Here is a 576,716-nt window from a genome sequence, read left to right as displayed (position 1 = left end):
TAATTCTGACTTTTGCAATACTGAAATTATTGATCAACCCGATAAGTTATCTACATTCGTCTGGAGGGGGTGCGGGGTGGGGTCTATCTCCTATACATTCCGTTTGTGTGGGGTGGGGTCTATCCCTATACACTCCGCTCTGAATTGCATTTAGTCACTTACTCAATGCATACCACTACACCCAATGTCTACCCTCCTCCATATTCATTGTACCTACACACCGTGTCCTAATCACCCCCTCTATGAGGCAATATGTTTCAATATGGGAGGCATGCTAAAAACATTTCCGTCAGTACTAACATATTATATTCTCCTAGTCTAAACATATACATATCCCTAAAGAACACCTGTGATCACTTTTATCTGAGTCCCATCCTCCATTTCCCAGTTTAATTTTATTCTAACTATACATCAGGTCATTACGGCCGCTTTGAGAATCAAAAGACAGCTACATTTTGAGGGAACCCACCAGCCCGTCTTATCACAATTACTTGCGTGTGGTTTTTACCCCACATTTTCCCGTCACTCCTACCACATAACAACATTTTAGTTCCCTGTTTCTTCATTGTTTACCCCATTCACTTTCGTAATGTTCATTCTCTTTTCGTTGGTTCATCTTCAACTGGCACGTCTTCCACCCGATTCATCTTGGTTTGGTATCCATGGACCGTCTTTGTACAGTTGATTTTGTCCTTTTTTTTTTCGGCTAGGACAGGAGTTTACTTTCATTTTCTTTTTTTGGATTTCTCTTTTCTCACAGAACATGAAGAACCATATAAACAAGGGGGGAACTCGGATTTGAAACAGGCACACAAGGATGGGGGTGTTTTTGCGGGGAATTTCTGTGAATGGGCATTTTGGGTGGGTTCCTCGACCATCTCTCGGCACATAGGTTTGGATGCCACCAATCCCTCGATGTATACTACATTTCTTTTGTCCACCTGTAATAAAAAACTGAATGAGTTTCTTTTGAAAAATAAATATGTCTCTATCATCAATACTTTCTCCTCAAACCAACCCTTAAAAACCCACTTGTGTATTTACTTTAAATATTCCTGCCTTCTAAACAATCTCCATTATATATTACTTTCAAACATCCCTGCCTCCTAAACAAACTCTGTGTGCATGTTTACTTTTTCTCATATGCACGCTGTACGGTTGCTGGTACCTGGTTTGTATACAATGAACACATTCACATGTGTCTACCATTACCCTTTTTTGTTTCTCTGGGCTCTGTTTTCTATCACAAAATGATATTCTTTCAAAGGACATGTTTTCCCTTAAAGTCAACATTCTCAGACTAGGGATTCCAAAAATAACAAACAAAAAACAACATGACAAATAAAAAAAAACATAAATAAATGAACGTATCTTCGTGTGGTGCTCTTCTTCTATTCTTCTTGGCGCATCCGTAGCTGAAGAGGACACCAGGCGCAGTATCTTGCCATATGCAGAAAACCAATATAGAGGCAAAAGCAATTTAGGGACTTGGCAAGGGGGTCATGTTTCTTCCCAACATAAACCCTTGCTCCCTTCTGTCTATAAAAACATGTTTAATAAAACCATTTCTTCTAGTATTTTTAGCTCTCTGTCTATAGGCTAGCCTTTTTATAAGTTGTTGGTGCACTTTAAAGAACAATTTTCACAACATTAAGTCACACTCAGGCCTGTACTCTGCTTTTTCCTGCTTAGCTGAACATTCTTTCTTCTGGTTAGCTGAACCTTCTTCCTTCTGGTCAGCTGAACATTCTTCCTTCTAGTTATCTGAACATTCTTCTCCTGCTGGTCTCGTAGGACCACGGTCATTTAATTTCTCTGTGCCTTGATCATATTAAAATAAAATAGACATATTTCGCCCTGTGTCGCACGCTGCCTTAATCGCTTGCTGTTCCCTGTTTGACCTACACTAACCTAGCCTACCCCTGTTTTTCTGGAATCTGGCACTGCTTCTACTACGTGGCTTCAAGTTTTAACATGAGAAAACATATCATATTGCCTATTCTAAACATTTCCTACTTTTTTGCCAAATCTACCATTTTTGGCATCTTGCCAATTATCAACATTTTAAAAGTAGTTACTCCACCTGTTATTTGATGTGTTCTATGTCCTGCGTTATCTGAGGAGGCAATGCTTGCATCTATATGCTACTTTATGATCACACCTGTTTGCCCTTATCTCAGGAGAAAAGCTACATGATTGAAACACTGTATCCCTCACTACATTTTCTGTACTCACCTGGGTCCTCTTACTCCTAATAATGATCAACAGTGTGTTTCCGCACACTGTGGTGTGAAACAGTACTCACTTCTTTCTTCTCCCCTTCTTCACTAATACTCACCTTTCTCTTCCCCTATTTAAGGCCATACAGACATTCCTCCCATGTTCAAGAAAGGATCAACAATCTTCATCTATAAAATACAAACCAACACCGTTATATACATTTAAATAATGTTATTTTACTTACTCTCATATGTTCTTTCGTGCAGTTTACTAGAGTTTTTTTTTCCCCTATGATCAAAATGACCTTGGCCCATCATACTGCTGTGGCCCTTCATCATTCCCATTATCTTTGTTTTTACAATACACAACATTTTTTTATTATGGCCAGCCACCTCGTGCTATTAATTGTTTCAATTTCTGAATTTTTACTTATTTAATTTCCCTGCTGCTTTAATATCCATTCATCCACTGATTTCTTCATTCATTTTTCCATTCATTTATTTATTTGTTTATTTAGTTTTTATTTAAACTCTCTAAATGTATCATCAAACCTTCAGTCTTTGAGTTTCTTACTCCTATACTGTTTAATGGTCAATCATTTATTTTCATCTTTCCCTTATTCATTTTACTGGGCCCGTGCCATGAGGGCACACAGTCCACCAGACATTTGCCTCTCTCTCGAAGCCTTCCTAAAAGGATAATGAGCTCCATTATATTATGGGTACATGTAATAAGATTTTTCCCTTTTCTCTTTTTTTTCAGTGTTTGATACTCCTAATGAAACACCACTTCATTCTTTGTTAAGCCCTATCTAAATATGTCGTCATCAGTGATGTCAATCAACCTGGACCCTTTCTTGAGAACCATCACTGTTCTCCATGGTTCACTCTCATTGTTCATTCTTTTGAACATCGCCATTTTCTCTTGTACTATTGCTGCTCTTAATTTCATGGGGGTTATCTGTCCCCCCCTCTTTGTCCCTAGATATCCGTTGTCCAAAACTAAATTCAGCAAATATTCTCACCATTTTTCTACACTAGGCCACATTGTTATGATTTAGAGTTAGATGAAACTGTGAAAAAGCCTTGACTCTCCCAGTCTCCCTCCAACACCACACAACAAAAAGGAAACTTCCTACCTGGTCTTCAATTAGTGGAATGAGGCTATCAGGAGTTCACCTGTTACACCTTCCCTCCGCCTCTAAATCGGCAAAGGAAGGATGCGGCAGGGAAACCCTTAGTGAAGGGAAAAAACCCTGTGTCGCTTGAGAGCGTTGAGTGGATCGGGATTCAAGCCTTCGGCTGCCGCTTCGCGATGGAAATGTTAGTCGTGCAGCTATTTCCGAAGTTTCTCCAATGGTTCGCCGATTGCTAAGCCGACTCTCGGAGGAGGGTTTGTAGAGAGGTTTGGAACCGGCGGGAACTTTGGAAGAGGAAGAAAACAAGGTCAGTGCTCTATTTTATGTAGAAAAGACAGGTTGTATGAGTGTGTAAGAGTTTTGACTCAACCTACCCCGTCTGAGTATGCAGGTGGATGTGAAAGGTGATTCCCGGAATGAATGATGGGAGATGTAGTTTGGAGATTCCTATTCAATATACATGAAGGGAAAGTAAAGAAAGGTAAGTATAGCACGGGGCTTCTTGATTGAAGAAATATGAATCGAATGGATAACCTACGGGCAGTGAGCGGTTCAGAAGGCGACTTCACCAGTAATGAGTCTTTGAATGTTATGAAGTGACAGCGCTTGATAATAGTCAGTCTGTGAAAGAGGAAAGATGAAAAGACAAGCAGGTTTCAATAAAGGGAGGAGGTGGAAGGTTGGAACCAATTTGGAAGTGAAATTCCAGTATTTCTCCTAAGCGAAGACTTACGGAGCGTGACCACTAAGAACAGTAGCAACGCGCTGAGTCTTCCATTCCGGTGGTTTAAGTACCGTGATCGACTCACAAGGCGGAGTTTCCTCAATGGCTGGAATGGGTTCTAGACCGTCCACTCTATTACGCGACGCCATCTTGGGGGTGACGGTGTGAATGGATGGCATGAAGCGCCATCGGCGTAGAAAGGACCACCGTTGAGAACGGTTCGTAACAGTATGCCCCCTGCCAAAGGAGGCGGCACCCGGCCTACCCGGGTGCCGGCGATAGAAGGCCCGAATCAAACGCGGAGCATGCACCGCAGAGGCGGGCTCCCAGGATCTCTCAGCCGGTGAATAGCCCTTCCAATCGACCAGAAATTGCAGAGACCCCCTGTGAAAACGTGCATCACATATATCCGATACCTCATATTCTGGACCGGAACTCCGAAGTATCGGAGGGGGTGTACCGGCAGGGACAAGATGAAAACGATTACGAACATCTGGTTTCAGTTGGGAGACATGGAAAGTAGGGTGAATCCTGCTCCATGACTTGGGTAGCTCCAATTTGAATGCCGCTAGTCCCTTCCGCTCCAACACTTTAAAGGGTCCAAAGTATTTAGGGGACAGTTTAGAAGGGATGAGTCTCCGAGGCAAAAACTTTCCGGCCAACCATACACGATCCCCTATGGCCAGAGGAGGATCCTTGGATCTGTGTTTGTCCGTCTGTGCCTTGCTTCTATCCTGTGCAACCTTTAAGGCTTCCAATGCCCTTTGGTGTCCTTGACGAACAGAGTCCGAAAGCTTCCCCAAGCTCGGGAAGATTGAGGAAGAAGGGGAGACCGATGGAAATACGGAAGGGTGAAAGCCATAAGTACAGTAAAAAGGACTGACTTTAGTGGCCGAATGCACAGCATTATTATATGCAAATTCTGCAAGAGGTAACAGGTCTTTCCAATTGTCTTGTGCCGCCGAAATATAGCATCTGAGGTATCCCTCTAGCGTCTGATTCAGGCGTTCCGTTTGTCCGTTGGTTTGCGGGTGGAAGCCCGAGCTCAGAGCACGTGAGATTCCCAAAGTGTTACACAAATGTTTCCAGAACTTGGAGGTGAACTGGGGACCCCGATCAGAGATAATCGTTTTGGGAAGACCATGTAAAGAGAAGATGCGATCCAAAAAGACCTGGGCCATTCGTAGGGCAGAAGGTACAGATGGAAGGGGGATGAAATGTGCCATTTTAGTTAGTGAATCCACAGTGACCATAATGGTGGAACAATGATCCGATTCGGGAAGGTCCACAATAAAGTCTGTGGATATGATTTGCCAGGGTCTATTGGGTAGTGGCATTTGCACTAATTTCCCCACAGGAGGTCTGCGAGGAATTTTAGTCTGTAGACAAATCGCACAAGAAGCTATGTATTCCCGTACATCCTCCTTAACCGTGGCCCACCAAAAATGTCTGAGGATCAGTTCTATGGTATTGGAGATTCCTCTATGCCCAGCGATCCGTGAATCGTGGCATAGTCGTAGTACCTCCAATTGAAGGGTTTCATTTGGGATGAATAGTCTATCTCCTTTAAACAGGAGACCGTTATCAACAGACAACTCGTGCTGAGTGATAACGTCTGGATTGACCGTCAACATCCTCTGTGTCTGATCATGGATCTTCTGCATAAAAAGATGTATGACTGGAATGAACTTAGCCATGGGGAATAAGGGCTCTGGTTTAAAGCTTTTATGATCCTTGCCCTCCCGTCGAGATAGAGCATCTGCCTTCAAATTACTTCTCCCGGGAATGAAGGTGAAAGTAATTCGGAACGGTGAGAAGAAATGAGCCCATCGGGCTTGGCGGCTATTGCATGTTTGAGCATACTGTAAGGTTCGTAAATTTTGGTGATCTGTCCTTACTTCGATCGAGTGTTTCGCTCCCAAAAGCAGATGTCGCCACTCCTCAAAAGCTCTTTTTATAGCCAGGAGCTCCTTCTCCAAGACTGTATAGTTGAGTTCTGCTTGAGTGAGGGTTTTTGACAAATAGGCGACGGGTCTTTCCAGATTCTGTGCATCCGGTTGTAATAGTACTGCTCCTAGTGCCGAATGGGAAGCATCTGATTCCACTATAAATGGTCTGTTTTGATCTGGAACAGCTAGAATGGGTGCTCTAATGAATATAGATTTCAAAGCGTTAAAGGAGGTCTGGGTTTCGGGAGTCCAAACAAATGGGACCCCTTTCTTGAGCAGATGTGTCAGTGATTGAGAAAGAGAAGAGAAGTGTGGAATAAACCGTCTATAAAAGTTGGCGAATCCCAAAAACCTCTGTATATCCTTGATGGACTTGGGGGATGGCCAGTCTCTAATGGCGGAGATCTTTGTCGGGTCCATAGAGATTCTTTGCGGTGAAAGGACATACCCCAAGTAAGTGACAGAAGACTGATGGAATTCACACTTTTCTAATTTACAAAATAGATGGTTATCTTGTAGACGGGAAAGGACCCTTTGGACATGTTGAACGTGTGTAGCTTCATCGGGAGAAAAGACCAGGATATCGTCCAGATATACGATGACATAATGTAGTAATATATCTGCGAACAAGTGGTCCATGAACCTTTGAAACACCGCGGGAGCGTTGGTAAGACCAAAGGGCATGACTTGGTACTGATAGTGACCAAAAGGGGTGCGAAAGGCTGTCTTCCACTCATCCCCAGATTTTATGCGTATTAAGTGGTAGGCTCCCCTGAGGTCTAGTTTAGTGTAAATCTGTGCACCCCTGACCGCCTCCAATATGTCAGGGATTAAGGGCATAGGGTACCGGTCTGGGACTGTAATCTTGTTCAACCCCCGATAATCTATGCATGGGCGAAGTTCGGTAGAGCCTTTTTTTGGAATAAAAAACAAAGAAGCTGCTGCCGGGGAATTAGACTCGGTAATCAACCCATTCCGTACATGTGTGTGGAGGTACTCCTTCAATACTTCCTTTTCTTTGGCAGAAAGTATATACATTCTCCCAAAGGGGAGAGGACTGTCAGGGATTAAATCGATAGCGCAATCATCTCTGCGGTGCGGTGGAAGAGAGGAGTACTCTGTCTGTGTAAAGACTTCCTGATATTGTTGGTAAACAGGGGGAAGAATCTTCACCTGATGGACCCCTTGGTGGGACATGTATTGGTTTAAGGACGGGTTGTTTGATCCTAAACAGTGTTGAACACAGTGTTCTGAGCCTAGGAACAAAGTACCGGCAGTCCAATTTATGTAAGGATTGTGTTTCTTCAACCAAGGCAATCCGAGGATTAACGGGTAATGGGCTGTCTTGATAATGTCTAATACCAGAGATTCCTGGTGATTAGAAACGCCCAACTTTAACGGGCCAGTATGATTAGTAATGGGTCCAGAGGTTAAGGGGCTACCATCCACGCTTTCCACTGGGATGGCTATGGGTTTTGCTTCTCTCGGAATACCATGTCGTGCTGCCCATATGTCGTCAATAAAATTCCCTGCAGCTCCGCTGTCTATGAGAGCAGACACTCTTTGAAGCTGTATGTTGTTCCAGGATAGGGTCACTTCTAACACAATCATGGCGCTGTCGGGGACAGGATCGGGATCCGAGTGAATGGTCATTAGGGAACCAGTAACTGTCAAAGAGCCCTGAACCGTGGTTCCCCTCACGGCCGGGCGCTGGCGTTTCCCGACTTTCTTTTGGGAGTAAGAGGACACTCTTTTACAGTATGTGTACTAGCCCCACAATACATGCACAAATTTAACGATTTTCTTCTGTACCTTTCTTCTGGAGAAAGAGGACCTCTAGTGTAACCTAATTGCATCGGTTCTTCTGACACTGAAGTCTTGGGTAGAGGGACTGTTCCTTCAGAAAAGGCTTTTTGTGAACGAACCTTGCGTCGCTCTCGGTGTCTTTCCTGGAGGCGATAGTCTATTTGCATCGTTAAGGCAATAAATTCTGTTAAGTTGTGGGGACGGGGAATACGTGATACTTCGTCCTTTAGGTCTTCAGATAACCCTCGTCGAAATATGGTTACGAGAGCGTCGTCCGCCCAGGAAGTGTCGGCGGACATCTGCTTAAACCTAGTAATGTATGTCAAGAGGTCCTGACTTCCCTGTTTAAGGTCCAACAGACTCTCTTGTGAGGCTATTGTGATTTCTTGCCTGCTAAACATGCTTTTGACACTGTTGCAAAAGGCGGGATACGAGTCCAGAATCGGGTTATTATTGGTAACAAGGGGGGTCGCCCATGCTAGTGCTGCGCCCGTCATATGGGCGATCATATGGCCTACCTTGTCGCGATCCGTGGGAAAAAAGGCCGTCTTAAAGGCAAACTGAACTGTGCAAGCCTCTAGGTATTCCTTAACTGCATGTGGATTTCCATCGAATTTACCGAAAGGAAGAGGACCCGGAGGCACCTCTGAGCTATGGGCAGACCGACCCACCTGTTGTCGTAATATTTGGTTTTCCTGTCTAAGCTGTTGGACCTCCCCTGAAAGGGTTTGTACAGCCGACATCAACTGTTGGACCTGTTGCTCCATATTGCTCTGTGGTGAGGTAGAGTACTCTAAGAGAGCCAAAACGCTACCCAGTAACCCTTTTCGGGCGTTGCTATCTGTTATGATTTAGAGTTAGATGAAACTGTGAAAACACCTTGACTCTCCCAGTCTCCCTCCAACACCACACAACAAAAAGGAAACTTCCTACCTGGTCTTCAATTAGTGGAATGAGGCTATCAGGAGTTCACCTGTTACACCTTCCCTCCGCCTCTAAATCGGCAAAGGAAGGATGCGGCAGGGAAACCCTTAGTGAAGGGAAAAAACCCTGTGTCGCTTGAGAGCGTTGAGTGGATCGGGATTCAAGCCTTCGGCTGCCGCTTCGCGATGGAAATGTTAGTCGTGCAGCTATTTCCGAAGTTTCTCCAATGGTTCGCCGATTGCTAAGCCGACTCTCGGAGGAGGGTTTGTAGAGAGGTTTGGAACCGGCGGGAACTTTGGAAGAGGAAGAAAACAAGGTCAGTGCTCTATTTTATGTAGAAAAGACAGGTTGTATGAGTGTGTAAGAGTTTTGACTCAACCTACCCCGTCTGAGTATGCAGGTGGATGTGAAAGGTGATTCCCGGAATGAATGATGGGAGATGTAGTTTGGAGATTCCTATTCAATATACATGAAGGGAAAGTAAAGAAAGGTAAGTATAGCACGGGGCTTCTTGATTGAAGAAATATGAATCGAATGGAGAACCTACGGGCAGTGAGCGGTTCAGAAGGCGACTTCACCAGTAATGAGTCTTTGAATGTTATGAAGTGACAGCGCTTGATAATAGTCAGTCTGTGAAAGAGGAAAGATGAAAAGACAAGCAGGTTTCAATAAAGGGAGGAGGTGGAAGGTTGGAACCAATTTGGAAGTGAAATTCCAGTATTTCTCCTAAGCGAAGACTTACGGAGCGTGACCACTAAGAACAGTAGCAACGCGCTGAGTCTTCCATTCCGGTGGTTTAAGTACCGTGATCGACTCACAAGGCGGAGTTTCCTCAATGGCTGGAATGGGTTCTAGACCGTCCACTCTATTACGCGACGCCATCTTGGGGGTGACGGTGTGAATGGATGGCATGAAGCGCCATCGGCGTAGAAAGGACCACCGTTGAGAACGGTTCGTAACACACATAGCCATGTAAAAAACAAGGGGATCCTGGGAGTCTCTCTGCCAGACATTATTCCTGGTTACGAGAGCCTTACCCAGATACTTTAGCTCACTATCTTTCACAGAGAAGAAATATCCCAAACATATCAGTCTTTGTCCTGCCCTGGGACAGTCCAGCACGAAATGCTAGGCAATTCTCCTCTGAACAAGAGTACCAACAGCAACCCCAGACACGTGTTTCGGTCTGGTTGGACCTCATCAGTAGGGTAGAGCTGTGTTTCTCTAAGAATAGTGAGCTAGGGGTCCACGTCTGGATTCCCCTAGTAACTTAGGCTGAGACCCAAAGTTAGTTAAATATGCATAAAACCAGGGGGGTCCTGGGAGTCTCTCTGTCAGACGTTAGTCCTGGTTACGAGAGCCTTACCCAGATTCTTTAGCTCACTATCTTTCACAGAGAAGAAATATCACAAACATATCAGTCTTTGTCCTGCCCTGGGGCAGTCCAGCAGCAAAATGCTAGGAAATTCTCCTCTGAACAAGAGTACCAACAGCAACCCCAGACACGTGCAACACTACGCTTATCTCACAACAATAACACCTTTGGATTTACCAGAAACACCTTTCAGAGCCACTTGCCCTTTGCACCAATATAAATTCATCCACGCTCAAATGGTGCATTCTAAAAATGGAACACACTATCCCTTAATCGCCTAGATAGAATCTTCATGTTTAGGCTTTGTCATCCAATCCCATCTCAAAACATTGGCAGGTGCCTGTTGCCAATGTAACAAAAATCCATCATACACATTCTCCTTCAGAGATTGATAATTCATCACTAAGCAAGAAAACTCAGTTTATAGTCTCCATTTATAGTCGTCAAAAGAACCCTCAATCTTATGATTACTTCCCATCATCCAATGCCTTTCTGCCTTTATTGCATAAACATACAGTCCCAGTGTCCATTAATAAAACAAAGATTTTTCTTCTCCCCTGCCATATTGATTCTTGACACCTTTTGGGACCTAGTGCTACTAATAATTCTGAGCGCATCAAGTCGCTTTGTGAGCAGCCCTATTATGGGTGCATACATACCCCTATTCCTGTGACAGGATTTCTTTCCTCCATACTGGCACCTTCCATCCTGGGTGTCAATATTTTGCTTGTATTTTGCATATTGCTGAATCTGCATGGGGCTCACTAAAATTACCCTCTGCAGTAAATCCATTTTGCGCCTTTCCTGGCCACTGTGCCTGTTGCAGTCCCAGCACTCATGTCTAATACACCGCCTGATCCTGGGGAAACCCTTCCTTAACTTGTGCATTATATATTAGGGGGTGTGCTGTCCCCCTCTTACTAAAAGGTCATCTCTTAGGTCAATCTGGCCATGCCAGAGGCTCTGGCATCCTTGGTTTAGGTAGATCCAGGTACAACCGTCCCATTTCTTTGTCTGAGAACACCCAACCCCTCGGGATCACATGGACCAGTGCCCTGCTCCCCTTGAAAGGTTTCATCTTTTTTGTCTGACATATCTTGTCCCTAACTGGTGCGGCTATCATCTTTCTAGTATCTGTTTAATGTCAGCCTGTCCAAAGACAATGCTCTAATGCTTGAGGCAGAACAGGCCTCTCTCTTTGAGATTTGTTCAATTTGCATATCCTTGGCTTTTATATGTGTGCGCAATGTGCACTGTTATCTCATACATTCAATGCACAGGAGGAGTTATTCTGATTAATCCTCTTTGCACATTCACCATTCTGTACATTTCTGAAATCTACCTTGGTTTTTCTACAAGCCATCTCTTCCTCTAAAATCTGTTCCCTTGCCTCTTGGCATGCACCCATTCTCTCCTTAATCCGTTTGGTGCTTAGTTATTTGCCTTGTGCAGTACCCACTGCTTGCCACATTCCCAACTCTATTTTTCACTCGTCGACATTGCCCTTCCTACAGCATTTATTTTAATATGTTCTCTTTGATCCAGCTTGACTCTCTCAAGCTTCCCTTACTATCTTTTCTCTGGCAGCAGTCTATACAAAAATATGCTATAGTTTCTGCATTCTTGTTTCATGACTTTTGCCTTCCACTCCCACTCGTTTCCCAAAAACAGCTTCATGTGTACTTCAAAAAGCCTCTAACATGAACTGCAGTGAAATATAATTAAGGTTCCCACTCTTGATTTTCGCATTGACCAAAAATCTTAATATTTCTAAATATAAATATGCAAATCTCTGGCCTTTCTATTTTTTTTCCAAAAAGGACCGGCTATCCTCCATGTCAGCTATCATTCTGGCTGTAAGACAAAAACATTCTGTGTATGTGTGTGTGTGTGTGTGTGCTTGCATGTGTGCATTCTTAAATGCATTGTCTGTGGTGTACTAATCGCCTACAATTGTATAAAAATCACATGTGCACATGTGTGTGTGCTTGCAAGTGTGCGTGCGGGTATGTGAGTGTGTGTGTGTATTCTCTCTCATGTCAGTGAATCTATGTGAATGCCTTCCCATGTTGGTACAGCTTGCGAGCACTTCCTTCAATGCTTACTGCTTCCTTAAGCTAAAGGCTAAAATTATTTCAATTTTTCATATTCCAAAATCTTTCCAAAACAGCGTTTTTCTTTATGTAATTGTGTCATTCCCCATAGATATTCACTGTGCCTAGTTCAATAACATTCACTACACATTGGCCTGCCTTTTACTGCAATTTGCACTCAAAATTACTTTTTCGAATATTACTAGTCTTGTGACCCTGGACACATTTATTTTCAAAATATTCTCTGAATGTCTCCATATTTCACAGCCATGATGTACAGTGAAGACAACATTGTTCCCTTGCTTGGCATCTCTCCAATTTGCTCTGAATTTATTTGGTGCAAATATTTAAACTCACATGCATTGCTCCTCATGCACCCTTTCCAATGCTATCTCTCACAGCATTGCCATCATTTTGATTACCTAAAGCACTCCATTTGGCAATCTATCTTTCTTCCTCCTTTCATAGCACACTGAAAGCTATTTTATCAAATAAATGCCTCTTTCTCTTCTCCATAAGAGACAGCTATTTTGCCATATTTAAAATCAACAACTTAGTTGGCACACCTTAACATGTACCTAATAATAAAAACATCTATCATCATTCAATCAGAAGGACCTAGCCAACCTTTTTACACTCAGAAACAGCTTCTGCGATTTTTTAACAATGTCTTAATACGACTTTTTTCAATTTACACATGCTTCCACAGCCACAGAGAATCTTCAATAAAGATAATACATTTCCAAAGCATGGTTTCGCCCATGTAACTTTTCAGTCTAAAACAACAATTCTCAAAAATACGCATTGAGTTGTATTTTACTCAAAGTAGTATTCTTGTGATCATGAATCACCTCTCCCAGCTCTGCCAACTGTTTATCTCTTGTCCTTGAATCAAACAATGCAGTTGCTTCTTTTATCGGGGTACGCCTTCAAATGCATAAATCTCCCTCTCCCGCTTGTCAGCATGCTCATTTACCAGCTACATAGCGTGCCTAAGAACAGTCCTAACTCCTGAAAATTCACTTTCAAGCTCTTTATTGCGTTTATTACCTCCATTCTCTTAAACAAGAAAGGAATGTGGACGCGGATGCACATCCTTTCCTCTGTAATTACATAGCTGGCTGTTTAAAGTCTGATTAATTTCTCTCTAATGTCAAACTTCTGCATCACTCGTTGGCATGAAAAGGAGTGCAAGTTTATATCATTCAACATGTTCTAAGTAGTTAGGACTGTGTACTATCCATGAATATAAAAATTAACCCTGTATCTACTACGATTTGGCTACTGTAAGGGTTAAAAAATGACAGCATTGTCTAACTTTTTCTTCATTATCTGGCCTAATATTTGTTTTTTTCACAATTTAAAGCAAGTGCATAGGTGCATTTTCATCCCTAGCTCATTTTTACATATTTTTTCTCCATCTATTGATCACTTTATTTTTCTGGATTGGTGCCAATTTTCCCTCAAATTAATACATATATATATATATATTCTTGACTCCTCATCATAAAAAGACATACAATACATAACACATGACACCCACTACACGTAGACAATACTAACAGACTGCCCGGCCAAGATATATCTCTCAGTCCACCCTCCTTGTGACTGTTCTTGCCCTTAAATGTATTCCTACGGAGTGTGAGCTGTTCCCTTTAACAGAACAATCTGTAGCCTAGGTCATCCACCTTGGGACTCTGAAACAGCTACTTCTAAACATCCATTGATGTAGGACTCGGGCTTATCATATAGATCTTCCTTTATCTATGTATTTTAATTGCTTGATGCTCCTCGTCTCAAGTCAATTACTTAATAACTCGACACTCATCGACTCGAGTTTTTTACCCCAACCCCTGTTGCTCTCCTAAACTACTATACTACACTGTAAACCATTGATTAGCATTAAATTAAAAAAAAACTCTGAGCCCCCAAAATAATTAAATATTTTTTTAAAAGACTCCCCAAAAATAATACAATAATTTTCCCCAAAAAACCACCCAAAAATAATTCAATAATCAGTTCATTTTTAAAATAATTAAATAATACACATTTTTTTTATTCTCATCCTTCATACCTCAGTCTCCCCCATACATGCCCCAATCCATAGGTGTCATAGTGCCCTTCCATGCTATCAGTTCTGGGAGCCCCCTCCCAGCAATGATGTGCGGGCATCTGCAGCTAGCCCCCCCATCTCTCTCTCTCCCAGCCCTATTAGCATGTACCTTATGTCTGGGTCCGTGACCCTGGAGAGAGGGTCTAGTCAGTCCTCATCTCAGGGTCCCACCTGAATGTGCCATGTATAGAGATGGGCATAGTGCCCTCTCTCGGCCCTTGGCGCTCCTGGATTAGGGAAGGCATGCTGGAGACCAAGCAGGAAGACATCAAGAGACTCAGGTTCAATTTCAAAGACATCTCTTTAATTCTTCACAGCAAACCAGGGTACAGCAGACCACATACAGCGCGAAACACCAACAGCAATCCAACTGAGCTCTGAATTCAGCTCCTTATATACTGTTTCAAAGCTGGTGTAATTTAATAATTAATACACAAAACAAATCTATTGGTCCTTATAATAAAAGACAAACCCTTATGTGCCTGTGATTTGCTGGCTTAACTGCCACTCTCAAGCCCCTATGACATCAATTGGCATACAGACTAATTAAATTTGTGTGAGATGCTCCTGACCTGTAAAATGAATCCTTTGATGCTTCAAGAAAGAACATTTCTGACATCATTCTCAAGGTAATTTTGGCAGTATGGGCATCATCTGTGTGCACTGCCCATGAACCCAACAACTGTTGCTAGCTGACCAGCTGTTCTGTACAAATTGCTACCTCCCCTTGAACACTACATGGCAGCCCCCGACTCATCAAATGTCAAAATTACTGCCAAGATCCAGACAGTATGTCCTCATCTACTGAACTTTCGATGAACTGCTAGGAGGGAATTACATAATTATTTCAGCATCGTTTTGCACAACTCAACCATTTTGTGTTTTCAGCATCGATCTTAGAGTTTGCCTGACTTTGTCTTAGCCAAAATGGCCAACCAAATTATAAAATGACTGACCTTCTATTTTTACTTATAACTTAAATTCTGTTCAGTTTTAAACCTAGATTTTTTGGTAACTATGATAAATGTATGCTACCCAACATGCCCTTCCCTTGGCAAGGCATTCTGACCCCAAAATGTATGTCACCCTCCAATGTGCTGGTTTGACCTTTTAAGCACTATAATTCTGATTTTCGCATTACTGAAATTATTGATCAACCCAATAAGTTATCTACATTCAGCTTCAGGGGGTGTGGGGTCTATCGCCTATACATTCCGTTTTGGGGGGTGTGAGGTTTACCCCCTATATACAAGAATATCCCCACCAAACGTACAACCAACTCTCCATTCCACCGAACCAATCCATTCCGTCTACAAACGGCTGTGCACATCAATGTGTACCATGCAAAAACAATCCTTCAAATCTTTGTGGCAGTTCCTCAGTTAGTATGTGAAAGCCAAAGACAAATTAAAAATTTAAATATTACAAACCATGGAGTCCTGTCCAGTGCCCAAATACAAAGGACTATGAGGACATTCATTAGCCTGCATTTCCGGGCCTGCATGCAAAAGCACCTTCCAGCACATCAAAATGTTAGTGTCCTGACTCGATGAATCCGGTGTACCCTCCCGAGTCCCCATCCCACCTTCTACGTCTGAAGAGCTGTTCCGGATCTCTGAGGATTCTTTCCTTCGTGGTCTGGCTTCCTTCACCTTCCTTTCCTGAGGTTTCTTTGCCTTTCTTTTGTGCAGGTAAGGACTGGCTACCCCGGAGGCCACCTTGGCAGGGAGGAGAACCCACGCAAAGGGGAACCCCAGGGAGCCAACCCCAATTTAAGGGGAAATGTCAAAGGCACCAAAAAGCCCTCATAGTCCTTCTTGTCTGAAAGTCCGCTGATTCAAAGTTATTGGAGTTTCCTGTGCAGCGTTCCAAAGATAGCCCTCTCCTGGTGAGAGTATAAGGATAATCCGAAAAGGTATGACTCGTTCCAGAAGTTACAAGGATAAGCAGGTATGTGAGTATTCTGCAAAGATCAGAATACTACATGTCCAAAAGAGGAGTGGGAAAGAAGGAGAGCAGGTAAGAGAGAATGCAGTCCTAACACGCACAGGTAAGAAACACGGAGTGAGTCCAAGCGAGGAGTGGGGATTTCAGAAACTCGAAAGGATCGTAGAGTCAGAAGAGGTGGAGTGAAACGGAACTGCGAGGAAAGCAAACAAAGGCAAGTTATTGGTCGAAACCGGTGAACAGGAGAATTACTGAACCGCAAAGGTGCGTACCAAAGATAGCACTGGGACGCTAGAATAAGTAGAAACAAAGAGGAATAAGCGAAGGCTAAATCAGAGGAGTGATAGCGAGCGAAAGAGGGCTGTATGCAAGGAAAGCACAGGGCGGAAAAAGGAAAAGCAATCAGAGACAACCGTACGGACGAGCTGAAGCAGGCACCAAGAGACGAATACAATGCGCCGTGCGTCTTTCTCAGCACGTAGTTATAGTTACGTCCTCCTTATTGTGGCGGCCATGTTGGTTGAGGATTAGACCGTTGATCAAAGTTGTCTCAGAGTGTTTGCAGTCGTTCGATATGATGTACTGCTCGTGGCTGATGTTTCCATCTTTTCTAAAGGCGCCACTGCTGGGGCATGACAGTATGTCACCTTCTCATAGAGAGCCCTCCCAGTTTGCCAGGGTGCAGTCAATGGAAACGTTGCAGGAGTCTAGGAGCATGTATATGACCTTTGGGTTACCAAGTCCATTCCGACTCAGAGTACCCCTTCCAATGCACTAGGTGCTGGAGCGTGTCCTTCTGGTAACGAGAATCCACTATACGAGATACCTCATATTCAGCAGGTTCCACAGATGGCGATCTCTTGTAGTCTTGTCTTCTCCTTTTGTAGGGATCTGGTACGTACTCCTTTAGGAGGGAGGTGTGAAAGATGGGGTGAACCCTCCGTAACCAGTTAAGGAGTTGTGGCTTATAGGCCACTGGGTTGATTCGGGCTAACACTGAGAATGGACCTATGAATCTTGGAGCACATTTTCCAGTATGAACCCACCTTGGGAGATATTTAGTAGACAATCACACCCGGGTACCTTGGGTCCACTCCAGATTGGCTCATCTCTGCATGTCTGATCTTCTTTTATAACTCATACTACTATCCTTCAAGGATTTGAAGGCTTCCATGTGCGCCTATTAAGGCTGTGAAGAAAGCTATCCACTGAAGGGCAATTGGTGGAGGAAATATTAGTCCATGGCAGATGCTCTGGATGGTACCCATAAGTACAATAAAAAGGACTCATGCGTATAGAAAAGTGTTATTGAATGATAACTCCACTTGTGGGAGTAGTGTGGACCAGTTATCTTGTTCCTTGTTGCAAAAGCAGTGAAGATACTGTTCCAAGCTGGCATTAAGTTTTTCAGTCTGTCCATTTGACTGCGGGTGGTATCCAGAGGAAAGGGTCTGTTGGATAGCTAGCTGTGAACAAAGTGTTCTCCAGAATCTTGATGTAAACTGCGTTCCTCAGTCAGAGATTTTTGGACCTAGGGCTGCCGTGCAAGCGAACAATCTCCCAGAGGAACCCAGCAGCTGTTTCTGGTGCAGATGGTACTCCCTGTAGAGCTGTAAAGTGAGCCAACTTTCTGAACCTATCTATGGTTACCATAATGACACGATTGCCTTCAGAAAGAGGGAGATCCACAATAAAATCTGTGGATACCTGCTCCCAAGGTCTGGAAGGAAGTGGTTCCTGTTGTAGCTTGCCGATGGGTCTGCCTGTGACGCAGATAGGACATGCGGCTACACGGTCCTGTACATCTCTGCTCAGCTTGGGCCACCAGAAGAGTCTTTTAACCAGATCCAATGTGTTCTTCTGACCCTTGTGACCAGCCAAAGGGAGGTCATGACACCAGGTGAGGGCTTGGACCTGTAAAGCTCTTGTCGGAAGGTAAATGGCTGAGTTCCGGTATAAGATTCCATCCTTGAGATAGAGTTTGAATGTTCTTCTGCTGGCGGTACGAGTTGCATCCTTCACTGCCTGTAAGAACATGGAAAGGTGAGCAATGATCTTCTTATCCGGAAGCAACAGCTTGTGGTCAAAGGATGCTTCTGTTTCCACTCCTTGACTTCTGGATAAAGCATCTGCCATCTTGTTTTCAGGCCTCAGAATGTAGGTGACATAAAATTCGTACTGAGAGAAACAGTAGGCCCACTGGGCATGACAAGCATTGGTGCACTCCATCTGTTGAAGCACTTTAAGGTTTCTATGATCTGTTCTTACCACAAAACGTTGGGCCGCTCCTTGCAGGAAAGTCCTCCATTCTTCGCAGGCCTGCTTGATAGCCAAAAGCTCCTTCTCTAGTATGGAATAATTGAATTCGCTGGAGGTTAGCATTCTAGAATAATATGCGATTGGTTGTTCCATGGAGTCTTCCCTCTTTTGTAGTAGGATTGCTCCCAACGCGCTGTCTGAAGCATCTGTCTCCAGGATGAACGGTAGGGATTAATCTGCACTCCAAAGACACCACAGACGATGCACTAGAAACATATCGAATGCGTCAAGCCAAAGGATTTCCAATCAGCATATGGGAAAAAACGTAGAAGCACAAGCCTTTCCTTTACTCTTTCCTACTGGAAAAGGTGAAAGGTATGATGAAAGATGTACACAAATAACAGCATCAGAATACCGCTCTTTATGATTGTATTCTCAAGACCCCAGATTCAGACAAAACGTTGAAGACATATTCCACCTCCTCTTTGCAAGTGAACTAGCAACTCTATGTCTATGCTACGCTATATAAATGCTAAATTATTATTATTATTATTATTGTTGCAGAGTTGCACACACATTGAAAACAGGTTCCAATTGTTTAAACATGGCTGCTACGCAGCTACTACAAAAGGTGAAAGAGAAAGATTAAGTTTTACAGTCAAGCATTACAAATCTCTTGGCAAACATGCGTGGTACTGGTGCTGAATACTGGTTCCGACGTCACGCAAATGTACGGTGTATGCTACGCAACCTTGGCCCACCCACATGGTTTGTTACTTTAAGTTGTGCAGAGTATGCATGGGAAGACTTGCACGATTTCCTACGCGTCGCAAATGAAAACAAAGCAGGGATAGACGTGAAACCATCAGGAAAACGCTGCTCTGTTGACCCTGTAAATGTGTCAAGGTACTTCCATCACCGCTTTATTGCCATGCTGAACTTTTTGGGGAAAAGAATATCAATCCATCCAGAGGAGCACCACACATCCTAAATTTGGTCAAGACACTGATGCCACTGTTTTGCAGTTCATTCATAAATATGTCACTTGCCAAAATCCCTTCAGAAAGTGCAGATAGTGACCTACATGCACAGATTTGGCGGTTTCAAAGACACAAGTGTGGCAAGTACTGTACCACAGCCACCACAGCATAATATGGCATGCACCCAAAAATCTGCCCACTGACCACAACCCACACACATAAGGCTGCTGCATGAGGCCCTATCCACTTCAGTTCACATACTATTACACTTCTTGCACCCACTGCACAGACTCTCATATACACCCATGAATCTCAGGACAGTACAATAAGCCAACTGCCACACACTCTGTCCACTTCTGTACACATACTATTACAGTATTTGCATCCAGTGGGCAGTCTCTTGGTGTCAGCCATGCACCCAATACTCTGGTAGCTAACCACAATTACCACAGCATAATGCAGCCGTGCACCCAAGAATCTGCCCAGTGGCCACAACCAATAAACCAGCTGCCACACACCCTGTCCACTTCTGTACATACACTATTACACTACTTGCAGCCAGTGGGCAAACTCTTGGGTGCATGACCTCAACGTAAGAGACTAGTAACTGGCCACAATCACCACAGCATAATACACACATGCACCCAACAATCTGCACAGTGGCCAAAACACAAGACATAAGCCAACCGCCAGAGGCCCTGTCCACTTCTATACACATACTATTGCAGTACTTGCAACCATTCACATTCCATTCCCCTCGCCTGAAACGCCTGCCGCCCTGTACACCTCTCTACACATACTATTACACTACTTCAACCAGTTGGCAGACTCTTGCAAACACCACAGCATAATACAACCTATACTACCATCCTCATATCATCTACATTCCAGTCCAATATCCTAATGAAACCAACCTGCAGTCACCAGACAAGCTGCTCGCCTGAGGACCTACCCGTTCACATACTATTACACTACTTCCACCCACTGCTCAGACTCTCATACACCCAAGAATCTCGGGGCAGTTCAATAAGCCACCTGCCACACACCCAATCCTCTTCTGTACACATAATATTACACTACTTGCAGCCAGTGGGCAGACTCTTGGGTGCATGCCTCGGGCCATACACCCAAGACTCAGGTAGCTAACCACAATTACCAAAGCATAATGCAGCCATGCCCCTAAGAATCTGCCCACTGGCTACAACCCTCGGGACAGTCCAATAAACCAGCTGCCACACACCCTGTAGACTTCTGTACACATACTATTACACTACTTGCAGCCAGTTGCACCGAAGAGTCTAGTAGCTAGCCACAATTACAACAGCATAATACAACCATGAACTCAAGAATCTTCCCAGTGGTCACAACCTTCAGGGCAGTCCAATAACCCAGCTCCGGCACACCCTGTCCACTTCTGTACCCATACTATTACACTACTTGCAGCCAGTGGGCAGACTCTTAGGTGTATGGCCAGAGAGTCTAGTAGCTGGCCACAATCACCACAGCATAATACACCCATGCACCCAACAATCTGCACACTGGTCGCAGCCCACACACATAAACCAGCCACCCGAGGCCCTGTCCACTTCTGTACACATACTATTGCAGTACTTGAAACTAGTCAGCAGACTCTTTGATGCAATAAGCCAGCCACCTGAGGCCCTGTGCACTAACACAGCCTATACAAACATCCTCATATCATCTACATTCCACTCCCCTACCCTAATGAAGCCTGCCTGCAGTCACCACATAAGCTGCTCGCTTGAGGACCTACCCGTGAACTGCTGCAGTGTCCACGGACACCGCGGAAATAACACAGTCTTCTTCCACCTAAACAAATACAGCATATGAACCATCTTTCACTCCTCCACCCTTTCCAACCCCTCTCCCCAACATGAAATGGCCGAAAACATGTTTTTCAGCCCTGTTTGCTGCTGCTCTATCTGCGAATATCCGTGGATACAACATGGCGGGTGTTTTGGGAAAATGTGATGCACATCACATTTCCCTCCAGCCAATCAGTGGGTGCGTTGGATGTCCGCGGACATGACGTGACCCTACGGGCCAACCAGGGTCGGTCCGCGGAGCGTACCGGGAAATGGTTCGGCGAAGCAAAGCCAGATATCACAAATTTTTTGGCACCTATATTTTGCCAGTTTTAAAAAAGAACTACTAGATGGATTTTCACTTTCGGGACCAAGCCGCCGCTCCTGCCACAAATTTGGTGAAAATCCGTCCAGCGGTTTGGGCTGTAGGCATGAGCAATGTATTTTTTCCATTCAGACTATGGAGAAAAAAAATAATGTTGGGACCCCCCTATAACTTTGCCCCCCCTTAACAAAATCTCACCAAACTTATCAGAACAGTTCAGAGCGGGCCATATACTTTTTTTTGCAAAGTTTGGTGAGGATTCGTCCCAGGAGAGCGAAGTTATAAGCTGGCCAAAAAGTGCTCTTCCTATGGGTTTAGCAACTTACCCATAAACACACGGCCGTGTAATATATATATACATATATATATATATATATATATATATATATATATATATATATATATATATATATATATATATATATATATATGGAATACGTGAGAGAGAGAGAGAGAGAGAGCGAGAGAGAGAGAGAGAGAAAGGGGTTGCTGAGAACGTGAATTAGAAGGAGAAACTATCATGAGAGGGAAGAAATAGAAGGGCATGAACGCTTCAAAGGACATTTCATGTATGTTTAACATTTTCGAGATCGAGTGGTGACTGTGAAAATCCGTATAATATTTTTAATTGCCAAATTATTTTCAAGAATACATTAGAGAAAAAAATCAGTCAATCAAACAATGTCTACACTACTGATTGCTAGTTTAATTTATCATGGTATAGATGGAGACTGATTTAAATATTAAAGCACTGAGGGCCTCATTAAGAGTTTCCAGTGCCGTAAAACAGTGGCAGTAGTTTCTGATAAAAATTCAGTATAACAATCTGTTTTAAATGCAAAAATGCCCTCCACACAAAGACATATTTAGTTCCCAAAGACATATTTAGTTCCCATGGAGTCTGACGGGACTCCAACATGTGCAATAACTGAAGGCTCTGCATGACTTTAAACCCTGCGGACGCTTGCATTTACCGCATGTGGCGACAGTATTTGAGTTTGGCTATATTTCCATATGAAATACCAACAAACTCCACACAAGACGCTTATTAAAACCCAGAGTAACATGAATTTTCTTTTCTAAACAGTCCTCTTCAATCATCTCATTCAACCATGGCAGGCAATCAGGAGATCGTTTTGTCTTTCAGTTATAAACAATGTGCATCCTTGATCATAATTATAACCTTAAAAGTAAGCTTACAGTGAATTCCCATTGTAGATTTTCAATCAGTTCACCAAAACACGGTTAACAGGAGAGAGATTATGTACCTGATGATGTCATAGGAAATTACATCACATGACCTTTGACCCTGATGACATTACATGAAATGATGTCACAAAGGTCCAATAAAAAGACAATGGGCCTCATTACGAAGTTGGAGGTACCCCGCTGGTGCGACCAGCGGGTTGCCGCCAACCCCATAACACTGAATCTGGCGCCTGACTTGCCGGTGCCACTAGGACATCACAAGTCCCGGCGGCGTGGGAAATCACACACCGGATTTTGTAACTCCCCATTCCCATAGAGTCCTGTAAGACTCTATGGAAGTGGGGAGACGGAAGGCCTGGCACTGTTGCTAACGGTGCCGGTGCTTCCGTGACAAGTCTGCCCACGGGGGCCGCTGCGCCCGGCAGGTCAGACCTACCAGGTGGGATCGCCCCGGCAGGCAGACTCATAGAGTGGTGGTCCGGAAACAAGGGTGCCGGTAAGCTTACCGGCACCCTTGTTTTCAGACCGCCACACTTGTAATGAGGCGGAATGTTTCCAATAATGAAATAATAAATACTACTAAAGCAGACAAAAGGCTATTTTAGTTTTCAATTACATTATTAACGGTGCTGCTTGAATATGTAATGGGTGCAGTGTAAAGGTGTACTGAAATTCAGTTTCCAGTAGGAATTCGGCCGAATTCTGGCTGAAAATGAGAAATTCGGCTTCGGCCAAATACTTAATTAATTTTCACTCAAAGCTGAATGGCTTCCCCTACAAAATACATTAAGTACTGCTTTGACTGTGCATGGAAACATTCAGGCATGCCATGTTAATCCTTCAAAAGGATCATTAAACTTTTAAGTGCCACCGACGAGCCGGCTCGCAGGGATCGAGCAAAACTGTAATCCAACCCCCGAGCTATGTGAGGGGGAGGTCCCCCCTCACTGCCAGGGGGCTGGATTACCTTCAGTTTCACGTCGGCGTGCGTAAAGCACTGAAAGTAACTGAAAGTAAAATCACTGCAGCGGCCATTTTCGGCTGCTGCAGTGAAGAAAGAAGGTGAGTGCCCTTCTATCTCCGCGTCGATCCCCGGCTGTTTTTCAAGCTGGAGATCGAGGTGGGTATCATTGGAAAGGGGAGATTCTCCCCTTTACAACGATACCCATTGTGTGGCATTGCTGCCCGCGGATCGGGCGCAGGGCCGCGATTCGCGGGCAGTAATGTCACTGGATCAATACAGATCCGTTTGTGATGCAGGGGGAGGGGGGGCTGCTTACTAGGTAAGCTTCCCCCTTCCCCCGTGGCCCCAAAGCATGGGGCCACAGGGCCAGAGACCCCTGGGGGCAGATGATCACTGCCCCCAGGGGTGAACAGGAAAAAAAAAATCGAGAGAAGGGGGGAGGTGGGAGGGGGTTTGGGGCCCTGGGGCCCACTAGACCACCAGGGATATGGCAAAAAGTGGTGTCCTTGGAAAGGGGAGGAACTCCCCTTTCCAAGGACACCATCTACATGAGGCATTGCTGGTCACGGATCGGCGCAGAGCGCTCGATCTGTGACCAGCAACCCACTGGACAACCATGGATCCGTTTGTGAGTTGGGGGGGAAGGGGGCTGCTTCAAGTAAGCAGCCCTCTCCCCCTTCCCGGCCCCCAAAGCATGGGGGCACATGCAGGTGAACCGTGGGGCAGATGGCTGACCATCTGCCCCCAGGGAATGTAAAAAAAAAATTAAATGATGGGAAAAGGGGGTGGGGGCCACTAGCCACCATGGATTTTTTACTGAATGAAAGTGGGGGTGCCCTCCCCAACCGAAGTGGAAAGTGGGGCACCTCTTGTCACCCTCCCTGGGGGCAGATATCTGCTCCTAACAAGCGAACTTGGGTAAACAAAAAAAAGAATACAAAATCGTAGGCTGTAGTTTAGGGGGGGCTGAGGGCCACCCTAAATTGGCAGGGAATGTTATACTGCAACGGGGGGTGGCACTCACCCCCACCCCAAATGGAGGGCACCACCTCATGCAACCCTCCCTGGGGGCAGATATCTGCTCCTAGGAAGGGGCATCTAAACCCAGGGAGGGATGCATGAGGTGGGGCCCTCCATTTTGGGTGGGGGGGAGAGTGCCAACCCCCATTGCAGTACAACATTCGCTGCCCATTTAGGGTGCTCCTCAGCTCCCCTAAAAAGCAGCCTACGATTTTGTATTATTTTTTTGGTTTACCCAAGTTCGCTTGGCGCAGATGGCCACATTAGTGTGCCAATCAGCCCCCAGGGTGCCCATACCCTACTGCCTCATCTATTGGGGGTCCTGCCCCACCTTTGTGGTGGCCTTCTCCACCCCACCCCAAATGGCTGGGGGGGGACACCTCATGCAGCCCTCCCTGAGCCTCCTAGGAAGGGCTGCATGATGTGCACCCCCCCTCTGTTCGGGGTGGGTGAGGAGAGGGCCACCACAAATGGTGGGACAGGCCCCCCAATAGATGGGGCAGTAGGGTTTGGGCACCCTGGGGGCAGATTGGCACGCTAATGTGGCCATCTGCGCCAAGCGAAGTTGGGTAAACAAAGAAAATAATACAAAATCGTAGGCTGCTTTTTAGGGGGAGCTGAGGGGCACCCTACATTGCCGGCAAATGTTCTACTGTAACGGGGGTGGCCCTCTCCCCCCCACCCCAAATGGAGGGCCCCACCTCATGCATCCCTCCCTAGCGTCAAATGGGGGGGCACCTCATGCATCCCTCCCTGGGGTCAGATGCCCCTTCCTAGGAGCAGATATCTTCCCCCAGGGAGGGTTGCATGAGGTGGGGCCCTCCATTTGGGGTGGGTGGGGAGAGGGCCCCCAAAAATTGTGGGACAGGCCCCCCAGTGGGTGGGGCAGTAAGGTTTGGGCACCCCGGGGCCAGATTGGCACACCGATGTGCCCCTCTGCGCCAAGGCAAGTTTTGTAAACAAAGAAAAAAATGGAAACTGGTGGAATGCTTTTTAGGGGGGCTGTGGGGCACCCCAAAGGGTCTGGGAAGTTTCTAATGGGATGGGGCATTGACCCCCTCCCCCCCAGGCACAATGGAGTGGGTGCCATGTCATGCAGCCCTCCCTGGGACCAGATATCTGCTCCTAGGAACGGACACCTGAGCCCAGGGAGGGGTGCAGGACAGCCCCCCCCCATTATCTGCCCCTGGGGAGGGCTACATGAGATGGGCCGCCCCTCCAATTTGGCGATGTGTGGGTTCCCATGGGTGTCCTCTTTTGGAAAATGCATGGGGTTCCTTGTTTCCCTTGCTGGCTTCGACACCCTAGGCCCAAATCTGTAGGTTGCCCACATGAACAAAATGGGCAGTGGCGAAAGACTTGGGGTTACCAGTGGGTTACCCTTTTCCTTTTGCACCCCCGGTAGGTGCATCCACACATGTGAAGTACCGTTTTCATCGGGACACCTGTGGGGACGCGGGAAGGAAGGCCATGTGTTGTTGGCTGTGTGTTTCGGTGGGTGGCCAGAGCGAAATGTCTGAGAATTGTCTTCATTTCCAGCCAATTTCAGAGACATTTCCCTGTGTCCACTCACCGAAACATGTCGCCAACAACAGATGTCATATCTTCTCGCGTTCCCACAGGTGTCCTGACGAAAAAGGTACCTCACATGTGTGGGTGCACCTACCAGGGGGCGCAAAAGGAAAAGGGTAACCCACTGGTAACCCCAAGACTTTCGCACATCCCATTTTGTTCATGTGGGCAAACTACAGATTTGTGCCTACGGTGTCAAAGCCAGCAAGGAAAACGGGGAACCCCATGCATTTCCCAAAAGAGGACACCCGTGGGAATGTGCAGAGCTCTGACTTGCGTGAAGCGGCCCAGAATTGATTACCCAGAACCCCAGACAAAGTGACCATTGTGTTTTTTTCCCACCAAATATCACATTTTATCTGGGATTGTGGCTAATAAAAACCGGGGCAATTTGCGTAAGGCAGACCTCTGTGTATTCCCACGGGTGTCCTCTTTTGGGAAATGCATGGGGTTCCCTGTTTCCCTTGCTGGCTGGACACCCGAGGCCCATATCTGTATGGTGTGCCGGTCGGCAGAGAGTCTGAAATTCCGGTATGAAAACAGACTTGGGGTCACTTGTGTTTTAGGGTTTCCCCTTGGCGGCCAGATAGGTGCACCCACACATGTGAGGTACTGTTTTCATCGGGACGCCTGTGGGAACGCGGGACGGTAGGCCATGTGTTGTTGGGGGCGTGTTTCGATGGGTGAGCCAAGCGAAATGTGCGGAAAATGCGTTTTTTTCCCACATTTTGGACTTTGCAGGGGTGTCTGGGTACTAAATTCTAGGGCGATTTGCCCAAATCGCTGATTCCCAAGGGTGTCCTCGTTTCGGAAATGCATGGGGTTCTCTGTTTTCCTTGGTGGCTTGGACACCCGAGGCCCATATCTGTATGGTGTGCCGTTCGGCAGAGAGTCTGAAATTCCGGTCTGAAAACAGACTTGGGGTTACTTGTGTTTTAGGCTTTCCCCTTGGCGCCCAGGTAGGTGCACCCACACATGTGAGGTACCATTTTCATCGGGACACCTGTGGGAACGCGGGACGGTAGGCCATGTGTTGTTGGGGGCGTGTTTCGATGGGTGAGCCGAGCAAAATGTGCGGAAAATGCATTTTTTTCCCCACATTTTGGAATTTGCAGGGGTGTCTGGGTACTAAATTCTGGGGCGATTTGCCCAAATCGTACCACTGCGGATTCCCACAGGTGTCCTCTTTTTGGAAATGCATGGGGTTCCCTGTTTTCCTTGGTGGCTTGGACTCACGAGGCCCATATCTGTATGGTGTGCCGGTTGGCAGAGAGTCTGAAATTCCGGTCTGAAAACAGACTTGGGGTTACTTGTATTTTAGGCTTTTCCCTTGGCGCCCAGGTAGGTGCACCCACACATGTGAAGTATCGTTTTCATCGGGACACCTGTGGGAACGCGGGACGGTAGGCCATGTGTTGTTGGGGGCATGTTTCGATGGGTGAGCCGAGCGAAATGTGCGGAAAATGCGTTTTTTTCCCACATTTCGGACTTTGCGGAGGTGTCTGGGTACTAAATTCTGGGGCGATTTGCCCAAATCGTACCTCTGCGGATTCCCACGGGTGTCCTCTTTTTGGAAATGCATGGGGTTCCCTGTTTTCCTTGGTGGCTTGGACACCCGAGGCCCATATCTGTATGGTGTGCTGGTCGGCAGAGAGTCTGAAATTCCGGTCTGAAAAAAGACTTGGGGTTACTTGTGTTTTAGGCTTTCCCCTTGGTGCCCAGGTAGGTGCACCCACACATGTGAGGCACCGTTTTCATCAGGACACCTTTGGGAACGTGGGACGGTAGGCCATGTGTTGTTGGGGATGTGTTTCGATGGGTGAGCCGAGTGAAATGTGCGATAAATGCATTTTTTTCCCCACATTTCAGACTTTGCGGGGGTGTCTGGGTACTAAATTCTGGGGAGATTTGCCCAAATCGTACCACTGCGGATTCCCACAGGTGTCCTCTTTTCGGAAATGCATGGGGTTCCCTGTTTTCCTTGGTGGCTTGGACTCCCGAGGCCCATATCTGTATGGTGTGCCGGTCGGCAGAGAGTCTGAAATTCCGGTCTGAAAACAGACTTGGGGTTACTTGTGTTTTCGGCTTTCCCCTTGGCGCCCAGGTAGGTGCACCCACACACCCACACATGTGAGGTACCATTTTCATCGGGACACCTGTGGGAACGCGGGACGGTAGGCCATGTGTTGTTGGGGGCGTGTTTCGATGGGTGAGCCGAGCAAAATGTGCGGAAAATGCATTTTTTTCCCCACATTTTGGAATTTGCAGGGGTGTCTGGGTACTAAATTCTGGGGCGATTTGCCCAAATCGTACCACTGCGGATTCCCACAGGTGTCCTCTTTTTGGAAATGCATGGGGTTCCCTGTTTTCCTTGGTGGCTTGGACTCACGAGGCCCATATCTGTATGGTGTGCCGGTTGGCAGAGAGTCTGAAATTCCGGTCTGAAAACAGACTTGGGGTTACTTGTATTTTAGGCTTTTCCCTTGGCGCCCAGGTAGGTGCACCCACACATGTGAAGTATCGTTTTCATCGGGACACCTGTGGGAACGCGGGACGGTAGGCCATGTGTTGTTGGGGGCATGTTTCGATGGGTGAGCCGAGCGAAATGTGCGGAAAATGCGTTTTTTTCCCACATTTCGGACTTTGCGGAGGTGTCTGGGTACTAAATTCTGGGGCGATTTGCCCAAATCGTACCTCTGCGGATTCCCACGGGTGTCCTCTTTTTGAAAATGCATGGGGTTCCCTGTTTTCCTTGGTGGCTTGGACACCCGAGGCCCATATCTGTATGGTGTGCTGGTCGGCAGAGAGTCTGAAATTCCGGTCTGAAAAAAGACTTGGGGTTACTTGTGTTTTAGGCTTTCCCCTTGGTGCCCAGGTAGGTGCACCCACACATGTGAGGCACCGTTTTCATCAGGACACCTTTGGGAACGTGGGACGGTAGGCCATGTGTTGTTGGGGATGTGTTTCGATGGGTGAGCCGAGTGAAATGTGCGATAAATGCATTTTTTTCCCCACATTTCAGACTTTGCGGGGGTGTCTGGGTACTAAATTCTGGGGAGATTTGCCCAAATCGTACCACTGCGGATTCCCACAGGTGTCCTCTTTTCGGAAATGCATGGGGTTCCCTGTTTTCCTTGGTGGCTTGGACTCCCGAGGCCCATATCTGTATGGTGTGCCGGTCGGCAGAGAGTCTGAAATTCCGGTCTGAAAACAGACTTGGGGTTACTTGTGTTTTCGGCTTTCCCCTTGGCGCCCAGGTAGGTGCACCCACACACCCACACATGTGAGGTACCATTTTCATCGGGACACCTGTGGGAACGGAGGACGGTAGGCCATGTGTTGTTGGGGTGTGTTTCGATGGGTGAGCCGAGCGAAATGTGCGGAAAATGCGTTTTTTTTCCCCACATTTTGGACTTTGCAGGGGTGTCTGGGTACTAAATTCTGGGGCGATTTCCCCAAATTGTACCTCTGCAGATTCCCACGGGTGTCTTCTTTTCAGAAATGCATGGGGTTCCCTGTTTTCCTTGGTGGCTTGGATACCCAAGGCCCATATCTGTATGGTGTGCCTTTTGGCAGAGAGTCTGAAATTCCGGTCTGAAAACAGACTTGGGGTTACTTGTGTTTTAGGATTTTACCTTGGCACGCAGGTAGGTGCACCCACACATGTGAGGTACCGTTTTCATTGGGACACCTGTGGGAACGCGGGACAGTAGGCCATGTGTTGTGTTTGTGTGATTTTCATAACGTTTTGACCCATTTGCCCTTTGTCACACAACCCTTTCATTTCCCAAATGTGAACTACATTTAGTCGCTGCTTTAGGCACCATACACTTTTGTAACCTGCACAAGTCACCTACCCTTGAAAAGGTCTGCCTGTGCTCTTTCAAAAAATGTATGCTTGTCGTTCCTCACCTTATTGGTTTTCCCTATTTACACATGCTAAATGCGTCTGTTCAGGCCGTGAGTGTAAAACTCCTGTGTACCATGGCTCAGTGTTTGTCTTGTGGTATTGCTTATTTTGTAAAACACTCCAAAAAATGGGTGCTCTCCTAACTGCAAGAGTCGGGGGAATGTAGCAGAGCATTGCTTTTCTCAAAATTCATAGAAGCCATTGCCGTACCAAGCCAACCATGTCCGCCACATACCTTTTTTTCGGTAATTCTCCAGCTTTTCCCCCAATCTATGGCATTTTCCCCTACCTAGTTGTTGCCTGACCTACGCAAATCACCCCTTCCTAAACTTGGAATTTTGTCTACTTTTCAGAAATATATGCCTGTCCGTCCTCCAAATCGGCTTTCCTACCCTTTTCTTCCATTCCGTCCATGCATGTCCAATTGGCAAAAATGCCCCCTTTTTGGTTATTTTCTCTCACCCCCCTAGAGCAACCTAGGATTCCTGGATGGTGTTACGACCGCCTACATGTGGGAAAAAAAGGAGCCAAATTTGGCCGAGATATCTCATGTAACAAAAAAGTTACAAGCCATAGAATGGCCACATACCGAAATCACCAAAAAAGGCCCTGGCACTGGGGAGAAATACCCATGGCACTTAAAGGGTTAAACAAATTATGCTGGCACTTTATTTCATTGACTGCAGACAGAGCAGGGCAGGGGTGTGAAAGTACAAGCAAAGTCTCAACTCTTCATGTGCTGGGCATACAGATTTTAATCTGTGAGCTGAAGCAAAACTTTCAATATCTTTAATGTGCAATGAGATGTCTCTGGTCCCCCTGTATTTTACAGTTGAAAACCATTGAGCTGAAACAATAGTTTACGGAGTCGCCATTGGAAAATGGTATTTTCTTTAGGGGCTAATTGATTTGCTGATGACCTCTGTGATTAATCTGAAAATTACAGGTTGCAGTCCACCAATTCCCATCCAAGTAATAGAATTAAATGGATTAATATAACTGATGTGGAGATCCAGGAAATTCCAGACACTGAGTAAAATAGCTCAGGGAGTAGTGTGCCTGCAGCAGAAAACCTCATTCAGCCTGCACACTAAGGTTGTGAAGCAAGTTAGATGTATCTGTGGAAAATGTGCCTGCCACTTAAATGTGCTTGTAATAACGAAACATAGGTTATAATTCCTGCCCTCTGTCTCATGTTGCCAAATTGAGTACCTTTAAATTGGGTAAAAGTGACCGATGCTACTAAAGAATGTGTCAATCCAAAAGATTGGGAGTTGTAAAAACAAATATGTGTAACCAAATGTCCCCGTCTGCGGCAGCAGAAATATTACTCCCAACATTAGATGGTTTAAAAAGAGGGATATTTGTATAATAATGATGAGGAGATACAAGTTTACAATTCAGAAACATTGGACCAAATGGATGTACAAGTGAAGCAAATAAGTAAAATAAACATGAATATGCCAATTAAAGGTCTGAAATTCCTCACTGCCCCTTCCCTATAGGGTCTGCCGAGAACCATGGAGGACTCAGCATTCCCTATATATTTTTAGCTGGCGTCTTTTACCATTCACAAAACACCAAATACACATACCCCACTCAAAAAACAAAACAAAATACTATCTCTAAATGAAAATATATTTTTCAAATGCCTCATTCCCACTCAGTAGCACTGGTAAAAATAAATTTTGTTAACAACCCGAAGATTTGTATTCAGTGGCACTTCAGCAGTCAGCAGGGTGCTAATTGATGTAATCACTCCTTTTCTGCTTCAGTGACTTGCTGGCACCAGAAAGCTAAAGAAGATTTACACAAACATCTTCTGTAGAGAACAAAGAAGAGAAATGCAATAAAAAAGTGATGTACATATATTTAAAGTGTGCTTTTCATTTACAAAGTGTTTTTCTGGTCTACATAACTTTTTTTAATTAAAAAGGCAATTATTCAGCTCCGTATTCGGCATCAGACGAATACTTGTCCAACTATCCGTTATTTGGCTGAATACTTAAATCTACTATTCGGTACACCCCTAGTGCAGAGTGATATACTAAGGAATCACCCAGCAGCGTCATCATCAGCCAGGATCACTGCTTTCTTATGCCATACAGCCTGATGTGGCCAGTTACTGCCATCATATATCTATTGTAGCCTCATATTAGATGCCAGGTATAGTCATCACTCGCAAGCTACAGCCTCACAAGCCTGTGTGCTCTGATTGTGCAGCCCCAGTTGCCCAAATACTCTCAGCTTGTTTATAATTTTATAGTGCAAACTGTAGAGAATAACTTCAAAGTTATCTTTATTTGAGAAGTTAAGAAAAGTTAGGTGCTATGAGTTCAAGTGATTTGCCCAGGATCACACAGGTTGGTCAAGCAGAGAATGCATGATTTGTGCTCATGTGACCTGTGTCACTGTGCCCAATTAACCAGTGGATAACATCTCCTACCATTACACCTTTAGAGTTACACCACCACATTCGGGTGTATGCACTGTGTAATTTCTTGAGAAGAATACATTTTTTATAAAATTTCAAAATAAAAAATGAGAAAAACATAAAAATGACGAAAGATAACCTCAATAGTTACATTGTACACATTAATGAATCCTTCAACAAACATAACATTCCAAAAGGTTAATTAATAGAAAGGACTTAGTAACTAATACATAAAGTCTTGTCAAATCACAAACAATATTGCAATTCTAAATATGTAGTGGTGCAAAAAAAAAAAATAACAATGTCATATTGGTTTAAACAATGACATGAATAAACGTCATTCAAGTACAACACTCAAACTACTAATCTTGTGTGTGTAACTCTGCATTGTGCGCAGATGCCGTTCTTCAGGAGAAGAACCTAAGCTCAAAAAGGTAAATGACAATTGTCAAAACATTTATACAAAAGTACATCATACTTGCAGATGGCATTTATAGACAATAGCTAAGCAATGGCAGCTGTAAGCAATACCTTGTAGTGTACAGATTCTTAAACATGAACCTGGAAGTATGGGCACCATGTTCTTCAAATATCATTAAGCATGACAAGACTAGACAATAGAAGACCTGCTAATAGCAAAATGATAGATTACGGGCTTATTTCTCTATAAATATAAACAACCAAGCCCCTTTTTCAGAACAGGCACATGTGAACAGACATCAGTCTCTTCATCCTCCAGAGCCATCTGCTACGGGCCAGTCTGTCTCCTCATCATGTTGTCCTTCTATCAACTCAAACACCACCTCGTGTATGTTCTCCTCACCTGTCTTGAGGTAGCCTCAAACCTCTGTAGCACTGCCACCTGGCTGAGTACTAGCATCTTCCCTCCACCTCCAAAGAGGATTAAGGCCTTATCCAGCAGTAACGCCAGTGAAACCAGCAGCTACAATTCCCACCTCCTGCCTCTGGTCAGCAATCGCTGCTCAGTCGTCCCCAGGAACACTTATCACCTCTGGCACAAGGATTCCATGCACTTCTCCAGGCTTCTTCACTCGGCTTCCTGCTCCTCTTCCTTCTCCATGGGTAGTGGCAACCCTTCCATTTCCATCCCTGCCTCCCACTTCTACTTTACAGTGACAGTGGCAAACTCTCCATTGTCTGCCCTGCTTTCCTTTATCTTTCTAAGCCACTCCCCTACCCCCAAATGACTCTCACACCTCAGGCAATACCAGCCTTACCTGAGGGGAAACCATAAAAGCACACCATTCCATGCTGAGACCAGGGCCATTTTAAGCACTTTGGGGGCCCAGGGCACTGACACCTCAAGGGCCCCCCTCCAACAGACCAAAGGAATTAAGGGATACAGAATATCTAGTGCGCCGCACCCCATGCAACGATAACAAACCCATAGTTTGATATGCTGCCTCGCAGAGATCAAAATAAGCATTGTAATCTCCCTTTCAGATACCTTACCCTCTTCATTCATGTTGTAACAATGAGTGATAAACAAGTAGCATTTCAAGGGCAACATTAGCAGTCTACGACGAGGGTACTTGTGTTTAAGCCTAGGTACAGCAAACATATCATCAATAGCAGACACGTGGAAGCTATACTTGACATTGTGTACATGCATGTCACAGATGTTATGACAAAGGAGCACATAATCCTGAATAGTCAAAAAACTCAGATTAGCTGCCTCAGAGACAGCAAAATTACTCAAGTATGGATACGGGCGACCAGTGGGAAGCAAGGATAAAACTCCTCATACCATAGCATAGAGAGTAGATTACGTTTTGAATATACCACGAAGGCGTCTGTATCCAGACAGACTGAGATTAGAAGTGGAACATGGTTTTCAAGCAAGGTTGCCATTCGAGAGCAAAGAAACAGGTGGCTGTGGTGTGTAATATATCAATGCTCACTATCATTATAAAGGAAGCAACACTATATATAGCCAGTGAAACCATGCGTGAGTCTTTTTTAAAGATCACACCCTAAGAACGAAATCACTCTGAAGGGCTGACATTTGAAAGGTTTAGGGACTTGCAATTTTGACAGGTGAGGAAAAACAAGATTAAATGAGATACCCAGGATCACACATTGATTAAGAGGTGAAGCTGGGTTCATGCCCACTCTGCAAGTTCTACTCCTTACCAATATCTTTTCTAGTTTTTACCCAGAACTAAAATTATCCCATTTTACAGAACTGACTTGGAAAATATGAAAATTACATAACCCAATATAAAGATTCTAAAAAACAAAATGTTATAGAAACATATTATGCAAAATGGGAATGATTCTAGCTTCATTGTCTCCATCATCAAGGAAAGTATATAAATACCAGCATACTAATGGTTGTGAACTTAAAAGATTGCAGATAGAGTTCTCTTTCTCTTTTGTATTTTAAAGCTTTAAATACACCCCAAGCGCAGGCTTGGGCAATGGTATTTAAACACGTGCAGAAAAACCTTTATATTGTACAAAAAAGCAAACTGTTTTGTTGTCAAAATATACTTACAAGAAGCCTGCAATATCTGGTCTGCTCTCTTCTGTCTAGAACTCCTTCCACTCAAATGGCCTGCATGATAGGAAAGATCAGGTAATTGGCCAAACAATGCCACCAGTATGTGGGAAGCAAACCTTTTCATAGAAGGTAGTACAGCACTGTCAGTGATATAAGATTTGTCTGGATCACAGTATCGTATGCTGGCAAAGCCAGGATGCAAGCATGATCGCTTTGGTTCCACAGTCTGGAATTTGGATATATAAAAACCTCTAACACCTTATTGTCATCATTGGAGGTGCCTGCCTAGGTTTTACAACTCCCCATCTAAACAAACCAATTTGTAGACCTTCACCATGCTGACGCTATGTTAGTTTCTATGGCAACTGCTATCTGGCGCAGGTACATTGGTGATGATAACACCTGGAGTGCTATAAAACCAAGTACATATATATGCAGGCTTAACAAATTCGAAACACTGAGTCGGCCTGGCTGGAATTTGGTATTGTAATCCTGCATATGAACTCATATCTCTGCAATGAGTGCTTAACACACTGAGCTATCCTCTGAACCATAGTGGCGATCAAAATTGTCGATATGTATTTCAACTTTGGCTGTTGCACATAAACAAAATAAAATAACCACAGAAAGGTGCGCATGTTGCAGGTGTTGTGCCACGCAAACTATGTATACCACAGTGAACATAGCATTAGAGATCAGAACAAAATGTACGTGTCAACAACAGCCTGAGCACACCATAGAAAATCCTGATGGGTGGAAAATTAAATTGTGTTGATTTAGGGAAACTGACTTTTTAAAAAAAAATAAGGCTCCTTCTTGGGGCCCCCCCAGAGTGGGGGCCCAGGGCAAGTGCCCCTTTTACCCTCCCAGAAAGACTGAGCCCTCCACCTGGCACACACATCCGCGAGACGATAACCTCATCTTCCTCCACCACATCTTGAGCATCCAAATGCAAATACCCAGCAACTTTATGATTTCAATTCCTTTCTTAGGAAGGGCCCACACAGGCCGAGAAGAACAATGACAAGTGACTGACTGGGGGGATACATGGATCCACAAATAATTCTCGGATACACAAAGGAAGGTAACTAAAACAGGACAGAGTCTCTGGTGTACACACATTTGAGAAGGGTTTTCAGGTAGGTTTCACAAACATTCAGGAATACAAAAACCAAAGTTTTGTAAAATGTTTTTTATTCGCCTTTGGGTGAAGATAAGGGATACAAATGGAAAAGTCACACCTTCTGTAATAAGACGACACACATCCAAATGGGAATAGGAATACACAATACATGTTTTTGTTTGCTTTTTTAAACTTTTTGGGGTGACACAAAGGGGACAAGGAAGAAGACAAAGAATAGGGATAACCTTATTTTAAATCCATTCACGAGGAGAAGTTATGGTAAAAAGGGAGCATGACAAAGGGGGGGGGATAACCCCACACACAGACAAAAGGGGGAAAATATGGGGAAAAAATCACTAACGCCAAATACGCTTGCAAAAAAGATCCCCAATCTCCTCCAGCTCCCCCGCAACTCCTCTAAAATACCTGTTCCCTCATACAGTTCTGCACTTACAGCCTAACAGGACCCACAAAGAGAAAGTGAAAGTGAGCTGGTCCATTTATAGGGACCCGAACCTACCAGACCACCCTGAATCTCATGCGCACACTGACCAGTGGAGTAACTTTTCTGAAAAAGTTGGGGGGGACATGAGATCTGTTTAAAAGGTGCCCCCGCCAACTGAAGGGGTACAAAATGGTGTGCCATGAAATTTGGGGGGACAAACACCCCCGTACCCTCCTAAAATTACGCCCATGACACTGACTCTCATCTGGAGGTCCGGTGACTCTGATCGGGCCGCACTCAGGGACGTCATTTCACCAAAATGCCAGGGGTAGCGGAAGTGACATCACACGACCTTTGACCCCCTGATGACATCACAGGAAGTGATATCATTTGACCCCACCCCAAAGTGATATCGTGGGAAGCCATGGAACACAACCTTTCAACCGTTGACAAAACAGGAAGTGGCATCACATAGCATTGTACACTACGAAAAATATGGTTACGATATCATTATAATGTGATGTACATTTCATACAAGAATGGATCTCCATATGTATCGTTAAGATCTGTGTGTATAGGCCCATAATACCAAATTACAATGAATGCAAGCAGACGTCCATGACCAAATGATAATGATGTGGTATTATATAGCACTTACGCTTAAGCGCTTTATATAGAAAAAATATATACCATATGTCACCCAACCTGTGTTGGTACTCATTTATCGACCTCAGAAGGATGAAAGGCTGAGCTGAGGCGTTTAAGAACAGACTAAATCAGTGACTCACCCCCTGAAGTGGGCCTGAAATAAACCTTTAATGTGTCTAGCAATTATTGTATAGCATTCCAGAAAGACAAATTATTTGGTATTCCTATTCTTTATTATTTAGGATCACTACTGAAAATGTAAGACAGGTGGCACTCATGTTTTTATTTTTCTTCTTTTTTTAAGGGGCCTGAACAAGAAAGCCAGCCACTCCAGAAGTAAAGAGCCACATGAGAAGCTTGCATTACAATAAAAAAAAAAATAAAACTAATTCGTTTTTTTAGAGGTCGCAAGAGAGACCACAGAGGTCGCAAGGGAGACCTCATAGGTTGCAGTTGCGACCTCTGGCAACTGCTAAATGACGGCCCTGTCCACACTCCCCTCCTGCCCAACCTGTTGGTCAGGTTTGGGTGACTGTTTTGGCTACCGAGTCCCACGAGTTAGGTCGAAAATACCCTTTCCATTTGGTGAGTGTTCCAGCCGCAAGTAGGTGTGGAATCCAGCCTTACCGGCTACTCCTGATTAAGAGTTTTCACGCACAGCGCTTCAAACAAAAACATACAGGGCTCTCTAAGAGACATGCTTGCTTTCTGGAGGTCCTACGCCTCGCTCCTCCCCTTCCCCCTCAGCAAACTCCCATTGGTTAATAGTTGGCAACTCGTCTTCAAACCCTCCCAGTGTCAACAGGAAGTTGTGCATGCGACAGGGCAATGGGAGGTTTGGCCACAGTAGATTTCATAGAGGGAGAATTGGTCGAATGTTTTCTGCCGCGTTGTACCTCAAATGTATGTGGAGGGGTGAGTTAGGGCAATAATAAAGATTGGGGGGAACTGGTGAGGGATGTTCCAGGCCTCTCCCTGCATACATTTGCATTAAAATGTCCTTAAAGAAAAATAAAATGTGACCAATTTTCCCTCGATTAAATACATTTGATGAAATCACAAAAAGCCATGTGGCAGTAGTGGGAAGAGCAGAAGGAAGGTGGTGAAGATTGTGCAGCAGCGCTCGGCCAGGTTTGTGTCCAGGGTATTTTGACTGGGGTGGCCTAAGTGGGGCACTGGCTTAGGCAGCGGTGGCATGAAGTACGAGCGTACAAACACATAATGATCACAGTTTAGGTTAATGGGGTGGCACCTGTGGTGGCCATCAGATTCCAGGGGTTGCACGTGCCAACCCAGGCCACACCACTGCATTGAGGCTGCACCCACCAAACACTAAGATCACATGCGGCTCTTCAGGCCTTGCTTTCCCTTGTGATGGAGGCTGTGGTCCATGATGCATGCTCACGCAGCACTCTGGTGGCATATCCGGCCTGCTCACCAATTGACGACGTGAGACTTTGGAAGTCCTTCTTGTTAAGAGGGACTTGGTGGGGTCAGGAAGGGCAGAACAGCAAGTAAAGGAGCAGAAGGGAAGCAGGAACATGGCCAGAATGCACAATTCATGCAAATCATTCTGAACACCAAAATGAATACTGCCCCCCGGAAACAGCAAATGTGGCACTTACAAAGAAATCAGCACACCTTTAGTGGCAGATTTGCATAAAACTGCACTGCGGCAGCACTGCAACCGGGCGGACTGGCTTGTTATCTAGGTACACAGCAAGGCTACAAAACAGCAAGTGGTTTTCTCACGTTTATTTTACTTTGCAGTTCCTGTAATACATCAACACAAATTAACACTCAAGGTTTTTTCTCTAAACAAACAAGTACAGAAGATTTTCAATGTGTTTTTCCTTTCATTGTTCAACTATGAATACTTTTCAGAGGTATAACTGGCAAGAAACAGAGTTTCCGTTTGCACTGTTTCTTCTATGTTTCTTTTTTTTACCTCAACCCATGGAGCTACTGTTCTGCTGATCCAATTAATTATCTGGGGATACAATGTACTGACAAAACCAGGGTGAACTTTAGTTAAGTTCCTTTTTTAGGCCAAACAGGGTTTTCCACAAAAATGACAGTCTTATTTACAATCTACAGACCTCCTTCACTGGCCTCCGACCTTCCAAAACCACTACGGCAAACCTGGCCCACAATCCTGTGCAGGACCAGTGAATAATATTTAGGAGCTCTGGTTCAGTGAAGCGACCTCCAAGCACACACTTTTACTATGGAAGTAAACATATGTACAGCATATGTCATGTTCTAACAAGGGGCACAACATACTCAAATAAAGACTACAATGTTCCATATCCCAAGGAATTGGCCTAAATATCTTAACCAGTGCCCAGGACGACAGCAACACAGAGCAGCACGGCAACTCCTTAAAAAAAGAGAAACCTCCAGATGTGATTAGAGGTACTGCACCTGAACTGAATTAGAGGAATGGGTCATAAAACTGGGTGTCTATGTAAATGTGAGCACAGCATACTATTAACAAGTGTAGGTTACTGCACTAGTGTTAAGCCAAGCACATAAATAAAAGTAGAGGCCCCTTTAAGATATATAATATCTTCTTTAGGCTAACAAAGTTATTTATTTTGCTTCTAAGCGAGCTGTAATGCTGTAATGTTTTTCGAAGGCTTCATTCCATCCCATCCCGAGGAAGTGGAAACATTCTGCAAAAGCTTGCAAATAAGCTAAATACATGACTTAGTTAGCCTATTTAAGGTAACACGGTACAAGCAAATGAACCATATATACCGGAATAACAACAGCTGTCCAATGTGGTGATAAAACCACATGAGCCTAAAGGACTACCTCTGTGAAGCTAATAGACAGTTACGCGATGGCACCTGCTACCCTAAGTTGCTGGAGAACTCTTTCAATGTATACAAGCGGATCTAGATGAGCTAAATGGTGCATTTTAGGCTTTGTGGATGAGGATGAGTGTACATTTTTGTCACCAATATTCTCTATAATTCCAACTATAAACTTTGTACCCAAGATCCACGGATGTCTCCAGAAAACTCAGACCTAGTGTGACTCTATCTGGGTCTTTGTTTGAGAATATGTCCCAATTTGTGGATGAGGTTCTGATCTCTTTCGTTTCAACGTTGCCTTCTTACTTAAAAGATACCAAGGATTTCTTAAAACATATTAACAATATCCCTTGAAAAGAAGGTTATTTGTTGGCAACCCTGCATGCTGTCTTGCTATGCATATGTATCAATCATGATGTTTGCATGAAAGCATGCAAATACTTTCCGGACACTAGGTCTCTCAACTACCTAAATGATACTAAACATTATTGGTTTTCATTTAACTAATAATGCCTTCCTTTTAAATGAGGTTTGTTACAGCCAATTGAGGGGCACTACTATGGGCACTACTTTTTCTTCCCTCTTATGCCAACCTGACAATGGCTTGGCAAGAGAGGTTTATGACATCGACAAGTGAGAATTCATTTTACACGAATCTGGTGGTGACACGACTACGCTATATCGATAACTTGGTCATAACCTGGAATGGTAATGAACAGGACTGGTTGAGATTTGTGCAAATTCTTAAAGACAATAATTTGAATCAGCGCTTCACGGAATCACATAGTAAAATGGAGATTGTTTTTCTGGATGTCCTTGTCCGACCAGATAATGGGGAGTTAGCAACATACTTGTGTAGAAAGCCCACAAGATCCAACCTCCCATTACATCCTGTGAGTAGTCATCCATTGAGCTGTAAACAGAGCATTGTATATGGTGAGTTTATATGACTCAGGCGAAATTGTTCTTATACCAAAATCTTTGAAAGTGGGAGGACAGTGCAATATTTCTGTAGCCAGAGGTAGCATAAGAAAGTCATAGAACAAGCATTTAGCAAGGCAAGATCTTGTAATCAGGATCATATGCTAACAACCCAGTCAGACTTAAGGTCCGCGAAACAAACTGAAGATATCAGCTTGATACTTACTTACTGTGCTGAATCTCCAGACATACGTAAAATAATCCAAAATCACTGGCATGTGCTGAAAGCAGATACAAACTTGTCCATATTGCCAAGTCATCCTTCGGTCCCCTACCGGAAGGCACCCTCACTAAAAGACAAATTAGTGTCTAGCTTTCTACAGCCCAATCCATCAGGGAGCAGTGGCTCGGTCTGGTTGACAGGAACTGGGACTGTATTCTTTAAATATTTTAGATGAAAAGCATGTGCCTATGCCATTTCATGAGATCCCTATGCACATACGATCTTGGGACTAACGTTATTAATCGATCATAAGATTTCCTGTGAAACCGGATATGTGGTATACATGCTGTAATGTCAATGCAACAAGTGGTATGTTGGTAGCACCACCTGAAAACTTAAACTCAGCATTCTCCAACATAATCGTGCCATCACAAATGCAGACATTATACATCCCATAGCAAAGCACTTCCATGAAATCCATGGTGGTAAATTAGAGGGCTTTGATTATTTTGGCATCAAGCATATTCCTCAGCATTTCTGTGGTGGAGACAGGGCACTTAGGTTCCGCCAGCTGGAGACCAAAACGATTTTGAATTTTGAAACTAAGATCCCCAAGGTGCACAATATTGATGAAGAACTATACATATGTTTGTGCACTTAACGTGTATTGTGTCTCCCCTTTTAGCCTGGATCTCTCATTACAAATGCTTGCTTTGCAGTGGATATGGCAAGCAGATATACTACATGTATTATATTATTAGATCGGTCACTATGTGCTTTTCTGTATTTTCGTCGATTGCTATTCTTCTTATAGTTTTTTAATGTGTAGGGAAAGAACTTCCATTTGTTCTTCTCTTTACACGCTTGGATTTTCTCCATTTTAGGCTTTTCTCTGGCGACCCTGTGAGTTGTAAGAATAACTACATTTGTTGTTGATAAAACACGGCTTTTCCCCCTAGAATTGTACTCTCACAAGTAAACACATTTCTGCTCTGGTTGACATAGGCTAGATATACACACAATTGTGTACAGTGCTTAGCACTTTATTAGGATGGATTTTCTAGATGTATCTCTAGACGTGCATGAACATTGCCACCTGAGAGTTACCGTGCATGACACCATGCTAGCATGCACTTTCGTATTGTTGTAGTCGCACGTTGTATGGCACTATGCCAATATGAATTCTTGGTAAAGGTCAACGTATCTCCATTTTGGTTGCGATATATGAAGAATCTGTAATTTTGCCTGGAGCTCTTGGCAGTTTATTGGAATGTTTCATCCTGATGCAATTTGCAACATTATGCATTATAAATTATTTATTCACATGCACTTTTCTAGCACTGGGTGCCTTTATGCACGTGGCACTTGATTGTGACAACATAATTAAGGATGGGTTATTAGACCCTGGCATATATAGCACTATGCACTTTCCACTGTATTATATGGCCTGCGGTAGCGGCCATGTAGTTAGGGTTAAGTTGCTAAACCCATAGGAAGAGCACTTTTTGGGCAGCTTATAACTTCGCTCCCCCTGGACGAATCCTCACCAAACTTTGCAAAAAAAGTATATGGCCCACTCTGGATTTCATTGAGGTTTGGTCCAGGGGGGGCAAAGTTATAGGGGGGTCCCAAAATGTCTTTTTTTCCCATAGACTGAATGGAGAAAAAATGTCTGTGGCAGGAGCGGCGGCTTGGTCCCGAAAGCTTTTGTAACGTTTGTGACAATCCGTCCAGTAGTTTTTTTTAATGCGACCAAAAAGTAGGTCTAAAAAATTAGTGATATCTATGTCCGCTCCACGGACCCACTTCCCTGTTCGCTCCACGGGCAGGACTACGTTTGGATAATCAGCTTGCGTCATGTCTGCGGACACGCAGCGTGTTCTCTTATTGGCTGGGATGAGGCGTGAGGTGCATCAAATTGTTTCGATGCGCCCGCCATATTGGATGCACGGACATGCGCTGGAAGTGAGCATAAATTCAAGTTTGGGGAGTGTGCTGGTGTGTATGAGTGCTTGGAGAGGGTGGGGGAGTAAGAAATGAGTCAAATGCTGTATTTGTTTAGGTGGGAGAAGACCGTGATGTGTTTGCGGAGACACTGGGTGCACTACTGGCTATTTTAGTTTAGTATGATGGAGGTTTTGGGTCGTTAGAAGAGCATTGGGTGAAGAGGGTATGTGTTGAAGAGTTTGTACGTTGGTTTTAATTATTTGTTAGAATGTTAATTGAAGTGCATAGTTTTGAGGTGGATGTAATATGTTTTTGGGTTGTGGTCATTTGGTAGGTGTTTGTTTCTATGGGTGTGTTATGCTGCAGTGGTTGTGGCCAGGGACTAGAGTCTTGGGTGCATGGCCGAAGGCCGCAGGCCGTAGGCTATGCACCCAAGACTCTAGGCCCTGGCCACAACCACCGCAGCATAACTGTACAATGCTACCAAACATTTTGATTGTGGTATGTGGGCTGCTTAGGGGATATGTTTTCAAAAATGTGAGTACTGATTGGTAGTAGTGTAATAGTGTTTATAGGATAGTGAGATGATGTATGGATTGATTGGTGAGGGGAAGCACTTACTTTTTTAGATGGAAAGAGTAGGTTTCTTCTGAGTTCTCGTTCGTACTTCAGACGCTGTTAATGTAGACATGGATTTCTTTGTTTTTGCAGTAGTAGTGCTTTCTGATAACTGTGGATAGCATATACATGCACTTTTCTTTACCTATGTGCATTCTGTATATTTTATTTAGAATCTGTTAGTTGAATGTGGTTTAGAAATTAGTACAATAGTAAGCGCACAGAGCACACTTGGCTTCGTAAGGCGGTGTTATTGGATGTTAGGAGATAGAAGAAATAATAGTATGCTTTGTTTGCTATTTTTACAGGGTAAATGGCAGGACCTGCATGGAAAAGTATGCAATATATGTATTTGTGAAGGTGTGGGAAATAAATCAGAAGGATTTGATGGGTTCAGCAGCTTATTACTCAGTAGGTGATTAGTAAAGTACTGGGTGATTCTGTGGTGCTTGGAGATGGGAGAGTCTGAATAAAGTAAGGGTTGCAAGGAAGGGCCTGGTGCTTGTGTTGCAGACTGAAGGGAAGAGGGGAGATGTTGTATGTCTTGCTTTACAACACTGTACATAGTTGTAGATGATGTGATAGATATTACTTCACCTGTGCATAGTTGAATGCTGTTGTGAAACCTAGCACGGAATGGGCAACCAGCTGGAATGAGAGAGCTGTCTAGATTGGAAGAACAGTTGTAGAGGCAGCGTTGGTGTTTCAGCTGCCTCTACAAAGCCAGAGTGAGCCTTTCAAATTATATGGGCTATCTGTGTGCATAAATAAAGATGCATGTACTCATCCTGGCCACGTGTACTTTTATAACACACTAGAAAGCCTTTTCCATAATTATACTGTTATTTCTCCCATCTTTTAACATCAAATGTCACTTTGTTAGATAGCTTTGTTTGTTGTGTCTGATTACTAAAATAGTCAATGGTAAAGGAAGTTGAAATGATAGAATGTATGTGAAAATGCAGAATGTATAGAAAGGAAATTGTATGTACATCTTATGCACTATAATGCATTAAATGCTATCATGGTTGAAATGTGGTTAAATATGTGGCACTGGTTACAGAAATGATAGAATGAATGAAGAAAATAAAAGTTTGCAGATTGCAGTTAACAATATGGGTAAATAAAAATTTGGAGAGCAGAGAACTTTGCAAGTGACACTTGATCATAGCAGATGGGAGAAATGACAGTAAGCTTGTTTTACCGGTTACACAGGGTAAGTGGCAGTTGCTCTGTTTAGATGCATTTATAAAAGAGATGTACATTTACCATACATGCCAATCCTCCCGATTTCAGTGCCAGACTCCCCATTTTTCAGTGAAAATTTTTGTTATTTTTCACATTCTCCCGCCGAAAATACATCTTTGCCCAATGCATTCTTATGACACAAATGTCTCCCAATTTTTCAGAGGGAATGTCCCTCCCAGATGGGTTGGAATATTGGCATGTATGATGTACTGTGCAGAAAATATTCATACCTGTACTTTGTGTTCATGCATGTGGATGTGCATGAATTTGCAAGTAGAAATGTTGGAGAGTTTACTAGTAGTTGCTGTAGGTGTTTTGTAGTCACAGTGCAATTGTTCTTGGAGTGATCAACAGTACATCTAAAGTGCTGAATTGTGATGATGGAGTTAGATGTAGAGGTCTTGCATGTGGATGGTTGTGTGACTGCTTAACAGTAGCCAATGAGGGAATGGTGCAGAGAGAGAAGTGGAAAGGGTAGAAGGGCTTCCCCAGTGTTACTTACGCACTCCGCGGATAGCACGGTTGTTCGCAGACAGGATATGGCACATCCGGGGCTTCCGAGCATGAAATGGGAGTGTATATTGAGGATTAGCCAATCAGGTGTTGAGGTTCTGCTTCTTATTGAGAGTGGCTGTGTGTAGTGAAGATGGCGGAGGTGGAGAAAGTCAGGGTGGTGGTGCTTGGAGATATGTTTGCGAATGGTTTGGAGCAGTATGCAAAATGTAGGAATGTGGGAAAGAATTTTGATGTAAAAGGAGTGGAGGTGGTGTGGAGCACTGTGCCTGGTTTCAATTTGCAGGCAAGGGTAGAAGTTTGCCAAAATATGGCTAGGGTTAACAGTCCACATGTGGTTGTCCTCCATTGTGGTGCTTTGCATTTGGGTTATGTCAGTGCCCCTACTTTTTTAAAAGATCTAGAAAACTTGGTTCAGGCAGTAATGAAACTACTTCGAAATGCAAAGGTAATTTTTTCTGGTTTGGTACGTAGGGCAATATGGGACAATAGTTCTGTTTTTTGTCCTCAGCAAAATATTGCTAGGTGTTTAATCAACCAAGGCATTTTTGCTTTTATGCTTAGAGCTGGCATGTTCTTTTGCAACAATGACAACATTAACTCTGGTAATGTTCATTACTTTAAAGTAGATGGCATGTCTTTATCTTTTGTGGGAAATGCCATGCTGTTTTGGAACATAAGGGTTGCTTTGGAGAAGCTAATGTGAAGATTTTTGGAGGAAAATAAGGAACCCCCCCAGAAAAAAAATACAAAATAAAAGGTGTTTCTGAAGCATCTGCAAAAAAAAAAAAGGCTCTTTTCAGAGCCAACCTCAAAGGGGAAATGGGGCACACTATTTAAATTTTAATTCCCCATGCTCAGATTTTTCGATTTGTCCACGGACACTGCGATTATCCGCGGACAGCGTCTATTACATACAGGATTTCTGAGGTTGAGAGGCATGCAAATGAGACGTAGCACAGCAAGGGATTGGTTAATAGGGTTTACTGGCAGTGATGTGTGATGTGTGAACAGATACTTTGTCAGAAAGTCTTTATCCTGAGAGGAGAGGAGATAGCTATGGCTGTGTGTTTCAGAAAGCAGATTGTCTGGATTTTAGGAGATTCCTGGATAAATTGGTTGGAGGTGCATGCAGATCACTGCGGAGTGGCTGTACATCTTGGATTCCCTCACTTGGAAGTGCACTGGCATGGAGTGAGTGGAATGAAGTGGATGGATTTGGTACCTCTTTGTGCTCCTTTGGTGACACAGTGTCATCCAGACATTATTATTATTCATTGAGGACGGAACAGTTTAGGACATGTTTCTGGAATCTCTTTGCAATTTGCAATGATAGAAGGACTTGGGAAAGTCATGGACATGTATCCAAACTCCAGAGTAATTTTTTCCTGTATTGCGCAGAGACAAATGCGGCTGCCTTCTTCTTCATTTGGTCCACAAATGGAGAAAGCAAGGCACAATGTTAACAAGGCTTCCTGTGCCTTTTTGAAAGATGTTTGTATGTCTCCCTTTCACAATGAAAACATTATGTTTCGTAGTACACATATTTTTCGCAGAGATGGAGTACATCTTACTTGTGCCGGCAATCAGATTTTTCTGTGAAATATACAAAATATATTGCAAGCTTTTTTGGAATTACAGCAATCCATTTTGCAGTAGGTGTTGACCATTTGAAGTTTTCAAAACACAAAAAAAACACAAAAAGGCTCTTTTCAAAGCCACCACTTCCTCCCAGAGACAAGTGCAATGGTCATGACAGAGCAGCACTGCAAAGATTTTAGAGGTCCGTGGACAGTCCGAGGACCTGTAAAAATGCACAGGGCCTTGGTATTTCATTGACATCTCTTTTTGAACTGTGAACTTTTTTTTTTGGTTTTGTAAACACGACACACAAGGAAAGGAAGGGAAAGGAAGGTAAGGAAGGGACACCAACCATGGGGATAAGAAAGGGCAGGTGGAGAGAGGAATATGTAGGGTCACCCTTATTCAGGTAGGTAGCAGTTCTTGTCATGCTCCTTGACCACAGTCTCGAAAGCACTTCAAAGGTTCTCCCCCTGCAGAGTACTGCGTCACAGTACATGCACAATACTGTGACCCTCGAAAGGTAAGGATCAACAGCATCATGTATGGCCTGCGAGGCAGCTCGAGGGATGCGCTGCCCCACAGGAGTGTCTCTTGTGGTGGAAGGTGGGGAAAGGGAGGATGCTGCAGGGGAACTCAACCTACTACGTTTATCGTAAGGTACAACCTTACGAATAGCCCAACCGTGGAGCGATTTTTGTTGTCGCTTCATTGAAGTAGTACCATAGCTGTACAAACCTAGTTGCCCATGACTCAGCACCATCTTGCACTGATTGCAGATCACCTTGTGTGCACATGCATTTGGTACTCCATCAACAGTCGTAAATAACCTCCACACCCAAGATTCAGGGTGAGAACTAGTAGTAGGGACTTCTACTACCTCACCCTCTTCATCCTCTTCATCACTCTCCTCTGTATCCTGACGCCTGTTCCCCTCTGTAGGCCCTCGGGGAGGTGTTGGTGGTGGAGGGGGTGGGAGTGGGGCAGTGGTGCTGAGACAGCAGCAGCACCAGCAGCAGCCATGGATGCCATCAGGGCAGCTGTTTCAAAGAGCAAGAGCAATCCAATGCAACAAGGAGCAGCCTATGTCCTGGAACCCCAAACAAAGAATAAGGAGCAGCTCTGGGGTGTGGCCTTTTATAGGGGTGCTGGGGTGCACCTTGTAGACACCCGCGCTGTCCTCGAACATTTCGAACACCAAGAAAGGGCTAAAGAAAATCCAAAAAGTATGCAGATCGCCAGGGACATAGTGTGGGACATGTGCAAGGGTGAACTTTCCCAGGTAAATATCTTGGATTGCTGAAAAAAACACTTTAGGTGTCCTGGGGCCCGGACAATGTTCGTTACGCTTAGCGTGGGTGCGGTCACATGATGACATCGAGGACATGTTGGCGAATGGGACGGCCGTCCGTAGGACACCAAATGCATAGGGTCGGGTCTACGCATGTGTGCGGGTGTTCTATGGATAGTGTTCCAGTCCCCGAAATAATTAAAAGTGCGACACACGTGCGGTGGTCAGTTGCGGACAGGCACAATGTTTGTAGGGGCAAGGGTGTGCTACGTATGCGCGCTGGTGTGTTCAGGTCCCCGAACAAAATAAATGTGCGTCACAACTTTGTGGACAGGTGGACGAACTATGTGTTCTACAGACATATTCATTCTGGTTACGGACAATGCAAACAGGGGGAATGTTCTTAGGACACTTTATCTTGCATAGCTACGAACAAGCGGACGTCTTTATTGTTCTGTACACACCCCCATTTTGACTACGTCAATTCGAACAGGTATAGTGTCCTTAGGACACCCCCATTTTGGTTAATTGCGGACAGGCGGACATCTTGTGTGTCTTTAGGACACCTCCATTTTGATTGGCACCAATACGAACACACTTTGGTTAATTGAGGACATGCCTGACAGCTGCGCTGCCCGAAGACACCCTCACTGCCTTTAAAAAAAAAATAAGACACAGAACAATATACTAACACCACACTTAGGGCCTCATCACGAGTTGGGTGGTAACGCAGGCGGTATTACCACCGGTGCTATTAGCCCTACCGCCAGACTCCCCGGCACTTTTAGCGCCGAATCATGGGTTTGGCAGAACGGTTAGTGCCCATTCACCATTGGGCCCATTCGGGAATTTTCCATTCCCCATTGGGCGCAATGGAGAATGTTCGCGGTATCAGCTGCGAAAATCAGCAAAATTGCAGCAGATTTGCCCCCAGCTCAGTGCTGGGGGGAAATCCGCCAAGGCCATGATCTGGCAGACCCGTAAATGCGGCGGTAATTGCGCTACCGCCGCATTTAAGGGTTACCGCCAGACTCGCGATGAGGCCCACAATATTTTATTATTGTATAAAAGTATAATTAGGGATTTGGACATGATGGATGGTAGGGGAGGAAGGGATTGAAGTCTCATCATAATGTTTTTCTTGCGGGAGAGGTTTTGGGGATAGTTGGCTGGGACATGGAGAGGGGGAACAGGTAAATGTAGGACAATGATATTTAGGGGCTGATTCATGGAATTTGTGCACCGAAAAACGGGGATTTGTGCGCGATTCTGCCCGCAAATCCCCATTTTTTAAACAGGGATTTGCGGGCAGAATGGCGCACAAACCCCCATTTTTCGGCACACAAATTCCATGAATTAGCCCTTTAATGTTTTCTTATATATGGCCCTCCACAAAGTTTTTTAAAAGAATTACATTTTTCATTAACAGATCCATTTCTAGCTCCATTCGCTGCAGAGGATTTTCTAACGTTTCTCTTGGTATATTATTTATAATGTCTGTATGGTCTGTTAAAAAAGAATTGTTAAGTAGAAATAAAGTAATGGTTATTAATTGGCTTATCTAGAGAAGTGTAGTGTCTACCATTAGTATCACTGTCTTCACTCATTTTATCCCGAGGAAAATATTCTTCCAGCCATTCCAAAGTACTGGACATTTCTGTGGAAAAAATGTGTTTTAGTGTACATAATAAAGAATGTTTTGCTGTTACTGCTGCATAGGTGTCCTGTTGATTTTTGCTGTGCAGTTTCTGTGAGGTAATTATGTTGCAGGCATATTTATTGTATTTTGGTATATTCCAGTATGTTGCATATGCTATGTAATTGGACTGTTATTGTCTTTCATACACAGTTTCACTTCTTAATTATTATATATATATATTTAGTAAAAAAAACTTGGTTAAAGGGACGTTATGGTTAAGTTGCGCTACTAAAAAACTATCAAATTCAGTGAAAAAACTTTGTTAAAGGGACATTATGGTCACAAGTAAAACCGAAAAACCCCAGAAATTCGCCAGTTCTGGTAAGCTAAGCAACCATAACTCGTGCCACCATCGTGCACTGCTAAGAATAACACCAATGACAACAAAGATGACATCGCAAATATCATTGATGACATCACTGATGACATCACATGTCTAGCCCCTTCTTTTTTGTTCACTGACATATCTAGGCCAGGTGGGTTTATTCACCAACAGTCAGAAACTTAAAATTCAAAAGGTATTACATTTGTTAACGTTGCCATTCTCATATGTTCTTACACTACTTTCCATAGCATTCAATTGCATCTTATGATGCACATACATAGGGGAAGAAGCAGGCCTGAAACATAACAATCATTTCTGTGCATGAAGATAATCATCTAGGTTATACACAGTATGCTAATGATACTGCCTCTTGTTTGCTTACTTTACTCTCCCTGTATAAGCCCCATATTTGTATGCATTGTGGTCTCTTTATTTTTTGTATGTAGTAGTACACGTATGTAGTAAGTGATGCATTATTACCTACTTAGTACATGTTTCACAGTATGCAAAAGTGTCATAGAGAAGCATTCACCGTTTTACTATCCAACATTGGAAAATTCCATTTATTGCACCTCTAAGGTGTTTGCTGCAGCCAATGCCTACGTTTCTGTCTGAGTAGGTTCCTGCACTACAAAGAACATTGCAATGGAATATTCTTTGGAGCAGTACATTGCATAATGAAGTATGTAGTTCATCACACATCTCCTGATAACCCCTGACCCCTTTTTGCCAACAATACATTCACAACCCATTGTAGGGACTTCCTATGAAAAATAAATTCACATCTGATGTCATCAATGATATTTGTGATGTCATCTTTGATGTCATGGGTGTTATTCTTAGCAGTGCACGGCGATGGCATGAGTTATGGTTGCTTAGCTTACCATAACTGGTAAATTTTTGGGGTTTATCGGTTTTACTTGTAACCATAACGTCCCTTTGACAAAGTTTTTTCACTGAATTTGATAGGTTTTTAGTAGCGCAACTTAACCATAACGTCCCTTAACAAAGTTTTTCACTGAATATTACATATATGCATTCTATTAGTACCGAGCAATCTTTTGGAGCACGCTTTGATGGATTGCTTTTGAATTATTTTAACAACGGCCCTTCAATGTTTGAAGGACAGACTGTGACTTGTGGGCCCCCAGCAGAGCACCAATACTTAGTGGAATTAATTTTACGTGGTATTGTATTTCTGCCTTTGCGATACGGCTGATGCAGACAATGCATTATGACTGAGAAAGGAGGGTGCTGTTGCCATCGGTGGATCAGTGAGCAGATTAATATGAATGTGCAGTTTGTTAATCGTCGTATTTCTACCGTTACAAAATAATATAAGAATTATTGTAAGACTGTTGCACTTTATACAGCAGCATGTTTTCTAGCTGTTTTTAATATCACATCAATTTCTTAACTTGATTTGCAGCCCACATTTTGTGTCAAACTTTTGGTATGTCATTTCTAACAGGTATCCAACATTGCATTAATTGTTTCTTGATAGGAAATAGCATGTTCATTGCATTCCATCATGGCCGTCGTAGAGAGAGAGAGAGACAGAGAGAGAGAGAGAGAAAGAGAGAGCGAGAGAGAGCAACATTCCACAACGCCACTTAGTAGCCATTGCTGGAAGTTCACCTCCCATTCAGAGCTATATCAGCAAAGCAATACTGCAAGATAACTACATACCTGGTTTCACGCTTATTAGGAATATTATGTGCAGAATAGTCTTGACAGCCTTGTGGTTGGAGCATTGGGGCATATTTACAAAACACCAATAAAGTTGTGTTTAAAAAGACTTGAAAAAAAACATTCATCTGAAAGGTGAAAGTAAGATAATCCATTTGAGCCGAGTCACCCATTCCACAAAGCCACCAAGTAGCCATCACTGGAGGTTCATCTTCCAGCCATCACCTCTTTTATTTTGTTATAGTCACTCCAAATGGGATGGGTAGGCCCAGATGTGGGTCCCGTGCCTGCTGGGTCTAGTGACCCAAGCTACTTCTCACTGATGACGCCCAATGAGGGCAAAACATGTCTGGGGATGCCTGTGGTCTCGTGCATTAAGGGGTCTCACCAAGCTGTTTGAGCTTGGCTGCCCCTTTCGGGGTGGGATCAAGCCTGTTTTGCATATTTATTTATTTAGTGTGCATTTTTAAGGCGCTTATACATGAAGTAAATTGTGTTTCAAAACGCCCACAGGGCAACAAGTAGGGAATATGGAAATGAAATGCAAATATAACAATGAACGACAGACGCTATCCTACTAGGCTTTGTGAGCATTCAGAATGTGCAAGTGCAGAGAGAGAGAAGGGATGAGGGAGGGTGGGTAAGTGCTAGGAGTACCACAGAGGGAAGTGCTAAGGAGTAGGCAGCTGTTAAGTGACTTGGTGAAAGTGGTGAACTGCCAATAAATAAGTGCAGGCCTGTGATAGCACAGGCCAGTCAGTTCCAAGGCAAGTGCTCAGAGCGGGCAGAGGCTGAAGGTGATTCGGTGTGGGAGGCCAGGACCCAGGTGGACACTTAAGGGCCCTGGTAACCAATCTCAGCAGCTATGGGATTTAGCAGAGGAGGGAAGGAAGGAGGGAGGAGATGAAAAGGAAGGTCTTGAGGAGCTTTCGGAATTCCAGAAGATCAAGCTCAAGACGAAGAGGAAGGGGGAGACTGTTCCATAGGAGGGAGCTAGCCGAGGAAACAGATCGGCCACCAACTTGCTTTAGCGAAGCGCTTGACACACAGAGAGTTGGTGCCGAAGGAACGTAAAGATCTGGAGGGAGAGTATTTATTGAGAGTGAGTTGCAGATAGCGTGGTCCCCGGTCCCAGTCAGCTTTATGGATGATGCAGAGGGATTTGAATTTCATCCTTGCAGCAACCAGAATCCAGTGGATAGATTTTAGGGCTGGAGAGATGCAGTCCTTGGGTTTGAGGCCAAGGATAAGTCTTGCAGCCCTATTATGGATTAGCTGGAGGGGTCGTAGATAAGAAGAGAGTAGATTAAGGAAGAGGCTATGGTCATGGCATTAGTGACAGATGGAGAGACTCAGAAGGAGACAAATTGCCTCACAGACCTCCTGCACACTGAAGCAACAGATGGCTTGGTTGAAGTTGTAAACCTTGCAACTGACCTGCCAGAAAAGCAACTGACAGACAGTCACCATTTACTGGGACAGTTTGCTGGTCTGTTTTCGCTGACTGCGGTTTGCACAGCTTGATGCACCCATGATGAGGACACTGGGGACAGTAAGCGGGTAAAAAGCAGAATTCACTGGATGTCCGATAAGATAAGGGACAGCATCAAGGAGGAAGTTTCGAAGTTGTTGGCCCTAGAAGTGATAGAGCCATCACGCTACCCCTGGGCTAGCCCAGTGTACTGGTGCCTAAAATGACAAGTGGTGGGAAGACTGAAGTCTGCTTTTTTGTGGACCAGACGGGGCTCAATTCTGTCACAAAGACAGATGCTCACCCCATTCCTTGGGCAGATGAGCTCATTGACAAGCTCGGCGCTGCCAAGTACATGAGTACCTTACACCTGACAGCAGGGTACTGGCAGGTCTGCTTGAAAAACAGAGCAGGCAGAGAGACGCCAGCATTTTCAACCCCATAAGGACTTTATCAGTTCACTTTTATGCCCTTTGGATTGAAGAATGCACCTGCCACTTTTCAGAGGATGGTTAACCAGGTTTTGTCTGGCCTTGAAAACTTTAGTGTAGCCTATTTAGATGACACTGCTGTGTTCAGCCACTCTTCGGAGGACCACATATCCCACCTGAAACAAGTGCTCAGGCTCTGCAGAATGTAGGTCTGACTATCAAGGTCACAAACTGTCAGATAGCGGAGGGCACAGTGACTTACCTAGGCAAACTGGTCGGTGGAGGTAAGAAACAACCTCTTGAAGCCAAAAGCAGCATATGCGGTTGTTTGCTTGGGGAAGAAGCTGAAACTCTACATCGTTGGGTCTGACTTCACAGTCCAAACAGACCATCAGCCACTTAAATTGGTTAATGATCACGCAAGAGGAGAACCCTAAGCTTTTGCGCCAGGCTATATCCCTACAGGGATTAGATATGGACATTCAGCACAAGCCAGGCTCCCAGCATGGGAATGCAGAGGGCCTAAGCCTAGATGACGAAACAGAGCCTCAGTAAGGTGGAGGTTCACATGTTGAGGATGGGGGGACATATGAGGAATTCGATCATCCGCATGGTGGGCGTGGGTTCACCTGGGCTTTTTCAAAAATGTTTCTGTAAATAATTGATGGTAGACACTGCCTCAGGAAAATGTGTGGGGCTCATCCACACACATTATCCTATGCTCACACCACAACAAACATATAGACCTTTGTACTCCGGCCTGGACACAGACTACAGGTACAGTCGTTCCCTCTAATATTGAGTTGGAATATGACAGGAGAGGATAGTACAATGTGGGGGGGGTTTCCTCTGCCATGGACAGCCTGATTAACTGGCAAGGACTCCATGGATCCGTCCTGCTCTTTTGTTAATCCTGCAGTTGGTGGCAGCGATAAACATCCCAATAGAGAGCACTTCAAACAAGCCCTATGGGGCCTGGCTGCAGAGGATAACAAAGGAGACAGGAAACCCAACACACCTTTCATATGTAACTGTGTTAATCTGAAGCCAGCTCCCGCCCCTCAGTATCAATGACAGTGAACTGACATGTCTGAGACTATTTTTGCAGCAGACAACCCCTACTACGGGCATCCCATTCATAACATACAGTAATGTGGTTTGCAGAAGCCAGAAAGTCTGATTTCTCAGCTTCTTCAAGAGAGATCTGCCACTTCAAAAAGGAACAACACAGGGAGACCATTTACCAGAGATACTATTTGATCACAGCAGACAAGAAGGTGGGTGGGACCTAGTATCATAGGGGAGTGAACCCAGAACTCTATATGTTGAGAGAAGGGTACGGCCATGTTGGTTCTGGGACACCCCTTGTTCTTATAGGAAACCCTTACCTTTTGCTGTTGCAAAGAACTCTGGTTATTACCTCATACATACAGAACATTGTTGGCAGGAACCCCAGGATTGGTTCACTAAGGTAGCCTCAGCCTATAACAATCAATGAGGCCTACGTGGCTTTTAGAGAGGGTTGGAGCTCCTCTTTCAGGCAGTTCATCTGTAAACTTCACTTGAAGCATGAAGAAGAACTCATCCTTATACGCTGGCTGAAGGTACAGTCTGCCTTACAGCTTCCGCCATGGAAGGAAGGCCAGGACATCCAAAGACAGAAGTTAGACCCATCCCCTAAACATCTGCAAGGGAACAGATGGAGATACAGAACTCAGAGGACCCTCGAGCCACCCCAGAACCATACCCGGCCAGGAAACAGCATGCCCTGCAAGGCTCTGCAGCAAGCTCCCTGGACAGGGAGTGCCAGAAGGTCTCTGAACCAGAAACCAAAGACAAGGCAGCTGCCTGCAACATACTTCAAAGGTCTGGGCCGTTCACCTTAAAGGACAAACCAAGCCCATTGAAAAGGGGGGGGGAAAGTGCAATGACAATCTCCTACTGCCGTCCGCCTTAAAGGACATTCCTGAGACAGTCGAGTTCCTCGATCCGCAACCGCCTGCAATCCTGACTCCCGTCAAGCCTCGAGCTACCGCTGTCTCGTCCAGTGCTTGAGAACCGCCGATCAGCACTGAGACAACGGTTTCTGACCACAAGTCACTGTGAAGGCCACCTGCTGCCGTTCGCCAATCCTCCCTTGCCGAACCATCTTTCTGCCTGATACCCGCCACTGACTCCCGACTTGAAGTCTTGTGTAGAAGCCTGAAAAGCACCCTGAAGCTGACTCGATGCTGTCGAGCACCAAGAACAACTCAACCAAATGTGCATTATGGTTCTGTCCCCCTGGTCCTTTCCAGTAGGCCCCTAGAGACATTTTAAGACCCTTTTCCCTTTTTGCTGAAGCCAATAAGACTTTAAAAAAACTATTGTGGTTATTATCCATACCAACTACCCTCCTGTCAGTATTCAGATATTCAGAGTGCATCCCTTTTCCTTCTTACAAACTGTCTGTTCTCTGCATTCCTTTACAGAGTGGGTTGTATTCAGGAGTGTTATTAGGTTGTCTGTTGTGCTAATAATGAAGGAGATATTTTTGTACAATCTTGATTGAACAATCCTTTATCATTGGGTATTAATTGTATTTTTGCTGTGTTGCAAATAACCAATGATCCATGAACTTTAGAGGAAATAAGCCTGCCATTCCGTCCATGTTACCAAATTTGGACAAGGAAGTTTATAATGTTAACTGTAGGCTTGTTTAATCCAATCTGTTCAGATCCTTTTTGGTGTGGTTTAGAAACTGACATTCACCCCTGGACCACTGGTACCCCGGAATTTGATTCATCACATTGGTGGCAGATGGTCAGATCTAGTTGGAGTGTTGCGCACAGCTTAGTCATGCAAAGACAAAGGTACTGTTGCAGTCAACGTTTTGAGCAATGACAGATATTTTTTTAATAATCATGGATCTTGACATAGAGGCAGTGAAAGGTATGAGCAAAGATGTCCTGCGCATCCTATGTCAAGAGAGGGGACTTCCTCACAGCAGCAGGATTAATAAAATCCGAGCTGCTTGAAGCGCTCAAGCTTGCTTTTCAGCTACCAGAGGTTGAGGAGGTACTAAGGCACTGTGGTGTGCAGCCCAGATGTGTCGCTTACTAATACAGGAGACTGATCTTGGTGCTGAACAGTGTCGAGTCAGCTTCATAGCACTTTTCAGGCTTCCGTGACAGAGTTTGAGATGGGAGTCAGTGGCGGGTATCACAATACCATCTGTACATCCTTTTGAGAAATAAACAATGGGGATATTGGACAATGACATTCCCACAGAGATTAAGAGAGACAAAAGAGAGTGCAGATGACATCACATCCCTCCTAGCAGCTAACACCAAGCCCAATTCGCAAATTATCCTGCTAGGGGATTTCAATCTTGGTTTCCAAGATCTCAACGAACAGAAAGCGCTGGACATTGCCAGTACACTAACTGATCTGGGTTTCTCCCATCGCATCCAGAAACCCACTCACAACAAAGGAAGAACCCTTGATTGGCTAACCGATCTTAACTGCAGCATTAAGGGAATGGTTAGCCCAAAAAATGTTATTGGCCAAAAAGATGGGCAATAATAAAAAAAATATACTGGCACTTTTTTTTTTAAAGTTCCTATGTAAAATTGTGACCAATTGAAGCTCAAAATTTACAAAGGCAAGCACATAGGGGCATCCATTTTGTGAAATGCATGCCCGCATGTGCTTGCTTTTGCTTTTGTGGCACTAATGAAGGAAAAGCCAGCCAGCTGTATTAAACAAAAGCTACCACTGGGTGGCTTTTCCTTCATTCGTTTTTCTTTCTAAGTTTCTCAGGTTCCTCCGAGCCGGAGGAGCCTGAGAAACTTAGAAAGATTTCTGCCTGCAGCTGCGTTCCCATTTGGGGCTCTCGGGCTCCCCACGAGTGTAAGCACCGGAAACCCAAAGTGATAGTCACGGCAGGCAGAAACACAACGCGGTTGTGTTTCAATAACGCTGCTGTTTTTCTTTCTAAGTTTCTCAGGCTCCTCCGTCTCGGAGGAGCCTGAGAAACTTAGAATGAAAAACCGCAGTGTTTTCAAACACAATCACGTTGTATTTATGTTTGCGGTAGCTTCAACAGCTACCGCAAACATACATGCAAAGTTTTTAAAGCTGCAGTTTTATTTCTAAGTTTTCCGGGCTCCTCCAGCCCGGAAAACTTAGAAAAAAAAACACAGCTAGTGCTTTTAAAAAAAAACATAGCACTTACCGAGATGTAGCTGCAGCTTTTCTGCCTGTAGGTTCCGGTCTCCGTCCTGCGAGTCCCGGCACCAATGAAGGAAAATCCACCCAGTGGTAGCTTTTGTTTACTACAGCTGGCTGGCTTTTCATTTCCCGTTCCGCCAAACCCGTGGTCCGGCGCTAATAGCGCCGGTGGGTTTGGCAGTAGGGCTAATAACGCCAGCGCTATTAGCACCGGCATTACCACCCTACTCGTGATGAGGCCCAAAATGTGGCTTTTAGACCAGGACTTGTAAAGCTGTAAAGCCTTCACCTGTAATAACCTTCAATGCTCTACACCTGCCTGACCTGCCATATTTGCTTTGCCGACCTGACCATCACTTTGTAATTATCTTGTAAATATCTTGTAAGTTTATTGTAATATGCAAATATCTGTAATATGTACTGTTTCTTGTTTTTTGTCATAACTATGTATCTGTAACTTGTAACCTTAAGAAATGTGCCGAGATGCCTTTGGGCCAGGCACGCTATATAAATAAATAAAATACAAAATACAAATATAAGTAATACAAAGGACAGCAGGAGGGTCAACACACAAAAGGAACCCATAAAAGATGAATGACTTTATAGAAATACACTGTCCAGGAAGATAAGGGAAATAGAAGTACGGTGATCATTTCCTCTCTTTTATTTTTTGTTTTCTGTCCTCTCTGAAAATAGATGCTCCTTAAATATTTGAACATCTGCAATTTTTGTTTGTTTAGATTTTTTGCTACATTAACCCTAGATTGATGCATGTAATTCTGTACTGTTTGTTGATGTGAATTATGTTTTTTAGATAAAACACCCTCCACAAAGGAGGTGTTTATGTGAATAAGCTAGCAAAGGCTTTGTATGAAAAAGACACGAGGGTCTGGTACCTCTTTTGATTATGCGTGAATGCACTCATAAGCATATATGAGCTCATTTTAGTCTTAAGCCACAAGGAACAGCAGAAGGGTGTAGTTTGCGATTCATGTCTAATATATGTCCTGGTATTGCTTCACTGGTGGAAGCTGTGAGCCAGACTGTACCTTCAGCCAGGGTCTAAGGATGAGTTCTTCTTCATGCTCCAAGTGAAGCCTTCAGATGAACTGCCAGAAAGAGGGGCTCCAGCGATTGGTATAGGCTAAGCCTACCTTAGTGAAAGGACATCCTACAAGAACAAGGGGTGTCCCAGAACCAGTATAGAAACAGAAAGTGCTCTGGGCTCACTCCCCTAAGTGGCAGATCTCTCTTGAAGATGCTGAGAGACCAGACCCTCTTGCTTCTGCAAACAACATTCCTGTAGCTTATGAATTAGATCCCCTAGTGGGGGTTGTCTACTGCAAAAATAGACTCACAAATATCGGTTCTCTGTCATTGGTACTGAGGGGTGGGGGCAGGCTTCAGGTTGACAGAGTTACATATGAAAGGTTTGTTGGGTTTCCTGTCTCCTTTGTTATCCTCTGCAGCCAGCCCCATGGGGCCAGTTTGAAGTGCCCTCTATTGGTATGTTAATCACTGTCACCAGCTGCAGGGATAAAAAAAGAGCAGGGCGGTTCCATGAAGTCGTTGTCAGTTAATCAGGCTGTCCATGGCATGGGGAAGACTCCCCCTTCTTGGGATGACATTATGCTCTCTTCTCCTGTCATATTCCAACTAAATATGACTGGGGAGGACTGTACCTATAGGTTGTGTCGAAGCCAGAGTACACGGGTCTATATGTTTGCTGTGTTGTGAGGATAGGGAAATGTGTGTGGATACACTGTGTACATTTTCCTGAGGCAGGTCTACCATCATCCATTTACTTCCAAAATTCATAAAAAGCCCAGGCGGGCCTACGGCCACCATGTGGATGGTTGAAATCCTCACAGGCACTCTTATTCAATAATACAGGAGACAGAAAGCTGCTGAGCCTCCAATCTCAGAGATTCTGCCCTAAAGCTAAAACGTGAATACATTTTAGATAGAATGAAAGTTTGTAGAACAGCTAGGTCCATGCCCAGAGCAGCCAATAACAGCAACTGAGAGGATAATTTAAGGTCCTCTCTATTACCTACCTACCTATAAGCACTCATCCATCCGACGTTCTGGCTTGCCTGCACAAAGAATGCTGCTGAGCCACTAACCCCACAGTACAAACAATATTGTCTTCAGTAGCCATCCCTCTCCACTCACTCTCTCACGTCCTACTTTCATCTGACATACAACCAAAGATCGCCACAGGCTATATAAATGCTATATGCCAAGCATTCTCCATCTTGAAGGGGTTCACCTGAGGGATAAAAGCCATACAATGTATGAACACCTGTGCCGTGTAGGTAGCAAGGACATAATTTGGGAGTAGCGTGGGGTTGGAGCCATGACCCCTGTGTTCTCTCTTGCTACCCGTGCAATCTCCCTTGCTATCCCTGTAAAAAAAGAAAGTAGTTAACTTTTTGGGCGGCCTATAACTCTGCTCCCCCTTGACGAATCCTCACCAAACTTTGCAAAAAACATATATGCCCGCCTTGTTCGGGATGTTTGTAAGTACAGAAAATGAGGGGTCTCATAAGGGTAGTACTTCAGTCTATATGGACACGTGTCGTGTTAGCGAACATTGAAATTGAGTACATGCCGTAGTTACATTATTTTTTTCTATGGCTGTGCTATTGATTTATACGCCGCCATGGGTGTGACATGCCATATGCCATAATTCCAAGACTCTAGACTCTGGCCACAACCACCGCAGAATGTCACAGCAATGGATACACCTGTAGTATTGCTTATCGATCAGATGGTTGTGGGGAGTGTGTAGAGTCTTGGGTGCATGGCATAGGCCATGCACCCAAGAACAAAGTTATAAGCACTGGAGTTATACGCCACACCACAGCCATACATTGCAATATCTATGGACATACAGCTAAGAGTCTAGCCTCTGGCCACAACCACTGCAGCATATCACAGCTATAGATACACCCGTAGTATCGCACATCACTCAGGTGGTTGTGGGGAGGGCCTGCAGTCTTGGGTGCATGGCTGAAGGCCATGCACCCAAGACCAAAGTTATAAGCTCTGAAGTTATAAGCCAACACAGGTTTTATATAGTGCGGTGGTTGTGGGCAGGACGTAGACTTTTGGGTGCATGGCTGCAGGCTGTAGGCCATACACCCAAGAGTGTAGACCCTGCCTACAACCACTGCAGCATATCACATTCATACATCGCACCCATACATTCGATTATGTATGTGGTAGGTGTGGGCAGGGCCTAGAGTCCTGGGTACAAATTGAGTACATGCTACAGTTATAATGTTTCCTTCTATGGGTTTGCTAATGATTTATAAACCATGGGTGTAATATGCTGCGATGGTTGTGGCCAGGGCCTAGAGTGCTCGATGCATGGCCGTAGGCCATACTTCCAAGACCCTAGGCCCTGGCCACAACCACCGCAGCATGTCACAGCAATGGATACACCTGTAGTATTGATTATCGATCAGATGGTTTTGGTGAGTGTGTAGAGTCTTGAGTGCATGGCTGAAGGCCATGCACCCAAGCACAAAGTTATAAGCATTGGAGTTATAAGCCACTGCACACCCATACATTGAAATATGTATGGACATACACCTAAGACTCTAGGCCCCGGCCACAACCACTGCAGCATATCACAGCTATAGATACACCCATAGTATCGAACATCACTCAGGTGGTTGTGGGGAGGGCCTAGCGTTCTGGGTGCATGGCCAAAGGCCATGCTCCCAAATCCAACTTTATACGTAGTGAAGTTAGAAGCCACAATGTGTGCGTTATGCTGTGGTGGTTCTGGCCAGGACTGAGAGTCTTGGGCGCATGGCCAGAGGCCATGCGCCCAAGACTGAAGTCATAAGCAGTGAGGTTATAAGTGAACATGGGTGTGCTGTGGTTCGGTGGTCGTGTGCACGACCTAGCGTCTTAGGTGCATGGCTGCAGACCATGCACCCAAGAGTAAACTTATAAGTAGTGAAATTACAAGCACCATGGTTTTGATATGCTGCGATGGTTGTGGGTAGGACCTATAGTCTTGGTTGCTTGGCCGCAGGGTGTAGGTGGTAGGTTAAACATCCAAGACGCTAGGCCCAGCCTACAGCCACTGAATATGTATGACATGAGTGTATTTATACTTACTGTTTACTTTGTTGAGAATCCATATATTTCTTACATGACTTTAGTACTTGGCGGAAATATCCTTTTTTAATTTCTGTGATAGAAGAAAAGAGCATGTTAGTGTTTGTATTTTATGAAGACTTATTACATTGTACAATAGACTTTTTTTTTTACCCTCATATTTAGTTTACAAACCAGTGTATTGTGCTTTTTGCTCAGTTTCTGTGTTTGTTTTTAAAATCCTTGCATCTGGGGGGAAAAAATCCTTTTCCGATTAAAAAAAACCCTTTCTTTGATATTCTACAAACTATTTCTTTGTTTTCTTTGAGTGTTTCCTTGTTCTTTATGATTAATGTTATGTCTGTTGCCTTGTTGCAGATTTTTAAAAACAGTTAGATACCTGTTGGCGTATTCTAACTGTGCATTTGTTGTTACAGATCTGTGGTATTCATTTATCTGTGTGGTTGTTATACACTCTTGGGCAGTTAGATACCTGTTAGCGTATTCTGTTTATAGTCTTTTACTTAAGTTTTTGGTAATGTTAAAGTACACATTAGTTATTAAATTTTGGCTTTAAGAAGATTAAATACGCATTCGTAAGATTAGCTGACAATCTCTGCTTTAGAGTAATGGTGCTATCATTACATTCGAGCCATCCACATTTCTTTTCAATGTATGCAGTGTAGTGACCTGCATTGGTTGTAGCTCCTGCTTGGTAGATTATACCTATTGTTGTAAAGGTTTTCTTTCCAAGTGACACTTGACCGTGTGTGAATCAAGTCAGCTTGCAGTTTTTTTTGGTACCATCTGAATTGTAACGTAGACGCATAAGTATTATGTAGTTACTATGTGTTTGTATCAGTAAGGTGGAGCGATTATCGGGATTACACATAGTACAAAATCTGCCATGGTTGCATTGTGTACAAGTTGCTGAAATGGAATGGATTCACAATTAGGTATGGATACATACACAAATCGCTCATTTGGGATTTCTTCCTGTATCACATTGTTGCAGAGAGTGCATGTATGTTTCCACATGTATGAAATGTGGAAGATATCATTAATAGGTATGCTTTTGTTCCAGTACTTGTAGTAAGTACACTAGAAATTCTTGTGGATCTTCTTGTGAGTTTATAGTGAATCTCACCATCCAGCACAGTAGTCCAATTCTTGTCTTATTCCGTGAACACTGTACGTCTTGTCAGGATTGTTTGTTGCATTTCTATGATGGACTAACATTTGCAAACACAATTGGTCTGTACTGTGTAAGTAAATACTGGTAACAATTGGTGGCAATTGAAATAGAATATTCATTGCTACATTTGCATAGCAACTTACACCAGTTTCATTTGAAAATTTGAATGGACCACCTAGTTCTGTCTCTGAGTCCTTTTTTCTGAGTTTCTGTTCCTTCTTTAAAGAAGTACCTGATTTACTTTCCCTAATAGGTTCTTCTTTGCTTGTGGTAATTGATGAAGTTTTAGATTGTTTGTTTTCTTTGAAGGATTTGCTGTCAGATTCTGTTGCATTTCTGTTTGAATTAGTTTCCTTTTACCACGTTTTACTTTTTCTGGAACAGGATAGGGTTTCAGATGGGGGTGTACAGTGCACGCAGTCTATTGTATTCTAAAATGCAAGGAATATCAGCGTTCAGTTTACTTGCATCAAAGTTGATTAGAAATAGACCGTCAACTGCATGTAAGCATGATAGTGCTACGTAGCTCATGCCTTCTTTAAAGACTGTGTTTCCTATATCTATCAATGCTTTGTCTAGGGTAAGACTTTTGAATGGTGATAAGGGATTTATGAATGGTGACTGCATTTGCAAGAGTTAGAGAAAATTGTTCTCTGCGTACATACATGTCATTGAAGAGAAGGAATCGAGCAGTTGAGTGCCCTATCCTTTTCACTTCTGAAAGATTGTCAAAGTGAATATTGACAAACTCAATGTTGTTGTCTCGTGGGTATGTTTGAAAGCCAACAACTGTACCCAGTGCCCCATTAATTAGCCGTTGCTCCATGTCAAGGTTACGCTTAAGCATTACTCTACAATTTAAGGATAGTATCATTTTTTTCCCAACCTAGCGGTGTTGGAGATTGAATTTTCTAAGGTATTTAGACTTTTTGTGGCTTGCTCACACATGGGTAGTGTCATACCATGTACGTCTAGTTTGTCTGTGGCGCAAAGTTCCATTATTGGTTGCATTTCTTTTTTTAACATTGTTTCATTGAATTTGAAACAGCTTGCAAGAGTTGGCATTAAGGCCATACAATTGACATGTTTGTGAGCTAATTGTTCCATAACATCAGTAGCACATGCTTTATCACCATAAAGTGCATGAATGTATCGGTTTTTCAACATTGCCTGCGCTTCTTGAGATAGTACACCAACTCTAATACTTTTTAAAATGGTGCCGTAAGAGAGATCTGCAGATTGTCGCATGTTTTCAGTTAATTCTCTGTATTGGAAATGTTGCCAAAGGTTGACATTTCCTATGCTGCCAACAGTTTTATGGCAGAGTTTGTGTCCTAAGGTTTTAAAAATAGGTTCACCTTTCACTGGTGTCAATTGTAGAAGATCTCCGAAAACGATAATGTGTTTCCTTGCAAAGAGTTCTTCGTAGTTTGTTTTAAGTACTTCTTGCAATCTGAGGTGAATCAAAACCAACATTAGGTTGGAGACCATGCTCACATCTATTAGTAGCATTTTCATTTGTTTTAATAGTATGCGCAGTTCCATTACAGCTTCTGCAGAAAGTTTGTAATAGTCTAATTTGTTTTGGTGTTCTACTGGAAGGAGTAGTAATTGGTGTAAAGTGACACCGCCTATGTTGTAGGCAGCTAAACCTGTTGGGGCAGTTACAACAGCTGACAGTTTGTTGTTTGTCAATTGTTGAAGGAACTTGCTGATGATTTTGATTAAGAATGTTTTTCCTGAACCAGCTTCACCGCTGACATACAGCAGTATAGGTTTGTAATTTTGGCAGGTACATTCTTTATTTTCGTGTTGTACACCATGTGCAATTTGTTTTGTTACTTCTTCAAAAATGGTGCGCTGATCTTTGTTAAGTTTTGCTTGCTGTACAGTTAAGTCTTCTATATCTTCTTGATAGTGACACATGGGGACTCATTACGATTCCGGCGGTAACCGCAGCGGTAAAACCGCCTGGTTACCACCGGACTCGTATTACCATTCCGCCTCTGTGATTCCCAGAATTACCGGGGCATTACAACCCTATGGGACTCGATGGGAATGGGGATCATGGAAACACCGGCAGCATCTCGTAATGCTGCCGGTGTTTCCTCGGCCGCCTTCAGGCGGGCGGTGTTAAACCCGCCAGGTCAGACCTGGCGGGAACATCACCTCCCGCCTGCAGGAGTTGGGATCAGGCGGTCCGGAAACAACGGTGGCGGCGGGTTTACCGCCACCGTTATTTCCGGACCGCCTGAGTTATAATGAGGCCCATGGTGTTTTCCACTTCTGCCATAGCTAATTCTGCCTCATTTGCTATTAGTGGCTGTCCTAGTGGTTCTTGGCTTCCTGTTACACAAGGTTGACTACTGTCGGAAGTGTCCTTATCTAGTTGGGCTTGAAGTTATTCTTCGTGTTGCTGTTCATTGTGCAACATTGTTTTGTATTGCATAAAGTTCACATTGGTGATAGCACTTTAATTTGCTTTGAAAGCATCTTCATAGCAGTCATAGTTATCTAGTATCTCTTCCTCTTTTCTCCATGGTTTAAAAAGTTGTAGCAGAGACATGTAATATAGTTCTTTCTGTTGAGGAGTTTTTAATGACAATTTGGCATGATTAATTAAGCTTCGTTTGGTAAGTTTCACTAGGCTGCCTTCACAATCTGTCACTCTATATCTACCTTTGCTTTCATCAGGTTTTATATTGTTTTTGTATGCAAAGTTTTGAGCTATGCGGTATAGACACATGCTTTCCAAAGTGCTACTCCTGTTCGGATAGTATGTGTCCAGTAAATTGTTTTTTAAAATGTCTTGGCTGTTGGGATCATTTCTGGCAATTGTTTCTATATCCTCATATGATTTTAGAACTCTTTTTCTAGATTTAGCAGGACCAAGACTTAGCCATACTATGTTGTTTGATTTTCCATACAAAGCAGTACCGGTGAAACAATCTGCCGCTTCATAGGCGCCACATTCTCTATGAGAGAGCATTTTTATGCCTAGGCTGTACAATTTCTGAAATAGTGTTTTGTCTGATGATAAGTCATTCCAGAGGTCTTGAAGCTCTGTTTTTTCTGCTTTTGTTAAGTAGGCTGTAACATATCGTGCAACTGCAGTGGAATTGTCTGCAATGTACTGCACAGCTATGTTTGCATTCTATAAGAGGGCAATGATTGCATTGTAATCATTGATATATTTTGATTCTTCTGTTATTTTTTATAATACGTGTTCTTAGGTGATTTACCTTTAACACTGTGTCGAACTGAAGACATGAAGCTGTTCACTTCACCTGTTTCTGTAACTGGTCTAGGGAAACCAAAGCGGCATTTGGTGTAGTATTTCCCTTTGCTTTGGTATTTGCGACAACAATATTTGCCACATTTGTGTCTTTCAAATTGTAAAATCTGTCCATGCAGGTCACTATGTGTCTGTTGTGAAGGGATTTCACAAGTGACATATTTTTGGATGAACTGCAAAACAGTGGCATCACTGTCATGACCAAATTTAGGTGCACCTTTGATCCATAAAAGCATGTGAATATGTGGTGCTCTTCTCGCCTGGTATTTTTTTCTCCAAAAGAAGTGTTGCACTTCTCCGAGGGGAGAAACAGTTTTATTGCAATTAAAGTGTACAATAGCAATGAAACGATGATGGAAATATCTTGACACATTAACTGGATCTAGAGAGCAAAGTTCTCCAGGTGTTAATATATCTATGTTGGTTTTGTTGTTGTTCGATATACGCAGGAACTAATGTAAATCTTCCCTTGCAAATTCTGCACAACTTAGTGTAACAAACCAAGTCGGTGGTCCAAGGTTTCTGATCATACAACGTACGTCTCCGTGCCGTCTGAACCAGTATTCTTTTGACCACGCATGGTTGCAAAGAGATTTGTTATACTTGATTTTAAAACCTCATCTTTTTCTTGTACTTTTTGTATTAATTGTGTAGCTGACATATTTTGAAAGTGGGTTCCAGATTTCAAAATGTGTGCGACTCGGTAACATAGGGTTGCTAGTTCACTTTCAAAGAGTAGGTGGAATATGTATTGCACATTTTGTCGAGCGGTATTCTGATGCCGTAATCTGAGTGGGTCTATCATCGTATCTTCCGCCTTTGCCAGTAGGAAATAGCAGTGGAAAAGCATGTGCTTCTACACTTTTTTCCCATATGCTCATTGGTGACCCTTTGGTTTGTCGCATTTGGTAAGTTTCTAGTGCATCATCTATGCTTTCATTGGAATGCAATGGATGAATTGGTAATGGTCCAAAAGAGTGGATACTGCAGCAGGATCCAGAAGTTCAAAATGTCCAGTTTCTGATGACTCTTGAATTATTTCAGTTGTTACCCTTAAACTTTCTTCAATATTTATTTCCTTGTAGTATTCGTTATTGCCTTTTAGATATTGCAAGGCTTGTCTAACTTTATGTAAATCCACCAGTTGTTGCCAAATGATTTTGTCTTTTGTTGATACACCATTTACCAAGACAATTAAAGAATGCTCTATTGAACATTGCACTCCTAGAGTGTGTACATTTTCTGTTAGATCTAATGGCAAATAAACTACTTTGCCACAAATGCCTTTCACCAATTCAGAGGGAGGGAATTTTGCTGTTTTAGGTTGAAGGCGTATAATTGCTTGAAATGGGTGAACTATTTGAATTATGATGCTCTCATACAAATTGAGTTGTTGCAGCGGTTTTAGTAGTGGGAACAATTCCAAATTATTTGTTATAGCATGTGAAGGAGTTTGGTTGTTGTCCAGTTTTGTAGTGCAGTAACTGCAACATATCAGGGGTTCACTTATTTGGTATTTGTTTTCTGCTAAAAGGTAGAGAGCTAATTCAAACCATTTGGAATCTTCATTGTCTTCTATTTTGTATACTATGTCTATTGTGTTCCTTTTGTAAAACGTTCTGTGGCAACACACAAACACATGGTTTGTTACTTCAACCGATGCACTTTTACATTTTAGTATTTCTTTTTTGTATGTGTGAAATAGAAGGTTGCTATGTGCAGAATTGTTGCTAGTCTGTTCTAAAACTATTGCATTTTGTAAGTGGCTTTCACTTCCAAATTATTTTCTCTGTATACAGTTAATTTCTTCTTGTAGGTATTTGGCTGTACCATGCAGAAGAGTGTTATTTAAATTGGCTAATTCTAAAGCTGGACTTTTAGCATTGTATATTTTATACACTAAATTTCTTACATTTGAATGATGTATTGATATCCTTTTGATATCATGGAAGGTGCTTTTGCAAATAGGTCCTGAAATGCAGGCTAATGAATGTCCTTGTAGTCCTGTGTATTTGCGCACTGGACAGATATCCATATTTTGCAGTACTTTCATTTTAATTTTGTCTTTACCTTTAACATACTGATTGAGGAACTGACCTAAAGATTTGAAAGATTTGTTAGGAATGTCACACATTGACATGCACAGCCATTTGTATCCTGGATGGTCTGGTTCAGTTGAATCGAGAGGTAATTCTGAGTTTTCAGGGGATACTTTTCTAAGCAGTGTTTCTTGTTCCATGATGGTATTATTGATATTTTCATACCCTCGTCCACTGCCATGGATGGCAATTGTGTTTGTTTGATTTTGTTTGTATGCTTCTTCATTAAAATATGGTTCTGTGGTTGTTGTGTGACTCCATTCACCTCCACAAATATTTAAGAAGTTATTTTTGTTGACATTCCGTTTATTGATAAGTTTCTTTTGTAGTTTAGTACTTAGATTTGTTAGTGGTTTCATCCTATTTAACACTAATATGAACAACTTCCTTTTGTGAAGGATTGCACTGTCTACGAGAGCTTGTAGGATTGCTTTTCTACAGTAGGTCTTAAGGGTTGTGGATGGTTTCGGTCCTCTTTTTATTAGATTCTGAAGGACTCTGTGGTGAAACATTTTTGCTAAAATGCTTTTGTACTATGGGTTCTTGTTACTATATCAGGATTAATAGGAGCATTGTTAGCAGTACTGGTAGCCAATTTTTTGTGAAGCGTTTTGTGTTTCGTGCCACATTTTGATAGAGGAGGTAAAGCTTCAGTAGTTGAAGCTTCCTTTGTTTTGCTAAACGACTGTATTAGCTGTTTTGTTCCAACGTTCTCTACAAACTCTGCTACAGAAGGATGCTTACTTTGGACACTTTTATTTTCATTTGCTCTATTTCTGCGTTCCTGTCTACGGCCTTGCTTTTTGGTAGGCATTCTTTGGGGTGTGTTGAAAAAAAGAAGGCATGGTTTGGTCTGTTGTACAATGTATGTGTGCTGTGTGCATGCGTGCCTGAGTTTGAAGGGGAAGCTCTTTGTGGTGGTGTGTGAAAGTGCATTGGGCTGTGTCAATGAGTTGGGAAGGATATTTTTCTGTTTGTATACTACTACACTGTGCTTCAGATGAGAGTACAAAGTGAGCTAGTGGTGAGGAGAAGCATTAATAGTAAACATAATGGTATAAAATTGAAACAGCTATTTGTTTTCTAGTACTAACATTCTATGGCTTCTGTATCTTATTTGAGTTCCAAAAACACAGGGATTTGTGAACTATTCTGCCTGTTATTCTTTGTTTAATAAATGGGGATTTGTGGGTAGAATGGTTCAGAAATCAATGGCCCTCATTACGACCTCGGCGGTAGCCATGCCGCTATTGGCTGCCGCCAAAATCGCGTCTGGGTCCGGGTCCTCAGAATGAGGAATTACTGGGCCATTCTGAGTTCGGAAGGCCCGGTAATTCCTCCCTCCAAGGACCCGGACCAGGTCCTTCCCCATTCCCATTTCAGCCCCTATAGGGCTGAATGGGAATGGGAGAGGGAGCAAACAACGGGCCATTACGAGTTGGCCCGTTGTTTTCTCCCTCTCCGCCTCGCGGGACACGGTAAGCGTGCTTTCGTCAGAGTATTCTCCTTTGATATCTTAACACAGTGCATGTGTGCGTTTCACTTCACTATGTGCTGCCTTTTTATGTTATTTGCAGTACGTTAGTTGAATGTGATTCAGAAAGGAGTACAATTTATAGTTTATGAAAATGTCTTTTTTTTTAAGCTGTGTTATCCATAGCAGAGAGGTTTGTAAATGATAGGTCATTATAGCAGATGGGAAAAATCTCACTACTTTCATATTGTAAGTACGAATCTGAAAAATCGGGAGACCCTCAGAGGGAGATGTCACCACAGCAATCGGGAGCGTTTATTTTTCTCATATGATCGCATTGGAAGTAGTATTAATGTAGGCAGTACACAGTAAAAAATTGTGACATTTTCTAAGGGAAAATCGAATTTCGCGCTAAATAGGGAGGGTTGTTACGTATGTATAGGTTATGCGGGAGACAGTAAGAAGTAGTGCAGTTTGTCAATGAAAAATCAGACGTCTTGCACTTGAAGGGGGAGCGTTGGTATGTATTGGCTATGCAGATTTAGTGGCATTAATTTGTTTAAATGAAATCATAAAGGTTGCACATTTTCTCTGAATAAAATATGCATAGCTGTACTTTATAATCATGCATGTGCGCATGCATGAAGCTGTACGTAGAAATCTGCGACACTTGTACAGTAGTTTTTGAAGTAGGTGCTTTGCAATGATATGCGACTTACATTCAGAGTGATCAAAAGTACATTTGAAGTGCAACATTTTGATGACGGAGTTAGATGTAGAGACGTTGAAAGTGATTGGTGGATGGTTGTGTGACTGCTTAGCTGTGTCCAATGAGGGAATGGATTTGCGAGTGATGTGGAAAGGATAGAAGGACTGGCTAAGAGTTACGTGCCGCATGTAGACAGCGCTTGTCCGCGGGTAGGGCGTGTCACATACAGGGTTCTACAGCAAATCCAGCATGGAAAGGGGACTGTAGGCATCAGCCAATTAGATGTTCACATTGCTCTTGTGTGTGGAAAGATGGTGTGTATACTGAAGATGGCAGTGGTGGAGAGAGTCAGGGTATTGGTGCTTGGAGATATTTTTGTCCATGGTTTACAGCACTATTCCGAAAGTAGGCATGTGGCACACAATTTCGATGTGAGAGGAGTGGAGGTGGTGTGGAGCGCTGAAACTGATCGCAATGTTGCAGCAATTCTCCAAGTTTGCAGAGACATGCGTAGGATGACCAGTCCCCATGTGGTACTTTTCCACTATGGTGCTTGCCATTTGGGCTACGTGAGTTCACGTACTTTGCTGGAAGATTTAGAACAGTTGGTGCAAGCAGTCATTAATAACTTTCCAACTGTGAATGCCATTTTTTCTCGGTTACTCCCTAGATGAAAATGGGACAACAGTTCTGTTTTCCGTCCTGATCCAAGTATTGGGAGGTGTAACATCAATCGCGGGATGCGTGCTTTCATGTTACGGGCTGGTATGTTTTTCTGCAGCCACGAGAACATTGTTCCCAGTAATGCGGGTTATTTTGCAGCAGATGGTGTTGCGTTATCTTCTTTGGGAAATGCCATGTTCTTTTGGAATGTAAGGCTTGCTTTGGAGAAGGTTCTGTAATGGTTGTAGGAGTGAAGTAAGAAGAAACAATATTTAAAAAAAAACAAAATAACAGGTGTCTGTAAGGTATCTCCCCAAAAAACAAAATAAAACAGCTCTTTTCAGAGCCCAACTGAAAGGGGAAAAGTGGAATAATATTTACATGTACAGTCGTCACGCTCTTGTCCTCTACGTGTCTGCGGACATGGCGGTAGTTTGCAGGCAGCGTGTATTACCAATGGGGATTCTGGGGTGGAGACGCATGCAAATGAGAATGTGGGAAGGTAGGGATTGGTCAGTAAAGGTCAGTGGGTGTGTTCTGAACGGAGAAATTTAGTGAGAAGGTCTTTTCCCTGACAGGAGACCAGACAGCCATGGCTCTATGTGCTCGAAAACAGATTATCTGGATTTTGGGAGACTCATGGATACATTGGTTGAAGGTGCATGCAGAAAGTTGTGGTCTATCTGCAGATATTGGATTTCCTCATGTGGAAGTGCACTGGCATGGCGTGCGTGGAATGAGGTGGCTGGACTTGGCACCTCTATGTGCTACTTTACAGACAGAGCGTCATCCTGATATACGTATCATTAATTGCAGAGGAAACAGTTTAGGCCAAGTCTCTGGAATTTCTTTGCAATTTGCAATGAAGGAAGGACTTGCGAAGGTCATGGACATGTTTCCAAATTGCCAAATAATGTTTTCCCGTATTGCAGAAGGACAAATATGGCTGCATTCTTCTGCATTTGGTCCACAAATGGAGAAAGCGAGGCACGTCAATAAGGCTGTTTGTGCCTTTCTAAGAGATGTTGGCATGTCCTCATTCCACAATGAAAACATTTTGTTTCGCAGCACTTTCATTTTTCACAGAGATGGAGTCCATCTCACATATGCTGGCAATCAGATTTTTCTTTGCAATGTACAAAATGCATTGCAACCTTTTTTGGATTCATAGTCGCCTATTTGGCAATCCGTTTTTTCAAATCCACACTTTTTGAAACACACACAACACCGCCCAAAGGCTCTTTTCAGAGCCACCACTTACTCCCAGCGAAAAGTGCATTGGTTTTGCCCCGCTTACACCCTCCATTTTTGTGCGTCCTACGACTGTCCGCAGACTTTTTGAAAAATACGTGGGGGCCTACAATGGTCACTTGATAGTTCTATTGTTAATCTGAGAATGGCGGCTCTGTAAAGAGCCTTTTTTGTAATTTTTGTTGTTTTCAAGTTTATTGCTTTTCAGCACACGACACACTAGGAGAGGAGGGCAAAGGAGGGTAAGGAAGGGACACGCGGATACGAAAGGGCAGGTGGAGAGGGAAAGATGTAGGGTGGCTTTTACTTAGGTAGGGGGCAGTTTTTCTGGTGCTCTGTGACCGTAGCTTCAAAAGCACTTCAAAGACTCTCCCCCCTGCAGAGTACTGAGTCGCAGTACATACACAATATTGTGACCCTCGAAAGGTAAGGGTCAACAGCATCGCGAAAGGCTTGTGAGGCAGCTGGAGGGATGCGCTCCCCCACAGGAGTGTCTCCTGAGGTGAAAGGATCGGACATGGAGGATGCTGTGGAGGAACTCAATCTACTATGTTCTTCACATGGCACCACCTTGGGAATGGCTGCACTGTGGAACGAAGTTAGGTGTCACTTCATGGTTGTCGTACCAAAGCTGTACGCACCAGGTCTCCCGCGACTCAGCAGCAACTGGCACTGGTTACATCTGACCAGGTTCGCATGTGCTTTTGGTACGTTCCCAAAAACGGTAAACAACCACCACACCCACTACTCCCGGCGAGTGCTTGTAGTGCGGAGTTCCTCCACCTCATTCTCTTCTTCCTCTTCTTCCTTGATCTCTACATCCTCACCCATATTTCCCTCTGCAGGCCCTTGGGGAGGTGGTGGTGGTGGAGGGTTTGGAGGTGGTGCTGAGGCTAATGAAGCAACAGTAGCTATGGATGCCATAAGGAGTAGTCGGCTAATGTTTGCTACAGAAGTTAAGGCAGCACAACTCAATCTGCTATAGCCAGAAGGACAATGAAGATGAGCTCGGGGGTGTGCCCATTTATATGGTTGGAGGGGTGCGGCTCGTGACCACATTGATCACTGAAAAGCATTGCAAAAATTCTAAACAATACGTTCAAAGGTAGGCCAATTGTATGGGACATGTGAAATGGTGATTTTATACTGTAAAATTATTTCCCATGTTTGTATAAGTTCTTTTGAAATGTTGCGGAAGCAGACAAACTGCGCAAATTAGTCCACATGCTCAGCGTGGGTGCGGTCACATGCTGACGTTGTGAACACATCCACGAGGGAAATGGGTGCCCGCTAGACAGCAAATGCAGAGTAACGGAAGTGCGCATGCGCACGGGTGTTCTACGGACAGTGTTCGGCTCCTGAAACGCATTAAAAGTGCGACACAAGTGACACGGACAGTTACGGACAGGTGCGATTTTCACAGTACTTATGGGTGTTGTGCGCATGTGCGTACATGATCTGCTGACTGTACAGAAAGGTACAGTGTTGTTAGGACACCTCCATTTTGTTTGACTACGGACATGTCGGCCACCGCGCCTGTTCTACGGACAGTTCCATCTTGGTTGCGGACGCTACGGACAGGTATAGTGTCCTTAGGACACTCTCATTTTGTCCATTTACAGACATCCTGGACACCTGGTGTGTTCTACGAGCATGTTTTATCTTGTTTGTGAGCAGTACAGAGAGGTATAATGTCCTTAGGTCGCCCCATTGTGTTCATTTATGCACAAATTGAACATCTGATCCGTTCTAAGATCATTTCCATCTTGGTTGCGATTGGTACGGGTAGGTGTATTGCCGTTAGAACATCTATATTGTATTGCTTACGTCCAGCTCGAAAAGGCGTGCTGTCCGTAGACATTTGAATTCTTTTTTTTTAAAAAAACTTTCCTCACACCCTTCCATTACAACTAACATAAAAAAAATGTCAAAAAACACACATCAATCAAGAGAAATACAGGGGGAAGCAGATACTGAAATGAATAGAGGGGAATTAGGGTTCAACACGGGCTGGTTGTGAGGGGATGATTTGTGAGAGGATGAAGGGATGGATGTTTCATCAAAACGTTTATTTTCTTCTTGAAGGTTTGGGGATGGTTCACTAGGAAATGGAGAAGGGGGCAGGTACAGGTGGGACAGTGATATTGTATTTTTCCTCTCACATATTCCTCCACAAATTGCCTTAAACTGTTAAAATTGTCATTCAGTATGTCCATTTTCAATTCTATCCTTTTCAGCCTGTCTTCCTCTGTGCACTTTGTTGGCGTTTCTTCTTTTTGTACCTGGTCTCTTAAAAATAAATATATATATGTTACGTGCCCATAAAATACTGACCATTAATTTCCTTATGCAGAGTACGGTGTACTATTATTAAGCTATCTTCCGACATTTCCACATGCGGAAAATTCTCCTCCAGCCACTCCAAACTACTGCACATTTCTGTGTAAAGAAAAACAAAAAAACATTATTTCTTCTGCCCCTCATACAAAAAAAGCACACAAACATATCAGAAAAATGAAGGTCACTTACTATTTTGTAGTAGTTTTTCTTCCTTGTACTGTGTGCGTCTACTGCCGCTCCTGGCTGCACAGTTTCTCTGAGATAATTACGTTTGAGGCATACCTTTTTTTGTTATGGTACAATCCATTTAATTCCACATGACCATTAAATGCATGGTTAGTGTTTCAGATGTTTACGTTCACTTACTTATTTATTAGTACTTATAATGCCTTTATATGTTCTTTTTCAAATTTGTGAATTTTTTATGTAACACAATAATACAATTTCAGATACCCCCTGACTGTTTGGGTAGTGTTGACTTTGTCCGCACCTCTCCGCAGACAGGCACTCAGTCCATGTCTTTCAAATATCATTAGCGAGGGGTTTTAGTATGTTCTATGTTACATGTATATAAAGAAAGGAAATTATCATACACAATTCCCAAAATCACATGATGAAAGTGTATATTCAGTAGAAAAACTTTATTAACTCGATGTTATGATTAAGTTCCCCTTCTAAAAACCTGTGAAATTCAGTAAAAAAAACTTTGTTAAAGGGACGTTATGATTAAGTTCCCCTTCTAAAAACCTGTGAAATTCAGTAAAAAAAAACTTTGTTAAAGGGACGTTATGGTTAAGTTGCCCTACTAAAAACCCCTAAAATTCACTAAAAAAAACTTTGTTAAAGGGACGTTATGCTTAAATTGCGCTACTAAAAACCTGTGAAATTCACTAAAAAAACTTTACAAACGTGACATTATGGTTCAAAGTAAAACCGAAAAACCCCTGAAATTCACAAGTTATGGTAGGCTAAGGAACCATACCTGCCCGCACCACTGTGCACTGGTAACACTTACACCCAGGACATGAAAGATGGCATCAAAAATGTCATTGATGACATCACTGATGATATCACATGTGTAGCCCCTTTGTTTTTGTTCACTGCCATACATATATATATATATAAAAACTTTGTGAAAGGGACGTTATGGTTCAAAGTAAAACCGAAAAACCCTTGACATTCACTACTTATGGTAAGCTAAGCAACCATAACTCGCGCAACCTACGTGCATTGCTAAGACTAACACCCAGGATATCAAAGATGACATCACAAATGTCATTGATGACATCACTGATGACATCACATGTGCATGTACTTTTCATGAAAAGTCTGCACAAAGGAGTCTTATTATAATATTGATAACAAAACTGTCAATGGTCATTGGAATAGATTACATGAGCTATGTGGTGCATTAAGCAATGCATTGACATAAATAGCATTCTATTATGAAGTTCTTTACAGTGTAATAATGTACACATGTATAGAGATAAGCATTGTGTGCAGCATACATGATGGAGGTGCAATATTCATAATCTTCACTTGTGAAATAGTGAAATGGTAAAAGCTTTCTTATTAGAGTTTTGTGTACTGTGCAATATGTTATAAATCGGTAATGAAACCCACTTTTTATATGATTTCATTATTACATACAAAACACAAAGACATAACAACAAATACAAATATGAGTATATACAGTGAAAGTGAAGCATGCAAAAAAGCAGCAGTAAAACCAGAAATTGTTCATAACCTACCTGATTATTTTTATGCACAGAAATGATTGTTCTGCTTCAAACCTACTACTTCCCTATGAATAACTATCACATGATGTGACAGCAACCTAAAGCGAGTAATGCGAATACAAATATGAGCATATCCACAGAAAGTACAGTAATAAAAAAAACAGCAGACCAATAAGAAATTGTTGATAACCTTACTCATTGTCTTCACACACAAAAAGCACTGGTATCTTTCAAGTGCGTTTTCTCCCTATGTATATGTTTCATATGCTAAGAGTGAACCCCAAATGAATTACTGTAAGAACATATTTGAAGTGTAAGTCTACAAATGTAGTACTTTTCTACTGGGTACGATATATCACTAAAGGAAAAAAGAGGGAGCCAGATATGTGATGTCATCAGTGATGTCATCAATGACATTTGTGATGCCATCTTTCATGTCCTGGGTGTAAGTGTTACCAGTGCACAGTGGTGTGGGCAGGTATGGTTCCTTAGCCTACCATAACTGGCGAATTTCAGGGGTTTTACGGTTTTACTTTGAACCATAATGTAAAGTTTGTAAAGTTTTTTTAGTGAATTTCACCGTTTTTTAGTAGCACAACTTAAGCATAACGTCCCTTTAACAAAGTTTCTTTTAGTGAATTTTAGGGGTTTTTAGTAGGGCAACTTAACCATAACGTCCCCTTAACAAGGTTTATTCTAGTGACTCTCTCTCTCTCTCTCTCTCTCTCTCTCTCTCTCTCTCTCTCTATATATATATATATATATATATATAAAACACAGCTAGGGTAGTGGCTATGTAGTTATGGTTAAGTTGCTAATCCCATAGGAAGAGCACTTTTTTGAGCGGTTCATAACTTCACTCCCCCTGGACGAATCCTCGCCAAACTTTGCAAAAAAAGTATATGGCCCACTCTGAATTTCTTTGCAAATTTTAGTGAGGTTTGCGCACGCCTACAGCTCAAACCGCGGGACGGATTTCCACCAAATTTGCGGCAGGAGCGGTGGCCTAGTCCCAAAAGCATGCTTTTGGTAATTTGGTGTAAATCTGTCCAGTCATTATTTTTAAATGGCCGAAACGTATGGCAAAAAATTAGTGATATCTATGTCAGCTCCGCGGACACACTTCGCTGTTCGCTCCACAGACAGGACACTGATTGGCTAGTCGGCTTGCATCATGTCCGTGGACAAGCTACGTGTTTTCAGATTGCTGGGGTGAAGTGCATCACATTGTTTAGATGCACTCGCCATCTTGATTCCGCCACAGCGTAGCGGTGAACGGAGGCAAAATGCAATTTTGGGGAGTGTGTTGGTGTGCAGAAGTGTTTGGAGAGGGTTGGCGAGTAAGAGATGGGTCAAATACTGTATTTGTTTAGGTGGCAGGTGCCCCTGATGTGTTCGCCATGTCTGCGGTCGTAGCGGCTGTCCGTGGATATTGTCAATGCACTACTGGCTATTTCACTTTAGTATGATATTGGTTTTGGGCTGTTAGTAGAGTATTTATTGTAATTAATATCCCCTATTATAGGTGTGTTATGCTGTGGTGGTTGTGGCCAGGGCCTAGAGACTTGGGTGCATGGTGGAAGGCCGTAGGCCATGCACCCAAGACTCTAGGCCCCGGCAACAACCACTGCAGCATAACACACCCATAGAAACACCCATCAAATATCCAGAGCCCAAAGGTTTGTGTGCTGTTTTGTTTGTGTACTGTTTTATTTGTAGAGTTTGTATGTGAAGTTTTGGCTAGGCTATGCAGTTAAGATTGTAGAGTTTGTAATAGGACTGCATTATAATATACCTTTGGAAGTAAATATTTTGGATTGTGGTGTATGATTGTGCATATTTTCTTTGAGATTTAATGGTAAATAAACTACTTTGCCACAAATGGCTTTCACTAATTTAGAGGGAGGTAATTTTGCTGTTTTTGTTGAAGGCGTACTGAGAGCGCGGCGGTGAACATAGGCAAAATTCAATTTTGAGGAGTGTGTTGGTGTACAGAAGCGCTTGGGGAGGGTTGGGGAGTAAGAGATGGGTCAAGTACTGAATTTGTTTAGGTGGCAGGTGCCCCTGATGTGTTCGCCATGTCTGCGGTCGTAGCGGCTGTTCGCGGATATAGTCAATGCACTACTGGCTATTTCACTTTAGTATGATGTTGGTTTTGGGTTGTTAGTAGAGGATTGATTGCAATTAATATCCCCTGTAAGGAGCTCATATTAGCATAGTCAAAATATTTGGTATTATAAGTGTGTTATGCAACACACGCACATGGTTTGGTACTTCAGCGGAGGTACTTTTAAACTTTAGTATTTCTTTTAGTATGTGTTTAATAGAAGGTTGCTATTTGTACAGTAGTTGGTAGTTTGTGGGAAAGCTAATGCATTTTGTAAGTGGCTTTCACTTCCAAAATATTTTCTTTGGATATGCTCTATTTCTTCGAGTAGTCGTTTGTGTAACGCTCACCTGATATCCACGGGGACGACACTCAGCCTAATTGGACCACTCACAATCTCGAACCCTTCCCTGGAATCTGTTTGACTGCGGACTGGGCCTGAAATACAGGATTTCTGGATTTTAACTTATTGTCTCTGGTTGCTTGACCCCCACCTCCCATGAGGACCAAACCTTCCCCTTTGTCCTCTCCTCACCTTGTTTTCTTGTATCGTGTGCTCTCCGTCCTGCTCCTCGGTGGAGGGGTGCGTTGTTTGATGTGGGCGTTGTGCGACCTAGTTGCTTCACTGGTGCGGGCCCAATGAGTCTGGGCTTGCTGTAACTCCAGCCCAACAAAGTAGGTTGTTGACTTTGGTGAACAGTTCTTTTCTTGTCTCTTGCCTCCTGATAATGTCTCCTCTTTCTCCCCTTAGGTGTTGGAGGGGGTCGTTGACAGTGTCGTGCTGCTTAGGGGAGCTGAGCACTAAGCGGTGAGTGAAAGCGCGATGCGCAGCACTTTTCGTCTGTTCTTGTGCTGACCTATGTCTCTCTTTGTCCCTTACAGGCCGCTGCAATGTCCCAGTATGGCTGCTGGCTGAGAGAGTAAGGTGCGTTGAGTAAAGCGCAATGTGCGGCGTCTTCTTGTCCTTTATGTGCTAACCTGCGTTGTCTTCTCCCTTTGTAGATCGATGGGTGCTCCGGGACTGAAGTTACCATGAGCAGCTCGAGTCCAGGTAAGCGTGTGACTCTTCTTGCTGTTTTAGGGGAATCGGGATATGAGAATGCTTACTAATGTCTCTTCCCTTTGCTCTTTTCTTCCCAGGATGCGGCGTTCCGAAATGGAGATGGCACCACCGAGATGCTGTCCGCAGGACTGGAGGAACGATGGATGGAAGCAGGATTCTCCTCAAGGTAAGTGTTGTGTTAATGTTGTTCTTGTTCTTTCAGGTATGTGGGATGCAGAGGAAAGGCGAAGGCCTTCAGGAGACCGATCCGAACACGGTGAGTGTCATGCTGCAGGCACAGAGTAACGCAAAGCGTGTTTCTCTGTCTGGGCGTGGTTTATATAGCCCCAGGTATCCCAGGTATCCCTAGGTCGAACCACACCCAAAAAGCTAGACCGCATAGCTCAGTTCATGGAACTGGGTTATGTGGGGGCATCCATATTGCACAAAGTGCATTACCAAGTCCAGTTTCGAGTCTGTCAGGCGCCAGGTCTGACTCCAAGTGGGTCTCAGATGAGATAAAGGTCCATGTGGGGGATTGTGGCCTGGCTACAGTCTTTTGCCTAAGAGGGCTAGGGACAGGGATCATGACAGTTTGACTGTACCATGTAGAAGATTTTTATTTAAATTGACTAGTGCTAAAGCAGGATTTTTAGCATAGTAGAGTTTATGGACCAGATTTCTATAATTGCATGATGTGTTGATATCATTTTGATATGATGGAAGGTGGTTTTGCAAATAGGTCCTGAAATGCAGGCTAATGAAGGTGCTTGTAGTCCTGTGTATTTGCGCACTGGACAGGTATCCATATTCTGTAGTAGTTTCATGTTGATTTTGTCTTTGCTTTTTGCATACTGATTGAGGAAGTGGTGTAAAGATTTGAAAGACTTTTTGGCAATGTTACACATTGATGTGCACGGCCATTTGTAGATGTCATGTCCTCCGTCTGTTCCACCAGCGATTTCCCTTCAGCCCGCTTACCCCTTCCACTTACCTTCAGGGGCTCACGTCGGCGGTCCAGACCACCCTGCACACCGGTACAACAGCGGCCTTTTGCTCACACCCCGCAGTCACGGTTGCGACCGTTTTTCTCTTGGCAGTTGCCATGGAGATTAGGCCACCATAGGAGCAGTGGTACTTCTTCACGTTGCGTTGCTGTCCGATCACGTGACCTGGATTTGCGATCACGTGACCCAGACTCGCGAGCACGTGACACGGATCTGCATCGCGTGACCAGGAAGCGAGCGGTACTTGAGCAGTGAAGGATCTCAGTACCGCGCTTCACAGCTGTTTTCCCCGGAGACTCTGTTTGGCTTGCGAATCTTGCTCTGCTTCATGGTTTATCTTGGACCCGGCTAACGCTTCTTGGATTTTCTTTGGATTACGCCTTGCTATTGTTCTACCGGCTCGGACTGCTACTCTTGGCTCCTGATTCTCGGATTGTTATCACGGACTTCTTTTTGGATTACGCTCTGCTGTTGTTCCACTGGATCGGACTGCTACTCTTGGCTCCTGACCTTGATTTGTTATCACGGACTTCTCTTGGTTTACCATTTGTTACAGACTCTGGAGCACTGTACGGACTGCTCTTCTCCATCGCCCTTGCCTAGAATCTTGTTACCTGGCTCAATCTTGCTTGCAGGACTTCACCAGGTGGGGTCCGGTTTGACTATCAGTAAGTGTCTCCTGTTCAGGACCTCTGCCCACGTGAGCCCCGGAACCATCCTTCCACTAGGTTTACATCATCCCTTCCGCCAATTCCCGGTAAGATCCTTGCTGTTTCCTTGTTACCTGTGTATTACCCTGTTTGCTTGGTACGTAACGCTGTTTTCCTTCACAGCTTCCTTGGGGCTTCCAGTACTTCGTGGTTCCGGATTTCTCCACCTGCGGCCTCAAAGGTTGCATAGAGAGTGAGTCAGTCATTCTCCCTGTGCGGCACTTGAGGACGGAGGGCTCACGTATCTACACGACACTCAAGATATAACAGTGGACTGGATGTTTTGGTTTATTAGAATGGAGAGGTGATACTGAGTTTATTGGGGATATTTTTGTGGGCAGAGTTTCTTGTTTCATAATGCTGTTATTATGTTTTTATTGTGTTATTATGTTTTTATACCCTCGTCCACTGCTATGTATATCAATTGGGCTTGTTTTCTTTTGTTTATATGCTTCTTCAAGAAAATATGGTTCTGTGGTCTTGGTGTGACTCTATTAACCTCCATAGGTGTTTAAGGAGTTATTTTTGTTTATATTCAGTTTATTGAGAAGTGTTTTTTTGTAATTTAGTAGTTAGTTTTGTTAGTGGTGTCATTCTGTTTAAAATAAAAGAAATAACTTCCTTTTCAGAAGGATTGCACTGTTTATGAGAGCTTTTAGGATTACTTTTCTATGGTAGGTTTTAAGGGTTGTCCATGATTTCTCTCCTGTTTTTATAAGGTTCTGAAGGAGTCTGTGGTGAACAAGGATTGCACTGTTTCTGAGAGCTTTTAGGATTACTTTTCTATGGTAGGTTTTAAGGGTTATCCATAATTTCTCTCCTGTTTTCATAAGGTCTTGAAGGAGTCTGTGGCGGGACATTTTTTGTGAAATATTTTTTTTGGTATGGTTAGTTGCTATTATATCAGGATTTCCATGTGCAGCGTTAGTAGTGGTGGTAAGTGAAGTCATGTTAATCACTTTTTGTTTTGTTTTACATTTTGATAGAGGAGGGAAAGTTTCTGTAGTGGAAGCTTGTTTTGTTTCGCGTAATGACTGTATTAGCTGTTTTGTTTGAACTTTTTGTACAAAATTTGGAAGACATGGATGATTATTTTGAACACTTTTATTTTGATTTGCTCTAATTGTGCGTTGCTTTCCAGGGAGTTGCTTTTTGGTAGGCATTCTTTGGGGTTTGTTGGAGAAAAAAAGTGTGGGTTGGATTGATGTGCAGTGTATGCGTGCTTTGTGCATGAGTGTCTGAGTATGATTGTAAGGATGATTGGGGAGGTGTGTGATTGTGCAATGGGCAGCTATATTATGTTGGGACGGTTATTCTTGTATTTGTGTGTCAGTATAAGGTGCTTAAGAGGACACTATAAAGTAGGCAACTGGTAAGGGGAAGTGGTAATAATACATCTAATGGGAAAGAGTTAATCCACTTCTTTGTTCTACAACAGTAGAATGCTAGTGTGTTTGAGTAATAGAAAATTATGTAAGTATTGTACTTACTTTTTTGTATGGAAAGAGTAGGTTTCTTCGAAGTCGTTGTTCGTACTTTAGACGCTGCTGCTTTTCAGGAGAGTGGTCTTCACTGCAATTGTAAAAGAAAGAAGTTAGTGAATATGTGTGTTTATAGCACTTTTCTTAATGTAGACATTGGGCCTCATTCCGACCCAGGCGGTAAGTTACCGCCTGGGTCGTACCTTTACCACCATGGCGTAAACTATGTTTACGCCATGGTGGTTGGCGGACTTACCGCCCCATTCCGAGGTTGGCGGGGTGGTAAGTCCCCAATCCCCATTTACCCTTCCCCATTCCCATTTTTGCCCCATAGGGCATAATGGGTGTGGGGAAGGCGTTAATTACGCCACCGTAAATTACGGTGGCGTAATTAACAACATGGTCCCTTAGCGCCATGGATTTTAACACCTGCTAAAAGCAGGTGTTAAATCCTCCATGGCACTAAGGGACCTCGGAATCAGGCGGTAAGGGTCGGCGCTGTTTACGCTGCCGTAAACCCCTTACCGCCTGGGTCGGAATGAGGCCCATTGTTTTTTTGTTGTTGTTGTATAGTAGTGTTTTGTTACAAGTGAGCATATTATGCATATGCACTTTCCTTTGTCTATGTGCATTTTGTATATTTTATTTAGAATCTGTTAGTTGAATATGTTTAACAAATGAGTATAATAGTAAACATATAGAGCACACTTGTTTTTTTAATGTTATGTTATTGGATGGTAAGAGGTGGAAGAAATAATCATATGCATGTTTTGCTATTTTTACAAGGTAAATGGCAGAGATTGTACAGAGAAGCATTCAATGTATGCATTTGTGAAGGTGTGGGAAAAAAAGGAGTAGGATTTCATATAGAGGCAGTTGTGTTGTTTGAGCTGGGAGCCTTTGTAATTATATTGCCTGTGTGTGTGCTTGAATGAACATGCATGTACTCATCCTGGCTGCGTGTAATTTTATAACACTGGTCTTTTTCATAATTATGCTGTTATTTCTCCAATCTTTCAATATGAAATACAATTTGTATAGATAGCTCTGTGAGTAAACAAAAATTTGGAGAGGAGACAGGTTTGCAATTGATACATCATTATAGCAGATGGGATAAATGAGGTAAGGTCATTTTACAGTTTATACAGGGTAAGTGGAAGTTACTCTGTTTATATGTATTCTTAGAAGAGCTGTACATGTACTGTGTTGAAAATATTCATGCCTGTAGTCTGTGTTCATGCATGTGGATGTGCATGAATCTGCAAGTAGAAATATTGGCCAGTTTTATAGTAGCTGTTGCTGTAGGTCTGTTGCAGTGACAGCTGAATTGTACTGAGAGTGATCAATAGTACATCTAAAGTGCTGATGTGTGATGATAGAGTTAGATGTTGAGTTCTTGGATGTGATTGGTGGATGATTGTGTGACTGTTTAACAGTAGCCAATGAAGAAATGGTGCAGAGAGTGAAGTGGATAGGGCAGAAGGGTTGCCCCAGTGTTACGCACTCCTCGAACATCGTGGGTGTCCGGGAGCAGAGTGTGCTACATCTGGGGTTTCTCAGCATATAGGGATGAGCCAATCAGGTGTTGAGGTTGTGATTTATGTTGAAAAAGGCTGTGTGTAGTGAAGAGGGTAGAGGTGGAGAAAAGTAGGGTGTTGGTGGTTGCAGATATGTTTGTGCATGGTTTGGAGTGGTATGCTATATGTAGGAATGTGTCAAAACATGTTGATTAAAGGAATGTAGGTACTGTGGAGCACTATGCCTGGTTTTAATGTGCAAGGAATTGGTCATGTTTGTGGAGATATGGGCAGGGTAAACATTGGACATGTAGTTGTTTTGCACTGTGGTGCTTTGTATTTGGGGTATATCAATGCCCCTACTTTGTTGGCAGATTTTGAATATTTGGTTCAGACAGTAAAGAAAATAATTCCAAATGTCAAGGTTATTTTTTCTGGTTTAGTACCTAGGACAATATGGGACAATAGTTTTGTTTTTTGTGCTCAGCGGGTGGAAAGAAGAAGATGTAGGGTGTGCTTTATTGAGGTAGGTGGCAGAACTTCTTATTCTCTGTTTTACAGTAATGTTGGTATCATTATATTTGACCCATCTACAATTCTCTTCTATATATGCAGTGTAGTGATGTGCATTGATTGTGGGTGGTGCTTGGTAGAATATAACTAATGGTGTGAAGGTTTTTTTTACGACGTGATAGTTTACTATTGTAAATCCAGTTAGCTTGCAGTTCTTTTTGGTACCATTTGCATTCTAACATGAAAGCATTACTATTATGTATTTACTAAGTGTCTGTATTTGTAAGGTGGTAAGACGCCCACACTGTTCATTTTGCTAGTGACCGAAAGTGGGATAGGACAAACACACCTGTGCAAATTATAGGCCATTAATATATGTGTGGTCATTGGGGTCATGGTCGGCAGCGTGGGCAATGGGGGTTGTAGCAGAGTTTGTTCGGACATACTCATACAACCACTTTTTGTCAGGCCTCGAGACTTACTTCTTTCAAAAATGTTTACGTGAGTTGCCATGTGAAGAGGAGATGAGATGAGGTGACAGGTGGTGTGGCCTGACTGTGGGAGTTGCTGGGAGAGTGCGAAGTTCTCCAGAGGAACAAAATAATTCCGTACACATGTTGTCCACATTGGTGAATGGTAGCAAACAATTTCTATGTTTTTCAAAAATATTTGTAATGCCACTGTGGTGTGAAGTGCTATCGGTTCCCATTCTGAGTGAAGGTCTGTGCCGTTGAATTTTTGTTTTCTAGCTGAGCAAACCCACGCATGGTACACAGTATAAGGTTCAATTGTTTTTTTACCTTGAAACAAAGGGAGGATTGCGAACAGAATGCATGAAGGGAGGGATGTAATGTTGACCATTCAAAAATTGGACAAAGAAACACGTAATTTTATTTTACGAAAATTCGTTGAAGTGAACGGAGTGTGTGTTTTACGCCGATACAATGGAAATGCCGAATATTATGTAAGTTTTACTTTGGACGATTTTATACACAAACTAGTCAAATTATCATTCGGTGACATTATTGGTGGGGTAAATTGTATTTTTTGTTGTGTGTGGTATATTGCAATGACACGCAATTACGGGTTGAGTGTGTGGTTTGTTTTGTTGTGGGCAAATGGGCAGTGCAGCATCGAGATGGGTGTAGTCCAGTAGTCGGTTCCCCCAGGTTCACAAACGCATAATTGAACGCTAATATTTAATTAAAATTTCATGTATGTGTTGTTCTTGGTTTTATTTAGCTCTCTGATTGCAGTGTCAGCTTTAGCATCCCATTTCTAGCTGACCATACTCTGTAACAGTAACTTGTACATCAAACTGAAGAGTACTTTGCAAGTTTTTTTGTTTGATGTCAATGGGGTCAATAATGTCCTCCTCTTCCTCTGAGGACACTGTCTTCCCTTCCTCCCCTTCCTTCTCACCTGAAGAAATCCTCTTGGAGTTGACTTCTTTACTCTTCTCCGAGCTGGTATCTCCTTTTTTTAATGTAGTTATGGCCTGCCACGGAAGGAAGCCACTGTGACCACTAGGAACGGTGGGTAGGTGACTCCACTCCCGTAGCAACCCGGGAATGGGGAAAAAGCCTTAAGCACAAAAAAACCCAAAAGGTGGAAGTGTTGTCCGTAGCAGATTGACCATTAACGGAACTATAAATCCCTATAGTTGTGTGCGCTGGTATTCGGGAGATAGGAGGACGGAAAATAGGCCACAGGTGCAGGCAGTGATCTTTTGGAAAGTTGCTTTCAGTTGGTACGATACAATCAATGCTGCCTTTGGTGGCATATCCTTTACAATTTGTGTAGGAGGTGGGTTAGTGGGGAAAACATTTAGTAGCATTGTCGGAAGGAAAGCAGAGAGTTCCTGTTTTGATATTACAATGTATGATATGGGTAAATGAGAACGTTGCAAGCACATATCACTGCAGTGCCACCTGATGTTAGGGGATGGGAAAACAAAAACTGTATGCTTCTAAAGAACATAATGGCCGCTCAGTGGCACATACCGTGCTCTGAGGCACTTACAACTCAGTTATAAACAAACTGTCAAAAAAGTTTTCGTACCTCCACTTTGTGGGGATTGGTGCTCATGTACATGAATGTGCCTGCAGAAATATTGCAATCTTTTACGGAACTTTGCACTGGACGTCCTTTTGAGTGATAGGAAATTTGTACGCTGAATTTGTTACGTTACCTATGAAGTATTCTACAGAACTGATAGTGTTCAATGCTAACGGCTTGCATGGCATTGGTGTAATCGTGTGTGCCTATTTAACCGTAACCCAATGAAGTAGTGGTGAAGATAAGATAGTGGAAAGGGAAGACGGACTGCTCCAGCTTTACAGGGGTGCAGCCCTCGCAGTAATTTGGGAGGCGCACATGCCCCAATCTGCGCTTCTCACCATGCTGCCCATTTGACATGGCACTGTGGGGATTATCCAATTAGGTACTGTTGGTGTGGTTCACAGGAAGGGCCGGTCAAACTGTTGTACATTACACTCTGCATAGTGAGGGTGGCTGACATGGTGAAACACATTTTGTTCACTGTAGGTGATCCCTTTGTCAAAGATCTGCACAAGTATGCCCTGGAAAGACAGTTTGATGGCAATATCAGTTTGGAAGGAGTGGACGCATTGTGGAACGATGTGTATGAGTGCAGTTTCGCCGATATGCATGCACTTTGCAAAGAGCTGCCCACTTTTGCTGTTGATGTCAGCGTCATTTACTACGGCAGCATGCATATGGGTTATGTGCATTGCTTACATCTGTTCCATCGACTAAGGACATTGCTGGATGCAGTGCAGATGCCTTTTCCCACTGCAAAGGTGCTTTTCTCATCCACAATACCACAAAGAGTATGGTGCACTGCTCATGGATGTTGTTCCGAGCCAGACGTAGGAAGGTGTCTCATCAACAGAAGCGTGTACACTTTTTTGTCCGCTCGTGGGATGTTCTTCTGCAGCAATTACCTAATTAGTTGTGGAAATGCAGAGTTCTTCTAAGACAATGTCATTTTGTTGTTGTCCATTGGTAAAGCAGTTTTGTTAGCCTGTCTACAGGATGCAGTCAAGAGTTTACTGTAATAGTATGAGTACACGAAAACACAAAGTGAAATAAAAACCAAAAAAAGGTGTTTCTCTAGAAGCATCTAAGAAAAAGGCTCTTTTATTTTATTTTTTATTTAATGTGATTCAGTCTAAGTAACTTAAACTTCACACATATCAAAACAAGCATACATAGAGAATAAAACACAATATAAAAAGAAAACAAAATAAACAATATTAGTACATATACATCATCTCATGAATACAAAAACAAAATTAAAATACCTTCCTATATCAATAGCAAAAGTGGTTAAAAGGAATAAATGTTACCTATACAAGTTTGCACCACACACTAGGAGTAAGTATACGTGTGGAAATTTCCCTATGTACTTAGCTAAACCAAAATACTAAAGTATTGGCTAGTACTGTTCACCAATATGACATCTGCTTTAGGTGATAATATCAGCTGTAATAAACTGGCATTCGCAATAAAGTTATCTTCAGTCACAGATAGTGTAATTGCTTTTTGTCAGACTTTATAGTAAAGGGCCCAATCTGGATTCTATCCTTGTCCATATATTATACAGGCCCAATAACAGGCTCAGATTCCCAGAGTTCGTGCAGTATTGCCAAAAAGATAATTAACCAACATTTCCTAAATTCTGTACATATTTGGCTAATAGTGACTGGATAGATTCAGCCATGACATGACATTTAGTTAATAAGTGGGCCTCATTACACGGTAGGCCTGGCCTCAGTACACGGATGGCGGTAAGGAAATAACGATACCGGTAAGGGATTACCGGTATCGCTAAATACCCTTGCCAATTGCAACCCAGATAACCACAATTAGTGGCACCGCTAAGAACGGTGCCACTAATAGCGGCTAGTCCGCAGGCGTGCGACCCCTCATGTCGGAAATAGCGGCATGGCGCTAATAGCATACCAACACAAGCCATGCGGACATGCTAATAGCGGCATGGATATGGCCCAAAAAGCCCATACCGGCATTGCAGAAATACCGGCATTGTGAACCACCCGTTAAGAGACATCAGCAGTGTTCCCACCTGCCACAGGTGGCCACAATCAGAACAGGTGGAGGCAATGGAGACTGGGGCAGCACAAAAGGAGCACACCACACCCTTTCCCACACCCCTTCCCACACCAAGATGGTTCAAATACGAGACAGGCCCAGCAAGCCACACCAGTGCACCTAGTAATACCACAGAGGCAGCCACCAATCCCCAGGATTCGAGCCAGTCCATTCAACCTGACCCCTGAGTAGATACACACCCCGTACCGTCTGGACCGGGATACCATCACCAGCATTGTGATACACGACAACATTGTGAGCCTCATAGACATCTGTACTGCCATCCCCCTCTACTGAAGGTGGTAAGTGTGCTCCACTTCCTGGCCACAGGCATACGGTACGGCAGATGCATGGCATATCAGAACCTGTACTCTCACGCACGCTGAACCAGGTGCTCGATGTCCTCCTGAAGCACACAAGTGAACACATATCCCTGCCACGGACTGCCCAGGAGATCTCCAACACCAAAGTTGGCTTCTATTCACTGGCAGGCATCCCAAGTTGCATCGGGGCCATCGACTGTACCCATGTGGAATTGGTGGTCCCACATCACAATGAAGCAGTCTACCGAAACAGAAAGCAATACCACTCCATCAATGTCCAAATGGTATGTGACTCAAACAAGATAATCACACATTGTTGTGCCCGATATCCCGGATCAACCCATGAGTCAATGGTCCTGCGGAACTCAGCGATACCACTCCACAAGGAGCGACATGCTGGACAGCGTGCGTGGCTACTTGGTGAGTAGCAGGGCAAGCATATGGCAGTGAGATGTGGTGTGTGATTTGGGGGGGGAGATGCATACTCCAACTGGGTGTGATTGGGGGTAGGGTAGAGATGCATACTCCAACTGGGTGTGATTGGGGGGGAGAGATGCATACTCCAACTGGATGTGATTGGGGGGGAAGAGATGCATACTCCAACTGGGTGTGATTGGGGGGGAAGAGATGCATACTCCAACTGGGTGTGGACTGTTGTCCGTAGAACAAATGGACATAGAGATGTATGCGAATGTCCACCAAGGCAGCCCACAATGGACCAGAAAAAGAAAACAAATGCAATTTAGAAGCTGCACAACATTTAAATAAATCCAATATGCCAAACATGAAACATCTATCCCCATGCACATTGCACATCATACCATACCCCACATGACACAAATCAGCAACATGGAGCCAATATGCCTAATGAAAATGTGTGCTGAACAACATCACAACAGATATGCACCCTTGAGTGCATGCAAAGGGATCACCTGAAGCCATTGTACCGAACCACACCCGTACACCACTACAGAAGTGCCGCTTCACAGCATTGCGACATCGATTTCAGAATGGCAAGACACTAGCAGTGTGGTACAAACGTTGCCTGGGCCCACGAACACTTAAGACCTGTCCTCACCCAGGACATGGCAATAGCTGCCGGGGCATGCATAGTGCATGTCCACTTGCAAGGACTAGAACACCTTCTCACCTTGCAGTTACACAGACCATCTCCATGCATGCTGCGATTTGTGGATGCCAATCACAATGCAAACTTGATTTGTGTGATATGTACAGGTTGCACTTGATGTGAACAGTAACACGTCCCCATTGTTGCACCCATACAGGTGATGCTGGCTATCCCCTGAGGAGGTGGCTCCTTACCCCTGTACGGAACCCACAGAACAGGCATGAAGAGGAATACAATCGTGCACATACCCGTACCCGTGTGGTAATTGAGCAGACATTTGGCCTTTTGAAGACACGGTTCCGGTGCCTCAGCAGGTCGGTGGGGCACTCCTGTACAGCCATGAAAAGGTGGCCAGGATCACCATGGCATGTGTCATGCTGCACAATATGTGTATCAGACGGAATGTGCCAATGCCCCCTGACATTCAAGTGCAACCACCTGATGAGGATGATGATGGGGATGAGGAGGGAGGAGATGGGGCTGCAGGTCATGCTGGAGGCGATGCCCAGAAGGGACGCGATGTGCGTCAGCATCTGATCAACCAATTATTCTGATTCACATGGCCCTACTCTGTTGAATTGATGTGGGTATTTGTACACTGGGTTCTGTGGTGAAGCACACACTGGGCCCTGTCCCCCAATAAAGCTCACATACTCAATGATAAGGTCCAAGTCTGTGTTTCAACTTGTCACCAGTGTGTTTATTATATTAAGAGATGAAGAAGTGCATGAACCCAACTACGCAAACACCCTTTCCCCCCTCCACCCACAACACTCCCAAAACACCCTTTCCCCCCTCCCCCCACAACACTCCCAAAACACCCTTTCCCCCCTCCCCCCACAACAACCACATGTATGGCTGGTACAACGTTGCTGTCTTGCTGTAAATGTGCCAGCTACATCGGGCTGGCCCTAGTTCCCATCCCCACCACCACCATTAGGGGGTTGGGAGGGTGTGCGCCGCATGGATCGCAAGGACCGGTGCCGGGGGCTCGTCTGCCTTTAGCTGTCAGAGGAGGAGGTGCATGGTTGTTCTTGTGGCGTTGGGGGGTACTGTCTGTCCATAGCGTCAGCTATGCGGGTGAGGACCTGCCTCATTAGTGCCATCTCCTCAGAGAGCCTGTTGGTGCAGCCTTCCATGCCCTGTCTTATCTCCCTTGCATTCTCCCTGCACTCCTCCCTCAAACGTGCTGCCTCATCAACATGCTGGCCAACAAGCGCTGTTATCTCCTCCTGCCGCTGTCTGATGATGGCCATGTCATGGCCACTGTGTCCTGCTCATGGGGTGGGTGCCGCACCTTGATGTATGGGTAGGGCATCAGGTGAGGACACCGGTGGGCTCATGCACCCTGCCACAAGTTCATCGCCAGACTGGGCATGGCTGCCGGATCCTGATGTTTGCCGTGGGCTTCCTTCTTTGGATTGGTGGGGGCTGAGGGTGTGCTCTTGCATGGCCATGTCACAGCTGTCCTCCACATCAGACAGCGGTGCAGTGGCTGCTGCCTCGCCAATTGAACTGTTGGCAGCAGACAGTGGCCCCTCCGTGGGTGGTTCATGCATTGGGGGGATCACTGGAGTGGGTGCAGCAATAGTTTCAGCCGTAGGTTCACGTCTTGGTGACGTGGCTGGCTTGCTGTGTTTGGCCTTCTGCAGGTGCGCACTCCTCCCTGTGCCCCTCGATGTGCTGGCAGTTTCCCTTGACTCCTTTACCCTGGCTTGTTTCTTGGCTGGGGGAGCCTGTGTCGCAGTGTCCTGCTCATCGCTGTCAGTCTGTGAGCCTGTGGGGGACAAAGAGGGGATGGCATTGGTGATGGGTCAACGTGCTTCATGCAGATGTTGTACATCATGCTGTTCTATGCATTGGGACTTCATTTGTGGGCATTCAGGTCGTAGGACTGTTGGGTGGGTCATTCTTGCATGGGTCTGGGTGGCACATGTCTGTGATGATGCGTGCATGGGTGTGTGGTGGGATGTGACCCTCACATGGGCAGGGTTGTGTGCATGTATGTTTGTGGCCCCATCTATTAGCTGAATTACGGCTCACATTTGGGGGGTACCTCTACTTTCACAGTGCAGTGTATTATGTGGTCACTCACCTCCATCTGACGTTGTGGGCGCACCACGCTCCATATCGCCGACTCCCTCTATGGATTCAACACCTATGGTGCTCGCGCAGGTCTCCTCGCACTCCCTCAGTTTGATGGGTGAATCTCCACCACCTCCTGTGGCCATGGCCAGTTTCCGATTGGCAGCCAGTATGCTGCAGACACAGAGGCGTAGATTGTCCCACCGCTTCATGCAATGTGGTGGTGCCCACCGCACTGACTTTCTGGGCCACCTCTGCCCAGATGGCCTTTTTTTTAATTAGGGTTTCACGCCGCATGTCATTTACAAACACCACATCCGCGTTGGCGGCAAGCGTGTCCGTGAGCATGATAAGCTCCTCATTTGTGAATTTCTCTTTCCGCTGCCGATCCGCTCCTTCTTTAATAGTCTTGGGCATTGTTAGGGGGTCTTGGATGGTTTTGTATAGCACTGGTGTCGATGCAGGTCCTGGGGGCAGGGGATGGCAATGGATTGTGTTTTTAAAGATGGCCGCTGTGCTCTTTCCTGTTCCTGTGCGAAGACGCTATTTCTGGTTCCGCAAATTTACGGTGGCCTCTAATAGCGGTCACCGCTAATTCCGTGTTGCAGGAGGTCAGAAGTGCTATTAGCGCTTTCTTCGGTGCCGCTAAGGGTCTTTTACGCGGTCTTTAGCGGCATGGCGGTAGGGTCATTACCGGCATGGCGCTATGCTTGTGTGCGCATACTCGTAATGGCACGCAATTTGCGGCCTCTTGCTTACGCAGACACGTTAGTAGCACCATGCCGGTAAAGGCGATATCTTACCGCCTACCATGTAATGAGGCCCACTTATTAACTAAATGTCATGTCATTAGGCCCAGGGCCTCATTACACGGATGGTGGTAAGGAAATAACGATACCGGTAAGGGATTACCGGTATCACTAAATACCCTTGCCAATTACGACCCGGATAACCGCAATTAGCGGCACCGCTAAGAACGGTGCCACTAATAGCGGCTAGTCCGCGGGCGCGCGACCCTTCATGTCGGAAATAGCAGCATGGCGCTAATAGCATACCATCACAAGCCATGCGGACATGCTAATAGCAGCATGGATATGGCCCAAAAAGCCCAGACCGGCATGGCGGAAATACCGGCATTGCGAGCCACCCGTTAAGAGACATGAGCAGTGTTCCCACCTGCCACAGGCGGCCACAATCAGCACAGGTGGAGGCAATGGAGACTGGGGCAGCACAAAAGGAGCACACCACACCCCTTCCCACACCCCTTTCCACACCCCTTCCCACACCAAGGGTACTGGGTGCTCTTGCATGGCCAAGTCACAGGTGTCCTCCACATCGGACTGCGGTGCGGTGGCTGCTGCCTCGCCAATTGAACTGTTGGCAGCAGACAGTGGCCCTTCCATGGGTGGTTTGTGCGTTGGGGGATCACTGGAGTGGGTGCAGCAATAGTTTCAGCCGTAGGTTCACGTCTTTGTGATGTGGGTGGCTTGCTGTGTTTGGCCCTCTGCAGGTGCGCACTCCTCCCTTTGCCCCTCGATGTGCTGGCGGTTTCCCCCGACTCCTTTGCCCTGGCTTGTTTCTTGGCAGGGGTAGCCTGTGTCGGAGTGTCCTGCTCATCCCTGTCAGTCTGTGAGCCTGTGGGGGACAAAGAGGAGGATGGCATTGGTGATGTGTCAACGTGCTTCATGCAGATGTTGTACATCATGCTGTTCTATGCTTTGGGACTTGTGGGCATTCAGTTCGCAGGACTGTTGGGTGGGTCCTTCTTGCATGGTTCTGGGTGGCACATGTCTGTGGTGATGTGTGCATGTGTGTGTGGTGGGATGTGACCCTCACATGGGCAGGGTTGTGTGCATGTATGTTTGTGGCCACATCTATTAGCTGAATTACGGCTCACATTTGGGGGGTACCTCTACTTTCACAGTGCAGTGTATTATGTGGACACACACCTCCATCTGATGTTGTGGGCGCACCACGCTCCATATTGCCGACTCCCTCTATGGATTCAACACGTATGGTGCTCGCGCAGGTCTCCGCCCACTCCATCAGTTTGACGGGTGAATCTCCACCACCTCCTGTGGCAATGGCCAGTTTCCGATTGGCAGCCAGTATGCTGCAGACACGGAGGCGTAGATCGTCCCGCCGCTTCCTGCAATGTTCACAGTGTGGGTGGTGGTGCTCACCGCACTGGCTTTCTGGGCCACCTCTTCCCAGATGGCCTTTTTTTTATTAGGGTCTCACGCCGCATGTCATTTGCGAACACCACATCCGCGTTGGCGGCAAGCGTGTCCGTGAGAATGATCAGCTCCTCTTTTGTGAATTTCTCTTTCCGCTGCCGATCTGCTCCTTTTTCAATAGCCTTGGGCATTGTCAGGGGGTCTTGGATGGGTTTGTATAGCACTGGTGTGGATGCAGGTCCTGGGGGCAGAGGATGGCAATGGATTGTGTTTTTAAAGATGGCCGCCGTGCTCTTTCTCGTTTTGTGCACTGACGCTATTTCTAGGTCCGCAAATTTACGGTGGTCACCGCTAATTCCGTGTTGCAGGAGGTCGTAAGTGCTATCAGCGCTTTCATCGGTGCCGCTAAGGGTCTTTACTGGGTCTTTAGCTGCATGGCGGTAGGGTCATTACCGGCATGGCGCTATGCTCGTGTCCGCGTACTCGTAATGGCACGCAATTAGCGGCCTCTTGCTTACGCGGACACGTTAATAGCGCCATGCCGGTAAAGGCGATATCTTACCGCCTACCGTATAATGAGGCCCATAGTGTCTATGATGAACAAACTGGTATCTCTTTAACTTACTCAAATGGGAATAGTTTTCTAACCAGTTCCATAAGGCGACCCGCTTACTGAGCGCATTCTGCGCTGCTTTCGAATAACTAGTTCCTCTATAATTCCAACCTATCTCTGTTAGATATTTGATCATGGGCTCATGTAGTAAGCTAGTGGAGCAACTTTTGCCTAATTCCTATTGGACAGCCATCAATAACGGGTTAGTAGAACCGCTAATCGTCCTCAGGAAAAAATCTGCTCTCTTTTTTAGGACAATCGCTTTTAGAGAGAGGAGTCCGAGTTCTAACCTTATAACGGCCATTGGGACTCCAGGAGGTAACCCCAAGATCTGGCTCCAAAATTTGCCTTCGATGACCTGGAGCCAAGTCAGATCTGAAGTCCAAAGTTCCTCTAGGCCGTATGTAATCATTGGAGTGAAAACTTGGATATATAAATGCTGGGTAGCCATCATTGTGAATCCCCCCTGCTTGCAAGAAAATCTGGCCATCAGGGCAGACACTTGGGCGGCTTTAGTAATAAGTGTTTGTCTGCACGCATTATAGTCGCCGTGTGGTTCAAATTCGACCCCCAAGTATCGATAGCACGGTGTATATGCTATGTTCGTGTTACCCACCATGAGGTTAACCCAGCTGACTCTTTTGTAAGTGTATCTAATGTCCTTGGTTTTGTCAAGGTTGATAGTCAAACCATTGTTTTTTGCATAATCCAATAGTGATATTGCGGATCTTCTAAGTCCACTTATGGTATTATCCAACAGTACCAGGTCATCAGCGTAGGCTAACACGGCGCAGTGGGAATCTCCAATTTTAGGGGGACAGTTGTTAATAGGCCTCAATTACTACTGGTATGTCATGCACATATAGGTTATAAACCAGTGGCGCAGTGACACACCCTTGTTTGACTCCCCTATTCTTGTACACCATGTTAGTCAGATGCCCTTCTTGATCTAATATAATATAGTAATCCCTTGGGCACCCAATAGTTTCTAGTTTTAGCCAAAGCCTATCTCTGGGGATGGAGTCAAATGCCGCCTTAAAATCTATATACAATGCATAGAGTGGAGGCTGCTCCTTAGTGAGCGCTCTAGTGTGTAAAATGTCCATCACAGCAAGATTGTGAGTCATGGAATATTGCCGCCTGAACACACCCTGGAATTTACACAGAATGTTGGCATTGTCCACCCATTTTTGCATTTCACTCAGCAATAGAGATGCAAATAACTTTCCTGTGGCATCTAACATAGACAATAGTCTATAGTTATTAGGATCTAATCTGTTTCCCTTTTTAAAAATAGGGACGAGTATCGCAGATTGCCAGGAATGGGGGATTTTTCCGTGATCCAAGATTTTATCAAACAGAATGGATAATAGGCTAGCCCAGAATTCAGGATAGTTCTTGATAACAGTATTGTCCAGTCCATTAGGGCCGGGTGCTCTTGAGGATTTTAGGTCTTTGATTTTGGCTAATATTGCCCCCTGTGAGACATCAAAAGGACGATATGGCAGGGCTTTGCTTAAAGGACTAGTCTCATCCGGCACTAATGCAGAGTTACGTTCATCCAGATACTTTTCCCATTGATCTCTGTTTATAGGATTAACTAGTGAACCTTTGCTTTTGCCCCTAGACTCACTTAGAAGTGTCCAAATACTTTGCGGGTTTTTAGAGCAAATAGTTTGAACTAATTGCTGATGAGCACGATTGTTTACCGCCTTTTTAATGTTCTTGATGGTGGTCCGATATCTATTTTTTATTTTCCTGGCCAAAGCATCATATTGTGGCATAGGGAGGTTCTTCACCTTAATTCTGTGAAGGTTAGCTCTTAGGCCCCTCTTGGCATCTCTAATCTCATTATTAAATGGCTGCAAATTTCCTTTCTCTCTTATCATTGGTCCTCTAGCAGATATGGCATGTTTAGCAGAAAAGGCCGAAACCCACTTCTCAATTGAGTTAATGGACATGGCATAGAAATCAAGTAGGCTACGAGTGTCCTCATATAGTAAGGATTCAGTGGCCCGGCTGATGTTTTTATCTGACCAACTTATTCTGGTCCCAGCCTCATTTACCTTGACTGTACCCGTATTACTTTTTGCAGAAGTGTCCCACAAAATGTTGAAAGTACATTGGAGGATTGCATGATCACTCCAATTATTCGGAATCACTTCCTTATCATGCAACTAGATGTAGCATTTTGGGGCACAGAAAAATATATTCCAATGTACTAAATGCAACACCGTTAGTCCATGTCTGTTTACCGGGGGTACGGCCATTGATCATTTTAAGTTCCCAACAATCAAATAGCCGAAACCAAACTTGCCCCTCCACATCTTGTTTGGTGTACATCATTGTACATTTGTCTTTCAACTTGGGGTTCGAAGAAGAAATTCCCGAACCTGTCATGTGACAATTAAAGTCCCCCAACGCTACCACTGCTGAGTTCCCAGGTTTTGTCGACCAAGATGTCATTAACTCCTGTAATGCCTCTTGGATTAATTCCCTTTTTACCGCTCTGGGTGGGTTGTACACATTTACAAGGAGGAATCTTTCTGGTTTAAGCTCACGTCCCAGATCCACTTCCACTGCCATAATGTTATTCTCCTGATTACAGTTTACTCGTCTGGAGGCCAATGAATTAATAACCCTAACAAGTAGACCACCAGAGGGGCAACCTTTTTCTCCTCTTGTTGCATAAGCTTGATGCACCACATAACCATCAAATGCCAAAGAGTCAGTCGCAGACAAAAGAACTGTGTTTGGCCAAAACGTTGGCCGAGCCCTCCGCGCTCAGCAAGTGGGGAAAGCCTTTGCAATTCCAGGTGAGGATAGTAAAATCTCAATTGTTAGCTACCACACCCGGGAGAGAGTCCAACAACCATTTTAGAGTTCGGTGTAATTCGGCAATATCCAATTGTTTCCCTTCACTAGAAGAAGAGGATACTAAGGCCTTAAATGGTGTTGTCGATTCCTCAGGTGCTGCATTAGGGTCGACCTCGTTCAGATTGACATCAATGTTGACGTTTACTAACCTCAGATCATTTTTATATTTTCTGATAATCTTGGCTGTTGATGAAAATTTGCAGTGTAGGGCAGAAACATTCGGGTTAGGACCCTTCAGTGGCTCAACAAATAAAAAATCATCAGGACACGAAGTTGCGGAACTGAATTAAACATAACTAATAGTTCAGATCGAGCTAGCCATTTGTTTTTGCCACTTTGATCTAAATTCTTTATCAGGCACACACGATTGTCGGATGGCTCTTTACAGTCTTCAACCACTATTGGTGTTACCATCATTGGTTTACAGCCTATATCTGACGACTTCACTGATATAGCAGGTGTTAGAGCTCCCCTTTCATCTTCACTGTGAACAAGAATGTCCAATAATTCGTCATCTTCAACCAAGTCAGCCAACTTTTCTTGCTGCTTTAGCAGCCAGCTGTTCAAGCGGCCCTTAGCTGGAGGGTTCTTTTTCCTTGCTTTAGCCGCTCTTTTCCTAGCTTTTTTGTAGTGCATGATAGGGGATGGTACATCTGGCTCCAATTATGGCTGAGTGCTAGATTTGGTGTTCTTTAGTGCTTTCTTTGCCAGTCGGTGCTGCTTCCGGGAGAAGTATACTAGAGGACTTTGTTCAGGATCTGGAGAGTTCTCGTTATTTTGTTAATCATTGTTATCCTCTGCAATTTGGATAGCTTCAGAGAGATTTTCATTGGCCTCTTCATGTTCGTTTCCCAGCTGATCCTGGGCCGGAGTGAGAGTAATGGTATTGGCCAAAATTCTTCCTGACATATGCAGCAAAATCTTGAGGGCAAATTGTATGGATGCCACTGAAGACTGTAATTCCGCAATCTCGTTTGCCATAGGTACAGGACAGTCTGACTCCTCTACTTCTTTCTCTGGTCTGTCTTCCATTGAGGTCAAGACCAGATTAAGTGAAGCAGATAGATGGCCAAAACTCCCCGACGTGTTCGGTAACTCCATCACTCCACCTGAGAGGCTCTCAAACTTAGGCGGAATACAGCTTTCTACTGACAATGGTATTTGTGACAACATTCCCTTTTGGATGTTTAAACATAACTCCAATAAGGAATTGTTGTCAATGTCATCGTAGTTGGTCGAGCTCATAAGTCTGCTGGCACAGGGTCCTGGAGCAGCCATCTCTTCGATACTGGTAGAGGTAATATCCAATGGAGGAATCAAAGGGTTCGGAGGGAAGAACCCCGTAATCATTGCTTGATCCGCGGGAATGGGGTTCTTAGGTTTCTTTTTTGGCCTCATATTGTTCACCGGAGGAAATGAGGCAGAGCTCACCTTGCTGGGTTGTTTCCTGAGTTTTCGCAAGTTGTATTTGGTCTGTGCAAAACCCTTCCCCTGCGTCATTGCAAACTTGCTAAATAGTGAACTAAATGTCTGAATCTAATGCACACCGAGTGTGTTTCGGGCGACTTCGTGTTGCAATAAATCTGCTTTTGCTGTAAGTCGGAGTCCCAGGATATTTCGGGATCAGCTCAGACTCAGTGACACTCAGGGCTCTTACAGATAGCCAGTTAATCCAGCTCGATGCTATAAGTCAGTAGTCCATGGTTCAAGATTGTTTTTCCTTAAGTGCTGTTTCTTTCAGGATCAAAGGTACTAAGCCGGCAGTTTCCTGAATTCTTGCTAACCGGTGTTCTAATGTGTCCACAGCTGCAGTCGTAGGCAAAATGTGGCAATCCTGAGTTGATGTAGCCTACCACTGTTCCGCCAGTGTTGGTACTATCTGCCTCAGTGTCACATCAGTGGCCGCAAGGGGACACACCAACGTGGGACATATAAAGACACCCTAAGCAAACTAATGAAGAAAAATGTATACTTGTATGGTACCAGTTTGCCGGTTCATTAATCACTTTGTAATGTGGGGGTAGGGGGGTGAGGAAGAAGGTAAGAAAAAAAGAAAATAACAAGAGAGGCTGCTCTTGATTCCTCTTGTAGGTCTGCACCCCCTCTTCCCCCCGTTTCCGCTGTAATCCACTGCTGCCCTCCTCTTACCACACTCCTAGCGTCTCCAAGCGTCTCCGTCTATATGTTTTGGCTGCCCACTGCCGACTGCCTGATCAGGCTGTCCTTTCAGGTTGCGGCGACGGCACACTTAATGCCGCAGCAGGGCAAGGCAGACCATATGCATCTGTGGACGCGTCTCTCGAGTTCCTCAGACAGCTAGGGTCCCGCTAACGACTGCACTCGCAGCCCTCACGCGGTTCGAGGAAAGGACATTGGAAACTGTAACACATGTCAAGACGCACCAAGTTTTTTTAAGAGCCGCCCCTTACCACAAACTCCCCCTACCTACCCTGGTTGCAAGTTATTACCTCATGGCCGCACGCAGCACAAAAGCCACATCCGGGAATTGTGAGGATGGCAGCAATGGAAATTGGACTGTGGGGATTGTCCAATCAGGTAATTAGGGTGTGCGGTAATAGGAGGAAGGACTCCTGCTTCACACTGGCACGGCCCTCGGGGTACTTGGGGAAGCACACGTGCCACATTCTGTGCTTCTCATCATGCTGGCCTATGGAAATGGGACTGTAAGGATTGTCCAATCAAGTGCTCAAGGTGTGCATCACAGGAAAGCGTGTCAATAGGAAGAAGGACTCTTCCTGCTTTACTGGGGCGCGACCCTCATGGTACTTGGAAAAGCGAAGTGCCACAATCTGCTTTTCTCACCATGCCAGCCAATGTAAATGGGACTGTGGGGATAGTCCAATCATGTGTTCAGAGTGTGCGTCACAGTAAAGGGCAGCAATATATTTTCCCATTACTCTGTGTACTGACGGTAGCAGGCAGAGATGGTGAGATGCACAGTTTTGATAGTGGGTGATACCTTTGTACTAGATCTGCTCCAGTATGGCATGGAAAGAGGCTTCAATGGCAATTTGAATTTGGAGGAAGTGGAGGCTTTGTGGTGTGGTGTCGATCTGCGTAGTTTCGGCCATTTGCTTGCAGAATGTCGATGAGTGTCCACTTCCGCTACTGTACACGTTGTGGTTGTGCACTATGGAGCCTTGCTTTTGGGTTCCATGGCTTGTTCACGTGTGTACCGTCAATTCAAAAAGATGATGAAAGCAGTGAAGTTCATTTTTCCCACTGCGAAGGTGCTATTCTCATGTATACCATCAAGCCCAGTATGTAACTATTCCAATGAATGTTGTCGTCAGCCAGAGGTCAGAAGGCGTCTTATCAACAGAAGCATGTGTAGCCCCTTGCCTGCTGCTGGGATGTACTCTTGTGAGAATGACAACATTGGTTATCGATATGTGCACCGTCTCAATGGAAATGGCATTTTATTGTCGCCCAGTGGCAATGACATTTTCTTTTCCAATCGACAGGCTGCACTGAAGACGCTATTGTAAGAATGTGAGGCGAAGTACAACAAACAAAAACACTTATAAAAACCAGAAAAAAAATAGTCTCTATAGAAGCACCTTTAAAACAAATACAAAACGGTTCTTTTCAGAGCCACCACTACAAATGAAATCCCCTACCCTGCTTGACATTTATTACCCCACTCCGATGCGCACAGCACGATAAGTCAGCAGACATCGCGATAGATGCAAGATTGCACGTGCCACATCCAACCTTTTTGCAGATGGCGCCCATAGCAATGGCCCTGTGCACGCTACGGCATTGCTGAATAAGGTTTCTGGGTGTGGTTTTTACGCACAAACTGTGATATACGGTGTATTTGTCGATACAAATGCAGACGTTGCGGTTATCGCTGTGAGCTTCACGAGCCACACTGTACGGTTTTTGGGGGAGTTTGGAATACATTGATTTAAAGTGAATGGAACAAACTGTGCAGTGGCGGCTCATTTTTGGTTCTACTATGTGGATTTGTACTGGTATGGAGTACCTGCAATGCAGTGACTGCTTTTGGTTTGTCATTGTGAGACTTTGGTGACGTGCAATCATGCCGCCATTATTGTTTTTAATTGCGGAGGGAATATGTTACCAGAGTTTCCATACCATTTGCGATGAAGGAGGCACTTGCCCAGGTCATGCACATGTTTCCGATGTAACGTATCATTTCTTATCGCATTACGCTGACAGAGATGTGGCTGTGTAATTTTTCATTTCGTCCGGGAATGGAGAAAGCACGGTACATTGTGAAGACATCTATTTGTGCCTTTCCAACTCTGAAATCAGTTTTTTTCATTTAACTTCTTTCCTTTTCCAGTTGCTTTCCATGTATTTTGATCTTGTAACACACCAGACAAAGGGAAAGGAAGGCAAGGCCCGGTACGGAAGGGGCACCACCTACAGGGATAACAAAGGGGATGTGCACAAAGAGAGGGAAATGTTGGGTGGCCCTCACTTAAATAGGCGTCAGTCATTGTCATGCTCCCGGACCGACACTTCTCACGCACTTCCAAGTACTTTCCCTTTGTAGAGTCGTGCATCACAGTACATGCACAATACAATGGGCCTCATTACGACCCAGGCGCTGGACCATGGTGCTAATAAAACATTGTGGTTTTCCCGAACTACTTCTTACCGGGTAGGCGTGTCAGCGCCGGTGTGACTGGGAGCCGCTAGTCAGCACAAGTACAAAACAGTGGAGAACTGACCACGTGCTAGAGCAAATTGTAAATGTATTGTTCTAACTTTTAATGAACTTTTAAGTAGACAAGTTTCTTAATCATTTGTTTTAATTCATTTTAAGTATATGGTCCATGCCGGTCTCCGGCATGGTGGATGGCGGAATTACCGCCCCATCACAAGGTTGGTGGGGGTGTTAATTCCCCATTCACCATTTGCCCTTCCCCATTCCCATTTCGCCCATAGGGCATAATGGGGATGGGGAAGGCGCTAATTACGGCACCGTAAATTACGGTTGCCGTAATTAGCTCCAAGGTCCCTTAGCGGGTTGGATTTTAACGCCTGCAAAAAGCAGGCGTTAAAGCCTCCAACCCGCTAAGGGACCTTGTAATCAGGCGCTAATGGTTTAACGGCGCCAACGCTCTTTACGGCACCGTTAAACCATTAGCGCCAGGGTCGTAATGAGGCCCAATGCCTTTTGCCAGGTAAGGGTCTGAAGCGGAGCATATGATGCGCAAGGATGTTTTAAAGATCCAGGGCCATACACAACTGTTCCTGTTGGTGTCCGGAGCAGCTGTGCAGAATGCTGTACATGAAATTATCATAGTGCACTGTTGGAAGGGCAGTATCCTGCCCACTGGTGCATTGTACTTCGATTTCAGATCTCGCCATATGCAGTACAGACACTTCATGGTACGCCATTAGCCGTAGGACCAGCCTTCATGGACATGAATACATTCTGAAATAAAATAATGCTTACAACAAGGTGAAACGCAGCTTCATTACGTGGAGAAGGAAGAGAAGTATTCAGCGACACCCATGCGGCTACACTACTTTTCTAACTACCACTGATATTCTTTGCGCTCCGAAAAATCTGCTGTTTCTTTACTTCTCTTTACATGCACTTGTATGTGTGTGACCAAGGCGCACCAGCTTTGCTATTTTGCAGACTCACTGCAGACTGTTACACCTGCAATTAAATGTTTACTCCATCTCTACGACCCGCCGGCGAACCCTTGACACTTTCCGTCAAAGTGCTCACTGTCGCCATGACTGCTTGAAATGCGGTAGCCTACCATATGAATCCGAAGGCCTGGTGACAGGGGCAATCTTACCAGCATACAGAGGATGCCCTATGCATGCGAATAGCTGTGCAACAGACGTGCACACCCACAACTACTTAAACATGCATCAGAAGATGTGGCTAGTACTGGAGTCCTACAGACACTTGCATTGTGATTGCACATACGCCAGCCAGGTGCAGTCTCCCTAGGAAACCTCCATATTACTCCCCTGCAGCCATCTGATACAGTACTGTGCGCCACAGACTCACCATGCATTGTTAACAGAAAAAGAAAAACCACTCACACACTCCCCAACATTTAACATATACACCTTCAATTTCTAAGATACACAGACACTATTAGGAAAGGGGAGGTGTAGCACAAATGGATACATACACAGGGGAAGCTGCCCTTTCAACAAGTTCGTCATGAGGGCAGCCAAGGTTTCCATGAACAAATATTGTTAATGGCACGTTATGGTTCAGTTGCGCTACCACAAACCTTTCACCTTCACAGAAAACACTATGCTAAAGCAACATTCTGGTTACAGTGCCCTACTAAAAACCTATCAGATTCACTAACAAAAAACACTGCTAAGAGGACGGTATGGTTACATTGCACTTCTAAAAACATATCCCCTTCACTGAAAAAACTATGCTACAGGAACTTTCTGGATACACTGCCCTATTAAAACCTATGAAATGCACTAACAGAAAAACATTGTTAAAGGGACGTTATGGTTAAGTTGCACCACTAAAAACATATCACCTTCACTGAAAAATCTATACTGAAGGAACTTTCTGGATGCATTGCCCTACTAAAAACCTATGAAATAAACCAACAAAAAACATTGTTAAAGGGACGTTACGGTTAAGTTGCTCTACTAAAAACCTACCACCTTCACTGAAAAATGTATACTGAAGGAACTTTCTGGTTCCACTGCCCTACTAAAAACCTATGAAATAAACCTTCAAAAAACATTGTTAAAGGGACCTTATGGTTAAGTTGCACCAGTCATGGTTACCGGTAAAACCACAAAACCCCATAAATTCACGAGTTATGGTAAGATAAGCAACCATAACTCGCGCTACCACTGTGCGCTGCAAGGACTAACACCCATGACATCAAAGATGCTATCACAAATGTGATAGTGTGTGTGTTTAAATGTTCTCGATGGGTAGGTGTGTGCATGTGTAGATAATGCAGTGACAGTGGATGTAAGAGAAGGTATATGAGTGAGTGACTGGTGGGTGAATGAGTATAAATGTGATAGTGTGTGTTTGAATTTTCTGGGTGGGTGGGTGGTTATGTGCCTGTGTAGATCATGCAGTGACAGTGGATGTAAGAAAAGGTGTATGAGTGAATGACTGGGTGGTGAATGAGTATGAATGTGATGGTGTGATTCAATTTTCTGGATGTGTACGTGTCTGTGTGGAGAATGCAGCATGAGTGGACGCGAGAGAAGGTGTATGGGTCAGTGAGTGGTGGGTGTATGAGTAGGAATGTGATAGTCTGTGTTTGAATGTTCTGTGTGGATGGGTACGTTCCTGTGTGGAGAATGCAGTGCAACTGGACGTGAGAGATTTATGGGTGAGTGAATGCTGGTGAGTGAGTGGGAAAGTGTGTTTGTGTGTGGGTATAAATGTTCTGGGTGGGTGGGTGCCAGTTAAGTGTATGTGAGTATGTGAGAGAAGGTATATGGGTCATTGACTGGTGGGTGAATGGGTATGAATGTGATTGTGTGTGGGAATGTTCTGGGTGGGTGGGTGCATGCATGCCTGTGAGGTGAATGCAGTGTGCATGAATGTGAGAGGAGATGTACGGGTGGGCGAAAGGGAAAGGGGATGCGTGTGTGTGTGTGTGTGTGTAAGAGCCTGGGAGACTGGGGATCACTAGAGCATTTCTAATGCATCCTTTATTGACTTTGGGCCTCATTACACGGAAGGCGGTGAGCCATGGCGCTATTAGCGCCATGGCTCATGCCGGTAAAATACCGGCACCGCCTTGGCGGAAAGGGGATTTACCGCCCCATTCCAAGGTTGGTGGGGCGGTAAATCCCCCTTCCGCCATTGCCCTTCCCCATTCCCATTTCTGCCCCATAGGGCTCTATGGGAATGGGGAAGGCGCTAATTACGGCACCGCAATTTTGCGGTGCCGTAATTAGCTCCGAGGACCCTTGCGGGTTGGTTTTTAACGCCTGTAAAAAGCAGGCGTTAAATCACCAACCCGCTAAGGGACCTCGTAGTAAGGCGGTACTGGTTAACGGTCACCGTTACCATTAACGGTGGCCGTTAACCATTACCGCCTTCCGTGTAATGAGGCCCTTTGTGTGTTTACTGGTATTTTCGGGCAAAACCAAGTTCATTTGACTTTGTGTGTTTACTGGTATTTTCGGGCAAAGCCAAGTTCATTTGTGACATTACCTGGCTAGACTGACATTTTGATAAAGCCAGTCTAGCCATTGCTTACTGTGGCATGCCATTTATGATATGATATGATATTTTATCTATATTGCGCCCATACACAAATGTTTCAGGGCTTGACGAGGCAAGGGAGGTGTACAAGGGAGGAACAAAAACAACAATCTTACTAGGCCCAGTGACATTGAGAACGTGCAAGTGCAGGGATGAGGGAGGGGGGAAAGTGCACAGGGCAGGATTACTCGTCATCTTTGATAAAGCAAGGTGATAAGTAGTAATACCTAGCTAGACTGACGTTTTGGTGTCGCAGCCTGTATATTTCTTTTTTTTTTAACCTTTTCTTTATTTGCATGGAGAGAGAACAGACAAACAACGCAGTGCACAAGACAGATAAGATTGTAGATACATGAATGGCATTACATATATAAGGGCGTTACAGGTAAAGGGTAGGCAATCGGCCTCACAGTTCAATGTGTTTCAGGAATAAACCTGCTTACTTCATCTGGAGGGGGGGAGGAGAGAAGTTCAATATCCTCCTTACCGTTCAGATAGCTACAGAACCATACATTGTTGTGGCTAGAGGTCAGTGGGAGGGTATTGATGTAGTCCTCTTCACACGTTTGAGTCCAGTAATGGCCCTTAGCCACATCTCGAATGAGGGAGGGGAGCGGCGCTTCCAGCACTGCAATATGCATTTTTTGGTCATCATAGAAGCAAAATTCGAAAACCTGGACACCTTCCTCAACTCGGGCCCGTCCCATATTCCGAACAGGACAGCCAGTGGTTCGGGAGGGATGTGGGTCGCTGTTATCTCAGAGACGGCTTCTATAATAGCTTTTCCATATGGGCCCAGTGCTTCACAAGCCCAGAACATATGGATGTGGTCTGCATCAGTGGATCTACATCTAAGGCAAGTATGAGCCTGGTTGTGTGCAAACCTGCCCACCCTGTCTGGCGTGTAATACAGGCTATTCAGGAGCTTATATTGCACACACCTGTATCTGGCATTTAGGGAGGCCTTGCGTGTGTGCATGCACATCTTTCTCCACATAGCATCGGTGAGGGTCAGGCCCAGTTCAGCACTCCACATGTCGCATGCCGACTGTGGTGCGTCCTCTAGGTTCACCATCAGAATTTTGTATAATGAGGATGTTATGCTCCTAGCCCCAGCCGAGTTGGTTATGTAGTGGATTTCAGGCGAGTCTGGGGGTTCGTCAGAATAGGAGGGCCACCAGGCGCGAACCGCTGCCATGAACCTGAAATATTGAAATAGTACCATCGCCGAGCCAGAGTGCCCGGGCCGCCATGTCTGCGGGGTGATGAACTTCCCTTTGGGGTATAGGTCGGACAGTGCTCGGTAGCTTAAGTCGTAACATTGTTGCATTAGGAGTTTGTCATGAGTGGGGCTGAGGCCTGGGAACTGCCAGATGGGCAGCCACTTGTAGTATGGGTGGTGGCCAGGGTGTGCTTGTAATAATCGTTTCCACGCCATGGTTGTTGCTGCTACGGGGTCAGCCGGGGCATCAGTATGAAAAGCATGATGGAGAATGAGGGACAGAGTATTGACTTCTTTGCTTGCTTGTTTCTCGAGTTTCACATGTGGGGGAGGGTCAGTGGATGTATACCAGTGTGTGGCATGTTGAGCCTGTGCGGCAATCCAGTATCTAGCGAAGTCCGGGGCAGTGAAGCCCCCCTTCTCATATGGAAGAGTCATGTGCTGCCACTTCTTGTGAACCGCGCTGGAGTGCCACAGAAATTGGGTGCATGCAGTGTGTAGGTTCTTGAAGTATCGCTTCCAGGGCCAGATCGGCACATTCACAAATATGTAAAGCAGTTTAGGGACAATTATCATTTTGATTAGGGACAGTCTGGCCGACAAGGAAAGCAGAAGGTTGCACCATTTTAGCATCCGGGCCTCAACGAGCTGCGCCACAGCTCTGTAGTTGTCGGCTAATAGTGAGGGTTTAGTGAGGGATACCTGAACCCCAAGATATCTGATACCCTCTGGAGACCAACGGAGGGAGAATTCACATGTTGATTGGGAGGTTGCCACCGTGAGTGGAAACATTTCAGATTTAGTATAATTTATGGTGAAGCCCGAAAATGTGCCAATTTTAGTTATGTCACGTATAATCGGGTCTAAATGGGCAGCCGGGTCTCTGATATAGAGAAGTACGTCATCGGCATACAATGAGATTATCTCCGGGGTGTCACGCAGGCATATACCTTTTTGTGTATGTTTGTCTCTAACACTGTCAGCCATGGGTTCGATAGCAAGCGCAAAAAGTATTGGGGAGAACGGACAACCTTGGCGAGTGCCTCTATGGAGCGTGAAGGGGAACGAGACCTTAGAGTTGATAAGAACTCTGGCCGCGGGGTTTGTATAGAGCAGTTTGATATATGATATCATGCGTGGGCCAATACCCATTTTGTGAAGTACCGCCCACATATACTGCCACAACATCATGTCGAATGCCTTTTGGGCATCAAGGGTGACCGCTACAGCGCTGGCATTGGGATCAATTCTGGGCATAACATTGAACAGTCGGCGGATGTTGAGGGCCGTGGATCTACCGGGGACAAAGCCACTCTGATCTGGGTGAACTAAGTGGGTCATTATGGGGAGGAACCTGCTTGCAATGATTTTAGCAAAGATTTTCGTGTCGGTGTTGATTAGAGATAGGGGTCTGTAGGACCCGCATTCATCCAACGGCTTGCCCGGCTTGGGGAGCATGGTTATGATGGCCTTGCGCATGGACTGGGGCAGGATAGCCAGCCCAAGTGATTCATTCCAGACCTCGAGGGGTCTGGGTGCAAGGATGGCGACGTGCTCCTGATAAAACTCTGAGGTGAGACCGTCTGTAGCTTTGGTTATCTCATCAAGGGTGAATGGAATATCTAGCTGATCTCTGGTAACGCGGGAGAGGAGGGTCATGGGGATTTGATCCAGAAGGAAGTCTGTATCCTGAGGGCTGTGTTCTTGCTGGGGGGCATACAGGGTTGTGTAAAACGCAGTGAATGTCTCGAGGATGTGTTGGTCAGACCAGCACAGGGAGCCATTTGCGTCCTTGATGCAGTCTATGCGGGTTCTGCCCCCTCCACACGGACCAGTCTGGACAACGTCCTCCCCGGTCTGTCCCCCTCTCCATATTTCCAGGCTGCCATAGGATGGGCGTGGTATTGTATCTCCCTCTGGGCGTGGGCCTCAAATGTCTCCAGTTTTGATCTAATCTGTGCCAATATAGTCGGGGAAGGGGCAGAGGTGTACTCCCTTTCAAGTTCTTTAAGCTTTACTTCCGATCGCCGCAAGCTATTTTTAATGTTTTTGAGAACACCAGCTTCCTTGGAGGTGCACATCCCCCTGATGAAGACCTTGAACGCCTCCCACCGGACCCCATCAGATGTATCCTGTCTGTTATTGCAGTCAAAGAAGGTGTTAAATCAGCCAGGATTTCAGCTTTGAAAACTATATATATCTTGGCCTCTATATTTCTTACTGTAGCATGACTTTTTATTAACTGAGCATCTATGATGAAGCAAGGATGATAAGTGTTCTTATGGGTCTAGACTGGCTTACATTGGAACCTAGTTGGGCATGTTTTCTTATTGTGACATGTCACTTGTAATGTCCAAACCAACAGGAGCATTTTCTTACGTAGGCGGACTAGCATATATTGTCAGAGCCAGCTTTGTGCCTAGTGCCAGTAATGATACTACAAAAAGCATCTCAAAGCGAACATGAGTATGTTCTTATATGGGAATACTAGCATATGTTGGTGGAGCCAGCATAGAAATGTATGGGCACAGCCAGCATGAGCATGTTTTTTTATACTGGCATGACAATGCATTGGGAAATGCACTCATGCACTTTTGTTGACTTGCATTTATTGTACTTTTTTTCCATGTTTTCCATTTCTTTTGTTGACTTGGATTTATTGTACTTTTTTTTCCACCCTACAAAACCGATTGTAAACTGTCTGGCCTTCTAGCCATATTTTTACAGAAAGTGTACTGTGTAATGCACCATTTTAAGCCATTATTCAAAACATTTTTTCATGGGAGGATGAAGAATCCTACTGACCCCCCCAACCTGTTTTCGTTGGTTTGGAGCCCCGTGCTATGCTCAGTTGCAATCGCATATTTGTAGCAAACATTTACACCGTCCAATAAAACAACTCACCAGCCACCACTGGTGACTGTTATATTTTGGAACCAGCCACTGCCCCCTTCTTTAGGTGAAACATTTAAGCTTTGATTAAAAAAACATATTTACTTCTTTCACTTGGAGTAGTGCATGCCCCTGCAGCGGCATATTCATCAAGGACATTGCGCACACGTGGTGGTCCGGCCCATACTCCGGAGTGTGTCGTGCCCTGTGCTTTGTTATGGAGCTTGGGGAGGAAGGTCCCTCTTCATGGCTCAGAGGGGGGGGCCAAATGGTGTGCTACGCCACTGATTGGGTCTTCTCACCTTGAATGCATTCATGTGTGATGTGAATGTTTGAGAGGGGCCGCAAACTCGATCAGGACCCTGCTCTGGTGCAACACTGTTTAAGAAAATAAGCAGTGGAAACAGATTCTCAGAAGTGAGAGGGCCATGGGGTGACCCACCCCTCCCCACTCAATCTCCTTCTTGGAAAGGACTTTGTGGAAGCTTCATTCATGGGCCGGTCCTGGGGAGGGTAATTGAATAACGCACCTCGCACATAGAACTCTGAAAATCGTAGATGTATTGAGCCCCACTCTTGAGGGATGTGCAGCCCCACCACACACAACTTACCCCGTTAAAAAAGATTGAAGCAGAGACATGTATCAAAGTCTAGGACATTAAGGTATTACGTTCGGCTCTGGATTGTGGGAGACAACATGTGGTTGCTTGTCACATAACTTAAAGATAAATGCACACAGAGACAGATGGCCTCAGCATACAACCGCACGATAGGTTTCTTCTATCGTAGTGGTAGCTGACACATAGATACAATTATAACCAGGGAATTTTGTTGATACTAAATCCTGGTCAATGATTTAATTTTCAGGACTTGCTCATGCAGCATTTTGCTCCTGTATAAACAGGCAGCATGTGCCTCCACAGGTCAGTGCTTTTTTGGTTTTTGGCTTGTTTAACACAGCAATGCTACAGATAACACATGTTTCTGTGTCCAATGATCTATAGGTGTTTCATGCACTAGCCGTAGCCTGCGTTACAGATTTCGGTTACCCTGTTACAAGTACTGCATAATGGATGTTTTACATATAGACTCCACGTCGAATCTGGAAAATGACATTCCCCAAATGTGTGATCGTGGACACATCTCGCCTCCCTCTGTGTCTCGGTTCTTATATCTGGCTCAAATGAGAGTGCCTGGAAACACGGGTGTTAGAGGCATCTGATGGTCGTGTGCCAACCTTTGCCGTCATATCACTTGAGGGCAGTGTCCAATGGCATCCCGTCCTGTGATGTCATTGGAGGTCAAGGGCCGTGTGATGTAACTTTCCGCTACCCCTAGCATTTTTGTGAAATGACATCCCTGATAGGTAGGGGTCTCCCTTTCCATTTTTATTCAGAGAATCCATAGTCTAGTCCCTTTTTCTGTACCTTTAACTAGAACCAACGAATCCGTTCACTTGTCACCAATTACCTCACAGGGAGCCCAGCTGTCAGTCCCTTGCATCCACTTCTGTCAGTTCTTTCAGAAATGTGCATGGACATCTCTGATGCTAAAGCATTATTAGGTTCCCAGGGCCAGGGGTCTTAAGGCAGACCCTGCGTAGCACTGATGCTTTCCCTGTTAACTAGAGGCAGTGAGGCAGTCTACAATCTCTTAGAGACAGCTAGTGCTATATCAAGCACCATAACAGGCACGCTTCCGCCCACACCCTAAGAGGCCGCGTGTGATGAGACCGAGAGGCCACCCCCCTCCCTGAGTCAACACGAGATCCCACGTGAAGGGTAGGAGCCGCCCCCCCCCGCCCCCACCAAGCAACTCGGCACAACACATCTACCTTTGCTCACAGCTGCTGGCCTCCCACTCTTCCTGGAGCACCGCCTTTCAGTGCCTGAGGGTATACTTTCAGGTGAGGTGAAGGGGCCGCCTCATTCTTCAGGCTCATGCAAGCATTGGAACATTCCAGGACTCATGCTGGGCGCGCCCTGTGCACCTTTGAACTAGAGTGACTCGCCCTTCAGGCTGAGTGTGGGTGGAAGGGCAGTGAAGCAAAGCATAAAAGGAGAGCGTGTGGAAAAGAAAGCGGGTAGAGTGTGTGACGTTAGGATGGGCTGGAGGAGAGTTTTCTGACTGAGTACAAAATAGTAGGGGCCAGAGTTTGTAGTTTTGTGTCTCTTAAACTTTTGGAGGGAATCAGGGATGCCCTAGAACCAAGCTGTGGTAGGGACCAGTCAGCACATAGCATATGCACACATAACGTATTCACAGAAATAGGCTTGCAGGCAAAGAAAGACTGGGCCTCATTATGAGATCGCCGGTATCCTGGTATTACCGCCAGGAGACCGGCAACCTGTAACACTGTTACCAGAACTCCATCCGGCGGAACTACCACCGGATTATGAGTGGCGGTATGTGATGTTCCCCTTTCCATGGAGTCCTAAAGGACTCCATGGGGGGGTTTCCGTATTACCGGCACCGGTAATACTTGCTATTTTTGCCAGTAGGGCAGCAGAATTACCTCTGCCTCTTAGATAAAGGTAATTCCGCCCACCCAACCAGCAACCTTGTACTTTGCCAGTGCGGTAACGTGGCAGCAAATGGAATTACCAGCATGTTATTACTGCACCAGCAACGTTATAATTGTTGTATCCTCACCCCTGGATGGTCGGGGTGGGGACCCGCACTCACTCCTGCATGCACGCACGCACACCGGACACACATGCAAGGACGATGCGGGACGCGTTGTTGCCTGGTCCGCGTCCCGGCGGGAACTGCCGCACGGGCGCTGTTTATTCCTCTGCGCATGTGCGGCCGGGAACGAGGCTCGCGCATGCGCTGCACACTACGGGGACGTCACATCCCTTCTTTTTTTTGTAACAACAAACAGCAGTGTCGTACGAACAAATTGTACTCACGTGATCAAACGTAACAGTAATACAAAAACATTGCACACCCAGCGTATGCTTCGGGACTGCCTCGATCAATCACCCGAGTCCATGACATAGTCTTTGAAGTGATCCGGAAGTCTCCTTCCCCCTCGAACTGGATATCTTGGCACGACCGTGGGCACGAGACTGTCAGCGTCACATGTAGGGTCCGGATCTATCGACGGCTCGCTCTCCTGGATCTCTGTGCTTGATGCCCGCATTGAGGACTCCCCTGATGTCCGAGCTTCAGGCGCGACATCCACTTTTTTGAAGAACGATCTATTGCGGGTGACGGTGCCGCGTTCACTGGCTGCAGTCACCATAGTGCCTTTCACATGAGTCACCTTCCAGGGGCGTGGTTCAAATGGCAAGGACAGTTTCCCTTCCGGGTGCCGATTCCTGACGGGCACGGAGTCTCCGACCTGTACCTCCTTTTCTTGCAAACCTCTCTGTTCGCTCTCCTTTTCGTTGCGTTCCGCCCGTTCCTCTCGGACTTTCTCGTCGTCTATAACTCCGGGTCTTCGGTTGTCCACTTCCGGTATCATCCCTCTCGGGCAGCGCCCGAAGAGTGCCTCGGCTGGGGTACCCCTGGTGGACTGGTGAGGGGTTGTGCGGTACACTCGAAGGAACTCCACAATTCTCTGTTTGAGGGGTTCTCCCTTGCTGGCTGAGGTTCGCATCACCTTGTTGAGCGTACGCATCATTCTTTCGGCCTCACCATTTGCCCGCGGCCATAGCGGGGACACTCTCCGATGTTTAATCCCCCTCTCACTCAGATACTGGGCAAATTGGCGACCGGTAAAAGGTGGTCTGTTGTCTGAGCACACGATGTCGGGAAACCCATGCGTTGCGAACATTCTGTCCAACGCCTCCGTGGTGTACTCGGTAGCCGTCGACTCGACCACCTCCACCTCCGGGTACCTCGACCATTGATCCACTGCCACCAGAAAATACATTCCCTGCCCCGTTGCGCAAAGTCCATGTGTACCATACTCCACGGCTTTGTGCTGTGCTCCATCAAGCTGATTGGTGGTGCTTTGTCCCCTGGCGTGGCAGCTTGGAAGACCAGACATCTCTTTACATAACGCTCCACCCTTTCTTCCAGGCCTGGAAACCATACCTTTGGCCTCAACCTCGCCTTTGTCTTCACGACCCCCTGGTGACCAATGTGCGCCAGCTCCAGTATCCTCAGCCTGAGCTCCCGCGGGATGACGATCTGTCGGCCCCTGAGTAACAGCCCATCATCGGAGATCGATAACTCATCTCTCACCCTCCAGAGTGCCTGTAGATCTTTCTGGGCCTCCTCCTGGCGTCGCAAATTATTGCGCAGGACTTCCCTCCAGTCTTCACTTCTCACCGCAGCCTTGATGATGTCGAAGACCTCATCTTTGCATGACTCCGTGGCGATCGCCAGTCTCGACAGCGCCTTGGGAAGCGCACCTTCCACTATCTGGCAGAGTAGGCCGTTGCACTCCATTTCACTGCCGTCACCTTCTGCACTTGCTTTGTTGGGATGCCTTAACAGATAGTCCGCAGGATTATTGGTCCCGGGTCGGTATACCAGCTTCACCCCGTACTCCATTAAGGCCAGCATCCATCTCTCAATGCAGGTTGGGGGTTTTGATGATGATGATGAGTATTGGCAGCAGCGGCTTGTGGTCGGTGACCACCACTACCGGTTTGCCCAATATGTACAGGCGAAAATGGCGACATCCCCATAGGATGGCCAGGGCTTCCCTTTCTATCTGGGAGTATCTCCTCTCTGTGCTGGATAGTGCTTTGCTTGCGTAGGCAAACGGTCTCATATCTCCACGCTCATCGGGTTGTAACAGCACTGCCCCGACACCGACTGGGCTCGCATCCACCACTACCTCGGACTCCACCGCTGGGTTAAAATATGCCATGGTGTCACCATCCGACAAGGCGTTCTTTAGGGCCTGGAATGCTTCTTGTTCTCGTGACTCCCATTTCCACGCCACCTCATTTTTTGTTAGTGCCCTGAGAGGTTCCGCCATCGACGCCAGTCCTTTTATAAAACGCCCACAGTACGTCACCATCCCTAAGAAGCTCCTCACTTCCGTAGGGGACTGTGGTGCCGCTGCCTCCCGAATGTCTCTGACTTTTTCCGGGTCTGGTGATATTCCTGCGGCCTGAAAGATGAAGCCGAAAAACCCAATCCGGTCCTTGAAGAACTCGCACTTTTGGCGGTGTAACGGGAGTCCCAGGTCTTTCAATCTCTTTAGCGTACTTTCCAGACGTTTTAGGTGCTCTGCTTCTGAGTTTGCAAATACCAAAATGTCATCACTCATGTTTAGGACACCTGTCAGCCCCGCCAATGCTCCTCTAATTGTGTTCTGGAACACTTCAGCCGCAGATGATATCCCGAAACTCAAACGTTTGAATTGGTACAGGCCCTCGTGTGTTGTGAAAGTTGTAATGAATCTTGAGTCAGGGTGAAGCTCCAGCTGGTGGTATCCTGCTCGTAGGTCCAGCTTGGAGAACACACGTGCCCCTTGAAGCTCACCTACGATGTCGTCGAGGGTTGGTGTTATATGTCTCTCCCTCTTAATCGCCGCATTGGGGAGGCGCATGTCTACGCAGATCCTCACTGCTCCCGGCTGCTTAGGTTTGGGGGTGACTACTATCGGTGAAACCCAGGGTGTGGGCCCTTCCACCCTCTCAATGATATCCATATTAACAAGCGACCGCAGCTCTTCTTCTACTTTTTCCCTGAGATGGAACGGAATTCGTCTGTGTTTCAGAGCGGTCGGCCTGATGGTGTCGTCGTTGTGCAGCCTTATCGGGGGCGCCTTTAGTTTCCCTACTCCTTCGAAAATGCCAGCATATTTGTCCAGCAGGCACTCGACGTCTATTTGATGCACTTCCAGTGCGAAATGCACCAATCCAAGAGCCTCAGATGCTGCGCAGCTGAGTAATGAATGAAGACTGATGTCCGTGACAAAAAAACGTGCTTTGATTGCTTTGTCACCCTTGGTGACCGGCGTGACGAACACACCCTTGATGGGTATCGGGGTGTCGCCTCCAAACGTGAATATTTTCACCGTGGAGCTGTCTAGCGCGGGAGGTCCCGGAAGTTTTTGGTATTGTTCTTCGGCCAATACACATACAGAGGCTCCAGTGTCAATTAGAACCTGTGTCGGCACCCCTTGTATGTCCACCATGCATTTGGGTTGCCTCTTCTTCCTGGTTCCTGACGCTAAGTTAGATATGAAGAATACTTCTTCATCATCCTCCTCCTCTTCCTCAGCTAGCTGCAGCCTTTGTATTTCCTGTTCGAGAGCGGCAATGCTTCGTAGTCTTCTGGATCTGCCGCCGCGACTTCTTGCTGGGCCTATCTGTACAGATACGGGGGCTGGGGCACGGCACATACGGGCATAGTGCCCTGGTTTATCGCACTGACCACACGATCTTGATTTGGCCGGGCATTCCTCCGAATGTGGCAGGTCATAACCGCAGTATTGACATATGGACTCCGACCCTGGAGGATTGCGAGTTTCTAGCTTTTTCTGGCCCCACTTTTCTTTTGTGTCCCCCCGTCTGCTAATGGCATACGCCTCGTCCGCCATACCTGGGCGCCTGGCTGCGTCCATCTTTGCGCCTCTCGACTCCGCCAGTTCAAATGTCCTGCCACTGTCTAGTATTTGTGCCAGCGTCCATCCCGGTTCTCGCAATACTTGTCTCCTTAGCTTACTCGAGCTACAGCCCTGTATTACCTGGTTCCGTATCATAGACTCATCAATGTCCCAACGTCATGCCGTGGCCATCATTCTCAACCTGGCACAAAACTGATCAAGAGGTTATTCATCTTTTTGCTTCTCCCCACAGAACAGGAATCTCTCATAGTCCATATTCGACTGAGGTATGAAGTGGTTTTCCAAAGCCGTCTTGACCGTAGCATATGTCACTACCTGCAGATTGCATGCCTCAAAAATGCGAATAACGTCCGGCCCTGCCGAATACAGCAAAGTTGCCCTTTTCGCTGCATCATCAGTGATGCCGGTCGCTGCAAAGTACATTTTAAGTCTTTTAATCCAGAGCAACCATCTTGGCCCCAGTTTGGATGGGGGTCCCGACACGTCAAACTCCTGCATCGGTAACAGAGACCCTTATTGTGGCCCCGTTGTGCCACGTGCAGTCTCCGCTTCCCCATCGCTGTCTGCCATTGCTGCAGGTCGCACAGGCACCTCTAGGTGTCACAGAGGTCGCAAACCTGATATGTGGGGCCCCAACGCCGTGTCTTGGCCACTCCTTTCTGTATCAAAGTAGAGGGTCATCCCCAGGTGTGTGGGAACGACCAGGGTTCCAACAATTGCCGCGTGGCGGAAACGCAACAGCGCACAAGCACCTGTGCAGGCCGCTACTGTTGCTTAATCGTGGCGTTCGTGCCAGGTCCGTGTCATGCCACGATACGCAGCACCGCTGATCCGACGTTCGGTGTATGTCGGGGCGAGCGTAATCGTGGCGCTCCTCCTCGTCGCCAGTTGTTGTATCCTCACCCCTGGATGGTCGGGTGGGGACCCGCACTCACTCCTGCATGCACGCACGCACACCGGACACACATGCAAGGACGATGCGGGACGCGTTGTTGCCTGGTCCGCGTCCTGGCGGGAACTGCCGCACGGGCACCATTTATTCCTCTGCGCATGCGCGGCCGGGAACGAGACTCGCGCATGCGCTGCACACTACAGGGACGTCACAATAATGAGGCCCATTGGCTTAAAATAGGCCTCATCCAGCTGGGTATTATTAAAGTTAAGGACCCTCATTACAAGGTTGCCGTTTCCACCACCTGATATCCCAGTAATACCTGGATATTACGGGTGGCTGAGGAACGGTAAGTTCCCATTCCCATGGATTCCCATAGGACTCCATGGGAATGGGAACATTGAAGCACTGGCACCGTTAGTAACGGTGCCGGTGCTTTAGTGATTTTTCTGTCAGTAAGGTCCTGAACTACAGGCAGGTCAGGCCTGACAGTAGTTCACAGCCCCTTCCGGAAGCAGTGGTCGAGGTGAGCGGGAGCAGTTGGGAGCGGTGCTCCTCTACTTTTTAAAATTAAGTTTTACAGCTCCTATACTTTTATTTTAAAAAGAAACCATTCCGTAACGGTTTTGTTTTAAAATAACAGTGTAGGAAGAGGTTGAAACTTGCACTTTCATTGCAGAGCACTGAACATTCCCTTAAACAGCAGGCAAATGGTGGCTAAAGCACAGTGGGCCAGATTCTCAGAAAGTAGCACAAGTGAAAAGAGTGCAGGGAATGCGCCCATTAATTTCCGCTATTTTCAGAAGTGCTCAGGCCATCTTATTCTAAGAGGTGACCTGTGCATTTCTGGAGGGGCTGGTCAGTAGCACAAAGATGCACCGTCCAGCTCCATGGCGCACTGCCAATACTAATGTATGACAGACTCCCAGCAACCACATGGATGCTAGGAGCACATTTCACTGAGATGGGTTGTCTCAATGAAATGCTTGTGAAAAATAAAAGCATTTCCATTCCTGTTTGGTGGATTGAAATGCAAGTGTGACAGCTGCAGTTTAACCCGTGGCTGTCATAATTCAATACAAATACATGACAGGGTCAGAAATAACCCTTTCATGATTTGTGCATCCCCTGGCACTGTTTCAAAAGACACAGGGGGATGACCGTTGTTTCTAGGCATTTTAAAGCAGATCCTGTTTTTGAATTCAGGATGTACTTTACAATGCCGAGAAATACCCCCTTATTTGTGCAAATGCGCAAAGGGGGGAAAAGGGAAATCTGAATGAGCCATCTCCAATGCCCTCATTCAGGTGCCCTTTGTGAATTGAGCTGCTACTTATTTTGGCGCGAGTGAGGAAATGCTTTAGTGCATCTCCTCAATTGAGCCCAAAAAAGTTTTCAGAATCTGCCCCAATGTGTCTAAGAGGAATGCCAGAAGGATCAAGTGTGGACTGTCGCTGCTGTGCAAAGCTACCAGCAGCATTTTCTCAGTACCTTAAGGCATATCCCTCCTCTGGGTCCTTTGAGAAACCTGAAAGTGTCTCACCTGCTAGTCCCCGGGAATTTTGTCATCCAGGTGGCTAGGACACAGCCATCGCTTTTGGATCCAGTTCCTGTGGGTGGACCAGTATGGGAGGATCATCTGGATAAGGGGTCTTCGGGGAGTGAAAGTGGGACACCGAATGGTGAGACGCGGTATCTTCTTCCCTGTAACACCTTTACCCCATCCTACCAGGAAGGATACTTAGGAATTCAACCCCCACCCTTTTTCCGACACAAACACGTTCTCACTGACAACTCCTTGTGAGCGAAAACAGACTAACACCCGAGCCGTATACCTGAAATGTCCCAATACAATGATCAGGCAGGGTCAGGCAATTACCGATCATTAGTACCCGGCACGCTGTATCCACGGGAAATACTACAGGTGGATTGTCTCTTTTCCGAGCCATACCACACGGTATTCCCGTGGACATATGAGCGTGCCGGCATTTGTTCCAGCGGGGGGCGTGGCAGCCCCTTAGCCAATGAGGAGGCTCGAAATGGGGAAATCTCCGCTCAGAGCCTCCCCAAGGCTGGAGGCTGCCTTTGTAACCCTCCGGGGACTCAGGTAAGTTTTCTTTTCCCTCCACCCCCTCCCCTGCAAACTATCCCCTCCCCGCCCTCCCAACCCCACTTACCTTCTTTTTTCTTTTTCTCGGGAGCGAACGTGCCTGGAATACTTCTGTTCCCAGTGCGTCCACTCCCGATGGCCGCCATGGAAATGGAAAATGGACTACATTTTCCCTTTCCCGGCGGCCATTTTATTTGAAATATTTTAATTTTTTTTTCTGTTTCAAAACACGGCAGCGTTTCGGAACAGAAAAAAATGTAATTAGTACAGGCCTTACTAATTACGAGTTACGCTCGGGCCTGTAACTAGGGGCACCGGGGGCATTACCTGAGGTTGTATTGGCCCACCGCCTCAGGTCTTATTGCCACATTACACACACCTGACTTCCATCATACTTCCCCACATGGATAAAAGGCGGAACAAGAAAGCACACTCTGAGTGAGACAAAGCACACGAGGAAGCAGCAGTGTCAGGGAGTAGGAAGGGGAATGATTGCAGTGGAAGAGGAGATTTAGGTCATTTCCATCTTGTGTACTTGACATGGCAGTAGTTAGGCATTATACATACGGTCAGGTCATGAGTATGTCGGTGCAGTACAAAGTGGAGTAACTGAATTACTGCCACTTTTACTGCACTGCCATATTATGGGCTTGGAGGGAAAGTGGATGAGATACCCTAGACTTGACTTCCACAAATGGGTGGAATTTCCACCAGCGGTGATTGGCAGCTGCCAATTGCACACCCTCAACCTGCCCTGCTAGCTCCATGCTCCCCTTTTCTCGGCTTCCCTCACTGTGTTCTTCCCCTTATGATTGTAAAGTGCTCTGTTGCTACCCGAACCTAGGTGTGCTCAGTAAATACCCTAACAATAATAATAATAATAATAATAATAATAATAATAATAATAATAATAACTCTGAACCCCAATGGAGTGCTATGGGATGGCATGATTAAGCAATATGCCCCACGCCGCAGGGGCATTACCGAGTCTGGTAATGCCCGGGGCCCATACTTAACGAATGTCCCAGGGCATTATTTTTGCACTGTGTAATGCCCCCACGGCGAGGGGCATCTTGCTATTAGTACCCCGGCCCGCAAGAGCGGGGTACGAATAGCATTCTTTTCTGTTCCGAAACACTGCAGCGTTTCGGAACAGAAAAGAAAAGAAAAGTCCAAGCAAATGGCCGCCGGGAAAGGGAAAACAGACTCTGTTTTCCCTTTCCATGGAGGCCTTCAGGAGCGGACGCGCTGGGAACAGAAGTGTTCCCAGTGTGTTCGCTCCCAAAAAGGACAAATCAGAAGGTAAGTGGGGTTGGGAGGGTGGTGAGGGCAGGTGGAAAAAAAAACACATACCTGCATCCCCACCGGGGCACAATGGCATCCTCTCAGCGTGTGGCGGCACAGAGTGGGGATAACCCCGCTTCGAACCTCCTCATTGGCTGAGGGGCTGCCATGCCACCCGCTGGGATCAATGGTGTAGAATCCCAGCCGAGGAATTCCCGGCCTGGTAACGACCCAGCGAGAGCCAATCAGAATGTTTCTTACATCTTGGTTGACTGTTGCCGGGTATTAATGGGGAATAGCAACCAAATTGTAATATGGTGGATTTGCCTCAAGTTTGAAGGTGGTATCCCATCTGTATCGGTAAACAATTCTGATGGCATTTCTGCTAGAAATGCCACCAATCTTGTAATGAGACCCATAGTGTTATGGGACCCTCTCCCAAATCCAGAGCATCTTTGTCCAAATACCTCTTTAAAAAGAAGTGTCTTCAGGCTTTTCTAAAGGTTTGATTCTGCTGTAGGGAAGGAGCAAGTGTATTTCAGAGTTGCATGCCTCATTCTAAGAATACTTACTGGACTGCAGTGGCTATTGGACATTTTGCCACCAGTCCAGCTTATTCCTAGAACTTCATGCTAAACATAAATAAAAGAAATGAGGAAGCATGCATACCTAAGATCCTGCATTGTGCAGATTCTTCCTGAAAATGGGTGAACACTGTTAAAAGTGATAGTCGCTCAGAAACCTTTCTAGAAATTACCCAAGTCTCTCAGAACAATGCTCACAAACATACCCTAGGTAACTAGAAACTCAATTCCTGACATTATTCAAGCTCCCTCAGAACTGTCCTCCTGATGATTAAGTCAGGCCAAACATATTTGGCCAAACTCAGGATTCTCTGAATATTGTCTGTTTTGGTCAGATGGTGCATTGATGGGCTAACCTATGATTATTTAAATGGTTGGGCAGAATAGAAGCTGCAATAGACTTTAGAGGGAAGGAAACATACATTCAATTCTGCAGAAAACCCCATGAATCAAAATGATTAATTTTAGTTATGCATTATGGGTTAGCCAATAACTTTCCTTCTTCCTGGTCTTCGGCTTTCTTGTCAAACGCCCTAAAGCCCCTTGTGTCGCATATTTTGCGCTATACAAAAACGTAAAAAATAAAATAAAGAGTAGCTCTCGAAATCTTTGATGTGTTGTGAGCAATTAATAAAGTACAATGTTACAAATTGAAATGGAACTTTGCAACTGAGATTTTAGTGAATTTATGCATTCATTGTAAGCTTGATACACTACACTGATGTCTTTTACCTGTTAACTCAACCTACTTATTTATATTGGATTGTTTAATTGGTAACTCTTATAAATGTTGTCAACTGCTGATTGTAATAATCTGTATTTATTAATTACAAAACTTAATAAAAATAACTTAACAAAAACAAAGTGTGATGGTCTCTTGTAGTGGTAACTGCTGTCTGGGTTGTGTGTCGAATGTAGCAGCGAGATCTTAGGCGTATCCTTCACAGGGTCGGAATGGCCCCTCGACCTTTCGGCCCGTGGCCAGGCCGAAATCGTCCCTGGGGAGTGGGGGTCGGTTTCTGGCCATGCCTGGGACGGTTTGGAAGAAAAGAAAATGGAAAGAATTTTTTTCTCCCAATATATATATTTATTTTTCAGAAAGCCTTTCATCCATTTTAGGTCAATAAATGAGTACCAACACAGGTTGGGTGACATTGTATGCATATTTGTTCTATAAAAAAGAGCTTAAGCGTAAGTGCTTACAATAACATATTAACATTTGGCCTTGGACGTCTGCTTGGATTCACAGTAATTTAGTGTACTTAGGAACAATGTTATTTGATGCCACTTCCTGTTTTGTCAAGGGTTGAAAGGTCATGTTTCATCGCTTTCCGGGATGTCATTTTGGGGTGGGGTCAAATGACATCACTTCTGGTGTTGTCATCAGAGGTCAAGGGTCGTGAGGCGAGGGGTGGGCCACTTTTTTTTGGGTAACCAGGTCTATTTCTTGTCCCATTCCGACCGTGATCCGTCAGCAGTGTCTACACACACATTTCCACTGCAGCACTTTTCCCTCGTGGTAGGGAGCACAATACACCACCTTTTTGGACTAGCTTTGGTGGAGTCACACAGCTGCGGTGGTGGTGGGAGCAGTAAACATGCTTTCTAACATAACACATACGATCACCAGGGTGAACTTCCTTTGTGGGAGGTCCAATGTTGTCAAATTATTCCAACATGCAAGTATGTTAAGGGGTTGGTGTGTGTTAGATCGTGGAGCTTGGAGGTTGCATGATATGTAGCAGATTAAGGTCTGCTCTCGGGTTGGGGTTCCCTTAGGATGTGCTGTCAATGAAGGCGTCAAGTTGTTAGCCTTTCCCCAACACCCCACTGCTTGCAGTGTGTGGAGTTAGGATATAGGGTGTGTTTAGTGCTTTAAGTGGGCCGGGGCCTGTCGGGGACAGACCCTGGCAGTCTCCAGAAAGTGGGGCTGAGCCGGGGCCCTGCCGGGGTCCCCGGTCCCGCACAACATTGGCGGGACGCATTATCCCGCCGAGGCCGCAGCCGCGACAAGAGATGCGCCCGTCATTATGTCGGGCAAGCTGACAGAAGTGCCAGCCAGCCACAGCGACACTGAGGCTGGCCGCACTTCTGTTAGTCAGTGTAACTTCCTCTGATACCCCTCATCAGGGTCATCAGAGGAAGTTACTGTCTCTTTGTTTGCCCTCCACAGGTCACTGACCCCGATCTAATATGCAGATTAGATCACGGAGCCTGCGGGTTCGCAGAGGGTGAAAGACGCCTCGGGCTCTGATCTATCGGCTCTGAGCAGAGATCACTGAGCCCAAGGTGCCTTTCACTGTTGGCAAAGCTTTATAAAAGATGCCTTGAATTGTGTACGTTTCAAGCCATCTTTTATAAACGTAGAAATATTTCTATATTTATAAAAGATGGCTTGAAACGTATACAATTCTAGGCATCTTTTATAAAGCTTTGTCGACAGACAAAGCCACCTTGGATTTTGTCCGTCCTCAACGCTTTATAAAGGATGCCTTGAATTGTTTACGTTTCCAGCCATCTTTTATAAACATACAAACATGTTACATATGTCTATGTTTATAAAAGGTGGCTTGAAGAGTACACAAACCATAGTAAGGGAAGCACACAAGTGTGCGTAACTTACTATGATTTGTGCACTTTTCAAGCCACCTTTTATAAAATATGTAACATTTCTACGTTTATAAAAGATGGCTTGAAAAGTACACAAACCATAGTAGTACGCATACAAACATATAAATGCTCACATACATTTATATATTTTTTTGCGGACCTTCCTATGATTTGTGCACTTTTAGGCCACGCCCACAATGAAACCCCCCTCAATTTCTTACTCCACTTAAAGCACTGGGTGTGTTGACAGATATCTGGGTGATGTAGTCATCCCGTCTTGCGAGCATCCCTCGCCCTCAGGTGTGGCAGTGGTGCTCAGCTCCCGAAGGAACTGTGGGGTGTAGTGTGTAGCCAGCTGACAAGGGTCACATTAGCGCATGATGTGCAATCAGGGGTCATATCTGCCAGGTGTGGATTTACCTAGGGATGAGTTCCTGACCCAGTATCCTGGTGCTTTGTGACACTCCAGAAGATTCAGACTGATCCATCTGGAACTTGAAGATTTGCAGAAAGACTGGCAGCCCTGAAAGTGTGGAAGGCACTGTTAACATCAGATAAAGTAACGGTAAGGCGGCTTGAGGGTGGGGGTATCAGAGGAGAGGTGTCCTAGCATTATCAGAATTAAGCTGCTGATCGCAGAGCTTCAAACATGCTGCCCAGTTCTGTTATGTTGTGTAGTGTCATGTTGCTGATATTTATATATATATAGGGAGGAGAGGGGGCAAATGCAAGATAGCTTTGCTATTCCTTTGATGTGTGCAAACCAGACGTAGCCTGAGGTCTGTGTGCAGGTCTGTTAGTAGGTGAGTGCTGAGAACATCAGGCATTGGTGTATAGAGGAGGGCCTCCTGTGCCCATGGTGCTATGTTTATTGTAGTTATATTTTCACCAATCCTGAATGGAAGTCTACAATTACCAGCATGCAACATAATGGGCCTCATTACGACCCAGGCGGTAAGTTACCGCCTGGGCCGTGACTTTACCACCATGGCGTAAACTACGTTTACGCCATGGTGGTTGGCGGATTTACCGCCCCATTCCAACCTTGGCGGGGCGGTAAATCCCCATTTTCCCTTCCCCATTCCCATTTTGCCCCATAGGGCATAATGGGAGTGGTGAAGGCGTTAATTACACCACCGTAAATTACGGTGGCGTAATTAACTCCATGGTCCCTTAGCGCCATGGATTTTAACACCTGCTAAAAGCAGGTGTTAAAACCTCCATGGCGCTAAGGGACCTCGTACTCAGGCGGTAAGGGTCGGCGCTGTTTACGGCGCCGTAAACCCCTTACCGCCTGAGTTGTAATGAGGCCCAATGTAACTCTAAAGAACATTTCTATGGGTTTTAAAACAGGACAATCAAGGCTGAAAGGACCAGTGAAAGAAAGAGTGTGTTATGATCACCTGCTTGTAGTCATTGTTTTTCACAGCATGCAGCTTTAGGCACCTTTCCTATTTCTAAGCACCCAACATTTGCACCTCTGCGAGAGTCCTGTGTGAGATGTGTGCGCCCTCCACCCCCGCCCCGCCCACCACAAATGCAGAACAGCAGGGGACTCTGTTCTGAACTGAGCCCCTTGCTGTTCTTGTAAAGTGTGTTTAAGGGGCCTTGCCTCTAGCTCAGTGTCATGTAAACAGCGCCTATTAAAGAATCACAATGTGATTCTTTAATAGGCTCTGTTTACACAGCTGTTTACTTACATGCAGTCCTCCTCCTACCACATCCGACCAGCTCACTCCCCTCTCCGCTGTGATTCTTTAATTGGTGCTGTTTACATGACACTGAGCTGGAGGTAAGAAGCCCTTTATTTGCTGCGCCATGGGGTGGCCTTTTGTGGCCACACACTCTGAGAGCACCTTGAGCTGGCTATAGTCCAGAGTTACATTTCATTAATATCTCCAGCATTGGGGTTGGCATTTTATGAAGTAGTGAAATACTTTTGATGGAGAGGGGCATTTTTATACGCCCAGCAGTTATTGCTGAAAGAGCTACATTTGAGTGTTTTGCAGAACTAGAAGATGGTGGGGACATTTCGAGCTTCTGCAGGGATTGAGCTGGTCGCGCGTAGTAGGAGGAGGTCTGCATGTAAGTCTTCTCTTTACGTGCACACGTAGACTCCAACCTTTTGATAGTTTGATACGTGAGGTGTGAGAGCCTCCAGAGGTGTAGAGTTTAGCCACCAAGTATGTTGGTGTTCTGTTTGACAATGCTTTGTAGGTGTTGAATGATGTTTTGAATATGATCTTGGCAGGGAGGGGAGCCAGTGAAGCCCACGCGCCATTGTCTAAATTGCAGGCAGCTGTAATGAGGCAGATAGTGGCATGGTGGGTTGCCTTGAGGGAGGCCAGGTGTGCAGGTAGGAGGGAGATTCCCAGTCAGTGTGTGAGATCACAAGGGCTTGAACCAGCATGTGGAATTCATGCAGGGATGATGAAGTGTTTGATTTTCTAGAGTGGGAGATATGTAGCAAATGAAAGCCAGACTGCTAACTGTGGAGGAGGCCAAGCTGGTTGAGTTTTAGCAAATGCTGGGGGATTTCAAATGCTTTTACCTGTTATCTTTATCCATGGCTATAGATTGCTTTTAGGGTGTCCTTAGTTAACTGCCCAAAGAAGAGTTTTTAAACGTTTACAATTTTTTTTATTTTGACATATTGCTTTATTACAAACCTTTCACCAATTATACATAAAATACAATACATACCGACTATTCAATAACAAAATATACAATAACAAATACTAAAATGTATAAGTTTTCACACCAAAAAAATCAAAAAATGATTAATTAATACCATAAACACCAAACCTAATGTTTTTTTTTCTGCCTACATTTATCCCTAGACTTAGCATATCAGTCTCTTTATCCCAGTCGTCAACACTCTAAGAGGGTAATTCATGGAATGATTGTGCGCCGAAATGTGTGGCGCAAGCATGAAAATCCCAGCACACGCGTGCGAATCGCACGCAAGCGATTCATGAAAGGCCCTACGTGTGGCTTTTCCGGGAGCTGTGCCAAATCCGTGCTTACCTTACACGTCACTGCGACTTTCCAACGCTATGCGCGACACGCACAGCGAAAGCGCGCAACTTCGAGTGCACACACCTAAAAAGGGGGCGGAGCGGAACATGTGTAACGGGGAACAACACATGAACATGTGGGCATAACGGAGGAAGTACCGCTGGGAAATACACGCAACGCCCACACGCTCGCGAATAACACATATTCATGGAATCGAATAGGGAAACCTGCGCACGCCAGAAGACACGCACACGCATGAATACGCCTGCCACACGAAAGCAGGCAGAAGCGCCCCAGCGCAATATAAAAGTGCGCGCAAACAACAAACAAGCATATACAGTTATGATGAATGTCCCATATCTCGCAGCAGTGATCGTGGGACACCGCAGGAGGGGGAGAATAGCCAGGCCCCATATTTATTTGCCCAGGACCAGCCTTTTTGGGATGCATGATGACCAGGTCTATGGCAGGTATAGGTTTCCACCTCATATCATCCTAGACCTGGTCACTGAGTGGGAGGATGACCTCACATCACCCACCTTGTGCTCCCAAGCACTGAGCCCTTTGGAAAATGTGCTCAATGTCCTGCATTTTTTGGCCACTGGGTCATTTCAGTGGACAACTGCCATAGTCGGGGGTGTCTCACAGCCCACGCAGTCACACTGCCTACACCAGGTGTTGGCAATCACGCCCCTCCGCAGGGGCGTGATTGCCAACATGCCCAGAACACCCGCAGAAAGGCAGGCTGTGGTCCAGGACTTTACGGGGTGGCACACTTCCCCAGAGTGCTCAGTGCCATTGATTGCACCCATGTGGCCCTACGTCCACCTAGGGCCCCTGAGCACATCTATCGCCACTGCAAACACTGGCATTCCATCAACGTTCAGGCTGTATGCGATGCCAAGGGAATCATCACCTCTGTCTATGCAAACTATCCTGGGGCCACCCATGACAGTTTCATATACAGAAAGTCAGCCCTACACCGGGACCTGGAAGCTGGGAGGCATGGCAACACATGGCTCATTGGTGAGTACAAATGCCTGTGTACATGCATGCATGCCGCACAAAGACAAATAAACCCAACTAATGACAACCATTAGCACCTCCCCAGGGGACAGTGCCTACCCTCTGAGCACCCACATGATGACGCCAATACGGAACCCCACCACACCACCCCAGGTAACATACAACGCAGCCCATATTGCAACCCGGGACATAGTGGAGCACACATTCAGAGTGCTCAAGTCACGTTTCCGCTCCCTTGACCACTCTGGTGGGCAGCTACTATATGCGCCCCCAGTAGTATGCAGGATCATTGTGGCAGCATGTGTCCTGCACAACGTTGCAACCCGGCAGGGCGTACTGGTGGACATGTTGGTGCCCCCACATCCCCAACCACACACACGGCTGCTGCGCATGGGAGGGGAAAGGGCACATGGCGAGGCAGCCCGTACCCAGCTTTGGCTACATTTTTCACCTAACCCCCCGTGGAGTGCACACAGGCCTGGCACATTCCAGGTGACAATCGATGATGACAAGGGGACAGTGAACTGTCACAACCAAAACACCCTGAGAGTGTTTCCTTGGAATTGCAGCATTGTGTGCATCCCTAGCCACTTAAACAAACACAATCCCGTGTGACCAAAAGGCACACATGCAAGCCACAGATTGAAAACCCCTCATGCAAAATAGCACATCCAAATGCTGTTATGTCACCTAAACCTCCCCCAACCCCAGGTCACCCACCCCACACACCATGGCATGCAATGTGAAAAACTCAATAAAAATATCAACACACATGACACAGCTGTCACAAAGCGCACTGTTACAAATGGAAACAGGCCACAGACAATACCCTCAGGCACGCACTCTGAAGAAAAGAGTGAACAAAAACATCCAACCTTTACTCAAAGCACGTAAATTCATGCCACCAAAGGCCTGAATACCAAAACCTCAAAACTTTGGTAGCATGCATTTCAGGGAATCCCAAAAAAGAAAAGAAAATGCAGGTGCTGTGGGGTTGTCCCCCACTACCACCAACTCAATACACCACACAGTACAGTGAGTGGTGTTAGTGGCCTGGAAACCCCTGCAGCTGCATAAAAAAACAAAGGAAAAAAATGTGCCAGCAGCGCCAGTCCACGATCACGAAGTCAATGTGAATATGTGCAGCAGGGACACAGCATGTCTCAGAAGGCAAGTAGTGAGTTGGTGGGTGGATGTTGGGGTGGGGTGGGCTTGGAGGTGTGTAGTGTGTGTTGTGGGGGAGTGTTTGCAGGGCGATTCAATGCATGTTAGAATGGGAAATGCATGAACACACAGTGTAGCATACATTTTTCATGTTAACCACTCTGTTGCGGACACATCTGCAACGGAAACATATTGCTGATCCTGTGACTCATCATAAGAAAAGGCAACACAGGACGATCAATTTACCAGCATAACACATCATGAAGACAGGACCAAAATGTCACAATGTCAGACAGTGAGTAAACACCATAGCACAAATCCCTCAATGTGACATTGCCACCACACGTACCCCTACCATCATGAGACTGGCCTCGACAGCTAAAGTGGGCATGGGACCGCATACAGCATGAAGTGCATTAACAATGTATACAGACAAGGCAATACATGAATTAGCAGAATTAAATCATGCACAGTCAACAATATACTCACCAAAATGCAGTCCAACCATGCACTGGAGAAACCATCATGAACCACCACTAGGGGTGTATACACATGTTGGACTTCAGACTGGCCACAGATATGACAGAAGTCCAATGCCTATGTGCAAGTTACTGTCACACGGTGCCATCCTTGCGAGCCCATGGAAAGGAGAAGCAGGAGTGGCATATGTGTCCGGACCCCAAGCCACAAACACAAGACAAGCCTGTATGGGCCCAGCCGGAACACACAGTGGATGCCATCGGATGCTGCATAGCACCACACTGCAACATAAATGCACAATAACCAAAACATTAAAATGGCCATAGTGGACCAGGGGGTGGGGGGCACCCAGGTGGGGGAGGAGCAGGGTGCACCTCAAAACCCACATGTGTCGATGTTGAGACAAAAAAAAAATCATCCATGGGCTCATGGTCTTCACGGCATGACCTGAGTGAGAGATAGGTCGTTGTTGTTGTCACCCCTGGGTTGTACATTAGGAGGTGCGTGTGGCACAGGTGCCTGACCACCCATAGTCCCAGCAAGCCCCTCCATGGCAGCAAGCATGCGGGCCTGGTGAGCCTGGTTCTGAATGAATATGGCACGGAGGTCCCCGTGCACCACCTCACGTGTAACATGGAGGTCTGCCAGGGAGGCCTCACGTGCCAGACGGACCTCCTCCCGGCTTGCACAGAGCTCAGCCGAGAGTGTGTGTTCAAGCTGCACCATCCTCTGGTCTGCCGGTCCATCCTGGGCCATGATGAGAGCACCCAGAGTACTTCTGAGGGAGGAGTAATCTTCCCTCAGGGCTTCTCTGTTGGCCTGTCCCTCAGCAGCAATAGCTGAGTGCAGAGCCACCACATCAGCCCAGCGGGCCCTGTTGGATGCTGCCATGCCCAGCCTGAGTGAGCGGCACATGGACTGCGTTGCCTGCTGCTGGAGCTCCACCTGCCTCTCCCTGGCTGTTCAACCAATACCTTGCACTCCTTTCCCACTGCATCGCTGCTCTCTGCCCCAACTTTCAGTGCTATGCAGATGACACCCACCTCATTTTCAGGCTACCCTTTGCCTCCTCCTCTCCTTCCCTCATCTCTGACTGTCTGTCTGCTATCCAGGAGTGGTGTGCCACCAGTGATTTCTGCCTTAATGCCAGTAAAACTGAGATTCTCCTCATTGGCACACCCGCTCCCTCCTTCCCTGTAGCTCTCTGGCCAGCCTCTCTTGGCCTTCTTGCGGCTCCCGCCTGCAAGGCAAGAAACCTCGGGGTCCTCTTCGACTCCACCCCCTCCTTCTCTCCTCACATCTCGGACATCTCTAAGAAGTCACACTACCAGCTGCACCTCCTCAGAGGTATTCTTCCTTTCCTCACCTTCCCCCAGAAGCTCACTGTCTCCAGAGCTCTGGTCCTCTCTAGGTTGGACTGTTGTAACAGCCTCTTTATAAATCTGCCTGCTTCTACTCCCCGCCCTCTGCAACTTATCCATAACCGGACTGCGAGACTTGTCCTTGGCCTCAAGCCCAGGGATCGTATCTCTCCAGGACTGAAATCTCTACACTGGCTCCCAGTGGCTGCAAGGATTAAGTTCAAAACCCTCTGCATCGTTCACAAGGCCTTCTGGGGCCTGGGGCCTAAATACCTTCAACTCTCTCTTCCTAAATATCTTCCCTCTCGAGCTCTTCGCTCGTCCTCCTCCAACTCCCTCAGGGTCAGTCGCTTCTCTAAGCAACGAGTTGGTGGTAGATCTCTTTCTTCAGATGGTGCCTCCCTCTGGAACAGCCTCCCTGCCTCCCTCAAAAATGAGCAGAACCATCTCCGATTCCAGAAACACCTCAAAACCTTTCTCTTTGCTCCAGCTTTTTCTCCTGCTTTTTTTCCTCCTCTCCCCTGCTGACCTCCTGGCTGTAACCTGAACTGCACTGGCTACCTGGACACCCTCTGATCTCGGGCCTAGGTCCTTCCCTTGTCAGTGTCGCACACCTGCACTGCCCACCTGGCACCCCCCGCACTTGGGCACTGTCTCTGTATCCCTACAGTCCCCCTACCATGACACCTGATGCCCGCACTTACCCTGCACTTGCCACTTGCTGGCCGTTTACTTACTTATTGTTATCATCTTCCCATGTACAGCACTGTCCCTTCCCCCTTCCCACGCACTTGCGTGATCTGAATGACATCTGGCCTAGTAGGATCGTTGTCTGTCCTCCCTTGCCTCGTCGCGCCTCGAAACACTTGTGTATGGGCGCATTATAAATGTCATATCATATCATATCATATCATATCATATCATATCATATCATGGGGGAGGATGGAATCAGCCATATGTTCCATGCCTTGAGTCAACACCTCAATTGCTCCCCCTGTTGCTGTGCAATGGCATACATAGATTGCTCCCACCCAGTGTTCCCCGGTGGTGCGCGGCCACCGCGTTGCTGGGCACCACGCCTGCGGGGCCCAAGGAGACGTGGACCTTGCTGTGCTGGCAGGAGGAGGCAGGACAGCATTCCTCCGTCGATCTGCTGCCCCAGGAACAGGAGCAACTGGTGTGAAGTGTGACTCTACACCTGTAACCGCCACAGGCCGACATACCAACGCTGACTGGCCCCTTGAGGGGTCCACCCCCACTGCAGGTGTGGCGGACAGAACAGAATCCATAGCAGAATCACTCACCGTCGACAGCATGGATTCATGAGCATCCAACTCAACATCACAGTCAGAGAGATCCTCAGAGCCATACCCACAGGCAGGCCTGGATAGGATGGCCTGGAGCACCGAGGGATGTTCATGGCCTACCACCCCACGACCACCACTGTCAGCAGCACATACCACACACATACACAACACAATATTGAGGGCCAACACATGAGGCAGCCATCTCAAACACAACACAAACTCTGGCATGCATGCAGTGGCAATGAAATGGAAGGGGACCCTGAAAGCAGACATGGATGTGTGTCAAAAGCAAAACCCACACATGTACTGCATGTTGAATATCAACTGCATCACACACACCATTCTGGCAGGCATGAAACCATGGCAACATTTACAGATGTGAACTAAGAGATGGCAGGTAGCAAAGCCATGGCACAATTTCCAAATAGCCACAGCAGTATGTCAAATAGAAGTGTCCAGGACACATGCAAAATGCATGTCAACATGCACTACAAGAACATTAATATCAATAAAAGCACACGTGTCAGAGGATGCAACAAAGCAAGTGCCTTGAAATACAGTGAATGAAGGTAAATGGATACATACATGGCAGGTCACTTTGACAACACACCAGTGAATAGGCATGTTGAAGGGTGCAACATGGCTCAGAGGTGTTTGGGTGCTGTGCAGCACATGTGTAAGTCCTCTACCATCAACAGAACCCGAAATGTAGTGATTTCAATCTTGTGACATGACGGCACTGCATGGGCAAGTGCAGTCATCATGTGCAAAGTGTTTGCACTGGGTTGTATGGGTGCACTGCACCCCCCAATCCCTCCAGGGAATTGCAGGGAGACAGTGCATGGCTCTGAATGGCTGAGCACAGTACTGTGAAGTAGCAGACAGTGAATGCAGGTGTCATGTGCATCAACTGAGACAACTGAGACTACAGCAGATGAGAGGGTGACAGAAAGCAGGACACATGAGGAACCATCACAAGTACATCTATGCAGGCAGAAGACACAACACCAATCGCCTGGAAGCAGGGTTGCTGTAGCAGAGGGAGGCCTGTGCCTGACACAGACAAGGGCACCATAAACATGTGCATGATGATGAAGTGACCCTGAGTGAGCATGACATGGATGAGCAAATACCATGAGACAGATAAAATACTGGCGATGTGGTACAATGAGTAGCCTGCCACGGACCCATAGGAGCTTGCAGGAATGCAATGGTCCATGAATGATCGCTCATGTGCATTCCAAGCCTGTGCCATCTTCATGGTCCAAGTGAGACACCCTGCATCAAGGACAAAGGAGGTACCCCACAGCACAGGTATGGTAGGGTTGCACAGGGACGTGTGCCTGTACACAGGAAAGGGGAAAAGCCCATAGCAGTAGTCCAACACGGAAATCACCAGTCGCATGGTGACAGTGTGGTGGAGAGGCAAGGATGCATGCCCGTGAGGAGGAGAAGCTTGCAGGGTGACCTCACATAGCCGTCAGTCATGTGACAACCTAGGCTGAGTGTTGGCTGGAACTACACCACAGGCTACATGCAAACATGTCAGTGAGCCTGTACATGGACAGGAGAGGCTGCCGAGTGACTTGCATGTAAGTAGGGTGCATGTGGGGTGATGAGGACTGCCCCTGTGTGCAGCACATATCCTGCATGCAGACTGCATGATGACAAGCATGCATCAGTAAAGCATGGCACTCATTAATACATAGGCTGAACTGGCACTCAATCACAACACATCACACAAGCAAAACACACATGGGCTAGACACACATGCATCAAGATTCACCGGACACTGCATCATAATCCTGCATGTCTTCCACTCCCTGGATAAGTTCCTGATCGATGAACTCTGCAGGGATTTCCTCGTGCGGATTGAGTTCATCCTCCTCTGGTGGAGGCCCACTGCTAGTCACCATAAGCAGGGAGTAATCAGAGGCCCACTTTTGTTTTTCACAGCGTCAGAGGTCAGTCCAATGCTTGTAGCATTCCTGAGCTGTGTGCCTCTCATATCCCTTTGCATTCACACCATCCGCAATGAACTGCCAATGGACCTGACGCTAGGCAGGCGTAGAATGGCAACCTGCGCCCACCAGCATATTGGGGTTGTGTGCCGACACGTAATCCACAAGGAAGTCCAGCTCCACTTTATTGAAGGGCTTTTTCCTTGCCGTGCCGGAGGCCAATGCTGTGTCTGGGGTCCCAGCCTCATGGGCAGAAGCACTCTTCCTCCTCTTGGCCGGTTGTGCGGACCTGAGGGACAAATGCTACTCTGATCAGTTGGGGCAGTGGCGATGGTGGACTGGCCAATGGGAGTAGGATTTGGCATGAAGACAGAAGGCCTGGATAGTGTGATTGGCTGCTGGGTGCTGTTGCCAGGACCCAGCAGCACAACTGCCTCAGTGCCAAGGGCTGTGACCGACACAGTCCTGGCTGGCAGACTCACTGCTGGGGTGGTGTTGGCTGCATCTGCCCATGTAGCTCCCACCACCTGGCTGCTTGGGGCAGCAGATGTCAAAACTGCCCTAGGCACATGTGCCTTGGTCATAGTTACTTTGGACACACGCGGTTTGGCCTTTCTCCCCTGAAAATCTGCCTGGGAGTCTTGTGGCAAGGCAGCCTGTGCTGGATAACCTCAAGCATGGGTGGGTTGCAACAGCTGCACCTGCAGCTTCCACCACCTGGTTGCCCGTGCCAGCAGATGACATTGCCTGTGGGGTCAGATGTGCGCTGGGGAATACTGCAACAGCAGCATCTCCCTGAGGTGCTGGGGGTGGTTGCATGGCTGTCCCAGCAAGTTGCTGGACATCCTGCCCCGGTGGTACACCGTGGCCACGTCCCCCTCTGCATCCACCTTGGCCTCTCTGGACTCCCTGGCCACCCCGGCCACGTGCCCCACCATGCCCATCCTTGGGAGGTCACCCAGCCTTGCCACCCTTCCCTTTTGGTGTCCTCCCAACCATGGCACAGATGGTATGTAGCCAATGGGAGGTGCACACAACAATTGTCCTGGGCAATAGGGGTGAAGGGGGCAGGGTGGGTGATGTTAGACACACCCCTGTGTTCCCGCAAGGCTGTCTGTGACCACCGGTGATAAAAGACGGGTCACGCAACGCTCAGGCACCCCAAAAATGATATTAAACGTGCACATAACCCCGGTAGCCCGCGTGCATGTAATAAACCTTCCGCAGTATGCTGTGGCACCCAGGGACACAAAAAACACATACGCGTGGAACACACAGGCTACTCTAACCTTGAAAATGGGTGCGCCACACACAGGGGCAACCACAGTGGGAAAAATAAGCAAGCGCGACTCACCGTCTGCCTTGCGTGAAAAAGAAAAAAACACGTGTGTGTACGCATAGGCAACTGCCCCACCAAAACAAGAAGTACGAACTTTAAGCACTGTGAAGTAATCGCATGTGAACCCACAAGAAGAAGAAACACACAGGGTTGGTCTCCACAAAAAGCACATACAGCAAACTGCTGGCCCGTGCTCACCTTTAACCCGTGGAGAGGGAAACGCCCATGCGCGTAACGTTACTCGCACGCTTACGAGCTAAGGGCCTTTTCTCGGATTTCACGCAATCTCACGCTGACGTGCTGTTTTTGCACGTGCAAATTCACTCTGCATCAAGCTGGCCACGCGACAACACACGGAAGATCACGCTCCTGCCCAGAAGGCCATTTACCTGCCCCCCAGAGCCCTGGGGAGCCTCCTACGAGCCATCTGCTGCTGCCTGCCTGCCTGCTGCCAACGTGCCCTGCTATTTGCTGCCTGCATATCAGCCATCGCCAGGGGTCCAGTTGTTGTGATCACCCCTGCTGGAACAGAAGACTCCCGACTGGTGTTCCATCGCTCCACAGCCCAGCCCCAGGGCCCAGTTGCCCAACCACACCTGCCTCAGGGGTTGCCATGTCGGGACAAACTCCATCTGGGACCAGTGGCGACCCACCCCCGGCAGAGAGGCAGAGGGCTGCCAGCTTCACTGCAAAAGAAGTTGGCATCCTGGTGGATCAGGTCCTGGGGCATTATGATGCCCTCTTTGGACGACCACGCGCTGACAAGGATGGAGGGGAGAGGATCTGGTTGGACATCGTGGGTGCCTTCAACGTGGAGGGGCTGGCACCCCGCGACTTCAAACACGTCCATAAGCGCTGGGAGGACTTCAAGTCTAGGAGGCCCGGCGCCTCTTGGACGCAGTGGATGCAGTGGGGCGCTGGGTCCTGCTTTCCACCGACCAGATGAGGGTGCTGGAGCACATTCGCCCAGCGCTTCACCTCCAGATCCTCGAGAGGCAGACCCGTCTGAAGTCGAGCGGATGTGTACATGCGTTCTCATTAGACACAGTGCATGTTGAGGTGTGGCAGGAGCGTGCAGCTTGGACATATGTCTGACATGGCCCATGTATGGGTGTGTATGTGCAGGGACATAACCGTGCTGCATGTGAGTCCAGTCATGTTTGCTGCACATCAATGGTGTATGTGTTCCGATGCATGATGTACAACTGCATTTGAAGATGCACACATGTTTGCATGCCTGTGTATGTACTCAGCCATGTTTGGGTGTGACACATGGATGCTCATCCCACCTTCATCTACGTGCAGAGTGTACATATGCATGTGTCTGTTTGGTATGTCTGTTTGGTATGTGTGTGACTGTGAGATGCCATGGATGCATGTGACACAGACATGTAGGTACCCGATTGGCAGATGTGACATAGTGGACGATGATTGCACTGTGACAGGAGATTGAGATGGCCAGATGCATGTCTGTCTGGTGGTGTGTGTGCATGTGAATGGCATGCTCCATGATGCTTGTGACGTCATAGTAAATCAAAAAAGGGCAAACAGGAATTACCCTTAATATTCACTGGGCCTCATTACACGGAAGGCGGTAATGGTTAACGGCCACCGTTAATGGTAACGGTGACCGTTAACCATTACCGCCTTACTACGAGGTCCCTTAGCGGGTTGGTGCTTTAACGCCTGCTTTTTGCAGGCGTTAAAAACCAACCCGCTAAGGGACCTCGGAGCTAATTACGGCACCGCAAAATTGCGATGCCGTAATTAGCGCCTTCCCCATTCCCATAGAGCCCTATGGGGCAGAAATGGGAATGGGGAAGGGCAATGGCGGAAGGGGGATTTACCGCCCCTCCAACCTTGGAATGGGGCGGTAAATCCCCTTTCCGCCAAGGCGGTGCCGGTATTTTACCGGCATGAGCCATGGCGCTAATAGCGCCATGGCTCACCGCCTTCCGTGTAATGAGGCCCACTATCTCTACCTTTAGGGGATATCACAATATACTTAAACAAAGAGATAGGACACAAAAATAATACAGTACAAGTGTAATACTGAGACCCTACATGTATTCCTAAATAGAACACACATACTTATATCTTGAAACAATAGATCAAGTACAACCAAATACAATATATATATATAAATGTATTCATCACAATGGAAACAAATTGAAACATTAGAAAAATAGACCCATATTAAAGCACAACAATTGGTCATAAAAATACAATTCAATTATTCATTCAAACCATTCTTCATCACACATTTATACCTCATTCATAAACACAACCTTAGCAGCAGATCACAATATCATAAAGCAAATGTATTTTCAATGATGTACATAATCCTGACATGTAACATGTTTCAGTTTTTGTCGCCATACAATGGCTGAACTCTCTTCAGGGGAAAACAAACACTTCTTTATTGTAGTATTAACATTCTTTCAATGTTGTGCAGTAGGGGTACTAAGCACATCCACCAACAGATGTAGTACACACCAGCTGTAAGATATAAGGGACACAAGGGACCTAAGTACTCAGTATTCACAAAACATACACTCAACATCATTCACCATCTCTATCAAAGACGAGGAGCAGGGCCCGCACGTGAAAAAGAAGGTGAGAAAAATAGTCACCATGACCATATTGCCCAAGAGTCTGAACAGTCACCCTCAGCGTGAACCCAAATTCACAGAAGCGGGGGACTACCAATAGTCACTTCCCGGGCGACAACCAAAAATTATTTGTTCGCCTCAACCACTGTAAATGTGGTCAAATGGATGTGAGGTGCAAAAATCACCTCAGGTAAGTAGAGTAACCCATCACCAGAAGTGTGTGACAAATGAAGAAAGAGAAGGGAGAGCAGATGTCACCCAAATTTCAAAAACGCCACAGCATGGCGTAACATAGACGTTACCTGGCCAAATAAATGCCCTGTTCACAGAGTGTGATCCCACACACGGATCACATTAATGCCAGATGGTCATGTGCTATCCCGAATCACGTCAGGGTCCAAAAAGTTCACTGGGACTGGTAGCTTCAAAGGAGTTGGAGGTTCAATTGACCTGAGTGATGTCGTCTGTGATGTTTGACACTGCCACTCATGTGCTATAATTATGTGTCTAGCAGACCATTGTACGGGGTCCTGATGCCTGTGTTCTGTCTCTCCCTAACAGCAGCGTTGACTGATGAAGAGGGCGGAGACGGAGCTGTGGAGCCCAGCGGCATGGATGCCACCGCCAGCCGGAGACGCAAGGCCCTGCCCCCCTCCCAGGTAATATCTTCCGGGAGTGAGGGGACGGGTGCCGAGTCCATGGCCGCAGCTGCCGAGGGGAGGTCCAAGAGGCCAAGGTTGGATGTGGACTCCTCGGCAGAAGAAGGGGCAGGTGAGACCCCACAGGGGCATACTATGGAAGACGGCACAGAGTCATCCAGGTTGGTGGGAGGTGTGGTTGCGGAGGAGGCTGTATCAGACCCATGCATGGGGCCTGAAGCGGGTGGTTGCACTGGTGCAGTCCAGGGGCAGGGGCAGGAGGCAGCACACATCACCACGGAGGTGCCTGTGTGTAATCCTGTCCCTGATCCTGTGACTGCATCATCCTGCACCAGCAGGGATGCCTCTGTCCAGGCCTGTTTGCATACAGGGGATGTGTCTACGTCAACTGACATTCCTCTACCTGCGGACGTGGCAATCCGTGACAGGGTTGAGACTGTTCTAGTCGGTGTCGCGTTGCGCACACGGGGGATTCGGGATGATGTGCGTGGTTCCAGGCAGGACAATGCACATCATTTCGAACACCTGTGTGCCTGCGTCGACTTGCTAGGACAGGTCATTGGCACAGCGTTCCTCCGTGTGCTGGGTGCTCTTGTGACCCCCTCCTCATCTGCAGACCCTATGCGCCAGTCATCCCTTGTGCCGTCTTCCTGCTCATGTCTCACCTGGGCACTCTGTGGATCTGCCCCATCCACCGTGGCCAGGCTGGTGGAGAACACATCCCTGCCACAGTCGGGAGTCGGAGGACCAGCAGAGGTGGTCACCACAACAACTGGACCCCTGCCAATGGAGGATGTGCAGGCACCTCCGAGTAGGGCATATGCACGGTGGCACCGGGGGATTTCATCGTCCCGGAGGCCATCGTGGTGGCAGAGGCAAATGGCATTGATGCGACAGCAGGCTCGACATGGGAGGCATCAGCACTAGGGCCAACAACATCCCGGGGGTAGGCATCGGCCGACAGGCAGGAGGATCTGGAACTGAGTGTGTCTTCCGTGTGGCAGTGGTTGGGCCAGCGTATAGATGCAGAGTGGCGGCGGGCGGAGAGTGCACGGCTCACGATGGTCAGGGCAGAGAACTCCATGCGCTGGGCATTGAGGCAGGCAGCGTTCCTTGAGGGTACTCAGAGGGAGTTGGTGGAGACCATGGCGATGTCCCTGCGAGCCCTCGAGGACAGAGCCCAGGCCCACCTTCGGGACATCAACATGGAGTTCGATGATTCCCTGGCCAAAAACATTAACATCAGGAAGTGAGCCGTAGGACTAGCCCACCGCCATTGTAGATAGTTCTTTAGGTGTAAGTTTCCTTTATGTTTTTCTTTTGGAGTTATTGGACATTGCTCCACTTTTTGTAAATAGTTGGATTTTTCATGGATCTTGTATTGCTTATTTTTTTTGGGATCATGGACCCTTGTGGACATTTCTTGTAAATACTTGTATTTTTCATGGACCTTGGATTGTTTCTTTTTTTTTACATCATGGACCCGTGTGGAAATTACATGTAAATAGATGGATGTTCTGTGGATTTTCTTATTTTTTGTTCCATGAAGTAATGTTTTTTTTTTGTTTGTTTGTTCCTTGTGGATATGCAGAAGTTCTTTTTGACGATGGAACCATTTTTTCTTTTCATATTATCATAGATATCTTTTCACGTTCTGATTTTGTTTTCATTTACATTTTCATTATTTGTTTTTTCATGGCCATGATTCTTTTTCATTTTATCATTTTTATTTTATTTTTAATACATTTCATTCATGGCCAGTGTTGGTGTGGTCTGCTATTATTTGCTTGATGTATGTGTCAGTTGTCATTGGCTCAGTCATGTGTCACTGCTGTGTGCCTATGTTGCAGATGACTAGGGGTGCATGCACAAGTGCTTCTGTGATTGACGTGGGATGGGGCATGTGCTGGGGAGTGGCAACAATGATTTGTCGTCGATTTGCATTGTGGGGGTTTGCTATGGGGTTACATTTGGGTGTGCATACGATGCAGGGGTCTTTGTTGCCATCACCGGGGTGGGGGGACATGAGTCGGGGCCTGTTGGCAAGTTGTCGTCAATGGTGGGGGGGTTGGGGTGACATGAGTCGGGGCCTGCTGGCAGGTTGTTGTCACTGGTGGGAGTGGGGGGACATGAGTCCGGGCCTGATGGCAGGTTTCCGCCACTGGTGGGGGTCGGGGGACATGAGTCGGGGCTTGCTGGCAGGTTGCTGTCATTGGGGGGCTCAGTTGTGGTGTGGGATGCCTGCTGGCATGCTCACTGGTGATGGGGGGCTACGTTGTGGTGTGGGCTGCCTGCTGACATTCTCACTGGTGATGACGGGGCTCCGTTGTGGTGTGGGCTGCCTGCTGGCATGCTCACTGGTGATGGAGGCTCCGTTGTGGTGTTTTCTGCCTGATAGCATGCTCACTGGTGCTGGGGGGCTCCGTTGTGGTGTGGGCTGCTTGCAAGGTTTATTTGCGGGTGATCCGAGCACATGCAGCCTTTTTCACATGATTTGGCTGGCGCGAGTGGAGTACACGTATTTCGGGGGTGCACGTGGAGTTTTACATGCGATTGGGCTGGCGCAAGCAGGGTATGCATATTCCGGGGGTGTGTGAGGAGTTTTACATGCGATTGAGCTGGCGCGAGCAGGGTACAAGTATTACGGTGGTGCGCGTGGACTTTTACACGCGATTGGGCTGGCGTGAGTGGGGTACGCGTATTCCGGGGGTGCGCATGGAGTTTTACACACGATTTGGCTGGTGCAAGCGGGGTACCCGTATTCCGAGGGGTGCGCGAGGTACGTGTATCCCGCTCGTGCCAGCCAAATTGCATGTAAAACTCCTTGCGCACCCCTCGGAATACGTGTACCCCGCTTGCGCCAGCAAATCGCGTGCAGAAATTCCTTGCGCACCCCTTGGAATACGTGTACCCATGTTCCGAGTGGTGCGTGAGGAGTTTTAAACGCGGTTTGGCAGGCGCAAGCGGGGTACACAAGCCTTTTTTGCGCAATTTCATTGTTGTGGGGCTGTATGCTGGTCCACTGGCCTTTGCGCCATGTTGTGGATTTGTGCAGCTGTTTTTGCTGCAAAGGGCGGTGTTAGGGGCGTAACTGGTACTGCTGGATAGTTGCTGCGCCACGGCTCAATATGGATGGGGAAATCCATGAATACGCGGTGCGTGGAAATGGGATTTAGCGCACGTGGCTGGCGCACACTGGCACACACTGGCGCACGCTCCCTCTCTGCACCAGCTGCGTGCTCTTCTGCGCTGGATTCTAGGAGTTACCCCCTAAATATATTATGTTCTCCTTTGACAATAGAGCATTGGTTTCCTGAACAATTTTGCAGATTTTGAAACGAAATTAAACTTGATTGGATAGCAAGTCTGGTCCATAGATACTCTGAGTCCTGCCCCAACTTCTCACACCGTGGAATCTGTAAATACCTGCTGTATTTTGCACTTCCCTGTTCGAGCAAGCAGGATCATGACGTTATTGAACTCCCATCTGCTGGCTGGAGGAGTGTTCCATGGACACAGCCGAGAGAGAAGCTTGACAAGGGACAGGATGGATGACCGGTGGCTACTCATCTAGACTTGTTAAGATGACTACATATATGTTTGCTGTAACTAATAAACAGACTTACATTGAAGTTACCATTTGCGAGTCATCACTGCATGCATCCTTGAATAAAATATGAATTGGTGATTAGGTAAACAAGCTGCTGTGGTGGGGTCCACTGAACTACAGCCACCGCCCCAGAAGATCATCCGTCCACCCTGGAGTGGGAAATAGCAATGAACAGGGATCCGAATTGTTAACAGGGTAAGAAGGCCAACACGAAAGGTGAAGAAGCCAGTAGGGCCCGGAAAAGACGACTACAAGTACCAGTAACCAGAGCACAACAGATGACAAGGGACACAGGAAATGATTCCAGGGGGCGGGAAACATACAGGGAAGAAGAAGGTGATTCTGGTAAACAAGGTTTGGATTTGAGCAAGGACTATCTTTGACCAGCGCGGAAGTGCAGATCAGTGCCATGAGCAAAAGGTGCGATGAGCAGAGGAAGCGCCACATTACAGTAGGGTGACCAGATTTAAAAAGTAAAAAACCGGGACAGGGCAACTAACATCAAAGTAGGACTAACTCTTGAATGTGGCTGTCAAGACACTACACTTCAGTAGCGGTTGGAGGAGAAGGGGGTTTAAGTGTTACTGTTCAAATAAACACATATTATAATACCTTTATCACATACTAACACTATCTTAAGTTGTAAAATGCAACATTTCTTCTGTGTCAGATTGTGCCTGTCAACCGGAGCCGGCCTTAGGGCGGGGAGAGCCGGGTGACCATCCGGGGCGCCACGCCCCCCCAGGGCGCCATATGCCCCCACACACCAGCTCGGGGGAGTCTTTCAAGGGCTCCCCCATGCTGGCGTTGTGGGAGAAGGCGCGGCAGGCAGCCTTTTGCTGTTAAGAGCGCCCGTTACCGTACCTTGGGTGCCTTTAACAGCAAAATGCGTCATTAGTCCCCCACCACGCCAGCTCGGGGGAGTCTTTCAAGGGCTCCCCCGTGCTGGCGTTGTGGGAGAAGGCGCGGCAGGCAGCCTTTTGCTGTTAAGAGCGCCCGTTACCGTACCGTGGGTGCCTTTAACAGCAAAATGCGTCATTAGTCCCCCACCACGCCAGCTCAGGGGAGTCTTTCAAGGGCTCCCCCGAGCTGGCATGGTGGCAGAAGGCGCGGCAGCTGGCTCATTCAATGACAATGGGGTGTTAACATGGCCTATTCACACGATTACCTCCTCGCAGAGCGAGGTTTAAAAAAAAAAAAAAAAAGTGGCCCCTCCTGGCCCCGCCCCCTTCCGCCCCGCCCCCTGTTAAACAGGGGCGCCGGAGGGCGAGGGGGGGCGCCAGTTCGCCCAGGGAGCTGCTGCCCTTAAAGCCGGCCCTGCTGTCAACTATAAAGACCGACTACCAAAAACCGGGACAACTGCAGTTTCCAATGGAAACATAGGCCCTCATTCCAACCCAGACGTTAAGGGTTTAAAGGTGCCGTCGGCGCCGTTAAACCCTTAACGCCTGATTTCCACCTTAACGCCTGCTTTTAGCAGGCGTTAAGTACCAAGGCGCTAAGCGTCCTTGCCGCTAATTACGGCACCGTAATTTACGGTGCCGTAATTAGCGCCTTCCCCACTCCCATTATGCCCTATGGGGCAAAAATGGGAATGGGGAAGGGTAAATGGGTATTGGGGATTTATCACCCCACTCACCTTGGAATGGGGCGGTAAATTCGCCATCCACCATGGTGTAAACAGAGTTTACACCATGGTGGTAAATTAGGGAACTTACCACCTGGGTTGGAATGAGGGCCATAATCTTGAGAAAGGGGGACAGAGCACCAAAAACCGGGACATTCCCGGCAAAACCGGGACGTCTGCCCACCCTACATTACAGACAATATGAGACGCAAACTAAAAACTAATGGGAAAAAGCTGAAATATAATCAGGATAATGAAGCACAAAGGATGCAAGTAAATTACATTAAAACTATGACAGCGCTGACAATTGTAAAAGGCAATTCTATATTTGAATAACCGTGTCTCACACACATCAATGCAAATTATAAGAGAAGCAACTGTACGACATTATGGTCCGGAAATGCCTCAAGAGCCGAATAGTATCTTTTAAAAAAAGATATGAAACAATAGCAGAGGATGCAATTCACTCGAGCCTATTCTTACTGGAGATAATTGGGAGTGCGCATGGAAGCAGCAACGTGTTCAAGACTCAGAGGTGCGTCAAAATGTAACTGTCCCAACACATTAAAGAAAAGGACCCGAGCACGTGAGGAACGTTGCAACGTCATGAAGTATACACAATTGCAGAAAGCGCTCCGAGGAAGAATAGTAAGATGTCCAAGTGCTGCAGTGACAGGTTGGAATTCACTTGAAATGGGACCGAGATTTATAGTGAGATTAGTAAAGAGGAAACGATAAGAACTTCAAGTCGTTGCCAAAGGTACAGTTACAGGAGGAAACTGGTAGGGAATTAAAGTTAAGAAACTATTAGTGAAGCAAGATGGGAAATCAGCGATGTGTGACGGGATGTAATAAACACAGTTATGTGGGATTAATGGGGCCGTGACAAATTGTAGGATTTCAGTACATGTTTAAGGAGCAATACATACAAGTGCATAGAGATGACGGTATGTAGATGAGGCTTGTAGAATATGAAGAGGAGTTTCTTTAAAAATCAATTATGTGTCTTTGGTAAATTGGATACACACATGTGGTGAAAACAACCTGTAATTGGGCTCAATAATCAAATTATTAAAGGCAATGTGAAGCATGAAGTGATTGAACTGAATGCGCACAGGAAAAAAGGGTAAACATGCTTTGCATGAGATGTATTAAGTAGGTATGTGTGATTTAATGTATAGAATCAATAAAGATCAGATAATAGTGCACCTGTACGAATGTCGGTCAATGAACCACCAATATGTGCTACAAGCACGTTGAAAAAGGGGGCCCATGATGCACACCTGTACATGAAAATGTTCTGCGGTTGGGAGGACATTTGATGCATCGCAGGAGTAAGCCCTTTGAGCACCCTGATAAAGGGTGGCATATATGTACATCCGTGCATTGCAATGCACTATGGTTGGGAGCACAGTTGATGCATTTCGAGAGTATGTGCTTCGAGCACATTGGGAAAGGGTGGCACGTGATGCGCACCCATACATAATATTGCACTGTGGTTGGGAGCACAATTGATGCACCCTAAGGGTAGGTGCTACGAGCACGAGGAAGAATCCACAAAATGTTTTTAAATACAGTAGTTAAGGAGGAGGCAGGGTATGCGCGGTGAAGATGTTCTCTCTGTGGGTTACCTCAGACTTTACGTGAGGGAATATCTCTGTTTCAATCCACTGTTCGCTCATCCCTTTTGCTTGTTCTGGGGCAGGCAGATGGGATTGGTCACATACATCGCCACTAGGTCATAGGAGTTCCAGTCAGATCACAGCTATAAGGGTGAAAAATGTACATGGTGATATAATGTGCCTTGTTTGTTTAAATGGTATAAAGGGGAAGGATGTGTTGTTTTATGTACTTTCCTGTTTGAGCAAGCAGGCTCAGCACATGGGACTCACATCTACTGTCCGCATGAGTGTTCCATGGAAACAGTTGAGAGCGAGACCTGACAAGGGAAAGGACTGATGACCGGTGGCTACTCATATATGGCTGTTATCATGGCTACATAAGTTTGATTTGATTTGATTTATTTCTAAGTGCACTCCTGACGAAATTGATCGTATCGGGGTGCAGATGTATCACCTAGCAATAAATCAGCTGTCTAAAGGTATATCATCAATTCAACGGTTTCCACACAAGAGGTTATGCTTTGGTATAGCAGTTAACAGAGAAGATGAGTCTTTACAGCCTTTCGAAAGGTCATGAGTGTTTTTTGTTCTCGGATAGTTCTCGGGAGGATGTTCCAGAGTTTTGGACCATAAACTCCAAACCTCCGGTCTCCTTTCTTCAGATATCTAGACCGTGGTACTTGCAACAACTTCTCATCAGATGAGCGTAATTGACGGACTGGGGTATAAATCTTTATTCTATCCACCAAGTAACTTAGTGCTAGCTGATTTACACATTTAAACATGAAACACAACATTTTAAAATCAATGCATTCTTCACAGCTAGCAAGTGTAATGGCCGCCTAAGATTAGCCATAGGGGAAGATTTTGCCACCCTAAACACCAAACTGACTGCTGCATTCTGAGCTACTTGCAGTCTATGTATTTGGAATGCTGCAATTCCTGTCAGCAGAGCGTTTCCGTAGTCCAGTCAAGAGTTAACAAGGGTCTGCTATGTGTTTGCTGTAACCAATAAACAGCCTCACATTACATTTACCGTCTGTGTGCATCCTTGAATACAATATCTGTCTACTGTCACTATCATAGCTGGACTTTGCACAAGTAGGTGTTTTGTAGATTCCAGAACCCCCATCTTACAATAACAATGCAACCTATTTTCTCTCGCCATCCCTAGTCTTGGCCCAACCACCATCAAAGAGGGAATTAGGTTTACTTGAAGTCTTATCAGGCTGGTTCTACTTACACCCGATGGGAATTGATTATATATACGGGTGAAATATTTCTGGACCTGTGAACAAAGGTATAGGGCCTCATTACACGGATGGCGGTAAGGATTTACCGCTACCGGTAAAATACCGGTACCAGTAAATCCTTACCGCCTTACTATGAGGTCCCTTTGCGGGTTGGGGGATTTAACGCCTGCTTTTTGCAGGCGTTAAAATCCAACCCGCAAAGGGACCTCGGAGCTAATTACGGCACCGCAAAATTGCGGTGCCGTAATTAGCGCCTTCCCCATTCCCATAGAGCCCTATGGGGCAGAAATGGGAATGGGGAAGGGCAATGGTGGAAGGGGGATTTACCACCCCTCCAACCTTGGAATGGGGCGGTAAATCCCCTTTCCACCAAGGCGGTGTCGGTATTTAACCGGCATGAGCCATAGCGCTAATAGCGCCATGGCTCACCGCCTACCGTGTAATGAGGCCCATAATCTTTAAATGAGACATGCAAGTCCATTTCATCTTTTTTAGTTGCCCATTCGAACCTGAACAACGTTTTCTTAGTTAGCTCAGGGGTTTCCAATAATTCTCCCTCGGATGACCCAATTATTTGTGAATAGGACAGCCCTTCAGAGACAAAGGGCCTCATTACAACCCTGGCGTTAAGGGGTTAACGGCGCCGTAAAAGGCTGCGGCGCCGTTAAACCCTTAACGCCAGATTCGCACTTTAACACCTGCTTTTTGCAGGCGTTAAAGTCCAAGGCGCTAAGCGACCTTGGTACTAATTTACGGTGCTGTAATTAGCGCCTTCCCCATCCCCATTGAGCCCTATGGGCCAAAAATGGGAATGGGGAAGGGGCCATGGTGAATGGGGATTTACTGCCCCGCCAATCTTGGAATGGGGCGGTAAATCCGCCATCCACCATGGCGGAATCCGGCATGGACCATGGTGCTAATAGCACCATGGTCCAACGCCAGGGTTGTAATGAGGCCCAAAGTGTACGACCTCTACAACTGGATTGTGGTGGTAGGCGTCGTACAGGTCAACAAACAGTGAATCTTGTATTGGTAAGAGAAGTTTGTGGAATCATTGTACCCTTTTTCACCATGCGTATGACGTCATGGAAGATAGGCCCATTTGCTGCCAGGGAGTCCTAGCACTGATTTCCACATGAGACCTTCTATCTTATTAGGAAGGCTCCTAGTTGTATCATAGTTAATTCCATACCATAGGGTAGGGTTGGAATAACTTTCATTTTGTAAACATTTATGAGCGGCAAGTAAGAACGTTGGCAATAGAATGTATTGATTATTTTCATCTGGGCCCCTAAAGACTTCACCTTCTGTATCATTTGGACTCAAATATTTTAGCATTCTTCTTTTCATGAACTAGAAAGACTAGATATTTTAATGACGTAAAATCTTCCATTATTTTTCCATCTACTCTCCAGGCAAATTTTGCACACTTTACATTATTCGTAAACACCAACACTTTAGATTTTTCTACATTTATTTTCAAGTTATTTTCAACTCCGTAAGATTAAAAGATGTCCAATTTCCCATGGTGCCCAATCTGTGTTGCATTAAGCAACACCATGCCATCTGCATAAGACATCCAAGCAAGCCGTGAGTTACCACATTTTATGAGAAAGAAGTGCCATTCTTCCAACACCACACCCAGATCGGACAAGTGGAGGTTAAAGGACGTAGGCGCTAGGACACATCCCTGCCACAGACCGAGGGTAGTGCTCCCCTTGAAAGATGCCCACACTTTCTGAATCTTACTACGATTTTTATGTGTCTGTATGCAACATTAATAATATTCTCAAGAGGTCTGGGGGAATTCCCCACCTCTGCAATTTCTGCCACAGTACCGGCCTCACCTTGTTGTCTAACTCAGCTCTCAAGTCTAGAGATGTCAGGAATACCTTCAAATTCTCTTCCCGTGACACGCTTATATGGAGTAATGACAATACCAAGCCCACTAACTGATGTTCCCAAACTCTCGCCTCAAAACCGATTGTTCCTTTCTTATCCTATTTGTACCAACAGCCCAGTCTACCATATCTCTAAGGATTGAGGAGGTCAACATTTTTTCTTGAGACTTCCAGTAGTAATCGGATGATAATTAAATGGGTCTATTCTGTTGCCTTTCTTGAACACAGGTATGATATAGGAGCTGTGCCATAGCAGTGGGATTCTGTTCATATGTTTCATATCATATGTGGACGTTGACAATAATACTGAGCAATGTCTAGCTGCCTGTTTTGACAGTTAACTAGTAATAATGATTTATCCGGCGGCCAAAAATGTCCATTTGTATTCTCGTCCACTTTCCCCTCAACTTAGATGGTTATATGCCTGTAAATGACATAGGGCCTCATTACGACCCTGGCGTTAAGGGTTTAACAGCGCCGTAAAAGATGTTGGCGCCGTTAAACCCTTAAAGCCTGATTACGGGGTCCCTTTGCGGGACTCGTCCTTAACGCCTGCTTTTAGCAGGTGTTAAAGTAGGGTGCCGCAAAGGGACCTTGGTGCTAAGTACGGTGCCGCAATTTGCGGCACCGTACTTAACGCCTTCCCCATTCCCATTGAGCCCTATGAGGCAAAAATGGGGAAGGGCCCATGGTGAATGGGGAATTACCGCCCCGCCAACCTTGGAATGGGGCGGTAATTCCGCCATTCACCATGGCGGACCCCGGCATGGACCATGGTGCTAATAGCACCATGGTGTAGCGCCGGGGTCGTAATGAGGCCCATAGGGCCTCATTACGACCCAGGCGCTAATGGGTTAACGGCGCCGTAAAAGGCTGCGGTGCCGTTAACCTATTAGCGCCTAATTACGAGGTCCCTTTGCGGGACCCGACCTTAACGGCTGGTGTAGACCAGCCGTTAAAGTAGGGACCCGCAAAGGGACCTTGGTGCTAATTACGGTGCCGCAATTTGCGGCACCGTACTTAGCGCCTTCCCCATTCCCATTGAGCCCTATGGGGCAAAAATGGGAATGGGGAAGGGCCATGAAGGAAGGGGGAATTACCGCCCCGCCATCCTTGTAATGGGGTGGTAATTCCCCCTTTCTCCATGGCGGAGTCGGTAGGTTACCGGCATGGTCCATGGTTCTAATAGCACCATGGTCTTCCGCCAGAGTCGTAATGAGGCCCATAGCCTCTAGCCAAAAAAGCGTCTATTTCTTTAAACATTCTATCAACTATTCAGTCGATATGGACCTTCACAAAATCTAATCTCAAAGTTAATAATTCTACTTGTGCAATATCAAATGATTGAATCAGCTCAGAACTGGGAAAGAGTGCATAATAGAGCTGGTAAAGAGTGCATAATAGAACTGCGAAATAGTGCATAATAGAGCTGGGAAAGAGTGCATAATAGAGCTGGAAAAGAGTGCATATTAGAACTGGGAAAGAGTGCATAATAGAGCTGGGAAATAGTGCATTATAGAGCTCGGAAAAAGTGCATAATAGAGCTGGGAAAGAGTGCATAATAGAGCTGGAAAGAGTGCATAATAGAGCTGGGAAAGAGTGCATAATGGAACTGGGAAAGAGTGTGTAATAGAGCTGGGAAATAGTGCATTATAGAGCTCGGAAAAAGTGCAGAATGGAGCTGGGAAAGAGTACATAATAGAGCTGGAAAAGAGTGCATAATAGAGCTGGGAAAGAGTGCATAATAGAGCTGGTAAAGAGTGCATAATAGAGCTGGGAAGGCATGATTGATAGAGCTGTGAAAGAGTGCATAATAGGTCAAAATACAGCCTCTGTTTAAAGCACATGGATCTTCGTCCTTCCAAAAGGCTTCCATACACAAAATATCAGACCTTTCACTGAGCTTAGTCTATTGATCTAGTAAAGACACGCTTTTTAGAATTGATACAATAGGCCTCATTACACGGAAGGCGGTAAGGGTTAACGGTCACCAGTAATGGTACCGGTGACCGTTAACCCTTACCGCCTTACTACGAGGTCCCTTTGCTGGTAGGTACTATAACGCCTGCTGTTTAGCAGGCGTTAAAAACCAACCCGCAAAGGGACCAGGGTGATAATTACGGTACCGCAATTTGCGGCACCATAATTAGCGCCTTCCCCATTCCCATAGAGCCCTATGGGGCAAAAATGGGGAAGGGCAATGGGGGAAGGGGGAATTACCGCCCCGCCAATCTTGGAATAGGGCAGTAATTCCCCTTTCCACCAAGGCGGTGCCGGTTTTTTTACCGGCATGGACCAAGGTGCTAATAGCACCTTGGTCCTCCGCCTACCGTGTAATGAGGCCCAATGTCCTTTGGAGCCACAGAAACCGTCTTAATGTGGACGTCTGAACCGGCTGCGCGACCCTGCAGAATCTTGTATAAACAAAGGCTCGTTCCTTTCCAAGTTGGAGGATGTTGTAGATGCCGTGAATATTACTTCTGGTGTCGCTACAGTGGCACTTTTTACCATGTATCTTTTTCCCCTCTTGAGGTCGCCACTCTAGTTGGCGATTGAGTATGAATCGACTTCATGCTAGTCTTTTTCTTTCTGGGTTGTAATGAGGATACTGAAGCAATTACTTGTAAGGAGAGTAAACATTTGCATGATGATCAGTTTTTAGGTGGCGCTAAATAGTTTAGATTTTTTGACGTTTTCACATTTGGTGGATGAGTTGGTGAGTTTGCCCCACTTAAAGGAGCAGCTCAGCTACATATTCCTGATAGAGTTGGAGTCAGGCTCATTAGCCACTCATTCCTTACTACCCCTGAGGCCTCGACAACCCATTTTGGACTGTCCGGTGAAATCAGAATGCAAACCTCATGTTCGCTACCAGTCATATTATAATTCCTATGTTTGACATTTTTCCCTGGAGGGTTATTGATAGACCTAAGTACTATCTCAAGTTTGCGATATATTGCTGCCAAACAAGCCGAACTGAGTGCCACTGCATCTTTCAATTGATCATATAATGATTTCAACGATTATAGGACTAATGTCAATGAGGCTTTTGGCAAGGCTGTTATATTCAAGACAATTTGGGCTTCATTATAAGTTTGCCGGTCGGGAATTAAAGTGACGGTAATAACTTTTGCAGGTGGGGTGCCTGATTTACCTCTAGCTAAAAGCTGGAGGTAAATCAGTCATCCACTGGCAAAAACAGCCAGTATTACCAGCACCAGTATTACCAGTGCCGGTAAGACAGGCATTTCCCCCCATGGAGTCCATTGGACTCCATGGAATGGGGAATTACTTACCATTGCTGGCACCTTTAATTTGCGGGTAATACCGGAAGATCAGGTGCTGGTAACGGTAATGCCATTTGCCGGTATCCTGACGGTATTACCACCAGGATACCAGCAAACATGTAATGAGGCACAATGTTTTGCAGAACAAGTCAAGGTTGGATTTGAACAGGTGAGGAAAATACATTGAATTCATGCGAATTGGCCTGACCAGGCACGGCATCTGTGGGCTGATGGTTATTTCACCTTGTTTACTCATTCGTTGATGCAGGGATCACTGAATCATTGTCAAAAATTAGATTGTTGCATATATTGAAAAAAGAGGCGTCCTATGAATTGTTCGATATTGAACAGTGCATCAAAATTGGGGAACTAGGAGATGTACACTTCTCCGATACTTCTGCGTGGACCGACACAGGTCGCACCTCCTCCAGTGATTTATCCTGAACCGTCAACTGTGCTTGTTTCAAGAAGTAGTGGGTAATTATTTCTGTTTGTGCAGTGGTGGGTGTGGACACTAAGGGCCCAATTATTAGAATCCAGTTAAAGAAGTAGCACAAGCGCCGCGCATCGAGAATGAGCATGCACCACGCGTGCGCCAGCCGTGTTGCAAACTAGCAATTGCGCAGCACACGTATTCATGGATTTTCCGAGGCATCAGTAGCCATGGCGCAATGAACACTAAGCAGCGCCAGTAACGCCCCAACACGCCCCCGTGCACAGGAAAAAGCCAGTGAAATGCCCAATATGGTGCAAGACCCCGCGCCATCTGTGGCCCAGCAAACAGCCCCTCATCGTAATCGCATGAAAAATCAGAGCGTACCCCGGTCGACCAGCCAAATCGCGTGGAAAGGCCTGCGCATACCTCATCCGCAGCGCTGTGTAATCGCGTACCCCACTGGCACCAGCCAAATCACATGGAAAGGGCCGCACAAACTCTGTCGCACCCCAGCGTAATTGCGTACCCCGCTGGCACCAGCCAAATCACATGGTAAGGCCCGCGCGTATCCCATCTGTACCCCAGCGTAATCGCGTACCACGCTCGCACCAGCCAAATCACGTGGAAAGGCCCGCACGTACCCCGTCCGCACCCCAGCCTAATCGCGTACCCCGCTCGCACCAGCCAAATCGCATGGAAAGGCCTGCAATACATGCACAACTCCCCTGGAAGCAGACGCCTCCTCACGGACCAGTAAGGCCCCAGCAGCCATCACCCGTGACCATACCCCGCAGGCAGCCCACACCACATGGTCCCCCCATTACCCATGACCATACCCCTCAGGCAGCCCACACCACATGGGACCCCATCACCCGTGACCTTAACCCGCAGGTAGCCCACATGACACGGCACACCCCCATCATCCGTGAGCATAACCCGCTGACAGCCCACACCACATGGAACCCCCATCATCCGTGACCATAGACCGCAGGCAGCCCACACCACATGGGACCCCCATCACCCGTGTCCATACGCCACAGGCAGCCCACACCATATGGCACCCCCCCATCACCGATGTCCACACCCTGCAGGTAACCCACACCACATGGGACCCCCACCATTACCCGTGAACATACCCCGTAGGCAGCCCACACCACATGGGACCCCCATCACCCGTGAACATACCCCGCAGGCATCCCACACCACACAGTACGCCCACGATCACCCGTGAACATACCCCGCAGGCAGCCCACACCACATGGCTGCCCCATCACCCGTGACCATTCCCCGCAGGCAGGCCCTGCCTCATGTTGTCACCCCTACCTGTGACGGCAACCTGCAGGCAGGCCCCGCCTAATGTTGTCCCCCCCACCTGTGACGGCAACCTGCAGGCAGGCCCTGCCTCATGTTGTCCCCCCCCACATGTGATGGCAACCTGCGGGCAGGCCCTGCCACATTTCCCCCCCCACCTGTGACGGCAACCTGCAGGCAGGCCTCGACACATGTCCGCAGCCCCACCCCAACACACTGTGAACCAATAGACATAAATGCAGAAGATGTGAAATGAAATGCCACCACACGCTGCACACTCAAAGTGCACCTTAACACACATCCATTGGTCATGCACACTACAACATGCCACATGCCATTTGAAGTCCAACATGACACATGCATGCATGTGTACACAAACATGAACAACATAGGCCAGCATCATGGACATAGAACACAGTAAGCAAGAGTGAATTTTGGCCAAAACCATCGAGAACAGACGCCACTTTGATTTTCAATTAAAATATATATTGTAAAAACAGTATTGAAATAATACTCGTATAAAACAAATAAAGGAAATCAGCATCACATGATCCAATAAATAAAATATCATCAAAAAGAAAAGAAATTGTAAGTCAAACAAATGAAGATGAAAGTAAAGATGTGGGCCATGCCCATAAAGCAGTTCAAAATGAAAGAACTAATAAAAAGAAAACCATTGCTCTAGGGTGAACTGAAGATGATCCTTTGAAAAGAGAACTATGTATAAAAAAAGGGTCCATTGTCCCAAACTATGTCCAAAAATGATGAAGAATAAAAACAACAAAGAACTATATACAAAACGTGGAGTAAAGTCCAAAAACTCCAAAGAAAGAAAAAACAAAAAGAAACCTACACCTAAAGAACTACAATGGCAGCGGGCTAGTCCTTTGACTCACCATTTACCTCCAAGGTCTCGGCCAGGGCATCATCGAACTCTGTGTCGATTTCCAATAGGCGTGCCTGTGCTCTCCCCTCGAGGGCTTGCAGGGACTCCAATGTGCTCCTCTCAAACTCCCTGCAAGACTCCTCATGTAACTCAGCCCGATTCTCTGCCCAACGCAGGGTATTCTCCGCCCTGGACATGGTGAGTCGTGCTCCCCCTGCCCGCTGCCAACTGCTCCGATCTGCTTGCCAAATCGCTCCAACACGGAAAGACATCCTTGTTGAAAGGTCCTCCTGCCCGATTGCCGATACCTACCTCCCCTCCATTGGAAGCCCAGAGTCATGTCGCCTCCTACACCGAGCCATGCCGAGCCTGCTGCCGCCGAATAACCCGGTGCCTGTGCCTCCGGGACAGCCTCCGGGATGATGACAACCTCCAGGGCTGTTGTGCATGTGCCCTGCTGCTTGGTGCCTGCTCGTCCACCATTTCCACATGTGGCCTGTCGCAGGATGTATCTCCGTGGTGACCACCTCTGCTGATCCTCCTTCGACTCCCGATCCTGGCAGGGATGTGGTCTCCACCAGTGGCTGCTGGTGTTAGGACAGGTACACAGGGGCCGTGGTGGTATCTGGGCTGGAAGACGGCAGGGAGGACGACTGGCGCACAGAGGAGGCAGACGAGGAGGCGGTCACATAAGTGGCCAGCCCATGCACCCATTGCGATACCAGGAAATGTGCTAGGCAGTTCACGAGACAGCAGATCTCCTCATGATGATGTGCAAGCCCCCGATTGGAAGCCTACACATCATCACGGATGGAGTATGCCCGCCTCGTGATACCAGCTAGCACAGGTTCCATCCTGTACCGAACGGTGAAATTCGCAAGCATTGGTGTTTTTGTCTGGGTGGAAATATCCGCCACCTGCGGATGGGTCCGGCCTGGGCAATGCCCGCAGGTGCATAATGGTGCAGTCGCAGTACCAGGGACAGGATCAGGCACAGGCCCCTCCACGGTGAGCTGCACTGCCTCTGGCCTCTGGACTGCACCAGTCACACCTACATCATCACCCCCGCCGGCCCACATGGGCTTGGCTGATGTGGCCTCCTCCTCCTCTGCCTCCCCCGCCAACCTGGATGCCTCCCCACTTTCTTCCGCAGTGTCTTTCCCCTGTATGTGCTCACCTGTCCCTCCCACTGCTGAGGAGTCCTCCACCACCTTCACCCTCTTGGACGTACCCTCAGCAGCTGCGGCCGTTGAGTTGGACGTGGCACCAGTCTCCTCGCTCCCGGAAGATGACAGTACCTGGGAGGCAGACTCGGCCTTGCGTCTACACCTGGTGGAGGTATCCCTGCTGCCGTGCTCCACAGCGCTTTCTCCGCCCTCTTCTCCCATCGTCGCTGTGGATACATATGTGTGTTTGTCACAATGCAAATGTACATCAGTGGCACTGTCAAAGGTCACAACCATCATCACTGCCCACTACACACAGGGAAGTGCCATTCACACACATGCACAATCATGTCTGTCATTCTCAACAGACATTCACATCCTTGGACAAGGCACTGCCAGATAATCAGAATTGTGCAATCAGCTCACACGCATCATGGGAAATACACATCTCATTCACACACATCACCTGACAGTCATGAGGCAGGCCATAGAGCTATCACATCAGAGTGCACTTGAGGTCAAATTGGCAGCGTGAGGCAATCACACAATCAAAAGCTCAAGTAACATGCATCACAGAGTGTTGTCCAGTCACACACTCACTACTCAGACACATGCACATGTGCACCATGCATGTCCATGATGTAGACCAAAGCATCCATGAGTCACACCTCTGGAATGCCACAGTCCAGACTCAGGGATGCAAACATGTGCACGTCATTACATGCTGGCACGCATCACGCATTTCAACACATACACCATTGATGTCACACACACTTGAATGGCGTCACATGCAGCAGTGTCTGGGACATGCACACAGACATCTGTACAGGAGACATGCCAAACATAATGCCAAGGTGCACACTCCAGCCACACGTCAACATGCATATGCACTATGGTGGACAAGAACACATGGACACTTACCAGTTGACTCCAGACGGAGCACCAACTCCAAGACCTGGGCGTACAGCGCTGGGTAGAAGCGCTCCAGGAACCCATGTCATTGGTGGTCAAACGGCCCTGGCGCCCCCTTCGGTCATCACCAGCTTTGTGGAAGCGCCGGGCCTTATTGTAGGTCTTGGACTTGAAGTCTTCCCAGCGCTTGCGGACATGTGTGTAGTCGCGGGGTGCCATCCCCTCTGCGTTGATGCCACCCATGATGTCTGCCCAGATCTTCTTCCGTCCTTCATTGCCTACTTGGGATGGTCCGGGGAGGAGGACATCATAATGCCCCAGGACTTGCTCCACCAGGATGACAACTTCCCTGGGTGACAGTCCTCTGCCTCTCTGCCGGGGGGTTTCCACTTGCCTCAGATGCTGCTGTGTCAGACATGGCAACCCCTGAGGCAGGTGTGGGTGTGCAAGGTGGTCCTGGGGCTGGGCTGTGGAGCGGTGGTATGGCAGTCGGGAGTCTTCAGGATCAGCAGAGGTAGTCACAATGACACGATCACTGGCAATAGCTGATGAGCAGGCACAAAAATGTAGGTCACGTGGGCAGCAGGCACACAGAGTGGGCAGACAGCAGCGGATGGCTCATAGGAGGCAGCTTGGGGCAGTTGGAGGCAAGTAAATTGGCTGGTAGTCAAGAGCGTGGGTCTTCCGTGTTACTCACGTGGCCAGCCGGAAACAGAGTGACTCTGCACGTGCGTAACCAGCACGTTAGCGTGGATTTAGAGAAAAGGCCCTAAGCGTGTAACTTACGTGACATGCGCTGAACGTTGGGAGTGGAATTCAGGATCAGGATAAAGTAGTGCGTAGGAGAGCATCATACGCTTGGCGAGTTATAGCGGACGGACGCATGTACTTCATTTCCATGCAATTTCTTCACTGTGTGCAAGCCTCTTCTTTTGGTGGGTGATTGCTTCTGCGCACACGCACGTGTATTTTTGAGGCTGACGGTGAGTTGCGTACGCATTTTTCAATCAGTGGGGTCTGCTGTGTGATGCGTAACCCCTTATTTAACATCACTGTAGCTTACGTGTCCTTCGCGTACATATATTTTATGTTACTGGATGCAACAGCGTCCTGCGTTAGGTTTTTTCTTTACACGTGGCCTGCAGAGGGGTTGCGTACATGTTTTTTCATATTTGAGGTGTCTGTGCGTTACGCGGCCTGTTTATTTTTCCCCAGGGGTTACATTGAGCCTTGCTGGAGCACACTGGGTCGTTTGACATCACGTACACTGCTCCCTCACTCAAATTGACCAGGACAATCGATAGCTGCACCTCCCATTGCACCAATCCATCTGTGCGATGACTGGGAGGGCAACTAGTGGGAGGAGAGGCAAAGGTGGCCGGGGTGGTGGAGGTGCCCGAGGTGGCGGAGGTGTGCAAGTTGGCGGAGGTGTGCGAGGTGGCGGAGGCGCCAGAGGTGGCAGAGGTGTGCGAGGTGGCAGAGGCACTCAAGGTGGTAGAGGTGTCCGGCCCCATGCAGGGAGAGCCATGCCCCCCACCCAACAGGATCAGGAAGCTGCAGGGGCAGCTGTAGAAACTATCACCCAGCCTCCAGGTCACTCAGCCATGCCTGTGGTGCTCCCCGTCCCGGTCCACGGAGACGCTGGGGCAGATGCTATCCGTTCATCAAGGGAGAAAAAGACATGCTGTGCAGCATCATTGCACCGGCACCCAGGGTCCAGATGCAGCAGTGTCACCTGCTGTACGCACCAGCCAGGGTCAGGTAGCTGCAGGGGCAGCTGTAGCAACCACCATCCAGCCTCCATGCTACTCAGCCATGTCTGTGGTCCTCCCCGCCCCGATCCACAGAGACGCAGGGGCAGATGCTATCCATGCATCGAAGGGGAAGGGACATACTGTGCAGCATCATGGCACCGGCACCCAGGTACAGCCACCTGCAAGGGCACCTACAGTCACACCATCATTGTGTGATGCCACAGCCCAGTGCTCCAGCCCCCTACTGGCACAAGTGGTCCCAGCCACTCGGGGTGTGCACAGCCTCGTAAGAAGGTAAAGCGTGCAGTAGGCAAACAGGCTCAGTCCCAAGGCACGGCAGAGGAGACCTGCACGTCGAGGAAGAGGAGCTTTAGTGATGAGGAGCTCCAGATCCTTGTCGACTACGTGCAGGTACACCAACGTGACATGCTTGTGCAGGCAGGGAGCACACATATGTCTGCCCAGTGTATGGCCCACTGGCAGTGTGTCGCTGACCTTATTGACGCCTTGGGTCATGAGAGGCGCTCAGCTACTGACGCAATGAAGCGTTGGTATGGCCTGCCGCGCCGAGCCAAAGCTAAAATGGGTGCCAACTACGCCTCTACTTGGTGATTGGAGGTGGGTTACCAGAAGAGGACGATGAACTCACTCCACAGGCGGAGATCATAGGTGCTATGATTGATGTGGAGCAGATCCAAGGCATGGGAGACCTGCCAATCTATGAGGCAATGTCTGGTAAGTGGTGATTGGTGTGTGTCCAGGTCATGTGTATGTTGCTTGGATGAAGTGTGTTGGTTGTCTGGCAGTTCTGCTGTATTTGCATGACTGCAATGGGTGAACCATGTCATGGTGGACTGACACGTGCTTGTTGACCTGCAGATGGCATACGCACAATGTGCTGCACACCTTGACGAACCCCATCACCACACCTGCTCACTCCTTCCATGTCACTCTGTCCAGGCTCTCTTGGCCCTCTTCCTGCTCCAACCTGTGATGGCAGATGGCCTGTGAAAATCTTGCACTGCACACTGGCCTTCTCACCGCACATCTCTGACGGGTCACCCTGCCAGCTGCACCTCCTCAGGGGGATTCCTCCTTTCCTCTGATTCCCCCAGTAGCTCAGTGTCTCCAGAGGACCGGTCATACTTATGGTGGGTACTGCAATGGCCTATATCCAGTTTCTGTGCCTCTACTTTCTTCCCTCTGCAACTCATCCTGACCTGGACGGTGGTGTGTGTCCTTTTGTCTTGGTGCCAGGTATTGTGTCTCCCTAGGACTGTGATGATGGCCCTGGCTCCCAGTGGCTACGACTGTTCATTGTCAATCACTCTGCATTGTCCACAGGGCCTTAAGGCTCCTGGTGCTGCAGTTCCTTCAACTCCATCTTCCCAATTTATTTCCTTCTCATGGTATTTGATCATCCCTTTCCTACTCCATCAGGGGCAGTTACTTCTCAGAGTAATTATTTGGTGGTTAATGTCTATCTTCGGCTAGGGCCTCCCTCTGCTACATCCTCCCTGACTCAATGGCACTGGAGGTGAACCTTCTCTGGGTCTGGGGGCTCTTATGATCCTTCATCATGGGTTCTGCTTTCTCTACCTCCTCTCCCCTGCTGGAATCCTCGATGACTGAGAGAATGCACTAGTCACCTGCCCACACTATGATCTCTGCCACTGGCCTCTGAACCACCAGTTGTACCCATGCACTGCCTCCCTGCCATACTCCACACTCGGTGGCTGTTAACTGGATCCCTACAACCTTCTAGCAGCTATTGACAGCTGAGGTCTGCACATACACTTCCACCAGCGCACTGCATTTTCATTGATGATAATGTAGTTGTATTTATTTTGTATGCCATTACCATGCACTGCAATGCCCACTCTCACTTCCAACCCCAGGTCTCACCTTCACCATGCCTATTTACTTGCATGATGTCAATGTGAGCTGGCCTCATGGGATGGGTGTGTTTGGCTTCACTCCATTCCACCACCCTTGCATCGTTGCAGCATGTGACACCTGTGTGTATTGAGTTTGTGATATACATGTCATGTCACATCCATTGTTTATGGCTCTGGGACAGTAGTCAGCAAGTCACATCTAATGCAGTATTACAGATTAGGCATGGCTATAGTACATGGCATATGTGTTTTTGCATCTGTGATGTTGGTGGATGAACTATGCCAGTCTGGTGCTCATGTGTGTAGCAGGTACTATGCACCATGCACTACAGGTTGTATTTAGCCCTTCCACACAGTTACATGGCTGCTTTCATGCTAGCCTTCACTTGCATTGACGATGCGTAGGTGCAAGTGTTTGTGACATGGCAGGTTAATGAGTTACATGACTATATTGTGATGCCTATGTGTGTGGTCTATGGTATTTACATGGCTCTTCATTTTCTTGCTGTCCATGTGCAGGTGATGAGGCACTGGATGCAGAGGAGGAGGTGGAGGAGGAACAGGACAGTGTGCCATGACCAACCACCAGTGGAGGATGTGGTGTGGTAGCCCATGATGTTCCGCTGGTGCTACAGGCCATCCTGGCCCAGACTCAGTCTGAGTCTGCCTCCGAGAAAGCCATAGGCTCTGGTGGTGAATCAGATATGGATACTTCTGTGGTGTCGCAGGTGAGTGCATCGGCTGCGGGTGCTGTTGCATCCCAAATGTCTGGAGGGTGGGAAGACCCCTCACTGGGCCAGTCAGTGTCAGGACGTCCGTCTGTGGTGGTTACTGTTGCAGGGTCACGCTCCACAGTATTGACTCCTGGTCCTGGTGCAGCAGATCAAGGGAGGGATGCAATCCTGCAGCCACAGATGGCGTCATCACATCAAGGGCCAGGTACCCTTGGCCTAAGCAGGCATGGGGTCCGCCAATGCAGTGGCCGGGTGTTAGCTGGCGATACTGTGTGGGAATAGTCCATGTATTCTGTTGCACAACAACATTCTGCTTCACATGAGATGTTGGCTCAGGGCATGGATAGGGTGGCCAATTCCATGAAACCCCCGGCAAGACAGGTGAAGCACCAGCAGCAGGCATTGCGTTCCACATGCCGCTCACACAGGCTGAACATGGTGGCCAGCAACAGGTGCCGACGGGCGGAACTGAAGGCTCTGAGTGCATCCTTGGCTGCAGAGGGACTGGCCAACAGGGAAGCCCTGAGGTCAGAGTATAGGTCCCTTAGGACTACACTGCCTGCACTCGAGGCAGCCAGCAGTAGACAGCCTGAACAGCAGATGCAACTGATGACTCTTACCATCACAGAGGAACTGCGTGCATCCCATGAGGTGTTGTATGGAGACCTCAGGCCATCGTGTTGCAGATGCAAGCATCTCACTCCCGCATGGCCACTGCCATGGAGGACAAAACCAGGGCTATGTGTGGTTATCCTGCCTTTCCACTGCCACATTCTGATGCAGCACCAGAGGGTGGCGACAACAGTGACGGGTCGCCCACTCCATCATAGCCATGTGGCCCATTAACCCATGGAGGGTTATTTTTTTACATCCACACATGTGGGTGTTGGTGTTCCCCATGCACCTCCTCCCTCCTGGGTGCTCCCCCCGGTCCCCTATGGGCTTTTTTTTTTTTTTGTATTCGTTTTTTGTCTATTGTGCATTTATATGCCAGTGTGTTGCTTTGTGTGGCAGCCGAGGGCATCCACTGTAGGTTCCAGCTGGTCTCATAGAGGTTTGTCTCTTGTTGGTGTTTGTGCCTTGGGTCCAGACACATATGCCACTCCTGTTTCCCCTTTTCATGGGCTTGCAAGGAGTGCAGCGTGTGAAAGTAACTTACACAGTGGCAATGGGCTTCCATTCTATCTGTGGACAGTCTCAAGTCCGGCCTGTGTATACACCCCTCGTGGGATTCATGATTGTTTGTCCAGTTCATGGTTGCCATCATTTTATGTTTGTATAATGAGATCCATCCTTTCTTCATGTTCCATCTTCATGTATTGCCTTGACTGTCTCCATGGTTGTTAGGTTTGTTGTACTGGCCAATTGATGTTCCTGTGTACATGATTATATTGATGAGTGACTTATTTCTGGACTTTTTAGGTTGATCGTTGCACACTTTGTGACAGTAGTGTTATGTGTTGGCCATGTATTTCTCTGTTTAGACATTGCATGCTATGGCATGGTGTGTCAAGCAGGTGATTTGAAGTGTGGGAGGGTTTAGGTGACATACTAGCATTTAAATGTGTACTTTGTCATCCCGTTTCTGGCATACTCCATCTTCCATGTGTTCCTTTTGTGCACACCAGATTGAGATACTTTCAGTACTAAGGGATGCACACAATGTAGCACTTCCGAGAACACATTCTCAGGGTGTTAAGGTTGGGACAGATGATTGTCCCTTTGTCATCATCGATTGTCACCTGGAATGTGCCAGGCCTGTTTGCACTCCGCAGGGGTTGGATTTTAGGTGAAAGATTGTGCCACAAGCTGGGTACGGGCAGCCTCACCACGTGCCCTTTCCCCTCCCATGCGCAGCCACCGTGTATGTGGTTGGAGATTTGGGGGCACCATCATGTCCACCGTTACGCAACGCTGTGTTGCAACATTGTTGAGGACACATGCTGCCACAATGATCCTGCACACTACTGGTGGCGTATATAGTAGCTCACCACCAGAGTGGTCAAGGGAGCCGACGCGTAACTTTAGCACTTCGAATGTGCGCTCCACTATGCCCCTAATCGCAATATGGGCTGCGTTGTATCTTACCTGGGGTGGTGTGATGGGGTTCCGTATTGGCGTCATCGTGTAGGTGCTCAGAGGGTAGGCACTGTCCCTTGTAGAGGTGAGATAGGTTGTCAGTGGTGTGGTTTTGTCTGTGTGAGACATGCATGCATTTGCAGGGCCATTTGTACTCACCAACGAGCCATGTGTTGCCATGCCTCCCAGCTTCCAGGGCCCGCTGTAGGTGTGAAATTCTGAATACGAAACTATCATGGATGGACACTGGATAGTTGGCATATACAGAGGTGATGATTCCCTTGGCATCACATAGAACCTGCACGTTGATGGAATGCCAGTGCTTGCGATTGCAATAGATGTGCTCTGTGGCCCTAGGTGGACGTAAGGCCACATGGGTGCACTCGATGGCACCAAGCACTTTAGGTAAGTGCGCCACCCCGTAAAAGTCCTGGACCACGCCTGCCTTTCTGCAGGTGTTCTGGGCATGTATATGTGCCTGACTGAGGGGAGTGCAGTCATGATTTCCAGCATCTGGTGTAGGCAGCGTGAATGTGTGGCCTGTGAAATGCCCCCGACAATGGCAGTTGTCTGCTGAAATGTCCCAGTGGCCAAAAAATGCAGTACATTGAGGACCTTTGCCAAGGGGCTCAGTGCTTGGGAGCACAGGGTGGGTGATTAAGGTCATCTTCCCACTCTGTGACCAGGTCTGATATGATATGGGGTGGAAACCTATACCTGCCATAGACCGGGTCATCAGGCATCCCAAAAAGGCTGGTCCTGGGTATAAAAATGCATGCCCTGGCTATTCTCCTCCTCCTGCGGTGTCCCGCGATCACTGCTGCGAAAAATGGGACATTCATCGTAGCTGTATGGCACGGTGGCTTTTCGCGCGCCCTTTTTATGCATTGTTTTTGATGCGCGGTTACGCTTACGCCTGCTTTCACTTGGCAGACGTGTTTCCGGATTAGCATGTCTTTTTCCGTGCGCAGGAGAGCCCTGTTCAATTCCATGAATACGTGTTGTTAGTGCGCTTATGGGCTTTGCAAGTATTTTACTGTGGTACTTTCCACCTATCGCCCACATTTATGCTTGTTGTTCCCCATTCCACGCATTCTGCCCCCTTTTCAGGTGACTGCGCTATACGGTATGCACCTTCGCTGGGCGTCTCGCGCAAGGTGTTCGTGGTGTTGCAGTGATGTGTTGGACCCGTGCGGATTCAGCGGAAGTCTCCAGTAAGCCACGTGCTATGTGAATCAACAAATGTGCACTTGCATGTGTTTTGCACGCTTGCGCCCGTTTTTCAGCGCTATTTTATTCTATGAATCGGGCCCAAAAGGATTCAAAATGATAAGCCATGTATGAAAGACATAGTTCTCTTAGATTAAACGAAGGAGAAACCATCTGCAAGAACCAAGCATTAGACAATTAAATATGCAGAAAACTTATGTAAGATGGAGTGAGCAAGTCTCCAAAGGCTAAGAGGTGTAATGACACCTAGCATGATTTAATCAAATAGCAGAAGTTCGAGATGGACACATTTGTGGTCTCCTCACACATGATTCAGAAGTTGAAAACAAGGGCTTTTCATTAAGCCCACAGAAGATAATAGTGTGCTTACACTCCCTTGAATATCCCAGAAAGTAGAATCCTTGGCGTGGGGCCTGACCGGTGAGAGACGATGGACTAATTGGGATAGTGGGGAGTAGTCTGACGTTGCTTGAGGAACCCAAGTTTTGTTTTGCTTACATGCTGCTAACAAGCTGAAAGTCCAAATTTGGGAAAGCATGCCAACCAATCAGAGGGTCTATGTTGCAACATGCTAAACAATGTTGCAGAGGCCAACCGACTGCCATTTCTTCTGCTATAATCAGTATAATAAGTATTTAGAGGTAGTTTGAGACGTGCCCACCAGATAAGGGGCAGCCAATGAAGTTATTAACACTTATGTATACTATAGGTACAAACGTTCCCCTAACCAATCCCTCCCTTCAATAGGTTTTAGTTTGCCATGTAGGATGATGTCATAAATGACCCACATCAATGTATAAAACCTTTGTATAGTCACATTTGGGTGTGAGTGTGTGAATTACTGCCTGTTATTCGCCAGATTGCCCTACTTTATTTTATGCTGATAATAAAGTAGTACTTTGCCATATTCTTTGAGTCTGTCCAGTTATTTGAGTCTGAGATCATTGTTGGTAATTCATTCTACCACATGGGAGGCTTCAAGGTGCTAGAGCACAGGGCAATGTTGGCAGAGTGGTGCAGGCTGCAGGCGATGGCTTACGGGCCGCAACACTTCTTCCCTCCCCCAGGTGGGAGTAATTTCCTTTATTGCGGTGGCCGAGCCACAACAGGGTTCCCCATGCGGGAGACACTGCAGGCAGCGGGTCTGAGCCGTGCCATATCTCACCTTCCTTGCGGCAGCGGCAGATGCTGCACCGCTTCCTTTTCTCTCCCCCATGCAGGGGTTATATTTTTCTTTATTTCGGCAGTGGTGCCCACCGCACCACTGAAGTGCTCTCCCAGGCAGGAGTTAATCAAATTATTGCAGGGGAGGCAGTGCCTCCTTACCATGCGGCAGCAGCACATAGGTTGTGCACTCTGTGTCACCCCCACCAGGAGCACATCTTGCTCCCAGTGGCAGCGTGCTTCTTGCGCCACTTCCTCCTGAAAAAACAGACACTAGATCCCTCAATCCCTACCAACTACAGGCCAATTACCATTGTACCTTTTTTACTGAAGATTCTCGACAAAATGGCTTACATCCAAATTCAGGAGTGTCTTGAGTCAAACCATCTCCTCGGTGCCTGACAATCCGACTTTAGACCCCGTCATGGCACAGACACAGCTCTTATAGATCTAAAAACTCAGATTGACGAACTGAAGGACTAGGGAAAAACAGCCTTGCTGTTACTCCTCGACCTGTCGGCTGCCTTTGATCTGGTGGACCACCAAGTTCTTTGCAAACACTTGGCCATAGCTACGCACTTCTCACAAAGTGCCATTACCTGGATGAAATCGTTCCTCAACAATAGGACTATGAGAGTCTTCTCGCCTCTCGCAGCGGCTGACCCTAATCCCATAAACTGTGGTGTGCCACACGGCTCTTTTGTCCCCCCTTCATTGTACAATATCTTCACAAAGCCATTGTTTGATGGCCAAGATCATCTGGGTGTCACCTACACTAACTATGCAGATGACACCCAGATCCTCATACCCCTCTCGGGCAAGTATGACAAGGACCTGGCTTTGGTGAACAAAATCTACCTTATCATCCAGGCCTGGATGGCCGCACAGAGCCTGTGCCTGAACGATTATAAGCCCGAACTTCTAATACTCGGTTCTACATCCAACCTTAATAAACTATGCTCGAACTACACCACCTTTAATATTGATGGCAATGCTATTAAAGTGGCAAGTGAAGTAAAAACCCTAGGTTTTTACCTCGACTCTGCCTTCACCCTTAACAAACAAGTCAGTGCCATGTCATCCGCCACAGCTTACACCTGTGAGCTGATCAGAGCATGTAGACCTTTCCTCTCAAAAGAAATCTACACTACCCTCGCTCGAGCTGTCATACTGTCCAAGCTGGATTACTGTAATGCTTTGTATCTGGGAGCCAACAAATACATCATCAAGAAAATCCAAATACTACAAAATAACGCCTTAAGAGCAGCACATGGTATACCAACGCAAGAACATATCTCACAACATAGGAGACAGGTCAAATGGCTCTGCACCAAAGATAAAATCATGCTTAAAACCCTAGCCATCATGCACAAATGCCTCAACCTTTCAGCACCTGCCTACCGATCCAAGAAAATTACCAATGTTCACACACCCTACCAGGACTCTCAACTCTGCACGCCTAATTGTACACAGATTTAAATTAAAAAAGGCAGGAGGAATAAGCTTCCCTGTCATGGCAGCCCAAGCATGGAACGCCTTAAACCTCCTGCACTGAGAGCTGAGCAACCATCCTACATGTTCAGACATAACATTATAAAATGGCTTGTGAATAATGATACCCATGATCAGACTTAGCACCTAACAAACAGGACATTGACTATCCCCACTGCCCTGACTCTAACGAGTCCCAGGCCGACTAAAAGTAACCTGCACTATCGGGTACATATGTATATATCTTCTTGTATCTGTAAATGTTAGACTGGATATCTATCACTGTATTATTCTCCTATTGTTATTTTTATAAACTACTGTAACTAAGCCTAAAGTATTCCTGTAACTTGTACATATGTTTATATCTTCCTGTATCCGACCGATCACTATCACTGTACTTCCCTCCTATCGTTTTTTATCTCTGAAAACTACTGTAACTAAGCCTAAAGTATTCCTGTAAGTACTCCTATTGTTATTTTGTATCTCTGTAAACTGTTGTAACTAAGCCTAAGTATTCCTGTAAGTACTCCTCTTGTTATTTTTTATCTCTGCAAACTACTGTAACTAAGCCTAAAGTATTCCTGTATGTACTCCTCTTGTTATTTTTTATCTCTGTAAACTACTGTAACTAAGCCTAAAGTATTCCTGTATGTACTCCTCTTGTTATTTTTTATCTCTGTAAACTACTGTAACTAAGCCTAAAGTATTCCTGTATGTACTCCTCTTGTTATTTTTTATCTCTGTAAACTACTGTAACTAAGCCTAAGTATTCCTGTAAGTACTCCTCTTGTTATTTTTTATCTCTGTAAACTCCTCTAACTAAGCTAAAAGTATTCTTGTAACCTCCACTATGCAAGGCGCCCAGTTACCCCGCGTCGGGTGCGCCATACAAATAAATAAACAAACACACAAACTTCTCTCGCCAAAGTGGGAGTACGGTTTCACCATTTTCGGTGCGCGGCGGACAGCGACGCACAGTACCAGGGCACCCCCACGTGGAGCGAGTTCCGACCAACTCGTCGCCAGTTTTTAAGGGGCCGGCCACTTCGGTCCCGAGTAAATCCATGCGGCCCGCACACTACACCAACAGACCACACACCACGTCATTAGTGGTGGATTAACTGGCGCTCGCCCCTTTTATTGGAGGCCTCAAGGGGTGTGTGCCACGTGTGTTGAACACGTGACTTATCAGGAGCCCAGAGGGCCTTAAGTCACAACAGTGATGTATCTTAGTAGTTTCACCCTAGGCACCATGTTGCCTAGAAACTGCCCTGTTACTTCATTAATTGTCCCTGGGATCTGCAGGTTTCGCATATATAGCCACGGCATGTGCATTAGCATACTGAGCTAACCTCCACTAGCTGTGTTGCCTGGGTGCTGCGTGAAGGTGAGGCAGGGAGGGACACAGCTGTGCGTGCAAGACGACCGTGGCTTCTAATTAGAAGGAGGAGTTAGAGGGGGAGGCGCCAGGTGAGCCCAGTAACACAGGCTCCAGGGCAAAGCGCGAAAGCAGAGGCAGCCAGAAAGGCACGAGCAGAAGATAAGGGGGGGGGGTGAGGCAAGGAAATAGCAAGAAGGGGAGAGAGGAGGAGGCGCAAACTGACAGGAGCAGTGGGGCCAAACGAAAAGGATATGTTACACGAGAAATGAATTTAGAGAGGGGAAGGCAACAGGAGGCAGTGAGAGAAGATAAACTAAACACGAGGGGGAGAAGCGGGGAGCGACTTGAGTAGAAGTGAAAGCGAGTGAGCGAAGGTAGCAGAAGAGGGGATCGGGAGTGGAGAGGGGACAGAGGGGGCCAGGGGGAACAAAGTGTGAGAGAGGGAAGGGGGGAAGAGTGCGTGGGTTAGATAAGGATAGGAACAAGGTGACTTGCTAGCAAGGAGGGCGCAGGACAGATGAGGCGATTGACTTCTCCGGTGGGAGGGAGCTGCAGGGGAAGGGCCGGTGGGGCATGGGCTGTGGGCAGCACGCAGGTAAATCTCGCCCCAGGACTTGGGCACGAAGTAGCGAACAGATCCATTAGCTGGGGAGGGACGGAGTCCGCGACCCGAGAGCTTGACTCAAAAGGAGACATGAACGGTAAGGAGGGGATGGAGGGGATGAAGGGGAGGCGGGGAGGTCAGGGACATATGGGGGCCAGGCTTATCTGAAAGGACCCATTCTCTCTGGGGGCCTTCCACTTAAACACGGGGGATCGCACCCTTTCTGTGTAGGCGCACTCCTCCCTAGTTAGAGACCCCAACCACGCCCCCCTGGAGAACGGGGCATAATTTCCTGGCGAGCCCCATTTCCCATGTGCAGCGACTCGCAGGAGTCCCCAACGTTTAGACATGCCCTATGGAGCCGCCCCCAGTTCCTCTGAGGCTCGCGATCGAATGCTGCCGACAGGGGTCAAGTCCTAATTTAAAAAAGCGGGGGACTCACTAACTTTTGCCATTGAATGTGATGTGACCAGAAATTAGCATATCAAGGTGAAATATGCACATTTCATTCAATTGGCTTTGCATAACCACTCAAATTGAATTGGACGAATGTAATTTGCCTTTCACAAAATCAGCACACTCACAAAGCCAAGAGAGCATGTTTTGTTCTTTCTGACAGTGTTTTGAAAACGTCAAAAGGTGTGCATGCTTTAAACTCGAAGTATCAATGCCAATGTTTTCCCTGGAACATGCAGTCCTGAAACGTAACATTTCCCCTTTCATTATTTTTCATCAGTTATATGGTGCAGTGGTGAATGGCCAGGCCTGCCAACCTCGCCCTAAAAAGACAGCCAATATTTCTAATTTTACACACAGCCTGTAAATTCTCCAGGAATGGTGGGTGGTGTGCCACCTTCTGAAAAAAGTGGGCTGATGGCTTCCACTCGCGTGTACCCTCGCCTTGCGGCCTGGCTGCTGGACATTAATCACATTGGGGCTAACAAGGGCTTTAAGTGGGCTGGGACTAGCCGGGGCAGAGCACTGGCAGGCTCTAAAATATGGTTCTGGGGAAGGGCCCTAATGTCCCCTGGCAGCCCCGGCCGCTAGAGGACAAGGGTTTTTTTTTCTAAAGCCTTAAGTCCTCGCTCATGTCCGAGAGCTTCAGGCTTCAGAAAACAATGCCTTTTATCTATAATGGTGGGGCCGGCACCTGCAAGGCATCTCTTTAATGAAGAGATGTCCGGTGGCCGGTACCACCATTATAGATAAAAGACCCGTTTGTGGGACCCCCAGACTTTAGGAAAAAAGGCCTTGGCGTCCAGCGGCCTCACCTTTTCACCTTAATGATGCTGCTGCCCCTCAGCCTGATGAGGAGCAGCGCCACCATTAGGGCAGAAAATATGTGGTGCTGTACATCGCCAGGCATCCCTTTCTGTATTAGATGCAGAGATCAGCCACCTCTCCCCCTATTGGGGGAAGAGGGTGCTGATCTCTACAAAGGGCTGCCTGGCAGTGGTGCCTGCAGCCCATTAAGCCGTGGCCCATCAAAAGGGCATGGCCTAATGAGCCGGCAGGTGACCCCCCCCTTAGGCCACAACCCCTTGATGAGCCACGGCTTGTTTTCTCGTGCCACTTAAGGCACTGGGGCTACCCTTCACCTGTCCCAAGGGCTTGTGCCATCTTCCGACCCCACCACCTGTTGCACTGGTTGCCATGCCTGGCACTCTGCACGTAATGGAATCTACAATGGGACATTTCCACCACTGCGCCGCCTCTTAAGGAAAGGTGGGGCTGGTAATGGATTTGTTTTCTCTCAGCTTACAAACCACATGTAATGGTAATTGAGATATGATGACAAAATCTGCTGTTTTGCTGTCAATCTACGTTGCAATCTTTAACCTTTTTGAAAACCTAAGAAACATAGTTAAAACAAGCATTGGCAATGCCATTAGTTTTGGCGTTTACTGCTGTTTACATTTTCCATTTATAGGCACCCAGGTGCAAGGAGGAGAGTGCAAAGTTTGAAAGGAGGATGTGATAAGGGGTGCAGGTATGCAACAGAACGAGAAGCGGAATCCATTGCAGTGGTGAAATCTTAGCTCAGGTGCAAATGCTCTGCTGGTGTAAGCAAGGTGCCTTTAATATGAGCTCAGGAAACGAATGTCTTAACATTCCCGATAATGTGTGTGTGCACGTGGGAAGACCCTCATCAAAATTAGGTAGTAGACCCACCAAAATAATATTCGGCACGCATTCATTTGCAGTCTTGCAAAATGAATTTTAAAACTCTCAGAAATACCGTTTTTGTGTGTTGTGTACATATTTTGGTAGAATAAAAGAGTGGATGAGGCGCACATTCTAGTTCCCAGTTTTGTATACCTGATGCAAGTAGTAACAGGGTTAAATCCCATCTGCTGCAGTTCAGTTGCTCTTCTCCTCCAAGCGCTTTCATGTCTCTTACAATCTTCAGGGAGGCAGTCTTTTCAGGTGTTACTAATTAGTCTCAATTTAGGTCTCCGGGAATTCTGACAGCTGTAGTCACTTCTGGTAGCCAGGAACCAACTCCCCTCCAATAAGAAAACAAAAAAGGGAGTCAGAAGCTACCCCTATTCAAAGACGCATTTGAGGGTAGGTGCGAGTTGCAGCAGAGAGCTAGGTTTAACAAATACTAGCCAGGAGAAATGGTCACACAAAGAGCAAGGTGAATTCAAAATTTAATTAATGTACAAACATCTAAAAGTTGTAGGCCTATAGTTCGAACAAAAGGCCTTAAAAAGCAACACATGAGCCCATGAGGGCAAACAACCAACAATGATATGTTTAGCTATACGTTGTAGTGAAGATTAGTAACAAAATTATTTGTGCAGATTTCTGTACTACTTAATAGTAGTAGTACGCCATTATTGTCGACACATTAAGCAGTCAGTGTTTCTGTTTCGGAATATAAATGACCCTCAGTAGTTGCTGTATCTTGGCAAGTTGACTGAAGGGACCGAACTGTCATCAGGACGAAGTTGGTGTAAAAACGGGTAGTATGAAGTACCTATAAAAATAGATGACATGATGTGTGTCAGGGGATGGGTGACCAAGGGGTAATTAAAATCAGCTGCAGGTCAAGGACCTACCTTGATATGTTGTCTTGTGAACTTGAATGATTGGGTGGCTGCCGTGCTTGGTACTGGCATAAATAATTGGATCCTTGTTGTCTAGGAAAAAAGGGTTGCGTGATTACCATACTGCACCGGGGTCACAATGCCCTACCTAGGAGAGCCACATTGATGGTTTTCCCCCCTCCCGCTATTATGGGAAAAAGTTGTGATATTGGAGGGGAGTTGGTTCCTGGTTACCAGAAGTGACTACAGCTGTCAGAATTCCCAGAGACCTAAATTGAGACTAATTAGTAACACCTGAAAAGACTGCCTCCCTGAAGATTGTAAGAGACATGAAAACGCTTGGAGGAGAAGAGCAACTGAACTGCAGCAGATGGGATTTAACCCTGTTATTACTTGCATCAGGTATATACAACTGGAAACTAGAGTGCGCGCCTCACCCCCTCTTTTTTCTATACATATTTTAGTATACTATCAGTCTGACGTTTCAGAATATCCCATCCTGGACTTTAAATTCCAGCTGCTGGCACAGCTTCTGGTGTTCGCAACCCTCGCTGCAACTCACCTATGCTTCCCATTTCCCCATAAAACGAATGAGTTTGAAAATAGAATCACATTGCAATCTTATTTAAAACAGTTGTAATTGTGTCAATGTGACATGCAGTGCACCAATCTGTTCCGTTTACTTAGCGTCCCAACCGTTCCGAGTTTAGGGACAAGGCATGACACAGCCATGTCTTCTGCAGCACAGCCCTGTACATATTTATAGAAAATGACACAAACATGCCATGCATTATTCTGGATTAATTGTGCATTTACAAAGTGTCTGAGAGGGCAGAAAAACATACCATGTCCACCCACGCATACAGGTAAACGAGGCGTGATAAAGCAGATGCTCACCTTCGCAGTATTCCCTTGGCTTTTGCGTGGGAGGAGCCCACGTTTCATACATTTGACAGAGACCCTTTCTCCTTGAAACATGCCCCTCTTTGAACAGCGTGCTGTCTATACCGAATCTGAAAACAGCCTGGACTTCCTTGCAAACCCTGCACGTGATAAGGAATGCCTGCAAGCTGAAGTACGCGAGTGACACCCGCCAGTCAAAGCATGCGGCTTGAGTCCACCTGCCAAACACAGTAAGGCGATCAGAACATGGCACAGTGAGCTGTCCCGACTTCAGAGCCTCGCTTTCAATGCGTCGCATTTGCCTTCGCTGCAATCATCCGCAGAGCGCATCCACGACGCAAGTGGCGGCATCTTTGGAAAGCGAGCAGACTAGCAGCAATTGGGCGTGAGGGGGCCTCTGCGGATCGCTACATTTCCCCACACTATTTTTACAGGTGGCATCATTGGCAATATGCATTCCCTTCAGAAACGGAACACGATTCCAAACTGGGCCCCTCGCCTCTGATTTAATTGTGGACAGGCACCTCACGTGTAGAACGTGGTAGTGGTTTTCCGCTGAAGGCTAGTGCTCCCCAGGCTGCGTGTGACACCAGCTGACCTCGCCTGAATCGTGTTTTGTGCATCGATCTAGTGTTAGTGCGCAACAATGCAGGGGGAGCGGCATTCACACATAACCCAGGGCTGTGCAGAAGCACATCAGTAAATAGAAAAAAATGCACAGTCACTTCCCTCTCTGCTTGCAGTATTCCACAAGTGAAAAGTGCAATGCCGGCACGTATTGCTAGCAATAACATGTTACTAGGACATTTTAGGGACAAAAACGTTGACTGTGGTGTCTTTAATGTCCTATTCAGACTCTGTTTACTGACGTGAAACGCCGTATTCTGAAAGCAGGTTGTGCTCTAAGCTACGAGATCACATTGGGTTTGCCATACTTCAGAGCGGGGCTAACCCCTACCATGTCCCCTACATAGTAACAGTAAATGCATAATCTCTCATACCAAGCTTGCACCCAATGATATGAGACAGAGACCTGAAAGTTGGAAACATATTACACTTGATTGGAAACATATGGTCGCATTATTAGAGTCATCCTATCGGGCGGCCCCAGCCCCGCTCAGGCCTTATGAATGACTGGCCCAACACATAGTCCTTTCCCTGGTGGCTCTGCCAATCCTGTCTTACAAAGTCCTATGTCCAAAAACCTGTGAGCCCTCTCACACCGATTACATTCTTGCGAGAACGGCACGCACTGGTGTTCGACTGCCTGTTCAATCACTCCCATTTAGAGAAAATGTAGCGAACAAGGCCACTGCATCAGTTGTTGGGGAGTCCCAACCATCCCTAGTGGTATCAGTGCCTGTGTCACCCTATCCTGGCTGAAGCAGCCAGTGGTTGCAGCTCACAGAACAGACCGCAGCACGCCTCCTTCTCTGGGACCACCCTAGTAACTTTGCCACGCTTTGGGGTGGCCCCCCCGTGACCACAATGCCCGCATACACAAAAAAAACTTCCTACAGTCCGTACTCACCATCCACTATGTACATCCGGACCTTGACATTACTCCCCACCGTACCAGGTTGAAATGATCCATGCCGACCTCTGACAGGTGAAACCCATCTGCTGCAAAATGTACGGGTTCCTTTCCCCCAACTCCCGATGCCTGGTAAATGCGAGCCCCTCCTGCTTCATGAAGCGCTCCATATTTTTGTTAACCATTCTCCTAGATTTCCTTATTGCCTAGATGCCGCTCCCCGCCACACATTCCTTAGGAGCATCTCTGACCAAGCTATATCTGACTCAGGAAGCATTTGCCCTAGGATTCTGAAGCCTTCTTGCATCTCTCTCAGCAATCGTCCCCTTCCCAAATCAGCAAGGTCATTCGCCCCTAGGTGCACCACCAGCAACCTAGGGGCCCTCATCCTGGCCAGCTGCCTTTGCAGTGCGGGCAGCAATGCATGCCACCACATGCCAGGTGTGCCCAGCCATATCAGCTCAGTGTTCCGTAAACCCAGATCGGCCTCCCGCTTTGGTTTTGTGCAGGTCCATCTCTCCACCCTGTTGATAAGAGTGGCCAAATATCCAGACCGTGCGTCCCGCTGGAATAAAAATAAAACATATTGTCATCACAACATCCTCCCTGACCCCCTCCTACGCCTGAACCCCCCCCTGCTTCCACCCGCACCTGGTCTATTTGCCTAGCAATACTCCTGCGTCCTGCCCCCCGTGGCGGATGTGCCATTTATAACGATCCGATTGCCATATACCCAGCTGTTGGATGCCATCTACCGAGCTGCTGGATGTCTGACCCCTGCATTCCTGCCTGGAATGCCATTGTTGCAGACCCAATCCGGAACCCATGCATGAACCAGCCCTCCCCCTGACACCCTGCTTCCTTCAAAGCCATGGCCAGTACCCAGCGGCATTGGAACATTGTCAGTAGGGACTCGTCCTCGTGGAGCAAGAGATAGCTGCCCTCGGATGGCCTATTTGCCATATACTGGGAGAGTAGCCACGTGGGGCAGCTGGCTGGGCCGATGCCTTCTGAAGCCTGACTGAGGTGCCCTTACCGGCTTGATCGATCTACGATCTTCTGACCCTTATCACGATCCCACCTTCAGTAAACGTGGCATCGCCTGATGCCAATGCCCTTCCGGATTCATCACCCTTCCCAGTTGCGACCAGTTTGCTGACCCAAAGGGCCCCAAAGAATGCCATTGCAAATGCTGCCTTGATGAGCCTGACCTCAAACTTGTTTGAGCAAACTCCTTCTAGTGCCCTCAGTAACCTCACCAGTACCTCAAAGTCAATGGGCTTACAGCCATCTTTCTTGTGCCCCTCCAGTTTACCCCAGCCTTTGTTTGCAGCCCTTACTGAAAAACCCTTTGTTGGATCCCCAACCCCTTTCAGTTTTGTATAGAATGCTATGGCTGCTAGGTGCCCCGAGACCCAGCTCCTGCTTTGCCTATCTACGTGCGCCCACACAACAAATCGCTCCACCTGGGATGATAGGTCCAGGTCTGCCTATCCCGTTTCCTGAATCACGCTCACAAACTTAATGTAGCCCTTCTGATACCTGGACCGCACTTCTGGTGTGAGCGACTGCTCCCCAAGACCTCAGAGCTTCGGGTCCACGACACCAGGTGCCACCACTCCAGATTGAATTCCTTGCCCATCTGCTGTGCCCTCGGGTGGGCCATCCTGAATCGCTCCCACTGAAAACGAGAAAGAGCGTCAGCAGCCACATTCACAACTCCAGGTACATGCCTTGCTCTAAACTCAAGATTCTGGTACAAGCATACGTCAACAAGTTCCTGAGTAGACCCAGAACCACAGGGCATGTTGCGGATTGTAAGTTGATGGCCTGGACCACCGCTTTGTTGTCGGACCAAAAGCGGACTCTCCTGTTGCACAACTCGCCTGGCCTCAGAAGGAGGGCAATCACAATTGGGAATAATTCCAGAGCCATATTGTTCACAAATCTCCCTTTCTTCTGCCACTGAGTCGGCCACCTCTGGGTGCCCAGGATGACCCCAAAACCTTCCTTGCCTGATGTGTTCGGAGTACATTTGTAGCTCATTGCTGGTAACCAATGGTTCCCGCCAAAGGCTGACCCCATTGTACCCCTAGAGGAACCTGCACCACATGACCAGGTCCTCTTTGATGGCAGCACTCAACCTGATGTGGTGATGCTTGCCCGTCGTTGTTGCTCTTGCTAACCTCCTGGCTAATACCCTTCCCGCTGGTACCACCCTGGCTGCAAAGTGAGTTTCCCCAGGAGCTGTTGTACTTGGCCCAGAGTCATTTTTTCCCTTGCCGGGGTGACGTCAATTAACTCCAAGAGCCCCTCCACTTTATCTTTTGGCAACCTGCATGTGCCTTTGCACGTATCAATTTCTATCCCTAGAAAGGTCAAGATGTGGACGGGTGTCTGTGTCTTCTCCTCGGCTAGAGGAATGGCCAATTCATTCATTAGTACCTGAAACGATCCCAGTGCAGCTCCGCAGTCCTCAGACCCTTCCCTACCAATGAACAGGAAATCGTCCAGATAGTGCATGATCACCCACTCTTGGATCCCTAGTCCTTGCCACCCATTCTAGGAAGGAGCTGAACTGCTCAAAAAGGCACATGAAACTGCACACCCCATTGGCATACACCTATCAAAGAAAAATGACCTTCCCTCTTTAATCCCAGCAGATGAAAGCTATCTGGATGAACAGGAAGGAGACTGAAAGCAGGTTCAATGTCAACCTTTGCCAACAAAGCCCTTTTCCCAACCTGCTCCACAAGCTCCATTACTTTGTCAAAAGAGGAATATGTGACTGAGCAATATTCGGGGTCCAACCGATTGTTAGGCAGAATCATATGCAGTACCCTTTGGGAACACCACACACAATTAAGACTACAAGTGTAAGTACAAATTCACCTATGGTACAACCCTGTACTACACAGTAAAGTGGTCGCGTTGGCTGAGCAGCCAGACTTATCTCAAGAGTAAAGTGAGCAGTATCAGAAGTTACACAAAGGACAGTAATTACTATAGTTCAAACAAACACTGACTCAAGGTTTCTGAGTAAAAGAATATACATTTATTTACACCAACAGTTATAAAACAATTCACTAATATAAAGCAGCAGAAAATCAAAATCTTAATACACTACACCACACCCGATCAATTCTGGACAAGTTAAGCTCAAAATGAAGTGTGAGCAAAATGGCATTCCAGCAATTTAAAAAGGGAGGGAATGGACAAGGTTATCAAAAATCAACAACACCAACAAGTGATAGGCAGGGCAATCTAGAAAAGGCTTACTACAACTAGGATTCAAATCAATAGGCTTGGGCCAATGTTAATGGTTCAGAGTCTTTACAGAGGATCACACAGTTCAGAGTAGTTTGCGGTTAGTCTTTGCCAAGAGTTCAAAATGAAGTTTGTCAAAGAAAAAGTTATTCAAAAGAGTAGAGAAGGACAAGCCTTCGGAGAGGCGAAAGATTGAAAACACTTTCACCGTGGTCGGATGGAACGAACACCGGATTTCAACAGTACCTTAGACGAAGAAGAATGCTGTAGCTGAGGCAGTAGTTCCTGGCAGTTCCTGCAGGCTCACGGTTCCTGAAGTGACTGTCGGACTGACAAGAAGGAGGAAGACTGGAGGGTCCTGCACTGCCCAGGGAAGAAGCCAGCAGCAGAGCAAAACGACAAATAAAAGGTGTGCTCCTTAAAATCACAAAGGGACTCTTTCAAGCTAGCTATTTTATTTTTAAATGTTTTTATTGGCATTTGCAATCATACACATAGCAGTAGAGCACGGAGTGTGCTTTATATTATTGATCATGTGTCGTGTCTGCCAAGAGAACAACAAATAACAACAAACTAACAAGATTAACAGTAATAGCAGCTTTGACTGTCCACTCCCATGGAATCGTAACGTGGTCTTTATTCTGTGTGTTTGGCTCAGGACCGGGGCCACCCCTCTTTGTGGCCATTTCGGGACACAGCGCTTGGAACGTACTCGGGCTCATTGATCTGATCGTAATGTTTTACCTGAAATTTGTGTCCTGTTGGGCTGTTCAGGGGGGTTTAAAGTCTGTCAAGAAGATCATGTCTCTCATGAGGGCTTTCCAGGACTCCAGTGTTGTGCTCACATCGTTCCCGCCTCTGTTGTTTCCCTCCTCCCAGGCCCTGGTTTCGGCCATGGTCCATCTTTCCATTTCCCTGATCCAGGGTCCGTATCTGGGGCCTGCGGGCGATTTCCAGGCCATCGCTATTGTTCTTTTCACAAGAATGGATGCCACGTCCATGAGCTTCACTAGGTGTTTGATTTTGCCAAGTCTCGGGTGGGTGCCCAGGAGACACTCCTTAGGTGTCCATTCATACCTTTCCAGTCCAGCTCTCCTGCAGGCTTGCTCGGCAGCAAGCCAGAGCTTCTGGGATCTGGGGCAAGCCCAGAACATGTGGATCAAGTCAGCTTGTTCGGAGGAGCACCATGGGCATGTCGAATGGATTTTGTTGTTGAAGGTGGCTATCCTGTGCGGGGTCATGTAGGTCCTGTAAAGGACGTTCAGCTGGATCATCCTGAACCTGGCGTTCCGGGACACCTCCTTCGGATACAGCAGGGCTCTTGCCCATTCCTCCTCCGTGATTTCTGTCCCCATGTCGGTCTCCCACCTCTCTTTCAGGCGCGCTCCTCTCGGGTTAATTCGATCGTTTATCTGGGCGTACAGCCGCGATGTCGGCTTCCAGCCGTTGCTCAAGTTATACATCTCCTGAACAAGGGGGTGGGTCTCTGGTTCCTCCGGCCATGTGTTCCATTTGGTCTTGGCTACGTGCCTCACCCTCTGGTAAAATAAGAATTGTCCCGAAGAGAGTCCGTCCTTTAGTTGCAGCGAATCAAAGTCCCTAAAGGCTCCTTCGTCAAACATGTCTCCCCATGTGTAGAGGCCACAAGTCTCCCAGTTCCTCATTACTGGGAGGTCGATGGGGGTCCTGCAGACATCTGTCAGCATGGGGATTTCGGGCATGTACGGGTGATGGAGGCCTAGTAGTGTTTTAACCCTGTTCCAGACCCGCCTCCCCAAGATTACTATCATGGGCGGGTCAGGGGGGCCCACCTGCGAGCCCCATATTATCTCCTTAGGGTGCGTAGGCCCGGTCAGTTGGCGAAGGAGGCCAGTCTCAGCAGAGGGTTCATCCGAGAGCCACTTTGTTACATGTGTTAGTTGTGATGCGAGATAGTATCTCTGGAAGTCGGGTAGTTGGATGCCGCCCTCGGTGTGGGGGAGCGTGAGGATGTTCAGGGCGAGCCTATGTCTGGACTGACCCCAAAGAAAGTCCCTGACCAGGGATTCCAGTTTCCTGAAGAAGGGCGGGGGGATGTAGTGAGTGATGTTGGTGAAATAGTAGAGGAATCTTGGGAGTATAATGATTTTGGAGATTGCGGCTCTACCCATCGTTGAAAGAGGAAGCTTTGACCAGAATTTAATGGACCTTCGGACTCCGCACATTGCTGCTTCGGTGTTGCGCTCGTGGGTGGAGGCTGGCGTGTGCGTGATGGTTAAACCTAGGTAGCGGAAGGCCTCTGGCTGCCACTGGATCCCTATTTCGGGTAGTTCCTCTGTGTCTCGTCCTCTGAGTCCCGCAAGGGGGAAGGAGCATGATTTCTGTCTACTAAATTTTATCCCCGAGTATTTGGCAAAATTATCGAGGACATCCAGTGCTGTGGGAGCGGTTTCTCGGGGGTTCCTGAGGTATAGAAGGACATCGTCGGCATATAGGGAAATGATGTTGTATGTTCCGCCAATGCTGATGCCAGAGTCGAACAATTGCTTCCTGAAATAGATTGCCACTGGTTCCAGGCCCAGGATGTACAACATCGGCGATAGAGGGCACCCTTGCCTGGTTCCTCTTTGGATGGGCCATGCTCTTGATACCACGCCACCAGTCTTCACCCGGGCCACCGGGTTGTTATAGAGTACCTCGACCCATCGGATAAAGTGTTCCTCTAGGCCAAACTCTCTCAGGGTCAAGATCAGCCACTCCCAAAATATCGAATCGAAAGCTTTTTCGGCGTCGAGTGAGAGTACCGCTAGGTCCTCCTTGCTCTCCACTGTTTGTGCCATAACATGTTGGAGCCTCCTCAGATTGGCGGTGGTGTTGCGTCCTGGGACGAAGCCGTTCTGGTCTTCATGTATCAGGGACCCTATCACCCTCGAGAGCCTCTTGGCTAGTATAGTCGTGAGGATTTTGCCATCGTAATTCAGCATAGCCAAGGGGCGATACGAGTCGCACTCATCAGGTGGTTTGCCTGGTTTGAGCATTGGTATTATGAGAGTCTCTCTCATGCTGCTCGGCAAGGTTCCAGTCTCATATGCCTCCAAATAGACTTCGTGTAATATCGGGGCTAGGGTCTCCTCGTAAGCCTTATAGAATTCTGGAGTGAGGCCGTCCGTCCCGGGTGTCTTGCTGGTGGAGAGAGACCTGATCGCTTCCGATATGTCTTCTAGTGTGATGGCCTCCTCCAGCCCAGCTCGATGTTCTTGACTCAGCTTGGGTAGTCCGATTTCGTCCAGGGTGTCTCTTATGTCTTCTTCAGGGATTCGCTCGTTGTGGGCATAAAGTCTGGCGTAAAAGCTTGAGAAGACTTCATTTATTGCTTGTTGCGTCCTTTGTGTTGTGCCTCCCTCGTCTTTGATCTCTTTAAGGGCCTGCCTTGGGTTCTCCCTCTTACATAACCAGGCAAGTATCCTGCCAGGCTTGTCCGCTTCTTTGTGTGCCCTCAGGGTCCGCGTGGAGAAGTCGAACTTGGACAGCCTCTCCCAGGCTGTCCTGCATTCTTCCCTGATGTCCTTCAGTTTGGCTTCCCTGGCAGCGGTCGGAGGCGAAGCATCTTCCAGTTGCCTGATCTCATCCTCCTTGTCCTCCAGCCCCTTCCTCAGTTGCCTCCTGATCCCACCGGCCTCAGCTATTATCTCACCCCTCGTTACCACCTTCATGGCTTCCCAGAATGTGCTCCACTTCTGGACCGATCCTTTGTTGATCTGTACGTACTCTTCTAGTTTCTCTCTTAGGGTTTCCTTGAATGCAGGGTCCGTTAAGGTTTCAGTTGGCATGCGCCACATTGGGATAGGGAGCCGCGGACCTCTTAGGTGGAGCTGTATCAGGAGAGGAGAATGGTCCGAAATCGATCTTCCCAGGTAGTTCGCCGACTCAACCAGCGGTATCAATGCGTTGTCGACGAAAAGGTGGTCTATCCTGGTGTGTAAATCGTGGGGGGCTGAGTAGAATGAGTAGGCCCTGTCGACGGGATGCAAGTCTCGCCAGGCGTCAACCAGGTGCAAGTCCACAACCACATTGCGGAGAGCGCGGGAGGCAGGGCCGTTGGGGGTGCGCGGCGTTAAAGATCTGTCTGTGTCTTCGTTCATCATGCTGTTGAAGTCTCCCCCCCACAAGAGGGCGTCCTCCCTGTGGTGTGCAATTTTGGCGCATATCCGCTTGAGGTGGGAGGGTATGCCATGTTGTGGGAAGTATGAGTTGACTATACATAGTCGGGAATTTTCCAGCATGCCCCAGATGATCACATACCTGCCTTCTTCGTCCGTCTCCATCCCCATCTGGTGAAAGGGTGTGTCAGGACTCACCCACGTGTATACGCCGTGTGCGTACTTCGAGTAAGAGGAGCCGCTGCCCTGGCCGCCCCAGTAGTCCGCCAATTTGTTCGTGGTGTCGGATGTAAGGTGCGTTTCTTGCAGGAGGGCAAACGATATCTTCTTCCTTTTCAAGTAGGAGTGTATTCGATTTCTCCGCAGGTAGGATCCCATCCCTCTGACGTTCCATGTGATTATTCTGAAGCGTGCTGCCATTGCTTGGCTTTAATCATGGATATGGGAGGCTCCCCGCCCATTTTCTGGGTTGGGCATCCACTGCTAGGTGTCGTGCTTCGATTTGCTTGCATGGGGTGGTGGGCTCCAGTTTCCGGCCTTTGATCCTCCGTTGATTGGAGGACAGTCTTCATGAGGAGTGCAGTCATAACAAAAACTGAACAAAAATAACCATAACTGGTGCACCCAGCTACTGCCAAGGGGGGGCAGTGCTCGGGGGCTCTCGTGCTGTCTGTCCCCGTCCGGGTTTCTAGTACGAGTAGGTTCGTGCCGGCGGCTAGCCAGCACTGGTCTTGCGTGGGTGCGTGCTGCGTGCCCATGAGCGGAGGGCCGGGTGGGCCCCGTAGTCACTTGATGTCCTCAATGTAGTTTCCTCAGTAGTGATGTGCACTCTTGTGGTGGTGTACAGTGCTGGTTCAAGGGTAGTGGTGTCCAGGTGTCAGTCCGTCGCCCCTTGTGCTTTCGGTTCAGTTCTCATGGGTGGGTTCAGGGGGGACATCCGCCAGGTTATTGTGTTCCAGCCACATGGTGGCGGCGGCTGGAGTTTCCAAAAATATCGCTCTCCCCTTGTGGATCACTTTCAGTCTGGAGGGATACAACAGCATGTATTTTAGATTTAGTTTTCTCAATCTAGCTTTGATTGGGACAAAAGAGTTCCTTGCTCGCTGCACAGACTGCGTGTAATCAGGGTAAATGGTGACTTTTGAATTGTCCCGCTCTATCTCTCCGCCCTCTCTCGAGAACTTTAGGATCACTTCGCGGTCCCGGAAATTGAGGACCTTCGCTATGATGGGGCGAGGAGAGGAGCCCGGGGGGGTTTCTTCTGGAGCGATCTGTGAGCCCTTTCTATAGCGAAGCCCTGGGAGAGTTTTTCCGCCCCAATTTCCTGCTGTATTAGGGATTCTATGTAGGCCGTCGGGTCCGTGGTCTCGGCTCCCTCAGGAATACCCAGTATCCTAATATTGTTGCGCCTAGCGCGGCCCTCTGCCTCCTCTGATCTTGCCTCCAAGTAGCTCACCTTTCTCCGAAGGTCCGCCACCTCTGCCTTGAGGTCTTGTGTGTCCTCTGCGATGTCGTTCTGGGTGGTTTCTATGTTGGTGACACGTTCCGTCAGGTTGCGGGCATCTTGTCTTATGAGTTGGATGTCAGCCTTCACCTCACCAATTTTCGTGTCAATAAATGTTCTTAGGGCAGCAATCGCCTCGAGTACCTGGTTGTCCTTGTCGCGTTCCTCTGGGCTGGTCTGCGCAGCTGTGCTCTTAGGCGTGGACTGGGCGCTCGGGTGGAGTTTTGGGGTGACGAAAGGATCCATAGTGGCATTCTTGGCCTTGCCCCTTGAGGTAGACATTGCAGGGTCTCTGGTCCCCTTTGCTTGTTGTAAGTGTCTGGTCGGCCTCATTCAGGGTGTGTGGTCGTATGGTTCTCCCCAGCCTGCTCTCCGTTTGGCCCGCGGGGGGGGGGCAGGTTAATCCGCCTGTCGGGTCGACCCGCTTTGTTGTTCGGGGGCGAGGGCCGACTCGTGGGGGGCGGACAAGCCCTGATTATGTTCGTCGAGATGGAGCGTCGGGCCGAGCTGGGGGGCGTCTTCGGTGTCTCCGGTGCTGATTCCGGAGCGCGGTCCCCCGCGTGTTGTTGCCGTGGGCCTCGAGTGCCAGGAGACCCTACATCACAGTCCAGGGGGTCCCCACAGCCTCCCCCGCTTCGATCCGGGAGGGTCCCAGCGGGCGGTCCCCGGATTCGGCGGGAGCAGCTCTGTGTGCCGTCCGCCGTGAGCGCTCGGGACGCAGGGTAGAGAGTCTTGCTGGGAGGGTCCTGGGCCCCCCAGTGATGTTCTGCTGGGCAGCGCTACACGGTTCGGCTGGTCCCGCCGCTTTGTTGGTTTCGCTCGACCAGCAGTGAGCGTGAGTGCCTGGCTGGTCCCGGGGAGTGGAGTTTCGCCGGCCCTCCTACGGGATTCAGGCTCTCCCGGGCATCGAGGCCGCCATTTTGAGTGCGCCGCTCGGAGAGGGGGGGAGGTGGGCAAAAGCGCCGTATCGGGGCTCCCGAGCTCCGATTTTCGTCAAGAGCAGCTGCGGAGCACAGGTCCTCGCCTCAGCTTCGGTTGGGTTATCGGGTGGGCAGCCCAGCAGGCTTGAAACACCTAGTTCAGGATCAGACTACGGGGCTTGGCCGGAGCTCGAAAGTTCTGCGTCCTCACTCCATGAGCACCAAGCCACGCCTCTCAAGCATGCTATACAGTTTCCTGTGGCACAGCAAATTCGACCAGGTTGAAGAGAGAGGTCCAGGGGCTTTGTGAGCTTGTTGGTCCCACCAGGCTCAAGGGGAGAATACTCCTTGCGGATCTCCTCTGTCAACGAAGTTCAGGTGATTCAGACCTGCAGCAGGGCTTCACTGGAATGTCCAGTAGTTGCAGCAGTCGTCTTCCTTCAGCTTCTCATTGGCTCTCTCGATCCAGTGGTGACTCTGCCTTCCAAGTCCCAGAGACCTGCTTTTAAGCAGTTTTCCCCCATTCACACAGCCTGGCTGTCATTCACACAGCAGGTTGTCTGTCCTGGAAGGACAATCACCTAGCCAATCAAACTAGAGTGCGACTTGGGTCTCCAAGGAGACCCTGTGCAGGGGGCCTCAAACCCCTTCCTCACATCCTGTCCACCCAGACACTCAGGCACCTAAGGAGGGCTTCTGTGCAGAAGCACGCCAAAGGACAGCGAACAAAGGAACCAAACCTGGTTTGGCGCGCAGAGTAAAACACGAGAAAGACCTTTACAAAAAGAAATGGCGAATAAACCCAGCCGGAACCAAATAAAATTAAAAGGGGTCCAGCGGATTAAAGTTTGAGGCTACCACCATAGCCTCTAACAGTATCAGGGCTATTTTCATAGCTTGCGGTAAAATAAAAATGGTAGATACCACTGCCACCATCCAAATCTTACAGAAAGGGGAACGAAATAATGTTCTATGAGAAACAGACAAAAAGGGATAACTATTAACCCTTTCCAGTACTCTATGGAAAATAGTTTGTACTGGGTCTGTAAGTTTAAAAAGACTAGTAAAGTGAATTGCAACTTTACATGTTCTGGGAGACAGTAGTCAGTCCCCAAAAATGAAGTTTAGCAGTGGGAAGTCTAAAACACAACCCTGTGTTACTGCACTAAGGGTGCTTTGTGACACACAGTAAAAAGATGATGCCTATGGAGTAGGTGAGACTCCATAGTCCATGAAGACAAAATGTACAACACATAGCCAAAAACACATGTAGGAGTGGGAAAAAGGCTCACACTTTTACCAGGTGAAAAAAAAAATCCTAGAAATCCAGTAACGCTGCTGAGGGACTCAGTAGGTAAGGGAAATTAGCCATTCTGGAGAATTCTCCCTAACACCAATCATTAACGGATTCCCCTGCTGGGTACTACAGGTGGTGTATCAGCCTGTATTTCCCTACCTCTTTCTTGGGCACGACCCCCAGTGGGAACACTATGAAGGTGGGTAGGGGTGCTTCCTTAAATGGTCCCATTATTCTCCCCGGAGCTTTCTCTTGGCCCAATTTCTCAGTTACAATCCCTGGTAGTTTTTCAGCAGAGGGGAGGTTTCTTGCCAAATGTGAGGTTAGTGGTCCCTCATAAGGAATCCGGAACCTCTCCCTGAAACCTTTGTAGAGCAATTCCCCTTCATCAATTTTTGGATAATCCAGCAGCCAACCGTGCAAAGTAGTCATGTTTATGGGCGAAGGCCTTTTTTGCCTGCAGCCTTAAATGGGTGCTCTTGCCTTGGCCCTTTCCCCGCTTCCCCCGGGCCCTTGTTAACATGCCGAGGCAGGGTGAGAACCTTTACATTTTTCACATGTATGGGCAAATATGCATTCTTGTCCAAAGTGACAGTACCCTGCATTAAATCCCCTGCAGGTGCCCTTGCCTGTGTCGCCCCCTCAGGCACCCCTGCCACTACCCCGGGCCCTATGCCTGTTCGCCCCTTCACTCCCCCTGCCTTTCTGCCTGCTCCGAAAGCACTGCCGTTACTCCCACCTTTCCTCTCTGTACTTTCCCTGCCAAGCCCGGCGGGGTGACCTATTTCCTTCTTTAATAGATGGGCTGATTCTCTCCTTGCCGCCTATAAATGCCAACCCGCCTACCATGTCCTTTTGATCCCAAGACATTGTGGATAACTAAGATATGTTCAACCTGAAGCCCCTGTCATAGTCTATTCACCCTAGGGATCCATACTGCTTGTGCTCCGCCACTATCGTATCCCTATAATTCCGTAATTCAGTCCCTTGTTCCGGGAACCTTTCCATCGCCACAGCTGAGTACAAAGAGAAGGATTTTGTCCAATTCTCAATGGTCCATCTGCTCTGTACCTTTTGTGCCTCTTTTTCTGTTCCTCCTTTGTTATTGTCACATCTGGGCCCCCCATCTTCAGTTTCAGTAAAGAAAATATATCTAAGTAATCCCTCGCCCAGATGCGCTCCTTCACCTGCCTAGAGATGTACCATGACATTGTACACTTCCCGGATAACAGTGGGGCTATTGTCAATGGAGTCTCCCCGCTCAATGCAGAAATCTTGGACCCTAAAGTGCCCACTAGCGCGACCTCAGGCGGTATAACCCCTGAAAAATTGGACACCATAGTACCCACTGGCAAGCCCTCAGGTGGTATAACCCCCACAGTTTGTACCCCACCATTGCCCTGACAGGATATCCCAGTGCCCGGCCCTGGAGCTACCACCTGTGCGTCTGCAAATGCAGCCGGCCCTGTAGGTTGCCCCCATATTCCCATTGGCCCCTCAACATTAGCCCCTTGAGGTACCACAGGCCCTTGGCTCCACCTCTGCATCATTTGTTCCATGAATTTAGTAATCTCTAACTTTGCCCGTTCCATGCTCTGAATGCTTCCCCCGGCCCCTGTCCAACCTGCGGCACTATTTTGGCCGTTGGCTCGATGGTTGCTTGTTCCGTCACTGGCCCTTTATTATCCACCATTAATGGTGGTAACCCCTGACCCGTTTCGCTCGGTTGCCCTCTTCCTATAGCTGGGGGCATCTGCCCGACCGGTGACACAGGTTTAGAGACATTTGGTGACATATTAACTTCCACTGTGACCGCCTTACCCTTCGGCTGCCTGGGAGCTCTCTTCCTCTTTTCCGGAGTGGGCACCACCACCTCCTCCTAAGCTGCTGGGGGAACCCCCATGGCTGGGAGCATGCCTGTTGCTGGTACACCCAGAGACTGCTCCACCATCTTTCTCGCCCATCCAGTGCCCATATTCTGCACCCTCTCCTGAAACCATGCAACCAGCTGGGCTGCTTCCGTGCTCTCTTGGGACCTTCCGCTGTCGTAGGTGCCTTCCCCGCTGTCAAACAGGCTTGGTGATCCCTGGCTGGACATCTCGCTCCTAAATTACAGAAATAAAATGCAAAATTGGGGGAGTGGTGTTTAGTACCATGTTGCCATCTGACACTTCTTCTAAGCCCCTTTTGGTGCTCTCTACATGTGTATAACGGTTTTACTACTAATCCAGCCCTTTGTTTAGCCAACATTTTTGTTGCCAGTGTTCCTTTCTCCCCTTACTTCGTCGCCTGACACCGTAATTGAGCTCACTCGGCTTGCCCCCGATCGGCACCACTGTCTTACCGCAATTTCCTTTGCTGCTGTACTTTATGACAAACCACTTCTTTCACGGGATATTCAATGGCACCAGTAATATTATGTGTACAAATGATAACTTCTTTGCATTTTGGTACCTTTGTTCACATTAGATAAGTATTTCCTTGTATTCGCCGCCCCTGCCTTCCTCACCTAGCCCTGCATGGGGCACAGGTGGGTGGCGAACCAAGCAACTCATGCTGCTATAAGAAGCTAGCGGGGCTGAATTGCATGCACGGCTTAGTCACGAGCTAGCAAGACACCAGGGGAGTTGCTAGGTCTGGAAAAGACCCGGGGCTACGCTGATGTTGGAACTGTCGGGACTGGGGGCTAGCTAGTCTTTTGGCTGGAGCTCCTGAGATTCTATCCGGGGCTACAACCAAAAGATCAGGGGCTATAGCCCCCTTAGCACCCCATAGCAACGCCCCTCCAAGACACGAAGCAGCCCCCGCATCGCCACCCCGAGTATTGGCCTAAGCATTGCATGATTATCCCAGGCGAGCTGTTGTTATTACTCCGAAAGCTTAATATGCAAACATTTGACATCCATTTCAGGCATCCGCACTCACCTGGTATTATTGTTCATTGTTGGGGCCGTGGCACGCAGCCCGCCCATTTAACACGCACCCTGCCCCCGACCAACACCTGACTGCCGGCATAGCTCCGCGTCAAAAATGTGCTCTAGTCATCACATAATCGCAAATATGGTGCTCTTATCGTGGGCTGCATCGCGTGCAGTTTCCGACACCTTGCGCGCCAAAACTGGCCCTACTAAAACGGCGGGACGCCGCCCGCTACGTTCCGACCACACATAACAAACCTCGTGTCCCACCCCGATACTACTAACCATCATGCCATCCCTGGGCACTAAACTAAAACGTGCTCCCTTGAGCTGAAAAATAAATAGCACATACGTAGAAAGCACAAGCTGCTTTTCATGCAGCTTTCCACGCATTTGCCCAGCACAACTGGTATAAATGAAAAGAAAGAACCGCGGGACATATCCAACATAGTGGCTAACCACGGTCATCTTAAACATCGAGCCATACCTCGGTATTAAACCTGAACAATTTAGCTGATCAATAACATAGCACATACATAGAAAGCACACGCTGCGTTTCGGGCGGCTCGCGCACATTTGCCCACCACAACTGGTATAACTGAAAAGAAAAAAACCGCGGGACGTGCCTGTTACGTTCTACAACCAACCTAACCGCGCCTGTCTTCTGTGCCACGCCTCGTGCAGCTCCACACAATAGCTACTTACATCCACCTACGTCGTCATTTGTGCCTCTTGGCCACTAACGCACAGGCTTATCCTGAACTGCTACCCATGTACAGAATTCAGCCCCATTGCTCGCTTACGAAAAGGTTAGGTAACCAACCATTGCTGCCTCGTGGTCTCAGCCAACCTCATACAAGTATACCGAACATTTGTAACCGTCCCTCCTCCTGCATAATAGGTACTGACATCTGCCGTCAGCACCTGTGGAGGAAATACCTGCGGCCTCCAGGCCTCGCGGCAAGGGCAGGCGCCTATGCACCACCAACCTACTCCACACCTTACCATTCACTCCGAATTCCGAAATCCCATCTCGAAACTAACGATTGCCTGGAGACGCCGTCTGCTTGCTGCTGCCTTGGCTGGTATAGAGACCTTGCTCTCTCAGCCCAGGCTATTTATGTCCCCTGAGGGGCTGGTTGTTTCTGGCCGGACCCCCAAGGGGACAGACACCACGCCCCTCCCAGAGGAGGCGAGTCCACGGAGGGGGTGCTAAAGGGGCGGCCTGCTATGTCAGCTGCCCCTCTAGTGCCCCCTGCGTGGGCTGGTGCACCTGCTTACTCTGTGTTGATGTGGCTCATCATTGTACACACCTCTTCCGTGTGAGTCCTCAACTCTGGACACGCTAAACCTCTGGAGAGTGATCTGGGTACACCCCAGAAGCACCACTTATTATAGGGCACGTGGGGTTGGTGGTCCTGTTAGTTTTCGGGGAGGGTTAAGCATTATACATATGTACTAAAGGCAAACATAGAATGCTCGAGACACAACTTTGAGATAAACCTCGCCCCCAGTGGGGGGCAGATGCCGCCAGGATCAAAACGAGAGTGAGTGCACACACCATATAACAAAAAAACAATAACATCCTTTCCTATCACGCTGAAGGAAAATGTCTTCCCTACACAAACAGACTAGAGAACCACCCTCATCATCTGGATATCACTCACTGCACAGCCAATCAGGCCCTCCTTACATCAAAAACACTTGACGAATCACCCACAAAACACTAGATGAGACATTTTAAACCAAAACGTAATGATTACAGTATCTTGTTGATTTTAAGCACAAAACACAGTAAAAGTGTAACATAACTTTAAAGCTGCAGTAAATATAATACATATGGAAACTCGCAAAGGTGTCTAAATGTCTTTGTTCTAGTGAAAGTTTTCTTTGGAGTTGAAATTTCTCTCAGAGAAGCGAGCTTAGTGTGCAATGAACAGGATGACTCGATCAGAGTGGCATGATCAAGGAGGTTGAGCCAGGATGACTTTATCAGAGGCCTTCATCAAGGTGGTTCGGTCAAATTTGCTTGGTCAGTGTGCACTTTTCACAGTGGTCTGATCAGGGTGGCTTTATCAGTATCACTTGATTAGGGTGACCTGGTCAAGATGGCTTGTTCAGGTGGCTGGATTCATGCCACTTAGTTAGTGTGCCTTTATCATGGTGACCTGGTCAAAATGGTTTGATAAGGCTGGCTTGATCAATATGGTGTGATCAATATCACTTGGTTGGGGTGGTTTCATCAGTACGGCTTGGTCAGAGCAACTTGGTCAAGAAGGCTTGATCGAGTTTGGCTCATCAAGTTGAAGTGATCAGGGTGGCTTGGTGAGATTTGCATTTTCAGGGTTGCCTGAGAGAGAGGCATGATCAGTGTGACATTATCAGGATGGCTTGATTCGGATGGATTGATCAGAATGTGGCTTGATTATGGTGGCCACAACATTTTATTAAGATTCTGAATTTCATAAAACAATCATAAAAATGATCATAGAACATAAAACATATACATTATGTTTAAAATCACAAAAGTAGAAACACCATAAGTGAGTAGTATTTGCAGTTATTCTTTAAGGATCATACACTGTGTGTTCAACTCACACTCTGATTCCTATGCCACTCTACTAATGGCCTATTTCCTATTGGTGTAATACAAACAGCCTGACTTGTACAAGTTTCTGTCCTTAAGATACAGTGATGTAGGACATTCTTCAGGGGAAATTGTCTTGTGCCGGAATTTAACAATTCTTCTTTTCTAGGGGAGAACTCTGTTGATCAAAAGAATAAATGGACACCCTATTAGTATCTAGTTATCAAGTATCAATATCTATTGACATGAAACATATAAACCCTCATCACTCAAAGGGTAAAGGATATGTCTTGAGTTACATACCTCTCTTCCCAATAATGAATTTTGGGCTTTTTCTGTTATGTGTTGCAGATTCCTGATTTCTTCAGGAATTCTTGCGTTTCCTTCTTACTCCCTTCTCTAAAGTAGTGTGCAGTAAGGGAAAAATTAATAGGGGATTTAACAAAAAATTCCCATATTTATTCACTTCCTAGGCTAAAAAAATAGGTGAACAATCTTACCTATATCAATGCAGGGTTACGCTACAGTATGGCTGAACATCTCGGTCCCAAGTGTTCCATAAGGATTTTTCCTATGTAGGGGTAAGTGCCAAAACTCCACTACCCTTATAGGGTCAAATATCTGTAAGAAATAGACCCCCCATTCAGATACTTATCATCTCAAATTATTCAGTAAAATGACACCTCCACCATGGAGTTTCTCAAAAACCCTCGCCTCACTCACTTGTGAGTGCTTTCTCTCCACTGCCAACCTCGGTAGCGCCAATCCTGTGTCCCTGCTAGGATCTGGCCGCCCGCGAAATTCGTGGGAAAAATGACCCAAATACGTGACGCAGTGACGTCATCGCGCGCCTAACGGCATGCGATGACGTCACCGCACCACGGACACCTTCGAAAACATGTCACACGGCCATTGGAAGCAGCCCACGTAGTTCTGGGACTCGTAGGCGCCGCATGCAAACACCCAAAGCTGCCGTGAAGCCGGATAACGATCAAACAGGTCGATCAAAGAAGAGTGGAGGACAGAGTGTCTCTAGGTAATCTTTTAACAAGTGCCTCGGACATGACAACATTGTCCCAATTTTGATAGGACTACATTGTAGTCCATTTCTCATCATCCAATTCCGGACTCGATTGATACGGGCGAGCACGTCTTCCCAACTATTATTCAAATAGATGCCTCTCAAATACACTTGAGTGTCGTCAGCGTAGGAATGATAACAAAACCGGCCGTTTCTAAAAAGGGCCATGATACGTTGACTATAAATATTAAAAAGCAGGGGAGATGGATAGCACCCCTGATTGAACGTACAAAGGAGACATGTTGAGCACTCAAAAGAAAAGAGCCAAGCTTTGCTTTCTTAAGTCTATTTGAGAGGAATGTTTTTGAAAGATTTCAAAGTGGTATTGGTAAAACCACTAATGTTTCTAGGTGCCACAATTATCTCATGATCAGCCGTATTGAAGGCCGCTGAGAGGTCTAGCATAATCAACAAAAAAAAAGCACCACCAACGGCAGCGATCCGAATATCATCCCAGACCATCATGAGGGCTGATTCCATTCCAAAGTGAGGGAAAAATCCAGATTGGTGCAGATCCATGAACCCAGGCAGTTCCACAAAGTTACTTAGTTGGTCCATAAATACCTTTTCCAGCAATGTTGGCACCGAGGGGAGGTTGATAGTTGGGCAAAATAGCTCGGTGTAACGTCGTTTTTAAAAAAAATAAAGGGGAAGCAATTTCTTGCTTAAATTGGCATAGGTCTCTGCCTCGTGAAAGCGAGAGGTTAATCGGAGTAGAAACAGCAATGGCTAAAATGTTAGCATGTTGGCGAGCAATACGTGCCGGTGGAGCGTCTTCTTGCTTGAAAGTAGGTTTCAGCATCTGAATAAGAACATCTGCAAAATCCCGCATGATAGCTTAGAACTAAGATAGCAAGACTGGGAGACTAAATATATTGTATGATATAACTGGAAGAGCCTTCCGACCTATATTTGTTGTGTGTCTGTCATTTTATCCATAGAAAAGTCATATGGGGCTTGGAATGGTATCGAGCCTTCTTTGGGGATAGTTCATTTGCAGCAATGCAAATGACTCTGGACGAGAACAGGGCAGAGAGGAGTCAGGTATCAGACCATGTCTGACTGCTGAAACTAAAAACCAGAAAGATCAGTTCTGCTTGTAGGGGAAAGGCAGCGTTCCTGGAAGGCCACCTTACAGAAAAAGTCACCAGCCTCTCTAGAGGAGTTCCTGCCCTGAAAGTGTCTTCAGTTTGGGAACAGCTATTCATATTCTGGAGAACAACAGCTCTAGAGGAGCCCTAGATTCATCTCAATACCCCCTCATTCAGCCAATCTAGCCCCAGAAAGGTGCCCGTAAAGCAACTTAACCATAGTCCAGTTTTTGAACCCGCTGAAGTCGGTAAGCCCCCTATCAAGCTTTGGTGTTGCCAAACCAATCCTGCTCTTGACCTAAATTTACCATGGAGGATTCGTACAACACTTTCCCAGGCAATCCCCAACCTTGCCCAGTTACTTCCCCAATACTGCCCCCAGAGGAGTTCCCCACATCCTGCAACAGAGGAGCCTTGCAACCCCAATCCTACTCTAGGGGGAGCTGTGATTAGTATTATGGTCGACAGCTGTTGGTAGACGTGTGCACTTTGTTCGTGCACTTTTCCGCGATATTGCCCAATAACATGTACATGCATGTGTATATAACTAAATGTGTATGTGGGGGCAGGGAAGAAGGGGGTGGGAGCTGAAGGGGTTGTGTTTTGGGCTAGAGGGGGCATGAGCAGAGGCACCCACATTAAAAAAAAAAAGAAAACTGGTTGAAACCATTTCGGCCAAAAGTGCACGCACATGTTTAAACAGGAATAAACGTAGAACTGGGAGAGCCGTGCACGCGTCCTGCCCTAGAAGCCCCTGCAGTCTTGCCCGAGAGGAGCCCCTCCCCCATCCTACTCTGTTGGAGTGCCCACTCATTTTCTCTCTGGTGAACACTCAGCTGTGCCTTGAAGGAGCTCCCCAATCCATCTCTTTAGGACACCGTGTTCCCTTGCTGCACTAGGGGAGACTGCATTCTGCACTGATGTTCCTGGGGTAAATGAGACCCCAAGCACCCAGCCCTGGAATAAATGGGCCCTTTCATATATATATCTATGTTTATGCATAGTGTTGCTTTCATCTTTTCTATTGCGTTTTTAGTGTTTTACATTTTTCATTTTTGGATTGTGTTTCGTTTTTTTAATTAGTTTAAGGTTGAGCACCTGGAGACCAGGCACATGGTATCGGCATGCATTACACATCCGAGTAACATAGCTTATGTGTTTTGGGGTGTCACATTGAGTTCCAGGTATTCTCGTTCCCTGCAGCCTGTGTTCCTCCAGTGCCGGTCCTCTGTGGTGCCGTTTGTTTCGTCAGGAAGGCGGCCAGGGATTGCTGGCCACTGAGGAGCTGAGATCAGAACCTATTGATGGTGTTCGGAACCTAGTAAAGTTCCCGCGTCTCTTCTGTGCTTTGGCAACGCTGCTAGTATGATAGACAAACCGTCTTGGAAAAGGGGATTGTGTACGGTTTTATTTAAGGGACTTTGCCTGAAAGTGGGGTGCATGGTTTCGTACAGGCCGATCTGTCAAGGGCTTTGTGTCTCATTTTTAGGAAAGCGGCAGTGTGCTGGCAATGGGCAGCTGAAAAGTAACACAATCCTCCGCAGAGGCTTTTATGCAGGTGGAGGCTGGGGACTAAGGCTTGGGAGTGGGCATTTTTCTGTTGCATATTCCTGAGGGAGTGTGCCCGGGGTCGCAGCAGATAGCCTTGCAACTATTTAGTGGCCCCCAGAATGGCCCAAGAACAGCATGCACCCGAGGGACCCCAGACTGCATTTGTGGTTTGAAGAAAGTTCTGAAGCCATTTCTTACACATGCCGGTGAGTAAGGCACGGGGGAAATGCTGTGTCAAGTACAAGAAGGGAACGAGAACATTCTAGAATACGTAAGTGTGCAAAGGAAGGTTATTCTCCAATGAGAAAGATGTGTTTACTATCTAGGGTTTGTCAAGGTATTAGAAACGTTCCTGTCAGGCAGGTGCTTCAAGGTGGGGGCTGTGAGGGATTTCACATTGCTAAGCAGAATCTCCCGGATTTTGGGAAATTTCCGGAGCTCTGGTAAATGGATTCTGCCATGAAAGTGAGATCTTCTAAACAGTGTCCCGTTCAGACAGTGGTAATTGTTTTACAAACTGGTGTTGGAGGGTTTGTAGTAGATGATCCTGCCAGCCATTGGGTTTAGAATTGAACTTACCAGCAGTCATATATACAACCCCTGTATAGCTGCTGCTGGGCATTAGTAATTGCCATGCCAGCTACAAGCTATCAGCAATCGGGCATCACCTTTTAAAATGGGCACCAGCTGATCTTTTATTCACTAAAACGTGTAAACCTGCGTGTGGCTGCGATATAAACCACAAAAGTGGTTTTAATGTATCCACTGAGGTGAACATTCATGACTACTGCTCTCTAAAGAATGTGTTCTTGACATGTTTAAAACCAAATGTATTCCACAGTTTACACTGGCCTTTTTTGGAATAAAAGTCAGAATCCCTTTGAAAGTAAGCAATTACTTTTTAAGGCCTGGTGGCAAATTAATAAACGCTATATCTAGTTTAATATAGTGGCCTTTGGGAATTGCCATACAACATTTTGTCATTTATTCAACTGGCTTTCCAGTGAACCCTGCAACTGTCAGAGGTTTGTGTACCACTGTCTGGGGCAGGGTCTATCTGACAACAAGCTGTTATGTCCAGCCCCAGAGCTTTCCTTTGGTCTCTCCTGGGGAAGCTTGACGCCATCCCAGAGGAACAGGATCTGCCGCCAGAGGATTGGGTGGGAACCAATGCTTCAAAGGGAACTTGGCCAGCACAATAGGATGCATCACACCTGGAGGATAATAACTGGAATCTCTTTGATAGGGAGACATGGAATAGGAGAGCAGTTACAAGCAGGAGAAAGGTTCCACCATCTCAGAAGTTCTTAGCCCACCCCCACTTGTTGTGCTCTCTCCCCACCTCCTGCAGGCAAAGCACTTTGGGTTTGACATCAGAAGGCAAAGACCCTTGCCAAAGATGTCTGGAGTCACCCCTTACAGAAGGCTTGAAATGGACCAATCTGATGTGGCAAAATGACTATATATGGAGTGACCCCACCTCTTAGGTGAATCAGCTTTCTATTTCAGAAGAAGAAAGATTTTGCTAAAATGTTATTGGGGTACAGACTGAGCAAACTCATCAACCACTGAGGTGAAGATTAAGATTTCCAAGGACGGACCAGGACCTGCCCATCACCCACTTCAGGGGGCGCCTGCATTGACCTGCTGCTTGAAATGCTTGCCTGCGAAGACACAGGTACCCAAGTCTCTGCCTAATGAAAGTTGCACACCTGCAAGTGTTCTTTGGCAACCTTCCTGGACAGAAAGGGTAGAAGACAAACTCCACTTTGTACAGAGACCCAGTTCAGGGTCTGGCAGCACACCAAGAACCTGCTTCTTGGGAAGCCTGCCTATGGCTGCAATGCTGTTATCCAGCACTATACCTACTGGAAGTAGCACTCCTGCATGTGTTCTCGGGCACCATTTCTAGCTGAGAAGGGCAGAAGACTGAATTGCCTTTCGTCAGAGACCAAGTGCAGGGTCCCGAGCCATCCAAGGAGGAAAATATGCTTCCTGTGGCTCACTCCGAAGTTTTGAACTGATTTGAGCACTTCCGAGCTAGGCTGACTGGAACATGGCCAGAGTGTGCCAAGCTTCTTGGCGCCTAGTGCTCTTGCCACTTGTTGCGCCGTATGCGTGTTGGACCCAGTTGACCATTTCCCCAACTCTGCGTGCAATAGTGCTTCAGAAAGCACTCCTGGATCTATGCTGTAGAGCCCAAATAACAAGACCGAATGGTAACTGTTGTGGTTCTGTCCCATATATATTTTTTATAGAACCTTGATTGGACATTTCGTTTATTTTGATACCCCAGTACTATTGCTGTTGTGAAGCTTCTTTGCAACCTCACACTGCCTCGTGAAGAGTATAGTCTGCCCTCGAGCCGTGCTACCTTAAAGAGGCGGAGGAGGCATACCATTCATGCTGTGCCTGCCCCTGATTTATGATTGGCATCACTGCTGGTTTAGCAGTCGCGTGGGGCTGAGGAGTTTAGAAACCACTACTCATTCCTGCACTCCTTCAGAGCAGTAGTCATCTTATCACAGGGACCGAATCTAACCCACTTGTTTCTGGAAAAAAAACGTTTTGACCTTAATTCAAGACAAATCGATGGATGAGCCACGAGTTCACAGGGACGGGCATTTGAAGTTTAATATGGGCCCCAAAAGGAGAACATTGTGCCCAGTGCACATAGACATCTGTCAGAGAAATAGAGGGTAGGAAATTAATGGAGGAAAAAGGGGAGAACCGAGAGAGACTGCCGTAGCACCGTATGATGGGACGCCAGGCATGAATGAGATGGAGTTGAAGAGTGTGCTAACTACGAGAGAGTGAGTGGCGGAGTGTGCGAAAAATACGTGTGGGTTTTAGGGGTAAAGTACGAATAACAAGAGAGTCAAGGATAAGGTAGAGTTAAAAGTGAGTTACTTGTTACAAGGCTGTAGGTTGGAGCCACCCTGTGGTGTCAGGGAGAAGGGGCTCAATGTGGCTAATTTCACCTGGAAGTAACATAGACAAATGACATGGCACGATGAGATGATTGATGGCCGCTTGGAGGGATCAGAATGCAGAGGAAATGTCAAAGGAATGATCAGGAATGTTTGGGCAGTGACCAGGTATTAAAGGCACGGGGGATCCCTATAGGGGTACCTGATGCCTTATTTTTACCAAGGAAAGGAGTGGCATTAGATTTGATGGGTGCCAGCAAGGTGTGGGAAGCAAGTTCCTTGTTGCACTGATAAGCTTGTTGTGGGAGTGGCAAGAAATGATGGTCACATATGAGGCGACAAAGAGCAAAGCAATGAGCTGGGAATGCTTGGACAGAGCCCAGGAACTGCTGCCAAGATCGGTTCCTGTGTGTGTGTGCTAGAAGCACCCAGATTACAGGGAGAAGCAGTAGCTTTAGATGTGGTGGGTACTAAGAATGTGCAAGGTGCGGGAAGAAAGTTCCACCTAGGATGATAAACTTCTGCAAGTGGCGAGAAATAATGGTCACGTATGAGGTGACAAAGAGCAAAGCAATGATGCTTTGAACACCTAGGCCATCACTTCATCCCTCGCGTCACCTGACTCGCCAAATGCCGCCTGCCCCTCTCCTCCTCGCCACCCGGTACAGCTGTACCCCTCTGTATCCTACTACCCGCTGTATATCTGTTGCATTGTCACCTCTAGAAAGCGCTCCGTTATGCATCCTAGTACTGTTTTATACCTCCGTAAAGTGCTCTATTAGGGTGACCAGACCTCCCGATTTTCCCAGGATAGTCCGGGGAAATCACCCTCTGTCCCGAGATCCCAGGAATTTTTTCAGTTTCCAAACCCTGTCTGGGGATTGGAAGGCTGGCTGGTTATGGTCATGGTTTTTGCCGGGACCTGATATCGAATTCCCAAAATCGGGTCCCGGTGCGACTTTTCCTGCACGTAAATGGGGGTGTGAATGCTTTACATGCCCTCATTTCCCCCCCCTTCCCCTTCCTGGCACTCTCCTCCAATGAGAGGAGTGCACCCGTGAGCACACGGCCTCCCTAACAGGCCAGGGACATAGAAATAGGACTACAGCTTTATTGTAGTCCTACTTCTATGTCTATGGACTGTCCCTTTTTTTTATCTGGTCACCCTAACTCTATGTATCTGTATTATTGTATACCTCTGTAAAGCGCTGTGTTGCTTCTCAAGGACAGGTCTGTGCACATGGGCGTAATTTTAGGGGGGGGGAACAGGGGTGTTTGTCCCCCCCCCCAACTTTCATGGCACACCATGTTGTCCCCATTCATTTTGCTGGGGGACCTTTTCTTCAGATGTCATGTCCCCCCCCCAACATTTTCTGCAAAGTTACTCCACTGTCTGTGCACAATAAACACAATAATCATAAGAAGAGGAAGAATTGGGCAGAGACCAGGCATTGAATCTAAGAGTGATTCTGTGGTGTTCTAGAGGCACCCAGATTACAGGGGGAAGCTGTGGCATTGGATTTGGTGGGTACTAAGAATGACCAAGTCAAGGGGAGCAAGTTAATCAATAAACTGATAGACTTGTTCTTCAAGCGTCTGGAACTGGTGGTCACTCATTAGATAATGACGAGCCGGGCAATATCGTTCTTAAGTGTTTTTTTGGAAGGACTGGTTTCCTAACCAAAATTGTGTCTGTAATGAGGCCCCATGGACTTGCGGGAAAGGGTGAGTTACTTAGATGGAAAATGCTTTAAGCATAACAAAACTGCAATATACCACCTGGAGTCGAATGGAGGAGTAGAGTGCATTAATCGTACCATGGAGTAGGGTTGGAGTCAGAAATACATCTGAGAGAGAGTTGCGCAACAGAATAGTGGCTTGCAAACCTCCTCCGCCAGTAGTACATTGTTTGATTTTGAAGTGGCGCAGAGGAGGAGTCTAAATACTGAAGTGTGTCCTGTCTGGAAGGAGAGAGCACGTGCGATGAGCTGGGATGGGGAATCACTAGAGAAACCTGGGAATGATGTCATTAAAAACTGAAAGAATGCCACGAATGCAGCCGTGCGTGCACGGAAAGGTTATTCCAAGTGGGAGAGCTCATTAGGGCTGTGTTGTCGAGACATGCCCTCGAGGGAATGCCCACGTTTTCCAGACCGTGGCGAGTAGTTGGAGCATTAGGTAATGCATTGTGCACAAAAGACAATCGGGTGGGGATTGAATGCACAGTGATAGTGGAGAATAGTTGGAAGTCTAATACCATTGATGTGTATCTGGAAGGTGTGTGTGTGTTTTGCTTGAACCTGCTTACGTATGGTCATTTGTGACCCCAGTGGGTAACATGGCGCTCTCTCCTTGGTAAAGCTCGGAATTTTGCCAATGTCATCACCCAGCCTGTGGTAAAAACCCAACCCAATGCCCGCTGGCGTCCCCCCACCCCTCACTTTGTGGTTTATTTCTTCAGTGAATTTGTGGCCGCATTTAGATGGGCGAAATGTGGTCTCTGAGTGTTCCCCATTAATGGGACATGTCGGCAGTTGAGGTAACTGCTGAACCCATATGCATGCAAATTGTATGGGCCAAACCCTTACCCTCACCAGTAATAAGGAAGAGCACACATTTGTCAAGTGTTGGCAATAAAAGGCCGTAGGATTTTATTGTGCAGATATGGTTATGGAATAACAATAATCACATATAATATCATCATACTTTTGGGCACCGTGTCCAGAGGTTACCCCCTCTGTCCCGTGCTGCCTTTTTGTCCCACGACTTGTAGTGGTCACCGTACAGTGTCCTTCTTCGTTTTTTCTTTGTTTGTCTCCCTTCTTTTGTAGAGTGGGTGGGTTTTGTGGTAAAGAAACAAAGATTGGAGGATGCTGAGTGCACAGCAAACCTCCTGTTTGTTTGGGTCCCCATTCAGGGTCCACAAACAAGTAGTGTTTTCTTAGAGCATGCTGCTCTTATTTATAAGACCCAGGGGAGCCCTGGGACTTTGATGTGCATAGTGGGTTCGCTTTAGTCCAGCCCCAGGCCGGTGTAGCCGACTGTCTATGCCCCCAGGAGGGGGGGGCAGGTCCTTGACCCTGTGCCCTGCCTGATAGCTACCTTCCTGGTGCTTAGCACCTTGTTGCTTGGTGGAAGGGTGAGGTGATTGTTCACACCTCACCCTTCCCTTGCTTTTGTATGCTGGAGACTGCGTGTCTCCGTGTTCACAGGGGGGGAGAGGAGCAGGCTTGGGGGTGGGGGCGGCCCCTCTCCCAGGCCTGCCACATGGTAACATCAGTTACCCTGCCTCGCCTTGGGCGGCCATCCGGCATTGCCCATAACTGCGGAACCCATATGCATGCAAATTGTATGGGCCGAACCCTTACCCTCACCATTAATAAGCAAGAGCACACATTTGTCAAGTGTTGGCAATACAAGGCCGTAGGATTTTATTGTGCAGATATGGTTATGGAATAACAATAATCACATATCATATTATCATCATACTTTTGGTCACCGGGTCCAGTGGTTACCTCCTCTGGCCCATGCCGCCACATACAGGCAGGTTGCCGGCTGACAGTGTTCCCCTGAAAGTATCTCTACTGGCAACCCCTGGAGGCTAGGGTAGCTGTGATTTCTCTAAAGAAATGTTCCATGCCCTGTTTTGATAGGTGGGTGCCGTATTTAAGAAACAGATCTGGGTCACCTAACGTGATGGCCGGGTGTTTTATGAAACCCAGGCCTCATGCTATACAAAATTTTTCCAGCCCCCTCTTCAGTTTTCGTCTAGAAATGTCTATTGATTTGTAACAATTGGTCCCCTGCCATTTCTTTCTGGGCAGGATGGCCGAGAAGTAGATTTTTGTGTCCTTCCAGTTATGCAAAATGCCAGCTAAGGAGGAGCAAATTTCTTCCAGTAGTTTTCTCCTGCCTGAAGACACTAGGTCGTTGCCCCCTAGATGTACTATCAGGAATTCTGGCAGGTCTCTGTATGCGATCAGCTCTGCTAGTGTGTCATGGATGTCGGCCCAGAGAAGACCTCTGTATCCCCACCAGGAAGCTATGGTGTTCCTAAAGGGTGGACCCTCTTTAGTTTCTTCTGCCCATCGGCCTGTCCTGAAGACAAAATGAGTGGCCGACTATCCATGCTGATCGGAGTGGTGTCTTCTCCCCGGCAGTTGTTTCTGGAGGGGTGGAGAGAAAAAGAAAGGGGGGGGGGGGACTATATTAGCTGTGGTCTGATGTATCTTTTGTAGCAATCTGACTTCCATCCCCCTATGTTTTTTAGTTGCTCCGGTGCCATGCCTCCTTGCCATGCTGAGGCGGCGGCCCCGATTCTAAAGGAATGGGTGCCAAAATCTTTAGGCTCCCATCCTGCTTTGCTGATTGCTTTCATCAGCACCCCTTTAAATTGGTAGCGGCTTAGTGCCGAGGCATCCCTGTGGATTAAGAACCCCCCACCACTTTTGGCCTTTGAGCGTAATAAAGGTTGGTGATACACACCGGGCAGTTTTCTGCATCGTCGATGCAGCAGATATTGATGGTTCTTTTGGCCCCTGTTTTGGACTGTTGGATGTCTATGCTGACGCTGTCTTGTCTCACCCTGGCCTCCATGATGCCTAACCCATTGTTGGCTTTTGTGCTGGAGGCGATGAGTTCCCCTACCCGGAAGGCCCCAAAGTACGCTAGAAAAAATGCTGTTTTAAATAGCATGGTCTCATAGGGGTGCCAGCATATGGCCTCCAGTTGCTCTGCTATTTTTACCAGTTTGTTGAAATCTAAGGGGCGGCGGGTGTCTACCTGGGGTCCCTCTGTTCTGCCCCAGCCTTTCATGGCATAGGAGATCAGAGTGTTCTGAGTGGGGTCTGAGTCTCCCCGTATTTTGGAAAAATATGAAATTGCTACCAGGTGTCTTTTTGCCCAGTCCCTCTTGAAACCCTGGTTGTGAGCCCATTTTAAAAATATTTCTATGTCTTTAATCGTTATTAATTCTACATGGTTTAAACCTGTAGCTTTGAATACTGTTTGTAGGCACTTACTGTATTGAGCTGCGGTAGTGCCTGCCAGTGCTTTCTCGGCCATTTCTGTTAGGAACCCCGTGCCAGGGTTCATGTTCTCTGTGGATAGCGTGATGTTGGCACCCGTTTTTGAGGTGCCTGGTTCTTGTTGGGCATCCTGGCCTGGGCTCTCTGGCACTGGCATTGATGCAGTTTTTCTTAGTTTCCCATTATTGACCAGCATTCCGCTGTTATTGCCGTCATCTGTTTTCGGGAATGTGGTGCTAGCTCCCGGAACCTTGGCCACTGAAAGCGAGATAAAGCATCTGCAATATTATTGTCTGCTACGGCGATGCGTCTTGCTTTGACCACAGTGTTTTCCTCCAGTGTGACTGCTGTAATGGCTCGTAGTACTTTCAGCACTAAATGGCATTTGGTAGATCTTCTGTTTATGGAGCCTACCACCGCCATGTTGTCACACCAGACCAAGAGTTCCCTGTTAGCTAGCTGCCTGCCCCAGATGTGTATGGTTAGCCAAATGGGAAATATTTCTAGGAGGCTGATGTTTTTTGTCCACCCTGCCGTTTGCCATGAATTGGGCCAGTGTCCTGCCACCCATTCTGCGTCAAGTATGGCTCAACACCCCCTGCTCCCGGCTGCATCAGTAAAAAGGACCCTTTTTGTCCATATATTCAATGGCGTGCACCAAAGTGAGGTCCCGTTGAAGTTTCTGAGGATATTCCCCCAAACTTCCAGATCTTGTTCTACTTCTTTGCCTAGCCGGATGTATAAATGGTGTTTGGTGTATGATTTGATTTTTAGTTCCAGACTTCTGGAGAATATCTTCCCCTGAGGGATTATTCTGGCTGCAAAGTTGAGGCTTCCAGCAAGTGACTGGATTTCTTTTACTGTGGCCTTGTCTTTTTGTTGTCAGGCCTTGTATTTTATCCGGTAGTTCTGCTATCTTAGTTTTTGGAATTCTGCATAGACATTGTGCAGAATTTATTTCAATACCCAGAAAGATTATTTTGGTGGCTGGTTTGGTCGTCTTCTCTGTTGCCACGGGGATGCCCCACTGTGCAGCCATTTCCTCTAACTTGGCCAGAGCTCTACTGCATTCTTCAGAATTTGCTGGTCCTATTACCATGAAGTCATCAAGGTAGTGAACTATTTTGGCTCCTGGTCTTTGTTTTTGGAATGCCCATTGGAAAAAAGAGCTGAACTGTTCAATTAGGGCACAGGATAGTGCGCATCCCATGGGGAGGCATCTGTCTATATAGAATTTGTTTTTGAAAGTGAACCCTAGCCATTGCTGAGAGTCTGGGTGGACTGGCAGTAATCTGAGAGCAGATTCTATGTCCTATTTGGCCATACGGGCGTTCGTACCACACTCCTGTATGAGGCTCACTGCTTCTTGAAAGTTTCTGTAGGATACCGCAGATTCTGTGTGCGGGATGCCATTGTTCAGTGATTGGCCTTTAGGGTAGGACCAGTGGTGGATTAGCCTCATTTTTCCGGTTTCTTGTTTGGGGACCAAGCCTAGTGGGGAGACTATAAACTCTGCGAAGGGCATGTAGTCCCAGGGGCCTGCAATCCTGCCTAGTAGTAGTTCCTCCTCCATTTTGGTCTTTACCATTTCTGGGTTGTCCATGGCTGATTTCATGTTTTTGGGGATTTTTTTGTCCCCGTCCCTTTGAAAGGGATGATGAAACCATTGGTGAAACCTTGCAGGATGGTCTCTTTATCTGGGTAGTTCCTCAGCGCATCTCTAAAGTTGTTAGGATTGATGGGCGTTCTCCCTGGTTCTAAAAATGGGATTGGTGGGGGGGTGTTGCTGCTAGGCTTTTGCATTTTTGGCTGGGAGTTTGGTGCAATTGCTTGCTGCGTGGTCACCATTGCAGTTGGTGCACATGTGTTTGTACCAGCATTTCTTCCCCCAGTTGCACTGATTTTTCCCAAAGTTCCTGCATGGGATATTGGCTTTGGCGGGGTGGTTTTTGTTCTGTTTGTGGGCATTAGACTTAGCCGCCCATGGCTGGTTCTTCCGAAAGGGCTGCTCTCCCTTCTTGTATTTTTCATTTTCAGAATTTCTGGGGCTCTGTGAATTTCTGTTGTTTGATGGAGGCTCGGCGTTTAGCATGTATAGATCATTCTGTACCTTGTCCCATTCTATGGCTGGCCTCTCTGACATACTCCGCCTGAATCTAATATCATATGCTAGCCAGGTTTTTCCCCTTTGTACTATTTTTACTTCTCTGATCTTGTCCATGTATGCCCATAGTTTTCTACCATCCCGGGGGAATTTTTCCTCATAGATGGTTGCTAGGATGGCGAAAGATTGTAACCAGTTGTCCCAGTTCTGTTCTACCTGGGCGTTCCCAGCTATCTTTTTGGGATTTTGATGAACTCTTTTGCCCATATGGCTTCTTTGATTGTAATGTCAATGTTCCATGCCAGGCATCTTTTGTATCTGTTCAGGATTTTGTTTGGAAGGATTTCCGCTTTTGGTCTAGTTGGGCACTGCTGAACATTAACATGTCTGCTGGGTTGTTGCTGTTTCCCCCCGTCTGCCCCAGTGTGTTTGCACTGGGGTTTGCCCATGCTTTCAGTGCACCTGTCAGATCTGGTGATGCCGCTGTTGGCGCAAGTGGACCTGTAGCGGCTGCTGTTGGTGTTGTCATTGTGAGTGGCAGGGGCGCTGTTAAAGGTGGTGACATAGGTGTTGTTAGTATTGTTGTGGGCGGTGGGGGGTCTATAATGATGTTGGGTTCAAGTGGAGTGGTGGGGCTCGGGGAAACAGTCCCGCCTGGAGGAGGTGGCTGTTGACCCCTGATTTCAAGCAATAATTGTTGCATTTCACTCATGTTTACACATAATTGAGACCGTTTTTTGTTTTTGTTACCTTTTCCCATGCCTTCTGTCGGCTTTCTTTTCGTTGTTGGGGTTGGGTCGTTCTCCAGGCCTGGTGGCAAGCTTACCCCTTCTTTAGGTAGGCCGTAAATGTTTTCCCTGTCCCAGGCCCAGCCATAATGCTTGGCTGCTTCTATTGCCGCCAACAAGTGGGGTGATTTGGGCTTCTGTGGCGGTGTTGTGGGTTCTTGCTGTTTTCACTTGGGAGCCATTATTCTTTGCCTGTTTAAGTAAAAGAATTGCAAATACTTTATTCCCTTTTGAACTTTGTGTGGTTACCTAAGTGTCTTTGTGAACACGTGACTAATCATTCACCATTCAATTTGTCTGTTTGTGTCACAAAATTCTGTATGCACGAAACCTGTCTATGCTGCTGTGTGCTTTGGGTATCTGGCTGTTTTTGGGCCTGTATCGTCCAACTTTGTGCACTTTATCTGCTATCCAGTTTCAATATTATGGAAAACCCCCTTCAAGAAATATCAAATGGCTTCTGTAACGTTCATTGGATTGTGAATAATATTGCCCAGGGCGTGTGGTGCTTATTTATTGACCTTGGAGGGATAAAAGGCTGAGTTAGGCCCTGCCAAGATTCGAACCTGCATCAACAGGCTCTGCACGGTTGTCAACGCTAGCACTCTACTCGCTGAGCCACTTGACCGGGTGTGGACAACGTGAGTCTGCAGATGTTTTTTTTTTAACTTTGCAGCTTTACCCACACACCCCTTTAGAGTAGAAGCATCCCCGTGCCCCTTTACACAAACAAATGTTGACCTGCTGTTTCTATTTCGGCCGCCCCCATGCTACTGTTAAATTTTATGATTTGTTATAACTTTGTACCAAAAATGAGCAATATTGAGTGTCGTCCCTGAAATTATGCTTTGTCACCGACTGCGAGGCCCGAAACCCTGTTGTCAGGTTTGTAGGCAGGACGCTTCACCTCTGTACTATATAACCTGGTAGCTACGAATGTTATTTTCTGGCATTTACTAATCAGTCAATGTTATCGCAGACTATGTTGCTATGTGTTGCCTTGCTTCCAACTGGAAGCGAAATTAATGGAGCTCCTTATTGTGGCGTACGAGCCCCCCCCTGTCTAGATAGGGCGGCCGCGTACTAGCGGGCCTGTTTGTTTTGTTGCCTTACCTCCAAACAGAGACTTAGTCTATTTCATTTAGCTGCTCTTCATGAGCGGCGGGCACCACTGCCTCTGCCCGGCGCTGCGGCCGACTTACTTGAAATAATGTTGCAAAGTCGCTGCGGCGCCGGGTTCCTTCCTTCGCGCTTCCTCAGACTGCTCCTGCTGCAGCTTCACGACTCCCTGGATCACTCAGCTGGGCCTCTCACGTATGTTTGTTTATCCACGCTAACGGCGAAGCGGGGGAGCCGCAAGGGATTTACTGAAACAGTACAATGTTTCAAGAGAGAAAGTGACACCACGTGTACGGCGAACACCAGAAGTCAAGTAATACACGATGCTGAGTGCACGGCAAACCTGTTAAAGTAAAGAAACAAAGATTGGAGGATGCTGAGTGCACAGCGAGCCTCCTGTTTGTTTGGGTCCCCGTTCAGGGTCCACAAACAAATAGTGTTTTCTTAGAGCATGCTGCTCTTATTTATAAGACCCAGGGGAGCCCTGGGTCTTTGATGTGCATAGTGGTGGAGCTGTAGTCCAGCCCCCAGGCCGGTGTAGACGACTGTGTATGCCCCCAGGAGGGGGGCAGGTCCTTGACCCTGCACCCTGCCTGATAGCTACCTTCCTGGTGCTTAGTACCTTGTTGCTTGGTGGAAGGGTGAGGTGATTGTTCACACCTCACCCTTCCCTTGCTTTTGTATACTGGAGACTGCGTGTCTGTGTCCGCGGGGGTAGAGGAGCAGGCTTGGGGTTGGGGGCTGCCCCTCTCCCAGGCCTGCCACATGGTAACATCAGTTACCCTGCCTCGCTTTGGGCAGCCCTGCGGCATTGCCCAAATTGTCTGGATTGCTCTCGCTCTGGCGTTGATTTGCATGCATTTGAACTGCCACCTTGATGTTGGTTAATTAGTGCGGCTAATAAGTGGTGCTTTAGCGCCACCTATAAGTGGAACCAAATGCATTGGACTAAAGATAGGAGGGACATGGAGTGTGAGGAGGTTGTGGGTGTTGTCTGGTTGTGTACCCTCCCACTGACTGGCCATGCCGATCCCTGTGACAATTCCAACCACCACCTGACTTGTATTACCCAAAACACACACCACTGGTATCTCTTTTAACTAGCTCTAACACACTGCAACAACAAACTGTGTCCTCTATAGTGCCTGCCAGTGTTATTTCAAAGTAGTACCCAGATAGTTAATTTCTAACTTGCACTTGCAAATTAGCTCTTGGTATACTAAAAATGGCTTAACTAAGTGTGTCTTCAGTCACTTGATGTATAAGCAATACTACACATTTGCTCCTTGAATTGAAGCCCTGTTAAAAACAAGCATAGGCAAAGTGAACATTTTTCTTGTGCATTAGGCATTTGCCAGGTACTGACATCATTAGTTCCCTGCTCCCATGTGTCTCTGCTTCCATCCACGTCCTTCCACTTATGATTAATTAAGCGCTCCCTTGCTTCCCAACACTAGGTTCGCTATCAATAAATAACCTTATAATAATATGGTCAGGTACTTACTTCATTTTCTAGCTGTTGCTACCGTTATGGCAGTGCGTGGCAAAGCCTATCCCATGCTTACACGAACACCAACATTGTTGACTTTGCCGTTGCTTGTTTTGTTACAGGCAGCACAAACTGCTGAGGCGGGGACCAGCCGGGAGCTGGTGCTGACTCCGATCCTTTGGAGTCTCCAGAAGAGACACTAAACCCCCCTTTGAGACTGGCCAAAGGGTTAGTTGCAGATGAGTGACTTCCGCGCGCCCCTGAAATCCAGTCCCTGCAGGAGCTCTTGTGAGCGCATCGGCTTCCGGACGCACGATTGTAGCTCTACAGGCCAGTGCGCAATTCTCCCTCCGGAAAGGGGTTGATTTTTAACAAAGGGCTTCATTCTGAGTTGGCCAGAATGTGATGAAAGTAAAAATGCAGACACGGCATTGGCGTAAATGTCGCCACATTTCCCTTTCTATAAATGTAGGCTGAAATAAGGTACCGTTTTCTCTAAAACAGTACCCCTTAGCCCCATTTTTACTGCTCTCTAAGGGCCTCATTAAGACTGTGGCACAATTGGCAGTGGTCATACTGCTACTGGAATTGCCGTTTCCGCCTGCGGTGAGCATTCACACACTTGAAGGGTCCTCATGATTCGGAGTCATGTGGACCATACAGTTATTTATCATTTTGGACCCCTTTGGGGATTGCATATTACCACATGCATTTATTACCACTTGTTTAATATCACACGTGACAAGTTTTTTTGTAGAGGACATTTTCTCCACGCGAAACCAGGCAGATTTCATTCCATTTATTTTCAATACTAAAACTTAATTTGTCAATTTGGTAAACCTGGAAATAAACCCGTTACCACATCACCAACATTGAAATGAGGTACCTAGTCGCCAAGAGCCCATAAAGTCCCTCATAGAATCCCCATTCGAACCCTGGGAGTGGGAGCCAGCCAATCAGCTGGCTAGGAATGCGGGCTGATACTGCCAGTGATAGACCACGTTCCAAGCCGCTTGATGGCTCGCTCCACCGCCTGCCATCTTCCCCCGCCAACCCTGTTTTTTTTTGGTTCCCTGTACCTCCCCCATCCCACTTACCTGATTGGGGCAGCAGGGATCCGCCGCTGCAACTCCTTTCCCAGTGTGGCCGCCATGGAAATGGAAGAGGAACTCTATATGGAGCCCCGCCTTCCAATTACCTGGCAGGCATGTTGGTATTGTATTTTCTCTCCAAGAATGGAACTCCATGAGGCATTACGTTCACGGAGAGAAAATCATTAAAAAACATTTAGCCCCCGTGCAGCGCATTACACGGGTGCTACTTGTGCTATGCCCCTTGGGGGCTGCCGCCACCTTGGGGCATATCGCCTCAGTATTCCCGTTCTAGCCAAGCCTCAGGTCACAAACCCTATCACACCCTCCTACAGCGCAAGGCTCAAGCAGGATCTCCTTCAGCCCGGCTCTAGTGCAAGGCCCAGGTGGGGTCCTCCTCACCCCTGCTGCAGCGCAAGGCTCGGGTGGGGTCTCCATGAGCCCCACTCTAGTACAAGGCTCAGGTGGGATCCTCCTCATCCCTCTCCGGCGCAAGTCTCACGCGGGATCTCCATGAGCCCCACTCTAGTGCCGGGCTCGGTTGCGATCCTTTTCACCCATGATCCAGCGCAAAGCTCGGTGGGATCTCGATCAGCCCCACTCTAGTGCAAGGCTCAGGTGGGATCCTTCTCACCCATGCTCAAGCGCCAGGCTCGGGTGGGATATCCATCAGCCCCACTCTCGTGCAAGGCTCAGGTGGGTTCCTCCTCACCCCTGGTACAGCACAAAGCATAGGGATCTCCATCAGCCCCACTCTCATGCAAGGCTCAGGTGGGATCCTCCTCACTCCTGGTACAGCACAAAGCTTGTGGGATCTCCATCTGCCCCACTCTAGTGCAAGGCTTGGGTGGGATCTCAACCACCCCCGTTCTAATGCAAGGCTCAGGTGGGATCCTCCCCACCCACGTTCTAGTGCAAGGCTAAGGTGGGATCCTCCTCACCCCTGCTCCAGTGCAAGGCTCGGGTGGGATCTCCATCAGCCCCGCTACAGCGCAAGGCTCAGGTGGGATCCTCCTCACCCCTGGTACAGCACAAAGCTTGTGGGATCTCCATCAGAACCCACTCTAGTGCAAGGCTTCGGTGGGATCTCAGCCACCCCAGTTCTAGTGCAAGGCTCAGGTGGGATCCTCCCCACCCCCGTTCTAGTGCGAGGCTCAGGTGGGATCCTCCTCACCCCTGCTCCAGTGCAAGGCTCGGGTGGGATCTCCATCAGCCCTGCTACAGCGCAAGGCTCGGGTGGGATCCTCCTCACCCCTGGTACAGCACAAAGCTTGTGGGATCTCCATCAGCCCCACTCTCGTGCAAGGCTCAGGTGGGATCCTCCTCACCCCTGGTACAGCACAAAGCTTGTGGGATCTCCATCAGCCCCACTCTAGTGCAAGGCTTGGGTGGGATCTCAGCCATCCCCACTCTAGTGCAAGGCTCAGGTGGGATCCTCCCCACCCCCATTCTAGTGCAAGGCTCAGGTGGGATCCTCCTCACCCCTGCTCCAGTGCAAGGCTCGGGTGGGATCTCCATCAGCCCCACTCTCGTGCAAGGCTCAGGTGGGATCCTCCCCACCCCCGTTCTAGTGCAAGGCTCAGTTGGGGTCCTCCTCACCCCTGCTCCTGTGCAAGGCTCGGGTGGGATCTCCATCAGCCCCACTCTAGTGCAAGGCTCAGTCGGGGTCCTCCTCACCCCTGCTCCAGTGCAAGGCTCAGTTGGGGTCCTCCTCACCCATGCTCCAGTGCAAGGCTCGGGTGGGATCTCCATCAGCCCCGCTACAGCGCAAGGCTTGGGTGGGGTCCTCCTCAGCCCTGCTACAGCGCAAGGATCGGGTGGGATCCCTATCATCCTCGTTGTAGCGCAAGGTCCTCTCCCATCTTGGAGAGTGCAGTGATATCTCCTTAGTGTGCGAGCCCTGACAGACAGCTGCTGTGTCTGGGAAGTGTTTCATTTCTTCATAGTTTTTTTTTTAACGCGAAGGACTGTGCTTGTGAATTGCTTTGAATACAATTTAAATGTGCTGTGCTTTGAGGAACGGTTATTGAAGCGGCTGTGTCTGTACAGTGCTTCTGATATATGGGAGCTGCTCTGTAAAGTCACTTGCATTTAGCTTGTCTGAAAGGTGCTGTGAGAAATAAGCCGTCTGCCCGCCCGTCCCTCTCCTGTCTTTTCCTGTTTGAATGTGTAATGTGAGGCCGTGGAGCCTGCGTGCTCGCCTCTCTCCGCAGCATTCCAGGGCCATGCTTTCCCGGGGCGGGTGCTCAGCTGCCATTTCTCCAGAGCGAGGATGACAGCAGACAGAGAGGGCATGCCAGGGGAAGGCATGCTGCATGGTCGCTCTGTTAACTCTGGGCGTTCACGGTGTCGTATTTACCTAAATGACTCTCTGTGATGGAGGGACACATCAATAAACACAATGGGATGTGACGTCACCAGAAATGTGCATATGAAGGTGAAATATGCACATTTCATTAAATTGGCTTTGCCTAACCACCCAAATTGCACAGGACGAATGGCATTTGCTTTTCATAAAATCAACACACACACAAAACCAATACAGGATATTTTCTTCTAATAGTGTTTTTGAAAACTTTAAAAGGTGTGCATGTTTTAAACTCCAAGAACCAATACAAATGTTTTCCCTGGGACTTGCAGTACCAACATGGGATATTTCACTTTTAGTTGTGACCATATGGCCCTCTAGGATCGTGCATGTGTAAAGGATGGGATCACACCAGCATAATTCTGAGTCCAAATAACGGAACCAACTCAGGAAGATGGCAAAGTATTTGTTCATTATCAGGTGAACAGCTTATGACTACCTTTAAGAACATGTCATTTCAGAAACATTATATGCACAGTTTCTCATTGGTCTTCAAACTGTAAGGTCCTTAATGATATGGACTAATAGAATTGGTTGGCACGCTTGTGCCATGTCTGGAACATTCGGTTCATTTAGCAGCACGTAAGCAAAGAGCCAGGTGTAGGGAGATAGGACATGAAGCTACCTCACCACCCAATCAGCCCAACAGCTCTCATCCCACATGCCTTCTGCCTTGAAATTGTCTTTGTACTTGGCCTTGCAGAGTATCCTTGTCTTTAGGCATGCACAGGAGTTAGGGCACTCGCTATCGTGTCTGGGACTTCATGTTCAGGCTCTATTTCCACCCTTGGCTCACGTGACAGAAGACCATGATTTGGTCCATTTTGCAGCTTTTAAATGCTCTAAATGAATACAAGTTTGGCATCCTATGCATTCTATCTTGCACTTTAATGCGAGAAGGTTCATCCCCTGCATACTCGTTCATCTTCACAATAGATAGCTGACCTTGTTTCTTGAATCTTGACACCAGGAAACTTTGCCATACTTCTTCATGAGCCTATTATTCTTGCTGCAACACGGTTTTTTATTCCAGCTTCATCTGCTCTGGCCTACTAAATTCACAATGCCAATGTCCAGTTTCTATACAATGGCGGCTTCGCCTGCATTCTATACACTACTCAAAGCCACCTTCTATGATGAATTAATCTACTGTGCGTTTCAAGAGCTGTACATGTATTGAACGGGTGTTTTTCTGTAGCACTTCGTGCACGTGTAATCTTCCTTCTTTATATTGAAAAGCTCACTCAATTCTTTACTTCGCCATTAGTTCCTTCAGGATTTATGCATCATCTTTAGCCAGTATCTTGAGACATTGTGCACACTTCTTTATGATGTCATCAATTCATTGGTTAGCTTCTTTCCATACTCCTTTAGGTTTTTCCTCCTGCTGGTTATCACGTTGAGGGTACATTCAGTAGGGTTGACTCAATGGGTATCTTCTTTCGAACACTTGCTGCGGTACTGGTATTATGGCTGGTGTTAGGCACGGCACAGTCTCTTGTCTCCAATCCTTCCTAGAAGCTTTATTTTAAGCTTTGATACCTAGTGAATCCTTGGAATAGCTTAGTGAGTTAAGAACAGATCTAGTTAACGGTTTTGCATACATCTCTGCAGCAGGCACGTTAACCCATCAAGCAAACAATGCAAAATAAAGTCTCTAACTCAGCCTTATGAGGATGATAAATGAGAACCCTCTTCAGTTGGCTGAAATTGTATGTAAATATGTTCTAGGTAAAGCGCTTTGGTGAAAGCCCTGCATACATAAGCCATTTCCTAGATAGCAACTAATAAACTGCGAATAATAATGGTGTGATTCTCACTTGAACTTCATTAGCTTCAAAGAGCTGCAAAAAGGGGGCTACCTTGCAAGAAAGCCTTAAGAATTGGAAATTGGTCCCATGACAAGGCTGACACCTCTCATCCAGAACTGGCTGCTCATTCAACAGCGGTTTGCATGTTGGGTCCAGCATATTGTCTTGCATACCTGTAACTAACATGTGCAGTTCTGAAAAAACAGGTTTTTTGCTTTCAAACAAGCAAGCAGCTTTTTAGGTTTCCTTAAATATAAAGTAGACCTTTTCTATCACAAATATACAAAATAGCTTGGGAGACCTGTTGTCTGGGCTGGCCTTTAAATGCATACGGGCTATCAAAAATAACAGCCCCTATATTATCGCTTTGCATGAAGAGTTGGAGCATTGCACATGAAAGGGTCACTTAAGGTGAACTTGCCCCATGACCCATTTTGCATTAATTGATGCCTACTGGCCTCCCCTTAGCTGAGCACAGAGTTGTACATCACAGCTAGAAAGAACACTGCAGGAAGCCCGTTCAGCTCTGGCTGAAACACCTTAAAGCCCCACCCGCTTGCACTGGCTTCTGTGTTTTCAAACTCTGACTGCTGTCTCAGGAGACGGATATTATAGATAAAATTCAGATGTATTTTCTGTTAACCAAATATGATCAGTCCAGACTAAATCCGAGCAGGCAGCAACCCTATCTGCAGGCCTCTGGATTCCCAGCAGTGCCAGCAACTCCACCCACACCTCCTTCTGATTGGCCACTAGCAGTCTGTTTGTAGCCAATCAAAAGTAGGTATGGGTAGAGGCACAGTATCGCGAGCAAATCCCACCCATATCTGGCATCACACAGTGGTGTTTGACTTTTTTTTTAAAACTGTTGGCCGTGTTGGTTGGCAGTGTCACGGGAGGGGCGCCGGATGACGGGACTCTCCTGGTTTTTCTTTGCCAAATGTAGGCAGGTCTGCCCCTCTGGCTGAAATATGTTGAGCACCAGGTGGGATTGAGGTTGCTCGCTTGGGTTTCCATCATGGGGGTAAGAGGTAGACACTGCCTCGGAAGCAAATTGTAAATGCATGTGGGTGGACCCGCTTCGGGTTGGAGTGGCTGAGGTTGCATTATAACGGTGCACGTGGAGTTTTAGTGCTTCATTGACTGGAAGGGCGTTAGTGCAACAATATCTGGATTGACAGAAGTATGCGTTGGAACATTCTGGAAGTTTCTGCAATAACTGAGTGGCGACGGTTTTGGGTTTCCTGATGGCTGGAAGACCGTTTCAACCGGGCTCAAGTTTCCATTAGAGCGATGCTCTAATATAAAGTGGAGACTCAATGACATGTGACCGGCGTTTGCTTGCGTAGCGGGCCTCGAGGTGCCCGATGACCCGAGGGAAAGCCTTGGCGGAGTTCTGCACCAGGGCAGCCCAGGACGCACTAAAAGGGCTCAACAGTGCACTGGCTGAGATACCTTAACGCTGCTGTGAAATGGGATGTGCAGTTGCAGTTGCAAATTATACAGACCATAGTGGGAGGGACTCAGGTTTTTAGTTCCGGAAACCACAACATGTTTCTGCATTCAGGAGCTGGTCTATCTTCACACGTATGCATTGCATTGATATCACCAGGGTAGGAAATGGGCCAGAACAAGACAGAGTGGAGCTCTTCCCCAGCACTGCTCCACCCTGAAGCTCCGCACTTCAGACTCTGGCCAGGAGACTGAATGCAGAAACAGTCAAACCTTCTTATACCGTTTAGCAGGTGCCAAAATTGGTATGTATGTTTTGCAATTTGCAGACATTATTTTCTTAGGGTTAGTCTTGGGACCAATGAAAATAGCAGAGTGCAACTTCCATTGCTCGCACAAAAAGGCTTATTTCTGAATCTCTATCAGGCATGTTTCTAGTTTGAAATTGTGGACATGTTTATGTTCCCACGATGCTCTTTGCTTTTATGCAAATCGCCAGGGTTGCCATTTTCGGGGCTTAGTTTTGTGTTTGCTCATCAAGCAAATACTGTCCTAAGGGAGGACTGGGGAGTGGTCCTGGTGGGTGGTTATCTGCTTTGTGGTCAATGGACAAACTGGAGTGAAAAGAGGAGAAGAATGCATTATCTCCTGTCAAAGCCATGGTGCTTAGACAGTTTAAGAACCCCAAAGACTACAGGAACGCATTCTGGAGAGATTGTGAAATGAAATAATATGGCAGTTGAAAGTGCCTAGATGCCTTCGTGCCGGGTGCGCTATATAAATTGAATAAAAATAATAAATAAGAGCTGTCAATCAATAATATTGACACAATGGACTGGTTGAGGGAAAGAGATCACAGCACTTAAATATTCTGTTCCTTAAAGTTCTCTGAGCATCTCCTGAAAAATGGTTACTCTCATTCACAGAGGAAGCTTTCGTGTCATAAAATATCTGAACCAAGTAAGTTTCATCTGATTGGTACTTCAGTGCCACAGTTCTGGCCAAAACAAGGCGGCAGAATCTTAGCCAAGACTGTCAGTCAGAGGGGATTCGAGCCTAATCAGGACACACCAATATTCCCTTCTCCTGCTGGTCCAGAAGAATGGACGGCCTTTCACATATAGTCATCCAGCCGACCTACTAAAGAAATGAAACAAAGGAGGGGTGTTGCAATGATGGACATCCACTGGACGAAAAGCTTGAGGCAGGAAAAACGCCAGAACCAAGAACAAGATGCTTTAGAGCAGGGTTATCCATCTCCAGGCCTCTAGGGCCGGATCCATGTTGGGTTTTCAGGTTACCCCTCATTAATATTCAAGAGATAAATTTGCATATAATGATTCTAAATGACATGTTTCCTCATGAATATTAACGAGGGATATCCTGAAAACCTAGCAGGAACCAGCCCTCCAGGCCTGGTGTTGGTCAAGTCTGCTTTAGAGAACTAGCAAACAATAAACAAAGTGACTGGGTCTGTGGCACACTGCACTAATGCATCCTATACAGGGATCTGTATTTGACCTCAAGGTCAGAGATTTGGATCCTGGCACATCCACCCAGCACTTCAATATTTTTGATAAACTCCATACCATTGAGTTATGCAGCAATACACATCTTTTATTCAGTGGCAAGAAACCTCTGGTGGGCGTGAATGTTATAAATTCATCTATTGAGCGCTGCAAGCCTCGTCACTTCTGCCGCCAGCTATGTAAATAGGCAGCTGCGGCCCGTGACAATAAAGCAATAAGCACCTATCCTCTGGGCCTCATCGTCCGATATTGGTCTGTGGCCCATTTTATAGGCCCAAGGTGAGCAAGGAGCTTAACGCTTGGCCCTTTTGCTAGTACTAGACTGGTGTCACCCAGGGCCAACCACTCGGGTGCTAAGAGTAATATATTTGTAAGCAACAATGGTTTACAGCATGCGCGCAATGCGTTGTTCCTGACAATTCCATCCGCACCTAACATGTGGTGAGGAGAGGAGAGGTGAGGCGATGTGCCACAGGGTGTGGCACCCTGGTGAGATGTGGGGATGGGGTGGGCTGTCCGCTAATCATTTTGCTCTGAACCTGGGCTTGCATTGTGAGATTGAGCCCGGTATTGGAGCAATTGGACTGGTGGATGCACCCGCCGAGGTTGCCAGTGAAGGTTATGCAAGTCTTATTTATCTCATTTTCATATGTGGCCCTTTCAGTGTTAACTCTTCAATCAATCAATCAACCAAGTACTTATATTGCACACTGTCACCAAAGGCATCATGGAGCGTTGAAAAGTTACTGGAGGGATGAAAATGGAGAATCGCATAATAAAGTGGGTTTTTAGATTTCGTTTGAAAAGCTCAAAGTCTGTTGTATGCTGTAGAGCAAGGGGCAACACATTCCAAAGTCTGGGCCCTGCAACTGAAAAAGATCTGCCCCCAACTCGCTCCTTGCAATATCTTGGAACACATTGGAGCGCTGAGTCAGTGGATCTAGGGCTATCACTCTGCAGTTTCTCCTGAATAGCCAGACAGCCTTTCCCGTGCAAAGCATGATGGATCATACATGAGGCTTTGAACTTAACTCGGCCTGTGACAGGCAGCCAATGCAAAGATTGACGAGCCTTGGAAACATGCTGACCAAAAGGGATCCCCTTCACTAATTGGACGGCTGCATTTTGGAACACTTGCAGACGGTGAATAAGATACCGAGGTTGAGAAAGATAAATGGCATTGCAGTAGTCGATGCTGCCATTAAGGCAGGCTGCAACCACTTGGGCATGAAATTCCGTAGGAATGAAAGGGAGGACTTTCTTCATCTGTTTCAATTGAATAAAGCCTAGCCCACAGACTGAATTTATCTGGTTGTACATAGTCAATGAGGCAGATAATGTAATGCCCAAGTTCCGGACCACCTTAGCTGGTTCTGGCAAAGGGCTGAGTGAAGGTGGCGAGAATTCTTTAGTCCAGCCAGCAGAGGCTTAATTCGAACCCAAAATCAAGACCTGAATGTCATTGTATTTTTCCTTGTTCCCTCCCTTGCCGTGAGGCACTTTGAAACACATTGTGAATAGACACTATATAAATAAACTATCCCATCCCATCTGAATGCCATCTGAATGCGAGAGGTCAGAAAGGCACAAAACCAGTCCAAGACAGGTCCAGAGAACCCTGCCGCCTATTACCTGGATAGTAGAATCACATGGTCAATGGTATCAAAGGTGGCCGACGGGTCCAACAAAATGAGGCCTGCCGTGGCGCCCTCATCCCTGATCATGGTAAGGTCATCAAGTACTGCTACCAGAACAGACTCAGTTCCCATAAGGGTCCAGGGCATTCTGTCCCTCAAGAAAAAGATCAACTGTGGAGTAACCACCGCTTCCATCACTTTCACAAGGAAAGGCAGCAATGAGATGGAACGATAATTAGATAGGGCTGAGGCACCCTAAGGTGGCTTTTTTAGCAGAGGAATCACCAGGGCTTATTTGAACTTAGCAGGAATTTGACCAAAAGCCAGAGAGGGGTTTACAGCTTCGGCAAGAATCTCAAATAAACTCTCGGGGGCCTGTTTAAATAGAAGCAGGGGGATATCATCCAGGGTGGAAGCTGATTTAAGGGCAGTCACCACCCTGCTCATCTCTGCCCCATTAGTGGGAGGAAAACAATTGAATAGGGTAATAGCTGCCTGCACTGATAGTGACTGAGGACAAGGAATCTCCAGAGGCGCGACAGTATCACGCTCGGCCAAGTGCCTTTATCTACGATGTCTTTCCTAATCCCTCTGATTTTATCAATGACGAAGCTTGAAAGATTATCACACAATAACTTAAAATTCGACTATCTGGAAATCCCCACTGGTTTAGACACGTTTTTTACAATTTCGAAGTGTTTTTTTGGGGCATTCACAGCTGATTGAATAGAATTTGTAAAATGGGTCAATTTGGCTACTTTCAGAGCCACGTGATAAAAGGTACGTTGTTTTTGAAACTCCTTCCATAATAGAGCACCGTAGTGCTTTTCCCACTTGCGTTCCGCTCGGCGGGTCGCAAAGCGAAGCAGGTGAAGCTTTTCTGTGAGCCAGGGAGCCTAATGAGAGGGAGACTGGGTAGCCCACTGAAAGGGGGGCAGCTCTTTTGCCACTGTATCCATTGCAGAAATCCAACTGTATATAGGGGACGGTGCTGGGCACAGCTCGTATAATGCCGCAGTGTAGTATCGTACGGTTTTTGAAAACAAAAGATTCGGGTCCACTCTTGCCCAGTTCCTTCGCAAGATTTTTTCTCTCGAGCTAGTGGGTTGCTCAGATCGCCATAAAGCCTGAATTGTAAAGGGGATAATCCGATTCTCAGACCAGGTTAAAAAGATGGCTAGGGAAAACACACAACTATGGGGGGGTAGCAAAAATAAGGTCTAAAGCCTGGCCCTTAACATGTGTCGGGCCCAAGACATGCTGCATAAGCCGCAACTGATTAATAGCGCCCAGGAAAGCGGTAATAGCTTGGGCTGGGGCAGCCTCTGCCCAGAGGTTAAAGTCCCCAAGGATGATTAAGTTCTTGTATTGCAAAACTAAATTGGAAATAACATTAAAAAAAACTTTTAAAGGCCGGCAAATTTGAGAAGGGGGGACGTTAGCCCAAAAGAAAATGGCAAACCGATGATGCATTGACTACAACTCTTGCTAACCGGTGTTTCATGTCTGCCTCTATTGATATTGCTAGTAGTGAGCATATATATTCTGCCTTACAAATCAAAGCCACTCCTTGCCCCGGTGCACAGAGGCTCTATCAACCGGAAGCATTGCATAGCCCAGTGGCAAGGCTTGCACGATATCTGGACCAAGCGATTCCGCAAACCACGTCTCGGTTATGAACACCAAGTCTGGCGAGTGGTTTTTATTCGAGGTGCACATTTGCATTCTGTGTGCCTCTACCGACTCTGTGTCGATTAAGCATGCTCGAAGCGAGGCATCCAAAGGAATGGGCAGTGGCAGGCCTTGCAATCCATTCCACCCCAGTGGGAACTGCGTAATTGCTGATGCAACCGCAAGTAGCTGTGCATGAGAAATGCCCTTGCCATCAGTGCGACCCACCCAGAGCACAGACTCCACGCGGATGAGCGCAGACGGGCCAGACTTTGGCCTGACTTCGAGCAACGCTTGGTCGCTGCGCTCCTGGCATCGTTTACTAAGTACAGTGGTAATGCCAGTGACGACGAGAGTGCAAGGCAAATTGAGGAGGCACCCCGATAACCTGGGCAGTGTCCTCCTCCTGGCCTCCCCCTCCTAGGAAGAAGGGGGGGGCGGGGACGTCAGCACGGCAAAGGAAGGAAAAGCCCGTGAAAGAAAGCGCGGCGGAATCTGGGGAAAGCCCGCAAAGGGCGAACAAAGGAAAGGGGAGGGGATTCCCCTTTATAACGGGCAGGCTCAGGACACAAAGCAGCATCTCCAGCTGCTGCAGAGGACGCCCGTTACCCACCAAGGAGGTTTTCATTTTGCCGACCAGCAGAGGACTTGGTTTCGGACTTCGTTCGTGAAGATGTGTTGCTGTGTTGCGGCTGTTTCCCGGTCCGGAGTAAGAAAGGTTCCGGTTATGGCGGGTTCCAGCGAAGGAGCAAAAGTGTGGCGGCAAAGAAGGGGCGTCGGGTAAGGAGCAGGGTAAATTGGTAAAAGTTACAGCTGGGCAGCAGTCATTCGCGTGTTAATCGCCTGCGGGCTCTTATGTTGTTAAAGTTGGCGGGGCAGAGTACGAGGCTTACGGTCACGGCAGCTGGCTGCACTGAGCTTCGCTGGTCAAAAGTTAATAGCAGGGGTTAAACGGTGTTATTGTTTCAACGTTGATTATAAACTATGGGAGTGATACCATCGCGTAGGTTGTAATGCACAGAGTTTTGAATGCACAGAGTTTGGTTGTTGCAAAATTAATCCCAAAGGGAAAAACGGGTTACCTGAGTATTACCGTTTCAAGGTTAGGAGGCAGCATGGGAGGCATGCAATCGGGTCGGCCGGGCTGCAGGGAGTGTGGCTTTTGGAAATGTTACCCCAAGGGGATAGCTGGGGTTAAACAGAAGCCTACTGTGTAATTGCTAATGATGCAACTTGAGAGACATACTATCGCGTTTGAGGATGGCCGCATTTAGCACAGCGCCAAGAATGGGAGGGCTGTGGCGGCCTGATGGCCCGAAAGGGCATTTGTGTGTCAGGAGCCACCTGGTTTTTGTTCGGGGCTGTTGCGCATGGCCGGTTTAATGGGTTTGGTGCACTGCAAGGTGGGGAAGGGGTATTGTAACATAGGCTGATTAAGTGGCCAGTTGGCTCAGTAGCTTAGACGGTAATGCTAAGAACACCAAGGGCGCGGGTTCAATCCATGCATTTACCACTCTGCCATTTGGAAGGCAGGTGGTTCAGGGCATCGCCAAGTATTGTATGAAAAGATGTGTTCGGCGAAGCATTTTGGATAAAGGCACTATGTAAATAACACACTATTATTATTATATCGATATCACGAAGGCAGCGCCCCGTTCTGGGGTTTTCTGCCAGGCCCATCGCGCACGTGTTTAATAGAAGGTAAGGGAGGCGCCACAATGTCAGATTGGCTCCGGGTAACAGGTTGTCGCGGGCTCCGTTCTGCCGCGCAGGTCTTGGAAGTTTTTAAACGTGCTATACCGAGCGAAAGGTATAGTGTAAATTGGCCCGTCCGTTAGATTACATGTTATATATGTCACCTATGGAGCGGGTTGTCTGGCCATGAGCGGGCGTCGTCCTGTGACTCCAGTACCGCCATTTGTTGCACGCAAAGGTGCGGGGTCTGCATGAGATAAGTCAGGCCCGAGAGTGTCTAGTATGGTAAGGACGGAATATAGTAAGCCGCCGTCCCGCATGTCCGCTGTGTTTCACACGTTTTTGAGCTTGTTAAGGGCAGGTTCAGGGTAGATGACCCTGTAAGAGTACGCACGCTTGTAACGGCAGGAAATAGCAAGGAGGCTGCCTTTTGGGAGAAAAACACGGTTTTATGCATGGAGGGGTCAAATTTAATGGTAGTAGGCGCGCTCAGCACGGGTTTGGTGTCTTAATGGGTAATTATTTTGAGGGCCACTTTCCGGCAGGGGATCATAAATAAGGGGTTTCCCAATGTGGTTCTGTGCCGCACGGGTAATGGCGTGAGAATGACGCCTGCTGTTTTAGATGCTGGTGGGGATCCGGGGGAATTGGCGGGTCAACATTGTTATCTAGAGCCGCGCTAAGTTTGCCAGGGTCGGGCAAATGCTTGGATACTGTGGCCTTGGTTGTGGAGGGCAATGCAGGCTTTCAGCGAACACAGCTCCCGAGTTGTTGTAATGCAAAACAGTCTTTGAACAGCTACTGGTGGCTAAAACGGTTTATAAACATGGCTTGGGCCAAAGGTGCACGCAGGGCAAGGGCGGCATACAGCCAGAGGCGCGGTTTGTTCGCTTGGTTACAAAACGGGAAGGTACACTGCGGTTTGATGTGGGGGAGCGCTGCTATTTTAGAAGGAGTGAATTTATTGCAAGCATGGTTTTGTCTGTAATTTATTGCAAGTATGGGTTTTGTCTGTAGGACACCGTGCAGCACCTTGTTTGCTGGGTAGAATGTAATATAATACGCGGTTAGGTTTCAACTACATGCCTTTATTTGCAAATGAAATAATCTCATACCGGGGCACGGGGTCCGCTAAGTGTTAAATACAGGGAGATGTGTCGGGCATTCCCAAACGCAGAGTTAATATTACAGGGTACTTTGGAATTACACTTGCTGGCCTAGGGAGCAAAAAGAGGCAGCAGGAAGCGGTTGGTATTAGGCTAACAAGCTGACACCGTCTGCGAGGAAGCACATAGGGTCAGGGGTCTCCCGCTGCTCTTGTCCGTCATAGCAATACACTCCAGGATTCTCTGCAGTGCATGGGTACCCAGGGACGGACACCATTTCACCAAAAATGCCAAAGATAGCAAAAGGGGCATCACACGACCCATTACCCCAAATGACATCTTGGGAAGGGATGTCAGTGCCCACACCCTGAAGTTATATCCCGGGAAGCGATGGAACGCGACCCTTTACCCCTCGACAATACAAGAAGTGGCATCCCATGACATTATTTCTAATGACACTACGGGTAATATGATTTTGTTATCTCTAGAGGCATAGTCATTCCGTGCAAGATTGCAACGCCAGGTGCTGTGTTAAACATCAGTGTGTATAGGCTCATATTACCAAAACACGGTAGTTGTATGCAGTCGGCCAAGGCAAACCGATAAAGAGGTGTTGTTATAAAGCAACAGTAGAATCACCATGGTACCCATTGGTCAAATCCTGCAGGATGCAAGGCTGGGTTGACCTTGCCAGGAACAGAACGGACAACTGGTAGATCTCACACATAGCGGCAGCAGCGTTCACCCCACCGAGCTATCTTTTAGCCTAGAACTATCAGAAACACAGCCACCCCAGAAACCTAGAGCCACATGGGACTGGCCATGACCATGGAGACTCATTTAAAGCTAGGGGTAGCAAAGGGGACAGTAGGAGCAGTTGACGGCAGAGCCACAGGTGCATGCCCTAGGGGCACAGCTCCAGTCATGATCATTGGGGGATTCTCAATGGCTACATGTGCATCACAGGGGCTTTCAATTTTGCCCATTGTACCGGTCACATAGGAGAAAAACTCAGTATGGATCGGGGTAGAGACCAGCCCACTACAACACAGGTAGGCGTCAAAAGGGGAGGCATCAGTGTAATGGTGTTTCTGTTCTTCAGGTTATTGCTCTGGTCCCATTTCTATGGGTGAAGTGGACATCAAGCACACAGGGGTCCCACAATTGTGCAAAGTACGAGTATTGATATCATGCTGGGCTGATCGGGAGCAGGTTCAGGGGCCTATACTTAAGGGGGTAGATGATCCAGAGGGGTAGCGATTGCATCTACCAAGAGTTCCTGGTTAGGGCAGGGTGGCAATTTAATCAGTAGGGTGACTACTGAGTTTAGGCATGGGCAAGGTTCCTTCCATAAGGCAATGGTTTTGGGGAAAGGAAAACTTATGAGTCCCTAAAGAATGGGAGCATAATGCCTTGTGTCTGCTTTGGGTAATAAATGGTTTCATGTACAGATACAGGTTGAAGGATGCCAGAAGTGGAGAAGATCACTAGGCAAGCGGGTCACTGTACAGGGGTGGAATGGTAAAGTTGACCGGGTAGAAAACTGTTAAAATTGGTTTTACTGGACACCCACAGTGGAGTAAGCGTGGCTGTGTAACTAGATAATTCCCCACCAGTGGGCCACAGTAGATGCTGCCTAAAAATTAACAATTGGCATCGTATAGGCAAGGGAGAGCTGCACCCAGTTAGTGGGCAGCCTGGCATAACCGGCTAAGGGTAACACCAGCGCCTGGCTCAGCAGTACACCCAATGTGAACATTGTGAAGACCATGGAGGTGGTTGATGTTCCAAAATGCGTTTGCGCATGGTTTGTTTAGAATTCAACCAGGGTTGCTGGTGCAGACTCTGAAATGCACGAGTGGCAGCTTATTTCATTGTAATGGGTGCCACTGGTACCAGGTCCTAAGGGAAAGAAATGGGGTGTAATAATGGTGCGCTCATTTTCCTGTAAAGTCAGTCAATTATGGGGAAGGGTCAGTTTCAGATGTGGCCAGCCCGGTATAGTTGCTGGGAGTCAAGGTCCATTTCAGGGTCCCGGGGTAAAGAAGATTCCCTACCTCCATTAGGTTCTGGGTACCTCACCCTTTATCGCCCCAAAGGTCCAGTTCACAGCGGTTCAAGTTACTGCCGGGGTCAGGTCCTAATAATCAAGTGGGGGACTAATCAACAAACAATGGGAGGTGGACATCGGCAGTAATTAACAGGTCAAGGGCTAATAGTGTTGGGAAGCACGGAAAGGCGTGCATTTTTAACTCCTAGCGCGAAGGGATTCGCACTTCTCGGACCGGCGCCTCTTGGGAGCCTAACGGCAGGGGAGTCTTGGTGGTAACAACAAGGGCCCAGCTTCCCCCAAAAAATGGAATGGCACTCTCCCCACCTGTAAGGGCAGGGAAGGCGCAGGATCAAAGGGTGGGAGAGTGGGGCCTACTGCACACTTGGTGCAAATGAATAGGGGGAAGCAGGCAACACCTTCAGGGGCAAGCAAGGTGCCCCGGAGCATGCCCGCCCTGGTTAAGGCGGAACAAGAGGGAAAGGGACAATTGACATCACACCTTGTTTCTCCCCACCAGCAGCAACCTGGATGGAAAAGAGAGCAGTCTGGGTGGTAGGTCCTTCATTTGTCTCAAGGGCATGGACAAGCTGGTCGGCGGAACAGGAGGAGTTGACAGACAACAAAATTTCAAGTTGAGTGGCACGTGATGCCGGGGAGGAAGTGGGCACAACTGCAGGGGCAGGTGCGCAGATTGCTGGGGAAACAGCAAAAGCCGGACGTGTTGGTCATACACCAGGAAGGTAATGACCTGACAAGCCTGGGAAGAAGGGCTCTGAGGTGGGGGTGAGGGGCTCTCTACTGGAGCTGGCAGGTCAAGTGGGGGAAACAGAAATCAGTGCAAAAGCCAGACATATTGGTCGTTCCATTTGGAGGGTAACGATTTGACAAATTTGGGGAGGGGTGCATTGAGGAGGGAAATGATGTTCTCTTCGAAGGAGCTAGCTGGTCAGCTGGGGGAAACAGAGAGCGTCTGGTCAGATATCATCCCAAGGCCTGAATGGAGAGGTGCGGAGAATCACGCAACTGTAGAGAAGTCAGGCGGAAGCTAAACTGTGCAATGGCACAGTTCTGCGGGGGCAGGGGCTGTGGCCAGATCAGGCACGGCCTGATTAATTTGAAGTCTACAGAGTATTTTCTCAAGGATGGGTTGCACCTATCAACATTGGGCATGGATCTGTTTCTGGAAGCTCTGCACAAAAATACTGGAAATGTAAGGACAGGAGCAAAGGGGGGAGCCACAGTGGGCGGCAACCCACTCGTGGCGTGGTGGTGTTTGGCCGAACAAACACATGAGACAGACTCAGGATGAGCCAGGAGAAAGCCGGAAGGGTCTTCGGTCTTCTCTGATCCAGCGCCCTTTGGGAGCCTAAGTGGCAGGGGCGTCTGGGAGGAATAACTAGGGCTCAGCTTCCCCCAAGGAAACGGCACTCTCCCCGCCCAGGAGCGCCTGCAGGGGCAGGAGGGGCTCAGATGCAAGGTGGTGAGAGTTGGGCCTACTTTTGGACTCGTGGGGAAAGAAAGGGGGAAGCAGTTATTTGGGACACAGAGCAGTCGCCGCATCTTATGAGTGTTTTCCACAAATGTGTACAGTATGGTTTTATGGGTTTTGTGATATTGTGGAATAAATCTGCGGCCTTTTTATGCCAAAACCAAACAAGGACTCATTCTCTGCTTTTCTGGGGGGAAAAGGAATGAGCTATGGTTATGTGTTGGATACAAATGGACGAATGCCGGGGTTATTGTTTTGCAGAAACCAATCGGGGAAGGAGCCTGGTGTCAGAATGAGGGAAAGCGAGAAAGCACTCGCCCTCAGCTATTCATGCGTGTAAGAAATCAAGGATTGCTGGGAAGTGTAGTCCCGGCACAAGCACCGGTCTCCCACAAGTCCAGGCAAACTTACAAGGAACATATATAAAACCAAATGAAGAAAGAGCAGAAACTCTAAATAAACGCTTGATAAATGTTGACTGTTCTAGTCGTCAGTTTGTTTGATCTGTACATTCTTACCCCTTATCTGTACTGTACGGTGATTGATTGCTGGTTCACATTGATCACTTACCGGTCACATTTACTATAGAAGAACTCAGGGCACGTTGATGCCACGTATGGTCTGATTCTGTTACCAAGCAACGGGATAGGGTGCTGTGAGAGCTCAGGTGGAGGCACTCTCCCAAGTTCTACTGTCCCAACGAATGGACCACGAGCATTGCATGAACATTCTGAAGTGGGGCTAACGCTCCGTGTACAGGGGTATTGAGATGTTCGCCATGGGAGATTTCCATCGGTGAGGGTACATTCTTACAAGAAAATCACCCACTTTATCGGCACGGCCCACTCTAAATATGGAACAGCTCCAAGGGGAAAGCAAGCCTCCTAGAGGAGTTAATGATTCATTCAACACATTTCCTGCAATACCTGATTGCATTCAATAGGAATGTGCACTGAGCACAACAGAGCTACTAATCACTAAGATATGGGCAATCTAAGATTGGGGAATAACAGGCAGGCACCGGCGGGGGCAGGTTTTGGTGCCAGCTAGGGCGAGGGCCCCTTATTGGGCACAATTGGGTCACTACCATTTCACTATATGAAACCGCTTACATATAGACACACAAGCAAAGCCATTCTGCATGAGGCATGCTTTCTGTGCATTATCTGCTTGTTGCAATATCCTGCTGGGAGTGCAACTACAACTGATTAGAATGTGCGTATAACTACATTCTTTATATGGTCACTGCCCCTTCTATCAGAATCCCTCTTCACGCCATGCACCCTTTAACTTTCACATGCCGGTGATGAAGCACCATTGACCTGCAAATGAATTCCCGAAACTGCCCTGCAATATTCACCAGTATCGGCGCATCGGCATCGGATGCGGAACTCTTTGGACATTGAGCAGCGAGGCTTTGGCTGAGATCTCCTGCATTCAGAACTGCTGTGCATCCTGCTGGTGTTTATTGCTGGCTATGAGGTGGTGCTGAAGTGGCACTTGTAGGCCGAAACTATTGTATGGGAGTACAGCTGGGAGGGAGAGGACATGTGAGGAGGGGCACACAATTTACGGCAGGACCCAATGCAGTGTTAGATAAACACTTGCTTTTAGCACAACAACAATTAAACAATTCCTGTGCCAGCAATACCCCTATGCATGTGCCTCTTTTCTTTGAGGCTTCATCAGGGTCCTTTTATCACAATCTGCTAACGTCTATAAAAACAACCTGCGACTCAGGACATCTCCCTGAATGGTACATGAAATATTTTTCCTTTCAAATCTAGCCTCGCGCCCTCCAGGTTTCCTTCCTTCCCTGACACTATCGGATCTTGGAATTCACATTCCGTACACAATTTCCCTCCCATTTTATTTCCGGCCTTCACTGTGCCTCAGACCGATGTTTGGACCTCTTCCAGTAAAACCCACTAGTGTCCGAATGGCTCCCAAAAATATGCTTCTCTGGGCACCTATTCATGCATCTTCCCAAACACGCCATGCTTTGGTGATTGGCGACCTTATATGGGATAAGGAGTGATCATTTTCAGCAAATGCGGCAAGCTGGTATAAAACCCATCCAGGTCTCTCATTATCACCGCACGCTCCTGATGGTTATTCCCAATTCAACACGGATAGCCGGGAAGGCCGTGGAGGGAGTAGCGTTATTATTTAAATAACTCTTAAAGGTACAACGTTGCCCTTTTGCACCCATTGAAAGGTACGTCGTCCTCGGTACTAGCCCAGGATACCTCATCACTGTAATCTATCGTTCTCTTGACAAAGGGAATGGAATTTATCCTGACAGCTGTAAAAACAAGAAGCTAAAAATTGTGGGTGACTTCAATTTAGGTTTCAATGACCCTAAGCACCGTCCCGCTGGTGATCCCTGAGATGCCATTCCATTGGCAGGCTTTCGGCTGATTAGAAGTCTTGTACACCGGCTTGGGGTTTAACATATATCAGTCGTAAAGATGCTTGCTTTCACAAGTTAGACTGGACAGACCACCTGAGTATTATCAACTTGGAATTGTGGATTTGATGCAAGGGTAAAGAGTATGTTGATTTGAGGAAGTGTAGGCCTCACTACCTAGTATTAGGCCCAGTGCAGCTGAGGAAGGAATCCATTTTGAAAGTGTGTGCTAACACACAGAATGGGGAAAAGGTACCTTGGCGACTAACCCAATATTGACTCATATGTTTATAACCTGCTGTATTAGAAAAGTATTCTGACAAAAATATATCGGAGCACATTAATAAAGTTACTTCAAATGAATGTTTCTCGATAAGCTTTAAGGCTTAATTGTGTTTGATGTGCATATCTGCGAGGGGTATCCCTGGCAGACTGGAAGTCTATCCGGAGTTAAAAGATTACCTGGTTCAATAGAGCCAGTCATTGTGTTAATTGGGAAAGACTGAAATACTCTGTGGTGAGGTCATTTCTTTAATTGAAATGAATGTAGTGAAAAGTCTATGAATGGTAATGGATTTTGGGGTAGGGTAACACAGTCTGGGATTGCATATGGGGAATGGATATTCTTTTCAGGGCACGCCTTGCAGTGATTCTGTTAAAGATTTGATGAACCATCTTCATCCGAAATAGAGTCCCACATCTGTTTTCCAGGACAGATACAATGCAGTGCCGAAAAGGACCAGGAGTCGGATCTAAAACCCCTTATTATTGCTTATTCTCCCTTTTTATTTATGGATCGGCAGACTCATTTTTGGTGGCCAGAGGGACTTAAACAGAAGTTCCCCTGCAATTTCAACCAAATTTCACTCACTTAGCGTATATGGTCCTTGGTGACCCATAAGAGTCCCAGCAACAGGGGTACTTTTTAGCACCCTATTTGTGACCTACGATGATTAGATCACAATATATTGGCTTTAAGGTGTAGGCTGGTGGCAGCTCTACTTTAGTTTTGGCTTCACCAGGGGTGCAGCCTATTTTACCGCATTGGTAGCCCAATGTATCTTTTGGTAGCCATGGGGGTACCAGTGTATTTCTTTAAGTCCTGTTCTTGGTCATTTTGTATTTTAGGATTTCCTTTGTTCTAGGGAACCATGAGGTAGACCTAAAATGGCCATAATGCACAGATGGGGTCTCTGTGAACCTACATGGCAGCCACCTTATGCGTTTTTATTGGTTGAGTCCAGTATATGTCCCTGGGATGTTCCTCTCACATCCTGTGTGGGTGGCTTGTCAGAGTGGCCATCCTAAGGGCCAACCAGATTGGTTGGCCTACCCTGACCCTTTTGCCCCTAGACCCCTCTTGTGATTGGTGTGCTGGTTTTAGCCAGCCCATCCGTGTAATGGTACATAAGAGAAAACCTTGCCATTTCTCTTGCTGCTGGAGCTTTGGAAGAAGCAGGTTTACTTTAACCTCTGGAGAATTTCCCATAATGTCCTGCCGTTTTAGCCCTCATCTGCCCATACTGGCTGGATGCAGTGGTCTGGGCATATCTTCGTTTGGGATTTTCTCCTGCTATTTTTCCATCTCGAGCTTCCTGCTTCCTCCTGTTTACTGCTAGATCTACTGACTTGGTACTGGTTGCTTTCGTTATCTGGAAGAGTGGATGGGGCGGCACTACCCCACCTCATCTGTTCCTTGTGCCATCATGGGTCACGCCCATCTGTTATCCGCATGCTGGAATCATTTTCTGCTAGGTTGCTGCAGAATTTGGTGGGTTCCCAAATCTTCCTCCAGTTTTCCTAATGGTATTTTTACTGCTTGATCGAGGGGCTCCGAAAAGCTGTTTGTGATACTTTTTGGTAGCCCGGTACTTTGATGCCTCAGTGTTCAAGCCCCTGGGCCCTGAATCCTTTAAACCACACCTAGAAAAGAAGCCCTGTACATACTAGAGCACTTCGCTTTTATGGAGACATGTTTCTCGTAACAGATCACCTGGGTCCTGGGGTGTGCTCTTCTTCTCAGTACTCACCCTCAGTGGTCCCTCTGGTACAGGGTAGAGGCTTTTCAGAAGCAACTCTTTTCCGCATTTCCCTTTGGTTAACATTGTTATGTTATCTTGCATTTGTATAGCGCTTGCTTCCATACTTTGTGGTGTCGCAGCGCTTTGCCTGTCAGCGAGGCAAAGGGGGAGTATGATCAAACATTCAGTAGTGGAAGGGAGGAGCAAAGTCAGGCAGATGGTTGAGATGAGGGTGAGGGATCAATAAGATGCGCAGGAATGCATGAGAAGGAAAAAGTAGGGGAGGTACGTGTACAATTGCACCACATTTATCGTGAAACTCAACTGTTTGCTATGGGGGGCAGTGCCAAGACGAGAGGTAGCTCAAGAGGAGGTGTTCCCTGCACAATGGGGCATGTCGGAAATTACTCACTGCATGGTGTGCCTGGGCATGTTGAAGCCATGCCCAAGAAAACATAGACAGCAACACCCTTCGCTAACTTCCCTAGGCCCCAAACAACATTTGGAAGGGGTTGTATGTCAGAAATCCAAGTCTGCAAAAGCTCCCTGAAAAGCGAGTACAAGGTAAAAGACCCTCACATTTTTTACTTTCCTTATGTATGTCATGGTTCCCGACATCCTAGGCTTTTGAGTATAGTGCTTGTGGGTAGACTTTGTCATGGTGAGCCAATGCATGTAGAAGACGATGCCCAAGAAAACACATGCAAAACCCCTCTAATTTCTCCCCGAACGGGCAGGGCTGTGGGTGTCCTGCTTTGCTGCATCCTCTTCTAGGGCTTCTGGTTGTTGAACCAACCACCATATCCCTTTGCCGGGGTCTCGTCTGGTTCTCCCTGCGGCTGTTTGCTGGTGATTCAGCACCCATGTGGTGGAACCGAGACTCGCCTTCATTTTCCCCTCAGAAGGCATATGGCCTACTGACCTAATCCCATGTAATCCTATAGGATCTTCTGCTCACCTTTAAACTCCACAGACATGACTTTGGGGGTACATACCTGCCCTGGGACATTTTTCCTGCACTCATTTGGGTTTCAGGGAGTTCTAGGCGAAGCAATGGCTTTGTAGCACTTACCTGTGCTTTTAGCGTATTTTTGATGTCATGCTCTTCCCTCCGGTTTAAATGTGAATACTTAATTAAACTGTGACCATTTCTAATCACACTGTAACTATTTTCCTTTGGCTGTCTTTTCTTATTGTTTTCCCCTCTCTAACACTGTCTTTGACTGTGATGTGCACATTTGGATTTGCATTTTGCAAACACTTTACCCTAAACAGGGTCAGAATTGCTTTGGATTCTTGATATTGGCCTTAGGAGCCTGCATGACGTCTGTTCCCACTCCTTGCCTATATGTGTTATGTGTCTGCCACCAGGTAGTCGACCTACAAAATATTATAATAGCCGTGTGTGTCTTTTTGGTCAATGTGCCATGTGTTGTGCAAGCCATAGAGATTTCGTTCGAGTCTTTGCCACTATGTGTTGTGTGCCTCATCTGTAGGGTCCACAATTAAGAATAGGAGTGTGGCAAGGCCTAAACAACATGCACTGCTTTTATAATATACACCACCCATGATCTCCTATTATTCTAAACATTATTGCAATAATATTATTATTAGCACATATATTGAGCATAAGTACCCGGCGCAGCAAATCCACGGGAGACACTTCATGTGGATTGGCTCGTTGTGGATTGGCACAGTGTAATCCCGTGAACGTATGTGCTTTGTGCGCCGTGCACACTGTTGTTTCCCATTCATTACTACGAAGAAATTGGCCAAAATGGCTGCCTGTTGCTCCGTGGTAATGAAGCAGTACACGCGTTCTAGTGTTCCCAGAACAAACGTGTACTGCTGCGACACATTTTCAAACGGCAAAAGAAATGCTGCTTGAAAAGTTTTCACTAATACATTAGTATCCCGGGGCTACAAACCCCGGAATACTAATGGCAATAACTGCCTCGAAGGCGGGCCATTACTGCCTAATGGTAATGCCCCCGTCGCCCCGATTAAGGCCATCGCTACGCTCAGGCCTGTAACTTCCGGCCCGGGGGGTATTACCCTAGGCGATAATCCCCCGCCCACCCAGCGGTTCGTGCCATAATATTGATCAGTAAAGTAACAGTGCCTGATTTTGAAATAGTACTTTTTTTTGCATTTATGTAAGTTGATATTGGTTTTATTACCGTACATATATCTTGTGCATAATGATTTTAAGACATCAAGAACAATGTGGATATTAATGTAAATTTTGTTTTTAATATTTTTTGTGTGAAAATTGCCCTTTAATGGAGATTTATTTTCTGAATAATGTTAATGATGATGATGAGTACTTTTTTTTTAGGGTGTAGTGTATATTTTGGTATTGTATGCCGTGCCCGCCACAGTGTGCTAGCTGTCTTCCAAAACGTAACTCCTGCTCAGACATGATCGCGGCCCCATGTTGGGCGCTATCTGCTGTTCACAGTGTCACCTGTATAGGCATTTCAGGTTCGGGACAGGCATGCGTTGGACCTGTATGCTGATAGAGGGCAGTTTCTACTGGCAATCCATCAAGGCTACTTTGCACTCATGTTTATATCTCAAGTAGAAAGTAGGCGGGATTTCCACACCCACACTTCAAAGGCACTGCACAACGCTGAGCACACCCACTACAACCCACATCCAATCCTAAGTGGGTAAGAATCCCTCCTCCGAGCGTGGGCAATCCTCACTCTGCATGAGGGCCAATATTATCAACCAGAATACCGCTAACCAACATGTCTGCCGCCAACAGTGCACTCAGCAGATTATAATGATTGTGCTGAATGTATTTATTTATTTTTATATGGGAAAGCATGTAATGAAAATAAAACGTTCAAAGTAGTTCACCTATTTCTGTCCATGAATGTGTTACTAAAAACATATCAAAACTATATATGTTTTGGCCTATACACCTGGCCTAGTAGGATCGTTGTTTTGTCCTCCCTTTGTTTCCCACCCTTGCCTCGTCGCGCCTTGAAACACTTGTGTATAGGCGCGTTATAAATGCCATATCATATCATATATTAACAGTGAGCAAAAAACTTCCAAAGCATTTTTAACTCTCTCATATCATCCAACTGCTGAATCCTATAATCGTTACAAAACCATGGATATACAAATAAATACATACAAATACAATGGAGCCCTGGAGCCCAGGGACCCTGGAGCTCTGGAGCTCTGACACCCTGGAACCCCGGAGCTCTGATGCCGTGGAGCTCCAGAGCTCTGACACCCTGGAGCCACGGAGCTCTCATGCCCTGGAGCTCTGACTCCCTGGAGCTCGCCGTGGAGCTCTGATGCTCTGGAGCTCTGACACCCTGGAGTCCTGGTGCTCTGACTCCCTGGAGCCCCAGAGCTCTGACACCCTGGAGCCCCGGAGCTCTGATGCCCTGGAGCTCTGACTCCCTGGACCCCTGGAGCTCGCCGTGGAGCTCTGATGCTCTGGAGCTCTGACACCCTGGAGCCCCGGACCTCTGATGCCCTGGAGCTCTGATGACCTGGAGCCCTGGAGCTCTGACTCCCTGGAGCTCCAGAGCTCTGATTGCCAGGAGTCCTGGAGCCCCGGAGCTCTGATGCTATGGAGCCCTGGAGCCATGGAGCTCTGACGCACTGGAGCTCTGACACCCTGGAGCTCTGGAGCTCTGACGCCCTGGAGATCTGGAGCTCTGATTGCCAGGAGTCCTGGAGCCCCGGAGCTCTGATGCCATGGATCCCTGGAGCCATGGAGCTCTGACGCACTGGAGCTCTGACGCCCTGGAGCTCTGGAGCTCTGACGCCCTGGAGCTCTGGAGCTCTGACGCCCTGGAGCCATGGAGCTCTGATGCCATGGAGCCCCAGAGGTCTGATGGCCAGGAGTCCTGGAACCCCAGAGCTCTGACACCCTGGAGCCTTGGAGCTCTGACTCCCTGGAACCCCAGAGCTCTGATGGCCAGGAGTCCTGGAGCCCCGGAGCTCTGATGGCCAGGAGTCCTGGAGCAGGCTGATTGGCGTGCTGGAGCAGTAGAAATCACAAAGCAGAACAGCATTTTATAATTTTTATTCTTTGCATGCCACATTTTAGGAAAGCCTGGCGTATGTGGCAGCGTGCAATTTCTAAACCAGACCTTGCTGAGGACATTACATGACTTCATGCGTGACTTCTGTGCTGTAAAGTGACGACAGCAGAGATTTCAGATGCAAACCATTTACTTCATCGTATTCATGCAGAAGCGAGTCCATAACTCACACAAGCGTCAACAGTAAAGCAAAGTGAAAGAGACTATTCATGATCAGAGCCGTGCACCCCACTGGCGCCTGATAGTCCTTTTCTTTGTGTAATATAGAGCAGCCCAAATATGGGACACAGTGGCATAACACAATGTGGGGGCCCCCCTGCGAACCATGCTGAGGGCCTCCCCCAACTCGGCAACAAATCACTCGTCGCGCCTCACTCTGAACCAGCATAGATTATCACGCTTGCGCAATACGTGCAAACGTGCTGCTGAAGGGATATGCCGCACACTGCAGTAGGAGAAAGATATAAATATGTGTTTTAATGCGATATACAGCACACTTTCTGAGAAGAATTGCCTAAAAAGCCAGAGTGTTTGCAATTGTTTTGTAGGGTAACACCAATCCAATAGATGAAAGTCACCAACAGTGCACAGGAACATTAATGCTTTGCTATTAAAAATGCTATGCCATTATGAAAACATGTCCAACTGGCTGCACAATGTAGACCAGTGTAGACATGTAATATCATTACAGTAAAGCATGCCAGGCCACATTTAGACATACCTGGACTGGCTGCACCAAAATGCCAATCGAAGCAATTACACTCATCAAGAAGAGAACACAAATTCAAGCCTGTGGCCTCTAACAACACGGCCACGCTCTTTAAAATCTGCAAGGAACTGGTCAATCCTGTTGCAGTCTTTACCTCTCCTGTTTCCTCCCGTGCACTCTGTATGGCTCTGTCATCTAACTTCTCTGCTAAAACTCAGGACATGCTGTCCTCCATCTCCTCTTCCTCTCTCGGACCCCCTTAGGCCATCTCTACCTCTCTTCCTCCTTTCTCCTCCTTCTCTCTGACAAAACCTGACAAGGTTTGTAGACACGTCTGATCTATGAAAGTGTCGTCCAAACAGGTGCACCCCTCCTCCTCCAGAACCATCAAGGACCATATCGACACCCTCGCTCCAGCCTTGGCCAATTTCTGTAATCACTCTTTCGCCACTGAAATGTTCCCCTCTCCCCTTAAGCACTCCCTTATGCACCCACTCCTCAAGAAGCCGTCTGCCGATCCTGCCTGCCCGGCAAACTATCGCCCAATCTCCATCACCCCTTTCCTGGGCAAACTGTTGGAAAAGATGGCCATCTCCCAGCTTACTCTCCACTCGGAATCTGTTGGTCGTCTCCATGACCTTCAGTCTGGCTTCAGAGCAGCCAGAGTCACGGAAACTGCTCTTCTGAACACCCGTGAAGATCTGCTCTCCAACCTTGATTCCAGCATTTCTTCTGTCCTCATCTTCCTTGATCTTTCCTCTGCTTTCGACATGGTGAACCATGCCATCCTGATAAATCGACTCCACGAGTACCTGGGCATCAAGGATCAGGCCCTTCAGTGGCTGACCTCCTTCCTCTTGGACAGCCCTTTCCAGGTCCAACTTGGTCCCTTTCTCTCCGCTCCATCCTCTCACCCTGGTTTTTCAACCTTTACTTGGCCCCTTTGGCCCACCTGATCTCTACCTTCTCCTCTAACTTTCAGTGTTATGCAGATGACACTCTGCTTTCCTTCAGGCTTCCCTCACACTCCTCTCCTCTCTCGCTCATTCCTGACTGTCTATCTGCGATTCAGATTTTGGTGTGCCTCCAAAGATATCTGCCTAAATGTCAGTAAGATGGAGATCCTTCTCATTTGGACTCCTGCAGCTGCTTTCCCTCTCTCACTCTGGCCGCCCGCCTTGGGCCCTCTTCCTTCGCCATCCTGTGAGACAAACCACCTGGGTGTCATCTTTCACTCCACTCTCTATTTCTCTCCTCACATCTCGGATGTCGCCAAGACGTTCCACTACCAGCTGCTCCTCCTCAAAGGGACTCTTCCCTTTCTCACTTTCCCCCAGAAGCTCACTGTCTCCAGAGCCCAGGTTCTCTCTAGGCTGGACTACTGCAACAGCCTTTTTCTCAATCTGCCTTCCTCTACTCTCCACCTTCTGCAACTAATCCAGAACAGGACTGCGAGACTTATCCTTGTCCTCAAGCCCAGGGATCCTATCTCTCCAGCCCTGAAATATCTCCACTGGCTCCCACTTGCTGCAAGGATCAAGTTCAAGACCCTTTGCATTGTCCACATGTCTTTCTGGGCCTGGGGCCCGCACTACATCCAACGCTCTCTTCCAAAATATCTTCCATCTGGAGCCCTTTGCTCAGCTACCTACAACTCTCTAAGGGTTAGACGCTTCTCCAGGCAGAGAGTGGGGGGTAGATCTCTCTCCTCTGCAGGTGCCTCCCTCTGGAATAGCCTCCCTGCCCCTCTCAAACTTGAGCCGGACCACCTGAAGGTCGGGAAGCAGCTCAAAAAGTTCCTCTTCTCCTCTGCTTTCTCTCTCTCCCTCCCCTGCTGGCCTACCTGACCTACCTTTCTGCTGTACCGACTGGTTTCTTAGCTACCCCCAGAGTCTCACTGAGTCCATACTCTTTCTTGATAAGTCACCCTTGCACTGCCTCTGGGCCTACCATGCACTTAGGGGCTGTAACTGTAACCCTACAGTCCCTTGTTCTCCTTGCACTACCCAGAGCCGCGCTGCCCTGGCTGCACTTACTCAGAGCATTGCTGCCCTGTTTTTCCCTCCCCTCTCCCTTGCACTTCCCCCCTCCCTTTCCCCTTGCACTTCTCGTTCTCGCACTTGCACGATCTGAATGACATAAGGCCTAGTAAGATCATTTGTCTTGTCCTCCCACTATCATCCCTCCCTTGTCTTGACGCGCCTAGAAACACTTGTGTACAGGTGCACTATAAATGACTTATATCATATAATTTGATCACAGATGCCCAGAAAGATATACAATGCTGCAGTAAGAAACGGCTAGACTGGCAGCACCCAAATGGCAGTCTAGCCAGGTAATTCACTGAGAAGGACTGCTTTATCAGAAATGCCCAGTTAAAAAAAAGTCATACCAAACTGAGGAATGACTAGACTGGCTGCACCAAAATGCCTCTCTAGCCACTAATACCACATATCATGCCTGCTTAGCCTGGACATGGACAGCCATTATGATTTATTGCACAATCCTGCCCCCCTCCCACCTCCACACATCCCCTCTCCCTCCCAAACCTACCCCAACCTCCAAAATCAGCTCCTGTGCCCAGAATTACCTTCACGTGTTTCTTCCTTGTCCCAGAGCTTACGTATGAGGCTCTTTGCCTCATAGGTAAGTACTGGGATGAGGAAGAGTGGGACTAGGAGTAATGAAAATTACAGGTAGCTAAGTCAGGCATTACCTCCATGTACCTCTACCTCATCCCAGTACTTGTGTATGAGGTAGAGGGCCTTATACATAAGTATTGTCTCATAAACACTAGGACGAGGAAGAATAGGGCTAGGAGTAATGAGTAATCAAGGCATTAAACACAAGTATTGGTGCAACACCATTGAGTCGACTGGGATACAGCACTCCCCCCCCCCCCCCCTGAAATTTTGGGCTATGTTGACTCGACCTGACTGACCTTCAAGCAGTTACCAGACAGAACAGGACACAGATGTTAAATGACACCTGGGTTTCGCTGTTAACAAGACCCCAGCAATTACTGACATAAAGCATTTCACTGTTAGTACCTGCATTCAAATGCCAAATTGTTTAGGCAATTGAAATCGTGATGTGGGATTAATACATGCCAGGGGAGGGATTGGAAGGGTAGAGAGGGAACAGGAGACCACTCATTGTTACAGCAGTCCATAAGTGGGTGCTTTTAACCTTAACGGAGAGAGTTAACTGCTTGTAACATTGAAGCTACACTACAATAGTATCATTAAAATGCGTAAAGAAATTAGATGCCCCCAAACAAATACGTTTGCCCCTCCCCCACCGCCCATGAAGTTAGTGCCTCTCCCAACATTTGAAGGGTTAGCCCCCCGAATGTAGGTTTTGTTGCGCCCCTGAACGCAAGCACACACACCATTCACCATATACACACACGCACACCCAGCCATCCATACATTTAAGTGTGCATTCTTTCACCATACAGGCACACCCAGACAGCCATCCATACATTTAAGTGTGCACCCTTTCACCATACAGGCACACCCAGGCAGCCACCGGTACATTTAAGTGTGCACCCTTTCGCCATACACTCACACAGGCAGCCACCTATATATTTAACTGTGCACCCTTTCACCATACAGGCACACCCACGCTGCCACCCGTACATTAAAGTGTGCACCCTTTCACCATACACTCACACACGCACACATGCACACGTCATGGGGTTGAGGGGAGCCCTAATATTTCAAAAAGAAATTGGGCCTCATTACAACTATGCTGGTCTAGAAACAACGGTGCCGGTAAGCTTACCAGCACCGTTGTTTCCAGACTGGCATATTACAGCTCTGCGGGTGGTTGCCGTCCCGCCCGGCAGGTCAGACCTGCCGGGCAGAACGGCACCCACCTGCAAAGTTTTCACAGAAGCACCGGCACCGTTATTAACGGTGCCGGTGCTACTGTGGTCCCCATTCCTATAGAGTCCGATGGAAATGGGGACTTACCATTTGCCGGCGCCTGACTTCCCAGACCGTCGGGGTTGTAATCCCCCTGTGTTACCGTGAAGTCGGCCACCGGTAAATCATTACGGGTCCGGCGGCAACCTGCTGAGGCCCATTGTTTCTTTTTGAAGTCACTCTGACTTCATAAAGAAATTATTTCCGTTAAGGACCGAACTCTAACGGAAAACATTTCTTTTTGAAGGCAGAATGACTTCAAAAATAAACTATTTCTTTTTGAAGTCATAGGGCTCCTCACCCCATAACATGGAGGCCTCCAGCCTGGGGTCTTACACGTCATGGGGTTGGGGAGAACTCACACTTCAAAAAGAACGTTTCTTTTTGTAGTCACTCTGCCTTCATAAAGAAATTATTTCTCTTACAGAAATAATTTCTTTATGAATGCATAGTAAATTCAAAAAGAAAAAAAAAGATTTTTGAAAAAATAAATGTTTCTTTTTTTTTTCCTCCAGTGGGGCCCCCTCCCAGGACATGTGCTGGCGGGGCCCCCCACCAGTGATGGGACATTGTGAGTGATGGCAGCCATGGCTAGACTTCTTTCATGGGGTAGGTGGGGACACAAAGCTACTTCAGCAGGTTGTTGACATTTGGTCTGATGGTATTGGACAACAAATCAAGCATACACAGATCAATGCCACGCAGTCATGCTCACTATCCCCCAAGACCAGAGTCGGACTGGGGCAAACAATAGTCCCGGGCACCAATGGAAAAGTGGCACCCAGCTGCAAATGCCAGTTCATGCTTTCTGTGACAGACTGTTTGAACAGTACCCAAGAGGGAGTTTTCTGATAATATTGTGATAATATTGTGATGCAAAGTGTGCCATTTAAAGGATATCTGTTCAGCAGCATCCCTCAAAACTACTAGCTGCACAGTGAAATAACTCATCACACTGGCCAAAACAGTGTCCCACTTTGTCCCCAAAAGCTGCCCGACACTAGCATTTTGCGTTTTTATTTCGGGAATTGCCGTATAGGTAAGTCCGAGCCTGCCCAAGATGCAATGGCACAAATAACACAAAAGTACTAAACAAGTCTTTAGAGCTATGCAGGAGACCAGGTGGGAGGGGATGCATGGTGCGCTGTATTACATCACTGAGTACTGCACTGTGCACAGAGATCAAGTTTTATTGTTTCAATAGTCTGGAACGCATGACTTTTGCATCAGCAAGAATCCCCCTGGAAGCAGGCTCCAACTGGCCTATAGGACAATAGATACAGGGCCGAACCAATAACACAAAATGCTGGTGTGGGCCAGTTTGTCTGGCCAATGTGAGCCACTTTTTTGTCCAATTTGGGCCAGTTTGATAAGTGAATTCACTCTGCGGTTACTAGTTCTGAACAGTGTTGCTGAATTAATATTCTTTAAAATGTACAATTTGCAGATGTGGCCCACTTTTTCATTGGTGCCCGAGACAATTGTATGGCCCAGTCCGACCGTGCCTGAAAGGTGTGATGCTACCCTTTGCAGGACACCTTATTGTGGCAATCACATTACAATCTGGCGTGTCCCCCCCAAAAAAGAGTGTGCCTTGTAGCGAAAGAGAATTATAGGGGCCTAAAACGTATGATTTCTGGTTGTTGATGACATTTACTGGTCGAACCACAGAATTGTGCCTTCCCTTTAAGCTACATTAGCACACGTATGTGGCAGAATTCATGCAAGCTTTGGGCTCTGATATGCTCTCTTTGTAACTCTGCAATGCTTAGTGTGATGCAGATAATAAAAGCTGAGTTGCAGATTGATTTATTGATTTGGTAACCGAGGGGAACTGGCAAATGCAATATCAGATGGTTCTGCGATGCTCTTTTCCTGTTGTTGTATTGAAATGCTCTTTTTAAAAGGAAAACGTAGCCTAACATAACTGAATGGTAGAGTGATGGTCATCAGTGCAGTTGCCCTACATTACAGTAGTTCCACCAGCCTTTGATTCCCCTCCCCCCTCCGGATCATAACTTCTTCCATCAAGGCAATGGACTTGATTGACGCGCATGTGCTCTCTGCTTTCGCCTGTGCCACCATCCATGGCAGTCACTTTGCCCATCAAGTTGGAGTGGATGGCCGTACAACCTATGTGATGAGAGGGTATGCCCAGACAAGGGTCCCGTGCTCGCTGCGCCATAGGAAACCAAGCTGCAGCTCACTGGGGAGGCCTAACAAGGTCGACACATTTCTGGGGCTGATGTGTTTCCATGCAGAGGGGACCTGGCATGGCAGTTTGAACTGGGCTGCTACCATTGGTTGCAGTACTTGACTGATTTGCATATGGCTGGACCCCTTTTGCAATGGCGCAGATGGGCTAAAAAACGGTGGTGTGGAATGTTGCCCAGAGCGGTGCCAGTGGTCCAGATTTATTCAAAACCTTCCGGTTGGGCAGTACAACCTATACAGGAAACTGGAAACATTCATTGCCACCGAGTTACATTCATTCTACAGCTTAGTCAGGGGCATCTGCCTATTGCATCTGCTCACACTGGCACCTGGAGCAATATGTCATGTGTGAAAGCCCTTTATTTTTCTCTATTTTTTTTATTGTGTATCAGTCAGCATATGCATATTCGCAAACAGAAAGCACATGTTCACGTTACATGTAAAAAAAGAAAATACAATTAAATTATAAAACGAAGGTAGCATACATAACATACAATAAAACTTCTCTATTTCTTAACATTTGTTCAAATTAATATGCATATCACCCTCTAACAGAAATATAATGGCCCATACCCAGTTCACATTTGGTGTAGAAGCTATAATCAATCAATTTATTACGCGTAATTCAATTTCCCTTAGAAACCTCAACACTCCCAATGCCAAAAATATCTCTTTCCCCTCCTACAGCCGAGACCGAAATGCCTCAGTTGATATCCAATGCATATCGTGGACAAAACGAGAAAAGCGGTTGATTCTCTGGTCACGAGTGCCAGGACATACCATCAATATATGTTTCAGATTTTGTTTCACCCTCTGATCACACAGATTACAGCCACCATCAATTTCGGTTCCCTTATTTCTCTTCCTAAACAGGTCCCGGGGCACTAGAAGTTTCATTCGGAATCTCAGATAATTTGAACACCAATACTGGTTTGGAAACTTCCTAAGATAAGCTGACAAGTAGCCCAATGGTTTATCCTGAGGTACCATGGACTCAAAACATTTCTTGTCCACAAACGAAGCCCTGGTTGCAATCCAATCATTCAAAGCTAACATTTTCTTTACTTTCAATGGGTTTTCAACCAAATCCCTTTCCGATGATGCATAGTACTGGTGGAGCAGATACCTCCTGTCTTAATTCATTAAGAAAAGGGTTAGAGTTTGTTTCCATCTATTTTTTAACATCAACATAGAGGGAGTTTGTTTGCGGAACCACGCTTGACGTGTATAGTGAGATCCTTTTCCATGCTGCTTGAGAGTACAATGATTGAGATGTATCTCAAGCTGGACATCGACAGAGAGGGCGGCAGGTTAAGAACTTTCTTCCACATTCTGCCCTCTAGGCGAGTCCAGTTGATTTCGACAGCCAAAGTTTCAATTTCAATCCCGTACATTAGCACCAGAATTACCTTTCCTCTGTAGAATTTAAGCAGAGGAACAAGTGTACATTTGCAACATTTATGTAAAACCTATTTCATTTGGCTAGTCAGTTGTCTTATTTTTTCACTGAGACACGTCTCTAATGCTAGCATGGATGGTTTGGATATAACTTGGAAACCCAGATATTTTATTTCCTTCACAATGGTTAGTTTAATATCATCAATGCACCACCGGAAACTTCTCGATCCGCTTTTCGTAGCCAATTTAAATGCCATTACAGCGGTTTTGTTAAGATTGATCAATAGATCATTTTCCTTGGCATAATTTGTGAAGGCATTAATTAGTCTCTGCAAACCTATCGCCTTGCGGTGTACCAAGACGACATCATCGGCATATCCGAATCCACAAATGTTTTGGTCACCCATCATATGGGCTACAAATGAGTAATTAATTAGGTCATTCCACAGATCTGCCATAAACATGTTGACGAGACAGGGTGCAACTATAGAACCCTGTCTTAAGCCCCTATTCGTAGGAATTTTTTATGTTAGATTTCCATCGATATTCAGCCACACTTGTATGGAAGTTGACTGATGGAGATGAATAACACTGGCCAAAAAACCCTGCCCCCAAACTCTCAATTTGCAGCACAGCTTATCCCCTGTTGATGGTGCCGAAAGCACATGACAGATCTAGCCAAGCCCCATCAAGGCATTTATATTTTCTTTGGTTAGCATTGAGAATATTAAGCACCATGCCATTCACGGATGTGAACTGACCCTTGCGGAAGCCTGTTTGAAACTTAAGAATTACGTTGGCTTGCTCTGCCCAGTCCTCAAGATCTTTCAGGACTAACCTTGTGTATATTTTGATGTCTTCGTCCATCAGCGCTATGGGTCGATAATTTTCTGGGTTAGATCTCTCGCCTTTCTTAAAGATGGGGATTATTATGGCGGTGCTCCAAGATGGTGGAGATTTGCGAGACTGTAGGATGTTGCTGAATAGGGTAAAGAAGATGGAAGACTATTAGTGTCAATGATTTGGGTAAAGATTCATTTTCAGGCCATTTGGCCCAGCTGCTCTTGATGTTGAAGAGAGGCAAATTAAATCTTTGATCTGATTTCCATCCATCTTCAGTCCCCACTTCAGCCTTTACTAGTACCACAAATGCAAGGGTTTAGTTCTTTATTTAAGCCCTTTTTGCATGTATGAGCATGTGTTAGATGTTTTTGAATGTTCAATGTCTTGACGTAGCACATCTCCACCCTATGGTGAAAAAGAAAATAATTGTAAAACATAGCGGACTGATCGCAAATTTAGACCAAAGCACCAAAGGCTTCCTTCTTTTTCAAGTCGAGTGTTCAAACCTATGCACCACCATTGACCTGGTTAAAGTGCACATACAAGTGTACAAGGGTATATGAACTTGAAACATAGCACAGAGCATAAGTACACTTAGGGCGTCATTTTGAGGAGGACATTCAGTGCCTCTGCTACTGGACCACCTGTTGAGAATGGATAAGGTGCCATGCTTAGGCACTGCAATTTGATGTAGAGCCATGCTGTGGAAAGAGTGGAATTGTTCAGTTTGTTTTCTTTTAGGTGTAGTCACAATAGGAAAAAGTACATGCATAATGGATGGTTTACTGAGGTGCGCTCCGAATGCTCACAAGGCCCAGAAGGACCGCCTCGTTCTTGTTCATCAGTTTTATTCTATTTGCCTTTTGTCCCCATGTTCCCTTCCCGTTTACCCTGTGGATGCTTTGAAACACAATTTCTTGATGTATAAGCACCTTACAAATGCACAATGAATACATAAATAAATAAAGCAGCAAAGGGCACACTGAGATTAGCTAAAAGACACGATCTGGAGGAACGATTACTGATCTGACCAGGCATATGACTAGACGTTATGTGCCCGAAGCCTAGCAATGAACACTGATAGAAGAGCACTTGAATAGCACGATGGGGCATGGTGCAAGCAGGAGCCACAGGACATCATCTGGGGCCTTCCTCATTAGTAACCAATTCATTACAGAGATGATGTAAGAAGCTGCAAACAGTGATCAATCTTTGATGCTCACCTAACTGGGCAATATATACATATATATATTTTTTAATTATCTATTGAATATAGCTGAAAAATCAACTTTTTCAATATTTAACAAGTTCATAAACATCTTACAAATTACAAACATAACACATAGTGATAAGAATACACTGAAAAACGTAATGTAAATAAAATAAAAGAAAAGTTGTGAAATTGCAGAAGGGATCAAAATTGAACAAGAACTCAAACCAAAAAAAACAATTAGAACAATTAGAATACCACTCAATTGGTAAATGAACAAAAGGATAATTCAATTCAGGGTTGAAATTCCTAAAGGATTATCCAGTAGTTAATAAACCCAGAAAAGTCTTATAATTCTGATCCCAAACAAGAGACAAAATTCATATTCAATTTAAGCACAGCCAGAAAATTATGAATAGCAATCTGAATGCTAGTTGAGCTAGTTGAAAGCAATACTGACCAATTAGTGTCAGCAGGTATTGCACTAATGTAGGACATATGTGACTCAAAATATCTCTTTCTCTGGACCTCCACTGCCGGGCATTCAGCTATGATGTGTTTTAGAGTTTCCCTAACAGCCACATTTTTACAGAAGGAGCAATAATTTTCAGTCGAAGGCAAGAGTCTTCTTCTGACCAAAATGTCACGCGTAGGGAACAGATTGAAACGAAGACGTAGAATAGTTGTTCTTACTTGAGGTGAAGGAGACTGGTTTAAGTAAGAGGCCAGAACATTGAGTTTGTTATGTTCGTAAATTAGTGCTTGATAATCATTATAAGAAAGGCACTCTGTTCTCGTATTAATCCAATCGTGTCTAAAGATTTTTTCTTTTGCTCGAGTGGGATTGACAATGAGAACTTCCAAGGTCAAATCAGCTTTAGCCATGATGTTATAAATGTACGATACCCAGGTTTTAACAAATAGATGTCCAGCGGTTAACATATATGATGATAGAATGGTAAGTATATTGTCAGTTCGCACAAAAGTCAGACATTTACGAAATAAGGCGCATAGCCTCCAATGATACTCCGCACTCAAGGAAGTAATGCCCAGTTCGTGTCTTAACCAAGGACCAGGTACACATTGAGGGAGATGTAAAACACCTTTCCAGTATTTAGCCTCTAATCGGTGTAGAGCAGTAGAGGAGATAATATTCTTAGTCTCAAGACCATACAATAGGGTAGGTAATACTTTTTGTCTCCAGTAGGAGATAGCAGGTCTGATTATGAATTTACCAAATTTATATAAAATCATTTTGGTTTGAGAAATGGCACTTGGGATTTTATGGTCTAATATCCTTGAGTGCAAATCAATGGAAGGAGAGCCATCAAATAAGATCCCTAAATAGAGATACGATGGCACTACATCCACTGTCCTGTTGTCAATTTTCCAATCAAATTGCATTCTTCCAGATGGTCTTGGAGCATACACGACAACTTGAGTTTTGTTTAAGTTGATTACTAGCTCATTAGCATTCAAATATGCATGTTGCACAGACAATAGCTTCTGAAGTCCTACCGGTGTTTTAGAAACCAATACCAGGTCATCTGCATACCAAAGAGCTTTGATGACCATACCATTCATTTTTGGTGAATCAGATGATACCTGAGCAAAGGTTTCACTCACATCATGAATGAAACAAATTAAAGATGGCTGAGGCCAGAACACAGCCCTGTTTCAGCCCTCTAAAAGTGGGTATCGCAGCTGATAACAGGCCGAGCATGGATAGTCTGACCATTATGGTTGTGGACGAATGAAAAGCATAGATAATGTCACACAAAGTTGGTGGACAGTTAGCCAAGAGTCATTTTCCCATTAGTTTAACTCGAGAAACAGAATCAAAAGCTGTGTGTAAATCAACAAAAGCAAAATATAACGGTTGTTTTGTTGCTTGTGCCTGAGCTTTTAGGGCATTAAGAGTCAGTAAATTGTCGGTTATCCATCCAATGCATGTGTGGCCACAAGGTGCTGAAAGTAGTGATATCATTCCCTTATGCCACACTTTACAAAACGCTCACAGCATCTGCAATAGGGGCATCAAGTCAGCAACCAGGTGGGGGAATCTGGTGGATGGCAAGCATGACATTGTTCATACCTATGGGCATGGGGTTGCTTCCTGAAGGATATCATCGTGGCCACAGTGAGGTACTATCCCATAATGAAAAGCCCATAGAGAACCCACTAGTCAGTAGGCTCCTTGGGCACATTGAACCCCAAAGGGGTGCAACCAAAGGAGCACCCTTGTACGATAGGGCCTGCCGTGACCAACACTCTAAGATCCTCAGAAATGGAGAGCAAGACATTCTGGCAATCCTTCCCAAACCCAGAATGTGGGCCAGAGGAAAAGGGAAACTGACCTACAAATCCATCATGAATAGCATTATAGGGGATCCAACAGTGGGAGCAATTGATGGCAACACGCCAAGGGCTATCCGATTGGTGGGAGGAACCAGTCCAGAAATCCTGCCACTGCACCGAGATAGGTGTCTGGTGATAATCAAGAGCAGCAGGACCATCTACTCTGGAGCTGGTCATCCAGATGTAGCTAAATTCCCCTACACTTCGAGCCCAGGACTGCACTAGTCCTCTGCTCTGGCCAGTGAACCGGACTGAATAAGTTATAGTCTCCAATAAGAACACACTTCCTGGATACATTTCTGGGCAGACGTATTTTCTGACCCCTCATTAAAATACAACAAGAATGCAACATACAGTATGTAGAAACCATCACCAGGTTTCTGCTTTCTGGTTATGTGTTCCTGGTACATCCTCTCAATTCTCAGACAACCAGGTGGTCTTTGCATGGACCATCGAAGTTAATTGCAACAAGGGTTCAAGGACACTCAGAATTCGATTTATAAATGTGTGCCAGATTTCTAGACATTAGCAGAGGTTCCATCTATAACCTATCCATCTGCCCAGAGTTGCATAGCATGGCCAAACAACCATACACCTGCCCAGGGAATGACTCAATACCATGCCACAAGACAACCTGTCCAAGTGAAGCAACCCATAGGCAACGAATAAATGCCAGCAAGTTACTGATTGCCTTGTACTAATGTATGTGCCCACGTGTTTCGATGTAGTTGTCATTTATATAGCGCCATTTACCATTATTATAGTCTCAATGCGCTGATAGTGGGAATGCCCTCGGGGACCGAAGTGTTGGAGGTCAAGGGTAGGATTATAATGCATGCGTGCATGTGGCCAATTAATATTTAGCAGGGCTAGCTAGGCTCCGGTAGAAAGCAACCCATGAGATCAGACATGTGGATGGTTGCGGAGAGGAGTCAGGAGATGGCGTGAGTGCTAGGGTCTGCTATATGTCTAGCGTGCCTGAATTTGTCATAGGTCTTCACTGCATATTGATATCAGAGTTGTTGAGGTGTAGTCTGGTGTGAGTAGGCGGAACAGTTATGTGACCAGCGAGACTGAATTTGTCATAGTTGTTGCTCTATTCTGATGTGTGCAAGTAGCAATGTCTGTTGCCAGTGTCCACCGGAGTGGTGCATTATACATACCTAGCTAGTTTGGGTGGAGGTTTGCTGTATGTGCGCCTGATCAGATAGTGGCTTCCTCTGTCGATTCTTGTAGCTGTGAAAAAATGGTTAGTGACAGTCTATACTTCACAAATTGCAACTAGAGAGGCACAGGCTAAACGTACATGCTCTTCCAGGTGGAGAGCATGGCAAATATTCCCACATATATGGCGCATTTTAGACCTTTACAATTGTTACCTTTACCATGGGAGGCCGATGCTATGGCTCACCCAGGTGCAATACCTGCATATACTTCAAGTTCTTCCAGTGCTATTCAGAACTAGTTCTTGATTGCCTTCACGTATGAATCCACGAGAAACCCCCACCTGGCCTAGTCGCGTGAGACATGGTCATTGCACACAATTCCTCCCATGACAATGCTTTGCTGTACATTCCAATCTATCCGAGTGCGGTGGTGCTGTTGTTCTATCTCAACCACTTTTACTGCGATGTGCCTGTTTTCCCTGTACATGCCAGGTGCAATGACTGATCAATCCTGTGACATTTCATAGTGTGAAAAACTGCCTGTGCTTTCAGCAGGAGGCGCTTGTGGGAAAGAAGGTCACAATTGGTGTTTCATAGGGTGGTAGGTCCGGGCCGCCGCAATAACGGCCGGCACCGCCAGGTGCTACGAGGTCAGTGCTGCCATGAAAATGGCCGGTCTTGCCTGGTGGTGAATGTTCATATGCTAGGATTGGGAATTCGACGGTTAGGAACGAGTTTCCAGATAATGCACCAAATAGCCAGGTTTTGAGGACTTTTTTGAAGGAAAGGTAGTCTTTGGTGTGGCGGATGTGCAGAGGAAGGGTGTTCCAAATGGTGGGGGCTAGGATACAGAAGGCAGAGCCACTAACTCTTGTGGAGTGGTAAGGGGGAATAGCGAGGAGGAGAGCCGAGCCCAAACAGAGGTTTCTGGGGGGTTGGTAGTGGATGATTTTTCTCTGTAGGAACTTTGGGCTTGTATTATGGAGGGCTCGATGTGTGATGCACATGGCTTGGAAGGTCACTCTTAGGCTGGTAGGGAGCCAGTATAGTACTCTGAGGGCAGGGATGGTATGTTCTCTGGGTGAGAGAGCAAGGAGCAGTCTGACTGCTGAGTTTTGGGTTCGTTGGAATTTCCTGAGCTGGAATGCTGGGATGCTGAGATAGAGGCTGCTGGAGTAGTCTAAGTGGGAGGTGATGATGGGCAGTATTGCAGAGACTCTCTGAGGATAGGAGAGATAAGGAAAGATTCTCTTTAGGATGCGTAAGTGGAAGTGGCAAGTTCTGGATACGGAATTGATGTGTTTGGAGAGAGATAGGTCTGCATCCATGGTGCATCCCATATTTTTAATGCAGAAGGAGGTGACAGATGGGGTCCCTTAGGCTTGTGGCCATGGTATAGGTTGGGAGATGGGAGTGGTTTTCCCGCATATAAGGATTTCTGATCTGCCCGGCTTGAGAATAAGGTGGTTGGTCATCCATAGGGCGATATCTGAGAGGCAAAAGGCGAGGTCCGGAAGTGGGGAGGTTGTAGTCTTTGGAATTTTGAAAATGATCTGGATGCCATCTCTGTAATTGTAGCAGGTAAGGTCTTGAGAACGGATGAGAGCTGACAGTGGGCTTAGGTAGATGTTGAAGAGGAGGGGTGAACGGGAGGCTCCTTGTGGGACTCCTTTTGTGATGAGCGAGGGGCGGAGGAGAATGGTGGGCGGAATGAGGAGATCCAATTGAGGGCAGAATCTGTGATGCCTAGGGTGAGGAGCCTGTTCCTGGGTATTGTGGGGTCGGGGGTGTCAAATGCCGTGGCTAGATTGAGGAGGATGAGTGCAGCCCATCCTTCTGAATCAGCAGTTCTTTTTAGGTCATCCCAGAAAAAGACCAGTGAGGAATGCTTTCCACAGAGGGGTCGGAACCCAGATTTGGCTTCTGTGTAGAGCCCAATTTGCTTGTATGCAGCGCAATCAATTAGTTTAGCCATGAAGCATCTGTTGAAGATTGGGCCACAGCTTGATGTGGAGGGTGGGTTGAGGCTGGGTTTTTTGAGTAGCGGTTTGACATGATAGGTTTTGAAGGCCTCTGGGAAGGTGCCAGATGAGAGGGAGTTATTGATGAAGGAGTGTGTGATGCTGCCTGCACAGGTGGTGGTAAGTATCGTTTTTAGAAGGGTGGGTGGGCAAGGATATCCAGATGAGCCCGAGGGTTGGCTAAGTGCTAGTTGGTTGTAGAAATAGCATTCTGAAATAGGTGTGAATGAAAAGAAAGTTGGTAGGGGGAGAGGAAACGGTTGGGTTTGAGAGGGGGCAGGGTGTGCAGGGGGAGATCAGACCTAGTTTTGCGGTGATGGTGCAATGTCTTTCAAGCACAATTTTATGAAAGTGGCTGGATAGTTCATCGCAGAAAACTTGTGCGTTAGGGGAGGGGTGGGCTAGGCAACCAGGGGAATTTAATTCCCCTAGGATTTTGTGGAGTTCCGTGGATGGATTGTTGTTGTTGGAGATTCTGCGTCCATAGTGTATTCTTTGGGCTTCCTTGATTTTGGTAGGTAGGCCCTGTTCAGTTTTGCAAAGTCCATTTTGCTTTGTGGAGTTGGATTGGTCCTCTAAGTTGGCTCTAGGGAATGCTTGAGGGTTTGAAGAGTTTTGAGGGAAGCGGTGCACCACTTGGGGTGTGGGCTTGATCTTTGGGAGGGTCGATGGTTTAGTGTGAGGGGGGTAATAGCTTCAGTGAGTCATTGGTTGAAGAGGCCAATGGAGGTGTGTCTTTCCTTGCGACAGAGATCAAGAAGTGTGAGTACTAGGGAATTGGCCAGGTCTGGGATGATGATGATTTCATTCCAGAGAGGGAGGGTGAGGAGGTTAGTTGAGGGGATGTTTGCTGGAAGTGGTGTGCTGAGGGAGTGGTGCCGAACGTGGTGATCAGTCCAGATGAGGGGAGAGGCAGGAGTAGCGTGTATAGGTCTAATGTGCAGAATACTGTGTCGAGGGTGTGCCCTGCAATGCCGGTATGGTGGGAAATCAGCAGTGTTATGCTGAGAGTTAACAGATTTTTGGATGAGGGAGTGGGTATTGGGTTGGCAGGAACATCAAGCCAAATGTTGGGTACTGGATTGGCAGGAACATCAGGCCAAATGTTTAAATCTCCTAGCAAAGTGAGCGAGGGGTGCTGGATCAGCGTGGTTGAAACAGAGTGACAGAGGGAGTCTCCAAAATTCCAGTCATAGATGGGTATCTTATATACGAGAAGGAAACTTTGAGAGAAGGAGGGGCTGAGATGAAACTTTGCGAGAATTGGTACGCATTCAGTGGCACAAGGTAGATTCTCCTTGGATATTACTGAGAGGTGTTTGTGGAGGATGGCTAAACCCCCCACTCTGCTGGCCTGTTATGTACGAGCAGGGAGTATCTGGGTGGGAAGGCCTTGTGTGTGCGATGGGATTAAAGTCATCGTTGAACAAGGTTTCAGTGATGGATAGAATATTTTTTGCCACCGATCTGGCGTGAACAAGTATGAAGATAGTTTGAGAGAATTTTGGTGTAAGGTGGGGTTCATAGCGGTGGGGGTTGGATGGGAAGAAAAGGAAATCGAGGATGTGGGAGTACAAGGTCGGAAGTTCAGACAGAGGGAGGTTCAATCAAACAATCAATTCCTTACTTCTAGAGCGCGCTTTTGCCAAAGGCATCATGGCGCTTACACCAAGGAAACGAAAAAACAGAGAAACCAGAAAAGAAAGGAAGCCCCTAAATGAAAAGAAGGGTCTTCACTTCCCTCCTGAAAGATACAAAATCATCATTATTTCTTAAATGTGCTGGCAGAGAATTCCATAGCTTTGGTCCAGCCACGAAGAAGGCTCTTCCACCCAGCCGCTCTCTTTTATAACTCGGTACACACAGAAGGGAAGTATTTGTGGATCTTAATATTCGACTAAGGTTATAGCTATGGAGTTTTTCTTGAATGGCTAGGCATCCTTTGCCATTTCGGGAATAAATAATCATGCACAATAACTTGCAAGCGGTGGAGAAGATAGGATGGCTGAGCCAAATAGATTGCATTGCAGTAATCAATGCTACGATTAATACCTGCTGTCCCAATCTGAGCACAAAACTTCTCAGGTACGAGGGGAAGGACTTTCTTTATTTCCTTAAAGAAATTAAGGTTGAGAGAGATGTTGGTCTGGGATGGGTGATTGGGAGGGGAAAAGGGCTAGGACCAGGTTGGGAGTGGGTAGGGAAGGATGAGAAGATAGGGACGGGTTCCAGGGCGTGCACTAGGGAGGAGAAGGGAAGAGGAATGTGTCTGTGACAGTCTACGATGAGTATGGTCTATGCAATTTGTGGGGCGTTTGAGGGGCACATGAGTGTGCGAGAGAGTAGGAGGGTTTGTTGATGGGGCTGTGTTGGGCAGTGCGGCTTGTGTTGAACTAAGGGAGGGGAAGCGTGAGTTTGGTGTCCAAGGGGGTGAGGTGGAGGGATGAGAGGAGTTGTCCGAGGGGTAGTGCAACATTGCTGCGGGAGGGGGAGATGGTGGGTTTGGCGTTGGTGGGTGGGTTATGGTGCAAGATGTCTGCTGGAGTGCAAAGTTGGGGCTAGGAAAGGTGGCGGACCAGCGAGCTGCCTGAGCCGCCTTATTCCTGTAAGGGATTGGGGAGTGGGCTGGAAGGGTCGAGGGTGAATTTGGATTGTCAGGATGGGTTGTGGGAGCCAGGGATGGTGTGTACTGATGGGGTTCTGGAGAGTTGTGTGCCTGTGAGCTGCCCTAGTTGCCTTATTATGGGTGAAATGTGGGGTGCACAGGGGAGTTGCTGAGAGAGGGGAGAAAGGAGGGGGAACAGGAGAGGTGTGGGTGGGGTGTGGTACGTCCTGGGTCAGCATGATAGGGCGAGGAGTGATAAACTATGCACTCCCAATCTCTGACCTCCCTTGGTAGAGAAATATAACAGCAATGAAAGGTTTACACACATTCCCATGCAACTGGGCGTCAAATTAACACAATGCAAAGGCTTACAAAGAGTTTCTATTTCACGCGTGGTGATACACTCTTTAGCATTCAGATTTGGAAAGGTAATGGGAGACCATTAATATTTAACTATTTTTGAGTGGTGAATACCACTTAGATTCCAACTTTGACAGTGATATGGAGAACCACCTAGAATAAACCTTTGGCAGTGCAGTAGAAAACAGCTGTATTTAAAAACTTTGGCACAGCAATGGAAAAACACTCAGATTCAACATTGGCAGTGCAATAGAGAACACCTGGATTTAACGTTGGCAGTGCAATGGAAAACCCTCAGATTTAACGTTAGCACCGCAAAGAAAAACCACCTAGATTTAAATTTGGTACAGCAATGGAAATCACCTAGAATCAACTTTGGCGGTGCACTGGAGATACACCAGAATTTAACTTTGGCACAGTAATGGAAAAAGACTCGGATTTAACTTTGGTAGTGCAATGGAGAACACCTGATTTCAACGTTTGCAGTGCAATGGGAAACCACCCAGATTCAACGTTGACAGTGCAATGGAGAACACCTGGGTCCAACTTTGGCACAGCAATTGAAAAAGCCTTGGAATAAACATTGGCACAGCACAGGGATGCCATTTGAGGGACCCATGAGGTCTCCATTGCTACCCCTAAAAAAACAAAGGAAAACAAATATATATATATATATTTTATTTTTACAAAAATGGAAGCTGCTGGAATGTGGCGAGGACGAGGACCATGTGGCTCTTTGTTTCTGCAGTGGCTGGCTTTCATGCTCAGGCCTCTTTAAAAAAAAAAACAGAGGGTTCCAGAAGTGCAACACTTTCAGCAGTGACTCTAAATAAGAAAGAATAGGAATAACAAATAGTGGGCCTCATCACGAGTTGGCCGGTAACGCCGGCGCTAATAGCGCTGGTGTTAATAGCTCTACTGCCAAACCCACCCGCGCTATTAGCACCGGATCACGGGTTTGGGCTGAATGGGTATTGCCCATTCCCCATTCAGCCCATTCGGGAATTCCCCATTGGGCTCAATGGGGAATTTTCGCGCTTTTACCGCGGGCAGATTTCCCGCCGGCGGTAAACACGCCGAAAATTGGCAAATTCTCAGCAGATTTCCCGCCGGATTTAAGGGCTACTGCCAAACTCGTGATGAGGCCCAGTGTGTCTTTCTGGAAATCAAAACAATAATACCAATGGATTGTAACTGACTGGACTGGTAGACTGCACATTACCGCAAGGACTGTACTCAGTCATGTGGGGGGGGTGGGCAACTCAATGCTTTAATTAGCAGAGAATGCATTCAATGTGATAGTAATTGTACTGCCCTTACACACCAATAATCCCCTTCTCTAGAAATGATGGTGGTGCACGCAATTCATTTCTGGCACTTGTTTATCTGACCAAACAGAGTCCATGTACCTCTGGTGGCTAGTGGTGATGACGGGTACGAATGCACACTTTATGCGTAGGTACATTTCCCTGCAAGTGCTAAATATGAAAGTGCTGTGGGTGTCCAGGCCATCACAGTGTTTGGGAACAATTGGACCAGTGCAGCATCCAGGGCGGTCAGAATTAATATAAATCACTTCAAAGTCAGAAACCTCTTGAATCATCGCGCTGGAGACAAATACATAGTTCAGTATACTGGTTTTACCATTATAGCACCATGTACACGTTGCTGGAATATCGCCCAGAGTTTGTCCGTTCAGCATATGCAGATCTTTATCATTCATAAAATCAAGCCACTTCTCTGCTCGAAGGGACCCGGGGGAGCGATGGCCTAGGGCATCCTTATTGATTCTGTCTGTTAAGTCTAAGTGGTGGCAATTTAGGTCCCCGCCAATGGGGATTATAGAGAAGTGAGAATCCAGAATCGTGGTCAAGAAAGAATCAGTGGTGATTATCTGAGGGTTCCAGTAGACGTTAAAGATTAAGGCTGTTTGCGCCTCCTCATCATCTTCTTTCTGTATAGTGAGTACCACTGTCTGCAGAAAAGGGATAGGGTTAGAGACATCCAAGATGGTAAACCCAGCTCCCAGCTTCAAAAAAGTAAGAAAACCTACAGAAGGACGTCCTCTCAAGCCTTTCTAGGCAGGATTGAGAAACACTGCATAGCCATCGAGGATTGGTAGTCTGGTTAATGAAGTTTACTGAAGGCAAATGACATCAAACGAACCAGAGAGGATCAATGGGACTGAACACAAATGTGAAAAACCCCTGGTGTTCCTGGAAGCAAGGAGCAATTGTGAATGTCGTTAATTCGAAGTCACAGGCAGCATGTAAGGACGCCTGTAAGGAACTCATGCTGGCAACAGTAAAGATAGACACAAGTATTACAGTTCAAGGGTGTGTATTGAACTGTATAGATATGTTGGAAAAAACACCTAATCTAAACCTACATTTAAGTTGGGAGCAAGATTCAAACAATAATAAGGCAGTCCGAGTGGTGCCTTTGTCAAATAAAAGGGCCAAGAAAACCTATTGCCAATCATTACACTAAATACAAAAAGAAGTGTGGGATAATGTTCATAAGAAAGAAGGAAGTGTTCACAAATAATAAGTTAGGATGCGGTAGTTGGGGTCTCCCTTCGCAATGTTTTCAGCATGGGACAAGGTAAGATTTTGGAGCACAGCACATGCTCGAGCTTTCCCAGCACAAGCCAACAGTTCTGCTCTCAGCAATCCAAGCCTTCGGTGGTTAATTCTCTTTTCTACCAAAAAGTCTCTTGCCTTCGTGGACCTGATGTATCAAAAATAATACTGTTAGACAAGAAAGTAGGGTAGCCCCTAAGTGTCGTTGTGGATTAAAGGCAATATATAACACAGTAAACAAGAAAAAGGATCCACACTGTAGTCAGTCTGAGTTACTGACCTAATTTGATCTTGTTCAAAAAACTATTCTGTGCTCATGTACAGAGTCACAAGTAAGAAAAACCAGGTATATATCTAAAGAACAATTGACCATTTATTAGTGATAAAACACAATATTCACAAACAGAGGTAGATAATTCATAATGAATAAATAATTTGAAGGAAAAAACAATTAAAAAACAAAACATTTATAATCAATAAAGCAAATAAGGGTTATCTCAGCAATATAAGCTTGAAAAACATAAATGCAAAAAAACATAAATGCAAAAAAACACAGAAAGAAGGATAGACAGGGAAACAGGTACAACTAGACAAAAATTAAAGAACATATCCAGTTGTTACTCTGGAGTAGACTCAATATCTAGTTATACACTTTTGTAGAGATGTCTATTCCTAAGGAGTTCACTAATTGTGTATCATGATCAATGTATGATCATGTTTTGTAATCAACGTGCATGTTCCCGAGCACAACATTTTTATATCAGTGCTGCTAACCAAATTGTTCAAATAAATGAGCACTGATGGCACGTTTTGGCCATTGCCATTGTTGTCGGCATGTATTCAAAGCCTTCCTCGGGGCAAGGTGGACCGCAAAGAAGTCCTGTAAAAAGAGGGAGGCAGATGCAAGTGAATGTCAATATTGTGTTTTCAAACACATACACAATTATCTTACTAAGAACATTTTTTGTGAGAGATAGTACTACTTTCCTTAATTAAAAGCATAAGGTGTCTGCATAATACTCTCCCTGTATTCTGAACAGGGGTATGCAGGCTAAGGGACCTTGTGTTGCTGGTAACAGAGAGTCCTTTTAGGAGTGTGAGGTTGAATCTTTGCATTTAAGAGGGTCAAAGATAGGATGTCAAGGTTTGCGTATCTGGAAAAAAGGAAGATAGAATCTGTATGTAAACTAAGGGGAAAGAGAGTGCTATTTTGGATCTCAAAGCTAAAAAACACTTAATGTATAAGGGATCAGCAGTTTCAGAGCTTTTTAACTTTAAAGGTGAGGTTCCCAGTGTATGGTGGAAGAAACTCGTCACCAAGGAGGAAGTTCACACACATGTCGATTGTCGGTACATTCTTTCAGAAAAGGGGATACTTTTTTGGGTGTAGGCTGGCCTTAGGGCTGGTAGATACAAGGAACAGCGGTGGGACGAACACACAGCGATACAGAAAAGGAAACAAAAAAGGGGCGAAGGACCAGATGTAAAAAATCACCCCTAAGTTAATGTATGTAAAAAGATGTTAAAAGCACCAATTCACAGAGTATACAAATGGAGGGCGAGTCATACCTGCAACTGTTTGTTCAGCACTCCTCTAAAATGTAACAGGGATTGAAGACCGACATCAAAGTTCAAGAATATGGATCACAGTGAAAACTGCTGCAAATAACTAAATGGTCTTGATTTCACAAAGGCACTTCATGTGTGGTAAATAACGCGGAAATGGAACCAACCTAGGGCTGTAAGAAGAGCGGGCATAGATTTGATAAGTACAGATCTGCCTGCTTACATGAGATGGAAGTGTATGTGTTTTTTTGTATACAAATGCATATACAGATAGATATACATATCAGTATCCCGCGTGGGGACAAACTTACTTATTAATGCAAATGTTGCAGTCTTGCGTTCAAGAATCGTGGGAAAGTCGCTTAGTCTAGTTGCTGTGTCAGGGCGGCAGAGCCGCTCCGTCTAGTTATCGTGTCAGGGCCGAGGCATCTGGTGGTCCTGGTGACGCACGTCAAAAATAATAAACAAAAAGTTCCTTTTCACATGTACATTGGGTGATGTGTTTTCACCCATGGATTCCCCTCTTCTGGGGTCAGATCCACAAAAAGTTCTTAATGATATCAGGACCGTCGGTAGTTTACGTTTTATTGCTTCCGAGGGCCTGACAGGTTCAAAGTACCAAAGCAAGAGTTCAACAAAAGTTCTAGAGTTCTTCTCTGGTTGTACTTGGGTGAAAGCTCTTCACCCCTTGGTCCCCCTCTTCCGGGCTTAGACCCCATTCGAATATAAGTTTCTGTCGGTTGGGTTCACTTTGCCATGGAATGCATTCAAAGACTTTCCCTGTTGTACTTTTGTTTGTTGCATTCACGGGTTGGTGGGTGTTGGCTTCTCACCCTTGGATCCCCCTCTTTCGGGCTTAGACCCTACACGACTACTCACGTCCCTCCGTCAGGTTTACTATGGTTTTAAATGCAAATTTGTCTGTGACATTGACAAATCTTAATATCTTTTTAACCAGCTCACTGTGGACATCCCTCGGCCGGGTTCACTCTTGTCAAAACACTATGGGCCTCATTACACGGATGGCGGTAAGGGATTACCGGTACCAGTAAGAGTACCGCAAATCATTTACCGCCTTACTATGAGGTCCCTTTGTGGGTCCCTAACTTAACGGCTGGTTTTACCAGCTATTAAGGACGGGACCCGCAAAGGGACCATGGAGGTAATTACGGTACCGCAAATTGCGGTACCGTAATTACCGCCTTCTCCATTCCCATTGAGCCCTATGGGGGCAAAAATGGGAATGGGGAAGTGCCATGGTGAATGGGGAATTACCGCCCCCGCACACCTTGGAATGGGACGGTAATTCCGCCATTCACCATGGCGGACTCAGTAAAATACCGGCGGCAACCATGGCGCTAATAGTGCCATGGTTACCGCCTTCTGTGTAATGAGGCCCTATATTTTAGTTTTTTTTAGGCTTCACCCCTTTTTCATCGGCATCCCTCTTTCGGGTTCATTCTTGCCAACTTTGTCAATAGCACATTTTCTCAATCAGTTCTTATGATGCCGGATTCACTTCCTTTAGCTTCACAATCTTCTGTCGGACAAAGACTTTCGACTGTATAGAGGATTTTACTGGACCCCTGTATGACCACTTTGACCCCCTTTGTTGCCTTTCCCAAGGCCTTCTGGTACTGGTAGTTTCAACAATCGGGTAATCGCCCCGAGTTTTCCTGAGTGAGCACCCACCTGGCGCCTGCCTCCTCTGTTGCTGGTATTCCCCATTTTAGCATCTATAGCTCTTTTTGCTTTCACAGTTCAATAAGCCGTTTGCTACTTTTCATTCAACACAGTTCGGTTTCTTATTGACTCTGCCCTCGACTCACCAGCTGTGATAAACCGCTTGGCTTTCCTTCTCTTTAGAGTCAAGGTTGGTATCACATAGACAAGCATCTCTCCCTGGCTTGGTTATTAGCGGAGGAGGGTCTTGTGTACCGTGGACATCTGCTGCAACACACGCTGGCTATTTTTCACGGTTTAATGGTTCCTTCTGCAGAGGTTTCATGGGCCTTGGCCAGAAAGGGCAAGGTCACTTCTCGGCTTGTCACCCTCTTGGTTTATGCCATCTTTCTCCTCCTTTTGCACTCCTGTGCTGAGTTAGCTCTCCCATCGTGCGGTCTGCCTTACTCATATTGCGCTCTTGTGCTCCACCTTTTATCCCTGTGGGAAAGGGCCATCAGGTGTGTGCGGTTCTTGTCAATTGCCTGACTTTGCCGGATCCTGGTGTTGGGACATGTCAGGTAAATGGCTTGAGTGTTAGTCCGTCGTCCTTCATGATATGCAAAAGTGTTCGCATCGGAAAAGGGTGGGGGGTAGAGTGTTTGAGCATACTACGTGGTAGGTTGGTGAAAAGGTGTTATAAGAAGGGGGATACCGAGTCTTCCATGTTGGTGTCCCACTTCCACTCCTCGAGAACCCCCCATCCAGGGGATCCTCTCTCACTGGTCCACCCCCAGGAACTGGATCCAATAGCGATGGCTGTGTCCTGGCCACCTGAATGACAAATCCCTGGGGACTCAGGGAGACACCTTCAGGTTTCTCACACGCTCTAAGCCTTTGTGTTCTCTAAATTTACTTTGCATTGAATTTTCTGAGAAAAAGATTGTATGATTGGGCTGATCTTTCCCTGTGACTGTGATCCTTATGTGTCTTTTACACGGGCCTGCATAATCAAATTGGTCATTAGCAATAGGTTTAGAATTTAGTAGAGATTGGGGGATAGACAAAACAGAAGGTATAGTTTCTTTAGATTCCCTCTTTGTAGGTGGAACAATCCGAGCCTGAACAGGGATACCATGAAGCTCCAAACAGTGGGACGTAAGCTGTTCTTCATTTGAAATATCGGTCAGGTCATATTCCATTGGTAGTCGGTGAGCCACTTCAAGCAATGAGGTTTTCACCCCATTCGATCAAAGATGGAGGATCTCTCTATCATGGCATCCTTTTGTTGGGAAGACCACTATTCTTATGTCATCCGAGTTTAGAACGTGGAGGAGTGGTAGTTGATGCATAAGGAGCATCACATTGGCACAATTTCAAATAAAACGTCATTTGTTGACCATAATCTGGCCAAGAGCAGTCTACATGTATCTTTTTTTTGTTACAGGTCCTGTTGGAATCTGTTGAGTGTTGAAGACTTGGCGATCACCTGAATTCCCCTTTGGTCAGTCCTTTCCATTCTACTATTTCTCTTTTCTGGTTCTGGAATCTCTTCAGTACTGGAGATCTGGCCGGGAGTTTCAGTTTGCTGTTAAGAGTCGCTTTTTCATGTTTTTCCTCTAAGGTAAGGAAGGGGCTACATGTCTCCATTGGTTGTGTGCTCCTTCTCGAGTGGACAATAGTTGAGCTTGAGACTTGCACCCCCTTTAAGCCTACTGAAGTAGCCGTTGAGGGGCTGGACCACGTCTGTGTTTTCACCACATTCAGATGACAGGGGGAATGATCAAATGGAGCTACCTCCTCATCAACAAGATCTTCTTCGATTGAGTAGGTAGATAAGTTCAAACAGTCTAATGATGACTGATCAAAAGGAGAAGCCGTTTTTGGTAAACTGTCAGCATTTACGTCTTCGCACTCCGCAGGAAGAGAGTTATTAGACGTGTGTCTTGTCTGAGGAGACTTTGCCCCACAAAGGGCAAAGGTAGATTGATTAGGAATCTGAAGTTCTCTTAGAAAGGCACGGCTATTATTCCTATTTCGATTTGGAGGTAGTAGCAAATTCTTAGACTTTTTTGGTCTAGGAGCTGCTTTAGGAGGCAAGCTGCAGTCTTTCCTTTTCTCCTCATTCTGAAAAAGCTGAAAAGGCACTGCAGCTTTCTCAGGTTCTGTAGGGGCGCATTGTCAATGATGCCGGATGGTTAGGTTGCAAAACAGTCAGGGAATGTATCTTGTCCGTGGTGTTCTCGTAGGGCAAGCTAGCAAGACTTTCATCAGGTTTGTTTGTTTCTTTTATAGAAGGCAAGGGCTGACAGATCGTAGATAGTGCAGCTTTAGAGCTTGTACCAGGAGATTGCTTTCCAGATACATTTCCATTATTTCTGGTCAGAGAAATTTCTATGCAGTCCATATTGTTTAAAGAGGAATCCTTTTTGTTCTCAGTGGCCAGCACATCTTCGTTCCTATTATGGACCAAAGATTTCAATTCGAAAAGTTCCAATACTGAGTTTAGGAGACATTTTGTGTCCGCATATTCAAGATCCAAGGCGTCTTGCAACTTCTTCTGGATGACATTTCCGCATTCAGCTTCATGGTCCACCCTAGATTGCAGTGATGTTATAAATGATTCAATAAAGATGATTTTAGAGTGAATCATGGCCATCAGGGTAGCCTGATCCTTCATGTACACATTCATGGTTTCATGACGTTTCATAAAGGGGGCCAATGAGATGGAAAGTGCTGACATTAAAAACTGTTGCATGCTAAATGTCCCAGACGGGGAACCTTCTCCTGCGTCTTCCGTGTGTTGAATTGGAAATGCTGGATCATTTTGAAGTTGCCTTTCTGAGCGGAGCAAGGTGGACTGTAAAGACAAGGTAGAATGACTGTTTGTTGAAGAAGACATCAATGGTTGAGATGAGGTATTAGCAGGGACTCCTGTTGTAAAGGAAGGGAGTTGTGTAGCAGGAGTGAAAAGTTCCTTCTGGGTGTTAGCCGACGGATAAGGAAGGTTTGTCTTCCCTTCCAAATGATATTGATTGTGGGGGCTAGAAAGTCCCCCAAGATGGTCTCTCTCGATCAAGGATAGATTCAATAATACAGGTAACTCCTCTTTGTCACTCGGCAGAGCTACCCCAAGCACCTCATCACAGAATCAAGAGGAGACTGCGAGGGGAGTATGATATCGAGTGACGGTTCACAGAGCCCTAAAGGTATTCCTTTAGCACCTCCTGCATGAAATGCTGAAAGGCATCAGGGGCATTACACAGTTCCATTGAGGTGTTCCCCAGGGGTCTAACCTCTCTCCCTGGCTCTTAAACCACTGCCTGGCACCTCTTTCCCACTGCATCACTACTTTCTGCTCCAATTTGCAATGTTATACTGATGACACTCAGCTCTCTTTCAGGCTCCCCTCAGCCACCACTGCTTCTTCTCTTATACCAGACTGTATGGCCACAATTCAGGACTGGTGTGCTGCCAATGATCTCTGCCTTAATGCCAGTAACACTGAGATCCTTCTCATTTGGACACCCGCTACTCCATTTCCTCTCTCTCTCTCTGGCTGCCCACTCTTGGCATTCTTCCTGCTCCTTCCTGTGAGGCTAAGAACCTTGGTGTCATCTTCGACTCCACCCTCTCCTTCTCTCCTCATATCTCTTATGTCTCTAAGAAGTCAAACTATCAGCTGCACCTCCTCAGAGGTATTCTTCCTTTTCTCACTTTCCCCAAGAAGCTCACTGTCTCCAGAACTCTGGTCCTCTCTAGGCTGGACTATTGAAACAGCCACTTTCTAAATCTTCCTGCATCTACTCTTCGACCTTTACAACTTATCCACAACCGGACTGCAAGACTTGTCCTGGGCCTCAAGCACAGGGATCTTATCTCTCCAGCTCTGAAATCTTTTCACTGGCTCTATGTGGCAGCAAGGATCAACTTCAGGACCCTCTGCATTGTCCACAAGGCTTGCTGGGGCCTGAGACCGCTCTACCTCCAACTTTCTTCCAAAACATCTTCCTTCTCGAGCTCTCCTCTCATCCACCTCTAACTCTCTGAGAGATAGATGCTTCTCCAAGCAGAGAGTTGGGAGCAGATCTTTCTCCTGGGCTGGGGCCTCTCTCTGGAACAGCCTCCCTGCCTCTCTCAACACTGAGCAGAGCCACCTGTAAGCAACTCAAGACCTTCCTTTTCACATCCGCTTTCTCTCTCCCCTACTGATGCACCTGACTGCTCTGCGCACTGGTTACCTGGTCACCGTCTGAACTCCGGTCCAGGCTCCTGCATGTCCAGTTGCCCTCGCACAGCTTTGGGCTCTGCAGCATTTAAGGGTCTGTATCTGCACCCCTACAGTCCCTTCTCTCTGCACCTATGAGCCACCCATTGGCTGTACTTGTGAGTTAACTGCACTTCCCATTCCCCTCCCTTCTGGCACTTCTCCCCTTCCCTCTGCCCCGCACTTGCACGATCTGAATTACTCAAGGCCTAGTAAGATCATTATTTTGTCCTCCGTTGTTTCCCCCTCCTTGTCTTTTCACGCCTAGAAACACTTATGTACAGGCGCGTTATAAATGCCACATCATATCATGTAATTCCAGGGCAATTTTGGCTAGCCTGGGGGCAGAAAAGACCCAAAAGGAATTTGAAGCGTACAAGATTCCCCTTGTAAAGCCGGGAAATAATCGGCCATCTCTGGCACTTTGTCCATACGGTCGGGAAGAGTTAGACCTTCTTTCATGGCCAGATCTAAAGGTGACTGGAGTTGCGCCATTAGGAGATCTGAATCTGAATTCTCACCCAATAAAATGTCTGCATCAGTCAAGTCAGCTGCACATTCTCGCAGGGAAGGGAAACCCTAGGTAAGTAGACTGCGGTGGTAAGGGGAATAAGTGGTACTTTTCTAATAGCTGGCCGTCGAACTGGCTTAATTATTGAAGAGACACGATTGAGGAGTATTGCTAGATTCTTCTTTCCCTTCAATGCATGCACCAGGCCACTGCATTTCACTCCTCCCTTAGAGTCTTGGAGCTAAGTCTTGGCATCCTTCATTATGGAGTATTCTGCACAAATAGAGTACATGCGCACCATGTGTTTAAGTCTATTTTGGGCGGAGACAAGATTTGAACATTTGGAGCTCAAAAAGGCTCACCAATAGTAATTGAAAGTAAAGGGTGAGGGGGAGAAAAGAATGACTCTGGTATCGAAAGTCAGAAAAAGTTAACTAAGAAAATGGCAGACTCATGGAGCATGAGTCCTCCCATCCCCTGTTAGTAATTATACCCAGTCAAAATTAGTGTATTTCTCTTTGATTTGTTACAATCAGTGTTAGCTGATATAATTTGTGGTCACTTATATAACTTCATTTGTATAACCATTCAAGAAAACATCTAAGAAAACATACTCATAGATATATTTCATAATAAATTAGACTAATACATGTATTATGAAATATATCTATGAGTATATTTTCTTGAATGGTTATATGAATGAAGTTATATCAGTGACCACACATGATATCAGCTAACACTGATTCTCCTTGGATTACTTGGTACAGTTATTTCTCACTGTTGGGATTCCAGACCCTTCTCTGGTGGCCAGTGGTTTCCCCACTACCACTGCACCAAGGAAGATTTCCTCTGATTCTTTCCTTTTCACTGCCGGGGTCCCAGACCCTTCTCTGGTGGCCATTGGTGTACACACTACCACTGCACTGAGGAAGATTTCTCTGATGCTTTCCTTCTCACTGTTGGGGTCCCAGATCCTTCTCAGGTGGTCAGAGGTTTCCTTGTTACCATTGCGCTGCGGAAGAGTTCTTCTGATGCTTTCCTTCTCACTGTTGGGGTCCCAGACCCTTCACTGGTAACCAGTGGTTTCCTTCGTACCACTGCACTGTAGAAGAGTTCCTCTGATGCTTTCCTTCTCACTGTTTGGGTCCCAGACCCTTTTCTGGTGACCAGTGGTTTACACACTACCACTGTGCTGAGTAAGGTTTCCTCTGATGCTTTCCTTTTCACTGTTGGGGTCCCAGACCCTTCTCTGGTGGTCAGTGTTTTTCCTATTACCACTGTACCGTGGGAGATTTAATCAGATGCTAGCCTTCTCACTGCTAGGGTCCCAGACCCTTCTTTAGTTATGTCTATTAACGTCCTTGGTAATAATTGGCTTGGGAAAAGCTACCTTATCCTCTGTGTCAACCCCTGGGCCGCCTCGAGTTCTCATGTACCTCCACTTGCTTCATGTGTGACTTTGGTACATTTCTGGGACTTCCTGGGACTGTGGCACACTTCTTTGGCTCTGTGGGCTTCTCTCCTCTGCACTTGTGGCTTCCCAGCATCTTCCTGGCTTCAGGATTTGGTCCACCTCCACGCGGTGGGCATAGAATGTCCTTGCATCCTCTTGCTGCTCTCTGCTTTTCCACAGCTGTCGTTCAGCATTTGAATTTCCAGCTCTCGAAACTTTGGACGCTGACTGCATTCCCCAACAGGACTGTACACTGCTACACCTGCCACCACTGTACTTCTCATCACAGTTTCGTTCAGCTGTGTGGCCAGGCTTCACTCGGCTGGGCTTCTCTCGTCTAACAGTCCTTTGTTCATTTTTATACTTTGTATCCAGTTCCTCCAGGCAGACTTCACAAGACCTTCTTCCTTGTGATTGACTTAATCCTCATGCCTTCTTGGGGCCACCTTATACCAGTGTTATCAGAGTCAATGATCTTTATGTCTTCTGTGTTCTAATTCGTCCCAGTTCTTTTGGTCTAAGCCCTATTTTACAACAATACATAGGCATGCTTTCAGTGTAGTGGCTCTGGATATTATCGAGGGCTAAGGAATGTTGGGGAGTAGCAACATTCATTGAGCTGTACCCTATGTCTGCTTCAGCAGTGTGATTAGTAATTACTACATAAGAGAACAGGAGGTCACAATAGCATATTATGGCATGTTTAGTATGATGCTCCATAGATCTTAAAATGTTCTGGGCCTCAAGGATTAGAGGGTGAGGGAGTTTACTCATGGGATTAAGGCCTTTAACCCCAGAGGGATTTGATGTTATCGTTAAACTGTTGGGTTGGAGTTTGGACAGGCCTTTCTTCCGATCGATGCTCTTATCCCTGTCCCTGAGGTCCTCCCGCATGTTATCAGCCATAGGGGACTATTGGATAGCGGCCTCGCCTCCCTAGCCTCATGGAAAGGAGTTCCCCTCTGGGGAGAAGTGACAAGAGTAAGTGAATCATCACAGTACCTGGAATGGATCGTACAGCAGACCTCAACTAGCCTGGCAAGGACTGACAGCCCTCCACAGCCCTACAATTGATTTTTCAGCACTCAGCATACCTAGACATGATTGGACAGCTTTCAGCGTACCTAGAACGGATCGCACAACCTTTTTCCACTTTTTGCAGGATTACAGAAGGCCCAGACCCAGTTACCAGTAAATGCAGGATGATCTTCCCAAGCAGATAATTCTAAGACTAAATAATGGCTCGCCACTGTTACCCTATTTCCTCACCAATACCTCTTGCCCAATCTGCACATCCAAGCATTTTCCCATCTTCCCTATCTACCTAAATCCCTCCACTTTTAGTTATTTCCCCCCACCCTAATGTTATCCATCCTCCCCATTTCCTTTTTAACCCCAAACACCCAGCACTAGTTACCCCAGATATGGGCACAATACGTACTCCGGATAAGCCTGACAATACTGATGGGAGCTGGAGAAGCATTTATGATAATTGTATTACAACACATAACATTGCCAAACTCCTTGAAGACTGCCTGTAAAGCTCACTAGTGCAGTGTTTCTAAAGTGCTGTGCATATACTTGGTACACCAGGCACCATGTCTGTAAAATACTTTGGATGCAGGTAGTAGGAACAGTGTTGTGTCTGTGAAGTATTTTGGAAAGAGGTTGTTTGAAATATTTTTGTGTCTAAATATGTTTAGATACAGGTTGTATGTAAGGTGCTGTTCCTATAAAGCTTTCTGGGTACAGGTTGCAGGACAGGTGTTGTGCCTGTAAGTTCATTGGATACCATGTTTAATAATATTCTTTGGGAACAGTTGCACTACAGGTGGTATGTCTTTTCCAGCAGGTCCTGTGCAAGCAGCATGTTTGGAGGGAAGATCTGAGGATGAGGAGGAGGAGGAGGAAGAGGAGGAGGAGGATAAGATGTGGGAGAAGATCGAAAAGGTTCGACACCATCTAACACGCACTCTCAATCCTGCCAAGCTGACCCCATATCTGCGGCAGTGCCGAGTGATTGATGAACAGGATGAGGAGGAGGTACTCAATACCAACCGATTGCCCACTAGAACTAGCCAGACCGGTGAGTAGCAGTGCTCTTACAGCGTTCAAACATATGGAGTAATTTCAAAGCATTACTCCATCGGCAGTGCTCTTTCCCACACCCAGAGCTCTTTCACGCTTCTATCGGCCCAAGCCTCTTACAACACAGTACTCATCACTTGGTCCAACACCATTACTTCAAACAGTGCCCTGGCCCAACTAAGTGCATGCACCCACCCAACTTTACTTCATCTCTGTCAGACTCTGCACCTTCAGCAGACTTCACCCATTCAAACTACATCCCTTCTCCCCATCTTGTAACAGTTTTGCTTCATAAAAATGTAAGGACATTTTTAATGCTGAGGGGATTAGAAAGTTATTTCTCTGCAGGGAGGTCAATTCAGCAAAATGCCATGGGTAGCAGAAGTGACATCACAGACCTGATGACATCACTTGAAGTGATGTCTCTCGATTGACCTTTAACCCGGATGGCATCAGTTCCTCTTTGACCCTGGTGACCTCACCGGAAGTGGCTTGCGGGCGTAAGAGAAAGCACATAAACCTAAACATTTTAGAATACCACATAGATACTAAAGCAGACAAGAATATTTTAGATACCAACCACATTTTAACAAGGGTTCTGCTTTCATATGCCATTGATGAGGTCATGATATGACAGGGTTAGACCCAATAGAAAAACATAGGGGCCTGTGTTTGACCTCATGGTCACTGGTTTGAATTCTGTCAGGTCCACTCATGCCTTAATCCTTCCGAGGTCGATAAAATGAGTACCATTCATTTGGGTAACAATAAACATTTGTTACCTGTCAATAGCGTCAAGAATCCCCTCTGAGCATGAACGTGCTCTCTACAAATACACCTGTTAAGTTATGTTAACTTATGCTGAGACACTGCCATAGATATGTCACTCACTAACCAACCCTGTCCTCTTTCCTGTAGTGCCTGGAGACTGCCTCTGGGTGGTAGCGCTGCATGGTATAAATCAACATAAAATAACTTCAGCAATTGTATGGCCATTTACTTCCATATTATGTCAATTATAGCTGCATGTCAGGTATTGCCATTATATGAAAAGTAGAGCCCCTACATTGCCAGTTGTTGCGATAATACAATATCCACAAATCCAATAGATGCAAGTCACTACAGTGCACAGGAGCATTAATGCTTTAATTAATGACGATGAATTATTTATGTAGGCTTTCGCCAAAGCACTGTACATAGCAGATATTTACATACAATTATCATTAAAGTAGGAAAATAAGCAGCATCGACTACGTTTAGTCAGATGGTCCTATATCCTGGCTTTTTCCCCTTACCGAATACATCCTGAAAATATCCTCAAAGGTCATACCAAACGTCTTTGGAGTGACATGCCCTCCCGGAAGTAGCGTTACACACAATTCTCCCATGCCATTGGCCCAAATTGCGCTAGTTAGCCACATTATGACCATAGGAGTTAAACTGCATTTCCACCTCTGTAATATAGATGAAGACGGAGGTCCAAGTATGGCCCTCATGACCCCCACACATCTCTCAGCCCGAAGACAGAAACATGACAGATGCACCTCACTCTCAGACCTTGCACCTCCATCATCGATGTATTTCAGATGTGAGAAAAGTTACTCTCTCAGGCAGCCATTCAGGCCATACCCAATCGACGATTTGGAAGAGGTGGAGATGCCATCAATCGAACAAATTGACTGATTGCAGATCGAGAAATCAATGACAACATCACTGACCTCACGATGTAGCCGCACTTAGACATGAAGTGTTAGGAACTCTCCTTCCTCCTGGTCTCTCTGGCAGCATTGGAGCAAAAGACCTCACTAGGGCTCTGACACCTTCCCAAGATGGCAACAATCGGGTCCTCAGATTATTATACAAAACCATTTTTGTAGTTGTTCCACCAGAGGGCAGTGTGAGCAGGATGCTCAAGCACCAGTTTCTCCACTATGCCTATAAGCCGGTGTATCATAGAGACCGGTGCATTGTTTCAACTACCTTTCCAAGCGTTACGCTAGTTTTTTCCTTGCTGGGTAAGCTACACACTTCTTACGCTCTTGCCTTCTTTGGTCTTGTGGGAAACACTCCTCCGGGCTCTCCGCTCAGTTTTCCTTCTCTTAGCCTACTGCCGCCCGCCATCTGCCCACCTCTTTCGACTCGGCAGCTCTCTTCCTGCTGCCAGGAAGCTCAATGTTTCATCCCGCAGCTAGCCTGTTTTACTTCCTTTCACTTGACGCATTTTCCGCGTCAGAGCTATTTTCCCTCTTCTGCTTTACTGCCGCCTCTCCCCGTGGCTTGGCTGCATCATCCTGTGGGCTGTTCCTGAAGGAGTCTTTTCACTGTGCTTACAGCCTTAGTCTTGTGCTCCTTACCTGCCGCACTATCCTGTAGATCAGCTGTGTGCCCCAAACGCTGTGTGTGTTGTTTCCATGGCCAGATCCATTATGCTGCCATTGGAATCTCTCCCCTTGCTGCTGTTTATACTGTACCCTGCCACTTCTGGAGTCCTTCTTTCCTTCTAACCATCTTGGTACTTTCCGATTCACTACTCAAGAAATACACTTCATTGGGATTTACAGTGCTCCTCGAGTACTACTGGGACAAGGAATACCTACAAAGGGTTTGTTCCCCTTTGGGGGTTTTTCCCCAGGAGAGTTTGGGCTTGGCCACAGGAGCACCTCCTAAGTTCTCTTTCATTACCGGGACACAGGAGAGGTTTCCTGGGCCTTGTTCCACTTACACCAGGCACCAGATCGGGACTTTCCAGGAGGAACATGCAAGACCTTTTGAACTAGATTGCGGCTTAAAACTGCCTTACTGTGTAACATAGACAAGCTCTAACATGAAGTACATAGCCATCCAATCATGAAGTTACACAAACATGCATTAGTTTGTCGAGTATAGACACGAAAAACATACTTTAGAATCACACAGGTAGTTGACTGATGCACATACATATCTATATATATATATATATTCAGGGAAAAAACTTTAGTTACAGAGACGTTAAGGTGAGAACTTAATGCAACAAACCCCAGGAAATTCAGCTAAAGCCACCTTAATTTTGCACCCCCTGTTGCGCAGACTATGACCACAATGATGACATCACAGTTCACATCACTGATGACATCCCTAATTACATGTTGTATGGGAACACTGATGACATTACAAATCACATCACTGATGCTATCACTGGTGACAACACTAATTGCATTGTATACAACTGATTACATCAATAATGGAATTAGACATAACATCATTTGTAAGTTAGCTCATGAAAACTTTGGTTACCTTAATAACAATTTAGGCCCTGGACTTGGCCATGACAAAGGCTGGGGTCACTGGCCAGCACCAAAGGCCATAGCTAATGGTCGGTTCGTGTTAACAAAATACAAATGTGCATCAGTGATGCGATCTGTAGTCTGCACAACAGGGGGCGCAAAGTTAAGGTGGGTTTAGCTGAATTTCAAAGGTTTTGTTGCAATGTATTGCCCACCTTAACGTCCCTGCAACAAAATATTTTTCCTTCAATTTAAAGGGTTTTGTTATTACATAGATTTTTAGAACTCTTCCAGACCTCTAGCACAGTCTTCGGCCATGGTCAGTGGGCATGGCCTTTGTGGCCCACTGTGCATTTTAAAACACTACCAGATCACTAGATATGGCCTTTGGATTGCTGGCTTTCAGATCTCACAATGTTTTTAGGCAATACGCAGTGATATGAAATTATTTGCCATAGACCACGCACTTTAGTAAAGCAGCATTCTCCAAGCGGTACACCCCTTTTCGGTGCCATTATTTTGGCACGGACCGTTCTGGCACACCCATACTGCTGCAGCGCCCATTTCGGCACGCCCTTTTTGGCACAAAATCCATTTTGGCGCGAGGGATGTTTGGATATGGCTGACATTGCAGCCAGGTTTAAATGCCCTCATGGTAAATAAGATCACAGGACTGCACTGCAACAAACTTCACCCCCCCACATTTGAGTTGCTTTTTTTTAAAAACACTTTATTTAAGCAAACAGGCAGACAGATTGGACACAGGTTTTTCGTTTAATTAAATGTAATTAGTTAAGTATGAAAAACATACAGCCTTGAAACTTGGTATGCCAGAGTTCAAGGCCCAGCATTTAACCACTAGGCATTCATTTTGTACTTAGCCTTTAATTTAATATGTTCAGTGACACAATGTTTTTAGGCAATGCGCAGTGAGATTAAAAGATTTGCCATGGAGCACACAATTTGATTAAGCAGCGTTCTTCAAGCCGTACACCCCTTTTCGGCACAATCATTTTGGCGCATATTGATTTGCCATGCTCATTCCGCTGCATTGCCCATTTTGGTGTGCCCTTTTCAGCGTGAAAGCCATTCCGGCACTGTTGTTTTGGCACGAGGGATGTTTGGGCATGGCTGTCATTGCAGCCACGTCTAAATGTCCTCATGCTAAATAAGATCACAGGACTGCTCTACAACAAACCTCGCTGCATCCCACTTGTGTTGCCTTTCTTTTAATTAAATTAAATTAGTTACATTTCTCTTTTTTTAAACATACAGCCTTGAACCCAGGTTTGCCAGAGTTTGAAGCCCAGCATTTAACCACTAGGCCACAATGTTGTAGTGTGTCATAGGGCATACATATCATATGTACCCTATAATTTAATATGTTCAATGATAAAAGGATAGGTATGAAACTTGTGAAAATCCAAACAATAACATCTTTGGAACTTAATGGTTAAGTGTTGTGCCTTAAGGCCAGCGTTCTCTGACAGTAGTGTTCAGCAAAAACGTGATTTTTAAAAATGTCATTTTTCTGTTTTATAAAAATGCAGATGCCATGTGTTATGAGATATTTAAATCTAAGAAAACACACAGCATTTAGGACCGTGGACTGTCTGCCATCCATGTAGTAACCAGGACCAACCCTGCTTAGTTTCAAAGCGAGGAAAGACCTAGCCCCCTTAGTCCTTGTTTCTCTAAGTGGTCTTCTAAGGGGGGACCATATGTTAAGCAACACGGCCTTAGTGGGCTGACCCCTTCCCCACTTTGAAGCTAATCAAGATTTGTCCCAATTACTGCAGAGATAGGAAACCCACTGTTGCTGTAAACATACATGTGTTTTTTTAAAAATATTGCCTGGGAGACTACAAATACCAGAATTTAAAAAAAAAATGTCTCTGAGTGCAAATCCTTCAAGGACTGAAAGCATGGTTTAAAAAAGTAAATAATTCACATGCCAATTTGGTCACCCATCCATGCAGTAACCAGGGCTGTCCCTGCTTAGCTTCAAAGTGGGGCTGACCCAGCTTAGCTTCAAAGCAAGAAAAAGGGCTGCCCCATTCCTCTATGTGGTCTTGTAAGTTTGACTCATTTATCAGCCAACATGACCTGAGCAGGCTGGCTAAGTAGAGTCTGTCCTGGCTACTGCATGAATGATAGACCTGGCCATGGCCAGTGATTCATTTGTGGTGTCATCTTTGATCTCCTGGGTGTTAGTCTTAGCAGTACACTGTGGTGGTGTGAGCTATGGTTGCTTAGCTTACCATAACTGCCAAACTTTAAGCATTTTTCGGTTTTACTTGTACCCATAACGTCCCTTTAACAAAGGTTTTTCAATTAATTTCATGGGTTTTTACCAATGCACCCTAATTTGCGCCAACTTCCTAATATAATACTTACCCCCAATACAACAGCATTTTGAAACAATGCACAAAGTTTTAACGTAAAACTGTGGTATTCCCAACCTCCTTGAGAAATTTTTAACACTTCTGTACAGTTTTTGCAACTTTTTCCACTGTTTTTTGTTTGCCGATGTTCGCGAACGTCTGTTGTCACGCGGACTTTCCGGACAGTGTCACGTGACCACCGGCACACGCGGCATGATGACATGTCCGCAAATGCATCCACACTTTGCAAACACGTCCGTGCTTCGCAAACAGTTTGGAAATGTATTCTTAGCTGATCTGGGAGGTTTTAAAATGAAAGTTTACCCTTGCACAGCTCCTAGACCTATTCTTCCCCATCTGCAATCCAGGAGAAAGCACCTCCTTCGATAAATATTAGCAGAACGGCTATTTATATTCAGAAACGGCATCAGCTATTGCCATTTCTTCTCCCCAGGAGCCATCACCACCACCATTATCACCAGTAGAGGGCCAACACAATGTAAGAAGCGCAATCATGCAGAAAACAATCAAGAGAACTAGGAAGATGAAGTAGAGGAAATGGCTACCTCTAGCACCCAGAAACAATCATGGGTTTGGAAGTTCTTTACCACCGTTTGGGGAGTACCAAAGACCAAGGCTACCAAGGTGAAATGCACTGAGTGCAATGTTGAACTCAGTCGCAGCCAGCCTGGCCAGTACTCCTGTGGCACCACCTCCATGTACCACACTAAATCCAACCACTGAGATGCTCTGAGAAAGGCTGTTCCTTTCTTAGGAAATAGTAGGCTGCTTTCCTCTACCTCATCTTACTCAACCAATACTATCACCACAAAGGCTTCTCCTGTGCGGCAGGAAATCCCACCAGCTACCTTGCAAGCCATAAAAGAAGCTGTTGATCCATATCTTTCCAAAACACCAGTACTGTGTAAATACTGCAACACGCCACTCTGCAGAGGGGAGCAATTTCGAAGTGCTTTCGAGGCTTTAATCAAGGAGCATGAGAAACACTGGCCACTACCTTAAAATGAACGCACACCCAACATCTTCCCCTTTCCACCTGCCTATTTTTATCTCTGGTTGATGTCCCTTCCATTATTTCACTCCTAACCTCTCCTGCAAAAAACAAAAACACAAAATGAAAACCACATTTCACAGTTAAACATTAGAAGTAAAGAAATAAGCTTATAGAGTCCATCTACTGTACATTTTTCAATAAAATAGCTTGACTCAATAAGATTCTGCAATATTACCCTTAGCATTTTGTACTATGCTAATGGAAGTAATGGACAATGGTATACTGTCTCGGGAGGATAGCTCAGGGCAACGTGCTCGCCCTGGAAGTAAGACGACACGGAGCACCACAGGTTCGATCCCCAGGTCTGCGCTTAGAAACCTGTGGGTATTAAACATGTTATAAATAACCTAATACATCATATCATACTAGAGAAAAAGAAAATAGCACAGAAACGATTTTCTGTCCCAAATACTATTCTCTAGCATACAACAAGGACCATAATCAATTTACCTTCATAACTAACCAGGGGTTCCGCAGTCCCCTTTCCAGACAGGCTTCATTGAAACACCCGGACAGCATGTGCACACCATCGCACAAGAAAGCCTTTTCACTTTTATGTTTGCAACACTCCCTCATTGCCTGCTTTTGAACAGTAACAGATCCATCCACCAATGACTTTCAAAAATTCTACATGTAACCCTATGAACATATTATACTTCCACACACCAACTGTCACTTAACAATGTTCTACAAATATTTTCCATTTGCATTTCGTTTACTTATATAAATAAGTTCTAGACAGTACTGCTATAAATTCACATATGCATTGTGCAGTAAGAAGAGTGTATTAATGAAAGGGGAATTAGGGATGAGCAAGTACTCATGGAAGGCCAGGAAGGAAGAGCCAATGGGTGCCAATATGGGAGGCCACTATGTAACTGCTTGGCCAGAAGAGTCCCAAGGGTGGGGTGCACAGCCTCCAGACAGTTCACTCGCAAGGGCAGTTCTGAAGGGGGGCTGAAGGGAGGGAGGTACTTGTTTCAACTACGGATAGTGCCTTGAAACTATAAAGTTAATGAGGCACAAGGCCACCAGTGTTAGTGGCAGTGGGATACGTTAGCAGAAACACGAGAAAAGGAAAGACGAATACAGAAGCAGAGTTTTGAAAAGTTTCTGGAACTTAAGAAAGTCTGTCTCAAAATCTACAACGGGCAGGAACACTGTTCCAAAGAAAGGCAAAAGCTAAAAAGAGAGATCTACCTCCCCTCTCTGTCTGGAGAAGCGTTTTACAAACAGACATTTGGAATTAAAGAAGCAGAAGGCTCTAGCAGGAGAGTATTTGGGGACATAAAGTTGGAGCTAGCATGGTCCCAGACCCCAGAAAGCCTTGTGGATGATGCAAATGGTCTTCAATGTTATCCTTACAGCCACTAGAAGCCAGTGTAGAAATTATGTGGCTGCTGAGATACGATCCCTAGCCTTCAGGCCAAGCATAACTCTTGCAGCCCCATTCTAGATTAGCTAAAGGGTCTGCACAGTAGAAAGGGGGAGGTTGACAAAGAGGCTGTAACAGTAGTGCAGCCAGAGAACACCACGGCTCTCGAAACAGTCACCTTCTAAGGGAATGTGAAGAAATGTAGAATTCCTGCAAAGAGGTGAATCTCAAAATGGACCTTCCTCAAAAGGTCCAACATGTGAGGAGTCAAGGAAAGAGAGCAGTTAACGATAACCCCAAAGTTTCTGGCCTCACAGAATAGTGAGGATATAGAGCCCAAGGGCAGTGGCCAGAAAGTAGAAAGGAAACAGGGCACAAGCGTCCCAATGACAAAAATCCCCATCTTACTGGCATTCACACAGAGATTGTTAGCCACACACCATGCCTAGATAGGGATAGACATCAGGGATCAGAGAGGCACATAAGAAAGTAGTAGAGGAAGGTTTCAGCAAAGATGTGCATCATCACCACAACACTGCAAATTAGGAGAGAAGGTGCAGATGAGGTGAGCCAGAGGGACGGCATACATATTAAAGAGCCACACCGATGGGATAGAACCCTCGGAGACGCTGCCGGTCGAAAGTGAGGTGGTGCAGGACAAACGGCCCAGTTGCAGCTGAAAAGGGCAATTAGGCAGGAAAGAAGTCAGCCAGTTCAGTGGCCGGTCTGTGATCCCAAATGTATCATGGGGGCGTTCAATAAAGACAGAATGGTTCAATGTGTTGAAGGAGGAGGACAGATCAATAAGCACTATCTTCAATTGTACTATAACCAAAAATACCATATACACTACAATTACATAATTACACCATATTAAAAATACGGTATCCTCCCCTTATAGTACCTATAATAACTATACACATAGTACTGTAGTCCATGTGTCCAGTGACCAGATTCTTGGGAGCATGTCCTAGGGCCATGCCATCTAGGGGTTATGGCCACTGGCCACAACCACCACAATACAATGTCATCATATAACAAGTATGTACAATACACCTTCGAATAACAAAACTCACTCAGAACCCCCAACCGCCCCCAAACCCAATGATGTCCATGGACACAAAAATGCACAGCACACACGCCATCACCTACACAGCCTATTTTCCACTATAAAAAGAGCTTATATCAACTTATTGCCACTCCCCCACCCTTTCCAAGCCCTCTTTCAACTACAAAATAACCCCAAATATATTTTTCAGAATTATTTTCCTCATGCCCCAATAAGTAAATCCAAGTAGGCATTTGTCCTTACCGAGAGCCAAGCCCACTGTCCATACACTAACATTATATTACTATTTTTTATACTTACATTTAGACACTTTGGAAAAATAAAACACAAGCCAAAAGTGCAAAAGCATGCTTTCAGGTCCTTGCTGATGCTCCTCGCGCAACTCCGCTCCAACATTTCAAGCTGTAGCCGCAAGCAGAATATTCTTTCCCATTCAAAGCAAGGGCTTCGGCCATGCTGCATGCGCCAGTAAGCAAATTGGAGTACACATTTAACTTTGCTCAGGGCCAGGCCCATTGCCCAGGCACCATAGGATTATCACCATATTCTGTACTTACATTTTGACACTTGTGAAAAAATAAAATACAGGACAGATTTGCAAAACCATGCTTTGAGGTCCTTGTTGATGCTCCTCGCAAATGTTTGCTGGTATCGTATCCAGTACTTTGGGCGGTGTGCAGTCATAATGTCGAAAAAAAAATGTCGACAGACAAAAATGTCGACAAAAAAATGTTGAAAAAAAAATGTCGACTTTCTCTTTTTTTAATTATATATTTATTTTAGGGGTTTGGGAGCTAAAAAAAATGGAAAAATTAAAAAAAAATTAAAAAGGGGGGTTGGGGGGGAACCCCCCCATATAAAAAAAAATGCATTGAAAAAAAAGTCGACATTTTATTTTTCGACATTTTTTTTTCGACATTTTGACTGTCGACATTATGACTATAAACCACTTTGGGCTGTATCCGCAAGCAGGATTTATTTTCACATTGCAACCTATCCCGATATCAAGGAACTATAACACATAGCCGGCCCATGGTGCCCATGCCCACGTTAACCCTGTTTCCAGTCCCTCATGGTCATGGCCAGTAGCTAGATTGTCCAGGTCATTGCCTTTGGCCATAACTCGGACAATCTGGCCACTGCCCATGTCCACAGGCTATAACTCAGTCACCAAAGGTATATCACTCTTTTTTGTACCTAAATGATGTCACTTTTCAAAAAATAAAACAGACACATTTGCACAACCATGCTTTAAGGTCCTTGCCAATACTCCTTGCATGAGTTTGCCACAAATCCATCCATGTTTTATTTTTTCAAAAGTGTCAAAATGTCCATTTGACACTTTTCTACATCGGAGGGCTGCCCCGAGCAGCTGAACTGTTCACGGATTTAAGAGAGGGCAAAACACCAGTTCTTTTGGCTTTCTACAACCATATCCCATCCTATCCTCAACACCCCTCACCTTCCCAGAGATTATTCAATTAGTTTAACAAGTGAAATGTTGTGTTTTTAAATGTTTTCACTGGGCTATCCGCTGACACCAGTGTATATCGGCGCATCCAACATGGTGGCCATTTCAGAAAATATGATGCAATTCATGTTTTTTTCATTGAGCAATCAGCGGGCCCGTCCGATGTCCATGGACATCACGTAACCCCAGAGCCAATCAGAGGCCCGTCTGCGGACCGAACAGGGAAATGAGTCTGCGGACCGAACCCAGATGTCACCAATTCTTTTTTACCTACTTTTTGGCTGTTTAAAAATAAAACACCGGCTGGATTTACACCAAATTTACAAAAGCATGCTTTCGGGACCAAGCTGCCGCTCCTGCTGCAAATTTGGTGAAAATCCATCCAGCAATTTGGCCTCTAGGCGTGAGCAAATCATTTTTTCCATTGCATCTATGGGAAAAACCACACATTGTGGGACCCTCCCTATATGTTTGCCCCCCTCAACGAAACCTCACCAAACCTCACAGAATCAATCTGACGGGGACATATACTCTTTTTCCAAAGTTTCGTGAGGAGTCATCCATGGGGAGGGAGGTACGAAGTTATAAGCTGCCCAAAAGGTTCTCTTCCTATGGGTTGTGCAATTTAACAATAACTACAGGACCGCTACCACAGGCCCTGTAATATATTCTTCACCAAAGCTGAATCGCAAGACGCCAAAGTATACATATATGTAGTTTGGACAAGCTTGACTGCCACTAACATGGAAAAGCCATAAGTACAATTATGGAAGCTATAGGCCCACTGAAGTGAATGAGAAAGGGGAGACAGGCTTCACACACATGGAAAGGCTGGCACAATCGCTTCAGCCAGAGGCAAGCAGAAGAAACGATGCACCCCAATGAAGGACGAGTGGAGACGGAAAGTTCCTGGTTACCAAGATGATAAGCTACCTGCAAGAAATTCTGGCTAAAATCCTTAGAATTACAGGCAGGAGAGCTCAATTTCGTGGTCTCAACACACATGACCCAGCCGAGCAAGGTGTTCCCATTGAACCAGAGGTGGAAAGATACAAGTGTTGCTCACAAACTAACAAATGAATGCACTCTCCTGGGCTTAGGTGATCAGAGATGGCAACATTAGGGAACACACAGCCCCTCTATGTTCATTCTAATTGCTTTGAGAAGGTACACTCAGCCTGGTAACCGTCCATGGTACCAGGGCTTGGAGGACCTACATTGTACACACATGACGGTATACGTTGCAGGAGCCAATTGTCTCCCTAAGGTCCTGCGACTTTGTATTTTGTAGAATGCCGAGGTGGTCCCAGGAGAAGCCACCAGATACGGCTACCCAGTAGGAGAACTAATCTGTATAGAATGTGTATATAGATCACCTAAACTGACCAATCTGAATGCCTAATAGGTTTCGGGGACGGAACTTGGTCTTTTGGTGTCACATCTGGATAGAACCAGGTGGCACACGCTCAGAAGATGAGAACCCTGGAGAATTCATGTTTTTCTAGTGTGATCCCTGTCATTATGTTAGATAATAAAGACAGTAAACTTTGCCCCATGGCTGAGTCTTCCATTCTTGCAGTGAGGAGCTTTCGATGGCCCGAGTGTCTCTCTTCTAGTACTTGGGGTGACTGCTATAGAGCCCCTGCCGCTCTTTGACAAGTGGTAGCAGAGGATTGTTGCTCAGACCTTTCGGCAGTAAACCACCTCATCCTGCCGCATGCCCGAGGGGCTGCGCGGTGACCCGTGGAAATCGATGCTTAAATTTACACATGGGCAAAAAGAGAAGACCGAAAAGCAAAGTTGCAGGTTGTGGGAGAGTTGGTATCAGACGGGCTTCAGCGAACCACACAGTGTAAGTAAAGACTCAGCTATATAGCAAATGTGGGGGGAAGACACAGAGCACAGCATACTGGCAGCAAATTTAAGGAGTGCAGCAAGTTGCAAGTGAAGCTAAAGGGGAATGACTTGGGGAAGACAGGATTTAGTGAGGGCCAAGAATTGATAGTTCCAAATAAATGGGTAGGTGGACAGATATTGCTCAAATTGGACGGCAAGCCACAAGTGAGACAAGGCATGTGGGGAAGGAACTATCGGGTAGTAAAGACATGGAGGACGAAGCTGAAGAATGGGCGGGGATAATGGAGGAAGTACATAGAAGGGACAGGGAAGAAAAGGAGGAAAGTGGAAGGGTGTGAAAAGAGAGAGAGCAAGCAGAAGCACAAACAAGAAGAAAAGGAGAAGAGTAGACAGAGAGAGCTGGAGGACAGAGCAAAGAGGAAAGCAGAAGAAGAGCGGGAGCATCAATTGCAAATAAAGAAGGAGGAAAAGCGGTTGCAAGTGAAGCGGCTTGTTAAAGAGCGCCAATGCAGGGAAGAAGATGAGTGGAGACGTGAGTGGGACAGAGATGAGAGCAGAGAGGGACGCTCTTTGAAGTTGGTGGTGATTAAGACGGATTTGGCACATTTGGATGATGAGGATGGGGAGGGAATATGATGACGGTTTGGGAACAGCACGGCTGCCCCACAGGCATATAGGAGTGCTACTGGGCCGTCATTGAGGGGGAATGCGAGATTACAGATCGTGCAATGGGAAAGCAGCGGGAAGACCCAATGTTAAGGAGGCTTAGCTTCGAGGACGAGAAAGAGGGGGACAAATCACAGTGGTAGTAGTATTGGTCAGATGAGGATCAACAGGGGACTGATGACGACAGAGAGGGAATACCTTCTCACTGCCCCAGGTAAGCAAGCCCTGATAGATACACAGTATGGGGAAGTGAAGAAGACATGGAAAGAGGAGAGGAGGAAATTGAAGGGCGTCTGACATGTCCCAGGGATGGATCGTGCATTGGGGACGATATAACTCCATATGCGCAGAGGCTGAGGGCCCTGCCAGGACGGAAACGGACAGAAAGTGGCAAGGGCATTCACCACCTCTAAAGACATGGGGAGACAGGATGGATGGACGAGATTGACACAGTTCCCATTACTGGAAAAGGGTGGTGGGCCGCCTCAGTTTATTCAGTGGCAGCAAATGGATAACGACAATTTACGAGACAAGCTACCTTTGTGTACTGCTGGGGCTGGGAAATGGGTTAATGAGCTTAAAAGACTGACAGCAGGGACATTAGCGGTGGGTGACATGAAGCATTTACTCTCAGCCATTCTTGGGGAGGTAGCAGACGATGTATGGAGAAGAGCATGGTATGCCGGAGTGAATGTTCAAAACACAGCACATGATGGCGCACCGTTCAATAACTGCTGAGCGGCCTTATGGCAAGCTCTAAGAGTGTAATACCCAGACACATCCAATATACATGCGATTATGGCAGCAGAAATGCGTGAGGAGGAAGATGCACTTCAATATATTCAAGAGATTCAAGAGCAATGGCATCTCGAGACGAGAGAGCCATGGGACTAAACCATTGGGTCATTTTACCACATATTGTGTAATGGGTTGCCTGAGCAGGTGCAAAAACAGCTTAAGATGATAGTGGGGATGGAGGCTAAGCGGTGGTCAGAAATGCTGCTAACCGTAGTGCACTATTGTAGACATAATGTAAGAGAATGCAAGAAAGAAGTGCGAGGAGAGAAAACAGGAAGAAGCAAAGTTAGTGCAGAATAAATTGTCCAAGTATTCAATGGAAGGGGCAATGCTAATGAGTGGGGAGGGAGTAGTGACTCAGCATGTGCAGAACAGACCGCAAATAGCAGGGGGAGGCTTCGCAGGGCAAGGTGACATTAATCAGTGGTCACAGGGATGGAGTGGGGGACCTCAGGGAAGAGGAATTGGGTATCGAATGCAACATGGCACAGAGGGATTTCATGGGGGGCATCAAAGACCGATGGGGCATCCCATACAATGTTGGGTCAGTGGGTGAATGGGCCACATATCTCGAGTGTGTAGGGACAGGGGTGGGATGTACCAGAATGTGGGAATGCAGCACCAACCCACATATCAGACAATGCAGACTGACTATTATGCCCAGGATCACATGCAAGAGCAGACATACGCTCTGCAACAGACGCACACGCAGGACATGCAAATGTAGCCATCCAAGCTCATGACACAGTGCAGACGCAGGGTCACAACCAGCACAGCATGCATCACCAGAAACATCGGAGGAGGACTAGGGGGCAGGCCCATCTGGAAGTGGTGCCTCTTGAACCTCAAGGGCAGCCACCACCACCACCCCACAAAGGCGCACACGGGCTATGCCTAGGCGCATTGACTGCCGCAAAACACTTCAGCCCAGCAAGGCCAAGCCTGTAGGTAGCACGGCAGGCCCCACAGCAACACCACAGGCCACCATGAGCACCTCTAGGCTCACTGAAGCCACTCTCACAGCTGTGTCACAGGTGGACATCAGCCAGTGTCACAGCACGGAGAAGGGGCACAAGCCCCCGAGAGCCCACAGGCCGCCAGCATGCCCAGACTCCAGAGCAGGATATGTACATGCCATCCTATGGCTCACCGGTCTTAAGCCCAGAGCCACTGCAAAGCCCTACACCCATCAATCACGCACCACCCAGCAACACTATCCTTCAGAGGCAGGATGAGTTGGAGAGGTGACAAAGGGAGATGCAGGCCATTGGGCACCCCCATTTGGAAAACCTTCAGGCAATCCGTGATTGCCTGCAAGGGGCCACCCGCAGGATTGTGAGAGCCATGAGAAGAAACTGGGAAGAGGCAGCTTCTACTGCCACCCTGACTGTTTATGGGCAGAGAGCCAGGGAGATGACTGAAGGGGTCTCCACCCTTGAAGTGGCCAACCGTCATAGCACAGAGGTCACACTGCAGCACATCCGGGGGCCAGGGTCAATACCCTCCAGTTCTACGACACCCACTGAGGGCTCGCAGCAGAGCACACCCAGGCGCTGGTCCCCACACCAATTTGGTCCCAGATCACCAATGTCTGGCAGGGGTGGAAAGAGGCCACAGAAATTACATTTTGACAAATTTTGCCCAGAGTGGCCGTGCTGGGGAGTTGGTGGTGGGAGGGGGATAGTGCGGTGGAGAGTTAGTGGGGGTAGGGAGGAGAGTGTGCTGGGGAGTTGGTTGTGGGAAGGGCAATCGGGATAGTGTGCTGGGGAATGTGTAGTTTGAGAGAGGATAGTGTGCTGGGGCAGTTGGTAGCAATAAAGGTGTTGAACTGCATCAATGTAGGGACATTGTTGATTGTGCCAAAGCTGTGTTTATTCACAATAGTAGTAAATGTCTTGTGCCATGTACATGTGTTAGAGAACATTTTCCATGAGGGACTGGCATACGATTCTGCCAATCCTGACATCATTTCTGTTGATATGTACTGCAGCCCCTCAGCATCCTCATTCTCTGGGGATGGCATGTCCACATCAGGGGGCAGCGGTAGATTTAGCTGCATGCAGACATTGTGCAACACAGCAGTACAATTTGGCCAGCTTTTTCAAAGGCGTACAATTGTGTCCCCACCAACCCCCCGCCACTGTGATCAAGGCAATGGAAATGTGCCTTCAGCTGGCCAAAGGTGCGCTAAATACATACACAGGTCCTCCTATGTGAGTGGTTGTACGCTTCTGGGTGCAGTGGCTTGCCATTAGCGGGTAGGTGTACATGGGTGCATGTCAGTGGTACTGGCACGGTTGCTGTTGCGAGATGTGTCACTTATTTAGTAGTCGTTGATGTTTTTGCGTCTTGCATTCTGTTACCTGTAGGCATTTTGGTGTTTACAATTCCCACTATATGTGTACATGGGCTCATCCCTCATGTTGGGTGCAACAAATTAATGCTCCCTGGGCTGTACTGTGATGCTGGTATGGGAGGGGGACTGGTCAAACACTTTCAGAAATGTATCATACAATGCTTTGTGTCTATGTTCACATCCACAACCACCCCCCCATTTAGTCAGGTGCTCCACATCAGATGCATGTGGCAAGTTGTACTCACCCACAATCCACGCCCTTTCTCCATGGGGCTTCTCCATGTATCCTGGAAGTGTGCTGTTCTGTAGTACCATGGAAGTGTGGGTGGAACCTGGGTAGCGGGCATAGCAGTGGGTGATAATGAGGTCAGGTCACAGGTCACCTGTACATTGAGGGAGTGGTAGTGTTTGTGGTTTCTGTACACTGCTTCATGGGCCAGGGATGCCACCAATGCCACATGGGTGCAGCACAGGGCTGCTATCACATCTGGCATGTGTGCTATGGCATAGAACTGTGCCTTCATGGCATTCAGCTGGGCTGTGGTGGTGGGCAGTGTGATGTGGTGTTGCACGTCATGCAGGAGGGCATCCATCACCTGAACCAGCACTGCACAGAATGTTTGCTGTGCCATGGTGTACATCATGGCCATGGAATGCTGGAAGGTGCCTGTATGTAGAAATCGTAGTATTGACACTAGCTTCAGCACTGGGGGCATAGCTTTACAGATGTTAGCCCTGCTCCCTATGTCATCCTGGATTGTGGTGAGCAGCTCTGTGATGGTCTCTCTGTGCAGGTGGTACAGTGTCACCAACTGGGTGTCAGTGAGGGTCCTGGGTGAGGGCCTGTCCCTGGGGATGGGTGCACACCTTGCTTGTGCTCTTCTCCTCCTCCTACTCTTCCCTCACACTGTGCTCCCTGTGCTCTGGCCTGCTCCTCCTGCCTCTCTGCTTCCAGACGCAGCATGAACAACTGCCAGTCCCAGCTCACAGTGGCTAATGGCAGCAGGGTGTGGGAAGCAATGTTTTGGGAAGGGGTGTTCCTTGTGTAGCCCTTTGGAGTGCATTGGTTGCACCTGTGCCTTGATTTCTGCCTCCTGTGTCCAATAACTTCACCAAGTTTTTAGCATTATTAGTGCCAGTTTTCAGTGCTAATAGTGCCGGACATGGACTTGTGATGCGGCTCTGTTTGCGCCTTGTGTGGTCGCTCTGATAGAGCCTGCTGTGATAGCGCCAACTGTAATAGCATCTGCTGATTTTACTCTGGCGGTATTTGCGCTGGCTCATGATCTGGCAGTGAGGTATTGTCGTCACTAATTCTGTTACCGCCGACCTCGTGATGAGGCCCAGTATCCTCTATCAAAGGAAGCAGATAAAGGTATTTATGAGACGGTCGCCGCACTACTGAAGCAAGGCATTCTGGTACCCTCAGAATCGCATTGTAACCCCACGCTGTACCAGGTAAAAAAGGTGACCAGAGGGTTGTGGCATTTTATTCAGGATTTGCGTCCCTCGAACTAAATTGTTGAAGCAGAATTCCTGTTAGTTCCTAATCCAGCAACAATTCTGTCTAGCATCCTGACGGAAAGTACCCACTTCACGGTAATAGGCTTAAAAAACACCTTTTTCTCTATACTGCTACATGAAGAGTCACAGGACCTGACCTAGTTTCCATATAGAAACCAGAAGAGGAAACACAGGAGACTCCCACAGGAGTACTGTGAGTCACCTTCTATCTTCAATAGGGTCCTCCCGATGGTTCTTGGCAACATACAGATGGGGAGCACTGGCATACAGTATATAGGTGACATTTTAATTTGTACAAGTCAGAGGAGCAGTGCCAAATAGACTCAGTTAACTTGTTGACAGTATTGTCAGAGAAGAGTTACAAGGTGGACAAGGCAAACTTACAATATTGTCAGAAGGAAGTGCTATATATTGGACAATTAATATCACAGGAAGGTCTAAAAGTGACTCCAGAAAGGGCAAAGGGGATCTGCAGAACACTGATGCCAAAGACGGGGAGAGAAATGCAGCAGTTCTTGGGCCTCTGCAATTATTGTAGAGCCTGGGTGTTTGATTATAGCACATATACAAGACCCGTGTTAAGAGGACTCAAGGAAGCACAGAGAGGGGATGGCAAGTTGCTATGGACACACAAGATGACTGAAGTATTTGAGGAGCTGAAGAAAGCAATATGCACAGCTCCAGTGCTAGGGATCCCAGACTACCATGACAAATTCTATTTGTTCTCACACTCCAATGGAGTAGTGATGACTGCAGTACTCACAAAGGAGACTACCCTAAGGCAAATGTCACGGCCTAAATGAGAGGACCTGATTCAAGTGAGCAAGCTCTGTCTGCTGCCGCATTCGCAGTAGACAAGTCAGCCAGCTTCATGATGGTGTGCAGCACCACGCTTTATGTGGAGCTTGCACTCTTTGCAATCCTTGAAACGCTCAAGAGCACGCTGACCACAAATAGAGTTTCTGGATATGAGGTAATTATCTTTAATCCCGCAATAAAGGTGGTGAGGTGCAGAACTGTCAACCCGGTGAAATTTCTAACTGAATCAGTCGAGGAGGGAGACTATGTACATGACTCTGCTACATACATGGAACAGCATGATATGATAGGTTATTTATAACGCGCGTAATACCGAGAGGTTTCTAAGTGCTGACCCGGGGATCGAACCTGTGTTGCTCCGTGTTGTCTTGTTTCCAAGACAAGCACATTGCCGCTGAACTATCATCCCGAGACAACATTTCCAAAGTGGGGGAGAAGCCACTTGAGGGGAGAACTGCTTTATATTATTGGATCTTTGATGATAGACCAGACAACGGGAAAAAGACATACAGGGACGGCAGTGCTGAGAATAAAGTCGGACGGGACAGCCGAAGTAATAGCAAGCACGAGATTGCCATTATATTTTGCAGCATAAGTGATGGAATTACTGGCCCTTATAATGGCATTAGAAGCACGCACGGACCAGGAAGTTACAGTGTATTCTGATTTGGCCTATGTGATGTCCACATCACACTCTGGGCTGTCACAATGGCAGAGGTGGGGTTTCCAACGTGCTGTCGGCACACCGGTGCAGCACATGCCCCTATTGGACAGGCTCATAGACACGCTCCAACTCCCAGCAGCAATAGCGATCGTGAAGTGCCAGGCCCACACAACAGGGGAGGACCTAGTAACCCGGGGCAACAAAGCTGCAGATGCGGAAGCAAAGCATGCAGCAGATTTCCCTGAAGTAACTGACTTTGATACCCCATCGAACACACATGTCTGTGTGCGCAATATGATTCTAAAGGAAGGCTACAATACCTTGTTATCCACGCAGATAATGGAATTTCAGGGAAGGGAACCAGTAGAGGAGAAAGAATTATGGCTGAGAAGGGCATGTTCAATATCGGCCATGGTTGCTTTGTGGCATCAGGTGAGCACAGGCAAACTAGTAATTCCAACAGCACTATTGCAGATTGTGCACTACCCTACTCGTTTGGCTAAGGACGTACTTGCCGCACACATTGGGGAAGATGGATCTGTCCAAATATGGTGCAGCATGTATCCTAAAATCATGGAAAACTGTGTCACCTGTAAGAAATTCACAGCTGGTCATACTTTACGTGTGGTGAGAGGATCCATGCTCACCCAATCGGGCCTAGCACCTCTACATAGACTACGTTGACATAATCCAGGTGCGCCAGGGCTACCGCTACATGAGTGGTTGTGTCTAGAAACATTTGTGTACAGCCGTTTTTATAAATGCCATACAATATCATATATCATATCATTGTTTGTGCATTTTCCCGATGAATCAAAGCAGGTCCCTGCTCACACCCCAAAGCTCTCAGAGCAGCAACATTCCTTGTTAGAGAGGTGTTCCCACGATGGGGTGTGTGTGAGGTCCTGCAGTCTGACAAAGCACCTCATTTTGTAAATGAAACTTTTGAGCACATCACAACTCTATTGGGGATACAGCACAAACTCTCCTGCGCCTATCACCTGCAAGTGAATGGAGTCTGTGAGCGCCTCAACGGCCTGCTCGATAAGAAGATTGCAAAAATAAAGGCCCCTCTAAAAGAAAAAGGAATGGTTCCATTGTTTGCCCTTAGTCCTGTTCGCATTGTGTAATCAGCCAGGATCTGACCACCACTTAACGCCCATGAGGTAGTAACTGGGTGACACATGCAACTCCCCTGGCACCTCCCACTCGGGCATTGACAGATGCCCATTCGACCTCTGATGTATTTGGAAATGAAAGGCCATGGTATAAGCCCAGGTTTGAGGGGCCGTACGTCATGGAGCAAACCACAGACTGTGCAGTTGCAAGTAAGTGGCAAGAAGGTCTGGAACTACAATGGAGATGTTAAACCCTGCCAAGGTGGGACCTCTTCCCACCAGAACAAAGACGATTTGATGCAAGAAGAAGAACAAGACAAAGAAGAAGCACCACAACCACAGCAAACCCGGTCCAGGACCATAGATTAGGCACACTATCTTTTCTTTACATTAGGTATTCATCAAGAATGTACAGACTGTCCGAGATACATGGTCCCCAATCGACATATGTCTTTTCAAGAGTACTTCATTAGATTTGTGAAACTGACTGTATGATTCCTCCACAATTATTTTTCCATATTTTTCCGCTTCATGTAGCTCAGACCTACCCACAGTTGACCCAGAGAGACACATTCATCATTGACTTACTCAGTGATTTGAGAATATGCATAGTGTGGGAACGATTGTTTTATGCGGCACTCACACAGTACTATAGACGCAGAGCTTAACCTAACACACAGTAACATCATAGTTATGCATTTTTTAGGCTTTTCTGGTGCATTTCACAGACCCTTGGAGCAACGCAAGAGAACATTCGGGAATCACACAATGGGAAACAAAATTACAAATGTAGTGATAACAGGTTGTGCCTTCTGCTGCCTCTATCTCTTTACCCTCCTTGTATTATGAAGGATTTTATTCTCACATGCACAAGCCTTGACCCATACTAACATAACCCCTACCCATGCTATCACGGAACCTATATCTGGGCAGGTGATGAGCACTGCTAAGGAAGTAAAGAGACTTAAGCGCAGTGCAGACATAGACTTCAGCCAGGTAAATTCCTATCTAACAGATTTGGCCCATATTTCAAACATGTGAAATAAACACATGGCCAAGCTAGGGAAAGAAAGCACATGAGAGAGCTATTATGTCTGTTCTCTCATCCCCAATGCCATGAGTGCAATCAGGACATTTGTAGCAACTGAAATTCCAAAGTACAGAGCAGGAACGTCATTTTACCAAAATGCCAGGGTGCAGAAGTGACATCACATGGCCCTTGACCTCTGATGACATCACAGGAAGTGATGTCATCTGACCCCACCCCAAAGTGACATCACAGGAAGAAATGGAACACGACCTTTCACCCCTTGACAAAACAGGAAGTGACTTCACATAACATTGTTTCTAAGTACACTTTGAAAAATATGTTTAAGATATCACTGTAAAGTTGTATACATTGCATACAGAATGGATCACCATATATATCATTGATATCAGTGCATATAGGTTCATATTACCAAATTACTGTGAATGCAAGCACACTTCCAAGGCAAACGATAATGATGTGTTATTATATAGCACATACGCTTAAGCGCTTCATATAGAACATATATGCATACAATATCACCCAACCTTTGTTGGTACTCATTTATCAATCTTAGCGGAAAGAAAGTCTGAGTTGACCTTCCCGGGAGTCGAACCTGCAACCTGCAGATCACACACACATTTCAGCAGCGAGTGCTCTACCCACTGAGCTATCTTACCAGCTATAGCCACCAGAAACACCAGCCACACCAGAAACAAAGAGCCACATGCTGCTGGCCACGACCCAGGAGCCTCAATTTCATTCTGTTTTCTGGTTAACTGATTTTTATTAAAGGCATTAATCAGTACAAAAAGAACATAGTCCAGAGTAAAATAACAAAACTTCAAACAAATTATAATAATACATCTTGGTAACAGCAATTGCTGATAGAAGAACGTTATTTTTTTTAAAACATTTTTTAGGGGTATAAAGGGAGACCACAGGGATAGCAAGGGAGACTTCACGGGTCGTAGTTGCGACCCCTAAATGATGTCCCAGGCCACAGTACAGTGCCTCATACATTTATCACTCTGCACCACAAGAGGACGATTTAAATGGAGACGAGCCACACTAAGGTGGATGACCAGAACTACTTTCCTGTATGATGATAGTTAAATCAAGACTCAAGAAATGATTGATGATCAGTAGAGTACAGAAAAAACCATACAGTATATCACTGAAGGTCCGCACAAAGGAGAACAAAGGTAGTGATACAAAAGGAGTTACAGTGCCCCAAGACAGGACCAAGAGAGATAGGAGGAATGCAAGGATGCTAGGAACGACCACAGATACTAGTGCATGGACAAGTGTGCACAGCAATGGGTGGAAGGAAGGAGTGCTTGGGAACAAAGCACATGCGCTCCAAACAGTCCCAGTGGAAGCAGTGCAGAAGGAAACCAACAATTGCCTCAAGGAATGGGAACCAAGTGCGAAACTGCTCACTTGGGTGGAAAACGAAGCAGAGCGCATGCCTATGATATCACTTGAGGGTGCTTCTTTATGTTTCCAGAATGATGGTCCAGTAAAGGTTGGAGAGGATAAGGCGTGTAAGCAGATCTCAGAGATACCAGGCATGAAGGTTGGAACATGTAATCAAATAGGTACACAGGATCCTATTTATATGTACCACATCTTACTCCACCAATAGGAACATGGATTATATTATAAAAGAAGGATAAGATGGTAAACTTTCTCTACTTCACCCCTCCTTCTCCCCCAACGATTAGACACCTCTGACAGATTCTCCGGCACTACAGGTCTTGACAACATAGACTGCGTGCAACATTCCAAATTTCAAAAAACATTTTTGTTTAATACAGAATATTTAAATTAAAACATAAGATATTACCCACACCTAACACAGTGTACAAAACTACCACTAAAACCTACAAAATCTAAAAAGCTAAATTACAAATAAACCACTTACAAAAGGACACAGACGAAATCACATATCACAGTACATAGAAAAAACCTAAATGTGTCACTAAAACAACATATAATCCCAACATGTTTCTGTTCTTTAAAGCCCCTTTCGGGCAAACATTCTTCAGGGGAACCTTTAAAACATCCACTATGCTTCTCAACACCGTGTTGAATGGGTAGTTTCAGGCAATCAGCCTTAATGTGGTGAATCTTCAACGCACGTCTGTAAATGACAGATAGGCTAATTTTTCTTCATTGAAAAACCAAGATACTTCAAAAGGCGCCTCAATCCGCCGAAAATATCGTCACACCTTCACGCAAGGGGAGGAAATCCCTTGTCTTCTTTCAAACCCCGCGAGTCATTAGCGAGGAGTTTGTTTCTCCTAATCTAGAGATTGGATCTGCGTCCTCTTTTGTAATCATCTGCACACTTGGTTGTCATTACAAGGGATTTCCTCCCCTTGCCCCACGTTGTGGGTGGCTTCACTTGCGTGAAGGTGTGACGATATTTTCAGCGGATCGTTGGGGGAGAAGGAGGGGTGGAAGTAGAGAAAGTTTACCATCTTATCCTTCTTTTATAATATGAAGGTTGGAACAGCAGTGCTTATGGTCCACTACCGGGTCTGGTCACTCATACAGCTGAGCACATCAGCATTGGTAGTGCCGCAGAATGACATACAAGCAGACACATTCCCCAAAATGGATACTCATCAAAGAAAAAAGAGATTTGTAGGGTTGACCAGAGTAATAAGAGGGAACTATGCATCATCAAAAATGGAAGAGGGTGAGGACACACCGGCCTCGAATCGAACGTTGCTACTGGCACAGAAAAAGCTGCAAAACATAGCGATGGACAATGCGAAACAAGTGCATACTGCAATGCGGGCGAGAATTTATGAAACAGGTGACAAGGCTGGCAAGATGCTGGCTTGGCTGGAAAGGATGGAGCAGGGACGCAGTTCTGTCCGAAGGCTCGAGACAGGAGGGCCGAATGCATGGGTGACCGATCAGGAAATAAGCCAAGGCTTAGAGGATTATTATGCTGAGTTGTACAGAAAGCCCATGACACAGATGGACGTCACGATCATGGACCAAATTAACATCCCCACCGTAACGGAGACGCAACTGCAACTGCTGGAGAGGGAGTTAACAGAAGAGGAGATCCTAAGTGCCATGTCGAGCCTCCAATCCGGTAAATACCCAGGACCTAACGGCTTCCCGGTTGAGCTATGGCGAAAGGTGGGGACCAATGTGGTGGCCCCCCAACTACTCCAAATGTACCAACATGCGCTAGAAGAGGGCACTCTCCCACCAGATCTGCGAGAAGCCAAGAGATAGTTTGCAAGGATAAGAAGGTTTAATTGTACAGAATACAAATATCAGCAAAGGACTCCGCTGCTCGAGAACATTCTGCTTCCAGACTGAATGTTGATAACCTTTAACAGGCCACAGCATCACAGATAACATCACATATAGGGTCCAAACCTGCACAGCTGATTGGTAAAAACCTAAACATGTTCCTGCTCCATAGGGAATGACAGGCTACAATTGGTTAGCTTCTCTCTGCTGTCTGTCAGACTCCACGTTGGTCAGCTGGGCTCATCACGCCGAGGAGTGAAGGTCAGGACTCTCATAAGTAACAAATGTCTAAATTATTATGCTTCTGCTAAGCCAGCTACTACATCACTGTGGCATGCACCTGGGAGGCTCGGGGACTGGTGCCAGGGGTAAGGGAGGAAGAAATAAAGTCATACTGACCCACACATTCGTTTCTTCGTTGATACTGCAGCTCTCGCACTCAAGGTTTCCACCCTTGTTTTGATCTATAATGTATCCCTCGTCCCTATACCTCGTGTTACAAAGGATGCATTTTATGCTGAGGGGTGAGAAAGTCGCACATGCTTAGATGTTTTATGGTCTCTTGCTTTATGTTAGGGGTTGGGGGGTCACTTGCTATCATGGAAGGTTTATAGTGACATTTTCGCATGTCACAATTTCGAATGCATTTTTCTCGAATGAAAAATGCCGGAAAAAATGTCGAATTATTTATTTATTATTATTTTTTTTAATGGGGGGTTCCCCCCCGGTTTCCCCCCAACCCTACCGTTTTTTTTATCAACCATTTTTTACCAACTAAACCTAAAAAACCCATATAAAATTAAAAATAAATATTCAACATTTTTTTAAACTTTTTTTTTAGACAAAAATGCATTTGAAATTGTTCATTCGAAATTTTAACTGGATACCATCATGGAATGTATGGGTGTGGGGATCGGGTCAGTGGTGTGGGCTATGGCTCTGGGTTGGCTGGGTGAAGGTTAGAGGCCTGCTGGCAGGTTGGTTGTGATGAATGGGCACTGTGAGGAGCCTGGTGTTGTCTCACGGCCTTGCAGGGTGCATTCCTTCCAGTGATACTAAGTCTTTGCAACAACAAAGGGGCAAGCGGGGAAGTGAGCTTCCGTGAGAACTGGCGGTGCAGGCTCATTCTGTCTTAATGTTTTGGGCTTAGTCAAATCATTCCATAGAGCTCGACTGGTGCAGCACAGCCATTCAAGCCTGTGCCTCTGCCATAATCACAAAATAGTGTTTCTTTCTATGTGCCTTCGAAGGTTCTGCATCTGCTCTTCGTGCTATAGTATGTCCACAGTGAGTTTCATAGTGTGGTTCTCTCCCCCTTGCACACTACACTATTTCATAGGGGATTCACCTCACCTTAAAGCGCCTAGCGGGGTGGGATATACTCATTTCATTCCCAACACTTTCCACCACTTTGGCTTTAATTCAGTTCCAATCACTGAAGCAACCTTCTGTGTTCATATCCCCCAATGTGTAAAGCCAAGCAGATTGCAAGGATAGATTGATTTTGCCACCCATGGTGGGATTCAGCACTGGCATTTGCTGCAACACTACATGTTTTTCATAGGGGGCCCTAACACCTAACATGTGAAAAGGTTTTCTCCACTCAGAAAGCGTGGCCCCCACTGCATCAAAAGGATTATCTGGCCTATAGTGGTCCCTTATTATCAGGGATTTCAGGGTGGCCTCACCGTTGTGCCTACCTCTAGCTTGATATAAGTAGCTATATACCATTATGCCTCAAACTGGGCCTGCGCCACCAAGTAATACAATTCGTATTTTGGGCTGAAATTGCACCGGATGAAATGGGCGGACATAAACATTTGGCGCACGTTCTTCAGAAATGCCGTGCCGGACAGACGTGTGAGTGTTTTGGAAAAGGTACAACAGCTTTGGGAGTACAGACATCCTTAAGAGAAAGATTTTGCCCAAAAGGGACATTGTCACTATGCTCCATTGCACCCGTTTGGACCCTATGCCCCATCATTTTCTTCAAAGATGAGATCTGGAGAGTAAGAAATGATTATGCAAGATATTTAAATGGGGTGTCAGCCCATCTAAGGCCACATATGTTGCCTATTCCCAACATCGCTGCCTTCAGTGGGAATACTTCATACTTCAGTCCTTTAACGCAAAGCATTAACAGGCTAATTAATAGAATCCAGCGCACAAGTAGCGCACGCGGCTGGCGCACAACGTGCGCCTGCGATAGTCTGCGCCAGGCACGTGCGCTAAAACAGATTTCCGCGCACAGCGTATTCATGGATTTCAAGCTCCCAAACCAGCCGTGGCGCAGAGAATCGCAGCGAGCCTGCAGCAGCGCCAGTAACGCCCCCAAGAACGCCCTCGCGCAAGGAAAAGCCATCAAAATCGCTAAATCATCGCTAAGGGCTGCGCTAACCCTGGACCACTTCACAGGGCAGGCAAACAAGGAAAGCAAAGCGGGCAATCTTCAAATCATGAGTACGCGGGAAGTACTACACGCGACTAGGCAGGGAACGTGAATTACAGGGGTACGCGGGAATCACCACACGCGAACAGCCAGGGTGCGTGTATTACAGGGCTACGCGTGAAGTAGAACACGCGATAGGCCAGGGAACGTGTATTACAGGGGTACGCGGGAATCACCACACGCGAACAGCCAGGGTACGTGTATTACAGGGCTACGCGTGAAGTAGAACACGCGATAGGCCAGGGAACGTGTATTACAGGGGTACGCGGGAATCATCACACGCGAACAGCCAGGGTGCGTGTATTACAGGGGTAGCGGGAAGTCCAACACGCGATTGGCCAGGGTACGTGTATTACAGGGGTACGCGTGAAGTAGAACACGCGATAGGCCAGGGAACGTGTATTACAGGGGTACGCGGGAATTATCACACGCGAACAGCCAGGGTGCGTGTATCACAGGGGTAGCGGGAAGTCCAACACGCGATTGGCCAGGGTACGTGTATTACAGGGGTACGCGTGAAGTAGAACACGCGATAGGCCAGGGAACGTGTATGACAGGGGTACGCGGGAATTATCACACGCGAACAGCCAGGGTGCGTGTATTACAGGGGTAGCGGGAAGTTCAACACGCGATTGGCCAGGGAACGTGTATTACAGGGGGACGCGTGAAGTAGAACACGCGATAGGCCAGGGAACGTGTATCACAGGGGTACGCGGGAATTATCACACGCGAATAGGCTGGGTGGGCCCTCACAGGTGTACCCTGTACACCCTCCACGGCCCCTGCAGGCAGCCCACAAAACAGTGGAATACCCTGCACACCTGATCATGTCCCCCTGCACCCCCATCCACCAGGGGCACCCTCCACCAGGCCCCCACCCATGTCTCCCACCACCCCCACCCCCCAGCAGTGCAGGGGCACCTGCCATCAGGCCCCCACCCATGTCTCCCACCACCCCCACCCCCCATCCACCAGGGGCACCCTCCACCAGGCCCCTACCCATGTCTCCCACCACCCCCACCCACCAGCACTGTGGGGCACGTGGCCAGCAGGCAGTCAGGCAGCAGCAGATGGCAGGTGGGAGCGTGCTCAGGGCTCTGGGGGACTTTAATTTGGCCTCCTGGCCAGGAGCGTGGTCTTTCGTGTTTGAACGCGTGGACAGCCTGATAGGGAGTGATTTTGCACGTGAAAACCCCACACTCAGCGAATCGCGCGAAAAGCCGTCCCCAGCATATGTGCGTCAATAGTTACCTGCACGTGCAGTGTCAAAGCGTGTGATTGGTGAAAAAGGATCTACACGCAGGAGTGACAAAGCGTGTGATTGGTGAAAAGTGAGCTACACGCAGGAGTGTCAAAGCGTGTGATTGGTGAAAAAGGATCCACACGCAGGAGTGACAAAGCGTGTGATTGGTGAAAAGTGAGCTACACGCAGGAGTGTCAAAGCGTGTGATTGGTGAAAAAGGATCCACACGCAGAAGTGACAAAGCGTGTGATTGGTGAACATGGGCCAAGCACGTACACGCCGTAAGTGACGCTGTACGTGTGGGCCTGTATAAAAGGTAGTGTTGAACACCATTTCCTTGTACGTGCTTTTCGTGGAGAGCGAGTGGGTGAATTCTGTACTTCTTGTCGTTTCACACGCGATTGACTTCACGGCGTTTCCAGTTCGTACTCCCTGTTACCTCTGACAGCTTTTTCTCTTTTTCCTCTAGTACTGGTTTACCTGGGCCTGTTCCCTCAAACAGTGTCCCCTTCTACTGTTGTCCTGTCTCCTCAGACAGCGTACACATCTTCTTTTGGCGGGGGTGTTGCCAACCAAACGCGCTCATTTTTCACGCTCTTTTACCTGGCAGACGGTGAGTCACGCACGTATCTAACTTCTGTGCTTGCCCCGTGTGTAGCCTACCCCTTCAGAGGTCATTCTAGGCTGCGTGTGACACGCATACGTTCATTGTGTTACTGGATGCCACAGCGTAGTGCAGGGTTTTCCATCAGCACACGTGGTCTAGGAGGGGTATTGTGCACGTTCCTTAACTTTTTTGGGGTGCCTGTGCGTTGCGTGACCCGTCATCTTTCCCCAGGGGTGTCATATAGCCTTGCCACTGCACTAGGGTACGAATACCATCTGGTACCCAACCCCTTTGACACCCAATTGCCCAGGACAATTGTGCACACCGACTCCCATACGCACAATACCATCAGTGCCATGGTTGGGAGGCGTGCAAGCCGTAAGGGTGGCAAAGGTGGCCGAGCCACACGTGGTGGCCGTGGAGGATCCACTAGGGGACGTGGTTGTGACTTGCAGGGTGCCCCTGTCCCCCCCAGTCTGGAGGACCAGTCAGGGACACCCATGCCCCCCCCCCCCCAGTTGAGAGTCATGTGGCTGATACCAACCCTGATCAGCCCTTGTCGGACCAGGCCATTGTGGCACCAGACCTGTCCGAGGGTGATCCCATCGCTGACATCCAGGTCAGCAGGTCCACTGCACGTGCACCGGTGCACATTGGTGTCATCAGGGCACGCGCATCTATGCCAGATAGGTCATCTGCTGGCCCCCGTAGCCAGGGTGTGGCTCCATCCACCCCACCTCTCATACACCCTGCCAAGACTGTGTCGGTCCTAGTTCATGCACCTCAGATCAGGCCTGACCCCATCCCACTACCCCCAATGCCTGCACCTACTCCCATGCTGAGTGGGCAATCCCACACACCCAGTACTGAGTCCACCACGGCTCCTGCCCCTAGTGTCCACAGCGGCGTAGGACACTCTGGATCCCCACCCCCTTCCAAGCGCAAGAGGAAGAGTGCACGTCCGGCACAGGCTGATGCACCAGGCACAGCTGCACAGTCCGGCCCATCAAGGAAGCCAAGCTTCACAGACGCCGAACTGAATGCACTTGTTCAGTATGTGTCAGATCATGATAGGGAAATGGTCATCGTTGCAGGGTCCAAGACCACACATGCCAGACGCCAGGCACACTGGCAGACCATTGCTGACAGAATAAGTGCCCTTGGAGTAGTGAGGCGCACAGCTAGTGATTGCCAGAAGCGCTGGAATGACCTTAAGCGCAGGGCAAAGGATAAGCTGGCCTCAAGTCATGCCGCAACCTTGGTGACTGGAGGTGGGTCCCCAGCACAGGAAATAGAACTCACACCACACAAGTCCGTAGCTGGATCCTACGTCACCGAGGGACAACTCCAAGGTGTGGGAGACCTCCCTGATTACGAGGCATCATCCGGTGAGTGCACATGCATGTGTGTATTATCCATGTGCATGGTGTGTGTGTGAAGCATTCATGTTGGGTGCCTGTCAAGGGGGTGTGTGGCAGAGTTGATAGTGGCACCCATGTGCCCCATCCAGTATGTTCAGTGCAACACCATCTGCCCACAGCACTATCCCTACTGGCAACAGTGCACATATGGCCCGACACCATGGAAGTTGCCCTTGAATTGTCATATTGTCACTACATTGTTGCTCATACTCCCCTGTCTATTCATCTGATGTCTTACATACCATTCCTATACTTTCCCCCAGCCATTCAAGTTTCATCTTCACATGCCTGACATGCAATGATACCACATGCTAATGCGTCCTCTGTATATAAATGCCAACCAACATGCTGTCATACTGTGGATGTTGCCTTGACATCCACCTCCTACCTGTGGGCTTTGGTACCGTCTGGTTTCGAGCCCCATTCCCTCACACTCCATGCTGCTCTTCATGGTCTATCTTCCATGACTTCTACAGTTCAGACCATCGTGCCCTACTCACGACACCTGCTTGCCAAAAGTCAAATGAGGGCACCCTGCCCTCCAATGCGACCCACCCTATTGCTGACCAGTGCATCTGAGCCTACTCAAAGCTAACTCTCACTGACATCTGCTCATACATGCCTTTGCCTGTCCCATAGACCCTTCACATGGTCCCTGTCCTCTCTCCTTGCTCCTCTTCCACCATCAATGGTGGGACCCGTTGGGGTGTACTCCTGGCCTCCTTCCAATCCTCAGAGGCCACTATTGATGTGCATGGTAATGGGAGCGTCCCAGTCCAAGGCCCTTAGGCCAACCTCAATCTCCTTGAGAAATGCTACCCACATCTCATCAACTTCCTTACCTCTCCTGCTGTCCCCCCTCCTCTCTCCTCATCAATCCTGCACTGCCTCCCTGCACCCTCCCATGAACCTTCTCCGCCTCCCACTCCAACTCCTACACATGCTGCACCCCTGATCTCTAGCACTCTCCGTAAGTCCTACAAGGCTGTCAACCTCCTCCACAATTACACTCCTTTCACTGCGGCTGCATCAGGCATTCCTCCGATATCTGTCACTTACATGAGGTTATGCACCTTGACATCCTTGGTCTCATGGAAACATGTCTGACGGCCAGCTCTGTCTGCATCCTTCACACACTCCTACCTGATGTTCAGGAGACCCTCTCCTTGGCCCGCCACTACTGTGCAGGGGGGGTGTGCCCTTGGCTTCCCTGAGGGTATTCCTGCCACTGTCACTCCTACTTAGACCTACTCCACTCTGGAATGGCTTGTGTGACGTCTCTCTCCACCACACCTTGACATTCTCAAACAGTGCGTACTGTGTCTGGGAAAACTGGTCAAATGTACTACTTCCTTTCTGAGTGTCCTCACCTCTCCTCCTCACTCATGTCCCCAGACACAGAAATCCTCATCCTTGGTGCTGTACGCATCCACCTGCATGCTTGTTGACGCCCCCACGTGACCTTTCTGTGACCTCAGCAACTCCCTCTCACCCTCTAGACTCCCGTCTGTCCCTACTCATTCTGCAGGGCACACTCTTGATGCTCTGATCTCATCTGACTTTCCCCTCTCCGTCCATCTCTGCACTCCTCTCTCCTGGAGTGATCACATTCTCCTCTCCTCCCAGCTCACCCTCACCACCCCACAGGCAAAGCCACCCTCACCACTGTCACACACCTTCTTGGTATTCCGACCCATGAAGTGTGTGTCAGTCGAGGCTCATGCTGCCAAAATCTCCCCCCCATCCAGCTCCCCCTTAGGCTCACTCCCATCCTGACAGGGCCCACTCCATGCTCCACTCCATGTCAGGTACACTGGATGTCTTTGCCACGGTCATGACCACCTGTCTGAAGCCCCATGCCAATGCAGAGTCCTGGCATGACTCGGATCTTGTGAACCCAAACCACAGGTGCCGGGTGGCAGAGAGGGAATGTCCTGCATCATGGCCATCCTCTGGCAAACTGGCCTGCCACATGCTCCAAAGGCAATAGCGCCTCACCCTTTTCACCAAGATGAGATCCCCAATCCAAGGGCACATATCTGCGGCATGTGACAACTCTGCAGGACACATAGAAATCTGCAAGGACCTTGCCGAGCCAGATGCAGTGTGTACCTCCCCTGTCCCCTCCGAGCCCACAGCACTGCATGATTGACTCTGTACCCCTATAGGCCACCCCCCCAGCACTTGTCTGCGCCTAACACCATCTGCCCTTGACGTCAAGTCCTACTTACCTTGTACAGCACTTCCAGCCGCCACTTCCCCTTGCACTTCATTGTGCCACCCACCCCTGCACTTGCGTGACATGAATGACACCAGCACCAGTAGGATTGTTGACTGGCATCCCCTTCTGCCCCACCACCCCTCAGTGCTCCGCTGTACCTTCATACATTTCTGGACCGGTGCTTCACGAATGCAATATGAATCCTTTACAGGTGATGGGGAGGTGGAATCACATTGTTTACTGCATTTTGTTGATGTAGACAAGGCACTGTGCATCGTGGCCTATTTGGACTAGCAGATCCATGTACAACATGTATACTTATTGAAGTGACGATGCAATGTCAGGACCAGAGTGGTTGAAATCCAAAAAACTCGCCCTCCTCTCCCTCTTCACTTGGTGGCTATGTCACATGCCATGTGTGTGATGGCATGTGCCTTTGACATGGCAATCACCGGCCAATGTGTGATGGCAGTGCTAGGCAGCATGGTGAGCAGGCGTTGCTCTCCAATCTGTACATTGTATGCCCTGAGCCTCCCCTACAGACCCAGTGATGGTGAATGCATAGGAGGTCTCCCAGTCATGTGGGACATGTGTCGTAGAACTACTGCCTCTGTTGTTCATCAGCCCTTGTTGCATGCCATGGTGCTAATGCCTGTTTCCATTTTTCTCTTTCATGTCTTTGCAGGGGACGAAGCACTTGTTGATGCTGGGGATGTGGTGGTTGAGCCGTCCCAGGAGGGCAACCCGGGCCGACCTACCACAAGTGAGGGACGTGGTGTGTTTGTGGGTGAAAACCCACAAGTGCTGCAGGTCGTGCTGTTGAGGGGTGTCTCTGGGGGTTCCTCCCCGAGCATTATTCAGGTGTAGACTCGGAGGATGACACCTATGTGCAGTCGCAGGTGAGTGTTCTTGGGAGAGAATCTCCTCTGTCCGACCCACCTGCAGCCGGGCCATTGCCCTCAATGGGGATGTCAGTGTCGGCAGATCAGCCTCCGGTGGTTACGGATGCAGGGCCACACCACCCAATCTCTGATCCTGTTCCTGGGGCTGCAGATCAGAGAGGGAATGCAGTCCTGCAGCCTGAAGCCTTGCCGGCACAGCAAGGCGCAGTCCGCCTTGCCACAGGCAGGTGTGGTGCCCGTCAACGTGGTGGCCGTATGCCACCTGGCAATACCGTTTGGGAGCAATCCATCTACGGTATGGCCACCCAACAGGCAGCATCATCCGAGATGAATGCACAGGCCATGGATAGGGTGGCCACTTCCATTGTCCCCCCAGAAAGGCTGATGGAGCGACTGGAGCAGGCTACAGAGTCCATCTGCCAGGCACACAGGGAGGATATGTTGGCGTCCAACATGGACAGGCGGGCGGCACTGGCGACTCTGCGGGAATCACTTTCCATGGAGTCCCAGCGCCACAGGGAAGGCCTGAGGGAAGAACTCCGTCACCTCAGGTCGACCCTGTTAGAGCTTGAGGCTTCATCCCATAGAAGGACAGAGGAGCAGCTGGAGCGTCTGACACGGACGCTCTCGGCCGAGATGCAGGCAACTCGTGCGGAGGTCAGGTCATCCCGGGAGTTACTGCATGGGGACCTCCGCATGATTATAACCCAGAACCAGAACTACCAGACCCGCCTGCTTGCAGCCATGGAGGAGCAAACTCGTGCTTTGCGTGGGCTGCCTCCCATTGTCACACCATCTTCTGAGGCAGCTCCCCCACCTCCAGAGTCAGCTGCAGGGTCTGGCCAGAGCCATAGCGACTCATCTCCCACAACAGAGTAGCCGTGTGGGCCACGAGCCTATGGGGTGTTTTCGTTTCCCATGATCCACACAGGTGGATTGTGGCGTGCATCCTGTCCTCGGACCTCATAGGTGCCCCCCCCCCCCGCCGGCCCTTTCATGGCCATTTTTTCTCTATTTTATTTTTATTTTGCAAGAGTGTTGCCTTGTGTGGGTACCTGGGCATACACTGTATTGTGGCTGGGCACATGCAGGCTTGTCCTGAGTTTGGTTTCGATGCTTGGGTAGCAGACATCCACACCCCTCCTGCTTCCGTTTCCATGGGCTTGCAAAGGGTGTGCCCAAGTGACATCAAATTACACGGTGACATTGGACTCCCATGAGCTGTTGGCCAGTCCATAGTCAATACTGTGTAGACATTCATAGTGTTCATTGTTGTTGCACCTAACTATGCATGATGGTTTGATATGTGCCTCTACTTACATATGTTGCTCATGTTTTGCAGGTATTTCACACAGATCTTCACAAGGGCATACTCTCTGGAGTCAGACTACATGTCGGTAGATGTGCACTGACACTTTTGCATGGCGCCATCACTGTACATCTGGACGGTGAGGACATACCAGCAGAATCAGGTAATGAGACTACCATTGATTACATGCATTGTGTCTTGTTTGGGTGGGCTTCAGGGTGGGTTGGTGTGTAATTTGATTGAAATTACTCTTACACAGGTGTGTAGTAGTGGCTCCAGGTCCGTTAGCTGCTCAAGTGCGGCTATGTTCCATTTGGGGCACTGCTATTTGTGACACTGGTGTCATGTTGTGATGGCCAGTTTGTTTGCTGTCACATACCATGACATGGTGTCCTCAGTGGCGGGACTGTGAAGGGAATGGGTGACATGGCAATGTTGTCATGTAGTGAATCGCCTGTGGCAATGCATATTAGATTGATGGAGTTGTGTCTTTGCGTTGTGATGCATTGCTGGTGTATGTGTAGCTAGGGGTGCACACATATTGACACTTCCATGTTAACAATCTCAGGCTGATGTGTATCTGACAGTTTATTGTCAAGTAAATTTCAGACATTGTCAGGTAGTGTCATCATTGATTGTCAGATGGTATGTGCCAGAGCAGTGTGCACTAGCCAGCACTGTGATTCCTAGGTGAAGAAGTTGGCCACCAGTTGCGTACGGGCTGCCTCCCCCCGTGCCCTTTCCCCTCCCATGCGCAGCGGGCGTGCATGTGGTTGTGGATGTGGGGGCACCACCATGTCCACGGGCAGGCCCCGGCGTGTTGCAACGTTGTGCAGGACACATGCTGCCACTATGATCCTGCACACTATTCGGGGAGCATATAACAGCTGCCCGCCAGAACGGTCAAGGGAGCGAAAGCGTGACTTGAGCACTCCGAATGTGCGCTCCACTATGCCCCGTGTTGCAATGTGGGCTGTGTTGTACCTTACCTGGGGTGGCGTGGTGGGGTTCCGGATTGGGGTCATCATGTGGGGGCTGATAGGGTAGGCACTGTCCCCTGTGGAGGTGGTGATGGGTATCATTAGTGGTGTTGTGTCATGACCCAGTATCTGACATGCATGCATGTGCAGTGGCATTCATGCTCACCAAGCAGCCATGTATCTCCATGCTGTCCAGCCTCTAGGTCCCGGCATAGGGTAGACATTCTGTAGATGAAGCTGTCGTGGGTGGACCCTGGATAGTTGGCATATACTGATGTGATTATTCCCTTGGCATTGCATACAACTTGCACGTTGATGGAATGCCAGTGCTTGCGGTTTCTATAGATGTGCTCTGTTGCCCTGGGTGGACGTAGAGCCACATGTGTGCAGTCAATTGCACCAAGCACTTTGGGGAATTGAGCCACACCATAGAATTCCTGGATGCACGTCCGCCTTTCTGCATGAGTCCTGGGGAGATATATGTGCCTGCGGACTGATGGCCGTGCAGTGATGATGTTCAAGACCTGGTGTAGGCAGCGTGACTGCGTGGCCTGTGACACACCACCCACTATGGCACTTGTCCGCTGAAAGGATCCAGTGGCCAAGAAGTGCAGTACATTCAGGACCTTCTGCAGGGGGCTGAGTGCTTGGGAGCACAGGGTGGGTGATGTGAGGTCATCCTCCCACTCACTGACCAGGTCCAGTATGATGTGTGCTGGAAACCTGTACCTCCCATACACCTGGTCATCAGGCATCCCGAATAGGCTGGTTCTGGGTGTGAATATTCTGGCCCTGACTCTCCTCCTCCTCCTCCTTTGGTAGCCCACTGCCACTGCTGCTAGGAACGGTATGTTCATCCTGGCATCTGGCTTGTTTATTGAAAAGTGCGCAAATTAATGCCTTGCGCGTGTTGTAGGCGAGCGTGTGAGCCTCGCACCCCTGGAATCGAGTTCCCACTCCAATCGCGTGTGGAAATTCCCACGCAGCAGGCATACAGGTGCGCTGACGTACTTGCTTGTGTAAGTGGCCGCGCACCCCTGAACTACACGTACATAGGCCAATGGCGTGTACGCGCACTTTTGCCCAATTACACGCGATGAAATACACGTACATAGGCCAATGGCGTGTACGCGCACTTTTGCCCAATTACACGCGATGAAATACACGTACATAGGCCAATGGCGTGTACGCGCACTTTTGGCCAATTACACGCGATGACACTCTGACGTGCAGTATTTCCGCGTGTGCTCCGTCTTCACGTGCTGAGTGGGGAACGCCCGTGCGGATCACGTCAGACGCGCTTACGCGATGAGGGACTCTGGTCCAATAGAATCGCGTATGCGTGCTGACGCACTTACGCGCTAAGGGCCTTTCCTCGGATTTCACGCTGACGTGCAGGAATTTCACGTGCCAAATCACTCCGTATCAAGCTGGCCACCCGAAAACACACGGAACACCACGCTCCTGCCCCGAAGGCCGAGTTACTGCCCCCCCAGTGCCCTGAGCAGCCTCCCACGTGCTATCTGCTGCTGCCTGCCTGCCTGCCTGCTGCCACCGTGCCCTGCCATTTGGTGCCTGCACATCAGCCATCTGCAGGGGTCCAGTTGCTGTGTCCACCCCTGCTGGAACTGAAGACTCCCAACTGGGATTACATCGCTCCACAGCCCAGCCCCAGGACCCAGTTGCCCACCCACACCTGCCTCTGGGGTTGCCATGTCGGGCACTTCTACATCTGGCACCAGTGGCAACCCCAGGCCAGAGGGGCAGAGGGGCACCAGCTTCACTGCCACCGAAGTTGGTGTCCTGGTGGAGCATGTCCTGGGGCAGTATGATGCCCTCTTTGGATCGTCCCGCGCCAGCAAGGAAGGACGGGAGAGGATCTGGGCCGACTGTGTGGTTGCCATCAACGCGGAGGGGGTGGCAACCCGCAACGTCTTGAAGATCAAGAAGCGCTGGGAGGACTTGAGGTCCAGGACCCTTGTGAAGGCCCGGCGCCTCGTGGAGGGGGGCCGGGGCCACATGAGTTCCATCCAGAAGAGGGTCCTGGAACGCGTACGCCCAGCGCTCCACGCCCAGATCCTTGAGAGGGAGACCCGTCTGGAGTTGAGCGGTAAGTGTCCAAGCATCACTGTGTGAGACAGTGCATGTTGCGGTGTGCTGGTTCTATGATACTTGCCTGTATGTGTGCCATGGGCCATGTATGCATGTATGTGTGCTGGGACATCATGGTAATGCATGTGCGACCAGTGATGTGTGACCCACATGGTTGTTGCATGTGTTGAAATGCGGCATGGGGAGCACTATGCAGATTTGGGACATGAGAGCATGCCAGTCTCTGTACCTGGACATGGATGGGGGTGAAGGATGGGTGCTGATGCCAGGTACATATATGGTAGTCATGTCTGTGTGCCTGACCTGCATGTCTGTGACTTGTGCATGCCATGGATGCATGACACATGTGTGTGACAATGCACAGATTCAGTGACGCACCCAACTTCCCCTTGTTTTGCCTGTGTTCGGTGTGATTGGGGCCAGATGGATGTGACTGAGGTGAAGTGTGTGCATGTGATATGCATGAGCCATGATGCATGTGAGTTACATATCATTGAATGTTTCAAGAGTCAATTGGACATGCATGGAAATGTGCATGGCATGCACCATGCCTGTTACTGTGTGTGTTTTGCCTGGACTGACCCATGTGTTGTGGAGGGACATGATGGAAGTGTACTTTGACAGGGGTGCTCATCTGCTATTGCTTCCTGTCTAGGGGACCATTGTACAGTAGCCTGATGCTTGTGTCCTTTGTCTCCCTCCACGCAGCGGCTAGTGAAGAAGAGGGCGGAGACGGCGCTGTGGAGCAAGGCGGCGGGGATGCCCCCATGGCTGCAGCGGAAGGGGTGGGTGAGCCCCCACAGGGGCCTGCTACGGCGGGAGACGGTGAGGAGCCATCCAGGTTGGTGGTTTGCACAGAGGAGGAGGAGGCCGACACTGGTGCACACATGGGGCCTGGTGGGAGCATCCCTGCTGGTGCAAGTGGTGCAGTCCAGGGCCAGGGGCAGGAGGCAGCACAGGTCACCGTGGAGGTGCCTGTGCATGTCGCTGTCCCTGACCCTGTGAGTGCACCACCATGCACCAGCAGGGATGCCCCGTCCCAGGCCCGTCCGCAGGTAGAGGGGATGTCCATGTCAACTGACTCCCCTCCACCTGCGGCCGTGGGAACCCCTGGCCGCGTGGAGCAGGTCCTGATTGGGGTCGCGATGCGCACGGCTGTGATTCGTGATGCCGTGCGTGCTTCCCGGGAGGAGCACGCACGTCATCACGAAGTGCACCGTGCCGACGTGGCCCAATTGGGATCGGCCATGTTCGGGGGGTTCCTGCATGTGTTGGCCAATCTGACGGCCCTCTCCTCCTCTGTGCAGGCTATCCACCGGTCGTTCTCCTTGCCGTCTTCCGGCCCAGATGCCACCATGGCCCCCTGTGGACCTGCCCCGACCAATGCAGCCAGCTCGGTGGGGATCCCATCCCTGCCGCAGTTGGGAGTCGGAGGTCCAGCAGGGGTGGACGACACAGCAAGTGGACCCCAGCAGATGGAAGATGTGCCGGCATCATCGGGCAGGGCACGTGCACGACGGCGTCGGTGGTTACCATCAGCCTGGATGCCGTCGTGCTGGCAGAGGCAGTGGCGTCGGAGGCAGCAGCGGGCTCGACGTGGGAGGCATCATGGCTCAGGGCCATCAAGATCAGAGGGGCAGGCATCGGCCGGAGGGCAGGGCAACCCTGGCATGGCGGTGTGTTCCGTGTGGGAGGAGTTTGGCCAGCGGATAGGTGCGGAGCGGCAGCGGGCGGAAGAGGAGCGGCTCGCCATGGCCAGGGCGGAGATCTCCATGCATCAGGCATTGAGGCGGGCTGAGTGCCTCGAGGAGGCTCGCAGGGAATTTGGTGAGCACATGGGGTTGTCCCTGCGAGACCTCGGGGCCAGGACTGAGTCCCGCCTCCAGGACATTGACATGGAGTTCGAGGATGCCCTGGCCAGCATCACCAAGTGAGCCGCAGGACTAGCCCGCTGCCTTTGTATATAGTTTTTTAGTTAGTTAGTGCTAGGTTTCCTTTATTTCTTTTTATTATTTTGGACCGCTTGGACAATGGCCACTTTTTTGTACATATTTTTTAACTTAGTTAGTATTAGGTTTCATTAGTGGTGTTGGGCTCATGGACCCTTGAACATTCCTGTATATATTGTTATTTTTTGGGAGATACATTTTTTTAATTTCATATTGTTTACACCATGTCGTAATGGTTTTTCTTTGATTTCATGCTACATGTGTTTGCTTTGGACAAAATCTATTGATTTTTCTATCCTTTGTTTTTTGGTTTCTCATTTTTGTTCCCGGACATGGACCTTTTATTTGCTTTGCCAGATAGTTGTATTAGTTTACTTATTTTTTTATTTAATACATTTTTATATTATCTTACACTTGTGTCATTTTTTCTTTGGTTTCTTACATGTCATGATATGGGTTTTGACATTCACTTGCACCCATTGTGTATGTGTGTGTGGCGGACATGTGTTCTTTTGCATACTTGCCTTTGGGGTTGTGTCATGTGATTGCATTCACTATGTGGGTGCATGCAATCCTTGCCTGGGTGTTTGTGCTGGGTATGCTGGCCATTACTGCCATTATTGTGTATCGTCAGGACCAGGGGCCAGGGGGACATGGGTGGGGGCCTGGTGGAGGGTGTCCCTGGTGGATGGGGGGTTGGGGGTGGTGGGAGACATGGGTTGGACATGGGTGGGGGCCTGCTGGCAGGTTCCCCACAGTGCTGGGGGTGGGGGTGGTGGGAGACATGGGTGGGGGCCTGGTGGAGGGTGCCCCTGGTGGATGGGGGGGTTGGGGGTCGTGGGAGACATGGGTTGGACATGGGTGGGGGCCTGCTGGCAGGTTCCCCACAGTGCTGGGGGTGGGGGTGGTGGGAGACATGGGTGGGGGCCTGGTGGAGGGTGTCCCTGGTGGATGGGGGGTTGGGGGTGGTGGGAGACATGGGTGGGGGCCTGGTGGAGGGTGTCCCTGGTGGATGGGGGTTGGGGGTGGTGGGAGACATGGGTTGGACATGGGTGGGGGCCTGCTGGCAGGTTCCCCACAGTGCTGGGGGTGGGGGTGGTGGGAGACATGGGTGGGGGCCTGGTGGAGGGTGCCCCTGGTGGATGGGGGGTTGGGGGTGGTGGGAGACATGGGTGGGGGCCTGGTGGAGGGTGTCCCTGGTGGATGGGGGGTGGGGGTGGTGGGAGACATGAGCAGGTGTGCAGGGTAGTTCCCTGTTGTGTGTGCTGCCTGCAGGGGCCGTGGAGGGTGTACAGGTAATGCCTGGGAGCACACAGCCAATTCGCGTGTGGAACTTCCCGCGCACTCCTGCAATCCACGTACCCGGCCATATCGCGTGTGGTACTTCCCGCGCACCCCTGGAATCCACGTAGCCGGCCATATCGCGTGTGGAACTTCCCGCGCACCCCTGGAATCCACGTACCCTGCCATATCGCGTGTGCAACTTCCCGCGCACCCCTGGAATCCACGTAGCCGGCCATATCGCATGTGGAACTTCCCGCGCACCCCTGAAATCCACGTAGCCCGCCATTTCGCGTGTGGAACTTCCCGCGCACCCCTGAAATCCACGTAGCCGGCCATTTCGCGTGTGCAACTTCCCGCGCACCCCTGAAATCCACGTACCCTGCCATATCGCGTGTGGAACTTCCCGCGCACCCCTGCAATCCACGTAGCCGGCAATATCGCGTGTGGAACTTCCCGCGCACCCCTGAAATCCACGTTCCCTGCCATATCGCGTGTTGAACTTCCCGCGCACCCCTGTAATCCACGTAGCCGGCCATTTCGCGTGTGGAACTTCCCGCGCACCCCTGCAATCCACGTACCCTGCCATATCGCGTGTGGAACTTCCCGCGCACCCCTGCAATCCACGTACCGGGCCATATCGCGTGTGGGACTTCCCGCGCACCCCTGAAATCCACGTAGCCGGCCATTTCGCGTGTGCAACTTCCCGCGCACCCCTGGAATCCACGTACCCTGCCATATCGCGTGTGGAACTTCCCGCGCACCCCTGGAATCCACGTAGCCGGCCATATCGCGTGTGGAACTTCCCGCGCACCCCTGGAATCCACGTACCCTGCCATATCGCGTGTGCAACTTCCCGCGCACCCCTGGAATCCACGTAGCCGGCCATATCGCGTGTGGAACTTCCCGCGCACCCCTGCAATCCACGTAGCCGGCCATATCGCGTGTGGAACTTCCCGCGCACCCCTGAAATCCACGTTCCCTGCCATATCACGTGTTGAACTTCCCGCGCACCCCTGTAATCCACGTAGCCGGCCATTTCGCGTGTGGAACTTCCCGCGCACCCCTGCAATCCACGTACCCTGCCATATCGCGTGTGGAACTTCCCGCGCACCCCTGCAATCCACGTACCGGGCCATATCGCGTGTGGGACTTCCCGCGCACCCCTGAAATCCACGTAGCCGGCCATTTCGCGTGTGCAACTTCCCGCGCACCCCTGGAATCCACGTACCCTGCCATATCGCGTGTGGAACTTCCCGCGCACCCCTGGAATCCACGTAGCCGGCCATATCGCGTGTGGAACTTCCCGCGCACCCCTGGAATCCACGTACCCTGCCATATCGCGTGTGCAACTTCCCGCGCACCCCTGGAATCCACGTAGCCGGCCATATCGCGTGTGGAACTTCCCGCGCACCCCTGAAATCCACGTAGCCCGCCATTTCGCGTGTGGAACTTCCCGCGCACCCCTGAAATCCACGTAGCCGGCCATTTCGCGTGTGCAACTTCCCGCGCACCCCTGAAATCCATGTACCCTGCCATATCGCGTGTGGAACTTCCCGCGCACCCCTGCAATCCACGTTCCCTGCCATATCGCGTGTTGAACTTCCCGCGCACCCCTGTAATCCACGTACCCTGCCATATCGCGTGTGGAACTTCCCGCGCACCCCTGAAATCCACGTTCCCTGCCATATCGCGTGTTGAACTTCCCGCGCACCCCTGTAATCCACGTAGCCGGCCATTTCGCGTGTGGAACTTCCCGCGCACCCCTGCAATCCACGTACCCTGCCATATCGCGTGTGGAACTTCCCGCGCACCCCTGCAATCCACGTACCGGGCCATATCGCGTGTGGGACTTCCCGCGCACCCCTGAAATCCACGTAGCCGGCCATTTCGCGTGTGCAACTTCCCGCGCACCCCTGGAATCCACGTACCCTGCCATATCGCGTGTGGAACTTCCCGCGCACCCCTGGAATCCACGTAGCCGGCCATATCGCGTGTGGAACTTCCCGCGCACCCCTGAAATCCACGTAGCCGGCCATTTCGCGTGTGCAACTTCCCGCGCACCCCTGAAATCCACGTACCCTGCCATATCACGTGTGTAACTTCCCGCGCACCCCTGCAATCCACGTAGCCGGCCATATCGCGTGTGGAACTTCCCGCGCACCCCTGAAATCCACGTTCCCTGCCATTTCGCGTGTGGAACTTCCCGCGCACCCCTGCAATCCACGTACCCTGCCATATCGCGTGTGGAACTTCCCGCGCACCCCTGCAATCCACGTAGCCGGCCATATCGCGTGTGGAACTTCCCGCGCACCCCTGAAATCCATGTTCCCTGCCATTTCGCGTGTGGAACTTCCCGCGCACCCCTGGGATCCACGTAGCCGGCCATATCGCGTGTGGAACTTCCCGCGCACCCCTGTAATCCACGTACCCTGCCATATCGCGTGTGGAACTTCCCGCGCACCCCTGTAATCCACATACCCTGCCATTTCGCGTGTGGAACTTCCCGCGCACCCCTGAAATCCACGTACCCGGCCATATCGCGTGTGCAACTTACCGCGCACCCCGGTATGCACGCACACGTTTATTTTTTCTCTCTGCGCGTGTCTGTGTTTGTGGGTACCCCTTTGTACGTCATTTGTCCTGGAGGGCCACAGTATTGGACATTGATCATGTCTGTATATAGGTGCTATTTGTTGGCGCACCTTTTAGCGCACATTTCTTGCAGGCGCAGAGACGCTACCGCCTGCTTTCTTGTGGCGGTCGTGTTTGTGCCTGTTTGTGCCTGTGCGCTGCTTTGAGCGTGCGCTTTTTTGCCCTATTCTATTCCATGAATACGTGTTGTATGCGAGCGTGTGGGCGTTCCGCGCACTTGCCTCCTAAACTTTCCCCGTGCCGCCCACATTCTTCCCCATTCCGAGTGTTGTGCCCCATTTTATTCCCCATTCCGAGTGTCCCGCCCTGTGTCCCGCCTACTTTAGAGCTGTGCGCTGCGCTCGGAGTGATGGCGCAGTGGCCGTGGCGCACGACGTTGGTTGACCTGTGCGCCGGCCTGCGCCGCGCGTTTTTTCCGCGCACGTCCTCTGCTTTTCTTGCGCAGGGACTTCCATGAATCGACGTGCGCTGGTTTCCCTGCGCTTTGCGCTGATTTTAGGCGCAGCGCACGTATTGGCCCCTCTGCGCCGGGATTTTCGGCGCACATTTATTCCATGAATCGGCCTGTAAGTATTTACTGCAGCTAACCGCCTCCTGGATAATAGGCTCTAGGCTGCTCTCCAGGTGGCTCACAAAAAGAAGTATGTCGTCTTTCTACAGAGATATTGTTTCAGAGGTTCTTTGGAGTCTGGTGCCCCTGAATCTGAACTTGTCTCTTATGAGGTCTGCCAGAGGTTCCACTACAAGTGCAAAGAGCAACGGGGGGAGGTGGGTGGGCATCCCTGCCTCGTGCATCTGGCCAGGAGCACCAGGGGTAACATACCATTTGTTCAAACTCTGTCAAATGGCTGTGTGTATAGCAGTCTAAGATAAGAAACAAAATTAGGCCAGTTCCACATTTTTCCAGCACCTTCAACACCTTGAACAGACATGGCCATGACACTGTGTCAAAGGCCTTCTGCATGTCCAAAGAGAATGTGCGGCAGCCTGCGCATCCACATCGAAGGGGGATATTGTGTTGAATACTCTATGTAGGCGTAGAGTCGTAGAGCGACCTGGGATGAACCCAAACTGGTCCAGGTGCCCTATGTATGCCATGGGGCTCAAGAGTCTGGTCACTATTACTTCGGCAAAAACGTTACATCTGCTTTTATGAGGGAGAGTGGCCGGTATGAACCACAGTCCTCACCTGGTTTATCAGGATTTAGAAGTAATACCATTATGGCTTCCAGCAACATGCATGGCAATATCCCTTCCGAAAGGGACTCCTCCCACAGCCGCAGAAGGTACGGGGCAACGTTTTAAGAAACTCCTTATAAACTTCTGCTCCCAAGCCATCGGTGCCAGGCACTTTACCCCAGGCAGTTGGCAGATTGCTGCTTTGATTTCTTCTAGTGCCATCGGCATGAGGCTAGATTCCTCGGAGAGTAACGGGATCACTATCTAGTCTAAATACCTCACAGTTTCCTATTCGGTTATACTATTAATCGACCCATATAGGTCTCAGTAAAAATGATAGAAAGTATCATTGATGGGATTGTCCACGTGGAAATCCCAGTGGGCCACAGAGCAAATGCTTTTAAGGGATCCATTTGCAGCAAACGGGTTCCTGCTATTGGACTGTCACCCTATCGAAAAATAGAAGGGGCTCTCCAATCAAATGGACACACATAGACTTTAAGGTGCATGAGTAACCATTTCTACATAAACCACTCCTAGGTTGCTGGATTGGGTGCTGTTGGGTTGGGATTCGAACCTCTGTTGCGCTGGCATGCTTCCAAGACAAACACGTTGCCCCTGAGCTATCCTTCCTCCAAAATGTGGATCAACGATGCATAAAATGTGCATGAAGTGTTTGCCACATATGCAAGTGATATGCATATGCTCTATTTCTGGCGTATTTGTATATCCCTCGGTTGTGACTGGTTGCTCTGGCGTTCGGTGCTCGTGTGCTGCTGTACCTGTAGTTTGCTGGAAACTCAGCTGCAGTCCTTTGCTTTGGGGGGATTCGATGACCTGCTCACTTGGTTTGATTATACATCTCACTATCCAGGCCACTTATCTCATTTTGGGATTAGGAGGGCATGACCACTGAACACATGTCTAAAAATAACACCTCATTCTGAAAGTGACAGGCTGTCAATATTTAAGTTACACAATCCATATTCTTGGTTATCCATCCAGATCCACCTGTTAGACACAGCCAGCTATTGACTAGGCCACTCTCTGCCTTCAGGGTTGGCAGTGCCCGAAAGTGAAACTCTGCAGTGTGGCCGCAGTACAAAGTACAAAAGCAGGTCCGGGCAATGACGCCACCCAACTTCCGGCATTACCCGAACCCCTCCGACATCCAATCATTGCATTTTATCATTATTTCCTGTTCTCTGAGTTTGCCTGGAAACACAATTCAGTTATCACAAACACCGCAGGACATACCTTTCTTTCTACACTATCGAACTATGATTCATCGACTGGAATGCCATGCACTCATGCTAGCACAACACGCCCCACTGCATCCCACCCACTCTTGCATGTGTACCACCTCTTTCCATCTTTCATCTTCACGACTTTTCCCTGCTCATGTGTCCTGGTCTGGGTGCTCATAGTGGGCGCGCGATGCACCAACCTACGGATAACCCTGGGTGCTCTGAGACTACTTTGGTGTCGATTTGGCACCGCATACTAACCTGATAACACAACACACACAACTCTGGTAGAGCGCCACCTGTAGGCAGAGAGCACTGCAAGTGACATGCAGCAATCACACAGGTGGTGCCCTATCTTGCCCTCTCACAAGCAGGTGGTACCCTATCTTGCCCTCTCACACAGGTGGTGCCCTATCTTGCCCTCTCACGCAGGTGGTGCCCTATCTTGCATTCTCCATGCAGGTGGTACCCTATCTTGCCCTCTCACATGCAGGTGGTACCCTATCTTGCCCTCACACACATGTGGTACCCTATCTTGCCCTCTCGCATGCAGGTGGTAACCTATCTTGACCTCTCACATGCAGGTGGTACCCTATCTTGCCCTCTCAACCATGTGGTACCCTATCTTGCTCTCTCACATGCAGGTGGTACCCTACATTGCCCTCTCACACAGGTGGTAACCTATCTTGCCCTCTCACATGCAGGTGGTACCCTATCTTCCCCTCTCACACAGGTGGTGCCCTATCTTGCCCTCTCACATGCAGGTTGTACCCTATCGTGCCCTCTCACACAGGTGGTGCCCTATCTTGCCCTCTCACATGCAGGTGGTACCCTATCTTCCCCTCTCACACAGGTGGTGCCCTATCTTGCCCTCTCGCATGCAGGTGGTACCCTATCTTGCCCTCACACACATGTGGTACCCTATCTTCCCCTCTCGCATGCAGGTGGTACCCTATCTTGCCCTCTCACACATGTGGTACCCTATCTTGCCCTCTCACATGCAGGTGGTACCCTATCTTGCCCTCTCACATGCAGGTGGTACCCTATCTTGCCCTTACACACATGTGGTACCCTATCTTGCCCTCTCTCATGCAGGTGGTAACCTATCTTGCCCTCTCACATGCAGGTGGTACCCTATCTTGCCCTCTCACATATGTGGTACCCTATCTTGCCCTCTCACATGCATGTGGTACCCTATCTTGCCCACTCACACAGGTGGTAACCTATCTTGCCCTCTCACATGTAGGTGGTACCCTATCTTCCCCTCTCACACAGGCGGTGCCCTATCTTGCCCTCTCACATGCAGGTTGTACCCTATCGTGCCCTCTCACACAGGTGGTGCCCTATGTTGCCCTCTTACATGCAGGTGGTACCCTATCGTGCCCTCTCACACAGGTGGTGCCCTATCTTACCCTCTCACATGCAGATGGTACCCTATCCTGCCCTCTCACACAGGTGGTGCCCTATCTTGCCCTCTCACGCAGGTGGTACCCTATCTTGCCCTCACACACATGTGGTACCCTATCTTCCCCTCTCGCATGCAGGTGGTACCCTATCTTGCCCTCTCACACATGTGGTACCCTATCTTGCCCTCTCACATGCAGGTGGTACCCTATCGTGCCCTCTCAAACAGGTGGTGCCCTATCTTGCCCTCTCACATGCAGGTGGTACCCCATCTTCCCCTCTCACACAGGTGGTGCCCTAACTTGCCCTCTCACATGCAGGTGGTACCCTATCGTGCCCTCTCACACAGGTGGTGCCCCATCTTGCCCTCTCACATGCAGGTGGTACCCTATCTTGCCCTCTCACACAGGTGGTGCCCTATCTTGCCCTCTCACGCAGGTGGTACCCTATCTTGCCCTCTCACATGCAGGTGGTACCCTATCTTGCCCTCACACACATGTGGTACCCTATCTTCCCCTCTCGCATGCAGGTGGTACCCTATCTTGCCCTCTCACACATGTGGTACCCTATCTTGCCCTCTCACATGCAGGTTGTACCCTATCGTGCCCTCTCACACAGGTGGTGCCCCATCTTGCCCTCTCACATGCAGGTGGTACCCTATCTTGCCCTCTCACACAGGTGGTACCCTATCTTGCCCTCTCACATGCTTCCGTTCTGGCAAAGTCTCTAAGCACGTGATTAGTAAAATAACTTCTTGGCCGGCCCACAACACGAGAACGGCTTTTCCCATTACAGCCACAGTGTTACAGCTTTTGGAACGATACAATACCCTACAGCCAGCCTAGAAGGACTCAGAATCCACTCCTGGCACGTGTTTCCCTCTCCTTAGAGCTCGCCAGAGCAGTGTAGCTTGCCCAGGCAGGAGCTGGGCACCAAGCATTCATGAAACCAAAATGCTCGAAAACTGCACACGCTGTAAACCTACTGAGCAAGCGAGAGGGGAAGGTCTGAGCCTGCCTTGCCAGGATATGGTTTTGTCCGTCAAGATGATCACCTGGATCACAAGACTAGACACACACTGGGGCGTTGGTTTAAACCATTTATTAAGGACTTTTACTGGCACTCCCTTACATTCCATCCATGATGAGTTGCCGGTCCGGAAATAAGGTGCTGGTAAGAATATGTACCAACACCTTTCCAGACTGGCAAACTCCATGTCTGCCAGTAGTGCAGGCCCCTACTGGCGGCCCCTACTGGCGGCCCCTACTGGCAGACAATTGCTATGGAAGTCCATGTATTTGTATTTTGTATTTATATTTATTTTATGTGTATAGCGCAAACCAGGCCCGCAGGCTACCGGCGCATATCTTAGAGCAGTGCTTACATAACTGTATGACATTGCATGGAACATTTAAATTGACTGAGGAATACGATCACATTACAGGTTAGAGAAACAATACATAAGTAATCAAGTTTTTCAGAGTATCAATTAGTCGTCAGAGGTGACTAGCCAAAGTTTGGCTTTGTGTTTGAATGAGTTCAAGGAGGGCAAGTTTCTGATAGGGAGAGGCACAGAGTTCCGCAGTTTGGCTGCCAGAACTGGGAAGCTGGCCCCACCGGCCATGGGAATGGGGATTTACCAGAGTCTCAGTCACCCATAATGTCCCGGTAATACCGGTATATCGGGTGGCGGAGACGGTTCGGTAGTCCCCCGGTATCCCATTGGAGTTACAGGGGTACTTGTGATGATCCCTTATGTCTTGTGCGCCTTTTGCGCTGATGACAGGGTAACCGAATCCGGTAGCTCAGATTTTCCAAAGAGAGTTGACCCCCGATCAAAGAACCAAAGTTTAAAAAGGGAGTATTTGATTTCCCAACGTGAGATGTACGTAAAATAAGTGAAGTGATTTAAAGAATGTATCTTTCTGAATTCTTCAGAAGTCGGTGCGTCACAAAACTCCAGATGAAGCACATCTCACTTATTATAAAATTGATAGAAAGTCTGGAGCCTAAAATGTGTTCCTGGATCATTGCGACCCAATCTGTGAGGAAACATAAATACGGCTCTTGATAAAAAAATAATATTTCACCAACCCTGCGAGCAGAAGCGATGGCTACTAGGGGTACCACCATACAAGCTAAGAATCCCAAATCATCTTCTTCCAAAGGCCCATGCCAAGGATTCTGGAGGCTCCTCAGAACCCAGGGTAAATCCCGAACTGGCACCAGAAATTGGGCTATGAGACACCCCTTCCCAAAACACCCCCCCAGAAACAACCCGAGCGTGGCTTACCCCGTGCCTCGGCAGGCTCACACAATAACTAATGAAGCAGCTGTGAGTGCAGGCAGCTGGGGGCAGAGGAGTAACACACCGCTAAGCCAATTGACAAGCCACACTGCATGGCTGGCAGATAGCCTACTGTCTACAACAGGTGACAGCACTTCTACACCTTCCAGAGAGTGGACTCCTGTGGTCCCACTGATGCTTTATGGACCACATCCGGTTCTTGGTGCAAACTGTTAGGACCTGCGGTGAGTGAAGGACTCCATGAACCAGGCTGGAGATGTCGGTAGAGGCTACAGATGCTCCTTTATTGTGATATGCCAGGAAACAGGCAAGGGTCCACCCACGGGTGGTTAATAAGGCAGAGACACACTGGTGCACCGCAGCATTAGCTAATATCTTAACTGCCACTCTTGAAACTCTCCCAATGGCACGCACGCATCATCCACTCAACATTCCACCAGACCTACATTGCCACTTCATTCACACCATCGCTCATACAATAAATCCATACTCCCACACTTCTCCCCAGAAAGGCCCACAACATACTGTAAGCGGATTCAATTCAACACTACAGCTAAGTCATTGCCTAGTCTGGGATGCTGAGGAAAACCCTTATTGATATATTTTTATGTCCAGTTCATTTACTCTGGATGACAACCCTTATATAACACCCCTCTCTTAGAATCCCCCTGACCCCACTGAGCCAAGAAATAGGTTTGTTTTGCAAATTAAAAGGTTTATTTGAAAATTAAACAATATATATATATATATATATATATATATCTATATATATATATCACACCTTTATAATGAATTAATGTTTGATAGCACACTTGTGAAGATGATAGTGATCAACAATGGATAATGTTACAGTGGTACACTCTTTTGATGGCTTAGAAGTGATTTAGAGAGGATAAAGTAGCTGAGAATGCTTTTATGGCTTCAAGGACAATGCAATGATGAATGAAAATGCAGTACAGAAAATAAACTTGATATGATTTCAACCAAAACAATGAAATCACTTTTCCCCTTGGTAGCAATTCATCCCCCCCCCCCTTATGCAAGGTAAAGAGATGGGAGGAAAGCACACAGTTCTCAGGAATGCAATCCAATATAATTCAGTTCCCCCCTAGCAAGCTTAGAAGAAAACAGGTAGGAGTTTGAAACGCAAGCAATATACTTATATACTTTGATGTGGTATGCAAAGAAGTGAAAAATATGCTAAAATGATTTTAATTCCGTCTAGAGGTTCAGGGTGGGTGACAGCTACTTTATATTAATTCAGGATCACTTTAGCAATGCTCTATAAATGATTGTCAGGTTGCACACGAATTTCAGCAAGGAAAGCAAGGACAAATATTTTTACACGTGGCTGAAATTAAGCAAAATGTCAAATTGCTGCAAATTTAGTCGCGTGCGTCGAGCGCAATTACGGAGGCACACGCTCCTAGCACAAACGGTTCCGGCGATACGGACGATTTTGTGAAGGTAGTTTTTCAGAAATTAAATCACAGTTTCAGAATGACAGATGACAGTTTTCAGTTTGAAAGATGACAGAAAGACATGATTCTAGGAGGCAGTTCTAATAGGCTAAAATAGTTTGGATTATATTATTTTAACTAAGAGATTGGTTTTGGCACAGTGCTAGCTGGGTACTCACACTAGATTTTGGACAGGAATGCGACTTCGTCACCGATCGGGTCAGGATTGGTTAGACTTCTGCTAGCAGTTCTTCACAGCGATCTGGTCTCTGGTTCTCTCTGGTTCCAGATACAGCACTGCTTTCTGGATACTGCTACAGGTTCTTGCACACGTTCTTGGCAAAGAATTCAAACAGCTCGCCTGGCTGTTGAATAGTTTGGCCGGTTTTCAGGCCTGCTGAAGAGGATTCAGCTTGTGGATTCAGGCCTCCCTGCTACAAATTCTGGAGTTAATTTCTGGTCTCTGGAGATTGATGCATTTGAAGTCTGGATCTCTGGATGTGAAGTCTGAAGTCTCCCGGCAAAGCGTCCCGCAAAAAAGTGGAAAGTGAATGTCTCTACCTGGGTTTCAATGTTCCTTTTATGTGTTTTGAAAATGGGTGTGTGCCTGGGCCTAGCTAAGCCTGCCCCTCTCACTTATCATTGTCCAAGCTTTTCTCTCTCCCATGATTGGGGGAAAGAAATGGAGTGTCAGAGTGACGGTGTAGGTTTTATGGTCAGAGGATCTTCCCCTTGTCAAATTGCACACAAATCTATTTCTGACCCAAATACATATTTATCTCTGTACCATTTTTCTAATATTATAGGTCCAGTTAACATATTTTCTGTAGCACCAAACCATCCGATCCCTGTCTTTGTACAATGTTGTGTCCACTTATGACAGAATTCTCCCCTTTTCATCCAGATAACAACCTCTAAACCTTTCCAGAATGTACACAGATGTGCACCAGGGATATGGGTTTCAGATGATAAAGTGTCAGATTTTTAACATGCATACATTTGGAGTAACAACCTTTTTTTCCGCTACTATCCCCAAGAACATACCACAGGGTCCTAACACCTCTTAAAATGTGCACAGAAAAATCACAAGAAGGATAATGTTATTTATATAATTTTGACAAGTCTGCACTATGAATTATCCATCTTTTTAAAATCACGCTCTGGCCCCAAAGGGGTGTGGTTTTCCAAAGCACATGGTGGAATTTCTGGTTTATCCACTTCCCCCAAGCTCAGCTGGCTCTCACAGGCACTGCCCCTGCCAGTTTCTCCCAAGAGGAAGCCATTTTACGACCCCCCCAATATAACATTTGCCTGAGTCCAGGAAAGGGCTTTTTCAATTTCCTGCAGTCTGCAGATACCACTCCCCTAATTCAATCAGAGAGGTGTCACCTCCTTTTGGTGGGGGCAGCAGGAAGCAGCCAGGCCTGGGAAGACTTGTTGAGCCAGTTCAACTCCTGTCGGGGGTAGTTGTCAGGCAGAATTCAGCTAAATGTCACTTTAGTTCCCAGTTTTCTACATTCAAATCCAACTTACAATTTTTGCACATGCAACTAGAATGCTAATTCTAAGTTCAAAACTATGACATTTAACAATTGCAACCTAGCTGACACTCAGAAGTAGGTCACTCATTTATTCTAAACATTTTGATTTTAGTGGCTTTAAACCCAAATTCACTTAAGCTGCTGACATCCCCAGCTATTTTTTATATATACATTAAATAATTACTTCCCTCAAGTCATTTCAGAATATAGTTTTACATTGTATCCACCTCTTAGCAAGTCTTTCCTTGGCCTGGTTTGGGTTCATTTGTTCAGTTTTACACAAAAGTCTGGTGGTTTTAAAACGCTGGCTTTCTGATAGTGGTGAGCACCAGTATTGCATCCATTTTTGACATTAAGAAAATGAATTCCCCACAGTTCTGGGTTGCTTTTGGCAATCAGCATTGCCATTCCCAATGGTTTCAGGCTACTGTGTGTGTAGCCCAATGGTGGTTTTAGGCAGTGCCCTCCTGTGCTCACAACATAGGCAAAAATGGGTGGCAGCCTATTCTTCATGTTTTCCCTGTGCACTCTCTGGGGAGTTCTGGCCATCATGATGTTTTCAATGCCCGTACTGCACAGTTTTATGGTAGGGCTTGGATGCATGGGTAAAAACATCCCACAATACACAGGCACCCGTACTCACAGGATCATGACCAGGCAGAACCACGCACTACCTCACATTCACATTACACACCACCACCTACATACCACACAAGAAAGCAATTGCTACTCCACAAACTGTGCCAGGTGCCTTTATTTCAAATATGTCCTAAGGGTTACATGTGTTTCGGCCCATGGCCTTTCTCAAAACCGGACATGTGCTGAATCATTTTGTGTATTTACAGTGATTATGTGTGACTGATAGAGAAAAGGGGTTGGTAAAGGGTAGGATTACACGGTAAGAGAAAAGAAAAACATATTATAATAAAGGACCAAATTAGTTATAAAGTGATAACATCAGTTTGCAAACCAATACAGTTTGTGAAGTCATTCACCACCACATGAGATAATGCTTAAACGGTTGTACTCACCCCAATAATTTCTAAAGTCCTTTCGTATAATTAAACTGCAGATAGTCCTTTAATGTGAGGTTACAGGAAACAGGTCATTAATAAGTCAAAAACCCACCGGCACATCCTTTCGCCAGCAGCCCACTCCAGTTAAAATGACGTTCATAAATTGACATAAGACTCTCGCTCAAACCCCCATTGCTTTCTGCTGCAATACAGAAGCATGGCCACACTATAACGTATCTAAACCAACATGCTTACTTTAGTTGGAAATAGAGAGTGTACAAAGATAATCTGTCTTGTGTGAAGGCATACGTCCTCATTACGAGTTTAGTGGTAAATTGACAGTAAATCTACAAATGTACTTCCAAATTCTTTCACCATTACTGCCGCTCGGTCGCGTGGGATGACCACAGTATTACAATTGGTGGCACTGTGGTGTTAGTCCCCTTATGAGGAATTTTGGTGGAGTCATCATGATCAGTAATCCTGCATTGTTAATCCACCAATTCTTCTTTTATGGGCCTTAAAGTGGAGAATTTAGCTCGATCATTTTGTGGGAGGTAAATCCTCCACTTTAAGGTCAAACTCTGAATTTGCCCATGTGGTAAAAACTGGCTGCAATGCAGTCAAGCTCAAAATAAGTGTTTTTAACGGAATTACCATCTGGTTTCCCGCATTGCCAAACTCGTAATGAGGCCCATTAATGTGAGGTAGGAAGGGACAATTTATATAAGAGAGGAGCTCCACTACAAAAACAAGGGACAGTAATCCCTGGCCTTTTCTAGGAAGGAGTTGAAAGGAGCACTTCTCTTTGGTCAGGGACTCTAACAGAGTAAGGGCTGTGAGAAGGAAGCAAGGTAGTGATGATCACTCTTTGGCTCCACTGAGCCATTATCCTGGATTTGTTCTATCTGAGTTTTAGCATGGACACAGAAATGACCTAATTCCCAACAGCAGATTCTGGTCCTACACTCTTGAAGTGATTTTACTTAATGTCTAATCCATGCCGTTTCTACAGTTTTCAACAAAGGGCAGTGTTGGTGCCTGGCCTTACATTTCTCTAGCGGAGCTTATAAACTGGGTGCCCAATACTGACCAGTGGGTGTGCACATACTGAGGGATATCCAATCAGGCCTGCAGGAAATGCCTTCCCCTTCTGCTCCTGTCTGCCTGTTTAGAGCACAATGACAGTTGTGTTGTGTTGAAGTTGCACGAGGAAGAGACAAGACTGCCTGCATGACTCAAGTCAGTCAGGTAGGAATCGACTTGGTGGCTTATTTGTCTTCCTTCTTGAAGTTACAAAGATACGGATCAGGTCTCCTCATTGGAGATCACATCCACGGGACAAGTACACATCCGCTCCCAGGACTTGGACACTCTTCGAACACACTGTTGACAGGCCCTGGGTTGCATGCACCATCAATATGTCCCATCATTCTCTCTGTTGCTCATGTTTGCTTTAATTCAGGATGCAACTCCTCTTCCTTTCCTGGGCAAAATGATGCGCACACACACACAAGCGCGCACACACACACACACACTCACGCACACAGGAGGGGGAAGATGTAAGACACCAGTAGGAAAACCCACCCATCATGTGTGTTCTGGTCATAGTACAACACACTGTCTAGTGGTAGATTTGGATGAATATTTTCCAGGCTTAGTATACAATGGCTTCAGATGCCAAATTCAGCTCTGCCACGAAGAGTGAACAACCTCCAACATAGAACGCGCTTCATACTGAAGAGGGCTGTATTGCAATGTACATATAAGGTGTAGAATATAAAATGGCAACTGCATGGTAGTATGCAAAGAATTAAGTTGTGCAAACACTAACAACCCTACGCTGGTGAGGGACACCTTAGACAAACTTAGTATGCCTATATGCAGATATACTTGAAGCAACACGTAGTGATGCCTGCATTTTTTTCATGCATGTGAACATCTGTGTTGCACACAGAGTGATCACTATTAAACATGGGCGAAGCACACATATTCCTGGGCTACACCACCCCCTTCCCCGCCACCCACCAAGGGTCTCCAATGGCTCCACCATGCAAGTTGTGAATTCAAGTGCACATATTGATAGAAAGCCATTGACTACTCCTATATGACATATAATTTAGAATGTTCTCATGTGTAGTTGCACACAACCAACATTCACTTTCATGACATAAATCTCATCCTCGTTGCCAAGTGTTGTATTGAGGTTACATGTAGTAGAGACCGGGCTAGAGGCAGTCATGTAGCAATCTCACGCACACACACACGCACAAGCACACACGAGCTAGAGAACTATGTCTCTGTGTTGTCAGCAATGTCAGACACTCACAAGGGTAGAGGTAGAGAGTCTATCAATGACAGTCCCAGTGGCTTTCTCTGTCATGCTTAAGCTAATCAGCCCGTCCTCCTAGAATGGCATTGGACTAAAGACTGTAATGTCAAATAGCTGCTCGGATGCGTTAGAAGGTTGGGCGGACACTATTTACTTTACACTGGGAGGGCATACAGCACAACAAGAGACGCAACCACATAGACTACTGGTCTTCCAGAAATCCATGCCAAGCATATGGCTTCACCACAACATCTGTTCCCACACCAGGGAGCGATTCCCAAGCCCATGAAGTTAGCCCCTTTGCTCCATTCACTGCAGAGAATTCTCTCACCTCATCCCTGTAACCATGCCCTTGCCCCTCAGCTACTGCCCCTACCCCTGCTCTTTATGATCATTGCACTGCTCCATAACCAGAGTTCTCAACCTGCTCCACCTTCTTCCCTTTTTCTTCCCTTTTCTTTCTCTTTATTCTCGCTTCCATTTGCTCTCACTGTCCCTCCCTTTCTCAGGGCGTTTGATTGACATTCTGCGTAAACGTGGGAAGCGTGGCTACGTATCCTTCCTGGAATCGCTTGAATTTTATTATCCGGAGCAGTTCAGTCGCCTGACGGGAAAAAAGCCGGTGCAGAGGTGCTCCATGATCCTCGGTAACTATGAGTGGGATGCTGGTGGGACGCCTGCCAGAGTCTAGCTCTGGCGCCATATGATGATCAACATTCAATGATACCTGCCATATCAAAATGTATGTACTTTGTCCTTGTGAGTAACAGCGCCTTGATGCCCCAGGGTTTAGTGCGCTATACAAATGCAAAAATAAATAAATAATACAATAAATGATGCAATGACCAGATACCAGTCAGCAGTGTTGTCAAGGTTTTGTAATGCAATAGGAAAGATGTCCTCCTCCATGCAATATGCAGTCATCCCACATGCAAAGTGTTCTGGAGGCCAAGGGTCATCCCTCTTAAAGGGAGTGTACCACTACACAATGCTTCTTCCTCTTGGATTATCTGGGCTTTGGGTATGGCACAGGGATGCCCGAGCAAGTGTCCTGTAGGATAGGAAGAGTCATGGGTACTAACCCAGGGATACATAGCTAGTCTCTTCCAGGACTGGATGTACGCTGGGCACTGGCCCAGAGCTAAAGAGCCAGTCTCCTCTAGGTTGGATGGGCCATGGGCAATCTGTTCTTCTCCAGGGCTGGATGGCCTCTGGGAACTAGTCCATGGCTACAGAAACAGTCTCCACTAACACTGGATGGGCCTTAGATACTGGGCCAGGGCAACAGAGCCATTCTCTGCTAGGACTGGATGGGCCCCGGCTACTGGCCCAGGGCTACAGACCAATTCTCTAGGAATGGACTGACCCTTGGTACTGACCCAGGGACATAGAGCCAGACTCCTCCATGACTAGGTGGGTGCTGTGAATTGGCAAAGGGATATGGAGCCAGTTCCTAGTAGATTGGGTTAGGCCCTGGGGAATGGCACAGTGATGCAAAGCCCCACTGCGCTACAACTACATTAACTCTAAGAAATGTTCATACCGAAGCATGGCTAGCCCTCTCCAGAACTAGACTGGCTCTGCAATTGGCACACAGATGCAGAGCATGCGACTTCGCTGATTGCATGTGCTTTGGAGATTGGCACAGGGATCTAGAGCTACGTCCCTCTAGCAGAGAGTGGTCTCTGGGAATCTGCCCGTAGATATCGTGCCAGTGCAGGATTAGACTGGATTAGCTACTCAGGGCATTGGCATAGACACGTCATCTCTATGTCTGGGTGGATCGGAAGAGCCACACAGGATACAGAACCTGTCACCATATCACCACAACATCTAATTCCTTGTCTCCCTCTCATCCTTGGCAGATGAGGAAGGCCCAGAGGGCCTCACCCAGTTCCTGATGACTGAACTCCGGAACCAGCGTATTCAGCTGAGGCAGCGTCAGGCGCGGGAGCAGCAGCTGACTGTGCAGAGCCAAGCTCTGCAAGAGGAGAAGACCCAGCTGGAGCGGCAAGTGGAGGAACTGCAGAGAAACCAGCAGCACCATTCCACGCTGAGGGCAGAGAGGGACCGGGACCTGTTGGAGCTTCAGAGGCTGAAGGATGAGAATTACAGCCTGGCCTTGCGCTATGCCCAGCTTTCTGAGGAGAAGAACCTTGCCCTCATGCGTAGCCGGGACCTGCAGCTCCAGGTACTGCTTGCCTAGGTGCACCACATTGCTCAGATCAGGGGACTGGCGCAGGACGGCAGGGCCACTCATCTCTAGGAATGGATGCAGACTAATAGAAACAGAAGATGTCGTCTCTAGTGTTGGATGGAAGGGTGGCATTATCACGTCAACACATGACTTGCCACATGTAAGGCTGTGTGCATTCAGATCTTTGGCTATGGGATAGAGAACCCGACTCCACTATGTCTGGACGTGCTTGGGTGTTTGACATGGGGCTATAGGACCTGACCCCACTATGTATGGATGTGCTTAGAGACTTGGCATGGGACTGCAGGACCTGACCCCACTTTGTCTGGGTGTGCTTAGAGGCTTGCCATGGGGCTGAAGAACCTGACCCCACTTTGTCCGATATGATAGGTTATTTATAACGTGCTTACTACCCAGAGGTTTCTAAGTGCGTACTTGGGGATCAAACCTGTGGTGCTCCACAAGTAATTGCTTCCAATGGGAGCATGTTGCCCTTGACCTATCCTTCCGAGTTTGGATGTGGTCAGAGGCGTGGCATGGGGCTGCAGAACCTGACCCCAATATGTCTGAATGTGGTCAGAGGCTTGGCATGGGGCTGCAGGGCCTGGCCCTACTATGTCTGAATGTGGTCAGAGGCTTGGCATGGGGCTGCAGGGCCTGGCCCCACTATGTCTGAATGTGGTCAGAGGCTTGGCATGGGGCTGCAGGGCATGGCCCTACTATGTCTGAATGTGGTCAGAGGCTTGGCATGGGGCTGCAGGGCTTGGCCCCACTATGTCTGAATGTGGTCAGAGGCTTGTCGAGGGGCTGCAGGGCCTGGCCCCACTATGTCTGAATGTGGTCAGAGGCTTGGCATGGGGCTGCAGGGCCTGGCCCCACTATGTCTGAATGTGGTCAGAGGCTTGGCATGGGGCTGCAGGGCCTGGCCCCACTATGTCTGAATGTGGTCAGAGGCTTGTCGAGGGGCTGTAGGGCCTGGCCCCACTATGTCTGAATGTGGTCAGAGGCTTGTCGAGGGACTGCAGGGCCTGGCCCCACTATGTCTGAATGTGGTCAGAGGCTTGTCGTGGGGCTGCAGGGACTGGCCCCACTATGTCTGAATCTGGTCCAAGGCTTGTCGTGGGGCTGCAGGGCCTGGCCCCACTATGTCTGAATGTGGTCAGAGGTTTGTCATGGGGCTGCAGGGCCTGGCCCCCTATGTCTGGGTGTGCAGGTGCTCTGAGGTTTGTCATGGGAGGCAGTACCTGTCCCACTTTGTCTGGAAGTGCTCTGGGGTTTGGCATGGAGATGCAGAGTGCAGCCTGTAGGACTGTATTCGCTGACCTGATTGGGCCAGGGGTACAGAGCCGGCCATCTCTACAACTAAATGTGTTGTGAGACAGACACAGGGGAGCAGATGCATTTAGTTCTAAGGCTTGATGGACTCGGGGAATGAGGCCTTCTGGCATGCTGCCATTGTGGGGACTATACCCGAGTCTTGCACTATATTAAACTCTGGACAGTTCATTACCCGGCCCCTCTGCTCCTGTACGTCTCCCGGCACTTCCAGAGTGTACACGTCCTTGTGTCCCACAGTAGATGTTAACAGCTCTGGTTATCTATCCACAATCCATTCAACCAAAGACCTTTAGTAAACACACTATATACGCTCGGAATCACACGTGTAAAGTCCTTGTGCAACTATTTGGTGAGCAGAGGTGGAAGGTGGAATGTGTATAAGACCCTTCTGATATTGTTCCCCGACGCTGTGTACACACATGAGCCTGTGCATTGGTGTGTTGTAGCATGTCTGACTCCACCCAGTAACCCGCGTCTATATGTGTATCAACACACAATGCAGTCATGCAAAGAGCTTCTTCGAATCTTTGTCCGCAGCTGGACTTTTCCAGTTCTTTTGCACCCTTCTTTCATTTGTGCTTCTATGTACAGGAATCTCACCACACACACCTGCCACACAATACTCTCGTCCAGGAACATCACCTTGAAACAGCAGCCAGTATTTGGCTTGTGCTGCGACTCTATCACTTCCTGAAAGCGTGCCGAGCCGCAGCCACACTCCGGCAAGTCACCCTGGGTTACTGTGCTCAGCACTGCAACACTTTCCTTTAGATCATTAAGGGCAGGTTAGCATCCTTCAGAGGGGATGGACAAGAGCTGTCGGCCCTAAAAGGACCCACTCCTGTCACGTGGCTCTGCAAAAAGATGAACCCAGAATTTTCCATCCATAAACATGACCAAACTATCCAAAAGAATATCCTGAGAAGTACACGTTTTTAAAAGGAACTCGGCAGTGGCTTGTATATCATCCAATGAGGCTCTATGAAGGAGGAACTCATGGTAGCACCACTCAAAAGCCCGAATATGTTCATAATATAATGGCACTTTGGGAGGGCCCAGCTGTTTCTCGTTTCATTTGAGTAGCACCATACCCCTTCAAATCGATGCTAAAACATAGTGAACGTTTTTTTATGCTATTTTCGTGACCTGATACTTGCAACTCACTGAAAAAAAGAAAGCTTTTTTCATTTGCTTTAATGATTCTTTTTCCTAATGGGTTTCCACGCTTTCCTTTTTTCCCATCCATGCCTTGCTTTCGTGGCCACTTTCTTTTTAACCTCTCCTTTAATGTTCTATCTTTCCCACATTTACCTTCGTGGTTTTGTTTCCATTATTATGTCCTCAGGACATTGGAATAACTTGATACCGAAGAAACGGCCAGTTCTGTACAACTTACTTAAAGTTAAAATCTTTCCTGAAAACAAAAATAATTCTTAAACAAAACTGTCCCTAAAAGCGAGATAATGAGGTAATTGTGCAACCCCTCTTCTTGATGAGCGTAAAGTGATGTAAGATAAGGAAGTAATGACATAATCGCTCTGTTTGATGGGCGTAAAGTGATGTAAGATAAGGAAGTAATGACATAATCGCTCTGTTTGATGATGCATGCAGTGATTATGAGGAAATGACGCAATCACTCTGATGTGTGTAAAGAGATGTTAGATAATGAGGTAATGCCGCGATTGTATGATGTGCGTAACGTGATGTAAGATTTGATTTGATGTATTGATTTATAAAGCGCTTTACACCAAGGCGCTGTGAGATAATGACGCAATCACTCCCTTTGGTGTGTATAGCGATTTAAAGACAATGAAGAAATGACACAATCACTGTGCTTGATGTGCGTAAAGTGATATAAGATAATAATGTTATGGCACAATACGTCTGTTTGATGTATGTAAACTGATGTAAAATGATGAGGTAATAACGCATGGATGTGTGTAAGGTGGTGTAAGGTAATGAGGTAATTACACAATCTCTCTGTTGGTTCTATTTGATCACTTTATGGTCCAAAATACTGCATATGGATATTCCGAATGCGAAAATGGAGCCGCGCAGTGATCACATAGTTTGCACATCTAAGTATTGAATCCCTGCCTTGTGACTGTGGGTGACACCCCTGCAACCCCGGAACCCATTATACCGTACAAAGGGAGCGGGGGACATCCTGCAACCCCTACTCCCCTTGTACGGTATAATGGGATTTAGCATTTCTATTACTGCCGAATGCGTAGCAAATGCACATTCTGTATTTTTTTCATAATTATGGAGCGATACCTCTCTGTTTGATGTGCTCATAGCAATTGTAAGACAATGAGGAAATGACACAATCACTCTGTTTGATGTGCATAAAGTGATGCAAGATAATGAGGTAATAACGTAATCACTCCATTTGATGTGCGTAAAGTGATGTAGGATAAGGGAGTAATGCCGGTATCTCAAGACAATGAGGAAATGACACAATCACTCTGTTTGATAGCATAAAGTGATGCAAGATACTGAGGTAATGACATAGTCACTCTGATGTGTGTAAAATGATGTAAGATAATGAAGTCATGACACAATCCCTCCGTTTGATGTGTGTAGGGTGATGCAAGATAATGAGGTAATGACACAATCACTCTGTTTGATGTGTGTAGGGTGATGCAAGATAATGAGGTAATGACACAATCACTCTGATGTGTGTAGGGTGATGTAGGATAATGAGGTAATGACGTAATCACTCCATTTGATGTGAGTAAAGTGATATAAGATAAGGGAGTAATAACACAATCTCAAGACAATGAGGAAATTACACAATCACTCTGTTTGATAGCATAAAGTGATGTAAGATAATGAGGTAATGACGTAACCACTCTCTCTGATGTGCATAACGTGATATAAGAGAAGGGAGTAATGCCGGTATCTCAAGACAATGAGGAAATGACACAATCACTCTGTTTGATAGCATAAAGTGATGTTAGATAATGAGGTAATGACGTACCCACTCTCTCTTATGTGCATAACGTGATATAAGATAAGGGAGTAATGCCGGTATCTCAAGACAATGAGGAAATGACACAATCACTCTGTTTGATGTTCATAAAGTGATGCAAGTTAATGAGGTAATGACATAGTCACTCTGATGTGTGTAAAATGATGTAAGATAATGAAGTCATGACACAATCCCTCCGTTTGATGTGTGTAGGGTGATGCAAGATAATGAGGTAATGACACAATCACTCTGTTTGATGTGTGTAGGGTGATGCAAGATAATGAGGTAATGACACAATCACTCTGATGTGTGTAGGGTGATGTAGGATAATGAGGTAATGACACAATCACTCTGTTTGATGTGTGTAGGGTGATGCAAGATAATGAGGTAATGACACAATCACTCTGATGTGTGTAGGGTGATGCAGGATAATGAGGTAATGACACAATCACTCTGTTTGATGTGTGTAGGGTGATGTAGGATAATGAGGTAATGACACAATCACTCTGTTTGATGTGTGTAGGGTGATGCAGGATAATGAGGTAATGACACAATCACTCTGTTTGATGTGTGTAGGGTGATGTAGGATAATGAGGTAATGACACAATCACTCTGTTTGATGTGTGTAGGGTGATGCAAGATAATGAGGTAATGACACAATCACTCTGATGTGTGTAGGGTGATGCAGGATAATGAGGTAATGACACAATCACTCTGTTTGATGTGTGTAGGGTGATGTAGGATAATGAGGTAATGACACAATCACTCTGTTTGATGTGTGTAGGGTGATGCAGGATAATGAGGTAATGACACAATCACTCTGTTTGATGTGTGTAGGGTGATGCAGGATAATGAGGTAATGACACAATCACTCTGTTTGATGTGTGTAGGGTGATGTAGGATAATGAGGTAATGACACAATCACTCTGTTTGATGTGTGTAGGGTGATGTAGGATAATGAGGTAATGACACAATCACTCTGTTTGATGTGTGTAGGGTGATGTAGGATAATGAGGTAATGACGTAATCACTCCATTTGATGTGAGTAAAGTGATGTAAGGTAAGGAAGTAATGACACAATCTCAAGACAATGAGGAAATTACACAATCACTCTGTTTGATGTTCATAAAGTGATGCAAGTTAATGATGTAATGACACAGTCACTCTGATGTGCGTAAAATGATGTAAGATAATGAAGTAATGACTCAATCCCTCCGTTTGATGTGCGTAAAGTAATGTAAGACAATGAGGAAATCACACAATCACTCTGTTTGATGTGTGTAGGGTGATGTAGGATAATGAGGTAATGACACAATCACGCTGTTTGATGTGCGTATAGTGATGTAAGATAAGGAAGTAATTCCACAATCTCTCAGTTTGATGTGCATATAACGATTGTAAAACAACGAGGAAATTACACAATCACGCTGTTTGATGTGCGTAAGGTGATGTAAGAGAATGAGGAAATTACACAATCACTCTGTTTGATGTGTGTAGGGTGATGTAGGATAATGAGGTAATGATACAGTCACTCTGTTCGATGTGTGTAAAGTGATGTAAGACAATGAGGAAATGACGCAATCACTCTGTTTGATGTGTGTAGGGTGATGTAGGATAAAGAGGTAATGATACAGTCACTCTGTTAGATGTGTGTAAAGTGATGTAAGACAATGAGGAAATGACGCAATCACTCTGATGTGAGCAAAGTCATGTTCTCATAGTGGAAGGGGGAACAGGTGGCAGTGCCCAAGGAGACCTAGCCCAAGACAACCTCATTACTCACTAGAATGCGGGCTGCCATGCCAAAGTTCAAAGTAACGCCTGGACCCCAGGGCTGATATGGATCTAGTTGTGATTCCTCAGGTGCCATTTGCGGCTGAAATGGTGCCACTCTTGCCAGTCACAGACCAAAAGACGCTGGACTTAGAGCAAAGGCCTCAAAGGGTTAGTCTATTTTGTGTCAACAACAACACGGGAAGGACAACATGCACAGGAAGTGTTTCTGCTGACTTTGGTCCGTCAGGTCTGGAAAGGACGGCCGTTTAGCCCCTGTCTCTCTGCCCAGCACTTCATCCTCCCGTACCCTTTGCTCGGCACATTGGGCTTCTGTTGAAGCTCTCGGAGTCACTAGTCATTAGCCGTTCGCTTAGGTGCCCCATCTCCCAAATACACTGGCCCTGTCAGTGCCTAAGCCCGGCAGTGAGATGCCGTTGGTGCGCTTTACCCGTTTTTTGGTGTGTGTAGCACAGTGTTTCTACACCTGTCCTCTCATAGTGACTCTACTCAAATCTCTCTTCTGGAACTGCAAGCTATTAGATGCAGTAGATTTTGCAGCTCACCTGCTGCCCAAAATAGACAAAAAGATGAACTAGGCATTCCTGGAACCAATAGAAATATAGTTAGAATTTAGAGCAGAACTACGACACTTTCTTGCACACAGGCATTAAGCGTTCTGCAGTATTCTTGAGTGCCTACATCTAAATGCTTCTCTAGCTCCTAACAGTCTTTTTTTCTCTTGCAGAAAATGCACATCAGCATTTCTACAATATGCATTACCACAAAGGTCACGTGTGCTGCTTTCAACTGGCTCCTTTACGATGGCGTTTGGCGTTGTTGCTGGTTTCCATACAGAAACTCCTAGGACATCTGCTGTATCTAGGCCTTTCCACAAGCTGACAGGCAGCCTTCAATACTTGACTAGCTGTCAAAATGATTATATCTGAAAAGGGAAGTCCTTAAATTAGCAAAGCAATGTTACATAGTCCTAAAGAGAATACCCCCAAACAGGTATATGAATGTAGGTCTCATACCTTACGCTAACAAATGTCCCCATGTCCTAAGTGTTGCGTGGGGCTCTAGTTGTACTGTTGCATTCCTTGCAGCTTCAATCCAATTGATACTGACTGATATTCAGGCATGTGCGTGTCGCAGGGGAGTTGCTAGGTCTGGAAAAGACCCGGGGCTACTCTGATGTCGGAACTGTTGGGACTGGGGGCTAGCTAATCTTTTGGCTGTAGCTCCTGAGATTCTATCCAGGGCTACAACCAAAAGATCAGGGGCTATAGCCCCCTTAGCCCCCCCCCCTAGCAACGCCCCTGTTGTGTGTATAGTGTCACGGTCACGAGACATCTGGCTCCATACTGACACATTTCTCATCCAAAGTTTTTCCGCTCTTCTCCAGAACAGGCTGCACAGGCCTGCCACCTGACTCTGGCAGAGCCTCACCATAGTGTCCCTGTCAGTAAGCAGGAGGATGGCAAAACCAGGGGGATGATCCACAATTTGTACTTCACGCTCATCAATTTGCGCCACTAGGTTTCCTGTATAGCTAAGAATCCAACTCACTGCATGTGAGACATAATCTGTTTAGTAGCCGCCCTCAAGTGGTTTATTACATGGGCTACACAAGTGCTCCTGACCCAATGTTATTTCATTTTTTTTATTTATTTTAATTGGTTTTTTTATAACCCGAGTTGGGTTTCTAGGCGCGATCCTGGATTCGAACCTTTGGTGCTCTGCGTGATCTTACTTTCAAGACCAGTACATTGCCCCTGTGCTATCCTCCATTCACAATATAAAACCCTCCTCTATGTTTATTTTCTGCAGTACTCATTCTGAATGGCAGGTTGTTTATTTTGGCATGTGGATCTATTTAGTCTTTGTAATTTAATATTCAATCCATGTTCTTTGCTGCTTCATATAAAGGTCATCACCTTATGTTTCTATAAGCTGGTAAATTACATTTGTTCCTAATTCATAAGTTAACTCTCCACTCAAATCCCTTCGATCATAATACCCCACTGCAGCAATGTCTAGTTTTAGTGAGCAGTAGCTCTGTTATAACATATCTTTTCTCTTAGACCATCCTTTGGCTACTGTGCTGTTGACTGGAACAATATTCCTTTAGCCACATAGCGGAAATGTGTCAGCTATGGTGGAGTATGTCAATCTTATTTCTATTTTACTTTCATAATCAACCTGCTGTTTCGATGTCAACATTTTTGTGGTATTGAGGGGAAGAAAGCGACCGCACATCTGGGCATATTGCTGGTCCAACTTTTCTCTATCTTTGTCATCGGGATAATCTTCCATATCATTACTCATGACCAATTCCCCCATACTGCCTGTGACATATCAACTTCCGGGTTACCAGTGGTCCAGGAGTGACTAGCGGTTTATAATGGTTTCTACACCATCAATCAGCCTCCCACCGCTAATACACCAGAAGAGATCTGAACAGATTGGAATGAGAAAGAAATTATCAACCTCTTTGTCCAATTTTCGTAACCTTAATGGAATGGCAGGCTTGTCTGCGAAAGGTCATGGATGGTTGGTTAGTTGCAACACCGCGAAAATACAATTATTACCCAACTATAAAAGTGGAGTCCAGTCAAGGTTGTATTAAAAATATCTAACGCCTCTATGAAATACAACCCACCCTGTAAAGAAATCGAGAGGACAGACAGTTTCCAAGAAGGAAACGGGATGCACTCTGGATACTGACAGGAGTGCAGTTGGTATGGTTAATAACCACAACAGTTTGGTATTAGCACAAAGGTGGAACAGCATCTTAAGATGTCTCTAGGGGCCTTCTGGGAAGGACCAGGGGGTCAGAACCACAATATACCTTATGCTGTAGGTGTTCTTGGCACTCCACAGGGTCGAGTCAGCTTCAGGGCACTTTGCAGGCTTCTGTGACAGAGTTCAAGATGGCAGTCAGCTGTGGGTATCAGGCGGGAAGACGGTTCAGCGAACGAAGCTGGACGAACGGGTGCAGACTGGCTTACATGGCAGCTTGGGGTCAGGAATCGTTGTCTAAGTGCTGATCGGCGGGTGTGAAGCACTGGTTGAGATGTCTCAGATGTCTAAGTGACTGCGGCTTGACAGCGGTCAGCATTACAATCGGTTGCAGCTCGAGGAACACGACTGGCTAAAAAATGTCCTTTAAGGTGGAAAGCGGTAGATGCTTGTCGAGGCACTTCTCTCAACTTCTTCAATGAGCTTGTGAAGCCTTTAAGGGGGATGGCCCACAGCTCTGAAGTGTGTTGCAGGCAACTGCCTGCTTCTTGGTTGTAGGTTCGGAGACCTTCTGGCACTTCCTACCTAGGAAGCTTGATGCAGAGCCTAGCAGGGCACATTGTGTGCTGGCTGGGTACTGGTTCTGAAGTGGCTGGAGGGTTATCTGAGTTCTGGATCTGCCTCTGTTCCATGGGAGATGTTCAGGGGAGGGATCTTGCTTCCCTCTTTGGAAATCCTGGCCTTCCTTCACTGGCAAAAGATGTAAGGCAGACTGTACCTTCAGCCAGGGTCTACGGTTGAGTTGTTCTTTGTTACTTCTGGTGAAGTCATCAGATAATCTGCCAAGAAAGGGGCTCAATCCTCTTTTAAAGCCAAGTGGGCTACTAAGCCTACTTTAATGAACCAATCCTGGGTCCCCACCAACTATCTTCAATTATGCATGAGGTCATAACCAAAGTGGTTTGCAACAGGAAAGGCAAAGGGGTACGAACCTGTGATACTAAATCCCACACATCTTCCTGTCTGTCGTGGCTCAAAGGGTCTCTTTTAGTTGATCTCTCTATGGTTCTTGATTAACGGCTGGTCTCCCTTGAAGTTTTGGTGAGAACAGACTTTCTGTCTCCATCAAATCACATACTCCTACCCTCTGAATGGTGTCACCCTGTGGGGTTGCCCACTGTAAACACATTTTCCAGACATGACACTTCACTGCCCTTAATACTGAGGGGCGGAAGCTGGATTCAGGTTGGCACAGTGCGTACCAAAGGTTGTTGGGAGATTTCCTGTCTTTTGTTAGCCTCTGCAGGTTGGCCCCATGTGGGCCTGTTTGTACTATACTCTATTAGAATGCTAATTATGTTTAATTGCTGCCACCATCCTACAGGGACAACAAAGGATAGGAGCCTTTGTTATTTAATTAGGCTGCCCATGGCAGGAGGAAGACTTTGCCCTCCCCCTTTTGAGATGCCTTGATGTACTGCCGGGTGTCACATTCCAACTAAATGTGACTTTGAGGACTGCGCCTGTAGGCTGTGTCCACCCAGAGTACACAGGGCTATGGGCCTCATCATGAGTTGGACCTTAGCCCTTAAATGCAGCGGTAACGCAATTACCACAGCATTTAAGGGTTGACCCAATAATGAGTTGGGCAGTAAGTGGGATTTTTACCTCCAGCTTTTTGCTGGAGGTAAAAATGTCCCCTTACTGCCCTTTTTTGGCTGTTTTGGTGCTATTAGTGCCGGGACAATTACGCTGGCAGTAATAGCTCCCCTAACCCCAGTGGGACCAATGGACTCAATGGGGAATGGGAACTTACTGCTGTACCGCTACTCATGATTTGGCGATAATAGCACTGGGCCGACTTGCGGTATGCTATTTGCGCTGGCGGTATCCCAGCAATATTACCGCTGGGATACCGCCCGACTCCTGATGAGGCCCCATATGTTTGTTGTGCGGTGAGCATAGGAAAATGTGTGCAGATTAGCCCCACACATTTACTAGAGGTTGATCTACTATCATTCAGTTTCATATAAAATTTCAAAAAGTCTGGGAGTGGGCACTCCACCATGCGGATGGTCGAATTCCTCACAGTCTCCTTTCAACCATCCTTCTCACCGCGTTCCACTCCAACCTTGTGAGCCCTGCAGAGGCTGCAGGATTGGCTCATGAGGAAGCCGAAATTACACATCCCCTCTTCTTCACAGAGGCTCCCAAACAGGAACTTCATCTAAAAGAAACATGGGCTTATTGAACATAGGGGGTCATTCCGAGTTTGGAGGCAGCCATGGTGCTATTAGCACCATGGCTGCCTCCAAAACCTGGTCCGGTCTGGCTGAATGGGGACTTACTGGATCATTCCGACCTTGGAGGACACGGTAAGTCCCCATTCAGTAAACCATTCCCCATTCCCATTTGAGCCCCCACAGGGCTCAATGGGAATGGGGAAGGCGGTAATAACGGTACTGCAAATTGCGCAAATTGCGGTACCGTTATTAGCTCCAAGGTCCCTTAGCGGGACTCGCTAAGGAAGTGTAGTCTGACCACATGTCCTTTGCGGGTCCCACTAAGGGACCTCGGAATAGGGCGGTAGGGGGTTACCGGCACCGGCATCCTTACCCGTGCCGGTAACCCCTTACCGCCCAACTCAGAATGACCCCCATAGTCTCTGAGGTAAGCAGGTCTGCTGCAGTTCCTTCCACTCCTGGAACAAGTCGACTCTGCATTCGTAACACCCTGAGAGGATTCACAGGGGAAAAAGCTTTGTGTTGGCCTTCCTTCCCCCACTGACCTGAAACGCCAGTGGTGCTGTGTGGAGTAAACCTATGCGCTCTGACAACCTCCCGTACAGCAACTTTCCAATCATGCCCACCTGATCGCTTCCTTCAAAACCTTGTTAAAACGCTGCACAACCCGATTGGTATGTGGGTGATAAATGGTGCTGGTTTTGTGTGCGATGTCATGCATGCAGCAATTGTCACTCCATTCCTTTGATCTGAACTGAGTACCATTATCAGTCACTATCACACTCACACTGTCTCCTCTTAACCGTCCTTCGCACCGCGTTCCACTCCACGAGGAAGCCGACCCTACACTAGCGATTTTACGCTCGGCATTTCTAATTTGCGCAAGGCTAACATTGTTTATATTTAAGTCTTCAAAGCACTCCATATCGCCACTGAAGAGGCATCAAGGCACTTAAATCTAACGCAGAGCATGCTGGAAGGATCATACAGCCTGATTACCTGGGAAAAATAAAGATTTTATGTTGGTGCCTAAAGGCAAGTTAGTTAACATTTCTCGCATTTAGTTTGCCATTCAAAAGCCCTTTAATTGGTTTGTGGTGTAACATCAAATCCCTGCATAAGGTGCTAGAATTACTACCTGGTCCAGTACACAGCCAACACAAACATTTTTTTTTCCACTAGACTTAGTTACTGAGAGTTACACAGCAGTCCCTCTATTTTTCAGCATATGTCTTTATGTATTTATAAAACTCTTTTTGACTACAGAGCTGAAAAGTATACAATATAACTAAAATGAGGAACAGCTTCCTAAAGAAGACCACATTTAGGATAGGATCTAAAGCTGGAGAGAGGGTGTGCATCGTAAAAACAGTGGCAGGTAAGACCATAGAGTATGTGCCAGTGGAGAGAAAGAGCAACGCCTTGGCTTGCACCGGGAGGCGATTTAAAGAATCTCAGAGAGGCTGAGTGGAGAGCGCGCGCGATAGTATGGCTTTCACGCCCCGATTTTTTGTTCACCCTCGAGAGATTTGCTGCGTGCGGTCCCTCAGGTAATTTGGGAGGAGTGGGGACGGGGGTTAGTTGGTTTTGGGGGGCGGCAGGGAGGTATCAGGGAGAGGCTCCCTGTTGCGTCCCCACATAAAAAACAAAAAAATGGTGCCACCCGAGGAAGGGCCTTGGGTGGCTGGAACCCCAGGCAGAGAATGTATATTCTTGCACGCTGTTCCAGCCATCTGATTGGCCAACGGGCCTGAAAAATTGAGTAATAAACCAGGCAGCTTGCAATCCGTTTTGTAGGGCAACTTATGGAAAAATCCAATAACTGCAAGTCACCAACAGTGAAGAGGGACATTTCTCAGCCCATGTTCACGATGCTTTGCCCCACAGTATAAAAAAGTTTTCACGCTGGGTGTGCCAATACATTTCCATGCTGGCTGCACCAATATGTACACTTGCACACGAGCCGTCACATACCCACACAGCCTCTCTCATTCATTTACTTGACACCCACCAGAACACTTCACTCACGCAGTTATACACGTTTACACAAGCAGGCACGCAACCGTAGGGCTTCTCTCAAGCATTCATTCACACAGCACTCACCAGAACGCTTCACTCACGCATATACATACATTCATATACACATTCACACAGGCGGCCACGCACCAATACACATTCTCTCAATTTAAGTGAGATAAACTGTATGTGCAAGCTTGTGTGAACGTGTATATGAATGTCTGTATGTAGCTGCATGGGTTAAGTGTTCTGGTGGGTGCTGTGTGAATCATAGGGCACCCACCAGAACATTGCACTCACGCATATGCACGGTGTCACTTAGAAGCATGCCCACTTTAAAGGGTTGTAAAGGAATTGTTTGTTTTACAACTGTTCGAATTACAATTGACCTTTTCACAATTGACCGAATTGTGAAGGTCAATTGTAACATATATGTGGGGGGAAACCCCCCACAACCCCTCACCCAACGCCAAACCCCCTAAAACCCATATATATTACCAAACCGATATATATATATATATATATATATACGGTCAATTGTGAAAAGGTCAATTGTGATCCTTTAAGTTCGGTCAATTGTTCATTCGAACAATTGTAAACAAACAATTTGGGTAATACCCTTTAAAAATAAAATCTCTCACACAAACAAACACAGTATTTATTTAGTTTTATTTTGAAAACGTACTTGAGCGGGTGCCAGAAGTGACCTTCTCTCATTGGCCCGGCTTTCTCCCTCATCCCCCAGAGGTCAGGCTATTGGAGGAAGACGGTCAGGAAATGCCCTCCACCCCTCCTCCTGCCTATGCTCGTATCCAGGACAGGGCACAATCATCATTGTGACCCTTCAGCGGCCTGCGTCAGACAGGCAGAGGGAGGAGTGAAGAGGCCTTCATGATGATTCATGCTCTTCCAGAGCCCCCAAATCATCCTGAAGGCCCAGATGCCACCCCCTGGTCTCCCTAATGCCTTTCACAGAGCTTTACGTGGCTGAAGGCGTGGCCATTCTATCCGCCAGCCTTCACCCGTGTGAGGTGTTGGTTAGGGCATACGGGACACCACCAGTCTTTGCATTTGAATATTATCTAGATGGCACAGCAGATTAAATTCTGCGGTAAGATATCGGAGGAGGCTAATGAACTGTGTGTATCCTGCAAGTCCCAGGTCTGAACCTGGGTAAGAACAACTCAGCCTTTCATCCTTATGAAGTTGATAATCTTAGTAACGTTTTAGTGGGCAACTGTAAGATTTCATGTCAGACCAGAAAAGTCGGTCACATGTCAGGCATGCCTGGGTCTGCTTGCCATCACTTGGAGGTTGATACATTGAGTATGATTGTGGTTTTATAATATTGTACTGTAGGGAGTTAATAACAGATGTGGAGCTTGGAAAACACCATAGTGATGGGGAACAGTCAGTCATGCAATCGGGGTGAGTGAACTTTCATCCTGCTCAGTTTGCCTCCATGAAGACCGCTGAAGTTGATTATTTGATAACAGGGCGAGTCCATGTCTGTAAGTCTTTAACCTCAGAAAGGCCAGCAGGGCTAGGAAAGAGCTGTTCACCTGTCAATCATTCATGATGCAGGCTTTCATCTCTCTGATGTTGCTCAGCTGCGGAATTGCACAGCGCCTATAAAGATTCCATACGAGAATACAGGACAAACATAAAATAAATAAAATTGGTTTACTAATATTCGGGTCTGGGTAACAAGCCTGTGCTGCTGAGTGTGGTCTTGTTTCCAAGACAAGCCCGTTGCCCCTGAGCTATCTTCCCGGCTCACCCTTAGCACTTAAGGGTTTAAATGAATACCATTTAGTTGGAAGCTTTTTTATAATTGTTTTGTCAGCTGAAAAAAGAGCTGTTTGTTCCTATATTTAAAAAAACAGGTGCAAGCGGTTTGTCAATTGGACACCTTTTTTTGGGCATCCCTAGGAGGGGATTAATTTTATACTTGATTTGTTTGGAATATTTGCTGGAAGGAGAGGGACTGACTTCTTCAACCCACTGCTTCGAGTGACATTTCATCACCAAGACATGTAAGTGTGCGTAATCTGAATCTATCACCTGAACCTCTTTACCATGTGAATCCCAAATAAAGTGAATTTATTCACCCAGGCTTGACATTGCTGATGACCAGATTTTTTTTATATTAAACTCTTTGGTGCAATCGAGCCTAGTAAGAGCAGAAATGCATTCAAGTAAGACAAATGTGGCATATCCTGATGGGAAGGACGAGCAGGGGAAGGAAACAGCCCACACAGCAGTTGAGGAGGTCATTGCAGAGAGTAGGTCAAAGGCCAGTGACCTCTCCTGAAGAGGAACTTTATTTGGCATAAGACAATCTTGAATAGTCTGCCTTTATACTCAGAAGAGGGCAGGGTTCGCAAGCTGGTCTAGACTAAGGAGGCGTGCCTCATATACACCCCTACACTAGGCCAGTGGTGATCAACTTTTACAAGTGCCGCACAAACAGAGTTTATGAGCTGGGCACATCCGTTTTTTAAAGCACAATACATGCTCCGCTGACATTTCACTGTCCGATATCCGTGCATTATTCTGCAGTAGTCTGCCGCACACCCTCTTGACCGTGATGGGGTTTGTTGATACTCTGGGGTGTTGGTAACATTCTGGGGTTGACTGGGAAAAAAATGAGGCCTGCAAACCAAAATGTGGACCACAGCCACAAATCACTTTTCATTATTCTTTGTCGCAAACTATGTGAATAGCAGATGTAGGCGCATTTCCGGTAACATTTGTAGCTAATAGTGCTGTTGGAGGCATATTGGGTCACTAACATCGCTGAGAGGTGTAAGCTGCATAGTGTGCAGTGACTCATGAAAGTGGCCCACCTGGTCCCGTACAAGTTCCGGTTTGGCAGGCCCTTCTGGCATTGCCCTATAGGCAGTCTGAGCCTGGCAACATAGGAAGAATGAGAGTGTGGGGGGTAAGTGACTTTGAGAGCCACTTAAGCGTCATGCAACATATTGTATTGTCGTAACCCTGCCTTTACAGGGTTTTTGTCTACTTCAATTTTCTTCCACTCTTGCAATCTTTAGCGCAATTATGTGAAGTCGGTCAAGCTGCTTCACCATCTGTCCCTGTCAGGCTGGCGGCTTGGCAAGAGGCACGGCACTTCTATAATCTATTACCATACATTATCATTAGGCCTCCATTATCAGTTGTTGCCTCTTCTTGGTGTTTTTAGTACTCAGCTAGCTTCCTGCCATAGGTTTCTGCCACTATATCCATGCACTCGAAAATTCATGTTCACATCCTGTCTTCATGCCGCCCAATTTTCATTGGGCACAAAGTCCATCACATCCCACAGGATTCACACCTGCGGGGCATTATCAGGTAGGCAGTAATGGTGAAAAATTGCAGTATTTCAAATCGCACAACACGTCTAGCGAGTGATCAGAAGGTAGTGTTCCCTGTTAGTGTATCAGTTCTGCTTGATATAGAAACCAATCTTAGTGAAATGCAACAGTATAAGGGTATTAGCAGTGACCTTGTAATGTTATTTTGAACATGAATAGAACAAACATAGCAGTACATCTGGCAAATTGTAATGTGTTTTAACAATAATCCACAAAAAACAAAATGAATGGGATGAATACAAACTGTGCAAATAAAACCTATTTACAAAAATAGTCTATCAAAATCTATTAACGCAGACGAACAATTAGCGCCATCAGACAATGGTATATATTATGTTGAGTTGCTTGAAGTGGTAATTCTAAATTTGATGTAACGGATTGAGAGATAGTTCTTTCATGTACTCTCATACCACCTCAGTGTAAGTTCAAAAAGAGCCAACATGTTTCGTTTCCTTAGCGGCATTCGAGGAACTTCGTCACAGGGGATGTGAAATGGTGAGCGGACTAGAAAAAAGAAATAACAGAGAGTAACGTAGCTACACTGGGAGATCTGATCTTCCATACACAGGCAGGGATTGAATTTGCATCCTACCTGGTAGGCAAGTAGTGCTGTTACACTGACAGGATACACTACCTACTGATTATAAGTATGGCGGTCCGGAAATAAGGGTGCTGGTAGCAACGTACTGGCACTATTTCCGGACCGCCATACTACAAGAATGCCGGTAGGGGCCACTGATCCCCTCGGCAGGCCTGACCTGCTGACTTTTCAGTCCCCTACCAGCATGGTCGTCACTGAAGCACTGGTACCGTTAGCAACAGGAATGGCGAATTCCCATTTCCACCACATGCCGTAATGTCCTGGTTGTACCAGGAAGTCAGGTGACAGAAACGGTGCTGCGGGATTGCTGGAAATCCAGTCGCCTACCGGTGGGTTTTCCAGCAACTCCGTAATGAGGTTCACTCTCTTGAATATCCTCTAGCGATTTGTCTAAAGATTTGGGATTCCTGGACACTTATTTATAGAACTACCTCTGTGTCATTGCCCAACATTTCAAATAGCACCTAGTTCTAGCTTCCCCTCCAATTGTGCTTGCATGAGGTATTTAGTTCCTGTGGTATTCCGGGCATACTGCATGCAGTAAATGCTCCATAATTTCAAATATTGCCTCAAAATATACCATCTAGGTAAAAAGAGCAACCCCTGAAGAATGTTGAAATGGTTTTGTCCTGTACGTGAAGGGTTGCCTTAACACATCCCTTTAACTAAAAGTGCAAAAAGATGCAGATTATCTCCGAAGATGGTGAACATGTGGATATCTCAGATCACACATTCTGACTCCCTTGGGTCCCCCAAACAGGGATGAGAATTGATATGGACATTTTTCTCATAACAATGACAGTAAAATCACAATCCAGGATGACCCCTCAGAATGCGGCATACGGTAAGAGGGTTTCCCACACGAGGGATTGCTTTAAGGCGTACTAAAAACTCGTAGTGTGGGCCTTGCTTAATGGAGTGGAATCCGTCCTCAATGGCACCATCCTGATGGTCTTAGTAAATATTTATTTTATTTTAGGTGTGGTATTTACAGTGCATGAACCGAGATTCTGGAAGACACAGAGGACAGTACATCATTAATGGATACAAGCGGTGCGACGTCCTTTCATCGCCTGCCTGTTCATCCCTAGGCTTTTTAACATGCACATTCCATCGAATGTGCTCATCAAATTTTTTAGGGGGGGTGGGAAAGGGCAGATAAGGGTTTGGGCGGGTGGGCAATAGCAAAAAATAAGTGTGGGAGGGGAATTGGAGGTACCCCCCAAGCGTGGAAGGGGAGTACCCCCCAAAAAATAATAATAACGATGAGCACATTCAATGGAATGTGCATGTTAAAAAGCCTGGGGATGAACAGGCGGGCGATGAAATGACATGGAACCATACAGGCATACTTCAGTTGGTTAAAGAAATGAATCGTCTTTATAACATTAGCATTTATCACCGGCATACCATTTAGGGTATGCAGCCAGTCAGACTCGAGGACATCCCTTCAAGGTTGTTTATTTAACCAAAAACAAAGTGCCTATCTGTTCATATTGCTATGAGGGATTTCGCTCCTGTCAACTTAACTAAAGGTGCTTGTCTTTAGTCAAAACAAATTAATGGTCCTCTGTCCAAAACCTAGTAGCTATCTGGCCCTACCACAATAAGAAAAACCACATAAGAATAAGCCAGAACAATGACTCCCTTGCTCAGGCTTCCTTAGAGTTATACTCGTGTCTCTTAGGGTTTCTCCCAGAGATTATGCCACAGTTCCAATGTTCGTTCTTCACAGTTCATCATAGAAACATTGCCAAGTCTTTTCTTGGGTTCCTCAAGGAAAAGTTCAAGTCTTTCCAAAAATCAAATGTCGTAAGTCCCTTAAATAGAGGGATTATTCTTTTAACTTTCTACTGGTTGTTTACAAAGGAAGCCTCCAAGTACCCCTTGTTCCTGTTCTTGGTTTAAAGGATTGAACTCGCCAGATTAACTCATATGTTGTAATATTCCACTAATTTCGATAGGACACTCCAGACCCCTCTGGCCCCCTGACTTTTTTAGCTCTAGGAGCGGTCTCTTGTGGCTCTACCAATTTCCAACACTCTGGTTTCTTCGGTTCTCGTAACCTTCCTGGATATTCCCTCTCTGAGGGCCTGACTGACCCGTATGTGATTTTATTCTACTTGCTTTTCTTTCCCTTTTCTCGCTTGGTTCGGCTCGCCACACTCCATCCTGGGTAACCCGGGTACCATCACTGCGTTTGGATGTGCTCCAGGAGAGTGGCGTCTCAGCAGGGACGTTGACGTTCTTCACTGTCTTCATGATCTCTGTCAAGTAAGCGATCAGTTTCCTTATTTAGCTCGCCTCAGCACTTTCTTTGGTTCTCACGCTGAAAAGTGAGGATTTGTTATTCCGTCGCACCTTGGTCCCGGTGCTAGTGCGTGGGGCCCTGGCCCACCATGAGTGCAGCGTTGTCATGCCACCAGGTAAGAGTGGGTCTCTCCCGTCTTCACCTCTTCGATAATGCATTTCTTGGTCCCGGCATCCATCTTCTGCATCTTGGTCTCTCCACGCCACAGCTAGCTCTGCAATGCAGCGCAGCTCCACCCCTCAAGGACGTTGTTACGTCAGAGGCTCGCCTTTGCGTAAGATTTCTTATCTGCCATTCAAGCTTTATTGTCTCTTTATTCTCGCTGCCATACTTCCAAGGGGCGTGTTGTTCCTCATCAGCTGTTGGGTTCATGGGCTTTCCAGCAATACCTTGAGCCACTGGTATGGAAGCAATGTCATTATGTTTTGGATTCCACTCAACGGATGTGAACTTAGTTTCTTCTTCTCCCATGACAAGGAATTTCTTATAGTGAGTTCCTGGAATAAAGGGAAGTCCTTGTCCCTTCGAGGGGAGTCACTACCAGGGAGGGTTTTGGGGTTTTGCTTAGCGCACTCACCGTCCTAGACTCAAAGGGGGTGACTCCCCTTGGAGAGAAGGGACAAATAGCCAGAATTTGTCACAGCTAATAGGCAATGGGTGTCATTTACTGTTATTTGGGCATGTGCATCCGAGCGCGCTGAAAGGGGTCGTCCGTGCCGCACAGGGTGGGCTGTAGAGGGCGCCATCAGGAGGAACACTGGATTGGGTACGTTCTGTCAGATGTATCTTACAAGGTCTAAAGGCAGTGATCCCTGAAGAGCAGGGGCTTGATTTCTTTTCTGAATTGCATCAGAGTGGGATGAGTCTGATGTTGCTGGGTCTGAGGATCCACAATCTGGGGCTGTAAACTCAGTAATTTCTGCAGCTCTAGTCTGGCCAGTTCCTGCCTTCTCGTGATGCTCTCTACACCAGAGATGATGACTTTGTCAGGTTGTAAGGAGTGTATATTGTAACAGCTGTGTATATGATGCAGCTGGCTTTGAAGGTGATACATTCTTCTAGGGATGTCCTGTGAAGCTCAACGACTGTGGGCGTCATGTCATTGTGCTTGTGGTGATTTTTAATGAGGCAGGTGGCCAGTGACCATGGTGTTTCCTACGTCCAGGTAAGATGCACCAGGGCATGCCTGTTTAATAGGAAGCTGGTAGGAAGGGCTTTGTAATTTTCCACCGGAGCTGATAGTTGGTAAAATGCTGTTTGAGATGGATTTGCTCGGTGGTTTGAAGGACAAATGGCTGTCTATGTAGAATCCCAGAGACCCGGCACAGGGTGTCATCTATGAGGTGAAGCCCTCGAGGTTAAGGGCGGGAAGGCCAGGTCTGGATTTGGAGGTGTTCAGTGCTGTTGCTGGCGATGAGGAATTCCTTCTTGGCGGTGTTCAGTGTAGAGTAGGTGCTGGACATTCAGTTCTCAATTAGGGTGAAACAGGCCTTGACGTGCTTGATGCGTTTGGTGGATTTTGATGGATGATAGATTCAGGTACAGTTGTGTATAGTTAGCACATTTATGGATGTGGCTGTTTTGGCTGGTGAGGAGGGTTGCCAGGAGATATGTGCAGTGGTCGAAAGGTATTAGGTCAAAAGACCTTTTTCTAAAGATCTTGTACAAAAAAGATCGATTTGGAAAGACTGCTCAGTGACCGCGCAGAGCGGTCTTTCTAATTCGAACTGTCAGACTGTGAGACGGCCACGAGTGTGAGGCATGGGGAGACAGAGAGGATGAGCTGCGGGAGTGTCAGGTGGGTGTGTGTCTAGTGTTTGTGTAGTGTGTGTTGTTGTGTGTGTGTTGTGTGTGTGTGTGTGGGGGTGTAAGAAAACGGGAAATGAAAATGTATTTGTATTTGTGTGTGTATGGAGTTTGGGGGAGGGGGGGTGGCGGAGCCTTGCTCATGTCCTTTTTCTGCTTTCCGAGGGTCGCAAAAAATCGACCAAATAAATTGGTCTTTTTTATGTGCACGTTCACGTTCAGAAAGCGGAAAAATGACATAGAACCGGTGGAAAATGATGGGTGAGGATGGATTCTGCTGGACTCCACAGGTGATGGGTGTAGGGGGTGATCTGGAGGCCTCCATTTCTATAAACAGAGGGTGCTCTTCCAGGTAAGATATAGAGCAGTCGAGGACGTTCTCTCTGATGCCCTGCAATTGTGTTCTGGGAGGGATGCTTTATTGACACTACATTTCCCAGCCTCCCTGTGGCCATGCAGCAGATTACATCATGTGCCTCCTGTTAGGGCCAGTGTGGGCATGATGCGGTGTGCCGCGTGTCATGCAGAGTGGCCATTAGCAATTAAAAGGCTCTTTCATTCTTTCCCATCTTTCCATTTAACTTAACAGGTTGCTAATTTCTCATAAGTGATTGATGCCATTTTTCATGGTGTTATCCAGGTTACAATTATATATGAATAAAGGGATGGAATCTATGTCCCCACGTTACGTCCATAAAATGCTATGTAAAGACATTGCTGACGAATCTTTTCCCACGTATTAATGTTCAGGAACCCATGTTATTTATCCCCAGTCAAGTGTGGGAAGGAGGGACATTCTCTCTTTTTTGGATTCTTCCAGCTCTGGGAATATTTACCGGGTTCACACTTGAGTCAGGGATACCCTAGGAGTGGGGTCGACCTGTGCAAATAAATGTAAGCGGACATTCCTAAATACCCAATCAGCGGTTGCCAACGGTTGTTCAATTAAAGAGCATATCGAAGATCATGATCTTGAAATTGTATTTATGACTGAAACTTGGCGTATTTCTGATAACACAGTTGCGCTGACTACCTTATCCCTGATTCCTTCCTGTTTGATTGGGTTAACTGGGAGATCAAAAGGGGAGGAGGCCTGGATCTCCATTTTAAAAAATATCTTCAGTTGTCCGGCTGTTCTAATTCCCTTAGACCAGTGTTCTTCAAACTTTTTAGGCCTACCCCCCTCCCACTTCCCCCAGAGGAAAAAATGTCGGCAAAAATAACAAATGGACAGTAATTCCAAATGGCTATGAACTATTGTGTGCTGACACCTCACCCTACTTCCATTATAGTCCCTGGCCTCCCCCTCCTGCTCCCATCACAGTCTCTGGCCTCCCTCATCCCACTCCTAGCCTAGTGCCTGTGCTTGCCCCACCCCACCACAGACCCTGGGCTCTCCAAACACTGCTCCCACTACTATCCCATGGCTCCTGCCCATCCTACTCCCACCAGAGTCCGTGGGCTCCCCACCATGCTACCAGCACAGTCCCAGGGCCAGTGGTCGCTGGGGAATTTTTATAAGTGGAGGGGTACAAATAATTCCACCAGATATGCCATAGTGACAGTGCGCAGCGAGGGAGCCTGAACCAATCAAGCGTGGTTGGGCGGGTTTTGCCCCGTGAATATTTTTTAAATAATGGGTTAAAAGCCAAACAGTTTGCAATTGGCCAGGGGGCAGGCATGATATTTTTTTACTGGACATCAATAATAGATGTCCAGTAAAAATATACCATGCCTGCCCCCTGGATCCCCCAGTACCTAACACAATCAACATGATTATGTGTGATGGTAAGGTGCTAGGGGGGCTAAGGCGGAAAGCATGGTATTTTTGTCTGCACATCTATGATAGATATCCAGTAAAACAATACCATCCCTGTCCCCTGGGTTTCACAGCCACTCAGAAGAAGAGCTGATTTTGGCAGGTGGGTGGGTGGGGGGGAAGGAGGAGAATTGTGCACCAAAGGCTTTTTCAAAATGCCTTTGTTGTACAACCCTCCTTCCATCCTCTACACCTCACTTGCCAAAATCAGCTCAACGGACCGAAACAAACACACACTCACACACACACACACACACACACACACATTCGCACAGCAATCACTCCATCATTCACACAAGCACCCCTCACCATACACTCACTCGTAGCACAAGCATACACGTATCCATACACATATTTAAATAAAAAATAAATTAACATAATTGTACCTTCTGCAGGGGCCTGCACGTGGGTCCTGGAACGCCCCGCTCCAAGCTGCTCCGTCTGTATGTTTGAGGAGGCGCAGGAGCTCCCCCTCGCAAATACAGGCATGCAGTGCCCCAGCCAGCATTTCCAATGAGCTATGCAAGGCTGGCGAAGCAAAACGCCCCCAGCCTTGCATGGCTCAGTGAACATGTGCAGCTGGGGAACTGAACTGAACTGTCAAAGGGAAACAGTGTTTCCCTTTGACAGTTAATCCAGCTCGGGAGCACCCCCTCAGCTGGAAAAAGCTGCTGAGGGAGTGCTCAGTGTTTTACTGGGCTGGCTCCTTGCCCGTTATGGCTGGCCCATAGGGCAATAGGGCAATGCCCGGACCAAAAATGCAAAATGCTAGTGTGGGCCAATCAAAATGGGCCACTTTTTGGGCCAATGTGGGCAGTTTGCTGAGTTACTTCACTATGCATCTAGTAGTTTTGACCATTGTTGCTGAATGAATATTCTTTCAATATCACAATTTGCTTACATTTTAACAAAAAACACCCCCTTGGGTACAATTCAAACAGTCGGTGACTAAAGGAATGAATATCCATTTTGCAACTACTGGTCGCTTTTTCATTGGTGCCTGAGACAATTTTGTGCTCCAGTTCGACCATGTGAGCCGCCCGGCCTATTTCCTCCAATCTAAAAATTCAAAATAAAAAATAAAAATGTTCTTTTTTTTTTACATTACATGATGGCCTGTAGCGCCCTCCACAGCCCCTCCCGGGGATGCGGCCGCGCCCCCATGGGGAGGGGGGCTCGCCCCACAGTTTGAATAACTCTGCCTTAGACTCAGCCGAGTTGTTCAACCTTCACTTTAGAATTGATGCTAATAAGGTAAACTGCTTATTTATCATCCCCCCATTTTAGATATGGCATTCAGCAGAAAGACAAACGACGATATTTTCAATACAATAATCATTTCATGAACTGCGTGAAATTGAACACCTTTTAAGAGCTCTGCTTGTCTTTCATTTCCAACGAAGCTGACTCTCCATCAGGGAGAGTACTTTTGTTTGTCTGCGTTCAAGCAAGACCAGCTCCTGTGTAAACACAAGACCGTAGTTTGTAGAGTGAGAATGCAGCTCTCAATGAGCGCCAGGACGCCAGACCACCTGAATTCAGCCATCATTATGAGTTTGAAGAGTTAATAGTACTAATAATGCCAAACAGAATTGCAATTACCGCTGTTTGTGACAATGGTGGTTACACCAACCCCCTTTGGCTAGGCCAGCCCAGTGCTCTCGAAGATCAGCTCCAAAGCTGGGGCTCCCATTCTCAAGCAGCGCTTCAGGAAACCCATGTCAAGCCTCACACCCCATTGACAGACTGTCCAAATGGGTATTTATGTCTTGCGGTTTACAGACATTTTTATGTTAGGGGAGTATTGTGACAAATGAAAATAGCAGAAATTCAAATTTGCATTATTTGCTCAAATGGGTTTCATGCAGAATTACTATCAGGGACACATTTAGATTATAAAATTACTAGCCATAACCCCCAAAAATGCCCGGGTCTGTAGCTGACATGCACGTGGGGGTCAGCTATAGCCTTGTGTATGTTACATTGTGTCCTAACTGCCTTTTTTTGAAAAATCGCCAACTCGTCAATCTCCCGGAATCACCTATACTGAGAGCACAGAGCTGGAACCCCCTCCACCCCTGTGCAGAGCAAATGGGTGGGGCTGGTTAAATTTCACTATCGCCAGTACACCCCAGACTGGTTTGCTGACTTCAGCCCAAATTTTCAGCCCACCAACTGTTATGGGTCTGGAACCAACTATCGAAAAATCATCAATCTCCAGAAATCGCCAATACTGGTAGTGCAGAGCGAATGGGCGGGGAGGGGGTTGTAGTGGGGTTTAAAATTTCACTATCGCCAGTACACCCCACAGTGGTATGCCGACCTTGGGCCAAATATTTAGCCCACCAACTGTTATGGGGCTGGAGCCAACCCCAAACATACACACACTTTATATATATATATATATATATATATATATATATATAGATGTGGTCATTCAGAAGTTCCCAAAATGTTCTTTGCTTTTATGCAAATCTCCATGATTGGGTTCCTGAAAGACATTGAGCGTTGCTCGCCCTGGGCTAGGACCCCTCCCCTCAACCCCGCCCTCATGCCCCCCCCCACACATGTATGGGGGATTCCCAGATTTAATTGTTTCCATTTCAAGCTCTACTGATGCTGCACACAACTTTCCCTTTTACAACTGTGTGTTGTACCACCCCAATTGCTCTTTCTCCAGATACAGTTGACTTCACACTTCAGTCACTCTACCAATGCGCTTCCTCACATGTTCTCTATAAACGGACCTCTTTATGGAGGTGTTTTGATTTGCCCGACAAACTGGTTGCTCACGAGATGAGGAAGCCTTTTTTCATGAATGTGTGCCATGAAACCCCTTAGTTCTGGTCTTTTTCCGGCTTCAGAGCGCTGTTGGGACTGTGCTTCCATCCGCCTGGCAAATCCATGATGTTCTCCGTTCTGCAAAGGCAGGCCTCTTTCAAACTTCTGAATGTGTTTCAGACCACCTGATGCCATAGTCTGGCCTTTCTCAAGTTTCTGATCCTGTTTCTGTTTTGATGGAAGCGTTTCTATCTAAGTGACAGTCTTTGTGTGATCCCTCTGCCCAATGGACAGGTGGACCAGCTGAAGAGCCGCGTGAGCAGCCTGGAGGAAGAGTGCTCTCTGGTGCGGAAGCGCTCCATCAGGCTTCAGCATGACCTGGCCGAGCGGAGCCGGGACGCCGAGCGGGAGACTGTCAGCGGCCTTCAGGCAGAGAACGAGCGCCTCAAGACTTCTCTGCAGGAGATGCAGAAGGCCCTCAAGGTACTGGGAACAAAATGGGGCAAAAGAAATGAAGAAGTGGGAATATAATCTTATCACTGTTATAGGGCACATGCAAAACCAGAGGCAATGTCTAATGAGGTGCTAGGAAGACACAGAGCCTATTTATTTCCTATATATTTATTTAATATGTTAACTGAAATAGGGGTGGGGGCGTTTCGTAAAAACGGTTAATTGCATCCCTGGCACCGCCAACCTTAGCACTTAAGTTCTGTTGGATCTACTGCATGCTGTTTCCAAGTTTTAAAAAATGGAGTGCAAAAGTAAAACCCGGCAAAATCACCTTTACTCTTTCCTTTTATTTTCCATTTTGTAAGACATGTACATTCCACCAGCAAATAACACCTTGCAGCAGCCGCGGACTGGCCCATAGGACGATAGGGCAATGCCCGAACCAAAAATGCAAAATGCTAGTGTGGGCCAGTTGGATAAGTTACTTCACTGTGCGGCTAGTAGTTTTGACCAGTGTTACTGAATACATATTCTTTAAAATGCACAATTTGCATCATATTTTATCAGAATTCTCCCCCTTGTGTACTATTCAAACAGTCTGTCCCAAAAGGACTGAATTGCCATTTGCAACTGTGGGCCACTTCTTCATTGGTGCCCGAGACAATGTTATGCCCCAGTCCGACCCTGCCTTGCAGATTGCATTTGCAATGAATTACTATGGACTCCATCTACCTTATGCAGGTATTGACTACAGGCAGGTTCCCTGGCAATCCATTCCTTTTACGCCTGCAGGAGGATCTCATGCACGCGTGACAGCAATTAAGTCACGTGCGGAATGGATAGAGGACATGTTTATGCTCCTTCTCTGCCTTCAAATGCCTGTAAATTGGTCTGGGGTGTAAAAGTAAGGATTCCTTGGCTGACAGCTTGCTTTCCTGCTTTGCCTTTACACTTTGGGGATTAAAACTGAGCTCTATGGTGTGTCTTTTCCTCTCAATGGTTCTAGAGGTATGACAATGGAGGGCGATTATGTCCAGGAAGGAGTTACGCTACAGGATGCAGGGCGTGGCTGACCTCTGTGACCTGGCTTAACGGCTACAGCCACTGGGAAGGTCAGACACCAGGGGTGGTACTTGTGGGGCGAGAGAGAGATAAGGGCGACTGGAGGCAGTGGAGTAGCTTTGCTGAAAATGTTGGGGGCGCATCTAATGGAAAGGTGCGCCTGCCAAATGAGTCCCCCCCTAAAATGACACCCATAAATGGGGGATTTGAGACTAAGATGACCAAGGGACCCACCATTCAGTGAGGCAGGCTCTGATACTACTCAAGCACTGCAGGTTCATAACAAGACACGACGGATCTGCCTACTGACACCATTCACTGATACATGGTCTGGTATTACACAAGCAGGTGCCTTATGAAAGCCTGCCCAACGATGTGTCTGACTGGCACCGTGCTACAGCCCGGCTGATCTCACGCACTAATTGCTGTGACCACTTTAACGCAGTCTTGATCTCCTTGCACTTATTGCACAGTATTGCCCCAGAAAACTGTATCTGCTCTTCGTCTACATACACAGTATTCCCCCAGAAAACTCTATCTGCACTTCGTCTTCATACACAGTATTCACCCAGAGAACTCTATCTGCCCTTCGTCTACATACACAGTATTCCCCCAGAAAACTCTATCTGCCCTTCGTCTACATACACAGTATTCCCCCAGAAAACTCTATCTGCACTTCGTCTACATACACAGTATTCCCCCAGAAAACTCTATCTGCCCTTCGTCTACATACACAGTATTCCCCCAGAAAACTCTATCTGCACTTCGTCTTCATACACAGTATTCCCCCAGAAAACTCTATCTGCACTTCATCTACATACACAGTATTCCCCCAGAAAACTCTATCTGCACTTCGTCTACATACACAGTATTCCCCAGAAAACTCTGTCTGCACTTCGTCTACATTCACTTCACTAGAAATGAACTTTGTCAAGTATTTACTTCTCTTTGCTTCTATTTTGTCTGCATCTCCACATTGTCATGGTGGCAATGGATGTAGTTACGGTTAGCTGCAAGGTTAGGGTTGGTGACAAAGTGAATGCTAGGAGAAGTAAAGGCATGGAGAAGTTAAAGTGTCAAAGTTAACGTATGGGGAGGTGAATGCAGGCGAAGCCCATTGCAGAAAAATCCTCCATCCCTTGAGGCTCTTGGTCATTGAGCAGCAACATAGGGTCTGCCTGTAAATCCCCAAATTCAGGATAGAGCAAACTCTATGACAATACCTGATGGGCTGTGCCCTGAACATCCTTGCTCTCCTTCTGCCCTTCAGGAAGGGTATTGTACCAATCCAATCATTTCTGGAAATAACCTAAAACTATACTTTTATAAAAGAGTATATGCATCTCATTGGCATGGTCCAAAGAAACACAATGTCCTCCTTATAATATTTCATACACAAAGCAGTCAATGTGTTCGGCTGTGTGGCCACTTGTGCCCACTTGGTGGCTACGGACTTCCATTCTATTGCTGCCCACACTACTCGTGTGACTAGGTCTTGGTTTGGAAAAACTATGTTCACCTAACCGAGCAGGGGACCAGCAGTTCCTCTAAAACACAAGTACCCATGGAACGATGCACCTTCTTGTGAGGACGTACCACAATTCCAGCTAGTTGCCTGCCTTCAGATACAACATTGAACGGCTAATGCGCCAGGCAAGCCACCATTACCACTGTATCACCAATGCTGCAATATACAACCTTCCTGGCTAGCCAACACTCCCTCCGCTCCAACAGATACTCAGGGACGTGGACGACAATAGTACTCGTATTGGCTGACGACCTCCTCAATTAGCTCTATCCAATCACTGCGCTCAGTTCTTTGATCATCTCTATGTCTTGGTCCACCCCATATATAACTTCATAAACACATCAATAGACAACAAGGTAACCAAACATTCTGCTGTGTTTGCATATAGCCTTGTGGACCGAGAGTACATTGTAAAGTGGCTGCCTTTCTTTATTGCTGAGTGATAGTCAATCCACTTTACCCTTTCATTTTTTTAGTGAAGTCAGTAATTGTTTGACTGTGAGCTGCTGCTTTTGCAACTGCAAAACAATATTACTCCCTCAGTCTTGAGCGGGGATGGTTCCGTGGGTATTTTCAAGCTGGTGGCTTTGTGGAGGAAGTGTCACAATGGGAATCTACCTCGGGTACTCTATACTGTAGCTATGACACAGAAGAGAGGTTTTGGATTACTCCATCAAGTCACTAGTGCAGCTGAAGATGCATTACCTGTCATTTGTCAGATCAGGCATTCCAATATGGCTGCCTGGTTGTCAGCAGGTTGGATCCTCTGTGATCCGTCATTTCCACGCTCAACGTCTAAGGCTCTCTCTCTTGTTCCTGTCTTTAGGCCGGAGAAGCTCATGTACCAGAGGCTGGGAAAATACTGTTGGAGATCCTGGAGCAGGACCGGAAGGAGGCCCTGGAGGAACAACAGGAGCAAAGCATAAAAGTGCAGCAGCTGCAGTGTGAGCTCTATCGGGCAGAGCAACTGCGTAACAAGGTGAGTCACCAATGTGTATGTTGTGTCAGTCTTCATTGTGATATGTGGGGTCAGTGATGTAAGTAAGACTTCATTTCATTGTCTGAGTTAAGTGATGTGGGAATGAGTGAAATTCCATCGAAGTGTACGCCATCCGAGTTTTTGAGAGTGGGTGAGATTCCATTGGATTCTACGTGATCAGGGTTATGGACAATGGATGAAATTCCATTGGAGTGTATGCCATCAGTATTATGGAGAATGGCTACGATTCCATTGGTGTGTACGCAATCATGGTTATGGAGAGTGGGTGGGGTTCCATTGGAGTGTATGCAATTAGGGTTATGGAGAGTGGGCGAGTTTCCATTGGAGTGTATGCAATTATGGTTATGGAGAGTTGACGAGATTCCATTGGCGTGTACGTGATCAGTGTTATGGAAAGAGGGTGAGATGTCATTGGAGTGTATGCAATCAGGGTTATTGCGAGTGGGTGAGATTCCATTGGAATGTCCATGATCAGGATTATAGTGAGTGGGTGGGAGTCCATTGGAATGCACTCGATCAGGGTTATGGCGAGTGGGTGAGATTCCATCGGAGTGTTCGCGATCAAGATTATTTAGAGAGGGTGAGAGTTCATTGGAGTGTCTGCGATCAGGTTTAAGGAGAGTGGGTGAAAGATTCCATTGGAGTGTATGTGATCAGGGTTATAGAGAGTGGGTGGAATTCCACTGGAATGTACAATATCAGGGTTATGGAGAGTGGGTGAGGTTCCATTGGAGTGTACGCAGTCAGGGTTGTGGAGAGTGGGTGGGATTCCATTGGAATGTATGCAATCAGTGTTGTGGAGAGCGGGTGATATCCCTTTGGAGTGTATGCAATCAGTGTTATGGTGAGTGGGTCGGTTTCCATTGGAATGTAGGCCGCCACTGATGTGGGTGGGTTTCCTTGTACAGAATGAATTAAATTGTACCTTCGGTCCTTCAGAATTATGAAAACAGATACCCAACAAAGGGACACAAAAATATAAACCTGAGGTGCCCTCTTGGTGAAATACGGCAAAAGAAAGGGAAAGGAGTTTAGTATAAGTGTGTGTGTGGGGGGGAGTGGCAGTGTTAAAAAAATATAAAACAGATATTTGAGGTGGGGTCAGAAGCAAAACATTCTTAGCGGTGTGATAGAGGCTAAGTCACTCTCTCTGGGGGTCACCCCTACGTCAGTCGCTGCACTGCGGGTCAGGTCACAAGCATAGTCAGGAGACTTGAAACTGTTCACACTTCTTTATTTATTACAACTGAGGACTTCCCGTCCCCCTTTGTCGTTTCCCTTCCGCCCCTCATTCCTACCAAGTCCCTCCCACAAAACAAGGCTAACATGCCTCTAACAACAACGTGACCCCTCTTCCCTTCTTAAACACAAAGGTGGTTCTCCGTCCATTTCTTCAATCAGCCTTGTGTCGCCCCTCAGCCTGACACTCCATTCTTTGTCTTGATGTGCATAGTCGGGCCCTTCCCCTGAATCCCATTCTTTCTCCGAAGCCTCACTGCCACCTTGATATGATTCGTCAGAGTCCCATTTCTCTGCTTCTCCTCCATCAAGTACTCTGAAAATTTCTCCCCTGAATTTCTTAAAGTGAGAAGAGTCTTTCTTCCTTTGCTTCGCCTGTTTCACAAACACTACGTCTCCTATAACTAGCAACACTTCTCTGGCCCCTCTTCGGGAATCTGCAGTTTCCTTCATTTTCTGTTTCGCTTTGGAGTCTCATATGCGATTTTCTTGGTGTTTGGGAAATTAGTCCTCTTGGCCCGGGCTGTGTGGGAGCTGCGTTCTGACTCAGCGGCCAATTATGAGATACGTCGGGCACTCCACTGTGGTATTGTGTGGAGTGTGCCTGTATTCTCGAGTGGTTTGCCTGTGACATGCGCCACTTGCAGTGTCCGCTTGATGTTACCTGTGAAGCGCTCAACCATATCATTGGCCTGAGGCCAGAGGGGTGTTATTTGACGGTGTCTAAACCCCATATATTCTGCAAAGTTGGCAAAATCCTGGCTTATAAATGGAAGCCATTGTCCGATTTAATGACCTTTGAGATGCCGTATGCCATGAGGATGCGTTCCAGCACCGGAATGAGAGACGTGGCAGCAGTAGAGGATATGATTTGCACCTCCAGGAATCTTGAATATTCATCTACTACTACCAGGACATAAGAACCATCTCTTGTGGGACCAAAAAAATCAACTGACAACTCCTCCCAGATATTCTCAGGTAGCTGGGATATTTGTAATGGGTGAGGTGTTGGCGCCGGGGACACCCCATTGCAAACGGCACAATTATTTAAAGTTTCCTCCACTCTATTGTCCAATCGAGGGAACCAGTTTTTCTGGCGAAGTAGATTCTTGTTAGATGCAGGTCATCTGTGGCCTTCATGCACCAAGTCAATGACTCCTTGGCATAGTGACCTAGGCAAGATGATCTTGCATCCTTTCAGTATGATGTGGTCTTCTGTTCATCTTGGGCGAGACACAGACTCTTAATCTCTTGCGTAGCTTGGTCCATGTGTTTCGCCATGTCTTTTGCATGCTTTATTTTACCTGTAGTAAGGCATTCAGCTATGATGGCAGTGCCGGATCAGCTTCAGACTCTTGTTGTAGTGTTGTCCACACAACTGGGAAAGGTTTCAACTGGTGGATGACGTAGTTTAGGTATGCCTCAGCTATAGAGTGTTCCTGCTGACCAGATCCTCATGGATGGCAGGAGAGGTAGTCTGCTGGATTCTTGTCTTTCCCTGGCCTGTCGCGAATTGTACATTTGCAGTCCTGCAAACAAAGTCCCCACATTGCAATCCATGGGGGAATCATTGCTTTTGGGTTGCCATAGATTGTAAGGAGAGCTTGGTGGTCCATAACAATGGTAAATGCTTTGCCATAAAGGAAGAGGTGGAAATATTCGCAAGCCCAGACCACCATGAGTCTCTATTTTTCAGCCAGTGAGTATTTCTGCTCATGTCTGAAAGGCTGTGGCTCGCATAAGCCAGTATCTGTTTGGAGTGGGGCGTTCGCGGTTCAAACTGGAATAATATGGCACCAAGCCCGACAGGGTTGGCATCCACTGTCACTCTGTGTCCTTTGATGAACTAAGGTAGGCTATGTCTGCCGCCGATGCAATGTTTGTTTATATAGCCTCGCAGCAGGTTTGGCACTCCGGAGACCAATGAAATTCTTGTCTGTCTTTGGTGAGTTCACGTAATTGTGCGCTGATGGTGGTGTAGTTTTCTTAGTATCTCGAGCAATAGCTGACTAGACCTAGGAATTACTGTAGATTGGAGATCGTGGTCTCCCTGGGGGACTCCGTCACCACCGCCACCTTATTAGGATGTGGTCTGATGCCTTATTCCACAAATATGTGGGCAAAGAATTTCAACGTGTGTTTCCGGAATTTGCATTTCTCTTTGTTTAACATCACCATAGCCACTTCCAATGCCAGGCAGACACGATGCAAGGTATTGTCATGTTCACTCATTGTCTTGCCAAAAAATTAAAATGTCATCGCTATAGTTCAGACAATTTGGTAAATGTTTAATGACCTGGTGTAACTCCTCTTCGAATATATCTGCCGCTGACGATATTCCGAAATGTAGTCTTTTATATCAGACTAAAACCATGTGGGTGACAAAAGTGGTGATACAGTGGGACTCAGAGGCCAATTTCAGTTGGTGGTATCCTTTGTTAAGGTCCAGTTTGGAAAAGACTGTTGCACCATTAAAGAGGTGGCTCATGCCAGTGATACTGGGAGTCTGATGTCTTTCTCTTTGTATGCCCTTGTTAGGTCTGGGCATGTCCACATACAGTCTGATGGACCCCTCTGCTGATTTCTTGGGCACTGGTACAATGGGGGATATCCATGGTGTATGTCAGCTCACCCGTTCAATAATGTTGAGGTCCAACAGATGGTGAATCTCCTCTTCTACTTGTTTCTGTATATTGATTGGAATGCCTCTGTTATGTTGGGCGACGGGCTTGACTGTGGGGTCAATGAGCAGACGCACTTTGCAGTTTCTCTGTTTTCCTAGACCCTTGAAGAGTTTTGGGAACATTTTCACCGTGTCTCCATTTGGGGCCATGTATTTATGTGCCATAATGCAGTATAGGATATGTATCAGACCCATGTCCATGGCCGTCTTACAACTGAGAATGCAACTGCTGTTCGTTTCCGTTGATAGTACGTGTAATTGATTATGTGCAGTGTGTGATTTGTGAGCACAGACAGTAGTGAACATTCCCTTGCTGGGGAGCGGGTTGTTGGATCCTTAGGGGTATATGTCCACAGTCAATGGTCTTAGTTTTGGGGTTTGTGGGAGCTTGTTGTATATCTCCTCACTCATAACATTCACTGGTGCCCCTGTATCGATTAAACATTTGGTGGGTGTGTTGTTAACTTGTAGTGTTACGGTAGGGCTGTATTCTTTGACTGTTTCATTGTTCGGCGCCCATACATATCCTCATTTCTTCTGATCTGTGGGAGAGCCCAATGACTCACTTTCCGATAGGGAGTTTGTCGCTATGTACTGGATAATTCTCCGTGGGCGGTATGAGTTGCTCCGCTCTAGGGATTTGTGGGGCTTTTATCTGTGATACTTATCACTATCTCCTTCTGACAGATTGTGTCTTCTGGTGTCGCGGGTGGATCTGAGATCTTCTCCGCGATATCTCATGTGTCATCTACCGCTGGCCAGTGAGGAGCTACGTGGTGGAGGAGCTGGTGCGTTCCTGCAAACCGCATGGGAGTGGTCAGCTCCGCCACCTGCAGCACATTTCTGTCCCATTGCTGCGCACATGCCCTCATGTGGAAATTCGTACCCACACAGAAAACACATCATACCTGCCCTACTGGCCCCCTCGCCCTGTGTAGGTGATAGCTTTTGGATAGATTCTCCTACCTTGACTGCAGGGAGCACCTTTATTTTCCCCATATTGATGTCTTTTAGAGAGATGGCAGAGTCCGACCTGGCTATAGCCAGTATTTCCTCTAAAGATCTTTACTTTTGTAAAAGATTATTTTGAACGTATGAGGATTTACACCCCAATATAACCTGGGACCATAGTGCCTCCTCCTTGGAGTAGCAGTGAAAAGCGCAATGTTTCATGCGGATACGTAATCTCATGACAAAGTTACCAAGAGTTTCAACCACCTCCTCGTATACATGCTTTGGGTTTTAAAGACAGCTGTTCTTAGCGTTCAGATCAGTACTGACCTAATAACCTCTAAACACCACCAATCTGGTGAGGAACAACTACCATTAAAAGATGGCAAAAAAAATCCTATTACAGGTGGAAATGCGAATCAATATTTGTCATCAATGTTGGTTAAAAACTCAACGCTGAAGTGTCTGGGAAACTTTGAATAAGGGATCCTGACATAAAAGAGCTGTAAGCTCCCAGGTACTTCCAGCAGAAGTCATGGAGACTAGAAAAGAAATGCCATAATTATCCAACACTTCCCATTGATGAAAACAACTTGCTGAACAGGATGAAGGTGCAATACATCAAGAAGTAGTCTGTTTACCAATCCTTCACCTACTGCAACCAGGATGAAGATTCACTGTCCACTGTCCACTGCCCACAGAGATCCGAGGGAAGACACAGTCAACCCCAGGGAAAACCCATCAGAGGTGAAATGAAGGACTACTGGCATGCCACCATAAATCTGGGCAAGATTATTGACCATACACCATCTTTGGCAAGAGCTCCAGTCAGTCCATGATGTATGATAGGTAGAAGGCAGGAGTACATTCCGTTTTCTGCATAAGCCATCTCACTCCACCAATAGATGGGGCATGAGCTCTTTATGGTGGTGGGGATTAGCCTGAGGCCCTGAAGTAGGAGCTGGGTCCAATAGTAGCTTCCTCTTGGGGCTACTGACATCTGGATCAGTTAATACAACCACTCTCTGCTGTGTCCGAATAAACCAGAATGGGGCAACCACTACTGCTTCCACCAAGGACACCTCGGTTTGCTGATGACACAAGGGATTAGAAGAAGATGAGAAAAAGCATACATTAAATTGTTTGGCCGCTTCAGAGTCATGGCTTCTGATCCCTAGGCTGTAGGTTAAGGAACCTTGCTCAGTATTTCAGCAAACAAGCTTTCTTAGGAGAGGCATACAGATCCAGCATGGGCCTCCCAGAACCTTGGAACACCTGAGATAAAATAATCTGACCAAGTTAATGCTCCAAGTATGTCAGAAATGGCCTGCTCAGTCTGTCTACTCGGATGCAGTCTAACCGCTTTAGGCCATACAAATTTGTAAAAATCCCACTAGACCTGCAGAGCGTGTTTCTTAGTTTACATACTTGACCTAAGAGAAATGCACTTGCGCCATGGTGATGGGTGACAAAATATTTACAAGTGTTTTCTGTAAAATGGAGCATGCCACCATAAGCACACTTCAGATTTGGTACAATGTTGCCACCCAAAAGGTCAGCCATGCACACTGAACATTTTTGCCAGCTTCTGCAAAGTTGGTTTGCAGTAAATGTCAAGCAAAAGTTTCAAACATCCCCATACTTGCCAGCAAGGTCGAGTACCATGCAAATGGTACTCACCTTTCATAAAATCTACTCCCCAATGCGAGTGGGCCAGTAGATTTTACAAGCCCTGCCCTTGGTGTGTGTTATGATTAGGGATCATATTTTGGATTAAGCCCACAGGCTCAATGCACACCCTGTCCCTGACAGGATCCTGGAATATGTTGCCTCTTCCAATTGACATATGTCTAGTCAGGTGACGTGTCCATTTGAATGTGAAGAGAATTAGTCATGTTCGAAACAGAGACTCTATTGAGAAAAAAAATGTCAGTTCCAGCTGGGAGATTGCTTCCCTACTTTCATGGATCATCCCCTCTGCACAGATCACTCTCTGTCGTGATAACTATTAATTCCTGTATGCCCAGGAGCTCACACAAATTAACTAAGCTTTTTGCTGCTACATCATTGGTTATGTCCAAGCCAGAGCCAACTGAGAACAAAGCAGTGATTGCAAAGTCCTGGGTTTAGAGTTTGGAGACAACTGCCCTGGCTGGGTGCAGAAATTAAACCAATGCAAATCAGCTCTGGGGATGGCAGTGGGTGCAATCTCTCAATGTTTGTTACCAATGCAGGCTACACCGAGTCTCACATACTTACCTCAACTAAGAAAATGCCAGATCCATGGAGGTGTGTCCAGGTATGGTCAGATGGGCCTTTGGTGTAAACCAGCCACCACCAGTGCCAGGATCTTTGGGAACACTCTGGGGACAGATTTCAGGCTAAATGAGAGAATGATAGACTGGATGTGCTGCTCCTGCACTTCAAAATGATAAAAACTGTTGATAGGCTGCACTGATTGGTACATTCAGGGAAGCGTCCATCAGATATAGTGGTCCTAGGCAATCCTCAGTGGAGAGGAGGGGATGATCCATTGAAATTTTGCATTTTCATGTGAGCCTTTTGACAGAACTCTTGACCCACTTCAGGTCCAGAACCAGATGGAATCTTTCTGATACTTTTGGAAATAAGAAGATTATGGAGATGATTCCATAGCTCTCCAATCCACAGCTCCTGGAACAATTGTCTCTTTCTGTAGGAGATCCTGTGCAGAGCATGGGAACTTTGCTTTTTTGGGATTTTCTAGAATAGCTGTGCACACAAATCTCATTCTCTAGCCGGATTGATGTCTAGTACCCATGCCCCTGGATGGATGACACCCAAGCGCCTACAAAGTAGCACAGTTGATCTTCTACTTAAAACTTCCATGACTTTCCTGGATAGTCAGGACCTCTGCACCGCGGATGTCAACGATTTAGCCTGGTTGAGAGCAAAAGAAGCTGCAGTCATTCCCCTATTCCCAGGAGGAAAGCAAACATCCACAGAGATGGAAAGGTAGGAGTTTACCAAAATGCGCTGGTGGGGTTGGGCTTAGTCCCTGCTTCTTGTTCTTCAGAATTGTATAGCCCCTTTTCCTCTAATTGTTTCCCAAATGACACCCCTCCTTAAGGTTGCACCATTTGCAATCATTTGCATCATACGTATGAACATGATGTCTGATTGCCATGGATGTCCCAGGTGTAAATCTGTACACCTTACACAGTTGAATGCCACGTAAGAGATCAGTTCCACCTGGCTCGGCAGCCTGTTAAGATGAGCTGAGCATTCAGTACCCTCGTCATTGGCAGTGTGGCAGTGTGGCAGTGTGGCAGTGTGGCAGTCTGGAAAGTCAGAAAGAAGAAGTTTTACTGTGTATGTGGAGTAAGTGCTTGCACTTATTGCCAAGTGAGAACCATGCTCCAACATTCCTGTGCTCAGTGTTTCCTACTGGAGCCTCCTCAGTGCACACAGATGAGCTCTCTCTAAGGTTGAATAAGAGGGAATACATCTGTAAACTTTCCAGCATGGACTGATACTGCCCCAACAGTGGTTATAATGTGGCCTCAAATCTAAGAATGGAGATCTTGGCGGTTCCCTAGATTCCCACACGACCTACTTTATTCACACATTAAATGCACATACACAAGGAATCCTTCTTGTGGCTGCTTCTAGGACTGGGTGATGTCTGTTCTGCACAGGGACCTTGCTTTTCCTGAGCTGGAAATCTAATCTTCTGGTTCATGTATGTTTCTATGTATGGGTATATATGGCTCACACTTATCTGGAAAGCAACAGAGTGCTGTGCACATGGGATACACAAGGGAGTAACATCTAAAGGGGCAGGGCAGCGTAGGAGCTGGGATTGAATCGAGTGATCAGCGATTGGGGAGATCTTCTTTGAAGAGTAGGGTCTTCAAATTCTTCCTGAAGTGTAGGATGTGTGGAAGGTTGCATTCTTATCTGCATTGGTAACTTGTTTCAGAGGCAGGGAGTCTAGCAGGCTTACATGTCACATGACTTGGTCCAGACCTCTTTGATCAGGTATGTTTCACTTTGCTCCCCTTCAAGAAATCCCTTTTCATCAGCAGGATTTTGGTTCTTTGGCTGAGAAGAATTCGGAAAGAAACTCCTTTCTAATGAAATCTTACTTGTATTTGTATTTGTTTTATTTATAACGCGCAAACCATCAGGCCCGTACCTTTTACCCCTTCCCTCCTCCACAATGACCTCAACAAAGTACCTGACCTTTTCTCCAGAAATATGATTCCTACAGGACCCTCAAAAAGAAGACGTTGAGCTTGATACGAAATCCTGCACTTGCTTTTTCTTGCACAGCCGCTTCCCTGAGTGTTGCTCACTCATGCTGACATTGGGGGGGGGGGCGGGGTTGTCATTTCTGGCGGCTGGATATAAAATAGCCAGCAACACAGTGGAATGGCTTGTTAATAGCTCACCGAGAACATGCCCAGCTATACTTTGAACTCCTCTTACTATGGCTGTCTAGCTGCTTGGCCATTAGTGCTACAATGACTCCCTGCCAACACCCCCAACAAATGCTGCTGCGCTCTCCTTCTTTTAAGTAAAGCAATTCAGGATTCGTGCAAATGCACCCTCATCTCTGGGGATGGTGACACCATGCATGACTGGGACCGCGTTGCACAGAAGGGAGGTTGCTGCTCCTTTATGTAATGAACGTAGGAGGTACTGTTGGCAGGCTTCCCGAGGCTCCTGATGCGGTCCATGGACACATACACAGAAGGATTATGTTCATGGGTGTTGGTGTGTAAAGTGAGGAGGGCGTGAGCTAAAAAATAAATAAATGAGACAAAAAGCACATACAATGGAAAACACAAGGTTTTTCCAGGAGCTAAGACCATGTCAAAAGTGATGATTGGGATGAGGAAGAGGGATGTGGAGTTATGATGTGTCATAAGGACTTCACAGTTGCCTTCTTTTTCGTGTCATTGGTTTCAGGATGGCTCCATCATGGGGACATTTTCTTAGGGCTGCTTCTCTACGATTGCTTTTCCTGCTGCTGCTTATTCCTGGTGTGAGGGTCTGTGAGCCAGCACCATCTTAAGAGATTTTAGGGCCCGCGACACAGACACATTTGTGGCCCTACCTGAACTAAAGGAATTAAGGATTTCAGAATCTCTGACAAACTCCCCCCTCCGCCTATTGCAATCACAACCCAAAGATTGATATGTGGCCCCAGCAGTGTTAAAAATAAGCTTTGGTGCCCCCTGGAGGTCCCCCGACCCCCTTCATCTGTGCTGGAATCAGGATAATAAACAAGTGCCTTTTCAAGGGCCGCATGATGAGGTTGCTTGTGCTCTTCCATAGGTGCAGGGCAGAATGTAACAACAGCAGCCACGAGGCGATGAAGGTGCACTGACTGTAGTGTCTATGCAGGTCACAGATCAGCAGCTGGGTGAGAAAGCTACACATGACCCAGAATTATAACAGAACTCAGATGAGCAGCCTCACAAAATCCACAAGTGCTCATGAATGGATACAGAAGACACACAGGAGGCACTGAGAAAGGTACACATGCCATAGCCTAGATCAAGGGTCCTCAACGTTTTGTGCGCAATGAGCAAAATGTGCATATAAAATGAAATTAGGAGCAGCATCCTTTCTTTGACGGAACATGTTGGCGCTCAGTTTGCAGAATAGTTCGCAGAATAATTATTGCAACTCAAATCTTAAATGTAACAAACATAAGACTGCCAATAGAACTTTGTAATTGGTAGTAAAGGAAATGTGCAGTGACGTTTAACTTAATTCGACATTAAGTGGTTGTTTACAGGAAATGTTGAGGACATTGAACATCAGTCATCAGAAGGACATTTTTAGACAGGACCAGTCAAGTTGTTCAAAAATATGGTAGTTCTAAATAAACATTAGCAGGAGCTCCAGGTTCTTGAGCCACACATTTTAAAGAAATTTAGCACAAATGTTTGGACAGTAAAGTTGGTCACATATTGATCACTGATCTTCAGGTGTACTTCGGGGTTCTGCCTAACAATTTTCCAGAATCTTAAGTGGCAAATGGTGCATTCCAAAGCATACAAGAACAGTAATGCTGTTCCTCAATCATTAATTACTGTATTGTGTACAGTTTTTACTTCAGGAATGTTATGACTTTTTAATTTCTGATAGAACAAGGAGTGATCCCTATCCTCTTGAGTTAATTTTCCAATGGCCAGTGTTAGGCACCACGAAGAAGATGTCTGTCAGCCAGTTGGGCTGGTTGGCGATGCCCACGCCCAACAATGAGACATTGGAAAGGATGACTCATTCACAAGAAATTAAAAGATATTCTCTTAAAACTGCTAAACAGTTCAGCGGCCCCAAAGGAAAGTGTCAGTTTGTTTGAGTCTTTGGTTGAAACTATTTGGGGCAGAGCTATAGGCAAACGGTGGCCTCCAGTTCAGAAGGTCCAGATTATAGAACGGGATGCCCCATGGTGTGATGCAGAATGTAGAAACTCGAAAAGAAAATTCAACCATGATTTAATGAGTGGCGTGTCCATGGGTGGCCAGAATTCAAGTTTCAAAAGGACAATTACAAATTGCTAAAATACCTAAAAAAAAAATGAATTTATTGAAACACAATAAGCTTTTACAGAGGGTCATTTCTTTGAATGACACTAAATTGTTTTATGCTGAATGCAATTGCCAGGAGAGACATTATACCATCTCCTTGGACACGTAGCCTTGAAACACCAGCCCCCACAGTTATAGACCAATTTCCTTACTGGACATTGACAGTAAGATAATCCCCAAATGTTGCTCAGACTGGAGGAGTGGGCTCAAAGTAACAATGTCTTGAACCTCTCCCAAGCAGGCTTCAGGGGACGGCTTAGTACATTGTATTACTGCTTCACTCTGAACAGCATCATGGAGAAATACGATAAAGTTGAGGGAGGGAGATTACTTGTGACTTTTTTCAGATGTTGAGAACATTTTTGATTTGACTTATAGAAACATCTTGCTGCATAAATTACATTTTATTTATTTACTTATTTCATTTAAACCTAATGTTTTTTTTTTAATCTTATCCAACTGTGATACATGGCCCCCTCAGCGTCTGTCCGATATCAAAGATCAGGGAATTATACATTGTTTTCCCCCACCAATAAAGGTGAAAAGCAGAGATGTCCGTTGGCCCCAATGTATTCCTTTCTGACTTTGAACCTAGTACTTCTCTTTGAAAAGTTAATCAACTCTCTCTGAAGGGTACATTTTTATAACATGCTTCTTTATGAAGATGACACAGCTATTTTGCACTTAAGCCTGGCAGATCTCCAACAGAGACTGCCTTAAACAAATAACTATTTTGGGAACGATAGTTTGAAAATAAATATGATAAAAACTAAAATGATGGAGTCAGGAAAAGGGTGAAACCTTGTAGCTGTTTTTTAAATGAATGCTGAGATGAGGAGGTAGACTTATTCTTATTTGAGTCTACTCTTCCCAAAGAGTTGGTGCTTGGGTCATTCATTTTAAGACAACAGCTATAAGTGCATCATTAATGATTAAGGTTTCCTTTTAGGATTGCATTTCAAGTTTGGGACATTCAGATTGGAGATGTGACTGGAGGTATTGTAAGGCAAATGTTCCATGATTTTTTTATGACCGTGAAATTTGGGGTTGTTGAAACTATCATTTCCTGGAGGGACTGCAAAATAAATTCCTGGGCCAAATAGCAAGTCTCCCTCCAGGTAACCCTGGTAGCACCTTCTGAGCTGAATTGGGGATGTTCAGTTTGAAGGTGTCGTCCCAGTTAAGATTTTTTACTCATTTTTAAAAAGCAAACCTGGGAATTTCTGCTAACCATCATGTGGATTTCAGTGCAAGTGGTACGGGAGAGGGATGGGGGACTTGTAAGGCATTGTCCATTTGGATAGGGGGTGGGATATAACTAAATTTGACACATTAAGTCAACTAAAAAATAACTCTTAAAGCAAGAGCTTGTCTGATGGGGAGAGAGGGAGATGTCCAAAACATACATAAACTGTCCTCTATAGCCTTATATGAGACTTACATCACATTTCAATGGCAAGGAGAAGTCTGCGAAATACTATCCCCAGAATGCAGGGGGATAATGATATGTTTAAATGTACCCATCCCTGAATAAATGAAGGTGTCCAGGAGGAATCACAAAGTGTGCCTGCAAAATGGGAGGCGATGAAGATTGAGTTCATTTTCTGGTAATTTCTTGTTGTTTCTCTGTTTTGTGCAAGCATGGACATGGATGGAATCTAAGTTTTATAAAATTAATTGTAACAATCAGGTATTCTATATAGCTTGTTTGAATATGTTAAAGCTGCTTTTTTATTGCAGGCTTGTTCTATGTGAATTTTATGAAATATGACATGTTTAAATATTGCTAACTGTTAACATAGAAATGCAATTAAATAAATATTGATTAATACTGGTCATTATGGTCGGCTTTACAGATCATTTCACTGGGAATTTGGAGGTTACCTCCTAAGAATTATTTGGCATGTAATGTCAAATAGTGCATTTTAAAGCACATGGGGCCTGTTAAATTGGTGAAAACGTGGTTAGGAATACAAATGTCAACTTTTTGAAGGATTTGCGGCCTCTTTCTCTGCCCAAAAGGGATTTTTCACAAGATTTAGTGGCAAGCATTGGTCAAAACATTGAGCATTTGAAGATTACTTCAGAGAGCGGTGTGGTGGTGTTAATTAGGTATTTGGATTAATTAATTGGCTTGGTAATTTAAACATATTAACAGTAACTTAATTGGATCTGAATATAGGGCCAATTAAAAACAAATGTGACATTTGCCGTATCTGACCATTATCCACGTACCCGATGGGAAGTGTATCAAAAGTTGACAGTTTTTCTACCGGGATACTATGTAGCAATAAATATAGGCAACGCTGGCAGTAATATTTCTGATAAATATAATGCATGGTGGCATCAAACACTAAGTTCACTTGTACACAAAGAAGTGCATGCAAACAAGTTGGGTATGCATGCAACTTATTAGTTCATTATGCTCCTACTAGCTGTGCACATGAACAGAATCTGACAATTTTCTCCAGAACACAAAGATGAGCGCATGGTTCAATTATGTTGCTCAGTAATACAGTTAGCAGCTGAGCAAAGTATCTGAAGATGACAGGGCTTTAAGAATGACACTGCAATAATAAGTAAGGACATTTTTTAAAAAATATTCTGCGTGGTGGCAGCAAACTCAAATCTTGAATCTACAAAAATAAGCCAACTGGAACTGCAGCAGGCTCATTGGCCAAAATTCTCTCACAGTCCTGCCTATACTGCTACTGAGGAGCTCTCAACCCTTCTGCACCTCCTTCTAGGCCTCCACACCATGGCCCAGAGCAACTGGCGAGAAACAATTTAGGCTGCCAGTGAGTAACGTGTTGCTCCCGATCTACATGTTGGGGATTACTGGCCTAGATAGTGGATGCAGAACACAAGCTAGCCTATAGTCAGTTAATCCATGAGTGAGGTATTTTTTTTAAAATGCCACCATGAGAACTAAATCACTCCCAGGGGCTGATGATTTTGAAATATTTGAGGACTGGCAACTTTAAAAATCAGAGCACCATGAGGTTAAATGAGTTGCCCAGGATCACACACTTTGGTTAAGATGTGAAGCTGGGATTTGAGCTAATTCTACAATTCCTGCACTTGATATCATTGTCTCCCAGGTCCTGTTACATCTAGGTGAAATTATTTGTGAATGTTTGACTTCATAAACTAAAATAATACCGTTTTAGAGACCTAACTTGCAAAGTGCACAAATCAGACAATAACCCAACAAGACAATATTTAAAAATACTTTACAATTAGCTAAACAAGGGCACTAGAATGTGAGGAGGAAACCCTTTCATAGGAGGCAGCTCAGTAATTGTAATGGGTTTTTTATAACGCGCTTAGTACCTAGAGGTTTCTAAGCACAGACCCGGGGATAGAACCTGTGTTGCTCCGCATCGTCTTGCTTCCAAGACAAGCGTGTTGGAATGAGCTATCTTCCCGAGCCAAATCAGTGCTAGATAGTGAGATAAGATGATTTGTCCAGGATCACAGTATCATCCAGTAGCAATGCAGGTTAAGGAACCTTAACATTTTGGTTTCCCACTTTCGAATTTGGCTACCTGATCACCTCAGAGAACTATTGCCTTATGCTCTTCATTGGGGGAAGTTGCCAGATTTTACAACCCTCAGAATACTGGACCTACACTACAGTGATGCTATATTAGTTGTTATGGTAAGTGCTACCTGGTGCCGGTCTGTTATGTTTTGTGGCACGGTAGGTGTTACTATCACCAACGTATACATGTACTTAAGTTTATCAACTTCAGAGAGAGGAAAGATAGAGTTGGCCTAGCCATATTTCGGTACTTTGGTTGGGCATATGAAAAGAGATCACTGCAACGAGTTCCGTAACACACCCAACTATCTTCTGAAACATACTGTCCGGAACAAGTCTTTTTTTCATTTCCATGCTGTTAGCGTTGTTGCTTCTGTGAAGATGTCAGCTTGAAAGAACATTGGAGCTCCACTTTTGCTTTCTGGTGTCTCAGTATCTAGAGCACAGCCAGGTGGAAGGAGTCTTCTCCAGTCAGGACAGCTTTGGAAGGTGTTTGTATATCTTGCTCTATGTTGCTAGGACACTTGTCGGTGGGTGGCGTTCTGCTCTTGCTACTTTTGGAGATATACCACAGGGGGGGGGGGGGGTGATGGTAGGAAATGTCCCCTGCCGCAGGGGTCAAATGTCATTGTTTTTTTTTCCTAATTTGCGCTTTAGACTGTTTTAAGTAGGTTGCTTGCTGGTGTGACTCTTCAGGTTGGGACTTGGTGTTATTTGTTAGTGCCAAAGGTGTGCTGTCGTTTTACACAACTGCGTGCGTTTTGCTGTTTCTACATCCTTAAGAGTGACATTCAGCTGATGTTTATTTGTTTATTTATTTATTTGCATTTCTAAAGCGCAGAAAGCGGCCATTGGGCATCGTGGCGCTGTTACAATAGAACTTACTTAGTCACAAGATATCCCCAAGTATGATTGTGTTTGGTTCTTGGCTACAGTGAACCTGAACCTGTTTACGATGACTGCAGGGCGCCGCTGACGTGAATACGGCTACAGCTGTGGGATGTCGGTAATCTCAAACGCATCACAGGCTGCCACTCGTATGGGAATGAGGGAGACTCAACTGATGGGAACTAGGACACCGCTGTGTGAAAGTGAGATGTTTCTCCCAGTTGTGGTTGGCCAGGGATATGGGGACAGGAAAGGCGGCTGCGAGGTGTGTGAGAGTGAATGTGCACGAGGCTTGCAGTGATTGTTATCTGATACAGCGGTGTGAGAGTCTGATGCTCTCTCCCCCTCTGCAGTATCTCCAGGATACGGAGGAGCTGCAGCTGCGGCAGCAGAGTGCGCAGAAGGACTGCGAGCTGTACCGGCAAAGGATGAACACGGTGCTGGGCCAGCTGGCCGAGGTGGAGAAGGAGCGAGACCAGGTGCGGACCCTCCAACGACTGGGCTTGGCTTATATGTGCATCTTCGCCCACATTTCTTTCAGCGCTAGGAGTAGAGGAGGAAGGATTCGGCACAAGTTATGTTATGTTGACTTATAGCGTGCACCGGTACCACCCATGGGCTATCATCCAGGCGCTCAAAAGTAGGGGTCAGGAGGACTCCTAGTGGGGGCTATGCTCAGCGCCATTTCACTACTCTACGGATCACACACAAGGTCCTTCTGGACCTGAAAAGAGCCCTGGGGTGGAGGGGCGACTGACCCCCTTACATCCCTACCTACTTCCACTACTGAATGCCAGCCAATGCGCTCATCCCCGTCTTCCCTCTGCCTCCCACACTCGCAGAGGCTGCATCTCACCTCCTCACCCAAAAAAGAGAGGCTTCTTTTAAACACCTAAGGGTAAGGGATGGAAATCTTTTAACCACCTGTAATTTCTCTGGCCCGCTTACACCCCCACACCCCCATGGAAATAGTCCACTCTGAAATACTGGGCCTGATCCTCATCAGTGCGGTGTCGCCTGATTCTCTAGGCGCAGTGAATAACGGACGCACGTTAGAGCGTAGCACCTTCCACTCGTAGAGGCTCACTATAAACATGCAAAAGTGACTGATGCTCAGCTTTCAATTATTCAAAATGGCTGTCAATTTCTCTGGGAAGCTTCCATTCCATATTATTGTAGCCCGTCCACACCATTTCCGAAGTGGGTCAAGACTGATTTGTGGCTATAATCAATTAAAATGGTTCAGAATTTTTTTTGGGTATTTATATTGGGTCTTCCTGTAAGAGCGAAGTTTGCACGGATGTGGAACCCTTACTCTTTGTTCTTAGGGAATCAATCTGCACCTCACTGATGAATCCCAATTTAGCTGAAACATGCCTGGGTTTGCATGGATTTCCAGGCAGACGACATGGTATCTTTATCATCCCGGTGCAACCTGCACTGAAGCAGCGTTTCTTTCTCAACAGATCGCCCTCGTTCCCCTACTGGAGGGTGTCTCTGTCACCATGGCGATGTCTGTGCCACACAGCAGCCGAGTTCATCTTTCCCTCTCAATCAGAGTGCCCTCTCTCCATCACCACAGCCAACTGTCTCCATCAACCTCAATCCCAGGCTCCCACTGCCGCACACTGAGAGGACGAGTGCTCAAAAATGTTTCTGCTTGTCTTTTTCCATTGTGAAAGCCATTCTGTCTCTGCAGGCCATACACAGTAGGGACCAGGTGCAGCGGCAGACTGACCAGAGCATGCTGGACAAGGACTACTACCGCAAACAAGTGCGTGCCCTGGAGGAGGAGAGAGATTCAACCCAGACTCGCCTGACGCACCTGGAGGCCTTAAACAGCAGACTCCAGGCACAGCTGCAACAAGTGCATGGTGAACACGCATCATGGGGGCCGGTGAGTAGTGCGTAGGAGGGGAAAAAAGGCAGACATCCCCATTAGCTATAGCTCCACTTCCCAAAAACCAAGTGCAGAGCGTGACGCATTTCCTATTAAAGGAGAGTTGTGACTTTCAATGTAGCCGCAGTTCCCCTTCTTACGACCAAAGGCTGTAGAATTGCCTCAATGTATTCTATAATGGGAGCTATTGGGCTCTCTGGAACTGCAGTTCCTCTTCTCGCCATCAGAGGGCAGAAGATCATATGGCTGCATTTGCAGGACAGTGATATTCTGTGTAGATGTCGTCCCATGTATGATCAGGGGCAGAACATGCCCCGATCCTCTTCCATTGTGTCTTTCCGCACTGCAGGAGGAGTGGTGAAATCATTCACAGATGGAGGTCCATCATCAGTGTCCGAATGGCTAGAGAAGGCTTTATTTCTGGAGTATCCAGTGAAAGGACGCAGAGCCCTCTCGCATTAACAGCCTCTCTCTCTTTCTCTCTCTGTCTTTTTCTCTCCTCTTGCAGGGACTGTCAGACTCAATTTCCCTGGACAGCAGCTGGAGCCAGCCCAACATTTCCCCCATTTCGGAAGACTTCCACTCCATTCCTGACAGCTGCGACACCTTGGAGAAAGTGGCCTGGGCCACTAGGAAGCGGCTGAGATGTGCCCCAAGAGTAAGAATAACTGCACTATCCAGGCTGTATTGCACCTCTGGCACAAGTCCAGACAAATATTGATACAGCCAATAGGATGGGTTTTACTTATGACAGGCGGCATTGAAGAGTCTAAGCTACAGGCATTTTAGGGAGCTATTCAGTATCATGTGCCTCAGCAGAGCCGCATAATAATACTACTACTTCTAATAATAATACAAATATAATAATATATCCTTATAGACAGAGCGAGGTATCGTTATCGCAGGATAATGACCCACCACCAAATTATAGTCAGAGGCATAGCCGAGGACCATAAGTTGGGGATGAGTCATTATCCCAAGCGATAATGACCACTACTTGGCTATACTGAGCATATCATGTATTTGTATTTGTATTTTATTTGTATTTTTTATTTGTATAGCGCACCCGGCCCTGGGGCAGCTGGGCGCATATCTTACAGCTATGAAGCTCTTAGGCAATACAGTTACATAGGAGAGTACAGTTACACAATTACATAGTTACAGCAACAATAAAACAATGCACAAGGATGAGTGCAATCAAATGCAAAAGCCATAACCGCAGCCGCAGATATGCTAGTAGGCACCCCTGTTCACCTGGCAGTCAAGTTCATGCAACCAATGTGTAGATTTTCTTTTGAAGATATGAAAGGATGGTTCCGATCTAATGGACGTTGGCAGTGTGTTCCATAGCTTGGCCGCCTGTACAGGAAAGCTAGAACCCCCTGAGTTCTGCAGCTTAAATCTAGGAATGGACATAGTGTGTGGTTGGGCCGATCTTAAGGGCCTTGAAGAAGTGTGTGGTAGGAGTCTGTTTGAAAGGTAAACTGGGGCAAGGTGGGCTCTGGCTTTGTGTGTTAAAGCTAGAGTTTTGAGAGCGATTCTGTGTTTAACCGATAGCCAATTAAGGTTACGTCTTGTATCGGATATATGTGACTTCTTTGGGATGTTAAGGGCAGCCCTGATAGCGTTGTTCTGTGTCACTTGTAATTTACACATGTTTCTAAGGCTAATCTATAGAAAGAGTGAGTTACAATAGTCGATTTTGGACATAACTAGCATTCTAGCCAGGGTGATGCAGTTGGGTGTCGTGAGGAAAGGCCTACACGCGGTAATAAGCTTGCAGGTGTACGCGGATGCTGCAACAACAGCATTGGTTTGTCTATTGAAGGATAAGGTGTCATCTAAATAAATGCTGAGAGTTTTAGTATTATTGGAAGCTGAGATGGTGTTGCCGTCAATAATGAAGGATTTGAATGAAGGGTCTAGTTTGTTCAGTCTGGAGCGGGAGCCGAGTATTTGTATCTCAGTTTTCTCATCATTTAAACAGAGTCCATGATGCGCCATCCATGCTTGGATTACTGAGTAAATACCATTAAGGACTTTGGAATCTTCAACGTGATTTCCTGAGATTGGGATTAGTATCTGGGTGTCGTCGGCATAATTAGTATACAAGACACCCATGGAGTCAAGAATATCGAATAATGGCTTAGTAAAGACATTATAGAGTGTAGGGGAGACGCATGATCCTTGAGGGACCCCAAAGAGTACAGGAGATGGTTCAGCAGAGGCTGAGGGAGAAAACACTCATGGTTCTGTTAGCAAGGAAAGAACTAATCCAAGAGGTGGCGGAGTCAGAGAAGTGTGCAGCTGATTTTAGGTGTTGGCATAGTATTTGGTGGTTGACAAGGTCGAAGGCCGCTGATAGGTCGAGTAGTAATAGGAGTGCTAGTTTACCATTGTCTTTGATGTCATGCATTTGTGTTACAAGGTCAATCAAGGCCGTTTCTGTGCATTGTCTAGGGCGGAAACCAGATTGCCTGAGGCCCAAAAGATCGTTGGTTTCTAGATATGCTTGAATTTGTAAGTAAGCGGCGCAATCCAATATTTTTAGTAGAAAAGGCACTATCGTAATAGGTCTGTAGTTAGAAGGATTGCTAAGGTCAAGTGAGGGTTTTTTGAGGAGTGGAATGACCCAGGCATCTTTTAAGTTATCAGGTATCGTGCCTGTTTTGAAAGAGGCATTGATAAGACTAGTGATGAAAGGGGTGAGGTCCTGTGCAGCTGCTTTAATGATAGGAGCTGGGCAGGGGTCACCTTGACAATTGGACAGTTTTAATTTTCTGATGATGTTTACCACTTCCCAAGTGTCTAGTGGAGAGAAGCTGAATGGTTTGATAGATGGATCAGGGTCAGTCTTAAGGTTGGTAGATGTCTTGTGAACAGGGTTGGTTGGCAGGAGTTGTTTTTTTGGTGAATTTTAGTTTGGAGCATCAATATTTTGTCTAGAAGTGCTTTCTGGATGTTTGTACACCACGCACTATCTGTGATACATTTGTCGATAGGGGCAATGGGAGATTCAAGTTCTTTGAGGATCTTGAACAATTCTTTTGTATTCGATTGAGCGTGAATGATACGTTCATTATAGTTATATTTTTGGCTAGAATGATAGCTTCTTTATAGATTGAGGAAGCTATGGTCAGGGTGGTTTTGTTATTAAGTGATTGGCAGTTTTTACAACATGCTTCTGCATTTCATTTGGTTTTGCGTAGTTCTCTCAACTGCGGTGTGTACCAGGAGTTAAGATGGGAGCGTGGTTTGGCTTTGCGCATTTTTAGTGGGGCGATGATGTTTAATGCTTTCAGGATAGCCTGATTATAAGCGTCAACCAAAACTGTAGGGTCCTCAGAGTGTAGTGTATTGTTGAGAATAGGAAGTATGAGGGGGAGCAGTTTATCTGTAGTAATGTTTTTCTTATTACGAGTGAGGGTCGCTGGTGCAGTGTTAATAATGGAACAGTGAGGAGTGGCGTTGATGGCGAATGTTATCTTGTGGTGGTCTGACCAAATGCATGGTGTGATGGTGGTCAAATTGATATTGCAGTTAGGGTCAGCAAGCCAATCTAAGGTTCTACCTTTGTTATGAGTTGGTTCATAAACATGATGGGTATAACCTAGATCTGAGAGTGTACTAGCTAAGTCATTAGCATTAGCGTCTGCTGGGTCACTGGTCGGTAAATGATGTGTAATGTGACCGTCTGGTTGGAGGATAGAGGCAATTTGAGAGATAGAGATTCAGCCGAAGAGATCTGGAGGTTAGGAATGGCTCTGATGTCAAGTGCGTTCTTGAAAATAATGGCGATTCCTCCCCCTTTAGCTTGGGCTGTATTTCAGTCACATCTGATTATGGAGTAGTTGGCTGGGATGGCTAGAGATGGTGAATGTACAATTAATTGATTTATCTGCAGGAAAGTTAAAGCATTTTCCCATGTTTTAGCGCTCTCTTTGTTGTGTTTAATAGGATGCTGCAGCAAAACAAAAACAAAAAAAGCTCTTCTCAGAGAGCAAGTGTCTTTTTGAAAATAATCTTGACTGGAAATTGCATTGTTGTTTTCTTGTTTGCATCTGAAGACTGAATGTTCACCATGCAGTCAATACCAGTAGTTTTTGACTGCACTCTAAACATTCTGATTGGTGCAGAGGAGGTTAATTACAGAAGTTGGGGTTTTGACACATCTCGTGAGGGACCAAAGGGCCAGGCTGCAAGATTTACAACTGTGTTGGTTATTTTTTTACTTTTTGTAAATCATAAGTGTTTGTGTAAACTGTAACCAAATGTGTAGATTCAGTAGCACTACAAACCACAAGTGGCCAGTATGAAAAATGTAACATTATCTTGGTGCGCACAGAAGAAACCAAATCTAGGCATGGCCGTATCTAGAAGGAAAGACATTTTGTGTACTCTTAACAAAAGAAGCTATAAAAAGGAAAATATTTAATTGTACGACCATTGTATACAGGCTTGTTTTAAAATTGTATAATGCTCATTTGTAATGATCTCTTCCCGTTTATTTTGTAGTGTGAATGGGAATGTTACACGAGTCTTACCGAGGAAAGCACATAATCAAAACATAGAATAACCATCTAAATCAATTTCTGATGGAAAGTTACAGTCTGGAACACTCCTGATGTAATCTTTCAAAATACCAATATGAGAAAGTGTAAGGGGACCAATAGCACCAATGAGTGGCCCTTGATGATTTGCATTTCAAAGAGTATTTTGGGAATGCTAAAATGTCCACAGCTCTTCATAATTGTAGAGAAACCCCTCAATGCTCACACCAGAAAAAAAACAACCCACTGTGGAAAAAAGCCCAGCACACCTCTCTTGCAAGGAGAACAAAGATTTCTTTCCACAACAATAGAAATGCGCCAGCAAAACACTGTAGAGGAGACATGGTATCACAAGTATGACACTGACACAAAAGATACAATTTGTAAAACCTTTATTAAAGTTTCTGGATTTGTAAAAACTCCTACTTTGCCCTATAACTAGGACGGGAGTTGTCTAGTTGTCTGGACCATCAAATTATAAATAAAACAGTCCAAGTTGAGTCTGTCAAATCAAAATGGCCTATGCTAACAAAACCTAATGCCTGTCCTATCTCTTATACAAAAAGTGTATAAAGGAGATATGTATATAAAGGAAAATCCATGTTCAAATATAAAGAATAAATGTGGCTTAATCAGCTCTCAGTTCTCCTCACCACTTTAGACCACATTAGACAATACGGAGTAAGGTGGTCCCCGTAGGCAAGCAGACACACTCTGGCTCAGGTTTTTAACACAAAACAGTTCAAAACATGGACCGAGGCCTGCCAGGCCTTCCACTTTAACATCTCTCTTTCCAGTCTTCCAAACAACATTCAACAAAAAGTTTGCACAGGTCCCATTCTGTCGTGCTCAGACCTCTTAAAAACAAAAGTTAACGTTGGTCCCCCTCTGTCGGGCTCAGACATTTCACAACAAAAGTTCAACAATACTTGCAGGGGGGTCCCCTCCCCAAGCTTATTACACTCCTGGTCTCCCTCAATTGGGCTCAGACCATTTCTGGATGTCAAAGACTTTCGAATAGGCGTGGCTTTCTCTACAGACCTTCGCAGGACCACTTCAACTCAAAGTTCAATGTTCAGCATTTTACTCCCCTCAAGGTTAATTTTTATCACTTTGCTTTTACTGTTCATTCACATTATCGCTACAAACAATTCACCTATCACAGAGACTTTCATGTGGGCTACTTCATTTTGCTGGACCACTCCGTTACTCAGTATGGCTGGTTTCAAAGCTATGCTTAGTTCAAAGTTCATAAACAGGTCTGCCTTTCTTTGCATCTTATCCACACACATGCAGCCTTCACTTGTGATACAATGTTGCAACTTCAATCTTTCTTAACCACACTGGTTCCTCAGATCGCTTGCCAACTCACCAGCTGTGTGTTTATTTCTTGTCTTTACAGTTTTGCAATTCACGAGTCAAGGTTCGTATCACTGGCTTGGCCTCGCCTCCCCAACTCTACCGTTCACCCGGGAGGGTTGCTGGCATCCTTGAAACACAATGCAGCCATCAGCTTTGGGATTTGGCCTTCTCCACATGTCTTTCGCTGCCTTATGGAGGCAACAACCTCGTGTAGGGAACTATAGGGCTTCTCAACCCGCAGCTGTCGTCCCTTGGTCCGTCGCTCTGCTCCAGTAGGTTTGCATTTGCCCCAGAAGTTCTGCTCTTACTAGTGACCCACCTTGCTCAGAGAGTGTCTCTATGTTCCACCTTTAATCTGTGTGAGGAGAGCTAATTGGTGTCACATTTATGAACTAAAGTCAAGAGTCTGACTGTCTGACGCGATTAGCGGGACATGTCCAGTGCGATGTATAAGGGTTAGTCATGTTATTCTCAGTCGCCCCCTTCCTCTGCACAGTGTTTGTGTAGGGGGGGGGAGTTGGGACATCGGATGAATTAGGTGTACAGAAAAGGGGGAATACCATGTCTCACCATTGGCTGCCTCACCCCCACTCCCAGAAGACCCCTCACCCAGGTGATCCTCCGCACCGGTCCACCCGCAGGGTCTTGATCCAAAGGCGATGGCCGTGCCCTGGCCACCTGAGAGATAGATTCCTGGGGACTAGTAGGTGAAACACCCTTTGGTTTCTCACAGCGCTCTGCTGCCATGAACCATTCTGGCAAAATCAGTATAAGCAACACTTTATGAAGGCACACAGCAACATCAGTGACATAAATTACATAATGTACAAATCTACGTGGCTGTTTGGTCGAGACCCTATACATAGGCTACCTGCTCCAAAGGGGATACCAGGCCATTAGTCCCAGCCCCTTTTGTCCATCTTCTTCTACGTGGGTTCCTCCTTGCGCGTCATCAGGCATGAAGCTACATTTAATTGGGAATTATGTGAAGAAAAAATAATACAGGCTCTATGTCTAACCTGATGTGCACCAGGTAATGCAGACATGGGCTAAGAGGATACTTCGAGGCCATGGCTTTTAACAAACTACAGCTCGATTCCAGACATGTTGGCACCTGACCAAAGCTCCCCACTGTAATTTTAGCTATGTTGTTTTATACCTCCCGGCACCTCGTAGCACAAATCAGGTGACCATTGATGGAGGCAACTGATCCCTACTTTCTGATCATTCCTGATTGATTGGGGGGGTCTAACAGTTTTATGGTTGGTGGTCTGGGACTGACTGGTATCTTGGAATGCTGGAGGTCTTCGCACAGGGGGCTTTTGAGTGCTATTACTTAGAGCTGGAACAGGGTAGATTGGAGGCTCGTGCCCTCCTTCTCGTGGGATTGCATTTCACAGAGAGCTCTCAACCCCCTCAATGCCTTGCAGGGCGCATTCCTTCTGGGATACGAAATGTTGGCAAAATGAGACAATGCAGGGTCTATGAATCTCTGCAGCTCTGGCCTTCCTCACCAGTGCCCAAATTACAACCTATTCCTGCATGCATACGCTTTATTTCCATGTGTGTGGCTCAGGCCTACGGTCCTAGCTTTAGAACGAAATGAGGCCTTGAATCCAATATGGCAGCTACTATCTAAGATGGCATTTGACTCCCCATGTAGACCAGAGCAAAAACATACACCACCCTCTGCGTACGATGGTCCCTAGTGACACCCCTTCCCCCTGTAACCTCCCTGAGCCCCTACTGCACACTCCCAGGCTTCTGCCTCACCCGAAAGCACTGTGGGGCCTGTGACGATCACCCCCACCTTCCCAACATAATTGAACTATATGTCTCTGATAAAAGGATTGGTGATTAGTGCATGGAATTACAGAATGCACCCTTGGCTTGGTGCTTGTTTCATTCTTCACAACATTCACTATAGCATTAAAGTGTTTGAAATCATGAATCATACATATTCATCCACTCCCAGGATTTGTGTATGAAGAATAAATGGTTGCACATCTTCATAACGAGGAGCTTCCCAGAATTCTAGAACAGATGGGGCATGCCCAGTCGCCAATGCACAGACTTCGGTAGCGAATTATAGATGTAGGCTAATAATTCAAATGTATCTGGGCAAACTCCTGGAAAAGTTGGCCATCTCTCAGCTTAACATTCATTCCAATTCTGTTGGCTGTCTCCGTCACCACCGGTCTGGCTTCAGAGCTGCCAGAAGCATGGAAACTCTCCGACCTTGACTCTAACATTCCCTCTGTCCTCATCCTCCTCGATCTCTCTTCTGCCTTTGACATGGTCAACCATACCATCCTGCTCAACCGTCTCTGTGAAAACCTGGGTATCACTGATCAGGCTCTGGCCTGGCTGACCTCTTTCCTCTTAGATCGACCGCCCCCTTCCTTTCATCTATCATCCTCTCTAACTGTGGTGTTCCCCAGGGGTCTAACCTCTCGCCCTGGCTTTTCAACCAATACCTGGCAACTCTCGCCCACTGCATTGCCACTTTCTGCTCAAATTACCAGTGCTACGCTGATGACACTCAACTCATTTTCAGGCTGCCCTCTGCCACCTACTCTCCCTCTCTCATCTCTTATTGCCTAATTGCCATTCAAGATTGATCAATGATCTTTGTCTGAATGCCAGCAAGACGGAGATCCTCCTCATTGGCACACCTTCACCATCCTTTCCCCTCACTCTCTGGCCAGCCTCCCTTGGCCCTCCTCCTACCCCCACCTGCGAGGCTAAGAACCTTGGGGTCATCTTTGACTCCACGCTTTCCTTCTCTGCCCACAACTCTGAGGTCTCTAAAAAGTCACATTTCCTACTGCACCTCCTCAGAGGTACTCTGCCTTTCCTCTCCTTCACCCAGAAGCTCATGGTATCCCAAGCTGTGGTTCTCTCTAGGTTGGACTATTGTAACAGCCTCTTTCTAAATATACCTGCCTCTACTCTCCGCCCTCTGCAACTAATCCAGAACAGGACTGCGAGACTTGTCCTTGGCCTCAAGCCCTGGGATCATATCTCTCCAGCTCTGAAATTTCTCCATTGGCTCCCAGTGGATGCAAGGATTAAAGTCAAAACCCTCTGCATTTTCCACAAGGTTCTCCGGGGCCTGGGTTCAAAATACCTTCAGCTATCCCTCCGCAAATACCTCCCCTCTCGAGCTCTTCGCTCCTCTACCTCCAACTCCCTCAGGTCAGTCGTTTTTCAAAGAACGAGCTGGGGGTAGATCTCTGTCTTCAGCTGGGGCATCCCTCTGGAACAGCCTCTCTGCCAGTCTAAAACTTGAGGAGAACCATCTCCGGTTCTGGAAGCACCTCAAGACCTTCCTCTTTTCTTCTGCCTTCGCTCTCCCTTTCCCCTGCTGATCTGTTCTCTCTTGGCACCATGCACCTGGCCACCCTCTGTCCTGCGCGCCCAGGTACCTGCTCACCCTGCCACCCTCCTGCACTGCCTTCGGGTCACCCCTTGCACTGGGGTCTGTATCTGTACCCATACAGGCCCCCCTTTTCTTCCTGCACTTATCAGACCTACCCTGTCTGCTGCCTTAAACCTAGCACTTGAACATTTCTGGCTGCACTACCACTGTTTGTTGCCTTTATTATTTATTTATTGTTATTTATCTGTTTCTCCTCATGTTCACACTTTTCCCTTCTCCCCCCTTCCATGCACTTTTCCCCTCCCCCTCTCATGCACTTGCACGTTCTCAATGTCACCGGGCCTAGTAAGATCGCTGTTTTGTTCTCCCCTGTTCCCCTCCCTTGCCCTTTCGCGCTCTGAAACGCTTGTGTACGAGCGCGATAGAATTAAAATATCAATATCAATATTACTTAATGTTGGGTTTCTCCCACTTTTAAGCACTCTAAACTCTAAGAACAGGGGGTACTGTCCAGTTTAATGGTATTCTCAGCAGACTGAAGGGCTGGCTTGCCTCTCTCCAGATTTTAATCTCTGATTGCATGTTGCACAGTGATCCCTGAGGAGAACGCTTTCCTCACTCAGCCATTCACTGGTGTTAGTCCCAGTTAAATACTCACGTGGCCGTACAGGTGCAGCCTAAAATGCTCAGTTACTGGCTACCCATTCCATGGTATAGATTGACAGATGTAGCCTCATTTTGCATTTAAATCCAGCCTCATGAGTCCAACTACAGATATATGCTCCCATAAAGACTAGCCTGATGAGGTGAGTACTCAAATGCCCAATGATAGCCTCACCAGCGTGGATGCAGTCACTATACCCCTGGCTCATACGCCAGGTGAAGACCTACATGCTAGGTACACCCTCATATACACAGGTATATGACTTATGAACCCTATCAGAGGCCTCATATACCCAAGAACAGCCATCATACCCAATGTGCAGACATTACATTTTAGAGAAGGCAATGCAATGCCAGCATCAGTCATTATATGGCAGGTACAGCCTTAACTGCTCATGCACTGGCATAATATTTCAGGTAGCACAGAATATACCTAGGTACAAGATCTGCCCCTGTACTTGGCCAAACACTCTTATGGGACAGATAGAGTGTCAAATTACCACATAAACCCATCAGTTTCCAGACACAGCTATCATATGATGGGTACAGACATACAACCATATTCAACTGGGCAACGACATACAGTTCGAGTACTGTGACTATGTACTAACACCTTATACCAAGTGAAGCATCAGGTGCCCAGGTGCAACCCCATATGTCCATGTGTAGCCTACTATGCAAGTAAAGCCATGCATGCCTACTACCACCATCATCTCATCCCCTAGTCAAAGCCTCGGGGGCTACATGCTACATGCAGCCTCCTGTACCCAACTGCAGCACTCGTTCTCCATCTTAAAGCTTAAAACGTCAGCAACAGTCATCACACCTCCACAGCCCTGAATGGACACATACAGCCTCATATGCGCAAATCCAGCCACATATTACCAGGCACAGACTCGCATGACTTCTACTGCCTAACTATTCCATGTGAAGCCTCATATGTCAGTGCGCAACCTCATGTGTCAGCCTAAAACCATAACAGGCCCATCTACAGAGTCGCTCCCATATTACCCAGGTGTAGCCTCAGGTGCCATCCTGCATCTTCCGTTGCCCAGCTACAGCCATCATGTTCACATTGCAGCTGTGAGAGCAGAGAGTGGGCAATGGGCTCAAGGGGGTTATGTTCCGAAGCAGGCCTATCTCGTGGGGACAGCTGCCCCTCTAGAGAGAGAAACATAGACCTAGTTAGACATGTCAATCTCAGGCATCTTTTCTACTGTGTGTGTTTCACCCTTTCAGACAGGAGGATTGCAGTCATTAATTCATTCGAGTTACTGTGTGTCAGTGGCCAAAGAGCATCAAAGCTTGATTCTAAAATGTCTCCCCACAGTTCAACACAGGCATCAATTTGACAGCTTATTTTGGGGGCTAGTTTACATATTTACGTATAGGCTATTGCAATGATCCAAGATAATTCCTTCAATGTTTTAAATGGGAAACCATGCACAGTGTTACTGGTGCCATGTTTTTGCTTGGTGACTGTTCACCCTATTGGTGGAGATGCTTAGCAAGCGGCCATGCTCCGCTGATGGAATGGAATGGCTGTGACGGAATGCTGATGCATCTTTGTTCATTCTTTTGCCCAGGAAGGAAGATCCAAGAGCCTGGACTTAGACGGTAAGGAAACGAATGACCAGCCTGGGTCAGAACATCACTAACTCTTGGAAACGGACAGGGTCCCCTTGCCTCCAGCCTTCGTCTCTTCCCACTCTCTCATCCTCTCTTTCAAGTGACCCTCTTTCCTTCCTCCTGAACACTCTTTTCTTGCTCTCCGTTCTCTCCCTGTCTCTCCACCCTTCTCCACATTGCACGCTCGCCCAACCCTTCTCCCCACTCTTTGTGATGGCCAGACGAATCCATGCCTGTGAAAGATTCCATTTGCGTTCCATGGCCGATTTCCTTTTTTTGTTTTTAATGTGTTGCTCTCTGATAGGCCTCCACTATGACTAACTTCGACAGACCTCACTTCCACGAGTTTCCATGAAATGGCAATCCATACTTCATGCTAAACATTATCCTGTGGAGGGCCATGCCTTGCTTGGTGTCCCAGCTCCGTGAGCCAATAGATCTTGTCCCCACCCCCTGCATACACATATACAGAAGCGCTACTGCCACAAACCACGTGGAAGCACACAGGACTTAAGTGAATCCCCCCTGCACTCAGCAATGCAGCAAGTTATGCGGTTTTGTGCCTACCCCCCCCTCTACCACATAAACCCACGCTCCCCTTCCATGGTCTTTGAGATGGCCAAAAGGAAAGTGCACTGTATAAGACCACTTCACATAACATTGCACACGTGGTCCTTCACCTTGTGGGAGATGCGTGGCCCATCACTTTATGGGAGAGTCCAATCCTTCAGTTCATACCAGATGTACTCCTCTTCACTTGTGAGTTGTGGGATATCTGATCCTTCACCCTGTTTCAGATGAGTGGTCCTTCCCCCTTGTGAGACGTTCAGGCCTTCACCTCTTGTTAGATGTTCATGTTTATGTAAGATCTGCAATCTTTCACATTGCGTAATAGGTGTCCCCATTTACTTAATGTGAGATGTGCACACCTTCACCCCATGTGAGATCTGCGATCCTTCTTGTGAGTTCTGTGATCCTTCATGTGAGATGTGTGGTCCTTCACCCCATGTAAGATGTACCCTTCTCAGGATAGTGAACTCATCTTTTAGCGAAGGCCCTTTCTCAGAGAGACTGAAAACAAGGCTCATAAGCCCCCTCTTGAAAAAAAGAACACCTTTGACGAAGACGATCTGGCAAATTACCGCCCTATTACTAGCCTCCATTTTATCGGAAACATAATTGAGAAGGCATTCACCAATCAATTACTTGCTAACATTGACCAACTCAGCCTGCTGCAGAATTAACAATGTGGCTTCTCCCCCAAATGCAGCACGGAGACAGCCACCATCCATGTGGTCAATGAAAATGATCAACCTCTCAGCTGCATTTGACATGGTCGTCCACGATATACTACTGTCCCTCCTTACAGATGGGCTTTGCAGGCACAGTCATAATATGGTTCTGGTCATACCTACCTGTGAGACACCAGGCTATCCTTATGGGATCTCTTAGAACGGCATGCCACCATGTGACCTGGGGTGCCCCCAGTGTGTTATCCTCTCTCTGGTCTTGTTCAATCTATGAATGAAATCCCTCACAGCACTCCCTACCAACTCTGGCATCTCAATACACCAATAAATGGGCAACAATCCGCTATAACTAAAGGTTAGGGGTCTCCGTCACCCATCTCCGTGTAGGCCTTTTTGTTATTCAAACATGGATATCAAGCCTCTACTTCAAATGTAACCCTGCCAATAACAGAATGTGTCCTCTTAAGAGCCCTCACCAATCAAGGCTACCACTCAAAGGTGGCTGGAAGATATGCATTTGGGTGGATTTGCGCTGCAACTCACCAACTTAGTGAAATCTCTTGGATTCATTGTGGACAGCAACCTGTCCTTAAACAACACATAGCTAAAAAGGCACAAATGGCCGGGCATCAAATCACACTTCTTCATGTGATCAACCCCTTGCTGCTGCCCCAGAACCCCTGAACAGTAGCGCAGGATCTGATAATCTCTCACATAGATGGGGGAAACACCCTACTAGAAAGGATCCCAGCCACACAGCTGGTCCCCTTTAACTGGCACAGCATGGGCTGGAGCACTATATCATAGGGGCATGCACATTCGGCAACATCTCGCCCACCCTATACATGCTGCACTGGTTATCCTGTAGGAGCCTGTTAAAAATACTAGCACCACATATAAGGCTATTCCGGCTGGCATACCATCTTACCTGGCAGCTACGTTAAACTCGCAGTAGGACCATTGCCGGACTCGAGACTAGACAAGCCCACAAGAGGAACACATGGAAACAGTCGTTCTGCTATGCTCCAGTTCTATGGAATTCCATTCCTGTAGCAATCCGGGCTCCTGGCTCCCTCACCCTATTCTGGAAATAGCTGAAAACCTGGCTATTTCAGTCACACCTTGACATTACCTAGACTCCGAGGCTACTGAACAGCCCTCGGGTGAATATCTGCAACTCAAAGTGTGACCATGTTAAGTGTTTTTTGCACACGCACACAGTACTGCATGACTGTATGCCCCTCAAATATCTTTCATGCTAATGTTACCCTAATCCCCATGTCTAGTGCTCTTCTGCTTTTGAGCTTTGGTTTTCACTATATACATATAATAATATAATAATAATTGTAATAATATAATAACAAGAATTATGATATATGATCCCTCTTGGGAGATATGAGGTCCTTCACCTTGTGGGAGATGTGTGCTCCTTTACCCCGTGCGAGATGTGAGGTCCTTCATGCGCGATGTGTGGTGTGGTCCTTTATCTTACATGAGTGGTGTTGCCCTTCAATTCATGCAAGATGTGTGGTTCTTCACTTTATGTGAGGTTAGTGGTCCTTAAACTTGTTTGAGATGCCTGGTCCTTCACCTTGTGTGAGATGTGTGGTACTTCTCCCATGTTAGATGTGTGGTCCTTCATTTAGGATGTGTTACCTGCATTTTATGTGAGTTGTCTTTAACTTTACTTATATGTGTCCAGCTCTACTTTTAACCATTTCAAAGCTCCTACTGCGGTCTGTTCTTTGCGTAAAGGGAGTTCCACAGTGAATTTCTGCTGCTCGTTGGCCCTCCATCGCTTCCTCTTGCCCCTGCTCACCCATTATGTGCAAACTTTCAATTGCCTAATCAAGAAAGTGCATTGATTTTCACTTCATGGGCATGTGTGATCCTATACTGCATATAGGATCTGTGGTCCTACACTTCATGTGCTATGTGTGATTCTTCACTCTATGTGAGCAGTGTGGTCCTAAACGTCATGTGCGATGTTTAGTTCTTAAATCTATCTGAGCATTGTGGTCCTAAACGCCATGTGCGATATGTAGTTCTTCACTCTATCTAAGGAGTGAGGTCCTACACTTCAAGTCCGATGTGTGGCACGTCACTCTATCTAAGGAGTGTGCTCCTACACTTCATGTGAGATGTGTGGTATGTCACTCTGTCTGTAGACTGTGGTCCTACACTTCGTAGTGGGATGTGTGGTTGTTCACTCTATCTGAGGAGTGTGGTCTGACACTTCATGCAAGATGTTTGGTTGTTGGCTCTATCTGAGGAGTGTGGTCTTACACTTCATGTGGGATGTGTGGTACGTCACTATATCTGAGGAGTGTGGTCCTACACTTCATGGGGATGTGTGGTACTCTATCTGAGGAGTGTGGGCCTACACTTCATGTGTGATTCTTCACTCTATCTCAGAAGTGTGATCCTACACTTCATGTGGGATGTGTGGTATGTCACTCTATCTGAGGATTGGGGTCCTACACTTCATGTGGGATCTGTTTTACTCTATCTGAGGAGTGTGGTCCTACACTTCATGCAAGATGTTCGGGTGTTCGCTCTATCTGAGGATGGTGGTCCTACACTTCATGTGTGATTCTTCACTCTATCTGAGGAGTGTAGTCCTACACTTCATGTGCGATATGTAGTTCTTCACTCTATCTAAGGAGTGTGGTCCTACACTTCATGTGGGATGTGCGGTACATCACTCTATCTGAGGATTGTGGTCCTACACTTCATGTGGGATGTGTGGTATTCTATCTGAGGAGTGTGCCCCTACACTTCATGTGTGATGTCTGGTTGTTTCTTCTATCTGAGGAGTCTGGTCCTACACGTCATGTGCAATGTCTGGTTGTTCACTCTATCTGAGGAGTGTGGTTCTACACTTCATGTGCTATGTCTGGTTGTTCACTCTATCTGAGGAGTGTGGTCCTACACTTCATATGTGATGTGTGGTTCTTCACTCTATCTGAGGAGTGTGGTCCTACACTTCATGTGGGATGTGTGGTACGTCACTCTATCTGAGGAGTGTGGTCCTACACTTCATGTGGGATGTGTGGTACGTCACTCTATCTGAGGAGTGTGGTCTGACACTTCATGCAAGATGTTTGGTTGTTGGCTCTGTCTGAGGAGTGTGGTCTTACACTTCATGTGGGATGTGTGGTACGTCACTATATCTGAGGAGTGTGGTCCTACACTTCATGGGGATGTGTGGTACTCTATCTGAGGAGTGTGGGCCTACACTTCATGTGTGATTCTTCACTCTATCTCAGAAGTGTGATCCTACACTTCATGTGGGATGTGTGGTATTCTATCTGAGGAGTGTGCCCCTACACTTCATGTGTGATGTCTGGTTGTTTCTTCTATCTGAGGAGTCTGGTCCTACACGTCATGTGCAATGTCTGGTTGTTCACTCTATCTGAGGAGTGTTGTTCTACACTTCATGTGCTATGTCTGGTTGTTCACTCTATCTGAGGAGTGTGGGCCTACACTTCATATGTGATGTGTGGTTCTTCACTCTATCTGATGAGTGTGGTCCTACACTTCATGTGGGATGTGTGGTACGTCACTCTATCTGAGGAGTGTGGTCCTAAACTTCATGGCGGATGTGTGGCACTCTATCTGAGGAGTGTGGTCTGACACTTCATGCAAGATGTTTGGTTGTTGGCTCTATCTGAGGAGTGTGGTCTTACACTTCATGTGGGATGTGTGGTACGTCACTATATCTGAGGAGTGTGGTCCTACACTTCATGGGGATGTGTGGTACTCTATCTGAGGAGTGTGGGCCTAAACTTCATGTGTGATTCTTCACTCTATCTCAGAAGTGTGATCCTACACTTCATGTGGGATGTGTGGTATGTCACTCTATCTGAGGAGTGGGGTCCTACACTTCATGTGGGATCTGTTTTACTCTATCTGAGGAGTGTGGTCCTACACTTCATGCAAGATGTTCGGTTGTTCGCTCTATCTGAGGAGGGTGGTCCTACACTTCATGTGTGATTCTTCACTCTATCTAAGGAGTGTGGTCCTACACTTCATGTGGGATGTGCGGTACATCACTCTATCTGAGGATTGTGGTCCTACACTTCATGTGGGATGTGTGGTATTCTATCTGAGGAGTGTGCCCCTACACTTCATGTGTGATCCCTGGTTGTTTCTTCTATCTGAGGAGTCTGGTCCTACACGTCATGTGCAATGTCTGGTTGTTCACTCTATCTGAGGAGTGTGGTTCTACACTTCATGTGCTATGTCTGGTTGTTCACTCTATCTGAGGAGTGTGGTCCTACACTTCATGTGCAATGTCTGGTTGTTCACTCAATCTGAGGAGTGTGGTCTTACACTTCATGTGGGATATGTAGTTCTTCACTCTATCTGAGGAGTGTGGTCCTACACTTCGTGCAATGTCTGGTTGTTCATTCAACCTGAGGAGTGTGGTCCTACACTTCATGTGCGATATGTAGTTCTTCACTCTATCTGAAGAGTGTGGTCTTACACTTCATGTGGGATATGTAGTTCTTCACTCTATCTGAGGAGTGTGGACCTACACTTCGTGCTATGTCTGGTTGTTCACTCTATCTGAGGAGTGTGGTCCTACACTTCATGTGCAATGTCTGGTTGTTCACTCAATCTGAGGAGTGTGGTCCTACACTTCATGTACGATATGTAGTTCTTCACTCTATCTGAAGAGTGTGGTCCTACGGTTTATGTGCAATGTCTGGTTCTACACTCTATCTGAGGAGTGTGGTCCTACACTTCATGTGCAATGTCTGGTTGTTCACTCTATCTAGGAGTGTGGTCCTAAACTTCATGTGCGATGTCTGGTTGTACACTCTATCTGAGGAGCTTGGCCCTACACTTCATGTGCAATGTCTGGTTGTTTGCTCTATCTGAGGAGTGTGGCCCTACACTTCATGTGAAATGTCTGGTTGTTCCCCCTATCTGAGGAGTGTGGCCCTACACTTCATGTGCGATGTTTGGTTGTTCCCTATATCTGATGAGTGGGGCCCTACACTTCATGTGCGATATGAGGTTATTCTCTCTATCTAAGGAGTGTGGCTGTATAGTTCATGTGGGATGCTGTGGTTTAGGGTACCTGCCTTTGTCCAATTTCATGCATGAACATCTGCTAACTTAAACATCATGTGGTCGTCGCCAACCTCTTTAGAAAGTGCAGTTGTTAGTGACTTCTACCCCTAACGATATTGTGATGCATACTTCATGCCTCCTGCGGAAGGAAACATCTTGCTTCCCCCACACTGTTTTATAGATCTTCTGTCATCTCTTTACTAGTTTTAGTTGGTTTCTTGGTATGCAGAGTAGATGAAGCACACTATCATACTGTGACGGCACAATCCGATGTGTGGGATGTCACTCTATCTGAGGAGTGTGGTCTTACACTTCATGTGGGATATGTAGTTCTTCACTCTATCTGAGGAATGTGGTCCTACACTTCATGTGCAATGTCTGGTTGTTCACTCAATCTGAGGAGTGTGGTCCTACACTTCATGTGTGACATGTGGTTCTTCCCTCTATCTGAGGAGTGTGGTCCTACACTTCATGTGCGATATGTAGTTCTTCACTCTTTCTGAAGAGTGTGGTCCTACGCTTCATGTGCAATGTCTGGTTCTACACTCTATCTGAGGAGTGTGGTCTTACACTTCATGTGCAATGTCTGGTTGTTCACTCTATCTGAGGAGTGTGGTCCTACACTTCATGTGCGATGTCTGGTTGTACACTCTATCTGAGGAGTGTGGCCCTAAACTTCATGTGCGATGTTTGGTTGTTCCTTATATCTGATGAGTTTGCCCTACACTTCATGTGTGATATGTGGTTATTCCCTCTATCTGAGGAGTGTGGCTCTATAGTTCATGTGGGATGCTGTGGGTTAGGGTACCTGCCTTTCACCAATTTCATGCACGAACATCTCCAAACTTAAACATCATGTTGTCGTCGGATAGAAAGCGCAGTGTTTAGCGACTTCTACCCCGAGCGATATTGTGATGCATACTCTATGCCTCCTGCAGAAGGCAACATCTCGCTTCCCCCACCCTGTGTTATAGATCCTCTGTCATTTCTTTACTAGTTTTAGTTGGTTTCTTGGTATGCAGAGTAGATGAAGCACAGTACCATACTGTGACGGCACAATCCGGCCTAGTCACACTCAATGTCATTTTGAATTGGCCAAAAACGGAGGATTCCAGCAGGCATTTGCTAGAGGCATTGTTTGCAAAGTGTAACATTATAACTGAAGGGATGTCATGGTCTTTTCTGCCGGAAATTGCAAAAATGACATTTGTTTGAATACATTGCATTTTATCAATGAATTCAGTTAGCCCATTCATGGAAAGGTGTTGTCAAGTTTACAATGGCATGTTTGATTAATTGGGGTATACATTTATTTGAATTAGTGTTCTATGCGCTATTTGCGAAAATGCGCCGGTCGTGTTTGTTGCTCAGCCGTTATCTACTGTACTGTAAGGAATGGACCCTAGAGTGAGCGAGATGATGAAGCCGGTGCACTTTGGCATCCATGAAGCAGTGACTCGAGCTCCTATTATCGTGAGCAGCATCGGCCCTGCAGCTAGAGCCACTCTGGAGACAGAGGGACTCCAACGGGTCATAAGTGGGATGTGTATAAAGCTTACCTCTGGGAGACAAGGGCTCTGGTGCCGTTAAGGTGGCGTGCTGGTTTCGCTCTCCTTTGCTCTTACATCCCTTGACTGGTGGCTACAAGTATAGACACACATGGGCGATAAACTTCTCAGGTAATGTTTGTTAATGTTAAAGGTATTTATATTGCTCACCATCACCAACAGAGTTGGTCTCCAGGCGCTCAGGTGGACCTGTAAAAGAGGGCAGGGGGGGAGATAGGTTAGTTGGGTGAAGAGGGATAGGGATAGTGAGAAGAGTGGGGTGCTGTTGGCGGCTTCAGTTCGGTTTTCACCATGCGCTGAGCTTTGGTGTAGGTATTAAATCGGAACGAGGCCTCGTGTGCTGTTGGTGCATTTTATGTGTTGTTTGTTGTTGCGGTGTGGTGAAGTGTGTGTGGTTTGCTGGACGAGAGATGGTTGTGTGGGTTTTCGGGTGAATTAGGTAAGTAAAGATTTGCGGTTGTGTTAGTGGGTTATAAATCCTGGTTCTAGCTGACCTTGTTATATTTTAGTGGTATTCCCGTGGGTACGCTTAGTAGCTGGTTGTGTATCTTGGTCATCTGGATGTTAGATTCGATTTCACAGTGCATTCCTGGTTGTATTGTATGGATCTTAGGTTGGTGGGGCTGGTTAAGTCTAGTCTTCCCCTTATGGTGTTCGTGCTGTGGATTGGCCGTCCCCTATGTTCCCTCACTGTCTATTTTGATGGTATTCTGCTGGGCTTGGGCCTAATATGGGCCAGGATACTATTGGTGAATTGTCTTTGATCTTCCGTCTTGGTCTAACATTATATTTGGTCATTAGTGTCGTCCTGTTATGGCTAACTCTCAATTTGTGGTGTAATTTGTCGTAGACTGCTACTTTTAATAAGTGTTTTACTTTTTTCAGTTTCATATCCCGTTTACCGCGTTTGGTTCAAGACTGTGGCCAGGTCTGAAAATGGCCAAGCCACAAAGTCTTTTGTTCTGTCCCATGGCCATTTTGTCCCTTGCTTTCCCCCAGGTCGAGTAACCCAGGTTTTCCTTATTTGTGCATGCAGCTTTCCATGAAAACCGATCTCTTTCATGGGCTTCTGCATGTCACGTGTGTGCCCAGGAAGCGGGTTGGGATTGTCTGTCCCCAATACACGGTCCTGCTGCCAGGAGGTGAGAGCCTGAATTACTGGGACCCCCGTGGACTGTGATTGGTCCATGAATAGGATGCCTGCATGAGAGCAGATCTTTGATTGGAAGTCCTTGATTTTGGCGCAAAGATATGGAAGAGGAGGTAAGAGAAAAACACTGTCTTAAATATGACATGTATGCAAGTCCCACTGGCTGGCTTCTTATAATCTGTTTACAATGGCTTCTTAGTCCCAAGGGCCCCTGCACTGCTCACATCACTGTATGTGCTACGGAAGCACAGCAGCCTGAACTCCTGGCATTACTTCTAAATATATAATTTATTAGGAAGTGCCGTTTCCATATCCCCCCACCTACTCCCCCTTCCCTGCGCTCTAGCTCCTTCCCTCTATAAGCCCCTCTTTTGAAACTATCTCTACCTGTTCGTTTTCTGCCTCTCTCTCCCTCCCTTTTCTTGTCTTCCTCCTGCTCCCTCTCTGCCTCCCTCACTTTCCCTCTCTGTCTACACTCCCTCATTCTAACTCCTTTTCTCCGCTCTGACTCTTGCTGTCCCCACGTCTCTCGCTCGCCCTCATTCACAGGTTTTCTTCCCACTTTTCATTGCCAGGTTCCTGGAGCAGCCTGGACGGGTCCCATCGTTCCGAGGTGAGTAGCGCCCACGCAGGAGTTCAAGGAATTTGGTTGGAGGGCAGACGAGGTGAGCCACCGTGGGCACATGTGATGTGTAAGGCCAACACACACACACACACAGACACTCTGCAGGGGTGGTGGGCAGAAGCGCAGGTGAGTGTGTTAGGGTACCTTGACTAAGGTGGGGTAACAGGGCTAGAGGATTTGGGAATTCAGGGGTAAAGTGTGTGGAGGGGTGGGGTGCAATGGGGTGTGTATATGTGGGCACAGGGAATAGTTTATGGGATCTTGTCCTAGTCACCACTCACCTGCTTACTCGTCCTTCAGCTCATCGATGAGGTAAATCGACTCTCGCTCATGCCCTTTCCGCCGGGACAGGGGTCACTGCTCCGGAGGCAGCAGGAAGACTGGCACGCGTCCATCATGGCAAGGTACGCATGTTGTGGTGGGGTGAATGCTGACAGCAAGGGGTGGTTTCATCCTGATGGCCGGTGCAAGAGTGATGGCTGTGGCAGGTGACGTAGGCGTGATGGCTCTGAGACGAGTAATGGCGGTGAAAGGAGAAATGTATGCATTGTCCGTGAGGGGTGATATTGGTGTGAGAGTTAAGGCACGAGAAGTGGCTCATGCGGGGTGAAGAATTGGTAGCGAGGGTCCCCAAAGCATCACAAGAGAGGCGTGGTCTGAGAAGTACAGAGTGCCAGGAGGTCATCATTACTCGGTATTTTTGTTTTAAGCTTCATGGTTTGAGCGGTAACATCCTTATAGCTGATCAGTGTTTAGAACCCTTGCCCCTACCCCTGCACACGCAGTGCACCCAAAGCACTGATTACAAATCCTGCTCTGTGGAAGGGGGCCTGCAAGAAAATGAAAGACACAATGCTCAAGTTTCTTTCAGCTTTTAGAAATTAATTAGTTGTTATAGTGGCCAAAGCGGTGGGGGTGTGGCTCTGGGTTGCTGGAAAATAGACAACTCCTTCAGTAGAGGGCTTGCACGAGGCATGCGCTCGCAAAGACATCTCTCTCTCTCTCTCTCTCTCTCTCTCTCTCTCTCTTTCTCTCTCTCTGTTGGCTGTGACAGACAGGGTAGGTGCGCTGCCTCAGAGTGGGACGACGCCAGTGCCTTATTCGTGAAGGTGCTTTCCGGGGCTGAGCCATAGCCCTTATTTCTGAGCACTGACACTTATTTTTTCGGTTTCATTATGATGTGTTTTGGAAAGGTTATGAGTGTAACTTTGAGTCAGTCATAGTCACAGAACAAGCCACCACAGTATGCACGGGGCATGCGTCTCTGCGTCCTGGGTCAGCTTATTGTTATTCATGAATCTGATGTGCCACTGCGGTGCTTGTTATACATTTTCAAGGATAACACTGAGCTGGAAGTTGACAGCGCTGAACTCTCCTGCTGACCATGCCCACACACTGCTCCAGACACCCTGCAGGACATTAACACAACTCTGCTACAATGATACATGGCAGCAAAGTGGGTGGGTTGGGCATGTGGTGCAAGGGTGCCACATGGCATGCACCGCTGTGTCTAGGCAGGCGAGGGCTCTCGTCATGTACATGCAGGGCTTTGCTAAGCTGGGCACTTCTCCTTTCGCTGCTTGTATTCAGCCAGCATGGGTTATGCTGTTATGCAGTTGCATACCGGGCAGCAAACTCACTGCATATTAAACACGTACTAGCATGTAATTGCAAGCAGTGCTGTACATTTGCCGGTGCTATTATCTGGATAGAGGGGCACCTGGCCAAGAGAGGACATCAGCCAGTGCCACACCACAGTGGAAGAACAGAGAAAAGGCCAGTGCCAAGAAGGAGTGCATGTGCTGAGTGCTGACCTATACATGATCTGCTGCCATTTTGGATAGGCAAGTTTATCAGTTCAGTAATATTTTTGTTTGTAATTTCCTATCATTTGACTTTAGGAAGAATGCACATTTGCTTCATTCATTTTCTGTGAATAGATGGTCAATATGTTCCACCTGCCACCTATGGATGCTGAGATTTTTTTTTTTTTAACGAGGGTGATGTGTTCAAAGAAGCCATTACAAATGTGCTGTTTAATTTGAAAACACACCTCGTGGGTTAAATTACTTTGTTATGTTGATGAGCATTTGTCAATCACACATCTAGTATATGTAGAGTACATCCATCACAACCCCCCAATGAACTGGTGGGAGATTCCACTGCAACCTAAATATTTATTTATTTTGACAATTATATAGTGCACCGAACCCGAGGGCATCTGGGCGCTGGTTTACAAGAGTGCAATGGTTATACTTGGCTACAGCATGGTTACAGACATTGGTTACGACAAGGTTACAGACCTAGGTAGTGCATTAGATTACAATTCGTGGTTGCAATGGTTATAAGCATAGATGGTACATACATTTTGCCTTGGTTTGTAACCTCTGGGGCAGGTTGCCATGGCAGTACAGAAAATGTGTCTTCTGAATTGGCAGGTTCAGTTAGATAGGAGGTCTTGTGAGAAGAGACAGGTTTTGAGGCCTTTGCGGAAGGACCAGAAGGAGTCATGAGATCTTACGGTAGGAGGGAGGCAGTTCCAGAGTTTGGCCGCTATCTCTGGGAAGATGCTGCCCGTTGCTTTCTGGTGCCTGAACCTGGGAATGCCTAGTAGGTGCAAATAGGCAGCTCGGGTACGTCTGGATGATTGTGCCTTGGAGATTATTCTGGACAAGTAGATGGGGGCAGTGTTAGAGATACATTTGTGGGTCAATACTAGCATTTTGAACATGATGCTTTCTTGGACCGGGAGCCAATGGAAGGTTTGTCTGGCTGTGGAAATGTGGTATTTTCTAGAGATGTTTAGCGCTGCTCTCACAGCGTTATTCTGAATGACCTGTGGATTTTATAAGTTGCGGGAGTTAGTGCCTGCAAAGAGGAAGTTGCAGTAGTCAATCCTGGATAGGATGAGGGCTCTGGCAAATGTGATGCAGCTGTCAGTGGATAGGAATGGCCTGCAGGCATTGATCAGTTTTGCAATGTATGCTGCTGCTGATGCGATAGCGTTTACCTGTCTACTTAGTGATAACGTGGAGTCTAAGTATACACCCAAGGTTTTTACCTCTTTGGTGACAATGATGATTAAGAGTATTTAGCAGAGATTGGGTGCCATTAATGAGTAGTTTGTTTTTTCATCATTAAGACAGAGTCCGTGTTGTGCCATCCAGGCATTAACGGTTTGGTATAATTTGCATAGTGTGTTGGAGTCAGTGTCATAGTTGCCGGAGATGGGTAAGAGGATTTGGGTGTCATCTGCATAGTTAGTGTAGGTTACACCCACGTCATCAAGGAGGTTGAAAAGGGGTTTGGTGAAGATATTATACAAGGTCGGTGAGACGCAAGAGCCATGTGGCACTCCACAAGCGACTGGGGCAGGAGGGGCTGCCGCTGAGGCAGAGAACACTCTCATAGTGATGTTGGATAGTAAGGACTCTATCCAGGCTATGGAATTGGCTGAGAAGCCAGCAGCTGAAGAGAGGTGTTGGCAGAGGAGTTTGTGGTTGACCAAGTCAAAGGCTGCAAAGAGGTCACGTTGGAGGAGGATGGCCATATTGCCCTTGTCTTTGATTTCATCCATTTGGATTTTTAGGTCCAAGAGGGCAGATTCAGTTGTTTGAAGCCCGATTGACGAAGGCCAAGGAGATTGTGGGTTTCGAGATAGTTTTGGATCTGCAGATAGGCTGCTCTGTCGAGTATTTTGATGAGGAAGGGTACGGTCATGATAGGGTGGTAGTTGGTGGAAATGTTGGCATCTGTGTAGGTTTTTTGGGAAGGGGGAGTACCCAGACTTCTTTCAGATTATCTGGGAACATGCCGGTTGAGAATTAATTATTGATGAGTACCGTGATAAAAGGGACAAGCTCTTCCACACAGACCTTTATGAAGGTAGCTGGACAAATGTCTCCTTGGCATTTTGAAGGTTTCAACCCTTTAATAATCTTAGTAGTTTCAGTGGTGGTGATAGAGGTCAATTCGAACCGGGGAGTGGAGAGAGGGGTGGGAGACACTGGACCAGGGGCTGATCAGTTATTGGGATTTTGTTTTTTTTTGCAGTGATTTTTATTTGGAGTAGGGGCATTTTCTCGAGGAGTGCGTTTTGGATGTTTTTGCACTATCTGAGGTCTTTGGTCGAGATGCCAGGTGGGGGAGCTGGTGTTTTAAGTCTGCGTAAGATAGTGAATAGTTCTCTTGGGCACAAGCTAGCTTTTTCAATTCTCATGTTGTAAGTGGCACTTTTGGTTTGCAGATGGCTTGTTTGTATTTTTTGGAGAGGGTTGTGAAATGCTGTTTGTTCTTGTCTGAGGGTGTCTTTAGCCAGGCGATCTTGGCTGCTCTTTTGGAGGCACATAATCATGTGAGATTGGGGGTATACCAAGAATTAAGGTGGGCACTTGGTTTGGGTTTATGGATGCTCAGAGATGCTAATTTGTTGATGGCTTTGAGGAGGGTTTGGTTGTAAAGCTTGACAATGGCAGTGGGGTCAGTGTTTGTATGTGAGTAAGTTGTTAGAGGCAGCAGCAGGGCCAGTTGGTTGGCTAGAGAGATATTACATGAGTTTCTAGAGGGGGGGCAGTGTTGGTTGGGATGAGACCTCAGATTGAACTGACTCGGTAATATCAAATGTGATAACATTATGATCTGACCGGGGGCAAGGAACATTGGTTAGTATGTTGGAGTTATAGTTGAGGTCTGCTAACCAGTCCAGTGTGCAGCCTCCATCATGGGTAGATCTTGAGATCCGGTGGGAGAAGCCTACAGATTCAATGGTGTCGGCTAGGACGAGTGCATGGGAATCCGATGGGTCATGTAGACCTAAGTTAACATCTCCCAGGAGAATGATTTTGGATGAAGGCTTTATGTTAGTAGAGAGGAGTTGTGCAATGTCTTCCTTAAAGGAGAGCAGTGGGTCTGGGAGTCTGTAGATTAGATGGACTGAGAGCGTGGCTGTAACGAATAAGGCGATTTTGATTGATAGCAGCTCAACTGAGCTGATAGTTTGGTTTGGGATTTCTCTGATCGGTAGGAGGTTTTTGGCAATAATAGTTACTCCGCTTCCTTTGGATGCCAATCTGTATTTTCACAATATAGTATATGCATCCGGAATGGCTAGGGAGAGGGCAGGGCCCGCAGCTGGATGCAGCCATGTTTCTGTGATTGCTTGGAAATCCAAATTGTTTGTGGTGATGAGGTCGGATATGTCGAGGCATGGGCAAGGAGGGATCTGGCGTTGATGAGCGCTCCTATGAGGTGTGTTGTGGTATTCACTTTTGAGTTGATAGAGGAGGAGACTTTATTAGGTATGAGTTCTGGTTTAGCAGGGGAGGAGGGTTGGGGTGTAGTGGGGGCTTAAACTGGTGCTATGGGTGCTGTGTCTGGGGAGTTCTTAGAATGGGCGATGGCTGGGGAAGCTGTCTTGGGTGTAGCGTGAGAGATGTGTGTGGCAGCGTCACATATGGGATGTTAGGCTCCGGGGAGAATGTTGTTTTCACGATGTGTTTGCAGTATGAGGCTGGGAGAGGTTGTTGTAGGGTGCTTGTGTTACCGGGAGTGGTGGTTCTTGATTTGAGGCCGGCATTTCTCCAGGTAATTAGAGGGGGTGTTGTGTGTAGATACTGCAGACAAGTAGCTAGACAAGATGCTAGTCTGCTATTCCGATTATCGCAGGAGCAAGGAAGACTGTGACTTAAGGTCGGCTTATGTCCCATGTCTTGTGGGATAGAGGTGATGTTGACTGGACAAGCCTTAGGCAGGAAGAGTGATGGTGGATGTCATGTGAGTTAGGGAGAGAGTTTGACATTTTTAAGGAACATGTGTATTTTCAGTTGGTGGTGTTGGGCTAAGAATAGATGGTGGGGTGGATTGTTGGATCCAGGTTTGCCGTGACTTGGTACGGCAAGGCAAGTGTCAAGTCCGGCCTAGTGTATGGGCTCTTGGTGGAGGGCAGCATTGTGTGGTGAATCCAACTGGAACCAATTGCAAGGGTTGCATTAGATTGTTTGGGTCTAGCAGTGGAGGGCTCAACGGTGTAAGTTGGGTGAATGTAGCTTGAGGAGCAGAGGACTGAGTGGGGCTTGTGAGGAATTCAAACATCCGCACAGGGAGTGTGCCCTTGCCTGGGCTTTTTGATTTTTATTTATTTAGAAGAATAAATAATGGGAGATCAACTTCTGGAAAATATGAGTGGCAATTCCTGCACATATTTTCCACGCTCACTGCACAGCAGAAAAATAGTCATGTACTCTGAGAGGACACAGCTTACCAGTACCACCCTTCCATGTCATGTGTAGGTGACACCTGACAGCTGTGGGTACATCAAAAGCCTCTGGCTGTGGGCAGTCTGATTAGCATTTCAAGGCCCCATATATTAGCATCTCCATTGCTACACCTTGCTGGTGGCGGCGTATACTGAAGAATGTTAATTAGCAGACCTCAGGGAAAGCCTCGGTGCAGGAAGTAACAATGGAGACCAGAGACCAACACCTATTTGTAATGCTATGTGTCAACTTGGTACTATCACCCCTCCTTGGTATGAAAAGGCAGTGAATGTGCTGTCTGGAACCACTCCTTTCAGAGCAGGGAAGTATGTGAATTGTAGGAGACAAAGGTCTGCCTGCAACCCCCTACTTCAAAGGAGGCCATGTTGTGACCAAGCACCACATAGGCCTCAGTTAATTAGGGAGACACTTTGATGTTCAGCAGACAGGAAGATGGGTGGGACTTAGAAGTATATGTTGTCATCCCTCCCCTGTCTGTTGCCAAGCACTCTGATTCTGACCTGAAGCATCACTGAAGATTGTTGGTGAGGACCCAGGGTTGGTTAATTAAGGTGGGTTTAGCCTGCACCAATCACTGGGGCCTGTTTGGCTTTAAAAGAGGTCTGAGCCCCTCACTGATCAGATCATCTGATGACTTTGCAAGGAGTAAGAAGAAGGCCTCATTTGGACCCGAGCTGAAGGTATAGTCTACTTTACATCTCCACCAGTGAAGGAGGGCCAGGAGTTACAAGAGGGAAGCAAGATCCCTCCCCTAAACATCTCCCAGGGAACTGAGGGATATTCTGGACTCAGAGGACTCGTCCAGCAGCTCCAGAATCGGTACCCAGCCAGCACACGGCGTGCCCTGTTAGGTTCTGACAGCAAGCTTCCTAGGTGGGAAGTGCCAGAGAGTCTCTGGACAAAGCACAAGGACATTGCCTGCTAACACCCTCATGATCTTTGGGCCGTCCACCTTGAAAGGACACAAGTCCTGTGAACAAGCTAGGAGGAGTGCCACACTTTTTAAGGACAATTTTGAGACAGTCGAGTCCTCGAACCACATGCGGCTGCACCACTGACTGTTGTCACACCACAGTCGCCAGAGCCATCTGGGACACCTCGACCAGCATTCCAGATCCAACAACCAGCAAAGAGACAATGGGCCTCATTACACAGACGGCGGTAAGGGTTAACGGTCACCGTTAATGGCAATGGTGACCGTTAACCCTTACCGCCGTACTACGAGGTCCCTTTGCGGGTTGGAGGATTTAACGCCTGCTTCTTGCAGGCGTTAAAATCCAACCCGCTAAGGGACCTCGGAGCTAATTACGACACCGCAAAATTGCGGTGGCGTAATTAGCCCCTTCCCCAGTCCCATAGAGCCCTATGGGGCAGAAATGGGAATGGGGAAGGGCAATGGCGGAAAGGGGATTTACCGCCCCTCCAACCTTGGAATGGGGCGGTAAATCCCCTTTCCGCCAAGGCGGTGCCGGTATTTTACCGGCATGAGCCATGGCGCTAATAGCGCCATGGCTCACCGCCTACCGTGTAATGAGGCCCAATGATTCTTATCCCAGAGCCACCATACCGGACAGCCTGCAGATGTCCGTCCATCCTCGCTTGCTGAACTGCCTGCCACCTGGTAACCGCAACTGTCTCCCACCACTAACTCTGTCTCATGGGCTGCGAAGCGCCCTGCAACTGCCTTGACGCTGTCGCGCACCAAGAGCTTCTTCAGCACCAGGTACATTGTGGCACATTGTGGTTCTGCCCCTTGGTCCTTCTCTGAAGGAACCTAGAGACATTAACGACCCTTTTCACCTTTGGTGTTGAAACCAAATAACCTTGAACTGTAAGACTGATTACTTTGCCAACTACCCTCTTGTCAGTATCCAGAGTGCATCCCTTTCCTTCATGAAACTGTCTGTCCTCTGTGTTCCTTTACAGTGTGGGTTGTAATTGTAGTGTGCTAGAACTGTCCGTTGTAGTAATAATAAAGTAGATATTGGTATACAATCTGGACTGGACAGTCCCTTTTATCATTAGGTAATAATAGTATTTTCGCTGTGTTGCAACTAACCAACGATCCACAAACTTGCAGAGATACGCCTGCCGTCCAGTCCACGTTACAAAAATGGCACAAGGAGTTCTTATAATTTACTTGTATTACAATCTGTTCATATCTCTTCAGGCGTACTAGAAGTGTGGGGTTCATTGATGGTTTAGAAACCGATATTCATCCCAGGACCACACCACTGGTGCCCCGGAAGTTGATTCATCACAGGGCTCTAAGGTGATATCTATAGTGTTTAGAAGGCCAGTAGCATGTGCTGGTATTGGTTAAATTGTGGCCGCAAATTGGTTCATCCTACCTTCTATTCATTGGTTATATTGTAGCTGGCTAGATAGGGAAAAGAGTGAGGTTGGACAGCTGGGTCCGGGTTGTATGATAGGCCGTTGGAGTGGCTGTTGTGGGTGCAACTAGGAGTTGGGACATGATACACACAGAGCATGGAGGAGGATGTTTATGTTTGAGGACACCTGGGTTCAAGGTTAGGGCAATGAGCACTTCAATACCTTTTCAAATTGATTTGCTTAGGGCTGAATGAGCACATCAAAACATGCTAAATGCGGTTTGCTTAGAGCTGAATGAGCACATTAAAACATTCAAGATGTGGTTGGCTTAGGGCTGAATGACCACATTAAAACATTCTAAATGTGGTTGGCTTAGGGCTGAATGAGCACATCAAGACAGTCTAAATGTGGTTGGCCTAGGGCTGAATGAGCACATCAAGATATTCTAAATGCGGTTTGCTTTAGTGTAGGTGGGCACCTGCAGACAAGAGCTGGTGGAAAGTTTTGACACAGTGGATCTTGCTGTAGTGTTATTTGTGGTTTGGTCAGGAGGACAGGGGTGCGTTTGCCATGTGGGGCTTACCAGAGCGGGTGGATGATGCCAGCGCTTCCTTGATTGAGAGTCATTGTGGCGGGGGAAGGTAAGGAGTTGAGTTTGCAGATGCGGCACGCTTGGACAGGCTCAGACAGGGGGCCTTAGAAATGGGGCCTTTGAATGCCGGGGCTGGCTACCGCCCATCGACAATATGATTGGCTCTTGTAGGAAGGATTTAGCCAATCACAGAGAGGCAGCCCTGGAGGAGTTGCTTTGCTTACTGTAGCAAAGTGAGGTTGTCCATTTTGGAGAGGGTGTTCCTGAGCAGGAAACAGGTGAAAACCCCGGTCATTCGGATAAAAATGCAGCAATTTGGGAGGTGCAGCTTCTCTCGTTATGGCGCAGCCAGCACGCTGCGATGATTGCTTGCTTTTCTGATCAAATGTTTCTTTTTTGTATTTTGCAAATATGCTCATGATACATAACCAGGAATGCTGGCCTAAAACCCCAGCTTCTCCACTTAGTAGGTCATCCTGGTAAAATCACTTTACATCACTGTGCTTTAGTATCCTTAGCAGACAAACCCGTTATTGCCTTGAAGTGATTATTTTTGGGATGCACTGCGTAGAGAGTCACTTGTTCATGGCTTAACAGACAGCAGTCTTGCAATGTATAGAATAATATTGACAATGCATATAGTGCAGTCTACAGAATGTACTGTCTCTTATGGCGGTCGGAGCTAGTTACAATTTGAGCCATGATTTTCCCCTCATAGATTACGTGAAATAAAACGATACGTCAGTGCTAGTGATGGAGGATGGTTGGGGTGGCGGTTTGGAAGTGCAAATGGGAAGTTTGCATAGGATACATGATGGGATGGGATTAAGACTGATATGCATCCTGCAAATGCAGAGCATTACAACAAAGGGTCTCGAGACATCGCAGTCACAGTAATATATCGTGAAAGTACCTTTTAGAAGTGCAGAACAAAGTACCCTGTACCAACGCCCCACACTTTCCGTTTTAGTGGGGTACACAGTATAGCTTGTTGGGAAACACTCCCTCCCTCCTAACATTATTGACTAGTGGTGGCAAGAGCAGCGTGTGGTGAAAGTTGTGGCTCTCCTGGGGATGGTGTAGACAGTCAGTTGTGGGTGATGATTTAAAAGTGCTGATTGGGAAGTATGGCGTTGACCACTCGCTATGAAGAATGTTTGGCGCGGTTCTGGCGAGGAATGGTGTACAAGCACTGGCTATGATAGGAAAGGTGTAGCCATGGATGTTACTGTGGCTGTGGCTGTGGGGGATGGTGGATGAACCCAGACGTATGTATGTGCATTACTCGTAAGATTGTGTAAACACATTGCCTGTAAAGACTATGAGGATTCAAAGATGTATCTTTTCCCTCTTTCCTTATAGCTTTTCCCACGACTCTGGCATCTCCAATATTGAAAGAACAGGTAAAGGAAACTCGCGAACCTTTTAACCAATGATTGATGGATGGTGAGGGGGCGTTGTAGGTCAAAGAGAGTAATGCTTTCTGTATGTCTATCATTGTAACTTCATTATGACTATTTTGCCTCTGTCTGTAACTATTTTCACCATGCCTAAGAGCGCCCGGATACCTCAGCGTTAGGCGCGCTATTGAAAAACAATAAATAAACAAACAAACAAACTTGGGAGTTCATGGTCAGCTCTCATGGAGGGAGATGTTTGTGCGTGGAAATATAATCTGCAAAAAGTTAAATGTCCACTTGGTGGCAGTGCAGGCTCAGAGATGATTTTTCATACCTGCCGATGACCATAAGAGCACAATAATCATTCAATGTTTTTGAGGCATAGTGCCATTGGCACATATATGGATGGGCTCTTGCTTCTCCTGCGCACATTCGAATCCTGGATCCGCGCTTAGAAACCGAACTCTGGTATTAAGCGCGTTCTAAAAAAACAAACAAATAAATAAATAAATTGGTTTTTAAACTCGATTCATGGCCACTTTTCCGCGATTAAAAAACAAATCTTAATCTTTTCGCTTTGATTTGAACGAATAAATTGCGAGGCTATGGACCGTGTAGAACAGAGAGGTGTGATACTGACTATGAAACACTTTTAGGGATCACGAGTTCGGGCTGCGGGGGTCAGCAACGGAGCATTTTAAAGAACAATGTTGGCAGGATAGCTCAGTGGCTTAATGTGACCTGTGTCTGAACTGTAATCCATAGATTCCATCAGCATTAACCATGTGTGTGTGTTAAGCATCTGTGCACAGCTGTACATCTGTAGCCTTTCTTGGTTCTCTTGGTTTATCCGCCCTACCATAATAGTCCTTTGACATTTTCAACTCACCAGTCCCACACTCAATGGCTCTATGGACTGTTTTCGAGTGCTCTCTTGGCTTTGTCAGTGTCACTGGGCTCTGATTTTGGAGTGTTAGTACCACAAGTGGAGAAACACACATTTTGCCCCTCTCCCCGCCCATGTGAGTCATGCTGAGGGCCGCCCCATCCACGCTCGACAACAAAGCATAGGCTGCACCACACTCCAGGCCGGCGTGGTCCACCAATATGCATTATGTTCATGCCGCTGCAGGGGCATGCCAGGCACTGCTCTAGGTGAAAGATGTAAGTATGTGTCTTAATCAAACCTTTGATCTTTCACCTAGCATAGAAACAAGGGGGCTGCACCTGGCCCCTTGATCCTGACAGTTAAATGTACCAGTCAACTCTATGTGCGGCCAGTAATATTATGCACAGTTATGATACCATGAGAAAACATGTTCATGCTGGCTCTTTTAGTGCCCGCCCTTACCCCCATGCATGAACATTCTCTTGGTGGCTTTACCCTAAATGTCAGTAAAAATCTCCTGCCACAGAAAGAAAACTGGTATTGCTGCTGCACAAATGCTTGCCCAACCCCCGCACTACCATGTAAGAATATTCTTATGTTGACTTTGACCCCAATGCCAGTAAAACATGCAATTCTACAGTGAGTTACTATGTTCTTGTTTGGTTGCAGAAATGCCTGCACACATTCATACCCATTCGCCCAACAGCCAGTTGAGCCACGTCACACTGCACATCATGCTTGCTTTATTGTGGATGCCCATTAAACAATCTCATGCCACAGTAAGAAATGGCTATACTGGCTGCACCAGAATGCCAGTTTAGCCACATAATAACACATAACATGCTTGCTTTATTATAGATGTAATGCTGTAGTAGCTCAACCCACCCCTCACCTCCCACATGCCAAAATCAGCTACTCAGCAGCTGGCACAGAACAATTGTACATGCACACGATTCACATGATATTCATTTCCTCATTTACTCACACCAATCACTAGCTCATTCACACACACACACGCACACCCATACCCATACAATTGCTCATTCGCACGCTCAACCAGCCATTCACACATCATACACTCACTCACTCATTCACACACACACACAATCATTACATAATACATAACACATCCTGGCCTGCACACACACACATACATACACAAATATATCTTTCATAAACATGCCGCATACGTACGCACACCCTTACACCATTTTATTTTCTTACCTGCTGTTTCCCGACTCCTTCCCTGAGGGACTTCTCTCTATTAAGACCTCCGGTAGCCCAGCTCTGAACTCCAGCCTCACGCACGTTGACAGGAACCAGTAGAGCTTCCTGCTTGCCGGCATGCACAGTGGAGCCGGTGCACCACTCTGAAATAGGAATGTTTCTTTCTGATGTCAAAGTGCATGCGCCCTGTTGTCTGAAATAAATTCTTTCTTTCTGAAGTCGGAGTGCATATATAGGATTTCTTTCTGAGGTTAGACTTGCCCCCTGCCCCCACAATGCGGGAGACTGTGGGGGCCCCCGCTATGCCAGCGAGTGCCACAACTCCCAGTAATCACACGATTCATAGAATGGGAAACACTCTGGTCTGACATCACACTCGTTCCTGACATGGTATCAGCCCATCATTTCGTGGCAAAAAATACAGAGGCCGAACATGCCGAATTTTATACTGCACCTTTCCACACAATGATATGTGGGGGATGGGTTAGGGTTAGACATCATTTATAAATAATGTATGAGGAATATGGGGCCTGCGGGGGTCTGCCCTGGCATATAATTGCGTGGAAATGAGTGAAAAGAAAAAAAAACCCGGTATTTTCGACTTTTTGTCTCGAGCTAATCACATCGATCCCCTGACGTCTCCATACACACGCGCACACGCGCACACACGCACACGCTGGCAAGTGGAAAGGCATAACAGATGCAACACATCTCCCTTCACCAACAAGCTTCCAACCACACCAGGGAAGCCATGAAGAGCTGAAGATGGAAGAACGCCAAAGAAATGAACATTGGAACTGCAATACTCATCCCCACCACCACGCCCCAAGATTCTTACCACACACTCACAGTGTGAAATAGGAACCAGACATTAGAGCCAGCCTCCCCACACCTAACAATCACTATTGAGGCATGGAATCTCCCAGCCCAAGAGTAACACTACGAGACACCTGGATCCACATTAAACGACACTCATGTGATCTCGCAAGAATGTGAGCACTTATCCTATATAACAGTTACCACTCAAGTGCCCACACTCACACTGGCATGCAGCAGGATGGTCACCACAGATCTCACAAGCACCCCTGCTCCCAATGTAGCACTTGGAGGTACGTTCACCCTCAAGACTGTGAGCACCTGACCCTAGACTTCACGGTTTTCACATCAGCACTTCTCATCCTCCCAAACCACATGCACTGCACAACGCCCAGACAGAGGGGGACACACCTCAGCAATAAGGAGAGTAGTCATGCGTTGCTTAGAACAAGGCCAGCTTCTTTATCAAGTATTCATACCCAGCAACATGTCCTCACATTACACTAGACCTGCACTCACATGGCCGAGACACATCACTTGGGTGTGTGGAAAACAACCCACCCTCAATTCACACAATAACGTAGCACTGGTCCATTAAATTGAGGATAGCAATCAATCCTCCACAGTTTCCAAGGGACCCATTTCAAACACTTATCACAGTGCCGACTACGTAAATGCACCACACTGGCCCCCTTCAATTGAAGATGTCAATCACTCAATTATTCACTGTACAGGAAGCTGCATTAAATAACCTTTGTTTATTGGTTGAGAGAATGCAACCTTTAAAAAAAATGAAATACATTCCATTTAAAACAACAAAAGAGTGAATTTCATTTCCAATTTAACAATCCATAAAAAACAATAATTATGTACAAAATTCCATTTCTCATCAAGTGCACACAGAATAAATACATTAAGAGATATAGGTTGTGTCAATCATCCTAAACCTCTTCTACATTCAATGCTCTAATGAAGCATGCAATTCCTATAACTGTGCAGGTAGTCCTACCCGCCAAACATCTATGCCAGGTCACATTAATGTCCAATTCTGAGCACGAGTGGACGAGCTTACCAAGATAGACCCTACGCAAATTACTCAGAGCAGTGCAGGTCATTACCAATGTCTAGTGGTTTCACCAAATCAGTTTTTTTACAGAATCTGCATCAGCCTAACTTCGCTGGAATCTTATGTCTTATCATGATTTGTTTGGAGTAAAGCAAAGTTCCAAGCGAAAACGGATGAACACTGTACGGGTCACTTTATCTGGGTACATGCTCAAAAACGGCGCTATCTCGCCCCTCCTTTTATAATCATCCCTCAAATGTACCAAGGATGGATGAGAATGCAACTCTTCTTTTGTCATTGTCCAGTCCTGATGGTATAGCATTAGCTTTACCCTACTTGGTTGATCTATCAGGTCCTGTGTGGAACAGCTAATCTTGTCCAATATCGTATTACAGAAATCCTTTAGAGCTCTAATTCTGGTACAACACTGTTTGGCGTAAAAGGAATTGAAATCTACAAATAGGGATCCCTCCATCAGACATTAGATCTTTCGCAAGAGTGATTAGTGTTTTGTAATATGCTCCTGATTTTAGAGAGACTAATCCCAATTCATATCGCATTGCAGCTCCTGGGAGGCTCTTTGTTATTTTTAATATGCGTTTGTAAATTCTTCCTTCTGTTAGGAAAGATTTCTTAATTGTGGGTAATTTTCCTTCCATGTGGTAACCCCTAAACGTTTTGCTGTTGTTTTCACCAGGATCTAGACTTTGCCAGAGAAGTGCAGCCTTCTGCTGCACTCCTCTGGGCTTTCGCTCCATTCTTACGGGGATACTGACATGCACTTAACACAGTCAGTACCGGGAAACGTTGTTTTCGTAGTTTCTTTATCATGTTGCAGCTTTCGCGCAACATGGCACAAGAGGGCACTGTAAGCTAAGTTACTGCTCTCTTGGGTCTCTAGTCTTCAACAGGCCCTGGAAACTCTCTTTGGATTGTAAATGAACGGTGCAAGTGAATCACGGATGGGATTGGTGGCAGCGATCGTTTCTTGTGTTTTGAGCTCCTTTTGGCGTTTTAAGCGTGTTTCTCGTGCTTAGCCCAAAATGGTGGCCTGGCTTCCAAAATGGCCAGACCACGAGGCTCTTTGTCCTGTCCGCTGACCGTCTTGCCCCCTTCACCTCCCCCAGGTCGAGCCGACCCGGGTCCTTCCTTATTTGGGCATGTACTTTCCTGCGAAACAGATGCTTTCGCAGGCTTCTACAGGCCTTGTGTGTGCCTCCAGGATGGGGGCTGGGATGTCTGGTCCCAATACACATCCTGGGTGCCAGAGAGTCTAGGGTGGTGTGAATGCCTAGGACCCCCGTGGTCCGTGATAAGGTCCACATATGGTGTGAGTGTTTTATGAGCGGATCTCCCATTGGGTCCCCTCCGTTTTGGCGCAAAGGGAACCGTGGATAAGAGGGGGCTGGAAACGCCACTACCAGGTCGATCTCCTGAGTTCTCACGAACAAAGGAATACAGGAGCCAAGTATCCTGCAACCACGAGGCTGAACCGAGGAATCGCTGGTGACCCGCTGAAGGACTGCTCCTCTGCACTGCTGTCGCTTTGTGAAACCCTTTCTACCTCGGATCGAACGAGAAGGCCTGTACTGGTACTTCGACCCTTGGAATAGTGGGAACAACTATTCTCGGCATCTTCACCATCTCCTGCACGTACGCCTTCGGAAGTGTCTCTGGGCCATCCAGCAGACTGACCAGCCTACCCAGGAGTCTTGCTCTGTAACCGCCGTCAGGTTGTGTTGTATTACGAGTCCTTGTCACTCTCACACAATTCGTACACTTGGCATTCCCAGGTCTGAAGTGAGTAGTTTACATTTGGCTGAAATACACACGGCCGCTCCGTTGCCCTGCTGTGGTAAGAAACTGTGCGGGTTCACTGCGTTTGGGACATCCTCAACTCAACGTCTGCTGCTGCGGAATCTACACGACGCCGAGATGTCCCCTGCTCGTATCTGAATCTGCCAGCACTGAAACTGACGTGGAGAAGCCTGGGTCTGCCTGCATCGGGGACCGGTGAGTAGCATCGCTAGGAACTGGTCACCCTCCTGCAGGAGCCCATAGCTTTTCCCCGCTGTGTCTAACAGCACGCCTTTACGTACTCGCGCTCTGCTTCTGCCCCCAGTGGAGGCTGTGCTTGAGTCGCGGAGCTCTGTTCATCTTCATTTGTTCACCAAACTAAACTGCCTGATTCCCTCGAAGAGACTCCCCTTTTTGCCCGTTGGCACCAGCGTGTGCAGGTACTTTTGAGCACAAGGCTCCACTCTTCGCAGGGCTTGGACTTCCTTTTAGTTAGGTGCCTCTGAAGGCGGACTGGGTCTAATTATTATTCGCACTGCCTGTTTTCCTCCCCATCTAGGTGGTCTACACATTTCGTGCGTCTAACTCGTTAGACTCGTTTGTATTTGTATATATATTGTATTGGTTTGGTATGTGTTGGTTTACTTGAGTTTTATTGTGATTTCTCGCTACGGTCAATGTTACAAAGGCCTTGTAATAAATGTGTATATATTTTTAATATAACACCTGCTTGGAGTAATTTGTAAGTGTTCTTGCTTTGTGCGCTCATTGCGGGCTTTCAGTCACCCTCACCCCTCTTGAGACCTAGTCTTGACCGCCGCGATCGCTACCCTGATTGGTCTGGCTTGTCCAGCGGTTACCCTGTTCCAAGAAACTAGGCTGGCCTGCTGAACCTCTGCCCCTCCAGGACAGAGTTCCGAAATCCGTCTTAACAAATTGGTGTACAGCGGTGGGATTCGACTGAGGGTATCCAGTGTTGCGCACGAGCAAAGGCATTTCAAGTTATTCCTACCACGACACGTAGTGAATTGTCGTAGTATAACTTTTAAAAGGCCATAGTCCTATCTAACAGTATGGAAACAAATACCTTGTTAACTTTAAATGCTTCTAAATCCGAAACATTGAAAAAGATGTGTGCGGAGAGAGGTGTCTCCTCTCAAGGCACCAAAATGGATATGATCCAAAGAATCGTGGCGTGGCAAGAAGTGCAGCTTGACGCTGTAACTTCTGAGGACAGTGCGGAAGGAGGTGGGGCTGCTTTCACTGGTAGAACCGACGGTTCTGCCGCTGCACTGATCCACCGTGACCACGAGGAAATAATGTTTCCTCTGCCAGTGTCAATGGGGAGGCCATGCTGGAATTCAAGAAGCAAGAGCTGCTGTTTAGGCAGAAGGAGCTTGATTTCAACATAGCCAAACTACAGGAAGAGTTTGAGTTCAATAGGCTCAAGCTAAAAATCGAACAGGCAGAAAAACAGAAAGACAGGGATCACCAGTTGGAACTGGCCAAGCTTCAGGTTGCAAATGGATCCAAGGGTCCTGGAAATGAGTCTGGGGCCGCCTCTCATCCACGGTTTCCAAAGAATCTGCTCAGTGTGTATGAGGAAAAGAATGACATTATGGACTGGCTGAATACGTTTGAGTATGCATGCGAAGTTCAACAAGTTGACAATGCTGATAAGATTGCCTGGTTACTGAGCAGACTGCCACATTCTGGCTGTAGTGCCATTATGGAAATGTCGAAGGCTGAGCGAGCGGATTTCGCAATATTAAAGCAAACTCTCATTTCGGAAAGACTCCTGCCCAATATTTAAAACGATTCAGAGAGTATAAGAAAAAAGAAGGTGGTACTTGGGTATCCTATGTAACTGAATCCTTAAAAAACTTGACTGGCTGGGTCGAAGGTTATAAAGTTTCTACCTTTGAAGGCATGATAAGTCTTGTCATGCTGGAACATATTTTTGCATCTTCTTCCCCGGAGCTTAAGCAGCATTTGGCCGATTCGAAGGAGATAGATCCTAAGAAGCTTGCCATTGCCGCAGATTTATGGGTGTCACATCGAGTGTCCCATAAGGACAAAACGCATCCTGGTAAGCAGGAGGAAGGGAAAAAGTCCAAAGATACGGAGGGTGGAGAATCTGATAAATCTTCTTCTCAAAAGGGCCACAAAAAGAAAAATAAGGGTAAGACACAAGAGAACTCACAGGGTAGTGGAGGTCAGCCTCCGAAACAGAACTTTGGTTACAATAAGCCTCCCTATGTAAACAGACCCAATGGATCTTGTTTTGCTTGTGGAGCAACTGACCACGTGAAGGGGGATCCCCGGTGTAAGGTTAAACCTTTGGGGGTCCACTCCGCTAATCTGGCCTTCTCCTCCTACGAGGAAGAAGAGATTACAGGAGCATCCTTCTCCTCAGACTCATTCCCTAGCGGGACAGAAGCTGAGGTAGTTTTAGTTTCCCTGGGTTCCTGGGAGCCTAAAGTCGCAGAGGCTTATGCTAGGATTCCAGATAATACCAAGCACTACTTTAAAGACAGTGTGCTGATCAATGGAGTAGATACTCCAGCTCTTAGGGATAGTGGGTGCAGTCGAACTGTAGTGGATTCTACCTTGGTAGACTCAGAGAAAGTTGCCAGAGCTACTCTGATGCCCACTAAGTTGGCTGACGGCCCACTCCATATGTTCCCAGTAATACCTGTAAATCTTACTTTAAATGGTACAGCAGTCAGGATTCCAGTGAGCATTCAGAGAAACGTCCCAGGAAAGGTCTTGTTAGGTAATGATCTCAGAGCTTTAGGGCTTGTAGGAGACACTGCCGACAGACCCTACACACGGTCTCAAGCACGGGCAGCATTGGCCAAGACCAATACGCCGCCCCAGCCGAAGGGGAGACCCAAGGCAAAAGGAGTAAACAAGTCAAGTCGAGGGAAAGAGAATATTCCCCCGAGCTCGCCTACCACTGCGGTGGAGGAAGTTGGTCAATTGCCCGGGCCTGACGAGGAGGTGGCGATGCCTGAAGGATTTGACCCCAATGACCATCCTGAACTAAAAGACTTGTTAGTAGAAGGTGGTCCTGATAGGGACGAATTCAGTAAAGGCCAACGTGAGTGCCCATCTCTGGAAGGCCTAAGGAGACAGGCCTGCTACCAGCTTGAGGGTGAACCTCCTGGGACGCATCAGATTTATTGGGAAGGTGGACTCCTGTATAGTGAGCCCACAGAGTCTACAGAAGGAGACCATAGGAGGTTGGTGGTTCCCCTTGTTGTAAGACCCTTCCTCCTGCAGTTGGCGCATGAAGTGCCCCTTGCTGGTCACCTTGGTATTAAGAGGACCAAGCAAAGGTTATCCATGCACTTCTATTGGCCCAAGATGGGGGTGCAAGTAGAAAGTCACTGCAGGAGTTGTGCCTCCTGCCAGTTATCTGGTAAGGTTGGCTCGACAATCCAAGCTCCATTGGTACCACTCCCAGTTGTGGGAATACCATTTGAAAGGGTAGGGATCGACATCGTTGGTCCCCTTGACCCGCAAACATCCTCAGGCAATAGGTTTATCCTGGTGCTGGTCTACCATGCAACCAGATATCCTGAGGCCATCCCATTGAAAACCGTAACTGCCAAGTCAGTTGCAAAAGCGTTACTTGGCATCTTTACAAGGGTTGGCTTCCCTAAAGAAGTTGTGTCTGACAGAGGCAGCAACTTTATGTCGAAGTATATGCAGGCTATGTGGAAAGAATGTGGGGTCACCTACAAGTTCTCTTCTGCATACCACCCCCAGACCAATGGTCTGGTGGAACGTTTCAACAGAACGTTAAAGAGCATGATTGGGGCTCTGGAAGTACCTCAGAGAAGGAAATGGGATCTTCTTTTACCATGCTTACTGTTTGCCTACTGAGAGGTACCACAGGAGGGTGTTGGCTTCAGCCCCTTCGAACTTCTGTTCGGTCATCCTGTACGGGGACCCTTAGCCATAGTCAAAGAGGGATGGGAGATGCCCACTCCCCCTGTTACTACCAACGTAGTAGATTATGTGCTGGGGCTCAGAAAATGGATGGTACTTCTGATGGGCTTGGCTAGTGATAAATTGAAGGCAGGACAAGCGCTGGTGAAACATTGGTACGACCAGAAAGCTTCCCTCATCAACTTTACACCTGGTCAGCAAGTCCTGATCATGAATCCCATAAGGCCTCGAGCTTTACAGGACAAATGGTCAGGCCCTTACACAGTGGTGGAGCCCCTGGGTGAGGTTAACTATTTAGTGGACCTTGGAAGGGCTGGACAGGCTCCAAAAGTGTTCCACATAAATAGGCTGAAGGCTTTCGTCCCAAGAGTCGAAATCGCAGCACTGCTACTGGCTTCAGATATTGAGGAAGAGGAGTCTGAACCTCTCCCTGACCTGTTCCAAAGCAGTCCTTCAGATCGCTCCTTTGAGGGTGTCCGAGTGGCCCCTCACCTGACTTCTAATCAGCAGGCTCAGGTGAAAAGTTTGCTTAGGCAGTTTTCCCCCCTGTTTTCACAGTCGCCTGGTTTGACACCTTGGTGCAAATATAACATAGACACAGGAGACAGTGTACCTACCAAAAGTAGGGGATACAGGATGTCAGACAAAGTACGGTCTTACATTAAGACCGAGGTCAATAAGATGTTAGACCTTGGGGTGATTGAACCCTCTAGTAGTCCTTGGTCCAGCCCGGTGGTTTTGGTTCCAAAGGCAGGCACTTCTGAATTGAGGTTCTGCGTGGATTACCGGGCTCTGAATGCTGTCACGAAGACAGATGCACACCCCTTGCCTCGAACAGATGAGCTGGTGGATACTTTGGGTGCCTCCAAGTACCTCAGCACGTTTGACCTCACTGCTGGCTATTGGCAAATAGCTTTAGCAGAACATGCCAAGGAGAAGACAGCATTTTCTACTCCAGGCGGCCTTTACCAATTCAGGGTAATCCCGTTCGGGTTGAAGAATGCACCTGCCACTTTCCAGAGGCTTGTGAATCATGTGTTGAATGGGTTGAATGAATTCTGTCTTGCATATCTGGATGATATAGCAGTTTTCAGTGCCACCTGGGAAGACCATGTGAAACACCTCAGGATTGTGCTCCAGGCTCTTCAGAAAGCGCACTTGACCATAATGGCTATTAAATGCCAGATTGGACAAGGCTCAGTGGTTTACTTTGCACATGAAGTAGGTGGAGGGAGGATACAGCCTCTTCCCAGTAAAGTACAAGCAGTACAAGACTGGCCTACCCCCACTACACAGACCCAAGTGAGAGCCTTCTTAGGACTCACAGGGTATTACCGCAATTTCATGGCAGACTATGGCACCATAGCTGCCCCTCTGACTGCTCTCACTACTCCAAAGAAAGCCAAGAAGGTAACTTGGAACGACGAGTGTGAGAAGGCCTTCAACGGCTTAAAAGAATCCTTGTGCCAGGCCCCTGTCCTCAGGGCCCCTGATTATCAAAGACCTTTTATTGTGCAGACGGACGCCTCTGACACTGGGATAGGAGCTGTACTATCGCAAGTAGATGAGAAGGGTAAGGAACACCCTATTGGATTTATTAGTCGCCAGCTTAAGGACAGAGAGCTCAGATGGTCCACAGTGGAGAAAGAATGTTTCCCTGTTGTGTGGGCCCTACGGAGGCTAAGGCCCTACCTCTATGGGTCCCACTTCACTGTACAAACTGATCATAAGCCCTTAAAGTGGCTAATGAACATGAAAGGAGAGAATCCAAAGTTGCTTAGGTGGTCCATAAGTCTACAAGGCTACGACTTCACTATTGAGCATAGGCCAGGTGTCCAACATAGCAATGCTGATGGGTTGTCCAGAAAGTTTAACCGACCTGAACACAAGACTCATCCAGGGGTGGATTAGTTCCCCCTGTCCATAGTCTGGGAGGGGCGAGTGTTAGGAAAGATTTCTTAATTGTGGGTAATTTTCCTTCCATGTGGCAACCCCTAAACTTTTTGCTGTTTTCACCAGGATCTAGACTTTGCCAGAGAAGTGCAGCCTTCTGCTGCACTCCTCTGGGCTTTTGTTCCATTCTTACGGGGAAACTGACATGCACTTAAGACAGTCAGTACCAGGAAACGATGTTTTCCGTAGTTTCTTTATCATGTTGCAGCTTTCGCGCAACATGGAACAAGAGGGCACTGTAAGCTAAGTTGCTGCTCTCTTGGGTCTCTAGTCTTCTACAGGCCCTAGATACTCTCTTTGGATTGTAAATGAATGGTGCAAGTGAATCACGGATGGGATTGGTGGCAGCAATCGTTTCTTGTGTTTTTGAGCTCCTTTTGACGTTTTAAGCGCATTTCTCGTGCTTAGCCCAAAATGATGGCCTGGCTTCCAAAATGGCCAGACCACGAGGCTCTTTGTCCTGTCCGCTGACCGTCTTGCCCCCTTCACCTCCCCCAGGTCGAGCCGACCCGGGGCCTTCCTTATTTGGGCATGCACTTTCCCGTGAAACAGATGCTTTTGCGGGCTTCTACAGGCCTTGTGTGTGCCTCCAGGATGGGGGGCTGGGATGTCTGGTCCCAATACATATCCTGGGCACCAGAGAGTCTAGGGTGGTCTGAATGCCTGGGACCCCCGTGGCCCGTGATAAGGTCCACATATGGTGTGAGTGTTTTATGAGCGGATCTCCCATTGGGTCCCCTCTGTTTTTGCGCGAAGGGAACCATGGATAAGAGGGGGCTGGAAACACCACTACCAGGTCGATCTCCTGAGTTCTCACGAACAAAGGAATACAGGAGCCAAGTATCCTGCAACCACAAGGCTGAACTGAGGAATCGCTGGTGACCCGCTGAAGGACTGCTCCTCTGCACTGCTGTCGCTTTGTGAAACCCTTTCTACCTCGGATCGAACGAGAAGGCCTGTACTGGTACTTCGACCCTTGGAATAGTGGGAACAACTATTCTCGGCACCTTCACCATCTCCTGCACGTACGCCTTCGGAAGTGTCTCTGGGCCATCCAGCAGACTGACCAGCCTACCCAGGAGTCTTGTTCTGTAACCGCCGTCAGGTTGTGTTGTATTACGAGTCCTTGTCACTCTCACACGATTCGTACATTTGGCATTTCCAATTCTGAAGTGAGTAGTGTACATTTGGCTGAAATACACACGGCCGCTCCGTTGCCCTGCTGTGGTAACAAACTGTGCGGGTTGACTGCGTTTGGGACATCCTCAACTCAACTTCTGCTGCTGCGGAATCTACACGATGCCGAGACGTCTCCTGCTCGTATCTGAACCTGCCAGCACTGAAACTGACGCAGAGAAGCCTGGGTCTGCCTGCATCGGGGACTGGTGAGTAGCATCGCTAGGAACTGGTCGCCCTCCTGCAGGAGCCCATAGCTTTTCCCCGCTGTGTCTAACAGCACGCCTTTCCGTACTCGCGCTCTGCTTCTGCCCCTAGTGGAGGCTGCGCTTGAGTCACCGAGCTCTGTTCATCTTCATTTGTTCACCGAACTAAACTGCCTGATTCCCTCGAAGAGACTCCCCTTTTTGCCCGTTGGCACCAGCGTGTGCAGGTACTTTTGAGCACAAGGCTCCACTCTTCGTAGGGCTTGTACTTCCTTTTAGTTAGGTGCCTCTGAAGGCGGACTGGGTCTAATTATTATTCGCACTGCCTGTTTTCCTCCCCATATAGGTGGTCTACACATTTCGTGCGTCTAACTCGTTAGACTCGTTTGTATTTGTATATATATTGTATTGTTTTGGTATGTGTTGGTTTACTTGAGTTTTATTGTGATTTCTCGCTACGGTCAATGTTACAAAGGCCTTGTAATAAATGTGTATATAATTTTAATATAACACCTGCTTGGAGTAATTTGTAAGTGTCCTTGCTTTGTGTGCTCATTGCGGGCTTTCAGTCACCCTCACCCCTCTTGAGACCTAGTCTTGACCGCCGCGATCGCTACCCTGATTGGTCTGGCTTGTCCAGCGGTTACCCTGTTCCAAGAAACTAGGCTGTCCTTCTGAACCTCTGCCCCTCCAGGACAGAGTTCAGAAATCCGTCTTAACACTTTCCACAATGATCAGGTGTTCCAGAATAGCAAATGGGTGAGACTCAATACCATACAGGAGCTTAGGAACTATTTTTACCTCATAATATCTAACAACTGGTTTCAGAGAAAACCTAGCAAACTTTATGTCAATCATTTCCGATTGCGTGATCAGTTTCGTGGTTCACTCATTCAACCAGACAAGACTATTATCCAAGAGGATCTCGCATTCACTGGGAATCCCAAATAGATGAATGAGTCCACACAAGTGACCAACCATTTTCCTATTATCCACTGAAAATTGCACTACTTTCTGCTATTTGTAAATCAATTTATTGTTGATTTTGTAGGATTCACAGTGAGCGCATGAACTTTTCATAAATGTTACAAAGCAAGAAATCAGGCGCTGAAGACCAATTTTAGTGGCAACGAAACAAAATTAAAATCGTCTGCATACGAGAGCCATTCATAACGCAAATGTTGCAATTTAGGAGTAATTAGCAAAGCAGCACATAAGGCCTCCTCGATGTCGGCAAGGTATCAATTAAATGGACAGGGACTGAGCTTGCATCCCTGTCTGACACCCCTGGCAGTTGTTATTTTCCTTGATAGGGCCACCTTGTTGTTAAATCGAATTTGGATCACCATTCTTGAGTGGAGAGTGACTCTCAAACTGAGGAGACCAACCGGAATACCCAAGCTTGACAATTTCCACCATAACGGCCCTCGGTCCAGGACACTGAAGCTGCAGTCAAATCGAGGGAGGCCCCATAGATTGCTTCATGCCTTCCGCTCCATGCCAGTTGCTATACTGAATTGATGACTAATCCATTCAGCGATGTCAACATCTGATGCCTGAGAACAGTTTGCCATTTGGAGATACTTGCGGTCTCTGTGGCCCAGGCATCCAGGTGCTGAAGCACAATCGACGCAAATATCTTACTATATGCCTCAAGCAGCACTATCAGCCGGTAAATAGAGGGGTTAGCGCTATCTCCTCTTTTATAAATCGTGCATGCAACTATTCCTACCCTTGGTACTTGTTAAACTTGAAGAATGCCTTCCTTTTGAACAGTTCAATTGTTTGGCAATTATTCATTAGCATGACATATTTCCAGGCAGAACCACAATACAAACAGCTGGGAGCTCAGCAGTCCACCCGTGGAAGGAAAACAACAGTGAAATATGAGACAGCGCTCTCCCTTATTGTAGGTTACAGCAAACTCTGCTAGTACGATAGTGTCCGGCCCGAACGGTCACATGCTTGAACCTTCCATGGAAGACTTGATATCTTGCGAGTTTACTTATTAAATCCCACAGCAATTATCATGATGACTCAACTAATATTAGTACCACATGTTTCACTTCACATCCTATGACTGCAGAAATGAGTTCTCCTCCGGACACCATGCACTTCATGAAGAGTACTGCAGTTTACCACACATGGATGCATCGACTGCCATGGCCATATGTCCCCTTGAATGTTGGCTAAACTACACAATGCCGCACACTCCCTACTCTTTTCAGGTAGCTTTTCATTACCCAATGCTTGGGCATACGTTAACGATTTCCGGCCGCGTGCCTGTGTGATAAGGTCCTTTGCTCTGACCCACTGTTGGGTCAAGATCGCAACTTGCACACGACATCACCATTAGTCCTTGCCTGACCTACTGACATCATCTGAAAGTTTGTAAAGTGTCTCATGGGGGTGCACAGTCATGCAACATCATCTTCCACTAGCCAACCACTCCAGCATGCGCGGAGGCCCTTCGGTACTGGATGCTCCTTCACGCCCTTGCTCATTCACATCTTAAAAGACAGGCTGTAGGGTGGGTCGATAACTTTCAGCACTGTAAATCGCTACTGCTAAAATATCTCATTGTGAACTGAAAATGCTGATAATTCTCTGTGAACATCTTTTGCAACCACAATCGCTAGTAGAGATATTGGCTGCCTGGGCCACTTAGGCACCCCACAGCATACACCTCAGCCCAAGTCATGATCAGTTAGAGGCAACACCTGTGGACTTCAATGGGGGTTAATGCCATGAGTTAAATGACATGCAACTGACACACACTTGGCTGGTGGGGCTTCCTTTGTGGGGGTGGGGCGGGCAGTGGGTCCTGAGATGGCTGCTCCCCCACCACAGCACTGTGTGGATCATGTCTTGGCCCTCCCATCAGCTGATCTTCCAAGTCACCAGGAGGACCTGACCGCTGGCACTGGTTTGGAACCACCTATGCCCTGGGCTCCAAACCTTAGGACTTGACATTTGGTTCTTTGGCCATGGCCACAAACACACCAGACTCTGGTGGGGGTCGCATTTGGTTGCTTTGCCTTATCATACACAACCAGGACGTGTTGGGGTTTTTGCTTTGTTTTTCCTTTCTTTTGTTTTGCTTTATTTTTCATTAGATAGACTGTTCGTTCAGCTATACACCTTGTGGATAGTTTGTGTTTGAAAATGTTTATTTCTTGACAACACCAGAGTATATGTTCTATAATATCTGATGTAATTTATTGTGCATTTTAATGACCACTGCTTCTTTTTGAAAGTATCATCTTTGTAAATGCTCCTTTGGGAGATCATGTTCATTTGTTAGACAACAACTGTAAAACTAATAAATAGTCACTGAGCTATTACAGTATTTTCCTTTATGTATTGTCTTTCGCTCCAAGGCAGCAACACTGGATGCTTCGGGGTAGCCTGGGATATCAAATTAATCAGATATCCAGAGTATTTGGGTTCAACATTCATTGGTTTATAGGTGAATTAGTCTTAAGCCTTCTGCTCGCAGAGTACCAAACGGGAAGAAATAGTGTGTGTTATAATAAGAAGAATATATTTACCGGGATGAGGTCAGCTCCTTGTTTGTATAACAGCATTTTTGATGCCCTTAACCTGACCTTCCCAATGCATAGGGCCTTCCCTTCGGTTTACTTTGGCCCTCTTGTGGACGTCTCGTCACCAGGGCACTAATGCACTCCTTAAGGATAACTCTTGAGCCATCAGGTGAGTTTCTAGGGGAGCTCCTTTATTCGCTGCCAGAGCATCAATTACACATTAGAAGGGCCTACTGGCACCTTGTAATTGGTAATGTAATTGGTCATTTATAAGGCGATTAATACCCAGATGTTTCTAAGCGCGGACCCGGGGATCGAACCTGTGTTGCTCTGCGTCGTCTTGCTTCCAAGGCTAGCACGTTGCCCCTGAGCTATCCTCCCGGCTCTCCCTTCCACCCAGGGAGAGCAGTCCCAAGCGACATTCATAGCACACACACAGGGTCTGGCAAGGGGGAAGGCAGAACAGGTACATGTCTAGTTTGCGTGATGCCCCCAGCACACTATATGTATTTGTCATCTGAAAATGTTTGCACATATTCTATTCAGAATCCTGATGCCCTGAATATCTCTTTGATAGGGAACGGCAATGCAACCCCATTGCACTCCTGCAGCGCCTCCCCGACAAGCCCTTCGGGCACCCGGAGATTACGCGACAGCTGGGCAAATAAAGAGTTCCACCCCAGGTATGAGCCTGGGTGACTAACCTCGACCTGTTTAGGGACCCCCTTACCTTTCGCCTCTTCTTCGCAGACCTCAACACTCTCTCCTCTTTCCCTCTCTGCAGACAGCTGACCATCACACTCTCAGAAGAGAACCTTTCCACCAACGCGGAGCACAGAGTTGGGGGTTTTGCAGGCAACATAACCATCGTGGGTGGAAACATGAAGGGGATTTACGTGAAATGGGTGAAACCTGCTTCGGAGGCAGAGAAGGCTGGATTGGGCGAGGGCTGTCGCCTACTGAAGGTAGGGTGTTGACCAGAGAGACCAGACATTCTATTTATGTGTACCCAGAGTCCTTAACCTTCCTCCTAAAGCACGCCTGAAAATAAAGAGCTATGGCAAGAAATATTTAAATGATGGCTTGTTGAGGCAGTGCCCCAGAGCATGGTGGGAAATTGTCTCAATTTGTCTAAAAAGAATACCATTGCTCGCCTCCGATTTTCGATCATATCTTTCTCTCTGTCACATCTTCTTTCTCCGTTATCGCAGTTGATGGCCACTGGAGTAAGTCCCCTGTCTCTGGAGCACTGTACCAAAGAGGTGGCCCACCTGTGCCTTCAACTCTGCGAGGATGCCTCAGCTCTGACCTTCAGGGTGGACAAAGAGGGTGAGTCTGAGGGCATTAAGACGCTGTTTTCGTTGGATGTTGAAGGGCGGATTTCACAACGTGGCAGATGAAGTGAGTTTTGATCGAGCGGGATCATGAGAAATCCTGGTGGTGGGAGCGGTAAGTGCGAGAATTAGTGCTGGTGTTGGACAAGGTAAGTGCTCTTGGAGACTGTGACCAAATGATTACCTTTCTGAAGGAGCACAGGGATGCGTAGTGGCGAAAAGGACTACTCGGCCACAGCCTGCCGATCAACCAGCAGTGATCCTAATTATAAAGGTGAAAAAGGCCCAGCCTGACAGGTATACCTACTTCCCTTCTTTTGGTTACGTTGACTGAGGGAAGGCTGTGCTCTTCAGGAGGGGTGTGAGCTGGCGCAGATGCAACGCAAACAGCAACAGAATGGTAGTATCTAAATAAAAGAATGGCCAACCAAAGATCTATAAGAATAGCGTCTTTAATGGAACTAGAATAATGCAAAACACTCTGGGTTTGAATACAGGGGTGCTCAGGCAGTACAAAAATGTCATGTACATGAAGTTGTCTTTAAAAAGGAAATGAAAGGGGCTTAAAGATCGCTGAGGTCCTTTAAGGAGAGAAAGGGGACATGGCCTCTTCAAGTACCTTTAGTCCTTGTCTTTGCGGCTCAAAGGCATTGATCCAGTGTTCCAGGCACTTCATGTGGTGGTGATTTGGCATTGGGCTGGTTAGCTTGTCAACTGGGTTCAGCACGTGGTGTGGTCCAAGTAGCAATGGCATGTGGCAGGAAGTAGCTTGGGACACGAAGGAGCCAAGTCAGAGTAGCTCACAAGTGGCTTGAGGTGGGAACAAGGGCCCATGGCTGTTCCCTGAATTCTGGGTTGCTGGGAGATGCAGTCCAGGGTCTCTGTGGGCAAGCTGAGTCCTTTCTTCTGCCCTACCCAAATAGGTGCTGTAGAGAGAACTTGGGTACCAGTGGCTCAGTTGCAGTAGGCCTTGTCCACACTGCAGTTTCAGCCCCAAAGTGCCTTTGAGACAGGTAGGGAGAAGATCTTTCCTCTTCCTTGGAGCCTTATGTCGTCACTTCTATGGCTGAGGACTTTGGAGTAGACCATATCCCAAGAGAGTTCCAGTTGAATGCTTCTTGTCTTTTAGTGGAAAGATTAACCAACTACGGGGAACCTCTCTTTGAAACAAAGCAAGCCTGTCATTAGGCGTCCAAGCCTGGCTGCTGTAACAACCCTCCTTTGCTGATGTCATACATAGAGTGCCTTGTCTGCAGGAGGCGAGGAGGGTCAGGAGCTTTGGGGAGCCCCAGCAAAATCCTTGATGTTGGAACCCCTCTCTGGACGAAACCTCTCCTTGTGGCTGATATTGTCCACCCCTTTAAAAAGTCTCCAGAAATCAGCACTCTTGTGTTAACAGGCCTTTGTCATGTCAAGATGCATCAGTCCCCCAGGGGACCTTGCAGGGGGGGTTCCTGCCTCCTGGAGCAAGGTCTCACCTGTTCTCGGGGAAATCAAAATGAAGCTTCCTGGGGGAGGACCCAAATGGTTGTTGTCGGTAGACCCAAGCCAGATGGATAATATACACCCATCGAATATCCCCCTTTACTTTGCCTAAAAAAAAAAAACTCTTTTACACTTAACTCTTCTACATTCACTTCAGACATTTATTTCTTCGTATATTTACTTCTACTTACATTTACTTTGTCTGCATCTTCACATTGTCAAGGTAGTAATGGGAATGGAAAGGTTAGCTGTAAGGTTAGGGTTTGGATTTGGTAGAAGAATATGGGTTAGAAAAGAAAGGGGCAAAGCCCCCCCTGTAATAATAAAGTGAATTTATGGCAAAGTGAATGCAGAAGACGTAAAGACATACATCCACCCACCCCTGTCATGAATGAGTCACCTCATCAAGCTGACAATATCATGACATCCAAATGCTTTCAGCTTTATAATTGTATACTTTCATTATCCACCATGTCATAACCAGGTGTGGCTTACATTTAGATATGAATTTGCCAACAGGCTGCCGGGGTGCACAATGTAATAATTTGCCACCAAAGGTGCAGACAGTTAAAAATCCCTATGTGGCTGTTGGAACTTTGTGTTCCAGCACTTCTGTCCAGGCCTGCATGTGTGACCTTTGACCTGCCCTGCTGCCACTGAAGGGCTGTCTCTGGATGATGTCAAGAGACAGTCCCAGCAAAGGTACATGGGTGCACTATGTTTTTTTGGCATGGAACCATTATGAAAGTGAGTCTTCTTATTGGAGCTCGCTGACAGGGACAGAATGACTTGCATCATTGCACTGCTACAAATCAAAAAAGCTAAGGATGTTACACCTTCACAGATGGTATTCCATGACAGATACCAAAGAGTGAATGACGATGTACAAGTTGAGTCATGGCGAGCCATGAGAGGCAGCTAGTCTTGGTGGGATGATGTGGGGTCTGTACTACATACTGGTGATTGGGTTTGCCATGAGTATGGGTAGGGTGAGACAGTCAGCCACAAGAGCCAGTTCAAGGGAGCTTTGAGGAGTTAGTGTGAGTTCTAGGGCAGTTATAGTACGTTATGTAGAAGTGGGTTCAAATAGGTTGAGTTGTGAGTGGCTAATGATTAGAGTTATGGTGAGAAGTGACAGTGGTGATATAATATGCTGAGTGAGGTAAAAGTGGTGTATTTCAGAGGAGGAATGGCAGAGCTAGTAACCTTTTCTATACGTTCACACCATCATTCCTACAAACACATACCTGTTGTGGGATGTAGTCACTATAAAGGCACACCTTCAAAATAGGACATCACAGAATGGGAACTGATTTTGGGTGACATCAAATGCTTTCCTTCCCTATTTTATCTGAACAGACAGTCACCTGGTTGTGCCTCTGAGCATCTAGGCCAGGAATTATTTTCACAGCCAGAGTTTATCTGAATAACAGTGTGGCCAGTTGCATCCATTGATGTGTGTTCTGTGGTGTTTGACTCAAACCATATCACTGTTCTGTTTATTACCTCCTCACAAAAAAATACCCCAAATAAGGGTGAGCAAAGTAACCTAAATGTGCCCTGCGGGAAACCCAAGCCTTTCCAGAATGCTGATACCAAACTTGGGGTATACTGCAGGGTTTCCGAGCAGTCAAACCTCGCGTTGGGTTCTGAGGCACAGGTCAGTGTGGACTCCCGCGGCACTGTGGACTCCCGCAGAGGTAACTAACGCCCAGCAGTTACCCCTGCAGGAGTCCACACTGCCGCGACTGCCAGCGTCTGAAACAGAAACGGAAATGCTTAAGTGAAGATTCACGAAACCGATAACAGCAATTAATTACTAAACTAACGAACACATGTTGTGAACACATCCATGAAGTTTTTGACCATTTAAGAAGCCTTATAAAGAACATTATATTGAACCTGCGACTATTAAAAACTGCGCAAGGAGATCCATTAATAAGATGACGATCCTCCACTCTAAACCCATGAGATGATCATTGCAATATGACAATGAGAATTATCTAGAAAAAGAAAAAGGAAAAAACAGCTGAATTTGTGACAGTGACAGAGTATATGCGTGACATTGCCCAGAATATCTGTACTCCCCTGCAACAGTTGTGCAGTGTAGATTACGTTGCTCACCCCATCCATCTGCGGGGCAATTCACAGTGGGTAATTTGCCTCAGTGCTGACAAAGGTTGGAACAACTGAAGGGCGAGAGATGTTATGCCCTGTTTAAAACCAACTGAAATACGTGTCGACTGCTAGATCACCTGTAATAAATTCAGAGGGACACACTTGTAAATAGGAAAGGGTGCAAGCGCATTATATTAACACAATTGTATGATATGCTGATATTGTTAATGACACAAATTTTTTAACAAAATAGAGAGATTGTAGGTATGAACGTATGAAAGTGTATGAATGATGGGGCAAAGGCTATGAGCTTTTTTAGATATGGACATTGATTTTTTTATGTAATTGTATATGATGAAATAAAATCATTTTTCTACGAATTAAGTAAAAAGAATTCAGAGTACATTGTCATCTTTCATCAATTGGTCCAATTTTTTGCTTTTCTTATTGCGCTTCTATTACAGTCACTAAGCAAGTTCCCATTCAGCGAATCAGTTGATATTTAAGAAATACATTTGCCCAAGTTATACTTTATGTATTGGGGCGGCCATTTTCTGGAGGGCCAGATGAGTGCCTATCATCCACAAACTCATTAGAATATACAATCTTGGCATTCAAGTCTCCTACTGTTATGATTGGAGTGGCTGGATCACTTTCTTTCAAGATCCTAGTTATTGTAGCAATAGTTACTTTATTGTATGCTCTGTTAGGTCAATTATACATGTTCACCACTAATATTGAAGGGCCCTTTATCTGGTCGCACCTTACTAACACTGCCAACCCGATAGCGGTAAACCAGTTCGTATTACGTCCTATCCAAGGGTGCCTAATAGAGGTCAATAGTCCACCTTTCGTCCGGCCTCCAGGTCCCTTGGTTGCTAAACTTTGTATTGTACACTGCCCATCTATTTCACACTGTTCATAAAGCCATGTTTCTTGTATGGCCAACACAAGCAAATGTTGAATATTGGCAAGCAAGCCATTCTCACTTAAAAAGTGTGAGTTCCCTCTCGTATTCCATGACATCATCACATCAATGTCATCCAGACGTTTTCTCAAAGTGGGTTTAAAAAGCTACCGGCAACCATTGCCGGTAGCCTTCGTGCTTCTCTCCTAGTGGGTCTGCTCCTATCATACTCTCCCTGTTCTTGTTGACTGCAGATGTAGGCTGCCTCAATATCTTGTGTTTGTCTTTCTCACGGTTGTCAGCTAGTTGCATATACTTATCCCTATCAGAAGGGGGGTTAATGCAGCTTGTCAGATACTTCACTTTGCTCATCGATATTTCGCTACAGGAGTAACCAAGGCTCCTAAAAAGACTAGGATGAGTTAAAATGTACTCAAGTATGGAAGTATTTGTGCACCATACATTAGAGGTCACTGTCGCTGAGGTCACTAGTTGATCGACTATTTTGAAGTCTTTGGAGGACAAAATACGTAGTGCGACAATAGATTGGCATAGTTCCAATACACGCGTTCTATTCAAGAGAACAAGTTCTTTAGTGTATTCTATGGCCTGGAATTGGAGAGCATGTGTTTAGTTCTGGGGGTCATTCACATAGTCATTTCTGTCCATCTTATCCATGATCTCATTGTTGAATTCAATTACGGCAGATTCCACCACAGGTTTCACACTGTTGAGAATGGATGAGTTACTAATTGGAGCTCCAACGCTCTCATTGTCAACATATTCTCTGTCTCTTGTTTCTTCGAAAATATTCGGTATATCGATTAACACAGTATCCAATATCCCTGTGTCTTTTTTTGCCTTCTTTGTTTCTTTTTACAATAGTTTTACGTGCACCCTGTCAAGGTACAGTTGACGGCGAAAACCCCTTCTGTACTGGACTTGCTAAGAAACATTTAATGTCATTGGTAAGCACGGTTTTTATTGGTCCTCTAGGCGGTGGTCTCTCAGGGGTAGCATGTACTGCAGCAGCATGCACCCCGTCGCTAGAGGGCTCACAAGAGAGCGGGATGGGTTTCTGTGATTGTCGCTTAGTTGTATTTGCTGCTGACTGGGATTCTGGTATATCTCCCTCTATGTGAGATGTCGAACTGTCCTCAATAATGCATCCGTTATTGATATGAGGGATGATCTTATCGCTATACATGGCTGCTTGTGAGGATTTCCTTTCCTTTTTATTTGTTTTTTTTAAATTTGCTATGATTCCTATTCTTATTTTTAGTTGAGGGACTTCTATTTTTTTCCGTAATGTTATATCCTTCACCTGCTTCAGTTAGTTGTTCAGCATTACAAATGTTCTTCATGCTCACCACAGGTTTTTGTAGAATATCTATTAGTGGGGAATTCTCTGTGTTTGTACAACTATTCCTAAGGACTTTTCTGCCTTTATTAATACTTTTGTGTAGCAATAGGGAGTGAACATCAAGTTTGCGCTCCATATTGTCACAATTGGCAACTAGTGTTGTCAGAAGATTTTCTAGAGCTTCGAACATTTCATTAGATCTCATACTAACCGAGCTCATATCAGATTGATAGTCAGATATACTGGCAGGGTGCATGTTCAACACTGTATTATTCACCATACCTGGACAAGGGGTCACATCGGAACTGGTGGGTATATATTTTTGTATTATCTGACCATTGGTCGATCGATTTCAACTCTAATAGTAGTATTTTCTGCTAACTCTATCTCGGTTGAACACAAAATGGCCGCTTTCACCAGGTTGGTAGCTTGATCTACAGGATTTAAATGATCATCTCTATAGAAAGAATCAATAATATCTTTGTTGTTTCCTAATGATTCTACTACCTGGTCTACTAACATGGAGCCCTCCACATATGTGTCTAGGGATACTACTTTGCACACAATAGGAGCTATTAGATTTCGGGTCAATTCTTTCTCAGCCATCACACTAAGAGAGGGCACTTCCAGTGTAACAACAGCGGGGAAGAGGCAACAGGGGGGGACACACACTCACTCCTAGCAAAGCCACAGCATCTACTTCAGCTGTGGACACTTCATTATGTACACATTTGCTCCCATTTGGTCAGTTAATAGAAGTACAGATATCACTCACAGCCCCCCTTTCAGTAGGTATCTGCAGCACTTGAGAGAATAGCTTAGATCCAATGCACGGAAGGTTAGAGCTCAGTTACTCTACCAATTCACACTGGCTATTTTCTTCATCAATCGCACTGAGTTGGCACAAATCATCATTTCCAGTACGATCTATTTTGCAAAAGAAACTGCCAATCTTGGCTAATTTCACATCAGTTAACCGCCCTGGTCTAGAGATAGTTTTACAGGCACAGGCCCCGCTGGGACGTTGGAAACATTCCAATGAAGCTGAACTTGATTGCTTCTTGGGTGGGGGACAAGCAGGGGTTGCCATAAGAGAACGTTTGTTAATAATGGAGCTCGGAGTCTCTGCTGATCTAAGTTCCATCAGCGTACTAAGCATGGCGGCGCGCTGCCTCTGCACACAGAATAAAGCGGAGGTTCAGGGGGCCTATTCACTCACAGGCTCGCAGGCACAGTAAGTTGTATCACAATAGTTGTCCAGGCTACACAAGGTTCACCGACCACACTGGTAAGGTTTCCACAAACTATACCAAGTGGCTGATAGTCTTCAAAGAATATACAATAATACTAAGCTCACACAGGCGCTATGCAGCAAGTGGGGGAGCCAGGATAGAAAAGGACTGCTCATGGCCAAGCATACAGGGGGCAATAGACAAGACTCCCAGCACTGTGCAAGTGTTGTCGCGATCCAGCGTACAGCACTTGCACAGGAAATTCCACGTCTGCGCACGTGCGTCTGCGCCACAGGTTTAATGGAATTCACGTAGCAGGGGGACGTGGCAAACTGATTAAGAAGAGAAGTGTAGTTTATACGCTCAATACTGCAAGAAAAAAGCAAGAAAATGGAAAAGTAAGTAAACTGTTCCTTCTAAAAAGAGTCAGCACAGTCCAAGTCTCTAGCAACTGTTGTGAGAGGCCAAGTGTTGCTGGTAGACGTTCACCTTGCTCGAGAGGGGTACAAAGCGAACAGCACTTGCACGGGCACTTCCACGTGTGCGCGCCCACTTGTTCGCCATCGCTGCAGGTTAAATGGGATTCACGCAGCAGGGGGGCGTGGCCAACTGATTAAGAAGAGAAATGTAGTTTATACGCTTAATACTTGCTCCAGAGAAGTCCACAGCGAACAGTACTGTGCTTGCTCCAGAAGGGTCCACATCGAACAGCACTGTGCTTGCTCCAGAGGGGTCCACAGCGAACAGTACTGTGCTTGCTCCAGAGGGGTCCACAGCTAACAGCACTTGCACTGTCACTGCTGTAAAGTGTAAAGTGTCATTGTGAAGGATGCTGTTGCAAATGAATACATTTCCTGCAGTGGAGGGGCAGGAGGCTGACCTGTCAACTCTTCGTTTTGCCAAGCCTGTGGATGATGCCGTCTCATATGCGCCCACACGGGAGATGTGTCCAAACGGGTTCCTGTCTTCCCTTGAAATACACTTTTTTTAGTGCATGGCAGGCGGCAAGCTCTACTTGTCAAATTTATTTTGATGGCTGAGATAGGCCCTAACCGTTCTTCCTTCTTGGGCTTTACTCAGTGTACTTTTCGCGGGATGCTGTTGACATCAATGCCGGTGGTGTTAATGTGATTAACTGCAATGCCCCTGACTGACCCTAATAAACCTGCCAAATGCCATCATGTATCTCGCCTCCTGCCCATAATTATAACACTAGTAAATGACTCATCTTTAACTGGATCTGGGCACCACTGTGACCCTCTCCAATGTACATTTCACAGCTGTCATTCTACGGAATTGGACCTAGCCCACTCTATATGTTTCTGACCTCTGCCTCCCATTGCAAACTACACTCTATACTAATACTACTGAACCTCGCACCCACCTTCTGCATGGCAGACAACTCTTTTCTTCTTTAGACCTTTGCTGACCTTGGCAACAAGGACACTGCTCCAGACTGGGTGACATCCTTTCTTCCCCACCATCCTTCAACATCTTGTGGAACATGGCCACCTTTGATACAACCTCCCTCCTTGGTGGCAGCCACTGAGTGAGACCATATCCTCCTTCCTAGGTCATCAGATCTACTACTTTGGTTTCTCCTAAAACGGCTTTGAGGATGGCATGCTATCATCTTCTCCTCTCCTACTTTTACTCCTGACATCTCTGCTCATACATCTGCTTGTCTCTCTCTTGAGTCATCACTGGATGACCCTTCATTGCCTTGTGCTTCACTCTTCCAAGAACAAAATGATTTTCCTTCATGGCCGCACGCAATGCCCTCTTCCCCATCATTTCTTATCCCTTTTCCCCCTGCTTATTCTCCCTCTTCCCCAGGACATGCAACTTTTTTTCCGACAGCAACCTTAGCCTGCACCCCTTTATTACGTCTACCTCTGCTGCCGATAGTATTAGCCTGCTTAATATTGATACCATCAGCTGATTCACACTTACAATACAGTTTTACTCATACGTTACCTTCCATACCATCCCAGAAACACAGTCAAGGGTTGATGTCAGTGACAGTCATCGGGTTACCATGGTTACAAGTGATTATAATGAATCCAAAATAACGAATACCATAATAACGAATTCCAAAATTACAAATTAATTTTTAGTTGTTTAATGGGGAGTTCCCCCTCATGACCCCCCAGTAAAAATACTTTTCGCCAACCCCTAAAACCACTATCCCTACTTCCAACCCTTTTTTAGTTTTTTTTCTGAATTCGTTATTTAGGAATTCGTTATTTAGGAATTCGTTATTTTAGGTTTATTATAATGGTATTAGCTCTTTAGGCATTCGTTATAATCCCTGCACACCGGTTACTATAGTAGCAGACCCCTTTGTGAGACCCAGCATGATGTTGATTGCTGTTAGAAGTAGGAGTGTGATAGCAGAAGTTCCCTTTCTAAGACTGCAAAGGAATTTGATTGACAGAGGTGGTTGGAGCATGATGCCTTCAGGCTCCAAAGCCCCTTTATAAGAGGAGGGATAATTGAGAAAGCCATCCGACATCAAAGAAGCATTTTAAGACTTTACAAGGCTCTGTATAGGTCAGCAGGGGAACACATGAAAGACCAAGAGGATACTTTCATGGAAAGCAACTCTCTGTCATGGGCAAGACGTCCAAACAACATTTGGAAAAGATTTTTCCATGGAGGGGATTCATGCATCCATAGAAGAGACAAACATAGGGAAAGTAGCCACGTTAGGGCTCCTACTGGAGTTTAAAACCAGTGTTTAGGGAATAGTCCACTCATGCCAAACTGCGTTGAAGGAAGCAGCGAAAAAAGGGCATAGTGGCCGCAGAGTTTAATAAAGTCATCTTGGTAATATCTTGGGCCCTTTAAAGTTGCAAAACACTTCTCACAAAACGAACCTTAGTGCCAAGTTAGCCTGTGTGTGCACCTAGCACCTACATTTTATGAAGTAGGAATCACAAAGATATCTGGGGTGAAACGTGGAGAAAATCTGTTAAAATAGTCCTTTCTGGTTTCCTCGTGGACGCCGTTGGGGAGTGCAATACAATATAAGTCCAAAGACTACAATACAACATAAGGGAGGCGAAAGTCTTCTATGTGCCCTGCACATGCAATACAACATAAGGGAGGCGAAAGTCTTCTATGTGCCCTGCACATACAATACAGCATAAGGGAGGCGAAAGTCTTCTATGTGCCCTGCACATACAATACAGCATAAGGGAGGCGAAAGTCTTCTATGTGCCCTGCACATACAATACAACTTAAGGGAGGCAGAAGTCTTCTATGTGCCCTGCACATGCAATACAACTTAAGGGAGGCAGAAGTCTTCTATGTGCCCTGCACATACAATACAACTTAAGGGAGGCAGAAGTCTTCTATGTGCCCTGCACATACAATACAATTTAAGGGAGGCAGAAGTCTTCTATGTGCCCTGCTGGGACATTAAGGCACCGTGGATACAAATGTAAAGCATGGGGAGAAGATTGCTAAGACCATACAAGTGTTTTTTAAGCAGAACAGCTATCCAAATAGAACCCTTTATTGGAAATGAGTGAAATACTATGGAAAAACACACACTGTGTTTAGAGTGACCCAGATAAACACTTAGCGGCGTGTCTGGCTGAACACAGTGGATGAGGGAAAGCACGCAGAAAGAGCTGGCTTTCCTTGCAGGTTTTCCCAGATCCGCCTCAGTTTGTAAAGCATTCCCCACCAGGAGCTGAAACTCCATTGGAAAATCTGGTCTGTACGGTTTCCCTTTTGCATGCAGGGAATTCAGCATGCATCCCGGCTGGGACAGCATGCAGATGCCGTCCGACAGGCAGAGATCCCCACGGGTGTTGCCCGCTTTCTAGCATGGGCTAAAATCAGATGGGTTGCGTGGAGATCCCTTGGGAATACCACTTCCAAGGTTCATGCTTCCACATCAGCGATCAAGCAGGTTCATCCCTTGATGCAGTGTTAGAGACAGTGGCCCAGGGTATGCCTGGATCCCCATGCCAAATGCTTCATCAACATCTTCCAGGAAGATCTTGTACAGAGGAAGCAGTGCTGCCCTTCTAGACGGATTCACCGGCTCAAATAAAGTGAGGCTCTTTGAAGCACTGATGTGCCAGGGGAATGGGGCGCAATTTCAGGATAGACCTGTTTGCTTAAAACAAGGTTATTTCAAAGGACTGAAGACAATGCGAAAAATGTGATCAGAGGAGAAGATGGTCCAAAGAAGTGAAACTTAATTTACGATGTACTTGACTCTTAGAAATAGTGATACAAATAGACTAGATATTCCATGGCATAAATGCTACAGGAGCAAGGCGACGAGGAGTTTCATCCCTGGTACCAGAGGCACTCTTAAAACAGGGTGGCAATTAGGGCCTGGTGACTACAATACACACCATGACACAACATACAATAAACATGGCACAGCAGTGTCTAGAATTAATGTAATATATCATCTATGCTTATCTCTCTAAGAGTATTTTCGTTCAGTATAAGGCAATTGGAGAATCCTGGGTCATATTGATGATGCAGGAACCCGACTGGGCCAGGTTTGTATCAAAGGAAGTTTATTGCTTGTAGGTAAAAGGCAGGAGAGCAGGATGGCTGCATCCTTTCAGTCTCATCTCTCCCTCTCCAGTCCCAACTGTCCTCTCTGGAACCCAGAGCACACCTAGGTTCCACATTACATCACAGCATTCCATAGGACCTGAGATCTCATGCACTCATCACGCTCACGGTCTAGGTACATAGATCACTACAATACGTTAGAGGGCAGTGTAGAAGGTCTAGCAGAGAACAGCTTGTTAGTGGGCCTGTTATTTGACTTAAGGGGATCCTGGAAATGGATTAACAGGTAAGAAGTAGTCCGATGCAGCCCTTCATACTTCCTAAATCAATACATTGACTATCATTGAGTTGGGTTTGGTAACGCCTATTACCACATGGAGTTTGTTATTGACCACCTTTCAGCCAATTAGAATGTTTAGAGTACAGTCAATAACTACTGGCATGTATTGACTGCATTCTGAACATTCTCTGTGTCATTTTTTATCACAGCCGTAATGTTAATGAAATTAGTAAAAGCCTTACTCCTTCCATTAACATCACAGCTCATTTTCAAGCATTTGTATGGTGGGGTGAAACCCAACTTGCTTTCATTCCGCATCCCATCCTCTTGAAAAAGGATGGAAATACATTGGGGTACACCAAGGGGTAGCATGTCTCCAGGCCCATGTATTCGGGTGGTCTAATTATAATGAATTCACAATAAGGCCTGGGAGTCTCTCTACCAAGAAAGAACACAGCCAAATAACCTATTCTGTGGAAAGGAGCCCACTCGGGAGGGTCTACAACCACGTTTGAGCTCACTGTACCTTTCGCATAGGAGAAATATCCATTTACATATCAATCTTTGTCCCACCCACAAGGGCAGTCTAGCACTGAAATGCTAGGCAATTCTCCTCTGAACAAGAGTACCAGCAGCTACCCCAGACATGTGCTTCGGCCTAGTCTTGCTTCATCAGTGAGGTGAAGCTGTACCTCCCTAACCACAGCGAGCAAGGGGTTCACGTCTGGATTACCCAGGGTAACTTAGCATGAAACCCAAGTTACCAAAAAAATCACAATAGGTCTGGGAGCCCCTCTATCAAGACCAAGCATAGTCAAATAACCTGTTCCATTTTCTTTTGTGGGGTGGTGGGTTCAGTCTGAAAAGCAGTTGGCGTCTGGAATGGCCGTTTGGGGTTCAGGAATTATGTCTTTTACCATAGGGGCGCGTGCCATGAGTGTGGTTCACCTGATGTGGGTTTAGGAGGTTGTGCCTGCATGGGTAGCACGGGAATGGCGGGTGCCATCATCCTCTGGAATGGTTGGGTGGGTTCCAGGAAGTGTGTTGTTTTGGTTTTATGGGTTCTTTGTTATTGGGTGTGGCTGGGCGTCGCATGGATCTCCTACAGCAGGTTGTGCACGGTTGTGTTAGGGTTATACAGCTGCATGTCCTATGGGTCACTGGCAGTGTTGGGAGCTGTTCGATTCTTTTTTAGGATGCAACTACATTTGGAATGGATCGCCATCAGTGTTCAGCTGCATGGTTCAGTTCGGCTCAAATTATTGTTGTGTCTGGCAGGAGAGGTGTGGTGTTGGTAGTTCATATGGGTTATTGACACCATACCTTGTGAAGTGCTTCATAGCTGGTTGAGATATTTTCCCAGTGCGTGGTAGTTGTTGTAGTGTCTGCCCCTTGCGTGGCTTTCGGCCTGCCTGCATGCACTGGGTTTGCGTTGTGTTTACCCTTATGAAGTGTAGTTACTTTTCCCTTTAGCTTGTTTGGTGGCCACTTATGAGCTGTCATGGGGGATGTATGTTCTTGCGTGTAGGTCAGGTCAGATGGCAGTCTGAGGGTTCACACACTGGTCGTGTCTTTGCTGAGGCTGATAACGTGCATGGGTGTTGCTTGATGGACCATTTGTCTGTGTGATTTGTGTTCTTAGTGTGTGCCTGACAACATTTTTCACGGTTTGGTCAGTAGTGTGTTCTTTCTTCTGGAAGCCTATGGGGTTGATGGTATTGTGGCTTGATGTTGCTGGGTGCCATGCTGTAGCACCCAGGGCTGTTATGTCAGTGGCCCTATGAGGTCAGATTGGAACGGTTGTGTGTGGGTGTAGAGTGGATGTTACAAGAGTGACAGAGATAGGGAGTTGGGCTGGAAGGGTGTGGACGGTCAGTGGTCAGGGTGTGTCCTTATAACTTACTCTTTTGTATTTGCCTGATGTTGGGAGTAACAGCTGGACAATAAAGCCTACATTTCAAGATTCCTGTGTCCTCTGGCCAGGACAGTACTAGGCAGAACCAGAGTAGGCTCTGGAGGTTACGATGAGGTCAGAGAGGCAAGGGGAGAACAAGCATAATGTTGCAGCTGCAATTATCCAGCAAATCTCTGTGCTGGACTGTGTGTTGCACAAGTAACACTAGATCTCTTCTCATGCAACAGGTTACGAAAGACTTGTGGAGAGGCTCGACAGAGGGAAACATGTTTTCGGAGACTCTTTTTATGTCCGTGCCAACTTAGACATCCGTGTCTCCAATGAACCAGGAGCTCTGCGGGTCAGGAGCAAGCAGATCCTGCATGTGGTCGATACCATGTTCCAGGGACGATTTGAGTGGTTCTGTGCCCGTGTTGATGCCCTTACTCAAATGGAACTGGACAGAGGAACTATCCCAAATTACAGCAGGTATGGTCGATGTATCAGTGGTTGAAATTGAGGTTTCAGCTAATAAAAGTATATTTATGCAAAATTCATGTCCCCTCTCTGACCATGCTTGCCATAATTATGCAGGACATGCTAGTATCATTTTTTCCTACTCCAAAGAAAGCATACCATTGCACATTGGGCCTATAAGCATTTTGTCACCAACATGAGAAGCCTCAATAAAAAATAAATTCCTGTACCAGCATTAAGATCCAAATTCTCCCATGGGACTTATCCTCACAACTCACTGAACCTATAACTATGATTTTACATAAACTGAGCAGTCCCTACAGGGTTGTCCAACTCTAGGCCTCGAGGGCCGGGATCCTGACGGGTTTCCGGGATATCCCTCATTAATATTCAGAAGGAAAAATGTGCAATCATTGTATTCAAATGAATCTCATGAATTTTAATATGGGATATCCTTAAAGCTCGACATGGTTCCAGCCCACGAGGCCTGGAGTTGGACAGAAGGACAGCAACTGGTGTATAACCACTCTCGCTAAAACAAGAGTCCAGCCCACACCCACCCTCCATTAACAAGCTTCCCGTGAACAAAAAGACGACTACCACCAGCCGCATGAGGGGAGCCATTGTAATTTTTCAGACCTGGCCTATAAAGAATTGATTCGCTGTTGTGCTTCTTTCTGATGCTGCATGTTTGTTCTTTACAGAGCTCAGCAAATGCTACTAAACCAGCAGAGCAAGGGCTCCCCGGAGAGACTGCAGAAGCTCCTCGGTCACCATGTGAGATATACCTGCTTTTACTTAGTGCTGCATGTGTGTTCCTCCTCTTCTAAGAACCGCTGTGGTAGATGTTATCAGTACACATTATTATGGTACTTCATGTACCAGTCTCATATGGATGAAGGAATGAGTCAGCACTCAAGGGGTTTAAACCTGTGACTGCAGAGTGTGCACTCAAGCCTGTCCCAGCTATGTGGCTCTGACCTGTGATGATGAGTCAGTCCCATGTGGATGAATGAATGAGTACACAGACCCGTCCTAGACTATGCTTGCAGTGATGATGACGCAATCTCTTATTCTGTGGATAATGGGGATCTGCACCTTAAATGTGTCACGCTCATACAATAATCTGTATCAGAAGTAGATGAGTGTGACAGGCCCCCCACTCAGTCCCTCGCAGGGTGCAATGGCACTTGGAGCCACTCAGAGCAACAGGTGGCAGTCGAGAAGCGCGCCCAGGATATTTAGATGGGCAAGCGAACAAGAAGCCCATCTCAGCCACATACTGCACAAGTAATGTGGGGTGAGGAGAACTCATCCATGATTGACCTCTGGCATGGCTACCCTTCCCCCACCCCACTTCTCTAGTTACTGAGCAGAGTTTCATAGCTAATTATTCAGGTTCATTTTCCATATTTGAAACAGTTTTCCACTATTGTGAAATGATCTTTCAGCTGCCCAGAATAGGTTATGTGCCCTAGGTCAGAGACCAGTCTTAACATCAGACTGTGGAGGATGGCTTTCCCTGAAATGGTGCCCCTTTAAGGCTGTACCACCTTTGGAATCGACATTCTAATGTTGCCCTTTGTCTATAGAGTTGAATTCCTTCTCAAAACCGCTCTTTCAACTATGTGTATCCCTTCCTTTGCAGAGCTACAACTCTGTGGCGTGTCATGCTATACAAATCATCGTTTTCATCATCATGATCAGCGACTATTTTGGAAAAATTATTTCTTATAAATTGTGAAGTTAAAAGTAAAGATTATATTCACACCCAGAGAAGGGCGCTCAGCCAATCAGGTGGCTGGAAATGCGGGCGAGAACACACAGTGTATTGCCCGCATTTTCCAGCCACTCGAGGCTCTTGCCCGGGTGGCACAATCAAGACTGTGGGCAGCAACAGTGAGCCTGCCCCTGTTGCCTCCCCACGTTTCCACCCACCCCCCAATCCCCATCGAGATCCTGCTTCCTAGCCTCACCCCCTTCCTCCATGCCCACTAGCCTGCTGCTCCTTTCCTGGCACTACTGCCACCCACATCTGCAGCCATGGAAATGGAAAAGGGACTGAGTACGTTTTTCTATGGCCATGTCCATCTTTTTTTATGAGATATTGGGTTTGCACAATACGCGTGGAGCCTATCTCCGGTAAAAAAAAGGCAAACCCTGGGATGCGAAAAGCTATCACACCCTTGTTGGGGGTACGGATTTGCCGATAATGGCCCGCAGCGCTTGTCGAAGCCCAAGCAAAAGGCTGGTGGGCCTTTACCAGCCATGTACACCCCCAGCTGGGGGGTGAATGTTATAATGAACCCAATGATCTATATGCGCACACCTACAGTCGCAATAAGTAAATAATCTTCAGATCAAGGTAAAAGAAAGGCTTCGGGTGCAGGGGAGGAATACAGGCCCTGACATGAAGCCATCACAACATATAGTACAAAACAGTGTCTACCACGTGAGACACTCCCGACCCCTGCTCACCAATGTAACTGAACATACAGTCAAAAGTATATCAAAGATCACAGATTTTTTAATTTGAAATGAATCACGAAACACAATTTTCAAAGTACTAATTTGAAGGCATATTTTATGCCTACACATTAACACGTATCATTTACACAAACACAGTATATAGTAAATCAACGTCAAGTTAATGTTCATGAATTTGAAATACTTCAGGCCCAACGCGTTTCGGGGGATGAACCCCTTCTTCAGGAGCAAGAGATTCTGGAAAAAACATATATGAAAGAACCATTTCAGTCCCTATTATTAATAAATTGCATAAGTACTACAAAGGTGTTCTCATGTGTTCCAGAGAGACCATCACTGTATCAATGTATCTATCCCAATCCGATCATTCCAACCAGTACTCTAGGATATGAGTGGTATTGTAATCCATACCAACCTATAACCAAGGGATTGGCCATCCATACAAGTGTATTAAATATCATAAATATCACTAGTGTTCATACATCGGTGGCCGGTTATTTTTAACTAGTACCATCTCTGATATAGTGATAGATGCACCCTGGAGTATTTCATACCTCAGATCTGGTGCTGGAGGACCAGTGTCACATGTGCCTATGTTTAATGAAAAGGGAAAAGCCTTAATGTAAACATTAGATACCAATAGTCTCAAAAGAAATAAACACATGGCACTCAAAGCCTACCTGTACAAAAAGGCAAAGTTGATAATGCTGTGAAGGTGCAAACGAAACGACCCTTCCATCACAAAGGATCCACAATGTCCTTACAGTAATAGTTCGTCAGCAGTTGAATACCGGAACAATCTCCGAGTATCCTACGGATAAAGATATTGGATATTTTAGCGAGTGTGTCCGCACTCACAAACTCGCTCGCATTGCACAAATATTTGATCAAACTGTATTTCTGCAGCCCGAGTTAACAGCCAGAGAGAAGCAAGGGCGGTCAACAGGGTGCAAAGCGGTAACCCGGGGTGCTAATAAAACACGAATGTTCGTTCATTGAATGGACGCTGCACGCGTCCAGTACAATTAATGAAAATACTTATCCAAAATAGCCACTATGGTTGTAGAAGGCGGGGCCCTGTATGGACTCTCTCTTCTGTTACCATGGCTGCCAGAGGGAGGCAGCCTGCTGGTTCCATGGAACTTGGGCTGAGATGAGCGGTTTCAGTAACCTGATTGGCGGCTCCCCTCCGCCCCGGTGTTAATTAATTTTTATGGGATTCACCTGGTCTTGAGCAGCTGCTAAACCAAGGTGGATTCCATAGGAATCCCGCAATTTTTGCCTACATATACAATGTCATGTAGGCGTGAAACACAAGGCACTGCTGTGATGGGGAAGTAATGCACATCAGGGATCTTCTCTCTCTCCCCCTGTCTCTCGCCTGCCTCATTGCGGCTTCAAAATGGACTGGAGCATTAAGTCGAGGCGTAAAAGCGATGCACCGTGCTTTTACGCCCTCCGTTTAATGCACCACCCATTATGTAATGAGGGTGATCGTGTTGCTCTGTGTTTACATTTAGTCAAGGACGTGTTCTTGTACAATGATAAACATTGACAAGCTTGCATTCCCTCATTACGAATGTGCCTTTTGGCAGTGCAACACTGAAAATGAACACTCATCGGCCAGCTGTTCATAAAGCACATTTTCAGATGTGGGTTGTACAATTTTGAAATGGGAAAAAGCTGTATGTAGCACAAACCATGGCTTTTAATTTGATTCCCATATCGAAGTTTGAAGTGAACAGCAAATGCACTGTAAAAATGAACAGTACTTTCAAAAGCAGTAAAATCGCACTTGACTTGGCCTCAATTACTAAGCTTACATGAACTTTATAAAATGTGTGGGAAATGGTGGCATGAAAGAACAGATTGCATTTTCAAGGGCACATGGCCCCTCTTAGTGCTGTGGCAGCAAGTCTGCTTTTTGGGATTAAATGCTGAAAAGAAGCTGCGTTTGAGTAGCATGTGGGTGCTGTGCATACATCGCCCCATGCCACTCAGACAGGGCAGACACCACTCTCTCTTTGCATAAGGACATTTGTAGCTTCTGAACGTCCGCCTCTTCGGATGTGTTTCCACAGAGTCTGGTGGCTGGATAAAATCACAAGAGTACATTTAAAGGATAATGAAGACCCACATGGACCGAGATAGTGCTGATGCTGGACGCCATGATGGCGGCACACAGAATCTCCCCGTGCTATTGATGGGAAATATGTTAGTTGGGTCTATTGATAGCCGCTCCACATCATTATTATGACCAGTTGCAGATGAGAGTGGAAGCAGCCCTAGGGAGGGGAAAGGCTGCAATCATGTCGCTCACAAAGAGATAATTTTAAGATGCCCCAATTGAACAGTGACCGTTGAAGCGACAGTTAAAGCTCCCAATAAACGCCCCACACCTCCCCTCACATGTCCATAGCCCTCAGTGCTCCTCCTGACATAGACCCCCCTCATTCTTCACAACAGGAGAGGAGACTGCATTTCAACGTTCACATTCTGTCTGCTATTTCTTCATTTAGGCAGGGTGTGTGTGTGTCAGCAGCGTCATCCTAAACTAATGCTGCTCTCCTACCTCTGTGCCTCTCCTTATCTTCACCAAGCAGAAGAAGCAGGCCGCCCTGAAGGAGAAGAGCAAGGCGGCGGGTGGTGAGAAGAAGCCAGTGGAGAGTGCTCCATCTATTGCCGACAGTGAGTATAACCTCTGTCTCTCACAGCAGGGCGGCTCTTTCCTGTCTAGTGTTTCTGGCGGGAGAGAGGAAACCGACGACGGACTCTGCACCTGCTGGGGTTCTGTGAATGGAGTGGTGATGCTGCTTATTGACTCATCCTGGAGGTCAATACACACTACACGCGTTGTGGCATGTCAAGAAAGGTGCAATATAGTCTCTTAGACTGAACACGTGTGGCGTATTCGTGTCCGCCTAGCCCTAGTAAGCGTTCATTCGGCGTATCAGTGTGTGTTTGCATGTGCGTGATCAAACCAGTTCGGGGCAGTTGCATGCAATTGTAACTAACTTGCTTACAGGTCACTTTGAAGTGATGTGTTTTGAGGACTAAAAAAGGCCTGCTAAGGATGCACATTATAATTTCATTATAACACAGGTCGGCACAGGAGACTTGTGGGAGGGAATCTGTTATCTCAGCCCCTTTTTTTGCTCGGGAGAGTGGGTGCTGCCCCAGGGGGAATGGAAGCTGGTGGGCCGGCCTGTGCCTCTGCCAAAGCCACCCTACCTGCTCGGTGGGTTTTGCCTGCATCCGGGATAAGGCATCTGCACCAGAAGCAGGAAAAAATGAACAAACCAACGAATGCGGTAAATGGCCGCCAATTTTACAATCGTTTTAAGACTATTTTTTCCTCACGAATAGCAAGCAACCTGTAGAACGTATTTCAAGAAAAGGATACATGTCTTCTAGAGTTATCACAGTTATCAAAGAATGTTTCCTTCTAGGTTCACAGAACTGTTAATTCATACACCAGTTTCTGTACCTGTAATCAGATGATAAATGTGTTGCATTGACAGGACATGGGTTCATAATTCACCGCGATTCTGTTCATTTTACACGGTTTTGTCAGAGCCTAGTCCCTTCATCAGGACCAGTCCCTTCTAGTCCTTACCCATTCACACCTAAGTAAGAAAACCCACAAAAAAACCTCGGGGAATGCATCAAATGTTGACCACCGAGTTAGTCTGCAGCAGAAGCTGCATCCTGCACTCGGCTTTCCCTGCATGCTGCTATTGAGAAGGCAAGAGTGCCTAAGCTGGGCCTCACTTTACCAACAAGCCATCTTGCCTTGGAAAGACATTCACAGAACCTCTATCGAACTCCAGGAGTCACAGGCTGTACGTGCATAGGATTTCTTCTGAACCTGAGCACGTGAAAGTGAGCTTTGCACTCGTGAGCAAAGCTCGTGGGCCAGACATCTAAGCTGCTGGTAACCGAGAGGTTGTGACGTCCTTTGGCGTATTCACTCTGCTGCTGACTTTGCATGCTCTGTGTAATGCCTTCCGCCCTCGCCCTTCGAGCAGCGGTGACTGGAATGCCCCTGGTGGCGGCCCGCGCAGAGGATCTTGGGATGCCTGTGCTAGCAGGGGAAGATAACCCCGGTGGCAGTCTGCTGTTAAACGTATGCTTTGTCCTGCCTTCAGGCTCCTTGCATCTCTCCTTGCCTGAGAGAGTGCTGCCTCATCCCTCTGGGCGTTGGGCAACCTGGTTCCTGGAAAGACATGATTAATATATACCAAAGAAGGAAATGTTGCTATGATAAGGCTCGATTAAAAAATATACCATTTGATTCCTTGATTGTTCTAGAACTGCTCCATTCCTGTCCCATGCCGAAGGACTCAGAACCATCTCGCTACAGTAAAGGGTACAATTTTGTCATCAGGACTGGGTGTTTTTTTAAATATTGGTTAGACTTTCTCTTCATTTTAGGATTTAATAAATCAAACTTTTATTTTGTTTTTTGAACTGGACAGTTTGATTCGTTCAGTGTGCTCTACAGTGGTACTTGCTCTCATTGTGCAATTCATAACTTAAAAAGCATGAAAAACCCCTTGCATCTGGAGTCTGAGCGTAGAATAGGCCATTTCTGGAGCTCAATACGTGCTTTTGAGCCAATTTGCATTCCCGCAGTGCAGTTTCCAGTGGCTCCGAAGTGGAGGTGATCTTCGAGGCGTGGCTACTAGGCGGTGCCGTGACTTGTGTGGCATTTAAGCCGAAATTGCCTAGCCTTCTCTCGCATTTCAAGTAGAAATTCTTTTTTCATGCATTTTTAAATCCCTCAGCACAAAGATGGCAAGGAGCAGCAAAGATGTTTAATGTCCGTCTTTTCGAGTGAATGGGTGACACACATGCCAGCGAGTGACAGCTGGGAGGAGGAGGATCGAGAGGAGCCAGGAATTCCCAAGGGCAGTTTTTGAGGGAGACACGCTTGCCTTATTTTGCTATGCAGAAGCAGCAGAGATTCAGGGAGACAGCTGACACACCAGTAATTGTCCATCTTTCGAAATGAATGGACAAGCCACGTGTCCTTGGGTGACATCTTGGAGGAGGTGTGGGGAGAGCTGGGAATCCCTCTAGACTTCTTGTGGGTGAAGTACACCCATCTGATTTTGCTGTGAGAGCGCAGCAAGTATTTGGGTGACACACCAGTCAGTGCCCATCTCCTAAAGTGAGTAGATGAGACATGTGCTTTTGGGTGACACCTGGGAGGAGGACCGGAAGGAGAAAGGAAACCCTAAAGGTATCTTGTGAAATTGACATGTACTTTTGATGGAAGGGAGCAGCAGTGATTCGGGGAAGTAGGTGACACACATTTGGATACATGAGGAATGACATTTCAGCACCAAAAGAAGCCAGCGGCAGTGGGAGACGTGCTGCTTGCAGTCTTTTCACTCCTGGAGCAGCCCTTGCTGTGTACACTGGGGGTGACACAATTGCACATGGTCAATTGAAGGTATCATCAAACTCACGTTCCATACCTCCATCACAAGTCACTCTGGGAAAGGAGATGAGCCTATTCTGCCCAGGAGGGCTCTATGATGATCACAATACAAGTGAGTGGGTCAGTAGAACTAGCATACCCCCTTATTGCTCATTTTCAGTTCACAAAAGATTTAAGTACAACACCTGAATAGTTGTAATACTTCTTATTTTTGTTTTGTAGCATATACTTGCTTGTTGATTTTAGTATAATGCTGAAAACCAATAATTACATCTAGGGCAACATAAAATGCACAATAAACAGAAGCAAGTTAGATTCCTTGCACATACATATATACAGTCAACATAATGGAGATTCTGCTGTCGGTATACTAAACAACAACAGGGGTCATATCACATGAACACTTGCAATGAGTACATATAATGAATAACAGTTAGATACAGTGAAAAACATTTGTGACACTGTGATTCGAGAGTGATTGTCTACACCACAGTGTTTCGGACTTATGTGGGGGCTATGTGAGTCACATTCTTCTTAGGGCCTTCGTCAGGACAAGGAAGACTGTGTAGTCTTGGTGTTCGGAGAGTACTGTGGAGGGCCAGTGAAACCACAGGCGTGAAAGTTAGAGTCAAGAGACCTGCAGTGTCTTCAAACTCGGAGTCATAATAGACGCCTAAATATAGGTAGCTACCAGGTCACAGTTGCAAGATGTGGTGGGGGACTAGATCTGAATAAACCCTGTGATTTAGGTCGAAAGGCACCGGTTGCAGAGCTGGTGCCGGGGCTGGGAGCAAGAATTTGGTGAGACGCTCCCCGGACTGCCTGAATTGAATCAGGGCGAGCAGAGCGATGTGGCAAGGGCTCTATCACTGGTCGCGGGGGCGGCGATCAGGCGATACGGATGCCGTTGCTTGAGATGCTCCCCGGACTGCCTGTATTGAATCAGGGTGAGCAGAGCGATGTAGCAAGGGCTCTATCACTGGTCGCGGGGGCAGCGATCAGGCGATGCGGACGCTGTTGCTTTGCGCACGTTGCTATAAATAGCGGCGGTCATCTGGGAAAGGTATTTGAAATCTTCGAAACATAAAGTAGATGATGAGCAATAAGGGGGTATGCTAGTTCTAATGATCCGTTCACTTGTATTTTGATACTCTGGGAAACAGGAAAACACATGGGTATTGCACCACGACAATCAGCATCCACTGAGACTGACAAGAGGACATTGCAGTCCCTTCCACTACCACCGTGGCAGAAGGGAGAGGTGTGCAGATATTATCTACTGAAGATCAGGGAAGAACAACACATAGGGTACTTAAACAGTCAGAGGTCATAAAAAACAAATTCCAGGTCTCTATCTCCATTGCCCTCATCTACTGATTGGTCAGAAAATAATTATGATGGTGTGATGGATGATGATCAAGACAAAGAGTATGCCACATCAGAGTCTAGACGGGAATGAGCATTTGTGTTCAATAACAGCCATTCTGAGGAGGAAGCAGAGAATGACACCACAGATTTTGAGGCTGTACTATTAACAGAAGCCTGTCCCCCACTTGTATACTGTCTTTTTGAGAACCAAATGAAACACGAGCAAGCCCAGTCTCACTGTGCCAAGAAAAATTGCAAATTAGAGCATGAAGCCCAAAGGATTTATTCAAGGAACCAGCCTTCCTGTTGCAGATCATAAAGTGTGGCACAGGGAACACACCTGCACCCCCACCACTAGCACTATCACACTGCTATCACACTGTGTGAACTGTGTGAACTCAGCTTGTGTGCTAGTCCACTATGAAAGTCAAACATGTTGCAGTACTTCACAGTGCATGAATGGCAACCAAATCTAAACACTTGCTCTATCTGTGGGAAAGAAGTGTGCTAAGGGAAGCCAGGGACCAAACCAGGCACCACATTTAGGTCGTCACATTCTCTGGCACCATGAACAGACATAGGAAGAAGCCAACAGATCTGAAGTGAATCTCTTCCCTTTTGGAGCAACAACATCTCTCAACCAGTGGTCAAAGCGATCGGGAGAATTTGGGAGCGGTGCTCCTCTGCTTTAAAAAACAAGTTTTACAGTTCCTAAACTTTTATTTTAAAAAGAAAACATTTCTGAATGGTTTCGTTTTTTTAAAAAGTGTAGGAAGAATGTGTACCTTGCACTACAGTGCACTGCATTGAACAATCCCTTAAATAGCAGATGTGTTTGTTTGAGGGTTGGATTGTGGGTGGGAGGTGATAGAGGGGCATGCCACCAGTGAACATAGCTCCACAACTTATTTTAGCACACTTTGACCACTGCTCTCAACTCACTCGTCTAAGTGTTGGTGTTCCACAAGGCCCTGTCATTGGTCTTCTCCTCTTTACACTCTACACCTCTGCTCTTGGGGCACTAATCTCCCCTTTTGGGGGTTCTCGTACCAACTCTTTGCGGATGACACCTAAATCTTCTTTTTTGTGAACTCTCCTCTGATCTCTATCAAAATGTCAAACTCACTCTCTCTCTCTCTCTCTCTCTCTGTCATTAAATATTGGATGGTGGTGCCCTCTCTGATGTTCACCTCTCCAAAAACAGAGGTGCTCTTCTTCCCTTCCAAAAGCTCTCTAATCTCTTACTCTGGCTATCCAGTTCCCACTGACACTCTCCCCTACTCTTCTTCAGCTAGAAATCTTGTCGTCATCTATGACCGACCCTTCTCACACCATCTCTACTTTCATCTTCAAAACTGGAACAGCAGCTCCCTTCAACTTCCTCAATGTTAAGAAAATCAGGCATCTCCTTCATTTCAACACTTCCAAGTATCACTTAACCATTCTTGTCTTCTCTAAACTGGACTGCTGTTCCAGCATCCTCTTTGCTCTTCCAACTATGCGTCCTGTCCTCTTAACAAGATAATTAACTTAATACCAGGACTCTCTTTGGACTCCCTTAACACCTACTTCCTTGTACTGTCACCAGGCTGGATGTCTGATGATGCAAAACAGGGCCATATTCAAATGTCTTCTCCTGGTTCACAGATCTATCCACGGTAAGGCACCACTGTATCTATCCTCCTCTATCCAACTCTACCAGCCTACTCGTAATCTCTGCTCTGCCTCCTTGACTACCATTGTGGCTCCTCGCCCTCCCTGTGCTTCCTCTCGCTTCTGCTCCGTCTCTCTTCTTGCTCCACTTGCATGGAATTCGCTTCCACCAGTCATCCGAGAAACAGTCCACATGGATTTGTTCAAAACCAAACTAAAAGCCTACCTCCTTGCTTCTGGGTTACCCTCTGAACTGGCTTCTCATCTGCCTGCTAGCTAACATTTTCCCCTCCCCTCTAACCTGCCTTTGGTCCTCACTCCCTCTGCCTCCACTCTTGCACTTCACTATCATGGTCACATCCCGAGCACAGCTGGCTCTACTGCCTTCCTGCACGTATAAATGTCCTTAATCTACGTATGTCTACTTATGTATTGTCCCAGTGACTGTTCCAATTACTCCCTTCCACAACCTGGTCAGACTCATCCCATTGTAAGAAGCTCACCATTTCCCATCAAATCTGATTTCATATCTATTGTACATTTTTTTGTGATCAAAAGAGCATTGTTCCTTCCATATAATAATAAACAGAGAACATAGGTCACACCAAAAAGTAATATTGTATACATACATGATCACAATAAAACAGTAAAAGCCATATTCCTCACTAAGATTCATGGACACCAATGTACCCAACCTCTCAATACATACCTTTTTGCACTTAGGGCCCTTTAGGAACGTGCATGCAATGGATGGGATCACACAGAATTACTCCAAATAACCAAACCAACTCAGGAAGATGGCAAAGTACTGTTTTATTAACAATTATCTAAAGCAGGGAGTTGCAACAAACATCAACGGACGTACGCTCGATTTCTTTCAGCAATCTTTTCACAAAACAGAGGTTATATATCAAAAATACATCAGAGGTGATGTCATACTACGTGGCAAATAATGGAAAACCGACTAGGGATCGGGATTGGCTCAAGGGGAACATCTAAGTATATTATCTATAGGAACTAGGATTGTGATTGGCTGCCGACTGTCAGGTGGACAACATATGCCTACCTCTAAAACATGTAATCTTCAGAAACATTAGATACACAGCTTCTCATTGGTTTTCAAACTATAAGGTCCTTTGTTATATGGACCACTACAATTGGTTGGGATGCTTGTACCATGTCTGAAACATTCGGTTCACTTAGCAGCAGGTAAGCCAAGACCTAGGTGCAACGAGATGGGGCCTGACTCTACCTCCCCACCCAATTAGCCCAACATCTCTCATCGCCCATGCCTTCTGCCTTGAAGATTGTCTTTGAACTTGGTCTTGCAAAGTATCCTTGTCTCTAAGAAGTCACAGGAGTGAGGGCACTCCCTAATGTGTTCTAGGACTCCAAGTTTGAACTCTATTTTCATCTTTGGCTCACGTGACAGGAGACCACGATTTGGTCCATTTTGCAGCTTTGAAATGTCTTAAATGAATGAAACTTGGCACTCTTGGTGTTCCTTCTTTACACATTAACACCTGATAATTCATCCTTCATACGTTCGCTCCTTTCCAGAATAGATAGCTGACCTTGACTGCTTCAGTTTTCACTCCAGGCCAGAGAGCCTCGCCATGTATCTCCACGATTCAGCTTATTCTTGCTGGGACATCATTTTCTCTTCCCTCTTCATGGGTCCTGGCTTACTAAATTCATGATACTGATGACCAGCTTCTATATAATGGCAGCTTCACCTGCATTCTATTCACTACATCTAGCCAGCTTCTATGATGACTTAGTCTACTTGCGTTTCAGCGTCTTTACAATTATTGAACGGTTGATTCTCTGCAGCACCTCGTGCATGTGCAATCTTCTTTTTTGTATTTCAAAGTTCACTTGATTCTTTACTTGGTCATTAGTCCTCTTTAGCCAGTGTCTCGAGGTGTCGTTCATACTCTTGTGACTTCACAGGCTTCTTTTCTTTGCTCTTTCTCATATTCCTTCAGGGAGTTCCTCCCTTAGGGTATCATCACGTCGTGGGTACATTTGATAGACTTGTCTTAATGGGTATCTTCTTTCGAACACACGTTGCAGTATTGGCACAACTGCTGGTGTCAAACTCGGCACGCTCTCTGGTCTCCAAAATATGCACGGTAGGGGGGCAGGGTTTCCTGCAGAGGCATGTAGCTGCTCCTCTACATTTTCTTTCTGAAGAGGAAGTCATGTTACATCTCCACCAAGTCACAGTTCCTTGTCTACTTCCAAAATTTGAAGACACATTTGAGTAATGTTTTGTCTCAGTTGCAAAAAATATCATGCTAAGGGAGACTGATACCATTATGATACGATATGATAGGTTAGTTATAACACACTTAATACACAGAGGTTTCGGCACAGAGGCGTGGACCCGGGGATCGAACCTGTGTTACTTTGTGTTGTCTTACTTCCATGGTGAGCATGTTGCCCCTGAGCTATCCTGGCTTTTATTGATGGTCTTTGTTCATTCTAGTGTGCCCTTGCCTCCCTCGTTTGTCACTGATGTACAGTTATCCACAAGGACACTTAATAAAATATACTACATTTTTTGACAAACAGGTGGCATATATCCTGAACTTAATGTTCTAGCCAGTATGTGGGTGATATAATATATCTCCTGGTATCACCGCATAACAGTTTTGACAACTCAAAAGTGGGGATAAGTACCAAACTTGGGTTTCCCCAAAAAATGTTGTGACTCTCGTGGGGTGTAATTGGCATTTACTAATATGTCACAAAGTTTACGACTTCTTGAGTATGTAAAGGTTGATGCTGTAGAAAATAGTGTAGCTAACCTGGTGTCTGTTTTGATAATGTCCCAGATAGAAATGATAATTCTGTGTATAATATAACTTTGGTGAGAAAATCTCATAATCATATTCGATTCAGGTTGTTCCTTCTCCTGTCTGGGAAGAAGTATCTATCTGATCTATACTTCTGTAGGGTTTTTAATAGTGTGCTGTCTAGCAGAGGATTAGGATAACAGCACTGTTTGAAATTGCTTTTCATCATATGTTGGTTTACCACTAATCTGGCTTCCGCCAAAACTATTCTATGAACTAGTAACATCTGTGGGTATTGCAAATGTGTAATGAATGATCTCAGGTGAAAGCTGAGATGCTGTAAAGGACTATTCCTATCTGTCGCTTTTTGGTGAATATCAGTACACAATTCTTTGTGTGAGTTCCAGATGGTTTCATCTAAAAAATGGATCGATGGTGCCCCAACTTGTAGTGTAAATTTAATACATTTGTGAATGTTGTTTAAAGTATATACAAAGGATATGGAGCAATCACCCCACTAAATGTCAAATGCATCATTGGCGTATCTATTCCAAAACTAAATTAGGATATCTTGTCTGAGAGCTAGTATATTTGTCATTTCTAGATGGATCATAAAGAGATTTGCATATGCAGGAACCATGCTGGCTTCCTTTGATGTACCACTGCACTGTTAGTAAATATGATCTTTAAAACTGAAAATGATGGTTAATGACTAAGTGGTGTAATCCCATAAAATCCTTGTCGGGGGGAAATTCTGCCGGGGTCGGCAGGGCCGTCCGCAGACCTCCGGGCAGGGAGGCCCCAACTCCTCCCGTATATCCCAGATGAGATAGAGTATGAGACACACACAAGGAGCAAGGCGACTCTGCTGTTTATTATGCAAACGGCAGGGATGGGTCGAGGAGCGTACGCGTTCGTCCTGACACACACACAATCGTGGGGCTCGCAGGCCCTTTTTACTGCATTATGACGCGCTACTTGCGTCACTTCAGAAAGTTAACAAAAAACCTATCGCCACTCTTAATTGGTTACTTGAGTGGTAAGGTTAGTATAGTACACATATAGAGAACGATATTAGTGGACAAGGTGTAGTCAGGTGGTATATCTGGGTTGTCCCTATAATTGGATACATAAGAATTGTTACATGAAGGCTCCTGAGGATTGGCTAATGTTACTGACGTCTGAGATAAGAGCCCCATGTTCTGATTGGTGCATCCGTGAGCTCCCCAGCCTGGGACCACCGTTGTTCCCAGCTCTCGGTGTACCTGTGTTTGCAACAATGTTTCAATATGGGTACGTGCAGACAATGTGAGGATTTATTCATAGGTGGAAGGCTGACCGCTCCCACTGTAGCAGGTGTCCATTGAGCCTTTCAAGTGTCTCGGCCTGTGTCTCGTAGTGAGGGACCCAGACGCCTTTTCTCTCCTGGGTTTTGGCATCTCGTCAGATTCGGCTTGGTCACGTGAGGCGGGACCGTGTTTGAGGCAGAATTCTGCACAATTAATATTGCTTTTCCACTGTGTGTCTGGTTTAATTTGTAGATATGACTTTAACGTTGGTACGCGGAGTGCAAGGTTGCAACATCGTGCCTTTGATGATTTGTTCTTGGGTGTGGGCTTGCAACATTGCGACCTTGGCTGGTTGCTCCATCGGGTTCCTTCTGCAGGATCAGCAACCTGACTCTTGCTTTGTTAATGCCCACGGGAGCTCTTGTTTGAGGCCTACTCGGGCCTGGTGCTTAAGTAGTCTGTTTGGTGCATAGGTGCTTTAGATTATAGTAGCATATATTTCCATGACCAGTATCGTGTTTCCATTATACCTCTCATGGCGGTAACGGGTTTCAAGGGAAGCGTGAGCAAGCGTTATAGATGAGTTCATGATGCATCTTGCGTTTCTGCATTCTGAAAGCCTATGTAAAAATAATAAAGATGCACGTCCGTGAATATGCCTGTCGCCTACGTGAAAGCACTGAGTATGTTCTTCGTGTAGATTGGTGTGGAAATGTTAAGTGTGTATACTTGTACAGATGTGCTTCCCGTTGTCTAGGTCGTCATGGCATCTCTAACGACGTGTGGTTTTTAATCTAGCTGATCCGAGCCGCAGGTGTCGGCATGGCCAGTGCGGGCTGTTGGGCAAGCAGGTGGACACATCCGTATGTTCCTGTACCAGGGTACCTGGTCGTCTGGTAAATGGACAAACTCTTCTCGCGGCGGGTGTCTGGGCCGTGACCCTCTAGGCCAAGCGCGAGAGGTGAAGGACGGGAGCCTGGTCTTCCATTCTCCCACTTCAGTCCCCCCTCTGGTCGACTTGTCGACCACAAACATATCCTTCTCGTTATCTCCTCTTACTCTCCATATCTTAGTTATCCCTCCGAGATGTCCATAATGGTTCACATGATCTTCAAATGACCAATACATGTATTCACATGTTCCTCCAGGAGTACAGTATACCCATCTTCCTATGTAGCTCCTGGGGTTCCTTGGGTTCTCGATCTTCACTGATGGTGGGTCTAGATGATTGGTGATGATTTGGGTGTGCAACTTCTCCCTTTCTTGTATTATCACACCTGTATGCTGGCCGTCATCTGCTGGCATTAAGGGGTGCATTCCCACCATTTCCAGCAACTCGTCAGTCGTGCATGCCTTCCGGGCCTTCCAAAATCTAATTATGATCAGGGTGGCTCCAGCCAAAATAGCACATCCCACTATTATTTTCAGTCCATCTGACAGCCAAGATGGCATCCATGACCATAATAGTGAAAACCAACTCTTATCCTTGTTTACACCGTTACTTTCGTCCATCATTTTGGAGTGCATCTGGGCCAATTGTGAAACTGCTTCTGTCAGTGTACCATTGTCAGCATCGTTGGCAGGTATGAACGTGCAGCAAGATTGTCCTATTTTTGCACAAACTCCTCCTTCCACTGCTGTGAGAAGGTCCAATACATATCTGTTCTGGAGTGCTACCATCCTGACAGCTCGCAGCTCCTCTTTAATTGCGTTGAACCCATTTACTGTTGAATTGATGGTCATCATTAGTTCCCACCTGGTTATTTGGAGCCATTTTGCGTTTGCGTATGCCTGCAGTCCCGGATGTATTATTGAGGAGAAGAACATTGCTGCTCTGCTGAATAGTCTGTGCTCTGGCGGTATTGATGTTAGTTCCGTTTCCGACCTTCCCCACAGGTAATTTCCTGTCAATGGCTCTCCTTGTCTTTTTCTCCTATTTAGGACAGTATCATTGCTGTTGGTCCTGTTTCCTTGCTCCTTCTGAAGTGGTGCAGATCTCTTTCTTCTCTTATCCCCTTCATCCATTTTAGGAAATTTCGCCACATCGACATGCTTCTTAGGTACCACTAGTGATGGTACATTGACGTGTACCATTGTGCACACACCATTCCACAGGGGAGGCAGTGTATGATATGCCTTTTCTCCGCAGGCCCAATAATGGTCCATTATTACTGCTGTTCCCGCTCCCCCCTCAGGCAACTCCATCAAGCTTGCACAATTGGTGTTATATCCTACGTCCACCTCTCCTTTATGCTGGTAGCATACTTTAGGCGCAGTCAATGGTAGTATAGTTATCGGGTCTTCATCTTCTTCTACCCACGTGAGCATTGGTACATACTTGATCCACGTCGTCCAACATCGATGATTGTGTGTCTCGATAGTTTCTTTTGTTACCATGTTGCTGCCAATCACTCCTATCTCCCAGTTGTTGCCCAGGTACACTTTTCCTGTTATCGTCAGTAGCGGCCTCTCCCAGCATCCTTGTTTACCCGGAACTTCAGTTGCGTACCAATCACATGGTAGATACTGCAGTGTTACCTTCTTTGTTTCTCCTTTTGCAGGGCCACTTGTTATGTACCTGAATGCTTCAGCATGTAAACTGGTCTTGTGATAACTCAGATAGGTCTTGAGGAAGTTGTTTTCATATGGGTATGAGTCTCTTGTCTTCCATGTCATGTGCACTACTGTTCCTTGAAACCTTCCTTTCGTTTGGAACAGGGCCAAATATATTATGCACTGTGCTGTTTTTTCATCTATTTCTGTGGCAACAAATGTTCGTGAAGCGCTCATGGCGTATGGTATTAATGAGCAAACGTAACAGCTATCCTCAGTTGTCTGCTTACCAATGCGGGTCATGTGCTGGTACCATATGTTGTTTGTGACGTGTGCTGAATCTTGTACATAATTATCAATACCTTTATTGTCTGAGTATGTGCTGCGTTTAACTCTATTTTGCTTGGGTGCAATGTTACTATTACCACCTGACGTAACACCTGTTGCAGCAGGGGACGGGGGTATATTAAGTTTGGGTGCAGCAATAAAATCAATAGCATAGCTGTACTGCCAGACAGAGGCAGCCAAGAATCCGGTGATCATAAATATCCCTATTATTTTTATTACATATGCTAATTTCACCGGCATTTTGCTCTTACCTTGCTGCGGTCCTGGCAGCTTATTCTTGCGACGTTACAGTTGCCCGCCTAAAAATTCTCAAAAGTGCTTGTTATTAAATGTTAGTTTTGTTTCCTTTAAGCTCTCCCTATCAAGTGGTCATTCAGTGCCCAGGCGAAGAGCTGTTCCCACGCTACTCTAAGTGATGTGTCTCTTAGGACCGGCAAGTATGGGCGGAGGTGGGGCATGTAATATTCTATGGCCAGGAGGAAGGCTGTGTAGTATACACGTACCCTTCTCCTTTTTAAGTATGTTGGCCTCTTTATTTCGTATACAAATTGGTGTGACAATTCTTCTGGGTAGTTATCGTCTGGCAGCACCATCTACACCTGCACACTGAACTTGTTAATTAGCTTTTCTTAACAATACAATATTACGCAGTTCCTGTATGTGCGAGAGAAAAAGAGAACATTCACGTGTTTACATGTGTATTGGTGCAAGCAATGTCCTTCAATTTTAGTTACAACTGTACTTAGCAGTCAATGGGGGGGTTTGCGCTCAGATGGCGGAAGTATTTTTACTCTTTGAGCGAGTGATCATGGGGTGGGCAGTATGGGGGTCACCCCCTTCTTCGTCAGTTATTGTCTCCGAGGGAACAATTGGGTCGTTGTCTGTGGTGGAACTTTCTTCCGCTGTCGGCGATGTTGTTGCTGTTCTTCCAACGGACCTGTCGTTGGCGCTGGGGCGGGTCTGCAGTTTGTAAATCTTTACGTCATGTAGGTGGTTCCAGGCACGCTTATCCTTTAGTTTTACTGCTCTTGTTGATACGTCCTCTACCAGATGGGGGCCAGTGAACCTCTTCTGGTTCCACTTTCTATTGAAATTGCGAAGTAGTACGTGGTCACCTTTGGCAAGTTTGCACGAGTTCTCCTTTCCCAATTCCGTACTTTCGTCTTTTTCTTGATTGCTGGTAGACCCGCCCCGTGTGCGCTCGAGCTGTTGAGACACAAACACGACACTAGTAATCAAAGAAGACACATATTGATACATTTCATCACCTAACACATTCGCTGAACTTTCGTGGTCGGTGAATGCCCTTGATGTTGGTGTTAGGGGAAGGCGCATTTGACGTCCAGTTACCACTTCATGAGGGGTGAGGTGGTGGTCGGACCCTGGCCTGTTTCTAAGCTCAAATAATGCTAACGGAAGGCAATACAACCAACTTTTCTTTGTTGTTTGTTGTATTTTAGCAATTGCCTCCTTCAATAAGCCATTCAGGCGTTCACATACACCATTAGCCTGTGGGTGGTATGCACATGCAAATTTGTGTTTAATGTTCAGCAGGGATGTGATATGCTGGAACATTTCGTTTACGAAATGGGGGTCATTGTCTGATCTTAGCACCTCGCACACTCCCCATCTGGGGAAGACCTCCCTTACTATGAATTTGGCTGCTCTAAACGCATCAGGGTGTGAACAGGGCCCTGCTTCAATCCATCTAGAAAATGGGCATACTACTACAATCATATACCTATTGCCTTGACAGATGTTGATCATATCAACATAGTCAATGTGAAGGTGCCGAAAAGGTCCTTCTGGCCGGGGTATGGTACCTCTTATCACTTTTAGAGTATGACCGGCCGTAAACTGTTGACATGTTAGGCAATTGCTGATAAAATTTGACACATGGGAGGTTAACTCGGGACAAAACCAATCTTCTCGAATTCGTGCTGCAATTATTTCCTTGCCTGTATGGGCAGGGTGGTGTAATTGGCTCAAGGCGGTATTTAACAGTGTCAACGGTATTACAACTTTCCCAGTGCCACCCTGGCGCCATAGTGCGTCGGTTGGTGACATTGTGCATCCTCTTTTCACCCATACTTCTTTTTCGGCCATTGGTGCAGCCGCTTGTAGTTCCATAATCTGTGTGGCTGGGAGATGGGTGTACCCTTCTCTTATTAACATCTCCCTAGCTATTCCCCTCCCTCTCCCTCTCTGTGAGTCTGTGGGGTTCCATATCTCACCAAAATATGCAGCATATTTCGCATGTGCGTCTGCTGCTGCATTTCCTTTTGAGACGTAGTCTTCTCCATTGGTGTGTGCGGTGCATTTTACTAGGGCTAATTCTTGGGGGTCGTTTATTACTTCAATTAGTTCAGCCAACAAGAGGGCATGTTGTACTGGAGTGCCATCAGCTCTCCTAAACCCTCTTCTTCTCCATTTTGATAGCCCTGAGTGGACAGTGGATGTAACATATGCACTGTCAGAATATATAGTTACTCTTTTATTAAAACTTTCCTTTAATGCCAATATTAGTGCAACGAGTTCCGCGGCTTGAGCAGAGTAATGCTGTGGTAATTGTACACACTTCATAGCCACACACACCGGCGCCTCCATCATTTTTACTACTGCTGCCCCAGTCCTTCGTATCCCATCTCCTTGATCAATAGTTGATGACCCATCAATAAACAAAAGCTCACCTCCCTCTAGTGCGTTTTCTTCAACTTTCCTAGCACATGAGTACATTTCAGTTACTTGGGTGCAGTCTTGGGCGTAATCTCCCTCTTCAATTACTTCTGCTAGGAACCTTGCAGGGTTAACCGTGCTACATCTAACAATTGCTAGTTCAGCTTTAGACAGAATAATCTCATAACCTGATGCCCTCTGTGTCGTTAGTGTGGACTTAGGTTTATTCAATATCGCAAATAATGCATGTTCCACAAATAGTGTAGTTGGACACCCCATAGTTATTGCTGATGCTTTTTCTACTGCAAAAGCAGCTGCAGCAAGACCTTGTTCACAAGAGAAGTGTCCTAACATTATAGGGTCTAAGTGACCGCTGTAAAATGGTACTGGTTTATAGCCCATGCTAGTTTTTTGGGCCAATACTGCTTTCATCACTGCTGAGTCGCAATGTGAAAATATAAAGAAGCGCCGCTCGTAGTCTGGGGATGCAAGTACTGGAGCAGTTGATATCGCGTCTTTTAATTCGTCAAATGCCTCCCTCATTTCCATAGTCCATCCCAACTTTTTCTCCCCCTTATTTGCTTCCTTCAAACCCTCAAGCAGGGGTCCTATGTATGAGCTGTAATCAAATACCCATGCTCTACAGTAGTTGCACAGCCCCAGAAATTGCTGCAGTTCTCTCAGTCTGTGGCACGGGAGTGCTTGAGATGGCCTGTGCTCTTTGTGGTGCAATCCTTCTTCCATGTTGGGATATCAGTTGACCAATGTAGAGTACCTGTTCCTGACAGTATTGTATCTTTTCCATGTCTACCTTGTACCCCTTTTCTGCCAGTATCGTCAACATTTTTAAGGAGTCCTCTCTACATTTACTTTCGTTTGTACTGCAAATTATTATGTCATCCACATACTGTAACACTGTGCTTTCCACCTCAACGTTACCCAAATCCATCTGTATTACTCTATTGAAAATTGAGGGTGATTCACAATACCCCTGTGGTAATCTGGTATGTTTCCACTTTGTATTTCGGTAAGTGAAGCTTGTCAAATCTTGTGAGTCTGGGTGTAATGGTATTGAGAAGAAAGCATTTTTAAGGTCAATCACTGTAAATCGTGATGCTTCTGCTGGAATGCCACACAATATTGTGGCCGGGTTTGCTGTTACTGGATACTCTGCTTCTACTATGTTGTTCAAGGGTCTGAGGTCCTGTATGAAGCGCCAAGACCCCCCTTTAGCTTTGCGCACCGGGTACACAGCTGTGTTACATGGTGATTCTGAGGGGACCAATATGCCATTGTTTATAAGGGCCGTTATGGTTTCATATATGCCCTCATCTGCCTCTTTTGACAATGGGTACTGTTTCACTCTTGGCAGTATGGCACCTTTTTTCAATTTTATCCTTACACCCCCTATGCTTTTTATGCATCCCACGTCATAAGGGCTAATAGTCCATAATGATTTGGGCACCTTTGACATATCCTCCTTAAAAAATGGGACTGGGGTGCCTGCGGGTGCCTCAAGTGCCATTGCAATTTTCTGTGCTACTTGTTTGTGAGCCACTCTTAGCCATATTTCTACACTCATCATGAACACCATTTCATTTTCTTCCTTTTCTTCTGAGAACAGCTCTTCATCTGACACCTGGGTCAGCCTACATCCTTCTGCTAGTGCTATCACCGCCCTCCATGCTCTCCCTTCTTTATCTTGGGCGTGCACAGCAACATAATCAGCTGTTGCAATAATGCTCTCAATGTCCACTACAAACACCTTCCCTTCTAGTTCATTACCTGGTGTTTCTGGTCGGAATAGATAGGCTGCTGGTCTCCTCCATATTTTCCCTTCTATCCCTGGCATCCATGCAAATGCCATGTCTGTGCCATATTGGAATATTTCGCCATCTACTGGCTCCGCCCTAATCGCTGTCTGTCCACAGTATGCTTGCAAAATCTGTCGTGCTGCGAGCATGTTAATCCCTGGAGTAGAGCAAATTATGCCATCCTCTGTAAAGGAGATCGTCATGTTCAATCTGTTCATTATGTCCCTCCCCAGTATATTTACTGGTGAGGCACTATAATACAAAAGTGGAACTGACAGATCATAATCTCCAATAGATAAGGGAATGTTATCAGTAAATGGAACCAACCCTTTAGCCCCAGAAAATCCTTGGGTGTTCATGGCTTCGCCTGACATCTTAAATTTACCTTCCCTTATGCAAGACCGAGTTGCCCCGGTGTCAACAAGAAATGATAATTTTTTGTCACCTATCGTTACCTCTATGCGTGGTTCCTCCGCACTATTAGGTGTTACTGACAGGATGGGACACACCAAGGCCATCTGTGGGCTGGCCTATTGGGGGTACAATGATTGGCCATTCCCTGTGTAAGGGTTGTGTCCCAACACCGTCACCCCACCCAATTGTGTTCGTTCAGTTTGGGGTGGTGGTTGTATTAACGCCACTTGTTGTTGTTGCAGTGAATAGGTTTGTGGCTGTCGTGTTTGTTGTTGTTGGTCACTCCCTTGTTGTGACATCTGCTGTTGTTGTATGCCCTGCTGTTCTTGTGATGTCCTAGGTTGTGCTTGTTCATTCCATGCTGGTGTTCCTGGCCTGACCCTACATGTACGTGACATGTGTCCTAATAGTCCGCAGCTCCAACACACGGGTGGTTCCCTGTTTTGCCATGGGAAGCTCCCTGTGTTGTCCTGGTATACGGGTTGCCCTGTGGGGTAGTAATTTCTAAGTCCCCCAGCCTGTTGCTGGGTATTATATCCATATCCTCTCCCCCTCATAAACCCTCCTCTCCCTCTGTTATAACTATAATACCCAGTTCCTTGCATTGGGTACCCTCCTCCCATGTTTGGTGCGTGTAATTGCAGAGGCGGCACTTGCTGTATTACACCTTGTGGAGGCGTTATTTGAGCTGGATCTTGTGCAGCCACTACTTGCGTTGGGCTTTGGGCCATTGGTGTGGGCGTAGTTATTAGTGCCCCTTCCATTGTATATTTAGTAAGTTTTTTCTGTACTAATTTGGCCTCTTCTGTTTTCCTGTCCTCCTCCTTTTGTTTCATTTTTCCTTGCCATGTCCTGCAGTGATGTACTATAGTCAGTTGTATTTCTGGCCATGGTTTTGCTTCCATTCCCACTACTTTCTTTAGTTGTTTCTGAACTCCTTCTGGGAGCCCTTGTACTAGTATATGATAAAATATGGCTGGTGTTTTGTCCCATTGTTCTCTAGTTTCCATGCGCCACTTCTCTTGAATATCCTGGATATAATCAACAGGATCCTCATTTTCACCCATCTTACGAGAAGTAATGGCTCCTATGTCTGATGTGTCTGGGTACTGCACTCTCAGTGCCTGCCATAGCGCATGTCTGCAGTTTGCAAATGGTGCCCCATCATGTGATGTGTTTGTTATTGTTACCCCATGGAATCCCGCTCTTTTCCAAATGTCATCCGCTCTATCCCCTAATATTGATATTAACAGGCCCTTCACATCTCCTACTGCCAGTTTCTGTCCTGCGGTGTGTTTTTCCATTTCATATATCCACTTACCCGCACCTCCACTTAGTGATGGGAGCCTACATTTTATATTTTCCTTATCCGTATGTTTCCAAGGTACATACTGTGGTCTAACCCCTCCTCTCTCCAGCAGTGGCATTAAATTCTGTCTTGTGTCACCCTTTACGCTCCATGATATTGAGTCTTCACACCCCTCCTCTTCCCCCATTTCTAATACTACTTCAAATTCTTCCTTACTACCTCTTCCCCTACCTCCCTCTTCTTCCTTCCCCCTTCTTTCATCATTTCCTGTGTTCAATATGGGTATGTTTATTTGTCTGTCTTGCCTGCGACTAGGGAGGTCCCTAAGCCGACATGCATAGGGTGTAAGTTCGTTCATGAAGGGTGCGAGCTTTATTCTTTGCAGAGAGCGTGCGGTGGTTGAACATGTAGGTAGTGACGTGGGAGGGCGGCGTGATGGGGATGTGGGTGGCGTGGTTTCATTGGTTTGTGTTTCCCCTATTCTTTTCACTTCCTCCTTACTTCTCTCCAGCTCCTCCCATCTTCTACTTATCCAGGGCGAATCTATGTTTGTTCTAGTGAGGTACAGTTTATCTAAGCTTTCCCTTTCACTCTTTCTTCCATCCTTCTCCACTCCTCCTTCCTCCTCACTGCAAAAATCATTCATAAATGGCACCCCCCACTCTGCCTTTTTTCCTTTTATTGTTACCGTTTTCAAATCTATTAGGTCTCTTTCTCCCCTTTCGTTGTTAACAACTGTCCCCCCTAGTGCTGATGTCGTTGCTACCTCCCTACTTTTATATACATCTCCCCATCTTTCACTCTCCCAACCCCTCTCTTCTCTTCCTCCTTCACTCCTCTCCTCCATTTCCCTACTATTTTCCTCCCTTTTCCTTTTCAACTCCTCCATTACTTCGTTGCTCATCTGTTCCAATATCCTTTCATCCTCTTTCTTCCTTTCCCATTTCACCCTTTCTCTTTCTACTATACTCTCTATTACCTTCCCCTCTTCATATTTCTTAGCTGTCTCCGATATTATCCTCCTCCTCCATAATTCCATTTCCTTTTCCTTTTCTTCTTCTTCCTTCTTCTTCTCTCTCAGCACTACTCTTGATACCCTATCTGCTGCTCCTTTTACCCTTTCAGCTTCTCTCTTTTGTTCCTCACTTCGTTCCCTTAATTTTTCCAATTCGTCCTTACCTTCTTTCCTTTTCCTCACTCTCTCTCTTTCCTCCCGCTCAAGTTGTTTGATCAGTTCATTCTGCTCATCCCTTAGTTCTGCTAATCTTTCCTCCAAAATCTCTTCCTTCTGCCGTAGTAGCTCCTCTCCCCTCATTTCACTCTCTCTGGCACTATCCTCGTTTGTTCTCTTCACCGCCTCCCTTTCTTCTCCAGTTAGTGAGCCTCGTAATTTCAACAATATCTGTGCAGCTACCCACTCATCGTTTCCTATCTCTACAGTCTGCTCTTCTCTAATCCTCCCTTCCCCCATTGGTATCTTCCCATGAGCCACATATGGTGGAGGGCTGTATGCCGGGTTTGAGTATCCTTCAGCCGCCCTTAACTGTCCTTCTATTTCTCCTAATTCTCTTAAAGGGTACAACCCTCCTCCCTCTGTTTTCACTCCCGGTGTTATGGGTATCTCATTGCTCAGTTCCTTTTTTATGTCGTCTGATTTATCAACCTTTTCTCCTCCCTGTCTTTCTTTCCCCGTATTCTTTGTACTTTCGCACTCCTTTTCCCCACCCGTTCCTTCTTTCTTAATCTCCTTTTCTTCCGGTGTTTCCCCCATAGTGAACATTCCATTTGGTCCTGGTCGAGACCCCTGGAACATCCTCCATAAGTTAAACACCTCCACATGGTTTGCCAACTTCTTCCCCTTGTATGTATTGTGCAGATGGTTCAGTAGTGAATGTTGGGCATATGGGTCGAAACTACCATTAGGCGGCCATGGTGTTAACATTTTGTTGTCTGTCCCCTGGGTCCACTCTATGCTGTACTTAATTAACTTCTCCCTATGTGGTGGCAGTGTGGTGCATATGTGCTGTAGTGGGGTAGTGAGGGTGTTCCCCCACCCTCCCGACCCTCTCCCGTATGACATAGTTGCACTCCCCTTTTTACCCTTCCCCTTACTAGCAGTTTATAATGTACAACCTTGTATTTCTTACCTCGCCCCGCAAGTGTGGGGACTTACGACAATCCTTTGACAAATTATGCAATAATAATAAATATGATGTTATATTATATTCCTTCCCCTACAGCCCCCTGCGGCCGAAGCGCACGCAGCCCCCTGCGGCTGCGTACCCCTTACGACGATCTTATACAGTCGTCCTGTTTCTCCGTTCTCCTCCCCCTTTTACACTCGCCGTGGCCGGCGTTCTCTGTGCGCAGCCACGCCCCTTCCCCCTTCTTCTTTCGATCCACTGGTTTATAGTTTATCTCCGTATCAGCTCCTTCATCATGCTTCTCTTCCCCACCATTCTCAAACCCAAAATCCCTTGTGCTCGCGATATCCTATTAAATCCCTACTGGTGACGTCACCGATTTCTTCGAGCTACTGGTATATTCTTGTTATGTTCTTTAAGTTCAAAATACACTTGCAATCTACCCCGCTAACCCTACAGCTGTCTTCCTGTCTCTCCTGGAACAAGGTAATCTCATCAATAATATAACCGGACTGCGCACGCTGCGTCGCCTCGCGTGTGATACGCCCCTCAACAGGAGGGCTTAACCAGCCAATTATCTTCCGTTTTGGGCAACTATGTAGCTAGCTACCGGCCACAGGGAAACGTCATCTACCTATCGAGTTTCTTGCTCGAACAATAGGGAACCTCATCTACTCATTGATCAATAAATGTCAAGTCGTAGGAAACCACACACACCCACCCTCACACTTAGTCTCACTTTAAGCCATCAGTTTCTTACGAGCGGCTGCACGTGATGTTTTCGTGCCCCGCCCCCTCTCTCGCGTAACGTTAGCTGACTGTTACGAGCGGCTGTACGTGATGTTTTCGTTCCCCGCCCCCTCTTTCGCGTAACGTTAGCCGACTGTTCTCGCACTCGTCTCACTACCATTCATTCCATTAGCAACGCTCAGTTAAACCTTCACCGCACATCTGGACAATACCTCCCTCCTCCTTTATTTACTTCCTCCCCCTCCCTCACAATTTCGCATTGCTTGTTGCGCGTGTCATGCTCACCAAGTTCTCTCGATGCAGGGCCGCTCGACTGCGTGCACCCTCCAAGCGGCTCGCCACCTCCCCTCGTCTGGACCACGTCTGGACACTCGCCGACCGCGGGCGGGATACTTCTCAACCGGCTCCCGAGGGCCAATATCCGGATTGCGCTGTCCGGTCTTCTCGCGGCTCCGCGATGGTCCTGTAGTCCTCAGAAGGGGGCAACGGCAGAGGGGGCCGCGCCGCCGGGCCTCCTCGCAACGGGAGTGCCTGGAAAAACTAAAAATAAAAGTTGATCTTAAACAGATCTCAGCAGTGCCTCCAACTTGTCGGGGGGAAATTCTGCCGGGGTCGGCAGGGCCGTCCGCAGACCTCCGGGCAGGGAGGCCCCAACTCCTCCCGTATATCCCAGATGAGATAGAGTATGAGACACACACAAGGAGCAAGGCGACTCTGCTGTTTATTATGCAAACGGCAGGGATGGGTCGAGGAGCGTACGCGTTCGTCCTGACACACACACAATCGTGGGGCTCGCAGGCCCTTTTTACTGCATTATGACGCGCTACTTGCGTCACTTCAGAAAGTTAACAAAAAACCTATCGCCGCTCTTAATTGGTTACTTGAGTGGTAGGGTTAGTATAGTACACATATAGAGAATGATATTAGTGGACAAGGTGTAGTCAGGTGGTATATCTGGGTTGTCCCTATAATTGGATACATAAGAATTGTTACATGAAGGCTCCTGAGGATTGGCTAATGTTACTGACGTCTGAGATAAGAGCCCCATGTTCTGATTGGTGCATCCGTGAGCTCCCCAGCCTGGGACCACCGTTGTTCCCAGCTCTCGGTGTACCTGTGTTTGCAACAATGTTTCAATATGGGTACGTGCAGACAATGTGAGGATTTATTCATAGGTGGAAGGCTGACCGCTCCCACTGTAGCAGGTGTCCATTGAGCCTTTCAAGTGTCTCGGCCTGTGTCTCGTAGTGAGGGACCCAGACGCCTTTTCTCTCCTGGGTTTTGGCATCTCGTCAGATTCGGCTTGGTCACGTGAGGCGGGACCGTGTTTGAGGCAGAATTCTGCACAATTAATATTGCTTTTCCACTGTGTGTCTGGTTTAATTTGTAGATATGACTTTAACGTTGGTACGCGGAGTGCAAGGTTGCAACATCGTGCCTTTGATGATTTGTTCTTGGGTGTGGGCTTGCAACATTGCGACCTTGGCTGGTTGCTCCATCGGGTTCCTTCTGCAGGATCAGCAACCTGACTCTTGCTTTAATGCCCACGGGAGCTCTTGTTTGAGGCCTACTCGGGCCTGGTGCTTAAGTAGTCTGTTTGGTGCATAGGTGCTTTAGATTATAGTAGCATATATTTCCATGACCAGTATCGTGTTTCCATTATACCTCTCATGGCGGTAACGGGTTTCAAGGGAAGCGTGAGCAAGCGTTATAGATGAGTTCATGATGCATCTTGCGTTTCTGCATTCTGAAAGCCTATGTAAAAATAATAAAGATGCACGTCCGTGAATATGCCTGTCGCCTACGTGAAAGCACTGAGTATGTTCTTCGTGTAGATTGGTGTGGAAATGTTAAGTGTGTATACTTGTACAGATGTGCTTCCCGTTGTCTAGGTCGTCATGGCATCTCTAACGACGTGTGGTTTTTAATCTAGCTGATCCGAGCCGCAGGTGTCGGCATGGCCAGTGCGGGCTGTTGGGCAAGCAGGTGGACACATCCGTATGTTCCTGTACCAGGGTACCTGGTCGTCTGGTAAATGGACAAACTCTTCTCGCGGCGGGTGTCTGGGCCGTGACCCTCTAGGCCAAGCGCGAGAGGTGAAGGACGGGAGCCTGGTCTTCCATTCTCCCACTTCATCCTATTACCCACTACATGATCTGTTTCCAGAAGAGCACATTCAATTGCTCTCAATCCATCTTTGAGGACACAGCAGTTTATAGGCTCTTAACATCAAGGGTGAGAGGAATCCACATATTCACTATTTCAGGGATGTATTTGATTGATGACATTTGTGGAATCACGAATATAGGTAAAGGTACTCTGATCTAGAGGCTGCAAGCAAAGATTAATATAAACCCCTAATGGTTGTAATAAACCATAAGTGCCTGACACTATTGGTCTACCAGGCAGATGCTGGAGGTCGTTGTGTCTTTTAGTGAGAACATAAAAGGCAGGCAACAAAGGATGTTCCTTAAGTATTTACTAGTTGCCTGTTTAATCATTTTAAAGTGGATTGCATGTCCCAAAAATATTTCTATGGCATTTTGTACATTTAGGGTGGTATCTTGATCAAGTGCCAAATATACACTCGTAACAATAAGTTGCCTGAAACATTAATGCTTATAACATGTGGTGTCCATAATGACATAATTATAAAACCAAAAAAATCTGATATCATACTAGTATCAGCTTGATGAGCAGTGACAGCTAATATACATCCAGGGAACTGGTGCATCAAAGGCAACACTAGCCTAAATAACAAACTCTCATACCAGGGTGGTGACCAATGGAGGCCTTTTGAACTGAGCAGACATGAGAAGGGGCTGAGTTAGAATAGCCAGAGGAGAGAGGAAGGCTAAGAGAGGGGTTCCACCATCTTGGTTTGTTCTAGGGCTCTCTATAACTTCAGGTCCCACCCCATTTCCTACATACAAAGTTCGCTGGTTAGGATCTCAGAGGGCAAAGGACACTTAATACGACAACCTAGATTGGACATCTTATTGCAGACTTGCTTTGAACCAATCACCTGTGACTTTGTGCCTTTAGAAGAAGAGGAAAGCCTCTGATTGATCTTTGGACTCTCACAAGAAGAAGCAGGATTCAGTGGTCCTCTTTTGGGAATACAGCATATTACAAAGTTCTCTGCCAAAGAGATGAAGACAGAAGTCATTCAAGTCAGAGGCAATCTCAAATCCCTAACCATCCCCAATAGTCAGTGGGGGTGATACTGCGGTTGGACCAAATCCTCTTTTCAGTCTGTGCACTAGAGCCAGGATCCTACTCACAGGAGGTCAAGGACCCACTGTAGGTGCCAGACAACGCCCTGGAGGGGACGTGTAGAATCAAGGACTCACATTAATCCTGGACACCCTGGATTGGGCCTCCTAGCAACTCAGAACTCCAGAAGCAGATGGAACCATGTTTCGCCGACCTGACACGTCTTAGAGTTTGTTCTGCCAGACTCGACGCAGTTTAAGCCACTGCAGGAGCCATGGTGCTGCTTTTAACACTCCACAGATCTTCAAACTGCTTATCTGCCTTTTTGAGCCATCCAGATGGTAGGCCGACCCAATGAATTGGACTGCTACCTCTCAGGGCAATGGCTGGCACCACTCTGTGGTCGTAAGTGATTTGAACGCCAACTGGACATGCTGAAACCCACCAACTCGACCCAGCAGAAGCGTCATTTTGCCGCTGATTTGACTGCTGCCTTGAACCATTGGAAGCCATTGGCTCGAATCTCTTGAACACTGACTCGACCCAACAGGAGCCTGCACATCAAAAAGACTGAAAACCGATTGAGCAATGGGGCTGCATGACTCGAACTTCTCGGCATCAGTTTTAACACAGCAAAAGCACATAGAAGCCCAGCTCAATGTTGTCAACCACCCCAGACAAGAACTAAACGTATTTTGAAGAGGCCCTATCCCCCTGGTTCACTTTAAGGGAACATAGTGACCTTTAAGCCTATAAACGCGCAGATCCCTTTCTTATCCACAGTCTGCGTTCTGTGTTCCTCTGACAGGGGTGAGTCTTTAATGGTTTTATTTAGTTGATTGCATTGATAGTTATTAAAGTCCCTATTTCTATGCAGTAGTAATTGGACATTCTTCAGTTTTGGTACCAATTTATTATTGTTGTTGCTGTTGAAACTGTATCAGGTCACACCCCTCCTGAAGATACTTCCCGCGCTTGGCCTGCACTACAAAAAGAAGAGAAGAAGGTTTAACTGTTGGGTTGTGCCTGTTTCACCTTTATGATTTGGAACAGAGCTGGTGTAGTATTAGTGTGGGGGAAGAGCAGTAGTCATGTCATCACTGTGTGGCCCCTCTCTTTGATTATTATCTGAGGGACAAGCTGCTCCAATGAAGTCTGGGTTCAAAATTTGGGGTAACTATCTGCTTCTTTACGCAAAGCTGTTCTGAACCTTATGTCCATATGAACCAGGGCTCCAAATCTAAATAGTCTTGCTTGTGTGGGCCCCACAGGCAAACCCAGGCTGGGATTGACCATGTTGATTCAAGGGGTTGCTCCATTCACAAAGTCCATCCCCTATGGCTGTTGACATTTAAGTAGGGTAAGCACTGGCATTATGAGAAACTAGTACCCAAGGGGAGTTTTTTAATAAAATGTGATGGAAATTGTGCATTTTAAAGAATATTTATTCATTAACACTGGTCAAAACACCTAGCCACATTGTGAAGTAACTTATCAAACCAAAGCCAAAAAAGTGGCCCACTATGACCACGAGGAGACTAGGGGCATTCTTTGTGTACCTCCTCCAGGACTTCCCATCAGGGTGCGGGTGTTGGCCCTTGTCCCCTAGGGCCATTTCAGTCCCATCACCCAGCCTCCATCATGAGACTTTGTCACACGGTCTGTGCCACTTCCAGAATTTACTGCAGGTTGTATTGGTTGGTCTTTGTTCCAGATGTGAGGATTTGAAGTTCACAATTTTATGTTCCATTGTGCTCTCTTGACTTGTGGGTTGCTTCTCATGTATTCCTACATTTCTCATATTTTAAGGTGGAGGCGTTCTCCTTGGCTTTCTGCCATTTGTCAGCTGATCATACTGTGTAGTGTACCGCTTGATTCTTGTAGATTGATCTTTTGATGACGCAATGAATGGGAGTCTTCGTGGCCACTCTTCTTTTTTTTATTTTTTTTTATTTGGTTAGTCGACAAGTCACCTTTTCAAATATTTTTCATTACAAACGTGTTATACAAAATTATCCAAAAATTATTACAATCATTATTGCAAAAAGTTAAAACAAAGTAATCTGTCTATTAGCCATTCGGCAGTTTGAAAACCAGAGCAAAATGAAAACATATGCCCATTCATTAAACATTGTTGAAGGAAAGAAGAATTTTCGCCTGTTTTTATATCACTATTCAAGTGGTGGTAAAACCACTTCCAAATAGTGTACTATGGCTACTTACACTGCTAGTCTTGGAATTGAGAAGGTCAATTGCCATATCCGATCATAATGTAAATTACTATGCAGGTCGAATACTTTCTTGAAGAACGTTTCACGTATCAGATTTAATTCAGAACATTCCACAATGAGATTCTGTAAAGTCTCTCTTTTGTTTCCATTCAAGCAGTATCGACAATCATTCTGTTTTGGGGGTACCAATTTCCTCCTACAGAACACTTCGCGAGCGTGCCACAGGTTAAGTCTGAATCGCATATATTGTGTGCGATTATGTGGGGATGGACATTTGATCAAGTATTCAGCCATTAATCCGTGTCTCTTGCTCCCAAACAGAAAGGTTTCAAAATCTTTATATAGGGTGCACCTTGCTAAATTAACTGTCCAAACGTGTTGGTAAATTTTTATTTTTGCACGCCCAGGGTTGGTAATTAGTAAATCCAGGGTGGCAGAGGCGTCAGCTAATGCATTCATTGTGAATTTACGCCAAGTTATGGGGAATTCATTTCCAGATATCAGCAAATAGTCGGCCACTACTTTTAGAAGGGTAGGTGTTTCTAGGCCTACAAGGCACTTGCGGAATAATGCACACCTCTTCCAAACCACCTGAGACTATTGGGACAAGGCTCCAAGTTCATATCGTATCATGGGTACAGGAGTGCAGCTAGGTAAATGCAGGATTTGCCAATTTGTATTCCAACACGTCCCAGTATTTTCGTTTTTTGGGAGGTGTAGCTTCCACACCATAATGTAAAATAAGGACAACTTTCATTTGGTAAAATGTCATTATGTGCTTAAGGGAATATTTTCCAAACCTCTTGGCTAGACTTTTTGCTTGCGAGATTAATGTTTGTAGTTTGCTTCTGAGTTTTAAGGTGTACAAACTGGTATTATTTGTATCTTGGAGGATCACACCTAAGTATTTATAATGCTGGACATGTATCAGTTCACTTCCCTGTAAAGTCCATTTGTGCTTGTACTTTTTTGGGATCTAAGTGATCCGACCGCGGCTGATTTTGCTGCGGTCGGAACCTTCACATGAGAAAGGTGCGAACTACCAAAGGTTTGCACCTTTCTCATGCGAACACACGTACATACTACGGGGGCTGCAGGGGTTTCCCCCGCAACACCCCGCTCACTACACCACGCAGTATAGTGAGCGGGGTACTGCGGGAGACACCCCCCAGCCCACGCAGTCTTTTTTTTAACTTACCTGCAATGCTACCATCAAAGGTTCGAACTTTTGTTGTTCAAACCTTTGGTGGTAGCATTTTTAGAACTTTTGGCCCTTGCAGACCTTTATTGTCGGTAAAAAGATACAATCCCCTTTTTTTACTTCAAGTTGTTATTGCAAACTACTATTTGGGTCTTACTAGTGTTTATCACCAAGTTTTTTTCTTTGGCATAGTCACCAAATTGGTGCAACATCTTTTGGAGACCAACTGGTGTTTGCGACAGGAAAAACAGGTAATCCGCATACAATAAGTATGGAATTTTCTGGGTACCTAGCCTCGGAGGATCACCAATGCAGTTGGCAAAGGCTTCCCCCATGTCCAATATGAAAAAGTTGAACAGGAGGAAGCAAGCGTACAGCCCTGTTTTAATCCTCTTCGCTTGGCAATTGGGGGAGATAATTTGGCATCAAAGGTTACTCGAACTTGCACTGATGTTTCCATATGAAATAACATTATCAGGGATATCAAAGTGATCGGGCAATTATGTTTTCTTCGTTTTTCATATAGAAGTACTCGATCTATGGAGTCAAACACCGCCCGAAAATCAATGAAACCTAAATAAAGTGACTGTCCCCTGGCAGCACATTGAGACTTAATCATGTTTAGGGTGAAAATATTCGGGATTGTGCTTAGACCCGTAACAAAACCCAACTGAAATGGATCTTTAAGATTCTCTTTACTCGTCCACACATTTAGATCTCTGAGCAATAGTCGACAATAAATCTTGCCTGGCACATCTAAAAGCTAGATGGATCCGTAGCTATTTCGTGATTGCCGATCTCCCTTTTGGTAGATGGGCACTGTGATCGCATGTGACCAAGTTTTAGGTAGACTCTGGGTGTAATTTGTAGCTGAAAAGATGTTATGCAATATAGATGCCCAAATCTCTGGATGACATTTCGATGTATAATTTGACAAACCGTCAGGAGCCACTGCTTTGGAATTCAGTGTTGGCTGTGCGCGTTTGGAAGCTGCCATTAGAGTGATTTAATCCCTCTGAGTGTACAGATTGATACTTTACGGCTTGACTGTGTGGATTTCTCCTTTTCAAACACGTTGATTGCTGCTTTGCTTGTTACAGTCTTGATCCCTACATCTGTGAAGGTGTGGCGATACTTTAGCGGACTATGACGCTTTTGTGAAGTAGTGGTCTCTCATTTGGCGAGAAACCAGCGAATTTGTCATCCTGTGACGCGCTTTGAAGTTTCACCATTTAAAGGCTCGGAGGTTCTTTCCTTCCTTTGCCTGTATAGAAGTTTGAAACTACCCTTTCAGCACGGTGTTGAAGAGATTAGTGGATGCTTTTTTTAAAAAAATTTCCCCTGAAGAATGTTCGCCCGAACTGGGCAGTGAAGAACAGAAACATGTTGGGATGGTTGTTGTTTTAGAGACACATTGAGATTTTTTTGTGTTATGTTATGTGATATCTTTTGTGTCATGCAAATAAGTGAACTTTGTATTTCATGTTTTAGTAACTGTTTTTTAGTGTTTAGTACACTGTGTTAGGTGAGGGTAGTGTTTTATGTTTAAATTCAGTTCGAATTATTTGAATAAAAATTTGTTATACACATTTTTTAATCAATCATAGCAGACGGTCCATTTTTTCAGGACTAGTGATGCCGGAAAACCTTATAGAGTTCCTGTGTAAAGGGGGTTGGATGTAAGTAAAACAAGACGTGTTATCTTACTCTTTATTGTATTATACATATTGATATCCCTGTCAGTAGAGTAGGATGTTATTATAGGGACTGTTTATACCTATTTGAACATACTGCCACTGCTTTGGAACAGCAAAGCTGTTTTAATGAGATGAAGAATATCATCTTGGTGAAAGGAGAGGTGAAATTTGATGGGGATTTTGAGCGATTCTAAAGTATCGCAGCCATTTGGGACGAAGTATAATTCATTAAAGTGTGTTACCCATTGATGTGTGTTAACAGCAGTGGACTGCATAGCCATTTGAGGCCCTATTGTAGATTTGTTTACTATAGCCCACATCTTGGATGTGTTTTTATTTGCCAAAATCTTTGACATATTGACACCGTCCCTCTGGTATAGCTGTGATCTGTGACCTTTGATCCACTTTTTATAATCAGCTCTGATTCTCTTCGAGAGCTCGTCTCTGGTGGTCGGGGGACAATGGGCGAGCTTTCTCAATTCTGCTCGATATAACGATTTTCTTGTTCTTACAACATTATCATATATATTCAAATGATGTTGTTGCCTAGTTATATTTAATTTCGTATGCTGGAATAGATACATCATATCGCTATCTACTATTCCCACACTTTATTCCCACACTTTCCAATTGTGTTACTCCACTACTCAATGGTTGAGTTAAGTCTTGGTTGAAGTGAAACAGAGCATCTTCCAACCATCAGAGGCGATTCTTTCCAAAGTTAACCACCAAACATCCTTTTTGTTGCATAACCTCACTAACTAGATTTCCAGCTTTCCCTTCCCATTCTGCTGTTAACACATTATGGTCACTCATAAGAGATTTTACCACACAGATATTCTTAATTAATGGTAAAAAAACATTATTGAAATAGATATAGTCGATGGTCGTTGCACTGGAGCCTCGGCTCCATGTAGGCTCTGGGGATATGTCCAAATCAAAAGCCCCATTTAACATGTATAAGCCTCGAATTTCAACCAGCGGGTCCACCGATGCAGTCTCTCCTTATTGTGCGAGTTGATCAGGTCAAAACAGTTAAGGTTCAAATCACCCGCTAATATGTGGTGGGATGTCTCTTGATCTGCAGCCGCTAGGTCCAACAGAGCATTCAGATCTCTAAAAAAACAGTCATCCGACAATGCCACTGAATTCCAGTATATGTTAAGTATGGCATAGGCAGTATCCTGCGTCTTTAGCTTTATTAGCAGTATGTACTTATTAGGAGCTGCCCAGATTTTGGATGAGAACCCCTTGACTCTATTTACAGCTATAAGTAAGCCTGAGGGTGGTCTCCCTTGGAAGGGTTTGAGGTCCGGATTTAAGTGTATATCATGGTTGTCCCAAACTGAAGGCTGAGTCAACCACATTTCCTGCAGTAAAACTATGTCGAATTTGCCTATGTTACTTTGGTCATTATTTAGCAGATGTTTGAAGCCTCTTGTGTTCCAACTTAAGAGAGAGATGTCATAATTGTAAGGCAGAGAGACTAGTTAGTGTTGATTGCTGTTGCATTTACATTGACATTGCTTGACATTTTGTTGAACACCAACTTTGATGCTCGCTACAGTTTTGATTTGTTCAAATTGAAATTCTTCCTTATCAGAGGGAAGCTCTTCAAACGGGGATGCATCCACAGACAAGATGAAGCCCAATTTAGATAAAGTTCCCCTTGATTGCCAGATTAGATTTTGGACGACTTGCGAGTTCATCCACAGTCTGACAGAATTTAAATGTGTGTTGTCTGTGAATTCAACCAATGCGATGTCCGTCGATATGATATCCTCTAGCTGATCTACATCCGAGAATATAGCCATCTCTGACCTTCGATTGAGGTTATATTGGATGGCAGGAGAGGGTTTACAGGCCAACACCAAGGACTGAGAAGCATGTTTTTTACGAGTTAAAGAGTGGGCACCATTAACCAGATCACTTTTGTGCGGGTTGGACCTCTCAACTTGTCTATTGAGGGTGCTTTGCTCCTTGAAGTTACCCAAATCGCTCTCAATAAGACGCATGGGGGCCCCTGAGATGTCCAGAGGAGCTGATATATTGTCCAAACTCGGAAGTGTGCCATGGGAGATTGGAGGGGCACGGAATACCGGTGTCATTATTGGGAGGTTTATTGCAGGATTCTTATCCGGTATGACTACTGGGACCGGCATCAAGTGTTCTGTCGGAAAAGCTCCAGATATATGGAGTTGCTGCTTCACACCTTGATCCCACTCAATGCAAAGTGGTTTAATACCACTGGGTAACTCTCCCACCTGCAAGGGCCCATTTTTGCAGCCTATGGCTACAGGAGCTAGTGCCACATGGCCCGCCATATCAGCGTCCACTGCGGATTTCTACTCTGTGCATATCAATCGCCTTTCCGTTACCTACATTAGTTGGTTTGTTACTTTATGGGTTTTTGGGGATAGTTGAGGAACTTCTCTTTGTGGCTTCAGCATGTATGGTCTTATAGTTGGTAACTTCCTTTACCAGTTCATCCAAAGGAATGTAATCATGCACAGGTTTGAACAAATTATCTCCCCTTTTGTTTGCTTGTGATTGGTGTAAGTATTTTTTCTTAACAGCTTGGGAAGCAATTGAAACGCTCTTTCTGGGCAACATAATTGCCTTGAAAAATTGTTTCGATGTGGAACTCCCTGAGCTCTTGACTAGTTTCTGATTTTTGGTTAATTTCACTGATGCAGTCTTTTTACCTTTAGTGGGGATACCTGGAGTGAATATCGTGTCAGTTTTCTTTTTCCCTACCACAGGGTCAACTGATTCCGACAGATTTAGGGTTGAAGTGCTTAGATTAATCGAGTTGATGTCAGCTGCCGGTCCCTCGTAGATTACCTTATCTATGAATGGTAATGGCATGGTTGTATCAATTTTTCTGCCACAGTATTCAAGTGCTGGTGTTAGAGTGTTATGCTGTTGCTCTATATCAGTTTGGCAAGGAATAGAAGTTACTGTCGCTTTCAGGGTGGTGAGTTGGTGCCAGAGGCCCAATTTAGAATTCAAACTTAACCCCACAGAGTTTTGCCACAAATGCATTTTTTCCAGGTGATCTGCCTGATTATATAGCTTCCTATCTAAGGATTCAAATAATTTGCCAAGTGATTGTATTGCGAGGTTCATTGCCTGTAGTGTGACCTCTGGTAGTTTATCAGTGGACGCCATTTGCGTGGAAGTGTTTACATTATGTGTTACTGCTTCGGGTCTCTGTGGGGTGACATGGATGAAAGAAATAGCTGAATCTGTACTGCTGTAGTTGACATCAGGGAACATGACAGGTTAACCAGACACATTTTCAGGTAATGTTTTAGCTGAAAAAAGGGAGTCATTAGGATCTAACTTAATCATTGCCTCATCAGCTGTGGTTGACTTTATTGACAAATTGGGCTCAGCTATTTTTATTGTTGATGGTACCATGTTTAAACATTGTCCTTGGTGGTTTTCGTTTGAGCGTTTAAGTTTGGTGTCTTGAAGGGCAGCAGTGTTTGAGTGATGGTTGACTTTGCGTGAGCCAAATTCTCTACTCGCAAGGCCTCCTGCCTTCTTCCCATACTCTCATTAGTTGTGGATTGCTGCCCTGTCACGCCTGCAAACTTAGCCGTATGGTTTGAGAGTGTGTCACTGCAGAAGGCTCTGATATCAAAGTTCCTGATTCCACTCGGGGGCGCTCTAAATGCTTTACGATCTTTGCGTCCCAAGGGTGTAGAGCATGAATAACTTGCAGCTCTCGAGCGCACTGCAGTCAGCCGTACGGCTTTATCGCTTACCGGCAGAGCAGGCAGGTTGATACAGGGCATGCTGGTTTTCCATGTGCGGGGAATCATTTCAATGCAACCGCCAGAAGTTGCTGCGAGCAATGGAAGATCTTGTTGCCTCGAATCCGAAGAGGCAAAGAGGTACTTGCAGGTACTTCCGCTTGCTGCACACGCACTGGTGCGTGCGAACAGGCAATTTTGTAGTTTAGCCTGGCAAGTGGGCGTGGCTTAACAGAAGTAAGCAATAGGTAGCCAAATTAACTCTCCAAAGGCTCTAAGTGAGAAAGAAACAGAATGCAATTAATTTCGTTCCTTCACTGAGGAATAGTTCAATGAAATTGTAAGAATAAAGTCTGCAATACCGTGTATGTTCACAACGTTGCAAAGCAAGTCCACAGTGGGGAAAGAACATCCTGAGGCAAAGAGGTACTTCCAGGTACTTCCGCTCGGTGCGCGCGTGCTGGTGCGAATGAACAGGCAATTTTGTAGCTTAGCCTGGCAAGTGGGCGTGTCTTAACAGAAGTAAGCAATAGGGAGCCAAATTAACTCTCCAAAGGCTTGTGTATGTTCACAATGTTGCAAAGCAAGTCCACAGTGGGGAAAGAGCATCCTGAGGTAAAGACGTACTTCCAGGTACTTCTGCTCAGTGCACGCCACTCTTGTTAAGGAGGGAGGTGTCTGGTAACCAGTCATGAATTGTTGCTGCTAAGAGGTGCCATGTGCGGTGGCAAGTTATGCCTCTTAGCATACATGGTGCTGGTTGAGGGATGCAGTTCTGGGCCCAGTCTTGGAATGTAGAAGGCTGATGTACAATGTGTGCCTAGGAAAGCTAGGGGAGTTTTCCCCTAGGGGAACTAGGGGGGTTTTCTAAGTGTAACTGTTGGAGGAAAGTTGGTGGTGGGGTTGGCAAGGGAGTGGATGTGCTCCTTTAGGTATCCACCTAACACACCTATTTTACTAGTAACCAAGATAGGCGCATGTGGAACAGAATCATATGAAACACTAAGAATGTGAATAATAATACATCATACAGAGAGTCTCTGAAGACAACATGGAGTCACTAAGATAGTTGACATGCACCCTGTCTCTAAACTGCTAAATCATATACAAAATGGAGGAATAAGGATTTTGTGCGTGTTAATCATATGCATAGTGTTAGAAAGGGAGCTGAGATACTCCCCATCTCCATTGGGAATGACGGAGTGGAGGTGGCTTGCCTCCCATCGCAAGGATGCTTGCGCGAGCAAAAACATGTGTTCTGGTGCCTGACTGGGTGGATGATGTTTTTCTGTGTTTGTCTTTTTACAGGTGAAGAGAAACTCGACCCCAAACCCTACAGTATCCTCTGGCCACACCGTGCCCAGACCTGCCGTCCGGTCATCTTCTCACCCTGCTCTCTTGCGAGAGGCCTGATCCGCTGCTTCCTGGAGCTACCAGCATCAAGCCTCGACTTCGACTTCTGCCCATCAGGTAATACAGAATGACCTCTCTTGAGAATAGCTTCACCGCTAGTACCACACATTCAGTTCAATCCGAGGGGACACTGACATCGTCACATGCAGTCCTTGTATAAGGCGGATGGCTTTAGCAACATGCGTATAACTGCACTTCTGTTTGCAGTCCCTGATTATGTTCTACTTGTCATGAGTATCATGAGAATTTGTTCAGCACACTGTATACCACTGACTTGGACTCCTGGATGCGAGACCAGGATGATGAGGCAGTGCCCACAGTGTCTATTGCGTTGGTAGAACCAGGTCTTGAGGGCCTATCTGAAGGATAGAGGGTCAGGTATGTTCTTGATCCATTGTGGGGGGGGGCAGTTGCAGACTCTAGAGGTGTATGCAAGAAACACATGACCTCCTGATCGGGAGCGGATGAAGAAGGAGGTAATGTGTAGCTTTCTGGATGAGGGGCGTGTGTTTCAGGAGGGGGTGTGTTGATGACATTCAGATTAGAGGAAAGGACTTCCTTTTTGAGGTAATCACTTTGGGTTCTGTTTTTGTAATATGCATGCTTATGATTGATCTTAATGGTTCATGAGCTCTTCATCAGGCCCTCGGTTTGAGGGTGTTTGCTGCTTGCAAAGACTTTCATCATTGTGACAGAGAACGGTTGTGCAAGGTTTCATGTGAACATACGTAATTTATTTTTGAGAATAATGGAAATCTCGAATGGAATATGAGTAATTTGAAAATATAGAACACATTTGCATTGGAACGAGTACAGAATCAAAAGGGGCAGTCAGAAGTGAATAAGAAGGTCTGCCTCCTGTACCCTCATGAGTTTCAGGCCCCACTTATCCCACTCAAATTCCTTCTTCCTGGGATCCAACAACGATAATACAGGGCTGAAGTCCAGGGTACACGACGGTGGATGGTGTCCACCCACTTCTTTCAGAGGGCGGACACCATCCCCCTGTGTATTTTATTTTTTTTATAATATATTTTATTGATTTTAACATCAATCACCAAGCAATCAAAAACAAAGAAACAAATTCAATAAACATATGCATTCAAAGAGTGAATCAATAATAAAGTATGATTTTAGTCCGATGTTTCCCTTCTATAGCCATCTCCATGTATTCATAAAGCGTATTCTTTGAGGTATCAGAGACTACGGGGAGTCAAGTTACTCCCATTTCCCCCATATTTTGGAAGCTTTAGTGTGGCAGCCCCTTGCTTTGTAGACTCTGTGTTCCAACATTGCACATGCGTCCATATCATCTGCCCACTGATCCAGTGTTGGAGATTCCGGGGCACCCCATTTCTGTGCGATATTTCACTTCATCAGTCCTGCGGCCGTTGCCAGGAGCAGCCCCTCTCATTTGTTCGCTTTGTTTTCATCGGGTTTACCCAGTAGAAGTATTTTAGGGTCTAGTGCTATGTCACGACCTAGTACTCCAGACAGTTCCTTGCAGCATTCACCCCAGAAGGTCTGGATTCGGGGGCATTCCCACAAGATATGTATAAATGTTCTGGTTTCTCTCCCACATGGGAGGCAATACGAGTTTGGGGCACGCCTCCATTTATGTATCATCGTTCTAGGGTAATATATTCTATGCAGGATTTTCCTAGGGTGCATTAGGATCTGGATCCAGTCCTCCGGATCTATGATACCCACATCTTCCTCCCATTTGGATTTAAGGTGAGTATGTTCTGGAGTAGCAAAGGAGGACATGGCGTTATATAATATGGAGGTGCATTTGACAGGGATGTATGCCGGGAATATGTTGCGCTCTATGGGTGTGTTCTCGGGAATGGTCAAGTCTGTCTGTATATGCGTTCGTAGGGCGTGAGCCTGCTGTGTAAAGGGATATTGTTCAGTTGTTTGGAGCTGGAATTTTAGTCGCAGTGTTTCGAATGAGGCCAGTTCGCCGCCCTCCAGGACATCCCGGATCTTAGTGATACCAGCCTTCTCCCATTTGGACCATGGTTTAAGTTTCCCAAGCTCCGACAGGTTGCCATTGTGCCATAACGGTTGTGCGGTAGTAATCTTATCTTTCCAACCCACGAAGGCATGTGCTCGTTTCCAGATCATAGTCACATGTGCTGCCATTGTTTGTGGAGGGGACCTACAAAGGGGTTGATAGAGCAGGTGTAATGGCTCCGTGTTGTGCAGGGCTGCTACTTCCGCCCTTATGTGCGGTAGCTCCCGGTCCCCATGTAGTAGGTCGTTGACCACTGCTAGCTGGGAAGCCCAGTAATACGCTCGAAGGTGGGGCACGCTAATTCCTCCCTCTCTGATTGATCTCTGAAGCGTGGTCAGTGCAATACAGGGTTGACCCCCCCTTATGAGTTCTCTCAGGAGATTGTCAATGCGGTCGAATTCGGGGTCCTGAATCTCAAGTGGGGCGTTTTGCAATATATAGAGAAATCTGGGCAGGGTAATCATCTTGAAAAGGGCGGCTCTGCCCATGAGTGTCAGGGGAAGAAGTTTCCAGTGGTGGACGTCGTCTCTAAAACGGTCCATGATTGGTTGAAGGTTGTGAATTGTATAGCGTGTCAGGTCCCCTGATACCCAAATCCCCAGATATCGAAATCCGCTGGGTTCCACTTTGGATGGGCAATTCTGGGGAATGGCTTGTGTGCCACCCTTCACTGGGAAAAGAATAGATTTGCTCCAGTTGATTTTCAGCCCACTAAATTCACCAAAGCGGACAAGCATCTGTGTCACTATGGGGCAGGTTCGTATCGGGTCGCCCAGATAGATCAAGAGGTCATCAGCGTACAAGGATGCCCTGTCCTCGTTTCCCTCCGGCCATCTGAATCCTGTCCAGTCCTCGCTCTGGCGGAGCCATAAGGCGAGTACCTCTATTGCAAGAGCAAACAGGAGGCGGGACAGGGGGCATCCCTGTCGTGTGCCTTTACCAAGGGGGAAAGGCTCAGAGAGACATCCATTTACCTTCACCTCCACATGTGGATCGGTATATAGGAGTTGTACCCATTCCAGGAAAGTGTCCCCAAAGCCCATTCTCCGCATTGTTTCCCAAAGGCTGTCCCAGCGAACCGAGTCAAACGCCTTCTCAAAATCTATGGCTAGTAATGCAATTGGTTTGTCTATAACTGGGACTCTTTCTAATAGTATGTGGAGGCGTCGTATATTCATACGTGTTGATTTATGTGGCATAAATCCGCATTGTTCTGGATGGACCAAGGAGGCAATGACCACCTATAGGCGGTTCGCTAGGAGTTTGGCAAGGACTTTAGTTTCAGTATTAAGCAATGAAATGGGCCTATAGGAGGCGCATTGCTCCGGTGGTTTCCCCGGCTTGGGAATGACACAATCGTGGCTTTGTGCAAATCCGGTGGGAGGGAACCTTGGTCTCTAGCCCCAAGGAACATTCTATGAAGGTACGGTGCCAGCTTCTCCCTGCCCAGTTTCTTCCAGGTCTCTAACGGGAATCCGTTTGGGCCCGGTATTTTCCCGTACTGTAATTGGGCAATAGCCACAGCAATTTCTGCTTCGGTCAGAGCTGAGTCTAGATATGCTTTTTGTTGTTCCAACAGCTGGGGCAGGGTAATGTCATTCAAGAGGGAGGGGTTCAGTGGAGATATCGGGGTGCCGTACAGAGTGGCATAGAAGTCAGCAGAAGTTTTGCTATTTCGCGATCTTAGTGGCATCTTTTGTCTTGCGGGGTTACAATTTCTCTGACGTGGCATTGGCCCTCATCTCTCCTCTCAAGCCAGGCCAGAATTCTCCCAGCTTTGTCCCCTTGTTCATAGATCCTGGCTCTGGACTCTCGATGGGCGTGTTTAGCGTTGTCTAATTCGATGTTCCGAAGCCTTTCTCCGGCGCTCTTAAAGGATCTGAGGGTCTCAGGGCCTGGGTCAAGAACGTACTTGGCCTCCCAGTGACTCACTTGGGCCTCCGCCTTCACTAGTTCCCGAAGCTGTTCCTTTTTTTTTTGTTTGTCGTCCAGGAGATTATCTCCCCTTTTAGCACTGTTTTATACGCTTCCCAAATAATAACAGGGTCGTCCACCGTGGTAGTATTATTTTCAAAATATTCGTTAGTTGTTTCCGTGAGCCGGTCGACAAACTCGGGGAAGCCCAGATAATAACTCTTCAGTCTCCACAATTTGGGGGGAGCCACGCCCCGCATGCACAATACCATTATCAAGGGTGAGTGGTCTGAAATGCCACGGGGGAGCAGGTCCGCAGCCATCGCCCTATGTATGTCAGTGTTTGGGAGGAGGACGTAGTCCAGTCTGGACATAGAGCCGTGTGCCCCTGAATGAAACGAGTAAGCCTCAGTGTCAGGGTGAAGATGTCACCACACATCTCGGAGGCCCAAGGCCAACGCAAATTTGGCTAAATTAGTCGAGGTGTTCGGGTTGCGGTCCCTAATGTGGGTGCGATCCTTACTGTTGCACATGACATCATTGAGGTCACGCCCTGAGACCCATATGTCAGGTTGATGTTTAGCCATGAGGAAAACCAGGTCCTTTAGTAGCTCCTCCCCGAGCCCCGGTGGAGAGTATACTGATGCAATGGCTAGTGTTTCTTCCCCTAGCGTTCCGATGGCCACCACATAACGCCCCCTGAGATCCCGCTCTACTGTTAATGCCTCAAATGGAAGGCGTTTGTGCATCAGTATGAGTGTCCCTCTGGATCCCATAGTATATCCCGCGTGTAGTGCCACTCGTTAATTGGTTCTCCGAAAGAAGATGCAATTAGTTCTGGCTAAGTATGTTTCATTAAGTAGGGCAATATCTGGGGAGTGTTTGGTCAAGAGTTGCATTACAAGACATCTCTTCATTATGGAGCCCAGCCCATTCACGTTGCATGTGATCAGTTTGAGGGATTTGGGTCGCTCAGGGGATAGTGCATAGGTCAATGTGGGTGCCATTTATATTTTGTAGGGTCAGATTCACAGGTTTGTTCCAAAGGGCCACCATGCGGGAGTTGGTCTCAGAGGGGGTGTATTTCCATCTGGGGGTGACATATGACGGCATGTGTTGATTGGTGTGATTCATTAATCTCGTGAATGCATCTTAACTTTGAATCAATGCAAGAACAACATAAACTATCCCTTCCCCCCACCCCATACTCCACCCCAACATGAAGTACCTGTCGCCCAAACATAAATACAACCTAATTTACTAACGTCGCCCCTCACAAAGGCAGGCGCTCTTTTCAGTCATTCATCTCAAATCTTCTGGTTGGAGAAACTTACCCCAGAAAATAGAGTCTAACAAATTACAAACTCTGTAGGGGAGGGGGGCGGCTCTTTCCTAGGACAACTTACTTTTCCCTCATGCCGTCCTGTGTTGTGGATATAGTCATCAATGTGCGTTCACAACTAGGACTAGCGCAATGTAAAGAGAGGAGGGGGATTCAGATTGCTATACCCAGACTGGTCTGTTACTCATTCTTAGGCCGCTACAGGTGGGTCTGCATCGGGTTGTTGTGGTGGTGGCGGCCTTCGGTCCGGGTAGGGGTGTTGGTTCCCACTTTTATTGTTATGTATGGTCTTCCAGTCTCCTTTGATGTGGGACTCAGCCCATTTCCATGCCTCCTTCGGATCTGTGAAGTGGACCGTCGTGCCCTTATGGTAGATTTTGAGTTGGGCTAGCAATAAGAGGCCATATTTGATGTTCAGTCCCTGGAGTTGTCTTTTAAGCTGGTCAAACGATTGTCTGGCTCTTTGTACTTCTCGTGTATAGTCTGGAAAAAAGGCGATCTTGGAGCCATTATATGTTAGTGTACCTTTAGCATGTGATCTTTGTAGCGGCGCGTCTCGGTCCCTGTAATTGAGGAGTTTCGCAATCACAGTGCGTGGTGGAGCGCCGGGGATGGGTTTGCCGGTGGGCATCCGGTGTGCCCTCTCTATTGAAAAGAATTTTGAGAAGGAGTCTGGTTCGAACATGTCCATGATCCATTCCTCTAGAAACAGCTCCAAGGTCCTTCAGATTTCTCCGGTAGTCCTAGGATTCTTACATTGTTGCGTCTGGAGCATCCCTTTTCCCTCATCGACCCTGTCTTCCATCGATTTCAGCTTTGATTTGACGCCTTCCAGTTGTTGACGCAGCCCTAGCATACCGTCCTCTACATCCGAGGTGCGCTGCTCAGCCTCCCCTGTGCGAGATGTCAGTTTATGTAGGTCATGATGAAGGAGCGAAACGTCCATGCTTATTCCGTCCATTTTCTGGTCCATGGAGGCTTGTGAGTCTGCTATTGCGGCCATGACATCTTTCAAGGACAGTGTGTTATCCATGTCGACAGTAATGGTGCTAGGGCCGGGTTCACTTCTCTCTTGCGTGGATTGCGTCGCAAACTGGTCGATTTTGCTTTGTAGTGTGTCTCTCCTCAATTTATCCTTACCCATGGCAAGTAAGAGTTCCAGGGGGAGCACTTATATGTCCGGATTGTGTGCACTTGGTATTTCGGGGTAATAGTGCCAGGACGTAGCGCGCCTGTCGTGTACTATTTCTTGCTGCACTAATCCAGCAATGTTGCACCCGTGGTTTGTGCTGTTGTTAGTTTGCGTTTGATAAATCTCGGGTTTCCCCCTAGGACGGGTAATCAATGCCTCATTTTCACTCTCCACTGCATATGGTAGTGTACAGTCCACGGGACCGGGGTCCGGTTGTCGTCAGACCTGCATCACCAAGTCTTCTGTGCCGGCTGTGTTTCTCAGCACGGGTTTCAGCGAGGTTTGTTGCTCGTGGTTTATGGTTTTGCTCAGGCTTGCTCTGTTGTAGGCCCAGTGGATTCACTGTATCTCAACAGGTATTCTCCAGTTTCGGGGTCCCCATCCTTGGGTCCGTGGCGGCCGGACCCCAGGCCTCTCGCAGCCTCGCACCGCACTTTACGCTACTTATGCGGTTAGCATTTGCCTTAGGCACACCAACCGGGGGATCATGGAGGATCGGGATACTTTACGCTGTTATGTTCTGTGTGCCGGCGGAGTGTCTGTGGAGGACCAGGGGAGCCACCGCGGGCTATGTTGCCGTTACAGGTAAGTATAGGCTGTTATGTTAGCGGGTAGCCGCACTGGAACCATGCACACAGTTCAGTTGAAAGCGTTGTGCCCCGTGGGTGGTGCACTCCCTCCCGCGTATCAGGCTCTCTCGCAACACACTGTACCTTCAGGCGCGTGGGTTCGGCCCTCCTGGTCTGTTGTTCCTCCTCTGGGGCGGCCGTGTCTGCAGCGGCCTTTGCAGTCTTTAGACCGGGGTTCCCCTTTTTTCAGCTCCCGCGGTCCGTTCCGTCACTCCTGATGCAGGCTGGTTGCGGGGGAGGCACTGCGTTCCGGGTTGGCGTGTCCTCCAGTTTCACTCACTCCGATCTTCCGAATCGGTGGGCGTTTTCAGCTGAGAAGTTCACAGATGTGTGCTCGAGACTTTCCTGTACCTGCTCGGCGATATGTATGGTGGATACCATATAGGGTTCAGGCTGAACGTTTCAGGATTATTTGGTGGCCTACAGAGCTAGGTGGATTCACGTCCGCATCGTCTCGCGGTCGGCCACGCACCCCCCTGGGTATTTTATAGGCAATGCTTAAAATGAGAAACAGTGACTTTGTTTTTTTGAACTTCTGAATTTACTGCCGTCCTCAAGACTCTCGCAGTCCTTCTATCAGTCTGTCCACTCACGTGGAGGAACAAGGAAACACTTCTGCAATTGCACATAAAAACATCATCACCAATGTGCAAAGCAATGAGAAGATGCTCTCATCAGCTGATAACTACCAGAGAAGATGCTGCTAAAAAAAAAAATTAGAGCGCTGACCTGTGATTTCGAAGTTAAAGCTTTTCTGTGTTTTCACTGATGTCAGAGACTATTCCCTTGATATGTTCTGTGAGAGTTTAAAACTATCAACACTGAATTACTGCATGGGGAAACAGTTGAGCATCGTACACCATGCAATATTTTCAGGGCACGGCACCCAAAAATACAAAAGAAGCGGCAGGGCTCTTGGAACAATCTGATTGGCCATAATATTAAATAAAAAGGGCATGGAAAATATTTCAGATTAAACCCTCCAAAGCTATTCAGTCATTTCTGACTGCAAAGATTAAAGTACTGAAGACTGAATGTTCCACAAAGATTCCCGAGAATCTTCAGCTTTATGGACACCAAACACTAAGTTAAAGTTTCCTTGAAAACTTTGGCATTTTCAGAGGGAAATAGAAAATATCACAGTTCAGCATCACTGGCTTGAAACAAACCTAAATGTTGGCTTCACCATCTTGAGCATGAAGCGGCCAATCTCGACCAAGATATAAAGTATGTTTCAAATATTCATCTGTACTGCTAGCCACTTTGCTCTAGCACCTTGAAGCGTCTCTTATGTTAGATGGAATTACCAATAAATATCTCAAACCAAATAACCGGACAGACTCAAGGAATATGGCAAAGTACTACTTTATTCTCAATTTAATGAACCTGGGTAAACTGGCAGACATCGGACTGATGCTCGCACACTCAAACACAAACTTGATTACACAGAGGTCTTATACCCCAATATGCATCATCTATGAAGTCATCCTACGTGGCAAAGTGTAAAACCTATTGATGGGAGGGATTGGTTAGGGGAACATATCTACTTATAGAATATATATATAGGTTAGTATTTCATTGGTTGCCCCTTATCTGTGGGGCATGCCTTGAACTACCTCTAAATACGTATAATACTGATTATAGTGGACAAAATGGCAACGGATTGGTCTGTGCAACATTGTATAGCAGGTTTCCCCATAGATCCACTGATTGGTTAGCCTTCCCACCCATCCTTGGATTTTCGTCTTGATTAGCAGCACGCAAGCGAAACGAAACCCAGGTGCTTGAGTCACATCAGATTATTCCTCACTTTCCCAATTAGTCCATCATCTCTCATCAGTCTGACCATAAGCCAAAGTCTCCTGTCTGTAGTTGACCTTGTAGTCTTCTCTGTGCTGGGACATTCAAGGGAGTGTAAGCACATCACTATCTTCATACACAGCTCAATGAATATCCCTTGTTTTGGACTTCTGCATCACGTGTGAGGAGACTGCAAATTTGTCAATTTAGACCTCCTGCTCAGGTGGCCAGGGGATGGCCATCGCTGTTGGATACAAAACCTGGGTGTGGACAAGTGAGGGAGGATCAGCTGGGTGGAGGGTCCTTGGGTATTGGGAGTGAGGTATCCACGTGCGAGATGCGGTATCCCCCCTCCTACTGATGGCCAATCTACCCTTACAACTCCCACAACCTCTTTAGTTTGCGGTAAAACATCTTCTCTCATTTTCCCACATGTACCATCTACTGGTATAGAGACACAGTATTCTCCCCTTCCCAGTTATAAATCATCATACTCTCCCTCAGCCTTTACAGGGTATTTTCAGTCTCATCCCGTTCCCCCCTCCCCATTTCCAACAAACACTGAGACGAGGAAGATGCAAGTAAGATCAATGAGGATTACCCATAGGAACTACATGGAGATGCAAAAAGAGGCCTTCTACATACCACCATTAGTCTGTCCCATTAATAGAGTCAGGCAAGGTCAGGCACTTGACCACAACTGTGCACACTTGACTACTTGACTCTCCTCTACAGTTTATTAGAAAGAAAGAGCAGGGAAGGAAAAGGGGTACTACACCTTTAAGAACTCACTTACTCAGGACTGAAGGACAGACAGCCCTGACCACACACGTGCAGCCCATTGATAAAGCACAGCTGTATAAAAGCAGACTGCTGAGAGAGCAGAGAGAGGAGTAGTTGGGAGAGCAGAAGGGAGGCTGCGTTTCTGAGACCTGCAGGGGATCCCTTCTCAGTCCCAAGCTAGGTACTGCCAGAATCATTGAGCGAGCTGGGGATGCTCTCCGGACCAGAGAAGCCAAAGAGCAGAGAGCAGCAAGAGTTGGATCCTGGAGGAGAACGGCGTGCCGAGATGATGGCCTGGTGTTTGTGAGGCTAGGGAGCCGTGCCTCCAAGGAGTCAGAGTAAGGCAGCCTGCATCCTGCTGGCAACGGTCAGTGAAGTGCTTGTTCTCTTGAGACCCATGCCAGTCCCAAGGGTGCTTGAGGGGCAGTTGGTGAGACCCTGACCTTAACCCTGCATATCCAGAGGGAGGCTGCCTGTCAACGAGACGCTGCCCGGTGAATTCTGTAAAAGTCAGAGAGAGAAACTCGGGAGCGTGCGTTTGACTGGAGCAGAGCGGGAGAAAGACCCAGTTTGCAAAGCAACATGTAATGGAAAGAGAGAGAAAGCATAAGAAGTACAGAGCGTGTATGAAATAACGGAAATAGGGAAAACAGAAAGGTGCTAGTGGCACTGGAGGAAAGTAAAGCAGAGTAAAGGCATGCGAAGTGTGCAAGAGGCACGAGAAACAAGCGGATGGATAAAGTGTGCACTGTGAAATAAAGGAAGCAGAGTAAAGGCATGTGACGCGTGAAAGAGGCATGAGAAACGAGCAGACGGTTGTCGATAAATATAGACATGTGACTTTATTTGTACATTCAAAAAACCTATTTGCTTTATTTATGTTATATGTTCTATTTTGAATTTTCTTCAAAAACACTCATGTTCAAGTTGTATTGATTTGTTTAAAATATTATTTGTTTTTGTTTACAATTCAGAAAAAATGTTTTGTACATATATGTAAGTGTTTGTTTCAATACAAGTTATTTATTTCCACAGCCCCTTGTGTGTATGTGGGTTTTCCTTCGGGACATTTTCTTTGGGACATTTTCTTTAGGATATATTCCATTAGTAAAACCAACAAAGGTTCCTTGATATAACAAATAGGTCTTACCTTACTCAATGACAAAATCAGGATGAGCCTTTTTCAGTAGCAGTACTATTTTTTCTTGTATCAGTTTACTTTGTGCCCGAGTCTGCTACTCTTCACCACGGGCACACCAAATATTTGGGTGCTGTGAAATAAAGGAAGCAGAGTAAAAGGCATGTGACGCGTGAAAGAGGCACGAGAAACGAGCAGACGGGTGCAAGTGTGCACAGTGAAGAAAAGGGTGCAAGTGTGCACAGTGAAATAAAGAAAACAAAGGAAAGCAAGAAGGGGTGCAGGAAGCACCTGAAAGGGAAAGATTGGAAAGAAAGAAACAGATGGGTGCAATTGTGCACACTGTAAATAGGAACGCATGCCAGAGGCACCATACAGAGGAAATAAAGCAAGGGAAGATGCAAGTGTGCACGATAAAGTAAAGGAAACAAAGGAGAGCAAGAAGGGGTGCAGGTAGCAGCTGAAGGTGAAAGGTTAAAAAGGAAGAACAAGGAATAAGAAGTGGGGTTAAAGGTGAGAGTGGTTGCGCTTTGGACGAGCAAAGAGCACAGCATTCCAAAAGTCTCTGATACTACCCCATGTAAGAACTGTACAGTAAAAGGTTCATCCTGAGTAGGAGAACATTGTTTGTTTAAAGACGAAAGGGGCCTAAGCTTGGGGAAGGGAACCCTGAGAGGCCTAAGACTAATTATGTAAGAAACAAAAGGTACAAAAGGCCCTTAGGGATCCCTCGTGCTATGGAAACAAGGCAATAACCATACGCAAAAAAGATGCACCAGACACGAGGTTCAAATTCCCAATGGTAGGGTTTATTGCAAGCAAAAATAGTCTCAATTGGCCAATTCTGGTCTCACGCCCCACGACGTGAGTTCCTAGACCTCGAGGGACGCAAGAGAGCGAATTACGTACATCAGTTACATATATACAAAATGCATATCATACAATCAGCAATGTCATGTTTAACACCCCCTTTGGTTAGCTTCTTTGAACTCGGGATGACGATGGACATTTCCGACAGGTATGACAATTATGACACTTTCGATGTCTATTCTAGTAACAATGTGCAATTTAGAAAGTGCGGAGGCATCTTTTAGTTGTTGAACAGAACACGGTGGTTATGTTCTTGGAAGCAAGCTGCACACGGGGGAAGAGCCACATTCCATGCTCTGCTATCCATGAGGTACTATTCGTGTCCTGGGAGCCGACACGCTCTGAAGGGTTTTGCGAAGGGGGGCCGTAGGAAGAGCATAATTCAAGCCTTTAGCTGTTTTATTCTAACATATTCTACCATCGTGCGAGACTGGCTGGCAGCTGTGAAGTGATTAAATGCCCTGCAGCTCTCTCCCAAGGCTACAGAGAGGGAGCGTGGGCATTCCTTTCTGGGCTACTCATGAGGAGTTTCAACAAACTCCTCAGTCCCGCGACCTTGTCCTTTCATTTTCAGACAACAATGTTTAACAGTTGAGCAGAGTAAGCAGAATTTGCAAGAATTGCAAGCTGCAAAGCAGTTTAGACAAAAAGCAATGAGCAATGGTTTAACAAGCAAAATGGCGATTCTTGCTACGTTTAAAATGGCCGCTTGTTGGTCAAGCATAGCAGTCTATATTTCTATAAATCGGAGCATAAAACGGTTGGCCTATGGCCATCAAGTTACATCTGTCATTCAAATGAAGGGTATTCACTTTTCCAGATTGACACATACTGACCAGAAGAACTTTGTTTGTTAGCTAAAAGACGGAAGGGACTTAAGCATGGGGACGGGAACCCTGAGAAGTCTAACAAGAGTTAGTAGAACTCACTCAGGACATCGGTCATCTACCTCTGACACGGACAGGAAGTGGTAGGAAGTGGTTCCCTCCATTCTGGAAACATCTTCGATCTCCAGCAGTTTATAACCTCCATAAACCAAAACATACCACATTGTTGGCATGCTATGGTAAAAGACAATGGGGTGACATGGAGGAAACCATAACACATCTTTGGGAAGGGCTCAAGCCATTGGGCCTCATTACGACCCAGGCGGTAAGTTACCGCCTGGGCCGTGACTTTACCACCATGGCGTAAACTACGTTTACGCCATGGTGGTTGGCGGACTTACCGCCCCATTCCGACCTTGGCGGGGCGGTAAGTCCCCAATCCCCATTTACCCTTCCCCATTCCCATTTTTGCCCCATAGGGTATAATGGGAGTGGGGAAGGCGTTAATTACGCCACCGTAAATTACGGTGGCGTAATTAACTCCATGGTCCCTTAGCGCCATGGATTTTAACACCTGCTATAAGCAGGTGTTAAAAGCGCCATGGCGCTAAGGGACCTCGTACTCGGGCGGTAAGGGTCGGCGCTGTTAACGCTGCCGTTAACCCCTTACCGCCTGGGTCGTAATGAGGCCCATTGTCTAATATTTATTTATTTAAATGCATTTTCTGTGGTTTTATAGCATGTCAGAGTGTATGCAAACCCTGTTTAAGAGCGCTGTAAGAATAAGATGATGATGATGGGGCAGGGATAAGGACAGGAGAAGGAATTGAGCCAATGATGGCAGTGTCCAGTGGGATGGGGCAGAAGAAGGATGGAGGTCTGCCACATTTACCTGACTGCATATCCTTGGTTCCTTACAGAGATTTTCACGTTTTCTTGACAGAAATGTAATTTGACGAAATCAATCTGGTGCCAAGCAGCAAACTTTAGGAACAACCGCTCACTCATGGTTGGCTGGTCCGAGGGCTCTGGAAGGCAATAGCGATGGATGCTGGATCTAATGCATGCAGATCCAGGGTCCCAGAGACCAATATGCACAGGTCTCAGGAGGATAGCTCAGAGGCAACTTTCTTGCCTTAGAAGCAAGACGACACAGAGCAACACAGGTTTTATCCCCGGGTATGCGCTTAGAAACCTCTGGGTATTAATCGCGTTACGAATAACCTATCATATCATAAGGCATTTAATCTTAAAGGTATTTCTATCCTTTACCCCCAGCCAATGGAGGGAATGTTGAGCAGTTGTAACATGGTCATACTTCCTTAGACCAGCATTTAATCACATGGCAGTATTTGGAGTAACTTGTACCCTTGATATGCTGGATCAAGCTAGCCCAGCATAGAACGAATTGGGCATTCATTTAGGTGGGAGTTTGCAATGGCTTCCACCACTGCAGCACTGTCTTTCACAGGAAGATATGGGAGAATATTCCTGGGTAGAATGATTTGGTAGAAGCAGGATGGATTTTTATACATTTCATCTGAAAACCAAGACAAAACACTGAATTCATAAGCACACTTAGGATATGAACAGGGGCATCCGTGATAAAGATATCATTAGGAAAAAAGGGAAGTTGAAGCGAGAGGCGGTTCACACTATTGGTGATCGGAAGACCAAGAAGTAGAATCTTAGTTTTACCCTCGTTCAACAGAAGGCAGCTTTTCTTCACTCAAGCTTGTATATCTTCTAGGCAAGGGCTCTGCTGAGAGAGATATTCAAGAGGGTCCCTCAGCCTAATGATAAGCTGGGCAATTGAACTTGTGGGAACGAAGTTAAAGGTTTGTGCAAATAAATCGTTGGGCTTCTTGAAACAAAATGAAAGGCAGCAGAAGAAGGCCAACAGTTGGGGAGCTGGGACGGTGTTCAAGAGAGTTGGCGTGCTTACTGAGGAGAACGAGGGTGGAGTGAGAGCGAGAGGGAGAGGGGAGGTGGAAAGAGGAGTTTGCTGTCCAGTGCAACTTAATTTGTCACCTTGCAAGAGAGGCTCCTTACACAGAGCCTGCTTGGGGATATAGGAAGCATCCTGCTGGTAGATCAAGACACTGGAACTAGGGAAATTTGATAGCTTTCTGAGGACCACCTACCCAGACCCTTCAGAGAACCAACAACCTGAGAAAGTAAAACGCCCAAGCCTGTTGTGGGCTCACATCTGCGAAGAATAAACACAAGCCTGTATTGTTCTCTTCACCAGGAGGATGACCCGCGGCTGGTGGGTGAGAATAACTACAGTCTAAAAAGCACCAATGTGAGGGGGAGAAATATCTCCTGTAATCTGTTTTGAGCATCTCCTCAATCCAGGGAGAGTGATACGTTTTGGCTAAAAGTGTGGGTTTAGGGCGATCCAAGACCAAGGGAGGCCCAAACTTGCAGCCTGAGACTTAGTCAGTCCAAGATATAAGCAATAATAGATGTAAGCCTATAAGCTGTGGCATCGCTGGGCTCCCGTGATCTAAAATAAAGGACCGATGTACACCAGGTCCTCCTTACTATAGAATCATATGCTGATTTGTGTTAAGCCTCCATCGTGACCCTGTGAGCCAGTTCCTCCATCATGTATCCTTGAAGGTCGAGCCCTGGGGGTGAGGTGAACTCGTAGGAGGGGCATTAGGGACTTTGGGAGGGAAAAGCAAAGCGGTTCTAGAAGCCTAATACACCTTACTCACATTATAGTGGTTTCCCTTCTCTTCCTGTGCGCAGTTTGCATAGTTCTGTGAATAGGGCCATGCATTTTCTGTTTCTCCCTTTGTTTACCCAAAGGCATTTGTCCAATTCATCCGACAGTATCAATAAAGCTGGTCTGGCAAACCCCACATCTGAACTGCGTTGACCTTTCTTTTCCAACCGGCTCCCATTGCAAAGACAGTACCAAAAACATTATAAGCCTGATTTATGAATTGTTGCACTGGAGCAAGCAAGGAGCTGCCGTTAAGCATCTCATATTCACCGGTCTTATATCAGACGTACGGATCCTGAAATTGAAGTGAACTGCAGATGCCAAGAGCATCTCTGGGATGCTCTTGAGAAAATGTACGTGAATCACATTTGCGCCGTAGCATCTCAAAGATGCTCCAGGCATGTAGAGATTTGCTCTAGTTTTAGGCTTTAGGAATAAGGTATAAGGTAGCTGTTGTAGATCCGAGATGCTCATGGGTATCTCTTTTTTTTAAATGTAATATTGTGTGATACAATTTGCATCAAACCTTCTACATATGCATATCTGTAAAATGTTTAAGAAGAAACAACATAAAAAAATGATCAACTGTCTCTACATTTCTCAAAAATATGTATACATGTAACTTTTTTCAATTTCCATCCATAACCTGGTGATTGCTAAAATGGATGATATTTGGGTACCCGCTAAACAACGGGCCCAACATTGCTATGTTTGAATTGTTTCCAAGTTCTACACAAATCCCCATGGGTATTTAAAATGGGTATCTTCAAGACTCTCACAGATGTGTAATACATGGCGAGCGTCTTCATGCATATATTTCAATTTGCAGACCCTGCAATATCTGCTTTCACGATGAACCCCATACCAGGGTTGACATACCGCTAGTGTGGGCATTACATTCATCCTTCGGTACATGAAGATTCTCCTCCATTCGGCCAATGGAAATAGTACCAGATACCTTTTTGGTTTAAGATGGCTGAAGTATAGTCCAAAGAAGCCACACAGTGTCCTCAGGCTTGATGCGTGCTGTTGATTTTTGCACCAGTCTCATTCCTTGACTTTTTGAGTCTGCTCATACTTCAATGTCGAGTAGTCATTGCTCCAATCGAGAGTCCACCCAATTTCTTCAAAAATATGTTTTTTTATGTTCTGAAGTCGCTTAAGGATTTTTGTTTATCCCGCATTAAATCAGCATTGCGTTGATCGCACTTTGCTTGTAAGACAGTATGAGTCCTTGGAAACTATACCCAGCTGTCTTCATAGCATATCTCTTCATTGTAGTCAGCAAGGTCAATGCACTTCGGTTTTTGCTGTATCGCAAGTTCTTGTTGCTTGTTTTGTTCAGAATGTCAGATCTCTAATATACATAGGATTGAATCTGCTCAATCTCACCAGTTTTTGTTCTTATAACTTTTAGTTGCCGAATTTTGAAACCCACATGCTTGACCTTATTTTTTAAAATGTTATTTGTAAAAAGTTCTGTTCATGTGACAAATCAACTTCCAGGGTGCCAGTTGTGCAGTGTTGAATATCGATAAAAGGGACTGCCCAGTCAAGGTTGTATCAAAAATATCTACTTTATTTATATCACAACCAACAGTTCTAGCAACACTACGAAATACAACCTGCCCTGTAAAAGAATGCAGTGGAGAAACAGTATTAAAGAAGGAAAAAGGATGCACTCTGGATACTGACGGGAGGGTAGTCGGTATGATTGATAATCACAACAGTTTAATGTTTCTTGGCTTGAGCACAAAGCGAGCAATGGTTCTTAATAGGTCTTTAGGGGCCTTACAGAAAGGACCAGGGAGACAGAACCACAATGTACCTTGTGCTTCAGGTGTTTTTGGTACTAGAGAGGGTTGAGTCAGCTTCAGGGTGCTTTGCAGGCTTCTGTGACAGAGTTCAAGATGGGAGTCAGCTGTGGGTATCAGGTGGCAAGACGGTTCGGTGAGCAAAGCTGGACGAACGGTTTCAGGCAAGCCTACACAGCAGATCAGGGTCAGGAATCATTGCCTCAGTGCTGCTCGGACGTTCTGAAGCACTGGTTGAGACGTCTCGGATGTCTTTAAGCGAATGTGGCTTGACAACGGTCAGCGTTGCAGTCAGTTGCAGCTCGAGGAACCCGACTGGCTTAAAAATTTCCTTTAAGGCAGACGTGGAAGATGCTTGTCAAGGCACTTATCCCAGCTTCTTCAATGGGCTTGTGTAGTCCTTTAAGGTGGAGCGCCCAAGGCTGAGGAGTGTGTTGCAGGCAGCTGCCTTTCCTAGGATGTAGGTTCAAAGACGTTCTGGCACTTTCTATCCTGGAAGCTTGCTGTAGAGCCTAGCAGAACATGCTGTGTGCTGGCTGAGTACCAGTTCTGGAGTGGCTGGAGGGTCCTCTGAGTTCATTATCTCCCTCTGTTCCCTGGGCGAAGTTAAGGGGAGGGATATTGCTTCCCTCTTTGGATGTTCCTTCACTGGAAGAAGCTTTAAGGCTGACTGCACCTTCAACCAGGGTCCAAAGATGAGTTCTTCTTTCCTACTTCTTGTGAAGTCTGCAGATAATCTGCCAATAGAGGGGCTCAGCCCTCTTTTAAAGCCAAGTGGGCCACAGTGATTGGTGTAGACTAAGCCTACCTTAATGAACCAATCCTAGGGTCCCTACCAACAATCTCCTGTATGCATGATGTCATAACCGGAGTACCTTGCAACTGGAAAGGTCAAAGGGTGAAAACCTGTGAGGTCCCACCCATCTTCTTTTCTGTTGTTGATCAAATAGTCTCTCAGGTTATTGGATCTCTCTGTGTTTCCTGATTACAGTGGCAGGTCTGCTTTGAAGCTATGGTGAGACTAGACTCTCTGCCTCCTGCAAACCACATTCTCATACCATATGAATGGGGTCCCCCTACTTGGGTAGCCTACTGCAAACACACAGTCCTAGACATGTCAGCTCACTGTTATTTATACATATATGAAAGGTTGTTTGGTTTCCTGTCTCCTTTGTTAACATCTACAGCCAGGCTTCATGTGGACCTTTTTGAAGTACCATCTAATTGGTATGATAATCGCTGCCGCCAGCTGCAGGGCCAAACAAAAGAGAAGGGCCGATCCATGAAGCCTTTGGTAGTTAATCAGACTGACCATGGCAGGAGGAAGCTTGGCCCTCTCCTTTCCTGGAGATGACATAGTGTACTCCTGGCTCTCACATTCGCACTAAATATGACAATGAGGACTGGCCCTGTGAGCTATGTCCCCCCCAGAGTGCACAGGTCTATGTGTTTGTCACGATGTGAAAATTGGAAAAGTGTGGATTAGCCTCGCATATTTTCGTGAGGTTGGTCTACCATCATTCCATTTAATGAAACATTTAAAAAAAGCCCAGGCAAGCGCACACCCACTGTGCGGATGCGCGAATTCCTGCAGCATATTGGAACACAGCCTTAACACTCCTGTTTAGTCCCACTGCTATATGCTCTAGTGTTATTATGTTGGCGGCGTATGCAAACCACGGGACAGCCACTGTACCCATTTTTTGTGGAACGTTATTGAGTAATTTAAGGGCTTCCGGTAGGTCTGCTATGAAAGGATTGAACAACATGGGAGCCAACACACAAACTGCCTTACACGTCTGTATGTGCCACCTCATTTGTGAAGGCTCCATACAGTCAATCTCACTTGGACCGCAGTAGCAATGTGCTGTTGCATTAACACGTTTAGAAGTCCCTTTGATATGTTCCATCTTTTCGTTTTGTCCCTCATGAGGATTGGTTTATGGTGTCAAAGGTCGTGGCAGAATCTATAAATAAGGCGTATAGGGGAGGGTTGTCTCTAAGTGCTCCCGGCATCTACAGATTTGCTCCAGCTTTAGGCTTTGTGAATCAGGTGTGCGGTAAGGAGTGTACATCTGAGATGCTCATCGGTATCTCTTTGTGAAACAGGTCAAATGGCTGAAAGATATCTCACAAGTGTGAAGGGAATGGAGGGGATGGCAATGTTTGAGCATGCGGAATGCATCTCAAAATGAATGGCACATTTGCTCTTTTTATTCTGGACAGGAACTCCACAGTTCTAACTGTAGACCATTGTATTCACTGAAACCCCTGGTTGTTCTAAAGCTTTAAGTACACACTGATGTACTCTCACTCTTTGTGTGAGCATCCGTTCTTAGTTGGGTGACCCTTCTACCGTGGGATCCAGTGTGCCCCGAAATGACCTAGAACTCAAACCCTCTACCCAATACCTGCGGGAGATTAGCTGCTCCTGCTTCTGCCACAGGTTACAGGTGCACAGGTGCGCGGGGAGGAATTAATTACTCAGCATGGGCAAGTGCACACAAGCCATGGTGCTATGCAGAGCGCAGGGAGGTAAAATGGCTGAACTCAGATGACTGTCGCAGACAATACATGGACACTTGTCCATGGGCCACTTGAAGGCACCCCTGCTCTATGGTCAAAATCTAGCTGAAGCCTGGAGGGAGGGGGATTTTGCAGAGAGACATCATTTTTCGAAAAAAAACATTGCTTCTTTTATTTTGATATAGTAGAAACGAAAAATTATTGGAAGGCGAGTAAAATGGATTGAAGAGTTACAGTACATATGTCCAGCATTAAAAGAACCTAGGTAACGTTTGATGAGCAAGTTTATCCTCTGCTTTGAGGGCTTTCAGAAGGCTTGCTAGCTTGAGATCTTCTGCCTCAGCTGATGGCTCTCTATAGGCCATTGTTTCCACAGCGATCAGCCAGCAACTGAATGAACACTGGCCTCGAAGGTTTGCAGTTGGGAGTCCCAACCTCTGCGCAGCAGAAGGAATGGTAACACCAGGAGGACTTAAGGAAGACCTCTGCACCTGTGATGGTGGCTTTCCAGTGCACTTGATCTTCGGGTTCTTCTGCGGCCTAGCACCCGCCAGCCCCCAGACCTCGCCAGTGCAAAGGGCCCTGGCGGATGTTTGGCAGCGCCGGAGATCCAGGAGCAAAGGGGATGCAGCAGAGTGGTCCCCGTAGACAGCGTGCTGCTCTGGAAGTGCTTTCCCTGTTGCAGGAGGTGCCCTGTTGCCATGTGGTGTCAGTGGTGGTAGAGATGATGGCGAGGGCATGTACGATTAATGTGCCTATTGTTGTAGTTGGCATCAAAAGGAGGCACAATGTGAGTGCAAAGTGACAAGTTGCTCTAGCCGTGCTTCCCAAGACTTTAGTGCATCCCCATTAATGTAGAGGAATTCTAAGGTGCATGTGTAGTCAATGCTTAGAGCACAGTTTGGAAAAAGGACAGGTTTTTGAAGGGGTGATACTGTAAGGGTATCAATGCTTCTCGAAAGGAAGCCTGGCCTGTGTGCATGTGTTGACATAAAATCAACTGTTATTTCTTCGGTTGTGCCAAAAAACATGATATCTTCACTTCTTCTGTGTTTGCCATTTATTTGAATAATATACTATAATGTCGTTTGATCTTTAATACAAATAATGTGCCCAACCCTCACTCTCTGTGTATTTAAACAGTGGGGTACGCCCCCCTTCTCACCGGGCCCTGCAGTCTCATTCCCTGGAGGGCGAGACCACAGAGTGAAATTAAAAAAAAATATATATATATATATATATATTTCTTATTTTTTCTTTTTTTTCAAGGGAGGAAAGAAAAAGCAGGACAGGGGGAGCCCTGGACAAGGGCGGCTCGTCCATAATGGGTTAGGGGCATCGACCCAGCGTCCGCTGCATCCATTATGGAGGAGCTAGCCCAGTAAACACTGAGCGCTCCCTCATCTGCTTTTTCCAGCAGAGGGAACGGGAGCGCTCCTGGGCTGGTTGAACTGTCAAAGGGAAACAGAGTTTCCCTTTGACAGTTCAGTTCCCCAGCCCCACATGCTGGCTGGGGATCTGCATGTCTGTATGTTCGAGGGGGAGCTCCTGCACCTCCTTGCAGATACAGACAGAGCAGGCTGGAGGGGCATTTCAGTGTGTGGGTGTGTGTGTGTGTTCCGTGGAGCAGATTTTGGCAAGGGGGGGGGAGAGGGTTGTACAACAAAGCCATTTTAAAAATGCCTTTGTTGCACAATCCCCCTACCCACCTGACAAAATCAGCTCTCCTTCTGAGGTGCCATGGAGCCCAGAGGACAAGGATGGGTATTTTTTTACTGGACATCTACCATAGATGTCCAGTAAAAAATAGCATGCTTTCCGCCTGCGACACCCACTGCTTTGCACACAAAAATAATCACTTTGATTGTGTGTGTGTTAGTCGCTGTGAGACGCAGGAGACAGGGTTGCTATCTTTTACTGGACATCTATTATCGATGTCCGGTAAAAAATACCATGCCCCCCCCATGGACCGTCCAATGCCTCGCATACGCACATAATCACAGTGATTTTGTGAGTGTGTTAGGGGCTGTGGGGACCAGGGGACAGGGATGGTATCTTTTTAGTGGACATTTATCATGGATATCCTGTAACAAAATAACATGCCTGCCCCCTGGGTAAATTGTTTGGCTTTTTACCCAATTCTTTTTAAAAGTATGCTCTAAAATGCAACATTTTAACCAATTACTTTTTATTAAATCCCGGGGGGAACCCCCCCTGACCTCCCTTCATTGATTCGGGCTCTCTCACTATGCTCGGTACCTATGACATATCTGGGGGAAATATTTATGTCCCTCCACCTAAAGAATTCACCATCTGCCACAAGCACTGGGACTCTGATGGGAGCCGGATGGGGTGAGTCCAGGGACTGTGGTGGGAGAAGGATGCAGGGAGCCATTGTATAGTGGTGGGAGCAGTGGGGGGGCACGGACATTGATGGAAGCAGGGTGGGGAGAGCCCAGGGTCTGTGGTGGGCTGGGTGAGAGCCCAGGCACTGGGCTAGAAGTGGGATGAGGGAGCCCAGAGACTGTGATGATAGCAGGTGTGGGAGCAAGGGACTATACTGGGAGTAGGGTGCAGTGACAGTGCGCAAGTATTCATAGCCATTTGGACATTGCTGGGGGGGGCAGCCTGCCCACATTTTGCTCTGGGGGGAGCAGCCAAAAAGCTGTTATGTGTACCTCTCCCTGCTTTCTCAGGTTTGGTCATCTACATTGTTTGATTTTGATGTTATGTGTCTTTCTCTCTGCTTTCTCATGTTTGGTCATCACCAGTGACGTACCTATCTCTGCTTTCTCAGGTTTGGTCGTCCCCAGTGACTGACTTGACTGACTTTGCTGTAATGTGTACTTTTCGGCGATTTCTGAGGTTTAGTCGTTCCCAGTGACTGACTTTGCTGTTATGTGTACTTCTCTCTACTTTCTCAGATTTGGCCATCCCCAGTGACTGACTTTGCTGTTATGTGTCTTTTTCTCTGCTTTCTCAGGTTTGGTCATTCACAGTTAACAATATTGTTGGTATGAGTCTTTCTCTATGCTTTCTCAGGTTGGGTCATCCCCAGTGATTGACCTTGCTGTTATGTGTCTTTCCCTCTGCTTTCTCTGGTTTGGTCATCCCCAGTGACTGACTTTGCTGTTCGGTGTCATTCTATCTGCTTTCTCATGTTTGGTCATCCCCAGTGACTGACTTTGCTGTTAAGTCACTTTCTCTCTGCTTTCTTGGATTTGGTCATTCACAGTGACAGACATTGTTGGTCTGTGTCTTTCTGCTTTCTCTGGTTTGGTCATCCCCAGTGACTGACATTGCTGTTATTTGTCTTTCTCTCTGCTTTCTCGGGTTTGGTCATCCCAAGTGACTGACTTTGCTGTTATGTGTACTTCTCTCTACTTTCTCTGGTTTGGTCATCCCCAGTGACTGACTTTGCTGTTCTGTGTACTTCTCTCTGCTTTCTTGGGTTTGGTCATCCCCAGTGACTGACTTTGCTGTTATGTGTCTTTCTCTCTGCTTTCTCGGGTTTGGTCATCCCCAGTGACTGACTTTGCTGTAATGTGTCTTTCTCTCTGCTTTCTCGGGTTTGGTCATTCACAGTTAACAACATTGTTGGTATGAGTCTTTCTCTATGCTTTTTCAGGTTTGGTCATCCCCAGTGATTGACCTTGCTGTTATTTGTCTTTCCCTCTGCTTTCTCGGGTTCGGTCATCCCCAGTGACTGACTTTGCTGTTATGTGTACTCTCTCTACTTTCTCAGGTTTGGTCATCCCCAGTGACTGACTTTGCTGTTCTGTGTCATTCTATCTGCTTTCTCAGGTTTGGTCATCCCCAGTGACTGCCTTTGCTGTTATGTGTCTTTCTCTCTGCTTTCTCGGGTTTGGTCATCCCCAGTGACTGACTTTGCTGTAATGTGTACTTCTCTCTACTTTCTCTGGTTTGGTCATCCCCAGTGACTGACTTTGCTGTTCTGTGTACTTCTCTCTGCTTTCTCCGGTTTGGTCATTCCCAGTGACTGACTTTGCTGTTATGTGTCATTCTCTCTGCTTTCTCAGGTTTGGTCATCTACAGTGTTTGATTTTGATGTTATGTGTCTTTCTCTCTGCTTTCTCAGGTTTGGTCATCACCAGTGACGTACTTCTCTCTGCTTTCTCAGGTTTGGTCGTCCCCAGTGACTGACTTCACTGACTTTGCTGTTATGTGTACTTCTCACTGATTTCTGAGGTTTAGTCGTTCCCAGTGACTGACTTTGCCGTTATGTGTACTTCTCTCTACTTTCTCAGATTTGGCCATCTCCAGTGACTGACTTTCCTGTTATGTGTCTTTCTCTATGATTTCTTGGGTTTGGTCATCCCCACTCACTGACTTTGCTGTTCTGTGTACTTCTCTCTGCTTTGTCAGGTTTGGTCATTCCCAGCAACTGACGTTACTGTTATGTGTCTTTCTCTCTGTTTTCTTGGGTTTGGTCATTCACAGTGACAGACATTTTTGGAATGTGTCTTTCTGCTTTCTCGGGTTTGGTCATCCCCATTGACTGACTTAGCTGTTATGTGTCTTTCTCTCTGCTTTCTTAGGCTTGGTCATTCCCAGTGACTGATTTTTTTGTTATGTGTCATGTGTCATTCTCTCTGCTTTCTCAGGATTGGTGATCCCCACTGACTGACATTGCTGTTATCTGTCTTTCTGCTTTCTCGGGTTTGGTCATCCCCAGTGACTGACTTTGCTGTTATGTGTACTTCTCTCTACTTTCTCAGGTTTGGTCATCCCCAGTGACTGACTTTGCTGTTATGTGTCATTCTCTCTGCTTTGTCAGGTTTGTTCATCCTCAGTGACTGACTTTGCTGTTATGTGTCTTTCTCTTTGCTTTCTCGGGTTTGGTCATCCCCAGTGACTGACTTTGCTGTTATTTGTCTTTTTCTCTGCTTTCTCGGGTTTGTTCATCTCCAGTGACTGTCTTTGCTGTTATGTCTTATTCTCTCTGCAGAGATCCTCCTGGAGGAGGATTTAATCACCTGCCCTGGGATTATCATGTTGCGAAGTGTACCCCCGAACCAAGGCGAGTGCGTGAGGATCCGCAGCATCCAGGACTGCATCAGAAAGGTGATCTGTGAAACCTAAAGCGGTAGGGTGGGCACCCTCGCAGGGTGGGCACACCTGTGTTTTATGTGTTAGATCATCTTTATGTACTTCCTTGCCAAGACTTTAACAGGGCACATCCTACACCCCTCGTCTTTTCTTTCTTCTTCCCCATGCCTTGTCCATTATCCATTTTGCTACCCTTCTGATATTCTCTCCCTCTTTCACCCTCATTTGTTCATATCTTTAGCTCTCTCTTTCTGTCTTTTCCTTGCTTACACTTCCTCACCCTCAATCTCTCTGTCTCTTCCACTCTGATGGACTCTTTCACTCTCCTTGCTCGTTCTTTCCTTTCTTCAATCCCTCCTTCCTCTCGCCATGCGTTTGCCGACCTGCTACACTTGGGAGAATAGCCGCGCTCCCTCCCTCTGCCTTCAACATGCTTTATTTGCGCCCCTAGTCTTGCCACATGTTTGTATATAGTGTAGGCTTGAGGGCTCCCCTCGAAGTGCAGCCTTTTTTTAAAGCACCTTCCCTCCTCTGAATACAGCTCTACGTCCCCTGATTTCATGCCCTTCCTGTACAACCACATTTAACATTGGAACCTGCTGCCTCTAAGCCGTATACCACGTACATACCAGTCGCTCCTGTGCAGATATTCTGCATCTGTGCATAATCTCAACCCTTATGCACATGTGCAGAAATTTCAGAGACTGTAACTCCGTCTGTTGCATTATAAATGAGTTTGGTGATTAAATGATTTGCTTTTTCTCATTTTAGAACAAACACTGTTTGCTAGAACTGGGAGTGACCGCCGTCAAGGAGTTAGTCCGAAATAATATTTTCCCCATCATCATCCACATCCAGGCAACTGACAAGAACCTAAAGAAGCTTCTGTGAGTCTTAGGGCAGGAGCACTGACTGCAGTGGGGTTGGCAAAGGTGGAGAAATACTGTCGGTGGGAGACTGTTTTGGAATGTGGACTACTTGGGTGTGCCGGGTGGCCGGCTGTGATTGCACTGTATGAGATGTTGTAGTGTCACTGTCTGTAAGGGGTGGTGCAGATCCATGGGCTGCAGGGAATTGTAAAAGAGTGTATACTTTGTGGAGTATGGTGTGTGAGAGTGGTCAGAGTGGATTAGTAGGTTATCTCTCTAAATGGCTTTGTGTAGGAGTCGTGACTGTGAGTAAATACCTTGGGATTTGGTTGTCTATGATGGCTTAGAAATGCTAGATTTCATGACCAATAAAAGAGCGATGACATCACAAGGGTGTTGTGAGGGGTTGTGCTGAGTTACTGGGTTGGGTGGGTGGTGATTGAAACCTGGTGGAAAAGAGACCTTTCTGTGGGTTCTATGTTGATGAGGGCTGCTGTTGGAGTGGTGGTTGTTTGCTGTTTGTAACAGCTCTCTGTAGTGCTTAGTGCAAGCACTCTTCCTGTGGAGGCCTGTGCAAGGATACTGGCTGTTGCAAAGGTTGAGTAGGTCATTGTGAATCGTATGACTGTGTGGTCTGATGGAAGAGTTTTGCATGCGATTGCGGGTGTTAACCTTTAGGGTGTGGGGACGGGTTGCTCTGGTGGTTGCTTTAAACGTCCTGTTATGGTGGTTGGTATTCTGGTCTTCATGGCTCTGGTGTAAGACATCTCTCTTTGGAAGCTGATGTAAGGGTGCTAATTGCAGGGGTTGGTGTAAACGTTCTAAATGCAGGTGACCATTCAGAAATACAGGGGGTAGGGGATGGTGAAACAGTGCTGAGCATGGGGGTGGAAAATAGAGGTTAGCTTAAGGCCAGCACAAGTCTCATGACTGTAGAGCCTAATGGAAAATATGCAGCAAGCGGGCACTTATGAGAGCCTAATTGTGGTTGTGGGAGTTACATTGCTGGGTGTGTGTGCTGGTTTCAACTGTTGTCTCTGGTAGCTTTAGTAAATATCCTGAATATGGTGGGTGCCAAGGGAATTGTTGCCTTGAAGTCTAGTGTAAGAGTCCCGGCTCTGGGAGCTGGTGTAACATTGGTAGCTGGCGGTGTAGGAGTCCTAAATGCAAGGGACTAAGAGTAATACTGGTTATGCGGTGTGATAGAAGTAACCAACTCTGTAATGGCTACTAGAAGCATGCTGAGTCATCATTCTGGTATGAATGTTCTCCTCTTGAGGGTAGTGTTAGATTGTTACCTGTCACAGCTAGCTAGGAATGCGTGGATGGTGGTTGCTGTCTAAATAGCTCTGGTTAATGTGCTTGCTGATTCAATGGTTCTGGCTGTGCAGTCTACTATAATGACCCATGCTCTGGATGCTATATGCCTGGCTATGGGGACTGTTGTAGGATTTTGGCATGTAGGGCTTTTGCTACAATGCTGACAGTAGGAACTGGTTACTAATCCTGGTTTTGGGAGATGGTGTAGGTATGCTGGCATTTAGTTTGCTTCTGAAAAAGGCCAGTTATAGTTGCAGCTAGAACCCTTGCCCTACCAAACTCCCCAGTTAGATCCAGAGAGAACACAACCAATCCTCTTTTGCAAGCTGTAGATAGCCTGGTACCCAGCTGTGATGCTTCACTGTCCCATGACTCGCTTCAACTTTTTAAGTTGAAAAAAGCTAGTTATCTCTCTCTATATATTATTTACTGCAATATTTCTTAAATAAAACTTTAATTTTTAAAGCAAATTTTTGCTGTGCAGTCGTTTGCTGTTGTTTCCCCATGATTGAATTTTTCGGCGAGCAACTATTGTTGGACATTTTTGGATTTCGTTATTTGATGGGAGTGCAGCTTTCAAAGAAACAAGACTCTGCGGTCTTTGTTTGCTTTTATCTTCATATATATATATATATATATATATATATAAGGCTTGACGTATTCCCTTTATCTGGTATCAGCTTTTGGAGTGCCACCCCAAATCCTTAATCGTCTTTGGTGTCCAGAATGCTGGGGAAAAAAGTTTCACAAGGGGTTTCCGGGGACTTTGTAAAGAGAAGGCATAAAGATTACTGACCATATTCCCAAATGTGGACTATATATACATCTTGTGGCAAATCAAGTCCCCTGTTTTTAAGTGTCATATATTTATATGCATACTCAAATGGTTAAACAAAAAGACTTCTTTTACATATGTTAAGGCATCTGTTCACAATCTTTGGAAATCTGGCTGCACAAACACAGGACTGCACAAACAAGGAATATCATAGAGCGGAAATGTCCTGGTTCATTGGCAATAGTTTGCAGCCAATGTTTTCAAAATGTCTTGAACTGGATATGAAAATACGGTTGAATAAGGGACCTGTTGTGCAGAACCACAGTCTTACTATTGGAGGTCTTCTGGTTGAAGTAAAAGTCTGAAGGAATCCTCCCATTTCTCAGAAATTTTTTTTGTTGAGATTTTCACCAAAGACAGACATTTTTCCCTCTTGCTGTTGTGTCTGATGGTGACTTGATGCAGCGGATGCTGAACGCTAGAGCAGCTGAATATCCTAGTTCTTTTCTTGACACATCAACATGATCCCCATGTGTTCACCAAATTATGATCCCTGTTTGGACACATTATGAGCCCTGTTTTGGCAATTCATGAACCATGTTTGAGATTTCATGGTCCCTGTTTGGACACATCATGATCACCATGCGTTGTATATGAATTTGTACCGCGCTCCAATGACCGGAGGGCTTACGGGCGCTGACAAAGAGAACAACTCCCACACTAGTGGAGCAGATTACATTCACATTATTTCGGTGGAAGCGTTAACACGAGAGGCAGTTACTGAGGAGCATATCTCAGCTGAACAGAAGTGTTTTTAATTTCTTTTTGAAAATTTTGATTGACTTAATGTCCCCAAGATCAGCTGGGGAGCATTCCAGGCTCTAGGGGCGGCGTTAGCAAAAGATCCCATGAGGGCTTTATTAGAGTTACAGCAGGAGGTCCTTAATTGATTGGTAGTGTTTGATCTTAAGTCTCTTGCATTGTGTTTTATAACCATCTGGTCCCTTAGGTAGGATGGCATAAATTCCATGCAGCATTTTGTGTAATCAGATGTAGCCGGAACTGAATTCTGGACCTCAGCGGAAGCCAATGCAGACCTCGCCTTGCCTCTGAAACACTTCTTGATCCCCATTTGTGCACCTCATGATCCCAATTTAGACACCTCAAGAGCCTTGTTTGGACAATTCATGATCCAGGTTTGAACACATCATGATCCCTGTTTGTATAAACAATGATTCCTGTATGGACACATCATGATCCCAGTTTGGAACCATCATGATCCCTATTTGTACACTTGGTCCACTTCTTGATCCCCATTTGTACACATCATGATCCCTAGTTGGGCACCTCATGATCCTTGTTTGGACAATTCATGTTCCCTGTTCGTATGCATCATTATCCCTGTCTAGACACATCATGATTCCTGTGTGTACACATCATGATCCCGTTGGTACACATCAGGATACCCGTTGGTACACATCATGGTCCCCATTGGTACACCTCACAACCCCTGTGTGTATACATCATGATCTGTGTTCCTGTTCTGTCTTTTTACTTCTTTGTAGTAGGAAGGATGTTTAGAAGAGTCATAAAGGCTCTTTCCCTGGCGGAAACAGGACTGACTGGCCAATCTAGATGGAGCTATAATATAATATTATAATATATAATAATATATATAATATAATATAATATTCTATAATATTCTTCTTGTGTGTGAAAATTTTAGTTGAGTTTATACTAGGATTTTTCTGACAGTTGCTGATTTACAGTGAACATAAATAAAGGAAAATACAGTTAAATGGCTGTCAATTTCACTCGTTCTAGCTGAGCAGATCACACTATTTGCTTTAATACATAAGACAAACAATTGGAAAGAATGACCTGCGTGCACCCTAAAGAGAAACATAATTGGCAAAGCAAATTGAATTGCCTTTTGTGTAAGCAGGAGACAGGCATTTGTTAGGCTCTGATATAATGAAACGACCTGGCAATAAGATGCCAACAGTTGGAAAATTAAGTGATGTTGTTTTGTTTATTTATTTTCTGTTTAAAGCACGGTCCTAGCTTGAGAGCAGCATTGTGCTGTACAGAGTATGGGTAGCCAGTATTTGAACTGGCATCTTTTAATGGTAGCATAGTACTGTAAGGTCTGTGAATCAGTATGTGCATCAATTGGACTCAGTCCTTTGTCAGATGTTGTTGAAAGAGCCATGCTTTGAGAGAATTGGTAAATTGGAGAATTGTGGGGACATTCTGTGCCAACACCACGATAGAGTTCCAGAGGGTGGGTGCATGACAAGAGAATGATTGTTTGCGGAGCTTCTCTTTGCAAACGAGTTGTGATTCAAGCCGGTTGGTAGGTTTGCTGCAGGAGGACCATGTGCCACCAGATATGTGAAGCTAAGCAGCCAGGTACATTGGTGTGGAACTCGTGACTGGTTTGTAGATGATACACGCAGTCTTGAACAGTATCCTGGTTGGAGTGGAAGCCGATGTAGTTCGCGTAGGATGTGGGTGATTCAGTCAAATTTCTGTGCTTCCTTAATAAGACATGCTGCGGCATGGTCGAGTGCTTTTAGGGTAGCCAAGTGAACAACTGGGAGGGGAAGCTTCTCTTACGTGGCCAAGGAAAGACAGGAGCTACCTGACTCTGATCCTCGGGTTGGCTATCTGTGGGAAAACCACGTGGAAGAGGGCAACATCCAGGAAGGCAGAGTAAGAATGTTAGACCAGAATAAATATTTACTTGGATTTCTAGATGATAGCTATTTGTCTCTTCCCCGTTCTTGTATGACATATTGTGGTGTGGAGAAAGAACCTCCATTGGTTACTGATTACCAAGCTTGTGTGAATATCTCCCCCTGTACCACTCAGACAGGAAGAGGGATAGAGGAGTTAATATCACTAGAGACCAACACTTAATTCTAATGATTGGCGGAAGTTATCAATTGCTGGGACATATTGCCATCCTCCCTTCTTCTCTAAGCCCGAGACACCAAGTGATGGGACTTACAGATGTTCCCCTCCCTTTAATAAAACTTAGACAATAAGTACTGGAACTTGTATATATTCCTCTCCCATTAACAACACTAAGAGAACAATTACTTCGACTTATGTACCCCCCCCCTTTGATACCACTGAGACGAGGAAGAGGGATGGTGAAATTAAGATCACTGGGCGTGGCAAGCCAACGCCACGGTCTAGTAATTGCAGGTGCTAGGACATTCAAATATGGAGCAAATGAGCAGGACAAGAGACTCAAGCATCCCAACGCGGCTTGCAACACAGGAGGAACGGAAACTGCACACCCGAGCGAGGAGACCGGAGAAGACAGTATCCAGAGAGGTCGGGTCAACAGCATTTGATGCGCTGCGAACAGGAGCAGCAGGAACCACTGAGCGAAGAAGAAGGCAAGGTGGGGATCGAGAGGCAGACGAAATGTGCTGCCAGTCAGCAGACGGATTGCAGAGGAAACTGGGAGACACGAGGGACTCCAAAGCTGCCAAAGCCAACTGGTAAGCACAGAGAAGGAAATTGGGATGCCAGGGTGCTTCGGGCTGAATGGCGTGTACCATTGGCAACAACAGAGGTCCACACAAGGGAAATTGAGATATTAAGCTTAACTGGCGAAGGGTCGGTGGCCTGAAATATAAGACATATAAAATTGCCTGAATACAGAATTAAGCAAATGCAAGTGAAGACAACAAACCTGGCATTTGCACTTGTATATTGAAAGGACTTAAAAAGCTCTGGGAGGAGACTTAACCAGGGATTCACCAAGTATGGGACTGGCACCCAAGTTAAAAAGCAGAAAGCCCTGGCAGGAGAGTAAACCAGCCACACAGCGAAGATGGAACCCGAACCCAAGTAGCAAAGTAAAATGAAAACTGGCAAGAGAGTAAATCAGGGATTGGAGAACCGGGATAGAACCTCCTTTCCCCTCAAGAAATCATTGAAAGCTGAGAAAACAAGGGGAGAGATACCTGCCATTTTTTATTGTGGAACAAAAGGCAAAAGCCATTCCCCTTTTCTGTAAAAGCCAGAGAAATAACTGTTAAGTATTTGTATAAATTGAGGAAACTCAAGTGAAAAACCATCCTTCTAGAGGATTTTGAAATATACAAAAAAGAGTGACATTGTGACCAGAGAAAGCTCTGTAAAATATTTGTGTAAATTGCGAAAAACAAAGGGAATAACTATACTCCTTGGATCTATGAAATATATATAAGTGACATTGTAAATACTCAGAAAAACTGAGAGTCAAATGAAGACAGACCCAAGGGAAAAGCCATCTTCCTTGTGATTGTGAAATATCAGGAAAAATAACATTTTGGATAATAAGAAAAATCCTAGGGGAAAGGAAGACCCCTTCTCTAATGGAACTTTATTCCCTTTTCTTCACTTTCAAGACTTTATGTTTGGTACTTTGGAAGGACGCTGTGTGTGTTCAGCTTAAAGGCAGTCCAATTTCACATTATATTGAGTTTAGTGTGTGAGGGTTAGTTTAGGATTATTGGAGACAGGATGGAGAACTCTTTTGTTTTAGACATCCTGACACAGATGTGCATTAGTTTTGTTGAGGCAGTGAAACCCCTCATAGAGTTAGGGTTAGGTAGAATTTCCCCAACCCCTCTTTTTGTTTTGATAACAAAATCCTTCTTCCAACTTGAAACCTGTTACTGTGTCCAAGTCTTACTCTTGATCCCTCACATATGGTGTCAGTAGTGGGATCTGGCTCAGCTGACACAAACTGGGGGACCCTTGAATTTGTTACGTCTAGTGACCTGACTACCAACCCATCTATAGCCAATATAGAATCCCTTAGCCCTAACCCCAGCAGCTTAGTACAACTAGTACCAGCAGGAGATCGATTGCCACTCTCCACAGATCAAAACCCATTCCTCTCCTTTTTCCATGATTTTGAGATTAAAGGAAATACAGGGGGATGAGTATCAGTTAGAGGTTTCCCAGGATGAGCCAATGCAAATCAAACAGTTAAATCTACAACTACTAGGCATACCAATGTCTAAACAACAACTTATCTGTAAGGGATGGCCTTTAGTTGACAAATAATTTCTAGCAGACTACTGCTTTCTACCTAATAGTAAAATAAATGTAGTAATGCCGCACATCCCTCCGTTGGGTCCTTTAGGTATAAAGCCTAGTTTAAAGATGTCCACCATTGCCAACAGAAAACTTTGTTTGGATTCCCCCAGAGGGAAAAGTACAAAACACCCCACGAGGAGACTCCCCCTGTGGAGTTGGACAACACCATAGAGGCAGGGTAAAATCTTCAAAAATTTGAACAGTCAATTATTTCATTTCCATCCCTTTCTGAGCCTTCAAGTAAACCCAAGGACCTTGCTGTAGAAATACCCAAAGTACAAAGACCCAACATGCCAACCATAGAAACTCTATTAGAACGCTTAATTACACATCATATCAGGCAGAAGATAGGTTGCAGACTGGATTGAAGTGGATGGTTGTGGTCCAGCAATGACAAGTCCTCCCTCATGGGGTTTTACAACAGTATAAAGAAGGAGAAGATCTGGGGAACTTTTTCTTTAACTTTGAGAGACTAGCTCAACAGTTGCGGTGCGACAATGATTTTAAAACCTGCTACCTGGGACCTCTGTTTAAAATATATAAAATCTTAAATACCCTGGGAACAGCCTCGTTTGAGGATTTAAGCAAAGGGCACTTACAGAAGGTCAGCCAGACTGAAAATGTTTACAAACAAATGTTTGGGGACATCCACCTAAACCAGGGAGAAACACCAGTAGAGTTGGACACGAGAATACAAAATAAATTATCCCTTTGATTGGGGAAGAAAACCCTTCCCAAAAATCCTCAAAATCTTGGCTTTAGAGCAATTTATTAATAGCGTATCCATATTTCTACAAAAAGCTGTACTTCAGTTAAACAAGCCTAATGTGGCTACTGCCATAGAGACCACCCAAAATTGTTTTGAAAGCTAATAAACACCTACAATCAATACATAAGGGTGAAGAGCATAGATGGGATATGAAGGTTTTACCTTGTACCTTTTATCAATTGAGGGAAAAAGAATCTGTGAAAGAAAAAGTGCAGGGAGCTTTTGGACGAGAGACCAAGGAGCAGGAAAAAAGGGAGAAAGAGAATAAATATATCCCACGCCCAAAGAAAGAATGGAGTTTAGAAATGATGAAGGAAGAAATGCAAAGTTACCAGTAACGGTGTGTTTCACCTGTGGCCAGAAGGGCCACATGGCTCAACAATGTCCCTCAAATAGAAAAGAGGTACCGATGGAGATTGGAAGCATGGCAGAGGAAGAATGGGAAGAATGGAACACCTTATAAGTCGAACCAATCGAAACAGCAAATCCTTTTTTTGTACTTCAGTCCCCTTTAAGTCACATGAATGTGCCACAGTGAATGGGAGACCAGTATTGGTGATCGTTGACTCTGGCAGCAAACAAACATCTGTGATGTCAGGTGTAGTACAAGCAAATGACTTAAGGATGGGGAACTTGTGTCCACAGCGATCAGGAGATTTACCATAGAACTCATGCAGTCATTCAAGTTCGGGGTCAGACAACGAAAATAAATTCTGCTGTCATCCCTGGCTTACCAGAAGATACCATCATAGGTACAGACTTAACAAACTTTACAAATCTCATAAAAGAGATTAATAGTTCCCCAACCAGGTATTCCCCTGCATATTATTGGGAAGACCAAGAATTCACACATAGCCAGATTGTTTGGGATTGGGATGCTAAAACCAAAACACAATGTACAACAACCCTAGAGGGAACTACCATTTTAATGGGAAAGGTATGTGATCTCGTGCTAGATGGAATTACCAATAAAGATCTAAGACCAAATAACCAGACAGACTCAAGGAATATGGGAAAGTACTACTTTATTCTCTGTTTAATAAAGCAGGGTCAACTGGCAAACATCAGACAGATGCTTGCACACTGACAAAAAAACTTGATTACACAGGGGTCTTATACCCCAACATACGTCATCTATGACCTTGTCCTACGTGGCACACCATCCAACTTATTAGTGGGAGGGATTGGTTTGAGGAACATACCTACTTATAGAATATATATGGGTTAATACTTCATTGGCTGTCTCTTATCTGTGAGACAAACCTCAAACTACCTCTAAATATGTATAAAACTGATTATAGCGAACACAATGACAGCGGATTGGTCTATGCAACATTGTATAGGAGGTTGCCCCATAGACCGATTGATTGGTTGGCATTCCTACCCAAACTTGGACTTTCGGCTCGGCTAGCAACACGTAAGGAAACCGAAACCGAGGTGCTTGGATCACATCACATTACTCCCTACTTTCCCAATTAGTTCATCATCTCTCATCAGACTGGCCATGAGCCAAAGTTTCCCATCTGTAGTTGACCTTGTAGCCTGTCTTTGTTCTAGGACATTCAAGGGAGTGAAAGCACATCATTATCTTCATCCGAGGATTAATGAATAGCCCTTGTTTACGACTTCTGAGTCACATGTGAAGAGACCATTAATTTGTCAATTTCAGCCTCTTATTTACTGATATTTGATTTATTTATACTGGGTGTCATTGCTCCTCTTGGGCTCTAGAGACTTGCTCACTCTACCTTGCATAAACTTTATACAGTTTTAATTGTCCAATACTTGGATTTTGCAGCTGTTTTTCTTCTTCTTTAATCTCAGTGAAATGTATCCCATCCATGACTTATCCATCTGCCTCCCTTCATACTTTGCAGCTATTCCTTAAAAATAGCATCCTTGATCCAAAGACAATATTGACTCCTCTTTGTTTTGTACACAAAGCTGTTCTTCCTGCATCTCCTGACTCTACAACCTGATCGGCTTCTGAGGTAGTCGAATTGAATATTTATACGAGCCGGTGTCCATTTTCCAACTATGGCCACCCTTGCCATGTTATATATTCCTCTATAGTGAACTTTTATGTATCTTTTCTACCTTGCGTTACTGCGTATTTACACTTATTGGTCAACCAGTTACTTTGTCTTCTTTTGCATTCATGATTACTTTATCGTCTTGTACAAGTTTCTCTAATCGCTTCAGTTACATTGTCACTTTTAAGTATTTTCATATTGTTTCAGCATGGCTTTGTATATATTCTCCATGACATCACTCTGCCCTCCTCAGATTTCACTCAGCACTCCATGATGTCCAATGGTACATGCTGACATCCTTCCATACAGCATCCTTCCACACTTTAAGTGCAAGGGTACATTCGATACGGTTGTCAAAGTGCATATCGTCTCTCATATACTCAATGAGGAATAGGCATAACACATGGAGTCTCACAAAGGTCCCTTATCCTGCTGTTCAAGTCTGACTGCGGTGAGGGGGTGGGAGTTAGGGGGGAAAATGCATCCACCTGCTCCTCTACAGATATGTGACACATCTAGCAATGCCGTCACTGCTTCCCTGGAGGCAAGTTTTTCTTACTTGGCCAGGGAAAGGCAGAAGCTACCTGACTCTGACCCTGGTGGCAGGTATCTGCGTGAAGACCGCGTGGGAGAGGACAAACTCCAGGGAGGCAGAGTAAGAACATTAGACCAGAATACATCTTTACTGGATACCTATTTGTTTCTTCTCCCATTCTTGTGTGGCCTATTGTAGTGTGGAGAAAGAATATCCATTGGCTATTGATCACCAACTTTGTGTGCAAATCTCCACTTTTACCACTGTGACAAGAAAGAGGGATAGAGAAATTAATATCACTAGAAGCAGGAGACCAATACAACGTTCTAATCATTAGAGGATGTTTCCAAGTACTCGGACTTGTGTCCATCCTCCCTCCTTCTAAAATACTGAGACACCAAGTGATGGGACCTATGGATGATCCCCTCCTTTTAATAAAACTAAGGCAATAGGTGCAGGAACTTGCATACATTCCTCTCCCTTTAACAACACTAAGAGAACAAGTATTGAGACTTATGCACTCTCTGCAATACCACGAAGACGAGGAAGAAGGATGGATTAATGAAGATTGCCAGGTCTGGCAAGCCAACGCTGTGGCCTAGTCATTGGAAATTGCTAACAGGTGCTGGGACATTAACAAATAGAGCACCTGGGCCGAACGAGAGTCTCAAGCCTCCCAAAGCTGCTTGGCACACAGGAGGAACGAAAGCTGCAGACCGGAGTGAGGAGACAGGAGAAGATGGCATCTAGAGAGGTCGTGCCAAAGAGGGTTTACTGCAATGCAAACAGGACTAGCAGTAGCTGCGAGTGAAGGAGATGGCAAGGTGGGAACCGAGAGGCAGATGAGACGTGCTCCCTGTCAGCAGACGGACTGCAGAGGAAGCAGAGAGACTCAAGGGATGCTGAAGCTGTCGGAGACAAATGGTAAGCCCAGAGAAGGAGCTTGGGATACCGGGGCACTTCAGGCTGAATGCTGCATACCGTTGGCAAAGAGCAGAGGCCCACACAGTCTGGGACCCATATACAAGAAGCAAAGTGAAAGCCCCTGGCATGAGAGTAAACCAAGTATTGGAGAACTGGGGTAGAGACACCCCCGCCCCCCAGAAATTGTGGAAAGCTGAGAAAACGGGAGGAGATCACCTCCCTACCCCCACCCCCATTTTGTATTGTGGATCAAAACGGAAGAGCCATACCCCTTTTCTGTAAAAGCCAGAGAAAGAACTGTAAGGGATTTATGTAAACTGAGAATACCCAAGGGAAGAACCATCCTCCTTGGATCTATGAAATATATAGAAGTGACAGTGGAAATACTTAGAAAAACACAGAGAGAGCCAAATGAAGACAAACCCAAGGGAAAGAAGCCATCTTTCTTGGGATTGTAAAATATCAGAAAAACAACAGCTCATGTAATAATAAGAATCCTAGGGGAGGGGAAGACCCCTTCTCTAGTAGAATATTATTCCCTTTTCTTTTCTTCACTTTCAAACTTTATGTTTGGAACTTTGGAGGGAAGCTGCGGGTGATCGGCTTAAAGACATTCCCATTTCACATTATATTGAGTTTAGTGTATGATGGTCATGTTAATATTTTTTGAGACAGGATGCCAAACTCTTTTGATTTAGACATCCTGACACAGACGTTCATTAGTTTTGTTGAGACAGGGAAACCCTTCAGAGAGTTGGGGATAGGTACAATTTCCCCAACCCCTCTTTTTGTTTTTATAATAAAAGCCTGTTTTCAACTGCACACCTTTTACTGTGTCTGAGTCGCACTGTCAGGAGAGAATTTCCCCCACTGATGTGTGAGACCACCAGGATGTACAGTCCAGATGTCTTCCAGCTGGATGAAGGGTTTGATTTTTCAAAGGGTAGAGATTCTGAGCCAATCCATTTGGGCCTTCTTGGCAATGTGTTTCAGGAAGGACAGGCTGTTGTCAATGGTGAAGCCAAAGGATTTTGAGAGTCTGAGAGTTGTGGATGAAATCCTTCTAGATGCATATCATTGAGCCATTGTTGGAAAAATTGTTTTTTAGCGGGCAGACGGATGAGGAAGAATTCAGTCTTGGATGGGTTTAGTTTGAGATAGGCAGCTGGTCTGGATGATGGCTAGGTAATCGCAGAGACGAATTATGTCCTGTGCACGATTTACTGTCATGTACAACTGAGTATCGTCTACATATTAGTGGATGGCTACATTGGGATCTTTGAGCAGAGTGCCCAAATGAACCATGTAAAGGTTAAATAGGATTAGTGAGAGTTGGTTAGGACACAACGAGTTCATTTGGACAGCCTGGTGTCTGTCTGAGAGGTTGGAGGCAAAACAATTCCGTAAAATGCCAGATAATCCCATCCTATTAGCAAGAAGGAAGAGAGGGATTTGGTAGTCGACAGCATCAAATGCAGCTAAAGTGGATGAGGATGCATGATTCGCCCTTAACCATGATTTGTAGGGCATCAACCATCACCTGGACAGTGGCTTTTTTCAAAACTACTCTTGGGGCGGGACAATGATTGATGGTCATTCAGGAATTGGAGTTGATCGATTCTGGCGACGAGAAGTTGTGAAGCAACTACTTTTACCATTATTTTTCCAATAAACGGGAGGTTCATAATAGGCCTGTAGTTGGCTAGGTCATCTGGATCGAGGGTTGGTTTTTTCAAAAGAGGTCGTATGAAATCAGTCCTGAGGGTGTCCAAGAATGACCCTGTTGTGAGGGAGGCATTGATGATGCTGAGGAGATCATTGAGTGCCATCCGCGTCAATTGTTTAATGATGGAGGCTGGGATTATATCGTAAGAGTAAGAAGTAGGGTTGAGGGAGGCAATAATTTTTAGGAGATCTGGGGGAGAGAGAGGAGAGAGAATTCATTCCAGAGAGGCAGTGTGCATGCTTGGGTGCAGGGGAGACAAATGCTGTGAGAAGTTGATTCCATGGTCTCTTGGATTTTGTCTATATGTTCAATAAAAATGTGTTGATTCTGTCACATTTTTCCTGAGTTGCTGGTACCTCATGGTTGGGTAAGGGTTTGGTGCAATGCTTTTTTATTCAAGGCAGACCTTGCCCCTATTAGAGGCTGCCGCAATGGTGGTGGAGTAATAAGCAGCTTTGGCATGGGTAATCAGAATCCTACGGGTTGCCCAGAAAGATTTGAGGTTGGTGAGGTCTCCCAGTTATGGATTTCATGCCACCGTTTCTCTAAGGCTCTGATTGAGCATTTGTTGGAGGCTAGCTCGGACTGAAGTGTGTACCACGGGGTGTATAGTTAGGGTATAGCCCAGTTGGATTTTAGAGGGGCATGAGTGTCCACCAGTTTTATAGCGGAGTTGCTGAATTCTTTCAGGAGGCCTGAGGCATTCCCTGTGGTGGGGAAGCCTGCACATATCTTTCTAGATCATTGACTGGGAAGGTTTTGAATGAGTGGCCTTGAGTGAGGGGGTGTTTTGCTTGACCTTTATGTGCCGTAGTGGAGTGGGTGACTGATAATGGGATGCCAGCATGTTCAGACCAGCCAAATGGGATAGGGTCTACAAAGATGATGCAGGGGGATGGTGTGAAGACTAAGTCAAGGGAGTTTCCTTTGTTGTGAGTGGGGGAGAGCACAATTTGCTTAAGGTCCATGGAGGTGGTCAGTGCAAAAAGTGTGCTTCGAGTATGATTGTTAGCTGGGACTCGGGAATGTTAAAATTACTGAGAAAGACTTTATTCAAGTGTGCTAATTTGGCAGAAGAGAGTAAGTCAGAGATATCTGCAATGAAAGAGTCACCCCTTTGAGGTGGTCTGTAAATGAAGTGTAAGGTGATGGATTACTTGTGCGATAGAGGGAACCGGCAGGCAAGTGATTCAAACAAACTTGTTCTGGGAGAGGGGTTGATGGAGCATGGCCAATCGCTCCTGTGGATGATTGCCACTCCGCCTCATGCCCTTCCTGGCCAGTCAGCATGTTGGATGGAGTAGCCCTGGGGTAGGAGGAAGTCTAAAACATGTGGGGAGGATAGGGTAATCCATGTTTCAGCGATGAACAGGGCATCAAGGTTGTTGTACGGGATGAGGTTAGCGATCTCTGCAGCGTGAGCGACTGCTGAGCAAGCATTGCTCGACATGAGAGGGCGTGTGCATATGGTCTGTGGGTGTTGGATGGGGGAAAGGGAAGCTTGCCGGGGCTTCCCAGGTCACTTGGCCATTCAAACCCTATTGTGATTGGAAATGGGCTGTGGAGGGAGGACATAAATGTCTCCTGGTGAGTAGCAGTAGTAGCAATTAGTTTGCAGGTGAAATGCAGGATAATGGGTCTGGCCCTTAGCCCTATCAGGCCCGAACAGGCACAAACAGGTGAGGTCCTTGTCTTTGGCCGTCCATTGTTGAGGATGCCAGTGATGAAGACGCCTAAGGAGTACTGATTAAATAAGTGGTGGGCGGAGCATGTCACCAGCAGTATACTCAATGTTGTGATTACCGGGCATATTTTAGCAGACCCTTATATATGCCTATCTAGTACTTTTACACACACCTAAACTATTGGCTTTTCCAAAGCTTGTTTTTAAAAGAACTTTGGTGCAAAGAACAGATATAAATCAGGTGGTTCAAAGCACACTTAGTTGAGACCTTTTTGTTACACCAATAGTGCACTCACACTAACAATTCGCCATTAACTCACAGCAGGATGCTTAGAAATAACAGTGGCGGTCCCAAGTTTGATGCTACTGATTAATTGAGCTAGCTCAAAGAGATCCCAGGAAGATGTGTTTTGGGTGGGCAGCGCAGGTGTTGGATGTGAATGGACATAGGGATTAGCATGATCATGGACTATCACTGGGTGGATAAGCAACAACCCTTTCTTGACTCTTGACTGAGCCCACAAGCCCAGTCTAGCATGATATGGTGTGAAAGTGCTGATTGTGGTGGCTGGTGGAGTAGCTGCTGTAGAGGAAAGTGTGGGGAGTGATGAGCAGGTTTTTATTACAGATTGGCTTCTGACACTTGTTTGGGGGGATGGAATATATGCTCTGTGGACAACATTCACATGCATTGCCTTCTCACTTCTTTCTGTTCACAGAAATCAACTACAACTCCCAGGTCTGAGCCCATCTGACATGCTGAAAACAGCCCACACGGAGGTGGATGTCCTGTCAAACCTGCCCTATCCGTGGGCCTGCATGGAGCCTAAAAGCGGCTCTCGAGTAGAAGACTTAGTGAAGGCCTTGAGAAGCCTCATATTCCAGGAGCAGCCAAAGTTGCTTTGGGTGGAGGATGATAAGTTATGATGGAGCGTGAAGGAGCGGCCAGAAAAGACTTGAAGGAGCGGCCAGAAAAGACTCTTTGAGTGAATCCCACTGATGACGAGACAGGTATCAGCAGAGGCTCTCAGAGGGACACAGCAGAGACTCTCATTGCAAAAATGTATAATCCCTCAGATTTACAATATTTATACTGAGATGTGCGCATGCGCCATTTTATGGATCTCTCTTACAATGAAATGTCAGCATAGGCCTTCAGAGGGATGTTCCTTAAGTACGAGTTATGACCAAGGTCTCTCAGAGGGACATTAAGACCCTAAGGGATAAGGTGTGAGGACATACCCTCAGAAGGACATTCACTTGGACAGAGTGTGATCAGAGACCCTCGGACATGATCTCCTGGAAAAAGGTGTCGGGGCATATCTTTAGAAGGACCCTTACTTGGACTGAGTCTGATCAGAGCACCTCAGAGGGGCACGCCCCAGCACTCGGTGTGAGCAGAGGCATGCTTCCTGCAATGGAATGTGAGCAGGGACTCTAAGAAGGTATGGACTAGAATGTGCAGTGTGAGAAGAGACGTACAGGTTGATACCTATAGAACGAGGTGCAAGTACAGACCACCAGAGGAAATCTTCCTAGGACAAGATGTGATCACGAAGCCTCGGAGACACACAAGCTAGGACTAGATGTGAGCAGAGGCCTTCAGAGCGGACAACTCTAACCATAGGGTGCAAGCAGAAACCATCAGAAGAGATGTAAAAGAACATGGTGTAAGTAGTGGTTGTCAGGGGGACTCCCGGTGAGCAGAGCCCTTCACAAGGGGAGGCCAGCAGCGAGCACTCAGATTACGCATAAAAGACTAAGCAGTACGATAGAGCCCTTATTGGAGGTGGTGGCTTTTGAGTCTGCATCAAGTCTTCCAACAGACACGTGTAATGTTGAACGTGTTTCTTTGCCAGGGCACTGGAGCACCTGCACTTGCCTCGGACTTGGGAGGATGATGTGGGGAATTGAAACACAGCAGCCAGGTCCAAGATGCAGGTGGTGTTTCCAACACATGTGCCATGCGTAGCTGCAAAGAAGGGCTGGTGCGGCTCTGGGTGAAGAATGCCTGCCCACCATGTGAGTCAGAGTCCCGGGCATGCGTGTGACCTGCAGGACTTGCTTTATAGAGGCTTCTTAGTAGAAGCACAGCTCCCGGGCCACAGAATTTGAAGAGCACCTACTGGAAAAGCAATGTTAGGACTAGCACAGAGACGCTGTCAAGTAACCACCAACCTCATGAATGCCCAGAAAGGACAAGCATCTCCAAAGTGCTTACTCTGCTTTCACAGCTAACTTTCACAGTTGCACTTTGGGCTAGGGGTGCTTCTACACCTGCCCGCCTTGTCCATTTTTTAACTCCATCCCTGTCTTTCATCTGCTCTCTTCCAATCTCTTTTACTCTTATTTTTGCTTCAATGGATATGGTGAACTCATTGTTTTGCTTCTAGCCTGATGGAAGATTGTACTTTTATGCTCATAAACTCATGCTATCCGTTTTCCAATCACTCGGAGCCATGTGCAGCGAGGGGGCAGATTGAGTGCTGTTGCCAAGCCTGCAGACTGGCGCCATGCCAGCGGGCGTGACTGACTGACTGACAGGGAAGCTCCGCGGAAGTAGTGTTTCAATCTTTTGCAAGACTTGAGCGCGCATTCGCAGATTTATGGGGGATTGTGAATAAGGATAGAAGCAGGTTATTTTAGTAACAGTGTCACAATTTCATAATTGAAACATTGCACAGTAGCAGCCTCTCAAATCAATCTACCAAGCAAAATACCTGGTAAATGGTGTTCGTGAGTTTCAAGGACCTGCCTCGGGATTGATGTGGCAGGAAGACAAAGTGTGTTTGTATAAATGGAAGGTCTACAATATGCAGCAGTTGGCATGCTTTAAATCCTCCTTTGTTGTTGATTTAGGGCCGTCTAATCTGCAACGTCAGTCTGTCACCTGTGATGCAACTTGAGTAACCATGTGCTTTCGTTGCTTTTGCAAACAATCTACATATATGCAGACTCTTTGCACATGCAAAGAATTGCTAGCTTTCCTCGGAGACCATGCGCTCTGGTAGTAGTCAGGGGTCAGGGATTCCTTTAGCTGATGTGCCCCACGCCATGCCCCGAAAAACAATCAATGGCAGGACAAGCTGATGGGTAGCACCCAGCGCTGTGTGTTGCCCCGCCCAGGCAGGGCTAGTCTACCAGCTCTGCCCACGGGAGAGTCACATAGCCCTGCATGACTCCTTCTACATACCCCGGGGGGGGAAGTTTGGGGATTGACATTGGGAAAATCTGGGGACAGTGTAAACGTTGCATGGGGCAGTTCTGGGGGCAAAACACATGCAGCATTGGGCAATTCTGGGGTCAAGAAGGAACACAGGGGGCAATTTGATAGCGGCATTGAGCAAGTCTGGTGGCAATGTGGAAGTACCATGGCACTCCTTAGGAGTGATGTCAAAGTGGTGTTCGGCAATTCTGAGGGCACAGTGAAAGTGGCAGAGGGCAATTCCTTGAGCACTGTGACAATAACATATGCCAATCATTAGGGGAGGCAATATGAAAGTATGATTGGGCACCTCTGACGGCAATGTGTAAATGACATGGGGCAAAACTATGAGCAACATGGAGGCAGTTCTAGGGGCAGTGTGAACGTTGAATGGGGCAAAGCTGAGGCAGTTTGAAAGCATCAAGTAGGAGATGTACGTGAGCATTGCTAAAGTAACTTAGGGCAATTCTCCGGAAATGTGGATGTGGAATGGAGCAATTTGGGGGCAAAAAGAGTGTTATGGGGCAACATTTTATGGATGCATATAAGTGGACTGAGGCAATGTTCTGGGGAATGTGAAAGTGACATGTGCAAGTGTTATTTGTGTGATGTGAAAGTGACATGGATTTTCATTCTGGTGCTAGTGTGAAAATGCAGTAGTAAATATTTAGGGACACTGTAGAAACACACAATGCAATGTATCTAACCAGCGTAACACGTGCATGACATTGTGCAAAGCAGCGCTGGTATTTTATGGAGGAAATGTCCTGGCAGGTTTCCGAGGGCAATGGCAAGAGTAGTATTGCAATATGTTTGTCTGGGGCAAGACTAGCATCACACTAGAAAATAGCATATCCACAAACTGCATATGATTTGATTATTCAGCCGCTCTGCCTGGGTGCTGGGAAAAAAGTAATTGCCTCTTACAGTAAAGGTGTAGGGAAACAGGATTATGCTACAATGTATCCAGCCCTAATTCACGTAATGTTCCAAAAGACATATCAAGCGTTACACTTCTGATGAGAAATGATGCAATTTTGAGATGTTGTTCAATTTAGTATGTGTCCTCCTTTGCCAAGGCCAATTAGTTATTAGCGTTGAGTGTCAGTGAAAAGTCCTACTAGCAAGTATGGTCTATTTCTAACATGACCACCTACAAACAACCTTTTCGGTAAAAAAAAAAAACTTTATTAATTACAAAAGGTGCTGAGGGGTTCTTAGAACTGTGTGACTGCACCTCTCTTTAGCGTTCACGTTTTATAGGTGAGTGGGTAGTTCTACGCTGGAGACCTTGCACACGCTCATGTTAGATTTGTACGTTCCATGTGATAATGTCATCTGGAAAAGGTCGGCAGGTAGGCTACCTTTTTTTTCCTGACCCCTAAAATACTTTCCTCAAAAATATTCTAAGAGGGTATAATTTTATATTATAAACTCCCATCTAGAATATTTGGGGAAATGTACACTTTATCTCTGGACACTGATTTGTAGATAGTGTGAAATGATGTTGGCTCCAGTGCAAGTGCGCTTATAATAATTATTAATAACTACGTTTAAGGTCGTAGGCCATTTACTAAGGCTAATTTAGTGATGCATCCTTTCGAAAGGAGCCAATTTGTTTCTTCGCAAACCGCCTTGTGTTTCTAGATGTACATGAAAGTAGTACTAGATTACTCAAACACTGATGTTATCGCTACAAATGGCTGTGAGGATGAATGCCCTTTGGAAGACCCTAGTCTGAGTTAATAAGCAGTGCGAAGAGTGGTAAAAGGCGTGTGTCAATTTATAGCCTGATCGAAGATAGGTGGGGAATGGCTAGGTCCCTAACTGCAGCCCATATTAAAGGGTGTGGGACGGGTGCTGTGTCAAATTGTCAAGAGAGTCGAGTTATGTGAACAACTGGTCTGCATTTTTTGAGGGACTCGACTATATTCTACGGGCGGTGGCGCTTGAGCCGAGGGTGATGTATGTTTAGTGTAGGGTGTAGTCGAGTATTGTGCATGTTAAGTGTGCGAGGCTATCTCTAATGGAATCTAAGTTAAGAGCCCAAGTGAGGCACAGTCCAAGTGTGGCAAAATACAGACAGTGGCATGGTTGAAACAGCAGTATCTATTTCAATAAGCCTAATACAGTGAGGTATTACATTCTGTGCATTTAAAAAAAATGATGTGTTCTCTTCACAAAGCCCAATACAGTGAAGTATTATATTCAATAGGTTTAATACAGTTTTCATCGCAAAGCTTACTCCATGGCCACGAGTTTCACCCAACCAGGCTTTTTCAAGGCTAACATCTAATTAAGTAACACATTCTTTAATAGCATCTCTGAGCAATAGTGAGATAAAGCAATAATTAGAGAGATAGGGAGAAGAAAATCTGAAAATAAAAAAGTAAAAAAGAAAACTACAAAAACAAGTTAATCACATGAGTGTAAGGATGCTTGAACATTGATGAGCATAAATGAGTGGCTATCATTGACCGTTCTTACCCAAATGTTAAGTTCTAACCTGATTATTGCGCCGTGAAGTAACGTAGTATGAAGCTAGCTCTTAATGCTTTTCAGTCATTCCTTTGTGTTCCTTGTTCGTGTATGCATAGTCTAGGTAAGACATATATAATGTATGGTATAGTCTGAGATGTGATCATATACCATAAGATCTTAATTTGTAGTAATTTTAAGAAGCAAATTAAACACACAGCGTAGTTGCGACTGGTTTCCCACACAGAAATGATTTCCAGAGTGTCTGCAGAAATGGTTTCAATCCTCTTTATCCATTCCTGTTGTGCATAAGAATATTGGTTGCTGGTATCATCTAGGTTCATATATCCCACCACTGTGTAGTAAAGATAGGATCTGAAAGATGAGTGACTAGTACAGGCTTACTGAACGTCTTGTATTTGTTTACTTCTGTCTGGCTGTGGACAGCAAGATCTGGCGTCCCGTGCCACCATTTTGGGGCTCTAATTATATTTTCATTATGACGTCATTACTCAAATGCATATGACATCATGTGTAAACATAGCGGAACAGCGTTGCTATCAGCCAACCCACTTGTGAGCTTAAAAGTGTACTGAAAGAGGAAGATCAACTCTAGTCAGATGGTTGAACATATTTTTTAAAATATATTAGCAAGGCTCTTGCTCATTAGTTATATGTAAATTCGCTAGATTATGGTATATATCTTGTGATTTATCTTTAGCGGATTTAAACACCAATTATAACAAAAAATATATTCTAGCTGGACATTGAGGAACATCAATGCATGGCCATACTCTATAGCACCCAATCCCCTAGTTACACACCAAGATGTACAAATGGTAAATTTGATGAGCATTACCATAGTGCAAATTAATATGAACCATCAGTATTGCTTTTTTGGAACATTTTCAACCACAAGTGCTATCAGCATAAATTATTACCATCATTCATCTATTTCATACTTATAGTATTCAATGCCTTACGACGATGAGATGTTGCATGGATGATTGATACATAAAACAAATAAGCTAGAATATAATTTTTGTTAAAAAACTGGTGTTAAATCCGCTAAAGATACATCGCAAGATATATACCATAATCTGCCGAATTTCAACATGACTCTAATGAATAAGCGCCTTGCTAATACATTTAAACAAATATTTTCAACCACGTGGGTGGCTGATCACAACGCCGTTCTTGTTTGTTTGCACTAAACAAATGGAAAGAAAAACAAACTCAATCATAATATATGCAATTTCCCCTCCCCATCCAGGGCTGGCCCCTCTATACCCCTATCCTTTTTATGATCCCGATATGGCATGCTACATATGTCCTCTCAATTATCCCACAAAACACAAGATATAACAAAACCATGGTATGGCTCCTCGCTACCTGGCTAATTCATTTTCCTCTCTCTCTAGTTTCTGGCAAGTATGCTAGACAAAACCACTTCACATTATATTACAAAAATACCATCAGACACACACATCATCAAACACTCTATCACACAACAACATGCAAAGTCTCACTTTACAAGAGGCCCACACACAACCTCAATCAGACACTATCATACTACCCTCAGACACCTTGAAACAACCAAACTGTAACAATGTAGGCTATGATGGAAGAAAACCCTGTGACAGACTTGAAAAATAAGAGTTCCAGGGCATGTACAAAGATGAGCTTGTGCATGGTTAAAGCCAGCAGAGCTCGGGTAGGGTGAGAATAGTATATAGTCGGGTAGGTTGGTCTTTGATGGGCAGATGGGACACAAATGATAATATGTAGTCATGCAAGAAAATTATTTAGACGTCCATTGTTTTGATAAAAATCTATATATTGCAGTTATTCCAACTCTGACACAATTACAACACATGAAACAAATGAGTACACATAATCTACGATGTGGAGAGTTTATACACCAAGATCCCACAAAACAAAGCATCAACAACAACAAGTACAATATACATTAAATCAGAGAGATGAGCCTCAAAAGACTCCTACAGAATTCTTGGATAACCTAACAGAAATTGCGATGAAACATTTACTTTTTAATTTTGCAAGCAGAATTATACCATCAAATAAATGGGAGACGTATGGGAGCAACATTTGTCCTAATTGAAGCAAACCTATATGTAGATTAAAATCACAGGTCATTTGTGATGGAGGAATAACTACAATATCAAGATCATTATCAAAACAATTTAAGTCTAAAAACATCTCTTGCATGACTGCGTATTATCATGTTTGTCCCATAGTAAAAATTGTTGAATAATATTTTGGCAGGCTTTAGGTCATCGTGTATGTGTAATATTTAATAGTAAAATAAGCAGCAAATAATTCTGTGCTTCATGTACTAAAAATGTTATACCACTGTAAGAATAAAACACTTATAATGTTGGCTTGGCCCATAATGCCTGTAAAAATGCCCTTAGAATTCGATTGTAAGAAACCATGTCCATATTTGCAATAGCAATCTAGACCCTTTTCATGTAAGAACACTCGTCAAGTTTGCTTTGCCCATTGTGCCAGTAAAAATGTAATTTCACTGTAAGAAACCATGTAATTTTTGTAGACCTTCCCAAAATAAGAACAGTGATTTTGGCTTTACTAACAATGACAGTCAAAATGCCATGCCACTGTGAGAAACCTATTTTGACTGCACCAATATAGAGCCTACCCACCTAAGAACACTCATCAAATTGGCTTAGCGAATAAGGATAGTAAAAATGACTTACCTCTTTAAGGACCCATGCCCATATTTTCTGCACCAGTATAGCCCCCCCCCCCATGTGTTAAAACACCAATCATGTTGGCTTTGTCAATCATGTTCATTAAAATGCATTGCCACTCTGAGAAAGCATGTTCAAACTGACTACTCCAATGTAGGACCATGTAGAAAGACACATCATGTTGGCTTTGCCCATAATGTTAGTAGAAATGGCAAACCAGTGTAAAAAAACATGTTCTTATTGGTTGCACTGATGAAGAGCTTTCCCATTTAAGTACACTCATCATGGTTGCTTTGCCTACAATGCCACTGAAATTACCATGCCACTCTAAGAAACCATATATTGGCTGCTCTGAAGTAGGCACTCATCACGTAAACAAAACTCATATTCACTATGCCCATAATGCCATGCCACTATAAAAAAGAGTCCATATTGACTTCAGCTAAGTATCCATCCACCCACCCACACGTAGGAACACTCATCATATTGACTTTGCCCATAATGCCAGAAAAAAAAGCCATGTGTGAAAAACTTGAAGGTGCTCTCACATCTACTCCCCGGGGGTCTTATGTTCAGGTGGCCAGAGAAGGGACATTGCTTTTGGATCCCAACCCTGGCGGTGGACTAACAAGGGAGGATCATCTGGGTGGATTGGAGAGAGGGTACCTGAAGGTGAAACAAGGTATTCCCCCTTTCCTGACATTAACTTATCCAACCCTCCATCAGTCTTTGTAGGATATTAATGTTCATATCCTAATGTCCCCATTGAAGTTATCCTTGAGACTGAGGAGAAGATGCCCCAAAGAACAGTACAGGCTTCCTATAGGAAACATCACTATAGTACTTGGACGAAGGAGCATGAACACTATAGAGCTGAAGGTCAGGCATGTCCTGATAATTGGACTAATTCTGGTCAGGCTATTGAGCCTGGGACTGTACACCTGCAGCCTGTTAGAGGCCCACAGGTGTATTAAAGGTGGAGTTTACAAACACCAAAGAGAGCGAGAAAGGAGAGAGTGAGAAGCTTGTGTGAGGAGAGAGGCAGCAGGACAGAAACCCAGCCCATGGGAAGCCAGAGGAGGACGGGACGCTGAGACACTGAAGAAAAGCAGAGTGACAGAAGCTGTCATTTTGTGGCGAGGGAGCTGTGTCTCCAAGGACCCGGAGAAGACGGGAGAAGGGTACCATGGAATGTTCTGGTACCTTTGCTGTGGCCAAGAACTGTGGCTGTGGCTAAGACCCTGACCTCAAATCCCAGAAAGCATCCTACTGAGGAAACCCAAGAAAAGTATGTCGCTGCAGGTGAGTTTCAAGAGAAGGAAACTGGGTGCACGTATGAAAGTGAAGGAATTACATTGTAGCAAAGAGGTCGCGTGCAGTTGTCACATTCTCGAAAGCCTCTGAGTGAAGAAAAAGAACGAATTAAGGTGAATGCAAAATTTTTATTGGATTTTGCAGAAAAACTGTCATGTTCGTGACGATTAAGCGATACATGTTCAAAAGTCTCGAACTAACAAAGGGCATTGTGAAAGTATCACGAAATAAGAATAAGTGAATAAGAGAGTGAAAGTTATGAACGAGCAACCTGAGAGGAGCCAGTGAAGTGAGTGCAAAATGCTGATCAGGCAAAATAAAGCTGTAACTGAAAACCAAGCGTGTACATTATAGAAAGGAGAACCAAAGAAGTATCAAAAAAGGCACACCCTGAATCTAAGAACTATCTTGAATCTAAGAACTGGTGAAACTCTGTAATTCACCAAAGTTGAAGGAAGCTGGGTTTGGGTCACTGGTTGGGGTCACTGGTTGCGTGACATGTAATAGGTGGGCCGTGCAGCCTGTTAACTGCGCCTAGACCAGGATGCCATAAAAAGAAGTGTGATAGCAACTTTGAAAATGAAAAAGCTGAAAAGTGGTGTCTTGAGAATCCATGCTTGAAACTTGGGGAAGGGAACCCCTGAGCTCCTTTGGAACATTGTTGCTTTGCAAATCAATGCTTGAAGCTTGGGGAAGAGAACTCCTGAGTTCCCTTGGAACATTGTTGTTTTGAGAATCACTGCTTGAAGCTTGGGCAAGGGAACCCCTGAACTCCTTTGGAACCTTGTTGTTTTGGAAATCAGTGCTTGAAGCTTGGGGAAAGTACCTCTTGAGCTCCTTTGGAACATTGCTACTTTGGTGAAACAGTGCTAAAGCTTGGGGAAGGGAACCCTAATCACCTTTTTGAACTTTGTGTTTGGAACTGTATCCTGAACTTGTGATGGGGGCTAGAGACTACTCCAGAAGTTATGTTGAACACTATTTAAAGGGGAAGTTCACTCAAAAATTGTATTGTTCCAAAAGATAGACAATAATCAAAAATATATATATATAACATATTTTTAAACTAAGTTCCTATGTAGAATTTTGAGCAAATGAGGCTAAACGTTTTTACATGGGGGCATCCATTTTGTGTTATGAAGCAGCCTCTTCTGATCATGTTAAGCTCTGCTCTGGTGGCAATAATCAAGCAGCAAAGGCCCCCTACTGGGAGCTTATGGTTACTGCAGCCAGTGAGCAGAGCTTAACATGGAGAAGAGGCTGCCAGTGTTTACAATTGGAGTGGTTTTCTTTTAAGTTTCCCGAGCTCCCCCGAGCTGGGGGAGCCCGGGAAACTTAAAAAGAAAACCACGGAAATCATAAATACAACAAAGTTGTATTTATAATTGCCGGTACTTTCGCTTTGAATCTCCCAGGCTCCGCCGGCTTGGGGAAGCCCGGGAGACTCAAAGTTAAAGCCACTGCAGTCATAAATACGACACAGTTGTATTTACAACTGCTGTGGTTTTCTTTTTAAGTTTCCCGAGCTCCCCCAAGCCGGGGGATCCCGGAAAACTTAAAAAGAAATCCACTGAAATCATAAATACAACAAAGTTGTATTTCTAATTGCTGGTACTTTCGCTTTGAATCTCCCAGACTCCGCCGGCTTGGGGAAGCCCGGGAGACTCAAAGCGAAAGCCACTGCAATCATAAATACAACACGGTTGTATTTATAATTGCCGTTGTTTTCTAAGTAAAAAAATAAAGAATAAGCACTTACCAGCAACAGACGGCAGGAAGGATCCTGACTGCATTCTCTGCTCTCCGGCAATAATGAAGCAAAAGTTGGCTGTAATAAACAAAAGCTACCAGTAGGTGGCTTTTGCTTCATTATTGCCAGGAGGGCAGAGCTTAACACAAGCAGAGGAGGCTCATCCATTTCACAAAATGGATGCTTCCTAGTGCTTGAGATTTTTGAGTTTGAGCCTCATTTGCTCAAGATTGTATATAGGAACTTTCTTTAAAAATATTTGTGATATATATATTTTTGATTATGGCCCATCTTTTGAGCCAATAACATTTTTGAGTGAACTATCCCTTTAGGTTAGAACATCCCAATACTACATTTCTACATTAGATGTGAGGCCAAACATAGGTTTAGGCACAGGCAGACTTTCCAGTTGGATTTACGAGCTTAGACTTTTCCTTAGTTTCTTTAAGTAGGGCTATTCCCACCATAACTGTAGGGCAATTTGGGCATTACACCCATTCTGGTATTTTAATAAAGGTTTTCAAATCTGTTATATCTGTTGTCTGTATCATATCTTGATATGCTGCCTGTCTCACACATGCCACTATAATAAACCATGTCGATATTGATTGCACCAATGTAGGTCACTATCTCCATTTACGAGCACTCATCATGTTTACTTTGTCCAAACTGCCAGTACAAATATGTCACTATTAGAAAATATGTCCATACTGGCTGCACCAATTTAAGCCCTCCTCCCGTAGATTGACTCATCGTATCTGCCCCATGCCCAACCACCAGCCCATACACACACTATTTCATACACTGCACAGACAATGCAGCCAATCACTCATTCACCCAGCACACACTATTGCTTCCACACATCCGCACCTCTCAGTTTACATGTGTATAAGCACTCACTTGAACCTTCCCTTTGTTCTAATTTCAGAATCAAAACACAGATTTTAAATAGTGTTGATTTGCTGCTGAATAAAGCCTGTCTTTCAACAACAAACATTGCAACATGAGAAATATGTAACCCCACTCTTCACCAAACTATAACAAAAACTCCTAAAGAACTACTGGGCGCATTTTAGCCAAATCAACAGAGAGAAATGCACTCACAACCTTCCTGCCACATTTAAAACAAGCTTAGCGAAAAAATCCACCCAGCATTTTAGGATGAGTGGCTGTCTAAATATTTTGCATTTTTCAGAGGGGAAATCCAATGCAAAAGGTGAAACGAAACACTTTTTTCACACTTTATATCTTCGGAACCATGTGATGGATTTTCCAAGGACAAAACAATTGCTTTGGAAAATGTCATGCTGATACATCTAACTGATCAATAGTTATCCAAGAGAATATTAGCAAATGATGTGGCTCATAGGTTTCACCTTAACTGTCGCACAAAAATGCATCATGATACGATACGTATTGCATAGCCCAGGAGCATACTGATGACACCCCCAGGCTGGGAGGATAGCTCAGGGATGACACGTTTGTCTTGGAAGCAAGACAACGCATAGCAAGACAGGTTCGGATCCAGATCTCGGTCTCGCGCTTAGAAACTGATCTCCAGTATTAAGCTCGTTATAAAAGAACAATTATAATAATATTTTTTATAATCTGCATGAATTTAATGAAACTTCAACACACTTTTTTTCACAAAATATATATTCAATAAAACTTCAGTAGTATGGCTATCTAACTATACAATTTAGTTTAAGTTCCCTTAAGGTCCCTTTGATGTCATCACTGCTCTCATGGCTACACGGTCAGGTGGGGGCTCAGAGTTAAGGTGGCTTAGCTTCCAACACTTGATGAATTATAAGGGTTTTGTTGACTTAAAACATCTCAAGATCACTCCAGCTAAGGTTTTTTCACTGAATGGCTTTTGTTGAGTTGACCTGTTTGAATGCAACTCTTCAGCTAAAGTTTTTTCACTGAATTTCAAGGGTTTTGATATGTTCTATCTCACACAAGCTGTTGTACTTACGTTCTTTTTTATTTTCATTTAATCCAGATGCCATAATCTATATTTGCAGTATGTTTGTAAACTACACCATGCAATATTTTGCTATTACAGGAAGGGATGTTTTAAAAATGTACTTTTAAAGCGTTGACAAATTTGCTCCAAAGGTTCCAGTTTTGAGGGTAGCAGACCAGGAAACATATTTATAACTTTTCATACAGCTAGATCAAAGGAGTCAAAAGCTATTATTAATAACATTTTCCCAAAGTCAAAAGATCTTAGATTTCAACTTAACTCTAGGACTACTAGGGGCGTATATAGTGTGGAGCTGGGTAGAGTCTCTACGTTGGCCCACAGAGATCTTCATCCGGGTGAAGTACGAATTCTGCCGTAGATTTTTGTATGTATTTATGTATGTATGAGTTTGGCATTGCACAACAGTTTTTATAATATATCTGTTTTTAGAAAAAACCTTTAGTTAATTGACAGTTATGGTGAAACAATTCAACACAACATAATCCATGAAATTGGGCAATTGTTGAAAGCAACACAAACTTTAAGATAACAAAACCAAAAAAGGTTGAGCTCCAATAAGCGTGTTGTGCTGCTAGACTCCCAATATTTCAAAGGAACTGACAATAAGATGACTGACTATGATCCAACAAAAAAAAACAGAAACACGCGAATGTATGTCCAATGCCTCTTGTATTCAGATTCTTGCCATCAGCCAGAATGATTTGCCGACACGTGTTTCGACCATCTGCGGTCTTTCTCAAGGCAAAAAATCTGGATTCCATGGACCAAGTAATAAAATTAAACCACCAATGAAACCAAGAAAATCAATGTCATCAAAATATCCAAGAAAACCCAAACATTTGAAATATGACATATACATATACAAGCACATGGATTCCAATGTATGAATACATGGGATAACACAAACCACATTCAAGAATAATGAAAAAATGTGAATACATACATTACCAAAGTCACAGTGACATAATCGTCATGCATGTTCCGGGAACATGTCATCATGTAAAATAAACAGTGAGATCACAGCAAAGAAAAGAAAAGCACAAAGGCCAGAGGCCAAGTTTAGCCTCATTGTGAATAAAATAAAATATACAAAATAATACAACGGACCATTCTACAGTGCCTAACAATTGCAAACCCAACATGTTCTAAGTCACCCAACTATACACCATTGGTCTATATTAACAATGGCCCAACTAGGCTGGTCAGGAAATGTGCTGCCCATAAACTTAAGCCCTGAATTACCAGTGGCTGTGCCTTGACAAAGTGCCTGCTCGCAAACCAAAAGTAATATAACTACTGGCGTGCCCTGATAATACTGTGTGCTCCTTAATCCGCCACCATACCTTTTGTGTGCAGCCCATTATTCTCGAGCTGCAGCTATGATCAAAATAAAATATATGTTACCTAATTGAAGTCGTGCTGGTTCAGCTGCTATGCTGAAAATTATTTTGAAATTAATCCAAATGTCATCTCCAAAGAACCCATATATAACAGCATGGAAAATGCAGGTTGGATGAAAGGGTGTAAAATCCCTAAACCAGATGTTTTATAGGCCCCAGCACCATGCAATCTGCAACCAATATCACCCTGGTGTGAGTTACCTGAAAATGACAGGCTGTTTAGCTAAACACCTTAATATGAATGCGTTGGGTCGCTGCAGAGCTCCAGCATGTATCATGGAGCACAAATCTGCGTCTAGAGACAAAATAACACGAAGACCACACACTGAAAGTCAGTGCAGCAATATCTTGCTGCAAATGTAAGCGTTTGTGTACGCAAACCGCAATAAGAGACTGAAAACAGTCTTACCTCGAAGAAGAAAATGCCGTCTCCTGCTCAAATTATGACATCCACATAGTCACTCGGATGCTGCTCGGTACCATATCATCCGAGTAAAGCACCTCACGGGTGAAAATATACGTGATTCGTCACGTGTGCCTTGACACATGACTCAAAGAAACCAATCAAATAGGGTACTAGCAGATGCATACAACTCCTCATCCATGCTGTGAAATATAGGTACATTCACTTATTATAATCAGCTCACATAAAGTATAAATGGTCTATTTAAACAAATGCTGGATGTAATGAAAAAGATGTGAAATGACAGAAAGACTGAGACTGTTTCCATATGCCCAAATGCAAGGGCTACCTATTAGTTAGCCTTCTTTACTGCAACACGATGCCATCAAAGTACTTTAGTACATGCAATTAACGTTTGTTATGTGCGTGAGACTATAGTCAGACAACAAGATATGTAAAACTAAGATCAAATCTGAATATTATGAAAAGGATGCCCACGGTCTGAGATGAAGAGTGATGCATCACAAAATTCCCTTCTAACTAGCAAATCTAAGGTGACAAGTATGAAAAACCGTAAAAATCAGCTAATGGCTAACCCAACACCACTATTGTGATGACATGTAGAGAAATGAAACAATCAAAAGAGGGAAATAATGCTAATAAGAAGCAAAATGGAAGCATTTTAGAGTTGAATTTGGTATTGCGGTCAGGCACTGAGACGCTAGCTCATCCGGATTCGGGCACTGTTGACTACTAGTATACAACACTGAAAATAAGGGTGTCACTCATGATGCTCGTCCATACACAATTAGTGACAGCCAAATTATTGCTGTTCCTCCTGACAACAAATATATTCTCAATGAGTGACAGTTTCTCCACGTAAACCTGGCTCACAACCCTCCAACATTTAGAGAAACACATGTAATTCCGTATCTGTGTTGAGAGCCACCAAGGTGCACCTGAGGCGACTTATGGTTCGTGCTTCCAACTGGCGCAATAATGCTTGCCGGTCACCACCCCTTGGGTGAACACGAGCTTGCATAAGCCCAATGAAGAGAAGATGCAGGACATCATCCATTGGATGATGTTCCTGCCAATGTATGGCAAGTGGCAATTTAGGATCAGCACTGTTCAAATGAGCAAAATGTTCTCTGATGCGGATCCTGAGTTCCCTAATCGTAGAGCCCACATATACTTTGCCACAAACACATAAAATCGCATAAACCACATATTTGGATTTACAGTTTATAAAGTCCCTTATTTGGATAGAAAGACCATTATGGCATGTAAACGAGTCTGCACTTATTGAGAATTTGCAAATGTTACACATCCCGCATTTGCAAAAGCCTTTGGGTTTGGGTGGTAACCAAGTCAGTTGTTCGCGTAAAGATAAACCTGGGTCGATCACTGATATAGGATCTGAGATCCGCATCCAATTTCAAAATGTACCAATGTTTGTTAAGCAATCGAAACAACATATGTGAATGTTGAACATATTTCGTAATAATTTGCACTTCAGTACAGGCAGTGTGTTTTTTATAGTTTGAGAGACTGAAAGCGTAGTATCACGTGATATGTCAATGGCACAATCTTTAACTCAAAGTCCCCCGGTTGTGCAGCCCATCTGCAAACAGTTGATAACACAGACAACATCATCAATTTAATATCAGATGACATCGTGTATGACCTGAACTGGGGACTCCAAAGTATGATTGGTGTCACTTCGAAAACATGACAGATTAATTTAATTTGTTTTGTTCCATTTAATTGTTAAACCTTAACATTACTTCAACTAAGGTTTTTCACTGAATATCAAGTTATTTTTGTTAATCTATATTTTACTCTACCCGTGGTAGTACATAACAATGGGCAACTGGCCTTGGAAACTGGTCCTTTTGCCCCAATTGGGGTAAAAGGCCATGGCCTCTTTTAGACCAATGTGCCTGCATTAGTACTACAGACAAAAATAACTTTTTTAATCAAGAGTTAAGGTTCGTCTAACAGAAAGTAAAGTGTACGAAGCCTGGGAATAACAATGCTAAGGTACAAACAATTGCTGTATGTCACTACAAATTGAACCATGAAACTCAAAATATAAACACTCACACTAAAACCTTAACATGTATTTCAAATATGGTGTTGATGTGACCTGCCTTATACTTGAAGTGAGTGTTAAGCGTTTATATTTTGAGTTTCATTGTTCAATTTGTAGTGGTATACAGTGAGTGCTTGTACATTACCTTTGTTATTCCCACTCTTTGTAGACTTTACTTTTTGTTATATTAGCCTTCACTTTTGATTGACAATGTTTTTGTAATCTATAATTTCAGTGTTTTATTTGTAGGGGATTTGTGATGTATAGTGTGTGATTGTGTGTAGCATAAGTGAATGCAATACGAGTGTTTGCTATGTGACTGTATTAGCATATATGCTTATTACATATACACCATACTGTATGTGCACAATAGTTTTCATGCGTATAGTTGTTAGGAAGCATTTCCATTTATGTGTAATTTTCCCTCCAATTTTGAACCCCCCCAACCTTTTGCTGTTGTCTGACAATCCTAACCTGACTTTTGCCATGCAGGACAGCCTTCTGCTGCTCTCTGCTGGGCTTTCATTTACTTTGTTATAGGGAAACTGACATGCCCTTAAAGACAGTCAGTACTGGGAGACTTTGTTTCCCTTATTCCTTTCCATTGTTGCAATTTCTTTGCAACTTGTTACCAGTGCACATAGTACTTTACAGTACAGTGCACTGGGGTCTTCCTTTCGTTTCCAGACTCCCTCAAAGGTTTTTTTATGGTGGAAGTACAGATGTGCCTTGGACAGGGCTGGTGGCAGCTTATCTTTCTGCATATTTTTAACCCTTTCCTACCAGGCAAACCCTGTTTACCTCAGTTGGCACATGAAGGTGGCCTGGCTCCAAAATGGCCATGCCACGAGACTTGGGGGCAGTCCTTATTTGGTCATGCATTCTCCCACAAAACGCCAAGCTTTCGCAGGCTTCTGCATGCCTTGTGTGTGTGCCTCCAGGATGTGGGCTGGACTGTCTAGTTCCAATACACAACCTGGGTGCCAGAGAGTCTGGTGTGCTAAGAATGACTGGGACCACTGTGGTCTGTGATTGGTTCACATCTGGTGTGCCTGTAAGTGAGCAGATCTCCAATTGGGTCCTCTTTGTTTTGCCGCAAAGGAGATTCTGGATGAATGAAGGCTCAAAACACTCATACCAGGTTGATCTTTTGAGTTCTCACTGAACCTAGGATAGGACCCAAGCATCCTGAAACCAAGAAGTCGAGTGCTGGTGATTCGCTGGTGATTCGCTATAAGGTTGGGCACCCTGAGCCTGCTGTTGTCCCGCAGGACCCCTCTGCCTCTGATCGAACTTAGAAGGTCTGCAAAGGTGCTTCGACCCATTTGAATAATCGGAACAACTATTCACGGCACCTCCACCTTAACCTGAAAGCAAGCCTTGTCTGAAGTTTCCTGGGCCAACCGGTGAACTGACCAGCTTGCACAGGACCTTTGCTCTGGAACAGCTGCTGTCTCGAGTTTCTACTTGAGACTTTGGAGTTCGTAAGCACTGGTTATAAGGACCTCTCCTGCCAAGTTTCGTACACCTAGGCACCATAGGTCTGGAATTAGGCGACTATGCCTGAACCCGAGTTGCACATGGTCACTGTGCCACCAAGCCATGTTGACAAACTGCAAGGGTACATTGCTGGTGTGCCCCCCTGTACCCTGCGACATGCTGCAGTGAAATCAAGTTGATCCCTTCACCAGGAGAGGAGAAATCATCACTGAACCACCAGAGAATCTTCCCTGTAGCTCAGCCACTGAAAGCCGCAGGACCGCCCAATTGCCATATTTGAACCTGCAACCGAAGTGGACTCGACTGCTGAAGTTTGGTCTGGAGTACGCCCTGGGTCAGTGAGTACTTGCAACCCTTACCGGTGGCCCTTGGCACATCTATCAATTTTTACGCACAAGTGTCCCCTGAGGGCCTCTCACCTTTCTTCAGGTAGGCTGTGCTACCGTCCTATTTCCAATCCTTGGAACCTGTTATGCCCTCTTGTGGAGACCCTCCTCGAATAGTGGGAACCTATTCTTCACTGCCTCACCCACCTTCCTGAGCTGCTACATTCCCTGCAATAGACCCTGTTTTTGCTCTACCGCACGACCGCGTGCACCTGCATCCAAAAATACTTTTGAGCATAAGGCTCCACTCTTCTTAGGGACTGGACTGCCTCTTAGTTAGGATTTGATAAGTGAAGAACTGCCTAAAGCATATTTTCACTGTATGCCCCTTCTTTACAGGTTGTGGACCCTTACTGTATGCCATCCCTTTAGGCCATTGATATCTGTATATATGTTCTATAGTAGTGTTGTGCTGGTTTAAGTATTACTCCTGATCTTTGCTTGTGTTTGATTTAAAAGGCCTTTGAATAAATGTATGTGTATTTTTGTTATACACCGGACTGAGAGTCATTTGTAGTGACCTTTGCTGTGTGTGCGCATTGTGGGCATTCGATCCTTCTCACCCCTCCTGAGACTTGGGGCCTGATCACGACCTTGGCGGTAACGCTAACGCTATTAGCGTGGGGGCTATTAGCGCGACCGCCATAGCCCCCGGTGCTAATAGCGCGGGATCACGAGTTGGGTGGACTTGGAAGTCCCCATTCCCCATTGAGCCCATTCGGGAATGTCCCATTCCCCATTGGGTTCATTGGGGAAAATTCGCACCCTTACCGCTGGCGGATTTCCCGCCGGCGGTAGTAGCGTGAATTTTCGGCGGATTTCCCCCCAGCCAAGAGCTGGGGCGAAATCCGCCGAAACCCTGATTCGGCGGACCCTTAAATCCGGCGGTAATTGCGCTACCGCCGGATTTAAGGGTTACTGCCGAGGTCGTGATCAGGCCCTTAGTCTTGACCACTGCCAATTCTAACTTATTGGTCTGGCTTGTCCAGAAGGTTACTCTGTTCCAAGAAACTAGGCTGGCCTTCCGAACCTATGCCCACCAGGTCAGAGTTCAGAAATACATCTTAACAACAGTTGAGTAAATGTATATAATATACATCTTCTACATGTACATGTACAATTTGTAAAGATTGTGTTAATTGATTCTCAGCATTTGTCATAATAGCATCTGTTATAAGAGCATGTAGTGTAAGTATATGTGGCATAAGATCATATTGTGTAACAACACGTGCCATACATGTGTGAGTTGTAAGTGTCTGTTTCATGGGAACATGTGTGGTAAGATTGTGTCATGTGTGGCACAGGAGCATGCATCTTAAATGTATGTTTCCTAGGAGCTTGTGTCACAGGAGTTTGGGTTATAGGAATGAATGTTGTGGGACTGTGCTTTGTGGGAACATGTTTCAAAAGAGCATGTTTCATAGATCATGTGCCATCGGAATGTGTGTTGTAACAGCGCATGTCATTACTGTGTGTGCCGTAGGAGCTGGGTGTCACAGATCAGGCCCTGGCCTGGCTGACCTCTTTCCTCTCCAACCGACCGTCCCAGGTCCATCTTGGGTCCTTCATCTCCTCTATCTCACTCTCCACTTGTGGTGTTCCCCAGGGGTCTAACCTCTCTCCCTGTCTTTTCAACCAATAGCTGGCACTCCTCGCCAACCGCATTGCTGTCCTCTGCTCCAACTTTTAGTAGTACGCTGATGACAATCAGCTAGTTTTCAGGCTCCCCTACGGCACCACTTCTCCCTCTCACATCTCTGACTGTCTGTCTACAATCCAGGAGTGGTGTGCCGCCAACAACCTCTGCCTTAATGCCAGTAAGACAGAGATCCTGCTCATCGGCACTCCTGCACCTGCCTTTCCTGACACTCTCTGGCCGGCCTCCCTTGGCCTTCTTCCTGCTCCCACCTGTGAGGCTAGAAAACTCGGGGTCCTCTTCAACTCCATGCTTTCCTTTTCTGCACAAATCTCCAACGTCTCTAAAAAGTCAAAACTACCAAATGCACCTTCTCGGGGGTATTCTTCCTTTCCTCTCTTTTCCCCAGAAGCTCACTGTCTCTAGACCTCTGGTTCTCTCAAGGTTTGACTACTGTAAAAGCCTCTTTCTAAACCTGCCTGCTACTACTCTTCACCCCCTGCAACTCATCCAGAACAGGACTGCGAGACTTGTCCTCAGCCTCAAGACCTGGGATTGTATCTCTCCAGCCCTTAAATCTCTTCATTGGCTCCCAGTGGCTGCAAAGATTAAGTTCAAGACCCTCAGCATTGTCCACAAGGCCTTCTGGGGCATGGGTCCACATTGCCTTCAACTCTCCCTTCGGAAATACCTTCCTACTCGAGCTCTTCACTCCTCCACTTCCAACTCCCTCAAGGTCAGTTGCTTCTCCAAGCAACAAGTTGGTGGTGATCTCTTTCTTCGGCTGGGGCCTCCCTTTGGAACAGCCTCTCTGCCTCTCTGAAACTTGAGGAGAAGCATCTCAAGACCTTCCTCTTTGCTTCTGCCTTCTCTCTTCCTCTCCCCTGCTGATCTGCCTGTTTGCACTGGGCTCCTGGCTACCCTCCGAATACGTGCCCAGTTCCCTGTCCACCAAGCTGCATATCAGCACTGCTTCCTGGCAACCTCTGCACTTGGGTCTGTATCTGCAACCCTAAAGTCCCATTAACTGCACTTTTCAGACAACCTTGTCTGTGCTTAATTGTTGCACTTGCCACCTGCTGGCTGAACTATATGTTGTTGTTTTTGATCACTTGTTCAGCACCTTCCACCCCCTTGCACTTTCCCCTTTCCCTCTCCCCTGCACTTGCGTCTTCTCAATGCCACTGGGCCTAGTAAGATTGTTGTTTATTGTCCTTCCTTGTACCCCTCCCTTGCCGATTTGTTGCTCTCTGAAACACTTGTGTATGGGCGTGATAGAAATAAAATATCATATCATATATCAGGGCATGTGTTGTAGGAGCGTGTGTTGTAACAGAGTGTGTGTCATAGGAGCGTTAATATGAGTTTTGCAGAGAAATAAATTGTGCAATATACAGCCAGAAAACTTTATTTGGATATAAATATCCATAAAAATAACAATAATCACAAAAAACAGATACCTTCAGATAAAATACATAAAAACATTAACATATTTAAAACACATTAATTAATTACTGGCCTCTTTTTCCTGTAATATTCTTTGACATATTTCCAAAGCACTACATAGAAAAGTCGACAGGGCCGAAGCTGTCAGGGGCGCTTCCGCCTTCAACAAAAAGAGAAGCGATGGGCCATACTGAGTAAAACCTTTTGCTCTAAAAACAGGAACTAGCAACCACCTCCTTAACCAAGCATAACTTGGGCAAAACAGCAGACAATGTACCAGGTCCTCCAAACTGGCCCCACATACAGGACAACCAGCATGTATACTCAGTCCCGTTCTTTTTGCCACTACTTCTACCAAGGGTAAGCAATTAAAACGGGCTCTCGTAATATGACATCTTTGGGATTTCTCATGGGACCAGACTAAATAATCCTTAATTTCATGTGTTGCCAATAACATCAAGCATCTATTAGATGGTTTTGCAATCTGGACTGTGTCCCTTTCATCATAAATCCAAGCTGTCACTTTCTTTTTCAAAACGTGGCTCATCGCCATGCTCAACAGGCTTGGCTCTTCAAAGTGACTGCGCAAATTTATATTCTGTAACATTTGACTCCGGAAAGACATTTCATGTGCTTCAATGCATTATACCTTGTAATATTTCTTATTAAATGCTGAGATAAGGAAGTGTTAGGATTTGGCCAAACCCTGAGCCATAGTAGAACCAGTTCTCTCGCTATCTCATCTGCAAAATAAGTCAGACCAACCTCGTTATGGGCAGAAAAATCAGGGGGGCGATGGGGGTAGAGTCAAAAACTTTTTCAAAAATGCATGTTCTTCATATTGAATAGCCTTTTGGTTCTCATAGCCGAAAATAGCAGCACCATATTTTACTAATCCTCTGGTCCTAGCCAGATAGATTGCTCTGAGTATCTTTAGCGGCTGCTGTCTGTGCTGACCCATGAAGGGAAAATTCCACCTACAGACTGCCTCATGCCACACAATTGAAAAAGGCTCAGAATAACGGACTCCCAAGTAGTCAAATAATATTCACACGTGGGATTGGGTCTGCCTTATACCACACAATTTCCCCTTCCTTCTCGTCGGACCACAATACATCACTGCAGATATTTTTGAATTAACCTGCAGATCTAGCTCTTCCATACATTTTACATATCCACCTATCAGGCATTGCAAGGCTCTTGGGGACCAGGCAATAACAAACAGAATCATCTACATAGACTAAGACTGGCAATGACGTACCCCCTATCTTGGGAGGTCCACTTGACAATCTACCAGGGCCATGTACAACTTGTTAATGTACAAAGAAAACAGGATTGGGGCCAGCATACGCCCATGCCTAACCCCATCCTTAATTGAGACCCAAGGAGTACAATGACACTTCGACCCTGTTCTTAGGCATGCCAAATTCATCTCATGTACGGAAATACCAATAGCCAAAACCCCTGATGGAAAGTCATAAAACCTCAGCACGGGCTATAACTTACTTCTCTTAACCTTGTCGAAAACAGTGCTATGTTCCATGAATGCTAAATACACTGGCTCTTTCTTTATGTATAACGAGTTTGCGATAATCAGGTAAAGATTAAGGCATTGTTTACTAGAACCCAAAGATGGATGAAAGAAAAGTTGAATCAGGGAAAGAATCGAATTGGCTGACACCCATTCCGTTAATTACGTTCAAAAGACATCTCCCAACAATTTTAAAACGGGAATTTAAAAGGGAAAATGGCTGATAGGATTGAGAAGAATCTCTACACCGCTTCTTAAATAAGGGACAATGATTGCCCTGTCGGTAATCTTGTTCAGAGGAGAATTGCCTGGCATTTAGGTGCTGGTCTGCCCCAGCGCAGGACAAAGACTGATATGTTATGGATATTTCTCCTCTGTGAAAGAGATACTGAGCTAAAGAATCTGGCTAAGACTCTAGAAACCGGGGCTAATGCCTGGCAGATGGACTCCCAGGACCCCCTTTGTTTTTGCATACATTTTCAACCTACCCTCTATGGCAGGTTAAGCTATTTTCCCTTTAAGCCCATCTATTTTACATGATAAAATGGTTAGATTTCCTACATTCACCCTTGCGCCTGTCGGATGTTGTGTGGACCAAATTGAATATGAGATGCCCTCACTCAGCCCCCGCCCCTCTAATGGAGCACCACATTGTGCATGAACTTTACCAGACTCGGTCAGAGCTCAAGTGTGACAACCAGGTAGCCTCCTTATAGAAGTGTTGGCCCACACAGATTTATTTGAAGCCTGTATCTTTAACGCAGTCTCCCCGGGTCCCAGACCGCCCACAAATTCCTTCCAGGTTGGCCCCTCAACGCTGCCTCAGGGGAGGGACCTGCATAACACAGGCATATAACTTTTCCAGTGCCTGCTTAGAGGCTCGATAGCCTCCGGACTCAACCTGCCTCAATCTTGGCTCTAATTCAGTTCTTATCAAATCTATTATTAAATGATTAGGGTCAACATTTACCTCTGTTCTTCCACTTGCCCCACTACCCACATTGGTAGTCCCTGACTCAGCCGGGATAGCCACTTTTGCCATATTGGCACACCCTAGGTACCAAGAATCCTCGAACACCTCGATCCTCCTTATTGCAAGAGTGTCTTGACAATTCAAAATGCAAAACCAAAAGTTCAGATTTACAAAACTGATGCAAACATTGCACCCTTTGCAATACATAAAGCCAAAAGAATTTGGATATTGGAGAACAGTTTAAATGAGATATCCTTCACCCTAAGGACCTCCGACAGTGCTTTCACCAGGGCTCTTCTATGGGCATTTCTATCACCATGTGTTAAATCCTTGAAGCAACAGATCAAGTTCATATTCCTCCAGCCTCCAATGGATCATCTTGGTGCAACTCTTTCACCGCCCACAACCGCACCAGGTCCTCGTCATAACTGGACTTTCAGTGACTGGCCTACCATGGTCCAAGTTTCCCTCCATATGGTGCTCTATTTGGGAGCAGGCCGTTGCCATCTTGGAAACCCTGCTGACGCCTATAGTTTGCGTGGAACACTACTGTAACTTTTCACAATCATTGTTCTGTGGATTTGCATGTACACCCCTTGGAGCCTACTTCAGGGACCGCTTTCCCCATGGACAACAGATGAGATGCTACAGGTTTCCATTGTAGCATGGACATTTGTTAGCCCACAGGATCATGTCCAGCCCAAACCCCCACGTTCACTTTCTGTGGGCTACCCCTTGCTGACAAATTAGACACATATTTTGTTAGCATACTGATAGCCTGCAGGCAAACATCCAATCTCCCTCCATCTCTATCACATCTGTTCAACAAGAGTATAAGGACATCTTTCAACTCCAGATAAGCAGCAGTAAGCCTGTTCAAATGCATAATGAAATATGGGGTGCTATGTGTATTTACTCTTGTATGCTCCCCACCAGCTGCATCACCTTCCCTATTGCAACCATGATGATACAAAACCGAATGGTTCTGATCACCAGAAAGGCATGGGGTCAGGAGTGCCTACGGTATTCCGCAGCTCCTCCTCCAAGGCGGCCACTATAGGCCTAGCTGGCTCAAGGTCCACTATAGTACAATCAGAAGTTCTTTGAATGTTATGGTGCAGTCCCTCCATCTCATGCTGGCCTGATGTAAGTTGGTCACCCAAAGGATCCTTAATAATGCTATAGATTATTGGGAGCTCCTTGAAATGACTCATCCCCTGCCTGCTGCCAACAAAACTACAGCAATCAACCGACTCAATGTATGATGGACTATGTAACTTCAACTCTGACTCTGACTCACGATTAGAAACCAGATCACACGACCCTGTCAGGCTTCTACCACCTCTCAGAGGTGCAGTCTCCTGCAACTTCAGCCTTTCTGCATGTTGTTGTTGTTGTAGACAGGTTTCCACATAATGCTGATCGATAGAACGCTCCAATTCTTCTAAAATGGATCTGTCTGAATGACCAGCAATTTCAATAGGAGGTTTATCCCCCATATCTAGACCATCACTTATCAGGGGCAGAGTGGAGACTGGACCTTCGGCATCCGACCCAACAGTGGCCCTTGTATCTTGCCCAGATTTAGGCCCAGATTTAGGGGCCAGTCCTGAAATTGAGTTGATACTTGCAGCCACCAGGGAGTACAAAGGTGAGCTTTTCCTTGAGGATGATTTCTAACCCCTACCAGGTGGGTCCTCGACTGGAGCAGCCCCAAACAACAGGGTTAGGTCTTCCTCACCGCCACCACTGGGACTGCCTTCAACCATTGCCTGCTCCTCGTTCAGCTTGTCCAGCTTAACCAGCACACCTCTTTCGGACGCCTCTGAGACCTCCACAACCTCCACACCGCCTTCAACCACTCACCCACAGGGACTAATTCCACGGCTTTCTGGATTTGCGCCACCCAATTAATCGCAGCTTGCTTGGACTGATTACAAACTCTAACCGCTTTGACACTGGGGTAGGTTTCAATGAGCCCCCCCTTCTTGCTGGTTACTTTCTGGGATCTTAACTTCGCCACCATTATGGAAAAAAACTATCAGGTGGAAATAATAAAAAATGAAAAAGTACAAATGAGGACCAGGCTACACTAGGCCAGATATCGAACACCAGATGCTACTATTAAAGTTCACATTCCAGGGCATATGAACAGTACAATCAGAACAAAACAAAAATGTGATCAGCTGTTGTTGAGTAACATTTCACTTACTGCTATTTTACCTCTATATTTGTGGACCCTCTAATATGTTTGCTTTTGTTTCAGACTTACTTTCTGCCACTGGAGCACAGCCTTCAGCAGCACACCACTGGGCTTTCGCTCATCTTTATGGGGAAACTGACTTGTCCTTAAAGCAGCCAGTGCTGAGAAACTGTGTTTGCCTTAGTCTTATGACTTTGTTGACACTTTTGGCAACTGAATTTCAGTGCACAAAGTACATTACTGTACCACGCACTCTGGTCCTTGTGTGTTCAGACCCTAGTCACCTCTTAAGGATTTTTGGGTAACTGGACAATGTGCCCAGGAGTAGACTGGTGCAACAGAAGCTTTTTCATGTGTTTTTACATTTCTTTACTGAGCCATACCCTGCTTACTGTGGTTGGCTCATGACTGTGGCTAGTGTCCATCATGACGATGCTGTGAGTTCCTTTGTCCTCTCCTTTGGCCAATTTGTCAGTTTGCCTTCCACCTGGTCTTTGTGACCCAGAGAGTCCTTATTTGGGTATGTATTCTCCTGCAAAATTCAGTGTTTTTCACAGGCTAATGCATGTCACGTGTCTAGGTACGCAGGAAGTGGGCTGGGACTGTCTGGTCCCAATCCGCACTACTGGTGCCAGGATGTCTGGTATGCACAAGAGCATGAGAGCCACAGTGGTCCCTGATTGGACCACTGCTGGTGTGCATGATTGGGGCAGATCTCTTTATTGGCCAGCTGGGTGCAAGCATTCATTGGACTTTGGGATATGAGGAGGGGGCCTAAGTGCAGACCCGCAGATCACCAATAGGTCTGAATCGACCATACACGCAGCCAGTATCCAGAGAAGCGAAGCAGATCCAAGGACTGTCCGGAACTATGCAGAGAAGGTTTGGCCCACTGGGCCCGCTGTTGTCTCGGTAGTGCCCTGCTTTGCGCTCGATTTCTGGAGACCTGCAAAGGTGCTTCAAACCCTTAGAGTGGTGGGACCAATCACTCTCAACGCCACCTTGTTGCTCTGCAGACAAGCCTTCTTGGAAGTGTCCCTGGGCCCTCCAGTGGACTAACCAGCATGAACCTTGGCATCTGCATTGGGGCATTGCTTTATCCAGAATTGTCTTGAGCTTTGGGGAAATCCTACATCGCACTGCAAAGCATCTCCTTGCCAAATTTGACCCAGCTGCTTTGGGCCACGAGAGAGCAGCGTGCATCAGACCGTGAGACTTGGGTGCCCCTGCGTCACTGTGCAACAATGGCGGTCACTGCTGGTCACTTTCCCGCCTTCCTTCTAGTGTTTTGAGACCAGCTGCATCAGTTCTTTCTTTGTCCTGCATTTGTGACGAGGGATTCAGCTCCATTTGTAAACCGGACCCACATGTGCACCTGCAGCGCTTGTGAAGCTTTACCAAGGAAGGGATTTCATACTCCAGGTGACCATCTCCAATCCTGCCAAGTTTGGACCTGGAGTGAGCTAAGAGCCGTGAATAGTCATGCCACTTACAGGTGGCCACTAGTTCATCCAAACCGTTTTTACGCACTAAGGATCCCTTGAAGCCCTTGCCTTGGCTTGGGTGACTGCTGCTTCATAAAGCCACCCAAAAGTTGGGGACAGCTTTCTTCCCCAAAGCAGACTCTCCTTTGACTCTAAGCATCGAATTTACATGCTCCAGAATCCTCCCTCTAATTTTTCCTTCCCATTTAATATTTCACTTTTAAGCTTTACGCATCTACTAGCACATTTACGCACAAACTTGACACTGGCTCCAATCTTCATAGGGCTGGACTTAATAAGTAAGGATAATCCACTTCTGGAGTTGGCCAATGTATTCAAGTTTGTTTGCTTTCCCACCTGACAGGTTTTGGTCGGAAAATGCACTTTACCACATTGACCAAAAATTGACTGTACATATATTTTACATAGTGTGCGTTTAAGTAGTGATATTTCAGTGATTTCCATTATTCACATGTGTTTGTTCTGGGCCTAATAAATGGTGTATTTTTGATATACTACTGTCTATGGGTCATTCTTGAATTCTTGTCATCCTACTGTCTGTGCTCATCCATGTCCTCAGATCATCCCCCACTACTTCTGAGAGTTAGCCTTGACTGCTCTGCAAGCTACCTTGAATTGTCCTGGCTAACTTCGCAGAAGTGTTCCCTGTTTCACTAACAAGGATGGCCTCCTAAAAATCTGTTCACCAGAGCAGAATTTAGAAATCCATTCCAACAGCTGTTACTGTTATGTACTGCGGCTACTGTAGAATGCTGAGAAATGCTAAACATAGCTTTCTACAACTGCAACTGCATGCACAATACTCGTGCTTCAACTCACACGCTGCTGTCAGGAAGCTGCTACTCACGAGACTCAGAGGACTAATACCACCAAACTTTTCCTGCTCTGAGCTAATGTGCACGACTAGTAAGCTCCACACATCACCATCACACCTCCTGGCACCTGGAGCATGTGTTGTAGGAGCATGTTGTAGGAATGCATGTCAAAGTAGCATGCATCATGGGAACATGCATCATAGGCACATGTGTCGTAACAGTGTGTGTCGCAAGAGTGTATTTTGTAGGAGCGTGTGTCATAGGAGTGCATGTAATAAGAGTCTGTGTTATTGGACTGTGTATGTTAGAAGTGTGTGTTGAAGAAGGATGTGTCATAGGAGCGTGTGTCCTTATATCATATGGTGTAACAGTGTGCGTAATAGGACTGTTGATGTGAGTTTTCAGCAGATGTAAAGTGCATAATGTATGAACTGTGAATCTCATACGTCTCGTTGTAGAGCTTGCATGAAAGATGTACAATTTGTAACAGCACATGGCATAAGTGTAAGTGTTGTAGGTGTGTGTGTTGCAGGTGTGTGCTCATGGAGCATGTGTGGTAAGATTTGGGCTGTGCGTCTTTCCTCCCTCATGCTCCCTTCTTGCCTCCTCGCATCCTGTATGGTGCTCTCAATCTCTCCCATCTTCTGAAACTGCTACTCTTTCTTCTATGCTATCCCTCTCACTAGGTCTAGTAGGAAAAAGTTCAAGAGTGTTATCCTGGTCTCCAACCCTGGCCTCCCTATCGCTGAAAGCCACATCAGTGGTTCATCCAGACAGAACCTAAACGACATCCTCTTTGTTGCTCCCTCTCCCGTTCCTCATATGGTCTCGGCTCTCTCTCCTACCTCTTCCTCTCCCATTAATGGTGGAACTTGGTGGGAGGTCCTCTTGGCCTCATTCCACTCTTCCAAGACCATCATTAAAGTCTATCGGAATGGCATTGTCTTGGGGGCAAAGGTCCTCATCCCAATCTCCTTTTTTTCAATAGGAGTCTCCTGCATCTTATCAACTTCCCTCCTTCTCCCGCTACTCCTTCTAGCATCTCCCTGGCTCCTATGCCACCTCCTATTTCCGCCGACTCACTGGCACCTTGGTCCTCCTCTCTGGCTACTATGTCACTTCCTGCTACCACCTCTGCCCACTCTAGGGCCACTCTACCACTTCCACTTGGTGTACCTCAAGCCTGTACCCCACACCAGAAGTCTTTCAAATATGGTAACCTGCCCCACATCGCTACTCCCAACTCTCGCTCTGCTGTCAAACACTCCTCTGACATCTGTCACCTCCTCGAAGAACTTGGCCTGGATGTCCTCGCTCTCAATGAGACATGGTTCACAGCCATCTCTGTCACAAGCTTTGATACTCTTCTCCCTGATGGCTACAAGATCCTCTCCGAGCCCAGAACCAACCGACCCGGAGGTGGAGTAGCTCTGATCTTTCTGGATTGGGTCCCTGCTTCTGTCATTCCTATGCAGGCCTACTCCTCCTTTGATTGCCCGATCTGCAGGCTCTCTATCTCTCCTGGCCTCTCTCTTACTCTGGCCACAATCTACAGGCCACCTGGTCAGGTTGCCCTCTTCCTCTGAGTGGGCCAACCTCTCCTCTTCTCTCCTTGCCTCTACCTCTCAGCTTCTCCCCCTCAGAGACCTCTATCCCCTCCTATGAGCTCTTCAGCAACCTCTGCGACACTCTCTCTCTTGATTCTACCCTCTGGTACGACACACTCTTCCGGACACACCTTGGATATTCTCATCTACTCAGACATCCCCCTCTGTAACCCTCTCATCACTCCTCTCTCTTGGACTGACCACTTTCTGCTTTCCTCTCACCTGAAACGTTCTGTCCCCCAGGCGTAGCCCACCCCAGCACTGCCACCTACCTTCTCAGTCATTCGGCCCATGAAGCGTGTGACAGTGGATGCCTTTGCCTATACTTTCTCTACACCTCCTACTCCTCTGGCTGACTCACACACTGACACAGTCCTCTCGAACCTGCATGTTTTGATCTCCAACACTCTGGACATTCTTGCCCCTGTCATGAATGTCAGACGCTTCTCCAGGCAGAGAGTTGGGTTAGATCTCTATCCTCTGAAGGTGCTTCCCTCTGGAATGTACTTCCAGCCCCTCTCAAACTTGAGCGGACCAACTGAAGTCCTGGAAGCAGCTCAAGACCTTCCTTTTCTCCTCTGCTTTCTCTCTCTCCCACCCCTATTGAGCTACCTGTCTGCTGCGCTGACTGACTGATTGGCTACCCTCAGAGTCTCACTGGGTACCAGGCTACTCCATTATCAGTCTTCCCTGCACTGCCTCCGGGACTACCGTGCACTTAGGGGCTGTAACTGTACTCTCTACAGTCCCCTGCCTCCTTGCAATTACCCAGAGCTGCGCTGCCTGTTGCACTTACTTAGAATAATACTGCCTTGATTGCACTTCCTCCTTCCCTCTCCCTGGCACTTCCCCCTCTGCCTTCCCCCGCACTTTTGCGTTGTCGCACTTGCATGATATAAATGACACAAGGCCTAGTTAGATCATTTATCTTGTCCTCCCTATGTCTTCCCTCTCTTGTGTTGTCACACCTAGAAATAATTGTGTACAGGTGTGTTATAACTGACATATCATTTCATATCATGTGTGGCATAGGCGCATCTATCATAGAAGCATGTGCAATAGAAGAGTGTGTCATAGGAGTTTGCGTCTTGGGAGCATGTGCTATATGAGCATGTGTCCTAGTAGTTTGCATTGTGTGAGCGTGCATTGTGGGAGTGGTGTCATATGAGCGTGCGTCATGGGAGCGCGTGTTCTAGGAGCTTGTCTCATAGGAATATATGTATGAAGAGTGTTTGTCCTTCGAGTGTGTGAAATAGGAGCATGTATCATAGGAGTGCGTATCATAACAGTGTGTGTCGTAAGAGCGTTGATGTGATTTTTTAGGAGACGTGCATAGCGTCATGTATGAACAGTGAAAATCATACGGCCTATTTGTACAGTTCGTATGAAAGATGTGCATTTTGTATAGAAGCTGTTCCCAGAGCAACTGTGTTTGGACAAAGACACTGTTCAGGTATTCTTGCTGTTGAGCAGGCTAGAGTAGCAGCAGTGTTGTGGAAGACAGAAACAATGTCAGATTCCTCAGTATCAACGATGCAATGCGCAGGGTACTTTTCTGCATGCACCTTATATGTTTTTGAACTATGGTATCATTGCAATGATGTTGGTAGTAAGTGTGTGTGTGTCTTGAGAGCATATGTGGTAAGATTGTGTGTCGTGTATGATGTAGAAGTGTGTGTCATAGCAGCATGTGTTTTAGGAGTGTGTGTATTGGGAGCATGTGTTGTAGGAGCATGTGTCATAGGAGCATGTTTCGCAGGAGCAAGTGCCGTAACGGTGTGTGTTATAGGAGCCCATGTCTTAGGAGCATGTGTTGTAGGAGTGCAGGCCATAGGAGCATGTGTGTCATAGGAGTGTGTGTGCAATGGGAACATGTGTTATGAGTGTGTGCCTTAAGAGTGTGTGTTTTAAGGGCACTGATGTGAGTTTTCGTTATTGAAGCTGTTCCCAGAGCAACTGTGCTTAGACATGGACTTGTTTGGGTATTCCTGCTGCTGAGCAGGCGTGAGTAATGACTGTGGTGCAGGAAAGAGACAAGGTAAGCTCCCACAGTTAGTATCAAAGATGCAAAATGCAGTGTAGGTTTCTGCAGGTATCTGGTAATTGCATCGAAAATGTTTCCAACGAAACACTTTTAATTGAAAAATATGAATCGAAAGTTTTAGCATCGAATGCATATATGAGTTAATTTTCGTTGTGGTGTATTTTTTAGGGGAGAAAACAGGGGCTAAAAATACAAAAAATGCATTCGATGCTAAAACTTTCGATGCAAAATTTTTCAATGCAAACAACTTTCGTTGGAAAGTTTTTGATGCAATGACTATAAACCGTTTCTGCATACACCTATCATGTTTTGGACTATGGTATCATTGTGATGACGTGAGTTGGAAGTGTGTGTGTGCGTGTGTGTGTGTGTCATAAGAGCATCTAGTGAGATTGTGATATGTGGAGTAGGAGAATGTATCATAAAAGCATGTGTCGTAGGAGCGTGTGTCATAGGAGTGTGTGTCGTGGGAGCGTGAATTGTTGGAGCATGTGTCATCAGAGCGTGTGTCGTAGGAGCATGTGTCGTTTTATTTTAAACTGCTTTTATTAGCATTTATAGTGTACATTATCCATTTGTAGTCATGTATCAACATTTATACATATGTACATAAATTAGGTTAACAATAACATGAATAAACAAAACACAATAACTCGTCTTCACTAACTGGGCACTCATATCGGGGCGCCATCCCCACCTTCTAGCAATCTGGCACCAGACATCTGGATGGTATGCTAATCAGCGCTGCCAAGCATGGGTGCTCGGCTGTTGGGGTGCAGGCTTTGTTTGAGGGCTACTACCTTGTCAGTGTGCCAGGAGAGGTTCACAGGGGTTTGTCATCCGATGGGTGAAATATGTCCCAGACCAGGGCTTTCCAGTCCTTATATTCCGGGCTAGCCTCTGTCCCCACTTTGGACATCCCCTCCCCCAAACCCTGATTTCCAACCCTGTCCAATCCTCCATCTCCCTGGGACACTTATCAAACTGTGGGCCCCTCGTGGATTTCCATGCCATAGCTATGGCTCTTTTGGCTAGCACGCATGCCATGTCCATGAGTTTCACTACATGTCTCACCTTGCTTATCCTTGGGTAGGCACCCAGAAGGTATTCCTTTAGGGACCAGTCGTACCTCACTTTCCCTGCTCTTCTGCAGGTTTGTTCTATTTTGGACCAGAAAGTCTGTGTTTTCAGGCACCCACAGAACATGTGCAGCATACCAACTCCATCTGCACTACTCCAGGGGCACAGGGTGTGTGTGTTCTTATTGAATTTAGCTATCCTGTCCGGTGTCATGTATGTTCTGTATAGAATTTGCATTTGGATTAGTCTGAATTGGGCATTTCTAGACACTTCGCGGTGGTATGCAAGAATCCTCTCCCATTCCTTTTCAGTTATATTGTTCTCCAGGTCTGCCTCCCACCCCTGCTTCAGCGCAACACTTTTTAGGTTTGGCCTATCTGTCAAGTGTGCATAGAGCCTAGATATTGGTTTCCACCCATACCCAAAGTTATACAGCAGTGTCAGCAGTGGGTCCGGCTCTGGTTCTTTCGGCCACTCTTTCCATTTTACTCTGGCCCACTTCCTGATCCTGCCGTACCACAAGAATTGGCCCTTGGACAGGCCTTCTTTTTCAACTATTGACCCGAATTCTCTAAAGGTCCCCTCCTCATACATGTCTCCCCAGGTGTAAATGCTGTGCCCTTCCCATTTTCGCATCTGAACCAGGCCTGTCCTGGTGTTGCACACCAGGGTAGCAATCGGAACATCTGGGGAGTGGGGATGTATCCCTCCAGACAACTTCAGGGTCCTGTTCCAAATTTTCCTTTCCAAGGACACTGTCATCGGGGTCCCCAAACATTCTAGCGGGGCCCACAGAGTTTCTCTCAGGTTCGCCGGTGCTACCAGCTGTCTGAGTAGTCTAGTTTCCGAGGTAGTCTCCTCTGCTAGCCATTTGGTCACGTGGCTCAGTTGGGCCACCAGGTAGTTCTCTCCAGATCTGGTAGCTGTATACCACCTGCTTTATACGGTAGTGTTAGTGTGCTAAGGGCTATTTTGTGTCTAGTGTTGCCCCATAGCAAGTCTCTGAGTAGTCTTTCGAGTAATCGGAAAAAGGATGCCGGGATAAGGTGATGTACGTTTTGAAAGAAATATAGGAGCCTCGGCAACACTATCATTTTAATTATCGCAGCTCTCCCCATTACAGATAGTGGCAGCCTAGACCAGAACTTTATTGATTTCCTTAGCCCCTGCACGGTGACTAGGGTGTTACCACCATGCATCTGTTCAGGTGTGTGCCAGATGTTAACCCCCAGATATCTGAACGTGCTTGTTTTCCATTGAATTCCCACTTCTAGAAGTTCTGCCTCTCTGCACCCAGCCAGTCTTGCTAGTGGGAACACGCTCAACTTTTCTTTACTAAAGGAAATCCCTGACACTCGAGCAAAGTTTTCTAGGACCTCCAATATTGTTAGAATGTTAAGGTGGGGGTCTCTCAGGTATAGTAGTACATCGTCCGCATACAACAAGACTATGTGGTATTCACCTCCTACTCTGATGCCTGCATCGAAGAACTGCCTCCTCATGTATATTGCCAGTGGTTCCAGGCCTAAAATGTAGAGCACTGGGAATAATGGGCAGCCCTGCCTGGTGCCTCTCTGGATTTCCCATAGCCCAGACACTATCCTCCCAGTCTTTACTCTGGCCACCGGTGACTTATATAGGATTTGTATCCATCGAATGAAGCTTTCCCCCAGCCCGAATTGCCCCAGGACCTCCAATAACCTCTCCCAATATATAGAGTCGAATGCCTTTATGGTGTCTAAGAAGCCACTGCATATGATTCGTGCGAGTCCTTTGTTTGTATCACTATGTGTTGTAATCTACGTAGGGTCACTGATGTATTTCGGCCGGGTATAAACCCGTTCTGGTCTTCATGTACTAGTGTTCCTATCACCCGACCGGTCCATTGGCCAATATTGTCGTCAATATTTTAATGTCATAATTGAGCATGGCCAGTGGTCTGTATGAACCACAGTCATCCCTTGGTTTCCCTAGTTTGGGTATCGGCACCACCAGCGTTTCTCTCATACTTCTAGGTAGTATCCCTTTTTCGTATGACTCTTTGAACACTTCTAGGAGGGTAGGGGCCTGTTCCGCATCATATGTTTTATAGAATTCGGGGGCAGACCATCGCTGTCTGTGGTCTTACTCGTGGACAGTGACTTGATCACCTCAGTTATGTCTTCGGCAGTCAACACCCCATTTAGGGTGGCTCGCTAGAATTCACTCAGTGTCGGCAGACCTATCTCATCCAGCGTGTCTAGGATGTCTTCTTGCAGCATGGACTCTGCATGGCCAGACAGGTGGGAGTAAAACTGCTTAAAAACATCATTGATATCTGAATGGGATGTGTGGACCTTGTCGGCAGAGTCTTTAATTTCAGTAATTGCGTGCTTCAGGTGTTCCCTCCTGCACAACCACGACAAGAGCCTGCCTGGTTTGTCGCCTTCCTCGTGAGCCCTGGTGGTTTTGGCCACATAGTCACATTTTGCTCATCTGGCTCATGCTTCTTGGCAGTCACCCCGAACTGTGGACAGCTCCATCTCTGCCTCTCTTGCCCTCTGGGTGGTGGCTTCTAGCTGTGTGATCCGCCTTTCCCCATCCTCTAATTCACTCCTCAGTGTTCTTCTAATCCCACCCGCGCTAGCAATGATCTCCCCCTGACCACTACTTTCAACGTCTCCCAAATCGTGTCCCATCCCACCACGCTCCCCACATTGACATCTAAGTACTCTCTTATTTTGTCTCAGAGGTCTTCTTTGAAGGCACAGTCAGTTAGAGCCTCTGTTGGCATTCGCCACATTGTAATGGGTGGCTTAGGCCCTCGCTTTTTCCATTCCATTAGGAGCGGAGAGTGATCAGATATTGATCTTCCCAAATAGGATGCTGACTCAACCTGGGGTAGGTGCTGTTTGTCTATTAACAAGTAGTCCATTCTAGTGTAGAGTGCATGGCGGGATGAGAAGTAAGAATATTCTCTGTCTGTCGGGTGCAGCTGCCCCCACACCTTCAGTAGGTCCAGATTCTCTAGTGTCTTGTTTAGTGAGGATGGGGTAGGGTTGGGCGTCAGTACCGGGGGATTTGTCTGTCTAGTGTGTGGTCGCGTATACAATTAAAGTCACCCCCCCATATGAAGAAGCAGTCTCGGTATGATGTAAGTTTAGCTCCCAGTGTTGTCAGGTATGCTGAGGTCGCATGGTTGGGGAGATATGAGTTGACAATGTAGACATCTAGTTGTTCAATGCTGCCCTCCTTATTAAGTGCCTCCCCCCTGTTTCTTCCTCCTTGGACAGTAGCTTAAATGGAATGGCCCGTCGATCCATGTGTAAACCCCTCGAGCATATTTAGAATATGAGGCGCCAAAGACCTGTCCCCTCCACCATTCCGTTATTTTTGTAGAGCTTTCAGCTTTGAGGCATGTTTCTTGTAGGAGTGCAATGGAGATGTGCTTTCACTTTAGGTAGGATCTAATCATGTTTCTGCGCATGTAAGAGCCCATGCCCAGACATTACATGTCAGTACCTTAATGTCAGCCGCTATTACTGAACCGCAGTGTCACCATCGTCTTTTCCATTGCTCGCTGTGCTCCTGTACCCTTTGTAGTGAAGACTAAGACACATTTCAACCAATAACTTGTTAAACTCAACCAATTGCACCCAGCAGTTGCTCCGTGCGGGCAATGCTCAGATGCCCCTGCCAGATTTTGGCCTATCCAGGACATCTCAGGCAGGTTATGGTGTGGCAGCAACAGGCTGGCACCAGTCCTTTCGTGGGGTTGAGCCATCTTGCTCGTGTGCAATGTTGTGGTAGGTCTCCCATCTTCTGGCGAAGGTAACAGTGGCATAGTCCTTCTCTATTTTAAATCTCTAATTGTTCTCAGCAAGCATTCTTCTTCTGACATTGTGTGATTCATTTAGCATGTTCCTCATCCCCTGCCATGTTGTTGTGTTCAAGCCACATGTTGGCCGCAGCTTGTGTCTCTAAAAAGATAGCAAGCCCTTTGTGTATCACCTTGAGCGTGGACTGGTACATCAACATGTACTTGAGATTCAGTTGGCGCAGCCTCGCTTTAATGGGGACAAAAGAGATTCTCGCTCTCTGGACTGCCAGAGTATAGTCCGGGTATATGGTGATTTTGGCATTGTCTCTGTTTATGGTTCCTCTCTCATGTGAGTGGCACAGTATGACCTCCCGGTCTTGGAAATTAAGGATTCTTGCTATGATTAGCCACGGGTATGAGCCGGGGGCGGTGGTTTCTTCTCGAGGACCCTGTGTGCTCTTTCGACTGCAAACCCCTGCAAGAGCCGTCCTGCTCCTATTTCTTGTTGCAGTAGGGTTTCTATGTAGTTCGTGGGGTTGGGGCCTTCCAGTCCCTCAGGAATGCCGAGCAGGCAAACATTGTTGCATCTGGACTACCCCTCCACATCTTCAGACCTTTCTTCCAAGATCTTGTTGCGCCTTTCTTGCTCTGCCACTCTGTTTTGTACATCATTCAGTGTTGTGGACATTTCACGTTTTTTGGTGTCTGGGATCGACACTCGTTCCATGAAGTTACATATGTCTTGTCGCCTTAACTGCATCTCCGACTTCACTTCCTCTATTTTGGTGTCTATGAATGTGCACTCCCAGATATGGCCTCCAGTATCTGTCTTTGCTTTGCTCCTCAGGAGGTTGTTGAATCGGGGCAGGCTCTCTGGATTCCGTTTTCTGTTCTTTGGGTCCAACTGCAGCAAAGAACTCCATGATATTGGTCTTACTTTTGCCTTTGGAGGAGGGCATCTCCATGTGACTTGGGCTGGAGCAGCTGTGGGCCTTCGAGCGGGATTGTAGTGCCTGTAGACTGGGTTTCAGCATGTATGTGTGCTTCTGTGATCTTCCTCAGATATTTCTTGGGTATTAGGCTTTGCCGTGTGCAGCTTGTTGACGTTTGGAAGTTACTTGGCCTCGTGACAGGGACAGCTAGGGGTATTTCTTTAATTGAGCTTTCTGCACTGCCAGAGATTGTGCTCCGGGGTGGGTGGGGCCGGGCCAATGCTCCACCAAGCCCCTGAGGTGCTCCCACCTCTAATTGCTTTAATGATCTTATGTGGGCTGGTTGCCAGATGATGCGGCGCACCTCCCACTCCCCAGTGCCTGTTATCCATTCGGGTAAGTTGTTGCGTGGTTTGGCGGGGCTAGTTAATGTTGTGGGTGTCACTCAATGCAGGCTTTACATTTTATAGTATAGCCTGGTCTGCCCCGTCAGCTATGGCTCTCTTAAGGTGGCTCCCTGTTCTGTGGGCGACTGCGCTGGGATGTCTCAGCAGTTGTTTTCAGTGTCCGTGCATTGGCCCCACTTGTTGCCCCTCAGTGTTCCTTCTTGTTAACGCCACCAAATGTTATGGCGGCCTCTGAGGAAGCCGCAGTTACAGTCGGCAGCTTCTACAGCCACCAGCAGACGTTCTTTGCTCCTCCTCTCGTCCCCCAGCTTCCACTCCACTGGCTCAGGAGGCGTCGGTTCCAGTCACCTCCAGGTCCGGACAGCTCCGCTGAGGCGTCCCGTTCCTATTTCAGGTCGCCACACGCCAGGTAAAGTTCTGCGCGCAATCGGCTTCAAGCCTCCGTGACGGACGCCATCTTGGCTGCCCCGGGCACTGAGTTTCAGACACCCGGTGCAGGGGTTCGCCGGCTCCGATTTCACTCGTGTTTTCCACAGAGAGAGCAGGATCAGTTCTTCTCCACACACGTTCGTTCTTGGGCTCAATTAGTTCAGTTTTGCCTTTCTTGGAGGATCGGCTGTAGGATCTGGACAGGAGCTCCAACTCTGCATGTCCTCACATCTTGCGCTCAGGCCATGCCCCTTCAGAAGCATGTGTCATAGGGTTGTGTGTCATAGCAGTGTTTGTCGAAGTAGCGTGTGTGATTCCACAGTTAGAATCAAAGATTCACAGATCATATATTAATATTTACGTGTGTTCGACATTCATCTCTGAAGCTACAGATCATGGAACGGCATGAGTTTGCCCACAAAGCCTACAAAATTGGGCTGAGGTTTGCCGTAACCCTGACCCCCACTGCGAGTACTACTAACGAACCGCATGAGACTGCAAATCTTTACTGGCATGGCTGCACTACGGTATGCGTACATGTTGAATTCTATCCTTTTGACTCATAATTGCCTCTTAATGTACTCTGGTGATCGGCTCATCGCTCGACGCACATAGTAAAGCCTGCAAACACCTTGCAATTCTGTGCACATAACTTTTACTGCCTGCCTCATGATTCCGCCTCTGACTACAGATGATCATGCCCCAAATGTATGTCTTAACAGAGTCCTTTGCAAATTATTCAACAAGCATTACTTCACGACTAATGCTAGTGACGCCGTCATTATTTTGCCTCTGACAAGCGATTCGCCGATGTTCAGTATTATTACCACCTGTCCTAGAACATACTTTGTCATCGATTCGATAAATAGTACATTGTTTCCCCCAGACAAATATTTGCAAATGCTAAACTGCTTTTTCTAGGCACGGAGTGCGTTCACGCCACATAACTCTCCTTAGTCATTGATGTCGCTCTACCTGAATTGCTCTTCCTTAATTTCCATGATTATGCTCTTGTTAAATTGAGTTCTGTAGGCAATAGTTTCACTCATGCCGTATTGGTTGCCTTAGTGTGCCACTCATGTGCCTTTCAGCCAACAATCTGCAAAGTGAATTGATACACTGATTCTGCTCGTGTTAAATTGAGTTATGAAGGCCATAGCTTTGCTCTTGCCGTATTGCTTGCCTTACTGTGCAACCTATGTGCATTTTAGGCAATAATCTGTAAAAGTGAACTGATATACACTGCCTTATATGCTCTGTAAATATGCTTGCAGCTGCTTAAGCGCCTCCTGTGTGCCTCCAGCCAATAATTTGTGAAATGTACAGCTTTACATTGCCTTATATGTTCTTAAATGCGCCTGTAGTTGCTTAACTGCCACCGCTCTGCCTTTAGCCAGGATCATGAAAAGTGCATAGGTTATCATCACAAGGCTAACCACAGTTGCAAATCAAGGATCCTCATTGCCACATTCCGCCGCTAACTGAGTGGTAATTACCACTACTCGCTAAAAGCATGCCAACCAAACTGACCAATATGTCTGCCTCCCTAAACACTACATTCATGCAAGTCATGCAGTGACCTTGCCTAGTCTTAGATTATCCTGATCTATATGCATGCCTCTACATCTTCCAGACTCCTTCTCCATCCAGCCAACCAGCTTCCTACCCACAGCTCTCAACCACCACCACAAGGCACTCCAATTGAATAACAACTTGATCAAGCATAGTGGCAAGTATATTTCTGTAACCTTGAAAACCACTCATTACCTCAGTCGCCCTTGTCCATTGACACTCAGAAACAACAACCTAGCAACCAGAACGAAGCCTATGAGAGACATTATTATCACCAATGCCCCTACTATCCCAAGAATTAACTAATTCCTACACTCAGAACTGCCCGTACATGCACACACCTACCAAATATCCACCAGACCAACATCAGAACACACAACTACATCATTCTAGGTGCCCTCATCAACGCCAGAACTCTACCAGCCAATGCACTAGACATTGTAGACATCGTCACAATACATTATCTGGACTTCATAGCCATAACAGAAACCTGGCTCCATGCGGCAGCAGGCCCAGCCCTTGCCGTACCAGATAACTACTTCATCTGTAGGATGGACAGACCCTCAGCCAAAGGCGGAGGTGTAGCCATTATTGCAAAAAGCACCTTGAACACGAGAGAAACACCTATCACCCCTATTACAACAGCTGAAATACTATCAGAAAATATGTCACTGTCCACTACCACCACATTGAATATCCACCTCATCTACAGACGCCCAGGGCCTGTATTTACCTTTGAGAATGATGTAACACAATACTATCCATACACCACCCAATGGATAAAATCATTCCTAACAAACAGAAAAATTAGAGTCTTCTCCCCCAGCGCTGAAGCACCACCTACCATTGCCTCATGTGGAGTACCCCAAGGATCATGCGTATCTCCAACATTATACAACATCAAATGAGAGGCATGAACACACTGAACAGCCTTGTCATAATACCCCTGATTCCCAAGTGCTACGGTGAGGTCCAGAGCCTCGTGCCTGGCTATGGGACGGCCAATCAGTTCATAGTGGCCAGGTAAACAGGTAAGGCAATGGATGCCAAAATCAGACCAACAAATCACGACCCTCCAGAGTGACATGTGAGGACTGAGGTCTTTCCCAGCACAGGGTACCACATTACCACTCTTCCCACCACATGCAAGGACTAATACCCTCCATTGCATCCCCCGGACACACCTGGAAAGAAAAAAGCGACAGGCACAAGGGGCCACAATATTTCATAAAAGATACAGGAAAGATCAAAATATAACACAGTTAAACACTCTAGCAACCAGCACCTCATCACAACAGTGGAACAGTGGAAGCTGGCACCACATTGATTATGGCGGGAGGCACCCTTGACCAGGCTTTTCACAGGCGTGGCGCGCCCACTCTGAGGCACCAGCCTGCTGGTCTTTAATGGGCCACCATATGTTGCATAGCGGCAGCAAAAATGTATTAAAGGTATGTGTGATCAAGAGTCATCCCTGCTCCTGCCAAGCACCACCTATACGCTGAAACTATTGCATTGGTGAACAGCTAGGAGGGTGATGGGATATGTTGAGGGACACAAAACGTGTAGGTGTTGTTTGGTTAACTGTCCACCCATTAACTGCCCATGGCCATGCTAATCCCCATGGCCATTTCATCCACTTTCTGCCTCTACCTGCTATAAGCACATTCTTTTGGGATATCTTTGAGCTAGCTTTATCAAGAAGTAGCATAACCCTTTGGTTGAAACGCCTGTCAGAGTTATTTCAGTCTTCTGCGAATTAATGGCGTTATGGGATCTTTACATGCACTACTGGTGTAGTAAAAATTTCTTAACGAAGTGTACATTCAGCCACTTGATTTATGTGCAGTGTGCATGTCATTCACTGACGTTCTGTTAAAAGCAAGATTTGCCAAAGCCAACAGGTTTGACCTGCTTATAGATATACAAAAATAATTTGCCAGGCACTACTGTTATATGCCCTAGTACTCACATCATTTTACAGCAGCTGCCAATAATTTCCAGACAGTGCCATTACAGCAGTACCTAGCAAGTACCTATACTTATCCCTGTCCTACACAAAAGTCAAAACCTTTGCCATTGCCAATGCTTTTTCAGCGGTTGTAGTGGCTTCTTTGGGAAAGTAGACACTTTCCATTTAGCAAATGCACTACTCACAAACTCATTTAGGAATTGCTACCAAACAAATCACTAGGTGATCTAGGACGTGTGCTCACTGCCCACTCTGAAAAATCACCACCAAATCACTTAGCTATTTATGTCTTTTAAAGTTTATTTCGTTTTGTGATGCTCCATAGGCAAGTACACACCACTTCAAGGCCACAAATGCAAACAATCTCAAATGACAGCCCTTAGAAGTGCTGCTCGCCAGCTGTTGTTGTCCCCTGATACAGAACGAGGGGAGTGGGAAAGCGTGAGCTCTATGACTTTAGCCAGACTTGCAGTGATTTCTCCACCTGCTAGTGGTCTTGTCAGTTTCTGTGGTCTGTGTATACTTACTCACTGTGGGCAAGGCAAGGCGGGTATTTCTTAATGGCCCAGAGATAAGCATCCCTGCACAGCCCACCAACAAACCTGGTGAATAGGCATTTATCCTTCAAAGTCAAAAAGCCATACTCATCTGCATTCTCAGCCAGACTCTTACCTTCTTGTGTATGTAAAATGTGTAATGTTTGATGGGCGGACTAGCAACGCTGCCCTTGGTGCTTCGCCTATGGTCACAGATGTGATAGACTGTGGTCCCTGCTCTGCAGAGGATTTGAAATTTATGTGGTTAAGGATCAGCACTGGTGTTTCTAAACACAGTTTTAAGGTGCTTCATTAGCACATGGGTCCCGGACTCCATGGGGTGCTGGTTCGCTGCACATAAAAGGCCTAAAATGCGATCATATCAGAGGAGCCAGCCCAAGTACAGGAGTCAAGTCAAGCACTACGCAGGGACTGGGGCACCAATCGGAGGGCGGTAAACATGTACGCACTGATGGGAGGGGTAGATGGGGGCAGGGAGATTCATTTTGATGGTCGGATAGAGGCATTATTACAAGTAACAGATATGCATGGAAACTGCAGAGGCACCGTAGAGAGGGGTATCAACAGCAATTGGGACAAGGGTATAACACAGAGCTGGGTGGAAAGTGGCGGGTTGTCTCAACTGATTAATCTGCTCCTTCTGCAAAGGCACTAGCAGGAAACTCTTCTCGTTCAGCAGCTAGCTGCACCGCTTTCTCCACGACAACCCTTTGATTTGAATATCGTGGGATGCCTGGTACTTGTTTATGACGATGCACATAAGACAGAGGGAGCAGAGGGGCATGTTGGGTGCTCTGTTTGTAATGTGCAGGTGCCAACCAGCGCTGCCACACCCATGATGCCACTCCTCACCCAGGCCTGATCCGACCCCAACCTTCACGGCGCTGCCTGGTCTCTGAATCTGCTTCTGCCGCCAGTGTACAGGGCCAGTGCTATCACAGGCAAGGCAGCATAAATGTAGTTTCGAGTTAAAGTAGCATTTTGTTGCTCTTAACATTTGTCACATAGAGGCAAGCGCCTAACCTTGCTTAGTGATGGCACCGGCCCTGACTGCAGGGCATGCTGCCAGGCTGTTATCTGGGAAGCCGCCAGGTCTTTGCACTCTGAAAACTCCCCACTTACTTCACTTGAGCAAAGGCTTTGGACAATGACGTAAGTCAATCTGTATGGTGCGTCCAAATATCAATGTAGCACCAGGTGTTTAGTGCTGGACTTTCCTTTGCACACCAGTGTAACCTAATATTTTTTTAAGAGTGGAGGTCAATTGGGACGTTTTTTCTATTGCAAATGACCTATCCAGGAAGCATTGTTGTCCAGTGGAGAAATGCTTAACAATGCTTTGAGGGGCAAAAGAGCAGTGTTGGGGCAAGAGAATGGCTTGGACATGTTTCCTTATAGTTTAATACTAGCATTAAAGCCAGCATGAGTATGTTCTTATATGGGAACTTGGAACATATTCGTGCAGCTACCATGGACCACACACAACTGCTAGTGAGGAATGTGGCCGTGTGGCAGGCCTTGGGGGAAAGGGGAGGCCAAAGAGGAGTCTCTCCTTCCCTGCATTCCTTGTCACACTCAATATGTGAGAACTGTCTAACAAATGAAAAAGCTTCAGAAAACCTCCAACACATGTAAATATATATAACCTGCTACAATCTGTTTTTACTTTACTGTATTAACTTATATCGTGCACCACTGACCCAGAGGCCTAAGGGTGCCAACACATACAAAAGGACAGATATAAAATACATCTACATAGGACGGAGGAGGCAGGGCCAGATCCGCCATCACCAGAAAACACTATACAGATTCAGGAGCGGACAATCAAACTAAACAGGAATGTCTTTAGTTCCTTTCTAAAGACAGGTGTTGAGATTTCCTCTCTAAGGTTCAGAGCAATTGTGTTCCAAACAGACGGCGCTGCAGCAAAAATAGCTCCTTTCTTTATCTGCAACAGTCTACAAGCTGGAGTTTTTAATTGGAAGGTGTTATTCGATCATAGATTATGTGTGTTAGATTTTAGTACCAGTGCTTCCTTCAAGTAAACTGGAGCTGTACTTTTCAAACATTTGTAAGTAATTAGCATAAGTCTGAAAGTAATTATGTCTTTTTATAGGAAGCCAATGTAGATTTCTTTTCACCTCAGAAATATGGTCTTTCCTATTAAAACCCATTGTTAAACGGGATATCATATTGTGCCTCCTTTATTGTATATATTGGCCTAAGCCCAGTCGCTCTGCGAAGAAAACCGTGTTGCAAAGTTCTGGTTTTAGATCGACTTTGCCGCCATTTTAGGTCTATCCGCCATTTTGATTTCCATTCCAATGTAACTCTCTGTTCTAAAATGGTGGACAGTGTTTCCCGCTCGTAACTGAGCCGTCCTGAACTTTGTACAGAAGTTAATGTTCAAACTGTCCGTTGGCCGAATGTTTGGGTTGAGTAAAGAGACTTTGTCCCATGCCTGACTTGTAGACAGAGGACTGTCTGCACCAATAAGCCTGATCCACGGACATACATCGACCACAATGTTGAACAAATACTGAACGTGGACACTAGCTGAACTGCATTGTATAGGACATGTGTTAAGGCTTATTGTTAAATCCGAGAATACACTGTTGCCATTTTAACTTGTTTATATGTAAACTGAGGTTGATCCATGTGCATATTGTCGGTCAAGCCAGAAGGGAACTCGGCATGGATTATTAACCTGCAGAGGGATTGGACATTATGATTGGAAATGTATAAAATGTACAACTGTTTAGACGTCCAGTACCTCTCACTTCTCACACCGAAAGGGCTGGTATTCGCTGAGATGTACTGAGGGCCAGATAGCTATCTGACTTTGTTTCTTTGTAACTGTACAGTATTAGTATAAAGATCTGTGAATCTTTATAAGCCGTGTTTGGTGTATTTCCTTTTGGGGTACTCAGCCTCGTTACTTCCTTTTGCTTTTACACCATAATAACTCTAATGGTCTTATTTTGCACAACTTGAAGCTGGTTAACGTCGGCTTTAGGCAGACCAACTTATAGGCCTACAATAGTCAACTGTGGAGCTCATCATAGTCCTAGCAAGAATCTCTCGGTTCTCGTTAGAGATAAATGGGTGTGCGTGCATCATTAATTTAATGTAATATGAGACTGAAGAGCCCAGGCTGCTGACTTGTGCCTTCATGTTAAGGTTATGGGCGAAGTAGACCCCAAGGGTCTGAACTTTATTTTTTGTTTGAATCACACAGCCATCAATTCAGAGCTGGGCGTATTCCATCTCCGTTTTACGAGTTTTCGCTTCTGTGCCCACTAGCATCAGCTCAGTTTTGCTGGTATTCAGCGCAAGACCATTATTGCACATCCAGCTTTGAATCAGACCATATATCCTATTGATATTAATCTCATCCTCCGAAAAATTGCGAAAGAGGGGGACGACACATTCTGTGCCGTCGGCATAATTTGTGAACTCAATTTTATTTTTTTACATAAAATCCAGAAAAGGAACAGTGAAAATGTTATAAAATATTGATGACAAACAAGCCCCTTGTGGTACTCCTTGCATGAGCTCAATGGGTTTTGCATCGGCCATTGCACTGCTTACCCTACATTGACGTTCACTAAGGAAAGATTTGACCCAGCGAGCCGCTGACATTGAGAACCCTGCCACCTCCTCCAACCTGGTGACCAATAGTACATGATCCACTAGGTCGAAGGTGGCGGACAGGTAGAGGAACATGAGCATAACCGCCTGTCCATTATCCATGTATCGGAGCAGCTAGACTTAAGGTCCAGCAGCGATGTCTCTGTCCCATGGTTCTCTCTGAAACCTGACTGCCATTTATTCAAAATATTGTTGGATCTAAGATGAGTCATAACTTGCGTATTAGCAACTCGATCTAAGTCTTTGTATGCGTCACCCGACAGGCAATGCCTGTAGATTTGCTTGGTTCTGGCTCCGTTTCTAAGGGTTGAATTTGTTGGCACACCTTTTATTTCATGTATTTTCTTTCCATTGCATGGCATGATTTGGCCTTGGACCTCTGCTTACATTCACAGTAATTTGGTCAATTCGGCCTATACACATTAATGCTGCATATGGTGATCCATTCTTGTATGAAATATATCATCATATTACAGTGATATAATTATATTTGTCTTAGTGTACTGAGGAGCATTGCTATGGGATGCCACTTCCTTTTTCAAGGGGTGAAAGTTCGTGTGCCATCACTTCCTGTGATGTCATCAGAGGTCAAGAGTCGCTTGTTGTCACTTCTGCTAACCCTTGCATTTTGGTTAAATGACGTCCCTGTCTATCTACATGACGAGAAATTATGCTGAGGGAATGACTGTGGGTGTCTGTATGCGAGGTAAACCAAACGAGAGTGCCTGTGCATACTCATTGAATGAGAGTGGCTGTGTAAGTGACTCTGTAAGCGTATGGAATTCATTAATGTCTGCAGGGCTTCTTTGATCAAGAGGCACTGCCAAGCCTCCCTAGAAAAAACACTTTCTGTATTGTCCTGTGCTGGGGATTTGAACCCAAGCCCTGCCAGTGACAAGCCAGTGTCACATTGGACTGTGCTATTTCATAGATGGTGGATTTTATTTGTTTCATTCAATACACTGCTTGACACACAAAGCCTGTAATAAGCTTTATGCTCACGCAGTCTTTTGAATTAAATGAAACAAATCGAGCACCTACGAAATAGCACAGTACAAAGCAACAATGGCTGTTCACTGTCAGGTTTCGGTTCGAATATCCAGCATGGGGCAATAAAAAAAAAGCAACCTGACAGACACTTTATTTTTTGTATTGTGTTGTGCTAGGGTCACTTCAGGCCACGCCCATCATTTAGGCCGCACGCCCTCGTTACACCACACCCTCGACCTCTCACCCCACTTAAAGCAACGCGTGTCTAATTATATGAAAGTGAATTATATGAAGAGAGAGTGTGTGTATATGGTCGGGCAAGGGGAGTGGGTCCAGGGAAAGGTGGAATGTTGGGGCGAAACCTGAAAGCCTTGGCATTGTTATGGCTACTGTCTTCTGACCTCGTGTTGTTCTCTGTGTGGAACGGAAGGGGACAATGTTCCATGCAATGTATGCAGTTAACAAATGCTGCAACTACGGTGTGATCAACATTGAGATGTCTAACCTCAGGACTTCATTCTTATGTCCCATCATAGTTTACTGTTGTGTGGGGGGCCTGCTAGGGACCTCCAGCAGGCCCCAGGGTGCTAGGGCACATCAGCACCATGGACTGTTGCCGGGGAACACCCGGTCTTTGTTGGCTGCTGGGCGAGCCATACCCTTAACCATGCGGACCTCTCTTACTGCCCTTGCACAAGGGTCGCAGAGCATCATGGCCTGCAGGCCCCTGCCCATATTGCAGGCCTAAATGAGTGAGAGACGGACTCTGCTGTTTCTCTTTGGGAGTCTGCAGCTGTTCTGTTGCGCGTACCTGCAGGGGCTCCTTTTATTGGCTTGGGCCATGACAAAGTCATGGCCCATGATAAAAGTGCAACACACAGGGGAGGGACACATTCCCTTAAAGGGGCAATACACTTGGGAGGGTCACACCACATCGTGACTGCCTGTACTATGCGATCACACATATCCACAAAAGCCAGCACGTTTCTTATGTATGTGTATGCTGCAGCAGACCCTGCATGTAGCAAGCGCATGCATATGTGAGGCAATAACCTTGTGCGCGTGAGTTGCTTGGTGGATAAAGCACACATCCATTCACATGAAAGAGTGTGCTGTGTGCTCACTTGGGTAAAGCAGTTCATACTCACTGGAGTGGATGCACAAGGAAAACATGCCCGCCTATCTTTAGTGAAGATCTCAGGTGCAAACAGGCTTAAAAATGTTACCACACAACTCTATAATTGTCTGCACTGCAAAATACCACCTGCGATCCCCGTGGACTGCTTTAAGTTACAGTTATTAATAAATCTGCTTCGCATGGTTTTTCTCACGTGTCTTCTATCCGCACAGAAATTGTTTTTTTTTCCGACTGCAGGTGATGTTTCAAAATGTGATCAATTCTTCATGAAACATTTGAGACAGCTGATAAAATCCCCATTTGTCATGTGAGTCTGAATGTGCACGCATGAGGAAAGATTGTCTGTGTATGTGGTTTGTGGGGGATGGGGACGTTCGGGGCCCGGGTTAAGGCGGAATGTTCCGGTCTACTTTCAAGGGCAAATACACCCATGGTGAGTGTGTGCTTCCAGGGGCAAATAACAGCGCGTTGGGGCAAAACAATCATGAGTGTGTCTTTCAGATCTAAATAATGGCATGTAGGGCAAAGAAGTCAGAAGGGTGTATTTCCAGGCACTATTTAATAGCATATTAGGGCAAAGCTACCGTAACAGGAGCAAATGATGGCATTTTGGTGCAAACTCACCATGAGTGTCTTTCAGAGGTAAATAAAGGCATGTAGGGTAAAAGCTGTTGGAAGGGTGTATTTCCAGGGACATTTAATAGCATATTAGGGCAAAGCCATCATAACTGTCTACTTTCAGGAGCAAATATTGGCATTTTGGTGCAAAACCATCATGAGTGTGTCTTTCGGAGATACATAATGGCATGTTGGCGCAAAGCTGTCAGAAGGGTCTATTTCCAGGGGACGAATAATGGCATGTTGTATCAATGCCATGGTGAGTGTGTACTTCCAGGATCACAAAATGGCCCGTTGGGGCAAAGCCATGAAGAGTGCATACTTCCAGAAGCAAATATTGGCATTTTGGGGCAAAACTATCATGAGCGTGTCTTTCGGAGATACATAATGGCATCATAAATGGGTACTTTCATGGGCAAATAATCACATGTTGGGACAAAGCCATCATAACAGTGCCTCTCCCGGCATGTTGTGGCAAAGCCATCATGAGATCATGAGTGTGTACTTCTAGGGCAAAGCCATCACAGGGGTCATTTTACAGGGGCTACTACTGGCATGTTGGGGCCAAGCCTTCATAAGTGTGTTTGCACATGGTCCAATACTGACATGTTGGGGCAAATAAATCATGCTCATAGTCTCACAGGGGCTTATACAATCGAACTCATCATGGGTGTGTTCTTACATGGGTTGATAATGGAAATGTTGGGAAAGGCGTATCACAAGCATGGCCTTCATGTTGGGGGCAGTGATTGCTTTGCCCTGCCTTGAATCACAGCCCCTATTATAGGCTTTTCTTATATCATGGTCCACCTGCAAACGAAATAAGTACAGAGAGGTGTCCATAGGCCAGCGGCACAAAGGGCTGGGAGGTGAAACCGAAAACGGCAGAGATGGCAAGTATAACAGCGACTGTAATTAAAAGCAAGGGCAAGCAACCACAGTTTTGTCAAGTCTCAGACTTCTTGGACTCTTTCCTCTAAAATGGCAGGAGAGGCAGACAATTGCGACTAATACGCGCTCATACACACACACTGCTCATTTTTCAGCAAATCACAATGACAGAAACATACAAAAGTAAAAAAAAAATATGAAAATAGCAACTCCTAAAATCACTAAAATGGACGTGGATTCATTCACATTTATCATCTACAACACATCAGTATTGACACCTTTTTGTAGGGTTCTGGCAAAGGTGAACGGAGTGTGTGTGCGCCTTATTTGCAATTGGCTGCCCCTGCTGCCTATTTCATGAAGACCCCAGATGTCCGAGGCTTTACTGAACAGTCATTGCTTTACAATGATTTGAGTCACAGCCTCCCTTCCTCTCTAGCCCCACACCACCTAACACAACTGTATGATTCACCTACCCTATCACCCTTCTCTCTGCAGCATCCTATTCCACTACTCTCTACTCACACCCGTTCCACTTCACTCCTCTCTTCTCACCCATCCTACTGCACTCTTCTCTGCCCCAACCCTAATTCACAACTCTGCCACCCATCCTACCACACTATACTACTGTCTATCCCACTCACCCACCCTTTTACCACTACTGCACCCCCACCCACCATACTCAAATGCTTTCTACCGAAGCTCACTCCTATCTACCCCCAAACTCCCACTCTCTACCACACCTTCCTGCTCTACGTCACGACTTTCTACCCCATCCACCATACTTCACTACTCTCTCCCCTCATCCACCCTACTTCATTCCTCGCTACCCCCAGCCACCCACCCTACATCATACCTTTCTACTTCCACTCACCCACCATAAGTCACTCCTATATACTGTCACTCACACACCCTTCCTCACTCCTTCTATTAGACCTCCATCCTCTTTGGCCTTAAAGACCCACCATACGTCAGTTATCTCTAAACCTAATTACCCACCCTGCCTCACCCCTCTCTACTCCATCCCCCACCTGACCTCACCCCTCTTTACCCCATTGTGAGGAATTCAACATCTACACAGAGGGTGTGCTCACATCTGGACTTTTAAAACTTTTTAAATGAAATTGAATAATGGTAGATCATCCTCTGGAAAATGTGTGGGGCTAATCTACACACTTTTCCTATGCTCACTGCACGACATATCGTCCCGATTGTATTGTATGGTGTGGAGAGTATGGTGTTAGACAAAGGCTCAGCCTGGGAGGCCTTAGAGGCCAAGTATTGGAAGGCTATTTTAGGCTTACCTAAAGCGACGTCGATCGCTATGGTGCGATACGAGTTGGGGTTGGTGTCTCTGTATGCACAGGCAAGGTGGAGACAGTGTGCCCTGCTACGGAAGTGCCTGCTGGGTATAAATAGTGGGTCAATTCAAGAGGTCTTAGCCTCGGCCTTGCTAAAATCATGTAATACATACCCAAGGAAATGGCGGAAGTGTGTATTTAGGCATATGAGTGAGGCAAATGTAACAATAGAGCTGTTACTTCAGAACCCTGACCGTGCCAAAGTAAAATTCTAGCGCGCCGATTGGGCGGGGACTCTAGCGAAGTGCTCGCTTTATAAAGATTTCAACGTTTGGGTGTTTGGTTTCAAGCCTTACGGTATCATTGCTCAGTACCTGCTGAAATGTCCATCTCCAGCTATACGATCCAAATTCCAACGGTTTAGATTTAATCTATGGGGTATGAGAGATGTATTATCTAGACAGAAACTGATCCCGCAGGAACAGAACTATTGCAGATATTGCATTGATGTACAACAAAAATAAACTCTGCAACATCTGCTAGTGGATTGTCCGTCTTTAATGTTGGTGAGAGAAAGATACATTCAGAACATTATCACCTTTCACACATGCACTTCAAGTGACTACAAATGGCAAATTATGTTTTCTACCTCAAGAGAAAAAGTACAGATCGCCATTGTCCAATACTTAAGAATGCTTTTGCCTGTGCTAGCTGCCTCAAATTAATTTTGTATGGGTTCCCATTGGTTCGTGAGAGGCGTTGTGCTTGGTCATTTTAAGAAATGTAAAGCATTTTTATTTTTATTCATTGTTTGTGTATAATATGTTTATCTTTTGTACCCCTGGTATTTTATTCTCTTTTCTCCTTTTTGCTGCTTTTACTGCTTCTGTATAATTGTGTATTTTCGTATATATTTGAAAAGTTGTGTCAACTAAATCAAATTAAATTTAAAAAAAAATATGCATAGATCTGTGTACTCGGGGTGGACACAGCCTACATGCGCAGTCCCCCCGCCATTGTCCCCTTTCGTTGGGATCTTACAGGTTGAGTACACACTGCATCTCCGGAAGGGGGAGCGCCAAACCTTTCCGCTGCCAGAGCAAGCCTAATTAACTAACAAAGGCTCCATGGATCCACCCTGTCCTTGGGTTAAGCCCTTTAGCTGTTGGCAGCATTCACATACTAATCAGAGTTTAATTCAAACAGGCCCACATGGGGCCTGGCTGCAGAGGCTAACAAAGGAAACGGGAAAACCCAACAACCTTTCATATGCAACTGCGTCAACCTGATGCCAGCTCCCGCCCTTAGTATCGATTGACAGTGAAATGTCATGTCTGGGACTGCGTGTTTACAGTAGTCATCCCTGCAGGTAGACCCCATTCAGAAGGTACAAGTATGTGGTTTGACAGAGCCAGGCCGTCTGTTCTTGCTGCAGCTTCAAGGGAGACCTCCTTCTTTAAGGAACCACAGAGAGTTCCATTAACTAGAGGGACTCTGTGATCCAGAACAGACAGGATGATGGGTGGGACTTAGTAGTATATGTTTTCACCCCTTTACCTGTTTACTGTAGCAAAGCACTCTGGTTATTACCTCATGCATACAGAATACCCCAGGATTGGTTCACTAAGGTAGGCTTAGTCTACACCAATCACTGTGGTCCACTTGGCTTTAAAAGGGGTCCAAGCCCCTCTTTTGGGAGATCATCTGAAGACTTTGCAAGACGCAACAAGAATAACTAATCCTTCGACCCTGGCTGAAGGTACAGTCTGTCTTACATCTTCCACCAGTGAAGAAAGGCTAGGCTATCCAAAGAGGGAAGCAAGATCCCTCCCCGAAACCTCTCCTAGGGAACAGAGGGAGAAAAGAACTCAGAGGACCCTCGAGCTGTTCCAGAACTGGTACCCATCCAGCACACAGCGTGCCCTGCTAGGCTCTGCAGCATGCTTCCTGGATGGGAAGTGCCAGAAGGTCTCTGAACCTGAAATAAAGGACTAGACAGCTGCCTGAAGTACACTCCACAGCTGTAGGCCGTTCACCTTAAAGGACAACAATAGCCCATTGAAATATCTGGGAGAAGTGGAACGACAAGCATCTACCACCGTCCGCCTTTAAGGACATTTTCGAGGCAATCGAGTTCCTCCATCCGCAACTGACTGCAAAACGGACTGTTGTCAGGCTGCAGTCGCTTAAAGACATCCGAGACATCTCGACCAGTGCTTCAGAATGGCCGATCAGCATGTTCTGATAATGAACAGAAACATGTCATGATAGAGCTGAAACCCAGGGGCTTTGGCAATATGTGCTGATTTTTGTTGCAGAGATATAGAAATTACATTGGAGACTATAAATGACATAGGCTCTAAAAAATCAATAAGATCTCTATTTAGAAGAGTTGTTTCGGTTTCAGATAGACTTGTGTCACTATTTTAGCAATCAAACCACAAATTGAGTAGTGTATTTTGAGTAATTACCACTATCAGTGTATACTGTATTGTGATTTTTCTACATATAGCTTTTAATCATGTTTTTATAACCTAATACAATTTGTTTACTGTGAATATACTACCATCTGACTAATTGCTGCACATTACTGGCTGTTCATATTCTACCTCTATATATAATACTATACGTATCCTCCGGGAGTTCACACGTTGTACATAAACGATAGCGACTCGGTTTTCCCTCCTAAATTACTGATATACGCTTATCTATTGCCACAAGGTAGGATTGGATAGTGCCACTTGTGCCAGACTCAGATTTTAGGGAATGTGGGGTTTGGGCTGGCTGAGTGGAAGTGACAGAAACAGCTAAACCAGCGATGATATTCGAAGGGCTAGTTGCCACCTCCACCAATGGAGTTTGAATGCTTGAAGTATTTGTTGTGGCTCTATGTGATATTTCTGAATATTGAAGGCCACACACAAAAAAAGACTGATTTTTTTCGACTGATTAATATTAAGAATTTTCCCTATTTTAGGGTTACTCCCGAATATCCCTGACAACTGATCCACCACCTGCCCTCAATCTTTAAATAATGGGGTTTCACCCCAATCCGCCCATGACTCCGCTGCCCCACCCTGCAATAAACATTCCTACATGGCCCTCCCTCCCCTCAAAGACCCCCATACACACAGACACAAACAGAAACACACACTTCCACGCCCACCCAACCCTCCCTTCAACGCAACAAACACTTCTCTTCGTCTCCCACACAAACACACTTACACCTACCTACTCCCCTGCTCCTTTCCGCCCACACTATAAACATTTCTCCTCAACAGACACACATATACACACACACACTTCCATCCGGCCCGGCCATGCATGTCAACCCCTGAACGCCTTTGTTTGAGGGATATCACTCCATTACTGCAGCCATTGACCACCAAGAATATCGACTTTTTAAAAATGTCAACCCCTTTACACCACATATATATATATATATATGTATGGGGGGATGGGTATAGTATAACATGTATTTCGGGGGATTTATGGGGGGTCTCACCTGCATATAAATGTGGTGTAAAGGGGGTCAAAATAAAAAGACAATATTCTAGATGGTCGCATTAATCACATAGATCCCGTGTGAGGTAAAGGGAGTGACAGGTCGCTTTAGCAAGACCACCCTGAGCAGACTCAGAGCGGTCTTTCTAAAGCAATATGTTTTTTTCTAAATAAATAAAAAT

General features: G+C 46.4%; 1 protein-coding gene across 2 annotated transcripts; it reads left to right on the top strand.

The window, feature by feature from the left end:
- Window positions 1-170,303: 170,303 nt before the first annotated feature.
- Window positions 170,304-526,592, top strand: CARD10 (caspase recruitment domain family member 10). Of its 2 annotated transcripts, none has more exons than XM_069653039.1 (23): window positions 170,304-170,847; window positions 269,165-269,398; window positions 326,274-326,411; window positions 327,630-327,955; window positions 354,040-354,228; window positions 357,615-357,767; window positions 374,034-374,159; window positions 375,380-375,577; window positions 376,089-376,238; window positions 387,124-387,154; window positions 396,792-396,829; window positions 397,142-397,245; window positions 407,405-407,445; window positions 424,652-424,757; window positions 424,859-425,039; window positions 425,286-425,403; window positions 439,484-439,724; window positions 440,417-440,489; window positions 444,803-444,887; window positions 480,179-480,340; window positions 504,839-504,954; window positions 505,711-505,826; window positions 521,400-526,592. In XM_069653039.1, exons 1-23 carry the CDS (start codon window positions 170,664-170,666, stop codon window positions 521,605-521,607), a joined length of 3,318 nt encoding a protein of 1,105 aa, XP_069509140.1. In that variant the 5' UTR covers window positions 170,304-170,663; the 3' UTR covers window positions 521,608-526,592. The 2 variants fall into 2 exon arrangements, with proteins under 2 accessions (XP_069509140.1, XP_069509139.1); XM_069653038.1 differs by having other exon boundaries at window positions 269,162-269,398.
- The last annotated feature ends 50,124 nt before the right edge of the window (window positions 526,593-576,716 follow it).

This window comes from Ambystoma mexicanum, chromosome 3q (genome assembly GCF_040938575.1).
Source record: "Ambystoma mexicanum isolate Mex_15411 chromosome 3q, UKY_AmexF1_1, whole genome shotgun sequence".
NCBI lineage: Eukaryota > Metazoa > Chordata > Amphibia > Caudata > Ambystomatidae > Ambystoma > Ambystoma mexicanum.
Note: the sequence above shows the minus strand (reverse complement) of the source record. Positions and strands in the feature narration are given on the sequence as shown.

Coding starts and splice junctions, on each gene's coding strand:
- CARD10 (XM_069653038.1), top strand. CDS start 170,664: ATGAGGCGATTGACTTCTCCGGTGGGAGGGAGCTGCAGGGGAAGGGCC. Junction 326,412..327,629: donor GAGGTGCTCCATGATCCTCG/GTAACTATGAGT, acceptor CATCCTTGGCAG/ATGAGGAAGGCCCAGAGGGC. Junction 444,888..480,178: donor TGCTCCATCTATTGCCGACA/GTGAGTATAACC, acceptor GTCTTTTTACAG/GTGAAGAGAAACTCGACCCC.